The sequence below is a fragment of the Carettochelys insculpta genome, chromosome 21 (assembly GCF_033958435.1).
Source record: "Carettochelys insculpta isolate YL-2023 chromosome 21, ASM3395843v1, whole genome shotgun sequence".
Classification (NCBI taxonomy): Eukaryota; Metazoa; Chordata; order Testudines; family Carettochelyidae; genus Carettochelys; species Carettochelys insculpta.
Window position 1 is genome coordinate 2,871,079 of NC_134157.1, and position 505,760 is coordinate 3,376,838.

A 505,760-nucleotide genomic window follows, 5' to 3' on the forward strand; every position below is an offset into this window, starting at 1 on the left:
AGGTATGATAGCACAGGGCCAGCTACGTCCAAAGAGTGCCCTTTGGAGGGAGCCAGACAAACAGACCATAAGAGGAATCAGCAGGGACAGAACATGAACCAGTAGAGACCTGGGTGTGTGGCTGGCCTCCAGGGAGAAGGTCTGGGTGGGATGTGGTGCTGGGGGACAAACAGAGTGTGCAGCGCTGGTTTCAGGCTGTCACACCTGTCTCCACACCAGCCCTAAGATGACTCATGGGGTTGGCAGGGGATGCTGCTGAGACTGCAGCCAAGGGTGGAGATGGCAGGCTGAGGGAGTGCCATGACTCAAGCCCACCAGCCTGGCTGCCACCCAGGCCCTGAAGAGCTCTCAGGTGGTGATGATGTTTGGACACTCGGGACTCTACTGAAGCCATGTCCTGACTGTGAATGGCACAATGTCCCAGCACCATTGCCCAGCATTCCTGGAGGGAATGGGGCTCACACACCACCATGGAGCCACAGGTCAGTTGTCCTGCTAGCGATGAGCGCAACCCTAACACCTATGTTAACTATTCAAATCCCAGTGCAGAATCCAAATGTCACGATTCTGTTGGCAGAACGGAAGCCCTCAGATGCAACCCCCCAGCCCCCAGAGCCTGTTCCACCCTAAGGGCAGAACCCCTGGGTACAAGAGCTGCCCCACAGAGGGAGTGGGCACTAAGAAAAAGCCCCTTCTCTGAACATGCTTGCCTAACATTACCAGTGGTACTGGGAGTGCCATTTGTTGAGCAACAGTTTGCTGTGCTGGTTGCCATTCATGTAGTATTGGGCCAAAAACTTGGTGCGTTTTTGCTGATATTCCATTTCTGTGATGGTTTGTCCTTGGGTGTGTGGCTGGGCCCTGTTTGCCAGCCATTGGGTGAAAAATAGCTCCCCTCTGTGTGACATCAGCAAGTCCCAGTATTCTGAAGATTTGTAGGTTCCATTCTCCCTTGTTGCCAGAGCCCCGAGGAGCTGGAACCACTTTGTTACTTTCTTGTGAGACCTTGTGGCAGGCACTTCCCCCCCTCGGTGTCTTGTAGCCTAGCTAGACTAATTAGACTAGCGCCCCAGCGCTTACACCAGTGGAAACCTCTAATGTGGAGACATTGTCCCACTTGAAAGAAGGGAGTCCAACAGAGAAAATTAGAGTATGGAGACTTTGCAATGTAAACCTAGGCTCAGACTCATGCACAAGCCCAAACCCCTTTTAGTTCACACACAATTCTGTTTGACTTCAGCCTGAGTGCAGAACTCGACAGGGACTGAGGGGTCAAGCCTGTGTCCCATAGGGGTTCAGGCCTGAACACCATCATTTTGCGGTATGGACGCAGGTCAGGCCTAAGCCAAGGCCCCCCAGACTTGGGGTTGTGGGAGACTGATAACCCTGTTGTGTTGTTTAGCTTCTGCATCCCAAACATAGTGATACCCAAGAGACAGAAGTGATTCCTCTTGTTCAAGTACAGAAGCTTGGGTTTTAACTTCTGCCTTTAATTCTGACTGATGAGCTGCATGCACCTTGAATCTTCCCTGGCATTTACAATGGCCATCAACAGAAAGAAGTCCCTTGCTGGTCACACTGCCTGGGAGTCATGGCCACACTGCCAGATTTCTCTGGTGTGAGAGGAACAAAAAGTCTGATTTTTAAACAAGGAATGACCATGTCTGCCAGGAAGTATCAGAGAATCTGGCAGCACTGGTGATTTCAGCAGACTAGGGAGCAACACCCAGAGAGGACTAAGCAACTCTTGGAAAACCACGCATGAGAACCGCACCACTAGGACCACACGTTCATCCTGCCCCTTCTCTGAGGAGCACTGTGTCCCGCATACAACCACCTGCCACACACAGGGACATTTGTGCAAACAACGATTCTCGAAGAGGTACCACATGCAAAGTACTTTTCAATTATTTTTGATGCAGCTCCACACTGGTCTAATGAAGAACAGATGACTTTGGTTGTGCCATATGTTAACATTGCAGGAAGTTCAAAGATTTCAGCTGAAGAGTGATTCAATTTATTTGATAACATAATGGGGGAAAAAAAGGAAAAGAAATCACTGCTAATGTTTTAGAAACTCTGGGAGGCTTCAAATTAAATTTTCAAGTCTCTATTGGCCAAGCTTATGATAATGGATCATTTTCATATATTCCTTTGGCTGTAATAGGACCCTGTGGATGAGAAATTAGATATGTTGGGGGTCTGGGCCTCTGTCACTCTCTGAGAGGGCCTTCCATCTCATGGCTTGTGGCAGGTCTGTGACACCTGTTTTTGAAGTTCTTATGTTCTTAAGTTGTTGCAGGTCCCTACTAGTTAACTCACCACTCACCCTGAGTCTGACCAGCAGTTAGGAGCTCTTCTTGGGAACCTTCCCAGCAGTACTGGAAAGATAGTACCTACCTTTGTCTCTGGGGGGCCTCCTCCACCCGCAGGAAACTCTGCAGCTGCTGCCTTCAAAGCTGGGCTCCGTAGGCAGCACAGAAGTGAATATGGCAACCCTGTAACCGCCTACAACAGCTGTGAGACCTTCCCCCACATCAGCTGGTTTTGGATCAGGACCGCCACGGTGACACCACCTCACATTTCAGATGCAAAAGCCAGAAATCCCGAAATCGACCGATGTTAAGACTTTAAGATGGTGAAATTGAACAAAGTGATCCCTGAATGTGGCAGGGCCCCATGCACAGGGCTGCAAGCAGGGGGGCTCAGGAGCGTGGAGGGGCCCATGCGGATGGTGCACAGGGGTAGTGCAGTAGGCTCAGGGGCACGGGCTGTAGGGGTGGGTGGGGTACCGGGGGCCCATGCGGATGGTGCACAGGGAGTGGGAATAGGGCTGACGCCCCAGGGCGGCAGGCGAGGAGCTCCGCGGATGGGGGACCGAGCGCAGGCAGTATCACCGGCGCGGCAGGAGGACGCGGCCCCTTTAAGCCCCCCCCTCCCGTTGCGTTGCTTCAGTGTTGGCGGCACAAAGCTTCCCGCGAGTGTGACGCCATCTAGCGTGCCTAGTGCCCCACGTGACCTCTACCAGCTCCCCCTCCCGATTGGGCGTGAGGGCGGTGTCTGAGGATGACGCAGGCATGACGCGTGCCATGATTGGCTGAGCTGTGAAGGGAGGGAGGTGGTGTGCTGCCCCGCCCCCCGGGTGTGCGCGAGGCGGCGGCGCGTGGCAGCGGCGGCGGCTCCCGGGCTCCGAGTCCCGAGCGCAGGCGGCGGTGGTGCCGAGCCCGGCCCGGCCTGGCCCGGCCATGACCGACTTCAAGCTGGGGATCGTGCGGCTGGGCCGCGTGGCCGGCAAGGTGCGGGCGGAGCGGGCCGGGCCCGAGGCGGTGGGGCCGGGCCGGGGGCCTGGGCGAAGGCGGCGGCCGGCCTGGGGAGGCCGCTGCTCCCGGCACATGGGCGGGCCGGGCCGGGCCCGGGGGCGCTGTACTGTGCTGAGCCAGCGAGGTGGTGGGGTGGCTGATGGGCGGCGGCGGCGGCGGGTCCTGCCCGCGGGTAGCTTCTGGCCTCTGCCCGCCGGCGGGCCTGGCGGGTGGCCGGCTGCTGCCGAGTGCTCGGCCGCCTGCGCTCGGGGCGGCGGACGGCAGCGACGGGTCCCGGCCGTGTCTGTCCGTCCGTCGGCCCCGGCTGGCTCCGTGGCCCGCTCCAAGCCAGCCTTTGACAACTTCACGTGCCCCGCGCCTTGCGGTCCCCTGGGCTGCGGCTCGGGCGCGGGCAGGCGGAGCTGCGTTGTGCTTCGCTAAGGAAGGGGCCGCCGCGCTCCTGGTGAGGGTTCGCCCCGAAACGGGCGGCGGGGAGCCATGAAGTGGCCTCAATTCTTGCCTTTGTCTACGTTAGTGTTTAGGTTAGGGCGATCTAAGAGAGAGAAGCGTAGGCGGCCAATACGGGGCATGACTGCCCCAGAGTCTCCTAGCAGGGAATTGAATAGGCGTGGAAGAGCTCTGCGGACCTCAAAAGTTTCTCTTTCACCAGTGGATTTGGTCCAATTAAAAATATTCTCTCACCCACCTTGTGTGTCTCATCGAAACACTAAGGCATTTTTCCTCACTGAATTGTTGGTGAATGAACGTAGACCTGATGTGAAAGTGGCTAGTTCTACTAACAGATATTTTGGTAACTGGTAAATAACGTGACACTGCATTAATGTTTTAATAACTTCGAAAACGAGGAGAAGTCCTGTGGCACCTTATAGACTAACAGATGTTTTGGAAAATAAGCTTTCATGGGCAAAGCATGGCTTCGTCAGATCTGACGAAATATCCAAAATATCTGTTAGTCTATAAGGTGCCACAGGACTTCTCCTTGTTTTTTGAAGCTACAGACTAATTGGCTACCTCTCTGATACTTAACTTCTCAAATTCTAGTAGAGCCTCTAGAAAACTTGCTGTCTGGATACTTGTCCATCTCACTTCACAGAGCAAGTCCTGGCTGTGTAAGGCAGCAGCTCTTAACCAGGATTCTTAAGTCCCCTGGGGGGCTGTAAACAGGTTGTGGGGGTCTGTCAAAGTAAACCAGAGGCAGGGTCTGAAGTCAAAGTCCAAATACATTAGCTTTGCGGGTCCTTGGTCATGTGGGCCACAGGTAAGTGCCCTGCTTGCTGGCCTCTAGTGCAAGGCCTGGCTTTTAATCTTTTTAAAATACAGAAAAAGTTGTGCAGAGGTGGCCCATGAAGGTCTTATAGCAAGTTTGGAAGCTCTCGGAAAGGAGGAGGTTGAGAACCTTTGGTGTAAGGGCTATAGCTAAAAATCTGTTCCCAGTGATGCCATTGGGAGTGGGTTATGCAGGTGCTGCTCACTTGCTGTGTTTTGAAATATGACTAGTTTAAATCACATTGTAGAGTAACTTCAGTATTAACTATGTATCTTTCAAAAAGTTATGGCTGTTCTTAACTGCATTTAACATGCTTGGTATATTTCAGACAAAGTACACACTGATAGATGAACAAGACATCCCATTAGTGGAGAGTTACTCTTTTGAGGTAAGTGTTTTACGCAGTAAATTCCCTGAGCCAAAGTGGTTATTAGCCTCTTCACATACTGTGGCTAGAAGAGTGCTAGCAAATCACAGTTCCTCTCTCTGGAGATGACAGATAGCTATTACTATTAGCCTCTAGCCTACATCATGGGTTCTGGACACAAATATTAAAATGTAAGACAGATATAGTTAAAATTGTCAGGCTACAACCTTGTTTAAAAGAGTATATTTAGAGAGAGAGACAGAAAAGGTGTATTTTCAATCAAGTTAACTCAGTTGGACCCACCCCCCACAGGGGTAAACACAACCTTTAAGCCTGTGGTGTTCACAGCCTAGCTGTACTACCCTTGCAGGTGGTAAGACTGTGCGCGTGTTAAGGTGGGTGGGGTTGTTTTCAAAAGCACACCCTTTTTTTGGTCTTGGAATGGAAAGATTGTTTCCCTTTTCCGTCTCCATTCCAGTTCTATTAACAGCTGCTAATGTGGTAAGAAAAACATAATACAGCAGGATTTCAACATTTGCAAGGGTTCAGTGGTGCGGACCATCACAAATGTTGAATTTCACGAATATGGGGAAGCTGCAGCCACCAGCACTTCCTGCCTAGGGCCCCAGGGGCCTGGAGAATAATTGAATTTGCAAACCTAAAGTTCACGAATGTGGGGACCTTACTCTACATTCTAAATCAGTAAGTGTGGTCACTTCATGACTACTTATAAGGCTCTCGTACCATAGTGTCTGAGTCGTCACAATTCCTTCCAGCATCCCTGTCTGGAAAGTGCTGTTTTCGCTATTGTACAAATGGCAAACTGAGGCACAGAGACACCAGGTGACTTGCTCACTGCCTGTAGTAGAGCAGAGAACTAGATTGGCATGCTAACCATGGCACCATCCTTCCTCTTTGCACACAGCATTTCTGCCATGTGCACTCCACCTCTTTCTTCTCCCCAGTTTATCAGATTTGTGCAGTAGCAGAAACTTTTGCTTTCTGTCTAATGCAGAAGTATTGAATAACTAAAAACCCATTAAGATGAAGTGGCCAATAATCTGTTTCCTGCAGTTTCAGGGGGCAGATGATATTGAGAGTTGATTTTTACTTATTTTCCATTTTCCAAAGGGAACGTTAAGCCCTGCTACTGACAGTTGGATGCTCTTGTTCACAGAACACTCTTTCCTTCTCTCCAGGCTCGGATGGAGGTAGATGCTGATGGAAATGGTGCTAAAATATTTGCCTATGCCTTTGACAAAAACCGAGGCAGGGGATCTGGGCGTCTCCTGCATGAGCTACTGTGGTAGGTGCTGTACGCATAATTAATAAATTAAAGGTTTCAGTTAGAGGTGTAACTGCAATCTTCAGCTTGTTTGTACATATTCCGAAGTGGACTTACCGCATTTTGAATACTGACAGTGGGTGCAGGGAGAGATCTTGTGTTAAAAGGCTTAATGAAGAACAGAACCACTCTCTCTGTAAGAAATGCTGCTCGTGGGAAACTATTTGCCTGAGTTATGCTCCTCTGTACCCATACGAAAATGTAGGAGTTAAATTCCTGTGATTTATTTGTAAATATGGGCAAATATTAAACCTCTGGGTCTTCTGTGAGTAACTCCCAGTAGTACCAGTGAGATGAACCTCTGACACTTGAATAGCACAGTTTTGTGTCTCTTGTTTATCCATGATTGGGATAGGACAATGCTAAAGGTTCAATGCCCAATTTCAATATAGTAGTGCTCGGTTTGCTATTAATGTTCAATTTTGTGTACTTCATTGAATATTTGGGTAGAAGTCTATGCTTTAGATCCTCTGGCATGTCACTTGTACCTCCTTGCTAAACACTTTGGAGACTGACTTAATTCGATACTTTAAATGAATGATTTAGTTTTGTAAACTGTTCTCCTGTCTAGCTATCTCGTAGGGACTTATTTTGCTCCCTTTTATGCACAGAACAAAGCCTTTACTATCACTGGTGACTCAAAGCTGAACCGAAAAGTTTGTAGAAAAGGTAACTGCTCATGGTGAGATAATCTTGATGTAGCATGGAAGCCCTTTGTTTTGAGAAATAAACTTAGGGATATTATTTGCTGGTCATCTCTTGAGTATGTATATTGTTCCCCTAAATTGGAGTTGCTGAGAAATTAGCCACTTAAACTTATTGCTTAATGAATTTTATGGCTAAATATTTACAAAGTTGTGTGGGACACCCCCCCCCCCCCCGCTTAAACTTTCCTACTCTCTTCCTTCCTTCCACCTTGTAGTATTTTCAGGTGCCACCCCTCACTGGTGTCTAAGGCCTGATCCACACCTCAAATATTAGGTCAGCCCAGCTACATTGCTTGGGGGTGTGACATAGTTAAACCAGTTCAACCTTTGGTGTAGACAGTGCTATGTCAACAGAAGAATTCTACAGTCCACCTCTCAGGGATGCGGATTACCTATGCTGACAGGAGAACCTCTCCACAGTGTAGGTAGTGTATACAGTGAAGCATTGCCACTGTATTGTTTCAAGTATAAACAAGTCTTAGTGCCTCTGGCAATGCTAGCTAATCTTGTTGCAAAAGGAACCAACTATGTAAATTGTGTGGTAAATCTTATTGCCCATCATAGAGGGCACAAACCTAGTCCTGTAATACTTGAAGTCCAAAAGCAGAATTAAAAATCCCATAAAAAGATGCAGCTTCTCTGCAGATGACTGATTCTGGACTTTATCCACATGGTAGTGGTCTAGGTTCTTGCATATTGAGCAGCCCATTCATTCCCTGCTTTACTAGCTTGATTTCTTTACTGTTCATTTTGAATAAATTCTAATGACTTGAGCTGAACTGTGTTCAAAAATCTCTTATTGCCCCCTCACCAGGAATGTTTGCATTATGATAGCCTTTGATTACATGCAGACACACTCCCAAGTATTCCTCCCTGCCTAGTTCCTTTCACAACATGGGTCCAGGCGCCATCCAGCTGGGGCCTGTTTCGTGTTCCTGCTCCAGTAATCTGAGCTTCAGAGTCCCTCAGATTGACTCACATGAATTCGAGTCATATTTAAAAAAAAAAAAAAAAAGCCTGATGTTCTGCTCTCTCTCCAAGTAGGCTGTGAAGCTAAAGTACTGTAGGTCTTTAAATTAAATGACAGTTTTATCGTTCTCAACCAATAGATAGCCACTTTTCCTAGCCCCAAGACTTGCCTCATGCTCAGACTGAATCCCAGAACTGGAAGAAACTGCAGCAGGCAGAAAAAACTGTCAGTTGGCATTTTCTGCCAAAATGTAGTATATGCTGCAAGAGCTAAGCCTTTCTGTCTGATGTTACTAATCAGTTTTTCCAATGCCTTTTTTTTTTATTTATTATAAAGGCTGGTACCCAGTCAGTCCCATGGCTGGGGCTGCAGAGGTGCCAGTACTCAGTACCAGCACAAAAAAAGCACTGAGTTTTTGCCATTTTAGGAGCAGTCTGCTCAGTCTTGAATCGATACATTATATTGTTGTTTCAAAATAAATGTCTGTGCTGCCTTTGACACCAATTCAACTAAATGGGTTTAAAATCACAGCTCAGCCATCAGCCCAGGAAATTAGCTAGTTCCAGAATGCAGAGGGGAAGCTTTTTTCTCTATGTATCTTATTTACTTCAATGGAACATGACTTGTGGCACTTAATTGGGACTTAATAGTGACAGCATCCTGAACAACTCTGTGTCCTTTACAGAAGGACTTCCTACTCTTCCTTGTTGTATTTGCCCATGTCCTCAGGAGGGGTCCTTTGCATGTTCATCCTCCAAAGCAGAATTTTCATGTCTCTGACTAGTCTGCCCACAGGACAAGATTTCCTTTCCCATTAATTCTTTGTTCTCTGAAGGCTCCTGTGGGGGAAACCAGCCAGTGAGGATCTGCTGGGGGCAACATGAGAAGGCTTTCCTCCCTCCCCTGTCTCTCAGTGTTCACAGATGCACACATGGTCCCACAGCCTGTTGTTCTGAGCACTGGCCGGGAGGGAGCTGGTTGAAGCTCCCACAGGCCAGATCCAGCAGCTTGGCAGGCCAAATCCAACTTGCAGCCCAGATTTTCAGAAGCCATGATGTAAAGGCTGTGCCTGGTCTGAAGCATGGAGGTGCTAAAGCATTTCAAGGGTAACAGGGACAAAACAGTTTTCCCAAAAACATCCAGCCTGAGGCAGACACCCAGTGTGGAAAATTAACTCAAAAATATTAAAGTTAGGCAAAGTTATGAGGAGCTGAAAACAGGTACTTAAATAATGGGAAGAGTGTGGCAACCTGCATAAGGTGTGCCAGTATCTCTGCATCATACTCCTTATGTTCATTGTACCTACTATTACAATTTTCTTACAAGGCTGTAAATTGAATCATAGAATGCTAGGACTGGAAGGGACCTTGAGAGGTCATAGAGTCCAGCCCCCTGCCCTCATGGCAGGACCAAGTACTGTCTAGACCATCCCTGATAGACATTTATCTAACCTGTTCTTAAATATCTCCAGAGATGGAGATTCCACAACCTCCTTTGGCAATTTATTCCAGTGTTTGACCACCCTGACAGTTAGGAACCTTTTCCTAATGTCCAACCTAAACCTCCCTTGCTGCGGTATGCAAAGCATATAGCAGGATCTAGTCCTTGTCCTGCAAACTTGCACTCTGAGATGCCAGACATAAACAGGGATGATTTTAGCAAGAAAGATTGCTGCAACAAATGGATTGGGAATAGAAGAGGAGGATGGGCCAGGAACAGGGACACTTGCACATGGACTAGGATTGAGGGGGTGAAAGAAAGCAGAAGACAGATGAAAGGACAAGAAATGGGCATAGGGTAGGCAGGGGAGGAATGAAGTGAGTAGGAGGAAATGGGAAAAGTACAGGCACTAAAAATGGCGTTTGTTGGTCATTGGAGTCTAAGTCCTTGCTTTAGAGACTTCTTAATGGAGCTCTAACTGTAGAGTCGTGTGCAGGTCACACTTGCACCTAAATATATTAGATCTAATGCATCTCCTGACCAAACTGACTTCTTGCAGAAGTGAATTTATTTTATTTTGTTTTCCTTTTTTCAATTACTGTGGTCTTAGAAGTAAATTTCAGAACTCGAGCATTTTAATGGCAGACAAATAGTCTTACTCCACAAGTTTATTATCACAAGAGTGCTGTGAAGACGTGTTGCACACTACTGCTGGCAAGGGGCACACCATTCATGACCTATACATAACTATTGTTTGAAAACTGTAAGTTGTATTGAATCTCTTCCAGGGAAAGGCACCGAGGAGGGATTGCCCCAGGATTTCAAGTGGTGCATCTGAACGCAGTGACAGTGGACAACCGACTGGACAATCTGCGTTTAGTTCCATGGGGGTGGAGACCTAAAGCAGAAGAAATTTCTAGTAAACAGAGGTATATGAACACTATGGGTAGGATGTAGTAGAGATCAGGAGTAAGCTGTAGCCAACAAATTAACTTGAAAACATCTTCAAAATTCACTTGCCTTTTTGTGACTATCTTGTAACAAAACCCCAAATGAACAGACCTTGATCTAACACTACCTTATTTGTTCTTGAGCAGCCCACCATTTCTGTCCCTTCATAGAATCCTAAGTCTGGAAGGGACCTCAGCAGGTCATCGAGTCCAGCCCCCTGCTTCAAGCAGGATCAACCCCAACTAAGTCATCCCAGCCAGGACCTTGTCAAGCAGGGGCTTAAAAACCTCGAGGGACAGAGAATCCAACACCTATCTAGGCAACACATTCCAGTGCTTCACCACCCTCCTGGGGAAATAGTTTCTCCTAACACAGTAAGGTCTCAGAGGACATAACCCCGCTCTTATGCATTTGACCTCAATTTCTGTAGTAAGCCCTGTACTATGATTTCCAGTTGTGCTTAACTCGTTGCCCCTGCCCTGACTCAACCCCCTTCAGCTCCACACAGCCCCAGCTCAGCTCGCTGCCTGTGCATAGCTCCTGTTCACCCCTCACCCCCACCTCTGGCTCTAGCTTACCACCCCTCAGGCGCAGCTCCAGCTCAACCTACCCTGCCCCCGTTTAAACCCCCCACGCGTGGCTCCAGTTCAACCTGCCTGCCCTTGTTCAAACCCATTGCACGTGGCCCCAATTCCATCCTCCCGCCCTGCTTTAAGCCCCCTGTGCGTGGCTCCAGTTCAACCCCCCCTGCCCACACCCAGCTCTGGCTCTCTCTATCTGGAATGGGGGAAACAATTTACTTTGATGTATAGACAAAACAGAGCCTGTCCTCTCTGACAAAATGTGTCTAAAGATGTCTCCTCCCCTTTTGTGTTTTGTCCTCTACAATCGTGGAAGACCACTCACAAATTAACAAAATTCCATTGATAACAATCAGAATTTAAATAGGCAAAGTTTAAATGAAGCTACTGAACTTTAGTCTGACTTGAGCATAATTACTTATTTCACGTGACATTGAAAATGTGTTTTGATGGCTATAAAGCGTTACCTTTTTAATTTAATTGTCTTCTGGTATTAAACAGTTGTCTAACTTTCTCCCTTATATTCTGCAACTTTTGAAAACCTAGGTTAAAATAAAAATAATACCTACTGAAACTATAAAAAACTAATTCTTCCTAGATTATTTATATCTTAATTTGTTAAAAGAAGAAAAACAGAGTTAAGATTTTGTTGGCTTTCTGTTAAGTGTGTGTACATTGCAGTTAACTGGATCAAGGATTTCAATTCCTGCCTTAAAAAGCTAACTCCAGAAGTTGTGCTAACTTCTAACTCCAGAAGTTGTGCAGTTCAGTTGATAACCTGTGTGTAACTCATGAAATGGTTACAATATCTTGTGCTAATAAGGGTTAAGTGACTTAAACTAGATTCTAATCAAAAGATGGCTCAGGTCCCAGGAGGAGTCCTCATGGAGTCATGGTTTGTCATCACTGTAGTTTTGCAGTAATGATCTGTAATGTCTGGATTTCTCAGGTGAAATAGAAACATCAGCAGATACAACTGTTATTTAGCAGATGTTTCTGTAATGTTCACCATCACCGTATCTAATGCTGAAACAGTTCTATCACTTGTGTCTTGATGACTCAATCCCTATAATACACATCTTTTAAAATGTTAGTGTTGTTCCACAGCAAGGCAAGCATATCAATATTAGAACTGGGTAATATCAAGCAATAAAAGACAAGAACATACATAGACCAAAAACATGAAGGGAAACAGTATTTGAACCTCAAGTGCAAACTATTTTGGGGATCTTTGCAGCATAGGTTAGAGATTTAGTGCAGAGGAAAATCTTGCCACGTATAGTTATTCCTGAGAAATCTAGTGCTTGAGGTTGAAATGCTGTGTTGCTGAAGCCAGTGGCATTTAGCTAGTTATAAGACACTTGTGGCTCTTATCCTGAGGCACCAACATTTTGTCATGGCTTTTATGAGCCAACAAATGTACAGGTACTCAAATTTAACACGTATTTAGGTTAAACACAGATTCTATCCTACTGTTCTAGCATATTGTGAGGACCGGAGGTTGCGCTGCACTGCATAGACTATGACCCAAGTACCTTTCATACCTTGCTTATATCCCTGGATAATGTTTTGATTTACTTGTGTGGTAGAGCCTGAGTATCATTAGAACAGTGTTTGTATTACCTTAATGGAGACCTGTGGCCCCAGTCCAATTCTGGAACCTTAATTTCTTCTTTAATACATTTCACTACAACACCAGTAGGATGGTGGTGTGCAGAGAGCACTGGTCAATTTAAGAAACTTCCTTTGAGAAACCGGTGAATGACATCGAGACGAGGATCGCTCAAACTGGGGAACAGGTCCTTCAACCAACCCTTTTGTAAATATGATGTCCTTGGTGTAAACATTTTTGGTGGTGGCTTTTGCATCAAAGGTAAAATAGGAATCTTGAGAAGAGGACAGTTAAGGGAGGAATACGAGTGGATCCTTAACCCTGATCTGTTTACAGACCGTTTCTGCACTATCTTCTTCACAGCTTGAAGATTTAATTTCCATAAATGTCTTTTCTAAACTTATGGAATAAACATGTACTTTTACATTAAAGGGAACAAAGTCTGTACTGGCTGGCGATCCAGCAGCTTCCCACAGATCCAATAGAAGAGCAGTTTCCTGTGTTGAATGTAACACGATATTACAACGCTAACGGGGATGTTGTGGAGGAAGAGGAAAACTCATGCACATACTATGAATGTCACTATCCCCCATGCACAATGATTGAAAAACAGGTGTGTTCAAGTACTTTGAGAATAATCATAGAACAGACCCACTAGACAACTGTGTATCTAGAGATTGCTCCAGTGTAAAAGTGCTTTGCCCTTTTTAGTTTTAAGTATCTCAAGCTACCACTAATCTTCCCCTGACTCTCTGTAAAAGAAAATTCTCCCCCCACAGGTAAGAGAAAAACATGGAGACCTGGGAGCTGGGCCAGAAATGGGAGGGAACATGGGCTATAACAGAGAAAAAAGAGACTAGGCAGAACTAGGTGGCAAAATCAAATTAGTATCTTAGATGCCTATATACAAATGCAGGAAATAGCTGCACAGTGCCTCATTAGCATCTTCCCAACTTGCTCATTACCATGCCCCTTTTGAAAGGAAGGGGCTAGTGTAGACAGCCAGGAATGAATTGCCTAGGGAAGCTGTGGAATCTCCACTACTGGAGATATTTGAAAGCAGGTTGTTGGACATCTATCAGGGATGGTCTAGATAGTACTTGGCCCTGTCACGAGGGCTGGGGACTGGACTTGATGACCTCTTGCCGTCCCTTCCAGTTCTAGTATTCTATGATTCCCCATTAGATCACCTTAAGAATTCCTCAGCCTTCATGGTGTTTACACTCTGCGTAATTGGCTGTATACCACAGTTGTGTATAATCCATGCAGACTGAATATCAAAATGCTTTGGCAAGGCCACATGATGGGAGATGCACAAAGAAGGCTATTCCAGATAACAAGAGTTTCAGAGAAGGCTCATCTGCTATCAGTGGCAATACCACAAAGGGACAGCAAGACAGCCAGTTGTGGGGAAGAAGGGTTGAGCAAATCTGCTGAGGGTTTTAGAAATATTGGAATCTGAACTGATGTAGGACTTACTGATAGTGTTAATGCTGCTTTGTATGTTAGAAGATGGGCAGTAGTATTCTTTGCCTGCTGGAGAAAACTGAAAAGAGGGAGTTGCATTAGACAAAAGGTGATAAAACTGGCTGAAGGTCTGAGGAGTAGTGAAGGTAAAGTAGTAGCATGCCTGGCCATTGCTAGGAAGGAGGAGATAGGCAGCCTTTAGGCAAGGCAGTTTTTGAAGGAGAAACTGGCAGAAATCATGAGGTGAGGAGTACTTTGATGGACTGAGCCTCATTGCACTGAACGAGATCAGATGGCTTTGTCTGAACAAGGAAGGATTTTTTTCCCTTCTGGTAGTGAATGCTGAGGAAAAGAAAATTCAGGAGAGGCATGTTATCCCTTGGACCCTCCGAAGTTTAAAGTGCTTTAAATATAGTGGATGTTTCAGCAAACACATACTTAATGGACAACAAGAAGTCTTGTGGCACCCTATAGACTACCAGATATTTTGGAGCATAAGCTTTCGTGGGCAAAGACCCGCTTCATCAGATGCGTGAGTGAAGCGGGTCTTTGCCCACAAAACCTTATGCTCCAAAATATCTGGTAGTCTATAAGGTGCCACAGGACTTCTTGGTCTCAAAGATACAGACTAATACAGCTACCTCTCTGATACTTGACACCTTCATGTATGACTTTTAAAAGGCTTGTTCCTGAACAAATGGTCATGTTTTCTTTTTCTCCCTTTCCTCCTTGGGACTAATATCAAATCTCCAACAAGTCTGAGGGTTGAGCCCCTGCAGCCCTTTAGTCTCTTCTCCCTGCCCACCCCCCAGGAATACTTGGACTGTTTGCCAGAAACATGACACTGTGGAAAATATCAAGTGATCTCAGCCCATTATACCTGTTAACATCTCAGTGCTGCAATTGCCAATAGAACATAAGCCAGTGTAGTGGTGGTACACACTGATTTACTATATCTGTCTGTTGACTGTTCAGATTTTCTGAATGCTATTGTAATAGATTGGGGGGTGGGGCTTGTCAGTTGCCCTGTCATCTTAGGGAATGTCTTACCTGGACTGTTGGGTCTGAGCTGGTTAACTGATTACTATTTGTGTTAATTTTAGTTACGTGAATTTAATATATGTGGCCGATGCCAGGTGGCAAGGTACTGTGGGTCTCAGTGCCAGCAGAAAGACTGGCCTGCTCACAAGAAGCACTGTCGGGAGAAGAAACGAATCTTCCAGCAAGAGCTTGGACCAGAACGATGACCGGGTGGCACAGACCTGTCAGCAGCAGGATTCCTTCTCAAAGGCATTGGACTCTTGCTTTTGCACAGTAATGACAGACTGCTTATTGAAGCCAGAGGCACTGAAGAAGACAAACCCTGTGATGCTTGAGTAGAACAGCTGACTGGACTAAGCCAGCTCTGACTGGTGCTGTGGAAAGGGACTGGGTCTTCCCTTTCAGTATTATATTCTCAAGCAAAAGACTACTGTGGAAGCTCCAGGCAGGAAGCTTCTCCTTATTTATATGTTAATATGTTTGTAAACTCATGTACAGTTTTTTGTTAGAAATTCTCAATAGGACTCATTTACTGTATGTTCAGATGAGAACACATTGTTGGCCCACAAGTTTAAAAAAAAAAAAACTGTCATGTAGCAAAAGCTTTTCCTCCCATGTGGCTAAACAGTATCTGTGGCTGTGCCAAGGCCAGGAGACTGGCTCAGACATGAGCAGTTACTCTGGAGAACTCTGCATGGAAGTTATATTTAAAAAAGCAAAACAAACAAAGTAAAGGGTTGGAATGAATGGTTGTCTCATCTGCTCTGTAGTTTTCTTCTAATTCCTTTTAACCATTTCTGAAGCTCAGTAACACTTGGTCTTTACATCTTTTACTAAGCATTTTCTTTCTAGTACACCAAACCATGATGCTGGGCCAGAATTGAGGGATCATCAAGGAGACTGGCAAGGCAATGGAGTTAGTTGATCCCACTTGCACTGGAGAAGGTCTGGTAGAGATCATGCTTTGTCTTTGCAGAAAGTTAAATCTGGTTTTCTGCTGTGAAACAGTTTGTTAAACCAGGGTGTGAGTTCAAGTAATTCAGTAATGATGCTAATATGTACTGGTAGCCAGAAGATCATGTCTGTCTGTCTTCTCAATGTTTGTAACTGACTGGATAAGTGTAGTGGTTGCTTTGGGATACTCCTCACTTTTAAAAGATACCATCAGTCTTGAAAATCCCCTTTTTCTTGAGAGAAAATTACCAACAAAAAGAGGAGAAATTGTTTGACCTGTTTTGGAAAAGAATTATTTTGGTCCCTCTTGCTGTTTTATTATGTATAACAGATACATAAATCCTATGCTTATTTTTCCTTAAAAATAGCACCCAAATTTGAGTGTGTAATATTTTTGAGGGAAATCAATGACTCAGACATGCATTGCAAATATTCTCTCTCCTTACCAGAAAGGCATGAGGTACTGAGTTGTTAACAAAGCTTTTCTCCAAGTTCAATGAAGTAAGTGTTTAAACTTCAAAAAAAACTGGAAAAAAATGACTATACATACCAGGGGAAGGATGCAGGGGGGTCACAAGACCAACTATGCAGGTGTGACCCAGAGGAACACTGCTTGCAGACATCTCCAAGCCAGGGCACAGGGATGCATTAACACTTTAAGTGGAGCACCCATAGGGACACACATTGAAGAACCTCAGTTACTGCACAGATGTCTTACCTTGTCTTCATGTGGATAAATCTGAGCAACAGTGGAGCTCAGGTTATTGGGAAGGGGTGGAGATCTGAGAACACTGACCAATCTTCAATTATATTGGTATCTGCAACCAAAATGAGGGAAGAACTGCATATTTAGGGAGTATGGAGGGATACGTAGGCTATGACCACACTTCTAAAATTAAAGTGAAGTTGTGGCTGTGCTTTAACACAGCTGTTTGGTGACAGTAAGAGTGCTGGAAGAGAGCTCTCAGTATTCCAGGTAAACCACCTCCACAAAGGGAGTAGTTTCCAGTGCTGGAAGTCTGTTTACAGTGATGCTTTACAATGCAATAGCTTGCTGTGCTGTAGACGTGTGTGTGTGTGTGTGAGAGAGAGAGGGAGATTCACCCCTCTGAGTGCAAAAGTTTCAGTGCAGTACCTTGCCAGTGTTGACAAACGAGGTGGTCTCATCTACCTGCTGTGGGTAAATCCCTTTCTAATAATGTTCCACCTTTCTGCTAGTTCCTGTTATCTGGCTTCATACTGGTAAGCAGGAAGTTAGGAGGTTGTAAGTGAAACAATGTGCTGTTATTGATATGCTACCTGGATTTTTGTACATGGATCGTGAAAAAGGAGGATTAGGTAATGTTGGACTTGGAGTGTGTCTTTATATGTACATTGGCCCTTACAACAACTTCTCCTTTGGTTAATCAGATCAGTGGCATGCAGATGAAGTAATGGGTGAATGTCTCTGAAACCCTCTTCTAGTTAAAAGGGGAAACCTAGCACTCTTCTGTTTCCATATCATTTGCATGACACTATATTGATAAAGTGACGAGATGGAGGGAGGATTAGGATTTTATACCTGCCTGTTTCCCCATTGCCAACATAGATCACCAACTAATTGGACCTGAAATAACTGCCTGAGGGTGGCATGAGCCAGCTGCCTGCATGCCTCAGGCTAGGGGATTGTAAAAATACACTGTGGACCGGGGTTCCCGATCTTTTCCAGACAGGGACCCATTTTGACAATTCAGGAAGACTTGTTGACCCAAGGCAATTCAAAAACCGGGTGTGGGGGAGGGTGGTGGCAGAGCAGAACTGTAGCCAGCTAATTTTTGTACCTGAGCCAATAATACAAAATTGTGCTCCCTCATGTTTATATATTTATAGTTATTTCATAGAAAAGGGAAAATAATAAAATAATGCTACATTTACTATACTTAGTCAGAGCTGTGGTGGTTGAAAGACACTCAGCCCCAAACTGCTTCCCCCCTACCCTCCATCTTAAATCCCACAATCAGGTGCTTGGTGGAGTAATATTCAGGCTAGAAGGGGCTAGGGAAGTCACACTCAGGCTAGGAATCATTCAGGGGCAAAAGGGACTAGAGACAACACACTGGGGCTGTAGAGGGTTAGGGGAGTCAAACTCAGGGGCTAGGAGTCACTCAGAGCCTGAAGGGAGCTAGGGGAGGCACAGGAACCACCGTGGCTGGAAGCAGGCTGGGGTGCAGAGCCCCAGCCGGCAGCACCAGCTGCAGGAACCCTGCTTGGGTCTACAGGGCCCTATCTCCTGCAGAGGCTAGAAGCCAGAGAGTTAATCAGCTTGGCCCTCTCTCCTTCTCAGACTCAGGCCCCCACCTTACCTGAGCTGGGTGCTGCTCCTCAGGTATGCAGTTCTCTGCCCTGCAGCTGAAATGGTTCTCAGTGTAACTGAGTGGTTTAACTGCCTGACAGCTGTTAATCCAATTAAGAAGTTGAGAACCACTTCAGGAGTGAGAATTGTTTCTTAATAGCCACCTGTGGAGCTGCCCTGCCCAGCCAGCCCAGCCCAGCCCCCTTTTGAAATGTAATTGCAACCCATAGGTTGGGAAATCCTGCTGTAGATATTAGGGCTCAAATTGGAACCTATACTCTGAGACCCCACAAAGGGATCGGGTCCAACAGCCTAGGTTCCATCTCAAGCCCAGACATCTACACTGCACTTTTATAGCCCTGCAGTCCTTTTAGCAGGTGACCTGGGACTCCTGCAGTTGTATCACATACCTTTTGAGCCCAGCATACACCACTACCATGAGCTACAAAGGTAACTGCTAACCACTGTAGCCAAGGCCCTAGAAGAGGTCTTGGTATACACTTTATAAAGTGGCAGATTATTTGCTAGACAGCAATTTTGGAATCCTGGGTTAAATCCCAAGTTCCAGGACAGAAGATTGGTTTTAGTGGTTGGAGACATATATGTTTCAGTTAGTCTAGCATGTTGAAAGGCAGGTTGGTCAGTGGATAAAATTTAGATTTCATTAGAGACCTGAATTCTGTTCCTAGCTTTTTCTAGGGTTTTATGCCACCTTTGTTAATGTATGAGTAAAAGAGTGCAGAGGCAAGGCTAATTTTGTTCTGTCTTCTAGGTTTGGAGTACAGTAAAAGCTGTGTTATTCAGCACTTGGGGTGGCTACCCCAGGGTCGGCTTCCTGGCCAGGGCCAGATGCTGCAAGACTGACTTCCTGGCTGAGGTTGGCTGCTGTGGGGCTGGCTTCCTGAGTGGGGACAGCTGCCCAGCCGGGCAGCCTCTGCAGAAGCAGGTCCCCTTCCTCCTTCCCTCCCTGTCCCACTTGACTAACTAGAAAATCTGATTATCTGGCAACTTCTGATCAATAAAGGTTGTGAAATGCATGGTAAATATACACACCAAATAACAGAGATGAGATTTGAATTTCAGGGTTTCCTGACTCAGTGCATTTTCCTATAGACTACTGGGTCTCTGCCTGCTTCTGTGGTGCAGCAGTACTGATATCCCCATTCATCAAAATGCAGAACATCCTTGTAATGGATGGGAAGGCTACTATCTCTTTTCTAGCCATCCCAGTATTCAGTTATCTGAACTGCCCGTAAATGGTAACAGAGAGGAAGCTATGCTAGTCTATACACTATCAAAACAAAAAGCAGTGAAGTAGCACTTTAAAGACTAGCAAAATAGTTTTAGGTGAGCTTTCGTGGGACAGACGCACTTCAGGTCTGTCCCACGAAAGCTCACCTAATAAACTATTTTGCTAGTCTTTAAAGTGCTACTTGACTGCTTTTTGTTTTGCCCGTAAATGGTTAATCCCAGAGACTGACAAACACCCATATGAGCCAATGGGAAGAGAGGGGGATTTTTGAAATGGAGCAGTCAGCTCCTGGGTATGTACTTTGCGTAGCCAGAGGACAGTCAGAGATGAATTAAGCCTGAAACCAGGCTTGGAAGTTTTCAGGAATATCCATGCCATGAAAGAAAATCTTAGAACAACAGATAGGTGAGTAGAAAGGAAATGTTTAGCCAGATGCAATCAAATTGTTTGTTAATTTGGGGTTTGGTTTGGAACTTTTCAGGTGGCTCAGATACCACCTCTAATTTTTAAACTAAATCCATGGGAAGTAATTGTTTTTTAATCTACCCTTTTCTTAAGTGCTCTGTAACACCTAGCAACAAAGTAGACTTACCAAGTAGGTCATCTTTGTTTTGTTAAGAAAAATCACCTTTTTAAGACTATGGTTTGGATTCCTGCATCCTATAGGAGGTTTGTGTGTATGCATGTCTAAAGCTGAGAGGTCAGCTTATCAGAGTTTGCAGTTTTTCAGGCCATCTCCTAAAGGATGGATAAGAGCTAGGGGTTAACTCATAGGTAGACATCCCAAGTGTGTCTTCTTGGGTTTAAAAAAGGCATTTTTTTCACTTGGTTGGTGGCAGTGACCTCCCAAGGTCAGGGTATCTGTGATCTTGGGAAGTTTTTAAGCTATATGTAGCTACCTTTCTGGAGTAGCCTAGTGGCAGGGATCAGCAACCTTTCCCATGCAGTGTGGAAATTTGACCTTGCTGTACACTGAGGGCACCTGATACTTTTTAAAAGTCACTAATAGTCTTTCTTGCAACAGCTTCATTAACAAACAAAGCAAGACGCAGAGCTCTCCTGTGTAGGTGGTGCTGGTTGGTAGCATTAGCTGGTCTGTTAATCCACAGGCAGCCTGGCTTTGAGCAAGCTCCTGGCTGCACGGAGGTGATGGGGCAGAGCTCCTGCCTCAGTGCCACTCTGGGCACCTGCGCTGGAGCTCGCCGGCCGAGGGTGGGTGGAAAGGGGGGCGAAGGCGGCCCTTTGTCCTCCTGCATTCGTGGCCAAAGAACTCCGGCCCCCTCCCTACTCAAGTCCTTACATGGGCCCTTGGCTGGGTTTCTCAATGGCTCCCCCTTCTCCGCCCCAGGGTGGGGTGGGCGGCCTCCCGACCCCGGGCGGGCGGCCTCTGGTTGGTACCTTCGCACAGACGGACTAAACTGCTGCCTAGTCCGCCCCCAGCCGAGCCAGGCTGCTTCCTTCTCTCCCGCTCCAGGCCTGGCTCGGGCCGCAGACTCCCGTTAAGGCCGGGCCGGGCCGGGCCGGGCCTTTCGCCGCTCCCTGCCGGCAGGAACAGCGCACCAGGCCGCGCTGGCTTTAAGTTTATTCATGAACTTAAGATTTACCTCAGCCGGCCCGGCCCGGCCCGCCCCGGCATCCACCGCGCGCCGGCTCACCTCAGCCAGCCCCGCGCGCCCGCCCCGGCATCCACCGCGCTCCGCCTGACCTGGAAGCAGACGGGCGGCGCCGAGCTCCCCGCCGGCTCCGTGGGGTGAGGGTGGCTGAGCGCCCAGGTTCGAGCCGCGCCCCGCTCCCAGCTGTGGAGGGCAGCCCGGGGGCGGGGGAGGAGCGCGCGCGGGCGGACGGACGGACGGACGTGAACGCGGCAAGGGGGCCTGGCCCGTGTCTCCACTCGCAGCCCCAGGACTGGCGGGGTGGGAGTGGGCCTGCTCCTCAGTCAGTGCGTGCGCGGGGGAGGGCTTTATCCGGGGGCGCCTGGTCGTTCGTTGTGCTCTCTGCATCCAGCTGTGCTGCAGCCCCGGCGGAGACCGCTGGGCCGCGGGTGGGCAACCTAGAGAGCGGGCTGCATGAGTGGCCCCCTTCAGCTGAGCGGGGCGCACGACTGTTGTAACCCGGACGGCCTCCTGGGATAGGGCAGTTTCGCTGCCTGCGCTTGCACACCTCGAGTCGGTGGGGGTGTGCCGATTGAACCCTGGCGGCGCTGTGATTGAAGGCAGAGGGGGCACAGGGCTCTCACAGTCGAGGCTGTGTGTAATTAGCACACACCGCCCTTGCTTTAGGTGAGTGTCACTTTTGTAAGATTAGTGGGAAAAATACTAGGCGGATGGAAACCAGCAGAATCTGGCAGCCCTGCGTTTGGGCAACAATAAGCAAAATATCTTTTTACTCCAGGAAGGTAGCTACATACAGCTTAAAAGCTTCCAATGATCACAGATACCCTGACCTTGGGAGGTCACTGCCACCACCCAAGTGAACAAATGCCTTTTTAAACCAAAGAAGGCACAGTTGGGATGTCTACCTGTGCGTTAACCCCTAGCTCTTATCCATCCTTTAGGAGATGGCCTGAAAAACTGCAAACTCTGATAAGCTGACCTTATGTCCACATGTGCACTGCAAGTTGTCCACCGCTACCCTCGAACCTCTTCTGGCTGAAGGGAGTAATATCTTTGTATGACAGAATTTCCTAGAGCTTACTTGTTTCTCCCAGGGTAGCAGCCCTGGTACGGGTGATAGGCCACCCAGGAAAGCTTAGCTGTGCTTTATTTTGCTTTTTAAGCCCCAGTCAAGGGTTATGCATCTTTTTCCTTGCTTCCTTTCACTGCTTCTCTTAGCCTTGTTTTTTTGCTCTCTTCCTTCCTAGGCAGGATGAGCAGGTTCTGACATGGCATTGCAGTGCAAGACACAGACTCTTCAAGTGGTAGACACTGAATACAGTGCAGATGCTGTAGAGTGGTGCCCTGTGGAAGGCTGGCACAGTATCCTTGTTTGTGGCACTTACCAGCTAAAGAAACCTGATAGAAAGGTAAGCGATAGACGTTATAGTATCTGGAGGACTGATAGGTGACACAGTTCAGTTCTGACCTCACATGCATCTCAACTTCCTTGAGTTTTCAGATTGTTTTTCAGCACTAAACTGCACAAATGTGAAACATGGTTAGAACACAACATAAGAGAATAAGCGGCTGACCTAACCCAAACCCCCCTAGGTCCAGACAAGCTTGAATTCAGGCAAATATCTTACCAAATTGAAACTGCTTATTTCACATTCATTTCTGATTAGCATAGAGCACTTATTTGTCTGCACTGTGAAGTGCAATAGTTTCTCTGAAACATATCTCATCTTTTGATTTCTTGGGGACTCTGGGTGCATCAGTTTCACATTGCCAAAGCCTGTATGCAGGAAGAAGACTCAAAATCAAAGCAGACATGTGAACTATTACAGTTGGCATCCATACAGAATGTAGGAGGCATCTCTGGAGCATAACTATTTTCTGTTGTTGCAGGAAGCACACAAAGAAAAAAATCAAACCCTCGGTTGTAGAAGGATAGGTGTGATCTAAAGTAAGGCCTCTGCCACTGTAACGAGAGACAGTGGAAAGACTGAGTATAACTCTGATTGTAGGTTTGGACTTTTGTCTTGGACTTTTTATTGCAGCTTTTACTGAAAATAGAAAATCAAACTGAGAACTTTTTAGAAGAACTTCCAAGTCCCATTCACGTTTGAATAATTGTGTAACTACAGTGTTGGTCATAGAGTGATTCATTAAGGCTGGAAATGTAGTGAGGGGTCCATCCACGGGAAATCAGTACAAGGTCTAGTCTTTTATATTGTGCTTGTCTCTGGTAATTGGTATCTGATATTTTCATGTAAATGTGGTTCAATTGGTAAAATTGGCACTGCGAGTATCATGTTCATGGAGTGACTCCAGATACAGTGTGCTTAGTTAATAAGTAAAAGGGTTAGGGGAGAGGCAGGGTGTTTACATTCTGTTGTTGTTTGGCTGTTTTTCTCCCCATATGGCTACCTGTACAAACTCACTTTGAGGATGAAGCTGGGGTCTTCCTATCTTATCCTATGTCTTTCATGAACATCAATAATAAAGATTCTTTGGTGCCTTCAGTGACACCTGTGCAGTTATATTGGACTTCAGTGGGGTAATATGCTGTAGCTGATGAGATCTTGGTCAACAATTTTGTTGATTATGTTCAACATGGAAGAGATCCCAATTCTCACTTTTATAGTTGTGTTGGCTATGCAGGAATATTAGAAGTTAAAACACAAGTAAAAAAAAAAAAATCTACAATTAAAATTAGTAGGTCTGAATCCATGCAGCTGGCAAAAGTGCTGAGTAAGCAGTGACCAATTTTACAGTCACCTTTTTCAAAGTACAGCTGTGCTTTGAATTACTTCCATCAAGTGGCAGGGCATTATGCTCTTCATTTGCATACACCCGTATGGAAAGCATTTCTACTGCATCTGCAACACGAACTGTGCTCATGTCTGATCTTGAGAACTAAGCAGTGTACTTGGATGGGAGATTTCCATGGAATGCCTACACGATGCATGACCCATATTTGGTAGGTGGCGGTCTTTTTCTCTGAGTCAGTCCTGAAACAGTGCTCCAGCAATGGTGTTAAGAGGAATTCATCTGTGGGAGGGTTGTCTTTCTGAAATTTGCCATTCAAATGTATTGAACAGTAGGAACAGTAAGGCTCATGTACTGGTTATGGCTGAAGAGCCCGTGATCTTTTTCATAAGGATAGAGGGATCAGCCCTTTTTTCCTAGCCAAATATCCGCTCACACTACCTGACTAAATTCCTCCTCAGTTAGCTATATGGGAATCTAATACTCCTTTGTGCTCTATATTGTTGCCAAGTCCTATTAAACGGTTGCAGAATCCCGTGCCAGAGCTGGGTGAAATGATCCCTAGCTCCCTATATGCCTTCTAGAGGAGTCTGGAGCTTGATTTTTCAGAGTTGCTAAGGATGTGTAGATGTCATAGGCTTTTCCTAGAGGTGTGGGTGTTTGGTGTCTTGGGGAAAAAATGACTTTCCAGGGTTCTACAGCCTGGTAGAGTTGGTAGAGCTGGGATTTCAACGCAGTGGCCGTGTCTACACTAGCCCAAAACTTTGAAATGGCTATACAAATGGCCATTTCGAAGTTTACTAATGAAGCGCTGAAATACATATTCAGCTCTTCATTAGCATGCGGGCGGCTGCGGCACTTCAAAATTGATGCGGCTCGTCCAGACGGGGCTCCTTTTGGAAAGGACCCTGCCTACTTTGAAGTCCCCTTATTCCTATGAGCAGATGGGAATAAGGGGACTTCGAAGTAGGCGGGGTCCTTTCGAAAAGGAGCCCCGTCTGGACGAGCCGCAAGGCGGCGAGCCGCGTCAATTTTGAAGTGCCATGGCTGCCCGCATGCTAATGAGGCACTGAATGTGTATTTCAGCACTTCATTAGTAAACTTTGAAATGGCCATTTGCATGGCCATTTTGAAGTTTTTGGCTAGTGTAGACATAGCCAGTGAGTGCTGACTCTGTCCCCTGCTTTGACTAGTAGATGTTGGTGAGTTTTATGGCAGGGTCTTTGAGGGAGAAATATAACAGTGTATGAAAGAGGTGAGAAGATAGTCAGTTAAGCTTACAGATTTCCCTTACCCTTGTTTGTTGCAGCCTGGTGTAAACCCAAGTGAGAGTGATGAGCCCCACACACGGCTGGGTCGCCTCTACCTGTATCATTATCGTGAAGAGCAACCCTTCACTCCACTGGCTGAAATTCAAAGGATTGAAACTGCTGCCATTCTAGACCTCAAGTGGTAATGCTGGCAAGTTGGTGGCACATGTGGGGAGAGATACCAGGCTCCTTTGGTACTTGTGACTGGGTTGCTGCTCTAGATGTTCATTCTCTCTGATTGGCAGTAACTTCTACTGCAGTAATGTGAGCACAGTGCTGTACAAGATTTCTGGCTTTGCGGGGTTATTGCTCTGTTCAAGGGTAAAAACTCCCAGTTGTTCATGGAGGTTAGCTGTCATTGTGGGTGTCCTGGCTGCTCTTTTACTATGCCTGCTGCTTATGGAGGTTGGGGACAGTTTTATCAGAGGTTGTGGAACTAGGGAAGCATCAGGATAGAAGTAACAGAAGAGGCTGCTTGCTCTCTTGTCTATTGGCTTTGAAAACAAGTTTTAAAGCTATGATTCTTTTTAAATTACAAAAATGGAAATTATTAGCTGAAGCAGGGGGATCCTCTTTTGGGAATGAGGTGGGAGATGAAGGGAGGAAAAGCTGCATTATGGGATGGGATCTTGTCTTCCCTTAGTCCTTGTGTGGAATAAGAGCTATGCAAGTTGAGGGAATTGCAGTAAGGGAGTCTGCTGTCTGACAGAGACATGCAAAAGAACTGTAGGAAATAAAATAGAACTCCTCCTTCAGAACTGTGTTCCTTTCCTCTACTGAATTGACATGGATTTGCATTCAAGACCTTGTCAATTAATCTTCAGGTGCCACATTCCTGTCGCAGAACACCCTTTGTTGGGCATTGCAAATGCCAAAGGAACTGTGGAGCTCTGCCATCTGACTGGAAGTGAGGTAAGTGGCTGGGGTGCAGGTTATTAGTGAAGATAGCCTTCATGTAAATGCCATTAGCTTCATTACTAATGTTCAAAGGCTTTACAGTGCAGTGTTACTGAATATTGGGGTTGGAGGCTCCATGGCAGTACCTGTGACTTTGGAGCAAATGGGTATAGTTGAAAATTAATATTTTTAAATGGCATTTTCCCTAGATTCCAAAGCAAAAGTTTTGTCTCTGAGGTCTGGGAATAAAGCTAGGCTCTGTCCGTCTGTGAAGAATGGGAATAAGGGAAGAAATGGGGAAGGGGTAGGGGAAGATGATGACAGTGCTCTTCAGTTGCTACTTCTCCCCAGCAACTGTTGAAAGAACAGTTGACAAAATAGAACTGTGAAAGGAGAGTCATGTAAGCCCAAGAAAGAGAATTTTGAGGAGGGTGTATAGGCCATTGTTAAATGCAGCATAGAGATTGAGGGTGAAGAGGGGGATCTGTGAGGAAGAGGTTATTGGTGACTAGAGGGCAGTTTGAATGGAGTGGAGAAAGCAGAAGTCAGCCTAGGTGGATGTGAGGACACTGTGGCTGGATGGACCTCTAGTCATAATGACCTTTGAAATGGAAGAGCTGCCAGGGTGGCTAGTTAGGGGGGCAGGGAGGAGTCAGTGATTTTAAGGTCAGGAAATGTGAGGCACCTTATGTGGACAGTAGTCCTTGGATCTAGCAGTTCAGTCACTTATATGTTGGGATTTTTCTTTTGTGTAATGCCAAGGATCGTAAAATTCTGCAGGGTAGAATCTGTTGCATTCATGGAATACAGCCACCTGTGGGGTCCTCCCTAGTGAAGTGTGAAAGAGCAATTAAACACTGTCTTTGTGGTTGTTCAGTTTTCCTATCTTGACCAATTTCCTTTTCTCTCCAGTAGAAGAACAGCTGCATGTTGGAGCCACTCTGTAATGTTGATTTAGGTGCACAATGCATTGCCTTATCTCTGGACTGGTCTACTGGACGGGAGCAATGGTGAGACGGGGAATAATTATGACACTCTGTAGTTGTGTGCGAGAGAGAAATAGGATCCATTGTCACTTCCACAGTCCTAGCTCTCAAGAGGCTTAGAACTGCCTTTCAGGTTCCTTCATGCAGAAATTTTTACTGTGGGGTCTCTGCCTGTGATCTATTAACAGAGAAATGGCAGCTATAGTGCTTGTGTAAAATCTGAACTCAGCTGAGTTTGAGCACTATTATTCTGTCATGGGGAAGCTTAGAATCTCAGCCTCAAGGAGGTTGCTCTCCTGTCTGCTCCCAGAGTTGATTCCAGAAATATGATCGCAAAGTACAATTAAGTTAGCAGTCAGCCTTGGCCCAAAGGGGACTGTTTTCAAAATTGAGGGGTTGGGGGAGAGAAGTGTGGACTGAGCACAGGGTTGGGAGCCAGGGGAGTTCTGTAGCTGAAATTGTTTAACTTAACCTGGTATCTCTTTGAATTGCTTGTGCCCATTATACTGTCTCTATATGTGATGTTTAATGAATTGACAAACTTCAGTCCTTGGGCAAATCTCTTTGCGCATGTATCTTCATCTTTAAAATGGATAACTACTCTCTGTGTTGATTCAGAAGGGCATCCCTGTGAAGTCTGCCACTGCTGCTGCTTAATCACTTGGGAAGCTAAAGGCCTTGTACCTCCAGTGGGGTTGAATGTGCAGCATCTGCAGCATTCCCAGTTCCTGTAAGACCCAGTGAATGGGAGAGCAGTGTGGGAAATTGCCACACTGGAGAGATGAAACACCTTAATGGATGTTTCAGTAGTGTTTTGCAGCTTACAGATGACCAAAGACTTTATTTTAATTTTCCCAAGTCCTTGTGTGCTGTTAATTACCTACTGGAGAGCAGAGAGGCGGGATAGTGAATGTTGCTGTGCTTCCCATGCTGTGTGCACTAAAGATTAAATCCACTTCTTTAGAACAGGGGATTGATGGGCTCTGCAAATACACAGCATTGGTATCTGCTCGAAAGCCTTGCTCCCCTAGTGTCTCTCCATGTCTATGTTAAATAGACACTCATTTGTATTTTACCTGGTCTTTTCAGGCTCTGATGTGGCAGGTGTGCAGGAGAAAGTCACTGAATTAAATGCTGGGACCTGAGTTGTCTTAAACTGTAATATATGTTGTCTGTCTTTTCTGTTATAGTGGGCAACCATTGAGAATAATCAGCAGTGATTCAAAGGGGAAGCTGAACCTACTGTCAATAGATGAGTCTGCTCCTTCTGTGCGTATCCTTAACCAGTGGAAAGCTCACAACTTTGAGGCCTGGACTGCTGCTTTTAATTATTGGAACATAGACGTTGTGTATTCAGGTGTGTGAACACCAAAAGCCTTTTCTGGGGAGGGCAGGTAAATATCCTGGAGATACGTGGCTGTCAAAACACCCATTTTCGTGTGTGTCTGTCTCTCTTGACACTCTATCTTTTACTTGTGCATCATGGTGACAGTTCTTTCTGCTGTACCAACCAGCTGGCATCTTGTCAGTGTTTGTGCCATTTCTTGTAAAAGTAATCTATGAAGGAGTGACTGTGGAAAGTGGATGGAATTATTGTGGGGGAGGTAGTCGATATTAGTGCCCACCTGGATGGTTCATTAGTCAAGCAGGAGTAACAGAACAGGAGACAGAAGTGAAGGTTCTGGGATTCTAGTATCAGCTCAGCTATTGAGATAAAGTTTGTCCTTGGCAAATTACTTCTCTTTTCCGAGTATTGATTTCCCCATTAGAAAGTGGAGATACCTTCGTAGGCAGTTTTGTGAGATCCAACTTATGTTTGTGAAGTGCTCTGACATACTGTGGGAAAGGTGTCAAATGTTGACTACTATATGCTTCTGTTTAGATTGAGTGCTTTCTAACAATTTCCCTTTCCCAATCCTACCTGATGCTTTTGGGTGAAGTGATATCTTTGTGGTACACAAAATAGTTCTGCTTTTCATTCCATTGAAAAGCCCAAGTCCAGCTATGATCTTGAGTGCAACAGCAACAAGGGCGTAGTCCCCAGCTTTAATCATTCTCCAGATCTGTCAAATCTCAGTTTCTTTCATGGTGCACTGATTTTTCCAACTAGTGTTAATACAGAGCCTTTCCTCCTTGTACAGGTGGAGATGACTGTTTGCTCAGAGGCTGGGACACCAGGTGCTGTCCAGAGACACTTATCTTCACCAGTGAGCGGTAACTAAGCCACTCAGACAGATGGATATAGAATGATGATGCATGACTCACTGTGACTAAGTGTGTGGTCTTCCCACAATTTCAGTTAAATTTAAATTAGGGCTGTTGATTAATTGCAGTTAACTCACCCAATTTCCTCAATAATTGATCGTAATTAATTCTAGTTTTAATCATGGTGCTAAAATAGGATGCCAATTGGTATTTGGTAATATTTTTGGATGTTTTTCTACATTTTCAAACGTATTGATTTCAGTTATAAAACCACATACAGAGTGTATGCTACTCACTGTATATTATTATTTTTGAGTACAGGTATTGTAAAAATGATAAAGAAAAATTATTTTTCAGTTCACTTTGTACAAATATTTTAGTACAATTTCTTGTGAAAATACAACTTACAAATGTGGATTTTTTTATTATTTTTTGTTACCTAACTGCACTCAAAAACAAAACGATATCACCTGAAAGTGAAAACAGGCATTCACTTGGGACATTTGTAGCCAGCATTGCAAAGTATTTACGTGCTAGATATGCTAAACATTTGTGTGCTCCTTCATGCTTTGGACGCTATTCCAGCAGACATGTTTGCAAGATGATGATACTCATTTAAAAAAAATGCATTAATTAAATCTGTGACTGAACTCCTTGAGGTGGGGTCAGAAGGTGGGTAGGTTAGAATTGTGTCCCTGGCTCTATTTTATAGCAGTCTCAGCTGATGACCTGACAAATGTTGTTCTTTGTAAGAATACCTTCACTGCTTATTTGACAAAATGCAGAGAAGGTATCAATGTGAGATTTTTAAAGATAGCTATAGCACTCCGTCCAGTGTTTAAGAACCTGAAGTGCCTTCCAAAATCTGAGAAGGATGATGTTGTGGATTTCATGCTTGAAGAAGTCTTAAAATAGCACCACTCTACGGAAACTACAAAACCTGAAATACCAAGGAAGAAAATTAAGAACATAAGAACATAAGAATGGGCCATACTGGGTCAGACCAAAGGTCCATCAAGCCCAGCATCCCATCTGCCGACGGTGGCCAATGCCAGGTGCCCCAGAGAAGGAGAACAGAAGACAAGTGATTTATCTCGTGCCATCCATCTCCTGCCCTTGTTATGAAGGCTAGGGCACCATACTTTATCCCTGGCTAATAGCCATTTATGGACCTGACCTGCAAAAATTTATCAAGCTCTTTTTTAAACCCTAATAGAGTCCTGGCCTTCACAGCCTCCTCGGGCAAGGAGTTCCACAGGTTGACTGTGCGCTGTGTGAAGAAAAATGTCCTTTTATTAGTTTTGAACCTACTACCCATCAATTTCATTTGGTGTCCCCTAGTTCTTGTATTATGGGAAAAGGTAAATAATTTTTCTATATTCACTTTCTCCACACCATTCATGATTTTATATACCGCTATCATATCGCCCCTCAATCGCCTCTTTTCCAAACTGAAAAGTCCCAGTCTCTCTAGCCTCTCCCCATATGGGACCCGTTCCAAGCCCCTAATCATCTTAGTCGCCCTTTTCTGAACCTTTTCTAATGCCAATATATCTTTTTTGAGGTGAGGAGACCACATCTGCACGCAGTACTCGAGATGTGGGCGTACCATAGTTTTATATAGGGGAAGTATGATATCTTTTGTCTTATTATCGATCCCTTTTTTAATAATTCCTAACATCCTATTTGCCTTACTAACTGCCGCTGCACACTGCGTGGATGTCTTCAGAGAACTATCCACTATAACTCCAAGATCCCTTTCCTGATCTGTCGTAGCTAAATTTGACCCCATCATGTAGTACGTGTAATTTGGGTTATTTTTTCCAACATGCATTACCTTACACTTACCCACATTAAATTTCATTTGCCATTTTGCTGCCCAATCACTCAGTTTGCTGAGATCTTTTTGTAGTTCTTCACAATCCCTTTTGCTTTTGACTGTCCTGAACAACTTGGTGTCATCTGCAAACTTTGCCACCTCACTGCTTACCTCATTTTCTAGATCATTGATGAACAAGTTGAACAGGATCGGTCCCAGGACTGAGCCCTGGGGAACACCACTAGTTACCCCCCTCCATTGTGAAAATTTACCATTTATTCCAACCCTTTGTTTTCTGTCTTTTAACCAATTCCCGATCCATGAAAGGACCTTTCCTCCTATCCCATGACCACCTAATTTACATAAAAGCCTTTGGTGTGGGACCGTGTCAAAGGCTTTCTGGAAATCTAGGTATATTATGTCCACTGGGTGCCCCTTGTCCGCATGTTTATTAACCCCTTCAAAGAATTCTAATAGATTAGACAGACACGACTTCCCTCTGCAGAAACCATGCTGACTTTTGCCCAACAATTCGTGCTCTTCTATGTGCCTTGCAATTTTACTCTTTACTAGTGTTTCTACTAATTTACCTGGTACTGATGTTAAACTTATCGGTCTATAATTGCCAGGATCTCCTCTAGAGCCTTTTTTAAATATTGGTGTTATATTGGCCGTCTTCCAGTCATTTGGTACCAAAGTGGATTTAAAGGATAGGTTACAAACCACTGTTAATAACTCCGCAATTTCACATTTGAGTTCTTTCAGAACCCTTGGGTGAATGCCATCTGGTCCTGGAGACTTGTTACTATTCAGCTTATCAATTAATTCCAAAACCTCCTCTAATGTCACTTCAATCTGAGTGAGTTCCTCAGATTTGTCGCCTAAAAAGGCTGGCTCAGATTTAGGAACCTCTGTAACATCTTCAGCCGTGAAGACTGAAGCAAAGAAATCATTTAATCGCTCCGCAATGGCACTGTCTTCCTTGATCGCTCCTTTTATATCTTTATCATCCAAGGGCCCCACTGCTTTTTTAGCAGGCTTCCTGCTTCTAATGTATTTAAAAAACATTTTACTATTGTTTTTTGAATTTTTGGCTAGCTGTTCCTCAAACTCTTTTTTGGCTTTTCTTACTACATTATGACAGTTAATTTGGGAGTGTTTATGTTCCTTTCTATTTTCCTCACTAGGATTTGACTTCCACTTTTTAAAAGCTGCCCTTTTCTCTCTCACTGCCTTTTTAACATGGCTGTTTAGCCATGGTGGTTCTTTGTTAGGTCTCTTACTGTGTTTTTTTTATTTGGGGTATACATTTAAGTTGGGCCTCTAGTATGGTGTCTTTAAACAGTTTCCATGCAGCTTCCAGGGATTTTAGTTTAATTACTCTACCTTTTAGTTTCTGTTTAACTAGCTTCCTCATTTTAGTGTAATTCCCCTTTTTGAAATTAAATGCCAGAGTGTTTGACCGCTGCGGTGTTCTTCCCAACACAGGAATATTAAAAGTTATTATATTGTGGTCACTATTTCCAAGCGGTCCAGTAACAGTTACCTCTTGGACCAGATCCTGCGTTCCAGTCAAGACTAGATCGAGAATCGACTCTCCCCTTGTGGGTTCCTGTACTAGCTGCTCCAAGAAGCAGTCATTTAAGGCATCAAGAAATTTAATCTCTGAATCCCGTCCTGAGGTGACATGCACCCAATCAATATGGGGATAATTGAAATCTCCTATTATTACTGTGTTTTTTATTTTGATAGCCTCTCTAATCTCCCTTAACATTTCAGCATCACTATCACTGTCCTGGTTAGGTGGTCGGTAATATATTCCTAATGCCATATTCATATTAGAGGAATGAATTGTTATCCATAATGATTCTATGGAACATTTTGATTCCTTTAGGATTTTTACTTCATTTGATTCTATATTATCCTTCACATATAGTACCACTCCGCCACCCGCACGACCTGTTCTGTCTTTCCGATATAATTTATATCCCGGTATGATAGTGTCCCACTGATTGTCCTCATTCCACCATGTTTCTGAGATGCCTATTATGTCAACTTCCTCCTTTGATATGAGGTACTCCAGTTCACCCATCTTATTAGACAGACTCCTAGCATTAGTGTAAAAGCATGTTAGAAAACTACCACTATTTATATGTCCGCCTTTCACAGACGTGGTGGATTTTTTTATGCACGATTGTTTCACATCTGATCTTGCCCATATATTATTTCCCACGTTCCCTATCTGACTAACTTCTAGGGAATCCCTGTCTATGGAGCCTCGTGTAAGAGAAGTCTCCGTCCGATCCAGGTGCTCCCCCGCACCAATCGGCTTTCCCCCACCTCTTAGTTTAAAAACTGCTCTATGTCCTTTTTAATGTTTAATGCCAGCAGTCTGGATCCACCTTGATTTAGGTGGAGCCCATCCTTCCTGTATAGGCTCCCCCTACCCCAAAAGTGTCCCCAGTTCCTAATAAATCTAAACCCCTCTTCCCTACACCATCGTCTCATCCACGCATTGAGACTCTGAAGTTCTGCCTGTCTATCTGGCCCTGCGCGTGGAACTGGAAGCATTTCAGAGAATGCCACCAAAGATGTTCTGGATTTCAGTCTCTTTCCTAGTAACCTAAATTTGGCCTCCAGAACATCTCTTCTACCCTTCCCTATGTCATTGGTACCAACATGTACCACGACGACCGGCTCCTCCCCAGCACTGCCCATAAGTCTGTCTAGATGCCTCGAGAGATCCGCAACCTTCGCACCAGGCAGGCAAGTCACCATACGGTTCTCCCGGTCATCACAAACCCAACTATCTATATTTCTAATGATCGAATCCCCCACTACTAAAACCTGCTTCTTCCTAACAGCTGGCGCTCCCTCCCCCGGAGAAGTATCCTCGGCACGAGAGGATACAACATCACCCTCTGGAAGGAGGGTCCCAACTACGGGATGGTTTCCCTCTGCTCCCCTTGACTGCTCTCCTTCCCTGAGCCTTTCATCCTCCGTAACAGCCTCAGGACTGTCAGATTGGAGGTGGGACAGCCCTACTATGTCCCGGAAAGTCTCATCCACAAACACCTCTGCCTTCCTTAGCTCCTCCAGTTCAGCCACCCTGGCCTCCAAAGCACGCACTCGGTCTCTGAGGGCCAGGAGCTCCTTGCATCGAGCGCACACATACGCCACCCGCCCACAGGGTAGGTAGTCATACATACTGCACTCGACACAATAAACAGGATAGCCCCCACTCTGCTGCTGGGCTTCTGCCTCCATTTCCTACTCTAGTTATATATGAGGGTTAATTAAATGTTTCAGATAGAGGTTGTTATAAAGGATTTAGTTTAAGGGCAACAGAAGTCACTGGCTCCCTCCAAGCTCCCCCTCTCCAAACTCCCTCCTGTTAGCACGCACCCTGTTTGCCAGCACCCGGTCGCAAAGCTCCCTGGTCGCTTACTAGCAGGGTTTAAGTGCTCGGCCTCCCTGATAGCTCCTCCCTCTGCCTACAGCTCAGCCAATCAGCACACGGTGTTTCAATTCAAACCTAATCAGCTTCCAACTGCCTGCCTGCCTGCCTGAGCACACGGCCTTTCAAACAAACAAACACACACTCAGCTCAGCACTCCAAACAAACAAACTCCAAACTCCAAACAAACACACAAGCCCAAAACCTCCAAATATAAGCAGCCACTTAGCCCAAGGTGCTTTAGTTTGCTCCTTCCTTCTCCTCCTCCAGGAGAGCCTCTCCAAACTCCCTCCTGTTAGCACGCACCCTGTTTGCCAGCACCCGGTCGCAAAGCCTCTGCTGGTGGTATCTGCTCAGATGATGAAAATGAACATGCACCAGCCTGTACTGCTTTGAATTGTTATTGAGAGGAACTTGTCATCAGTATGGATGCATGTCTGGAATGGTGGTTGAATCAGGAAGGCACATCTGAATCTTCAGACCATCTGGTACATAAATATCTTATGACACCCAACAACAGTCACATACAAATTTCTGTTCTCACTTTCAGGTGACATTGTGAATTTGAAGTGGGCAGCATTATCTCTTGCAAATGTAACCAGACTTGTTTGAGTGATTTCGTTGAACAAGAAATAGGACTGAGTGGACTTATAAGCTGTAAAGTTTTACAATATTTTATTTTTGAACGCCGTTTTTTGTACATAATTCTACATTTGTAAGTTCAACTTTCATGATAGTGATTGCACTACAGTACTTGTATTAGATGAGTTGATAAATATTAATGCTTTTGTTTTTATAGTGCAAATACTTGTAATAAAAATAAACAAAGTGAGCACTGTACACTTTTTATGCTGTGTTGTTTAACATTCCTGATTATGGTTAACCAGTAAGCATACAGATAAGCATGAGGTGTACTGGTGTGCTTTACTGGTTAACTATCCCTTGCTGGTGTACTCTGGTGGTGGCCAACAGCACCAGGCTAGTGGGCCAGGCAGCAGGATCCCACACCTGTGGCAGGGCCAGGGGGTGGACTGGGTGGCAGGCTCTGAGTTATAACTGTTAACCAATTAACTGTTTTCAATTGCTCGTTGTAAGTGTAACCAGTATATTTGAAAATATAGGAAAAATCCCCAAATCTACTATATATTTGACAGAGTTTGTGAGTGTCTGTCTATTCAAGAACGCCCCCTAAATGGTAAGAGCTAAGACCTCCAAATTCAGAATACAGTTTCTGCTTATCATAACTTAAAGCAAGGTTAAGAGTTTATCTGTGCTGGGGGAGCTGAAGCTTCCTCTCCCCCATATTCATTGCTTGCTGTTTTGTCTTCCTCACTGTGATGGAAGGAGGGAAGAGTGCACAGTTTGCCGTGTTCCTCACTCTGGTTGGGAAGGACAGTGGGCAAGCAAGCTGTGCACAGCTTGCCCTTGCACAGGGGCAGGAAGGGGAACCACAAGGTGTTGCATGGGCAAGGGTTGAGCAGAGGGTTGTTGTGTGTGAGGTGCAGGAGTCCGGGTTGCGGGGTGAGGAGGAGCTCAGGGCAGTTTGTATGCGGGGATGCAGGTTTTGAAAAGTCCAATAATTTTCCTTTCATTTTCCAGCACCCCCAAATTATTATTGACTTAAGGACCTGAGCAATGCTGGACAAACTTGCTAGTATTTAAATAAGTAGTATTCTATTATTGTTTAACAGTGTGATTAATCACAATTTTTAAAATTGTTTTGACAGCCCTAATTAAAATGTCAGCTTTTAACCATTCAAGGCATGCCATGGTCTTGTCCTTCTGTGCAGTTATTTTGCTGCCTATGGTTGGTTAGTTGGTCATCCAGCCTCATGCACTGTAATCCCCAGGTCCTTTTTTGCTGCACTGCTACTTAGCCATTTGGTCACCAGCCTGTAATAGTGCTTGGGATTCTTCTGTCCCAAGTGCAGGACTCTGCACTTTGCCTTGTTGAACCTCATCAGATTTCTTTTGGCCCAATCCTCCAATTTGTCTAGGTCACTCTGGACCCTATCCCTGCCCTCTAACATATCTACCTGAACCCCTAGCTCAGTGTCATCTGCAAAATTGCTGAGAGTGCAATCCATCCCCTCATCCAGATGGTTAATAAAGATGTTGAACAATACTGGCCCTAGAACTGATCCTTGTGATCTCATTTAAAAAAAGAAAAATGGTATCGTTAGTTTTAAAAGGTCTGTTTTCCGTACCCGATATTGCTGGGTATGAACTATTTTACCCTATTTTAATTTGAGTCTTGTATCAACTGTTTTATTATTTTACCTGGGAGAGAACTACTCTCCTCTGTGTACTGTACTACAATCACTAGTCTGCTGCTTAAGGCTATCCTTAACTCCTTATTATAAAAAGCTTTGCTGCATTGGAGGTTTTCTTAGAGCTCTCTAACTTGAAGAACAGAATGAACTGTTCTCACTTCATGCACTCTTCCTTGGTCTCCATTCGCCTGATACATGTGGTTCCTTTGCAGACATTCAATGGGCGTGTGTAGCATTCATTGCAGTCCGCACCGTGAACACCTTCTGGCTACAGGAAGGTGAGTGCTCTCTGCCTGGTCTTGCTTGACATCTGCCACTTGCCTTGTTATTTGCAGTCTATGGCTGCTTCCCTAAAAGCTCTTGTTGGAAGAGGTTGACCTCAGTGGAGAGTGGTAAGAAGTGCATGGCTGCATCTTCCTACTGTGCACTATAATTCCTTTGTTGTCTGTGCATATTTGTTTGTTTCCTTCCAGCTATGATGAGCACATTCTCCTGTGGGACACCAGAAATATGAAGCAGCCATTGGCAGACACCCATGTTCAGGGTGGAGTTTGGCGACTGAAGTGGCACCCGACACGTGAACACTTGCTGTTGGCTGCTTGCATGCATAATGGTTTCAAAATCCTTGACTGCCAAGGAAGTATGGGTGAGAGTTCAGTTGATTGGGAAGGGATGGTCTCCCTCTACTCACACTTTGTTCTGTTCATCTTCCCTGACTATAGACGCTACTGCACTGAGTACACTCATCCTTTGTTAAAGGAGTACTTTATGAGAACTCACTTAAACAAGGGACACACATACCTACCTTAGATCACTCTACAAGTGGACTCCCCCCACCCCACCCCCAGGCTCATACGAGCCTTACCCCACTCCCCGTGGCTTAAACCTGCTGCAGCCTGACCCCCTACTGCTGCCTGTACTCCCTGCAGCCTGACCCCTCCCCCACCCACTGCCGGCCCTGCAGCCCCAAACGGCGGCAGCCAGACCCCCTTGCCGCTTGACACCCCCCCCCCCCCAGCCCTAAACTGCGGCACCCAGACCCCTTTACTGGCCCCACAGCCTGAACCCCCTGCAAGCCCCGCAACCTGACCTCGTGGCTGCCTGTATGCCCCGCAGCCAGACCCCGCCCTCGCCACTTGTAACACCAGCAGCTAGACCCCACCCCCCACATAAGCATTGGCTTATTTGTCTTTGAAGGCATATGATTACCATTCCCCTTCACACGTCAAAAAGAATCAGTACACTTGGGGTGGAATAGGGGAATTCTTCTCACCTAAATTTTCAACACCGAAACACATAGCTGACAAGCTACCTCTTACTGGGCTTTGCAGCTTGATTTCTACTTATTCTTCTTTTTAGCAGACAACACAGATGAATGCATTGTTGTATCATCCTACATCTTGCATAACTCCTTGGCTTATGGAGCTGATTGGTCAAGACTCTCCCCACGGGATCCCTTGGCTGTGAAACAGGACCAACTTTCTGTACCCGAGTCATCTGAAGAACCAGTGGCAAGTTCAGATCAAGGAGGCAAGAAACTGGATCTGCAGATCCAGAACCTGAAGATAGTTTATGAATCTCCTACAGCTACCTTTGATGTAGTGTTAGATGAGGAGGGTGAAGGCACTGCCTCACAGGTCAGACCAGAGAGTGGCTCTGACCCTCATTCTCAGCATCCTGATCGAAGGAGATTGAACACCAAGAGTGATCAAACTGAATTAGCAAAGGCTCAAAGAGACATCAGCATCCTAGCGACTTGTTCATTTTATGATAACATCTTACATGTTTGGAAATGGGAAACACATCAAATCAACCCTTCAGAGTAAAATATTAAATATTATTCCCAGTCAAAAACACAGTTTCACTTGAACAGCCCTGAAAAGTTCATTGTTCATCCCTCTCTTTCTCAAATACCCCAGATGGCAGATATAGAAGACTTTTTGTATTGCAAAACTATATCTGCAGTCTATGCCCAGTATAATTTCAGCTGGCTTTTTCCAGTTTTATTGCCTGGGAGCTGAAGGCTCTTGTATTGTTGAAGACCTATGCTGTTAAATTAAGGCAATTACATTCTTAATGTTTTGTGTCTAACTCAAACGAAACCAAAATGACTAGTCTGCCTTTGCTGATGCAGACATTTAAATATGGGTGCATATACGTGGCTGCCCTTTACTGTTTTAATTCAGTGTGGTGATGGTGCATTTCAGGTGATGCTTTTTAAGGTATGAAATATACCTCCCTTAATGACTAGTTTGTTTTTAAGTCTTGCCTCCAGTTTGAGATGTGGGTAGATGCCACATCTCTCATCCCACTCTCAAACGAATGTTTCCTCCCTCCCCCTAGGAAACCTTACCGCAATAAGTACGTTATTGAATAACTGCCACAAAGTTAAGGGGGTTTATATGACATGTTTGAATATGTCTGTATGGCAGAGCTATTTTGGGATACCTCAGTATCCCAAAATAGCTACTCCATGTCTTTGACATGAGCCCGGTATTTCAAAATATTTTTCCGAAATAATGGGAATGCTATTTTGGCATCCCTGTGGTCCTCGTTGAAGGAGGAGTAAGGGATGTTTTGAAACAGCACATTGTTTCGATAATGCCAAATGGTAAAATAGCCTATTTTGAACTACACTCAAAATAAGTTATGCAATTTGCTCTATGCAGATTGCATAACTTACTTCACATTCAGCCTGAATGTGTAGATGTAGTCTGTGAGACCTGTCCTCATAACACACAACAGTTTGAGACATGGTGTACAGGGAAACTACATTGGATATGGAGATTTCTTTTAGAGTGAAATCCAAGATTGTTTCATGTACATGACAAAACAGATTGCAAGAGCAGCTCCATTGAAGTTGTGTAGCAAAATATTTTAAACATGAGGATTCAGCTATTGCTGCATATGTATAATTTTACACATAATTTACAGCCTGGTACAAGTTGACTTTCAGGTTATCACTTGTCAACAAGCACCACTTGGATTTGCATGGTCATGCAGTGAGTTTCCTTGAATATTAGCACTTGCAGCAAAATAACCTTTAAAAAGCCAATTGCAACAAACCCCTCTCTTTTGTACCTATGAGACTAGCATCAAAGTAGGTTAGAAAAATAAAAGCTGAGCAGGATTTTCATCTTAAATCTCAAAACCCTTGAACATAGACAACACTTCTTGATGTTCTTTAAAAATATACAATTATTTAATAATGCAATCCTAACCAGGATTTCTTCAGAATTCCTTGAAGTTATTCTCTTAGATTATTGTTGTGAAGTATCAGCAAGGCACTACAGAAATGGGGGCACTGCCTTGGTGTTCCTGATTATCATCATCCAAAAACCCAGCTTAAAATATTTAAGTAATAGCTTGTAGGGATTTTTCAATGAGAATCTTAATGAATTATTAGCCTAGATTAGAAGAAACACCAGCAGCAACTATAGTTTTTGTACAAGTAAATTCATACAGCCATTAAAACCACATACAAAAGTAACTAAGCTTCTTAATGCACAAAAACTTGTTTGAGAATACCATTTGTATTTTGGAACATCTTTTTGAGTGCTGTTATTTGGATATGCATATCAGCATTGTGAACAAAAGTTTGTTAACTATTTTTGGATCTTTCTAAATTAAAAAAAAATTTGAGTTCTCTCTTATTTCATTTGATGAGTTCCTAGGAAACTCATATATTGGTTCTCTTTTTGTCCTGGTGGATTTCAGAGTTTAGATTATTAAATGGCACTTTGTGTTTTTATTGTGCATATGGGATAATACTGCTGAGATCCAAAATCAATAAACAAGAAATTGCCTGGGATTAGTCTCCCAAATGTGATATGATACTATCTGGGAGGTACTGAGAAGAAACGAGGAATAGAATTGCAGTTTTTAGCTGCAAATGTGCTACAGAAGGGAGAAGTATGTATTGTCCAGACTAGCTGTGATTCTTGACCAGAAGATGACATTTTGATGAGAAATTATGCTGTCAAAGATTATCATCTAATCTTGCTCTGAGATATTCCCAAAAGATCTTCTGAAGTATTTTTCAATTTTCTCCTATTCTGAAAGGGGGTTCATCCTGAAACAAAGTGTTTATAAACTCCTAAGTAGGGTCAAAATGAAATGTTTAATTTTGATAGGATATTTCTCATTTCAATTTTGGGCATTTTGACATGTGAAAACTACATTCATAAAAAGAAGGTAGCAGAACTCCCACTGTAACTTTGTCTACTGGTTGCAGTGTTTCCCTACTGCTGGGTCTTGAACCAACAATGGGCTGTAGGAAGGGTCAAGGTGGTACTCGCCTGCATGCCTTCCCTTTTCCCTGGGCAGCAGTGTGAAGGAAAGTTTCTGAGGCAATCAGCAATTTGGCTCAGGCAACTTTCCCTGTTGCTGCCTTGATCCTGCTCTGGGCAACAGGGTGGAAAGAGGGATCTGCTTCGTAGCCACACAGAAGGAATAGTCAACAAGTGGATGGCCTGGAAGCAATTGCAGTAGAGCTGAGAGAGAGCAACAGGTGCAGGGCATGAGCTGGGGTTTCATTGCTTATCCCTAACCCTGGTGAGAGGTGAAGCATTTTTCTCCAGCCCTGGTGAAAGCTGTAGGACTGAGCTGGGGCCAGAGTTTTTCCACTTCCCAGCCCCTGCAAGAGCTGTGGGGTGGGGCCATATTCCCTGTCCCCAGCCTAAGCTTGTGAGTGTGGATGCATATGTGCATGTGCTAATTGCAGGGGCAATCATTGTGGAGGGAGCACAGCTCCCCCTGTACAGCACTGTTGTTCAGTGTGGGGACAGGGAGGGAGGTTGAGTGTGGGGGGGTACTTATTTGTCTGGAGGCCAGCAGGGTTGGGAGACCTATTGTCACTTGGCCACTGTTTTCCTGCTGTGGCTGCCCCTAGGGGTGAGTCTGAAGTATAATTCCCCTCTTCTGTGTACTCCTCCTTTTCCATGTTCTGCAAAAGCATAGGATTGCAGGCACTTTACAGGCACAACCAGACTTTTACCTTAGTTTAAGTTAGGTTATGAGAAAGCTGCATACCAAATTATCCATAGCTCTTATGGTTTAAGAGCAGTTCTCAAACAAACTGCACACACTATAAAAATACACTATAGATACTAACTGCATCCAAAAGAGAAGCTGCCTTACAACTGGGAATAACCTCAGACTAGTTGCATGGTACAGGTTTCAACAGGACAGTCCACAGCACTTTGATGCTGCTCATAGGGCTCTGGAAAGTGTCTCCCTTCTCTTGTGTAAAACTCCATTTCCTCTAGCATTGACCTCTGGGCACTAAAGAACAGGAGGATGGGAATTGCCTAAGTACTTGGTGATTGGCTCAATATCCTGAAATATAAGTACCTGTGACCCTTTGTCATCTAGCAGTAGAAGCAAATGGCTAACCATTAGAGCCCTGCATATCTGTGGATAGGGGAGTGGATACCTATGCAGGGCTCTCTCCCACCAAGTCCCACCAGCAGAGGGAGGCTCTATCCTCCCCCAAGTTCCCAACAGCACAGCCAGTGTGCTAGGTGCCTGCAGGGAAAGGACACAACAAGCTGCATCTTAAATCTTCCCCCTCCAGTTGTGTCCTACAAATAAAATCTGGACTGCATATAACAAGTCAAATGAGTTGAGCCTGACGGCTACAGGTCCTCATTTTTGTATCCCCCCCTCCCCCCACCCCCCACCCCCAGGGCCCTACCGACCATGCATCTGCTGCTTCTGACCACAGACTATGGCATGAAGAGACTCAGGGAATAAGCAGATTTTATTCAATGCTCTCCCTCTCACCCATTTGGGAATTATAAAGGTTTTAAAAAAAGTTGTATTTAAAAGTTACAAAAGCCAAGTCAGTAAGATTTTCCTTTAATAGGCACTGAGAAAGGGGAGCATATTGTTTCCATCTACAGCTGAAATCTCCCTAGGGAACGTTCTTATCAGATATAAAAACACTTTTAAATATTTCCAGTGTATTAGCTGCTGCAGATACTTTCAAGAGACGACGGCAACATGTTATTTCTTAACGCACATAGTTCTTGGGAAACAGCTGGAAGAGCTTGCCTTCCTGAGTCGCTTCAAATCCGTATTTCTCAAGGTTATTTGGGTCGAAATTTCCTTCTTTAAAATCCTTCTCAATTTGTGGGGCAACGACTTCCATGAAAAGCTCCTTGGCCGTCAGCGGTGGCTGTGTCCCTTTCGGAGCCTTATAGGAAACGTAGGGCTTGAGCTTGAACCCCGTCAGATCCGGAACCACGAATTCGGGGACCATTTCCTTAACTTTCACAAACTTCCCTCCGGCGGTGATGTAACCCACTTTCCTGGCTCCTCGGCCCTTGTGATGGGTGCGGGGCCCACGTTTGCTGGTGAATTCAGCCATCCTGTCTGCGCCCCGGACCAGGCCTCGCGCGAGGTTGCCAAGCAGTCCCATGCCGAGCGCCCGGGAAGCGGGAACCGCCGAGCCCCGCGGGGCAGGTCAGGCCGGGCTGCGGCCTGGCTTGGCCGCGTGACACAGCAGGGGCCCGCGCCGCCCCCGCTGCGGTGCGCAGCTCAGCCCGCTGAGGACGGGGGCTGCCGGCACCCGCGGCTCGGCAGACAGGGCAGTTCCGGAGCTGGGTGCGGTGCGGAGGGAGCCGAACGACACCTCCCGGCAAAAGGGCTCGAGCCGCCCTTCTCCGGCGCGGCCACCAGCACGTGACACCGCCGTGGCCAATCAGCGCGGAGAATCGTGCGGGAGGCGGTCCGGAGGGAAGGAAACGTCGCGTGGTGGCGCGTGCGCGCACAGAGTGTTTTCCGACCAGACGCGTCGGGACGGGGCGGTGCCGGTTTGACCTCTGACCTGACATCTAACCTCTGACTCCTCCTGCCGGCTTCCCCCGTTCCCCGCTCGGTGAGTCCCGCCAGCGCGCTGCAGCGGGCACCCGCTTCGCCTCAGCAGCCCCGGGGCCTGGCGGCCGCAGCCGCCCCCACCCGCTCTGGGGTTTCACGCGGGGCCGGGGCGGAGGAGTGAATGATACGGCACCGATACGGGGTGGAGGTGCCGGGTTACACACTGTGTTTCTGGACAAAGGCGGCTCCCCTGCTGCGAGGCGGGGCTGCCACCGTGAGCTCTGGCTCTGGCGCTACAGGAGCAGCGCGGGGAGACCTGCTCCAGTGTTTGCCTGGGGGGCAGAGCGGGAGCTGCCGCTGCTGCTTGCAGCGGGGGGTTGCCCTCGTGCTCGGCGGCAGGGTGGGCGAGGTAATGGAGTTTGAGCCTCTTTTGTCCAGCACCCTCTAGGCTTGCCAGAGTTTCAGAAAGTGTGAGCAGGACACAGAGCCAGCCTGGCAGCCCCAGCGCTGGGCGCTTCGGGAACCCCGCCTGGGGGCAGAGATTTTTCATGACAAGTCCCGCACCCTGTGTTTATGCAAAAATGTCCTGCAGAGCTGCCGAGGTTCCCCCTCCCCGGTCCCCAGGAATGGGGGACCTCAGCAGCTGCATGCGGCATTTTTGCGTAAACGCAAGCTGCAGGGCTTGTCATGGAAATTTGGGACTGTCCACATCTCGCAACCGGTGGTTTGTAACCTATCTTTTAAATCAGCTTCGGTACCCAATGATTGGAAGACAGCTAATATAACACCAATATTTAAAAAGGGCTGTAAAGGAGACCCTAGCAATTATAGACCGGTAAGTCTAACCTCAGTACCAGGCAAATTAGTAGAAACAATAGTAAAGAATAAAATTGTCAGGCACATAGACGAACATGATTTGTTCAGCAAAAGTCAACATGGTTTCTGTAAAGGGAAGTCGTGTCTTACTAATCTATTAGAGTTCTTTGAAGGGGTTAACAAGCACGCGGACGGGGGATCCAGTAGACGTAGTATACTTAGATTTCTAGAAAGCTTTTGACACGGTCCCTCACAAAAGGCTCTTAAGTAAATTAGATGGTCGTGGGATAGGAGGAAAAATCCTTTCATTGTTTGGGAACGGGTTAAAAGACAGGAAACAAACGGTAGGAATAAATGGTAAATTCTCACAATGGAAGGGGGTAACTAGTGGCGTTCCGCAAGGGTCAGTCCTGGGACCAATCTTGTTCAACTTATTCGTCAATGATCTAGAGAAAGGGTAAGCAGTGAGGTGGCAAAGTTTGCAGATGACACCAAACTGTTCAGGATAGTCAAAACCAAATCAGACTGCGAAGAACTTCAAAAAGATCTCAGCAAACTGAGTGATGGGGCAGCAAAATGGCAAATGAAATTTAATGTGGGTAATAATAACAAAGAGGAAGCCGTGCTAGTCTATACACTATCAAAACAAAAAGCAGTCAAGTAGCACTTTAAAGACTAGCAAAATGGTTTATTAGGTGAGCTTTCGTGGGACAGACCCACTTCTTAATGTGGGTAAGTGTAAGGTAATGCACATTGGGAAAAATAACCCCAATTATACATACAATGTGATGGGGGCAAATTTAGCTACAACAGATCAGGAAAGGGATCTTGGAATTATAACGGATAGTTCTCCGAAAACATCCACACACTGTGCAGTGGCAGTCAATAAAGCAAATAGGATATTAGGAATAATTAAAAAAGGGATAGAAACCAAGATGAAGAATATCTTACTTCCCCTATATAAAACTATGGTACGCCCACATCTTGAGTACTGTGTGCAGATGTGGTCTCCTCACCTCAAAAAAGATATATTGGTGTTAGAAAAGGGCAACTAAAATGATTAAGGGTTTGGAAAGGGTCCCATATGAGGAGAGGCTAGAGAGACTGGGACTTTTCAGTCTAGAAAAGAGGAGATTGAGGGGCGATATGATAGAGGTATATAAAATCATGAATGGTGTGGAGAAAGTGAATACAGAAAAGTTATTTACTTGTTCCCATGATACAAGAACTAGAGGACACCAAATGAAATTAATGGGTAGCAGGTTCAAAACTTATAAAAGAAAGTTTTTCTTCACACAGTGCACAGTCAACCTGTGGAACTCCTTACCAGAGGACGCTGTGAAGGCCCAGGACTCTAACAGAGTTTAAAAAAGAGCTCGATAAATATTTGGAGGTTAGGTCCATAGATGGCTATTAGCAAGGAGTAAGGTATGGTGCCTAGTCTTTTGTCAAAGGCGGGAGATGGATGGCAGGAGGTAAATCGCTTGATCGTTGTCTTCGGTTCACCTCCTCTGGGACACCTGGCATTGGCTACTGTCAGCAGACAGGATACTGGGCTAGATGGACCTTTGGTCTGACCCAGTATGGCTGTTCTTATGTTCAACCCTATCAGGACCTGACAGGTGCAGAAACAGAGAATTTGCTTGACGGTGGGTGGTTAGTATTGTCCAGCAGCATTACCAGCTATTCCACTGTTTAATGGGCTCTTAGAAGACATTTAGGAATAAAATTACAGCTAAATAACAGCACAGAATGTTGAGAGCCAAGACTGGTGGCTGCAAACAAACTTTATAGAACCACAGGACACTTGGCTATACCCATCATAAATTTTTTAGCCTTTAATGTGCTACAGGTCTGCTTGTTTTTTGTGAAGTTACAAACTAACATGGCTAACCCTCTGAGACTACTCCTCACAGATGTAATGGGCCCATAATTGTTAGGCAAGTAAAAAAAAATTAGAGACTCTCCCCTTGTGCTCCAGCCTCATGGTGGAGGGAAAGGAGTGCTGATGCTCAGAGCTTTACCCCATGTTTAGTGTAACTTTTATGGGGGTCTGGGGCTAGTAGATTTTGTGGGTTACCTCTATAGTCTGGGGTTGGAGCCAAAGGTCAAGAGTTCAGTGTGGGGTCTGGGCAGGAGGGAGGGTGGAGGTGTGGGGTCTGGGTGGGAAGTGGCAAGGGACTGAGGTGCCCACCTGGTACGGGTCTCTGTACTTGAAGATTCCTCCCCACCCACCACTGGTTGTGGCTCCTAGCCAGCTGGAAGGATGGTGGTGGAGCCTGCAAGCGTGCACAGGGACAGATTCCCTGAACTGCTTACTGAGCCACTTCCTCCCCATGCCAGGCAGCATCCATGGGCCTGGATCCTGCTCACAAGGCTTGCGCATCTCCAGCCCCACAGTGGGGAGCTGGCATTGGCATTCCAGAGACATGGACAGTGCTGAAGCTTGGTGACTTGCTGTGTGGCTGGCACACCAGCACTGTCTGGCACGGCTGCAAGAGGGCTGGGGAGAGCCTTGGGCCTCACTGGCTAGATCAGGGCAAGCTGTGGGTTCCCCAGCCTTGCTTTGTTCTTTCAGTGAGGAACTTGGGGCATCCAATATCTTCTCTCTGGAAGGTGAAGAAAAATGCAGTATTTCTACTAACTTGCCTAGTAATCTTCTACTACATAGTTTAGAAACATTGTGTGTCTGTCTGTGAGTTTGCTTGTTCAAGAACTCTTTCTAAACGGTAAGAGCTTGGACCACCAAATTTGATTTGCAGCTTCCTCGTATCATAACTTAAAACAAAACAAGGTTTTGATTGTGTCAGTACAATGGGATGTGCCTGGAATGTGCTTTTTTCTCATAAAATGAAAAGAGAGTGGTCTAGTGGGAGGAACAGTTAGTTATACTGCAAAATGACCACAGGGGGACAGCAAGGGGCCAGAGATGGGGACTGGGACAGCTGTAACCCCACTGGGACAGCACAGGGCAAGGGTGAAGAAACAAATACAGTAGACCTCTGAGATATGTGCACTTGTGTTGTGTGTATTTTGGGTTAATGCTGCTCAGAGGAGTGGGGAAACTAACCAGCCAGTGCCGGTCTGTTTCCTGGCTCCTGTCAGGGATGGTGGGCTGCCACCCCGATAGGAGAGGTTTCCCCGCTCTTGTCAGTGGTGGCAGCTGCTCCTGTCAGTGGCAGTAGCCAAGAGTCAGGCTCCCAGCCACCACCACTGGCAGGAGCAGGGAAACTGACCAGGGCAGCTGTCCTCATCGGTTTCCTGGCTCCCCTGAGTTGCGCTTGAAACGTAGTGGGTTGCAAGAAAGCAGCCGCCAAGTAAGCCGGGGTCTACTGTAGCTGTCTACGATATATTCCACAGAGTTCGTTTGTTTGTGCATCTTTGTGTGTCTCTCTGTACCCTTCCCCGGCTGTGTCCCCTGTAGCAATCATGGACAGTTGCTTCTCACTGGTCCCCAAGCTCCTGCGGAGAGAAAGGGCTTGGGTTGTCCTCTGTCTCCAGGGCAGTTTGTGTACTGAACTCCTCATCCCCGTCCCCACCACAGCAGAGTGATTTAAATGAGTTAAAACAAAACTTACTAGAGTTAAGGACCTGAGCAATGCCAGGTAAATCTTCTAGTGATAAATAAATCAGCTTGGAGCATAAGTTTTTAAGCACTTTGTGTTAAGGATGTAAATGCTAATTGTGAGAATGATGAGTGTCACTTATTAACTAGGTTTTCTTCTCTCTCTTATTCTGCCTGTCTCCAAGACATGGGTGATGAGGATATCTCCAACCTTGAGGTACAGTATGCTGGGTTTCTATATTTACTCTTTCAGTTATTCAAGCAGTTACGGTATTTCCAGAATCTGGAATTTAGCTTGCCCAGTATAATGATGTCTGACTAACCTGTTAAAGAATGCAAAATTATTTGCAGAATCATGAAAGATTAGGGTTGGAGGAAACCTCAGAAGGTCAGCTAATCCAACCCCTTGCTCAAAGCAGAACCAACCCCAACTAAATCATTCCAGCCAGGACTTTAAGCCAGGTGTTAAAAATCTCTAAGGATGGAGATTCCAGCATCTCCACAGGTAACCCGTTCCAAAGCTGTGCCACCTTCCTAGTTAAATAGTTGTTTGCGTTTAAATATCCGACCTAGATCTTCGCCACTTCACCTTGAGACCATTGCTCCTTGGTCTGTCATCTGTTACCACTGAGAATAGCCTGGCTCCATCCTTTCTGGAGATCTCCTTCAGGTAACTGAAGGCTGCTGTCAGATCCTGCTCTGTCTTCTGAAGACTAAATAAGCCCAGTTCCTGCAGCGTCTCCTTACAAATCATGTGCTTCAGCCCCCTAATCCTTTTTGTTGCCCTCTGCTGGACTCTTTCCAATTTGCCTGCCTTTCTGTCATGGGGGCCCCAGACTGGACACAGTACTTCAGAAGTGGCTTCACCAGTGCCAAATAGAGAGGAATAATTACTTCCCTCAATTGCTCTGACTAATGCAGCTGGCCTTGCTCTGACTAATGCAGCTCAATATGCTGTTAGCTTTCTTAGCTACAAGTGCACACTGTTGATTCCTATACAGTGTCTCTTCCATTGTAATCCCCAGGTCCTTTTCTGCACAACTGTCGCTTAGCCAGTCTGTCCCCAGCCTGTAGCAGTGCTTGGGATTATTCCGTCCCAAGTGCTGGACTCTGCACTTGTTCTTGTCTGAACCTTATGATTTCTTTTGGCCCAGTCTTCCAATTTGTCTGAGTTACTCTGGACCCTATCTTTGTTCTCCATCTTATTTACCTGCCCCTACCCCCCAACTTTGTGTCATCCACAAACTTTCTGAGGGTGCAAACCAACCCATCATCCATATCATTAATGGTTAGGCCTCAGCTGGAGTATTGTGTCCAGTTCTGGGCACCGCAGTTCAGGAAGGATGTGGCGAAATTGGAGAGGGTCCAGAGGAGAGGAACGAGAATGATCAAAGGTCTAGAGAACATGACCTATGAAGAAAGGCTGAAAGAATTGGGCTTATTTAGTTTGAAAAAGAGAAGATTGAGGGGGGACATGATAGCAGTTTTCAGGTATCTAAAAGGGTGTCATAAGGCAGAGGGAGGGCACTTGTTCTTCCTTGCCTCTGAGGATAGAACAAGAGGCAATGGACTTAAATTGCAGCAGGGGAAGTTCAGGTTGGACATGAGGAAAAAGTTCCTAACTGTCAGGGTGATCAAACACTGGAACGAATTGCCAAGGGAGGTGGTAGAATCTCCATCCCTGGAGATATTTAAGAAGAGGTTAGATAGATGGCTTTCAGGGATGGTCTAGAAAGTGCTTGGTCCTGCCATGAGGTTAGGGGGCTGGACTCGATCGCCTCTCGAGGTCCCTTCCAGTCCTACTGTTCTATGATTCTATGCAGACATTATTGAACAAAATCGCACCAGGACTGACCCCTGGGTGACTCTGCTTGATGCCAGCTGCCAATGAGACATTGAGCTGTTGATTGTTGCTCATTGAGCCTGATGATCTAGCCAGCTTTCTAACCACCATAAAATCCATTAAATAAGCAGGGACTAGCCTGCTCACAAAAGTGAGCTCCTCATTCCCCTGTCTTTGCAGTATTATTGGAAAGAGATCCCACTGGCAGCAAGAGAACACAAGAGATGAGAGAAGGATTTGTGAATGAAACTACTCTGCATGGACAGAAAGGAGGGAGACTAAAAATAGCAGCATAAGGATTAAGTCAACAGCTCTATCCATCCAGCATCAGGGCTTACCAGTATTGATTTGTGGAGGGAGAACTGAAAATATGGGACAATTTGCCTGTTTTTAAGAAAGTCAGGACACCTGCAGCAGAGTTTGATTACAGGACCGCCCTATTAAAAATGGGATGGCTGGTCACCCTAATGTCCACGTAGCTTGTGGCAGTGAGCCTCTGAGTTGGGCTGACAGACTCGGTCTTTTGGGTGGGTGCAGAGCAGGACTGGGTGGTGCTCCCTCTCTGCCCTCCTGTGGGCACTATCCTGAGCCCTGCTGTGTCCTACCAGTCATGGAGTGCGCCATGATTTGGGGATGACTGATGTAGACATCCTGTGAGAGCTCAAGCTCAGGACCTAGTAAGGCTGCAGCTGGGACAGGGACAGAGAACCGTTTTCTTATCTCTGAGCCAAGCCTCTAGAGTCTAGAGAGTGGGCTTGTAGCTGGAGTTGGGTTTGTGAGCTCTGCAAAATAGTGACTTATCTTGTCTCTCCTGGAGAATGCTAACAATTATCTGACCCTACCAAAAACATGATCGTCCCAGAGGTGGCTGCATATCAGAGTCTGCATGTGCCCAATCTCCTATTGACTACGGCTGAAGCGTTGATTGTACAAGAGTCTGCCAGGGCAGGGTATTTTTGGATCCTCAGGTATGTTAACCAAGCTCAGAGCCACAGTGGCCAGGAAATCACTACTTCTTTTGTGTCTGTCCAAGAACTTGCTTCTCTGTGTTTGGATACAGGCTAGTCTACCTTTATCTGAGGTTCCGCTGTCTTACTGTACTGCCCTTTACTTACAGATGCATCTTAAACTGATTGAGATACTGAATTTGCTGCTTATTACAGATCATTTCTTGATGGTAGCGCATGACATCAGTGACTCAGTTGGTTTTGGAGTGGTGTTTAAGGTGTTTCTTGTCAATTATAAACACCTAAATGGCTTGGTTCCTGCTTATAGGGGTCCTAAATGTCTCTTCTCCTGGGCCACAGTTAAGGTTAGTGAAGGAGGTTGAACTGAAAGCCCTTAGCTTACAAGAGAAGGAGCTGCTGACAGGACTGAGCTTGGGAATGTATTCTGTTTGCCACTTCCTGGGGATACCCAAGATTCTTGGGCATCTATCCCACCACCGTTAGAGACAAGTTATGCTGTTAGCGTGCTGCCTTTATGAATCGCAGACACCTCTGGAAAAACAATTTTCATTATTCATCAACAGGATACCCTCCTGTTTTTTTTTTTTTTTTCTTCCCCCCGTCTACTCCTTTTTTTGTAGGTTTTGCCATCTCTTGATTGATATTTGGCTCTGTATGTATATAGGCCTCCATTGCAGCGTTGATAGTATACGTATGATTAGACAGGGAGGTCTAAGCATCTGTTACCTTGTGCCTGAAGTGAACTTGTCTGAGACATGTCACCTTGACCTGCTTTACCTTAAGAACTATGAATTATGCTCCAAAATATCCGTTAGTCTATAAGGTGCCACAGGATTTCCTGGTGTTTTTGCAGATACAGACTAAGACAGCTATTCTGCTGTTTAAAGAGCCAGCTGGGATGCAGCTTGGGCCATCCCTAATGTGCACTGTTGCCAGTGGCCCCAGAGAAGAAGCCGGGGAGGTCTCACTTTCACTGTTGATGGTTTCCCTGCAGCAGTGGCCCCAAAGAGAGCTCACAGCTCCCTTGAGGCCAGGAAGGTAACCAGACCCCAGCCCTGACTCCTGCTCCTTCCATTCCCTCAGCCTCCCTGCTTCCCATGAGGCTCCTGTATCCCTCACCCCAAAATAAAACCCGACCCGGCTCCCCCTGCCCTGAGACCCTGCTACTTAGGGCAACCATATCTCCCTGTCCCAAATACAGGACAGAGAGTCATGTGGGGAAGGAGCGGCTCCTCCAAGTCTCAGAGAGATGGGAAGGAGGTGGCAGCCCCTGGCCCTCCTCCGGGAGCCATGGGGAGGTGGCAGCTGCCCATGCTCCCCCTGCTTCCCTGAGGCTCAGGGATGTGGGCGATGGCCCAAATACAGACAATGAGTCACTTCTAAAAAATAAGTCAGGGCACTTTTTTGGTGTTCCAAATATGAGACCGTCCTGCCCAATATGGAACGGATGGTCACCCTATTGCTACTCCCAGTCCTCTGCCCTGATTCCTGCACCTCCCTCACACATATCCATTCCTTACCCTAAGCCTCCCCACCTTGCATGCACTCCCATGGGAATGAGACGGCATTAATAACAGAGAATCAGAGTTATTGCTTTAATTACACATATTTTACGTTTACAGTATTTTATATGATGAATCCTTTTCAGTGTTCAGTTTTTACATTTTATCGGATGGCATACATTCACATCTGGTCTGATGTGATGTCGTAATACTGTCCTACCTCAACCCCCCGCACCTGTAAGAAATTTAAATTACTTTTGTCATGTCTGATTTCCCTGCCCTGGCAGTTCGACTTCAGGTAATGGGGGCTGGCTAACCAGATAAAACACTGGTAGATCCCGTCTTTGCAACTCCCAGAAAGAAAAGTTTTCCTGATTTCAGTTTTCCCTGAAATCAAACACTATCAGCTGCTACCATCAAGTGTGCAAAATCCCCTTCCCAGGAAAGAAATCTCTTGGAATCTCTTCCCTGATGGCAAAATCTTCAACATCCTTTTCCCAAGGAATGGGCGTGGGGAAAAAACACCCCACTTAACCATGCAGGAAGCTGTAAGCTCTCTGGTAAAGTGTCTGTGGCAGAAAAAGCACTTTCATTGTTAAAACAAGACTATCTTGGAAGCATCGTAAAATGGCTTGGTGTTTAAAAACCATAAATTAGAGCAAAACACAGGGATTTACCTTAGGTCAGATTCTTGATTACAGGAGAGAACAAAAGGAACAAATAACCAGCTCAGACATAATTCCCAACCTCCCAGTCAATGAAAACAATAAACCTTATGTGACTACCTAAACTTTTCCCTACTCACACTTTCTGATGAGTCCAGAGGAGCTATTCTGGAAGAGCTTTTTTCCTCCTCTCTTTTCCAACAAAGGAAGGTTGCTGTTGTGATTCAGTTTCAGGTTTGAATTCTTCCTCCAGCTGCTATTGGCTCTTTGCTATATTTCCCCCAAATCTTCTCCCTCAGAGGCAGGTTGGCTTAACGCTTTCCTAGCTCTCCAGGTAAGTTTAGGCTTTCCTTTGCAGCTCCCATTCATAACAACTTTCACCTCTGATATACATAACTTCTTAAATATTATCCTTATTTACATTTCACAGTGGTTATGACCATTAGTAGAGCTCGTACTTGCTGCCCTTTGGTGAAGTAGTACATATTGCTTGACCCAAGGGATCCCTGTCAAACTCCATTGTGCCCTCTGCCAGCTGACATGAAGAGGTCCCTGGTCACACTTCTCCCCAACCCATGACTGAAATGGTCCGGCTCTGTTTACCAGCAGGATACCCAGGCTTTTGGGGAGGAGGAGCATGCAGGTTGGTATTTGTGGATGAGGCTGTTGACTTTTATCACTGGCTATTTACTTATTTAGGGATTGGGGAAGCACCTTAGTTAGTTCTTTTGTAGCTGTAGATATGTGGCACATACATCAAAGGTGTATGGATTCTAATGCTTTTAGAATACTGGTAGGATTTAATAAGGAATTAAAGGATCATACCCTATATTTCACAGAATCTGTTACATCCTAAGTGCTTTACTATGTGCTTGAAAGGAGGACACTGTATAAATGTCAAAGATTTCCTTTGGATACATGAGACCAGATATGAAGATGCTGTTGGTGAAATTTCTTGCTGTGTGTACAGATACTCTTCAAGAACCTTCAGTTTTTGCAAGCCTTTTTCTTAAGCTGGTTAATGGTACCTTTTCTGTTCTGATTTTAGGCTGAATTCCCAGAAGGCACAGATCTACGAACTCGAGTTCTTCAGTTTGTAGAAGACCGAATGCAAACTACTATGGTAATAATACAACTTTCATTCATAGAATGTAAGATATTGTGTGTGTGTGTGTGAGAGAGAGAGAGAGAGAGAGAGAGAGAGGATGTAAGTGTGTGTGTGTGTGTGTGTGTGTGTGTATGTGTAAGTAGCCTACATATTATTCCTTGGGTACCGTGTGTACTCCTGGGGGAATTCTGTGCCAAAAATAAAATTCAGCACACAATATTTTAAAATTCTGTATATTTCATTTGTCAAACTAACACAATATTATCATGCTGTTTTCAGTTATTTTGGTAATTTTATTTCAAAATACCTGCCAGCAAGTATGTCTGTCATGATACAGGCAACCAAAAAGGTTCAGGAAGTGTTTTTGACAAGTAGATTCCTTACTAAGCATATTGGTTGAAAACTTTGAGTAATAATTCATTTAAATGACAATAGACCTGGAGAGTTGTTGGTTGTGGGAAGTATGGAACTTTTTTTTGGGAGGTTGGGCTTTAGGGAGTTGTGGAGCCTCCCCCATGCAGACTCTGGTCAATTCCCTAGCTTCTAACAGGTGGTCAAATATGTGTGCCCCTGTCCCCATGTATTCTTGCACCCTATTCAGCCACCTCCCACCCCACTGTCCCTATGTGGCCCTGCACACCCCTGCCATCTCTGCTGGCCCATTCTCATTTAGTCCCTGCCCTCAGCTGTCGGTCTTACTAGCTCTTCTGAACTCCAGTCCATATGAACCTCCCAGCAGCATGTGTGTCCTGCTCTGTCCGTTTCCCCCATGCAGCCATGTCAATGTGAGATAACCCACCCCTGCTCTCTCCCTATTGGTATCTACAGTGAGCTGACTGCACTCTTCTGGTACCACAGCAACCCCTGTTGGATGAAAGGTGTAATTATAGTGCATCTGTGGCAGAATGCATTTTCTGCAGAGGAAGAAAACACCTGTGGTGAATGTGAATTCTGCACATGTGCAGTGGCCCACAGTTCCCACTGAAGTTAATCAAAGCTTGACTGGGTTACATGATCTCACCTTACTGCAATGCAAGAAGTGGAGTTAGTTTTTGGGTTTCACCCCATGTCCAACCTACTGATTCAATTTACACGTCTTTCAATTAGAAGCAAAAGATCCCAGGGATGAGTGTATGGGAGGGAGATTGTGAAATGCTTTAGATGATATACAGGTTGAACCTCTATAGTCCGGTACCTTGGGGACCTGGCTGGTGCCAAATGAGAGAATTTGCTGGATCACGGGAGGTAACTATTTGTCTACCAGCATTACCAACACTTCCATCCTGACTGGGCACAGTTAAATAACAGCACAGAACACTGAGTGGTTGTAAACAAACTTCATGAGATCATGGGAAACTTCGGCAAACCCATGATAAGTGGTCATCTAGCTAACTAAAATCATGAGGGATTACCGATGTTGCTGGATGAGAGAGTGCCCTGCTTAGAAAGATTCAACCTGTAGCACTTAGTTACATTACAGTGGGGTCTCTCCGTTTTTATTATTTTTTTTTTTAAATGAGGATTTCTGAACATGCCCTGAATTGCCATTCGAGCACCTCGTTGAGTGTTTGCTATAGGGGTTTGCAAAATTTTGAAATATTCTAAATCTACTCACTCTTTTTTCTAACCTTTCCTTACAGCTAACTGGGATAATAATTGGAGCGGCAGTGGCATTGTCCCTTATAGGGATTTTTGTGTTTGTTGTTTACAGAAAGGTGAAGCAGTCTAGTAAGTACTCAATGTGCTATACATGCTTTAAAACACGGTCTTCTCAGTGGTTTTGTTTACTTCAGTATTTCCTTAACGTAATGTGATAGAGGCAGTGCCCTGTCTGGAGGTAATGATTCAAGATGGAAAATAGTGGGCTATAATTTTTGAGTGGGGGCATTGCAAGGTTTGGTAAGTAGTCAAGTGCTGCATTCTTCCATGATATTAATGGAGAGAGTGCAGCATATGGGATGCACACTGGGTGCAGAAAAGAGCTCTGGGTAGGGGATTGGTTTGTAGGAGGGGATGTTGGATCTGGGAGGGAGTTTGGGTGCTGGAGGGGATTCTGATCTGGGGAGGGGGTGCAGGATCTGGGAGGGAGGTTGTGACCTGGGGCAGGGATGCAGGAGGCAGTGCAGAGCGTTTGGATTGTGACCCGAGGCAGCGGGTTGAGGTGTAGTTAGGGGGCACCAGGTGTGGGATCTGGCCAGGAGGCACTTACCTAAAGTGGCTCCTGGCCAGCAGCCTAGTGAGACCCTCAGGCAGGCTCCCTTCCTGCCGTGCCCCCACACGCTGCTCGGGCCAGCATGTGCTGGTCTGCGTGGTGTATGCGCCATGAGGGAGGGGTACGCCTTGAACCACCTGGACTTTCAAGCCCAGACTAGGCAGCTCCCATTGGCCAGAAACTGGCCAGTGGAAGCTGCAAGGATTGTGCTGGAGGTGGGGGCAGTGCGTGGAGACTGCTGCCCCTTCCTACTTGGTGCACAACATGCAGGGATGCACACACTTGCCCTAACAGCTGGTGTATTTGAGCAATGTGTGGGGATGCAACAGGCAAGGCTCTGAGTGGACCGTGGGAAGTTGTTGGCCAGCAATATAGGAATGGCCATATTGGGTCAGACCAAAGGTCCTTCTAGCCCAATATGCTGTCTTCTGAGAGTGGTCAATGCTAGATGCCCCAGAGGAAGTGAACAGAGCAGGTAACTGAGTCATCTCTCTCCTGTCATCCATTTCTAGCCTCTGACAAACAGAGACTAGGGACACCGTTCCTACCTATCCTGGCTAATAGCCATTGATGGACTGAACCTCCGTGAATTTATCTAGTTTGTTAGGGGGTTTTGTTTGTTTGTTTGTTTTACATACTGTTTAAGTCCTGTTTAAGTTCCACAGGCCTTCCATGCGCTGCATGAAGAGCTTTCTTTTGTTAGTTTATACCTGCTACCGATTAACTTAATTTGGTGACCTCCCCCCAGTTCTTCTGTTATGATAACAAGTAAATAACTTTTCCTTATTTACTTTTTCCATACCTGTCATGATTTTATTGAACTCTCATATCCCCACTTAGTCTCCTCTTTTATAAGCTGAAAAGTCCCAGTCGTCTTAATCTTTCTTCATATGTCTCCCTTCCCTAACCCCTAATCATTTTTGTTGCCCTTTTCTGAATCCTTTCCAATGCCAAGATATCTTTTTTGAGATGAGGCAACCACATCTGTGTGTGGTATTCAAGACATGGGCATACCATGGATTTATATAGAGGCAATAAAATATTCTCTGTCTTATTCTCTCTCCCTTTTTTTAATGTTTCCTAACATTCTGTTTGTGATGTATCAGAGTATCATGGTGGGCTGGGTCTGAATCTTTGGTGAGTTGAATGTGGCCTCTAGGCCATGTTTTGCCTACCTCTGCCTTAAAAGGACAAAAGTTGTACTGCATTGCTGATTGTGCCAAGTGCTGAGGTCCAAGGGTAGAGCACATGCCCGCAATATTCAGTAAGCTTAAAATTAGGTGGGTTTATTTCCTTTAGCATATAATAAACTCCATGGCATCACAATCATTGTGTAAATATCTTTGTGTAATCAGGAAATGTCACTGAGTTTGAGTGGGACATAGGGGAAAATTTGGGGCATCCCTGTGAGGAACAACTGAGAGAGCTAGTGCACAGCAATAGGTGTCCTAATCTTTTTTGGGGAGATATAAAAGGCCCTGTGACTCTTTTAAAAATGAAATTTATAGCCGTTGGTGTTTGTGCTTTGGTATTAGAGACATACGTTCCTTGTTCAGCTGTCTGTTGTAACTTGGCCTGTCGCAAAAAATATGGCATACGTGAGATGTGTGGTGGTTAGAATCCAAATTCCACACATCACAGAACACTAGAACTGGAAGGGACCTTGAGAGGTCATCGAGTCCAGTCTCTTGCCTTCATGGCAGGACCAAGCACCATCTAGACTATCCCTGGTAGGTGTCTATTTAAGCTGCTCCTAAATATCTCCAGTGATGGAGATTCCACAGCCTTCCTAGGCAAATTATTCCAGTGTTTAACGCCCTGACGTTTAATTTTTTTCTAATGTCCAACCTAAATCTCCCTTGCTGCAGTTTAAGCCATCTTAAACAGGCCAAGGCCAAGGGGAACAATTTTTGTTCCCACTCCTTGTAACACTCTTCTAGGTACTTGAAAACCGCTATCATGTCCCCTCTCAGGCTTCCCTTTTCTAAACTTTTTTCTATTTGTGGCTCCGTGGCCATCAGGGGCTGGAAGTATCTCTGGTGGCTGGGAGAAGGGCCCTTAGTACGCTTCTTGGGCCAACGTGGGGGCTGTTGTCAAGCTCCAAAGAAAGGGTGTCGAGGACATTGAAGGGTGACAGGAGAGGAAGGAAGTACATGATGTACTCTGAGGAGGTTGGTGAACCCAATGATTAGCTAGAAAACCCTATTACACAAACTGTTTCCTGGCCGTTGTCACTTTCTCCTGTTGCTCGTGTTTTCTTATGGATCTTACATGTGCCATTTCTGTGGGTTAAATCAACTGGTGGTGATTTCATTGTTCACATTTAAAAGGTATCTGTTTGAGAGGTCCATTTCTTTCTAACACAAGAGGATTGATTTCTTGTAACGTCTGTGAGTCTATCATTTCCTGGAGGGTTGGCCCAGCAATGGCTGTTACCCGCGATGGTCAATGACATAACCCCATCCTCTGGGAGTCTGTTATGCTCGTTCCTCTGAAGTAGCTGGTATTGGCTGCTGCCAGAATATGGGTTACTGAGATGGCTGTACCACTGGCATTGCTCAACAAGGCTGTTCTTGTGAAGTGCGGTATAGATGTGCTATAACAGTGATGGGCTATCTAGGTTAGTGTGTGGGCTGCATGATTGGCCTCTTTCATCTCAGTGGGCTGCAAGATTGTCCTAGCCCAGGTAGTGTCCTGGGAAGGGGCAGTTTTGCTAACTGTGCTTGCATACCTAAAATGTGTGGGGTAGACCAACAGAACTGTAGCAGCACTTTGAATGCAGAGGGAGCACAAAGCTCTCACAGTCAACATTATGAGCCATCAGCAACTACCTCACTTCCTATGCACAACCTTGTTTTTGTGTGTCTCACTTTAGTAAGGTTGGTAGGAAAGCAAAAACAATGTGGAATGAAACCAGTGGAATCTGGCAACCCTGCGCATAGGCAGCAGCAAACAAAATGTCTCGTAGACCACGCACAGAACCCATCCTTGAGCTATAGCACAGACTCCGTGGGTGTTTCAGGGCTGGACCAGTGGCTGCAGGGGGAGTTGGATGCTTAGCATCCAGTGGTGGTCCTGCCCATCAGTGCCTCCCACCTGCCTGTGACCAGAAGTATGTAGGAGGTGTAGGGGGAAGCAAGAGTGGGATATGCCTGGGGCACAGGTGGGCCCCTGGAGGAGCTATAGAGTGTGGGTGAGACCTGGAGTGGAGAGTCCCCCTGGCACATTAAAAAGTTGGTACCTCTGGTAACCAGCAAAGATATGATGTAGCTCAGGGCCTTTTCTAGGATCTAAGCATGTTGTACTACAGGACTATGTACACATAACTGAAGTTGGCATCTTTTTCACAGATCCCGTGCCTTCTTGTTAGAGCAGGCCCTGCTCTAGGTAAAGAGGAGCTTTGGAAATGTCAATGGTTCCTAAAATCACCTGCAGTTATTCAGCACTGTTGAGATTCTGCACCTGTAATTTGAAAGGTGCTTCAAATGAATGAAGCATACCTTGGAGGGAGTAATACTTAGAAATACTAATGTGCTTAGAGCAGCATCTTTGGGGAGTTGGTGGTGGGAAAAAAACTTCTGGAACTGTGTCCTTATTTTCTTCTTCCTTTCTAAGTTTTATGATGACCTTTTTTTCTGGGACTGACTAGAAGTCTCCCATTCTGATTTCTCCCTGACCCCACTATTTTTTTTTTTTTTTTTTGCTATCTCCATAATATTTTTTGATCCCACAATAGCAGTAGGTTCCTTGGAATACATCCCATAGTCAAATCCATTGGAAGGCAAAAGTAACACAGGGTTAAATCAGTCCACTGACAGTGTGAACATGCATATTTCATCATCCCAAAAGAGTGTTTAACTGGAACAGGTTTCTTTCTGTCATTCATTTGAAATTGTATTGATAAAGAGGAGTGGGTTTTTGCATAGTCTCCAAAAGGAACAGTTGAGAGTTTCACATAAATTTCTGCACGTTCTTCTTTCCCCATGTTGAAAAGTCTCTTCAGAATTGTTTGATCCTTTTGTGTTTTAGGACAATCTCAGCCACAAGTACCTCAATACAGATTTCGCAAGAGAGACAAAGTAATGTTCTATGGGCGAAAGATCATGAGAAAGGTGAGTATGTCTAATGGAGAAAGGCTGAAGGATGGAAAATAAGGATTAAAATCCGGGACGATAATGTGAACTCCCCAGTGCCTGACTTGGTTACCATGGTTATTAGCCTCAGCCTAACAAATCTCACTGCATTTTTTTGCAGAAGAAAAATCTCTGATGGGTTGAGTTTGTCATCGTGGATCAGACCATAAGTTTCATAGCTGGTATCCTGTTAATAGGCAGCGGATAATGCCTGATGTTTCAGAGCAAATTTCTCCTTGGAAAGAATGCATGTGTCTAGGTGTGGAAGAGAGATTCCTTCCTACCTCTTATGGTTACCAGTTTTATAACGTGAGGGATGAGAGATGATTGCCCAGAACTTCGCATGTGTAAATATAAAACTTAACTAATAGTTCTTGAACTGTCACAAGTCTTCCTTTTTGACCCTATTGTTCAGAATCCATTTCAAGTGTATGATTGGTGACCTCCTCTACAACCAATCTGTGTATGCAGTTACTTCAAAAAACGAACTCTAATGTGTGTATGTTAAATGCTGAGAGAGAGTTGAAAACGAACAATTCAGTTTCTTTGAAGAATGCTCCGTCCTTGTTTCTGTGTGTATGTTTAAGCCACTTACATGGCATGGTGATGTTGAGAGACAGAAAACTAGTTATGAATTAATTTGAAATTTCAGTATTGTAAATGGGGATTTGTATTTAATATACTTTTTTACTTAACAAAAATTAATAAATAAACTTCTATGTTACCATTAAGATTCAGGATCCTTAATGGTGCATGAATTTTAACATGGAACTTACAGGTGATGGTACATTTTGAAATAAGCTAATTAAAATTACTTCATTTTCATACAGAAAAAATTGCTAGGACCTTGGTGTGATGATTAATTATTCACATCTATATAATCTATATAACCTATATAATGCAATAAGCTTCATTTAACACCTAGAGTAGCTCCCTAGCCTTTAGGTGAAAGTGATGGCAGACTCCTGCTGTCATATCTTTTCAGGTAAAAAATTCTTTATTTTCTAGTTCTAATCTGAATATTGGTTTGGTAAAAATGGCATCAATAAAGTTCCTTGATTGTTTTGCCTGTTGATCTGTGTAATCAGTCCATGAAGTGCAAGTCAAAGAAATGGAAAAAATTAGCTTCTAGCAGGTGTTTTACAATGGTTGCTGTGTGTGTAGTCTGGTTTTTCACGTAATGACACAACTTAACAGATAATACTGTAAACCCTTGAAACACGTGGCTTCAGGTTGCACGTAACTTGCTTTAAGGTGAGTTAAGTACATCTTGAAGCTGCTTTGTGGCCCCTTCTCCCTACCTTCCCTCAGCAGTGCAGCTGCAGGCAGCTAGGCAAGCTAAAAGCCTTCTCCCTGCCTTCTTCGAGGTGCACAGTTTTCAAGCTGATAGCCATGCTGTTGGAGGAAGGCAGGGAGAAGCAGTCAGGAAAGTGACCAGTCCTGGTGGGCTGTTCAGTTTCACGGTCCTGCAAGTGGAGGGGAGCTGGGAACCAAGCAGAGGCCTGGTTCCCCAGCTGCCCTGTGCTGGCAGAATTGCAAAACTAAACAGCCATGAGCTGGTCAGTTTCCTGGGTCCCGCTAGTGGTGGGGAGATGAGAACCAGGCTGCCCCCTGGTGCCTGGCTCCCTGCCATCCTGGGAGCTGGGAACTAGGCGGCAGCCTGGTTCCTTCTCCCCATCCCAACTTGCACAAAAATTTGAGTTATGCAGGGGCTACAAGAATGCAACCCCTACGTAACTCAAGGGTTTACTGTATATTGTGGTCGCCATTTAATAAGGAATAAAAAATGTGACATACAGGTGTTTTGTTCTGGCTTCTTCTTTTAACTGTGCTGTCTAATGACCGTATCTTCAAAACATCTGATGTATGAGAGAATTGGTGTCTGGAGACCCAGTCGGGAAGCTAGAGGTTCCATGTTACATATTTATGGTACCATAGTGACTGAGTGCCCCCGTTTTCTTGATCTTGCAATATTTGTATTCTTCCACTAAGTGGCACTCCAATTTCAGCATTTATTGTGGTGCTCAAGTAGTAGAACATGCGTCCTCATTTATATATTTCACTAAAATGTAGAGGTATGTTCTTGGTAGTGATTAAGTGCATCAGACCTCTGTGCATCACCTGCAGGGATTGCCAGGCTAATGTTTACAGTTGGAATGATTCCTTCTGTGTTTCTTGTGCTTGCAACTCTGGGTCAGAAATAGTCTATTTTTCTGTATGACCCATCCCCATTATAATAGTTGTTCAATAAAATAGTTAAAAGTGTAATGAAACTTCTCCTAAAAAGAATGTGCCATAATGTAGCAGCTTACACATGTACTTAGTGTTACATGGATTCCATTAGGGCAACAAGCCTGTGTGAAACTTTGCAGGATCAGGACTTTTTGAGGCTGTTGGAATTTTTGAGGCTGTTTAGTTAGTTTGTTTATTTCCTGTAGGTGACAACTCTCCCAAACTCTCTGGTTGGGAACATGGTGCCTCGTCAAAGAATGCGGAAAAGAGCAAAGGTTCTGTCTTTGGCTAAAAGGTACATTTATGTGGTAGTGGAGGGCCTATGAATTGCTGTGGCTACATACAGACCAAATGACTTCATGTTACACTTATAGGCGTTCTACTGCGGCTCCTCTGGTACCAGGAGTGAAGGACTCCTATTCACTTTGTAAATCTGGATTTCGTGGTTCAGTCCATTTTTATTGGGCTTTTGGATGACTAGTTTTCTTCATAAACAGTGAAGGTTTCACGATTTCTAATATGTTTGCCCACTCTTCCGGTAAACAGTAAATTTTGCTTTCCCCTTCAATAAAGAAGTAGCAATGGGAACAGAAAGTGGGGAGTTCTTCGCTGCTATTTAGATTTGTTCCATGGTCTGTAGAAAGCACAGTGGAGTTATATATGAAACTGAGACCTTCACTGCTTTAGATTAATACCTAGCAGATTTACCTGGCGTTGCTCAGGTCTTAACTTAATTCAGGGTTTTTTAATTTTTTTGGGGGGGAAAATAAAAGGAAACTGCAAATGCTTTATTTAAATGATTGTATTTAAAAATGTTATTTTGATGAAGTTAATTTTTATTTTGGATCTCCTCAGAGATTAACATTTTTTTAAGTAAACTTTTAAATGGGGAACATGAGACAATTCTATCAAGTGTATTTTTTCCTTCATCCCTACAAACTGTTACCATTTGCTGTGTTTTAATAAAAATGTCTGTAGTCTGTTTGGTTTCCAGTAACATTTCATTTTAGTTTTCAAATGTTAAGCATTGATCTATCTATGGCAAAAGAGAGTGGTACTCCAAATTTATCCTTTTTTTTTTTTTTTCTTTTCTTTTCTGTAAGGTTTATTGAGAGCAATCCTGTTCCAGGTTCTTCCTAGTTTTACTGGCTCATCTTGGTTCAGTATCTTTCTGCAGTCACTGAATTATTTAGTTTTGAGGACTGTGCTGGATTTGGTGGTTCTGTCTGTTTATTTTTGTGAGACGTAATCCCATTCCAGGCACATCCTTTTCTCCTGGCACAACCAAATCCATATGCTTCTTTAAGTTATGATAAGAGGAAGCTGTCTACTCAATTTGGTGGTCCTAACTTTTCATGTTTAGGTGGAGTTCTTGATCAAACAGACACAGACAAACTCTAAAATGTATAGTAGATTATAATAAAAAAACATGTAATCCAAAAGCCAAGCATGAGCTGTGGCTGACAGAGCTCCTGAATGCTGTTCATTTTGCTTTCTTCTATTGTAGGATTTTGCGTTTTAAGAAGGAGTCTCCAACTCTTCAGCCAAAGGAGCCACCCCCGTCCCTGCTGGAAGCAGATCTAACTGAATTTGATGTGAAGAATTCCCACTTACCATCAGAAGTCTTGTACATGCTTAAAAATGTCAGGTATGGTTGAAGTGAAAGTTTGAGACCTGATCTTGATATGTGCTGAACTGATTTAAATGAACCATAATTCCAGTGAAGTCACTAAGTTTAAGACAGGTGAAATTAGAATCAGGTCTGTTAATGAATTTAAGTAGGTTGCATAAGATACTCAGGTCGGGGAAAAATACTGATTTGCAGTTGAGTCGTTAGGTAAGGAAAGGCAGAGGGGTAGTCAAATGAACTAGCTTTGGGAGTAAAAATGGTGATAGATTACTGTTAATGCTCTTTTTCTGTACCCCCATGAAACTCTTTGGACATTCTTTATGCATAGTTAACAGAAATGTGTATCACAGGGCAGTTGGACGACTTCCGTATGTTCAGTGTCAGACTGACAGTTCTGCTGACTTGCCACCAGCAGCAGTACAAACTTATGCATCTTACTCCTATGGGACCAGCACGAGGGGAGGGAAACAGTTCACTCTTCATGTTAATTCAGTCTGACATCTACATCTCTTTGCTGAGACAATTAAAGGAGCTAGTCAACTTCTATTATTTTGCTTCTGTTGCCAGGCTCCTCTAATGCCTCAGTGAGTTTTTCACTTCCTCTTGGAAGTGGGCTGGGGGATTCTTCTTTCCCTGAGAATTTCCCAGTTCCCCTGGATTCACTGCCCTTGTCTGGTCAACACAGGGATTTCTCCCATCTTCCCTGTTTGGGGAGGGGAAGGGGAACTTTTTAGTCTCTGATAGCTCCTCCAGGCATGGACATATTGGCCAGACACCCAGTTCAGTCTCTCTCCTCTGGCAGGGCCTCTTTCCCCCAAACCTCCAGGGTCAACAAGGGCTGTTCACCCCATGGGGTAGGGTCATCCACCCCTCTCCTGCTCCTCACCTCTGTAACTGTGGGGTCTCCTGGTTTTCTTCTCTGTCTACACTTACTTGGCTCTGCAGGAGCATGCCTGCTCACTACAGCTCCTATTGTGCATAGCAGTCTGGCTGCAGTGGTGGCTTTTAAGAGGCTCTGGCAGGCTCTTGTTGTGGCCTGGTGTCTTAATTAGCCTGGAGAAACTCTTGTTCAATTACAAGGGGAAAAGGGACCTGCTTATTTTAGGGCTGAAATACTTTCCTTCTATCATTCTCCGATAGCTGTCTGGCTTGACCCTGTCGCACGTTTATTTTTTTTGAAAGGTGATATGGATTTCTGTCCATTAAGAGAGAACCTGAACTAATTCTTTCACTTCGTGAGTGATTCAGCAGCCTCTGAATCTTTCCCCTCCTCTCTGTAGGTTTGTGGATGTTTTCATGATTTAAAATACTTTTCCATCATGACCTTTGAGACAAAATTATAGCTTAGTCTCTATTTTCCCGGGCTGTGTAACAGAGCTGCTGTTACTCATCTAAGCTTGTATCTGTGGGCTGATGGTACAATTAATATGGCTTTATTTTTCACACATTTTATGGGTCAGTCAAATTCCTCTTCAGGAGATTTTTTTAAATTTAGGGATGAAAGTAGAGACTGTCCTCGCTGCTTTTGCAAGTGTGAGCGTGTGATCTTGTTTGTGGTGAGTGCCTGCTTGCGCGTTCTATATTGGGCGGCTTAAGCCAAATTCCCAAACATTTCTGGAAGACTGGCAATTTCCTCCTCCTGTGTTTCTGACGTTTTTCTGGTGAATTTTCTGTTTTAGTTATGTTACTGAGCAGAGAAGTTCTTTGAGTGATTTTCTTCATCAAGTGAGTGGATATGTTCCAGGCTTCTGAGGTCACCCAATGAAATTAACGGGCATCAAGTTTCAAATAAAATAAAACACACAGTCAATGTGTGGAACTTTGTGGGCAAAGGATATTGTGAAGGCCAAACTATATCAGGGTTCAAAAAAGACCAAAGTAAGTTCATGGACATTACTGTGGGCACAAGAACAAACTATTGCACTGCATAGGAAAGATAGGAAACAACCTATCCTGGCTTAATCATGTGATCTTCAATGAGCTATAAATCAAAAAAGAGTCCTGCAAAAAGTGGAAAGTGGTCAAATCACAAAGGGTGAATATAAATAAATATGGAGGGGCAAAATTAGAAAGGACAAGGTACAAATTGAGCACAAACTAGCTAGAGACATAAATGATAACAGGAATACATTCTACAAATACATTAGAAGCAAGAGGAAGACCAAGGACAAGGTAGGACTGTTACTCAATGTGGGTACGGGTGCGTAACAATAAAACTAAATGTGGAAATGCTGGTGGTGTTTAATAACTTATTTTGTTTTGGTTTTCACCATATCTAAAATAATGAATACAAGTGAAAATGAGGTAGGCTCAGAGGCTAAGATAGGAGAAGAAGAGGTTAATAATTTACTTAGACAAATTATTTGCCTTCAAGTCACCAGGGCATGATGAAACGCATCCTAGAATACTTACTTAAGGAGCTGACTGAAGATATTTCTGAGCCATTTGGTATTATTTTTGAAAAGTCGTGGAATATGGGAGAGAGTCCAGAAGACTGGGAAAGGGCAAATATAGTTTCCATCTATAAAAAGGGAAATAAGGACAACCTGGGAATTTCAGGCCAGTCAGTTTAACTTCTGTACCTGGAAAGATAATGGCACAAATAATAAAGGAATCCATCTGCAAACATCTGGAAGATAAGGTGGTGATAAATCCATACTGACTGTTTTTTAAGAACAAATCACATCAAACCAATCTGGTAGCTGTCTTTTGGTAGGGTGACAAGCCTTGTGGATGTGGGGGAAGCAGTAGGTGCTGTATATCTTGACTTTAGTAAAGCTTTGGATACTATTTTGCATGACCTTCTCTTAAACAAATTCGGGAAAGGCAACCAAATAGAATTACTATAAAGTGGGTGCAAAACTGGTTGGATAACTGTATCCAGAGATTGCAGTTACCAGTGGTTCACAGTCATGCTGGAAGTGCATAACAAGTGGGGGTATGTTCTGGGTCTGATTCTGTTTGGTATCTCCATCAGTGTTTTAAATAATGGCATAGAGCTTACACATACAAAGTTTGTTGCTGAAACCAGCTGGGAGGTGTTGCAAGTGCTTTGGAGGGTAGGATTAAAGTCCAAAGTGATCTGGACAAACTGGTGGAGAAATAGTCTGAGGTAAATAGGATGAAATTCAGTAAGCATACATACTAAGTACTCCATTTAGGAAAGACCAGTCAGTTGAGTACATACAAAATGGGAAATGCCAGGGATCGGACTTGATAACCTCTTGAGGTTCCTTCCAGTCCTAGTATTCTGTGAATGCGTAGGATGGAGAACTGCAGGAGGAGATTTAGATCATAGTGCACCAAAATTTAAATATGAGAATAAACCTCTTGGAGGGGGGGAGTGAACTTCCTTCTGGGATGTATAGTAGGAATGTCATAAGCAAGATATGAAAAGTAATGCTTTTGCTCTAGTCTGTGCTGATTAGGCCACAGCTGGAATGTTGTGTCCAGTTCTGGGTGCTACATTTCATTAAAGATGTGGACAAATTGGTGAAGAGCAACAGAAATTAGTTAAATCTCTAGAAAACATGACTTATGAGAGAAGATTAAACAAACCCAATTTTTTTTTTTCAGTCTGGAAAAGAGATGACTTGGTGGGAGGGGAAATGATACTTGCTTTCAAGTATCTGAAAGGTTGTTACAAGGAGAAAGAAGAAAATGTATTTTCCTTAACTTCTGGCGATAGGACAAGAAGCAAGGGGCTTAAATTGCAGCAAGGGAGGTTTAGGTTGGACGTTAGGAAAAACTTCTAACTGTCTGAGTGGTTAAGCGCTGGAATAAGTTGCCTAGAGAGATTGTGGAATCTCCATTACTGGAGATATTTAAGAGCAGGACAGACAAACTCTTGTCACTGATCATCTAGAGATAATGCTTAATCCTGCCAGGAGTGAAGGGGCCTGGACCAAATGATCCCTCAAGTTCCTTCCAGTTCTTTGATTCTATGGAATGATAGCTCCATCAGTGACAATGAGGCAGGGATGTAAAATAGTGCTCTGAAGAGTCCCTACCCTGTGTTTGCCAGAAGCAGAGAATTAGCAAGAGGGATGGATCACTTGATTATTACGTGTTCTGTTCCTTCTTTCTGAATCACCTGGCATTGGCCACTGTTGGAAGACTGGATACCAGGCTAGATGGACGATTGGTCTGACCCAGTGTGGCCATTCTTAAGTTCTTCTCCACATTCCCACGTTCAAAAGTCATGCATCCGCTTTTGGCTGAGGAGGCAGGTTGTGGATGCCTTTGAACCCATCAGCATTATGCAGAGTGATGATCAGATGTCCTTGCTTGAAAATAATCCCTAAACTTTCTATACCTGCAACTGTTACACAGTGCTTATGCTCTTCTGGCCCAGAGTTTGGTACTTCCTGTGTGGTATGGGACTGCCAGGTTGCCCCATGGATTCCCACAGTACCATGAGGCTTTGCTAGTTTAGGGAGGACTTTCATCCAGCATGGGATCTTCAGGTTTTCCTTTGCAGCAGGGATGGTGTCACTGATACTTTGCTTTCCTGCAGGGTTCTTGGCCACTTTGAGAAGCCTCTCTTTTTGGAGCTGTGCAAGCACATGGTTTTTGTGCAACTGCATGAAGGCGAATACATCTTCCGTCCTGGGCAGCTGGATAACAGCATCTATGTCGTGCAGGATGGCAAGCTAGAAGTTTGCATTCAAGAAAGTGTAAGGATAGGCCTGAGTCTTTTGATAAGTCTTTTCCTAGGATAATGTATGACTAGCGATAAACATCTCCATCATATAATGATTTGCCTTACAGGTGCTACTGCAGACTGCCAATTTTTAGGCTTTTTGGCAGGCTAAGATGAATGAGGGCAGTGATTCTCAATTCTTGGGGGTTACTCTAAGGTCTCCTGGGGCACATCAACTCATCTAGATACTTGCCTGGTTTTACAAAAGGCTATACAAAAAGCCCTCGCAAAGTCAGTATAAACTGAAATGTCATACAATGACTTGTTTATACTACTCTATAGACTATACACCGAAATAAAAGATATTTATATTCCAATTGGTTTATTTTATAATTATATGGTAAAAATGAGAAAGTGGGCAATTTTTTATTAATAGTGTGCTGTAACACTCTTGTATTTTATGAATTATTTTGTAAGCACGTAGTTAACTGAGATGTAATTTGGGGCGGGGATTACAGAAAACAAATCAGACTTTTGAGAAGGGTGTCATAATCTGGAAAGGTTGAGAGTCACTGCATTAGGCAACGTTGACATTAACAGTAATTTATTTTTCAATTTATAAAATGTACCTGTTGACATATCAAAGTGTATGCAAAAAAAAAACACCATGTTTTATTATAGCCTAGTGCAACACGCTCTGATTTCAACATCTCAGTCTCCAGTCTAAAAGAAGTTGATTATGTAATTTTCCTGTCTTAAGACATCCAGTGTCTGCATTTCTGGAGAGAGGTATGATTAATACCAGTGTCTTTCCCTTCATGTGTTAAAACACAGGGTATCAGACCTGCAAAGTAACAGCTGTGAAACTAAAACAGGTGGCTGTTGTTTATTTAGATTGTCTGTGTGTTGTGATGCTCAGCAACATCCTCAGCCTTTCAAAGAAGATAGCAAAGGTACTGAAAAGAGGAGATGATGAGATACAGGGAAAGCAGGACTGTCGCTTGCCTTCTACGCCATGTAAATCTGAAATGAATTAAAGCAAATAGTGTTGCTGGATGTTTTTTACTCCTCTGCTAGGTGCCTGTGGTACCATCTACTGGGTTCCAGTGACAGGTTAGCTTTGCTTCTGTCACTCAGAGTGAAAGTAGAGCTCAAAGCCCAGGGGGCCAGTGCCACAGGGTACAAGGAGGGTCACCCTTCGGCTTATTTCTGCTGGGTGAAATCCCATGTTGGGGTAATTAGGTTATCTTGCAAAATTCGGATGTGAGACTTCAACTCCTGTGTTTCTGGAGCATGGGCCTGTTTGTATTGGTCCATTTAAATGTGGTCTTGGACTATGAGCCATTAATCTTCTCCTCCTTTTGTAGGATGGTACTGAAGTGGTTGTTAAAGAAGTGCTGGCAGGGGACAGTGTCCACAGCCTCCTCAGCATTCTTGATGTTATCACAGTAAGTCCCTATGCATGGGTGATTTTTTTTTCCCTTCTGTGACCTGGCCGTATAACCATGTACCTGACAGGTCTATGCAGCCTTGACAAACGTAGTGCTAATGTGCCATCTTCTTCCCTGGCATGTCTTTGGACAGCACTCTTCTCAGCAATTGACAAAACACATCCCATAATTGGAAAGCTCTCTGTGTGTACCTTAGAGTTGACTCTTTACCTGTGATTATTTCTTCATGTTTCAGTTGGTTTAATCCAGATACGTATTTCCCTACAGTGGGGCTTGAATTGACCCAACTGAGTTCTGAACTGGCAGCATGTTGAAAGTCATGATTATCTAATTGGCATGGACCAAAGAGCAGCTACCTGACATGTCCCAGCATGCAGCGCTCCATCAGTAGCTGTGCTGCTTTCTATGCAGGGCAAGCTGAAGCACTGCATGCTGGAGCTTGTGATACCAACAAGGGGAGTGAATCCCACAGAGGCTGAAGAGGAGGATTGACATGGGCCTGGGCTCAGATAGCTTGCAGGCTGCACTCTGACCCCCTTGTTCTCTCTTACATCATCAGTAGGTTGCATAAGTAAAATCTAACATGTGGTCAGAACATCCCACAGGATGTGAGGGTGCTGTCTACAGTGTGTGCCTCCTGACATTTCTGGGCAGAGCACACATCGTACCAATGATTACAGCGTAGTTGCAGGCTGCTCATAAGAGAAGCTACAGCTGGAATATAAATTACTGCTATGTTAGACCAAAGGCGTAGAGAAATGTGTCGTGAAGAATACATAACCGGTTTTCTCTGAGGCATATTTCTGGCTTAAAAATTTTATAGTAGAGCTTTTTAGCTGTGAGTGTGCTGGTTCAGAGTCCTCTGCTTTTTGGTTTGCTTGTTAGGAGTATGCTCGTAAATTCCTTTTATTTGTAATTAATGTCAGTTTCCTGCTGTTTTCCATTCTCACTGTGCTGTTTTCTGGGTTTGGCTAATCTGCCACCTTCTGTCCCATTCTGCATTGCTTGACATCTGGGTCATCTTGGCTGTGTCTACACTAGCCAAAAACTTCGAAATTGCCATGCAAACAGCCATTTCGAAGTTTACTAATGAAGGGCTGAAATACATATTCAGCGCCTCATTAGCATGCGGGCGGCCGCAGCACTACAAAATTGACACAGCTCACCGCCGCGCAGCTCGTCCAGATGGGGCTCCTTTTCTAAAGGACCCCGGCTACTTCGAAGTCCCCTTATTCCTATGAGCAGATGGGAATAAGAGAACTTAGAAGTAGCCGGGGTCCTTTTGAAAAGGAGCCCCGTCTGGACGAGCCGCGCGGCGGTGAGCTGTGTCAATTTTGCAGTGCCGCGGCCACCCGCATGCTAATGAGGCTCTGAATATGTATTTCAGCACTTCATTAGTAAACTTTGAATTGGCCATTTCGAAGTTTTTGGCTAGTGTAGACGTAGCCCTTGTGTTTTGAGATCCCCTGCTATGATAATTACTACTAGGTTAAATATAATAAATATTAAGGCTGGGTTTAAGACAATGTTAAATGTTAATTAGAAAGTGTGCTGTTAGAACCAGTAGTCAGTGTGTCATTACGTCTGGAACTGTGCTTTGCTCATTCTGTCTTACAAGGAAAATTTCTGTAACGACTAAAACAATATTTTACCTCTGCCTTACCTCAGTGTGTAATAAGGTTACATAGTGATTGTATAGCTCTTGCACCTTCAGAGTACTGTGAAACATTATATAGTTCTCAGTAGGCCCATTGAGCAGGTCGGTTTAACCCTTTTGAAAATGGGGAAAGGAAGGCAACAGGTGACTGCTCAAGGTCATGCAGGCAATGAGGGCAGAGCTAGGATTAGGACCTGCAAGTGCCTAGCAGCAGAATACATGGCCTGTTTAATTACTTATTTATCTACCCTTATTAAAAATAAATCTTTCAGTTAACATAGCAATTATGCTGTGAAACAAGCTAATGACTTTCGTCCTTAATATGTCTCATGCTGCCATTGACCATCTCTGGGTTGTGCTCTTAACTTGTTCTGCTTACATGCTGAGGGACTGGCTGCGGAGATACTTCACAACAAACTTTTTGGCATCATGCCCCACCATTTTGATTTTTGAGAAACCTTCAGACCTCCCCACCTCTTCTTTACCATCACTCAATCCCCCTTTTAACAAAAAATCAATTCATAATGTAAAATAAACACAAAGTTGATATAAAAATGTTATTTAAAATTAAAAATAACGATAGGGAGAAGTGCCTTGGACGCCTTGTGCCCTCCCCCTCCCCCCCCCCGGAATTTCTTCATGACCCCGGGGGGGCATGCCCCTCAGTTTGGGAAACCATGCTTTACAATGATTGAACTAGAATTCTAGTGTGGGATTTTTTTGGCCTATTGTTTGTATTACTACTATACCTATTTAGGATTTATTGTATACCGGGGTGGATTTGCCTCTTCCAGTAGTACCCTTGCATTTGAATGTTCATTGTTTCCACCTACACTTCCAAGAACTCCAGAGTCCAGTCACCAAGCTCTGCTGTTATTGATACTTGACCTTTTGTAGTGTTTGGTAGTAGCTTTCTATTGAGAGGTATCTCAAACCCTATGTCAGTGATGGGCAACGCGTGGTCTGTGGGCCACATGCAGCCCATTCAGGTTGTACGTGTGATCCAGGAAACATTTATCGCCCATTCTCAGGGTAGGCAGATTCCACTGGTTTCCAGCAGAATAGCTGTTTTCCTATCAGTATTACTAATGTGACATGTACGTAAAGCAAGGGCATGTGAAGTGAGGTGAGTGCACACAATATTGACTGAGAATGGTATGCTCCCTCTGCATCCAGTCAATGCGCTGCTACAGTTTGGTTGGCACACGCTGCAAATTCTAGGTATGCAAGCACAGTTAGCAAAATGCCCCTATCCTGGGAGACCGTCTTAAGTATGACAACTTTGGGGCCCACTGATATGTTGGAAGACCATTCATGCGGCCCACTCATTAGCCTAGGTTGCCAAGCTTGAAAGACTTCTGCTTGCCCCTTTTAGGCTGATGTGTCTACAGTGCAATTTAGGGATAAATATTTCTATTTCCATGGCTCCTGCGATCAGCTGTACTCCATTAGCTGGGCTTGGGCATGCTTCTCCTGTAAAGTGATGGGACATCACTCAGGGCAAACAGATAGGTTAATAAAAGGATATACGTTGTGTAATCTCATTGCTGCTTTCAAATCCCCATTATTGGATGACCTAGCAGTACCTAAATTTTGCTTACCTCCCTTCATAACCTGTAGCTGAAAGTATTGTCCAAAGGTGTGACTACCATATAAGACCATAGATACCAGTTGTGTTGCACTTCAGTGAACCTTCTGTTGGGTAAACATAAGTAATGCTCCTCTAGAAGGGTGTGGTCACTCTGAATGGCAAACACCATCAAATGACAAAACAATAGAGCAGTTACAGATATTATGATATTAGAAGTAAGAATCTCTATTATTAAGAATGATTTATTTATAGTACACTTATAAGAAATGTGGAGGAAATGACTGTGTGTGTGTGGAGGAAGTGTGGTGGAAGTGACTTTAATTGAAGAAGAGAGTAAATAGCATTAATTAAGTTAGGAATGTACAAAGAGGACTCTGATTTACAGCATCCCCCACAAAAAATCTTGAAGGATACTTGAAAAATGTTTAGCTTTTTTTTTTCTTCAACTGAAAATCAGAAGCTGAATTAACATTCACAACAATGTCAAACATTTTCCAGCTAATATATGTGATTTTCTAATGATAGACTATGAGCCAACACTATAGCAGATTCAGCTGTGATCTCTCTTGTAATTAAGCAGTGTTTGGCCTGGTCACTGCCTGGCTGGGAAGCCTTCAGGAAAAGCCAAGTGGGTTGCAAGGGGTGGTAACCCTTGTGGCTGTGGTGGAAAAGGTGATGAGAAGGGACTGGTAGATGGAGTGGTTACAGTTAAATTGTACTGACAAACTCATCTAGTGCCTCCGCTGTGGAGGAGAGGCAAAGTGTGAATCTGACAAGCTGAATCACAAGCTAGACATTCAGAAATAGATGCCATGAGGTACATCCTTCATGTCAAATGGCAAGCCTTTGTCACAAATGAGGAGCTTTGGAAGCGAGCAGGTCAAGGACCACTTGATGTTCAAATCAAGAGAAGAGGCTCTCAGAAAACCATCTTCCAGCATAGTCTGTCAAGCTCTTGCATGGAACCCATAAGGAAAACCAAAAGAGGAAGACCTTGGACAACATGGAGATGTCCTGAGATTGAAGGACAACAACTGAGGTACTTCTGGAGTCAGCTACAAGTTTTGTCACTAGACAGAGTGAAGTGGAGACTTGTAGATGACCTGTGTTGTGCTCGGAGTACAAAGGTTTGAGTCGAGTGAAGTTTAAATTGTCTGGCTTGGCAGTCTGGAGAGACTGCACAGATCAGGTGCTAGCTGAAATCTGAATGCCGTGTACACTTCTGTGCTTCAGGCTAGAGGAATGAAAGGAAATCTGAGGAAAACATGACCGAGTTTCAGAAAAGGAACATCATAAAGAGGTGTTTCCTTTGCAGAAGGAGCGTCTCTTCTTTTTTAAGAATAAAAAACAGTTGTCTCAAGAAGAGTTAACAACCAAATTTGGACGCTAAGTGAGATTTATTTAAAAAAAAAAAAAAAAGAGAGAGAGAGAAAGTTCTTCGTTTGCATGAAACTTATTTTCTCCTGCCTGGCACCTCTGGTTTTAAGAAGTGCGATTGGACTCCATCAAAGTTTGGGTGTACCTTCCTCTCCAGCGTTTCTGTACCGTTCACGACATCATCCATACGGTGTGTATGAGTCCAAAGGTGCAGACCATAACTTGCCTTCAACTTATGGGGCACATGGCAGCCACCACTTAAGTCATTCAAAATGCATGCCTGCAATTTCGATGCATCCAGCATTGGATAGTGACCGTATACAGACCCACAAGTCATGATATTCACAGATGGGTCACTATACCAAGCAATGTCCTCCAGTCACTATGATGACGGACTATGCCAGACAATCTGCTTTCAGGCATCCCGTTTCATTGGCCACAACCAACTGCACTGATAACGATGGATGCCTCTGATGGGATGGGGGGCCCACGTGAACGGTCAGTCTGTACAAGACCGGTAGTCCGCTACAGAGACGTCCCTCCACGTAAACCTACTGGAGCTCAGTGGTGTACAAGGCCTGCAGGCACTTGCTACCATGCATTCACGGTGCGCTTGTCAAAATACTAACAGACAATATGGTTACGATGTATTACATCAGTTGCCAAGGAGGGGCACGTTCCCAATCCCTTTGCTCAGAGGCGATTCAACTGTGGAACTATGGCATTTGCAGTAACATAACACTGGTTGCGTCTTACTGGGCATCAACAATATGGCAGCAGATGCCTTGAGCAGGCGTTTTGCACTGGATCATGAATGGGAGATCTGCCATGACATTCTTCTCCCTGTATTGCATCGATTGGGGGTTTCCTGTTGTAGAACTATTTGCCGCCCATCTGAATCATCAATGCAATCAGTGCTGCTCCAAAGTGGGCTTGAGACTGAACTTTTTAGGCGACATCTTCCGAATCAGCTGGAAGGATTTGCTACTGTACACATTTCCCCAACAATACCAATTCCCAGAGTTCTAGAGAAAGTCAACAGGGATGGAGCCAAACTCTTACTGATAGCGCCTGCCTGGGAAGGCCAGCACTGGTTCCCTATCCTGCGCAGGATTTTGTTGCACATGTTGCAACTCACGTCTTGTCCCACAGATCTGTTGACTCAGGATCAGGGGGCGATCATGCACCTGCAACCTCACAGTCTCCGCTTCATGGCCTGACTCATTGCTGATTCGACAGTGTTGAGGATCTCTGCTCGGACGGGTGAAAGAGGTCCTCGTGCAGAGCAGACGACAAAGTACATGTAACACTTACCTTTCCAAATGGAAACGATTCACAGTCTGGTGCTCCTCCAGACAGCTTTCTCCGAGTGAAGCGCCAATCCATAGCATCCTGGGCTATCTGTTGGACTTCAGAGAGGAAGGTCCAGTGTTAGCACCATTGAACGTGCACCCGGCTTTGATATCGGTGTTCAGGCACACAATCGACAGTACGTCAGTCTTTGCTCTCCCCATTGCATCACGTTTCCTCAAAGGACTGGCTAATCTGTACCTCCTGAGGCTGCTTGCTGTGCCCCTGTGGAGTTTGGACTTAGTTCTAGAGACACAGACAAGAGGTCTGTTTGAGCCTATGGCTACAGCCTCGCTCCTGTTGCTCTTGTTAAAGACCGTGTTCCTCCTGGCAATTACATCCTCCTGGAGTGTGAGTGAGCTGTCTGCCCTGATGTCAATCCCCCCAGATAACATTTTCAACAAGGATGAGGTTGTGCTCAGATTACATCCTCGCTTCATCCCTAAGGTTGTCTCAGAGTTCCACATTAATGAGCCAATAGTTCTCCCTGTGTTTTACCCCAAACCACACTCCTCAGCATGTGAGGTACAACTGCACTCACTGGATGCGAGAAGGGCTTTAGCCTTCTACATCGACAGAACCGAGCCCTTTCGGAGGACTGAGAGGTTGAAGGTGTCTGTAGCTTGCCATTCTAAGGGTGAGGCGACATCTTCGCAGAGACTGTCTAACCTTATCACGTCCTGCACCACAACTTGCTACTTGTTGCAGGGCATGTCCTTACTGTGCCAACGAAGGGCGCTCTCAACCGGAACAATGGCAGCATTGACAGCATTCTTTGGAGGAGTCCCCCTTCACGACATCTGCAGAGCGGCGACCTGGGCATCCTATGACACGTTCATCAGGCACTATGCCATTCACTGGTAGATGACTGAGGATACCTCTCTGTCCACAGCGGTGTTATCTGTCCTGGGCAAGACTTGAATCTGGTATCCGCCTCTTAGTTTATTTGTGGGAGGGCTTGGGGGATACTGGTCCTCAGTCACCTAAGGTGAAGCACCCACAAGGACACTTGAAAAAGAGAAAGAAGTTACTCGCTTTGGTGCAGTAATGTTGGTTCTTCACGATGTGTCCCCAGGGGTGCTCCACCACCCACCCTTCCTCCCTGCTTTGGATTCTTCTGTTCTTCTGCTTCAGATTCAAAGTGGTTTTGAGGAACTGTTTGAGTCCGGACTATGCATGAGACTAAAAGAGCATGAAGCGGTACGTCGAAGCCTGTGCATGCATAGTCCAGCTGCAAATGGCTATGAAGATCTCCAGTCTGCAGTGTCAGAGCAAGCCTGACACGTAAGGTGGAGCACCCACAGGGACACATTTCAAAGAACCATCGTTACTGCATGGAAGTCAGTAACTTCTTTTTTCACATCCCTATAGTAGACCCTATGGAAATAAACACTGTAGGATATACCACCTCTCAAGGTTGGATTGACTGCTTCTCTTGTGACTGCCGTTTGGTCTAGATGTGTTATTTCAGCCCTTGAGGAGATCCAGAAAGTGTCTGTCCAATGAGGTAGACGCCTGGCACTTGTAGCAATCGGCCTGTCTCTTGTCTTCTTGGACTCTTTGCTCCAGATTCCAGCTTTGTCCTTGGTTCTGACTTCTTGTCCCTGATTCCAGCTCTGGCTTTCAGCTCAGTTTCTGGCCTCTGGATTGCCACTGCTTTGTCCGTGACGTATGACTGCCCACGCTCTGTTGATGAGTCTGTGACTGTGTGGATGGATGTCTTTCTGTGGGGTTCTTTGTTTTCCATCTGCTCTTAAGCTTATTGTGACATCTCTCCTGTAACTTAACTTTTATGTGCATGATGGCTGTTGACTGAACACACTGTTGAGTCACTCACACAGCTCATCGTATCATGTGAACAAGATCTCTACTTTAATGCCACGCTGTAGCAATCAGTCTCTCTTCATCTCTTCATTAATTTTACAGCGTGTGGAGATGAGGCCGTATCATAATGTCAGCAGACTTACTAATACTTGAATGGTGGTGGTATTTTACATTTGTCCTGAATGATCCAGATGGGCATGACAAACTACATATACGCATGCCACCGCTACTATTTACACTGGATACAAGGATCATTTTTTCAGACTCTGAGAGATTCTCTTTCCTGCCCTTTCCCACTCCACTTGTGCTCACTACATTGCCTGGCATGTCGTTTATCTAAGAAGACTGAAAGATGAGTCAACGCTGCAGAGGTTTGAGCCTTTGGTTTCAAATTGTTGTTCTGGCTGCGTGGTCGTCCCTTTTTGAAGTCTCACAGGCTCATACTGCAAAATTGTTAGGTTTTCATACTTGCAAATAAATCCCACTGGGCTGTGATATGGCAACAGAAAAGCTGTTGACAAGGATTGGAGTAGTTAGCAATGTTTCATAAGAATGACTTGGATGAGGGTAAGAAGTCTGGTAAGGGTTGGAGCAAGGGGTGTCTGCAAAGACAGGATCTGAAAGTATGACTGGAAAATCAGTTTTTCGTTATAACAGTGTAACCAGGCGTGACTCACCATTGGTCTTCTTGGGAATCAGTTCATTTCAGCTCTCGAGTTCCCACTTTCTTCCATGGACTTACCTGTTGTTACCCACTATCCGTTCTCTACCACCCTGCATCAGGTCCTACATCCCTCCCAGACTGTAGTGCCCTTCCCTCAGGTTACTGCCCTGTGACTGTGCCGCTCTCTCTGGTGTCCTCCCCTGCTAGGCATCCCAAACCCCAGTATCCCCATTGCCACAGTGACTCACTGCCAGTCATCATCTAGCCCCTTACCTCGGGGCAGTCTGAAATGGCCACTCATTATTGGGAAGCGGTTATGGGCCTGCTGCCTTTGTGCAGCCTACTACCCTCAGCCTTTGTCTGAGGCCCTGCAGCCTGGAAGTAGGATCAGGCCAGAGCTCCTCAGCACTACTTTTGTCTCAGGAAGTCTCTCTAGCTTCCCTGGCCCCTCAGTTCCTCCAGCTCCACAGCTGGAGCAAGAGTGTGCTTTCTTCCTCTCCCATAGTCCCTATTTATACAGTCCCAGCTGGGCCCTAATGGGTAGCTAGTTGTTTCAGCTGCTGGCTCCGCAGTTCAGCCCTTGCCAAGGGCTGCGTTTAACCCTTGATTCTCTTGGAGCAGGGTGACTGACCTGCTCCACAGAGATTTAGTGAAGTGTATTTAGTAAGATTCACAGCTATTATACTGGGTCCGAGCTGCAGTGATTCATCTAATCTAGTGTTCTTTTCTTAATTGGCCAGTACCTGATGCTTCAAAGGCGGATGCAAGAAGCCCATAACAGGTAACTGTAGGGAGCTGTTCCCTATGGGAAATTTTCTTCTTAAAGGTGATAGGTTTAATTGGTGATGGTTTTGTAAATCTTCTAGAGAAAACATCTTCTGGAATCCAAGTGGACTAGGAATACTGAAGTTCTTAGCTTGTTTATAAATGCCTGTGCCAGGCTGTATGGAGTGCATAGGTGATCCTGTATTCTCTTTAGCTGGACACTAATTAGGGCCCCGGGAGAAGCTATCATAGTTCCTGGAGCCCCTGTCAGGCCTTAGGGATTCCATTATCCCAGATAGCCCCTGCCCCAAAGCGTTCATAGAAAGTTTATGACAAGAGGCAACAGATGGAGAAGGCAGATTGGAGATGTGTAAGCAAATAATGAGACAGTGTTAATCAAGATGGTGCCAGTGGTCTCACACCAGCAGCTTTACTGTTGTGTAGTTTTTTTGGTAGGCATTTCAGTGTTTCATTGCTCAAGTTTATTTTAATTAAAATTATAGCCTGTGACTGTGGGTCCTTTGTGTATCCAACTAGCTGTGCATTAGTTCTCAGAGAAATAACCTAAGCTGAATATTGGGTCCAAGGAAGCAACAGGGTCTGGAGGAGTGAGTGCAGGTCTTGGTCAGGAAGTTTTTTCTGTCTTTGGGCCTCTCTGTGTTGCTGTTTTCTCATCTGTATAACTCTGACCTGTCTTGCAGAAGCGGGTGTGGGTGCCAGTGAATGGTTGGAAAGCACTTTGCATTTTATTGGATTTGATATGTTCCAAGGAAGCTTGTCTGCAGTCAGTTATTGGGAAAGAAAACTGGTAGCTCTTCCATTTCTAGTGGAGAGTCCTTTTCAAAAAGTGTGCCTCTGTTTTGGATCTTTGCAACATGCAAACCTGAACATAAGAATGGCCATACTGGGTCAGACCAAAGGTCCATCCAGCCCAGTATCCTGTCTGCTGACAGTGGCCAGTGCCAGGTGCCCCAGAGGAGGTGAACCAAAGACAATGATCAAGCGATTTGTCCCCTTCCATCTGTCTCCAGCCTTTGACTAAAGGCTAGGGGCACCATACTTTACCCTTGGCTAATAGCCATTTATGGACCTAACCTCCAAAAATTTATCAAGCTCTTTTTTAAATTCTGTTAGAGTGCTGGCCTTCACAGCCTCCTCCGGCAAGGAGTTCCACAGGTTGATTGTGCGCTGTGTGCAGAAAAATTTTCTTTTATTAGTTTTGAACCTACTACCTATTAATTTCATTTGGTGTCCTCTAGTTCTTATATTATGGGAACAAGTAAATAACTTTTCTGTATTCACTTTCTCCACACCATTCATGATTTTATATACCTCTATCGTATCGCCCCTCAATCTCCTCTTTTCTAGACTGAAATGTCCCAGTCTCTCTAGCCTCTCCTCATATGGGACCCTTTCCAAACCCTTAATCATTTTAGTTGCCCTTTTCTGAACTTTTCCTAATGCCAGGATATCTTTTTTGAAGTGAGGAGACCACATCTGCGCGCAGTACTCAAGATGTGGGCGTACCATAGTTTTATATAGGGGAAGTATGATAGTCTTCGTCTTATTCTCTATCCCTTTTTTAATAATTCCTAACATCCTATTTGCTTTACTGACTGCCGCTGCACACTGCGTGGATGTTTTCAGAGAACTATCCACTATAATTCCAAGATCCCTTTCCTGATCTGTTGTATCTAAATTTGCCCCTATCACATTGTATGTATAATTGGGGTTATTTTTCCCAATGTGCGTTACCTTACACTTACCCACATTAAATTTCATTTTGCTGCCCAATCACTCAGTTTGTTGAGATCTTTTTGAAGTTCTTTGCAGTTTGCTTTGGTTTTGACTATCCTGAACAGCTTGGTATCATCTACAAACTTTGCCACCTCACTGCTTACCTGGAAAGTCTGTTTGTTTGTTTTTTTTGTTTTTTGAGTTAATGCTTTTTTGAAATTAAAGTTAAAATATAGGTAAACATAAAGCTATTAGAACTTTTTCCAGAAGCGAAAGGTGAGCCTGTGAGGGACACACAAGGACTGGTGCACTTTTCTAACTCCCAGCCCCAAATGAATCCCTTGGAAGAGTCTGAAAGTTTGGCTAGTTAGTTTTCTGTGTTCTTCTCCTTTTGGGCTCCATCTGGGACTGGGACTGGGACTGGATGCAATATTCTCTTGTGGGGGTTCATGTGACCTGACATCAAGTGCCATAGATCTTATGGGAGAGCCCTGGGAGAACAGACATGTATTCTGGGAGCTTTTTGTGGCCTTCAAAGTTTAGCCATTATTAATTTCATAATTGTAATAATAAAATGAGGGAGTGGAAATATGAGATGCTCATTGTTAAATCTGTTTTGAAGGGCAGACTCTGAGGGGTTCTATGTGATTTAAAAACTGACTGAAGCTACAGTTTAAACATGGTGTTCTAAGTGGTGTTGATTTGTGTGCTTGAGTTAACTGATGCATCCGAGAACATTTTTCTGTGCTCTTCCTCTGTAGCAGCTTTTAGTACATTCTGGCCAATTAAACTGTGAAGCCTACTTTTCTTGTTTTTTGAAAAGCAAGCTTCTTTTATCATGCTGATTAGTGTTGTTAAAAAGGAAAACTGCACCCCAGGTAACTGGAAGGATGGAAATGTTGTTCTTAAATGCTCAGCTGGATTAAGACTCCTCTACTCCTTTTTGCATTATATTTAGGATATGATTTTTCTCAGAGGTCCTTAATCCTCAGCGGTCCTAGTGAGTCTTGGAGTTCAAATCAACTGACTTGGGTCTGCAAGTCTGGTACTATGAGTCTAAAAATTATAGTATAGATGTTCAGTTTTGGCCTGGAGTCTGGGCTGTGAAACTCAGTGAGGAGGGTGGGTCTCTGGGTATGGCTATACTGCAATTAGACACCCAAGGCTGCCCTATGCCGGCACACATAGCTTGCAGGGCTCAAACGAAAGGGCTGCTTAATTGTGGAGTAGATATTCAGGCTTGGGCTGCATCCTGAACTCTCAGACTCTCCCACATTGCAGGGTACTAGAGCCCAGGCTCCAGCCAATGTGAGAGCATCTGTGCTGCCATTTTCAGAATGAACCCAGGCTGCACTGTTGCCATTCAGAATCAGTCATCTGAAGGTGATCTGTAATCCACTCCTTGGTCATTAGAATTACTTCTGTGTAACATTTTATAAAAGTTCATTAAGTCTTTATTGATGAGAATTATTTTTATCCAGCAACTAATTTTCCCCCACTCATTTGCTTTTTGGTTGACAGCATAGGGATCAGTATCTTTAACAGACAAAGAGTATAATTTTACTTGTTTGTTTAACAGGTTGTATGGGAATAGATGAAAAGGAGAATAATTGCAGGAGGTTGGAGTAGGCCTTAAATGCTAGCTTTAAGATGACCTATAAAATGAAGGGACATTGAGCCCTTTTGATTTCTGTAAAAACCCCAGAAAGTCTATCAAAGTGTTTGTTTAACTTTTTGAGACCAAGGAACCCCAAATAATTATTTTTGTGCAGAACACCTATGAAAATTTTCTTCAAAAAATTCTTGTCAGTCAGTTATCTATTCTACTCATCTACTCTACAGTGGTTGTCAAACAGCAACATATGCAGCAAAAACAAAATGAAATAATTTAATCGGGTGTTATAGCATCTCTTATGTCCCTGGTTGGCCAGTTCATGGAGCCCATCCTTCTTCTGTGGCCTGAGAATTTTCAAAGGAAAGAGCAGCATAACATCATTAGGAAGAACTGAGGCAGGTGGGCAAAAGTAAAGGAGGGAGCAAAGCATAAACTAGTTTTTCTATTTTTTTTTTTCCCTAATAGGGTCACCCTGCTCCATATAAAACAGTTTCAGCCCGAGCAGGAGGACCGTCCACTATATTGCGACTTCCAGCCAGTGTTTTTCAGGATGTCTTCCAGAAGTACCCTGAAACGCTTGTCAGAGTGGTACAGGTAAGGCTGATATGTAGCTTATTTTTATTAAATGTAGTATCTAGCCATTTGAAAGGTTTTTCCTTATCAAGTCAGCTAGTCCATGTGGTGCAGAATTGTTCTCTTTAGCATATTCTCGGGGTTTTCTCTGCCACCTGAGATTATCTCACAGTCTGACTGATCTTTACGATCGGCAGAGATGAGGGAAACATTTTCTAAATGTCTTGGCTTAATTTTAACATGTTATACTCTCCCGTGGACCAACCTACTGAAATTTCCTTCCTCCTTGAGGCCAGGAATTCAGCTTCAATAGAAATATGCAGCTCTGTAGAGATGCTTCTGCTCACTGGAGACCAGAACTTTGCCTTAGATATTTATTCATCTGACATCTGCAAATTCTGAACTGCTGTAAAGTGTGTACTTGAAATAAACTCCATCTTTGCTCTTGAATAATGCTAACTTTGAGTAATACTACCACTTAACTAATCTGTGTTATTGTCACAGGTTTCTGGACTCTTAGGCTGTGTCTGCATGTGCCCAAAACTTCGAAATGGCCATGCAAATGGCCATTTCGAAGTTTACTAATGAAGCGCTGAAATGCATATTCAGCGCTTCATTAGCATGCGGGCGGCAGCCGCGCTTCGAAATTGACGCTCCTTGCTGCCGCGCGGCGCGTCCAGACGGGGCTCATTTTCGAAAGGATGCCGCCTACTTCGAAGTCCCCTTATTCCCATGAGCTCACGGGAATAAGGGGACTTCGAAGTAGGCAGCATCCTTTCGAAAAGGAGTCCCGTCTGGACGCGCCGCGCGGCGGCAAGGAGTGTCAATTTCGAAGTGCGGCTGCTGCCCGCATGCTGAAGCGCTGAATATTCATTTCAGCGCTTCATTAGTAAACTTCGAAATGGCCATTTGCATGGTTATTTCGAAGTTTGGGGCACGTGTAGACACAGCCTTAAAGAGTAATTTGGAAAGAGTGTCTTGAATGTGAGCTCGGCAAAGAATGTCAGAGGTGAATATAATAGTGTTGAAGGCAGCCTATCGGTGGCCATTTGTAAGCTTCCAGTGTTTCTAGTTCAAGACTGAGACCATGTCTCCATTAACCAGAAGACTGACCCATTCAGGGTCGATCTTCCAGGATTTAATTTCATGCACCTATTAGGGATGTGCAAAATCAACCTATCGGGGTCAGCAGTCGACCCCTGTACTTCTTGTGATAAAGTAAGGGAGGTCAATGGGAGGAATTTTCCTGTTGACCTTCCTCACTGAGGATGGCTTGGTAAATCTATTTCAGATAAGTCACTTCTAGCTATGCAATTGCCATACCTAGCATTGCATATCTGAAATACCTATTTTCCTAGTGTAGACCAAGCCATAGACTCTTTTCTTAGGACTGCTGCCAACTCCAACACTCTGTCCTTTTTTCTTTAAAAATGCGGGCCTTGAATTAAGCATCTGAGTCCTTATTTAGTACCAAGATAATTGGCCTGCTTTTCAAAATTCCTGAATTAACTGGGAGCATCCAGCACTTCTGAAAAGTAGGGTTTTTTTTGTATAGACATAGATCAGCCTCTTGGGCTGTGGCCACACTTGTGTTGTTTTGGAGGTGAGGGAGGAGCAATTGTTTTAATACAAATTACAATAGCAAGGGGTAAGATGGGTCTGGTGTCCCAGTTTTGGAGGCTCTCGCGAGACCTATAAAAAGCCCATACATGGTAGCCACTAAATAAGTAATGATGCCATTTAGAATATAGAACATGACACCGTAATGTCATAAACACCCTTCGTAAGAGCATATGACCCAAAATCTACAAGAAATCAGTTCTCATTTGGCATCTCCCCTTTAACTTGACTCCTCTTTCCTTCACCAACTCTCCCTATCTCCCAATTTCTGATCTGCCATAGGGGTATGGGTGCTTATTACACGAAGGCTGTGGCCACACTTGGCCAAAACTTCGAAATGGCCATGCAAATGGCCATTCTGAAGATCACTAATGAGGTGCTGAATTGAATATTCAGCACCTCATTAGCATTAGGACGCTTCTGGCCGTGGCGCTTCGAAAGCAGCGCTTTCAAATGGGCGCTGCTTGGCATGACTACTTGGGGGTCCCTTTTCCAAAAGGACCCCGTGTAGCCACACTGAGTTGCGCGTGTTTGAAAGCGGCGCTTTCGAAGCATTGCGGCCGGAAGAGTCCTAATGCTAATGAGGTGCTGAATATTCAGTTCAGCGCCTCATTAGTAATCTTCAGAATGGCCATTTGCATGGCCATTTCGAAGTTTTGGCCAAGTGTGGCCACAGCCTTGGTGTAATAAGCACCCATATCCCTATGGCAGATCAGAAATTGGGAGATAAGGAGAGTTGGTGAAGGAAAGAGGAGTCAAGTTAAAGGGGAGATGCCAAATGAGAACTGATTTCTTGTAGATTTTGGATCATATGCTACCATGTATGGGCTTTTTATAGGTCTTATGAGAGCCTCCAAAACTGGGACACCAGACCCATTTTAGCCCTTGCTATTGTAATTTGTATTAAAACAATTGCTCCCCCCTCACCTCCAAAACAGCAACAGCTGCCACCCAAAGCTCTGTGGCCCAGGGATCAAAGCATTGGTTTCTTAAATTAGAACCTTGAATTCCAATCTTCCCAGGCCTTTGTGAAAATTGCATTTCATGGAAATACTCTTTCCCTTCCCATTTGGGGGAAACATGCCCACCTCCTCTGAATAGGGAAAAGCAGGCTTCAGGCAGGATGCCTCTCTACTTTTTGAACCATTCTGTGTTTATTATTATCCTCTGCATATGACACCTCATTCCCTGGTGTTAGTGGCTTTAATAGCTCTTGCTGTAAATTTAGAGCTTCTCATACGCTGTCGTCTGAGAGGTAGGCTTGCTGATGAAACTAACAAAGCTCAAATTGACCTCTGTATTTATACTGCACAGAGCAATGACTCACAGCCTACCTCACACTTGCAAGCGCCTGCAGAAGGAAGCTGTGTTGTATGTTCAAATTCAGTTCCCTTTGAGTCAAGCTTGCAAGTTCCCACAAGGATTTTTGTGCTTAACCTCACAGGTGATCACAGGAGTAACATTTTTAACTCACTGCTGGAAACAAATTCATCTGAATGAAACTTAATGAAGATATGTTACTGTATATGAATAGTTTTCGTTTAGAAACACTTGCCTTGGCAATTAAGTCTGAGGAATTAATGCTAAAAATTGTCGGATGTTGGTTAGCAGGTTTATTCAGGGTGGATAAAAATTGATGATATAAAAAAATCAAAAATGGATTTTTAAATAAATTTTAAATCATCAATAAAATTAATAAATTTCTTATTTTAAATAACTTACAATTAAATCTCAAAAATTCTAAACATTCATTTTTATGAAATGGTAAGCAAATTAATGGCTCTAGTCTGTCAGCTCTTGGTTCTTGAAATTTCTGGGCTTTTAATTTCGGTTTCTAAACAAATTAAAACGTAACACACGCAAAGAAAGATATAAGCTGGATGGGATTGGTTTTGTTCTGTGGTTATGTGGTGGTGGATGACCTTGGCCAAACATGGCAGAGGAGTTAAGACATTGTCTTAAGACAAAGAGACAATATATCGGAAAGGATAGAGGCAGCATCGACAGGTGCAGTGGAACAGACTAGAACGAAAAAGGAAAGGCATTATTGGGCGCACACCCTGCTTCCTGTATCTCCCCACACTTTTGTCAGAGAAAAACTGCCCTGGCTTCTGGGAGTGAGAGAACCTATCTGGGAATATTTTGAAGAAATTTGTTCCCAGTGTACCAGAGGAAAATGTGCTAAGTGTAAGCAGTGCAAGATGATGATGCAGGGCCTAGCTGCAAGAATAAAACATGAAGAAAACTGTTCATTGAAAAAAATGATGTGGATTAAGATGTAGATATGTCTGAGTGGATCAAATGGTTAGTATCTTCAAAATTCACTTTGCAGTGCATCATTCTTCAAGACTCTCTATGCTTGTGATTTGACAAGTAAATTCCCAGGCTGTTTGCTATATTAGACATTGCTAGAAAAAAAGTTTACCTTAACTGATCCTCATGGCTTGTTTATTTAGGTACCAGGGGGCTGGTGTCTTGTGCACGGAGATGAAGATTGGGTGTGAGGTCTTTTGGGTGGTGTCTCTGGCTCAGCCACCTACTGTATGTCTTGGTGAGAAACACAAGCTTTCAAGCCACATACAGTTCTTCAGGTGTGGGGAAAAGTATTCCCAGCATTACAGAGAAATGCAAAGTGGAAGAGCATGTTTAGCGCAAGCAGTTGGCACAAAGTGTAAGGGACCATTTAATGTAGAGTGGCCTGTAAACAGCGCTGCGGTCCTAGGACAGAAAGATTGGATTAGTGCGTGTTGGTGTGTTTATTTTCTGCCTGTGTTTGATCTCCTGCTCCTAGATCATCATGGTGAGGCTCCAAAGAGTGACCTTCTTGGCTTTGCACAACTATCTTGGCCTGACGACTGAGCTCTTCAATTCAGTAAGTGTAAAATAAAAAGTAAGTTACTTTTATGACACAGTATGCCCGTTTCTACACAGGCCACTTCCTTTGGAAGTGGCATACTAATACAGGGAGTGAAAGATGCTAATGAGGCACGGATGCAAATTCCCTGCACCTCATTAGAATAATATCACGTAATTTGGAGTCCAGAAGACCTTTCTTCCAGACTCCAAAATGCCGTGTAGAAGCGCAGCCCCTGGGGGGGGGCTTCCAGAGGGATGTGCTTCTTCCGGAGGCCCCTTCTTCCCAAAAACTTTTGGGACGAAGGGTCCTCTGGAAGGAGGACTTCCTTCCAGAAGCCTCCCACAGGTGCTGTACTTCTACACGGAGTTTTGGAGTCCGGAAGAGGGGTCTTCTGGACTCCAAATCACGTGATGTTATGCTAATGAGGCATGGGGAATTTGCATCCGCACCTCATTAGCATCTTTCGCTCCCTGTATTAGCACGCCACTTCCGAAGGAAGTTGCCTGTGTAAAAATGGCCTGTGTCTGACTCAGAGCCCCCAGGCTGCAAGGCTGTGTCTTCTGTTCCAGAAGCGTAATCTCGAGATAATATTAATTTTGTTCGGAAGGGTATTAATGCCGTCGTGCTTGAGTGAAACTTTCAAGCCATAAAATTTGCTCAGTGCTGAAGCTCAGCGAATAACGTTTCATTTGGATATTTTTGTTGTGGAGGCTGTCATGGCTGCTGTGCAAGCTGTGGCCCTGTCCCCTTCCTTGTCTCTCTGAGCGCACCCCTCGGGTGTTTGCTCTTGTGCCTTTACCTATTGTGGTTCTCTTTTCCAGGGCTCTCCAAACCCTAAGCCAATATGCCTACCAAATCCCTGGTCCATTGTGGTCAGTTCCCATGTCACATGTTTGGATACAGATGTATTGCCTTTTGCTAGCAGGCTCAGAATGGCTCTTAGGGTCTCAGATGAAATGGGGTTAAATGTCTTTTCTCCTGCTCCGGGAGTGGGCTCTGGCCTACGGTGTCCTGTGCTCACCCTGCAGATTCAGTTGATCTTGGGCACATGCTATTCTTCCTTTTGGGCATCTGTGACTGGGGAGTGCAGTGACAAACAGACATCTTAAACCAAAACAGTCTTCATTTTTGCGGTAGCAGGAGAGAAAAAGAAATTTTAAAACCATTTACTTTTATCTCTTTAGCCTAGAGCCCTACTTTTCCAATGGAAACCCGAACAGGCCATCTTCTTCAGAGTGGTCCTGTGTCTTAGCTTGATTCCCCTGGACAGTTACTCCCCATCTTGAGTCCCTGTTAGTCCTGCCAGAGGTCAGAGTTCTTCCATGTTCCCAGTCCTCTGCTTGTCCTGCTGCAAACCAAGGTTGTAAGTTGGCTGAACAGAGGCAGAAGTAAATGGGATTGAAGATGTGATTGAGGTTTCATTTCATGGCTGCATGTGTGTCTGACGGGTGCATATTAACCCCACATTGAGCAAGCAAGGGTTATTGAACTGCTATAGGCCCAGAAGCCTCAACTTGTTACACTTGTACTCATAGTCTGGTGATGAAGGAGCAGTTAAAAGGGAAGAGAACAGCTCAGTAGGTGGTTGACCAGCATGATTCCTGTGCTTTGGTCCCTGAGGAAAGGGCCAGCTCAAACCAGACCTCTGTAGAGACTGCTGCCTGCCAGAAACCTTTGAAGGATCACAGGCCTGTTTTTTCGGAGATGATTTCTTTGCTTTACTGCATATTGGGCAGTCTGCTGTCCAGGACGTGCCTGTCCAGGGTCTTAACCCTTCCCACCCCTTCCTCGTAAGCCACCCTTCCCTGCTGAAGCCCAGAGACCACTTGTACTACCCATTGGAGTCTAGAGGAGTCCTGAATGCCCCCCTTATCTGAAGGTGTCCTGGTCTGCACAGAGGCCTGAGCCTTCTACCTTGGCTGCAGCTACAAGCCCCACCATAGTTGGCATCCCAAGTCCCCACTCCCCTTGGACAGAGCCACAAGCCCCTTTCCCTACCACATGTGCCCCCGATGCATACGTGAGCCAGCTGAAGCCCTGTGTAACCCTTCCCACCGGCCTCGAGGAGCTCAGATAACATGCACTATTCCTCTCCCACCGCCGGACCCTAAATCACTCTGGGGAAGGGCGCTCTCTCTCTCGCTCTCGCTCTCGCTCTCGTGAAGGAGTTGTTAATATGCCCCATGCAGCTTCTGGGGCAGCTGAGGTGCTGGTGTTTGCTACTCAGGTTCCTGCATTCCTGGGTATTTTCTGTGGATTCAAGAGAGAATAATAATGAGTTCAGGAAGCGGAGTAGCAAATATCACCCTATCAGCTGCCTTGGAACCTGCATGGTGGATAATAAAGCAAAAGCTTTCCCCACAAATTCTTCAACTGGGGGGGTTCAGCAGCTGCATCTGAGCCTTTTCTAGTCTAATATACATGCTGCACATGACTGTGTCCTGGTAGTACTATGTGTATTCCTTAATGTGGTTCTAGGCTTGAGCTCACCTGCTTGTTGCAGACCTATAATACAGTGTGTACTAGAGCTTGAACCTCTCTGCTCTGGCACAGTCTCAGACAGCAACACACATAATCCGACATGATTTTAGTTAACTGGACAACCACTTATCATGGGTGTGGCCAAGCTCTCCACAGTCCCATAAATTTTTTTTTTTCTGGCCGCCAATCCTGACTCTCAGTGTTCATCATCATCAACAGCCATTGGATCAGCGCCCATTGGTGTCTGATGCCTCCCTCACTATTTCCTTCCATCTTTCCCTGTCCAGGGTGGAGTGGCCTAATTTCTGCAGACTAGCTCTGTACCAATCTACTGTATCATTAACCCATTCTCTGTGGGGTCTGCCTCTCCTGTTTGACCCACCCATTATGCCAAATACCAGCATCTTGACTTTTCGTACATTTTGCAAATATGCCCAAATAGCTATAACTTCTGTTGTATAACTTCTCCAGTAGGTTCTCTTTTGGCTGTATCTTCCTATGTAATTCCTCATCAGTGACCTTCTGCATCCAGCCTGTTCTCAGGATCTTTATATAACAATTCCTCTCGAACGCGAGTATTCTTCTCTTTGAATCTTTCGTTATCACCCATGTCTCACATGTGTACAACATGCTGCTGAATACACTCATTTTCAATGCACTCAGCTTCATTCCTGAGCTAATCACTTTGCTTTTCCAGATCTCCTCCATCACCTTCAAACTTGTTCATGCTTTCACTATTCTAGTCACTATTTCCTTCTTACAGTCTAGATCATGTCACGTTGCTCCCCAAACACATGAACTTCTCTACATTTTCTAGTTTGATCCTGTCTGTACTGATGTTCTTTCCTATTTCCTTACCTCCAAATACCAATGTCTTTGTTTTATTGATGTTCATAATCAGCCTTCCTCAGTTAGCATCTGCACCATTCTTGCTAGCTTCTCTTCATCATCTTCAGTGACATCTATATCATCTACAAACCTCAAGTTGTTAATACTCATCCCGTGCACTGACCCCTTTTTCCTCTTCCTTGATCTTGTCCATCGCTGTTTCCTGGTGCACAATGAAGATACTCGGCAATATTGGATCTCCTGGTCTCGTACCTTTACTCATTCTAAACCAACTTCCCAGCTCTCCGCATGTTCTTACTGTTGCCTCTTTATTGTCATTGATATCCTTCAACAACCGTATCAGTCTTCTGTGCACTCTGTATGACTCCAATACTGCCCAAGTCACTTTGTGATATATATTGTCAAATGCCTTCTGAAAATCAACAAAGCATTTGTAGACGTTCTTGTTCTTTTGTCAAGCTTTCAGTGCTCTCAAGCTTAGTGCCAATATCTGCTAAATGGTACTTCTCTCTTTCCTGAATCCCGCTTGCTCATCCACTAGGTGTTCTTTTATCTGGGAGCTCAGTCTCTCTGTCAATATCATCATCAGCTCCTTGCCTAGATGACTTGTTAGAGCAATCGTTCTGTAGTTCTTGTGCTCCAGTGTGCTTCCTTTCTTGTGTATTGTCACTAGCATGGATCTTGTCCATTCCTTCCATGCTATATTACATAGTTGGTGTATTTCCTGAATCATGCTTTCTCCACCATATTTGATTGTCTCTTCTGTGATCTTATCATTTCCAGGGCTCTTGTTATTGGTTAGTCATTCCAGTGCTCTTTCTACTTCCTCCTTGTGAAATATTTTTCTCGCTCTAAATGTTAGGTGGCTATATCTCTTTCAATTCTTCAATCAGGCCCTCTGAGGCACATAGGTTCAACTGTTCTTTGTACAGATTGGTGCAATATCTTGTCCATTGTTGCTCAGCCTTCTTCTTGTTCATGAGCACCTCATCATTTTCATTTTTGATCACCATCTGCTTCGGCTGCCACTTCCCTTAAATACTGCTCATCATCTTACACCCTTCCCTGGTCTTACACTCACCGTAATACCTATTTATATCTTCACACCATTCCTCTAACCATTTTGCTGTATCTATTCTGGCCACTTTCCTTACCTCATTGCATTTCACTCTATATTGCTGTTCTCCCTTCTCGGAAACAGTCCTTTTGTTGGAATCTCGTGTTGCAGATCACCATTTCATGTTCTGTAGCGAACTCTTAATAGTTTCTCGCCTCATCTGTTTCTTTCTCCATAACCAAACCTTCCCATGACTCTCTCCCAACCTACTTTATCTGTTCCAACCTTCATGTTCCAGTCTCCTCCAGTGTCTTTGTCAAGTCTTTATAGAATAGCTCAATCTCTTCCTCCATACTGTCTGACATGGGTGCATACAACTGAATGGCGGAGATGTTGAATGGTTTTGCTCGAGTCTTACTTCCATCATTCTTGCAGCCACTGGTTTGTATCCTAACAATGCTCTTCTACCTCTTTTTGCTGAGAAGGAATCCGACCCCTGCTTATACTTCGCTTTGTTCCCTGACCAAATGACTTTGCAGCCACACTGATGCTATCCAATGCATCTCTGCCAGTTCAAGTGTATCACATCAGTATCTCTCTACGTCCTTTCAAAGCAGCTCTAACTTTTCCAGTCGCCCACAGAGTTTGAATGTTCCATGTTCCAGTTGATCGTGTATGTGATAGCTGTAATTTTCTTTCAGTAGCCAACTTATCAACCCCCGTTGCTCGATTGGTGCCATGGGCCTTGTTTATCTGGGTGACATCTGAGCCAGCCTCTTTTATCAGTTAGTTGTAACGGTATCAGATTTTATTCATATTGTCATTTCACAGTCAGCGCATCATCACTCTTCTGACCTACCCTTCTCATTCATCTGGGCTTGGGACTGGCATGGAACCCTTTAGAGGCTTCATGGCAGAGTTGCTGTCAGTGTTCTTTGCTGTTATTTAGCTGTAATTTATCCCTAAATGTCTTCTAAGACTCCAGTAAGCAGTGAAAGTGTTGGTAGTGTGCTAGACAATATTGCCCTCCTGTGGTCTGGCAAATTCTCTCGTTTGGCTCTTCATTTGGGGCAAAGTGGTACCCCTCATAGCTGCCTACTCTTGATATGCTTAGGGATGGCCTTGTTTCCTCCTGGGTTGTGTGAGGCAGATTCCAAAACCATCTGAATGAACGAATGAGCGCAGAGAGAGAGAGAGAGAGAGTGGTTTCCCATTGCTTAGAGTTCTTCCTAGGGCAGGAAACCCTTTTTCTTACAGCCCTTACCCCCATGGCAAAACACTGGGTCAGAATGGCTTTCAGTACCAGGTGGTGTGGTCACATGTCTTTCTGACACCAGCCGCCTTCTAGATGTATAGAACAAACATGGATGTTTACAGGTCTTTCAGTTGATCACCCGATCATTAGCACATTTAAAACTATAATAAACAGACACACATTTAATATTTCTAACTTCACATACTAGAATGATACATGTGACAAAATAGAATATACAGATCCAGCAGATTGTAACATTACCTCCTGTGTAAGCTATCAGTTTTATTTTGTCCAAAGCATCTCTGAGTTATGCATATTTATATTCATAAGCCAATTTTCAGAAAGCATGTGTGGGGCTGTCACACTAATGATATTATTTTGGCTGCAGATTACTAGTGAACTAGACGTAGCTACACAAAGACTATGTTGAATATCACATCCAGTGCCAGAAAGCTCAAAGAGATTGCAGTTATTTCACCCTTTTAAAAGATCCAAACATGTAATCTTCTCTGTATGCAGCGCTGCAGGGCACAGAAGACTGTGTGCCCTTGTGTACCTGTGTAAATCTTCATTCCCTCAGGAGAGCCAAGCCATCCCATTGATATCTGTGGCAAGTGTAACATCTGGAGGAAGCTCAAACAAAGAGGTGAAAAGACAACAGTCTAATGTATTGGAGGAGGAACGTGGAGAAAAGCTGGAAAAAGCAGCGGATACCTCAGAAACAGGTAACGTTTGTGTTAATACGTGCAGAGTGCCCTTCTTGATGGTCTTGGCAGCACAGGATTGCGATGTGTGTCAGCAGTCTTTTGTTTGATCTTTGTAGGCAGTAAGTGTATTTACATCTTGGATACAGATCCCAAGTCTTTGGAAAATCCTAAACTTCCTTAATAGGAACCAGTATTTCATCCTGATTTAAGATCTTGAAAAAGAAAAACCAAGTCGAACTTTTAAAAAAACTTCAGGTTAGAGAAAATAATATTTTAATGGATATATTCGCAAGACGAGCACTTTTTTTATTCCAATGGATATGCTGTGAGACTGAGAGAATGACCTGACCTGCATACTAGCAGGAGAAATCCTGCAAATAAGAGAGGTTTAAGCTAGGGGAGCCCCCTAGAGTTTACTTAAAAAAATTAAACAAAACAGCAGAAACGTAGGAGTACAGACTAACACGGCTACCTCTCTGTTACTAGAAAAATTAAATCAAGGCAGTTAAGTAGAGAGCAACAGCGCATGGCTGTGATGTACTCATGGTGGCCTGTAGAATGCAATAAGATTTCATCTTGTTTCTTTCTTTGGCAAAAGTCAGAAAGGATTTAGGCTTTTTAAATCCCTCACAATTGCCTCTTCCAACCTTATTTGGGACAGTTTTGTGTTCTGCTTCCTCTGACCTAAGATCTAAGGGATGAATGTGTCTTAACCTTTCTTACAGATCACAAGCAGTCCTGTAGCACCTTTGGAGACTAAGGCTGCGTCTACACGTGCACGCTACTTCGAAGTAGCGGCAGTAACTTCGAAATAGCGCCCGTCACGTCTACACGTGTTGGGCGCTATTTCGAAGTTGAAATCGACGTTAGGCGGCGAGACGTCGAAGTCGCTAACCCCATGAGCGGATGGGAATAGCGCCCTACTTCGACGTTCAACATCGAAGTAGGGACGTGTAGACGATCCGCGTTCCGCAACATCGAAATAGCGGGGTCCTCCATGGCGGCCATCAGCTGGGGGGTTGAGAGATACTCTCTCTCCAGCCCTTGCGGGGCTCTGTGGTCACCGTGGGCAGCAGCCCTTAGCTCAGGGCTTCTGGCTGCTGCTGCTGCAGCTGGGGGTCCGTGCTGCATATACAGGGTCTGCAACTAGTTGTTGGCTCTGTGTATCTTGCACTGTTTAATGAAAGTGTGTCTGGGAGGGGCCCTTTAAGGGAGCGACTTGCTGTTGAATCCGCCCCGTGACCCTGTCTGCAGCTGTGCCTGGCTCCCTTATTTCGATGTGTGCTACTTTGGCGTGTAGACGTTCCCTCGCTGTGCCTATTTCGATGTTGGGCTGAGCAACGTCGAAGTTGAACATCGACGTTGCCAGCCCTGGAGGACGTGTAGACGTTATTCATCGAAATAGCCTATTTCGATGTTGCAACATCGAAATAAGCTATTTCGAAGTTGGGTGCACGTGTAGACGTAGCCTAACAGATTTATTAGGTCATGAGCTTTCTTGGGTAAAACCCACTTCTTCAGATGGTAGAGAATGACAAGTTAATTCTTTTGTCCCAGTAGTTCTTGAAATAGCTTTCTCAATTAGCAGTCATTGATCCTGTGGAGTAATGCTGAATGGGGTTCTGCTATTCGTCTCTATACTTCTGTTGCCTACGTCATTATAGGATATGAGTGCCACACAAATGTTGCTGAATTTATCCTCTGTGCCCTATGTGAGGTAATGTCAGTGGCACTGTCATTTCACAGATGTGGGAACTGAGGCCCAGCACACTGTGACTTGCCCATGGTTACACTGAAGGACTGTAATAGAGCTGTGGAGCCTAGGAATTGAACCTGAGGTTCCCTGAGTTCCAGTCTGGTTCTTAAAATGCAGGGCTGTCACTGGGCAGGTGGTTGAATAAGTCACCCAAATATGAGGGAAGTGGAATTGACTTCAAATTGTGGAAGGATCTCTAGTGTGTGGCCGCAGGAGTCTGGAAGGAAGAGCCTTAAGAGGAGCCAAGCTTGGTGAGATGGTTTCAGCTGTATTTTGTTCTCTTCTTTGACTTAGTAATTAAAAAAAGAAAAGCATAAGGTGTTTGGAAGTTGCACAGTATGTGAATTGTGTTTTGAGAGCAGGTGGGTAAAAGGATCTGCTCATGGCATATTTCGTTTTGTTGGGGTGTACTAAATTATTGTATCTGTGGTAACCCTTATTCTGTTCCAAAATGTCAGACTTAGGGAAGACTTCAGATCCAGAGAATTCCAAGAAACTTCCTAAAAGGAAATTTTCTTTGACATCCTCTTCTGGATCAGCAGAGGATCTTGGTGAGTGGCCGCAGATAATTTCAGGAAATAGAAAATATCTATGATTCTGGAGGGAGATCACAGAATCACAGGGCTGGAAGGGACCTCAGGAGGTCATCTAGTCCAGCCCCCTGCTTCAAGCAGGATCAACCTCCACTAAGTCATCCCAGCCAGGACCTTGTCAAGTTGGGACTTAAAAACCTCTAGGGATGGAGAATCCATCATCTCTCTAGGCAGTGCATTCCAATGCTTCACCGCCCTCCTGGTGAAATAGTTTTTCCCAATATCTAACCTACACCTCTCCCTCTTGAACTTCAGACCATTACTCCTTGTTCTGCCATCTGACACCACTGAGAATGGTTTCTCACCCTCCTCTTTAGAGCTCCCCTTCAGTAAGTTGAAGGCTGCTATTAAATCACCCCTAAGTCTTCTCTTCTGTAAACTAAACAAGCCCAAATCCCTCAGGCTGTCCTCATAGGTTTTGTGCGCCAGCCCCTTAATCATTTTTGTTGCCGTCCGCTGAACCTGCTCCAGCAAATCCATGTCCTTTTTATAATGGGAGGCCCAAAACTGGACATAATATTCCAGGTGTGGCCTCACCAGTGCTGAACAGAGGGGAAAAACTACTTCTCTAGATCTGCTCAAAATGCTCCTCCTAATGCACCCTAGTATGCCGTTAGCCTTCTTGGCTACAAGGCCACAGTGTTGACTCATATCCAGCCTTTCATCTACCTTAACTGCTAGGTCCCTTTCCATCGTACTGCTGCTGAGCCAGTCAGTCCCCAGCCTATAACAATGCTTGGGATTCTTCTACCCCAGGTGCAGGACTCTACACTTTTCCTTGTTGAACCGCATCAGATTTCTTTTGGCCCAGTCCTCCAATTTATCCAAGTCACTCTGGATTCTCTCTCTACCCTCCAACGTATCTACCTCTCCCCCTAGTTTTGTGTCATTCGCAAACTTGCTGAGGGTGCAATCCACTCCCTCATCCAGGTCATCAATAAAGATGTTGAATAACACTGGCCCCAGAACCGAGCCTTGTGGCACGCCACTTGAAACCGACTGCCAGGATGTAAAGTAGCTTACTTCCCTTGATTCCATGCCCATATTGATCTAAACTAACATTCTAATGTTCATCTGCAGAGGAAATAGGAGTTCTTTTCTCAGAGCTCATCCACTGTCACTTTATGTTGGCATGGACTTTCTCTACTGCAGTACAGGAATGAGCGAAGGCACTTTATGCAGAACCTGGGCTCATTTCCTTATGCTTCTGTCTTAGTTTGCTTTTCCGTGTACTCTGTAGAGTACACTGTCAAAAAGAAATTCTGTGCAAAACAAAAGAATACTCACCTGTGTTTCAGAGTGTGGTATTTATCTTGTGCAGATCCCTAGTAGACCAGTGAGAACAGTCTATCTAGCCCTGCAGCATGCTATTAGTGCCCTTACATTTTCTCTAGTGCCTTGTTTTGAAAACAGTCTGTGAGCAAATGAGAGAGGGTGTGGATAGGTTGTGAAGACAAGCAGCTTATGTTTGATGCAACCGAGAAGAGGGAGCTAACAAAGGGATGCAAAGAAAAGGATAAAAAGATCTTTGAAGTGGCATTCGGAATGGATGAGAGTGACACAAGGTTGCTGAAAAAGGTGTTCCTATAATCAAGATGCAAGGTGACTGGTGTCTGGAGAGAGCTTTAGCAGTACAGATGGATAGGAAAGGCTATATATTAAAGATGTTATGCAAAAAGAATTTGCAAGACATAGACATTACCTAGATGTGAGGATCCTGAGAGAGGTTCCAGTCAAGGTGAGACCCAGATCACAGCCCTGGGGGTGGTGGTATGCTACATGGGGATCAAGAAAAGAGGCGGGGAAGTGTGTGTTTGGGATGGTGAACTAATTCCCACCCCCCTCAAAATAAAGAGACGAGTTTTAGCCATGTTGATGTTGAGCTAAACAGCTCCATGGCTGGACAGGCATGAGGAGATGTCAGAGGCAGGCTGAGATTTTAATTTGGACAGAAGGAGGCAGTTTTGGAGTAGACAGGTAGATCTGAGAGTCATTTGCATAAAGATGGTAGTTGAATTTGTGTAGGGATGAGGTTACCCAGAGATCAGCTGGAGAAGGAGAAGAGAAAAAGGATGAAAAACAGAGGGGGGAGCCCCACTGAAAGCTGGAGGGGAGATGAGGAAGACCCTATGAAGCGTATGTTGCAGGAGTGATTAGAAAGAGAGGAAGAGAATGGAGAGAGAGGCCAGAGTCCAAGAAGTCAAGGGGAGGGCAAGAGTTCAAGGACAGGAGCATGATCGACTGTGTTCAAGGCATCTGAAAGGTCATAGAGGATAAGGATGGAGTACTGGTTCTGAGATTTAGTTACGAGGTTATTGGAGATTTTCTGTGCGATTTAAATTGAGTGCAGGAATATAAGCCTGTTTAGGGTGGGTCTAGGAAATGGAGAGGAGGAACTCCACACAGAGACTGGAAACAGTGTGAGCAGAATGTAGTTAGTGAAGTTGCTCTTTGCATGTGATTCTGAGTCCACGGCCATTGCTTTACTCATGTAGAAAGTGTGATGCAATTTTTAATAAGTCATCAGGACCTTGGTTTTTGCATCTTATTCCAGCAGCATATTGACCACTCAGACCCTGTAGGGATGTCATTTGGTGGTGCCTATTAGATGTTCATTATCACACAAAGGGTTTCCAACCATTCTTGATCTGGCTTAGCTGATGAGAATTAACAGCATCTCAGCAATTTGTGGGAAGAACTGGAGAAGCAGCCAAATGTGGGAAAGACATTTTTCTTTCTGCCACCTCAGTTCCCTGTATTTCTAGGTGCAGAGTGTACTCTGTGCTCTCAATTATCAAGTTAGGTCATGTGCAAAAACATAGTAAAATGGATTGAAGCATGTACCTGTATCACTCCCCCAATCTATGGTTGCAAGTCAGCTTCAGAGGACAGACTTATGTTTATACAGGGGATTTAGATTAAAGAAAAACAAAAGCAATTGAACCACTTGAGAGCCCATGATGCATGGAGCTGTCAAAGTGCAAAGTATTAGCATCACTTCTCAGTAACTACTGTCCTTATTCTAAATGTTTTATAGGATATGCAATTGTGGAAGTTCAATAGCAAGTCTCTTCTTGTGGGAGACAAAATAAAGACTTTTTTCCTACCTCAAAACAAACTGTGTGCTGTATAAGTGTGCCAGACTTCTGTGTATAAAAGTGTAATTGTATTGACCGGAGTGAGTCTGCGTGGTGGTAAGTGATGACTACTGTTTTGTGAATAAGTGTTCCAGAAAAAGGAAAAATAGCAGGACGTTTGTCAGAAGTGTGCCAGTGCCCTGGCATTTGCCTTGGCACTTTCATACCAGAAGTGTCAGCAGTGAGCTTAGTATTCACAAATCAGGAGGAAGCTCCCTGTGGTTACCTGTGTCCTTCTGTTCCTTTCCTTTAAGATTTGTAGCTAGGTAATGTTTTCTCCCTACAGTCTTTCTGCTTCCCACTTTGGCAGCAAGGCAGCTAAATGTAACAGGAGTTTTGAGGCACAAACGGCGTAGTAGGAAGACACGACTTCTAGAATTATAGTGGAGTAGTACTTTCATCAACGGCCTGCTTTTTCTTTATCTGTGCTTTCAAGGGAGCCAGGTATGAAGTGGTTCTCATGACTGTATGATAAGATGTGTCACATTGTTGGATTCCTTTTTTAGGCATTGGATTCACTTTGTTGGTGACAATGTGCCAACCTACTCCGGGTCCCGTGCGTGCGCGTGGGGTTTGATACAGCGGGGGGAGTCGGGTGGCCCGGGACCGACCACTCCAACTTTATAGCAGCCTTATATAGTGTAGCAGCAATATATGATTCAGTGTATCTACTTTAAAACCTAGGTTTCCACAGTATTATGAGTACCAGGAACAACAACACTCTGATTGTGAACACCACAATGCCCTGTGGCTGTTCTAAGTCCCAATAATTCTCTATACAGCCCCAGCTAGTGATATTTACCAATAGTGATTGATTCATTTATTCGTAACTACAATTACTTAACACTTGTCTTATATATATTTATTTATTTGGCATAGGCTAAACACGAGGTTACATATAGCTGTATATAATTACATGTGACTTACCACTAACATCCAATGCTCCCACATCTTACCAACAACTACATTACAGCGACCCTTCAAGTCAGAGATACGGCTTGGTTGGGACCTTTCGTGGTGGTGACGTCCGGGTGATCAGGCCGGGGTCTGCTGTCTGGACTGGAAGTTGCTGGCCTCCGCCTCGTTTCCAGGAGCCCACACCCTTGTCCCTGCTAAATCACCTTTTATACTGTTTCTTAACTGGGGGTTCAATACCTGGCCAATTAAAGCATTTGTTACCTAATTTGGGCTTTCTATCCTCCCAGCCTGTCAGAACATGTTACAAGATTTCCTCTGTCCTTGGTCATTTTCCGAACCTCCCCCCAGGACCCTCTGATATTGCACAACCAAGGTGTTCGCTTTGGGGGGCTTCCAGCTACTTGCCCCGGCTGTTCTCTTTGGGGACTTACTATCTGCTTGTCAGGATGTTCTCTTTGGGGACTCTCCAACTACTTGTCAACTTTCTGATTTCTTTCTCCTGGCCTGGCGTCAGGCCACCCCGCTGTTGTATGATAGCGTTCCAAGATGGAGTGCATGGTCATTCTGCCTTGCGAGTGAGGCCCGGCCACCAGGTGCTCGTGCTCCTACAGTTGGATTCCTTTGTCAGTCAAAACACTTAAGCACCTGCTTATCTTTACACATGAGCTTAAATGTTTGGCTGGCGCTCAGAGCCGTAATGTTTGCAGCTCAGCTGGTGACCTAATACAAGCGTATAGGTGATCTTATTCTCTCTGTGCTGTTTCTAATCCTCTTATGGAAGCTTTGCTAGAGTGGCGGTTTTGAAAGCAGTTGATCCTAGTCTTCCATGGGAATGAATAGCATTATGGCCCCTCTGAGTTTAATAGCCTCCAGCTCTGCCTAGTTTGCTTCATTGTTAGAGGTAAAATGAGAGACGGAAAAGATGGCCCAGAGAAGGAGAGAGAATCCATGCCCCTACCTTGCATGGCTCAGAGTTTCTCAGGATGCGAGGAGACCGTTCTGATCTTGGGGGCAAGCTGAGCTCTCACCATCAGAAATAAAACAATATATTTTTTAAAATGAAAAGTCCTCTCCACATGTCACTCTTTGGTGGTTGTTTTGCAGGTCATGTTAGTTGTTCTCCCATGGAACCAGGCAGCCTGTGTAGAATGGCTTGAACCAGATGGCTGGGTGAGAAAATGCTGCTCTAGTAAAGGCAAACTTGTCAGGGAGTGTGAAGTTAACTTTGTTTTCGTTGTCTTGCTGTCTGCAAAGCCTTCCCAGAGCCACCCTTACGGAAATATTAAGTTCTAGAGTCTTCACGATGATCCAGGTGCATTGCAACATCAGGCTGCACTTTCCTTGCTTTTTGTGCAAGTCTTTAAATTTAGGAACCAGTAGAAGTGTGGATGTAATGATGTGTGCTGACCTCAAAGGCTGACCAAGAGCTGCAGTAGGGAAGGGTAACTAAGTCATAGTGGTGGAGTGGTTTGAAGAAACCTCTTTTCTTCTCTTTGCAGGGGTCTCCCTTGGCACTAAAACTGACTTGGATATGGCATATGAGAGAGCCAGGGTGCATTTTACAGCAGATGAAGCTCTGACTAGTCCTATTGTAAGCAAGGTAAATATTCTCTGCCCGAGGTCAGACACACACTTCCCTCTTTTGGTTTCTCCTCATGCACCTGAATAAGGCATTCCTTTGTGTCTACTGATTTCACAGGCATATAAATATTTTATAGCTATGCACTTACACATGCATTGATGGAGCTCTGGCCTGCTCATGGGTGATGTGTATAATGGAGCAGGGGAGACTCTGCCTCCCCTGCCACTGCTGTGGCTGCCAGATCCTGGTTTCAGAGTTTGCAGGGGCACGTTTTTGCTTTGTTGTGCCCCATGTAGGTTCTGGGGCAGCTGAGGAGGTGGCATGTACTGGACTCCCAAGAGCTTTTCTTAGGATCCCTGGGAGCTGAGCAGTAAATACCACCTCCTTAGCTGCCCAAGAACCTGCATGGGGCAGCTCAAAAGCTGCCTTGCACGAGTGAGAGCTCTTCCCTGGGGCAGCTTGGGATCTGGGAAGGGGAGGTATGGTGCAGTTGGCTTGGGGCTCTGCTGGGCAGGTGGTGATACTGGGGAGTCTTGGCTGGCCCAGGGCACCTCTGGGCAAGGTGTTTGTGGCTCTGGTTGTGTGGGGGAGGAGTTTCAGGGATCCCGCTGAGCGGGTGGGGGGTTGTCACTTGGGCCTTTAACCAACTTGGGTCTCCTTTGGCTGAGGACTAGGGGCACTTGGGCTTCTTCCAGGAAAGAAGGGATATGGGCAGGGTGTCTCAGGGCTCTGCATAGCCATGTCTACACATGCACGCTACTTCAAAGTAGCGGCACTAACTTCGAAATAGCGCCCGTCACGGCTACACGTGTTGGGCGCTATTTCGATGTTAACATCGACGTTAGGCGGCGAGATGTCGAAGCTGCTAACCCCATGAGGGGATCGGAATAGCGCCCTACTTCGACGTTCAATGTCGAAGTAGGGACCGTGTAGTCGTTGCGCATCCCGCAACATCGAAATAGCGGGGTCCGCCATGGCGGCCATCAGCTGAGGGGTTGAGAGACGCGCTCTCTCGAGCCCCTGCGGGGCTCTATGGTCACCGTGTGCAGCAGCCCTTAGCCCAGGGCTTCTGGCTGCTGCTGCTGCTGCAGCTGGGGATCCATGCTGCATGCACAGGGTCTGCAACCAGTTGTCGGCTCTGTGGATCTTGTGTTGTTTAGTGCAAGTGTGTCTGGGAGGGGCCCTTTAAGGGAGCGGCTTGCTGTTGAGTCCGCCCTGTGACCCTGTCTGCAGCTGTGCCTGGCACCCTTATTTCGATGTGTGCTACTTTGGCGTGTAGACGTTCCCTCGCAGCGCCTATTTCGATGTGGTGCTGCGCAATGTCGGTGTTGAACATCGACGTTGCCAGCCCTGGAGGAAGTGTAGACGTTATTCATCGAAATAGCCTATTTCGATGTCGCCACATCGAAATAGGCTACTTTGATGTAGGCTTCACGTGTAGATGTAGCCCATGTGGGGAGAGTGGCAGGACAGGAAGGGGTAGGGTTCAGGGCTATCCTCCCTGGAGAGGAACTCCAGCCTGAGCCCTCTCCATGAGTGTTGTGTCTGTCCCGTCTTTGTGTGTAAAAACCAAATGTTTGCAGATGAGTTGTTTTGAGAAAATGTGTTTAAAACTTGTAATTACCCAACAGTTTAGTGTCTCTTTTGGATCATTAATTCCAACAGGGAGTCTGGTACTGAGCAATGAGATAACAGTCCTTATGAGACTGCTTTATCAAGTAATACAGTACGTGTGCTATAGCTACTCTAGCTTGGATGCTGCCGGAATATCAAAAGGGATTACTCTAATGGATGACTCTTCTGCCAGATCCCTTTTTATCCTTCAAAACTGGTTCACAGCACCAGGAGTTCAAAAGCCACATCTAGCCCATTAGATATCAACTGGGTTTTCAGTCCTGTGGACTCATAAAATGGGCTCCTCTGCTCTTCTTGTTTCCCAGACTTGTCTGTTATTAACTTTTCGAAGGGCCCCAAGGAGCATATGAGCGGCAGGTTTCAGTTCAGCGCAGAAGTATATAGCTGACTAATTATTCCTCTCTGCAAATTAAAGTCTGGACTGAGATTTTGGTAAAGGTATTCCTGTTCTAAAACACGGGTACTGCTTTAATCAGAGGTGATGCATGTCCTGTGGGAAAGGGGAGGCAAAGTAAGGGCACCCAGCTTCAGCAATTACAATCTAAGGGGACGTGTGACCCCTTCCTCCCCACTGCCCCCCACCCCTCATCCATTGCTTGTAGCTTTAATTTATAACTGCATGAATGGTGACATTGTGCTCAATGGTTGGAGGATTAATTAAGTGCTGTTGATTTCTCCTAGTGACTTTTACATTGTGTTTGTCATGTGTTTATGTGACTATTAAGTGCTTGGTCTGCCTTGAGAAGTGCTGATGAATTGGCAATAGTAAGAACACTTGACAGGCCCCCAAACTTCGCTGTCTCTGGGAGGAGGAGGCAGGCCCTTGATGACTGTGATGAGATAGCAATCTGCAGATGGACCACTGAGTGTCACCTTTTCAGGAGGCAGCATGTCGGACTGTCTGGCCAAGACTTTGCTCCTCTCTTCTTAAAATGCTGCTTATGCAGCTCACTGCAGACAGGAGGAAAGGCGCTTTAGGGCCTGGAGTAGAGTGCTGAATGGTGTCCTCTCCCTCAGCACCTCCTGCAAAAAGGGATGAAGAGCTGTAGAATCTGGTTTTTGTACCGTGTACCTCGTAGCCTGGGGCTCACAGTAGTGGTGCTGTATATGGAGGTGAACAGAACTGGGAGGGGAGGCACTCCTCCCAGAAGAAGCTAGTAGTCAGGAATCTTCTAGGCTCTGCACAGGGCAGTGGCCATCCTCACTGCCTTCTACATTCAGGTGCCAGGTCAGATTAAATGGAAAAGCCTTCTCATCCTTAAAAACTCTTGGCAGTGTAGCTGATGGCATTTTTGGGACTGAAGAGGAGAAGTTACCCACACAATGTAGGTGACTTAGCAGGCTGATAAGAGTGGAGTGTGTGGTTGTGCAGAAACCTCTGTGCTTTTTATGTGAGTGCTCCTGGATTTGACTGGTATATGATAGACCATATGCAGGATCCTGCTTTCTGAGAACTCTGCTGAAGAAACAATTTTACCCTCATGTCCTTGGAATTTTCTCAGAGATTTCTCCAGCCTCCACAGACGTTTATCTCTCTGGATTCATTACTGTTCTGTCATATGTAATTGCATGTCTTATTATTTTAATTAAATCTTAATTCCATCATAGCAGCAGCTGCCTAATTTGTGAGACACTTGGGAGAAAAAAATAATTTCAAAAGAGAAATCTTATTTCTCTCCTTTTCCAAGCTCCTGAGAGACCAGACGAATAAACCAGTTATTGCATTAGTACCATCAAATGTCTGGGGAAACATTTAAACATGATACATTTAGTGAGCAGTTGTGGGCTTTTTTGTTTCCATTTTCATAAGTTCTACTTGTTTCTAGGTCACCGGTTGTGTTAGGTTGGAGAGCATAGATGGTAACACAATTTCTTTTTCCCAAGCAGATGCTAACTGAAGCATGAAAAATAATATTTGGCATCTCTGCTTTTTTAAGTCTATATTGAAGAAGACTGTGACAGTGACAGAAACTCCCTCTGCAGTTTTCCGTTACCTAGAGGGTGACCTCACTGCGCAAGACTCCTGTGCTAGCAAACAAGTTGATGCCATCTTTGAAGCTGCTAAGAAAGACCTTTTGACACTGATGAAACTCGATGTAAGTTGTTAAAGGAAAATGACCTTGCTGTGCCTTTCATGCAAACTCTTCAGAAGGGAAGTGGCTGAGGGGGAGTTCTATTCTTCATCTTGTTAAAGTTGAAAGCAGGATTGAAGTAGATCTGACTTTACATCTGTAATGCTTTAATGTGTGACTGTCAGACATTTGAGTTTATTTTTGCCTTGCAAGTTGCAGTTGTGTACCTTCCAGGTAAGAATGACATGTGCTTTTCCTGCAGGTAAGTGAGAGAAACTATGACAATATTTTTTTGTCATTTACTGGTAACTTAGGCTTGTGTAGCTAGAATTGACTTAGTTGGCCATCCTCACTAGGGAAGGTCTACAAGAGCATTTCTCCCTTCGACCTCCCTTACTCATCACAGTATTTTCAGTTTATCATTTGCAGGTTTATATTTATAATGGAAAATCTAAATAATGTATTCATGTAATAATTTATTATTTATTTATGGGGTTCCTATTGTGCTCAGTGTAGGACAATATGAGTCATTTACCTGGGTAGTTTCAGAAATGGTACTACATTCCCCTTGATTATAGTGGCAGTTGGCTAACTGAAAGCCTGACTGAATAGGTAAGAGGTGATATGAAAGGAAAGAGCCCTCAACTGAAAAGGACTGATATAGTTCTGAATACTTTAATTCCAAGTACTAAAGCAGGAGCCACCCAGTTATATGTGCCATTTGTTTAAAAAGTCTGTTTCCTGTCAGATCAAGTGAGTTCCAGTGGAGAGTCCCAGGGTATGTATGTGACAGTCCAGATCAAACAAAGATATGCTGTACTATTATAGCCTCTCATTACATGGTAGTGCATTGAATTATCTTCTTGAAACCTTCCCTTTGATACTGTGATTCCTGGAAAGGGTAAGTATTCTTGCCAGGAAGTTGAATTTGGCATTGGTAAGCAGTGTTCCCTATATGCTGAGCACTTGGCTGGCAACCCAGGGGAGATTCAGGTACTGGCCAGCTGGTTAGCAAAGCACCCACACTACATGGCATGTGTTTCTCTTGGTGGTGCGCATCCACCCATGTGTTGGTGCAGATAACAGAATTCATTCTGCCCATAGATGGAAAAGATTAGAGGGGAACCCTGTTGGTAAGCCTGCATCTGGAGTATTGCATTAGTTTTCGGCTCCCAGCCACAGAAAGGATGTGGAAATTGGAGAGAGTCCAGCAGGGGCAATAAAAATGGTTAGAGGGCTCGGCACATGAATGATGAGAAGAGGCTGAAGGAGCTGGGCTTATTTAGTCTGCAGATGAGAAGAATGAAGGGGGATTTAATAGCAGCTTTCAGTTACCTGAAGGGAAATGTTAAGGAGATGAAGCTAGGCTCCCCTAAGTGGTGGCAGGCGACAGAACAAGGAGCCAATGGTCTCAAGTTGCAGTGGAGTCGGCCTAGGTTGGATGTCAGGGAAATCTATTTTACCAGGAGGGTAGTGACGCACTGGAATGGTTTGCCTAGGGAGATGGCAGAATCTCTTTCCCTTGAGGTTTGTAAGGCCCAGTATGATAGAGCCCTGGCTGGGATGGTTTAGTTGATGTTGGTCCTCCTTCATGCAGGGGATTGGACTAGATGACCTTCCTATCTTAATCTTCTATAATTCTATGTATGTGATAGATCTGCTGTGTCTACGTTGGAGAATTCAAATCAATATGGGCCTTATGAGGGCACCTTTATCTCAATTTGAGTGCCTTATATAGAATAGCATAAGTCAGAGCCTTACTTACAGTCTGCACTTACGCTGCTACAGGAGCACAGCTGCAGCTAATTGTAGACATTCACTGCAGTGTGGGGAGGGTTCTCTTGTCGCAGTAGTTAATTTGTCTTCCCAAGAGGCGGTAGCTAGAATTCTTCTGTTGACTTAGTGCTTTCAACACCAGGGTTTACGTTGGCTTACATCTGTGTCACTGAATCATAGAATCATAGAAGAGTTGGACTGGAAGGGACCTCGAGAGGCCATCGAGTCCAGCCCCCTGCCCTCATAGCAGGACCAAGCACTTTCTAGACCATCCCTGAAAGCCACCTATCTAACCTCTTCTTAAATATCTCCAGGGATGGAGATTCTACCACCTCCCTTGGCAATTCGTTCCAGTGTTTGATCACCCTGACAGTTAGGAACTTTTTCCTCATGTCCAACCTGAACCTCCCCTGCTGCAATTTAAGTCCATTGCCTCTTGTTCTATCCTCAGAGGCAAGGAAGAACAAGTGTCCTCCCTCTGCCTTATGACACCCTTTTAGATACCTGAAAACTGCTATCATGTCCCCCCTCAATCTTCTCTTTTCCAAACTAAACAAGCCCAATTCTTTCAGCCTTTCTTCATAGGTCATGTTCTCTAGACATTTGATCATTCTCGTTGCTCTCCTCTGGACCCTCTCTAATTTCTCCACATCCTTCCTGAACTGCGGTGCCCAGAACTGGACACAATACTCCAGCTGAGGCCTAACCAGCGCAGAGTAGAGCGGGAGAATGACTTCTCGTGTCTTGTTCACAACACACCTGTTAATGCATCCTAGAATCATGTTTGCCTTTTTTGCAACAGCATCACACTGTTGACTCATATTTAGCTTGTGGTCCGCTATAACCCCTAGATCCCTTCCTGCTGTACTCATTCCTAGGCAGTCCTTTCCCATTCTGTATGTATGACACTGATTATTCCTTCCTAAGTGGAGCACTTTGCATTTGTCCTTATTAAACTTCATCCTGTTTACCTCAGCCCATTTCTCCAGTTTATCCAGATCCTTTTGAATTATGACCCTATCCTCCAAAGAAGTCACAACCCCTCCCAGCTTGGTATCATCTGCAAACTTAATAAGTGTACTTTCTATGTCAATATCTAAATCGTTAATGAAGATATTGAACAGAACCGGTCCTAAAACAGACCCCTGCGGAACCCCACTAGTTATACTTTTCTAGCAGGATTGAAAACCATTAATAACTACTCTCTGGGTACGGTTATCTAGCCAGTTGTTCACCCACCTTATAGTAGCCCCATCTAAGTTGCATTTGCGTAGTTTATTGATAAGTATATCATGTGAGACCGTGTCAAATGCTTTACTGAAGTCTAGGTATCCCACATCCACCGCTTCTCCCGTATCCACAAGACTCGTTATTCTATCAAAGAAAGCTATTAGATTGGTTTGACATGATCTGTTTTTAACAAGACCACCTTACCACCTTCCAAATGCTTGCAGATGATTTCTTTAATTACCTGCTCCATTATCTTTCCTGGCACAGAAGTTAAGCTGACTGGCCTGTAGTTTCCCGAGTTGTTCTTGTTCCCCTTTTTATAAATGGGTACTATATTTGCCCTTTTCCAGTCTTCTGGAATCTCTCCCGTCTCCCACGATTTACCAAAATGATTGTTAAAGGCTCAGATACCTCTTCTATCAGCTCCTTGAGGATTCTAGGATGCATTTCATCAGGCCCTGGTGATTTGCAGACATCTAATTTTTCTAAGTAAATTTTAATTTGTTCTTTTCTTATTTCAACTTCTAAACCTATCCCTTTTTCACTAGCATTCTCTATGTCAGGTATTCCTTCAGATTTCTCAGTGAAGACCAAAACAAAGAAATCATTAAACATCTCTGCCATTTCCAAATTCCCTGTTACTGTTTCTCCGTCCTCACTGACCAATGGCCCTACCCTCTCCTTGGTCTTCCTCTTGTTACCAATGTATTTGTAAAAAGCCTTCTTGTTTCCCTTTATGCTTGTAGCTAGTTTGAGCTCATTTTGTGCCTTAGCCTTTCTAATCTTGCTCCTGCATGCTCGTGTTGTTTGCCTATATTTGTCCTTTGTAATTTGTCCTAGTTTCCATTTCTTATACGATTCCTTTTTTAGGTTGAGATCATGCAAGATCTCCTGGTTAAGCCAAGGCAGTCTTTTGCCATGTTTTCTGTCTTTCCTACGCAGCGGGATAGCTTGCTTTTGGACCCTTAATAAAGTCCCTTTGAAAAACTGCCAGCTCTCCTCAGCCGTTTATCCCCTCAGTTTAGCTTCCCATGGGCCTTACCTACCAGCTGTCTGAGTTTACCAAAATCTGCCTTCCTGAAATCCATTATCTCTATTGTACTGTTTTCCCTTCTACCCTTCCTTAGAATTGTGAACTCTGTGATTTCATGATCACTTTCACCCAAGCATCCTTCCACTTTCAAATTCTCAATAATTTCCTCCCTATTTGTTAAAATTAAATCTAGAACAGCTTCCCCCCGGGAGCTTTTTCAACCTTTTGGAATAAAAAGTTGTCTGCAATGCAATCCAAGAATTTATTGGACAGTTTGTCCCCTGCTGTATTAGTTTCCCAACATAGACCTGGATAGTTGAAGTCCCCCATCACCACCAAATTCTGGGCCCTGGAGAAAGTGAAAAATCCACACTCCTGCATGGTGTAGCTCGGTTGTCTTCCTTTTATTCAGGCCAGGTCTTCACTAAAAAGTTAACTCAATCTGAGGCTCTCTTAAACCTGTTTGTGAACTTATGCATAAAAGGGAGTCCTACCAATTTCATTAACTCTTGTCTAAATTGATTCAGTTAAAACAGAGCAGTTTTGTGCATTGACGAAATTACGTAGTTTATTGGCTTTAGAGTTTTGAGTTATGTTCTCCTGTCACCCAAAAATATTCTGAGATTCAACATCGATATCTTGATATCTACCAGAATGGTTTAAGGTAAGGAGCTAGGGAAGAAAATCTTGCCTTCTATGTCTTAGGGAGAGAGGCAGCAAGATTCTCTAACTGGAGCACGCAATGGGCATACCTTAAATGCAGGAAATAATTCAGTTGAGCAGCTAGTCACCCTGTCAGCTTTTGTAGACTAGCACAACATATCGCAAACTGCAGCTGGGCTTTAGACATTCTGGATTCTAAAACTACTGTGCATTGTCACACCTCGGGGCCTGAAAGAAAGGGAAAAAGAAAGCTAATTTGAACTGTTCAGGCCTTGTAGCCTTGTGTGCTATTATTTGTAGAGTGCTTAATTTAGCTTCTCTGAGCTGCACTGACTTCTCTTTTGGGACTCTTAACGTGCCCTATCATCTTGCTTTCATGGCAAAACAAAAGTCGGTTTGAATGTTTCAAGCAGTTATAATAGCCTGGAAGCTGAATGCACCCATTGTTTTCAGGATGTCAGATAGAGGCTATCCAGTCTAATTATGCTTGTTAATTAGTGTGTTTAAAACAATAGCCTGCCTCCTAATCTATAATTTAAAGAATCAACCTGCCAGGTGACTTCAGCCCTGCTCAAAACACAGGGCCTGACTCATAGGAGAGAAAATGGCTAACTTGGTGAAGCAAAATGCCAGGTGATTTTATTTCCCTTTTGGCTGAATCTTGTTCTAAACTGAGGACTCTAAAAGAGCTGCTTCTGTCTCTTCAGTCAGAAAGGACAGTGACTTTATAAAGAACGAACTTTGTGACACTGTTACGATAGCAGCTGTGAGTTACAGAGCTAGTTTCTGGTACGGGTTGAACCTCTCTAATCTGGAGCTCTTGTCTAGTAACATCCGTAATCTGTCATGATTTTTGTTAACCAGATGACCACTTATTATGGGTGTGGTCAAGTTTCCCGCAGTCCCATAAATTTTGTTTCCAGCCACTAGTTCTGGCTCTCTGCTCTGTGCTGTTATTTAGCTGTAATTTACCCATAAATGTCTCTTAAGAGCCCAGTAAGCAGTGGAAGTGTTGGTAATGCTGTTAGACAATATTGACATCCTGTAGTCTGGCAAATTCTCTCATCCAGCCCTGGTCAGGTCCCAAGGGTGCTGGATTGGAGAGGTTCAAACTGTAATACCATATACGTGGCCAGACTATACTTCTCAGATTAGTATCTTCTAGGCTTTGCTGTGAATCTTGCTGTAGAATAATTAGCCCCTCATTTGACTTGGAGACTCTCTAACCTCTGGAAAATGGATTGACTGTGTCAGTCCAAATTGTTGTCAATGTCACAAAAGTACTTCAAAATTTATAGTAACTTTGCTGGTCCTCTTAATAGACAGACCAAAGACCAAATGGGCTGTGGACAGTAAATGATCTACTCTCACCATTATTTATAACCTCCCTGTTCAGGTGGTTACCTATTCCTGTACATTTTCACCTCTGTTTACATCTGCAGAGATGTTTAAATTATGTGTGTGGATATCTCTTTTCCCTCAGGACCCCTTGTTGCTGAAGGGTAAAGTAACACTGCATCAGGTTACAGCTGGAACTGTGGTATCAAGGCAGGGAGACCAGGTGAGTGCCCTCCAATTAGGGAAAAGTGAGTTTATAGGTTAAAAACTGTTTGCTGCTGTTAAACTCTCCAGTCATTCTAAGAGTGGCTATTCTATCAAAACCTTAGCATATGACTAAAGATGGATTAGAGTTGAGTGGCCCTGAACTGCGTTCCGGGTGTTCTGGGATCAGTGCCTGTGCTGCAGAGACAGTCTGGCCTGTCCAGCGTACATGGCAGAGGGCATGTGCCATTTCTGTGCCGAAGGATGGCTGGACATAGATCTGACATCGGGAATTGGATTGCGCACAAACCTACAGGGGAACACTTTAACCTCCCTAGACATTTTGGATATCTGAGTCTAAGAACAGCAGTTACGAGAGATGAGTAGCTCTGTGTGTGGAGGTTTTTTGCCACATCGGAGCATTAGTCACAGAATTTGATCAGACTTCTGTGTCATCTCTGCCTCTCGAGGTCTCCCAGTTTTGGCCCCAGTGAGAGAGTTCCATTTTGATACTGTGACTGGCATAGTTTACAAATTTCATGAATATTTAAAAGCATTTATTAATGTGACGTATTGCCTTAGTGCTTAATGCTACAAAGAGCCCCACAGCAGACAGATCATCAAACATTAATTGTTGCAATACTGTTACAATGCATGCTGGTTTAAAACCCAGGAGGGTTTGTAATGAGGGGGACTCTCTCTCCATCCTTTTCAGGATGTCTACATCCAGTTTGTGATCTCGGGCTTGCTTCATGTGTACCAGCGGAAGATAGATTCTGAGGAGGAGACCTGTCTATTCATCACCCATCCGGGGGAAATAGTAGGCCAACTTGCTGTCCTTACTGGAGAGCCTCTCATTTTCACCATCAAGGCCAATCGAGACTGCACGTTCCTGTCCATTTCCAAATCCCATTTCTATGAGTGAGTGAGTTCCCCTTATAGAGGGGCATTGCTTTCCAGTTTTACACCCACCCATAAAGCACAGTTATTTTGGACACAGTTCAGTGACAGAGGGGCCAGTGTGATATGCTAGTGCTTCGTGTATGCCATGCAGCAAACTACAGGTTGAAACTCCAAAATCTAGGATTCTCTTGTCCAGCAGCATCTGTGGTCCAGCAGGAACATGGATCTTCCAGGACCAGAGAGTCCCAGGGCTCGGATGGGGAACATCCAGCTAGACTGGGCTTGGCAGGAAGGGGAGGGCCAGCAGTGGTGAGGGAGCCTGGGCTGGGAGCATCAGCAAGAGACCCTTGCCCCAGGAGTGGTGGCTAGGGCTGGGAAGCCAGCAGCCCAGGCCGGGAGTGGTGGCAACTGGTGCTCTCAGGGTATGCCATGAACTCTTGTTTATTCAGCATATGATCAGCCAGAACTCTCAAATAACTGGCATAACTCTGGCAAACCCTGAGCCATGATGTGGCTTCCTCTTCTTATGCTGCCAGAGAGCAGAACTGAGCATGGGAGCAACGCCCTGCCCCTCGGGTGCTGGCCCACTCAGCGTCAGTCCATGCTGCATATATGTGCAGCCAGTGGGCTCCTCTGTTCTCCCACCTGGTGTCCAGCGCCCAGAGCTTCTCCTTGCATGGCGTGGCCATGTGCGGCTCCCGCTGTCTCCACCAAAAGATGAGTGGGACCTAGCACTGTGAGGTGAGAGGAACTGAATGTTTTTAGTGTGAGGACCACTGACCCATGCTGGTGCCTCCCCCAGCTGCTATCTGTTAACTGGATTATTGAATCATCCAGCAACCTCCCAGTCCCAGGGTTGCTGGATGTGAAAGAGTTCACTGTACTTGGCATCAATATTTCCATCCTGATCTGGATTAGCTGTTCTATATCTTCTAACACTTTGACAATTGAATTTTGCTAGACCTGGAAAGGTTGTACCTACAGATAAAGGAAGCTGTTCTGCACTGTGACTTGCACTTAGTTTTCCCAAAACTAATGGGGCTTCCATTTGACCTTCAGCTGTGTCCTCCCCTATTATACCTCTCACTTCAGCCAGGAGAGTGGCTCAGCTGCATGTTCTGCTGTCCAAATCTTATACAGGTTTTTTTTTGATAAAGTATATTTACACCCTCATCTGAGATTTCTCTTGATAGAGACAGATCTAACTTTTGTATTAACCAGTTGATGGATCTCTCTCTGTTACTATCAATGTTAGTCTATATGCTATCAAAACAAAAAAGCAGGCTAGTAGTGCTTTAAAGACAAACAAACTAATTTATTAGGTAATGCGCTTTCATGGGACAGACCCACTTCTTTAGATCATAGCCATACCAGAACAGACTCAATATTTAAGGCACAGACCACCAAAAATAGTTATCAAGGTTGACAAATCAGAAAAATATTATTAAGGTGAGCAAATCAGAGAGCAGAGGGGCAGAAGGTTGGGGGGAGTCAAGAATTAGATAAAGCTCAGGATCCAAAAGAGCCCCTCTAATGAGCTATAAAATTCCCATCCCAGTTCAAACCACGCGTTAATGTGTCAAATTTGAATATAAAAGAGAGTTCAGCAGCTTCTCTTTCCAAATTGTGAAAATTCCTCTTCAGTAAAATGCAGACTTTCAGGTCGTTAACAGAATGGCCCACTCCATTAAAGTGCTAGCTGACAGGTTTGTGAATCAGGAGTGTTTTTATGTCTGTTTTATGCCCATTAATTCTTTCTCTAAGAGAGTTTGAAGTCTGTCCAATGTACAGAGCATCTGGGCATTGTTGGCAGATGATGGCATATATGATGTTAGTTGAGGAACATGAGAACATGCTCATGATTCTGTGAATAACCTGGTTAGGTCCAGTGATGGTACGTCTAGAATAGATAAGTGGACAAAGTTGGCAACTGGTCTTGTTGCAAGAAAAGTTCCAGGATTGGTGTTCCTGCAGTATAGACTGTGGTTTAGACAAAGAATTAATGGGCATAAAACAGACATAAAAACACTTCTTGATTCACAAATCTGTCAGCCATCACTTTAATGGAGTGGGCCATTCTGTTAATGACCTGAAAGTCTGCGTTTTACTGAAGAGGAATTTTCATAACAGTTTTGAAAGAGAAGCTGCAGAACTCTCTTTCATATTCAAATTCGACATATTAACACGTGGTTTGAACCGGGATGGGAATTTTCTAGCTCATTATAGGGGCTAATGCATACTTGGCTTTATCTAATTCTTGACCACCCGCGGCCCCTTGACCTTCTGCCCCTCTGCTCTCTGATTTGCTCACCTTGATTTATATTTTTCTGATTTGTCCACCTAGATTACTCTTTTTGATTCTCTGTGCCTTAAATATTGAGTCTGTTTTTGGTTCTCTGTGTCTTAAATATTAAGTCTGTTCTGGTATGGTCTGAAGAAGTGGATCTATCCTACGAAAGCTCACCACCTAATAAATTAGTTTGTTAGTCTTTAAAGTGCTACTGGACTGCTTTTTTGTTTTGACAGGTGGTTGATATTTCTCCCAAAACCATACACCAGTAAAGAGGAGCAACGCTTGCATGCCCTGGATGTTAGAAGGCTTTGACTTTCTACCGACAGGACCGATCAGCTCCATTAATCAATCTAACTACTCATGGTCATTGCAGACAGGAGGAAGGGTGTCTCAGTCTCTTCGCAGAGAATTGCATTATGGATATCAGCAAGTATTTGTGTACATTCTGATCTGTCTGGGAATTCTCCATGGAGCACAGTAACTGAGAGTCAAAATTTCATGCCCATATGTGCAAGCACTTGAAGAAAAAGTCATCAACCTTCTGTAATTGTTCTTTGAGACCTCACACACGTGAATTCCATTACTTACCCTCTTATTCCGCTGCACTGGGGTTGTCCGGAAAGAAGGAACTCAGGAGGTTCTGGGGAGCCAGGGCCCTTTATAGCAGCACTCCGAGGCATTCCATCTGCCCCAGTGGGTTTCACTGAAGGAAAATTTGATGACTGTACAGGGTGCAGTCATTCCAAGACATGGATAAGTGCAATCCATCATGAACAACAACAGTTATCCAGTAGCACCTTAAAGACTAACAAATTTATTAGGTAATGAGCTTTCGTGGTTAAGACCCACTTCAGAGTATAATATAAAGGAGTGGGTTTTATCCACCAAAGCTCATGAGCTAATAAACTTGTTAGTCTCTAAGGTGCCACGGGACTGCTTGTGATTTGTGACTAACATGGCTGCCCCTCTGAAAAAAGTTATGTAAGGTTAATAACTAGTTTTTTCCTCTCTTGCAACTTATCTTGGAATCTCTCCAGTCATTCTTGCCTCCTGGTATCACTTCACATTGAATGAATATTACTAAGGTATGCTGTGGAAAGCTGACACAAAAGGATTGCTCTCAGGCAGACAATGTATTAATGAAGACAGCAGCCTAGTGTTTGGAAATAGGTGGCCTAGAATGCTGGGTGCTTGGTTATGTCCCCTCACTAATAACTAGAGCAGAGGCAGGAAGCTATTTCCTGCTGCTGGCACTACTAAAGCCTATATGTAAGTGGGAAGATGAAGTACAGGAGCGAGATGAGCTAACTGGGTAGTTTCTCCTAAATACTCTGTTATTTCACCAAACTGACATGCTAAGTGCAGGGTGCTTACTCAGAAAGGTGTATTTCTCCTGATGAATAGTGTAATCAAGTTGTCGCCAGAGTCTCCTTCGGGGGTGTGTGCAGGCTCTGGAATGCTGTGCCACATTCTTTTCACCAGTAAATCTCAGTTTGGAGTCTAATGATGTAGGACTAAGAAAGGAGCAGAAATGCTTTGCTTTAAAGGGTACTGCCAACCAAGCTGGGTATGAACATGTGCTGGATCCACCCAGGAGAGGAAGTATACAACAGTCCCAGAGTTCACAAGTAGCTGTCTGGGAACTTCCACTTTTCTCTGTTTGCTGATGCAAGCCTCTGGAGTAGCAGGCCTTTGTTTTCCTGAGGCCAGTGTGAGTGCCTAGTGGGAGAGCAAAGGCTGGGATGATTCTTGGGAGGGGAGACGTATGCCTTTATTTTCTTACATTTGATTCTAAGTGAGTTTCTGTCTATTGTGTGACACTCCCTTTGTGCCTGCAACTTGTTCACTAAGCATGCTACTGCACATGGTTATAACCGTGCAGCGGAAATGGGAAATTTCAAGCATATTTTCTCATCCAAGTGTGTGTAAATGTTGTTAGTATAGCCTCTCTGAAATTACAGTCTGTTGCAGATTCATGGATCTGCCACCCTTCTCTCCCTCTGCCCCACAAAACATGTAACTTTTTTTTTCCCAAGGAGGGGGCAGTTACTGTCCTTGGGCACTGTGATACCAATGCCTCTGGTGGCTGTGATGCTACAAAGACAGGCAAGCTTATTCAGAACCAGCCTCCTGCATGGGAACCTAGTGGAAGAGTTTGAGCCCTCCGTGAAGAGAAAATCTCCTTAAATATGTCACTCTGGGGGGAGTGGAGGTGGGCAGGGCAGGGCATGGCATGGCATGGCATGGCATGGCATGGGGAAGGCCAGTACATAATGAACCATGGAAAACTGGAGCCTTGGCACCAAGGAAGAAGTAGTTACGTTGATGGTTATGTTAAACTGATCCTTCATGTGAAGCCCTGTATTGCACAGGCAGTGGCAGTGGTTTGTGTCTGTCTGTTTCTATCTGAGTAAAGTGTTCAGGTGACTTTGCTTCTTTTCTAGGATCATGCGGGTGCAACCAAGTGTAGTGCTGGGTGTGGCCCACAGTGTTGTCAAGAGGATGTCCTCATTTGTGAGGCAGATTGACTTTGCCTTGGACTGGATGGAAGTAGAGGCTGGACGAGCTGTTTACAGGTGAGATGTGAGCAGAATGGTCCAGGCTGTAAGTTCACATATCCCTGCTGGAATAATATCAAAGGTATCAAAGTAATACATAAGTGAAAGAATGTCCTACTTGTCACCCCCTGTGGAGTCACACTGCTTATTCACTGGAGCAAGCACATGAACATGTTAACAAAGGGCTTATCTGTCCACCTTTTGAGGACTTTTTCTTGTGTCCGTCAGCATAGTGTTTAAGGGCTTCTCATCCTCACGATTTTCATTTACGTTGGTGAGAGAGACCTGAAATCCCTGCTTGCTGCTTACGTCTGACACAGCAGAACTGATAAAAGACAAACTGTATGAATTGTTATTATATTAGGCAGGTTTTGTTTGCTAGTAAAGTCTTCTGTAGTGTGCAGAGGGTAAAAACCCATCTCTGCCTCTAGGTGCTTATAGTCTGATATAAACTAAAGGGAACTCACTCAGGTTTGCCTAACAGTAAACTAACACTGATGTTATAGCACTGAATAGATGTACTAGGCCAGTGCTCAGCAACTTTATCACCTTGTGGCACACTTCAGCACTCATTATAATTTCACAGCTCACCCGGTATACATAACTCAATGCCCTCCCGCTCCCACAGAGCCAGGCACTCCCAGCTCTCTGCTCTAACCCAATTCCCCATCCCTCTCCCAGAGCCAGGCACCCCTAGCCTCCCTTCTCAATCTCAGTGCCTTCCCACTCCCACAGAGCCAGGAACTCCCAGCCCCCGGCTCTAACCCAATCCCTCTCCCAGAGCTAGGCACCCCCAGCCACACTGCTCTAACTCAATGACCACCCTCAACCCTTCTACCACTCTAACTGGATGCTGGCAAATCACCACTGCCTCTGCCCAGAGCCTCCATCATGCACGTCTCCCACCAAGCGATGGGGCACATGCACAGGGCAGCAGATAGCACTCCCGGCGCACAGCTCTGAAGCGCACTCAGCCTCGCTTTGTGGCACACCGGTGTGCCAAAGCACACTGTACTAGGCCAAATTCCTCCTTGAACAGCTCCATTAATTTTGTGGATGTTATTCACAGTGTAAATTTGAGAGGTTTGAGATAGAACAAACTGCTTGGGTGAGGAACCTGTTACCTGTGCACCATTTCCCTACTGCCTCTGTTCAGCTCTGCCTGTAGCCTGTTCAAATTCCAGCTGGCTCCCCCGGTGAATTAAAACCACCCAGTTGTTGGTTGTGTACAGCTGAAGTGAAAATGTGCTTCCAAGTTGCATTTGACAAATCTGTGGTCACCTTATCGTTCTAATTCTCTCATCTCTGCAGAGAGCAGAGCTACCCAGGGGTGGTGATGGCAGGTGGTGATGGCATTTACACAGAGGATATTAATGGATTGTTGGATGCATTTGCTGAACACAGATGCCTCGCTAATTCTTAATGTGGATTGTTGTCTCCCAGGCAGGGTGACAAATCGGATTGCACGTACATTGTGCTGAATGGTCGACTTCGTTCTGTCATCACAATGGATGACGGGAAAAAACACCTGACTGGTGAATATGGGCGAGGAGACCTAATTGGGGTGGTAAGAACCAGCTTCAGAACCTATTTGCTGAAATTTAAAGAAAACTCTGCCCTTTAAAGAAAACAAACAGAACTACATTAGTAGGTCTGATCTTGTGAAAGTGTGAGTTGTCAGCTGTGTTAAAGTGAAGAAGCAGCTGCTACCGGCATGCCCTATGGCAGGATAATGCATGTGCAGACTGTGTTCAGACTCTTTTGGTCTATTATAATTTTGTTTTGTTTCTGACATGATAAGGGGAGTGGTATGTGTGTATTCGTGCAAATTCTTTAAATCGGTGTCTTTTGAAATTGTAGGGGCTGGTTTGATGATAGTATATGTCCATATTGGATTGCTTTCCCTCCCATATGCTTCTGTTCATTGCTTGCTCTTTATTCCCTTGTTAAAATCCGAAAAGGACATCCAGCTTCATGTCAGTGCAGTGTGGGCACTTGCTTGCCTTACATCAAGGGGACCTCTGAAATGCTGAGGTTTCAATTCAGACCCTCTCGTGTTTGTTCTGGCTGTTGAGGACTAACATTTCTGCCTATAAATAGATGTGCTACTTCAACAACCATTAGGAGGAGCATCTTATTTTTCACTGGTTATAAAGCCTAAAAGCAATACAGGCAGCATGCAGACATACAGTTCAATGAAGATAACTTAAACAGTTTTAGGACTATGGTAGGTGGTGTTCGGGTTCCTTCTCCTTTAGATTGCTATGTGGCAGTCACAGCAGCTGCAGGCAGGAGTGTTTTGGCATGAGGCATAGCAGAAGAACATAATGTCATTTACGTTTTGCGTTACCCGGATGTGACTAGTTTCCCCTGCAACCATCCTGCATATTCTCTTTGCCTTTATCCCTTCCATAATTCTCTAGGTACCAGTGACAGCAACGAAGGGTCCTGTGGCACCTTATAGACTAACAGAAAAGTTTTGAGCATGAGCTTTCGTGAGCACAGACTCACTTCATCAGATGCTGGTCATGGAAATCTGCAGGGCCAGGTATAAATAAGCCAGAGCCAGGGTGGGGATAACAAGGTTAGCTCAGTCAGCGAGGGTGGGGCTTACTACCAGCAGTTGATCTGGAAGTGTGAACACCAAGGGAAGGGAAGCTGCTTCTGTATTTAGCCAGCCATTCGCAGTCTTTGTTTAAGCCGGAGCTGAGGGCATCGAATTTGCAGATGAATTGTAGCTCAGCAATTTCTGACTCTGGCTTATTTATACCTGGACCTGCAGATTTCCAAGACCAGCATCTGGTGAAGTGAGTCTGTGCTTACGAAAGCTCATGCTCAGAACTTTTTTGTTAGTCTGTAAGGTGCCACAGGACCCTTCGTTGCTGTTACAGATCCAGACTAACACGTCTACCCCTCCGATACTAGGTACCAGTGCTGTCTCTTACAATGGAGGTCAAGATGAACCTCTAGATCTTAGAGCTCAGAAAGAGAAGTCTGTGTGGGAGTTTGAAAATGACAGATTGGTAGTTGCAGGGAGATGATGGAGGGAGTTCCAGCCTTAAGTGCAGAGGGTCAGAAGGAGAATGGAAGTTGATGGAGGTCTTGCTCCAATGCCTGTGATGTTCAACTTTGGAATAGCTAATCCATGCAGTACTTGATAAACACCTGAGAGCAGGGCCACTTTTGGCTCAACAGTGTTGGTCAGGACTATATCTGATGAAGGCATGATACCAGCTCACAGTATTAGGTCATAGATGTCTCGGGGGAGCTGTGTTCATCTGTAGTGTCACAAAAACAAGCAGTCCTGTAGCATCCTAAAGACTAACACATTTACTAGGTAACAAACTTTCAGGGACAAAAACCAGATTTTCAGATTCAGAGTAATACATTTCATACACATGGCCACCTTTCTCACTAAGCTTTCTGTCATATCTTTTCTTCTTTGGGAGATCATGGTGAAGCGTGTTTCCGTCCATCCAGGAGAAGTAGAAGTGGTTCTGCCGATCTTGACCATGGCTGCCTCCTCCCCAGATGATGCAGTTTATTCCTACCTCACTCTACCTACCGGCAACTGACAGGCTACATTTACAATACATAGCTATTTCGGGATACTGAAGAAAATTGATTTGCAAATTTGATTCCATCAACCAAGGATTAAACAGAGACTGGGCATGGCTGGCCCCTTACAAAAGCAGTTTCTCTTCTCTGGAAGTTCACACCTCCCTCCACATTAGAATCTGACAATGGGCCACATCCCCCCTGACTGATCTGAATTGTTTTCTCCTCTCTTGACGTATACTACCAATAAGAGGCCATTTCCACCCTGACTGAATAGACCTTGTCAGCTCTGGCCCTCCCCCTTACTGAGAAACCTCCCCTTTAAATCCTTCTCTGAACCACCCCCCTCTACTCATGCATCTGATGAAGCGGGTCTTTGCCCACAAAAGCTTATACTCCAAAATATCTGTTAGTCTATTAGGTGCCACAGGACTTACTGTGTTTTGCATATTGATGTTCTCCTGGCCCATCAGAAGTTCAAGTTCACGGTGGGACAGTGCCATTACCAAAATCTGAGCACTCTACGGAGACATACTGAGGCTGCATGAGTCTTCACAAAAGTGGCCACCATCATCACTGCATATGTATGCTGTTTGAGTTACTTTGTATTTCCTTACCTAGAGGACTGGCCCCTCTTTGTGTTTTCCCAACAAGTCCTCATCACTGCCATTCTAGCTTTTTGTGCCCTTCTCAGTTCTCTTAGCATCAACAAGGAGAAGGTGATCATCTGGGTAGGGATGAGGATCAACTTTACTGAGGCCTGATTGGATTCCATTGTGGCCCATGCTTGTGGGTGCACTGCTGTTGCCACCTGCTGGAAACCATCCCCCTACCTATGCCTACCTGTTGTCCTTGATCACATCTTTGAATGCAAAATGTTGGGCTTCACCCTAAGTCCCCTGGCAGCACTTACGGCCTTTCTCGCCCTGGTGGATGGCTCTTTTGTGTTCACACAGTCTGCCACTGTACATTTCCTAAGAGGTCTGTTTGGTTTTCCCCCAGGAGAGCTCCAACTCCCATGTTCCTGGGACCCTGAACCTAGTTATCTCCACTACTCACAAAACTGCCCATATGCTGTCTCTTCCACCTCTCCGTGAAGATAATCTTGTTAGTCACCCCTGTCATGTTAAATTTGCTGAGGTACTGATGCAGTGTAACTTTTGAGGTCCTGCCATTTGCAATAGATAGCTTTCTGCCTCTGGACAAACGTTCCTTTTCACCACCCGTTGTATTTTCACTCCTGACATTTTAGACAAATTATCACTATTCATCTCCTTTGTCAAACTCTTTTATCATGTGCTGGGTTGTGGTGTTTTTGTGCTGTCCTGATAGAATATTTGTATGTGGTCTGTGTGTTTTAGTAGTGCTAGCAATAGAATACTAGAACTGGAAGGGACCTTCACAGGCCAGAGAGTCCATTCCCCTGAACTTACAGCAGGCCAAAGCACCAGGTAGATAATCCCTGACAGCTGTTTACCTAACCTGCTCTTAAATATTTCCAAAAATGGAGATGCCACAACCTCCCTGAGCAATTTATTCTTGTGCTTCACTACCCTGACAAGAAGTCTTTTCCTAATGTCCAACTTAATCCTCCCTCGCTTCCATTTTTATCCCATTGCTTCTTGTCCTATTTTCAGAGGTGGAGGAGATCATTTTTCATCCTCCTCCTTGCAACAATATTTTAAGTACTTGAAGGTAGTTGTTATGTCCCCTCTGTCTTCTCTTTTCCAAACTAAACAACCCCAGTTCTTTCAGTCGTCCCTCATAGGTCGTGATTTCTAGACCTTCAGTCATTTTTGTTCTTCTTCGAGTGTCCCCGTGGGTGCTCCACATTAGGTGTCGGGCTCGCCCGGCGCCGCAGATCGGATCTTCCAAGCAGTTTCTGCCGGACCGCGCATGCGCCGGTGCGCGCCACTCCCCCGCGCGCTCCCGGCCACGTGCGCGATCTGGTCCCCGCCAGTTCCTCTTAACCGCCGTCGGCTGCAGACGGAATCTGAACTAGGCTAGGGCCAAGTAGCGTATTCAATGGCTTTAACTGTTTTTCTTTAAAGTTTTTCAAGTACTTAGGCTACTGCAAGTTAGCCGGTTGTTATTTTTCAAAAAAAAACAAAAAAAAAAAACAAAACAAACTACAAGCGGGACAGCTTCAATCCAGTCCCAGTAACAAGCGCCGGAGGCCAGAAGCATAGGGCCGTCAGCCCTCCTGCTGCGGCAGGCCATCGGACTGGGAAAACAGCACAGGGAAGGTGCTAAGTACCCGCTTAACAACTGAAAGACTCACCAACAATGTCCTCTTCAGGCTTTAAAAAAATGTGAGTCCTGCCCAGAGGCGATTAAGGAGAGACAGGGAGATGCGGCTTAAAATGCTGCTTTTGATAAGGCCCTCCAGCCAGACGTGCCGGAGCGGCTGCAGCAGGAGGGACCCTCCGGGGCCCTTAAAAGAAAAGCTGCCTCCCTCACTCCATCAGCGCAAAAACGGAGGAAAGTCTCCCCAACCCGATCCCTGCCGGCAGCAACAGCGAGCGGGATGGGAGGAGCGAGCAGCCCCCAGCCGCAGCAACAGCTGATCGGCAGCGGCACGGAGAGCCACGTGGAAGCGGCTCAGCCTCCAATAATCAGCCAGCTGCCCCGCACCGCAGGCAGGGCGGCGGCTTAAAACTGCTTTTCATAAGGCCCTCCAGCCAGACGTGCCGGAGCGGCCGCAGCAGGAGGGACCCTCCGGGGCCCATAAAAGGAAAGCTGCCTCCTTCACCCCATCAGCGCAAAAACGGAGGAAAGTCTCCACAGCCCGATCCCTGCCGGCAACAATAGCGAGCGGGACGGGAGGAGCGAGCAGCCCCCAGCCGCAGCAACAGCTGATCGGCGGCGGCACGGAGAGCCACGTGGAAGCGGCTCAGCCTCCGATAATCAGCCAGCCGCCCCGCACCGCAGGCAGGGCGGCGGCTAAACAAGCGCCGGTACCGGCGGCACCGCAGGCAGCGGCACCGACCCCCGGGGAACCGGCGGTGCAGAGCGCGCAGGCACGGAGCCTGCAGGCACTGGAGGACACCGCACCTGCGGCACCGCCCTCGAGCGTGCCGAGCTCGGTGCCGACGGGGCCGGGATCCCCTGTACGTCAGGGGGCGGAGTTACCTCCTCAAGGGAGGGGAAAGGCTGCAAACAAGAGGAGGCATTGCAGCCCCTCTCCGCACAGGGCTGTGGAGTTGCTTTCTCACAGCCCTCCGCTTATGTTGCACACTCCAACCAGAAGGCAGGGGTCCCCCCTAGCCTACCCGGAGCCCCCTTCTCCATTTTTTTTTGCAACCAGCCTCACCCTGGCTGGGACCACCTTCGCCCTTCCTGGGGTTTGAACCGCTGGACTATTATGCAAAATCACTCTCTCCAGCCCTCCCCCAGACGCAGAGGGTATGCACCTTCCTAAGAACAGTGCCTATACTGCCATGGTCGCCCCTACCACGCGGGGCATAGACACCATCGGCTATCTACTGGGGAAAGATCCCCACAAACGATCTCGTACCCCCGAGGGCAATTGCAACCGGGGACAGAGACTCAAGCATCTCAGGGGGGACTGGTTATGGAACCCCGAGATTTTCCCTCGCAAACCTCTAGTGAGAGGGTGTACCATCACCAGCAGGAACCGGAAGGGTCCAGAGAGACGTACCCCAGCGGTTCCTCGCTCTCCTCCCCAGATGAGGCTATGGCCCCGGGGAACGTCCATCCTCCGGACGATCTCAAACAGTTCCAAGAGCTGTTTTACGAGGGTGGCCTTCACGCAAGGCATCCAGACAGCTAAGGTGCAAGAGAAACACCATAAGCTCCTCAAAAATCTGAGACCTCTGGCCTCCTCCAAAATAGCAATACCGCTTGATGACGCAATCTTGGAGTCTGCCACTATGATATGGCAGACTCCTGCGACTATTCCGCCTGTCCACAAGAGAGCGGGGGAAAAAAACAAAAAACAAAAAAAAACTTCGTGCTGACAAAGGGCACGGAGTTCCTGTTCAGCCACCCACAACCAAATTCCTTGGTGGTGGAGTCGTCGCAATGTGGGGGAACAGACAAACATGCCAAAAAGCTAGAGCTGTTGGGCAGAAAGGTCTACTCCTCCTCCACTCTACTGTTGCCAGTGGCAAATTACGCAGCGCATCTAGCGAACCATACTTTCGATAACCACATTAGGTTAACCTCCCTCATGGACTCGCTTCCAGAGGGCAAGAAACCAGTGCTCAAGGCCATCATGCAAGAAGGCTACGCGGCCTCGAGGACGGGAGTTCAGATCGCCCTGGATGTTGCGGACTCAGCAACAGTGTCCCCAGTACCACAGGGGTTACGAGCAAGGGCGACATCAACAGCACCAGCAGTACAGAACTCCCAGGCGTCGTTCCCAACACAGCCGTGCGTCCTCGGGGCAGGGCCAAAGGCCACAAGTTTGACACACAGATCCAGGGCTGCGCCATCACTACCATCGCAAGGTCATCCGAAGCGGTTATTCCACCATCGCCTCCGACCATTCTATAACCAGTGGCAAGGATCACCACAGACAAATGGGTGCTGGAGATCATAGCCACGGGGTACGCCATCCCCTTCCAGTCGCTCCCACCGCCATGACCTCCACCCAGGCCCCACCTCCAGGAGTCTTCCCACGTAGCGAGGCTCAAGCAGGAGGTAGACCATCTCATGCTCATAGGGGCAGTGGAAAGAGTGCTGGAGCAACTGCAAGGGAGAGGGTTCTACTCGAGGTACTTCCTCACGGGGAAAAAGACAGGAGGCGGGAGGTCCATCTTAGATTTTCGAGGCCTCAACCGGTACCTGCGCAAGCAATGCTTTCGGATGATCACAATCGCCTCCATCCTTACGGCACTAGACGATGGAGATTGGTTCGCAGCCCTCGACTTATAAGACGCGTATTTTCACATAACTATTCATCCGGCTCACCTACGATTCCTCTGGTTTTTCATGGTAGGCAAAGAACATTTTCAATACAAGGTCCTACCGTTTGGCCTCTCCTCGGCCCCCAGAGTCTTCACCGAGCCCTTGGCAGTGGTGTCAGCCTACCTGCACAGACGGGGTATTTATATTCCAGTATCCGGATGACTGCCTACTCAAAGGGGCCTCGAAGGAGGAGGTACTACGCATCATATGCGTCACAGCAGGCACGTTCTCTTCGCTCGGCCTGGTTATCAATCTGACAAAATCAAAGATAGACCCCACGCAGGACATAGAGTTCGTAGGGGCACGCATAAATTCTATTACAGCGAGGGCGTATCTACCAGAGACTCGCTTTCGGGCCGTCGGCTCCCTCGTGCAAGTCTTCACCTTCAGCCCTACGGTGCTGGTTCTGACGTGCTTACAGCTGCGGGGCCACATGGCAGCAGCGACGTTCGTAGAACAGAACGCCAGGTTACACATGCGCAGTATGCAGCACTGGCTGGCGAGCGTATACAACCCGGCAGCACACACTGTTCACAGGGTGGCGTCGCCCACAACAGAGGTGCGCAAATCCCTGCAATGGTGGGTAAACCCCGAGAACCTGCTAACAGGGGTACCCTTCCACCAACCACACATATTGGTTTTTCTTACTACAGATGCCTCCCTCATAGGGTGGGGAGCACACATGGGCGAAGAGGTGACGCAAGGGCTGTGGTCCTCCACGGAGCAGTCACTGCACACAAATATACTGGAGCTCAGAGCAGTGTTCAACGCCTGCAGACACTTTCGAGACCATATAAAAGGCAAAGTAGTCGGGATCAGTATAAACAATACCTCCACCATGTTTTATATAAATCGGCAAGGAGGAGCTCGGTCCCGTGCCTTATGTGCAGAAGCAGTCCGGTCGTGAAACTGCTGCATTGCCAACAATATAACCTTGAAAGCCTCGTACTTCCTAGGCGCTCACAATGTGAAGGCAGACCAGCTGAGCACGCGTTTTCGCACTCACGCACGAGTGGCAGATCCGTCCCGATCTGCTGCAACCGATTTTTCCTGCATGGGGTTTTTCCCCAAATAGACCTGTTTGCTACTCAGCACAACAAGAAGTGCCCGCAATTCTGCTCCAGGGCAGGACTGGGACGGGGGTCCCTGAGGGACACCTTCGCGATCTCATGGAGGGGCCCCCTGCTTTGCACTTTCCCTCCCACAGTGCTCATCCACAAAGTGTTGCAGAAAGCCAGGAGGGAAGGAGCCTGAATGATCCCGATAGTCCCAACGTGGGATCGACAGCAATGGTTCCCCCTACTCCTGCGCATGTCGGACCGGCCACCGATGCCCCTTCCAGTGGCACCGGATCTGCTCACGCAAGCCCAGGGGTCCATAGTGCATCCGCACCCCCAAGGCCTGCGACTACAAACATGGTTAATCCATGGCTCAGCTCCCTAGAGAGCACATGTACGGAGGAAGTGCGGCAAGTCCTAGAAAGTAGCAGGAGGACTTCCACCAGGAAGACCTACAAGCAGAAATGGACTCGCTTTACGGCATGGTGTTCTACCAAACAGCTAGCCCCCCTTTTCGGTGCCTATGGCTGTGATATTAGAGTATTTACTGGACCTCAAGAGAGGAGGACTCTCGCTATCCTCGTTTAAGGTCCATCTTGCCGCCTTTTTGGCATTCAGACACGGAGAGACAGGGCACATGGTGTTCGCCCATCCCATGGTTACCAGGTTCCTTAAAGGGCTGGTAAACCTATACCCCCCTCGGAAACCGCTTCCACTTTCGTGGAACTTGGACCTGGTGCTTAATGCGAAAAGGGGACCACCGTTCGAGCCTTTGGCCACGGTTTCCCTCTGCCTCCTTATTATAAAGACGATCTTTCTTCTCGCAATCACGTCAGCTCGCAGGGTGAGCGAGCTTGCGGCAGTTATGGCAACACCACCCTGCGCTGTTTTTTCCAAGGAGGCGGTAACCATATGGCTGCATCCAGCCTTTGTTCCTAAAGTTTCTTTCTGAGTTTCATACTAACAAACCTATTGTTTACCCTCGTTTTATCCAAAGCCTCATAACTCTAACAAAGAGGCGCGCCTACACCTCCTGGACGTGAGGAGGCGCTAGCTTTCTATATAGACAGGACCAAGTCCTTCCAGAGAACGGATAGACTCCTAGTCTCTATCGCTCCCAAATCAAAAGGAGAATGTCTCTCTTCGCAGAGAATCTCGAAGCACATCGTATCTTGCATAAAAATGTGCTACAAACTCAAAAGACTCCTTTCCTGGCTATGCCCAGGGCTCATTCCACTAGGGCGGTGGCAGCATCAACAGCCCCTTTTCAAGGGCGTTGCGCTAAAAGACATTTGCAGAGTGGCGACCTGGTCATCCTGTGACACCTTCGCCAAACATTACGCCTTTCACAGGGTATTCCAAGAGGATACCCGTCTCTCGACAGCGGTCCTCTCGGGGACAAGCTGCACATAATCCGATTACCCACCTCCTATCTTGGGTTACTGCTGGGTAGTCACCTAATGTGGAGCACCCACGGGGACACTCGAAGAAGAAAGAAAGGTTACTCACCGTAGTAACGGTGGTTCTTCGAGATGTGTCCCCGTGGGTGCTCCACTACCCTCCCATCCTCCCCGCTCCAGATCTCTGTTTAGTGTTTTGCAGGAGCATCCGAGGCGGTTGGTCAAGGAACTGGCGGGGACCGGATCGCGCACGTGGCCAGGAGCGCGCGGGGGAGTGGTGCGCACCGGCGCATGCGCGGTCCGGCAGAAACTGCTTGGAAGATCCGATCTGCGGCGCCGGGCGAGCCTGACACCTAATGTGGAGCACCCACGGGGACACATCTCGAACAACCACCGTTCCTACGGTGAGTAACCTTTCTTTTCTTTTTTCTGGACTGTCTTCAATTTCTCCACATCTTCCTTTTGAAATGTGGTGCCCAGAACTGGACAAAATGCTCCAGCTGAGGCCTAATCAACGCAGAGTAGAGCAGAATTATTACTGCCTGTGTCTTGCTTACGACACTCCCGTTATTGCATCCCAGAATCATGTTAGCTTTTTTTTATTTTATTTTTTTTGACTGTCACACTGTTGACTCATTGCTGAGTTCATGTCCTAGATACAGACTTACAGGCAAACATCTGCTTTAGACAGGGCCTGACCGTTGCTCGCTGTAGAACTTCTGCTACCTTTGTTCCAGTCCTCAGGCCTTACACTAGGCTTGTGCTTCAGGCTCTTTCTTGCTACGACATCTTCTAAGACAGGGGTTGTCAAATGTCATTGAACTGCAACCCCTTTTGTGACAGCAAAAATCACTACACAGCCCCAGGATGAGGTGAAAGCCAAACTCTGAAACCCCTTGCTCTGGGAGTGGGGGCAGGGGACAAACCTGAATCTTGGGGCTTCAGTCTCAAGTCTCTTGGCCCTTTAAAGAAGGCAGGTCTACACCTATAATTACCGGGATTAAGTTCACCTGCTCTAGTCCAGGGACGCTGGGCTCATTCTGGAGACCATCGTTCCTGTGACAAGATCGTGTAGAAGTTAATCAAAGCGTTTGAAAATCCACACCACTTGTATGGCCTCCCAAGTACCAGAATGAATTTACTTGTGGTTACCAGCTTCTGACAAGCTTGGTCAAAAACCAGAAGGCTTCCTGAAGTGTTTTATTAATGAGAAGGTGAACATGCTTCAAGTCCAGGAGACAGAAACCCAGCTCTTACTACAATGTTTGTTCTCCACAAAGCAGGAATAAAATATCATTTAAGTAAACCTTTGGCAAAACCTGTACACATGCTTTCCTGCAGCAGCAATATCATTAACCACACTGAGAGCCAGTGATTAATTACAGTGAAGATTAAATTAAAACAGCAAATGCTGCAGTAAGCCAGATCAGCCATGCAGTGACTTCATTTTGTTCTCTAGATGTTCTGAACAATCTAGTCAACGTCTTGTAGTATTTAGAAATGCAGTTTAACTCATAAATATTTATGTGGTGAAGTTGAGGAATGTTCAAGACCAACAATAAGAGTGATTCTTGAGTGGATTCTGGTTTTTTTTTTCCTTTTCAGCTTGTTTAATTAAATGTTAGCAAGAAGTAATCTCTCTGCATTCCCTAAAAGAAATGTCGGTATCGGGTTTTTCTTCAAGCTTTAGTTCTTTACTGGTGTCCACGTTGTCACAAACTTGTCTCCTTTGCCAAAAATTACAAAATCAGTTAAGTGTTTGTTTTAAAAAAAAAATGTGCTTGACCATAGTACTGCCATAGCTATCGTGTAGTGCCTCGGAGAGCAAGTTGATGGTTTTTAATATGAGAATGTGTGAAATTAACTCCATGTGACTTTGTATCCATATTTCCCTCACACACCTTTAAATGTCAGGGCACTGAAAAATTCATTTGGGCAGGTGAACTCTTGAAAGGCCCTTTCAGTGCAGAGCTCACATTTGTGAAGGCAAGAGGTGGTTGAATCCCAAAAGGTGGTCCATAAGGGTTTGTGCAGAGTGATGGCCAGCCAAGAGTTCCTGAGGTCAATTATCATTTCTGCCACTGGCTTGCTTTGCTCTGCTTTGCTATTGCCGTAGTGCTTTACAGGTGCTACTTAGCTATGAAGCTGGAAAATATCATTCTCGCCTTTTTACAGGAGAGTAATTTAGGCCCAGGCAAATTGACATAGCCAGTTCAAGTTTGCATAGTGAGTTAGTGTCAGAACTAGGATTACAAATGGTGTCCTAATTCCCAGGATTATGTCTATTTAAGGGGGAACCAGGTTGTAATAAAATCACAGGTTTGTGCTGCTGTTTGTACCTGCAGTACACTTGCACGTGCAGGTGTTACTGCTTACAAGCAGAGTTGCTGGCATATAGGTTCACTCTCCAAGTTTCACAGTAAGCTAAAGATGCTGGCACATGAATAAAATAAAACCTGCCAATGCTGATGGTAAGAAATGTTGCACAGTAGCTGAAAAGGGCCATTTCTGGTATGGAGCCAGTGAATGTTGTTTTAATTGGCCTGTGTTCAGTTTCATACAAGTTTTCTGTGGCAAGACGTAGAAAGATTTTTATATTGTACCAGTTTTTTTATGTGATAATGATGATAAAAGCAAAGTTAAAATTACAAATGTCTCCTTTAACGGCGCAGAGTGAGCTTATTCTGTAGGCTTATGTAAGGCAGTGCCAAGGCCAACTGTACCAGGCAGCAGTAGCTGGTGTATGGATAGTGGTGCAGTGCACAGGTTAGTTCCTATGACATAACCAAGCCAGTCTCTAAACGTGATGCGATGTAAATGCAGTGCAATGAGTAAGGGTATATGAAGGAAGAGGTTTGCTGTGTAACTTCAGATATGTGGTATTCCCTATGTCCATGTCCTATGCTTCAGTCCAATTAACCCAGCATAACTTTACTGTATCCACGCTTTTTTGCATGGCTTATCCTCTGCAGACCTGTTTTCCAAGCCACCCCCAGATTGATCTTAAACTCATGTTCTGTGGTCCTCTTTATGTGACGCGAGGATAGAGCTTGGCAATTTAATTTATTTTAAATTTCAGGGGTGTGAGTAAAGCCATCAAAGTGTGTCTGTGTCTTGCTGAGTTACTGCATGTTTTTAGGCCTTATCGGCACTAAAATGTTAGGTCAATACAGCTACACCACTTTAGGGTGTGAAAAATCCAGCCCCCAGAATGACTTATTTAAGCTAACAGCCTCTGGCTTGGACAGCACTAGGTTAAAGAAAGAAATCTTCCACCAAGCTAGCTACCACCTCTAAGAAGGTGGATTACCTCTGCTGATGAGAGAACCCCTCTTGCCATCCTAGTCAGTGTCTACAATGAAGCACAGCTGCTGCTGCTTGGCTGCAGCATTTGAAGTGCCTAAAAAGTCCTTATCCCTCTAGAAGTGATTGCTCGGGTGCATTCCAATAGGTGTATGTACATGCTGCACACACAATCGTCAAAGAATTTTCCTGTAGCAGTACCTGTTGGATCAGCTGCGGAGCCCCCTGGTATGGAGCTTTTATGGCATGGTGCATTTGACCCGCTGCCCTCTTAGTTTGTTCTTACTGCCAGTGATGGTTGTTGGCTTTGTAAGTGCTGTTTGCAGTATGTGTTGTACAGTAGAACCCTGAGATATGCCCACTCCAGGTGCATGTGTCTCAGTTTAAGGTGATTCATGGTGGTGGGGAGCTGGCGCCTGACTCTGGGCTGCCTGCCATTTAGGGGAGCCAGGAAAGTGACCAGCACTGCAGCGAAATTTGACTTACGCGGGGTTGCGCAAGAATGCAACCTCTGTGTAAGTCGGGGATCTACTGTACATAGTTCATTTTATAATTGTAGTAGTTCGTTTGTGCCCCGTCCCCACACTACATTGCTCCTGAATGGAACACATTGCATTCTCAGTAGTTTAACTCCTGCAAGGGCTATGTTGAGCCTATGCCCAAGAGTCATTTGCACTCTTTGTGCCTCAGGTGCCTTGGAGTGGGACATCAGATTTACAAGTACCCTATTTGTAAGAGTTTCAGGCCAAGGACAAGGAAAGAATGCTATCCATCGCCTGAAACTCCTGCTAAGGGAGTGGTGAGCAGTGCATGTCTGCAGTGTGGGACTCGTCCGTGCTAAGGAAACACCATGAAGGAACACCAACAATGCTTCCCATAGCACCAAGCAGGTTCGAGCATGCAGAACTGTTCTCGCTCTCCGGAGCTGCATAAGAAAAAGAAAACTGATAGAGGCCAGTCATAGAATCATGGAATCTTAGGGCTGGAAGGGACTATAGGAGGTCACCTTGTCCAGCTCCCTGCCCAAAGCAGGATCAACCCCCAACTAAATCATCCCAGCCAGGACTACATCAAGCCAGGACTTAAAAACCTCTAGAGATGGAAATTCCACCACCTCTCTTGGTTACATATTCCAGTGCTTCACCACCCTCCTGGGCTACATCAACACAACCCCTCCGTTTGGAAGAGGCATGTAAATACAGCTAATTGAAAATGCAAATTAGGCATGGATTTAAATATCTTGTGCCTCATTTGCATATTCCCACAGGATCTCGCTTCAAATAGGGGCTGTTTTCAAAACAGAAACAACCATGTAGATAGGGTTCCGTGGAAGGGAAACCCCACTTTTGAAAGCACCCTTCTTCCCTTTTTGTGGGGGAGGGGGAAGAAGGGTGCTTTCGAAAGCGGGGTTTCCTTTTGAAGGAACCCTGTCTATATGGCTGTTTCTGTTTTGAAAACAGCCCCTTTTGGAAGTGAGATCCTGCGGGAGTATGCAAATGAGGTATGAGATATTTAAATCCATGCCTCATTTGCATTTTTAATTGGCTGTATTTACGTGCCTCTTCCAAAAGGAAGGGGTAGTATAGATGCAGCCCTGGTGAAATAGTTTTTCCTAATGTCCAACCTACACCTCTCCCTCTCATTGCTCCTTGTTCTGCCATCCCTCACTACTGAGAACAGCCTCTTTCCTTCCTCTTTAGGCCCCCTCTTTCAGCAATCATAGAATGCTAGGACTGGAAGGGACCCTGAGAAGCCATCAAGTCTGCCCCCTGCTCTCATGGCAGGACCAAGCACTGTCTAGACCATCCCTGTTAGGCATGTATCTAACCTGTTCTTAAGTATCTCCAGAGCTGGAGATTCCACAACCTTCCTAGGCAATTTATTCCAGTGTTTGACCACCCTGACAGTTAGGAACTTTCTCCTAATGTCCAACCTAAACCTCCCTTGCTGCAGTTTAAGCCCATTGTTTCTTGTTCTGTCCTTGGAGGCCAAGAAAAACAAGTTTTTCTCTCCTCCTTATGACACCCTTTTAGATACCTGAAAATCACCATCATGTCCCCACTCAATCTCCTTTTTTCCAAACTAAACAAGCCCAGTTCTTTCAGCCTTTCTTCATAGGTCATGTTGTCTAGACCTTTGATCATTCTTGCTGCTCTTTCCTGGACCCTTTCCAATTTCTCCACTTCTTTCTTGAAATGTGGCGTCCAGAACTGGACACAATATTCCAATTGAGGCCTAACCAGCACCTAGTAGAGCGGAAGAATGACGTCTCGTATCTTGTTCACAACACACCTGTTAATGCATCCCAGAATCATGCTTGCTTTTTTTGCAACAGCATCACACTGTTGACTCGTATTTAACTTGTGGTCCACTATAACCCCTAGATTCCTTTCTGCCATACTCCTTCCTAGGCAGTCGCTTTCCATTCTGTATGTGTGAAACTGATTGTTCCTTCCGAAGTGGAGCACTTTGCATTTGTCTTTATTAAACTTCATCCTGTTTACCTCAGACCATTTCTCCAATTTGTCCAGATCATTTTGAATTTTGACCCTATCCTCCAAAGCCGTTGCAACCCCTTCTAGCTTGGTATCATCTGCGTACTTTCTATGCCAATATCTAAATTGTTGATGAAGATATTGAACAGAACTGGTCCCAAAACAGACCCCATGTGGAACCCCACTTGTTATACCTTTCCAGCAGGATTGAGAACCATTAATAACTACTCTCTGAGTACGGTTATCCAGTCAGTTTTGCACCCACCTTATACTAGCCCCATCTATGTTGTATTTGCCTAGTTTATTGATAAGAATATCACGTGAGATGGTTTCAAATGCCTCACTAAAGTCTAGGTATACCACATCTACCACTTCTATCTTATCCACAAGTCTCATTATCCTATCAAAGAAAGCTGTTGGATTGGTTTGACGTGATTTGTTCTTTACAAATCCATGCTGGTGGTTCCCTTTCAGCTTACCACCTTCCAAGTGTTTGCAGATGATTTCTTTAATTACTTGTTCCATTATCTTTCCTGGCACAGAAGTTAAACTGACCAGTCTGTAGTTTCCTGTGTTGTTCTTATTCTCCTTTTTATAGATAGGCACTATATATGACTTTTTCCAGTCTTCTGGAATCTCTCCGTTCTCCCTTGATTTTCCAAAGATGATAGCTAATGGTTCAGATACCTTCTCTATCAGCTCCTTGAGTATTCTCAGATGCATTTCCTCAGGCCCTGGTGACTTGCAGATATCTGACTTTTCTAAGTGATTTTTAACTTGTTCCTTTTTTTATTTTATCTTCTAACCTACCCATTTCCCACTAGCTTTCACTATGTTATGCATTCCTTCTTCAGACTTCTCAGTAAAGACTGAAACAAGGAAGTCATTAGGTATCTCTGCCATTTCCAAGCTTCTCGTTACTTTTTCTCTCTGCTCATTGAGCAATGGGCCTACCCTATCCATGGTCTTCCTCTTGCTTTTAATGTATGTATTAAAAGCCTTCTTGTTTCCCTTTATTCCCGTAGCTAGTTTGAGCTCAATTTGTGCCTTGCCCCTGCATTCCTGTGTTGTTTGCCAATATTCATACTTTGTAATTTGTCCTAGTTTCCATTTTTTAATATGATTCCTTTGTTATTTTGAGATCATGCAAGATCTCATGGTTAAGCCAAGACGGTCTTTTGCCATATTTCCTCTTTCCTATGCAGCGGAATAGCTTGCTTTTGAGCCCTTAATAATGTCCCTTTGAAAAACTGCCAACTCTCCTCAGTTATTTTTCCCCTCAGTCTTGCTTCCCGTGGGACCCTACCTACCAGCTTTCTGAGTTTACCAAAATCTGTCTTCTTGCAATCCATTATCTCTGTTGTGCTGTTCTCCCTTCTACTCTTCCTTAAAATTGAGAACTCTATGATTTCATGATCACTTTCACCCAAGCTGCCTTCCACTTTCAGATTCTCAACCACTTCCTCCCTATTTGTTAAAATCAAATCTAGGACAACTTCCCCCTGGTAGCTTTTTCAACCTTCTAAAATAAAAAGTTGTCTGCCATGCAGTCCAAGAACTTATTGGATAGTCGATACCCCGCTGTGTTAGTTTCTCAACATATATCTGGGTAGTTGAAGTCCCCCATCACCACCAAATCCTGGGCTCTGGATGATTTTGTTAGTTGCTTAAAAAAAGCCTCATCCACCTCTTCCACCTGGGTAGGTGACCTGTCGTAGACTCCTAGTAGGACATCACCCTTGTTTTTTACCCCTTTTAGCTTAACCCAGAGACTCTCAACACATCCATTTCCTATGTCCATCTCCACCTCAGTCCAAGTGTGTACATTTTCAATATGTAAGGCAATATTTCCTCCCCTGTCTGTCCTTCCTGAGCAAGCTGTACCCTTCCATACCAACATTCCAATCATGTGTATTGTCCCACCAAATTTCTGTGATGCCAACATCATCATAGGTGTATTTCTTTATTAGCACTTCCAGTTCTTCCTGCTTATTATCCATACGTCTTGCATTTGTATATAGGCATCTAAGATATTGATTTGATCTTGCCTCCCAGTTTTTACTCTGACTCTCTTTTTTCTCTGCCATTATAGCCCTTGCTCCCCTGTCCGCGTCGAACCTAGTTTAAAGCCCTCTTCACTAGGTTGACCTGTCTGTGTCCAAATAGGGGCTGATCTGATGGGTTTGGTCCTGCTTAGAGCAGGGGGCTGGACTCAATGGCTTTTCTAGGTCTCGTCCAGCTCTGTTGTTCTATGATTCTATGATTCTCTCCTCAAAAGGTGAACACCATCTCTGCCTAGCAGAAGTTGAAGGCTGCTGTCAAATTGCTCCTTACTCTTCTTTTCTGCAAATTAAGTAAGTCCATGTCCCTCAGCCTCTCCTCACAGGTCATGTGCTCCAACCCCCTAATCATTTTCATTGTCCTCCTCTGGATCTGCTCAAATGTGCCCACATCCTTTCTATACTGGGGAACCCAGAACAGGGCACAGTACTCCAGATGAGTCCTCACTAGTGCGAAATAGAGGGGAGTAATAATTTCTCTAGGTCTGCTGGAAATACTTCTCCTAATGCTTCTGAATGTATTGCCGGCCTTCTTGGCTACAAGGGCACACCGTTGACTCATATTCAGCCTTCCATCCACCATACTCCCCAGGTCTTTTTCTGGTACACTGCTACTTAGCCAGTCGGTTCCCAGCCTGTAACAGTGCTTTGGATTCTTCCATCTCAAGGGCAGAACTCTGTACTTGTCCATTTTGAACCTCATCAGATTTTTTTTTTTTTCGGCCCAATCCTCCAATTTATCTCGGTCACTCTGGGCCCTATCCCTACCCTCCAACATATCTACCTGTCCCCCTTAGCTTAGTGTCATCTGCACATATGCTGAGGGTGCAATCCATCCCCTCATCCAGATAATTAATAAAGATGTTGAACAAGAATGGCCCTATATCACAGAGGTAGCCGTATTAGTCTGTAGCTTTGAGAACAACAAGAAGTCCCGTGGCACCTTGTAGACTAACAGATATTTTGGAGCATAAGCATTCATGGCCAAAGACCTGCTTCATCAGATGTTGTTCTCAATAATGGCCCTAGAACTGACCCTTGGGACACCTCACTTAAACCTGACTGCCAACTGGACATAGAGCCATTGATCACTACCTGTTGGGCCTGACCATCTAGCCAGTTTTCTATCCATCTTACAGTCCATGTAACCAATCTATACTTCCGCAACTTATGGGCAAGAATGTTGTGTTGTCTCCTACCAAGCATTCGCTGAAGGCCCCTAGTAGGGTACACTCTAAGTCAGGGCACCCAAAAACAGGGCAGTAAATCCCACATGGTTGACTCCAGCCTCACCACAGGATTCATTGAGTCCAGAGCTGGTGGTGCTCCTTGGCAGGCAGGACTTGGAGAAACTGAATTTCCTCTCTGCACCAGACACTTGTAGAGGCTGTAAGGGGATCTCATTGCTATGATGGTGTACTCCCCGATGTGAAAGATGACTGACACAGGCATTGGCACCAACACAGCCTTTTGGAACAAAGTCTGGACACCGCATGTGAAGCAAGTAGGAGGGCTTATTATACACAGCGTTGGTGGAGCGTTACTTTGTCCATCAGGACTCAGTGGGGCACTGCCAGACAATAGGTTACAATTGATTTATATAGATTATTGATGAGCAGGGGGAACTACGGCATAGGCGTTACCCAACTTGGATAGGTCATAGCAGCAAGACGAAATGAGAGCAATAGCTAAAAAAAAAATTACTTAGTATCCCTGCCCATAGCTTATAGAACATTTTGTCTCTAGTACAAGTGGTTTTTCTTAACTAGTTACTTAAACAAAGCAGACATGTAACCACATCTGTGTCTAATTGGATGGATGATGCATCTACAAGAGTAATGATGGTGCCTTCACATGGGCATATCCAGGGGTGCTTATCTAGAAGATCAAAGCGAAAGAGACAGTAACAGCATAGAACAAAAATGTATTTGTGTTGAGTACCAGCCTGAGATAGCAAATGGGATAGTGCTACATCCTGATTCTCTCTTGCATGACCTCTTCTTGAAATGCGGTTGCCAGGGCAACTGTCCCTCCCTCCAAACTCCAAGACCCTGTCTGCATTGGGACAACTTTCTCTGGGTCTTATGAATGAGAAGAGTGGGGGACAAGCAGGAATAATCTTCCACTCATGCTAATTGGGTTTCTGAACTACAGAATTATAGGCCTTTTCCAGACTTTAGGATTCGAATAGGGGGTCTTTAGCAGAATACCATAGCCTGCCTCAGAAATTTCCATCCTACACAGCCGTAGGCATGGACCATGGCATCTCCATCTCTGATGGCACAGTGCCCGACAGTCGGCCGTGTGGTCAGTCCAGCACAGGGGCAAGCCGATAATGATAGAGTATCTGTCTCCATCACTGTGATACTGCTCTCAGGCACCATCAGCATTGGTGTCTCCTTGCTTAGGCACCAGTTACTCATCAGATTTGGATAAGTAGTCATCACTTTCTAGGTGCATCAAGTACCATGCCCAGCACCATAGCTTATGGCACATGCTGGCACCAATATCACCCTGGTCTCAGCAGTGGCAGGCACTCACTCAGTGGCCCTTTTGGACCCCATGGGCCTATCACCAGTCTCTGAGGCATGCCTCTAGGGCCACATCGGTGGTTTTCTGTGCCTCGCGTTGGCCACCTTCGACTGGAATCAGTCTCTGAGGGATCAGGCGAATGCTCTTGCACACATGGTACCAAGTACAGCACTGAGACCTCTTCTTGTGGCAGCCAGTGCAACATCAGCACCCGAGACTACTGTGGAATCTCTGGCAGTGTCTGCGTCCCCCTCCTGGGAGCCAGAGGGCCAAGAGGATCCTCTTCTAAGAGCCTCCTTTTCCCCATACTTGGTGATAGCTGGTACCTGCACCATGAGGTGCCCCGCTATGGCCAGCATGAGTCACCAAAACCACTTCAGGCACATGGCAAAGAACCTGCATGTGCAAGCAAAGGAAATCATTGAGGATGCAGACCCCATGGTGGGTAAAGTCACCCTAGAGGGTCCCTCAAGAGCAACTTGTTTCTTTTAAAACAACGAGAAGTCCTGTGGTACCTTATAGACAAACAGATATGTTGGAGCATAAGCTTTGGTGGGCAAAGACCATCTGACGAATCGGGTCTTTGCCTATGAAAGCTTACGCTCCAACATATCTGTTTGTCTATAAGGTGGCTACAGGACTTCTCGTTGTTTTTGCGGATACAGACTAACACGGTTACCCCTCTGATACTTTACTTCTTTAAACAGGCTTCATTCTGCTTTCACTGAAGAATATGACAAAATTGTTGATTTCAGTGGAATATGACTGAGCTTTTCATCCTGTCCCGTTGGTTTGTGCCACAAAAGACCATGTGTTCCTAAGCTGTTAGTGCATTGCTCAAAAGTCTGAGGGAGCTCCTGCTGATGTAATCGCTCACTGTTTACATTCGGAATCACCAGATAGCCATTAGCCACTGTAGTGCTCATTCATGGGGTCTCAGGGAGACATAAACCAAGTCTTATCAAAAGTTATTCAAAAAACTAAAATCCAAGTCAACTCCAAATGTCTCCATTGCAACGAACTCCATCTTTCCCATAACTGCTCATTGTCTTATCCAGTAGGGGGCAGTACTGTGCCTTAAAACAGATTTTACCTCTTACCTATATAAAAGTCCCTACCTTATATAAACCAGGAACTGCCTGAGGTAGGCATGGGACACTAAAAAATGCAAGATGGGGAAATGAAACTAAGGCTATGTCTACACTAGCCCAGAAGATGGACCCATTTGGTTGATCTTCTGGGGTTTGATTTTGCACATCTGGTAGGGACACACGAAATGGATCTCTCAGGGATCAGTTTAGCTCTGAACTCTTCGTGAGCTAGGTCAACAGGAGAAACTCTCCCTTTGACCTTCTTCCCTAAGGATGGATTTGTAAGCTGAGTGCAGATAAGTTGATTCTAGCTACATGGTTGCCATAGCTAGAATTACATATCTGCAGTTGATTTACGGTGCCTAGTGAAGACACATCCTGAAAGAATCTCTAGATGAAATGTGTGATCAAGAGGGAAGAGAGAGAGAGAATGTGGAAGGTCCTGAGAAAATCCTGGAGAGGAAGGGAACACATGGAAGATAAGAGCAGGAGCTGGGAGGATTAATGCCTGAATATGAATATTCTTTAGTCGGCCTCAGATCAGTAAGTCAGACATGCAGTTTGGTAAAAAGGTACTGCTCAATTTAGACAAATCTGATCTGTGGGATAAATGAGTACTGGATATGCACTGGTCCTTCACGCGATGTAGGATAGAGTTGTGTGGGTTTAAAATCTGTATTAAACCCTGTATGGAGAGCAATGGAAAATTGTCCTTCAAAACCCATTACCTCTTCTGCTTACGTTTGCTACAGTGCAATGATACACTTTTGCCTTAAAGCTTAGTTTTGTTTAGTTCAATGTGGCTATTCACAGGATTAAAGGTAACCGGTACTTTAGTACTGTGCTGGATTAGGGTTATTGTTACCAAAAAAGAGGCGAATTCAGAGCAATTGAGCCAAATTGTAGCTAATAGCCACTTGCCAAATTTTACTTTAGAAATGTGACAGTTGGAGGCCTGTCAGTGGAAAAGTGAAAAGAGTGGCTCACGTAAACAAGGTCCAACAGGTTTTTTTCTTTCAAAAGACAAAGTAAGAGCTTCTGTGGTAGGTGGGATCATGAAGTGAGTGTATCACTGTTTGACAGGTGAGCTACAGAGGGTCTAGGAGGGAGTTTGGGTTGGGGGCTAGAGGTGGGCTCTGGCCCTGAGGTGCTTCCCTAAACAGCTCCTGGCTGGCAGCACCCTCAGGCAGGATTTCTTGCCTTCCAGCAGCCCAGGTCACTCAAAGCAACTGGTTGTTCAATGTGGGAGGCTTTGGTGTGGTGCCCCCATCCTCAGCAAAATGTCTCAGTCCTGTTGGCCAGAAGCCAAGGAACAGGAACTGAGAAACTGTGCTGTGCTGCAACCTCTCCCAGCAAAATCTTTCAAAATCTCAAAAATTGCTGGGGGTTGGGGGAGCAAGGGAAGCTCCCAACTCGCTCCAGCACTGAGAGCCACAGGGAACAGCCAGATGCTTTGAGTGGTGGTGCTCCGAGCTGCAGGGGCAAGCTGTGGGCTGGATTAAAAGGCTTTGTGGGTTGTATCTGGCCCGTGGGCTGTAACTTGCCCACCCGTGCAATATACTCATGCATGAAGCGCCAGAGATGGTTTTGCAGCCTTTTTAATAGAATACTGCGACTGCTGACAGGACCAAGCACCATCTAGCTCATTCCTGACAGAGGTTGTCTAACCCGCTCCTTGTGGAATATCCATCATTGGAGGTTTTTAATCTCCCTTGGAAATTTATCCCAGACCTTCACCACTCTGACAGTTTTTCCTAGTGTCCAACCTAAATCTCCTTTGCTGCAATTTAAGCCTGTTGCTGCTTGTCCTGTCACCAGAGTTTAGACATCTTTTTCCCCTCCCTCTTGCTAGTAACAACCTTATAGATACTTGAAAGCTGTTGCCACGTCCCCTCAGTCTGCTCTTTTCCAGACTAAACAAACCCAATTCTTTCCATCTTCCTTCATAGGTCATATTTTCTGGACCTTGAATCATTTTTGTTGTTCTTCTCTGGACCTTCTCCAATTTTTCCACATCTTTGCTGAAGTGTGGTGCCCAGAACTGGACATGGTACTCCAGTTGAGGCCTGATCAGTTCAGAGTAGAGTGGAAGAATTACTTCTAGTGTCTTGCTTGCAACATTGCTGTTTAATGCATTCCAAACTATTGGCTTTTTTTGCAACAGGGTCTCACTGTTGATTCATGCTGAGCTTGTGGTTCATTATGACCTCTAGATCCCTTTCAGCAGTACTTACTCCTTCCTTGTCAATCATCTTTCATTTTGTATGTGTTCAATTGATTGTCTGTTCCTAAGCAGAGTGCTTTCTATTGGTCTTACTGAATTTCATCCTATTTACCTCAGATCAGTTCTCCATTTTGCCCAGATCATTTTGAACTGTCATTCTATCTCCAAAGCACTTGCAACCTCTCCCAGCTTTTAGTGTCATCCTCAAACTTTATAAGCATATGCCAGTATCTAAACTGATGATGAAGGTATTTAATAGAACTGGTCGCAGAACTGATCCCTGCAGAACCGATCCCTGCAGAGCCATCTTATGCCTTACCAGCGTGACTGTGATCATTTGATAGCTACTGCGTGGGAACAGTAATCCAGCCATTTACGCACCCATCTTATAGTAGTCCTGTCTGGACTGTATTTCCCTTTTGTATTGGTAAGAAGGTCATGTGAGACTATATCAAATGCTTTACTAAAGTCTAGATGCGCCATATATACCTCTTATCCACAAGAGGTTTGATAGCTTTCTTTGATAGGCTAGCAACTTATCAGGCTGGTGTGACTTGATTTGTTCTTGATGCTGACCATTGCTTATTACCTTATCTTTGAGATGTTTCCAGATGGATTTATTCCTTTACCTTTCCTAGAACAGAAGTCACGCTGACTGGTTTGTAGTTTCCTGAGTTGTCGTCATTTCTCTTTTTGTATATGGACACTATATTTGCCCTTTTCCACTCTTCTGGAATCTCTCTGGTCTTTCATGACTTTTCAAAGATGATAGCTCATGACTGAGATATCTGCTCAGTCAGCTCCTTGAGTATTCTAGGATGCATTTCATCAGGTCTTATTGATTTGAAGATATCTAATTTTTCTAAGAAATGTTAAACTTGTTCTTTTCCTGTTTTAACTTTTGAAACGACACCCTTTTCTCCAGCATTTACTATTGTAAGCTTCCAGTCACCACCAACCTTTTTGGTGAGAACTGAAACAGAAATTTGTCATTTCAACGTTTTCTGTTACTTTTTCATTGAGTAAAGAGCCTACCTTGGTCTTCCTCTTCCTTCTAATAAATTTGTGGAATGTCTTCTTGTTACCCTCTGTGTTCCTAGCTAGTTTGAGCATGGTGTTTTGCTGTTTCAGTGATGCGTAAAGGAGGTCTTAAGTATGTGTACATGCGTGATTGAGAGATCAGTTTTCCCTCGTGGTGGCATTCAGGGCAGCTGTAGTGCCCCCCTGTGACATCTCTCTGACATCACATATATACCCCTGCTGATCCCAGCCCTGCTCAGTTCTTTCTTTCCACCAGTAATGGTCTTAGAACTTTGGTTCATGCTTTGCAAGTACTGAATTCCCCTAGTTCAACAGACTGTATTGTAGTGTAGATTAGATTTATTGTTCTGTAGGTAGTAGTTAGCTAAGTGCAAGAAGCATATGCCAGAAGCGACCTGCACACTGCATGTCTTAAGTGGCCAGGAGAAGGCCATCTCCCTGATAAGTGCTTTCTTTGCTGAGGGTTTAAACCGCAAACAAAATGAGAGAGGGATCAGTGGATTAAACCCATTCTCATGGAGTCAGTGTGCTGTCCACAGTCTCAGTAGATGGCCTGCACTTCTTTGGTGTGCAGTGTGCCAGTTTTGGTGTGGGAGGCCTTAGCACTACACTGCGAAGAACAGCAAGGACATCAGTACTGATTTCCCAAGCATTGAACCAGCTCCTCCATCCAGCATGGACCTCATTCCCCGATACCAAAGAAAAAGAAGTGGACGGAGAGAGGCCACGCTCCACCCCGAAGGCTGGACAAGGTTCCAGAGTTGACCTGTGCAGCACCAGCCCTAGTGAAGCCTAGTGATTCAGCCCAGGCACCATTGACTCTGATCCCCAGGATGGGACCACTGAGTCTGGTATCTATGGACTCTCTGAAGGCTTTGGTGGTGGATGAGGGTTTGGGCCTCACCTCCGCACCAGGTGCTTTTGAGGCAGCATGTGGTCTTACCAAACTGACAGTGCTGATCTCTTTTGAGCTAAAACAGCCCATGCTGGGACAGTCTACGGTGCTGTTTTTGGGCCTGGCACTGCCTGCTGCTCCCTTCACCAGGCATTGGTGGCACCATTAACATTGATGCACTTGGCACTGATGGTGGGATCGACCACTGATTGAGGCTTCTGGTGCACCCTCTACCTCTCTTGTTGGCACCCAGTGCAGCTTTGGTGCTGACAACGCTGTGGCAGTGATGGGGTCTCATGAGGGGCCTTTCTGGCACCACCGTCATCTACTCCACTGTGGCTAGCATCGGAGTACTCTCCTACTTCAGATTCAGAGTCCACCACCTGGACTCCTTGGCAGCACCAGTGAAGACTTTCACCTCTTCAGTGACAGCCTTTTGGACTCCCTGGGCTTACCACCAGAGCCAAAGGCAATATCCTGAGTCTAGGGCTGCTTTGGTGACATTTATCTGTGCCGTGCGATCAGCCACATTTTGTGACCCCTACACCTCCCCTGATACAGGAGGTTCCTATGCCTTGTGGGGCCACATCCGTGGTGGTGCCTCCTCGAGTCATCACTCAGTCACATCTGCAGGAGGTGAGGTGTCAGAGGACCCAGAAGAGCAGCAAGAATAGGCCTTTTAGAGGCATCGTCTTCCTGGTCTCCAAACAAAGTGGTGGCAGTACATCCCTGTCATACCCGTGTATGAATGTGAGGGTACACCAGGACCTGTTGAGGGAGGGTGGCCCAGGGGTTAAATTTGCAGGCTGAGGAAATGGTGTACTTGGACCTTATTTTGGATGTGCTGGCACCAGAGGGCTCAGCCAAGGTGGCCTTCCTCATTATAAAGACAATTCAGAGCAACATGAAAAAGTTGTGGCAGACTCCAGCATCAGTTGTGCCCATTGCAAAGGGAGTATAACAGCACTACTTAATACTGTGTAGGGGGTTCAAACGCTTATACACCCACTATTGGAATAGAGAGAAGTAACACATCTCAAATAGTTACAGAGGTAAGTAACTGTCTTTTTTTGGCAACAAAATTTGGTAGTGTAGATGCAGCCTTAGACATTTCAGTTTTTAATCCCAGTTAGACACTGGGTACATCTACACTGTAGCTCAACACATGAGGCTAAGCTATGTCAGCTGTCTTTGGCTCTTGGGGCTCTGGTTAAATGGCTGTTTAATTGCTGCGTAGATATTTGAGCATGAGCTGGGAGCCTTGGCTCTGGGACCCTGTGTGGATCAGGGTCGCAGAACTTGGTCTCCATCCCAAATCCAGATGTCTACACTACATTTCAACAGACCTTTAACCTGAGCTGGAATCAGCTGATGTGGACCAGCAGTGGGTTTTTAATTGCAGTGTAGAAGTCATACTCGATATGTTCATGAGCGTTTACAACATTGGGAAGAGGGTCACGAAAAGCTAAACACATCTTGGAGAGAGCTGGGAAAAAGGAAATTTTGTCTGTTTTCAAAAAATAAAATGGCATACAAAATAGTGAGTTTAGTGTAACACAGCAATGCATGTGCAGCCCGGGAAGTGATAATAGTAAGGATGAAAACACAGCCTTAGCTCTTAATCACATGCATTATGATACAGTCCTTAATTATGTGATCACATTCTCATATAATACAGTATATTAAAACACTCTCCAACTTTAGATATGCCTGGAGGATGGTGCATTATGATTCTCTTCTATACTTATTCATTATTACAATGTCAAATTTTGTGTATTTGTATTATTGTGGGCTTACCGAAACTTTGATATATTACCATAGGGTTGTTTTTTTTCCTTTGGTATTGATGTGCAATATGCTATTGCATAAATATTCCTGTAGTTACATGTCTATTTGTGTTTTTAAAAATCTTATCTAATGAGAGGAATTAATTCTGTTAGAAGAGTTTAATGGAATCTTGAATGTGGGAACAAATTATGAACAACATAATGATAAAAGAAACACTGTTCTAATTCTTTTCTACTCTAAGAGCTATTCTGTGAAGAATTGACACAGATGCTGGAGGAGATACGGAAGAGAGATGTGTTGATCATTGAAGGAGATTGGAATGCAAAGCTTGGAACAGATAACGAAGGTTGGGAGAGAGTCACAGGAAGGTTTGGATACAGAGAAAGAAATGAACAAGGTGAGAAACTACTAGAGTTTGCTGCGGAGCATGATCTGCAGCATGAGATTCCAACAGAAGGGCTGTAGGAAGTGGACGTGGCGATCGAATAACAGGAACTCTCAGAACACGATAGATAAGATTTTGATAAGAAGATGATGGGTAACATCAGCGCAGAAGTAACAGACTTTCCAAGGAGTGGATATAGACTCGGGCCACAGTCTAGTGATTACAAACATCGAGATAAAACTCAAAAGAAAGTGTAAGACACAGCTTAAGAAAAGAAGAGATGTGGCGAGGCTAGGCGAGGAAGAAATATGGAACGCATACAGAGCAGCATTTGAAGAGAAGATTAGGAATGCGGGCACAGAGAATGACCTAGATAAGAAAGTTGAAGGGATAGCCGCGGCAATAGAACAATTGAGCAGACTGATCCAGAAGAAGAAAAGATCAATAAGAAGTGGATTACACAGAAGACACTGAAGTTGGTCCAAGAGAAGAGAATGTTGAGGATCAGAAGGGATGTTTCCGAGAGGGCAAAAGAGGAACATATAGTGAAATGCAATGAGGTAAGTAAAGAGGCCAGAAAGGAAAGGCCACTGTTAGAGGAGTGGTGTGAAGATACAGAGAGGTATAACGGCGAATGTAAGATCAGGGAGGTGCATAAAATGATTAGGAATATTAACAGGAAGTGGCAGCCGGAGAAGATGGCAGTCAAAGATGAGAACAAAGAGGTGCTCATGAACAAAGAGAAGATTGTGCAGCGATGGATGAGATATTGCACTGATTTGTACAAAACACAGTTGGACCCATGTGCCTCAGAGAGACTGATGGAAGAAATGAAAGAGATCTCTCCACTGAGCATCGAGAGAGAGAGACCTATATTTTGAAGGAGGAAGTAGAAAGAGCAGTGAAATGACTAAAGAACAAGAAGAGCCCTGGAAATAAGATCACAGGAGAGGTGATCAAATACAGCGGAGAAAGTACGATTCAGGAAATACACCGACTGTATGATATAGCATGGAAAGAAGGGAAGGCACCTAAAGAATGGACAAGATCCATGCTAGTGACAATACACAAGAAAGGAAGTACATTGGAGTGCGAGAACTACAGAATGATTGCCCTAACGAGTCATCTAGGCAAGGTGCTGATGATGATACTGATGGAGAGACTAAGATCACAGACAGAGGAACGTCTAGCGGACGAGCAAGCAGGGTTCAGGAAAGACAGAAGTACCATACAGCAGATAATTGGCATTACGACTGGTAGTAGAGGAAGCTCGATGCAAGAACAAGAACATCTACACTTACTTCATTGACTTTCAGAAGGCATTTGACAATATAGATCAGAAAGCCACTTGGACAGTGTTGGAGTCATATGGAGTAGATAGCAGACTGATATGGTTGTTGAAGGATATCAATGACCATGTGGAGGCATTGGTGAGAACATTCAAGGACTTGGGAAATTGGTTTAGAATGAATAGAGGTACGAGACAAGGAGATCAGATATTGCCGAGTATCTTAATCACGCATCTAGAGAGAGTGATGGACAAGATCAAGGAAGAGGCAGAAGGAATATCTGTGCATGGGAAAAGAATTAACAACTTGAAGTTCATGGATGATATAGTTATAATTGAGGAAGATGAGGAGAAGCTAGTGAAAGCAGGGCAGGTGCTAAATAAGGAAGGGAAGTGGTATGGACTGAGTCTGAACATTGATAAAACAAAAACAATGGTATTTAGAGATAAAGAAATAGGAAGGAAGATCAGTGTAGATGGGATTGAACTAGAGAACATAGAGAAGTTTACATATCTGGGGAGCCACATAATGTATGATTTACAGTGTAAGAAGGAAATAGCGACTAGAACAGCAAAAGCAAGAGTTAATTTGAAGGCAGTGGATAAGATCTGGAAAAGCAAAGCAGTTAGCTTAGGAACAAAGCTGAGCATCTTGAAAATGTGTATTCAGCAGTATGTTGTACAGATGTGAGAAAAAGGCGATAACAAAATATTCGAAGAGAAGAATATTGGCATTTGAGAGGAGTTGTTGTAGAAACATCCTGAGAATAGGTTGGATGCAGAAGGTCACCGATGAGGAATTACACAGGAAGATACAACCAGAAGAGAACCTCTTGCAGAACATTATACAATGGAAGTTACAGCTATTCTGGCATATTTGCAGAACGAATGACAAAGTAGAAATCAAGACCCTGGTATCTGGCATAATGGATGGCTCAAACAGGAGAGGCAGACCTCACAGAGAATGGGTAGATGGAATAGTAGATTGGTGCAGAGCTAGTCTATATAAACTAAGCCACTCTGCATTGGATAGGGGAGGCTGTAAAGAAATAGTAAGGGAGGCATCAGACACCAACGGGCTCTGAGCCAATGGGTGATGGTGGTGATGATGATGATGATGATGTTCTAATTGTTTCCTTTGGAAAAAGAGATGGAAATTGAAAGTGACATGTCTTTTTATTCTGTTAGTTGCTAAGCCAGAGTAATTTTTATTAGACGATCCATAGTAATTACAGCTGCTCCTCCATCTGCGGTTTTGTTTCCTAATAAATAATGTGTGGATTTTAACTTCAGTAAACAGTTCTTGTTGCTGAACCATCCAGAACTAGGCACCAACCTGTGTTACAAAGCAATGAAATGTGGCTTATCCTTGAGTCCTGAATAATGACATTTCGTACAATGGATTGTCTTATTTAAATATCTGATGGCTTTTCAAAAGGGGAGTGTGTTCCTGGATTTCAACAAAATACAATGAAAACTGACCATTGTCAGTTACTTGCCAAGTAGCTGAATGGGCAGGAATCCAAGTTACTTTAACGAAAACTTGAACTTTGAAGGCTGGGACCCAGAAAGTAATCCATTGCAGTGCCTGTATGTAACAGTGTCCCGGCTTCCATTTTCAGCTCTGTCATTCTGTTCTCTGTAAACATTCATTTCTGTCTAACCATCATACTTAAGAGGTGTGTATGCACAGTTGTGCCTTGTCTGAACTTACACAGCCATATGCCTTGTATGAAATGTGTATAATAAGGGTATCTCTAAAATTGTCTGAGAAGAGTGAGGCTGGGCACATGTGCCCATGGTTTAATGGTTTGCTCCTCATTGCGTTCCTTAATCTTGTAGGATACTTTGTTCTTTCACGGTGTTGTTAGTTCTAATGCTCTGGGAGCAAGGCTGGAAGCTTAGCAGTAACGGCGTGTATACCCTGAGGTTTTGTGTTGCTATACTAGGAGGCTTTGGGCATGTTCCAGTGTATGCAAGGCTGGCTTTCTCTGTTATAGATCCACTACCCAAGCTTTTAAACAATCTCTTGTGGAAACCTCTTTAGTGTGGCAGGCCCCCAATTGACCCCATTCTTCCTTAAGGCTGGGACACATGACTTCCCCACCTCTGAGACTGAGCTCCATCACGCCTGTAGCCTTACTGTAAGCTCTGCCCAGTAAGGCTAAATGTGAGTCTTTGTCACGGACTTATGCATTGCAGGGACTCGTGCAGCTGTTTGAAAATAGCAGGTTTTTAGTCACCCAGAACACAGTATTGAAAGCCCTTGGCTTAGGAGAGAGAGGGTTAAGGCCTAGCCAAGCTGCACTCTGCACCCATTCTTGGTGCTGTTTCTGCTGCTTTCAGTCCCAGGTGGGAGCAGCCGAACTCTTCCAAAAACCCATCTCTTATGCCCTGTCCTGTCCGTTCATGTAGCCATTCTGAGGTTTTGTCTGCAGTGGCATGTTTTGTCAAGGAAAAACACCTTTTGGCAACAAAACTGCATGAGCATTCACATTGCACAGTGATTTTTCTTGGTATCCTCTCTCACCTGTGCCAGCTTCCCACTGTGAAGTGTTGATTGTTCTCTCATTAGAAGGTTTTCATTGTCTCTCTGGATCTTTAAGTGGGCTGGGCCATCTTTGGCCAATCCTTTATTGACCGGTTTGAAGTCCCAGAAAGCTAGGCAACACACCCATCGCCCTATACATTGTCCAATGAGCAGACTGAACCATTCTGACCTCATTGGGTAGCGAGGCAGAGCACAGGGGAAACTGAGTCATGCATAGGCTTAATAAAAAATTATCACAGAAAATTCCTACTTTATCATTCTCCTCATTCATCTTCTATGACTCCTGATAATATGACCACTTGTCTAGTTACAAGCTTTCGCAGCGATGTAACTACCAAACTCTGTTCCTTGTACTCACTGTTTGTAGATGTACAGTGTGGGAAGTTGGTGAAGTTCAAAGGGAATTTTTGTCCTATGACATATTCAGCTTAAATTCCAGCTATTATCATAAAATTCTGGAATTGGAAGGGGCTTCAAGAGGTCATCAAATCCAGTCCTCATCCCCCATGGCAGGACCAAGCACCATCTATATCATCCCTGTTAGAAGTTATCCAACATATTCTTAAATATCTCCACTGATAGAGATTCTACAATCACCCTAGGCAATTTATTTCCATGTTTAACGAAGTGTGATTAGTACAACCCAGATGGAACTTGAATCTACCCACCCTAGCTCCAGAGGCTGATGCCTTAGTCATTAGGCTACATGATGACATCAAAAAATGAACTGCCTAGACAAAGGCTCTAATGCTGGACTCTTAGATTAATAACCTGGTGCACTACCAAGTGACTTAGCCAGGCTTGCTAAAAAAAAAAAAAAAAAGAAAAAAAGACAGTGTACTGTCAAGTTAGCTCTGTGAAGAGCAGCAGTCTACCTAGATGAGGGAATGGGAACACTCATTTGTCAAAGATTGACTAACCGGTTTTCCTGCAGCTGGATGTATGTACAGTAAGGTATCAACACAAGTACACTCAGTAGCACTGGGCAGGTTATTCTACTTAAGCATATGTTTGCAAAAATTAGTGGGGGAAAGGCCAGAGGTGAGTAGTTGATTCCAGTGGCCAAGTGGTTCTGGTCTGCTTTGTTGCATTTGTATTTGGACAGGGCTCTGAGATTTACTTTGAAGTCTTAGCTGTATTTTTTTTCTTTGGCAGGTGGAAGCATTAACCCATCAGCCTAGAGCCACAACAGTCCATGCAGTCCGAGACTCTGAACTTGCCAAACTACCAGAGGGCGCACTGACATCTATCAAACGCAAATTCCCACAGGTAAGGATACTGACAGACTTCTATTTCCTGCATGCTCCACGAGCAGCAGCCTGGTTGTCTCTCTTATGAAGACAAGAGTAATATTCCCTCTGTGGATGGATTTTCTCCATCTTGGTAGCTGTAAATGAGGTTTTTTCTGGGCGTATCTCTGTGACTGTTGTTGAATTCTCACCTGCTGTTCTGGGCATTCCGGGTGGATCTAAGTGGAGGTGCTGATAACTGGAAAGTGTAGATGGTGTGTAAACAAGACACGCTTTGTTTCAGAAGATAAACTAGCAAAGGGAGTTACTTGCACAGTGCAGGTTATTTTTAATAGTCTATAAAGAAAATCAGGCCATGAATACTAATACTTTCTGAGCTGGTGAGCATGTTTAGTGATATAGGAGTTCTTTTGTCCAGGTGCCGTTAAACATCCAAAGGAAAAGGAGATGCTTCACTTCCTTTGGGAGGCGATTCTTCAGCTGAACAGCTCTTACTGCTAGGGGATTCCCTCCCTTTAGAGCTCTGTCTTTTTGTATCTGGTTTTGTATTGCTTTTTAGAGATTGTACTTCATCATAAAGGTAGCAAAAATGCTTAAACATTTAAAGATTGTCCCTTCCCTATAGCCTGTGCAGGAGTTTTATGAGATTATTCTCTGCAATTTAGAATGTGTATTCCTGCATTTAGATGCAATGGTATTTTGTTTTGCATTGGGGTTATTGTTGGTGGGATATTTTATCAGGCTGCTTCAGCAAAGCTTCCAAAATTTTACTGATCAAAATTAATCTTTTTGGTCTCTAAATAGATCGCAAAACTGGTGCTTATGTTGGAAGGTGTCTTTTGAATTCCTGTGCTTGTTTATTAGTCAGGTTAAGATTTTTGTCATGGTTACTTTTAGTAAAAGTCATAGACAAATTTCAACCAGTACATCAAATTTTATGGAAACCTGTGACCTGTCCACGGGGGTGGGAAGAACTGACAGGCAGAGCCTTGCCATTGGGGATACAGCAGCAGCTGACAGCTTCTCTGGCTTTGCTGCTGCAGGTGACAGGCTAAGCCAAAGAAGTCTTATGTCTGTTAGTCTTGTGACCTCCGTGATGAATTCATATCCTCCATTATTAGGCACTGGGGGCCAGGGATGTCTTCTGCCTATGCTCTAAGACTGTCTTGGTATCAGCCAGACCTCTAAATTCAACATACTGTTACTTGGGTCACTTCTAGCATGTGGCTACGGTCATCAAAAAGGATGCATGTTGGGAATGATGGCCATACCACCAGCCCCACTGGATAGTTAATTATGGTACAACGTGCTAGGCTGGTATGTCCTGATTTGCTTCTCCGTATTGTGCTCTCCAGTGACTTTGAGTGTAAGAAAATAGGGCTGGTAGAATCACAAACAGCTTCTCTCCCTGCTTTCACTGGCATTGCTGTCAGAAGATTTTTCACATACTGGAAGAACAGAGAAATCCAGGAGTGTGTACTCTTTTAAGTACAGCCTGTTTCGTGCTTGACAGTCTTGCTGAATAGTCATATTTCTTAATTTGTATTGACTGCCCAGATGTACTTTTTTTCTTATGTTGGCTGCAACAGTTAGCATTAGAAAATTCTACTGTAATGTTTTAGAAATCCAATGATATTTTAGTACAGCCTGCATGAGATCTCTGGCATTCGTCATCAAATGGATCTCCTCCGGGATCGCACAGCTTTTTTCTCTGCACGCTGCCTGACCAGCTCCTTACTCTCCTATGTACGCTGTGATTTGGGGTTCTGTAGCATACACCAACTAATATCACATCTTGTGCTTTATTTATTAGGACATTGATTCATGTGCATTCGGGATAGCTTCCTTCTGAGTTATCAGTGACTCAAAGACATCATGTTTTTGTCATAGAGTTCCCTTTCCTTCCCCTTTGTCCTTTCAGTCATTCTTAAATAGGTTATAATAATTGCTTTTAACATTTCTGTTGTGTGAATCTGCCCACCAGGTTTAAGCAGTACCAACTGGATTTCATTTGTGCTCACAAATGAGTAATTCTAATTCCATTTGTTTGCTACCCCGGCTCTTACCATCATCAGAAAAGGCAATTCAGGGATGTTTTTTCATGGTGTCCTTTGATTACTTGTTAAAATCCAGATTTTTTAGAACAAAATTTGTGCTGCATGCACATATCTTCTGCTCTTTTTACTCTCTCCTGTTAATGTCCTTCTGCCTACTGTAGTCAGCTGGTGCTTCAGAGATTGTCCTCTTCTACTGAGATTGGGCCATCCAAATTTTAGAGCCCCCTCTTCCCACTGAATGTCAACTAAAGTTTTACAAATGAACTCCTCCCCCTACATCAGTGGCGGGGAATCCCTGGCCTGCAGTCTGGATCCAGGCCATGGCTTATCTGGATGTGGACTACAAAGCTTGGGGCTCCCCTCTATAGCATCCAGCTTGCAACGGAGCGGAGGGTTTAGAGCCCCAAGCCTCATGGGGCAGATCATGCAGGCCAGGGACCCCAACTGGCCCTTGTCCTAAAAAAGATTCCCCACCCCCTGCCCTATACCACTGTGTACCTAGCTAATGATTCCCATTCAGCATCTTGTGCCTTCTGTCAGCCTTTGTTCATGGGACAGGAAGTATCACAGAGAGCTTAGGCATTCTTCTAGAGCTCTCTTCTGAGTTCCATGAAGTAATCTATTTGTGAATTATCCCCAGATTTAGGGTCACTGATGCCAATATGAATAATCAACAGTGGGTCCCTGCCTGTCAACTTCTGAAATCTATCTAATCTTAGAGTATGTGTCGTGTCTTGGCAGCGCACTGTCCTGCTGTCTGCCTGTTCCTTGCAGAGCATTTTTTTTTTAATTCTTCTGAATGTTGAAGATCATCTGTCTGGTTTTGGACTGTTGGAGCGCTGCTTCGCTGGTAAGCTAGATTTTCTTACAGGTTTGGCTGAGTTGCCACCCACAGGTCTGTTCTGTACAGCTTTTGGTTTCCGTTGACTAGCTGGATCTTGAGAGGCATCTTCCACAATTTCCATGTGGAGGATCTCATAAGCCGTGTCTACACGTGCACGCTACTTCGAAGTAGTGGCACTAACTTCAAAATAGCGCCCGTCATGGCTGCACGTGTTGGGCGCTATTTCGATGTTAACATCGACGTTAGGCGGCGAGATGTTGAAGCCGCTAACCCCATGAGGGGATGGGAATAGCGCCCTACTTCGAAGTTGAACATCGAAGTAGGGACCGTGTAGTCGTTGCGCATCCCGCAACATCGAAATAGTGGGGTCCGCCATGGCAGCCATCAGCTGAGGGGTTGAGAGACGCTCTCTCTCCAGCCCCTGCGGGGCTCTATGGTCACCGTGGGCAGCAGCCCTTAGCCCAGGGCTTCTGGCTGCTGCTGCGGCAGCTGGGGATCCATGCTGCATGCACAGGGTCTGCAACCAGTTGTCAGCTCTGTGGATCTTGTGTTGTTTAGTGCAACTGTGTCTGGGAGGGGCCCTTTAAGGGAGCGGCTTGCTGTTGAGTCCGCCCTGTGACCCTGTCTGCAGCTGTGCCTGGCACCCTTATTTCGATGTGTGCTACTTTGGCGTGTAGACGTTCCCTCGCAGCGCCTATTTCGATGTGGTGCTGCGCAACGTCGATGTTGAACATCGACGTTGCCAGCCCTGGAGGACGTGTAGACGTTATTCATCGAAATAGCCTATTTCGATGTCGCCACATCGAAATAGGCTACTTCGATGTAGGCTTCACGTGTAGACGTAGCCGTACTGGTTGGGCACGTCTAGCTGTTTTACCCTTCTCTAATGGCCACAGCCTGCCCATCCTTTGGTTTCCAGCCATGTAGAGTGCTGCTGTGATCACTTGCCTCTGGGGCAACAAACACCTGAGCTGCCTCTCTGACTTCTTTTTTTTCTCTCCAGGTCCTAGGTGATCTGCTTCTTTCTTCCTCTGCTTCTCTGATTTTCATTAGCATCTCTGTTTGTTTCTCCAGTCCAAGAATTTTCTCTGGCAGAGCACTGCACAGTTCAGGCAGAGGAAAGACAGGAAAGAAACATGACACCTGTGTTGTTGGTCGTCACCGGCCATCATGGATTTGCCTGCAGAGCTCAGCCTGGAAGGAAAGTCTCTCCTGCACACTCTTCCTCAACGCTCTCCTATTAGCTGCCTCTGTGCGACAGATTCATTTACAGACGCCTCCCTTGTGACTGTCACTTGACTTGCCTCAGCACCCAAGTGCACAACCACGATGGGACCTGAACCCCAGATAAATCCATTTTACGCTGGATAAAATCTTTTATACAGAGCCAGCTCATATTTTTTCCTCTTTCAGGGTAAAGAGAGATGCACAACTGCTCCTCTGTCCCATCCCCAAGTAACAATTCTTTACACAGGGTTTCTTAATAAACAAAAGTGATTTTATTAAGCATAATTGTAGGATTTAAGTGGCTGTAGGAGAGAGTAGGCAAAACAATGTAGGCTACTGAACAAAATCTGTAAGCTAAGTTTAATACATTTAAGAAAACTTGCTACAAATAATAATTTCTCACCCTAGTTCTTAGTTCAGGTAACATCTTGTCAGGGTTGAGATGTTCTTTCTGACCTGGGCCCAGCAGTTGTCCTTCATTTTGTGGGCCTCTTTAGGCTCTGGAGTGGGGCCAGAAATGAGGGGTTCAGTGTGGGAAGGGGCTGCCTGGATGTGGGCTTTGGGTGTGGAGTCCAGGTCAGAGGAAGTGTGCAGGAGCAGACTGGGCTGGGATTCTGGGCAGGAAGAGGTGAAGGAGCAGTCTGGAGTTAGAGTCTGGGCAAAGGGGGTGTGTGCTTACCTGGCACAACTCCTCCCCTGCTCCCATGCACCACTCTCCACTGCTCTGATTGGCCACTTTTCTAGTCAGTCAGAGCAGTCGGGGAAAAGCCTCTCCACGTAGTGCTTATTGGTCCTGCTTTCTCCCAGCTGGGTGAGCGGTGGCAGCGTGTGGAGCCCAGAATCTTCAAAAAAAAAAAAAAAAATCCTTGCAAAGGGTGAAAGGGTTCATCAACCATTTAGATATTGGCATAGAAAGTATGCTTACTAAGTTGGCAGATACCAAGCTAGGAGGGGTTACAACTGCTTTGGAGGATAGGGTCAAAATTCAAAATGATGTGGATAAATTGAAGAAATGGTCTGAGGTAAACAGGATGAAGTTTAATAAAGTCAAATGCAAAGTGCTCCACTTCGGAAGGAACAATCAGTTTCACACATACAGAAATGGAAGCGACTGCCTAGGAAGGAGTATGGCAGAAAGGGATCCACAGGTTATAGTGGACCACAAGTTAAATATGAGTCAACAGTGTGATGCTGTTGCAAAAAAAGCAAGCATGATTCTGGGCTGCATTTACAGGTGTGTTGTGAGCAAGACACGAGAAGTCATTCTTTCGCTCTACTCTGCGCTGGTTAGGCCTCAGTTGGAGTATTGTGTCCAGTACTGGATGCCTCATTTCAAGAAAGATGTGGAGAAAATGGAAAGGGTCTAGAAAAGAGCAGCAAGAATGATCAAAGGTCTAGAGAACATGACCTACGAAGAAAGACTGAAAGAATTGGGCTTGTTTAGTTTGGAAAAAAGGAGATTGAGGGGGGACATGATGGTGATTTTCAGGTGTCTAAAAGGGTGTAATAAGGAGGAGGGAGAAAACTTGTTCTTCTTGGCCTCTGAGGACAGAACAAGGAGCAATGGGCTTAAACTGCAGCAAGGGAGGTTTAGGAGAAAGTCAGGGTGGTCAAACACTGGAATAAATTGCTTAGGGAGGTTGTGGAATCTCCATCTCTGGAGATATTTAAGAACAGGTTAGATAAATGTAATCAGGGATGATCTAGACAGTACTTAGTCCTGCCATGAGGGTAGGGGGCTGGACTCGATGACCTCTCAAGGTCCCTTCCAGTCCTAGTATTCTATGATTCTATCCCATTTGTTACAGTCCTTTTTGTTGCTTGTTTTTTCCAGGTATCTCCTGGGGGGTGGGGAGGCCATCTGTAAAGCCAGCTAAAGACCTTCACTGTGTACTTTTGCTGTCTTTTATAGAATTTTCCTAAAGTGGAAAACCTTGTTTGAGTCCCTCCACTCCTTACTGGAAAAGTACAAAATTCAGGATGGATTCCAGAATCAGATGACAAGGTCGCATGTCTTTGTAGTGCCCCAGAGTCCAGGAATCAGTAACAGTGTAGGAAGATCATTCTCCCCTAGTCAGCTGTCTCATGCTAATTGGCCCTTAGTTCTGTGTCTGGCTTCTTTGTTTTTTCTGATGGCCTGGTAATAGGCTTTTGCCATCATGAATCCATTGTTAATAAATCTGCAGTTAATGATACAAAACAGCAGTCATTTAGCATTTTAAAGATTGACAAAATGATTTATTAGGTGATGAGCTTTCAGGAGCTTTCAAAAGCCCATCACCTAATAAATCATTTTGTTAGTCTTTAAAGTGCTACATGATTGCTGTTTTGTTTTGTTAGAATACAGACTAACATGGCTCCTCTCTACAGTTAATGATGTTTTCTAGGGTCTTTAATGCCCTGCAGTGTAGGAGTCAGTCAATTATCATTTAACATGGGTGAAGTGAAGTTGACTAATGAGTTGGTTAGTGGCTTTTAATCTTCAATTACTCCATCTGAAACCCTGAAAAAGTCACGTGTGAAAATATTTGGCTTCATCCTTGTCTGTGCATATCACAACCATATTGCATCCTGGAGCATGGCTGGCAACCACAAAAAAGGGAGGCTGCTGGTTAGGGTTAAGTTGCATTGGCAGAACTGTTCTACAGTATTGGAAGTGTGTACGATGTTTGCATGAGGGCGGGAAGAGGTGCGTTCCAGATTGGGGGCAGAAAAAGAAGAAGGGTAGGGGTTCCCTCAATGTGGTCATTCCACTTTGGCCTGATGGGCTCCTTGCAGGCCTGCATGGTGTTGCAGGTGAGCCCTTAATTAATATTTCCCCTTGACATGTCTATCCATCAGGCAGCTTTGGAAGGATTGATGTATGCTCATCTTGAAAGGTGTCCAAGGACTTGCATTTGTTAATGTCAATATTCTGAGCACAGCTTAGCCACTTGTTCAGGTGCAACCTGCTTTTCTAGGCTGAAGTAAAGTTCTCAGACATTGGCTAGGACAGGTCCAACCCTAATGTCACATGATTCTTCCATCGTAAACTGAAATTGCACTGTGGAAAAATGATTGCTACTGTCATAGACTGACTTCTGTTGAAAGCATCAGGGCGGGACTGATTATAAAATACTATAACAGAGTACTTTTTCCTACACCAACGTTGCTATGAAGTGATACATGTTTCTTTTATAGGAAAAGAGCAGAACTGATTTGGAAAAAAATTCTGTTCGTTATCCTTGGTTGACTTTTTTTTTTTAAATGAAGATTGCTTTTTGTACTGCATTGTTTCTTAGACTGAATCAACTTACTGCCAGTAAATTGTTAATGATGGTGGCCTCTTTATGTGCACATTCACCGTGGGCATGGTGTTTCTGAAAAATATCAGTGAGCAGTGTTTTTTAAAAATGTAAAATTATTTAATGGAAATTAAATTTAAATATGTTTAGCACCATCATCTTTTATAATAAACATAAATATCCCTCCGCCCTCACAGAAGGGGTGTGGACACATTGGAGAGAGCCCAGGGGAGGGGAATGAAACTGATTGGGGGCTAGGCCCATGACTTGTGAACAGTGGCTGAAGGAAGTGGGCTTTTTTTGTGCTCAGAAGAGAAGAGTGAGGGGGGATTTCCTAGCAGCCTTCAACTACCTGAAGCGGGATTCTAAAGAGGATGGAGCCAGGCTGTTTTCAGTGGTGGCAGACGACAGGAGGAGCAATGGTTTCAAATTACAGTGGGTGAGATCTAGTTTAGATATTAGGAAAATTGTTTCACTAGGAGGGTGGTGATGCACTGAAATGGGTTATATAGGGAAGTGGTGGAATCTCTACCCTTAGACGTTTTTAAGACCAAGCTTGACAAAGCCCTGACTGGGATGATTTAATTGAGCAGGGAGTTGGACTAGATGACATGCTGAGTTCTCTTCCAATCATAATCTCCTATAATTCTATGCTAAAATTTTCCCAGCAGTCCAAACTACAGATGAAACAACAAAAAAGACATTTCTCTCTGATATAGTTTTATAACTGAATTCTCATTAAAATGATTTTCAGGATGGTTTACAGTAAAGCAAATTAAATTTTACAGATGAGTGGGGATGCAATTTTAGCCAAGACTCTGGCCTTAGAAGTTCATAACTCATAGAGAGAAATGGTGCTAGAGAATTACCGTTTCCTTGAAATGTAATTGTAGAATGCACATGGATAGTTGAGCATGGGGACTGGAGTAGCTGTTGAACAAGCTGGGTTCTGGAGAAAAGGGATAGCGATGAAATTGAAATTACAGGGGGTGGAGGGAGTGCACAGCTGTGCATTTGTGTTATAACTGGAACAAATTATATGCAATTGAAGTACTGTTTAGCCCACTGTGTTGAAGACTGTTCAGTTCTGAAATTGAAATAAGCCAGTGAGAGTAAGCAAATGTACAGCTTAGAGGATGATGTCTGGTGGGGTTAATCTGTGTGACTATTAAGAGGGCTGGGCAGGAAGCATTTGCAGATTAGGCTTCTGTTTAGAATTTTGCAGTGCTCACGATCACAGTGCCAAATTACTGGGGTGCATTTATCAAAAGCACCTCTGTGACTTGGTCACTCAGAACCAAAGTGTCACTGAACGTGGGTGGGACTTAGGCCTGGTCTGCACTACAGAGTTAGGTCAATGGCACTGTAAAATGTTAGTCTCACTGACTGTTGCTCAGTACATCGATGTAATAACTCCGCATCCACTGGAGAGGTGTAGTGCTTAAGCTGATGTAGTCAGGGTACAATAGTGTCTATGTTGCACTGCACTACTTATATTTCCTGTTGGCTGACAGCCGGAGCCCTACACATATACACTACCCCCACGTGGCTGACAGCTGGCACCACCTCATTCACAGCATTCCAGCTGTCATGGCCCCACCATGCCCCAAAAGTTACGTTGATGGAAATGCTCGAGAGGGGGTGTGCTGTTGACAGAAAGAGCATAATGTGGATGTGAAAGACATTAATGACTTTGATGACAGTATGTCAGCTTAATTTTGTAGTGTAGACATGACCTTAGGTTTTGCAGTGCCCAAGTCTTTCCTGAGAAGGAATTTCCTCAATCGTAACTGTAGCAGCATTCAATCTGACAATCTCTATTAGTGCAATCACATCAGTGCAAGCTTCCTTTCTGATATTCTCACGCTCCTGGACTTACTACCCACATCCTGTCCAGCTCCGGAAACACGATGGATGGTCACGCACACTTCTAACCTCTTTCAAAAGTTGTCTGACATTTTAGAGAGAGTCTCAATTCCATGCCAGATGGCTTGTAGAAATACAAATTTCTTATTAATACTGGTGTAAAGATGTTGCTCTCTGCTAGTGGACAGGAGTGTCTGGCACCAGATGGTGCACATCACAACAGAGAGAAATGAATGATGCATTCCCAGGCGCATTCTTCTGCCTGCAGAGAGAAGCAATTCACTGTCATCCAGCCTTTGCGCAGGCAGGGAAGATCATTTCACAGAGACTTCTCAGTCTTGCCTACATTTTCAAAAACGGTGCCCAGAATTTGCCACTGGTTCAGCTCTGCTGGTGGCTGTGATGCTGGAATCTGTAGTGTACACAAGGACTCAGGTGTGTTTCTCCCCATAACGTCAAACTTCTAATCTCTGTTAAAAATGGCTGGGCCCTGTCTTCAGTACAAGATCTACTGTTGCAATGCACAGTGTAGTAGTCCTGATGTGAGGTTAAAGTCCTGATTCTGACAATACAGAAGAATCCCGAGATAGGCGCACTCAAGGTATGCGAATCTCAGTTTAACGTGATTCTGAGTGGCAGGGAGCTGGCGCCTGGCTCCAGGCTGTCCACCACTCAGGGGAGCCGGGAAACTGAGCAGTACTGCATTGGTCAATTTCCCCTCTCCTGTCAGTGGTGGCGGCCTAGATCCTGACTCTTGGCTGCTTCTACAGACAGGAGGTGGGAAACTGACCATCACAGCAGTGCTGATCAGTTTACTGGCTCCCCCAAGTAATGTGAAATTTAACTTATGCGCAGTTGTTCAGGCATGGAACTTGCGTGTAATTCAGGGGTCTGCTATATGGAGGTAGCCTTAGATGTGCTGAAAAGCTCTAGACTCTTGAGCATTCAGGAGGCCCTTGGCTTTACAGGTCCTTTTGCCCTTGCACTCCCTGTCCATGTCCCCCTTCTCTTGTCTTAAAAATACAGGATGGCTCCACTTTGTCCTGGGGGAAGTACAGCAGCCACAGCTCCTAGCCATGCAGCACATTTCTCAGGAGGGGGAGGCAGGCTTTGTGTTTTGGGTTTCCCCTCTCCACTAGAGAAGAAACCAGTAGTTTCTTGATGGCACTTGGCCACGATTGCTCATGGACCAGAGGGAGTGAGGTAGCTATGTCCTGTTGTCAGGCACTTCCATTGTGATGCAGAATATAGATGGTTGGGAATTAACTGAGAATTTGTTCACCATTAGTATTAGAATTCTTCCCACTGGCTGTGTGTTAGCCTCCCACAGCAAAGAACTTAGCTATTACATGGCATGTTTTGACGGCTTAGCGGAATCTCAGAGGGCTGAAGTCTCAGGTTGGGAATGGCAGCAGCTGTGATTTATACTGGCATCTCAAAGACCGAGGGCCAATCCGTTTGATCAGAAAATGGTTGGCATATTTTAAAACTGTCTGAGGAAATCTCAGGCCAGTTCCTATCTCAGATCCAGAACTGATGTTCTTGTACGTTTCCATGACAGCAGCATGGTGACTCATCCTATGATGGTAAGCAACCTGCTTCTCGCTCACAGGCCATTGGAAAAACAATTTTTCCCCAGCCATTCCAGGGGTTTAAGTTTTGATATAACTAGTAAGGCAAATCGTATGTCCTGGTGGCCGAGGCAACAGACAGGGAATCAAAACTCCTGGATTCTGTTCCTTGTTCTGCCACCAAGATTGGACAAATCACTTAACTGTACTGTAACCATCCTTAACCCTGTGTAAAGTGGAATGGAATAATAAATGAGCGACAAGTGTTTGCTTGCTAATCTCCTTGAGCTGCTCAGGTGAATGGTGTATTCGAAATGCAAAATATGGTTAAATACTATCACTGTTACAGTAGCTTCATATTTTGTAGATGCAAATGGATACCCCTGGGAACACAGTATGCATGGACATTATCTTAAAACAATTCTCAAGTCACTGTCCAAATAATTTCGCTGTAAAGGTGTTTCTTCTACAGTTGAAGCAGTTTGCAGGATTGGGGTTAGCTGTGGAAAACCAGACTCCGCCCAGAAGTGCAGCGCTCGGGTGGCCAGCTGGTGGGCAGGCAGCTGGTCCTGGCAGCATAGGGCTCGGGCAGGTGGCTGGTGGGCAGGTGGTTGGCCCTGGCAGCATGGGGCTGGGGTGTCTGGTCCACATCTAGGGTGGGCAGCTGGGGCGGATGGTGGGTGGGTGGCTGTCTCCGGCAGCGCAGGGCCCTGGTGGCTGGTGAGCAGGCAGCTGGCCCCGGCAGTGCGGGGCTTGCGTTGAACTGAATTTTTGTTAAAAGGGGGTTGGATGATGGTAAAGAAGAAGTGAGGAGGGTGTGAGGGTTTCTCAAAAATCAAAAGGTGAGGAGGCAGGATGCTGAAAAGTTTGGGAACCGCTGATCTAGGAGCTGTAGCACTGCAACAGGTCAGCATGTGGCTGCATGAACTTGGCTGTGTTATATTTGCAGCAGAGTTAGTTGATTTTAACTCCTAAATGAGATCCCAGAATAAGTTAGGCTGGCTATTCACTTGTAGCAGCAGCCAGTATTATTTAACCCCATACGTTAATAAATGTTGTTCTGTTTTATCATCAGTATTCTTTGCTGAGCAAAGTTCAAAGATGGGTTAGTTATGAATACTGATGGCAAGAGTTAAGTTACCAAAGTCAGTCTCCTCAGGGTCGCTGCTGCTGTGATTAGGGCCCCGCCAAATTGATGGTCCGTTTTCGTCAATTTCACAGTCACAGGATTTTAAAAATCTTAAATTTCATGGTTTCAGATATTCCATAGAATCCCAGGGCTGGAAGGGACCTCAAGAGGTCATCGAGTCCAGCCTCCTGCCCCAAGCAGGATCAACCCCAACTAAATCATCCCAGCCAGGACCTTGTCAAGCTGGGACTTAAAAAACCTCTAGGGATGGAAGTTCCATCACCTCTCTAGGTAACGCATTCCAGTGCTTCGCCACCCTCCTGGTGAAGTAGTTTTTCCTAATATCCAACCAGTTCCTCTCTTTCTCTAACTTAAGACCATCGCTCCTTGTTCTACTATCTGTCACCACTGAGAACAGTGTCTCTCCATCCTCTTTAGAGCTCCCCTTCAGGAAATTGAAGGCTGCTATTAAGTCCCCCTAAGTCTTCTCTTCTGCAGACTAAATAAGCCCAAATCCCTCAGGATCTCCTCATTGGTCATGTGCTTCAGCCGCTTAATCATTTTTGTTGTCCTCCGCTGAACCTGCTCCAGCACATCCACATCCTTCCTATGCTGGGGGGGCCCAAAACTGGATGCAGTACTTCAGATGTGGCTTCACCAGTGGTGAATAAAGGGGAACAACAACCTCTCTAGAGCTGCTCAGAATACTCCTCCTAATGCCATCCTGTGCCATTGGCCTTCTTGGCTACAAGGGCACACGGTTTACTCATATCCCAGTCCTTCATCCACTAGAATCCCGAGGTCCCTTTCTGCTGTACAGCTGCTTAGCCAGTTGGTCCCCGTATGAAATTCCGTGATGTTGTAACTGTAGGAATCCTGACCCAAAAGGAGGGTGTGGGAGGTAGCAAGATTATTGTAGGGGGCTTGTGGTTTTGCGATGTTTAATTCTGTGCTGTTTCTGGCAGCAGCACTGCTATCAGAGCTGGCTACCCACTTAGTAGCCATCACTCTCTGAGTACTAAGCTCTGCAAGGAGCACAGACATAAGATTGGTAATACTGCAGACGCCTTAGAATAACCTTTCAGCTCTTCCTGCAACTCCCTTCTGGTTGGGACTGGCAATTTGAGAAATACTGGTTTCCCCAGGAAAATCTGTGTAGTTTTGTGTAAAAGTACTCAAAAGACCAGATTTCATGGCCAATGATGTACTTTTTTTTTTACCGCCATGAATTTGGAAGGGCCCCAAGTACAACTGACAGAATATTTTGGGGAAGCTTTCAAAGAACGTGATTGTCTGGACTTGGTGGGAGAGTGGCTTGAGTACAACGTCAGAAAACCTGTTTGGATTGGCTGCAGTGTTCACTGGAATTTTATCTCCCCTGTCTTTGCACGTACACTTGTAAGTCTCCGTCCCGTAGCCGAAAGTTGATTCGGTATTCTGTAATATTTAACTGACTGTATGGGGCCCATCCTTCACATGGGTCTGTGGAATGCTCTCCCAGTGGAGGAAGTGGGAACTCCACAACTTGGGACATTTGAAAAATAGATTGAAGGAAATGTTAGAAGATGTACATTAGAGAACACATCTAAAGGGACGAAGTGGGGGGGGGGGGCAGATGATTTAAAGGGCCACTTCCACCTTTTGACTGTAATATACCAATATTTCCATTACAGTCCCTAATACAGCAGGTAAGAGGCATATGCTTCTGAGCAACTTGTATTTCTAATACATTGGTCCCATCTGACGTATGGCTACTACTTGAGTTCTGACATTCATAATTGATACTGTGTTCAAGACACTCCCAAGTATTTCTCCAAATGTTCAAGCTCACAGTTTTTGAAATTGTGGGATTCCAAGAACTACGCAGACTTAATCGAAGGTAATGGCTGCCTGGGCAATAAAATGGCAGATGAAACACTGTGTTGATAAATGCAAAGTAATGCTCACTGGGAAACAAAATCCTAACTGTATGTATATAATAAGGGGGGTGCTGAATTAGCAGTTACCTCTCAAGAAAGAGACCTTGGAGTCATTATGGATAGTTCTCTGAAAACTCAATGTGCAGCAGCAGTCAAAAAGCAAATTGAATGTTGGAAATCATTAAGAAAAGGGATAAGTAATAGGACTAAGAATATCATATCGCCTCTATGTAAATCCATGGTATGACCATATCTTGATACACGTGTGCAGATGTGGTTGCCCCCTCTCCAAAAATATATGTTTGATATTGGAAAGGTGTAGAAAAGGGCATCAGAATGAGTAGAGGAATGGAATGGCTTGGTTATGAGGCGAGATTAATAAGACTGAGAATTCAGCTTGGAAAAGAGATGACTGGGGATATGATAGAGGTCTATGAAGTCATGACTTGTATAGAGAAAGGAGATAAAGAAGTTCTATTTGCTCCATCTCAGAACGCAAGAACTAGGGGGTCACCAAATGAAATCATTAGGCAGCAGGTTTAAAACAAACAAAAGGAAGTGTTTCTTCACACAAGCCATAATCCACCTGTGGAACTCTTGGTCAGAGGATGTTGTGAAGACCAAGACTAAAATAGGGTTCATAAAAGAGCTAGATAAATTTGTGGAGGATGGGTCCATCAATGGCTCTTAGCCAGGAGATGCAGGGATGGTGTCCCTAGCCTCTGTTTGTCAAAAGCTGGAAATGAGTGAGAGGGGATGGGATCACTTCATGATCATCTGTCCTATTCATTCCCTCTCTGGCACCTGGCTTTGGACACTGTCAGAAGACAGAATATTGGGCTAGATGGACCTTTGGTCTGTCCCAGTGTGGCTGTTTTTATGACTTTATGTCTTGGCAGGAACAACCATAGTCCCGTCTTACAGAAAAACAAAAACAAGAAGCCCTGTGGCACCTTACAGACTAACAGATGTTTTGGAGCATTAGCTTTTGTGGGCAAAGACCAGGTTTGTCAGATGCATAAGTGGTGTGGGGGTTCCAGAGGAGGATTTAAAGAGGGAGTCTCAGTAAAGGGGAGGGCCAGAGTTGACAAAGTCTATTCAGTCAGGGTGGATGTGGCCCATTATTGGCAGTTAATGTGGAGTTGTGAACACCAGGAGAGGAGAAATTAAATCAGTTCAGTCGTGGGGGATGTGGCCCTTTTTCAGTAGCTAATGTGGAGTTGTGAACATCAGGAGTGGAGAAATGGTTGTCCCATTACAAAAGCAGTTTCCATAAAGGATACGGAGTGCAATGTCACAGTGATTTAGACTCTTCCAAAGTTGTTTTTAGTAGCAGAGTAGGTTGTAATTTACCTGTTTTTTTTTTTTTTTTAAGTTTTAAAGGTTAGTATAAAATAAAAATTACACAGATAACTATATGCAAGAATAACGAGCTGTCACTGTATCACAGGGTGGAAGTAATTGCTTCCTCTGGCGAAGATGTGCTTTATAGAATCCTTCACAGTTCTCAACAATGTTTTATTTAAGCTCTTAACTCTTTCCATTGTCTGTAGGGATATTTTTGTTTAATGCATTCGGTCTGACATGCTCGTCTTTCCACCCACCAGGTTGTGACTAGACTGATCCATTTGCTGGGTGAGAAGATTCTTGGCAGCCTTCAGCAAGGGGGTAAGAAACAATTCCTGGACCATTGTCTTTATTTCCAGTGCTCAGAAAACATATTTAAGAGCCAGATTCACATCTCAGTTACAGAGGGACATTTTTCAAGTGCGTTTACTGAATTTGACTGAGAGCTGCTGGATTTATGCTACGAAATTTGAGAACAGAGAATTCCTGCCAGAGATAAGGATTTGCCCTTGATTATTTCACTCTAGCCATGATCGTAAGGGAGTAACATTTTCATAGTGTGTATGCAAAGAATATGTGTGCATGGGGGCAGGTGGATAAATGGAATGGGGGAAATGAATGAAAAGTAATTGATACCACTAGCTCCCAGAGGCACTGTTGTACATACACAGTGAATTCTGTTTTGACTGTTTAAGAGGTTTTGCAGCGAGAGGGGGTAATACCATCTTCAGGCACCTTGCACAGTATCACATCATACCAAAGGAATCAGTGTGCAGGATGACCTAATGAATCCATAATTTGCCTGTCTTGCTGATTTGCCTAATAGCAAATTATTCAGTATTTAAGAATTCCCAAGTTTTTAATCCTGAGAAACTTGTGAGTTGTCTTGGCTGAATTCGTTTAGATTCCCAACTGGATTGTTTGTTAGTGGGTGAGAGGGAACCTCCCTTACTGTGTGTTCTTTTTGTATTTTTCTATTAAACTAGTTTTAAAAGAAAATAATATTCTAAGTACTGTTATGTTTGTGAAAGCTCTGGATGCTGCTTCCTAAGATTTAAATCTGTTTGCAGAAATGTCTGTTTCTATACAACCCATTGCAGTCAGTGTGGTTGGGGTGCTCACAGGAGGATCAGAGAGTTAGGCAAACCATTCGCGTTAAGTGTCAGTTGTGTGCTTTGGACCAAGTATTTTGGAGGAGGGCAACACAAATGATTAGGGGTATGGAACAGCTTCCATAGCAGGTTTAAAGCAAATGTACAGAAGTGTTTCTTCACACAGTCATAGCCAAGGGGTACTGTGAAGGCCAAAAGTATATGTGGGTTCTAAATAGAATAAGTTACTGGAGAACAGGTCCATTAATGGCTATTAGCCAAGATGGCCAGGACAGAACCCTAGGCTCCAGATGTCCCTAAACCTTCAAGTGGCAGAAGCTGGGACTGGGTGATGGGGGAGGATCACTTGAAACTCTACGGCTCTGTCCATTTTCCTGCTAGCATTTGTCACTGGCCACTGTCAGAAAATAGGAGACAAACTAAATGGACCATTGGTCTGCCCTAGCCTGGCTGTTATATGTTTTTATGTCAAACTTTGCAGATTTAAAACATCTGTACATTAACATATAATACTGCTGGATAGTTCCTGCTTTACTACTGCCTGAGACAGAGAGCAAAAGTGAAAACCAATTTGTAGTTTCTTAGTGCTCGGCTGTTTCAGTCTCTCTAATTGTAAGTGACAGCCAGTTAGGTTGGAAGTTGCTCTGACAAAGTGACTTGTGCAATTGTGATGGTCCCACTGAAGTGAAAAGAATGTTCAGCTCTGCAAGTGCATGTCAGGCTAGATTCTTTTTTCCTCTAGGAGAGTCCAGGCTGGCCCTGCAGATTTCCAAGACTGGCATCTGCTGAAGTGAGTCTGTGCTCACGAAAGCTCATGCTCAAAACTTTTCTGCTAGTCTATAAGGTGGCACAGGACCCTTCGTTGCTGTTACAGGCTGTTCAAGTGTCCTGTGCCTCTTAACTCTCCCATGGTCAAAGGTGCGTGCGTGCATGCGCACGCGCGCACGCACGGAGGGGGTGTTACAGGAGGCCACATGCACCCCCAATGTCAGTCTTCCCTCCGCACTCACCGTCAGGGGCACGCCACTTCCAATGAGCGTAAGAGCCTCTCCTGGAGCAGTGCAGCTTGAGAACAGTGGGGAACCTGTGTGGAGGCTGGGCTGGGGTGAGGTGGATTTGGAGGAGCAAGGGTGGGGCATGGGAAGAGTGAGGGCAGGGAGGGGGCAAGTGGCCAGTGGGGCCCCCCACTTGCAATCATACCTATTGCCTCTGCCCTTGGGAGGGTACAAAGGGCAGAGGGGTAACCTGTTCCCTGTGGCCTTGGAATGCATGAATCTGAAGGCCAGGCAGTCCTGAGATTCCTAAAAGTGGGTCAGAGTGCATGTGTCTATCTGGTGGCAGATGCCTGGCACATCTCTTCCTCCAAACATTAATACACGCTCCATCAGAGTCAGGGATGAAAGTAAGTTATTGCTATGCTATTTCAGCCCAGGTCTCTGCCAGCTCTTTAAATAGCTCCCTGCTGGCTTTTGCCGCAGCTCAGCCCGCTCTTGCCAGAGCTGCACACCAGGGTACATCCTCTTGCTTTCACCTCTGAATTCAGAGCGCAGGCAGCATTGGTGCTTACTTGAGAAAGCTGCAAGTCTTGAAGATTTTCATGGAAGCTTTGTGGAGTGATCCTTTAATCTTCATGACAGGGATGAAGTTCAGTGAGGATTGAATGTAAAGTATTCCACTTGGGAAAGGCCAATCACTGACACACCTCACAAAATGGGAAATGACTGTCTAGAAAGCTGCACTGTGGAAAGAGATCTAGCAATGATAGTGCACCATGAGCTGATTATGAGTCAACAGTGTGATATTGCTGCAGAAAAACTAAATATCATTCTGGGATGTATTAGCAGGGATGTTGTAAGCAAGACATGAAAAGTAATTCTTGTACTCTGCTCTGTATTGATTAGGCCTCAGCTGCAATATTGTGATAGTGTGTCCAGTTCTGGGGGTCGTATTTCAGGAAAGATGTGGAGAACCTGGACAAGGTCCAGAGAAGAGCAATAAAAGTTATTAACAATATAGAAAACGTGACTTCTTAGGGAAGGCTGAAAGAACTGGGCTTGTTTAGTCTGAAAAAGAGAAGACTGAGAGGTCGCATAAGTTTTCAGGTTTCTAAAAGGCTTTTGCAAGGCGGAGGGAAAACAATTATTCTCCTTAATCTCTGATAATAGGACAAGAAGCAGTGGGTGTAAATTGCTGCATGGAGGTTTAGGTTGGACAGGAGGAAAAACTCCCCTGGGCAATTTATTCCAGTGTTTAACCACCCTGAGAGTTGGGAAATTGTGGAATCCCCATCACTGGAACCTTGTAAGAGCAGGTTAAACACACACCTGACAGGGGTGGTCTTAATGATGTGTGGCCCTGCAGGGGCCTGGACTTGAAGGAATCTCAAGAGGTCATCAAGTTTTGTGATTCTATGAAATGTCATATGTATGTGTGACATAGTAGACATGGCAAATGCCAAATGTGGGTGAGTTGTACTGCAATCTTTGTTTCCCCGATCAGCTGTGACACCTCACGCCCACCATCCAAGGATGCTGCTGCTGGCCAGTTACCAGTAGAGAGAAAGACACTGACGTGCTCCAAGATGAGGAAAGCAGTTACTTAACCTGTGTCTGTTGTGGTTCTTCAAGATGTTGTGGTCTGTGCAGACTCAGTGACCCACCCTGCATCCCTGCTTTTAGAGGATGTGAAGGCACTGAAGGAGGGATGCCACTGTTCTGCCTTTGAAGGAGGCACAGGCTTCATGCTGTGTATGCAAAATGTACCAGCAGAAGAAATGTCACACCAGTTCTATCCTGATGCTGTTTGGCTTTGTTTTTAGATGTATATATTAGGTCTGACACTTTCTCCGACTGCGGCATGGTATGTACTCAATACAAAATAGATGTGAATCATGGGAGAGCTTTTTCTCCCTTCTGCCTGAGCTTTATTTAAGCAGTGTTTGCCAGCCAAACTCAACTGTCCAGGAAGGATCCTGTTGTATAGTACAGCATGCCAGCGTATAGCACGTGATTCATCAGACACACATCCTTTCCCTGGTTAAACAATTGTTCTTGTACTAAATGCTGCAGAGTTGGTCTCATTGGTCTTGGAGGTTTGTGAGATGTCCACTTTTGAAGTGGTAGTATTGATTGCCAGTCTTTTGGCTGATAATTTACAGTTCATATTATTGGTGAGCAGCCATCTGGCTGCCCCTCCCCAGCTGGGACCGTGGTAGCAAAGTCCCACCTTCTCTCTCTCTCTCTCTCTCTCTCTCACACACACACACATACACACACAGAGAGAGAGAGAGAGAGGAGAAGGAGGACAGTGGAAGGGGGAGGTGTGGGGAAGCACAGTTTTAAGCCATGGTTGTGCGACCATGAGGAGATGGGCTGCTGGCACTCACCTGTGCTTGGCAGGGCCCTCTAGACTAGTGGAGGTCCCACTGCTGGAAAAGGGAAGAGTCTGTCCCTGCAAGATGGAAACCATGAAGGGCGGGGTCAGGCCAGGTAAGGCTGCCCTGCATAGACTGTATGCTGGAGTGGCACTGGGGAACTGGGTGAGCACTAGGACCCTTCAGAAGCCAGCAAGGAAACCTCAGCTAGCTGGAAGAACAGACAAGCAGGTCATTTTGAGCCTGGGGGGCTGTAGCAGAGGGAAAATAAAAGGGGGGGCGATAAGTGCCTGGGGGAGAGGAGCGAGGCAGACCCTTGTGTGGGCACCACTCCCCCTACCCATCATATCCCTGAGGTGCAGGGCCCCCAGAAGTGTGGGACCTGGGATGGTTGCCCCATCCGGTCCTATAGATGAGATGGCTCTGAAATCATCCCAGCCAGGGCTTTGTCAAGTCTCGCCTTAAAAATCTCTAAGGATGAAGATTCTACCAGCTCTTTGGCAACTCATTTTAGTGCTTCACCCCCCTCATAGGCACTGACTATACTAGTAAGTTCTTTTGGAAAATCAGGCCCTTTTTTTAAAAGAACACACGGAACATCCACACACAAAATATGCTCTTTCAATCCAAAATCGAAAGAATGTGGCTCTTCTTCCAGAAGTCCTTTTCTGCTCCCGGATCAGGAAGAGCACCTCCTTTTGAAAGCTTCTTTCAAAAAAAGGCATGAGTAGGAACACTGAATGCCCTTTTTCTGACACAGCGGTCCTCATAGCACTGGATTTTTCAATCCTTGGCCCGGTCTTATGAAAGAGCGTGGGCTGTGTAGACGCTCTCTTTCGAAAGAGTGGATCCCATCTGCCTTTTTATATGTGGATGCGCTCTTTCGAAAGATCTTCCGGAAGATCATCTTTTGAAAGATCACCGTGGTGTAGACATGGCCCTAATGAATTAGTTTTTCCTAATATCCAACCCAGACCTCCAACACTGCTACGCCTCCTAACTTGAGACCATTGTTCCTGGTTCTGTCATCTGATACCGCTGAAAACAGCCTTTCTCCATCTTCTTTGTGATTGCCCTTCAGGTAGTTGAAGGCTGCTATCAAATCTCCCCTCACTCTTCTCTTTTGTAAACTAAATGAGTCTAATCCCTCAGCCTCTCCTTGTAGGTCATGCGCTCCAGCCCCGTAATAATTTTTGTTGCCCTCCGCTGGACTCTCTCCAGTGCGTCCACATCCTTTCTATACTGGGAGGCCGAGAATTGGATGCAATATTCAAGATGTGGTCTCACCAGTCTGAATAAAGGGGAATAATCACTTCCCTAGATCTCCTAGCAATGCTCCTACTAATGAAGCTCAATATGGTGTTATCCTTTCTGACTGGAAGGGCACATTGTTGACTCATGTCCAGCTTCTCATCCACCGTATTGCCCAGGTCCTTTTCTCAGGCATGGTCATGTGTCTCTGTAAGACCAACCACAGTTTGGGCTTACAAGAAAACATAACCATTTACACATCTTTGCCTTGAGCTCCAGGCCGTTAAGTTCCTTAAGTACAACTAATGGCTTTCACCAGAAGATCTAGATTTATAAGCAGGTTTACAGTTCATTTTTCTAACCTCCCATACAAGAAAGGTACATGCATACAAACAGAATATACACACTCAAGGGATTACAAGCTCTTGAATGACAGGTTACTTGTCCTGTTTTGCATAAAGCATATTTGAGTTATGCATATTCATATTCAAAAAGGTATTTCCCACTTCCTGTACTACCTCACAACTATATTAATGACCAGAGTGTTACCAGTTTGCATATGACATATTACAGATACAGATTTTAACAACAGTGAGTTGGGGGCAATGAGTGTATCAGGCCTGATAAGAATTTGGATTGGTGTGTCCTCTGCCAGTGTGCAAATAAAGATCATAAAATGGTTAAGCCCTGTTTTCACTGCAAATAAAGAAATGTTTCAGGTGGAAAAAACATAATTTCCTCTGACATATTTTTTTAAAATAACAGTAAGCTAGAGAGACTTGACGGAGACAAACTTCGCTTTGTATAATGCAAGTATTGTTAAAATGTCAGGAGAATCTAAACCAAGAAAGGAATGAATTGGGTACTAAAAGTCAACATCCCCCAGGAGAACTTGAAAGGAGATGAAATGAACCAGAACAACAGTACACCTGTCATTCTCTTTCATGATTCTGTGAAAGCTAAAGGTAATTTGGCTATAAAGAAGTAGCCCCTCTACATTCTTATACAGTGAATGCCAGTGTTAAACTACCTTTATGGCAATGAGGTTTGATCAATCCCTCATACCAGGATCTTATAGAGAGGAAGCCATATGAGCATTCCTCAATAAAATCATCTTTTTCATCCAAAATACCAGCAGAATTTTCCTATGCCTATTGACACATCATACTCACTCATCCTTGGGTGGCCAGCCCAAGGTGTGGGTGAAGCGTAGAGGCTGGGGAGCTCCGGCAGTGCACATGCTGCCTTGGTAGATGTTTGCTGGTTTGTTTCCCCAGTATCCCCAGTGCTTGGGTCATTTATCTCTGGCTGGTCACATACACAAATTCCTCATTCTGAATTATCTCATCCGTGCTAATGCAGCATCAGACTGCACATGTTCCTCCAGCCAAAACTGAGCCGTGTTCCTGCAGCCACATAGGCACCTTGCACGATCGGGTCCATCTTCCTTATTTGGCATTGTTTACTGCTATCGGTTGTCCATCTTTTTGCTTGGTCAGCCACACCAGCCAGTTCTGGGTTCATCTTGCAATGCTTCAGTATTCTTCCACTCACTCCTCCACTCATGCTTTCATTCAGTTATAGAGATGATACACAATTCTGTTTCGGTTCACATCACCAGGTTATTTAGAATTTGGACAACTGGCAAATTAACGAGCACCTGCTCCGGCCGAGTGGGGCTGGTTGCTGTGGGACCAGAGGAACCAGCTGCCTGGCTGTGGCCTGTGGCTGCAGGGCTAGCTGTCCAGTTGGTTCCAGCAGCAGTGGGGCTGTGGGGGACAGCTGTCCAGCCAGGGCTCCAGGGGTGGCTGCCTGGCCAGTGCCAGCCAGGGGACTGGCTCTCCGGTGGTCAGTAGTGGCAGCAGGGCTCGTGAAGCAGGGCCAGCGGCCTTGCTCCAATATTCAGCACTTTTGATTATCCGGCATCTCCAGTTCCCCAGGAGTGCCAAATAAAACAGCTTGTACTGTAGTGTATATGTTCAACATATAAAAGCATATGTTGTTTACTTGTCATCTGCTTACCAAATAACTCAGATGGCTCTATATCAATGACCCATTCTCTTAATTATTTTATAACTTCTTTGGTGTCATTGATGAACTTTATCAGCGATGATTCCGGGTTTTTTTTCCAGCTTATTCATCAAAATGTTAAATGGCCTAGAGCCAAGAACTCAATCCCTGCAGGAGATAACTCCCTTGTTTACAATACATTTGTATCAGTTAACCAGCTTTTAATCCATTTAATATGTGCCATATTCATTTTCTACCTTTTTAATTTTTTTTAATTAAAGTTGGTACATCGTCATTGCTTTTATCACCCAGACTACTTATCTCATCAAACAAAGATATCAGATTAGTTTCATAGGCTCTCTTCTCCATCAGTCCTTAAGTTCATGTTGAGCCATCCATCCAAAGTAAAGGAAACGTGGAGAATGTTTTAATTATTTTCTGAACTGCATGATTTTGTGAGCATTTTGAACTCTGAACTCTCACAATCTTAAAATTCATTAAAATGAAAAAGAAAGACAAATATGATGTGTGGTATTTGGAAAGGAACCCGGTGTTCAGATTGTTGCCTAAGTAGTAAGTGAAAATTATACATGGTCAAATGAAAAATTGAATGCAGTGAATCACCTCTTTAGTATATACAGTATAACAAGAAGTCCTTTGGCACCTTATAGACTAACAGATATTTTGGAGCATCAGCTTTCGTGCATAAAGACCCACTTCATCATCTGAAAGCTTATACTCCAAAATATCTGTTAGTCTATAAGGTGCCACAGGACGTCTTGTTCTCGAAGATACAGACTAACATGACTACCTCTCTGATATATATACAGTATGTTATGTTTACATATTTATGGTAACTTTTCAGGCTACTTTGTATGTGTCTGTATTGTTACAGACTTACTTGCTGATGGGCATTTTGAAATAAATTACCAAGATCATTGAAACTGGTGTGATTATATTATACTGTGCAATTTTGACAACTAAAATGGGCAGAATTTTTAATTTTCTTCATAGATTTTTTTTCTTCCCCACAAGTAGTAGTACTTTAATTGTCATGATAGTGATAAAACCAAACAGTTATAGAAATCCAGTATGTAAGCAGGTGCGGGAGGTGGGGTGGGATTGCATTTCTTACTTTCTGTCCTGGGCTCCAGTGAGACTAACAATAGCCCTCTGTAAAGTTGGAGTTTTGATGTTGAATACCAAAAGATAAAGTATTGTAGGGTTCTGCTTCTTCACTCATATTAATGCCAACGTCCAGGAAACCTGTGGTTGTCAGTGTGAAAAGGGTGAGAGTCCTTTCCTGATATGGAAATGGTCTCTTCCTCTTCACATTCCCTCAGAGGTCTGGAAATCACCCACCAGAAATGCAAAAGGTGTAAGGAGATTTTAAATGCGAGCCTCTCTGAAATGATCTTCTGGATAAACAGTGTGCCCTTGTTGCCAAGAAGGCTAAAGGCATACTAGGGGGCATTAGGAGAGCATTTCGAGCAGATCTAGAGAAGTGGTCATTCCCCTCTATTTGGCACTGGTGAGGCCACATGTGGAATATTGTGTCCAGTTTTGGGCCTCCCATTATAAAAAGGACATGGATTTGCTGGAGCAGGTTCAGTGGAGGGCAACAAAAATGATTAAGGGGCTGGAGCACAAGACCTATGAGGATAGGCTGACGGATTTGGGCTTGTTTAGTTTACAGAAGAGAAGACTGAGGGGTGATTTAATAACACCTTTCAACTTCCTGAAGGGGAGCTCTAAAGAGGAGGGTGAGAAACTGTTCTCAGTAATGTCAGATGGCAGAACAAGAAGTAATGGTCTGAAGTTGAAGAGGGAGAGGTGTAGGATGGATATTAGGAAAAACTATTTCACCAGAAGGGTGGTGAAGCATTGGAATGCATTGCCTAGCGAGGTGGTGGATTCTCCATCCCTTGAGGTTTTTAAGTCCCAACTTGACAAGGTCCTGTCTGGAATGACTTAGTGGAGGTTGATTCTGCTTGAATCAGGGGGCTGGACTCGATGGCCGCCTGAGGTCCCTTCCAGCCCTATGATTCCATGCTTGTTTCCCTGATTGGGAAGACAGTACAAAATGTGTGGTGACTCCTAGAACCCACTGACTGATGGAAATAAGTTGTTACTTTTGGTGACTAGAGTTCTCTTCCAAGTCAAGAGAATGCCTGTCTTCTAAAGTCATTATACCAGGACTGAGCTCTCCTAGGTTGAGAAGCATCTTTGAACTCTCAGGGAGGCTGGATTAGATGAAAATGCCTCCCACTTCACCTTGTCTCAGAATCTGAATTCTGACATGACTCTCTGCATGTGCCCTGTCTAGAACTGACTAGTCTGTAATCCTCCCGTTTGGCGTGAATAGAGAACACTGTGCATCTCATAGATTAAATAATTTACTAATTATTTTCCTGTAGCCCAATAATTGAAAAGGAGAGCTGATTACCAGGAGGGCATGCAGTTTCTGGTTGGCTAATTAAATATTGGGGTTTTTTTGGGCAGGTCATCCACTTGGAATGCATACCAGCGGCAGCAAGTGGGATTCTGGAAACCCTGCCAGCAACCTCTCCACCGTAGCAATCATGCCAGTGTCTGAAGAGGTGCCGCTTACTGCCTTTACTTTGGAGCTCAAACACGCTGTCAGTGCCATTGGTAAGAACCTGTCTCTATATTACTGCAAACTGTCGTGGTCTAGCCAGGCACTGGTCAGGTTGCCTATCACAGTGCATGATACAGCAGGATGTTGTTTGACTGGAAGGAAAATTGTACAGCAAAGGCAGAGAATGAGGCATTTTATTATTTTAAAAAAAAAAAAAAGCCCGTTGTCATGAAAGCCTTTTCCCATGGTTTTAAAATCTGTAATTATTGCTTCTTTCAATTAATACTTTTCCTCCTGCTTTTTAATATAATTGGACAAACTCCAGGGTACAGTGGAAGCTCTCTGATTCCTGAGGGGCTTCAGAACTCAGCCAGCAATATGCAATAGATATTGCAGTCACCAAGGTTTTCCAACCAGGGACCTGCTGTTCCAAACAAGATTGTCCTTCAAAATGGACGGTGTGGTAAATGAGTGACAAAATTCTTGGCTGCATGTTCCAAAGTGGTGGGAGATGGCTTTGAGAGGAACTTGTTTTTTTCCACCGTTTCCTAGTTGTGTGTTTTTTGCTTCCTCTGTTCTGGTGGGTTAGTTTTCATTAGTCTGGAGAAATGACGCTAGGAAAAATGATCACTGTAGCCAACCGGTACTGCAGTTACCAACCTGCTGTTGAGTCTTTTGGGAGTTACCATGAGCTTTTCTACAGTTCATGCCCATCTAAAGGTATTTCTACGGAGTAAAATGTAATGCGAGGGAAACATGAAGGTTATGTGCCATTCCCTGCTTGCACCATCCTCCTTTCTTATGGGGAGCCATGATTGTACATGTCAGAGCTGCTGTCTCCATGTCATTTTATTCAAAGGATGGAGAAGAGGGTGATAGTACAATGGAGAGAGAACAATTTATGTGACAGATGAGTGCTTTGCTGCTAAGCCTAAGGAGACATTACATAGGCTGTCAAGGGTATGAAATTGCTGCCCTGTAACATTTTAAGGTTTATTTTCAGGTCCCTTCCAGGGACACCAGTTTTTCTTTCATGAAAAACACACACCAACCTGTTGTTTGTGAGATTCTGGTAAACAAGAAATTACATGTATATGTTCATCTATATGGTGTATTAACTGTAATCAGCCATTCACTAGGGGTCTGACCCTGGTGCCTGTTGGCATCATTGGAAGATAACAGTGGGTATCGTTTCCTGTTTAAAAAAAATCCAATTTAGTTGAGTAGCAAATGATTCATGAGGACCATCCATACTGTTTCACGTCATGTATTTGAGCAAATACTATTTTTTTTTTATACCAGGTTGTGTAACCTTTTGTGTATTTGATTCCCATACAACTAATTGGTTGTAAGTATGTCTGGATTTCTGAATCACAAGGTAGATGCAGTAATATATTTTATTGGACCTGGTACTGTTGTTGAGAGAGACAAATTTTCGAGGCACAAAGAGGTGGTCTACATTACCACTTACATCATTGCAAGGTGTGATCAAGCCACCCTCAAGCAATGTAAGTTACATTGACCTAAGCATCCGTATGCAGCAGAGCTGACAGCCTCCTCCAGCCCCTGGCAGTGTTCTCTCTAATATTTTCCATATTTGGGTTGAATTTTCTTTTGGGTGGGTTGAATTTGCTTATGTGCAACAGCAGTATTGAGATCCTGTGTGGATGTGCACCACAAGTACAAACCAAAAAACGATATATATTTTAAGTAGTTTGTAGCTATGTAGGATGGAAAAAAATATTTAAACAAGAGATTCTTAACAAGGAATAATGCTTAAAATATTTTTAATAGCATATACCAAAGAAAATTAACACTACCCTTGGATTACATGTATTTTACCTTCCTTTCTAAAAACTCATGCTAGTAAACACACCAAAATGGGTCATACTGAAAACAGCTATATCAGGGTCAGCAACCTTTCCAAGACAGAGTGCCAAAATTTGACCTTTAGACCTCCTGTGTAGAGTCCCAGTGATACCTTTTAAAGTCACTAATAGTCCTACTTACAACAACTTCATTAATAAAGAAAGAAGGATGCAGAGCTTTACTGCTTAGGTGGTGATGGGTAGCACTAGCTAGTCTTTTGTTAATCCACAGGCATTTTAGCTCTGACCAAGCTCCCAGCTTCATGGGAGAGGAGGGGCTGGGGCTGAGCTCCCACCTCGCGTGCTGATGAAAATAGGCTAACGTGCCACTCTTGGCAACCTTTCTGAGGATTGCTGTCCCCTGTTAACAAACTTTCGAAAAACAATTCCTCCTGTATGCATAGCTTTAAGATGCTAAACAAATCCATGAATTAAGGAGAAATAGTAATACTTCTCTTGCAAATATCAGTACAGTATTTACTAACACTGAAAAGGAGAGTTAAAGGCATTTGCTCAGGCTTATACAGTTTCTCTGGGATGTCCACTCTTAATTTGATTGGTGGTGCACAAACATAGAACAGTAAAATAAATAATAAAGCAATGCAGACAGCAAACAAAGCCACAAACAAATGAAAATAGGCAAAGGAAGGGAAAATAGGAAAATGAAAATGGGAAGGGAAGTAAAACATCAAGGGACTGGTTACGGGTATTTTAAATGAATGTTTAGTTTCATGCTAGGCAAGTGGAACAGAGTAAAATCAGACAAAAGTTCACCTGATTTGAAACTTTCATATTGTGTCACTAGCTCTAAAAGTCAAACACATTAACACATGGTTTCAGAGTTTGTGGACAGATCCATTCTTCAAAGAGCTTGAAAGTAAGGTCTTCATCCTACAAAACACCTAGTGCTTCCTACTTCTGACTGCATCCATTGACTTACAGTAGCCGAAACTCTACCAGATAGCAAAGATCTGGCCTTAATGCCAGTACCCCTCCCCCAACACATTCTAACACTTAATGAAAACCTGTTTGGAATCCACCTCTGATGGAAAGGCCAAACAAGCAAACAGGATCAATGGTAAAGTTATTTCAGTTTTAACAGATTGCCATGTATTCTTTAGTAAAAGCACTTTTTAAAAAAAATCATTAATATAGAATGTATTCATCGTAATCTTTTCAGGACAGTCCCTGTCCTGTGACAAGATAAGGAAACCATGGAGGCAAACTGGAAAGGAAGCTAGATTGCCACCTGCACGGCTACTGACCTCTCCATAATATGATCTCTCAATTTGCTGTGGAGAGCTACAGCTGGATCTTAAGTACCCAGGAGATACCATTAGTGTTATTTGAAAAAAGGCTTGGCTGCCTATTTTTGAAACAAAGTGTCTGTTCAGGTTGAGACCCTACCATAACAAAGGGGGACAAGTTATCTTTTGTGACCATTTCATTTTCCCTGTTGTCATTTTTGCTTGTTTTTTGTGAGCAGACAATGCTGTACAGCAACAACCTCATCAGCTGAAGAAGTGCGCAGATGGCCTCAGTGGGAGGGTAATGTGCTATAAACACAGACACTACTCAGTCCAGGACACAGGTGGCAGACTAGATTTTTAGCTTACTGCAATAGAAATTATTCACTTCATCCAGTCTTGGTATCATTTATGCAACCTCAGAATACTCTGAAAACATGGTTAATGATCTACCCATGCTGTTCTCTGCATATTTAAAAAAAAAACCAAAGTGTATAATACAGGGGTCAGTGTCACCCAGCACACGTGCAAAGAGTGGCGTGCAAGCTGATTTTTATCGGCACATGAGGCAGGAGCTCAGCCCCACCCCTCCTCTTGCAAGCAGCTAGGAGCTTGCTCAGAGCCAGGCTGCCTGTGGATTAACAAAGACCAGCCGATGCTACCAACCACCACCTAAAAAGTAAACCTCTGCATCTTAATTTAGCCGTTGTAAATAGGACTGTTAATGACTTTAAAAAGTATCACCGGCGCTCGGACCATACATAAAGATCAAAAGGTCAAATTTCGGCACTCCGTCTCGGAAAGGTTGCTGACCCCTGGCATAATATATAATCCACCTGTCACACACATTCTGTTTTTGAAGGGATTTTAATTCATCATTTTACATTTGGGTTGTGAACAGGAGAGAAGTATGATTGCAAATTCGCTGGAAGTATTTTTCTCCTTTTATAAAATGTAATTGTAAATATGCTGTCTGTTCGTTAGTGGACACAGAGCAGAAACTGTGCTTTGTGGTGTCCCAGGGGATTGATGGTGACAGAATCAGTAATTTGGAGTAATTTGCATCCCTCCTTCCCATGGAAAAAAATTGAGCATGTAGTCAGTCCTCTAGTTTTATCTAAATATAACTTCACGTATTTGTTTTTCAAAAATGTTGGGCTGTGGCCCAACAATAACGATCTACTTTGATATACAACTTGGCCAAGGTCACACAGGAAGTTAGTGGCAAACTGAGGCTAGAGCCTTGCTGAGTAAGACGGTGATGAAAAAATTGCATTTATCATTCTTGTGCACCTATGGATTCCGCACCTGCCTTCCTATTATCTCATAAGAAAAAGGTATTGTACGCATGCACACATATTCTGAAAGTCCCAGATAGAACACTTTCCATTTACTGTAGATGGAAATATCAAAGTATAAATATTTACTTTGAACCTTAACAAAAAGGCAGTCCAGTAGCACTATGTAAAGCAGAAATGAAGTTAGAATTCAAGAAAGAAAAGATTCACCTCTGAGCCAGTTAGAGAGTGCACATTAGCAGTAGTGATTTGCTTGGTTAATGTTGCTCTAGATGAAAGGATTTATCTCTAAGAAAGTAAGCAGGAATGTTCTGACTTGTCATGAAACAGTACTTGCACTCAGACAGCTGTCAGCCAGTTTTTTTTCTCTGCACAATGAAGGCAGAGAATGACTAATGCACACTACACAAGTTCTCAGAAATTTGCTGAGAGCAGGACTGAAACTTCCTCAGGTGGCCTGCGGATACTTTAGCTTGTAACAGAGCAAGTCCTGCTGCACATGTGCAAATGACCTTTTCTAGCTCATCAGCTTGGCTGAAGCCAAATTGTAGGTCCGTCTTCTACCTGGTGTATTTTTTGAACTGTCTTTGAAAATATTGCTTCCCCAAGGGGGCAATGGGTGCTGGACACCAGCTGAGCTCAATTCTAAAGAAGTGATTTCCATTTGGGGAGAATCAGGCCAATAGTTTGAGCTCCAGATGTGTGCAAAGAAAAGACATAAAAAAGCCACAATGTTTTTGTCGTGCAATATTGGGAGGGAGGTTGGGCAGTGGGAGGTTGTATTTCAGGACCTTTTGCTCAGATGATGCCAAATTTGAACTACAAAACTACTCTGAACTCCGATGAGGCACAGTCATTTTCAAGACAACGAAAGTAAACACGGATTTTAGAGCACTTGAAATAGACAAAGTGCTAGTTTCTGCACAAGCAGCAGTGCAGCTGTGTGATATAGTCTCACTGCTGCAGTGCCTGTGGTGAAGATGCTGCATGCTGATGGGAGAGAGCATAAAAACCCACTTCTGGGAGCCCCAGAGGTTGTGTTGGCAGGAGAAGCTCCAACACAAGCATCACACCATGCACACCCCAGCCCAGGTTGGGTCACTCCAGGCCAGGGGAGGAACATTTACAGCCCTGAGTGACACGAGTTATCTGATGTATTTTGTAATATAGACTTAGCCTTAGGCTTTGTCTGCATAAGCTCTTTTGTTGGCAAGATTTTTGTCAGTCAGTGATATGAGAAAAAACACTCCTGACCTACATGTTTTACCAGCAAAAGCACCACTGTGGATAGCGCTATGTTGTCAGATGATGTGCTGCTCACCTGGCTACTGCCATTCAGTTGGGGTGCAGGTAGTTATGCTGCCTCATAGAGCAGCTCCACAGGAGACCTTCCAGCAGTGTAGCTGTGGCAGTACAGCTGTGTTACTCTAAGGCCCGGAGTGTAGACAGCCTTAGTTTTCACTCTAGTAAACTAGAGATGTAGAGCCTTTGCTGTGTGGCCAGACTGTGCCTGGCAGAACTCCCACGCACAGCAGTCGTCCATTGAATGCAACTGGGAGTGCTGACCAAGAGCCTGAAGTATACAGCCACTTGAGAAGAATACAGACAGTGCAACACCTCTTTCTTCATAGAGCCTGATGACCAAAACCCAGTAAAACAGTCCCTAGTACTTGGAGGTGGGTCTTACCCATGAAAGCTCATTACCTAATAAATTTGTTAGTCTTTAGATTCTGCAGACAGCTTCTTTTTATGCATTTTGCTGTTTGTAAGGTTAATCAGTTATTCTTTGTTTCTGTGTGATGAAATTGGAGTATGATTTCATGCAGGAGAGAGTGCCTATGTTTTGCATCTGACTGTCTCTTTTTGCTTTAAAAAGTATGATATTAAAATGTGATTGGGAGCACCAAGGGGAAGACGCCGGTGTGGGTTTCTAGGGGATACCCTGAAGGTGCTCAGTTTTCTGCTTGTGCACTTCCGGAGTAGGAAGAAAAGCAGTGTTTTCACATATATTTGGTTTGTTTTTTGTGAAGGCCGTGGAATACAGCCTTTACCTAAACTGCAGTGAAAATCCACTGGCTGAACTAGCTTGGTTGAGTCTTAGGATAGTGAAGCCTTAGTGAGTAACAGGAAGTGTGTTATGGCTCATTGACTCTGTCTGGTCATGGTGCAGGGTGGAACAGCCTGCACCAGCAGGCATAAGAACAGCCATAGTGGGTCACACCATAGGTCATCAAGCCCAGTATCCTACCTTCTGACAGTAGCCAATGCCAGGTACCCCAGAAGCAATGAACAGAACAGGTAATCATCAAGTAAGCAATTCCCTGTTGCCCATTTCCAGCCTTTGGCAAACACAGGCTAGGAACATCCTCCATGCCCATCCTGGCTAAAAGGCATTGATGGACCTATCCTCCATGAATTTATCTAGTTCTTTTTTAAATTCTACTATAGTCTTGGCCTTCTCAACATCCTCTGGCAAGGAGTTCCACAGATTAACTGTGCGTTGTGTGAAAAAATATTTCCTACTGTTTGTTTTAAACCTGCTGCCTATTAATTTCATTTGGTGACCCCTAGTTCTTGTGTTGTGGGAAGGAATAAATAACATTTTCTTATTTACTTTCTCCACACCAGTCATGATTTTATATACCTCTGTCATATGTCCTCTTAATCATCTCTTTTTCCAAGCTAAAAAGTCCCAGTCTTACTACTCTCCTCATACGACAGACGGTCCATACCCTTAATGATTTTTGTTGCCCTTTTCTGAACCTTTTTCAATTCCAATATATCTCTTTTGAGATGAGGCAATCACATTTGCACACAGTATTCCAGAGGTGGACGTACCATGGAGTTACATAAAGGAAATATGACGTTTTCTGTCTTATTATCTATTCCTTTCTTAATGAGTCCCAATATTTTGTTAGCTTTTTTGACTGCAGCTGCACACTGAGTTGATGTCTTCAGAACTATCCACAATGACTCCAAGGTTTCTTTCTTGAGTGGTAACAGCTAAGTCAGACACCATCATTTTATATGTATAGTTGGGACTATATTTTCCAATATGCATTACTTTGCATTTATCAACATTGAATTTCATCTGCCATTTTGTTGCCCAATCATCCAATTTATTAAGATCCTTTTGTAGCTCTTCACAGTCTGCTTGAGACTTAACTATTTTGAGTAGTTTTGTGTCACCTGCAAATTTTGCCACCTCACTGTTTATCCCTTTTTCCAGATCATTTATAAATACATTGAATAGGACTGTTCCCAGTACAGACTCCTGAAGGACACTACTATTTATCTCTCTCCATTCCGAAAACTCTGTTTATACCTACCCTTTATTTCTGATCTTTTAACTAGTTATCAGTCCAAGAGAGGACCTTCCTTCTTATCCCATCACAGTTAACTTTGCTTAAAAGCCTTTGGTGAGGGACGTTGTCAAAGGCTTTCTGAAAATCTAAGTACACTATGGCTACGTCTACACGTGAAGCCTACATCGAAATAGCTTATTTCGATGTAGCGACATCGAAATAGGCTATTTCGATGAATAACGTCTACACGTCCTCCAGGGCTGGCAACGTCGATGTTCAACTTTGACGTTGCGCAGCCCAACATCGAAATAGGCGCAGCGAGGGAACGTCTACACGCCAAAGTAGCACACATCGAAATAGGGATGCCAGGCACAGCTGCAGACAGGGTCACAGGGCAGACTAGCGCTTCCGGGGCAACAGCTAGCCGCTCCCTTAAAGGGCCCCTCCCAGACACACTCAGCCTGCACAGCACGCGGTCTGAGGAGCCATAGGCACACAGACCCCAGGCGACGCAGTCATGGACCCCCAGCAGCAGCAGCAGCAGCAGCAGCAGCAGCAGCCAGAGGTCCACCCAGCCCTCCCGGCAGGAGCAGGGCTTGCCCTGCTCCATGCCATACGGGAGGCAGCTGAGCACCTCCTTGCTACACTGGAGGAGGAGCTGCCCCCAGGGCAGCAGGGCTCAACCCCCAACCCTGCAGCACCCTGCCCCCACCCCCGCCTCACACGCCGGCGGCTGTGGAGCTGCTTGGGGAGTGGGACGACGACCGCTGGCTCAGGAACTTCAGGATGAGCCAGCAGACATTTATGAAGCTGTGCCAGTGGCTCACCCCCACACTCAGGCACCAGGACACCGCCATGCGGCGTGCCCTCACAGTGGATAAACGGGTCGGCATCGCTGTCTGGAATCTGGCCACTCCCGACAGCTACCGATCCGTGGGCCAGCAGTTTGGTGTCGGTAAGGCCACCGTCGGGGCTGTCCTCATGGAGGTAAGAGAACCCACGGGGGGAGGGCTGGGCAGGGGAGGGGGGCCTGGGCAGAGGAGGGCAGGGCAGGGCAGAGGAGGGGAGGGGAGGGGAGGGGAGGGCGGGGGAGGGCAGGGCAGAGCAGGGGAGGGCAGGGCAGGGCCACGGACACCCTGCTCACCCCTCATTGGTGCTGTCCCATGTGCTTTCCCTGCAGGTTGTGTGTGCCATCAACGCCATGCTCCTGCACAGGCTCGTGAGGCTGGGGGACCCAGATGCCACCATCGCGGCCTTTGCCACCCTGGGCTTCCCCAACTACTTTGGGGCTCTGGATGGGACTCTCATCCCCATCCGCGCCCCGCATCACAGTGGAGGACGATACCTGAATCGCAAGGGCTACCATTCTGTGGTCCTCCAGGCCTTGGTGGACAGCCGGGGACGTTTCCAGGACATTTATGTGGGCTGGCCTGACAGCAGCCACGACGCCCGGGTTTTCCGCAACTTGGGCCTGTGCCGCCGGCTGGAGGCGGGGACCTACATCCCCCAGCGGGAGATCCCGCTGGGGGACACCACCATGCCCCTCTGCGTCATCGCAGATGAGGCATACCCCCTCCGGCCCTGGCTCATGCACCCGTACACGGGCCATCTCTCCACTAGCCAGGAGCGCTTCAACCAGCGTCTGAACCACGTGTGCCAGGTGGTGGAGCGCTCATTTGGCCGCCTGAAAGGACGCTGGAGATGTCTCCTGACCCGCCTGGATGCGGGCCCCAACAACATCCCCCTGATTGTGGGTGCCTGCTGCGCCCTGCACAATTTGGTGGAGAGCAAGGGGGAAGCCTTTTTCCAGGGCTGGGCTGTGGAGGCCGGCAGGGCCGACGTGCAGCCACCCGCTGCCCCCAGTCGGCAGGTGGACCCCGAAGGGACCCGGGTCCGGGAGGCCCTGCAGGCCCACTTCGATGATGAGGCCGTGGGGTGAACTCTGCCAGGCCCCCCACTGCCCGCCCCTTCCTCCACCACACTCCTGCCCCAACGCCCACACCATGGAGCACCCAACCGCACCCCACTCCCACTTTTCCTGGACAAATGACAGCACGCACTTGTGGCTGAACTTAAACTGCTTTTTCTTTGTGAACTTTTTTTTTTAACTATAAATATATAAAACAAGAACAAACTATATACAACGTGTGGAACCAAAGTAATATGTACAAATAAAACAATAGTAAGAAAAAAGTGTGCTCAGTAATAAAAAGAAAACCAGGGAGGATAAAGGGGAGAACTATTTACATGGGGGGGACGGGGCAAACGGGGGGCACAAAATAATAAGTTCCAACTATATACAAGGGGGGGGCCACGCCCCGGGCCCCTCGCCCCTAAAGTCCGGCACTGGGCGTGGGCGGCCGGGAACCCCGCCGTGGCCGCAGCCCTGTCCGGGGCTGGCTTGGGGCGGGCCGGACTGGAAGATATGCCCGGCGAGTCTCAGCTGGCTCCAGGGGTCCCTCGGCACTCCGGCCCTCGGCGGTGGGTGGCGGGGCGACGGCGGACGGGACGGCGACAGGCAGAGCAGCTGGTGGTGCGGCGGGTGGAGCAGGCACGTCGGGCGCTGCGGCGGCCGGCACAGCATGGGGGGTCAGGTAGTCCCCCAGGCGGTTGAAAGTCTCCATGTAGGCCCCCCATGCCTCTTGGCTCCAGGCCAGCGCCCGCTCCTGCAGCTGCAGGTGCTGCTCCGTGACCTGCAGCTGCCGACGGTGGATGGCCAGCAGCTGGGGGTCCGTCGCTTTCGGCTGGTGGTGGCCCAGGGTCCGCCGTCTAGCCCGCCGTGGGGCCGGTCGGTCCTCGGCCGAGGGGCTTGCCTGGAGCGATGGCCCTGGAGGGCTCTCTGGGACCACTGATGCCTCGCCAGCGCTCTCTTCCGGTCCTTCTGATGGTGCAGGTGCGGGACACAGGAGAGGAGGGGGGGAAGAAGAATGGAGACAGGCGTTAATGTGGGCCCCGAGCCGTGGCCTTTGTCCCCCCAGCCCTGTGCTGCAGGTTCCCCATCCCCATCCCCGGGAGATGCTGCTGTGATGGATGGGGTTCAGGGGTCCCCCTGCACTGCACCCCGTCCCCTGGTGGGAGCGACTCTCACTTCACTCCGCAGGGTCTGACAGGAGAGGTTTCTTAGGCCACAGATGCCCAGTTTCTCCCAGGAGTGACAGCACCAGCTGTCGGAAGAGACAGTCCTTCCAACCTGTCCTGGGGAGAAGACCCCAATGGGTGCCCCTCTGGGATGCAGCTTTCCCCCTCCTCAGGCTGGCTGCCTTCCAGCTCTCCCTTCCCCTAGCCTCTACCTGTGGCCTCCTCCTGCCGCGATGTCCCGGGGGTGGGCTCCGGGGGGGGCCCCCGGGGTGCGGGGCTTACCTCCAGGGCGGACTCCGGCTGCAGGGCCTGCTGGGGCTCGTCGGCCGAAGTATCAAGGGTGGCCGGAGGGGAGGAGGTGTGCCGGGGGCCCAGGATGTCCCTGAGCTCCCTGTAAAAGGGGCAAGTGATGGGGGCGGCCCCAGATCGGCTGGCCGCATCCGGGGCCCGGGAGTAACCCTGCCGCAGCTCCTTCACCTTACTCCTGACGTGTTCAGGAGTACGGGCAGGGTGACCCCGGGCAGCCAGGCCGTCGGCCAGCTGAGCGAACGCATCCGCGTTCCGCCTCTTGCTCCCCATTACCTGGAGCACCTCCTCCTCGCTCCAGAGCCCCAGCAGGTCCCGCAGCTTGGCCTCCGTCCAGGAGGGGCCCTGCTGCCGCTTGCCAGCCTGGCTGCCCGCCTGGCTGGGTTGGCTGCCCTGGCTCCCCTTGGGGGGGGGGTCCCCTGAGGGGGCTGCCGGGCAGCCATCGCAGGTGGGGTGGCTGGTTTGGATGGCTGAGGGACGTGCAGGCTGGCCGCGTGTCTGGGCTGCTGCCTGCACGTTCCCTCAGCTTCCTGCACAGGAAGGGAGGGGGAGCGGACCTTTAAGGGGCCGCTCCATGCGGCCACCATTGAGCTGAGGGGCTGGAGAGCGCGTCTCTCAACCCGTCAGCTGATGGCCGCCATGGAGGACCCCTCAATTTCGACGTTGCGGGACGCGCAATGACTACACGGTCCCTACTTCGACATTGAACGTCGAAGTAGGGCGCTATTCCTATCCCCTCATGGGGTTAGCAACTTCGACGTCTCGCCGCCTAACGTCGAAGTTAACTTCGAAATAGCGCCCGACGCGTGTAGCCGTGACGGGTGCTATTTCGAAGTTAGTGCCGCTACTTCGAAGTAGCGTGCACGTGTAGACATGGCTTATATCGACAGGATCTCCCTTGTCCACCTGCTTGTTGATCCTTTCAAAAAATTCTAATAGATTGGTGAAGCACGACTTCCTGTACAGAAGCCATGTTGACTCTTCCCCAACAAGTTATGTTCATCAACATCTGACAATTCTGTTCTTTACTAGAGATTCAACCAGTTTGCCCAGAACTGAAGTCAGACTGACTGGCCTGTAGTTGTCAGGATCACCTCTGGAGCCCTTTTTAAAGATTGGCGTCACATTAGCTATCCTCTAGTCATCTGGAACAGAAGCTGATTTAAATGACAGGTTACAAACAACAGTTAGTAATTCTGCAATTTCACATTTGAGCTCCTTCAGAACTCTTGGGTGAATGCCATCTGGTCCTGGTGTCTTATTATTTAGTTTATCAGTTTGTTCCAAAACCTCTTCTAAGGACACCTCAATTTGAGACAGTTTATCAGATTTGTTATCTGAAAAGACTTGCGCACCTTTGGGAATCTCCCTCACATCTTCAGCTGTGAATACAGAGGCAAAAAAATCATTTAGTTTCTCTGCAATGGTCTTTTCATTCTTGAGTGCTCCTTTAGCATCTAGATCATCAGTGGCCCCATTGGCTGTTGAGCAGTCTTCCTGCTTCTGATCTACTTAAACATTTTTTTGCTATTACTTTTTGACTCTTTGGCTAGCTGTTCTTCAAATTCTTTTTTGGCCTTCCTAATTATATTTTTACACTTCACTTGGCAGAGTTTACGTTCCTCTCTATTTTCCTCACTAGGATTTAACTTCCATTTTTAAAGGATGCCTTTAAAAGGGACCATCTGCTTGCTTTCTGAGCATAGCTGCAGTGCGTTGTGCTGTAGCCATGCTGCTTCCTCCTGTCCTCAAAACCACTGGCATTGCAGCTCTCCCTCCAATAAATACCCATCGTCACTGTGCTCAGCTGAGTGTCTAGAGGGGGATGTTTGGTTCCTATGAGGTGAAGACTCAGGAGTCTCCATCCCCAGCCAAAGTATCAGGACCAAATTCCTAGAAGACAGCATTGTCAATGTCATTTGGTTTAGCACAAGTCTCACCAAGGTGCACAACAACACACAGTGATGCAATTTGGTGGTTACAGATGGAGGCCTTTGTATGATTTTAATACATCCTAATCTAAGAGTGAGTGACAGTCACACTTGGCATGTATGACTTCCATCTCGCCTCTCTGCTTTTTAAAACTCCAGTAGTGCAGCTGTGGATTCTCTGGAACTCCTTTCTCTATACTTTATTCTAACACGTACTCTGTTTATATGGAATAGTTCTGCCTGAAATTCTCCTCTTTTGCCTCATTTATTTTTTCAATCTAAATATAATTTTCATTGGTGAAAAGGTTTGTCCCTTGATAAGTGACAGGGTTATTCAGTTGTGTGGGACCTTCTAATACTTGGACCTCATTGTGTAGCAGTAAGTATTTTGCTTATCAGCTTCATCTGTCTATTTGATAATAGTCTTGCAGTCTTCTATTCAGTCACTTACAAATTTTAATGAGACCAAGGCCGTCTGAACCGTTACCAAGTCTCCTCTCTCTTTGTTCAAGTGTGGTTTCAGAGAGGTAGTTGTGTTTGTCTGTGCTTAAGGTGCCATAGGACTCCTTGTTGTTCAATGCAGTTATCTTGTGGCCTGTATTTTTCTAAGTAGAGTGATCTTGCAGCTGTCCCTTAAATAAAAATTTAGAATGAAAGAGGCACTATCTCTATTTTATTTCCTTTTTATATTTGTGAAACAGCCTTAGTTTTTCTTAAATAAATCCTTTTCGGTATCCATTATGATTTTCTATAAGGTGCCACAAGACTTCTTGTTGTTCTCATTATGATTTTGCTACTTGGGAAATTATCTGAGTCCTAAAATTAATCTAATTGTGTATTTATGTAAATCCTTTGTTTTTAATTTATAGTGTATTTCACTTTCATTATTGGAGAAAGTGCATTAAAGGAGAATAAATGAAAATTTTGTGATCAGTTAATCATAGGAAGAGAGACTGGCAGTTTATACTAGCTTTGTGATTGGTGGTATTTAGAGAGAGAGTATAATTTCACATTTATATAAAGTAAAAGCTGTTTTGTTCAGAGGTTGATAAAGCTCATTAGGGGGATTTTTTTTAAGTCCCCAGCAGAGGTTTTACTGTTTCTGAACCATGACTTGGTTTTAGACGTCTTGAGTGGCCCGTCATTATTGTTTTACGTGAATGGTAACTAATGCTTCCTTAATTGCTTTCTCCAGAGCAGTGTTTCCCAAAGTGTGGTCTGCGGCTCAGTACTGGACCTTGGAAAAATAATACCGGTCCTTAGAAAATATTCAGATTATCACTATGTACTATTATTTTTGCAAATAAATAATAAATAGTGAAAATTTATTCATTTTTCATTTTTTATATGCCTTTATATTTTTGGGCCACAAGAAATGGTACTGAAAAAAACCGGGTCCCAACTATATAAAGTTTGGGAAACCCTGCTCCAGACCATTTATGATTTTTTTTATAGACTTTTCTTATTTCCCCCTTAGTTGTCACTTTTCCAAGCTGCACAGTCTCATCTTTTTAATCTCTCTTTATATGGAGGCTGTTCCATACCCCTCAGCATTTCTGTAGCCCTTTTCTGTACCTTTTCCAATTCTAATATCTGTTTTTGAGATGTGAGATATTTGCCATCTCACTGTTTATCCCATATTATTTATGAATATGTGGAACACCACACATCCCAGGATAAGTACTTACTGGACCCAATGAGTACCTCTCTCAGGACCGTTCCAAGGGTTTTGGGTACCCTAGGTGAACTGTAACTTTGGCATCCCCTCACCCACTTTATTACAGAGAAAAATGAGAAATCTAGAAGGAAATTTTACCTTTATTGACTTGGCATTTCAAATATAAAGTAAAAAAGAAAATTTCTTGTACTCTTGATTAAACCTAACATAATTATAATGTATATGGTAAATCAAGTGGAAGCGAACACTTTAAGGTTTTATCCATTTTGTGTTGCACAAAATGTTTCCGGTTAGTCCTGTGAACAGTTGCAGTCTTGCATGACTTTCTTATCAATGAACTGGGGAAAAGCAACCTAGATGGAACTACTAAAAGGCTGGCATACGACTGACTGAATAACTCTTCTCAGAGAGTAGTTATTAATGGCCCACAGTCATGCTGGAAGAGCATAACAAGTGGGATTCCACAGGGGTCTGTTATGGGACTGGTTCTGTTCAGTATTTTCATCAGCAATTTAGATAATGGTGTAGAGAGTATGCTTATGAAGTTTGCAGATGATATCAAGCTGGAAGGGGTTGCAAGTGCTTTGGAGGATAAGATCATAACTCAAAATGACCCGGGCAAACTGGAGAAATGATCTAAGGTAACTAGGGTGAAGTTCAATAAGGACAAATGCAAATTAGTTCACTTAGGAAAGAACAATCAGTTTCACAATACAAAATGGGAAGTGATTGTCTAGGAAGGAGTACTGCAAAAAGGGATCTAGGGGTCATAGTGAACCACAAGCTAAATATGAGGCAACAGTTCGATGCTATTGCAGAAGAATATCAAACATGATTTAGGAATGCATTAACATGAGTGTTGTGAGAAAGACAGGAGAAGTAATTCTTCCACTCTGTGATGATTAGGCCTCAGGTGGAGTATTGTGTCCTGTTCTGGACACCACATTTCAAGAAAGATGTGGAGAGACTGGTGACAGTCCAGAGAAGATAATTCAAGGTCTAGAGAAGGTGACCTGTGAGGGAAGTCTGAAAGAACTATGTTTGTTTAGTTTGCAAAAGAGAAGACAGAGAGGATTCGATAACAACTTGCAAGTAGCTGAAAGGGTGTTAAAAGGCAGAGGGAAAAAAATTATTCTACTTAACCTCTGATGATAGGAGATGTGCTTAATGTGCTTAAATTGCAGCAGGGGAAGTTTCGGTTGGAAATTTAGGAAAAAGTTCCTAACAGTCAGGGTGGTTAAACACTGGAATAAGTTGCCAAGAGAGGTTGTAGAATTTCCATCACTGGAGACATTTGAGAGCAGGTGAGATAAACATCTGTTAAGGATGCTCTAGATGGTGGTTGGTCCTGCAATGAATGTAGGAAACTGCACTAGATGATATATCAAGGTCCCTTCCAGTTTTAGTGTTTTATAATTCTAACAGGCGACGTCTAGCATAGGCTTGGTAAACTGGTCAGTTGACTGGTCAGATGTCAATTGGTGAGTCAATTGACCTATAATTTAATGAGAGTAAAATATTGTCAAATATTCCAGCAAGAATTCCCTTACATGGGCTGTTAACAAGCCTCATGAAGTGTCTGGATCACTCACTTTACCACATTCTGTAACCATCTGTTGAGAAGAAGGTAAACCAGTTGAGGATCTTGATTGGGTGGAATTTTCTAGATTCTAGAAGAAACATTGTGTGTACATCTTTTATACCAGACCATCAGTGCACATGGATGTTTACAAAGCCCATCAAACAAACTGAGGCATGGTCTCTGCCCCCAAAGAGTTTGCAAGCTAAGCTAACTAGATAAATATACATAAATTACCTTGATAGGGAGCGGGTGATAGAGAGGAGGGCTCCCAGTCATTAAACCTCCACCAACACAAAGAGAATAATTGCACAGCCATTAAGCTGCTTGAAGAGTGGGCCTGTTGCCTGTCTAGCATAATTGCATTTAAAAATGCTTGGTTTTGTTTATAGTTGCTGTATTTATTTCTGTTTCATGTCATTGTTCTTTTCTTTCTGTAATTGTTCAACCAGGAATAACATTCACATTCAAATGCTTACCTAACATTGCTAAAAAACAATAATGATAATTATTTTAGAACATCATTTATTTGTATTTTTTGTGTTTTTTGACTTTAAACAACTCCATTAAGTAGCTTGTGTTTTGTAATTAGGCATAATTATGTATCTAAGGCCTTGTCTCCACTACATGGTGATTGATGTGGCAACAATGAAACCAGTAGTCATCGATTTATCATGTCTACGGTAGATAAATCAATCTCCCAGCTTGCTCCAGTTGATGCTGGTACTCCACCAAGCTGGCATTGATGGGAGAGCAGCCCTGGTAGATATGTCAACTTCATCTATGGTATTTGCGTAGATGAAGTAAATCAATGATGCAAATAAGAGTTGACAAGGCCTAATCCTACTGGAGACCATAAAGTCATGCTTTTAGTGTTTGAATAAATTAGCACGTTAAAATATTTGATCATTTTAACACTATTTTAGTGGTCAGTTAGCTGTGTACTTTCAGACTGTTCAAATGTCAACCTCTTCTATGCTGGCACTTTGGGACCCTGTAGCAAATTTTACATAAGGTCCAAGAGGCCTGGATGGCAGGTCTCTGATGCAGCCCAGCAGTCACTAAAGTGCTGTGTTGGACTTGTTGAGTAATTTGGGGACTGGTGGCCAAGTCTCAGTCTGTCCTTCAGGTACTCCCAGTCAAGGAAGGGGCAGAAGGAAGCATTGGGGGATCTGGGCCCTCTTACCCCCCAGGTCAGGTTCTCCAGGTCACTTCCTACCTTTTCTCCTTCTTCCCACTCAGAGCAGTCTCACCAGTTAAGACAGTTGGGTTTTCCCAGTTCCCTTTGCAGTGTCCATTGAGTCTACCTCATCAGGGAGAAGGGGAGAAAGTGGAGTCAGGGCCCGAATTGCACAGTCGAGCCTTCCCTGCCACCCAGGCCCTACCCTGGTGGAGTCCTGTCCCAGAAGATACTGTCTGGCTCATTCCTGCAGACAGCACCCCCTGCTTGATGGCCTGACTTCTTTTGTAAGCTGCTCTTCCTTTCGCATTGTAGTCTGCAGCTGCAGGGGGCGGGGCCTTCTTGGTCCTGGAGCATGCCATGACCATGTAGTCTTAGGGAGAGGTTTGTAAACCCCATCACACCCCCATCTCAATAAGCAGTTCTAGACATACTGTAATATAAACAATGATTATGCAAATATGGTAATAGGACTGCATCATGAATAATTAAAACTAAAATGGACAGTGTTAAGGAAGTGCATGATACTTTGTTATTTCCCATCTCTTCAGTGCCTAGCTGTTTCTTACCGTGTTCTTACAAGTGTGTAGTTTCTATGGGTTACATTGAGAGACTGACTTTTCTAAGGCCATATGACAAGTTGTGACAGAGCCAGAATTAACTTCATTTGTACCTGGTTTCCCGCACCTTGCTCAGTAGGCTAAATGATGTTGCTTTTTATTTTATTATAATAGTATATAAAGTAGGTAATCAAATAAGACTCTGTTCTTGCAGTAAGAATAAAATGAATTATTACAATGGGAAAACTTTTCATGCTTTGCTAAATTTTAGCAAATGTCTCTTTCATGATGTAGGAGCACCTTTCTTTTGAGCATGAGATGAAATCCTTGAATTTCTCTGGTATCTTGTGTTACTCTGATGGGAAATTTCAGTTCAGTAGGCATCCTTCAGTCTGCATAGACTATGGATTGCGCCCTTTAAAGTTTCAACTGAGGACTTCATTTACAGCGTCTATTGTGACTATGAAGACGCACACGAGAGTGACAGTCCTTGCTGCATCTCTTGCAGATGTAGTGGGTGTCTGGCAAGTCCTTATTGTGCTTTCTGTGCGCTCGCTTCTCCTCTGCTAGCTGTCTGATCTTCATCTCACCCTTGTGTAACCCCTGCCTCCATCTGCTGCGGTCGCCTGCTAGTTCTTCCCAGTTGTCCAGCTCGATGTCTACCTCTCTGAGGTCTCTCTTGCAGACATCTTTGTAGCACAACTGGGGGCGTCCGGGAGGTCTTTTGCCAGAGGCTAGCTCACCATACAGGATGTCTTTTGGAATCCTTCCATCATTCATCCTGTGGACGTGGCCAAGCCAGCGGAGTCGACGCTGCCTGAGGAGGGTGTGCATGGTTGGGATTCCAGCTTGCTCGAGGACAGCGGTGTTGGTCACTCTGTCCTTCCATGATATTCCAAGGATGCGCCTGAGGCAGCGCAAATGGAAGACGTTCAGCCTCTTTTCCTGGTGGGCATACAGGGTCCAAGTCTTGCTGCCATAAAGGAGGGTGCTGAGGATGCAGGCTCTGTAGACTTGCATTTTGGTGTGAGTGTACAGCTTGTTGTTATTCCACACTCTCTTGCTGAGTTTTGGCCGCTTTTCCGATCCTTCTGTTTAGCTCAGTGTCCAACGACAGGGTGTCAGTGATGGTGGACCCGAGGTAAACGAACTCGTGGATGACCTCTAACGTATAGTTGTCAATGCTGATTGATGGGGATTCAGCAACATCCTGACCGAGTACGTTTGTCGTCTTTAGTTATCATCACCTATTACATTTAATGCAACTCATAAAACAGAGCAGCTAATAAAAATATTGAATGAACTGGCAATAAGGAAAAAATCTTGTTCATTATGTGCATTGAAATATTGCTTCAGTGGCAAAATGATAGTATCTATATGCAAGACGTTATTCTGACCCCACAGTGCATCCTGGGAGCAACACTGACATACTGTGAAGGGCTGTCCATTGTTGTCTCTGTGTACTTGGAGGCTGGCAACTTTGAAATAAAGCCTTGTTGGGGATTTGAACAGGGAAGATGCTAATGGAAATCTTTAGAACTCCATCTGAAGAAGGAGGCCCTAATGCCAGTTGAGGGGGATATGCCTTAGGCACATGGGGGGTGCAGTGGGTTGATTTAGCTTGTCATTCCTACAAACCAGGTTTCCACAACTGAAGAATGTGTTTGAAGCTTTTACTCCACATCCCCGGGAGGTATTTTTGTTCATGTCACAAAAATCACTGTCATCCCAAAAGGAGAACTGTCAGGTTAGAGGGAGGTTACCAAAGTTGTTCCTCAGCCTTGGGACCTATCTTAATTAATATTTTTAATGATCCTGGCACAAAAAGTAGGAATGTATTGATAAAATGTGTAAATATACATAGAGGAGGACCAGCATGTCATACAAGAATATCTGGATGGCTTTGAAAACTGGAATAACACAAAGGGGGTGAAGTTTAATAGTGCAGAGTGCAAGGTCATGCATTTAGGGACTAACAAGCATTCTTGCCATCAGCTGGGGATTTATCAGCTGGAAGTGATAGAGGAGGCGAATGACCTAGGGGTCTGGCAGCTTACAAATGTCCTTTTAACAACCAAATGTGATGCAGCCATGGAAGAAGCTAGTGTGGTTCCAGGATGAATCAAGCGAGGTATTTACAGGAGGGAAACGAAAGGGTTAGTACCACTGTACTAGGTAGTGGTAAGACCTCATTTGGAATGCAGTGTGCCATTCTGCTTTCCTACATATAAGTAAGATGAATTCAAACTGGAAGGGACACAGAGGAGGGCTGCTAGGATGATTGGAGGAGTAGAGGTGGTGCTTTGTCAGAGCTGCTTGTACAAACTGATCTTTCTCTTCTGACCCTAGTTCAGTGTTTCTCAACCTATTTGCCATTGTGGGATGCACCTGCAGCACTCTGGGTGCACATGGGCTGCACCCACACAGTATGTATGCTACACTTGGATCACTTTCATCCAGGTTTGTGTAATCTGGGAACACCCATGGTTTAGACTCCCTCACAAATGGATGATGATGATGATGATGATAAAAACAAAATACATATCAATACAGTGCAACAAAAATATATATTTACTGTATCGCAAATTTAAGTTGTAATTATGAGAAATGGCAGAACATTGTACTGTATGGCTAGTGATTTTCTTTATTACATACGCAATAGTAAAAACTAACTTTAATAGAGTGCATTACGGATTTTATGACACGTTATGTACGTACAGTACTCTAATGGTTTGTACATACAAAAGTTTTAGTAATAGACTTTGGTTATCCTTCATTATAGTGAACAGTCATGCTCTGGAAAATTTCATAGAATCGTAGTGTTGGAAGAGACCTCAGGAAGTCATGCAGTTCAACCCCCTGCTCAAAACAGGACCAAACCCAACTAAATCATCCCAGCCAGGGCTTTGTCAAGCCAGGACTTAAAACACTCTAGGGATGGGAATTCCACCACCTCTCTATGTAATGTATTCCAATGCTTCACCACCCTCCTGCTGGAATGGGTTCTCCTACTATCCAGCCTAGACCTTTCTCCCTACAGCTTGAGCCCACTGTTCCTCATTGTGTCTTCTGCCACCACTGAGAACAGCCTCTATCCATCCTCTTTGTAATTCCCCTTCACGTAGTTGGCAGTTGATCTTGTCTGTGAAGAGAGAGGCAGAAACAGTATTGAGTATTTCAGCTTTTCCACATCTGTCCCTACGTTGCCTTCCCCATTCCTATCCTGTTTGCCAAGGTTGCCAGATTAAAGAGGTTCAAGTGTGCCTGTATGGACGTGTGGATAAAACACGGGCTTCAGCTGTGCCCTGATTGAGCCACAAGCAGCACATAGGGGCCATAGCTTGAGAACCCACAATGTTAGTGCTGTTGTCCCTTAGGATCTTGAAAGAATGTGGATACAGGCTGTGTTTTGGCAATGTTATGTGTGTGTTCTTTTTTTTCTCTGAATGAGTTGTCAACAAGATCGCAGGCATTTGTGTACAATGACTTTTTATTTTCCTAGGTCCTGCTTTGCTGCTCACCAGTGATAATATCAAACAGCGGCTTGGTTCTGCTGCTCTGGACAGGTACTCGCTTCCCTTGACCCCACTACTTACCAAGCAATGCTGAGTAAGCTGCGCTTGTCTAAAAATCACATGCTTTGCCTGGGGAATAAAATATATACATTCCTATCCAAAAAGAAGTCAGGCATGCTTACCCTTTAAATAGAGCTGAATTGTGTTTTTTTTGTATACATTATTTTCCACAGGCTCTCGTTTTTCAGTTGTCAAGCATATGCTTTTGCAATAACTGCTTGATTAATTATGCTAATCCTTGAACGAGTGGACGTTTTGTATTTATTTGTAAAAATGTCATGAAACATCTGATTAATGTTAGGCAGAGTAGTATCGTGGTCCTTGAGTTTGAGAGTATTTATTGGAACAAATAGAAGGAAAATAAATGTCTACGAGATCCTGGAAGTGTTAGCTGAGACACAGATATCACCCAGATATGAGGAACTTCCATTATAAATGTGTTAGTCTTTCATTTTGCTTGACTGCCAGTATTTTGTAATGCTTGTGAATGTTCTTAGCCAACTGGCCTATCTGGGAGTGTGGCACCTGGGGCTTATCTGATTCTGCAAAAACAGCTTTGGTAAAGGCTCGTTACCACTGGCCCCCCTTTTGGTTCTGAGAGCAGGATTCCTGAAAGTGGTAATACCCTGCTAGCTTACAAGAGTAAAGCAGAAGAATACTGCTGCTTGTTTGTAAAGTGTATGATGATTGCAACGTAGCTTGGTGTTCTAGATTTGTTACGGTTTGGCCCAACCCTTGATACTTTAGAAACTGTGTCTGTGCTGAACCAAACTTTACAAATGTTCCTGTCTGTCATCCCCTCTGAGAGGGTTCTGGCTTTAAACTCCTCCATGATCTCTCTTAAAACTGCCAACCTTCCTGATTCACTCCTTGAAGATCCTATTGTAGACCAGAGCTTCTCTGATGGCATTGCATTCAAAGTGCACATACTCTGGGGCTCTGAACCCCAGAGAACAGAACAGTCCTAGGAAAATGTGCTGTTAGATTTGGGCAGCGTTCAGGGTTCAGCTGCATCGAAAGTATCCACAAATGGAGCATAGGAGAGTGCAGGGCTGTAGGGAGAGTGCTTTGGCTGTGCAAGAATGCTAAGGGAATTAATTTCTTTTTCATATGTGAAGTTTGTGTCACGTTCACGGAGCCCTGCAAGGATACAAAATTTGTATTTGCAACCGCAAAAGTGAACTGCGGATATGCGCATCTACATCCACATCTACAGAATGCAGATACTCACATCTACAGAATACTCATGGATGTGAAGCAGATATCTGCAGATTTGAAGGTTTCTAGATGCAAAATTTGTATTCACCTCCACATCCACAAAAATGAGCCCCAGATATCCATATACACATCCGTGGATGGGGATACCTGTGTATATAAAGCAGATATCTGTGAATTTGCAGGGCTCTACTCAAGGCTCATTTTCTTGGAGAATGCAGAAAAGTAGGTTGTGACTTTTGCTTTTATTTTTCTCCAGAATGGCTTTTCCCATAAAGATGGCAGTGGAGCCGAGCAGGTAGCATTTTAGGAGCGGTGCCGTAGTTGGGAGGAGAGATTACATCCTTTCCCCTACATGATTAGAAAGGCGGTGTTTAAATATACCTACTTAGCTAGGTTAGATGAGTCCTTTCATTCATTAGACATGTCCCATTCTAAAATATGTTTGGGTTACTCCAGCTTCTGTTTACAACTTCTAACTTTACCTCTCTGGGTTCAGGCCTCCACTCCAGCTGAATGTGTGCTGTGAATGGATGTTAACTTGGTTTTTGTTCGTTCGTTTGTGTCCCAGCATCCATGAGTACAGGCTGTCTAGCTGGCTGGGACAGCAGGAAGATATTCACCGTATTGTGCTCTACCAGTCTGACAGCACCCTTACGCCTTGGACACAGCGCTGTATCCGACAGGCAGACTGCATCTTAATAGTTGGGTTGGGAGAGCAGGAGCCCACTGTTGGAGAGGTACATGTCTTCCTTTCTATCTGAAAGTGGGGGTGACATTGCAAAGCAGCCTATTATGTGACTAAGGTGATAAACACCAGAAAAAAGGCTGATTGTTTTAGTGGATTCAGTACATCTTGGGCATAAAACAGTGCAATCAAGTGACTGAGAAATGTGCATTGTCATTAAATAAAACAGAATTTACTCCCTACCTGTGATATTTAATGCAAGTTTTAATCTGTCTAATGCTGCTTCATTCATAAGACCAGATTTGTCTTATAAAACTTGCCAAGTTACTTTTCCTCTGAAGAATTTTTTTCTTCTAGTACAGCCAGAGACAGGATTATCTTGAAGGAGAAATTCCTGAATTATGAGCGGCTGTGAGCTTCTCTATGCCCCATTATTTAATTTTGGCTTCTGAGTGCTATGGCACAAAAGTGTGTGAGACCTGCGCTTGGCCTGACTTCAGCAGAAAATGGGGAAGCGTATTCAAAAAATATGTTCCTAGGAGTCGTAAAGTTCTAAGCTCTGGAAGTTTCTTTGAAATTCTGGCCACTTGGGAAACCCACCACCAGGAGTCTCTGCATTTACCACTACCCTGGCTAATCTTAGCCTGGGGATGGAACTAGTGAGCAGATGAAGAATGGGAGTGTTGTTAGTTAAGGGAGGATAGCCGTGAAGGGTAAAGACAGCAAGGCAGAAAGCAATAGAAGGAGAAGAGAATATATGAAAAAAGGTGGCCTCCATGTAAAATAGCCTGAGAACACTATAAACAGCATTCAGCATTTTGAAACTTAACTTTTTATCAGCCTGGGTGTAGATTTCATTGTATATGAGCATCATTAGGCCCACCTAGTTTAGGTGTACAGTTAACATTATACGGAAATAGAGTTTGACCTGTTTAGACTAAACAGCTCTGTAAAAGTCCCCGGTAATCTTCAAGTTGGGGAAAATTAACTAACATTGTTGAGTGGCCATATAAAAGCAAAAGTGCAAATATATTAATCAGTTACCTTGGTCTGATTGGTCATAGCACACACATTTACGCAACTCTCTCCAGATGCAACTGAGGTGAGGAGCAAGATGGGAATGTGGAGGGAAGTGCGTGGTGCACTTTTGTAAGAAATGTTTTACTGTGTTAGATTGGCCCTGAAGTAATGGATTTTGTGTGTAATGTGCTTCAGCTGGAGAAGATGCTGGAGAACACAGCAGTCCGAGCCCAGAAGCAGCTGATCCTGCTCCATAAAGAGGATGGACCCCTCCCTTGCCGAACTGTGGAGTGGCTCAACATGAGGAGCTGGTGCTCAGCTCATCTTCATCTCCGCTGTCCCCGTCGGGTCTTCTCCCGAAGGAGCCTACCCAAGCTGGTAAGGGACATCTGCCTCCGTGTGTGGTGGTTATCTGTCAGCACTTTCTGTCCTAGCTCCACATTTACTGTTCATTAAAGATAACCTGGAACAGTGTCAGTGCATCTTGCAGTCTGCAGTTTGGAAAGGTATTACCAAGATATTGTCTCCATTAATTGAGGAACTTATTCATTGTGGAAACCTAGTAGAGATCCATGGTTTACTGCTGTGTTGGGGATGAAAGCATATTGTGATGTTCTATACCTTGGGAGGGTACCCTGTAAACCCCATATTCCTCATCTGCATATAATTGTGAAGTTGCATATAAAGCAGGCCATGTGAGGTATCAAGAGAAATGTTATGATCTGCTGAAAGTCATTTATCTATCCTTATGTGCATTGTGAAGGCATGTGAAGTTATGAAAATTATGTTCTTCTTCGAGTGGTCCACGTGGGTGCTCCACAGTAGGTATCAGGCTTGCCCGGTGCCACAGATCGGAATTCTTCTAGCAGTTTCCACTGGATCGCACATGCGCCGATGCGCGCTGCTCCCTTGCGCGCCCTCGGTCATGTGTGCGATCCGGTCCCCGCCAGTTCCTTCTCAACCGCCAACGGCTGCAGACGGAATCCACTCCAGCTCTAAAGCCTGAGACAGATAAGATAGTTGTTCTTACCTGTTAGTTCGTTGTTCTTACTATTATACAAAAAAAAGAGAGAGAGAAGGGGGAAAAAAAAAAAAAAAGTGAAAAAAAAAAACCATACAAAGTAGTAGGAGAGAAGAGGAATGGAGGGAAGGGGAGCGGACACAGAAGGCCGGTTAAGCCATCCGCTACCCTGAAGGCCGTGAATGTTATTTGGGTTGTAGAACGCACTGATTAGCAGCTAAGTACCCTGTTAACAGTAAAGACTCACCGCAATGTCTTCCTTGGGGTTTAAGGAGTGTGAGTCATGCCGCGAGGCTATGCCGGCCTCTGATGGGTATAGTAAGTGCATTCGCTGCCTGAGGGAGTCCCATGTTACCCAGAAGTGTTCGCACTGCGCTAAGCTTACAGCCAGGGCCAGGAAGGACAGAGAGATGAGGCTCAAAATGATCTTGTTTGATAAGGCCCTTCAGCCTGAGCCGCCGGAGAAGCCTCACACAGAAGGGCCCTCTGGGTCGCATAAAAGGAAGGCAGCTTCTTTGACCCCCTCTGTGCAAAAGAAGAGGAAACTCTCCCCGGCTCGATCCTTGCCGGCAGTTTCAGCGAGCAGGACGAGCGGAACACAGAGCCCTGAGCCGCGGGCTGATGAAAGCGGCAGTGCGGTAGCGCATGTGGACGGGGCCAGGCCTCCAGCTATTCAGCAGTCGGCACTGAGGGTGCTGCGGGCGCCAGCGCGGCAAGCGCTGGAATCGGCGGTGCCGCCGCCTGACGCGGCACCGGTTCTCACAGCGCCAATGGCCCAGGGGCACCCAGGACGGGGCCCAGCGGTACCGGAGGAACCTACCCGCATGGCATCGCTTATGATGGTACCGAGCGTGGCGCCGACAGCAGGGCCAAGATCCCCGGCATGGGAGGGGGCGGCGCCCACCCTGCAGGGGTGGGGGAAAGCTAGTGCCAAAACCCGGTACCTCAGTCCATCTCTAGGCAGGGCTGCGATGCTGTTATCACCCAGTCCCCCACCCCGAGATACACACGCCGCATTGCAGGGTGGCAACTCCACCGGCCTATTTCGGACCTCCCTCTCCGTTCCTCCAACCACCTTCGCCTTGGCTCAGGCCACCTTCACCCTTTTTGGGCATGGATCCCTCTGAGTACTATCACATACCAGCTTCACCATTATCAATGTCGTCACAGAGATCCCGCTCTCCCAGACATCATGGGTACACAGTCCGATCATGGTCCAGGTCTCCATCACCGGGCCCTTGTCCATGTTGTTATGGCTGTCCTCATCATACTGAACACCGACATCGGAGGTCTAGATCCAGGGGCACATCCCCTCCCACTCCTCGCCAATACCCCCGTGTACACTCTCGCTCTGGGAGAGGAACGCAGCTGTCCTGGGTGAATTCGGTCCAGAGTCCCGAGACTTTCCTTCACAGCCCACGAGGGAGCAAGCATACCAGCGAACTCGGGAGCCAGAGGACTTGGGGGAGGTTTATCCTAGCAGCTCCTCCTCATCCTCCCCAGATGAGGCAATTGTCCCCAGGGATCTCTCCCCTCCAGATGACCTTAAACAATTCCAAGAGCTGTTCAGAAGAGTAGCATACACGCAGGACATTCAAATAGCAGAGGTGCAGGAGAAGCATCAGAAACTCCTGAAAAATTTGAGACCCCCAGCTTCATCTAAAATCGCTATTCCACTGGACGAAGCCATTATGGAGTCAGCCACTAACATATGGCAGACTCCAGCCTCTATTCCACCTACGAATAAAACGGCAGATAAGAAATACTTCGTCCTGGCCAAGGGCATGGAATTCCTGTTTAGCCACCCACAGCCCAATTCTTTGGTGGTTGAATCGTCCCAGCAGAGGTCGAAGACGCCTCAGTACAAATCAGGGGGGTCAGATAAAGATGCTAAGAAATTAGAGCTGTTCGGCAGGAAGGTCTACTCTTCCTCTACCTTATTACTGAGAATGGCAAACTATGCGGCACATTTATCAAACCATAACTTTGATAACTACTCTAGACTTACCTCTCATGGATTCCCTCCCGGAAGACAAGAAGCCGGTGTTAAAGGCGATCGTCCGGGAGGGCTACACGGCCTCACGAATGGGAGTTCAGATTGCCCTGGACGTGGCGGACACAGCGGCATACTCAACAGCCGCAGCAGTGGTAATGCGTAGGGAGTCCTGGCTCCAGACGTCTGGTATCCCCAGAGATCTACAGGCGAAGATCGTGGATCTTCCCTTTGACAAGCAAAAGCTGTTTGCAGAATCAACCGACTTGGTCCTACACTCTAGCAAAGATTCGAGGGCCACACTTAAGACCTTGGGTATCTACACTCCTCCATACAAGAAAAAGAAATTCTATCCTCAGCAAAGGCGCTACGCTTACCAACCACAATGCGCACAATATCAGCGAGGCTATGACCAAGGGCGCCATCAACAGCAGCAACTGTACAGGGCCCCCAGGCGACATTCTCAACAAAGTTGCACAACCTCGGGGCAAGCCCAGAGGCAGCAAGTTAGACGGCTATGTCGAGGATTGCACTATCAGCACCAACGCTCAATGCCACTCTCACCTCATGTTCCATCATCGCCTCAAACCGTTCCACTCCCAATGGCAAAATATCACAACAGACAAATGGGTGCTAGAACTTATAGCCACGGGTTACATGATCCCCTTCCAGTCACTGCCACTGACGAAACCTCCCACCCGGCCTCTTCTCAGGGACCCTTCTCACGAGGCGAGGCTGAAGCAGGAGGTAGATCACCTCATGTTCATAGGGGCGGTGGAAAGAGTACCGGAACAATTCCAAGGAAAAGGTTTTTACTCACGATACTTCCTAACAGAGAAGAAAACAGGAGGTTGGAGGCCGATTTTGGACCTTCGGGGCCTCAACAGATACTTGCGCAAGCAGCGCTTCTGGATGATTACAGTTGCCTCCATACTTACGGCACTGGACGATGGAGACTGGTTTGCAGCCCTCGACTTACAAGATGCTTACTTTCATATAACAATCCACCTGGCACACAGACGCTTCCTCCGCTGTCGGCGGGGAGCATTTCCAATACAAGGTTCTTCCATTCGGCCTATGCTCGGCACCCAGAGTCTTTACCAAAACCCTGGCAGTGGTATCAGCTTACCTGCACAGGCAGGGCGTGTTTATTTTTCCATACCTGGACGATTGCCTACTGAAAGGGGCCTCAAAGGCAGAGGTCCTACGCATGATACACGTTACTGCGAACACGTTTACTTTGCTGGGCCTAGTTATCAACCTAGCAAAGTCAAAGACCAAACCCACGCAAGATATAGAGTTCATAGGGGCGCGCATAAACTCTATCGCATCAAGAGTGTACCTGCCCGACGCCCACTTCCGCACCATCAAATCCTTGGTGCAAGTCGTGATGTACAGCCCCGCGGTGCTGATCCTAACATGCCTGCAACTGTTGGGGCACATGGCAGCCACCATGTTTGTGGTACAGAATGCCAGGTTACACATGCGAAGCCTGCAGCATTGGCTGGCGAGCGTTTACAGACCGGCAGCCCATACCGTTCACAGGGTAGTATCGCCCACGACGGAGGTACGGAAGTCGCTCGCGTGGTGGGCAGATCCCAAGAACCTGCTAGTGGGAGTGCCCTTCCACCAACCACAAATTTCCATTTTTCTCGCAACCGATGCCTCCCACATAGGATGGGGAGTGCACATTGGCAGCAAGGTGACACGAGGGCTATGGTCCCCCGCGGAACAGACACTGCACATAAACATACTGGAGCTCACAGCAGTGTTCAGTGCGTGCAGACATTTTCAGAAATAACTGCACGGCAAAGTAGTCGATATCAATACTGACAATGCCTCCACCATGTTCTACATCAATCGACAGGGAGGGGCATAGTCCCGTGCGCTATGTGCAGAAGCAGTCTGATTGTGGAATTGGTGCATTGCCAACAACATAACGTTGAAAGCCTCATACTTGCCGGGTGCCCACAACTGAGCAGGCGCTTTGCACTCACACACGAATGGCAGATCCGCTCTGACCTGCTACGACGCATATTTCGCACCTGGGGGTTTCCCCAACTTGATTTGTTTGCCACCCAGCGCAACAAGAAATGCCCTCAGTGCTGCTCCAGAACAGGAATAGGGCGAGGGTCCCTGGGGGACGCCTTCGTGATCTCATGGAAGGGACCTCTACTCTACGCGTTTCCTCCCACAACACTTATCCACAAGGTTCTGCAGAAAGCCAGAAGGGAGAGAGCTTGCATGATACTCATAGTTCCAACTTGGGACCGACAACAATGGTTTCCCTGCTTCTGCGCATGACGGATTGTCCTCCACTCCCCCTACTGGTAGTGCCGGACTTACTCACACAGGCTCAGGGGTCCATAGTGCATCCCCACCCTCAGGGACTCTGCTTACAAGCATGGTTAATCCATGGCTCAGCGCCTTAAGAGAGCACGTGTACAGAGGGAGTAAGACAAGTCTTAGAGTGTAGCCAAAGGACTTCCACCAGGAGGACTTACGAACAGAAATGGACACGCTTTACCGCCTGGTGCTCTGCCAAACAGTTAGCTCCTCTGGATGTCCTTATAACTGTAATTCTAGAATACCTGCTGGACCTCAAACGAGACGGGCTCTCTCTATCCTCGCTAAAAGTCCACCTCGCAGCTATATCAGCTTTTCGACACAAAGAGGAAGGGCCCACTGTATTCTCCCATCCTGTCGTCACAAGGTTCTTGAAGGGGCTGGTAAACCTGTACCCTCCTCGAAAACCGCCCCTACTGTCGTGGAGTTTGGACTTGGTACTCCACACGCTATCGGGACCACCCTTTGAACCATTAGCCACGGTACCCCTCCGACTACTTACGAAGAAAACGACCTTCCTTCTTGCGATTACGTCAGCCCGCAGGGTGAGCGAGCTCGCAACAGTGATGGCAACGCCGCCCTGCACAGTATTCTCAAAGGAGGAGGTGATCTTACGGTTACGCCCAGCCTTCGTTCCGAAAGTTTCCTCGGAGTTCCACGTTAACAAACCAATAGTATTACCCTCGGTTTACCCGAAGCCTTGCAGCTCCAGCGAGGAGGTGTGCCTGCACCTCGTAGATGTGAGGAGGGCGTTGGCCTTTTACATAGACAGAACTAAGCCCTTCCGGAAAACGGACAGGCTTCTGGTGTCTCTCGCTCCCAGGTCAAAAGGGGAAGGCCTCTCTTCCTAGAGAATTTCAAATCACATTGTGTCCTGTATAAAACTGTGCTACGAGCTTCGAAAGACCCCTTTGCTAGCCCCGCCCAGGGCTCACTCCACGAGAACGGTGGTGGCATTAACGGCCTTCTTCAAGGGAATCGCGTTGAAGGACATTTGCAGAGTGGCGACTTGGTCATCCTACAACACCTTCGCCAAGCATTATGCCCTGCATCGGGTGTTCGATGAGGATACCCTTCTGTCGACAGCAGTCCTCTCAAGGGCAAGCTGCACATGAATCGAGTACCCACCTCCTTACTTGGGGTTACTGCTGGGTAGTCACCTACTGTGGAGCACCCACGGGGGCCACTCGAAGAAGAAGGAGAAGTTACTCACTTGTAGTAACGATGGTTCTTCGAGATGTGTCCCCGTGGGTGCTCCACTACCCGCCCATCCTCCCCGCTTCGGATCTCTGTCCGGTGTTTTTCAGGAGCATCCGGGGCAGTTGGTCAAGGAACTGGCAGGGACTGGATTGCGCACATGACCGAGGGCGCGCAAGGGAGCGGCGCGTATTGGCACATGCGTGATCCAGTGGAAACTGCTAGAAGAATTCCGATCTACGGCACTGGGCAAGCCCGACACCTACTGTGGAGCACCCACGGGGACACATCTCGAAGAACCATCGTTACTACAAGTGAGTAACTTCTCTTTGTGTCGTCATTAAAACATGCTGTAAGTTGGGTATTCAGCCAGATATTAGCTCTCCAGAGGCAACAGTAAGGGAAGTAACCTATACCTGGAGTGGAAAACTGAAAGGAAGATGTTCTCCCTCCAGCCCACACAGAGGCTCTGCTCCTTGGATGTTCACTGGGCACTGGCTTTTTTGCAATGAGAGAAGAAATCCTGCAGCATCTCATTGTGGACAGTGTCCTGCGTTCCAGAATGCTACAACCTCACAAGAGCACCTCCATTCACTGCACACTCCACTGGGGCTCAGGCCTCAGCCACAGCACTGCTGGCTCAAACCCTGCCTCAGAAAATCTGTAAAGCAGCAAGTTGGTTTCCCATCCATGCTTCTGCAGTGTCTAGGGATGATGCAGTATTTGGAAAAACAGTGCCCCATTTGCCTTCTTGGAACTGTTCTTTGAGATGTGTTGTTCCTGTCCATTTCAATATCCATCCTCTTCCCCCTCTGTCATAGTAGCTGGTAAAAAGAAACTGATGAGTGGATGGGCTGGCAGGGCCCTATGTGGAGCACCTAATGATATGACTCTTCGGGGCACCCAGGCTGACCCTACAGCTAGCTGCTAGGGGAAAAATATCCTGGCAACTGTGCATGTGTGTGTACACACACCTGATTGGAATGGATAAGAACAACAATTACAAGAACCTGAATAACCATTTTTTCCATTGATGAAGCAGGGAACCACTAATAGATAGTAGATTCTTCATGTACGAGGCTGGGAGCTGGGTTTTTTGGCTAGGGCCTTACTCCCAAGAGCTTCATGAGTGGCTCTGGGAGCATTCATGCAATTTGGCTGGGTGCGGGTCTGCATGTGTGGTTGTGCTATGTGAGAGCAATGCCTGGAAGGGTTTGCTGCTGGACGCTAGCAAGGCATTGTGAGTGAGAGTGTTTGGGGGCACAGTGAACCCCCAGCCATAGGCTGCACCTTGAAGGAAGAGGGTCCTGTGTGTCTGTATGTAGAGGTTTTGATCTGTTGGAGCTGGTGAATATTCATAGTTGTTATGTAGCCCTGTGATGAGCTGGTCCTCCTGAGAATCTGTTCAGTCCTTAATCATGGATCACACCCACCCCAGGTCTCCTTCAGCACAGTGTGTTCTTCTATCAGTCCACAGCCATACATCTCTTTTCTGTCCTCTGCCAGCCCTCCCTGCTTGCTTCTAGGGAAGGGAGCTGCATTAGCAGCCGCTAGTCCTGTCTGTGGCAGCCCTTCTCCAGGCTCTGTTCTTCCCCAGCCTACTGTCCTACCTGTTTATACAGATCTCTCGGCAGGGGATGCTTCTGCCCAGTTAGCCCCTCTGCTTTATCTCCATTCAGTTAATTGGCCTCCTCTGCTGACTACCTATCTTGCAGGTAGGTTTCAGTTAATATAGCCTGGTGGTGATAGAGTAGCAGGGTGCTGTGTTAGCACCAGACTCAGCACACTCCATTATAAGCCCTAGTTTTATAGTTTCAAACACTAGTTCCTCAGTGTTTGAGGACAGTGTGCAGAGAGTCAAGCAGGCTGCAATCTGCCTAACTTGAAGGACTTTGTGGAATAGGAGGAGGGTTTCTGCTGGCTCGTTGCACTTGGCTTTATTTTCTTGGAGGTTGAGTTCAATATTTGGTGTTTTCCTTCGTATTCATTTTGAGATTCTCCCATTTTGGAAAATCTCCACCTGTAGCGTTCTGTACAGGTCTGTGTTTCTCAAGATGTGTGCATCATGCGCCCTTCTGGACCACCCCCTGGTGATTCACATCAAGGAGCATCCCTTCCTGTTGATGCACTCTGGGGCAAGGCAGGCTTGCCCTAAAATTGGAATGTGTGCGTCATCTATTGCCTGCCCCTGCTTTGGGAAATTCTGTGTCCACAAAGCCAGCCCCTACGTCATGCACATTTCTCAGAGTCTCAGTCCTCCAGTGGAGCATGATTTATTGCCCTTCACACTTGCAGCAGTACAGCCCCAACAGCAGACTTCCCCACTCCAACCTGATTCGCAGCTGAGCAGTAGCAATCAGGAGTCACCAGCTTCCACACAGCAGTTGCCATACGCTTCTCGGTGAGAGGACAACGCTCCTTCTGGTGCCCTTGTGCCGCGTTTTGCGAGCCAGCACAACATGCGCTCCTGGAAGATTGCATTATGCTTCTCAAGGTTTTGTAGCCACTGTCCTTCATCCCACACCTGTTTGCTGATTCAGTTCTGCGAATCAGTATGGGGTCCCCTCGTTCAAAATGGATGCGCTGCCCTGCACAGCTGCTTTGTGAGTGCCACATGCAATGGCAGGTTGCCGCTATCCATATCATGCACACTGTCAAGCTCCCCTGAGTCTTTAACTTCAAGGTTTTCTCCCCAGCTTTGCATGACAGCCAACAGACTGGATCCGGCTCTCCTCTCACATGCTCTTTCTCACTGCAGCAGAGCAGAGAATGGCACTTGGAAAAAGGGCACAAAAAGGTGCTGGAAGTCCCAGAAGAAAGCAGGGCCAGGTTGGACATTTGGTGTGGTGCCTAGATACCCTGCACTGTGTTCCATGGTCCCTCATCATCTAGTGACAGATGACATCACCAGGCACTGTGGGACACATACCCACAGTGCATTGCTCCCGCTGTGAACAGAGGAGCTCCCGTGATCTGTTGACAGAGGGGGCAGGTGTAAACATGCGTTGGCAACTTCGCCCGTGTCTATTTCTGTGTCAACATTAGTTTCTTTGGCAAAGCTCAGTAGTGCGGACATGCCCTCAGAAGTATGCCGTAGCTGCAAGTGGAAGTGGGATGGTAGCATGAGCAGGTACAGCAAGGTGAGAACTGGCACAGGTAGCAATCGCAGGGAAGATGGGTGGCACAGGTTAGCAACCCGAGGAGGCAGCCAGGGTCCTTATACTCAGGCTAGCTGCCCAAGTAAAAGCACGTGCCATCATGTCTCGTTGTTTCCTGTGTGTGACCCTGAGCCCCTTCATGGCCTCTGGCTGTAGGCCCACTACACTGTAACTCATATCAGGCCTGACCCACTCAAGATCCCAACATACTGTCATTATAATGTGTATCCAAAGGCGATCTTGGACGGTATTGTGTGTAAACAGGTGATGTAAGCGCAGGTTGTGTATGGTGAATTATACACATGCTGGTGGCTTGTTCTTCAAATGTGTTTGGGCTGGGAGCCAGGGGAGCAAAGCACTCTGGGGCCAGGGCACTCCCTGCTTTTCCCCAACCTCTACTGGTGCATGTGGGGCAAGCCTGACCCCTCCAGTCGTTGCCAAGTCCCCACTAGTTCCCTGGACCACATCATTTATGGGAGGCATGGAATGCAGGGGGAGATGGGGCAGGACAGTGAGGGAATTGGTGGAGAGGGGATAGGGCAGAAAGAGACAGGTCCCCCGACAGCTAAGGGTGGCATGGGGAGGAGTCCATGGTGGGCAGTCAAGTGACTGGTGCTCCCCTTGTGTCCCTTCCCAGTGGTTGCCACTGACTGGGAGCCCTTAACTAAGCTAGCAAATTGGTGTGTGTTAGGCCTCTTTGGAGGAGGTGAGCTTAACTTTGGGGTGTGTCTGGTGAGAGGGACAGGATGCTCCAGGGGGACGGGTCTGGAGAACTCAGGAATGGGTGGTGGAAGGTTCACTGGCTATTACCTGCAAGACGGGGTTTAGACTAGTAGAGTCTTCAGGAGCTGACAGACAGGGTGGAGTGTCGGGAAGCTGACTTGCACTAATCTCAGTCAAAGCTCCTGCTCAGTCTTGCAAAGGTGGAGTGGTAACACGGGCTTGTAGCTCTAGACTTCCGTGAAGAGTGGGGGTGGATAGATTAAAACCAGCATGGTGATCCTACCCATGCCACAGTTTTACCTTCATTTGAATCTAGCTAGCACAGATAACAATGGTCGTGGTGATTTGTCTGTTATGGTGCTTGCTTTAAGTTACTACTTCTTCCCAAGAGTGCACTGCATGCCGTGTTCTAGATTGCCCTTTCTCTTTCCCACAGATAGAAATGTACGACCGCCTGTTTCAGAAAATACCAGACCGTCACTCTGACTTTTCTCGACTAGCTCGTGTTTTGACTGGCAACGCGGTGGCCCTGGTACTCGGAGGTGGAGGAGCCCGGTAAGTCCCATAGGGTTGTTCTGTGTACTCCAATAAAGTCTCTGGCCTACTGGTCAGGCCTTGTGGGCCACAGTGGACAAAGTGTGCTGAATTGCTATCAGATATGAAGCAACACTGTCATCAGGTTTTAATCTACATGATCGTAAGGGATGAGAAGTAGTTGTCCTGGAAACCCTGGGGGATGTTGTGACTCATACACTTCCTGAACAATTAGATGAAGCATCTGGCACTAGCCACTTTCTGAAGACAGGGAACAGGGCTTGACAGATCTTTGGTCTGTCTGCTCTTGTGAGCACCTGCAGAGGGAGGACTTTGAGGAGATTCTGTCATCACCAGCTACAAGAAAGACAAAATAAATACCTTCAAACCAGACATGATGATTCAAGACAGCGCAAACCCCACCCTGAGCCACAATCAAAGCCCAGGTCCCACAAGCCCCAGCAGCAGTGCAGAAGTAAGGGTGGCAGTATAACATACTCCAGGCCAGCCATATTTCTGCTACGGTGCTGTCAGCAGTGTTGCTTTCAGAGCGGAGCACCCAGCCAGCATAAACAGACATAATTGCACAGACAGTCATTCGTGTGCACCAGGGTTGAGCTCTGGCATCTCTTTGCATACAAATCAAACAGTGGAAGAGGCAGCTGGGCCCACAGTGGTGGGGAAGGGAAAGCCCAGAGAGCCCTTGAGGATCGGGGTTATGGGAGAGGGTCTCCAAAATCCAAGTTCACATGGGGTGCAGTTTTCCCTGAAGTCAGCTTGGACCACACGTGCTGTTTACCTCTCCCATTCTGGTCCCAGGCTGCCTCCTGCAAGCAGGGGAGGGAGCCGGAGAGAGAGAGGCAGGCAAACCTGGGCAAAAAAAATGCAGGAGAGGCCATAATGTGACTCAGCGCATGCCCCTCTCTGGTGTCACCTGTGTGCAGAGAAGGGATGGGAGGGAAGCAGACAGGCTGTTGCAGCACCCCCACTTAGGAGGGTGTTCCCTGTGTGTTCCAGTCCTGCTGGCAGTGCCCATGGAAAGAGCAAATGCTTTACTGGACAGCCAGCCTGAACCCAGACCAGCTGCACACACTCCTTCAACCCCTCTTCTGCCCCAGCAGCATCCCATCCCAGACATCAGATCCAGAGAGGTATCTGTCAGCACAGCCTGCCCTACTCACTCCCTTCATGGCTTTTGCAGTCGACCTCTGCCCCGGGAGAGTGGGAGCCAGGCTGGGCACCCATCTCTGCTGCTGCTGCCACCAGAGGCGTTACCTGAGAGTGAGTGCCTCGAGCTGCAGCTTGGATGTGTGGGGTTTTTCTCTCCTTTCCGGTGACCCTGGCTGAGCTGCCTGCCCTACTTCCCATCCGTCAGCCCAGCTGGTTGGCCATAGGGAAGGGCACTTGGGACGTATCAAATGGGCCCCGTCAGCAGGCTGCCCTGGGTTATGACCCTGCTCAGAGGCGAGCTGTAGTTGCCTTTCCTGATTTCTGTCCCTACACCCTCCTGCTAGTTGCATGTATAATTCTCTGGTGACGTGCCCCTCCTTCCATTTCATATATAGTTCCCTTTTCATTTTTAGATAGCTGCATATCTCCTTGTGCAGCAACATTGGTCTCCTGTGGCTCTGCTCTTTCCTCTGTGTGGGAATAGCTTGATAGTGAGCAACAAGTAGAACATCTTCTAGGAAATACAAGCTCTCTTTGTCTCCTTTTCTTCCTAATTGGACTGATATAGTGGGGAGAGATGGCTCAGTGGTTTGACCATTGGCCTGCTAGACTCAGTGTTGTGAGCTCAATCCTTGAAGAGGCCATTTAGGGATCTGGGGTAAATAGCTTAAAAAAGAAATACGTCAGGAATGATGTTTGGTCCTGCCAAGAGGACAGGGAACCAGACTCAGTGACCTCCTCAGGTCCCTTCCAGTTCTATGAGATGCATATCTCCATATATTTATTTATGATATGGTTGAAATCCACCTTTCTGAAGTCCAGCGTCCTTGTTTGTGGGTTCTCATGTCCTCCTTTCCTTAGAGTCTTTTATTCTATTGGAGCAGGGGTCAGCAACCCCCGGCACAGGTGCCAACAGTGTCACGCAAATTGATTTTCATTGGCACATGAGGCAGAAGCTCAGCACCGCTTCGCTTCCCCCATGCACCCGTGAGGTTGTTCAAAGCCAGGCTGCCTGTGGATTAGCAAAAAATCAGCTAATGCTACCAACCTCCACCTAAAAAGTAAAGCTCTGCCTCTTAATTTGCTTATTAATGAAGCTGTTGTAAATAGGACTGTTAGTGACTTTAAAAAGTATCACCAGCACTCCAACTGTCCATAGAGGTCAAATATGGACACTCCACCTTGGAAAGGTTGCTGACTGCTGTATTAGATCATGATTAGACCACGTCCTTCCAAGTTCCTGACCGCCTTAATGTTTGCAACTAATTCATCCTTATTGGTCAAAACCAGATCCAAAACGGATGCCTCCCTTGTTGTTTCCCTGCCTTTGCTGAATCAGAAAGCTGTCCCCCTACACCTGCTAAGAATTTACAGGACGGCCTTGTTTTGCTGTAGTTGTCTTCCAACAGATATCTAGGAAGTTTACGTCCCGCATCATTACTGGCTCATGTATGTCACTTAATCTTTTTACTTACTTGAAGAATGTCTCACCCGTTTCCTCTTCCTGATTTGGTGGTCTATAATAGATCACAACATTGCTGCTGATGCTTTTTTTATTCCTATTCACCCCCGCATCCATCCACTTAGGCACCCCTTTTATAAATAGTAACCTGGAATTTCTGCTCTCATGACTCATAGGGAATTATTGACGATTGGACTCTTTAAGCATGTTTTGTCTATTTAAAAACCTAGAAATGTCCTGCTTTTGTCCATAGGCCAGTGTATTCATCAAGGAGTATGCAGCATAATGAAGGTTAGAATCTTCCTGTCTCTCGTACGTCAGCTTTGTTAATTAGTCATGTAATGTTCTAGCTGCCAGCCACTAGCCCTTTATTCTTGGTGTTGATTAAGATGCGTTATCTTGCTCACCCCCACAGTTTGCTGACCTGAAGTGTGTCATTTCCTTTTATAAAAATGTTAAATATATTTCCTAGTTCTTCATAATAGTATGGAGACAATGAGAGGTGAAAAAGAGGAGAGCAGTGGTTGTGCGTGGGGAACCAAGCAAAAATTCTGTTCTGCTAGATATTTTTAGACCTGAGTATTTTTGCTGGATAGCGGAGAGTGCTCATTTTGTTACATAGTCTTTTGTATTGCTTTTCTACATCAAATGCCTTTGTCACTCTACAGTATTGTATGATCTTACATACACTCTTCCAGAACATCATTTTCCTCTTGGAATTTTACGGTTGCAAATAAAACCCATACCCCAAGTGCATGGCAAATGACTGATCCAAGATGGAGCCCAGGGTCGCATGAGCGTGTCACATGCCCTTACATGTTTCGATGGCTTGGAGGCAGCTATTGCCCATATTCTTCCTGAGAAGACTTACACAGTGGGTGGAGTTTCTTCTGTGGCCCACTGAGAGATGGTTGTGCTTAATGGGCTATCAAGGCACAGCTGTCAGACGTTAATGTAAATTGTATCTGTGTGGCTGTGACCCAGGAATGCAACATATTCCAGTACACTGCCAATATTCATAACTTCAGATACTAATATGATATGTGCGTGTGTCGTGTGACTGGATCTTTTTATTGGGTCTGGATGCCATTTTAATTGCCCAGTGTGGGTATTGGCCCCAAATATTGTGCTAAGGGAGCCGTGTGAGGTGTCTAATGAAAGCTGATGATGCCCTGAATCTGCGTATGTTACTTGCATGTCTGTATCATGTTTGTGAGTAAAGTTATAGATTTTAGCTATGTTGTTACTCACACAAATTTCTCATCCCTTCCACACTCAGGGACATATACACCTTTACCCAATCCGTAGGGCTCAAGGCAAGACCCTGTTAATTTGAACTCCCACCCTTACCCAATTCCTAGGGCTCAGGGTGTAATTCCCTGCGGGTATGCAGGACCTGTGCCACTGAAAAAGCCTTACACGGTAATATTCTTATTCTCTATTTATTTACAATTACCAAGAAAGCAGAATACATGGTAAGCACACAGTGTCGTGCTCACCAGTCCTGATAAGGCCGGCAGCCTTCCCCTCTTGGGACAGACAGAGTCACTCTCCGGATGCTGGTTGCTGCACCTCAGGGTCATGGGCAGTGAGTCCTCCCTTAAGGTGTTCCTTCTTCCATCTTTCCTGCTTGCTGTTCTTTCCTTTCTTTCCTGCTTGATGTTCTCTTCTTCCTTCTTTTTCCTTCCTGGACCCCAGCTGAAGCAGTGAAACTTGAGTCCTGCTTAGCTGTACCTTGATCAATTGTTTTAGTACAATTTTACTAACCAGTCATAACCTACTGTAACAGAATTACCTAACCAGTCATAACACACTACCTTAACTGATTTACACCTAACAAAATTAATTATACAGCAGATGGAAACAATTACAAAGCAGACAGAGACTATACAGAAAACAACAGAGAAGTAAAGACAATCATCATAGAATGGTGATTCCACAACCTCAGCTATTGATAAGTCATTGCTTGTCAGATGAAACGCTGTTCGCTAAGTTTTCTTTACCCATCTTGAGATCTGTTCATTAGTGGGTGGCATTAGGATGTGGTCGTCTTCTTAACAGCCTGATGTGACACTATTGTACTGAAATGTAGATGGAATGTATGTGACCTGTAGCTTCACAGTTACTGGCGGCTGCTCTTTATTTTGGCTGCAAAAGAGCTCTAGGCCTCTCAATATGGCTAGAGAAACCGTACTGGTTATACTGTTACATTGTAGCTGTGTTAGAAGATGTTTCAGTGGTAAGTGTCAAAATAGGAGGCGTGAACTCAGCCCAAGCCAGAACATTGGGTGAGCCGTAGGGTGGAAACCAGGTACTCAGACACCAAATTCACATTCCAGATGCTTGGGACCTGTAAAGGGAATGGAGCCCCTGAGTCAGGTGACCTGGACTGAAACAAAGGAACAGGTCCAGCTCAGAAATTTGAGACTATGTCTTGGATTCATCCAATACCAGTTTGCCACAACAGCCTACCTGAGTCACGTGGGAGCGGACCCTCAAAGAACTATGGGGAGAAGAAAGGGCTTTGACTTTGGACAGAAAGAGAACACGAGAGACAACTACAAGAGTGGTCGATGGTGTGGACTTAGCAGTGTCCATCTTGGATCCTTTTGGTGTTTTGGTCTCCAAGGATCCATGTCTCAGCATGTGCCCCCCAGTGGGCTGGATCTGCAATGCTTTGATAACTGAATCTATGTAATCTGAAATGAGCTTTCAGAGATTTTAAAGAATCAACAAGTAACATCACTAGCCTGCACCAGTAGTTATGACTGATGTACGTAAAATATTGCTTTAACAAGTCTTCTCTCCAACACCATTCTTTCTTTTTTTATTAATACATCTTTAGATATTTAGGTTAAAAGAATTGGCAAGCATGTTGTTTGGGTAAGATCCAAGTATATATTGACTTGGGTCTGGGTCCGGGTCCTTTGGGGTCTGGAAGAATTTGTGTGGTGTTTGGTGAAACAGGCTTAAGAGCACCTCACCTGAATTTTGAGGTTGTTGGTCTGGGCTGACAGAACAGCTGAGAAGTCTGTGGGTTTGCTTATGTGGCTTCTGGGTGGCTGGTGGTGCTGGTAGAGGTGATGTGGTGACTGGTTGGACTTGCCTTAGTGAGAAGGAAATCCCAGCCTGGGGCTGTAAATTGTCTGGATTTTAAGCAAAGGTAACCTGGATTGATTTCTCTAGCTGTGCCCAGAAACCCCCATCCTGTCACAGCATATAAGCAGGGTAATCATACCTGGCAAATCAGAATATTGAATTCTATTTGATCATGATCACTTCCTCCCAAATTTCTAACCACCTTCATGTTTGCAACTTATTCATTCCTGTTGGTCAAAACTAGATCCAAAATGGAGGCCTGCCTCATGTTTTCCGTTGACACCTTACATGACATGATTTGTGCAAGATTTGCTGTATTATATAATGGTGGTGATATCAATTAGATGAACGGCCATATTCAATGATACTACAGCACAGCCTGTGCCAGAGGTTAAATAGTATTCATGGTTAGAAAGTTTGGCCTCCGATTTAGTTTAACTCTCTCTGCAGATTAAGCCCATTTTTCTTGTCCTGCTTTCAGTGGCTATGAAGAGTAATTGATTGCCAATCTCTTTGTTATAGCCCTTTACATGTATGAAAAGTGTTGACTCACCCCATGTTCTTTTCTGAAGTCTAGACATGTCCAGTTTTTGAACCTTTCCTCACAGGTCAGGTTGTTTTAATCTTTTATCACTTTTGGTATTCTCCTTTGAACTTTCTCCAGATTATCCACATCTTTCTTAATGGACACGGTACCCAAGCTGCGATCTTAAAGAAGTACACACACATCTAGATCCATTGTTTACAGTCAAGCCCTAGGTACAATCGCATTTGCTCTGATGCTATTGACAGAGACCGAAAACTACGAGACTTCTACCAAATATTCATACACCTGAATTATCCACCAGGAGAAATAAAAAAAACCAAATGGACAGGGCCAGATGAATACCCAGAGACCAGCTACTCCAAGATAGGCCCAAAAAAGCCAGTAACAGAACACCACTGGTCATTACCTACACCCCCCACTCAAACCACTGCAACGCATTATTAAAGACCTAAACCTATCCTTAATCAGGATGCCGCGCTCCAGAATGCCCTAGGTGACAGGCCTGTTCTCTCCTACAGACAATCTCCCGACCTTATGAGGATTCTCACCAACAGCCACAGTCTATACCGCGGGAACACTAATCCTAGAACTTTTCCTTGCAACAAGGTCTGTTGGCAACTTTGTCCACATTATCTATACTGAAGATACCATCACTGGACCTAACCAGGTTAGTCACAAAATCACAGGCACATTCTCATGTTCCTCAACTAGCATCATATATGCCATCATGTGCCAACAATGCCCAGATGCTTTTTATGTTGGACAGACTTCAAACTCTCTTAGAGAAAGAATTAATGGGCATAAAACAGACATAAAAACACTCCTGATTCACAAACCTGTCAGTCGACATTTTAGTGGAGTGGGCCATTCTGTTAATGACCTGAAAGTTTGCGTTTTACTGAAGAGGAATTTTCATAGCAGTTTGGAAAGAGAGGCTGCTGAACTCTTTTATATTCAAATTGAACACATTAACACATGGTTTGAACCAGGGTGGGAATTTTCTAGCTCATTATAGGGGCTCTTTGCATACTTGGCTTTATCTAATTCTTGACCCCCGCCACCTTCTGCCCCTCTGCTCTCTGATTTGCTCACCTTGATTATATTTTTCTGATTTGTCAACCTTGATTACTATGTTTGGTTCTCTGTGCCTTAAATATTGAGTCTGTTCTGGTATGGCTATGATCTGAAGAAGTGGGTCTGTCCCACGAAAGCTCATCACCTAATAATTTATTTTGTTAGTCTTTAAAGTGCTACTGGACTGCTTTTTTGTTTTGATAATATATAGACTAGCACGGCTATCTCTCTGTTACTATTAAAGAAGTACAGTGGGACATTTTCTCCTATATCTTACATAGGACTTGCCTCTTAATACAGCTAAGAATGATATTAGGGTTTTTTTTTTTTAAAATGTATCTTTGGTCCTCCGTGAGTTCTCAAAGATGATTGCTTCAGCTAGTTCCTTAAGTACCCTTGGGTGAATTTGAGTCCCTTGCAACTTGGAATATGTCTAATTATCTAAATAATATTTAACTTATTCTTTTCCTGTTTTGGCTTGTGTTCCTTCCCCCTTCCTTGTTCCTTATTGTTCCCTTGTTCTGATTTTGTTAGCTATCACCTGCTGGTTTTCAACAATGGAGGCCAGGGACAGCAGGCGTACTTGAGAGACGGTCTGTTAATGGCACATCGGTGTTGTACTGTCTCCTGCTAGCCCCCTGAGTGAAGAAATTGGAGTTAATTCATGCCAAAATGCAAACCAAATTGCAGGATCCCAGGCTGGCATACACACATGGACTGGGCATGTTATGTTTTGAATAGAAAAGTACTTGGATGCTATTGCAGGAGTTGAATCAGTAATTAAGCTGTGATTTGATGAAAAGCACACCTTGCATTTTAAATTGCGAGAATGTAATTCAGAGTCCATTTCTTCCCTGTGATCCTGGCAAAACTGCTTTGTATTTTGTGAGACTTTTTATTTTGAAGGTTCATAAGTAGTCCAGAGCTCAGCAGTCAGCTTTCAAGCAAATGCTCAGGAATACATTTCCACTAGTGAGGAGACTTCAAAGATGCTTGGCGAGCAAATATTTATATTCTGTGTTTTGTGGTTGGAGTCCTGTACAGTTAAATTTGCCTTGAAGAGAAGCTACACAGGCTTTTCACAGCTGCTGTCTTTGTAAAAGATGATACATTTAGTATCTTTTTCCTTATTTCGGGAGCATGGATCCCATCAGCTACAGACACATGAATATAGTCGCCTGGTAAAGCCACAGGGGATGGGTAAAGTGGAAACCCACCAATGGTGTTCTGTAATCTCAGTGAGCAAAACTGCTTGGCTGTGGTTTGTGGCATGTTTGCCTGGCTTCTCCTGTGACAGTCAGTCTGGGAAGATTTACTGCTCCCATCCCCCCAGTAATTTATATTTGCGGCTTGTTCTGACAAAGGGAGTCCAGAAATGGCTTTTGTTTCTTTTTTTAGTGTAAGAATAGAACACATCAAATGGATACTGTGCTGAAATTGTAGCATTTCGCTGCCTTTAAGCTGTATTATGATTAGAAACTTGGTGGTTGAAGTGAAGTAAAATAAAACATCTCCATGTAAGTTCAGTTGCAGGAGTAAAAAGAGATTGAGTACTATAACGAAGGCCTGGTCTGCACTGTGAGGCTGTGGTAGGTCAACTCTGTAATGTATGTGTCTACATCACCAAGACCCTTTTCCTGACCTTAAGGGCTTTTAAGATAAGTTTCTGTATTCTGCCTTGGCAGGAGGAGTAGTACTAAATTCAGCCTTCTGGGGTCAAATTTGAAGTAGTGCAGGCACAGCACTATTCAAGTCGATGTTCTTGGATTCCAGGGGTGTCCCACTCTGTCCCAGTTTGACTGTTTTGACCAGCACTTTCAACTCTGCTGCACTCCCTGATGCTTTTCCTGTGTACCTGGAGCTTATGAATTTCATTACGTGTCAGGTCAACATAGTGAGCCCAGCAGCACACCTGGCCATGAATGCTCAGGGTCACAAATGAGCTCGAACATGGAGTGTGCAAGCAATACTGGATCTGATTGCTGTGTGGAGACAAGAATCTGTGCAGGTGGAACTCCAAAGCATCAGAAGAAATGCTGATATCCATGACAAAATTTCACTGGAAGGATGAGTCTCCAAGGATAACTACTAGCATTTCAGCCTTACCAGTGGTAATTCTTTGGTCTGGAAAAATGTTCCATCTTGCAGTTTTTGGAAGAGACTGGAATTCCTAAAGATGTGTATGTCACCCATCTTCCCTGCCATCCCATGCTGATGTCTGTGAGATGGCCCGTATGATCCACCAGTGTTTGTAACACTGTTGAGAAATACTCTTGCAGTTTGTGTACTCTTTGGCAAGGTGGTCTGGTGCCAAGGTAGAGATATGCCTTGTCTATTGCTCCATCACAGGAAGTGAGCTCCTCCCAGTAAAGCCATTCACTATGTCCAACATGTTTTCCAGAGGCACTACCCTTCTGAGCAGAGTGGTATTGATTGCACTGTCTACTTGGATCACAGAAGCCCCCGTGGTAGGTTTACCCACTCCAAATTTTTCCCACGTGACTGATTGCCATCTGTTGTTGCAGACTTCCAAAGGGCTATAGCACTTGCTTCTCTACTGTCATAGTGGGTCTCATTTTGGTATTGCTGTGTGACAGGGCAAGCAAAAGCAATTCTCTGCAGGTCATGGAAGTGCCTTTACATGTTCCATTCAGTGTGTTCCAACATATCTACATATGTGGCCTCCTCACATTCTTCCTTGTGTAGATGGCTCCCACCAAGGCCCTGGGCAAGCTACCGCTAACGGTGTTTGCAATGCTTGTCGCAACAGTGTGCAGCTGTTGGGGATCCATGCTTGGCATCTGCCCAGATACCCAGGGTAAAAAGGGCATGAAATGATGGTTTACCTTGCTTTCACGGAGGGAAGGAGGTAGGTTGTATGTGCATCATGGGAGGCTGGCAACATGTACCCTGAACCATGTGTGACAATCTGTCTGTCTCATCAGGCAGTGGGATCCTGACCCTGAATTTAAATGGGTAGTACTAACTGTGGGATGACTACCCACGGTGCATTGCTGTAAGTCGATGGTAGCCATGGCACTCCATTGACCAAGTGTGCATTTTAAGGCACAAATGGCTTTGACTTTATAAAACTGAATACTAAATGTCAACTCAGTAAATTTGACCTAATTTTGTAGTGTAGACGACATACCCAAAAAATCAGCTCTCCCCTTCTCCCCTGCCCGCCCGCACAATCGGTTCTTTTCCTGAGCATTTTTCTTCCCACACATAGCCGCAGCCTTCCTTTGCTTTTCTGCAGCTGCCTTAGCAAAGTCATTTGAAACTAACATTTCAATAGAAAGCCCATATGGTGATGAAATACTAATATACCCGCATGTGGGGAATGTTTTAAAAGAGCTGTGCATTGGGTTTGGTAGAGATTATTTTCCTGGTAATGGATGTAAGAAAAGACGGATTTAACTAAAATCATGACAGCAGGTCAAATTGATTCTTAATTGTGCAAGTTAATTTAAAGATGAATTGGGCCCAGTGTGTCTGTCTTTGATCTAAGAATGTGTCAGATAATGATAAAGTCCAGTTTTATTGTTCTTTGGGGATACACAGGGAAATAATGTGAGGTCTAGTTCGGCTGCAGATGTTTGGTAAGAGGCTGCCTTTATTGTAATGCACATACTACAAATATGCTAAAGAGTGCATGTCAATTGAGAGAGATTCCACTGAAGGACACGAGGAGTGGAATGTGTTAATAGTGGCTGCGTATGGGCTTGATAGGTGGAGAACAGGTTCCCAGCCCTCATCCTTTCTCCCCTCTGGGCTGTTAAATAATCGCACTAGAGAAGGGTCCACTCCCCTCAGTGGTGTGTTTCTTCAGCCAGGCCATGGTGAGAAGGATTGGGTGGAGCATTTTCAAGTTGGGAAGGTTTTTAGGAGAGCCAAGTCCTAAGCTCGCTGTTGACAAGATTTATGTCTTTAATGTGCTCTGGGCTTAGGTAAGTAGGAAGGTGTGTTTGAAGATAAATGCTCAGAAATTCCATAAACACAATACTTCCAAATGAATTAAGGGTGGATATTGGGACACATCCCCCAGTGGAAACCTAGGAAAGCAGAGAGCTGCTGAACTCAGATGCTATAATGGTACCATAGTGCTCATACAGCATGTTTCCACTGATAAAGAGGGCTCTCTATCTTCACAAGGTCCTTCCACCAGCAGACAGAACTCTGCTACACGCAACATATTGATCTCCCTCACTGTACAACATAAAACCTTCCTTACTGCCTCCACACTGTCCGCTAACACAGGAGAAAAAGGGCCAGCTTCGGGGGTGGGATGGCCTCTGGGATGGGCCATCCAGGCAACTACCCGTGACAGCATGATCATGTGGCAGCACAGAAGTGCATCCTGCCAGTGTAGAGTCACCAACTGCTCTCAGCTGCAGGGGGACCCTGGTTTCTTCCTGCTTCCTGGGGGGGGGGGGGGCGGGGGGGTTGGTTGTGACGTATCAATGCGGCCTCTTCCAGGGGACTGTGAAGCGGTGGGGAACGATGAGCAACTTCAAGTGCTCCCTGCATCGAGGTCACTTTCCTCAACTGGGCTGGGCTGTGACACAAGTGTCAGGAGCTGCTGTTCTGCTGCCTACCCCATCCTTCCCCACCCGCCAGCAGCCCTCCTAGGGAAGTGAGCTTGGGTGCAGGGATCCCTGACATCACTCTTCATTTCCCTCTTCACAACTCCCTAAGGATGCACAGAGGAGCTGCGTTTGAGTGGGGAGTGAGTGGGGTGCCCCAGGGATCTGCAGACCCTGGGTTGAGAACCACTGAAACGGCATTGTGGTATTTTCAGGTTGTTTTCTGTCTGTTCTTTGGACACACTAGTGTTTTGTTTTGTTTTTTGTTTGAGCTATTGCCCATTTAGCAGAGGGATTCATTGGAATGGTCCCTGTGAGGCCAAATCTTTCTGCTGAGTGCTTAGGGAAACTGAGGCACTGTTGTGCATTATCTTAAAAGTGGGGCTAATTCTACCCCACACTCCTTTGAAATGTGCTTAGAGGTAGTCTGGTGAGTGGCTCTAGGTGGTACTCATTCAGTCAATCAAATTATTTCTTCCAGTATATATTACTTTGCATTTGTCAGTGCTGAGCTTCATCTGCCCACTGCTCTGTGCAGTCATATTGCAGTTCAGGTAAGCATCTCCATTTAGAAAATGCACGTTTAAAGTGCCCTAAGTGTGGTCCTGAATCCGGGCCTATGCTAGGTCCTAGTACAGTTCCTCATAGTTTCTTATGGCTGGAATTATTTAGTTGCGATTGGTCCTGCGTTCAGCAGGGGGTTGGACTACGTGACCTTCAGAGGTCTCTTCCAACCCTCATCTTCTATGGTTCTATGTTGATGAATCTAAATAACTTTTCATGTCACACTCTTTTCCAAATTGTTATAGGGGGATCAGATAGTTACCCTTGTATTTTCATTTGCCAACACCTTCCATTATAAAAGATGTTTGTGACCTTGTGTTTGAGAAGCTTCCTTGTCTCAATGTGTGCAACAGGCCTTTGAAATAGGTAGGCCAGAGCTTACAGGCTATGGAGGGGCTCTTTCTCTGTATTCTGAAATTCTGTGGAGCTTTTGCTCTGTTATAAATTGTTAAAATATCTGTTTTTCTTCTCTCTCTTGCATTGCTCAGGGGAAATTTGGCAGGTTGTCAAAATATCAACGATCCACACAGCTATTCCGAGCCTGGGCTTGCAAAGCTGCTGCAGGAGCAGCACGCACTGTAATGCCAACCCGGAGGAGCTGTTGGAGCATCTGTAAGGTGAAGAGAGCTGGGTTAGACTCTCCCCACTGGAGTCAGCACATGGTCACAGTTATCACTGCCCCCCTCAAGAGACTCTGCATAGGGCAGGTTCACACTTCTCCTGGTGATAGGGCAAAAGAGAACTGTCCAGGCACCCTCAACTACCCTCTAAATAAAGAAAATTTTGCCACCAAACCCACCTGCCCATCCCGCGCCAATCTCTCCCATTTTCTAGGTGCACCGCCACACGTGGCTGAGGCTCCTCCAGTATTTGCCTGAAGGAGTGGGGGAAAGAAGGGTAGTAAGAAGGAAGGACTGAACACTTCCCACCCAGAATTCTCCCCAAGTCCACCACCTGGACACACCAGACTAGCAGCTTTCTCCTGTTGCCAGCTCCTGGGAAGTTACCCTTGCTCTGGGTTAGACTGAGAGGAGTAGAAAACAAGGATGAGGTCCTACTAGGAGTCTACCACAGGCCCCCTAGCCAGGTGGAAGAGGTGGATGAGGCTTTCTTTAAACAGCTAACAAAATCATCCGGGCCTAGAATTTGGTGGTGATGGGGGACTTCAACTATCCAGGTATATGTTGGGAAACTAATACAGCAGGGGACAGACTGTCCAATAAATTCTTGGATTGCATTGCAGACAACTTTTTATTCCAAAAGGTTGAAAAAGCTGCTAGAGGGGAAGCTGTTCTAGATTTAATTTTAACAAATAGGGAGGAAATTATTGAGAATTTGAAAGTGGAAGGCAGCTTGGGTGAAAGTGATCATGAAATCATAGAGTTCACAATTCTAAGGAAGGGTAGAAGGGAAAACAGTACAATAGAGATAATGGATTTCAGGAAGGCAGATTTTGGTAAACTCAGACAGCTGGTAGGTAAGGTCCCATGGGAAGCTAAACTGAGGGGAAAAAGGGCTGGGGAGAGCTGGCAGTTTTTCAAAGGGACATTATTAAGGGCCCAAAAGCAAGCTAGCCCGCTGCGTAGGAAAGATAGAAAACATGGCAAAAGACTGTCTTGGCTTAACCAGGAGATCTTGCATGATCTCAAAATAAAAAAGGAATCGTATAAGAAATGGAAACTAGGACAAATTACAAAGGACGAATACAGGCAAACAACACGAGCATGCAGGAGCAAGATTAGAAAGGCTAAGGCACAAAATGAGCTCAAACTAGCTACAAGCATAAAGGGAAACAAGAAGGCTTTTTACAAATACATTGGTAACAAGAGGAAGACCAAGGAGAGGGTAGGGCCATTGGTCAGTGAGGAGGGAGGAACAGTAACAGGGAATTTGGAAATGGCAGAGATGTTTAATGATTTCTTTTTTTTGGTCTTCACTGAGAAATCTGAAGGAACGCCTGACATACAGAATGTTAGTGGAAAAGGGGTAGGTTTAGAAGTTGAAATAAGAAAAGAACAAATAAAAATTTACTTAAAAAAATTAGATGTCTGCAAATCACCAGGGCCTGATGAAATGCATCCTAGAATCCTCAAGGAGCTGATAGAAGAGGTATCTGAGCCTTTAGCAATCATTTTTGGTAAATCGTGGGAGACGGGGGAGATTCCAGAAGACTGGAAAAGGGCAAATATAGTACCCATTTATAAAAAGGGGAACAAGAATAACCCGGGAAACTACAGGCCAGTCAGCTTAGCTTCTGTGCCAGGAAAGATAATGGGGCAGGTAATTAAAGAAATCATCTGCAAGCATTTGGAAGGTGGTAAGGTGATAGGGAACAGCCAGCATGGTTTTGTTAAAAACAGATCATGTCAAACCAATCTAATAGCTTTCTTTGATAGAATAACGAGTCTTGTGGATAAGGGAGAAGCGGTGGATGTGGTATACATAGACTTCAGTAAAGCATTTGACACAGTCTCACATAATATACTTATCAATAAACTATGCAAATACAACTTAGATGGGGCTACTATAAGGTGGGTGAACAACTGGCTGGATAACCATACCCAGAGAGTAGTTATTAATGGTTTTCAATCCGTCTGGAAAAGTATAACTAGTGGGGTTCCGCAGGGGTCTGTTTTAGGACCGGTTCTGTTCAATATCTTCATTAACGTTTTAGATATTGACATAGAAAGTACACTTATTAAGTTTGCAGATGATACCAAGCTGGGAGGGGTTGCAACTTCTTTGGAGGATAGGGTCATAATTCAAAAGGATCTGGATAAACTGGAGAAATGGGCTGAGGTAAACAGGATGAAGTTTAATAAGGACAAATGCAAAGTGCTCCATTTAGGAAGAAACAATCAGTGTCACACATACAGAATGGGAAAGGACTGCCTAGGAATGAGTACAGCAGAAAGGGATCTGGGGGTTATAGTGGACCACAAGCTAAATATGAGTCAACAGTGTGATGCTGTTGCGAAAAAGGCAGACATGATTCTAGGATGCATTAACAGGTGTGTTGTGAACAAGACACGAGAAGTCATTCTCCCGCTCTATTCTGCGCTGGTTAGGCCTCAGCTGGAGTATTGTGTCCAGTTCTGGGCACTGCAGTTCAGGAAGGATGTGGAGAAATTGGAGAGGGTCCAGAGGAGAGCAACGAGAATGATCAAAGGTCTAGAGAACATGACCTATGAAGAAAGGCTGAAAGAATTGGGCTTGTTTAGTTTGGAAAAGAGAAGATTGAGGGGGGACATAATAGCAGTTTTCAGGTATTTAAAAGGGTGTCATAAGTCGGAGGGAGGGAACTTGTTCTTCCTTGCCTCTGAGGATAGAACAAGAGGCAATGGACTGAAATTGCAGCAGGGGAGGTTCAGGTTGGACATTAGGAAAAAGTTCCTAACTGTCAGGGTGGTCAAACACTGGAATGAATTGCCAAGGGAAGTGGTAGAATCTCCATCACTGGAGCTATTTAAGAAGAGGTTAGATAGATGGCTTTCAGGGATGGTCTAGAAAGTGCTTGGTCCTGCCATGAGGGCAGGGGGCTGGACTCGATGGCCTCTCGAGGTCCCTTCCAGTCCTACTCTTCTATGATTCTATGTAGTAGCAACCTGTGTACACCCTCAAAATACATGGCCTCAAGTTGTGCGTAACTCGCTTTAACGCGAGTTAAGCACAACTTGGAGCTGCTCTGCAGCTGTGGGCAGCTAGGCAGGTTAACAACCCCTTCTCCCTGCCTTCCCGCAGCTGTGCGGCTGTCGGCCTGGAGCATGGCTCGAGGAAGGCAGGGAGAAGCAGCCAGGAAACTGACCAGCCCTAGTGGGCTGTTCAGTTTCCCGGGTCCTGCAAGCTGTGGGGAGCTGGGAACCAAGTGGCAGTCTGGCCGCCAGTTCCCTTCTGCTTACAGAGCTGGGAGTCTGTCCAGGGCATCAGCCTTGGTCAGCTTCCTGCCTCCAAGGAGTGGAGGGGAGCCAGGCTGACCTGGGTCCTGCAAGCAGTGGTCCCCTGATTCTCAGCTCCATGCCACTGTGGGAGCTGGTCAGTTTTGTGGCTCCTGCAAGTCCAGGGAAGCCAGGAACCAGGTGTCTGGTTCCCATCTCCTCCTGCAACTTCTGTGAAAATTTGAATTATGTGGGGATTGCAGGAATGCAAACTGCATAGCGCGAGGGTTTACTGTATGGAAATATTGAGTTGCTACAGTTGCATGCAACAGAAAGTCATGTAACTTTTTCCTTCTAAAAAAAGTAATCTAGGGAATTACGTACAAAAACTGAGATCACAAGAACATAATTTAGGTGGCAAAGTCAAACATTCAGAAGTTAGTAAATGTCACATTTACAGTTTATGCATTATAACATGATCCTTAATGACCTCATCACAGGTATTTTCCACCACAGGATCTCTGGCTTAGAGTGTGTAAGATGTGCAAGGGCCAAGATAGGGTCGCACAGGCAACTGTTTATCTTCTGTATCCTAACTTTGAGTACTTGATTTGGCCACCATGATAACTTTCTTCTAACATAATTTTTGTACATATTTAATAAATATTCAGAACACTGGTCTTAGTACAGTGTTAACCCTTGGCCATATTAAAAATGGTCCATTTCACTTTTCTTGTCTTAAGATTCTTAATTGGTTTCTCATTCACGATAAAACGTATCTTAGCATATCACTCTCTCATTGATAAAGGGGGCTGACTTAATGAGCTTTGTCTTTGTAAAACTTTAATACAGAATAAGATGGATTTTTAGGGGGTTTGGTCCTCTTTGGGGTGTGTTCCCAGGTGCTGTCAGTGGCCTCAGAGCTGAGCTGATTCAGCATCTGTGGTGTTCTGCTGGGGAGTGGTAACCTCAACTCTGTGCCTTGGCTGTGGGAGACCAGAGCTTCTGGCCCATCAAGACAGGTTGTTGGAGTGCTCCAGAAGGCAGGTAGGCAGGCTCAGTGGCATGACCAGCGTACTGGGTGACAGTTCCAAGGTGACCACTGTGATGAAGCCCGTCATATCCAGTACCTCACCAGAACAAGATTAAGGTGAGTCAATGTGAGTTTCTCCCATTGATGCAGAGTGCTGTGGACACTGTGGAAAGTTGACCCAAGCTATGTCCATCCAAGGTCCGTTATTCATGTAGCTGGCATGGCATAACTTAGTTGACTTACTGTGGTGGTGTTGACAAGGCCTAGTGACAGATTACATGTTTAGAAGTAAGGCCTGATCTACACTAAATAGGCAGATGTAAAACAGCTTAAGTTATTGTCAGTGTACACACCACAGCCTTGTCCCACCATTGTCAGTGCCCTTCTACACAGACTTATTGACCTCACTTCCATAGGGCTTGGAGGTATAAAAGAGGGAAAAAGCAGTATCTGTGTATGCATGGTCTGTCTTACATCAGCTCTGGGCTGTTTTGTCAATTTCTGTAGCCCTGATATTGACCAGAAAGTCAGGCAGCTGCAGTCCCCTGCTTGGTGTGGAATGGGGAGGTGAGAGCCCAGGGGCATCTGGGCTCCTGGCAGGGAGCTGCTCTGCTCTCAGTCAGTGGAGACACTCCTGCTGAGGATGTACACCACAGACAGAAGGAGGGTAGTGTGGACATCAGTCACTGCTGTAGTTGAACATCAGCCTAACATAGGTCATCTTAAGTCTGTGGTGTAGACATGCCCTGAGATTCAGGGATTGAGGTGGAAAATAACTTAGCTATACATCCTGGGAATTGATTTTTGAATTGCCTCTCTGATTTTTCCCTTTCCTTCTGTGCTGTGGTTAAACTTCTTATCATTCCCTTTCAGAACTCTGCAGTGCTCCACCTTGTGCGTATAGCCCTACTGCCCACTTCTTGCCCAAGCCTTCCAGTTAGCCAGGCTCGTCGCATCTTCCTCCCGCTCTCATCTCCCACACATTGTCTAACAGGTTCTTCATCTCTCCCCTTACCTTTGAGTAACTGCTGAAAGCACACTTTACCCATGACATCTTTTGCTGCTAATTCTCCACACTGTGAAGTACCTTCATTGATGCACAGGTTGAACCTCTCAAATCTGAATCTCTCTCATCTGGCCATATCCATAATCTGGCATGATTTTAGTTAGACAGATGACCATTTCTCATGGGTGCAGCCAAGTTTCCCTTGGTCCCATAAAATTTGTTTCCAGCCGCCAGTCTTGACTTTGGATTCTGTGCTGTTATTTAGCTGCAGTTTACCCCCAAAATTCTTCTGAGAGCCCAATAAGCAGTGGAAGTGCTGGTAGAGTTGCTAGATGATATTGCCCTCCCATGATCTGGCAAATTCTCTCATTCAGCACCAGGCACGTCCCAAAAGTGCTGGACAAGAAAGGCTCAACGTGTACTTAAAAATATTCCATGCTTTTCAACAAATCTCTCTTCTGATTTTGTGGTGCATTTTCATACTGTATTATATTGTTTGTCTGGATTATAAACTCCATGGGCTGAAGTCCCCTCAGTCATTTTCTAATGCCCCAAACATGCTGATGGACTTTCATGAAGGGGATATTATTCATTAAACTCCTATTCCAGCCAGCCCATCCAGTGAAGAATTCTCAAGTAAGGGAGAAGCTGATGGTATTGAACATAGAATACAAAACTAGAGACTAGCTTTTTGAATTGTTCAAAATACATGCTAATGACCGTGACCATTTTGTGCATTGGCTCGGTACTTTAGCTGGGCATACAATGGCCTCTGAAATTCCATTTGAGACCATTTTGCATGTGTGAACATACAGTGCAGAACCTGAAGGAAGTGAAAAGGTGCTCTGCCGATGGGAGTAAGTGGTGTTATGAATTGTGGCTGAGGGAGTCTTTCCAGTGGTTACAGCAGGGGATGGAGAGTCACAAGCATTGCGTTCTGTTTTTTTACTCTTCCACTGACTGAGTACAATGTTGCACAACTCACTAAAATATCGGCACCTTGGTTTTTCTTGCTGTAAAATGGGGAAGATAAGTCACCTGTGGGCAGTTGTGAGGATCAGCCTTTGCAAAATTCCTTGAGTCCCTTACGTGAAAGGTGCTTTCTGAGTGTGAAGCATTGTCACAATGAATTATATAATAGCGGTCCTGTTACCTGCAGTTGGAAATGTAAATGTTTGATGCCCCTAGCTGACAGGGTTGAAAAGAATATATTCTATGGGGTCTAGTTGAAAGCTGTGCTCAGGCCTGACTGTTGCCGTGTTAGCTTTGTAGTCCTTTTTCTGAGTTTGGCTGGCTTGTGAGTTGTGTGTGTCTGACTTTGTCTCCAGGATGTTATCACTTCATTTCAAACCATTCACCCAAGACCCTGAGGAAGTATTTAGGAGTTTTTGTTTCAAGTTTTGATAAGCAGATGAGGAATCTTTGGAACATAAGCACTTTTTGCTACTTTTTGAGGCTAATCAGGAAGCTGTCAAATACCAAAGAGGCCTGAAAACCCATTCTGCAAATGAAGGAATACCTCCCTTTTCTGTTCTTCCTCTGCTAGTGGTCTAGCAGATTGTGTGAGAGCATCATGCTCAGTACATCCTGACTGATGGACTTGGCAGGAGAGCAGGGAAGAGGCTGAGTACTTTTAAGACTTTTCAAATGAAGCCAAGAAGTAGCATGCATCATAGTTGCATCCCTTTCCCAACCCACCCATCCTTCGAAGAAAACATACTCCAAGTCATACTCCTCACTCAGTTCAACCGTTTTGGAAAGATGGGAGGTTAGCACCTGTGCTTTTGTCCACTTGAAATTCTGTCCAGTCCCTAGTTGAGCAAATTACTGTTCTGGTAGATGAGGCCAGTGCCATTAGAAGTTGCTTGCCATAGTTAGTGTTGCATTATATTTAACGTACATTGCCCCTTTCTTAGCTCAGATTGCTGGATTGGCAGTCACTTTTGGGTTTTGTATCTATTGAGAGGGTAATTAGAAAATACAGTACCGAGCAGTAGAATGTGCGTGTACCCACACACGCTTTTCTTTACTTCTGAGCAGCTAAGCACCGTGTGACTCTAGCCCACTTACGCTGATCTGCTCTTTCAAGTCACTCTCTGTTGTGACTGCTCATAGTGACGGAGTTTAAAGAGAAAAGATGGGGGAAGTAATAACTTCTGTTAGTGAGAGAGACAGTTTGGTCCAGTAAAAGATGCCACTTCACCCACAATTTCTTTCTAATATCCTGTGACTGATACAGCTACAACAACATTACACATCGTGAAACTTCTGTGCGAGGGTGTGGAGGGTCAGAGCTCCTGGTCACCACAGCTGCTTCTGAAGCCCCAGGTAGCCTGGGCCAGGATGCACTGACGAGCTGGCAGGGGAGACTGTCCCCCCAACTGACCCCTGAAACCCAAGGCCATGCTGCTTCCAGGGGCCCAGAGAACCTCCCCCCAACACACACACACACCTACCTTTCCCAGGGCCCAGCAATTCTGTTTGCAGTGCTGGCATACAGGTAGAGTTCAAATAATTATTAAAATGTTCCTCTGAAAGAGCCATGGTATCATATGCATCCGTGACTGTATTTGGAAAAAACTCTTTAAATGTTTAAAAAAATCTAGGAGAGGTAGCCAGGTTAGTCTGTATCTTCACAAAACAAAAAAGCAGGCTTGTAGCATTTTAAAGATGAACAAAATGACTTATTAGGTGATGAGCTTTCGTGGGACAGACCCACTTCTTCAGATCTAGAAATTCCAGACAGAATTTCTAGATCTGAAGAAGTGGGTCTGTCCCACGAAAGCTCATCACCTAATAAATCATTTTGTTAGTTTTTAAAATGCTACAAGACTGCTTTTTGGTTTTGTAAAATAATCTAGTATGATTTTAATGTTAATTATGTTAATAAAGCCTCTTGCCTGGCAGAGAGAGAAGCCTCAGACTATTAGTAAAGGTTTCAGACTTTATAAATGGAAATGATTATGATTATACATACATTTTCCCCTTGTAGTAGCATTTGCCATTCTACAGTGCTTAGAAGACAGACATAGCTATGATTTCTTTGGGTGACTCAAGGACTCTGCCCCTTAAGTATTACTTGAATGTTGAGCCTCATTAACTTTATTTATGCATCTCGTTCAGAACTCTATATTGAATTCAGGCTCTTTGACAGACATCAGCCCTGAGACAGTTTTCCTGACCAAATGAAGCTTGCTGCTTTTGAATTCTGAATAACAGAGTAGGCTATGTCAGAAGGTGGATCACTGTCTGCACAGCGTATCGTTTAAAACAATGATTCAATGAGTTCATTCAATAATTTTTTGTTTGCAGCTTGGCATCTTCAAATTGGCTTAATGATGTGACAGTTTTTGTAAAAGGTGTTGATGTTGCTTATTCTGTTATGAAAGCACCATTATAATGACTAGGCCTGAATGAGAGTATTGTGTCCAGTTCTGGGTACCACATTTCAAGAAAGACAGAGAGAAATTGGAGAGGGTCCAGAGCAGAGCAAAAAAAAATGATTAAAGGTCTAGAAAACATGAGCTGTGAGGGAAGACTGATGGACCTGGGTTTGTTTAGTTTGAAAGAGAAGATTGAGAAGGAGACATGATAGCAGTTTTCAAGTACCTAAAAATGCTCCTTACAAAGAGGAGTGAGAAGACTTGTTCTCTTTGACCTCTTATGATAGAACAAAGAGCAGTGGGCTTAAATTGCATCAAGGGAGATTTAGGTTGGCCATCAGAAAAAACTTTCTAACTGTCAGGGTGCTTGAGTACTGAATAAATTGACTGACTAGGGAGGTTGTGGAGTCTCCATCATTGGAGATATTTAAGAGCAGGTTAGATAGACATCTATCAGGGATGATCTAGATGGCACTGGGTCCTGGCATGAGGATAGGGGACTGGACTTAGTGACCTCTCAAGGTCCATTCCATATTATGTATGCCCCATATGTTGGTATAAAAATGGCAACTGTCCAAAGCTCCTGCACGTACTCAGAACATGTGGACTTGCTAAGTGTGATCACAAAGCAAATTTCTTTGAAGTTTTTTCTCACGTTTACATTGTTTTTTGTTTTTCTTTTCCAGTTTTTTACTATTTTTTTCCCTCATACTTGACATTTAAGTCTTTGGGAATGCTTTGATCCAGCCGTCTTTCCGTAACACCTGAGAAGTAATGTGACTTTTGGGTATTTCAGCCAGCTTTATAGTCCAAGTACAAAACCATCCCGGTTTAATGCCTCAGGAGGTGACAATTCAGACTAGCACCTGGATTGCTGATGTCATACCAATAACACCTTTTGAGTTCTCCTTTAGCAAACTCACTTGTGCTGACAGTTTGGTCAGTAGGAGACCATAGTACTCTGTTTCCTGCTTGGATAGTGCAGAGTAAAGGTGCCCAGCTAGCTTGGGTATCAATAGCAGTGCAGACAGTGAGAAGTGGCTTTGGCCAGTAGACTGCCCTACTCTGTGCTGGTGACAGGAGAAAGGCAATAGGGGAAGGCTCTGGCCACTCCTGCCTGCCAGAGCCTCACCCTCTGTCTCCACCTGCCTGAGCCTTTCATTGCTGTGTGTAGCTATACAGTGCAGAGTGTAGACAGAGCCTGACTTTAAGGGTGGTGTGTCACTACGTGTAGAGCCATCCCATCCATAGGACAGTCTGGGGAGGGGGCTGTCCCAGGCTCCACACTTTGGGGTGTTCTGCTGTGACCTCCTCAACTGTAGGACCCAGGGTGGACCAGTGAATTATCCGGCGGGGTGGGAGGGGGTCCTGGTGTGGGACAGCAGCAGGGGTTGGGTTCCCCTGCATTCACCAGGACAGCAGGAGCCAGAGCGACCCAGCAGCCCACTTCACTCTGCTGCCAGCTCCCAGCATGCTATGCTGGGCTTTACTGCAGCAGCACGAAGCAAAGGGAGCAGAGTGCCCCAGCCCTGCCTCCAGGATGTTCTGCTTCCCACCACTGCAGGGAACTGAGCGCAGGGGGCTGGGAGTTGGGTGGTGTGGAGCAGGCTGCCTGATCGCTCCAGCTCCTGCCACCATTGCTGAGCGCAGGAGGGCCCGACCCCTCCTGCTACACGCACCAAGCACCTGGTGTAATCCCCTGGCTCATGTCTCCTGAGCATGGCAAGGTGTGCAAGGGGGAAGGGTCTGTTCCTGGGGTGTTCCCTGGAGCTTTATGCCTGGGGCACTGTGAGGAACTGCTGGGACCTACACGCCCCTTTGGCACAGACCTGCCTACAAGGATCCTATGTGCTCTGCAAACGTAGAGAAGGTCTAAGGCTGACTCCATATAAATACAACAGGCAACATCAGCTCTTGCAGTGTCTAAATACCTCATGTGATCTGTCCTGCTTTGCTTGTCAAAAGACTTAATTATTAAAGCTTCCTGACCCAGGGCTTCATCAGCACTTCGGTGCAGCTACACTACAGTAGAGAGGGCAGGGGGATAGCTGCTTCTTTCTTTGAGTTGCATTGCTTGAGCTGTGTAATTCACAGGGCAAACTTAATATATAGGAAATTGTTCTCCAGTAAGGAGATCTGAAAAGTGATTTTATCATACAGGAACCCAGGCACAGAAGGAGGATTAAATTTCGAAGCAGAATTGTGTGTACTGGTGGCATCTGTATAAGCTTTGAGGTGCGCAGCACTGAGGAAATAGCTTTTTCTGGTTCCATTTGGAGTGAGTTTGCTTTGTTTCTTTCTGTATCGGTTAAAGGTTAGGATCATACTATTGCGAAGATGAAAACAGGAAAGTGTTTGAGTAAAGGCGTACAGCTTCCCTGTGTGTCGGAAATTTCCTAGTCTCTGCTGGTGCTGGTCTGCATTGTATTCTGCTGTGGATTATGCTTGTGCACCTTGCACCTGGAGCAAGAAAACCTGATGTTGGTGTCCGCTCTGCGCACGTAGTCCCACTTTGTGGTTCTCTTGACCAAAGCAATAAAGGGCAAGACAGCCTGACTGCCTCTTCAGTCCTTCTCGCCACCACGTGGTCTGGGTGGAACCTTTAATATGCTCAGCTCTGATGTCATTTCTGAAAAGTGGCCGTGTTTTATTGGTAAATTGTATTTTTAGATGTTTAATAGGCTTAGTAGTTTTAACCGTTTTAGAATTAGATTAGACTACTGGGATCACCCTCCCATTCTCCCCCTCATACCCCATTCAGTTACTGGTCTATGCCCAGAACAACTCTGGGCATCAGATGCAGTCCTTCTTGCTCAATGATGACCACAATCACTGCCTTAACTGCATGGGGAGGCTCACCTTTCAGCGTGGTGTAGCATTTGTTGGTCTTTCACCGGCTGTACTCAAGAGGGACGGGCTCTTTGATTCCTAAGTGCCTGATGGAGATGACCAGGAGGCCTCAAGTTTACCTAGCCTATGGGAACCCTGCCCCATACATCAGCCTGAATCAGAAAGGAGGAATGTTCCTCTAGCTGTCCGACTCTGATGCTGGAGAATCTACTCCCAGAGACACCCGCAGTGGGACCTAGTCAGTTAGGAAGCACTCCATAAACATACCTTCCTCCAGGCCTGCTCCAAAGATGTCAGATATGCCTATGAGCAAACTCATTAGCTCAACCCAAGAGGATATCTTGTGTCCTAAGTCCTGTAAACATGATAAGAAACCTGTGAAACATAGCACTGTCCAGCTCCACGCTGCACTCTGTTGGTGCCATCATCCCTGGCACTGCTGAAGGCATAGCACCAGCAGATACCATCCTCATCCCCAGCACTAACGGCCCAGATAGAAAGCATCCCCCTCACGCCACAGAGGTCCAAATCTACATCCAACCTTTGGGACACTTCTGCTTTCCCCAATTCTGAATCCCCTCCTCCACTGGGACTCTCCATTTCCAAAGCACTTATATCACCTCCTCAAGATCATCTGCCAGTGGGACAGAGCTTATCATGCCTGAAGTATGGAAACTCAGAAACGTTCCTGCTGTATTGCGACTCCCTGGGATACCCATGCAACTTTGGGACCAACCAACTCCTGCTCTGGTTCAGTCATTGGTACCTCGTGCTGTGAGGACCCCCACTTCCACCACCACTGGCAAACCGTACCTGGTAATTATATTGAGTACCTTAGCACCAGTACTCCTGTTGGAACAAAGTCCGGACACCATGTATGAAGCAAGCAGGAGGGTTCATTACACACACTGCTGGTGGAGTGCCACTTCACCCATCAGGACTGAGTGGAGCACTGCCATACAGTAGATTACAATTGATTATGTAGATTATTAGTGGGCATGGGGAAACTACGGCATGGGTGTTACCCGAGCCTGGATAGATCCTAGCAACAAGACAAAATGAGCACAATAAGCCAATAATCTTAAGAGGTTACATAGTATCCCAGCCTATTGCTTATAGAACATTTTATCTCTAGTACAAGTGGTTTTCCTTAACAAGTTACTTAAAGCAGACATGTAATAACATCTATATGTCTAGTTGGATGGATGATGTGTCTACAAGAAGGATGGTGGAGCCTTTACACGGGCACATCCAGGGGTGCTTATCTAGAATATTAAACAAAAGTGACAGTAACAGCATAGAACAATAACACATTTGTTTTGAGTACCAGCCTGGGATAGCAAATGGAATGGTGCTATATCCTGGTTCTCACTTGCATGGCCTCTTGGAATGTGGTTGCTGGGGCAACTATCCCTCTCTCCAAACTCCAAGGCCCTGTCCAAGTTGGGACGACCTTCACTGGGTCTTGCGTGAGATGGGGGCGGGGGGAAAGCAGGGATAACCTTCCACTCATGTTAATTGGGTTTCTGAACTATAGGATTATAGGCCTACTCCAGACTTGAGGATTCGAACAGGGGGTCTTTAGTAGAATACCATAGCCTGCCTCAGAAGTTTCCATCCTACAACTCCTCTGCACAGTCTGTCTGATCCACAAGAGAGTTGCCACCTGTCTGTGGGCAGAATCAATCTTTGGAGCTGGTGCATCCACAGGCAGATCACCCTACCTGCAATCTACCTTCTAGCGACACAGAATGTGTTCATGGGCTCCCTCAGCAGACACTGCTTGATCAACCACGAGTGGGAACTTCATGACATGGTGCTTCATGTCAATTTCTCTCAGTGGTGAACCCCATGTAAGGATCTGTTCATTTCTCAGACCAGCAAAGGTGAGTCTCTTTGCTCCAGAAGAACCCTAGGTTACTGCTCCCGTGGTAATGCTCTCTTTCTTCCCTGGTCAGACCAGTTCAACTGCTACTTCCCTCTGCTCCCAGTTCTGCCACAGGTACTACGCAAGTTCTGATGGGACAGAGTCACAGTCATCCTGATTGTCCTTTTCTGGCCCAGACTGCTTTGTTTCCCAACCTCCTGCCCCGGTTGTTTCCTCGTCTGGTTACTGTTACACTATTTCCGGAGCTTCCAGTCCTGGGCAATGGCTGGAGCAGACACCCTAGTCATTGCAGGGGTGTGGTACTTGTATGGTCATCAGCCCTAGAACAGGTGTACTTATTGGCTGTGTGAGATGTCCTCTCTAATAGCAGAAAGGACTCAACTAGGGCATCTTACCAATCTAGCTAGAAATGCTTCTCATGCTAGATTCAGCAGAGAAGCATTCCAGTAGAAGCTATGGGTCTCCCACTCATCCTAGACTGTGTCTTATCTCCAAATTGGTTGGTATCACCTCTCAGTTCCTTATGAATCTCCTTGATGACTACCAATGCATTGTGTCCTCCTACACATACTCTGTTTTCACATACCTGCTAACCTCTCTGTTCTGGAAAAACTGAATTAGAATTTACCTACCTTCTAAAAAGCTGACACCCCAAAGGGACCTGTATCTCTTTGTTTCAAATCTGACCTGGCTCCCTTTTGACCCCTTAGCAGCTTGCTCCATGTTGCTCTTCTCCAGGAAGGTCGTCTTTCTCATAGTCATCATGTGGGCAAGAAGGGTCGATGAAGCTCAAATAATGATGGCACAAACTCCAAATACTGTGTTTCACAAAAAAAATATAAGGTTTCTTTACACATACACCCCAAGCATACCCCTAAAGTGGATTGGGAGTTTTATCTGAAGAGAAGACGACCTTTCAGAAAGCCCTGAAGATATTCGTTGCTGTAGCGGAGAGACAGAGATCACACCACCTCCAGCCAGGGAATTGCCAAATGGCTATCTGATTGCATACCACTCTGTCTGCTCTCAAATGTCCCAGTTTCTCCAAGGGGGTAGAAGGACAATCCACAAGAGCCCAAGCCATGACTATAGTATCTATTCAAGACATTCCCTTCCTACACATCTGTAAAGCAGCCACATGGCACCCCAGCGACATGCTTGCAAGACATTACACCCTAGCACAAAACTCTGCTGCTGATGTCTCTTGAGATGGCAGATCTTCACTAGATCGTCGTCCTTGCACCATCCGCCTATTTAGGTACTGCCTGTCGAACATCACCATGGAATACAATAGGCACTATCACTCCAAGAAGATGAGCTGGCTTACTTACCTGGAACTGGAAGTTATTCAAGGGATGTTGTCCCTATATATAATAATCCACTTCTAGCCTTCCTTTTGCTCTGCTTTGGCTCTTATCTGATTCATGCTGGAGATGGAACTGAAGAGTTGATCAATTCCCCTCTACCTTTTCCCGCCTCAGTTGTGGGCAAGAAACAAACCAGGCTACATGTGCAGACCACCAGGACTACTTCCAAATTCTCTACCTCCAGGGATGAGTTGCACATACTGTATCCACAGCAGAATACCTTTGGGGCTGCACATCTTGAAGAATCTCCAGTTACAGGTAAGTAACCTCTTTTATATTATGTTCTTTCAGCTGCATTCACCATTATACTGTGGAGAGGTGCATTATGCCTCATCTCTGCAGCTGTAATTTCATCGGCTCTTGTGCTAATTTCATATCTTTTGACTGCACAGTGCATGTGTTCAGAGAAACTGGAGGGCGGCAGCTGAAATACACAATAAATAAATAATGCTGAGTTCTGGCACAGGGCTGCTGGTATTTATTGTTCTTAGTCCTGCAGCGGCTGTGATAAATTGGTTGTATTTTCAATACGCCAAGCAGACTCACCTAGCTGTGCACAAATACTGTAGTGAGAGCTCTTGCCCAGGAATCATTACTGCCTTTGCCAGAAACAGAACCAGAGTGAGGATGAGTGGTCAAAGCAGGGGACTGAGCTCTCAAGTCTCCTGAGTTCTATCTCCAGCTCTGTCATTGACTCATTAAGTTTTTCAGGAAGATTTTTGTGCCAAGTTTTCCATCTCTCCATTGGATATAATGTACTGATCAGTATTTACCCCTCACAAATGGGGTGAGGCCAGTGAAAGTTTGTGAAGTGCTCCGAGATTCTTCAGTTAAAAATGCCGTAGAAAACAGTCTCTGTTGTTACTCTGATCACTGTATATTCTTAAAGTTTGTAAGGTTGGGGGAGACATTTATTTCAGACACGTTAGGTCAGTGGTTCTTAACCTGGGGTGCACACACCTCATGGGAGCGCATGATGCCCTTTCTGCGGGTCTGAGACATGCCAGAATTTTTTAGAAGGTAAATCATCGAAAACACAAATCAAGCACAGGCACATAAGCACAACTACTTTGTTTCATCAAACCTATGTATGTGCTAACATATTTTTAATGATTCCTGTAATATACACACATTTATTTTGAAGTTTTTCAGCTAATTGCAGTGAAATTATCTTGCTACAAAATTCAGCGTACACCATGTTGTGGGGTATTTTGTGACTCATGCACAGATGATGATGTGGCAGCGGAGTGGCTTTGTTTGAATTCAATTAGTTGCTAACTGTTAGCGTGTTGGTTACAGTTTACTTCCACAGCAAAATCCTGCAACATCTCTGGGTAGTACTTGTGTATTTTTGTATGCCTACTGCACTATTATTTGTGGCAAATAATAACATAAAACTATTTTACATGGATTTAATATGCATTTAAAAGTGTAAGGCCACCTGTGTCCATTTTTGATAAGGGGCGCGAGACCATATTTTGAGAACCAAAGAGTGTAGGCTGCAGTAAAGGTTAAGAACCACCACTTTGTCATGTGCAGCCTATTTTAGTCCCCTTTGGGCAATTTCCCTTTCAGTGTACTACTCTCTCATCTAATTACCTCTGGAACTTTGTGTAACAGACAACATTGCCAAATCCAAGATAGCTTTTGTTAGAGACACAATGAAGTTCTCCAGCATCTCTGACCTTTGCTTTATCTTAAATGCCGATTTGAAAGGAAATGGTGCAGGTTGGCCTTTGCTCATCCGGCACCCTGAGGACTTGAGTGGTCCCAAACCAGGGAGTTTGCCAGACAAGAGGAGGTCAATGCCAGTTTCTGGCTCCTGGCCCTGCTGCTGGCTGACTTCCCTGCAATGGGGCTCTTAGCAAGCACCATCTCCTGGCTGCCAGGCCCCCTGCTGGGATCCACTCTGAGCCACTTGGTTTCCGGTTCCCCGCTGACCCCCATTCCCATCTGCCAACCCCCCTACTCCCAGACAGGCTGTGCTCTGGGCCACTGGTCGGACTGCTGGGCTGCTAGTCAGCCCCTGCTCCTTGCTGTTGGCCAGGCTTTGCTCTGGGTTAATGGGCTCAGATTTCCCTGCCCCTAAACTCCCATCTGGCCTCTGCTTCCAGCCACCAGCCCTCGCACCTAGCTAAGCTTAGCTCCCTACCGCTGGCCACCCTGCGGGGCTTTGCACCCAGCCACTGGGCTCTGATCTGGCAACATCTTTGGTCTTGCTGTGCCAGTTTTTTATCCCTGAGTGCTCCAACCCCCGAGCATCCCCACGGTCCCTGACGGTGCTGGACCATGGATGTTGCCAGACCAGAGAGGTCCAACTTGTTCCTGCATATTTCACTTTGGTTAGTCTGTTGTAGAGTGTGCCACAATGTGAGACTGAATTCTGAGTTTTAGGCCATGTCTACACTTCAAACATTAAAGTGCTGCTGCAGCAGCACTAGGAAGTGAAAGTAGGATCATGGCACCGGCACCGGGATCCCATGTACCACCTCAGTGAGGAGCTCAGCTCCTAGTGCTGACAGCTTGTTGACACCGGTGCTTTTGAGCACTGTCACTTGCTGTCTTTGGGAAGGTGTGTTTTCACACTCCACACCAGAAAGTCGCAGCACAGTAAAGTGGTAATGTAGATAAGACCATAACATCTCTTCCTGTCCAAAATAGAAATGGACTTGGAAGCTAATGCAGTATTAGCTTGCTGCATCTCTGCCATGCTGTCTGCAATCCCAGGCAGTGTGGTAAGTGTGCCTTCTGCTCAGCATATGCTGCCCTGCGTGATTTTATTTCTCCTGACACTCGCAGAGAACATCCTATTGAAGTTTAAATGTAATTTAAGAATGTCTCAGTGTGTGAGATCCATTGTATATTAAATTTGTTTTCCCTCAGTTCTCTGACCTCAGCACAGAGGACAGTTTGTATTCCTACTGGCAGTTTAATCTGAGATGTCCTGCTCAATTTGTTCATTTTTCCAGCAAGCCATAACTGACTCAAACTGTGGCTGGGCATGTGTGTAGCATGCATGTGGGCTTGTCTCTGAAGAGGCTTTTTTTTCTTTTACCAGTTAAGCTCTTTTTTCATGCATTAAAAGCCTCTAACAAATGCTGTGGCATTTACCTCTGGGGACGAAGAAAAAGACCTGAGTTGCGAGTGGGATTTTTCCGCAGGACATTGTGCCAGAAAAGCGTAGGTTTGGTCTACGCTAGACAGGTAAGTCGATTGTAAGGTGCAGTTCTAGCTACAGCAGTTGCACAGCTAGAATCGACTTATCTGCAATCAACTCACCTGGTTGCCTACACTGAGGGAGTTCGATGAGAGAAATTCTTTCATCAACCTCCCTTACTTACGGCATGTAATATTGACGAGTATAGGTGTCAGCTTCCGACCCCAGATAGTTCAATTTCGCGCCTCTCTACCAGGTGCGTGAAACTGAACCCTGGAACTGACCAGGTCGATCTTCTGCGTAGCCTACATGTACCTATGGTGAGTTCCACTGTAACACGCACACACCTGCCCTATAAAAAGACTCCAAATTTGAAGCCAGTGGCTGAGGTCAGATGTTTGGGGGTGATAAAGGCCTGCTTTGAAACTATTTCTTTATCCCAGCTCCCATGCCACGCTCCTTCCCAGATGTTGCTGGAGGGATGAATAATACTTTGCATTTGCATCTTGTAACATATTTATTTGAGATCCCTCAAACATTTGGCAAGCATTGGCCCAGAAAGGAGGGCGTAGCTGATAGGACTGCACCCCCTTTCCAGGGAACCCGAAGCCCAGAATGGTTAATCCCTTGACTTGTTCAAAACAGACAGCTAGATTAGGACAGGGATGAGCAAAGTGGGGGTTGTGATATTTGGTAAGGGGGTGGGGTGCGATACACCCCCAACATGATTTTCACTGCCGCCTCAGCCCTCTATTGCCTCCCCCACTGCCCTCCTGGCCTCTGCCATCTCCGTTGTCAAGAGAGTGCAGTGACCAATGGGAATGGTGCCCTGCCTGGCCAATCAGAATATGCAGAGGCCCTGACCCAGATGGCAGAGAAAATGGCGAGTTTCCAACTCAGTAAGTCAGCTGGACTGGTCCCCACAGCCCATGTCAGTTTAGCACCTGGGGACCACCCCCTACCCCTACCCCCAAGATGCTGTGATGACATGCAGGCACTTTGGAGAAGCAGAACTGCTAGCTGTTAGCAAACAGAAGGGTGATGCTTGGCTGCCTTCGGCATGCAGCTTGCTTTGGCAGGCTGCCCTGGCTTGTGCAGACAGTAGGTTTTCACAAGCCAGCTCGGGCTAGCTTTCGAAAGGTTTCATGAGGTTTTTTGAATCAATAAACTCAATAGCAAAGCTGCATTCAGGCCTTCCGCTCTGTGGGGGCTGGAACCAGGCACATCATCTGGTCAGTCTCAGGAATAGAGTGTAGTTCACACAGTCACACTTGCCACTCTCTTTCACAGGCCCTTGCTTCCGAGGGATGCCTCAGACCCCTTCAGGACTGGGCTAGCTAACTACTGCAGGGGAGGGATGTGTCCTCTGTCATTGCAACTCATATAGGTGGTGTAGCTTGTCCGCAGAAATCATGCAGTGTTTTAGCTGTGCTCATCGCTGGAGATTAGAGACACAAAGTAGGTGAGGTCAGATCTTTTACTAAACCAACATCGGCTGTGGGGCACAAGCTTTTGTGCTTGCGAAGAGCTCTGTGTAGTTTGAATGCTTGCATGTCTCATCAAGAGAAGCTGATCCAAAAAAAGGTATTGCCTCAGAGAGATAATAATGTTATTTCTGTGGATCCAGGAAGCTCAGGTACAAGAGAATAAAAACAAATCCAGAGTGATAAAATCCCAATCTCTTTATATGTACACGTATGAACAAGGGTATCCAATTATACAGGGAAAAGGAGAGGGGATAGGTTGGAAGGATTTTTCTGATGACTTAGCTATGACCTCTCAGAGAGGCTGATTAACTGCACCAACAGGAAAACCTCTCCTGTCACAGTAGTGTGTGTCGATGCCCAAATGCTACAGCAGCACAGCTACTGCTGGAGCAGGTTGAGTGTAGACGTAATCTTGGATAGAAAGAATTAAATACATGCAGCTGCTTGAAGTGTGTGGAGGATGTAATCACCAAGGAGGGAGAGAGGATAAAGTGACCGCAGGGCAGTGACAGAAGCGGGATGAAACTGAGCCTAGGAAGTTGGTACAACCGTGAGATTATCAGTAGTAACAGAGTCTCCCAAGGGAAGTGGCGCCTGGTCAGTCACTAGGATATTTAAAAGTAGACTGGACAAAGCACTACCAATGTAGAGAACAGTTCTGCACTGGTGATGAGAGGACAGACAGGCTGGTGCCTTTTTCATTTCTGAATTCTGTGCTTCGTACAGTGTATAATGCACAAAAATGTGCTTTCCTGTCTCTCTTCTCCCTGTATTGTCCTTTAGCCCTTCTGTTTGTCTGACTGTTGTTTTTTAAATTCTGACACAGGGGGTGCTCGCAGGTGGGGATTATCAGAGCACTGATTGAAGCAAGCATCCCAGTTGATATGATCGGAGGAACTTCCATCGGCTCGTTCATGAGTGCGCTCTATGCTGAAGAGCGTAGCTACAATCAAATGAGGATCAAAGCCAGGCAATGGGCAATGGTAAGAATGTAGAATATGTTTCTTCTTTTCCACTCTTAACACACGGGTGTTTTGACAGGAGGCATTGCACACAGAAGGAGCAGTCCAGCACAGCCCCTGGAGGCTAGCGGAGGTGAAGAAGGGCATTTGGAATGGTTCTGATGCATTGATTTTATCAATAACGAAGGAGGAGAAGCTGCTGATGCCTCATCCAAAGTGTACTGCTACTGTGGCGCATAGTGATGCTTCCTGTATACAGAACTGGTGTTTACGTGAGTGAGGCATATCGGCGGCTCTGTCCGGTGCTGTTCTCCCTAAAGCAGAAATCTGAATTTTTGATCATTGAGAATTTACCATATCTGTTGGGAAAACAGCTCTCTCAGGACACTCTGCTGGACTTGAGCGTATTTTGTAATGTTACACTGCATGAGCAGGACACATGCCTCGCTCCGGGAGTGCATTCTCCTGCCTTCCTGCTGTGGACTGGGCTTTTCTTTCTTTCATTGTGCTAGGTTTTTGGGGTGGGTGAGAGATTGGGAAGGATCACATTAATTCAGTCTGTGCAAGGAATAGACTGGACAGAAGCTCAAATTGAAAGGAATGCCCCAGAGACCATTTTTGACGAGAGGCTGTCTGGAGGTCACCCAAAGAGACGCAATAGTCATTCACCCCAAGCTTGGAACCAATTTTTCACATTAGTTTCAGGATCTTTGCCTACTGCCGGGGGCAGAGGTGAGAGAATCCTGGAATTCTTTTAAAGAGAGACAGGAACCTGCTACAAAGGATGGCATTGTAACAAGCACAGCCCTAGGCTGCCAGTGAGGAACTGTTCCATTTCCACTACCATAGTGATAGTAACAGAGAGTAAGCCGTGCTAGTCTATACACTATCAAAACAAAAAAGTGCTACTTGACTGCTTTTTGTTACCATAGTGGATAGACTGGGGTCTGTCTGAGTTTCTGAGGACTGCAGGGCTGAAATAAACACCCATTGCTCCAGCATGTACAACAACCCTACTCTGTGTGATTGTACCTGTTTGCACATGTTAGCTGGTGTTTACTGTTGTTTGTTGTCATTTTATGTGCTGGAGTCTGTTTTCTTTCCAGATCTGACCATGTAACTTTCTCTCTTTCACTTTCACATGCTGTCCTTTTTGAGTAGAAGTGATTGACCAAGGTAATTCTTCTATGAGCTAACTAAGAATCCTGTGTCTGACGTAAGATGTAGTACCAGCATTCCAGAGGTCAGGGTACTGCTTTAGGGAGGAACCTAATTACAATTTTTTTAAACATGCAAAGCTACACTAAGCTTTGTGTTGATTGTTGAAATATAAAGATACGATTTGTTTGAGAAATTATTTACTCATAGGCTGTTTTTAAGAAACCACTAAAAACACACAGAAGACTGAATAAAATCAAGCAGTACTTGCGATAGACAACTAGTGATAAAAGATAACATTGGTTACATCTAGGATCTGCCAATTATAAATGGATACAATATTTTGACTTCATTTCTAGCTTTCACATAAAAATTGTTTCCAATTTTTTTTTCCTAATGAAAAGAAAGGTTTTTGCCCAAATGAACGGAAAGGATGAAGTTTGTGAGACTTAGAGTGGGGGATAGAGAAATTTGCAACTAATATGTTGCAGTTCTTCTCTAGCATTACTCTCTGCATGTAGCTTCTCCGGTTGTAGTTGTGATGGGATGCGGTCGCAGAAGGTCCCATGGAATGCTCCCCCGTGTGCTAATCAGACCACTAACACCTGCCTTCTTGCTCTCTGGGGTTCTCCACCACCCTGTTCTGCTGAGTCAGATCCACTGGTCTCCTCTAGCCAAATAACAGATTTGGAGTTATGCCCGTTGCAGAGCAGTGCAAACGCTCTGGGTAGAGGCGGTTTTAGAGAACAGCACTCAGGAAATCAACCCCTCCCTGCCCCAAAGGAATTAAAACCCCAAATAAATCTCTCTCTTTCTTGCTCATCTCTGCAAAATATTTGCACAAAGAGGGCTCATTAGGTACGCCCCGCCCCCGTCAATAAAAGGGAGAGATACACAATGGTAGCCCTCCCCCAATAACAATAATTTATATTGGGCTTGATGATCAACAAAGGAGTTTTTTTAATTAAGCAAAACAGGAGGATTTAAATCGTTATCGATAAAAATAGGCAGTTCAAAGTCAGTTAGCTAATCAAACAAAATAGAAAAATGAATAGCTAATTCTATTCTTGAGAGATCTTACCCTCAACATCTGCCTTTTTATCAGGTGAAATCTTCAAGTCAGGAATGATCTTACCCTGACTTGGCTCTCCAGTAAACTATAAAGCACTTCTCTTTCTTCTTAGGTTTTGCAGGCAATTTCCAAGGCAGGCGGAAGGCAAAACATGGAGCAACCCCAGGTCCCTCTTTATACCTTTCCCGGGTGGAGGAAACTCTATTGTTCTCTGTGTGTAAAAGTACACCCCATGATGTAAAAGTACACCCCATGATGGAGATAGTCACATGCGTGAAACCACCTGCCCGTCATTGTTTTAAGCTAACCAGCCATTGCCTACTTGCTGTTCTGAACATATGTAGCAAAGTTCTTCAGATATAGATTGACACTCATCAGTGGCTCTTAGTCTGCTAAGCACTGCTAGCCTGTCACAAGCCTGACACTCACAATAGGGTAGCCACACCTCCTGGAGAAGTCTTCACAGAGACAAATGTTTTTAACAGAAATATGTAGACAATGCTTATAACTTCAACTGCAAAAATGGTACACACAAAAAATAGGATTTACAGAACCAGCAGGTTATACCACTGAAAACAATGTTACAAGACACATTTTGTCCAAAGCATTTCTGAGTTATTTATATTTATATTCATAACCCATCCTTCATAAAGCATGGATGGGCGGGGGGATGGCTCCATAACAGTAATCAGCTGTGGCTTTGGCTACCTTCCTATCCAATGTCACAGTGGCAGAAATAATGATCTGTTCTGTGGGTTTTAGTCCAAGAATAATACTTATGTTCAACAAGCGTGTGTCGAGCTACCAATCCTAGACTATAACTTAATAGGGTCCCGTGCCGCCCAGTTACTCTCCTAAAATTGGATGGACCAACGGTCATTAATTTTAATAAACGCCTAAATTGGGGGGGTCTCACTTGTATGAATACATACAGTCACTTCCTTGGGGGTGTCCTCATGCCATATAACAAATGCCCCCAAGTTTTCTGCTTGTCTTCGCTACCATAGCAATTTTAGATCCTCCCTTTCAACCCACTGGGCCTTTTAAGTTCACTTATTACCTTCCCTCTGAGCCCTGTCTTTCCATCACAGCACCATCACTAGAGGGCAGGGGTGTTATTCTGGAACACTGTGGAGGCAGTTGAGAGGTGATGAAGGTTTCATGGACTAAAACAGCATTAAGTAATTTTCTGTAACTCTTACGTCTTTGAAACGTCTTGAAGTGTTACCTTGAACTCAGTTTCTTTAGGTTCTGAGCTTCGCATTGGTTATAGGTGCTGGATCACTAGATTCAGATGTGTGCAGAGGCCTCACAATTAAAATGGGACTCAGTAACTTTGTAGAAATCAACTTAATTTTAGTAAAACTAGATGGGCCATTCCCCATCTCCTAGAAGGTTGGAGGGGAGGATGCTAATCCCATCCAGTTTGTACAAGTCTAACATTAGAATGGGTGTTGTGTCGCACCTCCAAGAGAACTGAATTTTTAGTGGAGGGACAAGGATCCTTTCAGTCTGAAAAGCCTTTTGAAGCTGTATCTGTGTCAAAGGTTGTTTATCATCCAAATGGGAGAGACTTCTAAATTGTACACATGTAATTACATTGTACACAGAAAGGAAGCTTACCAGAAGTGGGAACAGGGACAGGCGACTAGGGAGGAATGTTTAAAAAAAAAAAAAAAAAAAACAGCTTGAGCATGCAGGGTTGTAACCAGAAAAGCCAAGGCACAAGTTGGCATTGCTTCTAGCAAGAGATGTGAAGAAGGGGTTCTACGGGTGTGTTAGCAATAAGAAGGTGGTCAGGGAAAGAGTGGGGCCCTGACTGAAGGGGGGAGGTGAACTAGTGACAAATGATGTGGAAAAAGCTGAAGCACTCAATGCTTTTTTTTTTTTTCCACTTTGTCTTCACAAGGTTGTCTCCCAGACTGCTGCAATGGGCAGTACACTGTGGGAGGGAGGTGAGCAGCCCTCAGTAGCGACAGAACAAGTTAAGGAATACTGGGATATACTGGACATGCAGAAGTCCATGGGGCCAGATTTAATGCAACTTACGTTGTGAAGAGACTTGGCTGATGTGATTGCAGAGCCCTTGGCCATTATTTTTGAAAACTCGTGGTGATCAGGGAAGGCCCTGAACAATTGGAAAAAGGCAAATTATAGTGTTTATCTTTCAAAAAAAAAAAAAAAAGGGAGGGAGAATTGGGAAACATACTGGTCAACTTCACCTCAGTCCCTGGAAAAAATCATGGAGCAGGTCCTCAAGGCATCCATTTTGAAACATTTGGAGGAGAGGAAGATAGTCAGGAACAGTCCTTATGGTTTTGCCAAGGGCAAGTCATGTCTGACCAACCTAATTGCCTTCTATGATGTGATAGCTGGCTCTGTGGATATAGGGAAAGCAGTGCACCCAGTACACCTTGATTTGTGCAAAGCTTTCAACATGGTCTCCCATGGTATTCTTGTCGGGATAGGGTCCAGAGTGGTGTAGACAAACTGGAAGATTGGGTCAAAGGAAATCTAGTGAGGTTCAGCAAGGACAAGTGCAGAGTCATGCATATAGGATGGAAGAATCTCATGCACTGCTACAGGCTGGGACTGTCTGGCTAAGCAGCAGTTCTGCAAAAAAGGATCTGGGGATTATAGCAGATGAGAAGCTGGATATGAGTCACTGGTGCGCTCTTGTTGCTAAGAAAGCTGATAGCATTTTGGTCAGTGGTATGGTCAATGCATTAGTAGGAGCATCTTCACACTCGGGTACTCCTTCATGAGTTCTGTGAAGACTTCTCCTAACTGGGCTTGCTGAGCGGTACCAGAGAGATCAGATGTTCAAGAACCAGTCAGTGGGAGGCTCAATGTATTGCTAGAAGGGAGCAGTCTGGGAGAAGATTTTTACAAAATCACTGTGGAAATATCCTGTTCTCTGCTGCCTTACTTCTCATTAGCTGTGGCTGTTGAAGGTTATGGTTGTTTAGAACCATGTGTTCTGGTGTTAGTGGCGTAAAGGGACCTTATTATTTATGTTTTCTGTTGTGATATGTTAAATAACTTCAGCTGGTTTCTGTGCCACTAGCCCAAATGAGAAATGTCTGCAGGACAAAAAAGCTTTTAGGTATTTTTAGAAATTGGCATCTCCTCGCTACTATGCTTGAGGGATCAATTAGATGGGATCTCTGGACAGAACAGAGCAGCCAATAAATAATGGCTTTCATTTGTTATGTTGCGGATGGGGCATGCAACTCATTGACCAGATCAATCATCTACTCTACTCCTTTGATTCTGCTGTGCTTAGCAAGTAGCAGACTTCCTTGAGCTGATTGTAAAGCTGATAAGGAATCCACACTAATAGTATGCCAAAATGTATATGATCTGCTTACCATTTTTGCTCTAGAAAGTATTCTGATTTTATGTAATGCCTAAAACTTTTTCCTATCGTGAGGAGGTGGAGATTGGATGATCAGTAACTAGGCACATGCTCCTCAGAGTCACACGCACAGCTTCACCCATGCCAACTGCTTTTGATGAGGGAGGGTCGTTAGTCCAGACACTGAGGGTGAGAGTCACTCTCTGGCTCCCATGCGGGATCTTAGCAGCATGGTACCACAGCTCATGTGTTATTTTGCAGGGCACAGGAAGCCATCCTCTGAGGGCCACGCTACAAAATCAGGACTGGGTCCAAGTCTGGCGTCTCAGTGCAGGACATGGGTTAGAGCAAAGAGGATTAGGGAGTGCTGTGAAAGTGACATCCTTCTTGGGAAAGTCCACTGAATAAGAATGTAAGAATGGCTGTCATTGGTCAGCCTAAAGATCCATCTATCCCAGTATCTTGTCTTCTGATAGCAGCCAAAGCCAGGTGCCCCAGAGGGAATGAACAGAACAGGTCATCATCAAGTGATCATCTGTAGTTCATTCTCCACTTTTGGCAAACAGAGACTAGGACACTATGTCTGCCCATCATGGCTAATAGTCATTGATGGACCTGGCCTCCATGAATTTATCTAGCTCTTTTTTGAACCCTGTTATAATCTTGACCTTCACAACATCCTCCAGCAAAGAGTTTCTTAGGATGATTGTGCGTTGTGTGAAGAAATACTTCCTTTCCTCTGTGTTAAACCTGCTGCCTGTTAATTTCACTTGGTGACCCCTAATTCTTTTGTTTATGATCTAGAGTAAAGAACACTTTCTTATCTACTTATCTACACCAGTCAGGAGTTTATAGACCTCTCTCATATCTCCCCTTAGTTGTCTCTTATCCAAACTGAAAATTCCCAGTCTTACAAAGTCTCCCTATATGGAAGCTGTTCCACGTCACTACTCATTTTTGTTGCCTTTTCCTGAACCTTTTCCAATTCTAATATATCTTTTTTGAGATGGGGGAACACATCTTCCTGCAGTCTCCAAGATCTGGAGGCACCATGAATTTATATAGCAGCAATATGACGTTTTTCTGTCATATCTTTCTTAATGACTCCCAACATTCTGTTTGCCTTTTTGACTGCTGCTGCATATTGAGTGGATGTTTTCAGGGAATTATCCACAATAACTTGAAGATTTTTTTCTTGAGTGGTAACAGCTAATTTAGACCCTATCATTTTATGTATAGTGGGGATTCTGTTTCCCAGTGTACATTACTTTGCATTTATTAACATTAAATTTCATCTGCCATTTTATTGCTCAGTCATTCAGTTCTGAGATGTCCTTTTGCAACTTTTCACAGTCTGCCTGGAACATAACTTTATTTTTAGTGGCTGTGTTTTGTACCATCAGCAAATTATGCCACTCCACTGTTTACCCCTTTTTCCAGATCACTTTTGAATATGTTGACTAGGTCTGGTCCCAGCACAGACCCTTGGGGGAATAACTTTATTTATCCATCTTAATTCTGAACACTGACCATTTATACCTACCCTTTTGTTTCTGATCTTCTAACCAGTTACTGACACTGGGATAACAGGGCAGCTTATTTTGCTTAAGAGTAAGGGACCTTGTCAAAGTCTTTCTGAAAGACTAAGTGCACTATATCCACCGGATGCCAAGTATCCGCATGCTTGTTGACTTCCTCAAAGAATTCTAGTAGATTGATGAGATCCGATTTCCATTTACAAAAACCATGTTTCCTCTTCCCCAACAAATTGTGTTGATTTCTGTATTGGACAATATTTTTCTTTACTATAGCTTCAGCAAGTTTGCCAGATATGGAAGTTAGACTTAGCAGGTTTTAATTGCAGGGATCACCTCTGGAGCCCTTTCTAAAAAATTGGCATCACATGAGCTATCTTTCAGCCATTCGGTATAGTGTCTGAGTTAAATGGCAGGTCACAGGTTATAGATATTAGTTCTGCAATTCACACTTGAGTTCCTTCAGAATTTTGGGTTGAATACCATCTGGCCCTGGTGACTTATTTCTCATTTTTTTCCAAAAATGTCCTCTAATTAATCCCTCCTTTGGGGACAGGTCCTCAGATTTGTCACCTAAAAAGAATGGCTCAGGTTTGGGAATCTCCCTCACATCTTCAGCTGTGAAGGCCAATGCAAATAATTCATTTAGTTTCCCTGCTATGGCCTTTTTGTCCCTGAGTGCTCTTCCAGCATTTCGATTGCCTAGTGACCCCACTGGGTGTTTAGAAAGCTTCCTGTTTCTGAGATACTAAAAAAAAAAAATCGCCATTGTTTTTGGTTACCAAGTGGACCAGCTACAGTCACCAATTGGATCAGATCCTGTGCTCAACTTTGGACTAAATCAGCAATTGCCTCTCCTCTTGTGGGTTCCAGAACCTAATGCTCCATGCAGCAGTACTTTAAAGTGTCAAGAAATTTTATCTCGGCAGCCTGTCTGGAAGCGATGTGGGAGATAATTGGAATCTTCCACTTATTATAGTATTTTTTTAAAAATTTTAATAGCATCTCTAGTTTTCCTGAGCATTTCACAGCCACTGTCACCATCCTGAGTAGGTAATATATCCCTACTGCTATATTCTTATTATTATAACATGGAATTACTATCCACAGAGATTCTGTGATGCAATTTGATTCAATATTTTCACTTAATTTGATTCCACGCTTTCTTTCACAGATGATGCCACTCCCTCCACCACTGTCCTGTTCTGTCCTTCCAATATATTTTGTGCTATGGTATGACTGTGTCCCATTGATTATCATCATTCCACCAAGTTTCTGTGATGCCAATTATATCAATATTCTGATTTAATATGAGGCACTCTTGTATGTCCATCTTGTTATTTAGACTTCTAGCGTTGATATATAGTTACTTAAACTAGGCACATTTTAACTATCTGCCATTACATGAAGCAATTAAATGATCTTTTCTGTTTCTGGTCAGATCATAGAATCACAGAATCATAGAACACTAGGACTGGAAGGGACCTCGAGAGGCCATCGAGTCCAGCCCCCTGCCCCAATGGCAGGACCAAGTACTGTCTAAATCATCCCTGATAGACATCTATCTAACATGTTCTTAAATATCTCCAGCGATGGAGGTTCCACAACCTCCCTTGGCAATTTATTCCACTGTTTGACCACCCTGACAGTTAGGAACTTTTTCCTCTTGTATTTTATCATTTTCCATCCTCTCTTTCTTCCTAGGGCATAGAGAATCTTATTTAAGAGAGATTAGGGATGTCTCTTTCCAAGCCATGTGCTCTTTCTCACCTGTTGTCTTTTCCCTAGCTCTCCATTTAAAAACCTTTTCAATTTTAAGTGCCAGCAATCTGGTTCCATTTTGGTTCAGGTGGATCCCACCCTTTCCCAAAAGTTTCCCTATTTCCTAAACAGTCTAACCCCCCTTCTCCTTATACCATCATCTCATCCCTACATTGCTAAGCTGCAGGTTTACCTGTCTAACTGGCCCTGCACATGGGCCTGGAAGCATCTGAGAGAATGCGACTGTGGAGGTCCTGAACTTCAGTCTCTTACCTAGCAGCCTAAAATTGGTCTGCGAGATCGCTCATCTACCTTTTCCTGTGTCATTGGTACCTACATGCAGCACAACCACCAGCTTTTCCCCAGTACTGGCATAAGTATATCTAGATGTCTCAAGAGATCTGCCAGCTTCACCCCCGGCAGACAGGTCATCTCAAATGCAGCTATCTGTGTTTCTAATGATCGACTCCGTGATAATTATTACCTGTCTTTTCCTAATAACTAGAGTTACCTCCCCCCACAAGGTATTCTCAGTGCGAGAGGATACCACATGGTTATCTGGAAGGAAGGTCCTAGCTATAGTACTCCCTGATAAATTTGTTAGTCTTTAAGGTACTACAGGACTCCTAGTTGTTTTAACTATGGGATTGTTTCCCTCTACTCCAGTTGGATGCTATCTTTTGCTGAAACTTTTACCCTTCTCAGTAGCACAAAGGCTGTCAGACGGGCAGAGTGGGTTCCCTGAAAGTATTTCTGTCTCCTTTAGCTCCTCCATTTCAGCCACTGTGGTCCCCAAAGCCTGCTCAGTCTCTGAGGGGTAGGAGCTCCCTGCCCTGAAGGTACACATATGCCATCTGCCCATAGGGCAGATAATCATACATACTTCATTGGAAGCAATAAACTGGATAGACACCATTCTATTTCTGGACTTGTGACTGCATTGTCATAGAATCATAGAACGCTGGGACAGGAAGGGACCTTGGGCGCTCATCTAGTCCAGCCCCCTGCCCTCATGGCAGGACCAAGTACTGTCTAGACTATCCCTGATAAACAGTTATCTAACCTGTTCTAAATATCTCCAGAGATGGAGATTCCACAACCTCCCTAGGCAATTTATTCCAGTGTTTGACCACCCCGACAGTTAGAAACTTTTTCCTAATGTCCAACCTAAACCTCCCTTGCTGCAGTTTAAGCCTATTGCCTCTTGTTCTATCTTCAGAGGCCAAGAACAAGTTTTCTCCCTCCATCTTATGATACCCCTCAATCTTCCTTTTTCCAAACTAAACAAGCCCAATTCTTTCAGCCTTTCTTCTTAGGTCATCTTCTCTAGACCTTTGATCATTCTGGTTGCTCTTTTCCAGACCCTTTCCAATTTCTCCACATCTTTCTTGAAATGCAGTGCCCAGAAGTGGACACAATGCTCCAACTGAGGCCTAACCGCTGCAGAGTAGAGCGGAAGAATGACTTCTCATGTCTTGCTCACAACATAGCTGTTAATGCGTCCCAGAATCATGTCTGCTTTTTTTTTGCAACAAAATCACACTGTTGACTCATATTTAGCTTGTGGTCCACTATAACCCCTAGATCCCTTTCTGTCAGACTCCTTCCTAGACAGTCGCTTCCCATTCTGTGTGTGTGAAACTGATTTTTCCTTCCTAAATGGAGCACTTTGCATTTGTCTTTATTAAACTTCATCCTGTTTACTTCAGACCATTTCTCCAATTTGTCCAGATCATTTTGAATTTTGACCCTATCCTCCAAAGCAGTTGCAACCCCCCCCAGTTTGGTATCATCTGCAGACTTAATAAGGGTACTTTCTATGCCAATATCTAAATCGTTGATGAAGATATTGAACAGAACTGGTCCGAAAACAGACCCCTGTGGAACCCCACTTGTATACCTTTCCAGCAGGATTGAGAACCATTAAGAAGTACTCTCTGAGTATGGTTATCCAGCCAGCTTTGCACCCACCTTATAGTAGTCCCATCTAAGTTGTATTTGCCTAGTTTATCAATAAGAATGTCATGTCAGACCGTATCAAATGCTTTACTAAAATCTAGGTAAACCACATCCACTGCTTCTCCCTTATCCACAAGGCTCGTTATCCTATCGAAGAGAGCTATCAGATTGGTTTGACATGATTTGTTCTTTACAAATCCATGCTGGTTGTTCCCTATCACCTTACCACCTTCCAAGTGTTTGCAGATGATTTCTTTAATTACTTGTTCCCTTATCTTTCCTGACACAGAAGTTAAACTGACCAGTCTGTAGTTTCCTGTGTTGTTTTTATTCCCCTTTTTATAAATGGGCACTATATTTGCCTTTTTCCAGTCTTCTGGAATCTCTCCTGTCTCCCATGATTTTCCAAAGATAAGAGCTAAAGGCTCAGATACCTCCTCTATCAGTTCCTTGAGTATTCTGTATTCTGTGATGCATTTCATCAGGCCCTGGTGACTTGGAGACATCTAACTTTTCTAAGTGATTTTTAACTTGTTCTTTTTTTATTTTGTCTTCTAACCTACCCATTTCTCCTGGCATTCTCTATGTTAGGCCCTCCTTCAGACTTCTCGGTGAAGACCGAAACAAAGAAGTCATTAAGCATCTCTGCCATTTCCAAGTTTCCTGTTACTGTTTCTCTCTCCTCACTGAGCAGTAGGCCTACCCTATCTTTGGACTTCCTCTTGCTTCTAATGTATTGTTTCCCTTCATGCCCGTAGCTAGTTTGAGCTCATTTTGTGCATTTGCCTTTCTAATCTTGCCCCTGCATTCCTGCGGTGTTTGCCTCTATTCACTCTTTATAATTTGTCCTAGTTTCCATTTTTTGTATGATTCTTTTTTTATTTTGAGATCATACAAGATTTCCTGGTTAAGCCAAGGTGGTCTTTTGCCATATTTTCTATCTTTCCTACGCAGCAGAATCGCTTGCTTTTGGGCCCTTAATAATGTCCTTTTGAAAATCTGCCAACTCTCCTCCATTGTTTTTCCCCTCAGTCTTGCTTCCCATGGGACCTTACATAGCAGCTCTCTGAGTTTACCAAAATCCTCCTTCCTGAAATCCATTGTCTCTGTTTTGCTGTTCTCCCTTCCTTAAAATTGTGAACTCTATGATTTCATGATCGCTTTCTGCCAAGCTGCTTTCCGCTTTCAAATTCTCAGTCAGTTCCTCCCTATTTGTTATAATCAAATCTAGGACAGCTTCCCCCGGTAGCTTTTTCAACCTTCTGAAATAAAAAGCTGTCTCAATGCAGTCCAAGAACTTACTGGATAGTCTGTGTGTTGCTGTGTTAGTTTCCCAACATATGCCTGGGTAGTTGAAGTCCCCCTTCACCACCAAATCCTGGGGCAGAAGAATCCCAAGCATTGCTATAAGCTGAGGACCGACTGGCTCAGCAGTAGTACAACGGAAAGGGACCTAGGGGTTATGGTGGATGAAAGGCTGGATATAAGTAAACAGCATGCCCTTGTAGCCAAGAAGGCTAACAGCATATTAGGGTGCATTAGGAGGAGCATTTCGAGCAGATCTAATGAAGTAGTTATGCCCCTCTATTTGGCACTGGTGAGGCCACATCTTGAATATTATGTCCAGTTTTGGGGCCCCCAGTATAAAAAGGATGTGGATTTGCTGGACGAGGTTCAGTGGAGGGCAACAAAAATGAATAAGGGGCTGGAACACAAGACCTATGAGGATAGGCTGAGGGATTTGGGCTTGTTTAGTTTTCAGAAGAGAAGATTTAGGGGTGATTTAATAGCAGCCTTCAACTTCCTGAAGGGGAGCTCTAAAGAGGAGGGTGAGAAACTTTTCTCAGTGGTGTCAGATGGCAGAACAAGGAGCAATGGTCTGAAGTTGAAGAGGGAGAGGTGTAGGTTAGATATTAGGAGAAACTCCTTCCCCAGGAGTGTGGCGAAGCACTGGAATGTGTTGCCGAGAGAGGTGGTGGATTCTCCATCCCTCGAGGTTTTTAACTCCCAGCTTGACAAGGTCCTGTCTGGGATGACTTAGTTGGGGTTGATTCTGCGTGAAGCAGGGGCTGGACTAGATGACCTCCTGAGGTCCCTTCCAGCCCTGTGATTCTGTGATTTTGTTAGTTGTTTAAAAAAAACCTTATCCGCCTCTTCCACCTGTGTAGGTGGACTGTAGTACACTCCTAGCAGGACATCACCCTTGTTTTTTACCTGTTAGCCTAACATAGAGACTTAATTGACTCCAGAAGCTCATTCCTTTGTTATTGTTGTTTCTTATGAGGGAGGTGTCTTGGGCATTAAGTTTAAAGAAGGTTACATGCATCAAGCCTGTCTCTCCCCCAGACTCCTCACAAAACTCCCCTGTTAGCCACTCATGTTTGCTAGCACCTCTGGTTGCTTACAAGTTGGTTCTCTAAAGCCTGGTTGTCTTGAGTAGTCCTGCCCCCTAATTGGCTGTTGGTATAGGCTAAAAGGGTCAAAGCCTCATAGTTCTCAGCCTTGTGTAGGAGGCCACTGGGCTCAACATGAACATGGTCAGCACAGACGACATGGTAGGTTTCAGTCAAACAGCCGGCATGCTGCACACTCAGATTTACATGCTACAGACAACAAACTTCCCCTGACGGTCACTTAATTGCTGCTCCTTCACCTGGAGAAGTCCCTCACAGAACTTGCCTTGCAGCACAGGAAAGCGGTGCCTGGAAGCTGAGTGAGGATTGCATCGTAGCATAGGAGGGTGTGATGCACGCAGGTTGTGGGCCACGTGTGGCATTTTCATTGTGGGAATAGAGCTCTCCTTAGGAAGTAGAGAATAATTAGTTATTACATGCTGCACTTCGCAAATCACTTCACATCCTACACTGTTTTATCTTGTTCATATGCCAAATCTTCATGTGTAACAACACAGCCCAGTGCAAAATAATGTAAACAAACACAAACGGTAAGAAGAGAGTGAAGGCGTTGCCAAAGGCACAGGCACGAATACCAGACAAGGGTATGAAAGGAGAACTCGTTCAGCTCGCAGGAGGGGGAAAACTCCCCAGGAGGAGGCCTGGTGAGGGATAGCACATGCAGCTGAGAGGTGGCAGAACGTGGTAGCTAGACTTGGGTTCTGTTATGTCAGCTTCAGATTGAACCAGGGCCCTAGGGATGTCCATCGGACTGTCCAGGGTGGCAACCCCAGGCTCCAATGTTGATCTTCGCCTTTGGGGCCTGGCCTGGGGCAACAACGGGAATGAACCCCCTGCACTCATCACAGCAGTGAGAGCCCCGGGAAGCTTCGCTCCTTCATCATCTCTCACCAGCAAGACAAGGCGGCAGAAATGTAGCAATTTAAAGGGAACAAAATATTTCTTCAGTGATGAGCTTCCGTGGGACAGACCCACTTCTTCAGATCAGTCTCTCACCAGGTCTCTGCTTTACCAGTGCCCCTCCCTCTGCTCGGCCTGTGCCCAGGGTCCCACTTCACTCACTTCCCCTCTCCCCCCGTCCCCCATTGCTCACCACATTCCACATGCTGTTACTTGTGGCATGTCTGGCTTCCACCGTACAACTTCTGACCTGCAGCTTCCCACTGTCGCTCAGCCCTGATTCGCTATGGGCACAGATGGTTTGTGCTGCCCCTGCTCCTGGCTGCTCCAGCTCCCCAGCTCGGCTGCTTCTCACTCACAGGTGTTGCCTCCATCTCCAGCCCATCTCTGGCTCCAGCCCCACTCTGCCTTCTGGGCAGCTTCTCTGGTCCCGCTGGTGCTGGTGACTGCTGCTCTGCCTCCTACTCAACCCAGGCTGCTACTGCTGTCCCCTTAGGTATGCTCTTTTCTGGCTCAGGCAGCTCTACCTTATACAGAGGATGAGCGTTGAGGGCCTGACCCTTTCATTGACCTGTCCACCCTGTCAACCAGGGTGACCTGGAGCATTGGCCAATCCCTAGTGGCCCTGGGCACTCTCAGCTCAAGATCCTTTCTCTTTAACCCTTCTCCTTAATGTTGGCACTGGGAGTGGGCCAAAAAAGCCCCACCTCTTCGTTTTGACGTGCTTGTTTTTAAGGAAAAGATTAAAGAATGTTCTAACTGATTTAGGAATAAAAATTATTTACATTTCTATAGGTGGAGGCTCTGGGAGCTATTTAAAATACGAATGAATTAGGCATGACCTCACTTTTGGAGCACAAATTATATGGATTTCAGAAGTTTTACACTGAGACACAAAGACATTATAGACTTGTCCAAAGATGGCCTAATGAACCAGTGGCATAACCAAGAGTACAGCCAGAAACCCTCCCAGCTGGTCCCCTGGCCTAGCCATGTACACCATGTCCACTTGCACCTCAGTGATGACAATCTACCTTTATATTGTCATTTCTATCAAAGATGGATCATATACAATATTGTAAAACTTAATCATTTTAGCATTAAGCTTAGACAAAGAAGATGGGAAGGTCTGAGGTCCCCTTGTCTTTCCACACTACCTAGAAATACACTGTGAGGGAAATGACTACTTAACACTGATAACAGCGGTCGCATTTTTCTGCTCAGGAGACTTTGCTGCTTTAGTGTGGACTTTTGCTGGGTCAGTATTAATTAAGTAATGCAGATGCATATTTTTCTGTATCTTTAATAGAAGCTAAATACAGAGTTTGAAGTTATTTTAATATATGACTTGCAACAGAACAGATGCTGTTTGTGACCCTTGTGTTGTGCTTTTGGCTTTTCCAATGGCTGTTCACCAGAGTAGCTCACTCAACTTTGCTTTGAAAGTTGGAACAGCATCTCACTCCAAATGCAGATGACTCATGTTCCAGTGGGTTTCCACCAGATAGCTCACATGTGAAATATTTTTCCTCTCTTTAGGATATGAATTCAGTGTTTAAGACTGTGCTGGACCTGACGTATCCAATAACCTCCATGTTCTCTGGAGCATCGTTTAACAATGGCATCAGCAACATCTTCAAGGACAAACAGATTGAGGTAGGTTGCAAGTTCTTGTCTGAAAGGATTGTTTCAAAGCACCCCCGAAGTTTCCATTGCCAGTTTGTCTGTCCTTTAAAAACTCACTTTTACCACTGGGCATCCACATTTTCTCATTTGTAAATGTGTAAGACAGTCTTTGATGTCAAGTGCTGATGCTCTAGAGCAGTGATGTCCAAAGGAAGACACCCAATCACCACATGCCTCCCCCTGCAGCCAGGCACCCTACTCCTCATCCCCTGCAGCCAGGCACCCTACTCTGTTGCCCCCAGTGATTGGAGCTGAGCTACTGCAGCTGCCCAGCCCCAAGAGCAGCATGGCATGGTGCCTGAGCCAGCTGGACAGCATCTGAGGAACCGTCGCACCACCGTGTGGCCCCTGAGTCCCCGAGCTGCCGCCACCTTGTCGCTGTGCCACCCACCGCCCAAGCCGCCGCACTGGCCCGCAGAACTGCATTTGCCACAATACAATTTCCCAAATGGGAAGAGTATTGGACACTGTGGCTCGAGAGTAGCAAATAAGGGCTTTAAAAGCACGCGTTGTTGATTTGCTGTACCCTATATTGTACACCGAAAATCTCAAACACCCCCTTATGTGCTGCTTTTCCAGGAAATATGTGATGACTGTTAGGAAAAGAGAACATGGCTTTGCGTCCAGTTGGTTACTCACTGTATTTGCTTCAGAGACAAATTTTTAGCTACCCACGCAGGGCTGGCATTTTCATTTCTGGTTGCGTCTGTCAAGAAAGTGTGTGTCTTTGGTTTCTCCATCAGAATTGCTTGTCGGTTTATGTCCAATATAACCATCAACTGTAAAACTGACACTTCCTGTATTGCAGGATCTGTGGATTCCTTACTTCACCATCACCACTGACATTACTGCGTCAGCTATGAGGGTCCACACAGATGGTAAGTATGTCCAGAGATATATCAGAGAGGTAACCGTGTTAGTCTTTAGTTTCAGGAACAACAAGAAGTCTTGTGGCACCTTATAGACTAACAGATATTTTGGAGCTTATGCATAAGCTCCAAAATATCTGTTAGTCTATAAGGTACCACAAGACTTCTTGTTGTTCTCTGTGTCCAGAGAATCCTCTGTAGGAGGGTGATCTCTGAGCTTGTCGTGATGTCTGAACACCAGCCTTTTGGCATAGTTTCATTCTTTCCATCCTTTACTTTTCCTTCCTCCGCTGTGTTAGCTGCTGAACACCAGGATCCGCAGTTGGACACAGATAACAAGGAGCTGTAATACCAGGGGGAATTAAAATTGGTGTGATGCTTCACAGCCTGGAGTGTAAATTAGTTCAAGAACACCAGTGAGTTCACAGAAACATTCATGGGATACAAGAGCTCTCCCATAAATCAGAATTAATTGGAAAAATCATGCATTAAAATAAAAGTCCTCATGAATCTAGCTGTTCCATCCAGCATGATGTAAGTGTCCTTTATAGCATTATAAGCCTCTCCATAAACCACTCCACTGATTCCATGGGGTCAGGGTTTATTTACAATAAGCCCCTGTATTGCTTTTGCACTACATAGATATCTTTAAGTGTAACATTGCCAGAGTAGTGTAAAAAAACAAATCTTTGCGTAAATGAGAAACCAGGCCCATTGGTGGTTTGACTCTTTTTGCTTAAGTATCTGAGACTCCAGATTATAGTCCTGTTCTGTAGTTTTCTCAGAACCAAATAAAAATTTGGTTCCCCGCTTCTTTGAAACAGGGTGGTTGGAGAACTTTCCCCTTAACAGGGAAGTGACAACCTTGCAAGACAGCTAAACCAAGCCAGTGTGTTCTAAGACAATAGATTAGAATTTAGCCTCTGCTCACAACACAGTGTTCATTTTCTGTAATGGCCACGTGATTTTCTCTTTTAGAGAAAATAGTGACAAGCCTTGCGCTTGCCTGGCCATTGCATCAGGTGGCTTTGATCACTTTGGTTTTTTTTTTGTTGTTGTTGTTTGTTTTTTTCTCTCAATAAAACATACCCATCTGCTTCCCATGCTTGCCTCCTTAACACAAGGATAAAGGTAACAGGAAGCCAGAAGCTTTCCATTTTAGTTCTCTCCATCAACATTCCCTTGCAGTCTCCTCTTCTAGGGCATGCTAACTGAGTGCCAGAAATCGCTAAGGATGTGTTTCCTGTTCACTAAGTAGTAATGTTACCTCTTCATGTTCATGGTAACTGATCTTATCGTTAAATTTTGTTCAGCACCAGCAGCTTTATCCTGGTGGAATGGTTTATCGAGGGACCTTTCATGCAACAAAGAAGCCTATTTCAGAAATACCAGTTATGCAAACTCATTGTACAATCGATATCGTTAGGGATGGCTCCTGCTGGCATGTCTTTCTGCTTTCCTCCTCCCCCAGCAGGGTGGTGTTTTGTTAATTCATCTGCATCCTGCATGACATTTGAGAACATAGATTTCTTTTTCCAGGAAAGTGTCTTAAAATAATAACAGACTAGTAAAGCATAGAGGAAACCTGAAGAACTGGTTGGACTAGTCTTTGGAATTCAGTGCCTGTGTCAAAAAATAGGGAGCCTCCCAACACCAAACACAATCATCTTTATCATTATTCAGTCTTCTGTATTTTATTGATGAGATCCCAAGCGCTGAATATTTTCCCGTCTAGGGATCCCAAATAAACCTATAACCAAAACAAAAACGCAGTCCTAGCATAGCTATCTCTCCGTTACTATACAAACCTATAACCAAAGATCAATGCTGGTAGGATGTTTGCAGTTCACTTTTGATTAACAAAAGTGACACTGTTCCAAATCCAAATGAAAAAATTCTAGATGCGTAATTCACTATGCACACTTTGGCTAGCAAGACTTGAAATCTGAAATGCCAAGGGCTAACTATTGATTGCTGAGCTTGTGAAGGGAACATTGCAACTCCAGATTAATATAATGAAACTTTACCCCTTGGTGTGAGAGTGACATTTGTACTTGACTTATTTGAAGATGCCTTTGCAGCAAACCTGAGGAAGGAAGAAACGGAAAGGGTGAGAATATAACTAAACAGAAGCTTTAAAGCAGTACATTTTGTAGGAAGCAGATCCAGTCAACTCCTGGCTGATTAAATCTCTCTACTTCTAATCAGTCATAATTGCCTTCATTGCAGTACATTAATAACAAAAATAATTGAGAGCATTCAAGGTGTGTCTACAGTAGAGTGTGCCCACATCCTGGCTCACCCACAAGCAGGCACATGTCAGCTAGGCTTCCACACAAGTGTCACATGCCCCATGTCCATGGTGGCATTGCAGCCATGCATGTTTAGTAAGAGGAGAGGAGTAGGTTGGATATTAACAAAAACTACTTCACCATGAGGACAGTGAAGCACTGGAATGCACTGCCTAGAGAGGTGGTGGAATCTCCATCCCTAGAGGTTTTTAAGTCCCAGCTTGACAAAGTCCTGGCTGGAAGGACTTAGTTGGGATTGATCCTGCTTAAAGCAGGGGGTTGGACTCGCTGACGTCTTGAGGTCCATTCCAGCCCTACGGTGCGATGGTACTAGGATTCTGGGGGTGTATCTCAGCATCCTTAGCATCTGACCAGCAGGAGCTGCTCTAGGAATTGGTTTGTGATGTATTGTGGCAGAACTTGTCTGCTCTTCCTGGCTCCTCCTGAAGAGATGGTTTTAGCCTGCCTGAGGCACTTCCATCTCTGCACGTTACTCACACACCTGTCTGTTCCATCTGAAGTGAGGCGTAGATTCACTGGATGAGCTGCTCCACCTGATAGAGGAACCAGCCGTTCAGCAGCGCTCTATGGCATTTGGGAAGCCTTTTCTGAAATGCAGAAGGTGGCTGGATTTAGAGGGTCATTCACAGTAGACTGGGCAGATGCACACCTGATAAATGCTGCAATTATGAGGATTCAAGTTTTAAATGACAAGACAAACTTTCACAGAGCTGTGCAAGAAACTTGCTTTGTTCTTCCTGTGTCAGACCTCTTGTTTGAGTTCAACCATATGAGCTCAGAAGTGGGTTGCAGTTGCCTTCTGAAGGCTGGCTGGGAGGCTGGGTCTATCTGAGGTGGAAGTTCCTGTCAAGGCAGTGAAAGAGCATTGTTTGGTTATGGCTAAACAGGAGTGAGTCCCCAGGCTTTATGTTCTGCCTTAACACTAGGCTACAGTTTGATTCCTTTGGAATCTTTTATAACAGCTAATTTTGGCAGCTCACAGGCATGCTGTGGTACGAATTAAATGTGCATTTTATTAGTCAGGTTTTCAGAATTTGGGCTCGGCTGAGAGAGGCTGAGGTGAAATTCTAGCCAGGGCAGTGTTTCCGGTTTTCAGTGTAACGTTGTTTCAGGCCAGAAGATACAAATCTTGTGGTGGTTCCAGAATGGAAAAGGGAAGCTGTTGCCCAGACCTGTCCCTGTTGGATGGAATCCCACCGAAGGAGAGACTTGGGTATCTGCTGACTGACCAGCAGAGCAGCAAGTTGAGAGGATCAGTAAATTCTGGACAGTCGGAGTGAGTTTGCCCTGGCCGCGTGTCTGACAGACGAGAGTTCCTGCTGCCCAAAACATTTCCCAGCATCAGCTGCAGGGAGTGAAGGAAAATTGAAGCGAACAACAACAGGATGCTAAATGTGGGAAGCTGAGGGGTGCTAGCAGCAGAGTGGAATCTTCTACTTTCCCCAGTCCTGTCCCATCCCATCCCATCCCAGGCAGCTTCCTGTGAACAGCCAGAAAAATACAAGCGCTGAGGTCCAAAAGGGACTTTGCCACTTGGTAGAATCCAAAGGATTTATAATCCGTGCGGTTTGGGAAAGTGCTTTGCTAGTCAAGGTGTAAATCTAGATCGTTACAGTGAAGTGAAGTGACAGTGATAAACGAGCGGCATTTACAAAGATTTGCACTCTTATTTGCAAGACCTGTGCACTTTTGTTTTGTGAGGCATAGTGGAAAGGTGGTTTGAAAGAGTCACTACTTGTATGTTTAAATTAAATTTTCCCTGCGTTGCATTCAGGCTGGATCACACGTATGATTGCCTCTAGTCTATATTGTGTCATGGAAGAGGGTGGGCTCTGTGCTCAGGATGGCAAGCAGAAGGCCTAGCAGCTCGTAACAGGGCATTTCTTACCAAACCTGCCATGTGCACCCGGGGCCTTGTAGTACAGCTGCTTCTGGTGCTTGATGCACTTCCAGTGCGGCTCACCTACCTGCTGGGTGCCCACCTCCACCAGCCTCTTCAAAATGGTCTAATACAGAGGGCTTTGTCTGGAGCTCCCACTAGAACAATGGTCCCTGGTGTGTCTGTACCAGAGGTTAACTAGGACCCTGGTGCGCTCCTCCAGCCAGCGAGCAGTATGCTGAGTGGTGGACCACCTTGATGCTGTTTGGAAGAGCTGGACTGAGGTGTTCAGAGATTGGAGCAGGCTGCATAGAAAGTGAAGGGTTAAGCACCAGTCAGGGGTGCATGAATTGACAGTTAACGTTGGTGTATAGGGAATGAGTGGCAAGTGAGTTAGAAGCTAGGGGCACAAGGAATTGTGGGAATAGCAGAGAGCTATCTAGACACTAGCCCAGATACCTGCACCTTTGCTACTTCCATAATGCAAAATGCGAGGGGAGGGGGCAAGTCACAGTTCAATACACATGCTCACCTTGCTTGCGGTCTATGAGCCGCAAAGGACTTGGAGCCTGTGTGATAGAGTGTAATGTGTGTGAAACTAGCAGTACAGATATACTCCAATGACCCCAGGCTACTCATTATATTGTTCACAAGTGGGCGTTTAGTGCTTGTAATAAGGAGTAGGAAGTCAAGAATCTTGGGATTTAATCATGGCTCTGTCAGTGTCTCACATTAGAACCTTGATCAAGTCACTTTAACAATTTTGGATCCCAATTTCCCTCACTGCTAAATGCTCCGGCATCTGCCTGGGCACCGTTAGGCAGGTTGTACAGCTGAAATAGCATTTGTCAAAGCTTTGTGGTCTTAGGGAGACAGGTACAGAACCTGTCATTGTAACAAGCAAGCAGGGAAGCTTTGGATTTGCAGAGAAAGAAATCCCAGGGAAGGGTCAGAGAAGTTCTGCTCATGCTGATTGATTGCTTGCTCCCACCCTCCATGTCTGTTCACCTCAGCCTCTCTTCATGAGCTCTCCATGAAACCCTCTCTTGTGCCCTGACCCCCTTATCTCCCCTCCCTTCAGCGTGCCCTCTCTCTTTGTTCATCTCCCAAATCAGGTCCCTCTCAGCAAAACCCATCCCAAACAAACACAGATTAAAAGTCTTCTCGCATGCCCTTTGCCTATCCTGTTTCCTTGCTATTCTCTTTGAGGCAAGGAATCATAGAATCAGTGAATCCCAGGACTGGAAGGGACCTCAGGAGGTCATTGAGTCGAGCCCCCTGCCCAAAGCAGGCTCAACCCCAACTAAATCATCCCAGCCAGGAGTTTGTCAAGCTGGGACTTAAAAACCTCCAGGGATGGAGTTTCCATCACCTTGCTAGGTAGCGCATTCCCGTACTTCACCACAGCACCTATGACTCAGTGAATGAAATGCCTAGCACAACAGGGCCCCATTTTCAGTTGTCCCCACGCACTAGCAGGATGCAATAGACAATAGCTATTACTCTTTAGAGCCAAATATTGGCATCTGCGGATGAGAACCATATAGGGGACTGTACCACAGGAATCCATGGCCAACTGGGCCTCTGCAAGCTCTGTCATCTACTGGATATTCTTCTTTCAATGGTGCGATAAGGTCTCTTGTATTCACAATAAATCTGTTCAGTCACCTAATTAATGAATTCAAACAAAGGTTCAGAGATTATTTTAGTGCCTCCTTCTCTATCACATTACAGCTCCCTGAGTGCCACCTCTCCATGAAAATTTAAAGCAGTCATCACAACCTACAGCACATTTCCCTTGTGCATTTCTGGTATGACCACAGCCTCACAGGCTGCTCCAATGTTGGTCTTGTGCTCTGATGGAATAGACCAAATGACTTCATTTCGGGCTTCGTTAATCCTTGCTTGTTGAGTGTTGTTTTGGAATGCCTCTGCCCAGGAATCTTTGGGTTACCTTTGATTTGGACCACCAAAGTTTTGGGACATAGTCCTGGCTGGGATAATTTAGTTGGGGTTGATCCTTCTTTAGGCAGGGGGCTGGACTAGATGACCTCCTGAGGTCCTCCCAGCACCAAGATTCTAGGATTCTATGACTTCTCAGTTTTGACCGATCTCTGATGCTCTCGGAATAGCACTGAAATGAAAAAGCAGGCTACATCTGCTGTGAAGCACCCAGATCTGGGCAGGAGATGGGGTTATGAAGCTCAAGCATCTGCATTAAATGAAGTCTGTCAAGCTCTTCCATGGCTCTTACTGAGCCACGTTTAGCCATTTTGTGAGAAATTGGTGGTGCAGGTGTAACTCCTCCTCTGATTAGGTCGCTGAAGTTGCTGAGTTGTAGGCTCTAGAGTCAATGGATCCTCAATGGCACTATGTTATCAGAGGCCAGGTTTGCATCCTGACCAGCTGTAACCTGCGGAAAGACTCTCAGACATGAGGCGGCAGGGGTGTGGAGTGAGTCTTGCAACTTTAGCAACAAGGGTGCAGAGGCGGAATCCCACATCTTTACAGTGATATGTCTTGTGTCCAGCTGCATCTGAACTCTGGTAAAACTTGGGGGAAGAGAGAAGTCAGACACGTTTCCCATGTGTTCAGCTCCTTGTAAAGGTAACCATTCTGCCAGATGTGGCGTCTCCTGAGTGTTAATGTCCTTCAGCAGCAGCTAAGGCTAGTGATTCCTCCCTGTCATATGTCCACAGAAGAAGCCTTGTTCTTTCATGCTTGGTGGTGGAGTCTGTAACACACCAAAGTGCCTAAGATTATGTTTAAAGTTAAGCATCTTCTTAAGAGCGTTGCTGAACTGGGGACTGAGTAACTCCTTTGCTAAGCTGCATTATGATTTGAGAATCGTTGGGTGCTTTAATAGTGTTCTGTAATCTGACTCTCAGGATATTGTCAGTTACAAAATCACATGTGACTGCAAAAGCTACTGCTGCCCTTCCTGCCAGACTGGGTTAGTACGGACATCTTCTCTCTCGTTGTTGTAGGTTCCCTTTGGCGGTATGTCCGTGCCAGCATGTCTCTGTCTGGGTACATGCCCCCTCTCTGCGATCCAAAGGATGGTCATCTCTTGATGGATGGAGGTTATATCAACAATCTCCCAGGTATGTTCATAGAGACTTGTTTGCAGTTCACCGAGATGAACGGTAAAACTCCATCTGAACAGTCATGTATCTGTGTGATTACCTTCCTGAATAAGTCCATTCTGATCTCATGGTAGCCAGCAGAGCTGTGTCGTCATCTGGTTATGGGCCTTTGCTTTGTTGTACAGGCTTTTCCAGGACAGCCTCTTGGGATAGAGTGTTTTTCGTTAAAAGCTTGTGTAAAAAATGTAACAATAAGGATCCTGTGGCACCTTAAAGACTAATACACTGATTTGGGCATAAGTTTTGTGGGCTGGAGACCAGTAGAGCACTCTCCCCTACTCTCTGCTCAAGTAACACCATTGTAGGATCTAACCACATCAGCCACATTATCAGGGGTGCATTCACCTGCACATGGACTAATGTGATAGATGTCACTGTGTGCCAGCAATGTCCCTCTGCCATGTACATTGGCAAAACTGGACAGTCTCTGTGCAAAAGAATACATGGACACAAATCAGACATCAAGAATTGTAACATTCAAACCCCAGTAGGAGAGCCCTTCAATCTTCCTGGCCACTCAGTGACAGACTTGAAAGATGCCGTAGTTGAGCTCAAAATAGATGGCAGCGTGAAACTACAGAGCTGGAATTCATATGCAAACTAGCCACTATCAAACTGGGTTTGAATAGAGATTGAACATGGCTCACTTTTGGTATTCATCCCTGGGCCTATGCATGATGACGTAACACACCCATATTTGCATGTGTAGATGTCCCTGCCAAACTGAAGTTTCCACTTGATGCATCTGATGAAGTGGGTGCCAGCCCAGAAATGTGTATGCCCAAATCAATTTGTTAGGCTTTCAGATGCCACTGGATGCCTCATTGTTTTTACTGAAACAGACTAACATGGCTACTCCTACAAAAATATAATATCACGGCCTGAGTGAGGGTGTCCAGCTGCAACTTGAGGGTCGGGGGGCAGCTGGGAGGGGCCCGGCTGGATGTTTCCAGTGAGAGAGCAATGGCAAGGGTCCCATCGCTGGAGACCTCATCATCGCTGTGGGGTTCGGGTTCTGGGCCCATTGGGCGGGGGATGCTGACGGCCGAGGGTCCTAGCACCTCCTTGGGTTCAGGCTTCAGTCCAGCCCACCTGTGTCCAGCACATGAGTGGGTAGTGCTGCCTCCTTGGGCCCAAGGAGGCAGTTGAGCACCTCAAAGTGCAGACAGAGGGAGGCCGCAGCCCCCAAGCAGCTGGCCACATCCCAGGCCCAGCCGTAGGCCTGCCACAGTTCTTTAACTTTGCTCCGCACTTGGTCAGCTGTGCGAGGGGGGTGGCCCCAGGAGCTCAGGCTAGTTGACAGCTGGGAGAAGGCTGCAGCATTCTGGTGCCAGACACGGGTGTGGAGCAGGAGCTCCTCAACCCACCTCCAGAGTCTGGTCTTTAGTCTCGGCCTAATTCCAGGGGGGGAGGGGCTTCTTCTTAGTCCCCTGGCTGGCCTCCTGGGAGCCTTCACTCAGCTGTGAGGGGGACCTCTGGCCCACGTGGGACTCCTGGCCTTTGGCCATGCTGCTGGTGGGGTGCTTTGCTGAGCTGTGGCATCACCGGGCGAGAGTGCTGCTGGAGGCTTGTGGGGTTCCTGCAGCCAGCACACCTTCAGCTTCCTGCCACAGGGCTTTGGGTCCCTGCCTCTTTAAACGCAGCCATACTCAGAGACCATAGAGCCCTGCATGTGCTGGCAGGGGCATCTCTGCTCCAGCTGGCTGGCACCATGGAGGACTGCTCTTTCGAAAAAGCAGCCCACGGAGCATCTACACACGTTTTCTTTCCACACTGAATTTTGAAAGAAGGCGCTTTTCCTGAAACGGGGATGGAAGGGCGATTTCGAAAGGAGGCCCGCATCCTTTCAAAATTCCTTGTGAAAAAACGCATTTTGGGTGTAGAGGCGCCATGGGATATTTGAAAATGTGTCTTATTTTGAAAGACTGTGCTAGCATAGATGCAGCTGATGTGATTTAGTTGTATTGTCAAATGCTTATGGAAGAGAGAGAGTTTCTGTCACAATATCCAATGCTTTGAAAATGTGCTGCCATGCTGCATTTCTTGAGCTGTGTGCAGATGAACAGAGAGCATCTGGAGTAAACAGCCTGGAAGCTGAGCAGCCCAGTTGGAAGGACAGAGGTGGCTGAAGGGAAAGGTGTTAAAAATTCAAACCCATATTCAAATTTTGCAAAAGCCCCTTATCACCCAAAAGGGCAAAACTATAAATGTTCCCACAATGTTGAAAATTGTATCTGACTTTTGCATCCTGGGTGTATCTCTACAGATCTTCGAGTGGTGTCCCCGTAGGCACTCCACTGTAGGTGCTGGGCTCGTCCCGGTGCCGCAGGTTGGAGACTCTTCATAGCTGTATCTAGCCGGTCTGCACATGTGCTGCTGCGTCTCTCTGTTCACGCTCTTTTAGTCACGTGCATGGGCTGGCTTGAGCCAGTCCCTCTCAAACGTCCCAGGCTGCAGATGGAGCTAACTGCCTCTCCTCAACTTGATGTCATGAGATTGTTTATTCTCCTTCAAAGTTATTCAGAGTTCTTTCTCTTGTTAATTTTTGGTTTATTCGTCATTCCTTAAAAAACAAGCAAACAAGAAAAAACATAAAAAAGTTGTCGTCGTTCCAGTTGGACTTAGAACTAAGTTTCAGTTGATCCTTATTACTGGTTGCGTAAGCCGGTTAATGAACTGCTTCTCTGAAGTCCTTCTACCATGCTGGGCTCTCCAGGCTTCAGAAAGTGTGGACAATGCCACAAAGCAGTGCCTGCCCCACACGGTCACTTCATGTGCATAAGGTGCTTGGAAGAGGGTCACATCCCTCAAAAATGCCAGCACTGCATTAAACTAACTGTCAGAGCTCAGCACAACCGTGAGCTGAACCTGATTCCCAGTCCACCAGCCCTGATGGCACTGGCCCTGCCATCAGCACTGCTGGTTCAGTCTTCCCTGTGCTGACCTGCGGCATCGACGTCAGCACCAGAGGTTCCTCGTGACTTGGCACCAAGGAAGGCATCAGCGAAGGCATGGCACTGCAGTCCTTCCCCTTGTGCGCTGTCGTCAACTTTCTCACCAACCTTCTCTCCATCTCCGAGAGGCTCAGCACCAAGATTGTCTCCTATAAGATCAGGACTCCTGGAGAGATGTAGCCCATGTTACTATGAGCTGCGCAGACCACCTTACCCCTTTCTATTGGTGGCTCACTGAGACGGGGGCACTGACATCTATCATCCTTGCCATCTCCATCTTCTAGGATCTCCTGAAAATCATTCTGCTCATACCGCAGGGATCCCATATGGGACAGGGAGAGAAGCTTTCATGGGTCACCATGCTCCCATTACTCCAGTAGCTGTTACCATCACTGATACTACTCTCCCAGCTGATATTCCCCCAGCCAGGAATCTTTTGACGGGTCTCGATCCCAACATCATTCTATACCAGACCATGTTTCTCCTCGGCTGTTACATGCCTCAGCTCCGTCTCCGCCATGACAGTCCTCGTCACCTGAGAGGCTGTAGGCAGAGATGATGCTAGCGTTGCATGCAGAAGAACAAGAGCTAGTAACGTCCCCCCTGGCTCAGTCATACTCTTCCCCAGATGAAGCTATCATCCCAGAAGATGTTATGTCCAGGGATGACATAACACAATTTAATGAGCTATTTAAGAGAGTGGCTGTTGGCCACGAAGTTCCTCTTGCCGAGATTCCAGAAAAGCTGTGCAGACTGCTTAGGAACTTACAACCGGCTCAATCTTCCAAGGTAGCCATACATATGGAAGAGGACATCTTGGAGGCATCTGATGAAATATGGGAAATTCATGCCTCCATTCACCCTACAAATAAGAAACTGAACAAGAAATACTTTGTCCCCCCCAAGAGGATTGAGTTCTTATTTATGCACTTACAACCAAACTCTCTGGTGGTTGACGCTGCACTCCATAGGTCACATACCGCTCAGGTCTGGGACCATCAGCAGACAAGGAAACCAAGAGACTTGACATCCTGGGCAGGAAACTATACTCCTCAGCCACGTTATTACTTCACATAGCTAATTACAGCCCTGCTCTCGAATCACAATTTCGATAACTACTCGAAATTAATGCCTCTATTAGAGTATCTGCTGGAAGAAAAAGAGCTATCCTTAAATCTGTGGTCAAGGAAAGCTATACCACCACTAGAACAGCGGTCCAACTCACCCTAGATGTAGGCAATACAGTGGTGAGACCCACAGCCACGGCAGTTGTCATGTGCCGTACATCTTACTTACAAGCTGCAGCAATACCTAAGGAGCTGCAGGAAAAGTTGAAGACCTGCCCTTTGATAAAAATAAATGATCATTCCGTTAAGGACTCCCATATGACGCTTCAGACTCTGGGAATCTGTACCTCTCCTTATCGGAGGCCATGCTATCACCTCTACCAGAGGTGTTATGAATCCAGCTTCTGTGAATCTCAGCCCTTTCAATCATCCAGGCCTTACAGTCAGCTTCGTTCCCAGCAGAGGCTGTAAAGGTGTAGAAACCAAGGCGGATATAGCCAAGCCTCCCAGTCAGCCAGACAGCAGGTTTGACTTGTGGGTCGAAAGCAGCAAAGTCGCCACTGTCACCTCACAGACTCCCAAAGTATGTCATCACAGACCCTTTTCACACCAATGGGCGTCCATCACCACTGACAGATGGGTACTGGTGTTCGTTTGCTCAGGCTATGCCATCCCACACGTCTCTGTCCCACCTCCTATGTTACCTGTCCTGGCCCTCTTCAGGGCCCCCTCTCATGAGAGCATGCTATGCAAGGAAGTAGATAACCTCCTCTCTAAAAAGGCCATGGAACAAGTTCCCCACGACTTCAGGGGCAAAGGGCTTTACTCCCACTACTTCCTCATGCAAAAGGGAAGCAGTGGTTGGAGGCCAATACTATACTTATGCCTGATGAACCAGTATGTGCACAAGCAGCATTTCAAGATGGTGACGCTGGCCTCAGTCATTCCAATCCTAGACATCAACGATTGGTTTGCTACTCTCGACCTCCAAGATACCTATTTTCATATGACTATTTATCCTGCTCACAAACAGTTCCTATGATTCACAGTGGGGAAAGAGCATTTTCAGTACAGGGTCCACCCCTTCAGACCTTCCACATCCCCCAGGGTGTACTCCAAAACCCTGGCGACAGTAGCAACTTACTTGCATCGCCAAGGAATTATACTGTTCCTCTCTGTTGATGACTGCCTCATTAAAAGCCCCTTCCTGTGGAGATGGCACTTATGGTCCATGCCACACAGTTGGCCTTTCACTCTCTAGGCCTTCTTTTCAAGGAGAAAAAGTCAACTCCAACCTCCTCAGAATCTAGAATTCATAGGGGCTCGACTCAATGCGACCATGGTGAGAGCATATTTGCCCCTTCACAGGTTCCAGACCATCCAGGACCTTGTGGAGATACTCACAAGCAGCCCCACTATATAAGTGGTCGTATGCCTCAGACTCATGGGATACATGGCGGCAACAACGTTCGTAGTACAGCACACCAGATTCCATTTTCATACACTACAACACGGGCTGGCTACAGTATTCAACAGTGCCCACCGCAGCCTTCACCGCCCGGTGGTCCCTCTGCATCATGTCGTCACATCCCTACTTTGGTGGTGGAGCGAGTAGAGCCTTCTTTCCGGGGTCCCATTTCACCGTCACAATCATCCCAGTTTATCACCACAGACACTTCCCTTTTAGGTTGGGGAGCCCACATGGACACTTCTGCGATTCAAGGGGGATGGTCCCCCCAAGAATGCCTACTGCACATCAACCTCCTAGAACTCAGAGCCGTTCTCCAGGCCTGTCAGCACTTCAGACGATACGTTTGGGGTGCAATGGTATAAATATTAACAGATAATGTGGTGAAAATGTCTTACCTACATCGCCCGGGAGGGGCCCTCTCACGTTCCCTCTGTGTGGAGGCAATCCAAATGTGGAATTGGTGCATTCGCAACAAGATTGCACTTGTGGCGTCTTACTTACCTGGAATCAGCAGTGTCTCTGCAGACTCTCTGAGCAGATGCTTTGCATTGGACCATGAGTGGGAACTCCATAGTGGGGTGGTTGGCTCCCAGTTCCAATGCTGGGGTACTCCCCTCATCGATCTCTTTGCCACCTGTTGCAACAAGAAACGTCACCTTTGTTGCTCCAGAGCAGGAGTGGGGCAGGGATCGTTAGGCGACGCGTTCATGAGGTTGTGGAAGAGACCTCTCGTGTATGCCTTTCCTCCTATGGTTCTCATACCCAGGGTACTTCAGAAAGCCAGAAAGGACAGGGCTACCCTGATAGTAGTGGCCCCAGTGTGGGCACAGCAACACTGGTTCCTGCTACTACAGAGGATGTTGCCATACCCTCCGTATCCTCTCCCCATCTTACCAGACCTGCTGGCACAGGAATGGGGACCCCTACAACATCCTCAGATACGCACATTACATCTTACGGCATGGTTCCTAGTTGGTTCAATGAGTCCGAGCACCTCCTGTTCCACAGCAGACAGGAACATCTTAGAACACAGCCGCAAGCAAACTACTAGAACTACTTATCTCTCTAAGTGGGGCAGGTTTGCTAGTTGGTGTTTGCTACAGCAAGTGGACCCAGGCATTGTCTCCCTTAATGCCATCTTGGATTATATTTTTCTCTTAAGAGACTGAGGGTTGGCACTGACCTCCTTAAGAGTGCACCTTGCAGCAATTACAGTGTTTAAGGGTCACATGGAGGGGTTCTCAGTGTTTGCTCACCTGATTACTGAGCGATTCCTTAAGGGACTCATAAACATGTACCCCCCATGTAGACCAACTCCTCCTTCATGGAGTCTTGATCTAGTTCTATGGGAGTTGATGAGACTGCCATTTGAACCTTTGGTGATTACCCCCTCAGTCTACTTACCATGAAGGTAACCTTTCTTCTTGCCATCGCATCCACCCATAGAATGTAACGGCCAGACCATTCTGTCCCCTCAGATAGTGGGAAATGCTTCCCCATCACTAATCTCTGGCCCATTTCTAAATCCATGCAACGTATTCCTCCTGACTCTCACTCCTCTTCTTGGACTGACATTCTCCCATGTTCTTGCCTATGCCAACTTTTCTGGCCAGTTGTTCATTTTGCTTTGACCTCTTCTGTGCCCTCTTGCATTTGTGTTGCTTCATCCATGTATCAAGGCATGTCACTATGCAGACACTGATCATGTGGGTACCAGGACTTAGGTCCAATCTTGCTGGACCACCAAAACTAAATATACAAACCCCAGACCTTACGGCCCTAGCCAGAGATGGTGCTGAGTCTTTGCGATTTGTGATGATACGGATGATCTGTCTCCTCTTTTGTGGCCGCTGGAATTTTTTCCTCTTCTTGATGGATATTTGCATTGGTTTCTGAAAGAAAGTTGTTAGGATAAAGGGGGATTATAAAGAGAGAGTTCTGCCCAGGCACCATATGTCACTATGAGGAGTATAGCATTAGTCGGAGTTAAGTCTTTCTCCCTGGGAAGCATTTATGAATGTCCATGCTGAAGGCTGTAGAAAAAGGAACGCTGTTGTATTCTCCCATGTTGTGCTTGTGTGGGGTCTGTCCTGATGCTTGGAAATACATGTCCCTGCTTTCAGTGGGCAGCTCCAAACAGGTAAAGTCTGTAGAAGAGAGGACTGATGGGTAATGATAACATGACTTTGTTCCCAATAGCGGATGTCGCAAGGTCCATGGGGGCAAAAGTGGTGATAGCAATCGATGTGGGCAGCCGGGATGAGACGGACCTCACCAACTATGGCGACACTCTGTCTGGCTGGTGGTTGCTGTGGAAGAGATGGAATCCCCTAGCTGAAAAAGTGAAGGTACAGTAAGCTTTGCGTTCAAATCATGGTGGTTTTCAGAAAACCGATAGGAACTGTCCCATTGCATATACAAGAAACAAGACTGGGAGCCCATTGTTCTGTCACCTGCTTCTCACATTACAAGGTGACATAAGAGACGTAGAAAGGCGGGGCAAAGTCCCAGCACGAAAGAAAATACATGGTTGGGAGAGAATTCAGTTGTCTGAATCCGAGGAGGAGCTAAGAGTGGGACTCACCCAGCAAAGCACCACAAATCTGTTCCCCTGAGGAGTCTGACTGCAGCTCACCATGCAAGAGCAAATGCTGCTGAGGCCTGTGTCCTGCCCCTCCCAGTGTTTGGGTGAAAGGTGGGGCCTGGAGGGGAGAGGGCTACAGAATTGAGATGATATTGTTTGCTGTTTATGTTACTGTGGCACCTAGGAACTCTGGAAATGGGCCAGGACCTCATTGTGCTAGGCACTGTACAAATAGCACAAAAATATGCGCCTCTTCTCCCAAACTGCTCCTGGAATGGTCTACGGCAAATGACCTGGTTTGGTCAGGAATAAAAGAGCCCCTCTCCCGTTGGAGTGAATTTGGCACAATTTTACTTTGTTGTTTAGCTGCAGTACTGTCTTGATGCAGTTAGGATTTGGCTGCTTTACAGATGAAAGTGAGTGGAGCTTTGTCCACTTTCACGGCATTTCTTGGCTGTGGCATATGGGGATTTTTGTCCTGAGCAGCAATAAACCCTTAGATGTTTGTTGTCATGGCAGGCTGCATGAGCCATAGTGTTCCTTCCTGTGTGAAGTCAGGTCAGCTTGGATTAATATGTCATCTCCTCCATTTTCCTTCAGGTTGCATAGGGTCCCGCTGTAATCCTTAGCTCTCCCTCTGTAGCAGCCCCCTCCTTGAACAGGCCTGGTCTGGGGCTTTGGCAGGGTTCTTTTTCAGACCTCAAAAGTATTACATGAGACTGTGCCAGAAGTATCTTTTGGGGGTGGTGCCGGGTGGGGTTGAACATGCTGCCTCCATAGCACTCTGTCCTAATGACGCAAAGCCAGCTCTGCCTAAAGCAGTCTCTCCTGTTAGAGAACCAGTGATTACCCCCACCCTGAGAGAGCTTCACGCCCCTCCTCTGTCAATCTCCTTCCAAATGCCAGTAATTCCTGGAATCAAAGACCAAGTTCTGCTGGGACTGCAGCAACATCTCCTTTGTTAGATGGAAGCCATCTCTGCGGTTGATTTGTGCGCCTGGGAGGTTGAGGGAGGTGGGAGGGGACAGCCTCCGTGGATGGCCTCTGTGGATGTGCCTGAGGCCATTGTCATTGTCAGTCCAGAGCTTACTGTGCTGAGGAAAGTCTTGGAATGCCTTTGCTGGGTGTCGGGCTGATTGACAGGTGCTGAACATGGCAGAGATCCAGACCCGGCTTGCCTATGTGTGCTGCGTGCGGCAGCTGGAGATGGTGAAGAACAGTGACTACTGCGAGTACATTCGGCCACCCATCGACAGATACGGCACCCTGGAATTTGGGAAGTTTGATGAAATCTGCGTAAGTAAACTTGGAGGACATGGAGCTGGGGGTGGGGGGGAACCTGGTGTAACTCTTCTGGGCAGCAGCTGCGTCCTGTGAACACTGCAGCAGTGCAAGCCTAGTGCCCAGGGCTAGTCCTAGGCTCTTTCCAGAGGACTCTGTTCTCCAGAATGAGATTTCTTACTACTTAGCTGGCCATAGGCCATGTACAAGTTAAAGCTGAGCAAAGAAGTCGCCTGAATGACCACATGGACAAACACACAGGGAGAGGCTTAGGATAAGAACTTGAACAGAATCACTTACATGGCTTGTGTAATGCCCACAAGCAGATTGAAATTCCCTCTCCTCATTTTGCCAGTAACTTTACTCTGGGGGTAGACGTGGACTGTTCTCTATTAATGTTTGATTTGTTCAGTCAGAATGGGCACTGTGCCAGTTCCCTGACTGGGTGAGAAATGGAGTAACTCATAAAGTCAGAGAGTTGGAATGAGCTGTCGGGCTGTGGATTGTTCAGGCGCAAGGAGCAGAACAGCAGAATGTCTGTGGCACAGTTAACATTCCAACACTTCTATTAATACATTATGACTCGTCTGCACTTCCTTTGCTCCTGAGAGAGTATCAAAACCAATGTCAGTGGAAGGGCGTCATTAAGGACGGGGTGGTAACAGGTTCACAGGTCTTTGGGGTTTAGTTCTGTCTGTTTAGGTGTAGTCTAAATCTGCTTGCAAAGTTTTGATACCGGATTTGCATCTGCCATTTTTTCAGCAAGTTTTTAAAGTCTGGACTAAGTTTCTTTCCTTTCTAGTGTCCTGTTGTTTAGCAGTTTATGCTCATTGTCACTGTGGTAGAGCTTTAATGTGCTGTTAGCTAACAAAATTAATGATTGGAGGTGATAAGGAGAATCCAGCCTCTCTAGCACCTCAGTGAATGAAACTGCTTGACACCCAGAGATCAACAAAAAATGACCCTTCACACCATTGTTCTCTCTCTGCAGAAGCTGACCAGTGAGGGCCAAGTGCATCATTTAAAGCCACAAAGTAACTTTAAGCTCTTTACAATGAGAAAAGCTTGGCAGTAGATAATTGGAGGTCATGCGTATATACCAAGCTGTCATCCTGCTTCACCTATTGTAGCATCTCTGTAAAGTAAACCATGGTGACTTGAGTGGGCTGTCATGGGCTATTGTGTCAAGGGTTTTTATTCATTTAGATTTATACAAAAATAAAAAGGGGATATCTGTCCAACGTTCTAGGCACCTCTGCCAAACAAATAACATTCAACAGTCACTGAGCATGTATAGTTCCCTGCTGATTCCCCTCAATAACTCACCTCCACAGCAGTCCCTGCACAGAGATTGTCCACTTGCTGCATGCCCTGGATCGCCATAATCCAAGCTCTTTGGGGGCATTCTGAGCAACACAGAGTGCAGGTCAGTGCTGACAGGCTAGAGAAGCAGTGATTCTGAACAAGAGCTGGGAGTTCTGGGAGATATACTGCCAAACATGAGGTCCCAGTGTGGTGCTGTGGCAAAAGAACTAGTGGGATTTTGGGATGCATGAACAGGTCAATCGCCAGTAGGAGTTGAGAGATTATTTTGTTTCTAAGTCTTGCACTGATGTGACTGCTGCTGGAATCCTGGGCCTACTACTGGTGATGACAGTGAGAGGGTTCAGAGAAGAGCCACATAGCTTAGCAAAAAGAAGACTAAGTGGGAGCTTGATTACAGACTACCTACTCAGGGAACAAAAATTTGTTAAGGAACACTTCAGCCTCATAGAGAGAGGTCTAATGTTCACCAGTGGCAGGAAGTGGAAGCTATACAAATTCAGAGAGAAAATAAGCTGTCATTTTTGTCAATTACTGCAACAATTAACATGGTGGATTCTCCATCCCTGACCATTTTCAAGTCAAGATTAGATGTTTTTTCTAAAATACCTGCTCTGGGAATGATGTGTGCTGTGCTATACCAGAGATCAAACCACATGCTCACAATGGTCCTTTCTAGCCTTGGACTCAATGAAAACATTGACAGAACGCTCTGAAGAGAGAGCAGTGTTCTCCTCTGGTCTGTGATCTCTCAGGTTTCATTCGCTTCCAAGTCCCTCTAAACAGGCCTTTCTTCCCTGTCAAGGTGTGTTCTGGATCTCAAATCACAAGAGTTGGTGTGCTGTCAGGGAGTTCCACTCCCCCATGGCCTTCGGTCCCATTCCAGACACGAGATCCAGAGTGTGACCTGCCATGTGGGAGAGACTGTGACACTATGAAACCTTGAGCTCCTCCTGACCCTTATTCTGCATGTCAGTGACAGAGCTGGGAATAGAACCCTGAACTCATAACTCACACGAAGGCTGCTCTAAACACTGGAATTCGTTTCTTCCTGAAGCCCTTGCTGCTGCTTTGTAGGCAAAAGAACATGCCTGGAGCTAGTCTGAATTGCTTTCATGCTGACAGCATGGGTGCCAAGTTGTCATTCTCAATGTAAATTGGAGTTCTAAAGGGCTGGAAAATGGGGCATATGGATTAGAAACCCCTCCCCCAGGCACTGTAGCAATAGTGAGGTTGCACGTATGACCTCAGACAGAACCTGGAATTTGCATGTAAGAGCAAGAGCCCTGCCTACTGTTTGACTTGCGTGTCTTCATGCTTCACATGTACAGGTCATTTGACAGCAGTGCCCATAGTAACTCCTGTGTCAGACTTGGCCCACCAGAGAGGAGTCCAATATTAATTAGCTCTGCTGTCCTCTTTTCTCATAAAGAGGTTTGTACACTAAGGTCATCGGGGAAAAAAATAAATCCTTTGTTCATTTTTCATTGGTGTCTCCTTACCTATTGAGCATTGTCTGATGCGTGCAGCCATCACCATAAAGGTAATTGTAACTAGCTGTGTGTTCTGTAACATTAGGGCCAAAGGTCATGTGAACTTCCTGATGTAAAGTAGCACCTGGCTTCAGTTACCAGCTGCCCAGTTCATAGGCTGAATGTTCAGAGTGACTAAGAGCTAAGGTTCTGCATTCTAAATCCCAGTCCCTGAGGGCAGCGCTGTGCTTAGCTCTGGCTTGTACAGCAGGTGACATGGGGAGCAGGGTGGTTGTTGACGATGAGGCTTTTGAATTTCAGGTTGTCTGTCTCTTTCCAGGAAGTGGGATACCAACATGGGAAGACGGTGTTTAACGTCTGGGGCAGGAGCGGCGTCCTTGACAAGATGTTAAAAGACAGGCAGGAGATCTGCAAATCCAAAACCTCAAGTGTAAGTGTTCAGCTCACAAATTCTCTTCCCAGTCTGTGGTGTCACCCAGCAACCAGGGCACACATGAGTGGAATTCTCTGGCTCAGGCATTGCTGTATAATGTATGTAAGGGCTGTCCAAGGGGCTGTCTCATGGACCTTTACGGAGAACATACACACATTCATTAAAAATGCATTGCAGTAAATATATTATTGTCAGACTTTTTCAGCACCCTGAGTTCTTTTTCTCATCTTCACACAATATTCAGTATCTAGGAGTCCCCCTGCTTGCTGATAATGGTTTACTAGGCAAATAACTCTTCTGAGCTTAGCTGCCTGGTATGCAGTGCTCAGGCAGCTGAGCAGGCGCTGCTGGCATTTTAAAAGCCTAGCTTGCTATCATAGCCACTGCTCAATAGTCATGAGCAGAGCTTTAAGTGGCTTTCAGCCCCTGTGAGAAATCTTGCACTGTGCCCTTATTGCATGTTCAGTCCGGTACCAAAATGCCTGCACAGCCTGTTTGAGGAAGGGAATTTCCTACAAGAGCCATCAGAGACCCTCCGAAGGCTCAGGGTATTGCTATCAGTGGTAGTAGAAGTACAGGTTTTAAACTGCTGTCTCTACTCACATTAGCTGCTTCAGCACATCACAGTAACCAATGTTTAGGGTGCACAATTGGGCTAGTCCTGACAAACCACCGCGATTCCTTGGGGAAGGGAATGTACAAAAATGAAAGATTGACAGGAATAGCTGACAGCTGACTGGGAGCATGCCTGCCATTTACGATTCCTTGCAGTGTATGCTCCAAGGTTCTGGGGCTCTGCCTGTGTGAGGTCCAGTGTTCATAGGGGTTAGCAAGGAATGCATTACAGCTCAGCACAATGTGAAAACTTCTGAAAGTAAGCAGAAAAACCCCAAAGCTGGGTTTGCCATCCAGCTTTTCTTTTAGCAGCCCCTTTGTCTGAAGGAACTGCTTTGACACTGTAGATTCTTGGCAGGTGTTTGAAGAGTCCTTTATAATCACCTAGTTTTCAAAAGTTCTTTCCTGACTTTGAGCAATAATTTCATTTTATGCCTCATTATAGAGGTGCCAGTGCTGTGTGTGTATGTCTGCCCTCATCCACCTATGGGGTGGAACACAGCAGCTGTTTAACAGCACACAGCAACGCTACCTGATGTACAAAATGTGGAGCACAGAATGCCTGGTAGTACTAACCCAGTTTAGGATGTGGCCAAGATACCAGGGTTAACACCTGCACCATGGAGAGAAGTGGTGTGCTTTATGGAGTGTTTCAGGAGAGCAGGCCTTCCCCAGTTTCACAGCTCATTGGAAGCACAGCGCTATGCTCCCTAATGCCAGTTTGGAGGGAGGAGTGCTACAACAGTCCAGCAGCGTGCAGAGTGGGACGATAAAATACCTCCCTCATCCTTATTGCTTGCCCAGCTGGGAACTCTTCTCCTGAGCCACATGTTCTGGAAAGGCAACATAGGATACAAGGGTGTTGTGTTTGGAGGAGGTGGGAGCAAAGCAAGAGCCCAATCCAGCAAAGTGCTGTGTGCCTTCCACTCCCCTGTACCCAACTTTTTTGTGAAAGTCTCCCAGATCTCTCGGACCATCCTGGACACACCCTTACACTCCCACACTTTACCTAAGGCTGAAACGTTGAAGAAGAAATAAGTTAAGCCCAACAGCATTCACTCGACCAGCTCCTCTTTCCCCCAGCCTAGAACAATCCCGTGTTTCCCAGCAGCTGTCCTCAGGTTGCCCATTGACATGTGAAGATAGCAGCCGTGGTCAAAGATTAATACAATGTGGGATACTCTTCAGTCATGTCTTTGTTCCTTTATTAATGGGTTTATCCAGCACAGAATATTTTTTTTTCTCTCCTGGGTTTTAACATGGTCAAAGGAAATTTACCAAAGATCTCTATTAAGCGAGAGCGCGCCCCCATGCCACTGAGAATGGCACATGCTTTTTGAGGTGACGTTTAGGGTTTTCTGCCTACTCTTTACATCCTTCCTTTTGGAGAAGCATTAAGCTGGGAGGGGGAAGCACTGAAACGCTCCAGGAGCGAAGGGCATGTCAGCCCCTGGGAATGAGCGAGAGCTTTGTGGTTAAAAGACTGACCAGGGACTTGTGAGGTCTAAGTTCAAGTCCTGGCTCTAGCATTTGGGAGCTGGAGCACAAGATCTACAAGAGAAGACTGAGGGGTGATTTGATAGCAGCATTCAACTTCCTGAAGGGGAGCTCTAAAGTAGATGGAGAGAAACTGTTCTCAGTGGTGACAGATGGTAGAACAAGGAGCAATGGTCTGAAGTTACAGAGTGGGAGGGGGAGGTTGGACATTAGGAAATAGTACTTCCCCAGGAGGGTGGTGAAGCACTGGAATGCGTTGCCAAGAGAGGTGGTGGACTCTATCCGTGGAGGATTTTAAGTCCTGACTTGGCAAAGCTCCAGCTGAGACGATTTAGTTGGGGAGGATCGTGCCTTAGACTGGGGGCTGGAGTCAGTGACCTCCTGAGGTCCCTTCCAGCCCTAGGATTCTCTGATTCCATGCGTGCCAGGGCTGCAGCGGACACCAAGCATTGCTCCAGTTGGGGTGCACACAGAACCTTTCCCCTGTTGTAAACTTACGGTTCTGATAACATCCTTGTGAAGCCCAGACTCCTTCAATCTTTGACCTTTTCTTGGGCCTGTGCCAACCCACACTAGTTTCCCTGCAGCATCTTTTGGCCTAAGCCCTACATGAGTTTTTCATATGTCTCAATCTGTTCTCTCTGTTCCCACTCAGTTGCCTGTGAGGTCAGTGCTGGTTCCACTGGTGCACTCAGCAGTACCTGACACAAATGAGTGCAGATTGTCTTAATTGCATCTTTGTTAGAAGAAAGGAGGGGGGAGCCCCCGAATATAATATTCTGCTGTTTGAGGCCTGTGCATTCAACAGCGCAGCTCAATGCCCCTGTGTCCTTCATAGCGGGAACTTTTCTGGGTCTTTCCCTCGATGCCCCATGCGGGGGATCCCCAGGAGCCTTGCTGTGCCTTAGTTCTGCTGGGATTATATGCCGATTGAGTGATAAATTCAGTGTCCAGCGAAATGCATCTGTCACAGCTCTCTGGGGGGTGGGGGGGTGAGAGAAAGAGAGGCGTCTTCAAGCCCCACAGTGCTGCTCTTCAGCTCTGGCAAGGTAGACTGATCATCACAGCTAAACGCAGGATGAAATAGGTCGTTTAGTACAGGGGTGTCCAATACATTTGCCATTCACCACGTGTGGCAAATAGGACATTGCCTTGGGGCAAATATAGGGGTGGCCCAACCCATGGCTCCCTAGCTGCATGCGGTTCTTGGAGCCTTTATTAAATGTGACTCCTCCTGAGCACACGTGGGGAGTGCTGTCCACCGCTCTGTGCATGTGTCCCGCCACTTGGCAGGAGAAGCACATGATGGCAGCCCTGGCTGCAGCTCCAGTGAGTCGTTGGCCTTGAATTAGATGGCAGGGACTCAGGGTGCCTGGCTCTTGGGGAGCGGGAGGGTATTTATTTAGAGCGGCAGGGTGGGGAGGCTGGGAGTGTCTGGCTCTATAGAGTTTCATACATCATCTGGTGAATGTGGAAAAACAACTCCAACTGTTGCAGTGTTTGAATTTCTATTGGACACCGCTAGTTTAGTACAAGTAGTGAGGCAGTGGTGCCCAACCTTATGACACAGAAGGGCCACAGAAAGCTAAGCACGTCCTTATGTGGGCCAAACAGATGCCACGTATTCTGGTAAGATTTAAAGCCACCTGTATGGATTAAGATTTCAAGTTCAGCTTCTTTCCTATGTATTTAGATAGATTGTTTTCTATGAACAGTATTGTTTCGTTGCAATTTGTGTAAACTAAAATGATGCAGTGCAACAAAATGGCAAAATGCGACAGAGCGAGCAGGGTGTGCGCCTTCGGAAATGCACTGGTGAGCTATGTACAGCCTGCAGGCCATGGGTTGGGCAGCACTGTTCTAAGGGGCAGTTCCATCTTGCATTTAGCAATGACGCAGGGACTACCTTTCCCAGCCTGCAAGAAGAGGTCTGTGTAGCCAGAAGCTTGTGTCTTACCAGGAGAAGTTGGTCATCATCTACGTTGTCTTTCCAATATCCTGGGATCGACATGGTAGCAACTGCACTGCATGTGTTTCATAGTAATTTTAAGCCAATTACAGCATTAAAGGGCATGGAGAGCTGTCAGCTTTTTTACTGGCTTGTCCTCATGGTCTTTCCTGTGGAGCCCCCACCTGTGAGCATAGACTATAGTGCATCTGAGACCAAGGCAAAAGAGTGAGTGGTTCTCCTGGCCCTGTCTGTGGCCCATCTTTGATGTTCACATTCTGGTGCACAGCTGGGAAGTATCTAGGCAGCTCTCCCAATGTGCTGGGAGCTGAGGGTTAAAGGGACAATGGCATCAGAGGAGTGGCAGGATCCAGACAGAGCGCAGGGCTCTTAATGCTGACCCATTGGCTCTCTCCAATTCCTCTGCTTGTTGGGTCATTTGCTCCCGGTCCCACTTCTCAGAAGTTGTTCCTGATGAATTCCAGGAATGGTGGAAGGAACTAAGTGGAGGAGTAGCTCCACTTTTTACCTTCCCAGGTCCCAGCATGTGAGGAAAGGGGGCATGTCCACATGTCCTAACAGGAACAGCTGACTGTAACTCTGTGAGGGTAGGTGTTTTGGAGAACCCTGTTACTATGGTGATGATCTGTTTTTTATTTTCCATGGCAACCTTTACTGAGAATCTCCATTTTTGTGGCTGTGTGTCTGATGTTTAATATAACTTCAGTGCATTGTAATTCTCATTCCTGTGTGTGCGCATTTGAATAATATACATCTGCTTTGCTTGTATTTCAGATTGTGACCTGCCCTAGTACCTCTTTCACTGATTTGGCAGAAATTGTGTCCAGAATTGAGCCAGTAAAAGCAGCTCTGGTAGATGGTGAGTTTGCTTATAGATGTAGTTACATGACAACTGATGCGTTTTTCCAGGTGCAGATTATTACTACCCTATACAATGCGCATGGTGCCCCCCGAACACTCTTTTCTCCTCAGTAGCCTGCCAAGGAAAACTCTCCAGTCATCCCCATGTTCTTGTTTGCTCTCACGTGAGCTCTGTTCAGTAAATAGGAAATCGTTCCTCAGTAGTATTGACCTCGGCTTGGGCAGCCAATCCTGGAGGAATATTTTAGTTATCGGAATGCTGTTCTGATGCATCTTTAATTCCTCTAATCCATCTGCCTATGCTCCACTATGCCTTGAGCCGACGCATCGCCATACGCAAGGCGATGAATGCAACTATCTCTGTTCTCTCCTTGTGTTTCTGCTCAGTTTCTCAGGGATGTGACGTGACATGCCCTGTACATGAAGTACATCAGCTCAGTGCTTTATTTTCTCCCTTTTCTGTCTGTGCTGACAATGCCCCAGTGCTGCCTACACCAGACAAAAACCAGCTCTCCCTCAAAACCTCCTCCCCACCCTGTGTGGAAAGTGCTGAGATGCAGGGTGGGGCCTTGCTGATGTGACCTCTCTAACTGTCAAGTCTTCATCTTCTGGCTTGGTCATCTGAGGCCTTGAGATGGGGAAGTGACCCAGTGCAGGGTCACCCAGTTCAGTGACCCAGTGCAGGGAAGATTTCTTACACCTAGCACAATATCGCCAAGTCACTCATTGGCTTTAATTTTATTTATCCCAATCTCCCAGCATTAGAACATCGGCACATTAGAGACTTTTTCAAGCCTTGATTTCCTCTTCCCTCTCTCACTGAACCCAACCTCAGCACCAAACACTGACTTCTCTCCTGAAAGTCCTAATTCTCTGTGGTGGACAACAGGGAGATGGTTGGGCCTCTAGCCCTTTACCCTTCTCTTCCAGTATGCAGACCAGCTTGCACTTTGTGCAGATAAGTCATGTCTGTCTTCCGGGAGAAAGACAAACATGGCACACCCTGCGCAGGCCACAAGAGCTGATCGCTCACAGTTACTATTGTCTTCCCTCTAGGAGCCTCCTTGGATGTTCTGTTCTACTGCTCACAGAGCCCTGAAAGGCACAAAAAAAAGTGTGAGCACCATCCCCAGGCGAACTTCCTCCATCTGCCTATTCTTGGTTCAACACTCACTCAATGCACTGCTGGCTGTTTTTTCTTAGGGCTACTGCCTCGAAGCAGCTGGCCCAGCTCAAAGCCTTCCCTCTAGTCAACCACATGAGTGCCAGCCACCGCTCACCCCACAACCCTCACCATTGCAACAAATCATTCTCAGTTCACACTTTCCAAGCAAACAGCCACATGGTCAAACTGTGCCTGCACCTGGCTCCAGTCACACAAATGGTCACAGCAGACAGACCCTTGGATATTCACCCCACCAGCTCACCACACAGCCTCCGCAAAGTGGAGCTCACCCATAGCTCCTCGGCTGGTTCCCAGGCAGATTCCCTCTGTTTGCCTGTCCTCTGTTAGCTGGTAATTCCCACCCAGGTGCCTAATGGAGAGACTATCGATTCAATTTTAATAGTCATTTAGACAAGGAACAAAAGGTTCTGCATTACACGGTTACTAGTGGTGTTGCTGTTCACACCAGTTGTGATTTAAATGCTTCTTGCAGCAACCTGGCCCCCAGCACCTCTGCTGCTCACCTGCCGGGGTACAATTTGCCTTCAGACAAAGGAGCCAATTAACTAGAGCATTGGTATTAAGGTCCCTCAGACGTAGGTTTGATTAATTATGACCGCAGAGAGCTGTGCTGCTGTCAATGCCACGCTCAGTTGCCATTAGTTACTCACATGGTACAGTGAGAACAGAGCCCGGAGAAGGAAAACACAGCAACTGCCTGGGTGCTGTGCTCAGGGGTCTTTCCCTCACCCCACCCCACCCCACCACACCCCCATGCTGTAAGTGGTATTAATGAGTCTGACTTCAGTCTTAATTCTCCTCCCCTGCCTGCTCATTGGGCTTCCGCTCCATCCGTAGCTAGCTCAGTAGTGCTCGGATGTTAAAAGGTCCAAAAGTCCATGCTAGAGACCCCGGGAGGCCAAGTGTGCTTTAATTCAAGTTGTAATATGGCACGTGAATAATAGCACAGCTCAGCTCTGATCTCATGTACCCTACAGAGCTGACAGCACCTTTAACACCATGTTCCATGTTTATTCTCTTTGCCTTTTATTTGCAATGACACCCAAAGTATAAAAGAACCTCTCTTCTCCACAGTCATTCTGTGGCATGAAAGACAGCTAAAAAGACAGGGTGTTGCATGGTGAATAGTGACAGAGAGGTAGCTGTATTGGTCTTATTCTACCAAACAAAACATCAGCCATGTAGTACTTCAAAGACTAACAAAATAATTTATTAGGTGATGAGCTTTCATGGGACAGACCTACTTCTTCAGATCATAGCCTTACCAGAACAGACTCAATATATAAAGCACAGAGGTCCAAAAATTGTTATCAAGGTTGGCAAATCAGAAGAGCAGAGGGATGGCAGGGGGAGGGGGAAGTTAAGAGTTAGATAAAACATCGAAGTATGTAAAAGAGTCCTTATAATGAGACAGTTAGTTGCTGCCCCTGTTCAAACCACATATTAATGTGTTGAATTTGAATGTGAATTTAAGTTCTGAACATTCCCTCTGTAGATGGTTGTTAAAGTCCTTTTTCAGTAGAACACAAATTTTACATCTTTAACAGAATGGCCCACTCCATTAAAGTGCTGGCTGACAGGTTTGTGTATTTGGAGTTTTTTTGATGTCTGTTCTATGTCCATTCATTCTTTGTTGAAGAGTGTTTGCAGTCTGTCCTATATACATGGTGTGTGGGCATTGTTGGCACATGATGGCATATATGATGCTAGTTGAGGAACAGGCGAATGTTCCTGTGATTCTGTAATTAATGTGGTTAGGTCCAGTGATGGTATCTCCAGAATAGATATGTGGACAAATTTGGCAACGGGGTTCGTTGCAAGGAAAAGTTCCAGGATTATTATTATTGTGGTATAGTGACTAACAGCCACAGGCTACACCTGAATTCTTCCAATACAAATACGCAATAACATTAGTGACCCTGCTGCAGAGCCAAGTGTTTGTTTAGAGCTCTATCTCAGGCTGTTTGTTCACTTGTTGCTAGAGTAAGGTTTAACAATGAAGTTGTACCTCTGAAAATATTATCCTTTGTGGTACACTAGAGTCAGTCAGTTCAACTCCAGCATTTCCTCACCAAGTTTAGATCAAGGGCTCCTTTGTAATCATAGCTGTTGTATTTAATAGTCGCTACACATTACTCTCTGAACCATTCCGGGGGGAAAAGTATTGGCCAAGTGTTTTCAATCCATTTTCTGCCAGCTTGTTAGAGCCATTGTGTTAGAATGAAGTGCTAAGGAACAGAACGTACTGTCATCCGCAGAATGCAGCAGATGATATTGACTGTTTCCAAGCGCGAAGTACTTAAGTAATCAGCAGGACTCATTCCTCAGTACCACGCTGGAAAAGCACTTTCTTCTACTTTGTCATGTGATTCTTGTGTGGCCCTGTGATACACAATCCAGCATTGTCTGCATTTGCCTGGGCTGCTGGGATCCCAGGTTTGGGTATATTGTGGGCTCACCCTGGTACAGCTGCCTAGCAATGAGAGTGCCACCTTCAGAAGCTTCAGCTTTTTGATTTGGGCATAATTGACCCGTGTGTATTAACAGGGTTAAATCTTTGCATTCTCTGCTGCTCACAGCAGTTGAGAATAAACTGTTGCGCCTCAGCTCTTTAGAAAGATTTTGAGTAGATCATTACTTGTGTACATTTCACTGCAATCCACACTTGCCATAAGAGGGTGCAGCTTGACATTACTGGTGCTAGAGGTGGGCTACGTCTACACGTGCACCCAACTTCGAAATAGCTTATTTCGATGTTGCGACATCGAAATAGGCTATTTCGATGAATAACGTCTACACGTCCTCCAGGGCTGGCAACGTCGATGTTCAACTTCGACGTTGCTCAGCCCAACATCGAAATAGGCACAACGAGGGAACGTCTACACGGCAAAGTAGCACACATCGAAATAAGGGAGCCAGGCACAGCTGCAGACAGGGTCACGGGGCGGACTCAACAGCAAGCCGCTCCCTTAAAGGGCCCCTCCCAGACACACTTTCATTAAACAGTGCAAGATACACAGAGCCAACAACTAGTTGCAGACCCTGTATATGCAGCACGGACCCCCAGCTGCAGCAGCAGCAGCCAGAAGCCCTGGGCTAAGGGCTGCTGCCCACGGTGACCACAGAGCCCCGCAAGGGCTGGAGAGAGAGTATCTCTCAACCCCCCAGCTGATGGCCGCCATGGAGGACCCCGCTATTTCTATGTTGCAGGACGCGGATCGTCTACACGTCCCTACTTCGATGTTGAACGTCGAAGTAGGGCGCTATTCCCATCCGCTCATGGGGTTAGCGACTTCGACGTCTCGCCGCCTAACGTCGATTTCAACTTCGAAATAGCGCCCAACACGTGTAGACGTGACGGGCGCTATTTCGAAGTTACTGCCGCTACTTCGAAGTAGCGTGCACGTGTAGACGCAGCCGTAGAGTCCCATTGAAATCAGTGAGGCTCTGCATGTTTGCTTGTTACAAGGTGGAGGCCTTAGAGCCTAACGAAATCAGTTTTGGTGGCCGTGTTCCACACCATCGCAGGAGGGAGTGGGGATGTGGGGTAAGGGTGGAAACACAAACCTCGTGAAAACTTACACAACAGACAAGCCAAATGTGATGGGTATTTTAAACCCGGGAGAAGCTGGGGTTACCTATGTTTTTAATAGGGAGCAGGGTTCCATAGCACAGACCAGCATTGTGGACTCTCGGTGGACACTGGGGTGTCTGCTCAGACAGCCCCTGCCCATGGGAAAGGGGCCTGTGGATTTAAAATGCAGAGAGTCTCGTCGGGGTCGTAGAGCTCATCTAGAAGAACCCAGCAGCTCCCATGTCTGAAGATGTTCATCCATCTCCCAGCATATGACCCATGCTTGGCAGCTGCGTGGAAATGAAGGTTTCACTCTACTGCTGCTAAGTGTCCAGGTGAAGCTGGTTTAACTGTGCCTGGCACATCTGCTGCGTCTCGCTGCCCGTCCACCAGGCTCTCAGACCTTGCTGAAGGACGGTTCTTCTCCCAACCCCCCAAACGCAGGAGTGATGGTTCAGTGACACAAGTAGAAATGCAGCTTTCTGCTTGCCCTTTGTACGTGGCTGGGATGGGTCTGTTCGGCTAGATCTGGCCATGGCCTGCGCAAACAGGAATTAGTTTATCCTAATCCTCAATCATCCTGTGCGGTGGAGCAGGATTTTACAGATGAGCTACAGTGAGCTGGGCATTTGTGTGGCTGTTCTGTTGGATGCCACACAGCTGGTTAGCAGATTGCCCACAGCTAGGTTTTTGTTTCTAGTGGTGGTCCACAGTCGCACACTTAATTCTGCACATGGATGGAGAAGGTAAGAGGGAATTGATAGTGGTTTGTCCAAGGTCACATGGGGATCCAGGGGGAAGAGCTGGAAATAGAACCCAGCTCTCCTGCGTCCCAGCTGGTCTTGTGGGCGGGGCACTGCGCCTCCTTTTAGCTGTGCTGTGTTCAGCCGAGAAGCAGGCTGAGGTGCCAATGCACAAGAGTGGAGTAGCAAACTGGCTTCGTTACTTGGCTGAGACATATGATGGCTCAATTAAAAGTACTCGCTTCTTGTGCTTAGTGGTGGGTCTTGGCAGTCTCCTCGCAGGCTCTGCAGAAGGAACCAGTCTAAGGCAAGGCCTTTTAATAAACGGTTCTGCAAGGTGGGTCAGTGCCCAGCGTGAGCTGCATGTGCTCCTTATGCTGGTTTTTAAGGGAAAAGGTTGGGCACAAGAGCAGGAATAGCTCAACCCCCGGAGATGATGGTGCCATCGCTTTGCTGGTTTATTATCCTTGCTGGCTGGCAGTCAGAGCATTTCAGTTGATGTCCCTTGAGAAACTGCCCCAGTCTCGGGAGGAGAGCTGTATGCAGTTGAACCACTGATTTACAAAGTAGGCGCTAGGAAATTGCTCTGATGGGTGTGTGCAGTGTCCTTCTGAAAGCGTCTGACTTCTTAAATAGAGAGATGAATTGTTATCGGGCAGCACACCTGAGTCTGGTAATGGTCTCTTGTTGTCTATTTTATGATATATCTGGAGCCTTCCTTGTGGTTTTTGGAAAATCATTAACTCTTCTAAGTAACATTATCCTGTTCCTAGGTGGTGCATTGTCTAATTCTTACACCATGAGAATTGAGTCTGTAGGGGGACTGTTATGGCAATGGCCCCATCTATAGCGGATCTAACAGACCTATAGGCAAAAGTGAGGACATTTAAGATTCTTAGAATCAGTGTGAGGGCTACTTACTCAGCCACCACAGAATACTGAAAGGCGTGTGTATCCCTGAATGAAAACTGAAGCCAGAAAGCACGGGGAGGGAGGAGGAAGCCTGACGTACATGCTTCAGTGATTTAACTTCAAGACTTTATCCAACCTAAACAGGAAATCCCATGGAAAATGGAGCTCCAGCTCTACTGATGCCAAAAGAAAGGAAGATCAAGGAAGATCATTTCATCTGTGGTAGATGAAATATAACGTAGAAATTAGGAGGCTAAAAGGGAGGCGCTCACATCACCAGAGACAGAAACAATTGTAAGATGGAAGTTAGGCAGTTAGTGAAAGATGTAAGGGAGCAGTTCACAAGTCAGAGGAGCAGAGAAGTTTCTTTGCATCTTCACCACAGACTTCACTGGGGAGATACGCCATGCCTGTGCTCCTCAGGCAATAAAGCAGTACACTACTCAGTGCAAATGGAAGTTGCTGGAACAAACTGGTACGTTAAGGAGGGTCGATGTTATGTCCACGAGTTTTGAAAAAGTTGAAGGTTATGATGGGCTGAGTTGGTGACGAGAATTGTGCAATCCATCAATTATTTCAGTGTTTGTGATTTCAGATGGCACGTCTTCCCTAAACCTACCTGGTGCTAGGGATTATCCTGTTATGTCAGAGCAGTGACTCAGACTGCAGTAACAGGAGTATGAGTTGAAAGAACCATTAAAATAGAACCATAACTCAGGTAATTGTGATTTGATCTGAACAAGCCAGCAGGGGTTCAAGAGGGGAATAGCTTGCCTTTCAACTTTCAAAGAGCCTTTGGCAAAGATCCCTCTAAGAGGAAACTTCTGTAAACTGGTGGTCATGGGACAATCAGAGGCTGGCGCAGAGACACAAACGAGGAGTAGGAATATTTCAATTTTCAACATTGTAAAAGGGGGACAGAGAGGTGCCAAGGCTTTGTCCTGCTAGTGGCATTGGTATTTGGAAGGACAGGTGTTGACAGTCACTTCTGCGACTGAAATGGATGGCACCTTTCGTTGTTCCTTGCTTTGCACTGATCTCACATATAGATCTTCCCGGTTCCTAATAGAGTCATACTAGAGAATAAAAAATTCAATAAATAATTCCCTAACTCAATCCCTGGCCTGATGCCAAAAACAGATTGCTCAGCTCTGCCAAACAAGATTGTCCCTTTTCTTACATGTTTGCATAAATTATTGGCATTGATATATGTGTGTATTCGTCACTGGTGGGGATATTTGTGTGATGTGATCAGTGGTGTTAATATGTTAGCATTTTACATTGTCATTTACATTGTCATTTAATGTGTATAAGTGTAAGGTAATGCACATTGGAAAAAATAACCCCAACTATACTTACAATATGATGGGGGCTAATTTAGCTATAACTAATCAGGAAAGAGATCTGGAGTTATCGTGGATAGTTATTTGAAAACATCCACACAGTGTTCAGCGGCTGTCTAAAAGGCAAATAGGATGTTAGGGATTATTTAAAAAGGGATAGAAAATAAGACAAGGAGCATCTTACTGCCCCTATGTAAATCTATGGTACGCCCACATCTTGAATACAGTGTACAGATGTGGTCTGGTGCTGATGGCCTGAGGAAGATGATGAAGGGAATATCATCATTCGGCAAATGCCGCAATAAGACCCACACTTTGTGCCGTCGCTGTGGATCCAAGGCATACCATCTCCAAAAGTCACCTAAAAAAAGATATCCTGGCACTGGAAAAGGTTCAGAAAAGGGCAACTGAAATGATTAGGGGCTTGGAACAGGTCCCATATGAGGAGAGGCTAAAAAGATTGGGACTTTTCAGTTTAGAAAAGAGGAGGCTGAGTGGGGACATGATAGAGGCATATAAAATTATGACAGGTGTGGAGAGGGTGAATAAGGAGAAGTTATTGACTTGTGGCCCATAATGCAAGAACTAGAGGACACCAAATTAAAGTTATGGGTAGCAGGTTTAAAACTAATAAAGTTCTTCACTCAGCGCATAGCTAACCTGTGGAACTCCTTGCCAGAACTCTGAAGGCTAGGACTATAGCAGAATTTAAGAAAGAGCTAGATAAATTCATGGAGGTTAGGTCCATAAAAGGCTATTAACCAAGGGAAGGAGTGGTGTCCCTGGCCTCTGATTGTCAGAGGCTGGAGATGGATGGTAGGAGTCAAATTGCTTGATCATTGTCTTTGGTCCGCCGCCTCTAGGGCACCTGGCACTGGCCGCTGTCGGCAGACAGGCTACTGGGCTGGGTGGACCTTTGGTCTGATCCAGTACAGCCATTCTTATGTTCATTAAGCTTGAAAGTGAAGGCCCTGTTGAGATGAATGGAACATTTCACACTTCTGTAACCAGGCGCTTTTGCTGCAGCTATTAGCAGATGTTGGTACATCAGTTCACATCTAGTTTTTGAAGGCCATTTCTGCACCCAGGCAGGCTAGAAAATTGATACTTCTAAAATGACAGCTTGATTTGCAGCCCCCAGGGAAAAGTCACCAGTTCATTGAGTTCTCATCTGTTGGCCAAACCTGACTCTCCACCCTGGCCAAGTGCTTTGTAGCTCAGGATGTGGTTTGTACACATTTTCATCCTCCTGCCATGCCCTCTGTCTGCTACTGGTGCCACCTAGAACTAATTATTCTCTTTTTTCCCCCCCTTCTATGCAGATGAATCTGACTATCAGACAGAATATGAAGAGGAAATTCTAGACGCCCCCCAGAAGGATGATTATGCTAATTTCCTAAGCAGCCAGGCGGAAGAGGATTCTGACTCTGTAAGAACTGTGCTCTGGACTGGCTCTGGTATCTTGATCATGTGGTGGGATCCTAATTGCATGGGAAGGTGTGAGAAAGGGCAGTTTAGGGAAGCAGTAGCTCAGACTGGTGCTAACAGGAATCCAGCAGAAGAAAACTGGCTGCTCTGGAATGTAGTGCAGGCACTGAGCGCATTCCTAGGCCCCCTCAATGACTGCTGTAAACAGCCTGCCTCACAGAGCAGCATATCCAAGCTATTGGATATCTTAGGTTACATGTAACCTACGACCCTGCAAAGCCAAGCTGTTCAGTCATTAGGGGACATTGGTGGAAGGAACCAAATTCTAAACAGGAATTTGTATGACTGAAGCTTTTCAGCATCCTCTAAAGGGTCCATAATTTACAATGGTGTTGACATATGGCTTTGTCCTTTCCTTCAACAAGAAGAGGTGGCTTCAGTGTTTCTGAGTGGGGTGGCTGCAGGGCACGTGGGCTGGGCGTACATACACACAGATTTGTGCTCCTGCTTATATTTAAAATCTTCGACAGCCAAACTAATCTTTATGAGACTGCAGCCTGATATGCAGAAGGTTCCTGGGGTGGAAAGAAAGAGGATTGGACTTTGTCTGCTAATTCACTGGAGATCAACTATCTCCTGCTGATGTGTGTGTTGGTTTCCTCCTTCAGGATGAAGATGTACAGATAAGAAAACGCACCAACATCCGCAAACAAGAGAGCCGACCCGACAGCACAGGGGAGCCCAGCTAACCCGACTTCTCTTTCAGGTGGTCACAGAACAGCCCTTTTTATTAAGAGATTACCTGCTTGAGATGCTGCAGTTTCTCATCCCTCTGAGATCAGGATGTAGGGGGTGTTTATCTGTCATTAGAAGAGACCCCCATCCTGAAGCACATGAAGGATCAGTGTACCACCTCCATTTCCAGGCCCAGGGAGATCTCATAAGTTGACTTTGCTCCTCTTTCCAGATGCCATTGTGGACTGTGCATCATGGATCTCTCTGGGGTTTGCATGGTGAAGGGATGTGCTGAGTATTGTCCATGGTTAGAAGTGAGGTAAAATGCTGTTTTGGTTTTATGCCACCCTGGGTTCTGCTTGCTGTTCTGACCCATGAGGCTCAGAAAAATGACCGTTGGTGGGAAGTTTTTGCATCGCCCTGGCTGAGCTGGGTAAACCTGAGCATTAGAGAGTACAGGGTGTTTGTGTCTATCACTAGAGCCAGACAGCTGGTGTTAACTCAATTTACTTTGCAGCTGTGTAAACAGGAGCAGTGCTGAGATAGTACAATAAAGGGCCTGACTGTTGGGTGAAGAGCTAACAGGAAATCTAAATGCCACAAGTTAATTACTCTGAAGGTTACTCATTTACTCAAATATTCTCTAATCAAGCCATCTGTATTTAGCTGCTATTAGCCAGGCAGTTACAGAACACTACATAGCGGTAACTGCCTCCTGGAAGAGAGTGGTAACTGCTCAAATGAAATGCCTGCCTGGGGTGGTCAGTGGGCTAAAGGAATCTGTCCCTGAGCAATGACTGCTGTGTGGGGTGTAAGAGAGAGCCACTGAGGTCACCTGGCGTCCATGAGTGTTCATGGTTTAAAGACCTCACTGCAGATGGGCAGAACTTTGCCCTGCTTCTCAGGGGCGGGCTCCACCAGGCTGCTGCTCTTGGAAATGGATCAGCCCTGGTTCCATTCCCAGCACACTGTGCTCCATCACCATCGTGGGGAAGGCTGAAGATTTTGGGGAAAGCAACAGGGGCCCAAAATATGTGGTGTCCCTTCTGCTGATACCAGAACCTTCCAGGTGACATTTGCACTTTGAAGACCCCCTTGGTTCATAACCACAGCTGGAGTCCTTTTCATACGGATCTTTTAAAATAAAATTGCAGCTGAGAAATCTGTGCTGCTTGTTGTCATTTCCCAGAAGGGTGCAGGAGATGGGGGTGGCTGCACCAACCCGTACATGAGCTTGTTTATCCGAGTAAAGCCCTAAAACTTCTAAAACCACCAGTGTGGATCCCTAGGGCAAGTTTACTTCTGAGCTTTGCACAGTCTCTCAAGGAGTTGGATCCCTTTTAGTGCTAAGAATCAGCCTGATCTTTTTACCAGGGGGAGTCCCATGGCTCCACTACTCCAAAACTGGCTTTAATACCCCTGTTTCTTACCAGGGCTCCCTCAGCAAGTCCAAAAGAACTTGAACTTTGCTGCAGAGCTCAGGAAACAGTAGCCGTGTCTACACGTGCACGCTACTTTGAAGTAGCGGCACTAACTTCGAAATAGCGCCCGTCACGGCTACACGCGCCGGGCGCTATTTCGAAGTTAACTTCGACGTTAGGCGGCGAGACGTTGAAGTCGCTAACCCCATGAGGGGATAGGAATAGCGCCCTACTTCGACGTTCAACGTCGAAGTAGGGACCGTGTAGTCGTTGCGCGTCCCGCAACTTCGAAATAGCGGGGTCCACCATGGCGGCCATCGGCTGAGGGGTTGAGAGATGCTCTCTCTCCAGCCCCTGCGGGGCTCTATGGTCACCGTGGGCAGCAGCCCTTTGCCCAGGGCTTCTGGCTGCTGCTGCGGCAGCTGGGGATCCATGCTGCAGGCACAGGGTCTGCAACCAGTTGTCAGCTCTGTGTATCTTGTGTTGTTTAGTGTAACTGTGTCTGGGAGGGGCCCTTTAAGGGAGCGGCTTGCTGTTGAGTCCACCCTGTGACCCTGTCTGCAGCTGTGCCTGGCACCCTTATTTCGATGTGTGCTACTTTGGCGTGTAGACGTTCCCTCGCAGCGCCTATTTCGATGTGGTGCCGCGCAACATCGAAGTTGAACATCGACGTTGCCAGCCCTGGAGGACGTGTAGACGTTACTCATCGAAATAGCCTATTTCGATGTTGCTACATCGAAATAAGCTATTTCGATGTTGGCTTCACGTGTAGACGTAGCCAGTGTTTGCTCCAAGGCTGGATCCTGGGTCCTCACACTCCACCTAGGACACTGCAGTGTTAGACTTTGCAAAGGAAACGTGGGACTTATGTGTCAGTGAATTTCCATCTGAATTGGGATTACCAGTTTAGACAGCAGTTTAGCTGCTGCAGTCAGCTCAGAGTTGTCTGCATTAGGGCCAGCTGCCGCTTCTGTCAGTTGGCTGAAAGTCTCATAACTGACCATAAGACTATTGGCAAAGGCCATTGTAGTCTGGCTGGGCAGTAAAATGGGGTTTATTCGTGTGAAAGGGTCCTGAAGCTTTATGCTGGTGTGGATTCATTGTAAGTCATTTGGTTGTCAAGTGCAAGAGTGAATGCTGTTCTGGTTTGGGCTGCAACCTGGGCGCACAGGTTATAGGAGAGAGTCCATCTTTTGAGTGCAGAAGCTGTTCTTGTGAGACCTATAATTCCTCCTCCCTCACCAGCAGCATTGAGCCTTTCTCAGGAATGGTCCAGATCTACCTGAACCTATGGCTGGAACCTTTTACAACCCCATCACTTCTATCAAGTACCTCCAAAGGGAGCTTGTTCTTTTCTGCTAAGTACCAAGATCCCTGCTGAGTGGAATTGGTGTGCTCATAATGATGACAGAATAAACACAGTCTTTTGCAGGTATGCAGACAAGGCTCCCAAATTCCATATTGTTGAGCTTTGGTGAAGAGTAAGTGCGCACACACCAAATCCATGGAAATTGGGCTGGTTCTCTGTGCAGCATAAACTGTGCCATCTTATCACAAAAGCTTGCTGATGACAGAATAGCCATTAAGGCATCATTGTAATCTTCAGCAGCATCAGATTTTGCAAACACCAGGAGCTTCCTTTGAGATTTTTTGTCATGTTGCTGGAGATGGCTTAGAAGTGTTGTTACTAACAGTTGTCACATGACTTGTAGAGTGATCTTCTGAGGACAGGTAGATTTGACAGAATTTTATGAACATTTTTTCACTCTATTGTTTCTTGGCCTAAAATTCCACTTTCTGTCCTCCCACTTGAGAATCTAGAACCCTGGGTGCACTGTCCCAGCACTTTTAGGAAGTTTAGTGATAAGTAAACCTCCTAAGCATGGAATCCAGATAGTTTATATTCTGGTGAAGTCCATGTGAGCTCCATCAGAGCAAGGAATAGCACTTGATCAGCAGTGAAGACTGTCTGTTCTTGCTGAGGATAATGTATGCCTTGAGAGAGTTTTTTCATTACAAGTATCAGAGAGGTAGCCGTGTTAGTTTGTAGCTTTGATAATAACAAGAAGTCTTGTGGCACCTTATAGACAAACAGATATTTTGGAGCATAACCTTTTGTGGGCAAAGACCCACTTCATGTACCTGGTGAAGCAGCTCTTTGCCCATGAAAGCTTATGCTCCAAAATATCTGTTAGTCTGTAAGGTGCCACAAGACTTCTTGTTGTTTTTCATTACAGTATTCTGTGCATGAGATCCATAAGTTGGAGATGGACTGAAAGCCACGTAGCCACACGTAGTTGATGGAGAGTTATTGTTCTGGTTTTTATCAAAACTTGTCCAGCCAAATCTTTGGATTTTCAAATGTATGTTTGAAGAAAAATACCATGTCCCATGGTTGTGCTTTCAAAGCTCTCTGTGCCCATCCCACTTGTCCAGCAGTCATTTATGTGCCCCTCCCACCATTCTGCCAGGACATCTTCATGAAATTGGGTTCAGCTGCTCCTGCTGTGACATTAGCAGGAGAGATGGTGTTCCCATTGAAAGTAACATGGTTTGAGCACCCTGCAGTATCAGGTCAGATGGGCGCCCTCGTGGCCAGACTACATACTGTGTGGCAGTAAATATGTTTGGCTATGTGTATTGCTTATTACAGCTCTGCTAGCTGCAGTGATTTCAGCTCTTCTTTTAGCCACTTTTGATGGGATTAGTATTCCTTCCTGTCATCAGTGAGCTCTTGGCCAGTCCTAGACCAACATGGAGTACATAACTGTGGCTGATTCAGTGCCCAGCATTATCAAACCGAGACAAGTTGTCTGAGTTTGTGACCTGGTGACAGATAATAACTCCGCAATTTCACATTTCAGAACCCTTGGGTGAATGCCATCTGGTCCTGGAGACTTGTTACTATTCAGCTTATCAATTAATTCCAAAACCTCCTCTAATGTCACTTCAATCTGAGTGAGTTCCTCAGATTTGTCGCCTAAAAAGGCTGGCTCAGATTTAGGAACCTCTGTAACATCTTCAGCCGTGAAGACTGAAGCAAAGAAATCATTTAATCGCTCCGCAATGGCACTGTCTTCCTTGATCGCTCCTTTTATATCTTTATCATCCAAGGGCCCCACTGCTTTTTTAGCAGGCTTCCTGCTTCTAATGTATTTAAAAAACATTTTACTATTGTTTTTTGAATTTTTGGCTAGCTGTTCCTCAAACTCTTTTTTGGCTTTTCTTACTACATTATGACAGTTAATTTGGGAGTGTTTATGTTCCTTTCTATTTTCCTCACTAGGATTTGACTTCCACTTTTTAAAAGCTGCCCTTTTCTCTCTCACTGCCTTTTTAACATGGCTGTTTAGCCATGGTGGTTCTTTGTTAGGTCTCTTACTGTGTTTTTTTATTTGGGGTATACATTTAAGTTGGGCCTCTAGTATGGTGTCTTTAAACAGTTTCCATGCAGCTTCCAGGGATTTTAGTTTAATTACTCTACCTTTTAGTTTCTGTTTAACTAGCTTCCTCATTTTAGTGTAATTCCCCTTTTTGAAATTAAATGCCAGAGTGTTTGACCGCTGCGGTGTTCTTCCCAACACAGGAATATTAAAAGTTAAAAGTTATTATATTGACAGATGCTTCCAAGCCCACCATGTTTGGATGTCTGCTTCTGCATCCACATGCACTGTAGATATGATCCCTGTTTCTTGTCCTTACATGCTTCTGCCACTGTATCTCCTGTGTTCTCCTCTTCTGCCTCCTCACCTTCCCTACTTCAGTAATAGAATGGCTAGCCAAGAGAATTTGCATGTGTCCAGTCTCCTCTTCTCTAAGGTTTAGCTCTTGGTATCCAGGATGAGCAGGTATGTCTGAGCGTAATTTCAGAGCCACATGGACCCTTGAGGGCTGTTGGGTTTTATGCAGGCTGAGCTTCTGCAGCCTGTCCCCCTTCACCCAGGGGCAAACAGCTGCTGCTCCAATCACAGCTTCCCGCAACTTGGGCTTGTAGGTTCTCTGAAGCTCAAGCCAATGTCACCCAGTGCAAGGGCAGAGGCCCAAACTGATACTGGGCTGTGCTCTCCCACTTACAAAGCAGGGCTGTATGCAGGGAGCTCTTGAGAACATGGCCTTGGGCCTATGCTGGCTGTGGGTTGGTTTTCTTACACTGAACTTCCATGCAACCAGTTGGGAAGTTCAGGTAAGGGCGACAGCCCGAGATACTGTTGGGTGGAAGCTTTCCATATTGTTTGCCCACATCTGCTGCATTTCCCCAAATTCACGCTCTGTTCCCTTTCCTCTTATGACCTGGTGGGTTTTGTCAGACATGGACTCGGGGTTTGTGAGGCTCAGTACTGCCCATCAGAGGTGCCCAGGGGCACGGCTGCTCTTCCCAATTCCTGGGCAGGCCTTCAAGCCAGCTCCGGTTTGTCATGGTGAGAGGAAGATTTGAGAAGTAACTGATGTATGGAGATACACCTGTCTCATAGAGCTGGAAGGGACCTTGAGAGGTCATCGAGTCCAGTCCTCTGCCTCACAGCAGGACCTGTCACCACCCCAACAGATTTTTTTAATCTATTTGCCCCAGATCACTAAATGGCCCCTAAGGGTTAAACTCACACTCTGGGTTTAGCAGGCCAGTGCTCAAACCACTGAGCTGTCCTTCCACCTCCCGCCCCCCAGAACAGTGCTCCAGGTGGGGCATGAACTCTCAACCTCTGCATTTTATGTGCTGTACTGCCCTACAAGTACTGTGTGCTAACGCACTGTGCCGCTGGGAGGGTTACGCTGGCAGTGACTCATGGAGCCAGCAAGTCCAGCTGGGCAAAGGCACAACCCCCTCTGGCCCCACCCAGCCTTGAGTGGGAGGGACCTTTCCTCCTGGCCGGGCCAGTCCCCCTGGGGCCATTTGATTTGTCTGCTCAAAGGTTGTGTCTCCGGCAGCAAATGCCGCAGGCTGTGCCCATTGCAAAGGCCACTGTGAGGTCGTGCTGGGGATGGCCTGGGCCTGGGGTCTCCATTCGCCCTGGCAGCACTGTGCTCACACTTAGCCTGTCTGCACAAGTTCAGAGGTCAGACCAGCTACAGCTGAGGAGCCCTGGTGTGGCCGGGGAGGCTGAGTTCAGTATTTAGGAGAGGGGCTAGTTTGCTTGTTCAAATCCAGCCCCATCCAGGGATGAGCCAGCGTCACTCCCACCTGCTGGCTGCTTGGTCCAGCTGTTAAATCAACTGATTCCAACCCCTTGCACAGGCTTCCCTGTTCCCAGCACTGGGGGCCTGCCTGGTCCCTGGCATCACACCCAGTCGCAGGGGGAGCTGGCTGGCGCTGGTGTGTTAAAGGTCAGCGACTGTGGCCTGGCCCCCATGACACAGTGCTGTCGATCGCCTTCAGCTGCGCTATTTGGGCAGCTGAGAGCAGTGTACGTTACATCCTGTGTGCCAGGACATGGCCTCGCTCTCCCCGTGGACCCACAGGGGGGCGGCCTCATGGCGCTCTGGTGGGCGGATCGCACGTTGAAGGGCCTGGTTTTTAGGCTGCCAAAGTCTGGGGACACAGCTGAGCAATGAGACAAGCGCGTGCGCACACGCACACACACACACACGTACATATATATGGAGGTCCACATCTCATAGAGCTGGAAAGGACCTCGGGAGGTCAAGTCCAGTCCCCTGCCCTCTTGGCAGAACCAAGCACAGACCTCTCACTCTGCGCCACAGCGTTCGCTCTTTGCCACCTCCCTGACAGCTGGTGATGCTGGGGGCTGCCTGGGCTGGGCTAGGCGTGTGGGGAGGGGAGTTTTTTGTGGGGTTTCCCAGCAGTGGTGGTGCTCAGGTGTCTGTGCTGCCCTGGGGTTGGCAGAACAGCCCATGGTAAGTGATGCCCTTTCCTTCTTGGAGTGTGGGGTTGGGGGTTTGATATGCCTCAGCAAAACCTATTGAGATTAGGACTGAGGTTTATTTTCAGAGCTCTGGGTGCATGAGAGAGCCCAGGGCTGGGCTGGCAGGGGCTGTGGGTCAGGAGTGAGGGGTCTCGCAGAGCTGTGTGGGGTGTCCTGGGCTGGGCTGGGCTGGGCTGGACTGTAGGTTGGGAGTGAGGGGTCTGGCAGAGCTGTGTGGGGAGCCCAGGGCTGGGCTGGGCAGCCCAGGGCAGGGCAGGGGCTGTGGGTCGGGAGTGAGGGGCCTGGCAGAGCTGTGTGGGGAGCCCAGGGCTGGGCTGGGCTGGGCTGGGCTGTAGGTTGGGAGTGAGGGGTCTGGCAGAGCTGTGTGGGGAGCCCAGGGCTGGGCTGGGCAGCCCAGGGCAGGGCAGGGCAGGGGCTGTGGGTCGGGAGTGAGGGGCCTGGCAGGGCTGGGCTGGGCTGGCAGGGGCTGTGGGTCGGGAGTGAGGGGCCTGGCAGGGCTGGGCTGGGCTGGCAGGGGCTGTGGGTCGGGAGTGAGGGGCCTGGCAGGGCTGGGCTGGGCTGGCAGGGGCTGTGGGTCGGGAGTGAGGGGCCTGGCAGGGCTGGGCTGGGCTGGCAGGGGCTGTGGGTCGGGAGTGAGGGGCCTGGCAGGGCTGGGCTGGGCTGGCAGGGGCTGTGGGTCGGGAGTGAGGGGCCTGGCAGGGCTGGGCTGGGCTGGTAGGGGCTGTGGGTCGGGAGTCAGGGGCCTGGCAGGGCAGGGTTGGGCTGGGCTGGGCTGGCAGGGGCTGTGGGTCAGGATTGAGGGGTCTGGAAGAGCTGTGTGGGGAGCCCAGGGCTGGGCTGGACTGGACTGTGGGTCGGGAGTGAGGGGCCTGGCAGAGCTGTGTGTAGGAAGTATCCATAGCCCAGTGTGAGTAGGTGCTGGCTCTAACCAGGGAGCACTGGGTGACTTAGAGGCATGGCACAGTGTCCTAATTAAGTGGCAGTGCCAGCAGGGCGATTATTTCTGTGAGGCGCTTCACTGCCCTTTTCAAGCAAATTGCCCTGTTCTGGCCTGAGCTTGCATGCGGCCTATCAGCGCCAACTCACACAGGCACCATTCCCCATCTGTGATGATTCTTCCCCTGGCAGAGGCTGTTCTCGTTCCACATGGTTACAAAATTAAGTTGTCTGATTTACTCCTGCTCCCTCAGCTCCTTCTTTCTCCTTTGGTGCCTTCCGAGGTCTGTGTTTGAGCTGTCAGCATCCAGGAGCTCTATTGTGCTCCTGGGCGTAATGTACTGTCATTGTGACTAAGAGCTGGTAATAAAATCAGCAAACAAGAATTACAGCAAATATTTTCCATGCTCCTGGTCTTTCAATAACCCCTGCACGCGCGCGCACAGTCAGAGACTCACTCCATGGCCAGCCAGCTCATGTGTTCCAGCGCTGGGTACCCACAGCCCGCTGGGGTGAGGGGCTCAGCAGGGCCCAGCTGGTGAAGAGCCTCTCCTCCCCTGGCATCTTGAATGGCTTCCCTAAGGGGTGCAGCATCCCCTTGGCCGTACTGGCCTGGGACAATGAGGAGGGAAGGTGGGAGCTGTGAGCAGGCTCGGGGTTGCGGCTGCAGTGGAGGAGTTGACCATAGCCAGGCTCTCCCCTGACAAGCCAGAGGGTGCTCATTTGTGCAGGAGCCCGAGCCTGATGCTGCACCCTTCAGCCGAGACTCCAGCCGTAGGGTTAGCTCTTGGCACACATCTCTCCCGTGAAAGCACATCACTGGCCCCGTCACGGCCGTGTCTGAGCAACTCCCATTCTGGGGAAGACTGGGACTCCCTCCGTGCAGACAGGCTGGGCTGTCTTCCTGAGTGGAGACAGGGCTCTGGCTGGATTTCAGACAAAGGGAGTCAGGTGGGTCTGGGCACCAATGAGGTAAGCTATGTCCACACTGCAATAAGTAAACCTGCCGGCGGTGAGTCTCAGCACCCGCAGAGGGCTCTGGCTTGTGCTGTGGGACTAAGGGTAGCGCGTTTGGGTTCCAAGGCAGGTGAGTAGAGTAGGAACAGCTCCAGTGCTGGGTTTAAACCTGCTGCCTGAGCCTGGGGGAGCAGGTGTTCGAGGTGGGCTTTTGCAATGCAGAAGTGTCCCTCTTTGACCCCGCCACTGCAGCAGAGCACCAGGCTAGCCTGGTCAGCTGGCTCGGGCTCGTATGCATCAGTGTCGCTGTTCAGGCATGAGCTGGAGCTTCCCCACTCATGTGGGCTCATGTATAGGCCTATATGCTGCAAGTTTAGAGCCCCACAGGCCAAATCCACTGAGCTGGGTCTGCGTGGTGGAGACAGGCATCTAAAAGGGCCTTAAGACCATATGGTGAGCCTGTGGCAGGGCAAGGCCTTGGACCCGGGCCTCCTAGTATTAGCCAGTGCCCTGACCATGGAACCATCCCTCTTCTCTGTGTCCATGGACTGCATGTGCACCAGGCCCTAGTCAGGCTGTCTTCCTCACAGCATCAGCTCCGACTCACATCATGTCTCCCTTGCCTGTAAGATCCAGACCCCACGTGCAGCTGCCTTGACCTCAGTTCTCTCCTGACACTTTCCAGACCGGTGTCCTATCAGCCTTTCTTACTGATGCCTCTATTCTGCAGTGTCTTTAAGTGTGGAGCCAGCTGGGCCTGGGTCAGCCCTGCTCAGCGAATCATTTCAGCATGTCTTTACGTTCCAATGACGTCAGCGCCTGCTTCGTTGCGTGGCTAACTAGCCAGAATTGCTGAACTGTTTTCTGCACTAGGCCCTAAAGTTCCAGGCAATGAAATGTTCTGTAACATTAAAAGTCACTTCCTCAGTGAAAGCCAATGTTTGTTCCTAAGACTCCCGAAGTCCCTTCAGCACAAGAAGGCAGCCCGGAAACTTTGGGCCCCATCAGCACCAGGCCCTGTTCCAACCATGCTGCTGTCTTTGGCTCCTCAGAATCAGGACCCTCCTGTCCCACTGCTGGATACCATCATGGGAGGCCCAGATCCTTGACTACACTACAGGACATTTTTACTCTCCAGATCCGGTATCCCCTCCCTCCTTTGGGACTGTCTATCTGCAGGGAATTCCCATCTCCTCCAGGAGACCTGCCTGTGCTACAGTGCCCAGTCTCTGCCCCCATCAGCCCGTACACAACAGACACCTGTCCAACAGCACCACCCTGGAGCCCACCTCAGCTTTTTCTTCCTTGGCTGATTCAGAATCCTTGAGAGAAATGCCTCTCCATACAAGTCTCCCACCCAGCCCCGGGAGCAAGCACCATTGTACAGCCAAGAGCCACTAGCATCCCATGCTGTTGGGACCTCCGCCACTACCCAATAATCCTACCGACTGGCTGTGTTGGGGACCCTGGGACCAGTACGCCACTTCAGGCGTGGCTTGCTGCCCGTCTGAGGAAAGCATGGGACACTCATGCAGCTCTGCAGGCTGAGGCATGCCGCGCTCCAGTTCCACCAGAACTGGCCACACTGACGTCATCACCAGGCAAAGTCTGGGTTTCAACAGGCCCCTAACCCCCACCCCCAATGACTCCAAGCAGCTCCAGTGCCTGTGCAGAGTTGCTGGGGAGCCTGAAAAAGTCCCGCACTCTCAACACAAGCTCTTGGACCTGTGAGGCTAGTCCTGCCTGCCAACAAGGCTGCCCTGGAACCAGTTAGGACAATGCAGCACCCCTGCCCCCAGATACTCAGACCTCCCCACCAAAGGACAGACAGACATTCATTATGCCATCACAGGTGTAAGCCCCAGCCTAGATACTTAGTACTGGGCTTGTTGATGTATCAGAGAAAGTTTGAGCACGATTCACTTGCTGGAAGCTGAAGATACAAGAATTAAGACAGGGCTGAAGGTGTAAATAAACAGGGAGAGTCATTAAGTCTTGGAACTGTTGGTTTCTCCACCACTGACAGTTTTTAACCCAAGACTGGCTCATTACCAGAGAGCTCTGCTCTAGAGATTATGCCCACAGATGATCCATTCTAGGGTTCGAGTCTGACTCACCGGTGGCCTCCAGGACCCAAACAAACCATCTCCAGTGCAGCTTCCACCCTCTGCCCCAGCCAGGCAGTCCCCGTCCCTCTGAGTTGCCATCATTCTTCTCCTTTGTTGGTAATAGAACCCACAGGACCTTCAGCACCATGGCACTATTCAAGTCCAGGGGAGCATCATTCCCCAAGCATGGAGATCCTTGGAGAGGTCATTTGGCTGTAGGTGATGGACCAGCTACCACTGTGAGCCAGGGTCACACCATGAGTGCTGTGCATTGCACCTGCTCCTCGCTGTACGCACCTGTGACGCAGGCTAACTCCGCTTCCACTGGTTCCCTCTGGAAAGGGGCTTTGCAGTGCAGTGTGTTCGACAGCGGCTGTACCAGCTGCACACACTTTGGGACTAGAGCTGGGCAGATGCGACAAAAGCTTTAAAGCTGGTTCATGAATGCGGCAGGGCTATTTATTTTGGGGAGGGGGGTGGGGTTGGTTTAACATTGCCGTTTCATTGGCCCCTAAATTCCAGTGCCAGAAGTTATCCCAATAACCTGTGTTTGAGAGGCCGGGACAGACCGACCCACCTGCCATGCAGAGTGGGTCTGGCAGCTCCATGCTCCAAGTGGGAGAGAGAGTTCTATCTTCTGGTTGCTAAGCTGAAAGCAGCCGGGTGGGAAGTGCCTCCTGGAGCCACACTGAGGAATGAAAACACCAAGCTGTTTTTCCACACCGCTGAGCAAGGCAGCGAGGCATGAAAGCAGAGCCGCTCCCAGGTCAGCCCAACCTCACCTCCAGCGGCTCTGCCGGCCGTTGTTCTGTTCTGGGTTGTTGCTGGAGCCCCAGCAGCATGGGAATGTTTGATTCGTGTTCAATCTCTGTCTCTGTTTAGGCGCCCCACTGAGCAAATGAGGGCTGACCAGGTCACCTCTGCACCTTCGCCTGCCAGGTTGGGTTGGGGGGCAGCCCTTTGACAGCAGCTGGCAGGGGTTGGAGCAGTTTGAGGGTGTAGCCTCTGGCTCAGCCTGTCTCCCCATTCTGTCTCCCCGCAGGGTGTTGGGAGTCAGGTGCAGGTGTGCAGGACTCTGCAGGAGAAAGTTGCAAAGAGCAGCAGCGTTGGAACCTGGCTGGTGACTGCGACACACCACATAATGGCAGCTGGGGCAGTCGCATGGGGTAAACACATCTCTTGCTGCGGGATCAGTAGCCTAATAATAGTTCTAACTGGAGCAGCTCACTTGACCCAGTTATTTTAAATTCCCTGAACTTGAGCGGACTGAGAGTCAAGGGTTAGAACCAGAAAAGTACCTACCAGCCCCTTTGGAGCCCTATGCTCAGCCTATAGGCACCATTGGGATCCCTCTGTCCCCTGCTGCCGAGCCTTGTAAGTCCCTGAAGTCCAAAGGGTCTTAACTTCTACAGCTCCTGACCTTTGGCGCCAAGTTTCTGCAATGAGAGCATGTGCACGGCCACGTTAGTCTCAGCAGTTGGGCGTCTGTGTCCCTCCTTGGCCCTGTGGGAAGCTCAGATGAGGCATTTCCCTGCCTGTCTCCCTGCAGGGCCCACCCGGAGGTGTTCTCAGCACGCACCTGCCCCCGAGAAGCAGCTAAAAGCTTCAGGCTTTGTAGCTTTTCACCCAGAGGTTAAGGCAGTCCCACCGGTTCAAGCCTCCTTCTGCCTACCCTTGAGAAGGATTTTCTCTCAGGTGGGGCTGCTGAGCTCACCTGTGTGGTGCAGGCCTCTGCCCTTCTCGTTGGAACAAACCTGGGGGTTAGTCTCTGTGAAACAGATGGCTGAGCACTCTTGGTAAGGTACAGTGTCTGCACTGCTCATAGCTGTGGAACATCCTGGTCTGTGTCCATCTGTCCAAGGCCTCATGGGGAGAAGAACCTAACTACAGGGGCTGTTCCAGGACACTCCTGCAGACAAGCCAGCCAGATCTGGGGCATCATTACCAGCCCCTGTCCAAGGTAAACCCCACCTGGCTGCCATGGCCCCAGGGAGTCCGCGTTGGACTTTTAACCTGAGAAGTAAGTCCTGTGTTGAGAGCATACCTGAAATGAGGGGCTGTGGAGCTGTGTTCCTGGCCATCACTCACTCCTGCACCTGAGCAGGGTCTGGGGTGGCCTACGTGCTGGTCACACAAAACCAACCCCCCCAACCCTCACCCTTCCCTGAGGCCTTTCCCCGATTACTACATCCTCTCTCCCTCCACGACTCTCTGTCCCCAGCCCTCACTCACATTCAGGGGCAGGAAGCTGGGGTCTAGGAGGGGGTGAGGGCTCTCAACTGGGGGGGGTGCAGAATCTGCAGTGGGGCCAGAAATGAAGAATTTGGTGCGAAGGGGAGCTCCAGTCAGGATTAGGGGGGAGAGGGGTCCTGCTGTGGGGACAGGAGGGGCTCCAGCTGGGGGAGCTCAGCGATGGGGCAGGGACTTGTGGCACAGGTTTACCTCCGGCAGCTCCCAGTTGGCAGGGCTGAGGCAGGCCCTGGCCAGGCTCCACACTGTGCCCCAGAAGCCTCCAGGAGGTCTGGCACTTCGGCAGGGAGGGCAGGCGGCACCGAGCACTGCTCTTGCCCTCAGGCACTGTCTGGGCCTCTCCCATTGGCTGTGGTTCCTGGCCAACGGGCTTGAGGAGCCAATGCTTGGGGTGGAGGCAGTGCATGAAGCCCCTTGGTCCTCCACAGCGGTGCCCCCCTGCCCGCCCTAGGAGCCAGGTGCTGAGCCAGAACAGGTAGGGTCTAGCCTGCTTTAGCACCACTGACTGTCCTTTTAATGGCCCCTTGGCTGTGCTGACCAGAGCCGCCACGGCTCCTTGTGGACCAGGCGTTCTGGCTGAAGACCCAGCGCCTGGCAACTCAAGCAGCATCTCCTGGCTCCTGAGCTCTCTCCAGGAGCACTGCGCACTCCACAGAGCTCTGCCTGCGAGGCGCCTGTTTGCCTCCTGCCGTACCCCCACACTTATTCTCCCAGAGTCAGTTAATTCAGGGCTTGTTATTGGGCCCAGCCTCGGGGGGAAGGCTGCTTCTCCCAACCGCTTGGGTCAAAGCAGCCCCTGCCCCTAGCCAGCACGGACCTGCACTGAAAGACACAGGCTCGACACAGGATCGTTTTCCAAACAGCTCTGTCCCCCAAGGTGAGATCCGACTGACCTGCTGTGGCACAATTCCCAGAGATTTCCTGGGGCCAGGATTTCGCCTGCTGACCTCGCAGCTTCTGCGCCACTGTCCTTGGCAGACAGGGTGGGGCTGGAGGGGGGCTGCTTGGCTGCTCCCAGGACTGTGGGAAGCCGTGGCCTGGGAACGTGGAGCTGTGTGGCTGCCCAGTGGTGGTGGGGAGGATGTAACAGCCTTGGGTACAGGGACAGGACTGGAGCCAGGGGTAAGGCCGATGGCCAGATGCTCCAAGGGCAGAGCACCCAATGCACAGGGCTCTCCCAGGAATCTGGCCATTTCTTGGGGGTGGAAAGGCCGAGGTGGACCTTGACGTTGTGAAGGGCTGGCTTGGGATGGGCTGACTGAGCCTTTTCATCAGCGGGAAGAGGCTCAAATCCTGCCTCCAGCTGAGGCAAGAGCAGAACACAGACATGGGCCCATCTCCCACCAGTGGCTGCGGGGGGCCCTGTAAGCAGTGGGTCGAGGCTAATAAATGAGGTAGCTGCTAAATCATGTAGCGCCTGCTCGCCAGTGGTGCCAGTTGGCCTGGGTGAGAACTGGAGGTGCCCAGCACCTCTCAGGCTCACATCCATGATGAAGACAGGCTTCCCTGCAGGGCAGGGTGAGGGTAGCACAGCCACACGCCTCCAGACTCTTCTCACAAGGAGGCAGTGGCCTCAGCACAGTTCAGCTGCTGAGCGACCAGTCATGCGTGACCGGCGCCCCCCGGCAGTAACACGGCCATGCGGCGACGCACAGGCCTCTGCGCTCATGCCAGGCAGGATGAAACGGAGCAGTGGCTGAGAAATGCAGGTGCCCGCCAGGAGCTGCAGCTTCACTTTGCTAACCTGGGTCATGCCATGAACTCCAGGGGTGGGGGGGGGGGGGTCCGGTCGAGCTAAAAATACAGGTTTGGCTCCAAGGTTTTATACAGCAGCTGCGGATCATTGCTGGCCCAGCTCTGCCAGGGACAGGGGTTGGATTGCCGGCTCATGCCACGCCAGGGGGCAGGTAGGGCCTCAGCAGCACCCCTCACTGTGATTGCCCCAGAAGCGACGGGCACTACGCGCTGCTCCTCTGTGACCCCGGGGGGCCCCCAGCTGAGGCTCTTTGGGCCAAGCTGGCAGCTGCACACAAAGTCAGGGCAGGCAGGCAACAGACAAGCGCATTTCCCGCCCTTCCTTGCAGAGCCGCCCCGAGCTGCTGCCCTGCGGGTACGCCTCCCATCCCAGCACGCTCTCCTCGGCTGAGTGCAGCGCGATACCCTGGAGTGGCGTCTCGACTGGTGTTCCATTGGGGCAGGGGGAGAGCTGGGGGATAGGTGGTCTCGTTTCTATTTGCTGTCGTTTGCTGGTTTTGTAATGACCTCATTTTAGGAAACTGGGAACCTGCCTTTGAAGCTGGCAGGAAGGGGTTAAAACTTGCTGAGAGTGCTGGCAGGTGGGCAGAGCTGTTGACTACAAGTGACAGCTGGAGCTTTCTGTCACTCATGGCTGATGGCTGAATTTTCCAAAAGGGCCCCTGTAGTGGGCGGGGGGGGTGGGGGGAAAGCCCTGCAGCCCCAGGCTGTACCCTGCCTTCGCCCCATGGCTGAGAGCTCAGTCTGACCCCGGGATCAGCAGAGCCCTTTCTAGCACACATGCACGATTTAGGTTGGTTGCTGGCTCCTGAGCTGCAGCTGTGGCCCAGAGTGCTTTAATGCCTTGGAGACTGGCAACAAACATGTCAGCGCGGAGTTTGTCCCCTCGAGGTTAGACTGCAGTTCGCTATGCAGTGGCAGAAAGCGAAGGGAGTACTGACTGCAGATGTACCTGGCTTTCATGTAGTAATACAGGAATGGCCAAAGCTCCACGTGCTAGGGCTGAACAAACGCCCAGCCCCTGCTCCAAAGCACTTCCAATCCAAGCAGATCAGGAGGGGGAGGGGAAGCTGAGGCAGTGACTGTCCTAAGGCCACATAACAGGAACGGAACATGTGCCTCCTGCTTCTCAGGCCTGGGCCCCAATCCATTGGGCAATGCTGCCTCAGCACTGGCTTTCAACGGGCTTCAGGGAGGAATTGGCATTTTTTCACATGCCGTTATGTTGTTGGGGTACCCAGAGCTGGGACGGGGGCTGGTTGGTGCTTGCCCAGCTCCGAAAGAGCCCCGTGCAGCCCACGCAGGTGCAAGCCTTGCAGCTCAGCGTTCCAAACTTGGCTCTAAGGTTTCTGCCCTGGTCTTACATCCTGGGGCGCTACTCCAGGCCTGGGCAAAGCACTGGAGAAGATGCTCTCCCCCCCGCCAACCCCGGCTGCTACTGGCACTGCCTGGATGGCCAACCCTGAGCGGAGGAGCTCGTTGTGTGCAGTGCCTATGGTGACACTCAGGAGAGGCCAACTCCCAGCACTTCTGCAGCTGGAGAGGGCAGCGGATGCTGGCCCTACATGGCTGTTCCTTGCAGGCGGGCTGGCTCTTCCTTTGCTCTGAGCTGCAGAGGGGCAGTACGCAACGCTACTGAATTGCAATGGGAACCTAATGGCAAAAGCTCTGCATCCGTGGGGGCTCTCGGCGGCTGACGTTGCCTCGCCTCTGGCAGCTCCCAGGGCAGCAAAGGCACCGAAACCGTCAGGGGAATCTTCCACCGCAGAAAGGGCCAGGGCATGTGCAACCATCCCCAGGCGGACTCGAACCTGGGAGCTCGGTGCAGGCGCCTCCCCAGTTTGAGCGAAAAGCCAGCTGGTGCTCAGCGAAGGCTGCAGGGGAGCCTCATTCTGTCCCCCTAGGAGTAGTCCAGGTGCCATGATGGGGGACAGTGACCCACGCCCCGGAGGTGTGGGGGTTACACACGTAGCCTACGGTGCTGCTTTTCCCAGGCGGTGCTTAGGTGCAGTGTGTACTGTGGAGGAAGGGACACTAAGGCTGAGTAACGCTGCAATAAACTGGGCTGGGAACCGCAGCAATCCCTGCAGGGCACAAAGGGGGCAGAGCCCCTTGTCCTCAGCTGCACCCCCTGGAGGGGCAGCACAGAAGCGGGCCCGTGCTGTATTTTAAAGAGGCAGGAAGTTCCTGCCTGCTCCTTGGGAGGATCGAAATGTCTTCAAGGAGGAAGAGCAGGCACGGCGGGGCAGATGCAGGCCGGGCGCTAACATGAAACACTGGGCCACGACCCTCAGTGCCTGAGCCACAGCTGCGCTCTGACCCGCACTGGGGCAGGGAGTGGAGCAGCCGGAGGGCGCGCTTCCCGGCAGTGGCAGCATCTGGCTCTGCAGGAGCCTGGCAGATAGGCAGCTGTCTGGTCTGGTGGAGGCAGCCTGTGGTGATGCCTGAGTGAGAACGGTCGTTGCTGGTTGGACCCCCATGAAGCTGAGGGCAAACAGGCCCAGGTATGTCCTGTCTGGCAGACCCAGGTGTGATAGGATCAGGTGCAGGAGCTCAGCCAGACGTTAAGCCCTCACTGTTTGGCTTGGTTACTGCCAGAAGCTTGAGAGCCAAGTGAACGGAGGGCTGTGACGTTGCAAAACCCGTTGAGGTGAGCTGGGAGGTATCACCTGTGGTGAGGCAGGTCTCTGGGTAAAGCTCTCTGTGGTGAGCACCCTGCACATCCAGGGAGGGGGCACGTTGGTCCTGTCTGGCTGAGGTGCGCGCCCCACGAGCAGTGAAAGACACAGGCACCTAGGAAGGATTTTCAGGGCGGGGGGCAGGGGCGAAGGGTGCAGCTTGTACAAGGAGTGGTTTGTAGAAGAGTGTACGGGGCTGTGGTTGTACAGGAAGGGGCATGAGTGGCTAGTCGTTACAGGAGGAGCTTCTGCCACCGTGGGCTGCTCATGAAGAGTGGGGCCCACCCTTTGGACTGGGAACCTGCTGCAGGAATAACCTTGGGGGCGAGAGATTTCTTAGCCAGGCACATAACTTGGCAAGACCTGACAGGCTACAGCGTGTGTTCTGTGTCCTTCTTTTACTTGAAACCTTACACCTCCAGAGCCTCACGCTGGGTTTCCCACCAATCTCTGCCCGATGTGCTGTTAAGTAAACTCCATGTGGTTTTACTGTTGCTCCCTCTCAGGGCCATGTGCTCGGGACGTGTTGAACTGGGGTACCCTGAGATAGCGAATAGGTGTGTGCTGCAGGAGGCTGGAAGCTGGGGACTGGGCACTTGAGTGTCACGCAGAAGGGTGTGTATATAGCCAGCTGCCTGGAGCCCAGAGCAGGGTCAGGATTTCCCATGGTAGCAGAGACAGGGCTGCCTCATGCCCTGAGCAGGTGGCAGTGATTTACCCAACCACCTCACGCAAGCAAGGTCATCCCAGGACTCCAGTCTATTTTAATGGTGTCAGCCTTGGAATTTATTTTTCATCGACATGTGTCTGAACAAGGGCTGTTTGCCAGCATACACCTGTCCAAGGGGCTGCAGCGGGGGCGAGGGGTATACGGTACGCTATGGCCTATTTGTGCTTCAGAGCAGCAGCCTGTCCTAGGTCTGGGTGCAGAACTCTTGTCAGTGCCTGACTCCTGCTGCCCGAGCCTCACAGAATTGCTTTTCTTTCATGAGGACCAGGCCAAGAGAAATACCTGAGCTCTGGCCAAGCTTTCAGCAGCTTTCCTCAGCTCACGGAGCCGTGCAATCCCAGGGCAGAGACGTGCTCTGCATTTGCATTGACAGGGGGGTGATCAAATAGCAAATGTCAACCATCAGGGCTGGCTCAATGAAATGGGGCATCAGGTCACCTGAATATTGACAGAGAGCGCCAGGACATGAGGCAGTAGCCACCAGAGCCCTGGTCTGGCAGAGCCCACAGAACAGAGCTCTTGAATCCCTCAGCATGGGCAGCAGCGGACTGTCTGTTTTACTCAGATGTGCCTAAAAAGATGGAGTGAAACATGGAAATCCCTGGAGACAAACTCTTTTACTCCTGCCACGTCACCACCACCCTCCTTACAATGGTTTCCTTCTGCCCACAGAAAGCCCAAGGGCTTCCGATGAGTCTTACACCTGGATGGATCAATCTGCCCGCAGGCGATCACCCTGGCTCACCGTGTCAGTGCTCGTCTGCCTCGTCTTCTCTGGCGTCCCCCCACGCTGTCCTCTCTGTATCTGGCAGCGTGTCTGTGACGTATGATGGCTGCCCACTCTGCACGTCACAGCCTTCTGCCATCAGCGGGCATCAGAATCCTGTTGGGGTGACATGCAGATTGATCTTTAGCATGGTCATGTGGGCTGCAGAGCGAGGAGGCTGTGCTCAGAACCCTGGCTGAATCTGGTCTCAAATGAGCACAGTAAGAGAGATGGGTGTTTGTTTCACATTGTGCAGACGGAGAAATTAGATAACACTCCTTGTGTGCCAGTTCCATATCTTCTTCCTGTTCTTTCCCTGCTTTTTACAGAGCTTCAGACCATCTGCAACTGGCTGGTTTATTTTGTTTTGGTTCCTTTTTCTTGCTCGGGGGGCATGCAAGATATGATTTTTAGACCTCCCTTACCCTCGGGCTCGGCTCCTGAGCATTAAAGCTTAGCTGAGGTTAATTATTTTCATGGAATCATGGAATTCTAGGGCTGGAAGAGACCTCAGGAGGTCATCGAGTCCAGCCCCCTGCCCAAAGCAGGACCAGCCCTAAATCTTTAATCTCCATCTTTTCAGTGTATTAAAGAGCGATTTCAAGCCACAGCAGTCTCCACAGACTGGGTGTGGGATTGGAGTCTCCTGAGATTAGGGGACAATGCACATCCCTGGGGAACATGAAGGAAGCTTCTCATAGAGCCTGCTGTGGTCTCTGCCCCTTGCAAAAAGAATTGTCATTATCAGCCCTCCTTGGCCAATGCTTCCTTACCAGCTCCATGGGGACGGGGTTATTTGAGAATAAATATTTACCCTACAACAAGCTGGGCAGAAAGAGGATTGGTACCATTCAAAACTAGCAGACTGTGAAATGAAACAGAGGGTAGAAAGCCCGACTGGGTCATTTGCCAGTTACTGGGGTTCTTCCTCTGCAGTCTGAGTTGCTCTGCAGCAGCACTAGCAGCTCCATTAGCTTCTCGCACAGTGACACCTGCCCCTCAGGCCTGGTGCTTGGTCTGCAGCTCAAGGCAAGGTCCGTGCCATCGGAGGGGCTGTATCTTGCCTGAACCCACAGCCCTCCTGCAGCCCTCTGGCCACTCCTGACTCAACAGGGTGCCATGTCTGACTGAGGTGGGGATGGGGCAGGCAACTTCAACTGGGTACTTAGGTACCTGAAAACGCGAGGAACTTTTTTGCAAATAACTTAGAAATTAGCTGGTGGTTTCATGGTACACAGAGAAACCCTGAAATATTCCCATCAGTAACAGTTAAATTATTTACAGAAAAAGAAAGTGAGAAAAATGCTGCCTGAGAACTTGTCAGGGTCAAAAGTCAATGATGCAGAGTTCTGAATTGGGCTTGTTACAAATGGCGGAATGAATAAATAAGTAACAAGTCACAGGTGGGTTTAGGGTATTTATTTTGTATGTCTTGACGTATGATATTGACACTTAGTGGCTTTTTTTGTAGTCATGTTGGTACCAGGATGAGTAATGCAACAGTGAGGGAGGTGATACCTTTAATTGAACTAAATATGGTTGATCAGAGGGACGAGCTTTCCAACCCATCCCCCACCCCCGCGAGTTCTTCTCCAGATCTGTGGCGTTCTAAAGGGCTGATCTCTTTCACCAAACAATGTTGATTCAAAACCAAGGAAGGATATTCCCTCACGCCTGCTCTCCCTGTGTTTTAACACCTTTAAAGCTTGACCTCTTTGAATTGCAACTTTTACTGTCACTAAACAATTATCTGACCTCCCCCAGGATTTCCCACAGTTGTGAACATTAAAAATTATAAAGACAAAAATCCTAAAAGTCACTATATTACACAAAGGTATAAAAATAAAAAGTGCATTCTACCAGGCCTATTGACAAGCCGGAGCAGCAGAACAGAAGTACTGCAGATGGACAGGGTAGGGTCTATATTCCCGCTAGAGTTCTCGACCAGTTCAAGGGTCTGAGTGAAATGACGTTACAGCAATGACACGTTATCTGAAATTCTGTGCGCTAGCAGCAGCCCCCCCAGTGACTTCCAGAGGGTGAAAGTGATTTGTACGTTAAGAGATTAAGATGAGAACATTTCCCCCCCTTCTTCTTAATTTGGATGCAGTACAGAAGTGATACACCCCCCGTCCCTTACTTCTTTGGAAAGCACCCCGGGCCCCAAGGACTCCCAGCAAAGGACAACTTGAAATTGAAACAGAACCAGTTGAAGCCTGAGGGTGGGTGGAATACATAATCAGGAGCTGAATGAAAGGTCAGTGTGTTTCAGCCAGCCCAGCAGATACCCCCCTCCCATGCTGTGACCCCATCTCCCACTCCAGTTGGGTGGGGGGAGGAGCAGGTGGGAGAGCTGATCTCAGACCCCCCCACCTGTCTCACCCTGGGGAAGCAGCAGCAGTAGCTCCCAGACAAGTGAGTGCAGCTTCTGAGCCAGGGGAGAAGGGAGACAGGACCTTCAGCTGCTGAAGGGGTGACAAGATTAACTTGTATGTCATAACTGCCTCTCAGTCAACAGTCAACCCCCCCCACCAAGCCCCCCCCCCACGGGAAAGCACCTGTTCCTTCCTCCCCTGCCTGACCTCTCCCTGCACAGCTAAAGCCCGGGCAGCCCTCCCTCCTCCTGGCTGCATGTGCTATTGATTAACCTCTCCTGTCCTGGTCCTAAGCTGCCTCTAGCAGGAAGGTGCGAGAGCCGGGCAGGCTGCCCTTGGCAGAAAACTTGGGCTGGGGGGGATGTGAGCCAGAGCAGCACCTGCCCCCCCCCCACCATGGGCCACCTCTCTAGCGTGGTGCTCACTTTGCAGAGCTAAATGTGTGCCCAGTGCAGCGGTCCTGCTGGCAGAGCCAGGGGAAAGAGCAAGTGGAGCCCCTAGGCAGAGGAAAAGGGGGTGGGGGTGGACCTAGACCTGCTCTACGCTGTCACTCATTCCTATAGCAGGGCTGCTCCAAACCTCAGCCAGCCTGAACTCTGAGAAGCTCCACACAGACAAACCACCCAGCCACAACCGCAGCTGCCCATCCTGAGCCTCTTTGGTTTGAACAGCTGCATAGATAGGGGTGGGGACGGCACATTGCTTGGGAACGCAGCGCCGGTCCCGCGCCACCCCATCGGCACTGCTATTTCCACCCATGAGAGTGGGTGTGCAGTGCACCTGCTCTGCGCCACTGTAAGGCGTCTGCGAGGAGATACACCCAAACAGGGCTGCGAACAGGCGAGTCTGAGACACAGCGTGTAGGAGGGAGTCATAGTACAGTCCCTTGGTGAGGTAGTGCCACGTCGCCTGTGCCAGCACTGCTCCTGTCTCCTCCACCTGCCCCTGTCTCCAGAGCGACTACCCCCCTGTGGATGCCTCTACCCAGATGCTGGTGTGGATGCAGAAACCATGACCTGCATGCATGACCTGTATTTCTCACCCACATAAAACCAGGATGGAGCAAGAGGGTAGGGTGAGAACCCTCCAGTGTGAAAGGTGCCGGCTGGTAGACTCTCTCAGGAAGCAGATGGGAGAGCAACAGGAGGAGGTGGCTAAGCTGAAGAGCATCTGTGCCCATAAGGAATTCCTTGAGGGTATCCATGTGTGGACATCCCAGGCTGAGGAAGTTGTCCAGCTACAGCGGACTGCAGGCACACCACTAAGGAAGGAGGAGACGGCTCTGTCAGAAGGAAGACACTGGCAGCCTGTTACGCCTGGCAGCAGGCAGTGCTCCACCTCTGCTCCCAACTGCCCCTCCCTTAGCTTGGTGACGGAGAACCACCATGTTGCCCTGGCAATGAGAGATGAGGAGTCACCCCCGCAGGGGGAGAAGAAGCCATATACCCTTAACGCTGGGAGGTTCACAACCACTGCTCCCAGGAGGAAATGTCAGGTAGTGGTGGTCAGAGACCCTCTTGTGAGGGGAATGGAGATGCTCATCTGTCTCCCTGACTGGGAACATCCCAGACCGTATTCTGCCTGCCAGGGGCCTGCATCCATGACATTACAGAGGGAATGTCGAGGATCATCCGGCCCTCTGACGACTACCCCATGCTGCTCACCCATGTGGGCACTAATAATATTATGTGGTGTGACCCTGAGCAGCTCAGCAGTGACTGCAGGCCTCTGGATGTATGGGTGAGGGAGTTTGGAGCACAGGAGGTGTTGCCTTTGGTCCTTCCTGTCAAAGGTAGGGGCCTGGGCAGATCGAGACACATCCTGGAGGTGAACAACGGGCTGTGAAGATGGTGTCTTCAGGAGGGCTTTGGTTGTCTTGACCATGGGATGCTGTTCCAGGAAGAACTGCTCAGCAGAGATGGGGTTCACCTGCCAAGGCAGGGTAAGGGCAGATTTGGACACAGACTGGCTAACCTAGTGCGGAAGCTTTAAACTAGGTGTGATAGGGGTGGGTGACCAAAGCGCACAGGTAAGTCAACAACATGGAGCTTAGAAGAGTCAGAATCTGGGGGCAGCATGGCCTGTAATAGCAGGGACAAAGGAGAGACAAGACAGAACGGGGGCCGGGGGATCAAATCAGTATCTTTACATGCCTGTATGCTCATGTGAGAAGTAGAGGGAATAAGCAGGAAGAACCTGAAATGCAAGTAAATAAACAACCACGATATTGACTGGAATATTAGTACAGAAGGGCACAGGGTGCTCAGGAAGGACAGGCAGGGAAAATATGAAGCAGGTGTTTCCTCGTATACTAAGCATCTCTGCACTTGCAATGAGGCTGAGAAGGAAATAAGAGACAGATTTGTTGAAAATCTGAGTTAGGATAAAAGGGGTAGCAGGCAAGGGTGATGCCATGCAGATCACCTGATTAGGAAAAAGAGGTGGATGAGGCTTTGTAAAACTAGCAAATTCACCCAAAGCAGAGGACCTGGTGGTGATGTGGGACTTCAACTGCCTGGACATGCGCTGGGAAAATAACACAGCCAGGCACAGATTGTCCAACTCATTCTTCAACTCATTTTTATTTCAGAAGCTGAAGAAAGCTACTGAGGTATGGGAGGCTATTCTGGATGTCATTGTGACTAGCAGTGGTTGAGCATTTGAAAGTGAAAGGTGGCTTGGGTGCAAGTGATCATGGAATGGTAGAGTTCATAATTCTGCAGAATGGTTGGCAGGACAATGGCAAAATAAAGACCTGGATCTCAAGAAGGCAGCCTGTAGTAAATCCCGGGAGCTAGTAGGTAAGATCTGATTGGAAGCAAGTCTAAGAGGAAAAACATTGAGGACAGTTTGCACTTTTTCAAAGATACATTATTAAGGGCACAGGAGCAATCTATTCCACAGTGCAGGAAAGAAGCCAAGAGAACCCACCCCAACTTAACCAGGAGATCTCGAATGATGTAAAAATCAAACGAGTCCTATGAAAGATGGCATCTAGGTTGAATTACAAAGGATGAACATAAACAAATAGCACAAATGTGTAGGGGCAAAATTAGAAAGGCAAAGGCACAAAATGCGCTCAAGCTAGTTAGAAAAATAAAGGCTAAAAAGAAAAAATTCTAAAAATACATTAGAAGCAAGAGGAAGACTAAGGACAAGGTTGGGCCATTGTTAAGGGTGCGTCTACACTACGTTCCCCGTTTGGAGGAGGAACGCAAGTGGGGGAGATGGAAAAGTGCTGATTTACAAATCTCATGCTTCATTGGCATAATCTCATGCAATCGCGTTCCTGGAAGAGACTTTTCTGAAAGCGAAAACAGCTGTATATATGGGGTTGCTTCGGGGAAGAATCTCTGTTTTCAAAAGAACCTTTCTTCCTATTTTGTTTCAGAAAGAAGTGTTCTTTCGAAAATGAGGTTTTTTTCCGAAGAACCCCATATACACAGCTGCTTTTGCTTTTGGAAAAGTCTTTTCCAGGAACACGATCAAATGAGATTATACAAATGAAGTGTGAGATTTGTAAATCAGTGCTTCATTTGCATTTTTGATCTCTCTCATTTGCCTTCCTCCTCAGAAAGGGGAATGTAGCATAGATGCACCCTAACATAAAATGTGGAAAATACAGGGGTGCTTGATGACTTCTTTGCTTCAACTTTCACCAAGAAGGTTGGTGGTGATTGGATGCCTATTGTAAGGAATGCCAGTGAAAACTGGATAGGATAAACAGCTAAAATAGGGAAAGAACCAGTTAATAATTAATTCAACAAGTGAGATGTCTTCAAGTCACCAGGACCTGATGAAATGCAGCCTAGAATACAGCAGTTTAGATGCTGACAGAGACAGTATCTGAGTCATTAGCAATTACCTTTGAAAATTCATGGAAGATGGGAGAGATTCCGGGAGACTGGAAAATGGCAAATATAGTGGCCTACCTATAAAAAGGGAAATAAGGACAATAAGAATTACAGACCAGCTTAACTTCTGTACTAGGAAAGATAATGGAGCAAATAATTAAGGAATCCGTTTGCACACATTTAGCAGGTAATAATGTGGTAAGTAATACCATGGGTTTGTCAAGAAAAAATTCTGTCAAACCACCCTGATTGCTTTCTTTGACAGCGTAACACACCTTATGGATAGTGAGTGGGAAGCAGAGAAGAGAGAGATGTGTTGTGCCTAAACTTTAGTAAGGCTTTTGAAACAGTCGTTAATGAACTTCTCATGAACAAACTATGGAAATACAACCTAGATGTAGCTATTATAAAGTTGGTGCATAACCTAGGTGGGAGAACTGTTTTCAGAGACTAGTTATCAATGGATCACAGTCAAGCTGGAAGAGACGCAGCAGGGATCAATTCTGTTTCTCATTCTGTTCAAGACTGAGAGGAGACATAACTGTTTTCAAGGGCTAAACAGTTGTTTCAAGGAAACAATTATTCTCTTTAACCTCTGAGGCTAGGACAAGGAGCGATGGGCTCAAACTGCAGCCAGGTGGGTAAGGCTGGGCATTATGAAAAACTTCCTAACTTTCAGGATGGTTAAAGTGGAATAAATTGTCTAGGATGGCTGTGCAGTCTCCATCAATGGAGATACGTAAGAGCAGGTCAGATAAACATCTGTCAGGGATGATCTAGATGGTGCTCGGTCCTGTCCCGAGTGCAGGGGACTGAATTTGATGACCTCTCGAAGCCCCTTGCAGTCCTGTGATTCTTAGGTATCACGAAGCAGAGCACAGCCGTGTTTGAGAGAGGCACATTCTGTGCAGCTGCACCATACCTGTTTAAATGAACCTGGGTTGCTAATGTTTACACATAGAATAACTTCAGCGACTAGACAATGCTTAGCTGCTATGCTTAATCATCACACAGACTTGTCTACATGAGGGCAGCTTTTCAAAATGTGCCCTCTATTGCTAATTCATTTCACCTCTCCTGATATTAACAAGGCTGGGAACCCTAGTATAGTTCCTGTCAGGTGCTGTGGATGTTGTAAGCAGCCATATTGACCGTATCCATCTCAGCCTCAGCTACAATATGAAAAGTTCACCAAACTGCCCGGGCCTAGAGTCGCTCTGTGAGCACGTGCATCCCTTCTGGAAGCTGATTAGCAGTGGGACTGTTAAGAAATCCTTCTCTGGGTCTTGTGACCGGTGGATATGTTTGAAGAAGTGTGGAAACCTTCAAAGTAAAACGCACCTCAAAGAAAGCCAAGCCAGGTCCCTTGGGAGGACTGCAGAAGGGTGTTGGGGGCCTGCCTGGTGCTGCTGCAAAAGCTGCCGTAATGCCGTGCAAAAATAGACTGGCAGACAACAAACATTTATTTTTCAGGAGGGTAAAGTCAGCAGTTGCTTCTCTCGACAAAGTTGTTCCCTCTTTCCCTCCAACTCATCCTGCTGGGGCTCTTCCGTGACGATTGCTCATGAGAAAAGAGGTGCCCAGTTTATAGTTCATTTACCTGCAGCACCTTCCAACACCGTGCTCTTGCTGCGCAGGCTCCAGTACAAGTGTGATGACATCACCACTGCACAAGGCCCAAGTAAGATCATATCTGGATACTTGGCTCTGTGCTGGTGTCTGCGCTTGGGGCCAGCCTGAGGGAAAATGGCACCAGGGGCACACTCCCGTGGTGCTGTCCCCGGCTCTCACTGCCTCCCCACATTGCCTGAGGCCCTGCCAACTCCCACAGTGCTGAATTTACAAACAAAGAGGTACCCGAGTTCCAACAAGAATAGGCCCTGCAGCTGGCTGCCGGCTGGGCTCCCTGCTCTGAAAGCTGAGCTGCTGCTGGAACTGGTGCTGCCTTGAAAAGGGGGCCTGGCATGGTCTGAACACCCTTACTTCCATGCTGCCTTCCGAGCTGGATGGCCGGAGAGTGGAAGCTGCTGGCCAGGAGCCCCAGGGTGTCAGGGCTCTGAACCGTCAAGCCTCAGCACAAATTAAGCCCTGCCTCCCCTCGCCCTCATTGCCCTGAACTCACTTCCATGCCCTTGCACACCAGCCCTGCCCTGCTCCTTGTCCCTAAGGCCAGCCCTGGAGAGGTGCTTGATCAGTCTACAAGTACCTACACTGGACAGGGCTGGATTATGAAAAGGCCTATATGGGATGCAGTCTTGGGCCCTGGCCTAAAGGGGTGCCCCCTTCGCCTGGGGCCCTGAGATGTAACCCCTAAAGCCCCTGTGTGCTGTGGCTCTGCCTGGCAGGGGCTGGGGAAGTGGCTCAGATCTTTCTCGCACATTCCTCTCCTCCTCTGCAGCATGTGGGTACAGTTAACATGCCAGGATTAACTGAGAATATCTCATTTAGCCATTTCCCTGCTATTACAGAGGCCTCAGGCATTGGTTCACTTTGGTCCTTCTTGTTCTCTGTTGGTGGTCCAGAATAGTCTAGTTTCCTGGGTTAGGGAAATTGTTCTTTGAATCTGAAACAATGTCACAGGGCTAGCGCCAAGACTCCAAATGCAATGAATGCCAGACACCTGCCAGCTCGGCAAGGGTGGCAGCTGCTACTAGGACCAGAACCATGTGAACTGGACTTTTCTTATACACTCACAGCCCAGGGCGGCTTTGACGAACTTTTGCTGAGGTTCAGGCCCCTGTCTGATTTATGGACGCAGATGGAAACACAGTGACTTTGCATGGAAACTCTTTCGATGTGGCTATTCTGCATTGGGTGTCTGGATTCATTTGAACGAGAGTATAAACTCCATGTGGCTAAGCCCTGATTTCTCCCTTGGCATAAACCCAACCCACCTGATTCCTTCCAGCAAAATGCTCAGCCCACCCACCCCTCTCCTTTTGGGAAAGCTGAAGGCAATTCATTCCCTCCCTCTCTCTGTTCCATAAGAATGACCAGACTGAGTTAGACCAGAGGTTCATCTAGTCCAGCATCCTGTCCCCTGAGAGTGGCCAATGACAGCACCCCCCACCCCCACCCTCTGCAGGAAATGAACAGACCAGGCAATCATCCAGTGAGCCTTTCCTTGTTGCCCATTTTCAGCTTCTGACACAGGCTGGGGCACCACTCCTACCCAGCCTGGCTAATAGCCATTCCAGTAGGTCATGGAAAGTGCATCTACTTAGCGCTGGAATAATGGGGACACTTGTTAGGATGTTTTCCGTGAAGCACTTTATTTTGCAGGCAGCCTTGCTAAGTAGCTTGTCTCATCCAATTTTCTCCTCTTTCAAAGCGAATCAGTGGCAATTCAGAGTGCCATTACGTGTAATAGGCATGTGTGCAAAGAGCATTAAAGAGGAGATGGCTTCAGAGATGCTTTCCTGGCATTTGCAGCAGTGCACACAGAGGGGTTCTGCTGCGAATGGGCAGATCTAAGGTCTTAGTGTGGGACTTGTGGCACAGGGACCTGACTGACAAGTCAGGGTCATCACCCAGCCCCTGCTGCATGAAACTGCAAGGCTGGAAATTCGATGGATTCTCAGTAAAGCATGAATCAAAATAGGAGCTGGGACAAACTCATAGAATCACAGAACACTAGAACTGGATGGGACTTTGAGAGGTCATCGAGTCTAGCCCCTGCCCTCACAGCAGGACCCAGCACCGTCTAGCCTATACCCGATAGGTGTCTGAATAACTTGCTCTTAGATATCTCCAGTGATGGAGATTCCACAACCTCCCCAGCTAATTTATTCCAGTGGTTAATCACCTGACAGCTAGGACATTTTTCATAATGTTCAACCTAAACCTCCCTTGCTGCAGTTTAAGCCCATTGCTCCTTGTCCTAGCCTCAGAGGATAACAAAACTCGGGAACAATACATTGAGTTCAGATCAAGCAATAGAACCTGCCTGCACATCACTGGCGCTCTGGATTGCTTACGAAGGACAGGGATGGAAACACTTGGGTAGATTGGATCCATCTGCTGATCCACTAGGCACAGCAAATTCTGCTTACTGCTGGAGTGAAAGCAGTCATGATATAGCGTGCCTTAGCCAGGGTGGCATGTTGTCTGATAAGATGATACACCCACCTGGCGCTATAAAAAGTCACAAGGACCACAAGGCCTCCCCTGACTGTTCCCGTCTCTCCTTGTCCAAGGAGGAGTCACCACTTACTAAGTGACATTCTATGGCCTGTGTTCTGCAGGAGGACAACTAAATAATCAGAATAATGCCTTCTGGTTTTAATATGTTTTGAACCTGTGATGTGATTTATGATTTCCCTACTCACAAGCAGGGAAGAACTAGTAGGAGAACTAGAAGTGGGAGGAAACCTGGGCTGCGGCAACCATGAGATTGTAGGTTTCAGGATCCGGACAAAAAGAAGGAAGGTGAGCAGTACCATAGAGACCCTTGGTTTTGGAAGAGCAGACTTTGACTCCCTGAGAGAATGGATGAGCAGGATCCCTTGGGAAATGAAGATGAAGAGGAAATGAGTTCAAGAGAACTGGCAGTATTTTAAAGACGTCTTACTGAAGGCACAGGACCAAACCATCCGGCTGCATAGTAAGAAATGCAAACATGTTAGGCAACCAGCTTGGCTTAATGGGGAAACCCTTAGTCAGCTTAAACCCAGAAAGGATACATACAGGAAATGGAAACATGGACAGCTGACTAAGGAGGAGTAAAAACATGCGGCTGGAGAATGCTGGGCAGTAATCAGGAAAGCGAAAGCACAATTGGAACTGCAGCTGGCAAGGGATGTGAAGAGTAATAAGAAGGGTCATAAAGGTCAGCACTGCTCATGGGTCGTGATTGCCCAGAGGAAGCAGCTAATGCTTCATGTGCATCTGTGGGAAACAAAATGCAGAATGAGCCCAGTGGCTTGGCCAGCTTTCTCAGTCTCTGCACAGGACCTGCAGCCAAGGCTTCTCTACTTGTGATAGTGTTATAATCGGACCAGGACCAGGCCACCTCCATATTTATTTGGGATAGTTCCAGTGAGAACCAAATTGCTGCTGCTGGTGCATGGTGAGTACTGGAAGAGCTGACCCATTGAGTCACCTACTGAATTAGTTCCATAGCACGGTGCTTCGTAGGGAACAGCTATGCCATTGGAGGCAGGGATGGACTTAAGGGCCGCTGATCCATGGAAATCACAAGCTACAGACATTCATAAACAGGTGTTTGAGGTACATGCTTTGCATCAAATGGCAAGACTTGTTCACAAACAAGAGCTTTGGAACAGAGCAGGAGAAGATCCACTTGACATCCAAATCAAGATTAAAAATTGGGGATGGCTAGGCCACAGTCTCGGAAATCATCTTCCAGCAGAGTCTGTTGAGCTCTCAAATGCCACCTGCAAGGAAACCACAAAAGAGGAAAACCTCAGATAACAGGGAGAAGATCTAATAAACCATGGTTATTATTTATTATATTGATACTACAGTAGCGCCTAAAGGTTACAGTCAAGATTGGGTCCCTACACATTTTAAAAGCCTATATGGAGAGGTGGGCCCTGCGCTGAGAAGTTTGCAATTTGAAAAACTCAAGCTAACCCTGAAGGCGTGGAGGACAGCAGGGACAGCAACTGGGGTACTCCAGGGGGAGTCAGCCACAAGTTTTGTCATGAGACTGAGTGAAGTGGAGGAGCCTTGTAGATGATCTATGCACCACCCAGACTACAAAGGTTTAAAGAAAGAGGAGCTCCAGGCACCAGCTGCAGGTGCCAGGTGTGGGAGGTGGGGGATGGCTCAGGGTCCTATCTCTGTTGTTAGCAACAAAAAAGGAAGTAAATGTTTGAAATAACACACTTCAGGTGTTCTGTATGTGGAGTCATTTTCTACTCACCTCTCAAATTGCTCCGGACCTGTGTAGAATCCTGTGGAACCTTCCAAAGTCTGAGAACTACATTTTCCTTGAATCGCCTCCAAAGGCAGCCATGCCTTCCTGGGGATATAGGTGAGACAGAAGAACCAAATGGACAGAGAGGCCAGCTGCAATATGGTGTAACTCATTTTATTGTGATGTTATACTGATGTTTTAAGACTTGAAGAGTATAAGTAGAAGCTAATACAGGACATTTAATGAGACATCAGAGACATTTCTCAAACCCTTATTTGCACATCTTAGAGTGCAAATGTGTTGTATTATGACTGGGATAAATCATGCATCAAAGTTGCGAAATGGGCCAAAGATGCAATTTAAAGAAGTCATTCAGAAATTTAACAAAGGGCAGGAGAGCCAACAGCACTCCTCACCTGGGGTCTATTTGGTCTAGGGCAACCAAGGCTAGTGAGCAAGCTGCATGAGTGGTCTCCTTCATTTTAATGGGCCACAAGACTGTTGTAACTAAGACAGTCTCCCGGGATAGGGCAGTTTTGCTCCCTGCGCTGGCACACCTAGGATCTGTGGGCTGTGCTGATTGAACCATAGCAGTACTTTGATAGGCTGAAGAAGGGAGCATAAGGCTCTCAGGTAATGTCGTGTGCGGTCAGCACGCACCTCATTTCATGTGCTCTTGCTTTACGTGCAAGTCACCGTAGAAAAACTGGTAGGAAAAATATCATGCAGCTCGAAACCAGCAGCATCAGGCAGCCCTGCACACGGGCAACAGTAAACACAATGTCTCATGGGCCACTTCTAGCACCCTGATGCATGTGGCCCCCGGGCTGCAGGTTGCCCACCACTGGCCTGGGGCCAGCCCTGTCTGGAGATGCCCTGTTCCAGGTTGAATGCAAAACTGAAGTTGTGGCTGCTTGTATCCAGTGGAAATCCCACAGCACTTGCCACCAGAGGAAAGATATTAGACCTGGTCTGCTGCCCACACACTAGCGAGGAAATCACATTCTGCCAGTCTAAACTGTACTTTCAGGTGGATGGCTGCTGGAATCCTGTGTCCAGTTCTCGTGCCCACAGGTCAAGAAAGAGGCTGATAGACTGGAGAGGGTACAGAGAAGAGTCAGGAGAAGGACAGACTGGGGACATAAAGCCCTAGAGCGGGGTGAGGAACCTTTTTTTTGGTCCGGGTCTCTGACCCACAGAAAAATCAGTCTGGGGCCACAAGCAAGCGAGAAGCAAAACAAACAAACCACAGAAAACCCCACCTTTCTACACCTGCAAGAGGGAGACCCACAGGAAAGACTGGTCCACAGATGGTGTGAAGCAAGCGATTACCTCCCCGCAGGAAATGATTAAAGGGAGAAGGCGACTTGAGTGAGAGAGAGCTCAGGGCAGAGGCCAGGAACAGGCAAGCACACCAGCAGGAAAGAAGAGGTGAGAAACCGCAGCTGGCAAACTCTACAAAGGGTCTTGGATAAGGCAGAGGCTACTAGGGCAGCCAGGGTTGGAGACTGAGGTGAAGGAGAAAAGAAGCATGTGGGAAGAGTGAATGAAACGGAAGAGGAGTGAAAGACCATTCATGGACTTCAAAACCAGAAAAGAGAGCTGGGCCCATCTAGTCCAGGGGTTTGCAGCCATGAGGCCACTATAACTCTGTCCCTTTCATGCTGCCAGATGGGAAGAGGCTCCTGGCTAGATGCCAGGTAGATGGCGGTGGAGGGGTGTATGTCCAGTGTTTGGAGAACTACTGGTCTGGCCTGATCTGCAGATCACAAGCCTTAGAATTTCCCCAAGTGCTTCCTGCAGCAGTGCGAATGACTCTTCCCTGCCAGGTAAGTGCCACTGCTGAACCCAAGCCAAAGATCTGAAGTGGAGAATGGAGAAAAACCATCTGAGGCTCAGCACATCACTAATAATTGTGTGATTTATGTGCCAGGTACTTTGCAGACTGGGAAGAACAGTGGGACTTGTTCTGCCATGGGCTCCAGCAGCACATGGGGGCTTTAAATACCCCATCACCAGCCAGAGGAGAATTCCCCCGGCACAAGCCTTCCACAGCACAGCAGCAGGCTGACCTGTGCAGGCCCCACTAGCTGGGAGGACCTGGGGCTGAGAGCAGGAGGCAGCAGAGCTGGGGGCTAGCCCAAACCAAGTGAGGGAGCTTGTGTATGCGTGTGAGGGGCAGGAGGTAGAAGCAGTAGAACAGATCAGATACTGACTGGCCTTTGGGCCTGATTTATCATTTCTGAACATTTGGGGTTGTCAATGCTAGAAGCTCAGTCTCTTAACTAGGTGGGGGTTTTAAAGTTTTTAACCCTTTCTATAAACTGGTATCGGTCCAAACACCACCACGTTGCTCTTGTACAGCAGGCACCCTATAGGGCACAACTGGGCACAGTGAGGATGGAGCACTTGTGAACAGGAACTAGAAGGGGCTCTCCGCAGCCCTGAGTGGGAAGGAGTATGATGTGTTGGTATCATGGTGGGTTTCATTTGCTTTTTCAAGAGTGAGGCCACGCTTCTGAATCATTTTTGGATGATCCAGTGTGTGACTGATAGAAAACCAGCCAAGGTGGTGTGGGCCTGCAGTTCTGTTAGTTTGGTGATTTTGTTTTAATATCTTGCTTCTGGGCCAAATTTTGTGCCTTTAAAATGCTGATAAATAGAGAGATACAACAGGCAGGTGGTTTTGCTTAACGTTATTTTAAAATGTCTTAAATATCTTTTATAATTTGAGAAACTGCACCACCATCTTCAAAACTGAGCGGGGAAAGGTCACCTCTCTCTTCCTTTAAAGATCCTCAGAGTGTCTTCTACAAGCTCTTGCTTTGCTTGACTGTAGCTGCCTCTGTCTCTGCATTTGTCTACATAATATGAAGAAAGACTGACCATTCCTGCTCAGTTTCATCAGAGCTCTGACCTGTATCAGCTCTACATTTGTTTCCAATAAAGGGAGAGAAGGGGTCCGTGTTTGGGAATTTAATGTCAACACAGATTGTTGAGCGTGCACTCTTTTAGAACCTGTCATCGGGTGGTTAAACATAGACAAAAGGGAATAAAAATAACATCCAAAAGGACAAAGAGTTTTGTGATGCTGCGTAGAACTAGGGTTGCCAGTAATATTCCATTAGAGATTAACCTTCAATTCCTAGAGACTCCAGCACCCTCCTGGAGGGTTGGCAGCCCTACATTCACCCCAAGAGAAAGACCCATAGGAGGAGAAAAAGCAAAGCACTGCACAGGAACAGCAGGAGTGACCAGAGAAGCTGATTAGCTCCAAATGTAACTCTGTATGCAGCCCTCTGGGGGGTACAGAGGGGGGAGGTCAGCAAGTGACTAAGTGCCAAGATGAAACCTCACAAGCCCTTCAGGGACCTGCCTGGGTCCAGGGTCCAAATCACACAGCAGCAGTCGCCAGAGAGAGACTGAAATGCTGCCGAAAGCTTACCTAAAACAGTGACACCTAGTGGCTAGTCAAACTGGCTACAATTGGTTTTGTGAGTCTCTTCAAATCAAGGTCACTTTTGTCTTTTATCAGAGAGGTCGCCGAGCTAGTCTGTATCTTCACAAACAACAAGAAGTCCTGCGGCACCTCATAAACTACCAGATATTTTGGAGCATAAGCTTTCGTGGGCAAAGACCCGCTTCGTCGCATGCATCTGAAGGTCATGGGAGTTTGCCCAAAATTCCGACGAGGGATGGAAATATTTTTCTTTGCTATCTAAGGGACTACCACAGAACTAGCTCACAGAAATATGCAGCAGGACGACATGATACCTACTGATTTACATCACAGGGGGTTGTAGCCATTACAGTACTACCACATACAGAATCTGATATTTTTGTGAATATTCATAAATTACAGCCTGAGTTAAAATGTTGCTGTTTCCATCAAGGGAAATAAATGCTTTGATGGCAATGATTGTCGGTTTTGCAGCAAAATGTCGCGGTTTTGACAACAAAATCATTTTGCAGGAAGACTCTATGGGGCCACCAGTACAGAGGAATGCTGCGGCTGGAGAATGGGTAGAGGTAGGAGGCAGCGTAGAGGCTGGTCACGGTCATGTGTCGTGGGGAATTTCCAGCAGCTCAGCCCCTTGTCCAGGCAGTGAAATGCTGGGTAGGGGCCCTTTGCTGCCACTCAGTTCACCTGGAGTTGGGAGTGTCAGTGCTTTGCCAGGCCAGGATCTCCAGCTACATGCACAATGGGGGAAAAAGACAAAACTAACTTCAGTCAAACTGGTAGGAAAGACCCCCCCCAGCTCCCTTTTTAATTTGGGTTAGCAGCTCTGGTTCCAGCCTTCAGCTAAGCCCAGCTTAGAAGCGGGGGGTGCGACTGTAGCGCAGACAGGTGGATCTGTGCAGCGTGGCTAACAACAGGAGTGTTGAATAGTACCAGAGAGGAGCCGTCTCAGTCTGTATTAAAACAAAACAAAACAGCAGACAAGTAGCACTTTAAAGACTAACAAAAGACTTTACGAGGGGATGAGCTTTCCTGGGACAGATGATATCTGCCATTCAGATATATGATCTAAGGAAGTGGGTCTGCCCCACCAAAGCTCATCCCCTAATAAATCATTTGGTTAGTCTTTAACCAGTAGTGCTGGCAGGTGCCACAGCAGGGGCTGCTGCACAGGCTAGCACTGAGAGTGCAACCTGTGTAGGCTGCTGGCTTGCCTGGGCTGAAGCCCACCTCACCACAGCTTCAGCGCATCCTCAGAGCAGCCTGTCCTCCCAGAGCACTGGGAGTCAGGCGGGCTGAGTCCACCACGGGGCTGGAGCAGCTGGGTGCTGTGACACTCCCAGGGCTAAGGCCGATTTCCCAGGGGGGCTGTGTGGGTGCAGCTGGGACAAGGGGCAGCAGTTTGGGGGAGCCTGGGGGAACCCCCTGCAGCCCCGCTGTACCTCCCCCGGCCGCCTAGCCCTGAGTGTGGGCGCCGGTGCCCCTCCGTTGGGGATCGGGGCAGCAGCTGGTGATGGTGCCCTGCGGCCGGCGGTCCCAGGGGTTGGGGTGAGTTCACCCAGCTTTAACCCGGGGGGGGTGAAGCACAGGGGTGGGCGGCGAGAGGAGGCGCGGGGGGAGCAGGCGCAGCTCCGGGGGGGCGGGGGGGGGGGCTGAGCCCGCACCCGGGGAGAAGGGGCTGCAAGCGCGGGAGGGGGTTTCACAGCTGCCCGGAGCCCGGAGCCCGGCCCCACGGGGGGGGGGCTCCCGCTTTTCGCCCCCCCAGGCTGCCGAACAACGGAGGCTCCCGCCCCCCACCCCGGGGCGCTGGGCCCGAGGTCGTGCAGCCTGCGGGGGGGGAGAGACAGGCGCACTGCCGCGCTGCCCCCCCCCACCCCTCCGGTCCTCGCAGAGGAGCCCCCCCTCCCCCGTGACGTCAGCCGGAGGGGCGGAGGAGCCGCCTGACACCTCCCCCGGCCCGGCCTGCGGCGCCCCCCGCTCAGGCCGCCGCGAGCGCCGCGCGAGCCGGAGGGAGCCGGAGCCTGGCGGGGGGCAGCGCACGCTCGGGGCCGCCGGGCGCGGGGCTCGGCCGGGCGGGGCGCAGCGGCAGCCGGGCGCTGGCCCCCCCCGCCCCTTGGCGCGCCGCGGGCCGGGCGGAGGGGCCGGGCAATGAGCGCGGCCCCCGCAGCGCTGCTCGCCGCCAGCATGGGCAGCGCCGTGTCCAAGCGCCGGGCGCTGCGGAACGAGGCCATGTCCAACGTGGCGGCCAAAGTGCGGTGAGTGGCGGGCGGGCGGGCGAGGGGACACGGCGCAGCCGCCGCCGCCTGGCGGGTGCAGGGTGCGGCGCGAGCAAGCGGCGTGTGAGCGGGAGGGCGACCGCCAGACAATGGGGCTGCGCCCCGCTGCAAGCCCCGGGCACCGTGCACCCCCCGCGGACCGGGGCGCGGTGGCCCCCGAGCTCCAGCGCTGGGGAGCCGCGGCTGGGTGCGCGCCTGGGGTTGTGGGGGACCGTAGAAGCGGCAGCCCCCCGAGCTCCAGCGCCCGTGGCCAGTAGCCCCCCCCGCACCGTGCGAACGCTGCAGATGCCCCATTGTCCGGTCGTTTAGTTTGCGTTGCGGGGATATTACCCTGTCTGGAAAAACGGGCAGGAGACTTTGTGTGGGTGGGGAAGGGAGGTGCTGCTGGTTTCCTTGCTCCCGTTAAGCGCTGCCTGACCTGCAGGCTCCAGGGCAGAAGAGTCCTTATTTATTTTCAGTTGTATTCTGGCTTTCCAGTGGCTTTAAATAGCAAATGGCACGAGCTGTCCGGAGCCATCTGCCTAGCAGGAGGCCTGTCCGTAGAATCGCTCCTGGGAATAACACGTACGCAAACCCCAAGTAACGGATTTCATTGACCTGCAAGCAGGAAATCATACTTGGTGCCTGAATTTTACATTTATATTTAACACGTTTTGTGTTCCTCAGAAGCACCCTGTGTGGCAAAATCGCCGACTGTCGCTTTGGTGTGTGTGTGAGTGAGTGAGCACCTGAAGGTCTAATGCACAGTGCAGGTCAGGCTGCATTACTTTATGAGTGAATGAAGTGGACAGAAATAGTCCTTCTCTCAGCAGTCCTTCTGCAGGGAATGTAGCTAATTGCAGCTTCAAGCAGGAATATTTTTCAGTGGAAACTACATTGTACCACTGCATTATGGAAGTGCTGATGGACACAGCACATATCACCATAGGGCGACTTGTTGAAAAATGTGTTACTATATGATAAATATTTGTTTATAATGTAGAAAATAGCAAGGTCGCTCCTAAAGGCCTGATGCGCTAGCACATGAGGTTGTAGCGTGCAATTCCCTCAAGTGTTGTACAACTGTTTTCAAATGAACAATCTTCAAGGAGTAAACCTGTGACAGTTCCACTCAGGGCATAGTCCCAGCTCTGCTGGCATCCTCAAGTGTCTTTTCTCATTATGCCCTCTGCCAAACGCTGGCCCCACTGAGGCTGGGGTGTATGTTTTAGGGAGCCAGTCATCAGAGGGTTTATGGGGAGTGTCTGGTTTGGTTTGTGTCACGCAAGCTTCTTCACCACTGGCCACACTGTTGGTGGTAGCTTTCCCAGTGAGATGATCTTCTGTTCCTCCTCTAAGAAGAAAGCCAAACTCCCCCATCTTTTGAGATGTGTCAAGCCATTACGTTTACCCTTCAAAAGGTTTTCTTTTCTTAGGGCTTGGTCCAGCCTCTAGAATTTGGGTATGTGTTGCTCATTCCTGCTAGCTTTTAACATAGTCAGACTTATGAGGAGAAATTAATAAAACTGGGAATTTTCAGCTTGGAAAACAGACAACAAAGGGAGAATATGATGGTGATCTATAAAATCATGGCCGGTGTGGAGAAAGTGAATAAGGATGTGATATTTACTCCTTGCACAAGAGCTAGTTGAATGAAATTAATGAAATTAATAGGCAGCAGATTTAAAACAAACAAACGAACAAAAGAAGTATCTGTTCACGTGAATGCATGGCTATTTCGAAGTTTTTACTAAGTGTAGACATAGCCAAGATGCAATTCTCTTGAGCATATGATGCCCTGGTGAGTTTGGGAAGAGGACAGAAGCTGGAGCATCAATGGTTTTACGGTAGAAAATACAGCTGTGGCCCAAAGGCATTAGAAAGTGTTTCTGTTAGGGGCCAGAAGAATTTGAACAATGACATGGATTTTTGCAGGAGTCTGGAAATCATTTTTGGGGTGCCACTGTATGTGATTTCATTGCTAGAGGAGACAGGTGTAGAATCCAGGATCAGGCTAAGGGGTTCACTTGAGCATCTTCTGGACAGTGATGATAAAATGCGGTGGTGATTCTGGTGTAGGAACCTTGTGATGTCTCTGGATCAGTTCCAGATGGCATGCTGGGCTCAGGAAGCATAGCTGAGGGAGCTCTTACTGGGTATTCAGCCAGTCGGGTCACAGCAGTGGCTGTTCTTGCCTATGGCACATGGGTTGTCCCTGTGGCGGAGACGCCAAACTGAGGTTATGTGTGTGGGGAGGGAGGGCAGAAAATGTCCTGACAGTCACTCTGCAGAGCTCTCCCCCAGCTGTTCGATGGGGGAGCTTGAGGGTGTTCTCTCTAGCAGTGGTTCTGCCCTAAATCTTACGGAACCCAACACTAAGTGTGAGGGGCCTCTGTTCCTTTGCCCTGGCTCTGTAGCTGTCTGTAGGTCTCTATCGGGGTGACAGGGCTCCCACAGCAAGTGCTGCTCCCTGGATCTCTGCAGCATGCAGGGGGCAGGGCAATGAAACCAGCTTTCCCTCAGGTCTTTTACAGGAGGGTGACTTGGTTGGCCAGCTCCATCCTTGGCCCTTCTCCATTGCCCCCAATCCCCCTGCCCAGACCCTCTTTATCTATGGAGAGGGCTCTATAGGGCAGGAGATGCCCAGCCGCAGAGAGGAGTAGACTCTACCCCTGGGCCTTCAGCTCTCTGTGATATTTACGCAGGCAGCCCTGGGACCATACTCTGTCCTCGGGGGGAGATACTGTGATTGTTTCACTGTATCTGCTGAGACGCTTCCCTTGGAGGTTTCACCTGAGGCGGGGCAGACAGTTTTACTTAGAAGAACTCTCCACTTGAAATTGTTCTGCGTGTGCTTAGCTAATTGGTATTGCTGAGCGCATGAGTGTGTGGCCCAGGTACTCCACAGGGTGCAGAATTTGTTTGCCGTTGTGTAACAAGAGCAATAATGTGGGCTCAGCAATGGGTCTGAAGTCCCTGCAGTCCTGGAACTGTACATTGAAATCCCAGTGTGCTTGACTCAGCCCTTTAGCAGAGTGGATTCAGGTGGTTCATTAACTACCATGCAGCTCATTGTGCACTGGATCTTGTAAACAAGGCTTTAAGCACAAGGCCCGATCTGCTGTTTATGGGCATTGCCAGTACCTTGATGAGAACAGGCATCAAGCATCCTAAGCGTCTGTGGTCAACATCACCTTCTCTTCTGTTGCCATTGTGGTATGCTGTGTAAGGGGAGGCTGCAACAGTTTTTATAGTGGGGATGCTGAGCGCTGTTGATCCCACTAGAAACCCTGTATAAGTGGGAGTCAGCAACTCTTGGCACTGGTGCCAGGACTGGCACGTGAGCCAGTTTTCATCAGCACGCAGGGTAGGAGCTCAGCCCCACCCCTCCTCACCCACGCAGCCAGGAGCTTGCTCAAACCCAGGCTGCCTGTGGATTAGCAAAGACCAGCTAATGCTACCAACGCCTGCCTACACGGAAAAGCTCTGCACCTTGATGTGTTTATTAATGAAGCTCTTGTAAATAGGACTGTTAGTGACTTTAAAAAGTATCACCGGCCCTCAGACCGTACACAGAGGTCAAAAGGTCAAATTTCCACACTCCACCTTGGAAAGGTTGCTGACCCCTTGTAATACAATGGAAATGGTTTCAAATGGGGGAAGGTGGGGGAGAGCTGCGGCACCCTCCCCCCCAAACCACTAGTTGTAGTGCCTGTGCTGCACAACAATCAGAGGCTGTTTTCACTTCAAAAGGGGCTGCAATTTAGTGTTGCGTTGCTGATACTTCTGCAGGATCTTCCTCTACATCCTAAGCGTAAGAAAGAGCAATGAGTGGGAATGATGCCTTCCCCTGCCATGTTGTGGTGCATACACTCCCCTGGCATATGGCCCTTCAGTGCGTCGGAACACAATGGCAGGATTTATGTTGCATCGCAGGTGACCACATATGATTGTTCTTTGGATGAGCATACAGGATGGATTGTGTCCCTCCCTTATATATCAGGGCCTGGTCAGACCGCTGTTGTGCTGCAAGTGAAGTCTTTACCCTAGCTTCTGTTAGGGTTCGTGGCTCTCAGATTTGGTTACAAATTTCCCCACTAAAATTGTGTCACTTCCATGAGCTTGTGGCACAGTACCTGTGAATATCAGGTTCCCTTCACTTCCTGTACATGGCTGCTGGCATGCACACAGGATACCCTCTCCCCTCCTCAAAAGCCCTTTTATGAGGTACCTGAGATACAATATCCTATGGTGTAAAAATACTTCTTGATTCACCATAATATTACAGCATAACAGCTTCTTGATCCCTATTGCATGCTATCAGTCTAAATCTCTCATACGGTTTTGAAATGTGATTACAGGGCTGATGCCTATAAAAAACAAATAGCTGCAATAAGGAGTCTGCTTTAACCAGCCGAAAGGACTAGCAACAGAACTTCAGAGGGATAGCTGTGTTTTAGTCTGTAGCTGCGAAAACAATGAGGAGCCCCATAGCATCTGACAAAGTGGGTTTTTGCCCACGAAAACTTATGCCCAAATAAACCTGTTGGTCTCTAAGATGCCCCAGGGCTCCTTGTTGTGGTGGTGGAACTTGTATGTGTTCTGCCGTTGTCATTCTAAATTAGGTGGAGAAAATCTGAGAGCTGGGACATCGCTGGTCTTGTCTTCTGGCACCTCTGAGTGGAGCAAGGTATTTAGGCTCTTTGCATTCACATATTTACCTGAGGCAAGTTTCCTCTTTTAAAGCTTGACAGTTTTATGAATTTCCCTTGGTCTCTGTGCGCCAAGGTGTCAACCACAGTGACTTGTTTTCTGTCCAGTTTGTGGATTATTTCCATAGGTTTCAAACCACAGTGGCTCTGATCATAACAGCAAAACTGAGGGTAGAGGAAGTTGAGCAAACAAGATTTATTAAGAACGTTGCTCATTAGAGCTTTATTTACAAAGTGTAGGATGTGATGAGAACTCAGGACCTGCCTTGTGTTTGATTTTACTAAAGCATTCAGCAGTGTCTTAGGAAAGAAATTCTTATGATTTCGAACTGGCGTAGGTAGGAAAATTGCCATGTAGACTTGTGCATTGGTCACAGACGCTAAGTGAATAAAAGGTTGTTATAAAATGCAGCACGTTGGGGATTGGGCTGCCTCCTGCAGAGACTGGCAGTTGAGTCTGGTTTAATTTACTGAATGGGTTTAAGGAGGGAGTACCCTGAAGATCAGTGGGATAGTGAACGGGGACTTTGAGAGGGGAAGAGGGAGGAGATGCCACCCCTCTGGACAAACGAAGTGAGCGTACCGACTTTGGGATGAGTGAGTTCGCTTGGCTGTTCGTTTGTGTTTGCTTCTCTTTCAGGTGATTACAGTAAATTCAGTTATGATGTCAGTAGGGATTGGCGTGTTTGGGACGGTTTGAACCTTTGTTCCCTTGACCAGCTTCAGTCAGCCTTGTGGTCACACTCCCCCTGTGTGGTTAATGAGCGGGTAGGGCTGACCTAGAAGAGAAGGCCTTAAGAACCAGTGGCTAAGGGTATGTCTGCGCTATGGGGAAGATCAGCCCAGTCAAGTCCAGTTCAACCCTTCTCCCCCAGTTCAGTTCTTGTTTCTTGTGAGTTTCCAGAAGTCATGCTGGGTGGGGAAGGAGAACCATGACAATGTCACTCCCCTGTCTTAAACTGCTTTTGTATGTGGCTGGAATACTTTGTCTTCCAGTTTTAATTCCTACTCCTGACAGTGTGAAAGCATTAGTATTTTATCATGGAGTTGGATATCAAGCCACATGTTTCTGTAGGGCCACAGCAGCCCTAACTTGGATGCTGTTTGTGGCATTCTCAGGAAGTCTTCCCACTGGGAGATTAGCATCTTCTAGATACATTGTTTTCCTAATGGCCTTCCCAGCCAGCCATCTAGACTCTCTTGTCTGGCAAACTCTGTAATCTGGCATTAATTTAGTTAGGTGGACAACCGAGTACCATGGGTGTGTCCAAGTTTCCCGGGATCCCGTAGAGTTTGTTTACAGTCACCAGTCCTGGCTTTCAGTGTTCTGTGGTGTTATTTAGCTGTAATTTACCCCCTAAATGGCTACGTCTGCACTAGCCCCAAACTTCGAAATGGACACGCAAATGGCCATTTCGAAGTTTACTAATGAAGCGCTGAAATGCATATTCAGCGCTTCATTAGCATGCGGGTGGCCGCGGCACTTCGAAATTGACGTGCCTCGCCTCGTCCTGACGGGGCAACTTTTCGAACGGACCCCGCCTACTTCGAAGTCCCCTTATTCCCATCAGCTCATGGGAATAAGGGGACTTCGAAGTAGGCGGGGTCCTTTCGAAAAGGAGCCTTGTCGGGACAAGCCGCGCGGCGGCGAGGCACGTCAATTTCGAAGTGCCGCAGCCTCCCGCATGCTAATGAAGCGCTGAATATGCATTTCAGCGCTTCATTAGTAAACTTCGAAATGGCCATTTGTGTGGCCATTTTGAAGTTTGGAGCTAGTGTAGACACGGCGAATGTCTTCTAAGAGTCCAGTAAGCAATGGAAGTGTTACTAATGTGCTAGAGAATGTTGACTTCTGGTTGGCTGGCAATTACTCTCCTTTGGCACCAGTCAGGTCCCAAGGGTGCTGGATGAGAGCAGTTCAACCTGTAGACACATAGACAATATTTGGAATGTTAGATATAAAAATGATACATAATCAGTAAATCACTACCTTTACCATGATATCTCTCACGACCTATCTGGTATAAAATAAAGTTATGCCTTAATCATAGCATAACATTACTATGAAGTGGTGCATAATGTGACAGGGGCGTAGTGGGACGTAATGTGAGAGTGTGCATTCAGCGTACAGTGTGCAAAGTCTTCAAAAGTTAAGGAACGGTTCTCGCGCAGATTTTAGGGCAGGTGAACAGTCAGTACTGGGCATCAGTAGAGATGTCTGAGGAGACCAATTGGACTGAGGTGCAATCGCATCTTTGCAACAAATAGAAATCTAAAGTTAGTTTGGATAATTTCAAATTCTTTGTTTATCTAAAAGTTCATGCACACATAGCTTATCTGTCCAGGCTGTTCCCCACTCTGGCATTCTGACTGTAGAAGGTGGGCCCCCCCAGGAGACTTTAAAATTCCTTGCCACTGAAAGCTTGTGTTAAAACTCCCCAAGGTCACAAATTCCCAGGCCTCGGCTTGGTATAGCTGACACCACCCAAATGCAAAACCTCTTTGAGAACCCAGGAAGGGGCATTTGGGAATTCCTGCCTGTGGGTTACCCTCAAGCTCTTTAATCCTCCCTCTGGAGAGAGCTTGCAAACTGTAGTTTTCTTAGTAAGTTGCTTTTGCATTCTTTGGCATGTGCACACAGAACATCCTTCCTTCTAGGACACGAGAATCAGATTGTGGTCTTGAAAGGGTTATTTTTTTTTTAAACAAAACAGAGAAAACCCACTTGGTGAAACATTACTTTATTGCTAAGTGTTACAGAGCAACTAATATACATACACATATAAAACACAGAGCATTGCTTCCCTGGGAGTCAGTTTGGAAAGTTACAGCAGACGGTAGAAGGGGGTAATTACATGTGCTCTGCACAGAGAAGTCCAACAAACGCAAAAATAACCTGATCACATCTCACTAAACATTCCCTGTTCCACTCTTGTACCTGTTGTTTCAAGAGTGAGTTCTTCCCTAGGCGTGGACGTTACTGGACACTCCATGCCTCGCTTGATTCATGTCCATCCAGCTCTGCTCTGGTTACACAACAGCAGGAAGAGGAAGACCACCGCATGCAATTCAAAAGCCCAAGCTGTTTTCATTGGCCTGCCCAGTCTCCTGCCAACTCAAATGCTGCTTTCCTAGTATTCCTGGGGACTCTGTAGGACTCACTGTCTATGGTTTCAACCCTTACAGGCATGATAATTAGGGCTAGGTCCCAAGAGTTAACTACTGAAAAAGACTTTCATTAACTGAGTGGCAGGAATGTCCAGAAAACAGTATTACCCCTCGCATTCATCTCAACCACTGGTGTGAGACCTGATAAGCTTTTATTTCGGCACCTCATGTACGTGGCGTGAGGCAGAAGAAGGATTTCTGATGCACACTTAAAAAGACAACCAACCAACCCACGCATCCTGCAGTCCCTTTTTTTTTGTCACTGTGGAAAGTTCATTATGTGCACATGCAAATGAATGGCAGTGCTGTGGCCTGACCCTGCAAGTGGCCATTGCTGGTGTGAGTTCCTGCATGGACACCCTGTGAGCATGGATGGCTTGCACCAGTAAGGATTCCCAGGGTCACGTCCCTAAGTTTGGACCTGTATATTGCAAGGGCTGTATTGGGGCTGACGTGTAGATGGGTGCACAAGGGAGTGGGAGGGCACAAGGAGTCTTTGCCCTGCTTGAGTCCCCAAAGCAGTGGGGAAGCACAGCAGCAGCCTGGGAATCTGCTTATGTTTTCAAGACAGAGAAATTCAGACGCGACATAAGGCGCAATGGTTGAACAGGCGGGGGAGCTAGCCTTGGGAACCACGTACTGGGGTCCTGGTGGATTCTCCATCACTGACCATTTTTAAATCAAGACTTTAGTCTTTCTAAATGCTCAGCTCTAGGAATGACTCTTGGGCTGGTTGCTGGAGGTCAGCCCAGATGCTCACAATGGTCCCTTCAGTCTTGGGATGTAGGAATGCCCTCAGTGCATCCTGCTGATGCCCCTTGGGGCATTATCCCCCCAGTGGAGTGAAACTCTGGCTCTGTTCCCCCCCACCCCCACCCCACATGCACTGTAACAACGACATGGGGTATGTTACACTTGCTAAGTAGTCCTGCCATGGGTGCTCTGCTGTATGCTTGGGAGTTCATGGAGGCACAAGAGGTGAGCACTGCCCCCCAGGCAAGCCAGTCTCCAGGAAAAGTCAGTTGTCGGCTGGACATGTCAGGGATGGATGGCAATGCCAAAGCTGTTGGTAAGCACACAGCTAACCAAAGCCCTGCTGCTAGCCCAGATAGAATCAGCTCTCCAGCTTAATCTGTTTTGTATCCTGCAAGGCTGAAGTTATTGGTCCCAGGGAAATCAGATCACTTCCCTTCTCTGTTGCTCCAACATCTCCATTCCCTGTGTACAAAGGGCGCTTCTCTTCTTACCTGTGTCAGGCACCTTGCTCTGCTGGTGCTTGCTTCTTTGGGGGGAATAGTGTATTTGTGTAGTGAGGGACTCTCTTGACTGCTGGGGAGAAGGAGCATTGCACTGTCCTCTCCATCAAGTAGCAGAGTGGAAGGGAAGTTGGGAGCTGAGAACAAGCACTCCTGCTCTGAGAAGCAGACTCTCATAGCAGCAGCTGTAGCTTCACCATGAGAGACAGAGAGGCATACTCTGAGGTCAAGCACCTCTGAAGGATAATGAGAGCAAAAGGACTCAGCAGAGAAAAAAGAGAAATAGTAGTAAGCCTCTTCGGGTGCGTCTACACTAGCCAGCTACTTCAAAGTAGCCGGCACAACGTCGAAATAGCACGCGTCGTGTCTACACGTGCCGTGTGCTATTTCGACGTTGAAATCGACGTTAGGTGGTGAGACGTCGAAATCGCTATTCCCATCCAAAGATTCAGCATTCAACGTAGAAGTAGGGCGTGTGTAGACGATCTGCGTCCCGCTACTTCGAAATAGTGGGGTCCTCCATGGTGGCCATCAGCTGAGGGTTTGAGAGACGCTCTGTCCAGCCCCTGCGGGACTCTATGGTCACCGCATGCAGCAGCCCTTAGCTCAGGGCTTCTGGCTGCTGCTGCTGCAGCTGGGGGTCCATGCTGCGTGCACGGAGTCAGCAACTGGCTGTCAGCTCTGTGGATCTCGTGCTGTGCAGGGCAAGTGTGTCTGGGAGCAGCCCTTTAAGGGAGTGGTTTGGGGCTTTGCTGGCCCCTTATTTCGACGGGGAGCGCTTGTGCATGTGGATGTTCCACATTTCCTTCTGGGGCGGCTCCTTTCGACGTTCTCCATTGCTGCTTCGACGTGGAACGTCGATGGCACCAGCCCTGGAGGACATGTAGACGATACACATCGAAGTAGCCTATTTCGATGTTCTTACTTAGAAATAGGCTACTTCGACGTAGTGTGCCAGTGTAGAGGTAGCCTTCTGCTCCTACATCTTGGAGTGCAGGACATTGACAACCATTCGCCAGTGTCCCCCGTCCTGAGTGATCTTTTCCAGTTCTGACCAGATATATCCTGTCTTTTTAGTGTCTGCCTTCAGGGCTCTACGCCAGGTGTCTTGGGCGCCCTCTTTTCCTTTTTCCTTGTGTGTTCCAACTCAAGGCTGGCCTTGCAATGGTGGTGGTTGGTTTTCTCAGGGTATGCCCGATCCATCACCTTCTTCTCTTCCTGATTGCTTCTTCGGCAGGAAGTTGATGAGTCAGCTGCCCAGGTCTTGGCTATTGGTGGTGTATGGCGAGTGGATCTGGAGGATTCTATGGAGGCCATTATTGATAAACGTCTGGATTTTTGGACAGTCCTCTTTGTCATGCCCATTTTCTTCCTGTCGTGCTACCTTCTTGTTGGAAACATAATTATCACCAGAAGCTGGATCAGCCATTTGTTTGTTTGTTTTTACTGGTCTTAATTACCTCTTAAATGATCTTGTTCAGTAGCACCATAACAAGTGTAATGGGTGCCCTGTGGCTTGGGGTAAGGGAAGGGATGTCATTCATATTGGAGGAACTGGGGCTGCTGGCATACCAGAACATAAAGGAAAAGGACCAGATGGGATAAGAATGTAGAGGATTTCTCCACGAGTGCGCCACTCTGAGTCTGATCCAGTTTGGTGGGTGTTACTGTCGTAGGGCTGTTTCACAGCTCTTGCAAATGAGGCAGTCCAGTCCAGTTCCCAAGTCATTAAAAACAAGGCCATGTTATACCACACTTAGTCCTCTCATTTGCAGTCTCAGCCAAGAGGACTTCTGTCTCGCTCCTAGAGAAGTTCCGGCCCATTACAAGGTAATGCATTTTGGGTGGGAAGCACCCCAGCCATCAGAGTGTATTTGTGTTGTCATCAGCTGGAAGTAGGAGGAGGAAGAAGGGGACTTTGGGAAGTAGCACTGATTGAAATGCTCTTTATGATCACTAATCGCTGTTCCTCTGCTAACCTCTCCTCTTATCTTTTTGTGCCTGCCTCGCCGTGTTCCCTGGCGTTTGGACTTTCAGGGCAGCAAGGGCTTTTGGAGAGTATCTTTCACAAAACCACCCTGAGGGCAGAAATGGCTCAGGTAAGAGAAATCTCGTGTGACTTTTACACTGGTGGTCCTCATATGTCACAGTGGAGTTTGCTAGAACAGAGCATTAAGCATCTGAGAGCACAGGGCCCCATCGCCTGGAGCCCCTTGTTAAAACACTTCATAGGAGAAGACCAAGGTGATCCACACATGGCGAGTTGAGGGGTGGGTCTAAAGTCTGTTCACAAAGGACAGGGGCCACATCACAAAGCCGTCATGACAGCTGGCCTCCCTTGCAGAAGGTCTCAGCAGAGAGGAGAAAGCTACAATGCATAAGGAGACTCACCTGGCCTCTTGTGCTAGGGGCTTGCCTTCACTGGGAGAAAAGCTGTGTTTCTGGGTGTTGGCAAGGCCCGTTGCAGCGTTAACCCATATTAGTTGGTTGAGATAAGCCCTAGGGTAGCTCCCAGGGTTAACCTTCACCAACATGTTACAGTTACAGCTACCTTGGCTCTGCTAGGATTTTAGCATGTTAGCTATTGTGTTGAAATAAAAACACACCCGAGTTGTGTAGGAACTCCTAGCAGGGATCCCTTGTAAGCATGTAGGGGGCTTGGCTTTTCCTAACTGTCACACTCTGGGGGAGGTTTTGCTGCATCTCTACAGGTCGGTGTTGAGCTTGACTGGCTGCTCCCTGGGTGTCTGTGTTGTATAGAGAAAGGCAACAGGCTTCGTTGCTGTCAGTACAAAACATTACATCAGCAGCACAGCCACTAAAAAAGCATCAGCCTCCTTGGAAGAGGAGAAGTTATTAAACGGGGCCTAATGCCTACGGTTTGCATTCTGGGGCCTCTGTCGCACAACTGACCCTTGCATACATGAGGGAATATCTTTTGTCCCAAATGCAGGAAATGATAGGTCAGCTCTTGCCAGACAGCCAGGTTGGTCAATGCTGACGACCCACAGAACTGGCTTGCCTGCCGTAGCACCTTGATTTAAAACAGCATCCCCCCTGCTACATATTCTCTTCTCCATTCACCCAGTGCACGTGTGAAAGTTCTCAGATAACATAATGTCTCTGGGGTGCCAATGGCTGATAGGGTCCCAGGCCGGAAGGGACGATAGTGACTGATAAGGAGGTCAGGAATGCCACATGCTGTGGTCAATAGGCAAGTGCCTTCAGAACAGTTGCCCTGACACTGACCTCGCAGGAGTAACAAGGAAGTGAGGGTGTTCATGTGCCCAGAATCACTGCATGGGGGAACTAGCAGAGGCTCGTTATGCGCAGAAGCAGTAATGTGGGTGTGTGCTCAGAGTGGTAGCTTCCTCTGTCTGTTCTTGTGTTCTTGGATCCATCTGAGACTTGAGGGCACAAATCCAGATACTTGTGAACCTAACTACAGGCACAGATCAGGCAGTGAAAGGGTCAAATAAATGCCCTTGTGCCTGCAGCCCTGAGATGGGTGGAATCCCCTGGGCTTGTCACTTGGTGTGCTGATCAAGCCACCTGTGCCCACCTTCCTGCCCTCTGGACTCCACGTCGTCCTGTCCTGTTGGGCCAAGAAGCTCTGGTCTCCCCCAGCCAAGGCACTGCGTTGGGGTTAGTGCCCCCCTGCAGAGCATCACAGATGCTGAACAAGCTCAGCTCCGGGAAGACTTTGCTGTAAGGCCGCTGATAGCATGCAGGAACACAGCCCTCAAAAGAGGACGCGTACCCGACATAAATCCATCTTACTCTGTATAAGGCTACATCTACACTACAAGGGAAATTCACATTTATTAATACCAGTTTTGTAATTCTGGAATTTGTAAGTTCAAATTTGACCATCCTCACTTCTCATGTGCTCCTCACAAAGTCCACTCATTGCTGCCACGCTCAAATTGGCAAACATCGACTGTTGCAGCAGTGCAGTGTGGGAACCTATCCCACAGTTCCCTCATCCCTGTAGCATTCTGGGTATGCTCAGTGGTCTTCAACATCATCTTCCCACATTGCATTGTCCTCATTCCCCTCCCGTGCTAAGCAAACGGCCATTTTTCCCTTTGAAAGGAAGGAAAAATAGGTCATCCGCACAGATGGCAAAAAAAATTTACAGAAATGTCTTTCTTCTCTATCTGAATTCTCAGCTGGCTATCCACTGAGTGTCCCTGCTCCTGTGATTGCACCTGATCCCCGAAAATATGCTGACCCTTGAATGTAATACAGCGACCCTGACTCTATTCTCAAAGTTGAGAGAAGGAGGACGGAAAAGTCTAGGAAAAAAGATTTTTGACTGTATTGAAAGTAATACAGGGACCCTGAAAAGCGTGAAGAAAGAGAAGACAGGAAAGTTTTTCAGGAAAGGGAGTTGCTGATGGGGAGAGCTTTTGGCTTTTTGGTGCACTGTAAGGCTTCTGTGCAACAACTGTGTTCTCAACTAGCCATCCAGTGAGTGTCCCACCTCTCATCATTGCATGTGATCCCTGAAAGTAATACAGGGGCCTGGACTGTGTTCTAAAGTTAGAAGAAAGAGGATAGAAAAGTCTAGGAAAAAATTTTTTTGACCTTCCCCTTCGCTACACAGACGTTGCCAACACGGGTGGTGGCAGTGAAATATCACACACTGAACATACAATGCAAACAGGAATCTCAGCTAGCCCCCCCACCCCATGTTACTGTGGGGGTCAAAGCATGGAGACAGATAGCAGATATTAGCAAAAAAGATTTTATAACCGAAATATAAAACCAGCAGCTGTCTGCAATTGACAGCAAGCTCACGAAAATATTTTTGGTGGGGCGTGGGGGTTGCTGTGCTCTGCGGCTGTAGTGCCGCTTGGAATGTTGAAGTAGCTGAAGTAATCCCCCCGACTATCTTAGCTGCTGGAGGAGACTTCTCCCCTTGGCAGGAGCAACTCCCACCCCCACTATCTTAGCAGCAGGGGGAGATTTCTCCATGGCGGCTGCAAGCCCTTGAATATCTTTCCCACCCTTGGAGGCCTAAACGCGTGCTATCTATGACATGGTGCCTGGCAGGATGGTCAGCACCAAACGGTGGGCACGTCCTTTTATTGAGTTGGGGGCTGCCCATGTGATGTGGCAGAGCATGGGGAAGACCCAGACAGCGTGACGCCTGGGAGGGAGGGAAGTGGTTCGCACACAAATGTAAACTGCTGAGGAGAAGTTTCTCAGTGTCTTATGCAAATACGACCCCCACAACAGCCTTATTGCCACATGGTGCAGCAGGGCAGCAGCTGGCACCAGGCAGCTCAGAAAAAAATGACAAGTGTAGAACCAGAACCACAAACTCCCTGCAGGGGCTATTTGAATGGGTAAATGCGCTCACAGCGCTAATAGCAAAGAAAGAAAGACATTTCTCAGGCTCTCATACAAACATGAGCCCACAGCCATGGGCTTGCTGCTCCCGCTTTGAAATTCACGGTCTTCCTGTTACTGGAGAGTTGCGTTCAGAGTGGAGCAGCGAGGGGCATTGTGGGTGACATACGGGACACCTCTGTAGTCTAATACACAGAAGCTACGTCTACACGTGAAGCCTACATCGAATAGCCTATTCCGATGTAGCAACATCAAAATAGGCTATTTCGACGAATAACGTCTACACGTCCTCCAGGGCTGGCAACGTCGATGTTCAACATCGATGTTGCGCAGCACCACATCGAAATAGGCGCTGCGAGGGAATGTCTACATGCCAAAGTAGCACACATCGACATAAGGGTGCCAGGCACAGCTGCAGACAGGGTCACAGGGCGGACTCGACAGCAAGCCGCTCCCTTAAAGGGCCCCTCCCAGACACAGTTGCACTAAACAGCACAAGATCCACAGAGCCGACAACTGGTTGCAGACCCTGTGCATGCAGCATGGATCCCCAGCTGCAACAGCAGCAGCCAGAAGCCCTGGGCTAAGGGCTGCTGCACATGGTGACCATAGAACCCCGCAGGGGCTGGAGAGAGCGTCTCTTAACCCCTCAGCTGATGGCCACCATGGTGGACCCCGCTATTTCGATGTTGCGGGACGTGGATCGTCTACACGTGCCCTACTTCGACGTTCAACTTCGAAGTAGGGCGCTATTCCCATCCCCTCATGGGGTTAGCGGCTTCGACGTCTCGCCGCCTAATGGCGATGTTAACATCGAAATAGCGCCCAACACGTGTAGCCATGACGGGAGCTATTTCGAAGTTAGTGCCGCTACTTCGAAGTAGCGTGCACGTGTAGACACGGCTAGAGAGAGCTTGTAAATTCTCTTTCTTTGTCAGTGAAAGAGAGATTGGCACAGTGGTTACCTGTCTCCCAGGTAACAATTGTTTCTACTGGGTTTGATAAAAAACAAAAATGTTTTTTATTAAGTGTAAAAGTAGGACTTCAGTGATTGCAAGTGAAAACAGGCAGGTCAAAGTAAATTTCTGAGCCAAAATAAACAAAACATGCCAGCTAATTCTAATACACTAGAAACTTATTACATGCAAATTCTTACCCTTAACAATATCCAGTCTCAAGTGACATGGTCATATGTCTTGGTAGGAGCAGCTACAGTTTGGGTTTATGGGAAAGACAAAATTTGACTTGGTCACCCAGCCATTAAGTTTCTAGGATATGACCAATGGCTTGTACTAGAATACCTGAACTAAAACAACAGATTCCAACTGAAAATTTCGAACTACATATACAAGAATGATACATGCACAGAAATAAAATACACACATTTAGGGGATCACAGGCTCTTGAATGAAAAGTGACATGACCTGTTTTGTATGAAGCAAATTTGAGTTATGCATGTTCTTTTTCATAAGACAATTTTCACAAAGACTGGGCTGTGTGAACGACAAGCCCTTATGGAAGAATCTTTGAGAACTGAATAGGAACTAAACTAATAGGGTTCAATAGAAATTGGTCTAAAAGTCGGTAGAATATAATAGAGAATGAAATCTTTTTCATAGGTTTACTTTTATCACCCTAGGAATTTCTGTGTAATTAGGTATTCCATAAGATATGACAGAGCAGAAATCATTAGCATAGTGAGCATTATCTGTTAAATGCAGTAGGGCTTTTGTGGGTGTAAAATGCTGGCACAAGTTCACACTGGCCCCAGGAATCAGGGAGGTCAGGTATTGGCAAATTTTCTCTGTACTGTGGATTTTCTTCTTGAGCACTCTGGCTTTAATCCAGCTAAGCCCTCAAACCGTGTGCTTAACTCTACCATAATGAGTAGTCCCATTGACTTCAGGAGAACATATTAAATGCTTGCAGTGAAGCACGTACTTTATTGCTTTGCTGGATTGGGTCCAGTGCGCTCGTTGTCTTGCAGGATTGACCAACACAGCTCGTTGGGTGTATGTGAAGGCACAGCATGGGCACGTGCTGCTGTGTTTTATATGTATTGGCACGCTGAGAGTCTTCAGTTGGGGGGACTGGCTGCCTTTCTAGTGTAGAAACCAGGGTTATAAAAAAAGATCATAGGTTATTATTCACTGTTTATGTATTGATAGTGCCCCGAAGCCTCAATCAGGACCCAGGCTGTAGCGTGTGAGATGCTTTACACATGCTTAGTGAGAGACAGTCCCTCACTTACAGAGCTGAGAGGCTAATTTTAAACAAGACAAAACAACAGGTGTGAATAACTGTTGGAAGCAATGGAGTAGGGAGGACCAGGGTAGAAAAACCTGGCTACGTAGACTGGCTGTGCACGCAGGGTCACCCTTTGACTTCCCGTGCCGGCAGTGATGTGCCACCAGACAGTTGTCTTAGTGCAGGAAAGTGTTATAATGACAGCAGACAGGCTGAAGGTTCAGGGATGCATGGGCACCCTCCTAGAAGCCGCTTCGGGTTCTTGTCCGTCTCCTCCACTGAGAGCTGTGCTGGTATGCAAGAGTTAAGTGAGGCCATCTTCCTGTTGTCAGGTTACCTTTCCCCAGAGCCATTGCTGGTCTGCACTGTACAGTGCATGCACACAGTGGAGTCCCGGGAACGGCTAGCAGGGGTGCTGCCCATCTTAGTGTAGGATAATTAGCAGTGCAGGGAGATGCAGAATTGAAACAGCAGAGGCCTGTGCTAGATGGTTGAGGTACATTGGCAGAGCACCATGGGATCCTGGAAGAGGATGGTCCCAGCTGGTGCTGTTCATGACTGAGGGACATCAGCAGAGAGGTTGATGGTTCAGGATGGACATTGCAGGGGGCTCTGGTGAGTAGGGAAGTTTCCCTCGGCGAGCTGGGCAAACTTGTTAGTTCACATTATGCCTGATTCTGACCATGTCAGAGCCCTGTCACCCTCAGTTTGGTTGCTGATAGATTTGCTCCCTTTCATCTTCTGCTCTCCTCATGCAGTAGGCCAAATTCCGCTCCATCCTACAACCTATGCAGCCTCACTGAAGTCAAAGTGCTGATACAGAACGGTATATGGCCTGATATATGGGGCCAGGTCCACAGATGATATAAATTGGTGGGAGCCAGCTGAGAATCTGGTCGTGAATCATAACAACTGTGTGCTCGGAGCAAGAAGGCAAGGCTATTCCATTTCCTTGTTTCCAGCGACAACAGCAAAAGGGCATTTAAAGGTTCTTGTTGATCCAGACAATGCACAAAGCTTGACCTACAGAGTTTGCAAATTATTTTATGCAGAGAAAGTCTCTGGAGCCCTAGTGTCTGGTTTTTAGTGAGTGAAACTCCAGTTCCTGAGAAGAGCATTCTGTTTCTGTATCCAGTCAAGGGATCGCAGATGGGCTGAGATGGGTTATTCACAGAATTATGCTGGTGTCCCTGGTAACCTCTTCAGGGATGCATGTGGTGGGAGAGCCGTGTGGGCCTGTGCTCCATGCAGACTGGAAAGAGAAAGACCATGATTTGCCAGACAGGAACGAACAAAACCAGTCTGGAAACAAGTGTCATTTCCACGTGTCTAAGGAAGGTGTTGGAGTGAACAACAGGACTAGAGGTGTGGGACACTGGTTGGAGAATGAAATATTGAACCTTCAGCCTCATTATGGCCTGTTCAGATCTGGCTCCTGTGGGTGGCTAAGTAGTATTTGTTTCTAGCTGCTCTTTCATCTGAGACCTTGTGGTTCCCTATGCCCAGTAGGCAAATGTCCCCATTATAAAACTCAGCACAAATGACCCCACCTGGCACCAGCTGTCTCTGCAGGAGAGGCCAAGCACAGCCTAGACGTGGAGGCCAGGTTGTCAGCTGAAGTAAATTGCCATTACTCTGCTGATTGCTGTGCAGCGACACTGGGGAACAGCAGCTGCGACCTGCCCTAGGGACGCAGACTCAATGCGCCATGCCACTGCGTACCAGTCAGTGCCACCAGAGAGCAAACTAGAACAGAGGGAGCAGGTATGCAGTCTGGGAGCCCTAATCTTCCTGCTCCAGTGCCATTAAGTAGGGGAGATTGGATAGGGAACGTGCTTATTGTGTGTGAGGACAAAGCAGGGAGAGCAGGACCAGGAGTGATTAACAAGTCAGTTTGCCTCATCCCCGTTTGCCTAGAGAGGGAGAAGGGCCCAGCGCCAGGTTCCTGAGTCACTGCCCTGGGGCTGGCATAGTTCTTGGTGGAGCAGCTGGTTGTAGGAGAGGTGACAAGAATGATGCAAAGATGAAATGAAACTGAGCAGCAGTAACCATGGAGGGTGTTAATGGTGCTCTGCTTCAGACGACTCCTCGAAGGCAGTTCCAGAAAAGCTCCTGGTTATTGGCTCTCGGCTCCCTGCATAGAACATCACCACTGCAGACGTTTTCGTTAGCTCTGGAGGGAGGCATCTTGGCTTCCTGTATCGCTAGTGACTGGCTCCCATTGGGGGAACAAACCATCAACCCAGTGCTCTGGCATCGCCAAGTCAGCCACCCCAGAGCTCACCTGCCTGACAGCTGAACCACACTTGTCACAGGAGCAGAGAAGGGAGAAGGGATCGCAGCAGCAAGATGGACTTTTCAGGCCCTACATGAGCGCATGCAGCCACAGCGTGCTCACGCGTCGCAAGGAGCAGTCCAGCCCACCGACTCAGAACACCTGTACTGGCATGGATGCAGATTATGAGCAGGCTGGTGAATTCATGTAATCGATGCACACATGAGGAAAAAACCCATTTTTTAAATTTTACATTTTGATTAACTGTCCTTTGTGGATTCAAACTTTCAGTGAATTCTTTTTCAACTGAATGTTTCTACCCCATTGGCAAATTGTTTTTTCTGCACATAGTTATGAAAGATGCTAAGCATTTGGCTATAAAGAGTAATAATTAGCCATCCATTTGTTTGAGAGAAACAGCCCATGGGGTGTCATATTGAGATGAATATTATTTCTGTATGAAAACTCCTTACTGTTTGGAAGAGCCACTTGTTAATTAGGGAAAAGCAAGAGATATTGGAAAATCCATCCTTCCACCCCATCAGTGACAACTTTAACAAATTCCATCACTACTTTTAAAGTAGTACTAGAAATATATTCACAAGAACTTTAACTCCACAATTAGTTCAGTTTACAGGGTGAATTGTATGTTAGATTGGTTCTGCTGTCATTTCCGCAGTTGTAAATCTGGAGGAATCCCACAGACTGCAGTGCCAATATTGAGTTTTGAAAGTAGAATCTGAGACTGCTTTGAAATTCGCATGGTTAACACCAATGTACAGGCTTGTGACAGACATGCCGTGGGACTATCCATGAATTGTATATAATGCACTGTTTATAATTTAATACCATACTGATGTGATATTTAATCCAGGCAGGTAACCTTTGGGTAGGTGTCAAAACAAAAAGCAGTCAAGTAGCACTTTAAAGACTAGCAAAATAGTTTATTAGGTGAGCTTTCGTGGGACAGACCCACTTCTTCAGACCATAGCCAGACCAGAACAGACTCAATATTTAAGACACAGAGAACCAAAAACAATAAGCAAGGAGGACAAATCAGAAAAAGATAATCAAGGTGAGCAAATCAGAGAGTGGAGGGGTAGGGGGGAAGATCAAGAATTAGATTGAGCCAAGTATGCAGACGAGCCCCTATAGTGACTCATAAAGTTCCCATCACAATTTAAACCATGTGTTAATGTGCCAAATTTGAATATAAAAGTCAGCTCGTCCACTTCTCTCTCTAAAACGGTGCGATAATTTCTCTTCAGTAATGCACATACCTTGAGGTCATTGACAGAATGCCCCATTACATTAAAATGTTGACTAACTGGTTTGTGGATCTGGAGTGTTTTGATGTCTGTTGGGTGCCCGTTGACCCTTTGTCTAAGGGAGTTAGAAGTCTGTCCAATATACAAGGCATCTGGGCATTGTTGGCACATGATGGCATATATAATGTTAGTAGAGGAGCATGAGAAAGTGCCCGTGATTCTGTGAGTAACCTGGTTAGGTCCAGTGATGGTATTTCCAGAGAAGATATGGGGACAAAGCTGGCAGCGGGCTTTGTCTCAGGGAAAGGTTCCAGGACTGGTATTCCCGGGGTATAGACTGTGGCTGTTAGTGAGGATCCTCATGAGGTTGGGAGGTTGTCTGCAGGAGAGAACAGGAGGTCACCCAGGGCCTTCTGGAGTGTAGCATCCTGATTAAGAATAGGTTGTAGGTCTTTAATAATTCATTGCAGTGATCTGAGTTGGGGGCTGTAGGTGATGACCAGTGGTGTTCTGTTCTTGGCTTTTTTGGGCCAATCTTGGAGTAGCTGGTCTCTGGGTATGCGTCTGGCCCTGTCAATTTGTTTTTTTACTTCTCCTGGTGGGTAATTCAGGTTTATGAATATTTGGTAAAGTTCTTGTAGTTTTTGGTCTCTGTCAGTTGGATCAGAGCAAATGCGATTGTACCTGAGAGCTTGACTGTAAACAATGGATCTAGTCACGTGTGCAGGATGGAAACTAGAAGGGTGTAGATAAGTATAGCGATCAGTAGGTTTTCAGTACAGTGTGGTACTGATCAGGCCATCCTTGATTAGTACTGTAGTGTCCAGGAAATGTATCTCTTGCATATTGTAATCGAGGCATAAGTTGATGGTGGGGTGTAGATTGTTAAAGTCTCTGTGGAATTCTTCTAGAGCGTCTGTACCATGGGTCCAAATCATAAAGATGTCATCAATGTATCTTAAGTAGAGGAGTGGTAATAGGGGACGAGAGCTGAGGAATCGTCGTTCCAGGTCAGCCATAAATATATTAGCATATTGTGGGGCCATGCGGGTGCCCATAGCAGTTCCACTAATCTGGAGGTATAAATTGTCCCCAAAATGGAAATGGTTGTGTGTGAGAACAAAGTTACGGAGGTCAGACACCAGATTGGCTGTGGTGGCATCAGGGATGGTGTACCTCATTTGGGTAGGTGATGACTATCTCCGTCTGCATTTTTCTGTGGATCGCAATCCCTTTAGTTTGAGATAAATCTTGTCATGCTTGTGCAAGCACTACTGTCTAAGAGAAGAAGGTACATCCCTATCACTGCCCTGAGCTTTTAACACAGGTCCAGCGTGCGTAGCTCTTGCCAGAGCTGCAGGTGCTGTATAGTCTGGGTGCAGCAGAAGCCAGAGTGGTGCGTGTTTGCTGAAGCCTTTGTGGCTTAGGATCATGGCTGAATTTGCTGGAGATGAAATGGGTGTAAGAACGCCTTTCACTGTCCTCTTGCTGCATTCTTAGAGGTGAAGAGTAACACAAACCACCATGGAGTCTATGAGCTTATAGAGAACCAGCTTAGTGTGTGTTGTCAGGTCTCTTAGTCCTGTCTGGGTCCAGGGAAGGAGGAGCCTGCTGTTGAGTGACAGCTAATGGAGAGACTTCCTCTGTCACTGAGCGCTGGGGCTTTGCAGGGTTGGCTGGCGCCCCTTTCCATGGCACTGCTGTTATGCATGGGCTATGTTGGACTGCAGCAGTAGGATGCAATGAAAATGATGCCCAGTGAATGCAATGAAAAGGTGATCCCAGCTGCCGCTGAATGCAGCAAAACTCTAGTATCCGTGTGGTCTCCCTTGGGCTCAGTGGATGGGACAGGTCTCAAACCAGACTGCTACTTACACCTCTGTGTGCCAGAGCCCTGAGCAGGATGGCCAGGTCAGCCCTCAGCAGCGCTTGCCTCAAACGGGGTCCTGTGGCTGTTGTGCCTTGTTCCGCAGAGCAGGGAAATGAGCTGTGTGTAGTGTCGTGTGCTCAGTACCAGGTACCTGAGCTGGGCCAACGCTGGGTTTAACTTGTGGTGCAAAACAGACAGAACTAATCCTCCTACCCACACCTGCCTTTGCCCAAGAATAATTGAATGTGCATTGCTTGGAGTGACTCATCCCCAACAGAAGAGCATCAGCCAGACGCAAGGCTCCAGGGGTGAATAGAAAGTGAGCAGGAGGAGATGAGGTAGATGATTCAATGGAATAGACTGGTTTGCAAATACACTACAGCAAATCGTTGTCCATTCATCCTGGCAAGCTCCGGCACTCTCTGTAGGCTTCTTACAGGGCTGGACGGGAATTCTTTCTAATCACGGCTCATCTGCTGGAGAAAACATTTTCATTAAATGTCTAATGAAGCAAAGGGTTGGAGTGTTTTTATTGCCCATGTTAGATGTTAATATCTCCTTGAACTTCTCAAGAGCACATTGGCTAAGCATCTGTTGGGGATGGTCTAAATAGTGATTGGTCCTCCATGATGGCATGGCACTGTACTCCATGACCTCTCGAGGCCCCTTCCAGTTCTCGTATTCTATGATGCTGTGATTCTCCTTCCTTCAATGGGGAAGCAGCTAGGGGAATCATTTAGAAAATAATTGGCAGGGAATACACCTCATTTGTTCAACCTCCCTGACCCCCAGTAATTAAATAACTCTCTTGGAAAAGAAAGGAGCTGGTAGATGGCTGGAAACAGCTGTTGGAGCTGTACAACAAATAAAGAAGAGATTTCCTGGCATTTCACATCTGTAATTCCCCTCCATGTGCTGGGCTTCTCTCTCTCAACTCTGACTATATTTATTCCATGCAAAAAATTACTGCTGCTTCCTTTCAGTGCAGTTTCTATAGGAGTGCAGTCAAGGTGGGCTGATTTAAATAACCACAAAAATCATTGATTTAAATCAAATTATGAAAAAAGCTGAGATTGGCTGTGCTTAGAGTCCACTTAATTTTAGACCAAGCCCCACTGAACTCACTGGCACTTCTGTTTTTTGAGAAAACGAGGATAGATTGGGGTCCCTTGAAAAAGCTGAGTTATGCTGAAGTGAAATAGGGAATAGACTTACAGGATCACCATTATGGTCTGTGGCCAGGATATTCCAAAATAAGGGCATGTGATGGTTAATAGAAAAATGACACACCGTGAAAAGTGGCAACTCTTACTTTCCGTTTTGTATACTTGAGTGATAGATTCTAAACCTAGTTAATTACTTAAATAAACCATAAGGATTACCTAAGAAAAACTTTTTTTTCTAGCAACACCCAGTATAGCACACAGCTTGGGAATTTACCTGTCAAAGTGCACTTACACTAAAAGGCACAGAGAGGGTCCTGAAGGACGATGCATTGCAAAGTGAATTATTTCAGTTACTCCACTCCAATTAATTCAGTTGATCCACTCAGAAATATCCACATAATTTTCTCCAATTAGCAGTTTTCATCTTTGCAGCTAGGCCTTGCATCTCTTTTTTCCACTGCTTACGCTTGACGCATTTTCCACATTTGTTTCCAGGGAACAAATTTCTTCAAAATATTCCCAGCTATGGTCTCTCTTACGCCCACAAGCCAGGACAGTTCTTCTGCGGCAAAAGTGGGGGAGAATATGGGAAGCTGGGTGTGTGCTGGAGAATGCCTGCCCTGTTTCTTACTTGTCCCCTCCACTGTTCCTTTCTATGCTTCCTCGGTACTTCCCTATATTTTGTCTCTCTGTCTTTAAGATAATGACTAAACTAACTCCTCTGCCCTGCTTGACCATGGGCCACCACCACATAAGCACAGACTAAACCGAGTTCTGTCCAGCTTGTGTCTTTCTTTGTACATGTTGCTTTTTAGTCTGCTGAGAAACAGAAATTGAAAGCCTGGATTTTCAAGACACAAGAGCCAGTAGTTAGGCTGGAGGGACGAGAGCCATTAATTCATTTGTATGAGACTGTGAATGTGTCTGTAGCATGTTTGTGATTGTAACTGTAACTGTTATTTTTAAATGAGAAATTGAGTATTTTATTTTAAAAAATCTGATTTAAATAAAAATAGATTTTTATTCAAAATCATTGATTTTTGTCCACCCTGAATGCATTTTTATCCACCTTGAATGGTTTAGGAACAGGGATGGCTGCATGCTAGTGGTATCCGCTAAAAAAGGGCTTACCATCACAGGTGGAGTTGACTCTGCTTTGGATTTCTTGTGCATGCAGAGAACATGCAGAAAATCAGCCTGAAATCTCTGATGCTTCCTCCTCTCCTTCCATTTGTTGTTTAAATAATGGATGCAGAAAAGAATTCAGTAGGCGACGAATACCCAGACCAATGATTTGTTCCTACAGTCCAGGGAACATACTCCTGCCGACGGAGGTGCCCGTATCAGTACACCTGACTCAGGCAATCCCTGCTTGCTAGTTAGGGTCTGAAGCCTTGTGACATGTGACAGTAAGAGAGCCACATTGGATGGATGTACTGCCTGTATGGTGCTCCTCATGGTGCCCTTCCAACTCTCATGCCTCTGCCAAGGTCATTGCTTGGGTCTGCTCCCTGGGTTTGACCTTGCTTTTGATTGCATGGCTTTGCTGTTTGGTCTGCAAGTCTGGGCCTTGTCTGCAAGACTCTGTCACCTAAGTAGCCCCTGTTCAGGTGGGAAGCCTTGTAGAAGTCAATAGAACTACTCAGTGGGTAAGGACTGCCCCAGGGAGTAAGCCTATGCAGGGTGGAGACCTGAATCATGAAGATGTCCGCTCCCCTGCTGTCAGCTGCCCAACCCTTTCTTGTGTTTGGGGTGTTTGCAAGGAAATAAAATAGGCACGACGGCAAGAACTGCCTCTTGTTTCAGCACCAATCGCTGAGATTTACAAGGGCAATGGGTACGCATTCTGCTGCCTAGTTTGTCTGCTGTATCTATCCCTCCTCTTTTTCTCCCTCTTCTACACAGATAGCATGGGTGACAGCTCTAAAGCACCCGCTGTGTCAGGGGTAAGCCAAGGGTCTAAGTGATAAATACCCAGTGTGCCCTCTGTTTCAGATCACCTCTTAGCAGACTCCTATGTTGGACAGGAAGACTCCCCAGAGATGCAGCAGGCAGCTCAGAACAAGCGCAGGCTGTCCGTCATCTCAGATGGCAAGTTCGAGAGGAGCTTCTCTGAGGAGCGGGCCGAGCAGATGCCGAGCGAGGCGCTGAAGGCGCGGGTGTACACCATCTCCGGAGAGAGGCCAATGCTGTCGGACCACGAGAACGAGAGCATGGAACTGGTGGTGATGAAAGGCTCTGGCCAAGAGGACTGCTGCCATGGCCAGCCCCTGCAGGGTGCTGGCAGCTCCCACAACATTAGCAGGCATGGCAAAGGCTGGGTAGGCAGTCGGCCAGGCTCCAAGGAGTGCCCAACCTGTGCTCGTTTGGCTGCCCACTCCCAGCACTCCTTTGACCTGGAGCAGCACCAGTCCAGGGAGACAGGATGGCGCAGGAAAAAGCTGGAGAGGATGTATAGTATTGACCGAGTGTCTGGTAAGTGAGTCTGGATGTTGTGTGTGGTTTCCGTTGGCATGGGCCACTGCACCTCTCTCCCGGCAGCAGCAGTGCACCTCCAGGGACCAGCGATTGGCCTGGGCTTCCTGTTGAGGGCTTTGCTCGTACATGGTGCCAGCCCTGGGCAGAGGGAGGTGGCAAGTCCCTGAGAACATCTGGCAGCCAGCCTGAAATGCTGCTGTTGGTGGTGGTGGGAGTCCTGCTGCTGGCTCAGCACACTGGCAATGCCTCCGCGTGCCCATAAGGAACCCTGTTGCATCCCCCATACGCTTGCCACAGAGGTGAAGTCTGGTGTCTTTGGCTGCTGCGTTGGGCAGCCATCCCAGAGCTCTGTGCCACACTGCGTCCCTGTAAACGATGTGGTGAGGTGAGTGGCTCCTCCGCAGAGCGACATCGGACAGGGCTTTGCTCTACACATGACCAAGCAATACCCAGTTGTACTTCTTTCATCAGTGCTCTGCTTCCCCTCCCACCTCGTGCATCTTCAGGCAAAGTGATGGTTAATGTCCTCATCTGGGGCTAACAACCCCTCTGATTCCTTTAAAATCTGAAGCTTTCATCACGTTTTATCCCTCCATTTGTACGCTGCATGTTCCATCTAATGCAAGACTTCACGCCTCTGTCTCTTTAGCCTCTGCCAGTAAGAAAAGAGAGATCTGACTGTGTGGCAATTGTTTACTTGACTATTTTACAAAGAGCACTTGGAGACAGGTGTCAGATTAGCTACAGGAGGGCTCAGGTCTTGTCTCCAAGAAGAAGAACAAATAAAGGAGCACAAAGGATGACTCTCCCATGGCTCACCCCCTTACTGTGTGCATGTAAAAATGTCAGCCAGATGAGGTGAGGGGCCTTTCAAACCACGCTATCTGAAGTTAGGCACCAAGATCATCCATAGGCTATTGTAAAGAAAATTACCCTAAACACTCCGGCTTTCAGCAGTGTCCATGGTGAGTGGAACTCAGGGCACTTTCATATCGGTATCTAGCAAAGGGCTTCCTGTGCTCAACAGCAGAAACCCACATTTGAAAAAGCTGGCTTTAATATACAGACTAAATCTCTCTCGTTCATCAGCATCCAGAATCCATTATGAATTTAGTTGGCTGGATGACCACTTATCATTGGTGTGGCCAAGTTTCCCGCGGTCTGATAAAGTTTGTTTACAGCCGCCAGTCCCAGCCCTGAGTGTTCTCTGCTGTTATTTAGCTGCGACTTTAAACCTTTGTGCTCCAGGTGTAGCATGGGTCATCTGCAAGTCTCCTCCACTTCACTCTGTCTCAGGACAAAACTTGTAGCTGGCCCCAGGAGTACCCCAGTTGTTGTCCTTCAGTCTCAGTAGATCTTCTCCACATTGTGTGAGGTCTTCCTCCATTGCGTTTTCCTTGTGGGTTCCTTGTGAGAGCTTGATGGACTATGCTGGATGTAATGGGGTTGGGGGGTCCCCAAGCACTTCGTCTCAACTGCAGCCACAACTGACTCTCACTCAGCAGGTGGAACAGGAAGTTTATTAGTCAACAAAGACATAGCATAGTGCAAAGGTGTCAGTTTAGCAGGCAGGCACAGTCATTTCAATCCATCTTAGGGAGAGGAGGCCCGAGGGGTGCCCCCATCTGGGGTCTAGCCTCCCCTCAGCACAGGCTAGCTGCCTACCCCCTCTTCCTGCCCAGCTTCCAACTGCCTCTCTCAGACTCAAACTCAACTGGGGTCCTCCCCGCTTTTTGTTCAGGAACAGAGGTGATACCTGCCAGCTTCAGTTACAGACAGCAAAGGGTTGTCCTTAGCCTGTGTGAGCTACTTGGCCTGTCATACACGTCCCCCACTACATCATGCTGGATGATGGTTTCCTGAGAGTAAGGCCTACCCATTTCCACTTTCTTCTCTTGATTTGAACACCAAGTGGTGCTTGTCTTGCTCTGTTTCAAAGCTTCTCATTTGTGACCAAGTCTTGCTATTTGATGCGAAGGATGTGCCTCAGGCACCTGGTTATGAATGTCTGTCGCTTGTGATATGGAGACTTGTTAGCGTGCCGGGTCTCACATCCATACAGGAGCACACTCTTCACATTTGTGGTGAAGATCCACAGTTTAGTCTTTGCAGAGACTTACCTGTGATTTACCCTGAAGAGCCCCGTAAGCGGTGGAAATGTTGGTAATGTGCTAGACAATATGGACCTCCCATGATCTGGCCAATTTTCTCTTTTGGCACTGGTCAGGTCCCAAGGCTGCCAGACTAGAGAGGTTCAACCTGCATTAATTTGATTTATTTAATTCAGAAAATTTAGAAGGGTCTTCCTTCATTTTCATCACACGTGTCTCTGTTCTGGTGAAGGGTGGTTTTATGTGTGACGGCACAGACAGAAGGGCTGTGAGAGAGCCCAGTAAGAATGTCGGTTCTGTGGCTGGAGTGACAGTCCAGATTCTCTTTGGGATTGGGTGTTGTGTGGGTAGTAATGGGAGTGCGCTACTCGTCATTTGGGCCCAGCGCGAGCCACAGGAGCTGGTTTGAGTTAAGAAGCTAAAGGTTTAATATTCTAAATGTGAGAGATTTGGTTTGAACCATTTTTAAAGAAATATTCAAGATTTTACAAAGGCTTTTACAAAAGAACAAGTATGAAACAATGCAACAAAGCCCTTAGGCCATAAAATTCCATTAGCAACATCAGCTGAGGAGACCCCAGAACAAAATCCCCAAGCCAAACAGCTGCTGGGTGGGGAAGATTCCATTCTGGTCTTCTCAGGGCAGGCTTTGCCTTCTTTGACTTTAATGGATATATTTTCAGCAATGCACCATTGTGAAGGGGAAAGGCCTTTGCCTTGCTGAAGTTTTATCTGAGAATAAGGGAAGTAATGACTCAGAACAACTAGAACCAGCTCAGTGGCATTGATTTTGACCTTGCAAACCCTAACATTGATAGTGCTTTCTCAGGTGAGCACAGGTTGAACCTCTCTCGGCCAACACCCTGGGAACCTGACCGGTGCCAAACAAGGGAATTTGCCGGAGCATGGGAGGTCAGTATTGTCGAGAAGCATTCCCAACACTTCCATGGTTTCTTGGGCTCTTAAAAGACATTTTAAGTGTAAATTACAGCTAAATAACAGCCCAAAACACTGAGAGCCAGGACTAGTGGCTGTAAACAAATGGGCAACTTGGCCACAACCATAATAAGTGGTCGTCTGGCTAACTGTGAATTAGCTGTAATTTACCCTTAAATGTCTTCCAAGAGCTCAGTAAGCAGTGGGAAGTGTTGGTAATGTGCTAGACAATATTGGCCTCTTGTAGTCTGGTAAATTCTCTCGTCTGGCACCGGTCAAGTCCCAAGGGTGCTGGACGAGAGAGGTTCAGCCTGTATCACAGTGCAGCCAACCAGTGCAGTCGCCTCTGGGTTTTCATAGTGAGCTCATCGCCTTGGTATCTGAAATCCATTCCAGAGTGTTGGGGGGCTCTTGTGCAGCTGCTGACATTGTGATACAGCCACTGAAAGAAATGTGGACATGTTTCAGGCAATCTGGCTGGCTCTCATTACGAATTCAGACAGCAACAGCCCCCAGTCATTCCCTACACCTAAGACAGTCCTCAAATTTTTACTGTGCAATCACAGCAACAGCTCCGGCGTGGGGAGGAGCACCGCAGCTCTGTCATTTTTTGGTCGATTGGCTGATTGTCATCTGCTTGAAGAAAAGGAGAGTTTTGTGCTAATGACCTAATGTTTACCTGGCCAGATGAGCCCTGGAGTCTGAAACCCTCTCTAATTATCGAGCAAGTATAGCAGATGCCTCCCTGATGGCCCTGTGCCTCAACTCTGCCACAATGGGACTTGATTTAGGAGTGAGAGTGTAGTTCAGTCCTCGTGTTCACTCTCTCTGCTGAGGCTGGGGAGCGTGAGGACAATTAAAACCTTCTATGGTGTGGACACCTGTTTAGTGGGAAGTAGAGTGAGACTAGCAGCTCCCTTCATCCAGGCTGTTCACGGAGCTGTTGTCAGACCCTATTGACTGTTGCACAGAATTTTCCTGGTTTGAAATGGAATCAGTGACCTTGAGCTGAAAGCTCCCATAGCATCATCCCAGTCCATTGCACAATCAGTCCCTGAGGCATCTGCTTTAGGCAGGAATTCAGAGTCCCACCTGAGGGCTGTGGGTTCAAGGATCACAAACAGATGTAAACCATGCTCCATTTTGTATTGGTTTCCTGTTTGTGCTTCTGGTATGAGCAGTCTCAAGGCTCAGTGAAGATTTTGCTGCACGCTCTCGGACATTAGAGTGCTGTGGAGGTTTACGCAGAAATCAGCCACTGACTGGTGCAGGATAGTTTGAACACAGAGGCATCCAAATGAGGGTTGTGATGTCTCAGAGATGCCTCCCCATCTGATCTCCCATTTGCATTCTAATCCATATATACACAGCCTAGAAGTGCATTGCTGCTCAGTTTTCCTGTCTCAAGAGCCATCTCGCTCTTGTCCCTGTGGTTGTTTCCCTTCAGATGAACACTAGGCAAACATGCCCGAGAAGGTACAGTAATGTGTGCAAGAACATACGCACATGCTCAAGCAAAGGGTTGCACAGAACCAGGCCTGGGAGCTGGATCCAGCCCACCAAGCATTTCTCTGCAGCCCACCCAGCTGATGAGCAGAGCGTGCATGCTTACAGCCAGCAGCCTGTGTTTAGTGGCTCCTCTCCCCACCTTGTTCCATCTGCAGCCGAGCTGCTCCTGGGATTCTCTGCTGGCTGTGCAGAGGGGGCAGGGGTGGAGAGGAGAGGAGAGTGCTGGAGTGAGGGTGTTCCCCAGCCCCTGTACCCCACCTCTGCAGAGCAGGGATTGGGGAGAGGGAGACACAGCGGAGCTGCTCCAGGCTAAAGCATGGCTGGCAAGTGACTCAGGAGTGCAGAGCAGAGTAGGAGGGGAGACAACAGAGCAGGACAGATTTTCCCTTAAAGAGACAGAGGGTGACTTCTCTCAGAAACTTACCCAGCAGCAACCAGCACACACACTCTGTGTCTCTGTCACACACACCCAGTCTGGGCCACACACACCTAGTCACGGTCACATACACACTGCAGCACACGCTCAATCTGTGTCACAAAGTCTGTCTCACACACACAGTGTTCCTCTTTCACACCTACGCATGCATTGTCTCTCCCTGTAGCTCACAGCTCCACCCCTTCTGCCCAAGGCCACGCCCCTCCTCTGGGGGTGCAGAGCCAGCCCACAACCAGCACCAAAACTCATGGAGTGGCCCCTCTGCGAAAATTATTGCCCACACCTGCTCAAGCATGTCTAATGTCCCATTTAGCACAGGGTCTCAGTACCCGTGAGGCACATCTGTGCTTCAAGCTCAGCTGCTCTTTCAGATTACTACAGAAGATTAAAAGTCATTTGTGTTGGCGTGAAAGAAATTGCAGCTTGTGTTCAGGAGTCTTTCCTATGAACAGAAAGAAATTGCACCTTACCAGAGTGTTTGGCTGTTTGAGAAGAGGTGCAGTGAGAGATGGTTTTGGAAGGACGTCCCCATCACTAACTACATGTTATGAAGCCCATTTCTCTCCTCTGTGCGCTCAGTTCTAGTTCTGTCTCTTCTAGATGATGTCCCTATCCGGACCTGGTTCCCCAAGGAGAATCTCTTCAGTTTCCAAACTGCTACCACAACTATGCAAGCGTAAGTGAAATGGCTGTTACTGCACCCACCTCTTTTCTCATCGTCGATGTGTGGTCCACGCATGACTGCATCTTAGAATGTCAAGACTTAGACATTTGAGTTTTGTGTCTGGCTCTGTGGGGCAGTGAGAGTTGACCTAGTCCCTAACTCAGTCATTTTATTACTCCCGTCTTCGGTTACTTACTCAGGCTTGTTCACCCCTTCAGTCGGTCAGTCAGTCAGTCAGTCTGCCCTGTTTACTCAGAACATATCTGTGCTGGCAGCATTATAGCCCCATGGTCATAATTACCCTCCCGCTCTCTTCAAGAGGTAGAGGCTGTGTCAGCAGGGGAGCCTCTCCTACTGACAGGACCAGTGTGGGTAGTGTTTGGTGCTCCATAACTTAAGAACATAAGAATGGCGATTACTAGGTCAGAGCAAAGGTCCATCTAGCCCAGCGTCCCATCTGCCGACAGTGGCCAGTGACAGTTGCCCCAGATGGGGTGGACAGAAGACAATGATCAAGCACCTTGTCTCTTGCCGTCCATCTCCAGCCGCTGACAATCAGAGGCCAGGGACACCATTCCTACCCCCTGGCTAACAGTCTTTCATGGACCTAATCTCCATGAATTTATGTAGCTGACTCCTGAGCCTGTTTTCCTTCTGGCTCCTGTCCTCCTTGTCCCAGCTTCCTCCTCGATCCCCACTTCCAGATTTCCTCTCATGCTCCAGGTCCCTGCTCCTGTGTCCTAGGCCCAGCTGCCAGCTCTAGCTCTGACGCTGGCTTGATCTGTGACTCCAGGTCGGGCTTGACCCCAGCTTTGATTCTTGACTTGACTCCAACTCTGGCTTGGGGTCATCCCCGGACTCCCACTCTAGCTGCAACTCTTGGCTTGATGTCTGACTCTGTCTCTGACATCCAGGTCAGTTCCTGGCTCTCAGCTCGACACCTGACTGCCTATGCTCCAGGTCTTACCACTCATGTGGACCGCTCCAAGGGAGCGCAGCTGATCATGGACTTAGTGGAGTTTTCCACACCCCCCGATGCCATCAGAGCTGCACAAGCAGGTGATCTGCCTCCAGACAGGCTGCTGAGCATTGTGGGCATGGAACCCGCAGCCAGCCAGCCCAGAGAATTGGGCATTGCAGGAGTCAGCCCATCAACTGTAAGTGCAGGATGCCCTGGTCCGCGTCCATCGACTGTGTTGCCACCCAGGCTCGTACCTGCTGTTCTGCTGCCACACTGATTTAATGGGAGCTGCTCCAAACCCCAAGGCTTTCTGGACTTCATGAGCTCCTGTTCTTGCTTCATCTGCAGATACACTCTTCTGACAAGGCCAGGGAGGGCCAGGCAGTTGGCCTGCTGACTGGGGAGGCACTGGGTTGGGCTTCTGCACTGCTGGAAGCCAACAGTCATCTATCAAACTGGGATGCCCTCCAACAGGCACTATCAATCAGTTCTGAGTGCTACAGTCGTGCGCCCCTGTTGGAGTCTGCTCTGACAGCTGAGTGGATGCGCATGGGTCTGGTGCACTGGTAATTTGCCCTGGAAGAAGGGGGATGCCAGTGAAGCCTGTGTTAGTGTAGTGTCAGGCTTGGCCAGCTGCCCCACGAGGATCCCAGCCTGAAGGAATCTCTGAAACAAGCCGCAGCAGGCTAGGTGAAGGGGACTGGCCTGTGTGCCCCCACAGAACGTCCCCTGGCTCCCAGGGACTGGCACTGTAGAGTTACAGATTCTTGGACGCCCCCAAATGTGTCCCTCTGCAGGAAGTCTTGTCTGAGGTGGGTGTAGCAGACAACTTTATCAGTGAAGCTGCAGCCTGGTCCCAACAGATTCCCACTGATAGGTCCCTCTTATTCCTGAAGCCAATGTCCATGGAAACTCTCTCTATCAAAGTTACTGCCCAAGAGAGAACCTACAGTTTGGTGCCCTCCATTCCCATCACTGCCCTCTGACCTGGGCATCTTGTGGTTGGCTCTCCACAGTCCCCGTCTCTGCGAGTTCTACTAGCAGCACTGCTTGGCCCCAGGAAATGGGCAGCACACAGTCATTTTCCAAGGATCTCAGTCCTTAACTTCTGCCCCAGTACAGGGATTACAATGAGGAGAAAAACACAGCTGCCTGGCTCCAGCACAAGGATGGTGAATGCCCAGCCTAGCTACGGCCTGGGCGAATGTTCTGTTGAGGTGACATATGTCACGTCTGACCCCAAGCTATCTGCTCTGCTTGTCTGCCTTTAGGAGAACCTAGACATGGGTTAACTCATAAGTCCAATTCATGCATTTAAATAGAAGAGAAGGTCACTTCTGATGAGGCTCGGAGTATTGGACGCTGAATCAGTGTATTATTAAAAACCATTGTCCCGTACCATCGATCCCCAACTAATGAACTACATGGGCACTGCTTGGGTGTATGCGAAACTGGACCACTCGGGACATATCATCTAGTATGTGTTAGAGCTTGGGAACATATGGATGGCTGCCCTTCAGACTTGTTATCATCACTTGGAATATCTCGACAAACACATCTACAGTCTGCCAGCATTAGACTGATGATGGAGTGCAGGGCATTCCAGGCTAAGGTGTGTCATCTCACCTGGATGACACCTGTTTTTTCTGACAGCGCTGCCATGCTTGTCCAGTCCAATCCAGAGAGGTTATTTCAGCATGGACTGTAGACAGAATTTGAAATATGCACCTTTGATCAGTCCTCCACAGATTTCCCTGAGTTGATCTGATCCCCCCACTGATACTGAAATGGACCTATTCAAGGTAAAGATAGTCCTTGTATTGGAAGCACCATGGCATATTGTGACCTGTAAAGTTTTCTGGGGTTTTAAACTTCTGTCAGCAATGGGTCTCAAGTCTTTCAAGTGTATTGTCCCTTTTGCCACCCTCTTCCCCGCAGGTTTCTCTGGTCTCGTGAGGCCCAGGAAATTGGTCCGTCTAGATGCTACATAAGCCATCATCATTGAAATGAATGCTTCTAGCTTGGCTGTAGAAGCCATGCTATCCCCAGACATGGTCCCGTGCTGTTGATATCACCTTGTGCCAGAAGGTGTGGCTCTTAATGAAACGCCTAAATGCAGATGCGTCATCTATTAAATTGTGCTTCCTGTTCCTTGGCCCTTACTGAGCTTGCCTCCAAATTAAACCAGTCACAAATGAACTTGACCTAGCCTGTTCCTGTGAATACAGCTGGTTTTCCATATGTCTCTACTGAAACTCTACATTGAGGACCTATTCCCTCATCAATCCTCACTCTGCTCCTCCTGTACATGTTCACTGAGCCTATGAGTATAATTCTGCCCATAAGATCCTTAAGGCTGGAAGCAGACAGGAGAGACTCTCTGGGTTCTCGTGGATTGGAATGCTACAATCTTGAAGAAAGTTCCCGAGAACTGGCAGAGGGGATCCATGTTCCTGATCTGCTAAACACCTTCCCACAAAAACTGCCCCAGAAAACTTGTCCTACCACCACTCAGCATGGGACCGATGTGAGAGGTCGTGGGTCTTGAACACAAGCCATAATCAGACCACAGCTGTCTCTCAGCATCTCACTGGAGCCGCTGGAGGAATGGACTAGTGAAGCACTACCTCCCTGAGGGCTGTACCCACAAAGCTCCTGCTTGGGAGCAGATGTCTGGCCACGCCAGTTGGTCTGGATGCTGTACATAAGACAGAAGGAGGCACAGGAAGTCGTCTGAGCAGCTAGGTGAATCTCTGGCGGGCTGCCTGTCACTACGAGCCTCACTCCAGAGCTTGGCCTTACTGTCTGTTCCTGGTCCCTGCCTGCCTTCTCCAAAATCTGCATTTGCCGTGGGTTCCTGCTTTCCTGCCTAGCTCCAGGTCCCTAGCTACCAACTCCAGTTCTGCTCCCTGGCTCGGCCGCTCACATTAACTCTGGCTCCAACCCTTGACTTGACCCCAATTCTGGCTCTGATCTCTGACTCGCAACATCAGTCCTTAACGTGTGCCTCTCTACATTCCTGTCCTTGCACCCTGAGCCAGGGCTTTTCCTAGGATACACCGGGAGCCAGGTCAGAAATGTTCCGAGCTGGTATTGTGATGGATGTGGTGAGCAGTAGGTTCCATGCAGAAGGAGCAAGTTGCCAAGATATGGAAGAAGTCTGGATGAGAGAACAGTTTTCAGCTGCCACCTGAAGTGGGCCTGCATTGCCTGGCTGGCCTGTGAACTTCCCACAGGGCAAATATCCCTGCTCTGAGCTGCTTGGGTGGTTTTGGTTAAGACCCATGGGTGAGTTCAGGTTGTATTGTTTTGGCCTGGTGGACTCCCACTAGAGGGTGAACATGGGCTTTTTCATTCTGCTTCTGCCACCTTTGTTCTGCTCCTCTCTTCATGTAGCTTCTTTGACCTACTTCTCCTTCCTGACCCTCCCTCAGGCTGAGAAGGCAGGTGGAACCAAGCAGATAGGCTGGGAAGGTTGGAAGCAGCTTGGATGGATGGATAGGCTTGAGGAGTCCCAATGCATTATCTTAGAGGCTAATTTTGTGGATTCTCACTTCACTGTTAGCAGTTGGTCAATGTCTGCAATGAGCTGCATTTCCCAGACTTACTCTAATAAACCAAAATGCCCACAAAGCAAGCTCGCGTTTCCTCTGCCTCTGGGAGCACCACCACCACAGTCACCTTCGCTACATGACGTGGACGTGGTTAGACTGCCAAGAGTCAGACTGGACACTTCAGATTGTCCCTGAAGACAAAACTCTGGCAATAGAGCTGTTAGAATCTCACTCAGTCCTCTTTGCTGAGCAAAAGTGCTTGTGGGACACTTCCTGGAAAGGCCCTGAAGACATGGGAAGCCATCTTGGTGAAAAGGTCTGGATGTTCAGCTGTTATCCAAGGAGACCCCAGAGACATCTGAGAGACCGCAGATTCCCTTGCCACAGCCAGGTGGTGATAGTAGAGTAATACGTTCATTGTCTGCTCCCATGATCTCTGAGATTTACTGTATGGCCCTAGATGCTTTCTTCCTCTGGACAATATAGCTCCTGTAGGCTCTGACAAGTCTTTGTCCCTCTGGGGAGGCCACTGGTACTTGAGCCCAGTGGGTCACATTCAGATGTCACACTGGAGTAAGCACATCCCATGGGCTTTAGTTTTTATTGTTTAATGTGTTTATTACAGTAGTGCCTATGGACCAACCAAGAAAGGGGCCCTGTTACGCTAGGTGCTGTACAGAGAGTAACAGACATTGCCGATTGGGCTAAACACACTAGACAGACATGGGGAGGAAAGGGCCATGATGACCCAACAGATGGTGGTGGGTCACACTGGGACCAGGAACAGGCAGGACGGTGACCCAACAGATGCTGGTAACTGGCATGGCAGTGCCATGGTTTGTTTACTGATGGGTTGACTTGGGAGGGGATCAGTCCCGGGAAAGAAAAGAGGAGAGGCTGAGAAGGTCCATGCAGGATGAAGAGGGCGAGAGAGGCAGGTGTGGAATGAAGAGACTGCGATGGGGAGGCAGGTGGCGCAAACAGCCAATCAGCAAAGGGCAGGGACAGTCCTGCAAAGTTGCAGAAGTTCTCAGAACATCCAAGGTCCCTGCTTCTGCCTGGCTCCACTCTGCAGCCCACATGGCAGCGGCAGCTGCAGCACCACCTCGGGGTTGTTGCTCCTAGGGCATGGGTGGAAGGGGGCTTCCCTTCGTGGTTCTGTTCCCAGGGGAATGTGGTGGTCTTAGCTGGGCCCGATTTTACCCTGCCTTGCCAGTGCAGGGGTGACTAGGTCAGCTGCTGGCTCCCGGAGTCCGGGTTTCACAGGCTGTGACTTGCAGGTCCTTTAAAGGGCTGTTTCCTCCCATCCCTTGTAATGAAGATTCCAGATGCAGAATGCCCAGCAGAGTCTGAGCACTAACACATGTCTCTTCTTTTTTCCTTGCTCTGCTTCTTCTGGGATCTGTAGCATCTCGTAAGTACAGCCTGTGTTTGCTTCCTTGTCTGTTGGCGTGCTGGACAGAACCCCTCCCTGCCTTATTTTTCCTTGCTTGATAGCTGCACTGTAATCTTGCCCATTGGTTGATGCTTGCACCTGAATGCCTCAGTAGAACAGATTTCAATCACTGTCCTCTCTACCATGGGGATTACAGGGCCCAGCGTGCTTTGCCCTAACTCTCTCCAGGCGTGAATGGCATAGGTGCTGCAGCTCAGGGTACTGGGTGCACCGAAGCACCCCCTAGCTTGAGGTGGTTTCCATCATGGTTTATAGTTCAGTTCAGTGGCTCTAAGCACCCCCACTCTACAAATTGCTCCAGCACCCCTGGGTGTTGCATTGCTAGAGCTGTAGTCTCTAACGGCCAAACTTCCATGTTAAGATACGTTACATGCATCTTACAAAATGGGTCTTTGCCCATGAAAGCTGATGCTCCAAAAATCTGTTAGTCTGTAAGGTGCTACAGGACTTCTTGTCGTTTTCACTTTAAGACTGAGAGCTGGTGTCAGCCATTTTGCAAGCTATACGTTGGGTATCTCTGTGCTAGCTTTGGGAGTGGCTCCCTTCCCAGCCTTGGGTAACAGCAGTGAATTACCAGAGCAAAAGGGTTTGAAGGTCTCCTCTCAGACAGTCCGTGACTGCTGTATGGTTCCATGTGGCCTGGGTCTCTTCCTTAGAGCCAGCCTGTTTTGCTGGGAGAGTCACGCCCCTCTGTCTGGTGAGAACTTGCTCTCTGTCTGTCTGTCTCATGTTGTCATCAGTTCAAAGCTGTGTAGTTGGTTAATGGCTTATAAAATGGTTTCCCAGGGCATTCAGGGGCTACGCAGAGAGGAAGAGACGGAAACGAGAAAATGATTCGGCAGCTGTTATTCAGAGGTAGGGCCTGTCTTCCTGTAACCTTGCCTGGTGTATCCTGGGCCCATGGGGTGTCATCAGTGACGAGGACGGTGAACGTGGTTCTTCCTTGTTTGTGTTGCTGTTTTAATGAGGATGCTAGTGATGGCCACGCTGAAAGTCTGCTGGCCAGGCGTCTATGGCAAGCAAGCTAGCCAGTCTCCAGCCTTCTTAAAAGGACACTGTAGCTTCAAGGCAAAATGACAGGTGCTTAAGGTTGTCAAACTGTAGGTACATAACTTAATGATGGAGTTAATCATATTATTTCAGTAACTGTGTGTGATGAGGGCCAGTGAAATGCCTAGCAGATCATTTCCATTTACAGTTGCTGAGCTCTCTAATTTCACAAATGCATCAACACATTTGTGGTTTTGGCAGTTGGATAGACATGATAGTCTCTGGTTTAACGCCACTTAATGTATTTGCTGGGGCTCAATTCAAAGCAAAGACAGAGAGGGAGAGAAGTGAGTTTTTGCAACACAAAGGATGTGCCTAGACGTGCCGCTCCCTTTCAGAAGGGGCGTGTTATCCGGGCACTTTGGAACAGGTTAATGCATGCTCGGCACCTCATTAGCATAATGGTGGCCATCCGCGCTTTGAAAGTGCTGCTTTCGAAACGCAGCCTGGCTGGGTAGACGCGGGCACCTCTAAGAAAGCGCCGCACTTTGAAATTCCCTTACTCCCAATTCCCTTGTTCCCAGTCTTGTGGGTGGAATGCCACCCTGCATCACTGGTAATGGCTGCGCAGATTGCGAGGGCAAGTTGTTGCCGGCCGGCTGGAGGACAGAGACTTTGGAAGAGAAAGAGCAAAGAGCATCTCGTTCTGGTTTCACCTTAGCTGGTGCTTGCTGCGGTTGGATGGCGTGAGACATTTTTGACCAGTTAGAAGATCGGATTGCGGTGTGTTTTGGGAGGTCAGGCATTGGTAATTCATCCCAAACTCCCACGCCCTGTTAGGAGGCCACACTAGTCCCGGGCAGGCATCACAGCACCCTGGCCACACTGTTGTCTCCTGTGAGTTCCACCCCTGCAGTGGTAATGCTGCTCCCTGGCACTTCGCTGCTCCTCGTGGGTAAGGAGAGAGACTGGGTCTGCGCAGCTGCCCAAGTCCGTAAGGATGGAGGGCCCAGCCTGCTCCCCAGAAGGCAGCTAGAGGGGATCATGTCTCCTTTTCTGGAGGGGTGGGGGAAGGGCTCCTTTCCCTCCCACGTTTACTCTCGCCTGCTCCCCTGTGGGCGACGTGTCATGGGGACCTGCTGCACAGAGCAGGGTACAACTCCCCTGAGAGCCTATTAGTGCTGCTCTCAGCACTGCGCAGGGGATGCTGAAGCATGGCCCAGAGCTCTCATGCAGGGGTACACCGTGCTGTGCTTGTAGTTCTCAGCACAGTGGGAATGCGCCTGTACTGCAGAGCCCGGCTCCCCTGTGGCCAGGCCCGTCTGCAAGGCCGGTAGAGCATTTGACAGGGCATGGCTTTGCTAATGGCGCAGCTGGTTCCAGCTGTCAGCATGGGGAGATCAGCTCTGCGGGGTTTTGGTGCATGGTGGCTGTGGCAGGATGCACATGTGTGCGCTGACCTGGTAAAACAGAGGTTTGAAAGCTGCATTGCTGTGCTCCCGTCCACGAATGTGTCCATTTCCTGCAGAGACTGGCACAGACTTGCACGGGTGTCTCCCGGGTGACTGCAGCTGACCCTTGCCAGGCACTAGCCAGTCACCCCAGGGGTGAGGAAGGACTACTGTCCCCAGGCCACGCAGAGCTCTGCACAAGAGCCAGGGGCAGCATGTGCTTAGGCAGCCGGAGTCTGGACCATGGCTGGGGGCTGGATACCCATCTAGAAGGAGCCGGGGGCCTGGCCTCTGACAGCGAATGCTGTGACCTCCGTAAAGCTGCCAGTCGCAGCACAAGCTCCATCTCTGTGATCCTTTCCCCTCGCCTGGCTGTTTATTTCTGCTTCCCAGGAGTTGGGATTCGAGTGTGGCTTCCTGCCAGGAGGGAGGGTCAGAGTAGGGGTCAAGGAGCTGAGATCAGGTTCCCTGTGACCTGGGGTGTGAGCCAGATGAGTGTAATGCACACACCAAGGAGCCAGGTAGGCGAGCGAGCTCAGGCAGGAGGGAGACTTTTCTTCTCCCCGCTCCTACGTGAGTGCATCGTGCCAGCTGAGACCGCCTGGAGACAGCTCCAACCCACTGCTCGGCTCCCCCCGCAGACAGCGGCATCTCAGGGACTCCAGAGACAGCCTGTCAGGGGCTACATCTGCTTTGGGCTTTGGCCTCAGCAAGGGTGCATCTCGTGAGCCAGGGCTGGCAGAGCTGGTCTGGTGGACCTGGCGCCAGTGCCCTGGCAGCAGCTGGGTAGACAGTGCTTGCAAGTCACTGCTCAGGCCACAGCTTGGCCTCTGGAGCCTCAGGAAGGGGCTGGGCTCCCAAACGCAGCGCCCACTTGGGCTGGAACGGAGCGTGCTGCCTCCAGGGCGGTTCAGAGCGCTGGCGTGAGCCACGCTGGGCTGGGAGGCTCCCTGTGTAACCAGGCCCTTGGCGGTGGCTGACTCAAGTCTGATTTGCATACAACTGAGGAGGGGTGATTGCCTGCAGCCAGCTTGACCTCTGGGGTCTCTGCTTCCACTGTATCCCCAGTGGTCTGGCCAGGCGCTCCCAGATGGGAAGGTACAACACAGAGAGGCACTGTTAGCAAGCAGAGCCAAAGCCCCTGCCCCGGGGAACCTTCCTATCCTCTGGCGGTTGTCACGTTTGAGACAGTCCTGGCCTGTGAGGGGTTGTCCCCACCTGGCCTGTGCGCCGGAAGGGAAAGTAAAGTCAGAAGAGGCCCACGGGTCCCCTGGGGGTCAGCGCAGGGTTCTGCCTGCCTAATGTTCAAGTCACTAACGTCTGCGCATGTTACCGAATGTGCTGGAGGGAGGTGACGAGGGCAGCCTGAGTCTGCGGGAGGGGAAGCAACAGCCCAGAGGAGGCTGCATGAGGCTGTCACAGGGACTGAAGGGGACAGAGCTGCTCCCCTCAGTGGGCAGACAAGCCCCACCCTGGCCACTGAACTAATGGAGCTGCGCTGGAGGTCCTGCTGTGTCCTGTGTGGCTGCGTTTTGGTGCCTGAAAAATGGGAACCTCCCCCACCACGGCTCCGGCCAGTGGGCTGCTGACCCCGTCCCTCCTCACTGAGTTCCTGTTGCTTTTCTTTCAGGAACTTTCGGAAGCATTTGCGCATGGTGGGGAGCCGCCGGGTGAAAGCACAAAGTGAGTGAGACCCTGCGAGGCGTGCTGGAAGGTACAGGGTTAATGCCAACGGGATGGGCCAATGGGTTAATGCCGATGGCAGCGTCCCCTGTAAGCTGGGCACGGTGCGGCCTCTCAGGACCAATTCAAATGCCTCCCGGAGTGCCCGTGGCTGGGTTTTCTGCTTGCGTTGGTGGGGCACATGCCTCAGTGCACGTAAGAAAAATTATCCCACACACGGATGGAAAAAGCCCACACGTGTGTGGAAAAGATGACAGGGAAGGTTAGACGTGGGGCTGGAGAATGGGGCTGAGGCACCAGATGTCTCTGTCATTTTGCGGTCTGTTGGAAGCAAAGGGCTGCAAAGCGCCCAGCACAGGTGCGGGGTTTTCCTCCTTCCTGCAGAGCAGCAAGCCAGAGGTCACCCACAAGCCTCCAGGCGTACCAGAGGGTGATGCTGGCGCTGTGGGGGTGTCACGGTGCAGCAGAGCAGGCAGAGTGGCGTGAGGCGGTCGGGAAGAGGCCCCGGATCCCCAGCAGACAGAGTCTGTGTGGCTGTCAGGCCCGTGCAGGGACAGGCAGGAGGGGGAGGCCAGGCGCTGGGCATGGGGCTCTGTGCTCCCGGGTGCCGGAGGTGGGTTCATAGGAGGGCTGTTCTGCAGGGTTAGGCTCCCGAATTGAGGCCCTCTGAGCGCCGCAGTGAGAAATGAGGGCCGCCAGGCGTCTCCCTGCTTCGTGAGGCACAGCACCAGACCCAGGAGGCTTTGTGGGCTCCCAGGGCTGAGCCGTCCCTTTCACGCCTCTCTCATCCCCTCCTGCTCCCTCACCTCCCACCTGACCGACCCCAACTCAGCCCCTGTAATGTGCCCAGTGGGCCCTGGCAGCAGTGGAGCTCAAGAGTTGGTGCGTAAATGGCGCCGTCTGGGGGCGGGCGGGTGAGGGGAGGGCTCGGTGACAGGACAGCTGTCAGGGCGGCTGACGTGGGTCAGAGCCTGTCCCGCAGCCAGCAGTTCGTCCCCGGTCCCCTCCGCCGCGCTGAGCCCTGTGGTACCTTCTCTCTCCCGCTCCCCGACTGCCGAGCCAGCCGCGCAGGGCTGCTTTCCTACCAGCCTTCCCAGCTGTCCGCCCCAGGGGCTGGGCACTGCCAGTTGCTTTTGCTGCCTCCCAGAGCAGGACCTCGGGGAGAGCCCTGGTGGGGAGGTGTTGATGGGCGGGGCGGGCAGGGAAGAGAGGAGAAGGGCCGAGTGGGCAGATGGAGGCAAAGGGGAGGTCAGGGGCTCCTTGCGCGAAGGGGCTGGGCTGAGGGCTGTTGGGCACGACAGCAGCAGAGGCAAGCCCGGACCGGCACTGGAGGACGTGGCCCTGGGCAGTTGCAGAGCCACGTTTCTCTTGCCAGTGCAGTGAGTTATTCACTCCCTGTATTTACTCAGGCCAGCCTGCGTGACACCGCGCAGGCCAGGCAGCCCCTGGGGCCATTGCCACTGGTGTTCACATCAAAGGTGCTGCACTGAGCCTGTGGAGGGCAGCCTGTGGACCCCCTGTCTGCCCTGCTTCCCCACGGGGGGCGGGTGGAGCCCCAGGGGGCTGTGGGCTGCTGTGGCACACCCAGGTGGAGGAGGGCCACTCGTGGCCCACTCTGTTCTTGGCTGCTGGTCACTGCACCAAGCCCTGGACAGTTGATCCCAATCATGCTCCCCCTCAGGCTGTTGTGGTGCTGGGCGAGGCCGGCCGAGACTCCCTGGAGTGAGTGTATCTTCCCAATGTGACCCTTCCTTTCCATTTGCACACACGGTGGGCGCATCGGCTGGGCTGTGCTGGCCAGTGATGGCCACTCGAGCTTGCTTTTACCCCAGCTAGCAGGGGTACAAGAGGAACGAAGCTATGGCGACGTGCACTTCCATGTGTGAGGCTGCCTAAGCCCCCAGGTAACTCTCCAGGGCCAGGCAGCACCGATATATCTTTGCTCTTCTGGCCCCTGGGCTATCTGGATTAAAGCTCATTCGGGTGCGTGCAGACAAGCCGCAGTCCCACCCCCTGAGAGCAGTCCAGACACGTCCTTCGAGGAGTGGTGCGCGAGAGTGAACAGTGGTGACACTTGCGGTGCGTCGGTGGCATCTGACTTAGTGCCCTTTGAGATGGGTGTGGGACAGCTCTTCTCAGAGCAGATGTCTTAGGCTCGTGGCAGACTCCAGCAGACAGCACCGCAGGAGAGCTAGAGACTGGCTTTAAAAACGAAAGCTGAGACCGCAGAACAATTGCGAGGCTTATATGTGTCCTTCTACCTCCCAGCCGATCCTCTGCATCTCCCCCAAAGGAAGAGAAGTCCTGGGGCACCTTATAAACGAACAGATTTACTGGAGCATAAGCATACATGGGCAAAGATGCATCTGACGAAGCGGGCCTTTGCCCACTAAAGCTTATGCTCCAACATATCTGTTAGTCTATAAAGTGCCACAGGACTTCTTGTTGTTTTTGTGGATAGACTAAGACAGCTACCGCCTCTGATACTCGTCCCCCAAAGTAGTGGCTCCCCCATCTTGGGAAACACACCAGCAAATACCCAGGATCTGCTCAGACGCTCAGGAGAAGCGGGCACATGCCTGTGTGCAGAGTTGGTGGAACTGTAATTAATATTTAGAGGCTGATCACCAAATTCCTCGTCTATCTCTCACTCACCAGCACACGCCTGTGTGCAGAAATCAATGCCTCTGCTTGCCGTTAGCCATAGGCTGGGCAGAGTTTGTCACATGGTACAGTCTCATGGTTGTCATGTAGAAGAACAAATATGCAAGGATCAGGGCGCTAACAGACTCAGTGGGCCCCTGGGCAAGGAGGGTGGGGGCCCCGGCTTTGTGCTCCCCCAAAGGCTGGGGTCTTGTGTGGAAGGGGCAGGGCTGGTGGCAGCCAGCCCTCAGAGCTGCCCAAACCCTTTCAACCCCCACCCCCCGCCTCCTCCGTCCCCCAGTCAGCGAGCCTGGCAAGGATGTCTGTGCTCTGTAGCTTTGCTGGCTCCTGGGGGTCTTTTTAGCTTTGCTGGCAGAGCAGTGATAGCCTTGGAGTCTGTTAATGCCCTGCTCTGGTTTTATCCTAGCATTTGGTGAGCGGCGAGAGAGAAGCTTCAGCAGATCCTGGAGCGATCCAACTCCCGTCAAAGCTGATTCCTTCCATGACTCTCGAGAAAGTGAGTTCAGAAACCTTTCCGCTTCCTCCTGGGGACAGAGCTGCCAACCGAGCATGGGCTGGAATCTCCTAGCAGTGAACCCTCCAGCCTTCCCTCCTCCCCCGAGCGCTTCCTTTCATTAAAGCGAAGCCATTAACACACCACATATGCACATGTGGTCTTACCTCTGGTGGTCTTTAGGTACGCAGTGAATGCCCAGCAAAGTGGGACCATAGACTTCTCACCACTTCCCCACTCCCCCAGGCTTAACACTGCGCTGCCGTGGTCACCACGTGTCAGCACCCCAGGGCTTAATATATCGCAGTGAGGCGGGCGGGCGCCCATGATGGTGCAGTCTCAGGCAGCAGCCAGTGCCTACCTTTCCCAGGCTGCCAGGACCTGCAAGTACAAGAGATGTTAACAGCTGTGCAGGTGGCGTCATCTGGATTTAAAGTTCGGTAGCAGAGATGGTCTCCCGGGGGAGCCTGGTCTCCACGGCCCTGTGAGGAGTCGCCTGGGTACCCCCATCCGTACTGGGGCAGATGCTTGGGGGCAGATGTCCCCCCCAGCGATCCCTCATATCCTCTCTCTGCCTTTATAATGGGCCTCTTGTTTTGTCTCAGTATGTTAGAAGTAGTCCCCAGTGTGATGAAACCACTGCAAGCCCCGGGCTGCCTGTGGAGTCACTGCTGTCTTCCTGGGTGAGGGAATTCCTCTCCGGGTCAGGTAGACCTGGGCCTTCCCATGCTAGGAGTCATTAAATGAGTGAGCAAGAAAGGGACCCATTCCAAACCCCGAGGGCACGGCGGGAGGGAGGCAGGCCGGGAAGGTGCTAGAAGAGCTTGGTTCAAAGCAGGGCCTGATTGTTCTGAGCCAGCTGCGTTCTGCCCCTTCCCATGGCAGAAGGGGATGTGCTCCTGCGCACCTGCCACGGGCCACAGGCTCCCACAGGCCATGCACTGGGGTCTTGGCTCTCCTGCCTGCATCTCTGGCATCAGGAACCTGTCCTACTGCTAGTGTGCTGTTAGTGCGTGTTTATTTCAGTCTCTTTTCCCCAGGGAGCCTCACCCAGGCCGGGGTAGCGATGAATGGGAGCTGGCGGAGGCCTGGCCGCTGAGCTGCCATGCCCCAGCCAGCCCCTTGCGCCAGGGAAGGGTGACTCGGCCGGCAGCACTGGCTTTCTCTGGGGACAGCTGCTGCAGGACATGGGGGATGTAACAGTGCAGCCTCTACATGTTCAACGAGTTTCTTTGGCCTGCCAAGAAGCTCTGTCTGCTGGGGTGGCAGCTCCCAGCGCCAGCCCGCAACACCGGTTCGCACACCAGTGTTTTGTGAACCGCGGCACGCCAGCACCGTCTGGGGAGCTTGCTGGAGCTGAATCTAGCACCAAGTAACTCTGGAGTGACTGGAATTCAGTGCAATACCTCACAGCCCCCGCGAGTGCTGCTGCCAAACTGCCCCTGCCATGAGAGCCCTGTGCATTGTTGCTCCTTTTGGGGGTACGTCTGCACTGCAGCCCAGGGCTGGGATTGCAGCATGTGGAGACAGAGCCACACTTGCTTTCATTGAGCTAGCTGGGGTGAAGGTGCGCAGCACAGACGGCAGCTGAGCCGTTCCCCAGAGTCCTGGATGAGCTGGTCCGGGCTGTGTGGCAGCCGATGCTGTTGTGGCTTCACTGCTAGGTTTCGTCAGGCTAGCTAGGGTCAGGCCTGCTTGGCTCTGCCGACGTGTGCTCCAGTCGGCCCTCAGGAGCTGCACAGATACGCCCTGTTGTCAGCTGTCTGGTCAACCAGCAGTAACAGCCCAGTCTAGGGGTGGAGCACCAAACCTTTGGGAATGGCCCCTGTGGGTGGCTCTTGGAATGCAGGTTGTAAGGCTGGTGGCACTTGACATGTTGAACGAGTCGGTCGCCCTGCCAGGAGAAGCCAGGTGCCCTGGGGCCTGCTGCTCAGCGTAACGTCTCTCTCCTGCTGTTTTCTGGCAGGCCATGACCTTCAGGACTGCTGCTGTGCTCTCGACGATGATGACTTGGACTTGAACTGGGAAACAGAGAAGGAGCTGGAAGCCATGGCGTGTGATGGAGACGACTTTATTCCACCAAAAATAATGGTGAGAGCTGTTCCCCCACCCACCCCGCCCCATGCACCTCGTTCAGTTTGGGATGAGGCGTGCACAGGAGATGGCCTCGTGGGGTCTCAGATCTTGGGAGGGTGTACAAGGCTGGCAGGTAAGAGTGGATCAATCAATGCTCCACAGGTCCACCTCCCAGGGCTTGATTAGCGGGCCAGTAGGGACACGTTAGACCAGCTGCTTCATGTGCTCCTGATGACCCCAGTACCAACAGGATCGCGAGGAGTAAGGGTACTTGACGGGAGAGTTTCTCCTGCCCACCCCACCCCCCGCAGTGGGGCAGCTGCAGAAGTTGAGCTCAGGCACGTCAACCCCCCAGCGTTGCTAGTCACAGAGTGGGAGCTGTGTCACTTACTTCGACTAGTTTAGACCTGCCCTGAAACCACACCTGTCTTCCACTGACTGGTATGCTGCAGCACTGGGGTGCCATTGTGCCCACCTAGGCAAGGCCCCTGTAGCCTACCCTCCTTTCTGTTCCCCTTCTCGCCAGCCTGCATGAGTGATGTCCCTTACGTCAGGCCAAACCCGGACACCCTCACGTAGGCGAAGTCAGAATATGGACAGCGTGCGGGCCTCTGGGTTTGGCCCTGCTCCTGCAGCTGGCCGGGCAGTGGGGCCATTAGGGCATTGTAAATTCTTCGTCCAAATGGGTCTCTGCTTTGGCGTGCCACTCGGCTGCTAATATAGAGAATATGGCTCTAAATGAGGCTGCCTTTTCCTTACGCTCCTCCATTGCAGCCTTTCCTGGGCATCCCCCCACCAAGGCTGACTCTTTGTAGCACAGAGGCTGAGGCTGCTGGGGTTAGACAGCTCCCCGCAGGTCTGACAGGAGGTGGAGATATGGACCCAGATCGTCCTGCAACTTACTGTCCTGGTTGGGCTCAGGAGGGACTTGAGTTGTGTTAGAGGAGCTGTAGCACGGCATGACACCTACCACAAATGCAGCTAGAAGAACTGACCTAATTGCAGATGCACTGGCAGCAATGAGCAGAACCTGGCATCTTGCCCTCAGATTTCTTGCCCAGTAGAGGCTAAAGAGGCCCCTGGCACCCTGCACGTGAGCCACATCCTTCCTCACTGGTGCTGACTCCTGGAAATGCTCGCCCTGAGCTTGGTCACTCAGTAGACTCTCCAGCTACTCCCTTAGCTCACCGTCTGTTGGTGCAGGCAGCTGACCCGCCTCCCTCTGTGCTGCTGGTGTATGGCTGGCTGAGCTGTGCCCATGCTGCAGCCTGGATGAGAACGGCCGGGCTGGTGTTGGAGAGGGTGTTTGAGTACAGCTGATGAAGTGAGCAGACACATAGCTCAGACACTAGACGGGGCCTAGCAGAGGAGGAGACAGCCCAGGATATTCTCAGGAGTAGTTTCTAGTTAGGGTCTTTGGCTTGAAGGTCTAGCTGACGCCATGGCAGGAGGGGGCCTTTCGGCAAAGTCCCTTGCTGCAATCACAGCTCTCCTGCAGAACACGTTGGGTGCCTCCAGCCATGCCCAGGGGTAACTAGCCAGGCCCAGGACCCCCATTATTTGCTTTCTGCAGAGAGAGGCTGGAAACAGCCTCTTTTAGCAGCTTATTTCTGACCTAGAAGAAGAAATAGTTACAGCCGGGGGATTATGGAGACTTTGTTTGCAGCTGGCACCACTCTTGGAGGACAGGTCCTGCCCAGGGGCCCTTTATCTGTGCTCATGACCCATTTCTCTTTCTCTTTTCCCGTCTTAGCTCATTTCTTCCAAGGTCCCCAAAGCCGAGTACATCCCGACGATCATCCGCAGGGATGACCCCTCCATCATCCCCATTCTCTATGTAAGTAGCCTCGCTCTTGGCATGGTCGGTGGGGTCTGTTAGGTGGGCTCAGCAGTGTGAGTGAGTTTAATGATGGTATCCTGGTCCCTAGCTGGTCCAGAATGAGCATCACAGAACTGGGTGTAGCTGGCAAATACGAGCTGGAGAGAGGCCCCTTGTTTTGGCAGCAGGTCTGCTAGGTCAGACTTCAGGTCCATTGGCAGAGCTCTGCGAGGAGCCCAGGTCTGGACTAGTGGGGTTGTTGCAGGACTGGAGGAGGGGCACCGTTAGAAGTATGTGTCTTGGCACCTGGGAGCGGAACACCATTGAGCAGAGATGGGGTTGCAGTGGGACCGAGACACGTCAGCGGAGCTCTGTGTTGGAAGGCTCCAAAGTTCTTTGCTGCATTTGACCAGACCCTAGACAGTCCAGAACTCCACATATCTCTGCAGTGGACCTCACTCCAGGGCCGCTCAGCACAGATCCCTGTTCAACACAAACAATGTGCAGTGTTGATTTTGTCTGATTCACCTACGTCCGACTTTATGTTGATTATCACACCTGGGTCTTAACGTAAGGGCAATGATGGAGATGCTGACTGAGACCACCAGCTGGCTTAATTGAACCCCTCCTTAGTGGAGTGTTGCTCATTCACATGAGGAGATTTCCTTAAGTAAGTGTCCAGCAGGACCTTGGTTTAAAATGCTCTTTCTGTTCGGTTCCAGGACCATGAACACGCCACCTTTGACGATATCCTAGGTATGTGAGTGGTATTTTCTTTGCCTTTTTCTCTCCTCCAGGTTTCACATGAGCAGTAGCTGGGAGCTCTGCAGCAGCTGAGCATATGGGGGATTTTGCTGTAATTTACTCTTCTGCTATGTCCAACCTCTTTTGGAAAAAGCTCTGAATTCCTGGCTTGTGAAGTTGGAAAGCCCAGGGCCTGTTCCGAAATCAGGGGGACTAGCGGGTGCACAGCACCTCTGGAAATCAGGCCCATGATGCCTTATGGAATAAGTCCAAATGAGAACTAGTGAACATCTCTGTAGAAGAGCCAGTGTTTCAGCTTTTGAGGGGCTCACTCATCTCTCTTTCCCACTTTTCTGCAGAGGAAATAGAGAAGAAGCTGAACATTTATCGGAAGGGCTGCAAGATTTGGAAGATGCTAATTTTCTGTCAGGTACGTGAAAGGCTTTGAGGTCCTTGGTACTTTGTTAAAAGCCATTATTTTCTCCAGGGACAAATTAATTCCAGAAAACAAAATTCCAGAGCCAGCCTGCAGCAGGTGCTTATTAAAGCCATCACATCTATTCAGTTCCCATTTCTCATTCCTCAACCTGCGAGCATTGCGGTTTGCTGTTAAGGCAGCAAGCAGCTTTGGGTTAGTGCAACTAACACAGGGTTTGGTGGCTTTTCAGAAGCGTTCTAACAAATCCATGCCATGGGACTTCAGAAGGAAGCTCACAGCCAAAGGTGGGGGGGATGTGGAGTTTTAGTTATTTGTTAGAGGATGAACCTCTCTTGTCTGGAACTCTCTCGTCTGACAACATCCTTAATCTGGCATGATTTTAATTAGCTGGATGACCATTTGTCATGGGAGTGGCCAAGTTTCCTGTGGTCCCATGAAGTTTGTTTCCAGCCACCAGTCCTGGCTCTCAGTGTTCTGTGCTGTTATTGAGCTGTAATTTACCCCTAAGTGTCTTCCAAGAGCAGTGGAAGGGTTGGGAATGTTGCTCGACAACACTGACTGCCCATGGTCTGGGTAATTGTCTTGTCTGGCACCGGTCAGGTCCCGAGGGCACCAGAGGAGAGAGGTTCAACCTGTACTGTCATAAAGCATCCCGCAATAGGCTTTACTACCAGAACACAGGAGCTTCTTTTCTGGATGAGGCCAAGGTTCCAGTCTGTGGTCTCCTCTTTGTGATGCTAAACAGAGGGCACTCCATGAGTCTCTCACGCTCAGGCAGGTTTTCTGTCCTTTAACCATCTCCGAACCCTCCCCCACATCTCCATCATTCGTGACAGGGAATATCCCTGGATAATGTTAATGTTTCCAAGTGAGCTGAATTTCTGGGTCTCCCTTCTTACTCCCCAGTCTCTCTGTTTACACCAAGAAGATTTTAATCCCAGAAACGTTACTGAATCATTCAAGAGCAGAGCTGGCGGAATAGATGAGGAAAACCCCAACCCTGATTATAAATATGTGCCTGAATAAAGCCCAGAGGTCAGTTTACTGTGAACTGGGGGGGGGGCTCCTGTCTCTTAGTCAAAAGCATAGGGATGGCTACAGGGAAAAATGTTTCTATAGACTTTAAAACTTGAAAGAATTCACGTGCCAATGGCTACTTGGCTGAAAATCTATACTGGGAACTGCATCCATTGCCAGTCACTGTTCTCCTGTCTCAACTGCTTGAATCACCAGTCATGAAAAAGAAAATAGCCTGTGATTTAGGTGACCAATCACTCCATGTGCATAGACAAGAGGGCGTATTGTAAGTGAACAGTTTGTGGACAACCTAAAAGTTGAACACAATTCAGCATCTCCTAACGTAGCAGCTGTGCTCCCAGGACCCAGGGATGGCTCTCACACAAGAGCAGCTGCAAGCGGGACCAGGTTCCCACCAAGTTCAGGGCAGGTTTCTGTGCAGCCATATTGCAGCTTCTCAGTGGGGACCAGAAGGAGCCTTCCCCCTGCGTGTGGCTGTGTGAGGCTTGAGCCAAGCTGCAGCCCCTGCTGTGCTGGGAGCACAAGACAGCTACCTATTGGCTTCCCTAGGTCAGTGTGCCAGACGGGAAGTGTGTAGTGCAGGCTGAGCCAGTGGCTGCATCCCAGCTGACTGCTTGACTACAGGAAGAGACGTGGGGTCCCTGGCTGAGGCAGATGGGCAGACTGTGCCAAACCCTGAGGCTGAGTTTTCACTCTGTTGTTACCCAAGAAAATGTCCATTGAAGTCTATGGGATTTTTTCCTCGGTAAGGACAGAGTGAAAGCGTATTTCCTGCCTGGACACAGGTGCCCCTTGAATTCCGCAGCACCAGACCATCAGAATGCAGCATGTCTGGGAGCTGCACAGCTGGCCCCAGCTACTGCATTTGCCAATTGGTTGGCTAACATCTCTGAGGCTAAGCTCCCACCTAAGGCAAGAAGTGGAGGCCAGGGCTGTTTGTCCATCTGCCTGGAGCATTGTCCACCTGCATGGGGCTTCTGGCGTCTCTCACAGTCTGGAGAGTGAGTCTCTGCTCTGCCCCCTCCAGTGGTTCATCTAGAGATGGGAAGGCCAGTCCATGTGTGTGAGGCCAGGGCAGGCTGGTGTGCTACTGTCTCTCTCTCTCTCCATGCAGGGAGGTCCTGGCCACTTGTATTTGTTGAAGAATAAAGTTGCCACCTTTGCCAAAGTGGAGAAGGAGGAAGATATGATCCTGTGAGTCACGTTGTTGCTGTCCAGCACTGGGGCACTTTCTCTGCTCTCTTTCCCTGGGAGGAGAGGATGGGAGACTGCAGTTTATTCACTGACCCCAAGGCCAGAAGAGATCATTGTCATAATCTAGTTCAGGGGGTCTCAAACTGTATTGCACTGTGTCCCACTTCTGACAACCACAATTCCTGCACAACCCCAGGAGGGCACACAACCACAATCCCACTTCTGACAACCCCTGACCCCGCTCAAGCCTCTGCCCCTTGTGGGAAGAGAAGGCCAAAGTCTGAGCCCCAGGGCAGCAGTCCCAGGCAGGGGCCTGTAACTTGAGCCCCATCGTCCTCTGGCTTGATCTTCTGCACCAGTTGGTGGGGCTTCTGCTTTGGCCTGAGTGGTGAGGTCTGGGCTTCAGCCCTTGGCCCAGCAAGTCTAAGCCAGCCCTGGTGGTCCCAGCCCGCTCTTAGACCTGCCCCACCGTTTGAGAACCGCTGCTCTCGTCTGACTGCCTGCATAACACAGGGCCAGAGATAAGCCCTGCAGCAATTCCTCTGTGAATGAGAAGCCAAGATTTTATAAAAACCTCCTGTCGTGAATTAAAAATGGTCAGTGATGGAGAATCAACTATGAGTCTCGGAAAATTGTTCCACTGGTGCATTCCCCTCACTCTTGCAATGGACACTGGATTGCTGTCTGGCTTTGTCCAGGTTCAGCTTCCAGCCATTGGATCTCATTTGTCTACAAGACTGCCGAGCCTGTTATCAACTATTTGTTCCCCGTGTAGCTAGCTAGGTTGCGACCAAGTCGCCCCCTCACCTGCTCTTTGTTAAGCCAAGTAGCTCGAGCACCTCCTGTCTGTTGGCTTTGTCTGCCGGGGTTGTCTGGATGGACCTTTACTCACTACAACAGCTTTCTGCTGCTTTCCTGCCCTCTGGGTGAACTGCTTTCCATGGAGACTCTTGAAAATGAGTTCATTGATAGAAGCTAGTGTTTTCTCCATCGTATTCCCACTCTGGTCCCCCTGGACAGCATGTGTCCAATGCCAGGGTGCCTGCCTTTATAGAGGGGGTGGATTTTAAATGGCGCTTTGTTTCCTTCTGTTACCTCTAGCTTCTGGAAACGTCTGAGCCGATTGATGAGCAAAATCAACCCCGAACCAAATGTCATTCACATCATGGGCTGCTACGTTCTGGGAAACCCCAATGGGGAAAAGGTGAGGCCCTGGGCGCTCTCTGGACAGGTCGGCTGGTGTTGTGCAATGGGGAGAGATTTGCTGAAAGGGTTTTCACCTCTGATATTGAGGGGCATGTTGCTCTTCCCCCAGCCTCTCTTCTCCAAGGATGTCTCTGCTTTGAAGTCATACTGCACACCCATCCTATGGGGAGAGCAGCTTGGCTGGGGCACGGCTTTGAAAGGACAAGCCACCCTGGGGGCCAGGCAGCAGAGAGGCAGGAAGGGGCTGTACAGCTTGGGATGTTAGGGCCTTATGGGGAAAACGCGGAGTGGGAACATAAGGCCCTTCCACTCAGCTGAATGTTAAAGTTCAAAGAACCTTAGACATGGCAGGCTGGGAGGGACCCCAAGACATCCTCAGGTCCAGCCCTGTGCTGAGACAGGAGCAGATGAACCTCCCCGGCCCTGACAGCTGTTTGCCCAACATGGCCCTGGGTGGTTCCAAAGCCTCCTCCGGGAGTCTGTGCCCGTCATCAGCTGGCCTTCTAGACAGAGGGTTTTTTCCCTAATAACAAACCTTGCGACAACCCCCCTTGCTGCAGATTAGACCCATTACTTCTTGTCCTACCATCAGCAGGTGTGTGAAACAATCGCTCTCCTTTTCCCAATCCCCATAATACATTGGAAGATGGTTGCCAGGTTCCCGCCTTTGTTCTTCCCCTCTCAGGACTAAAGATGACCGGTTCTTTTAAATCTTTCCTCATAGGTCAGGTGCCCAGAACTGGACGTAGGACTCCAGCTGAGTTCTCGCCTGTGCTGAGTGGAACTGTTACCTACCTGGGCTTACATACAACTGTCTATTAACACACTCCAAAACATTAGCTCTTTCCAAACTGCATCACACTTGTGGCTCCTATTCAGTTTGTGATGTGTTATAACACACCCATCCTCTTCAGCAGGTCCTCTTCAACTAGGGAATTATCCCCTTTTGACCCTACCAGACACTAAGAGGGCTGATTGGGATCTTTGAAGGGAACTAGGGTGAACATGAGCTGGGCCCCTAGCTCCCTTAAGTGCCTTTGAAAATCACAGCCATGTAGAGGCAGGACTCTTCCAGGGCTGCGTGCGCTGGTTTCTGGGACATGGATGAAGCGGAACCTGGCCTGGTGGTTGTGGTGGCCATTCCGCGTACAGTAGAACCCTGAGATACACACACTCAGGTAGTGCGTATCTCGGGTTACTTCGACTCTGAGTGGCAGGGAGCTGGCTCCTGGCTCCAAGGCTGACCACCACACAGGGGAGCTGGGAAACTGACCAGCACAGCAGCACTGGTCAGTTCCCTGGCTCCCCCAAATTAGGTGAGATTTGGCTTACGCGGGGTTGTGTAAGAATGCAACGTTCACATAAGTTGGGGGTCTACTCTAATAGCAAATGCAGATCCAGGAGTCGCCTCCCAGCTGGAGGATGACACTGGAATCAGGGTGGAGAAGCCAAGCCAAAGGTCAAGGTGAGGCACAAGGCCTAGATGGAGCAGGAATCAGATGGAAGCAGGGGTGAGAGAGGGAAGTGGAAGGCAGCCCAGCTGGGGCAGGACATGCTTCAAACTGCCCCTGTGCTGCTGCCCCTGCTAGGTTCCTACCAGTTGTTGGCACCCCTGCCTGACCTGGAAGCCTGGTTGTTTGAAGGAGACTTGCTGGGTTGCCAGGCTGGGAGCCAGCTGTTCTCCTGCCATGGACTGGCCCAAAGGGTTGAGCCTGATTGTCAGGAGGAGTGCTGAGTTCTCGCCTCCTCCATTGCGCCGGGCCTGTCCAGCAGTTCTTTAAGGTGAAGCAGCTGGAGTTCCTTTTTCGATTCAGCTGCTGACTTTTCAATCTCACCTCGTTTCAGCTATTTCAGAACCTGAAAAACCTAATGACGCCGTATAAGGTTGTCTTTGAGTCGCCGCTGGAACTTTCAGCTCAAGGTAACTTCTGCTGCTATAATGGCGAGAGTCATACTCTCCCAGCATCGCTGCCTCCTCCTTCAGCCCTTTGCACAAAGAAGCATGTCTGATATCTCTGCCCAAATCGAGTCAGTGCAACCCTTGCCTGTTTATAGTGGCCTCAGCATTGGTTTGTAGAGTGGATTCCTCCTAGACAGGCTTCTCCCTTACACATTTCATCCTCTTTATGCCTTTCAATTGCACCTTTCCCTGTACTTGTAGCTGGACGGGCTCTCTCCAGAGCAAATGGAGATCAAGAGGAATGGCCTATGACAGGAGCTGGGTGAATAACGGATGTTTTGTTTTGATGATCCAAACCATCAAAACGAGTTCAGTTTGGGGTGAATCAAACCTGAAACTTTCCAAAGTTTTGGTGACTCAACAGAAGTACATTCCAGGGCTGTGACAGACCAGGGGTTTGGCCTTGTACAGACACTTAATTGTATCAGTTCAGGAGGAAACAATCAGTGTTGTACATGGTGTGCAACAGAGCAGCTTTGGGCTCTGCAGGAGGGTGGAGCTTGAGAATACGTTGCAGTTTTTTTCATTTCCATCAATCTGGGACACACAACATAAGCACTTTAATCCCTGGCTACTCATCATGCCGACATTGCAAACTGATCTTAATCAGCTTGGAAGGAGGAAAACCCCTCCCTCTTTTTGCTTTTTAGGAACCCAAGGTTGTCCGATTTTCTTGTGCTTTGTGGGTTTGGGGTTTTATGAAGTTAAACTGGCCACCTCCCTTGCAGGGTTCCTGTGAATTGACTCTGAGTGAAACACCTTAGTCAAACAGGTGCAAAAAGGATTTACACCAGTAGCAAAACCACCCAACCCCACATTTCTTCCCCGGGTGTGTTCTGCTGAACTTTTCACTATGGCAAAAGGCAGATGTGGGGCACAGAAGTGGCCCTTTGTCTTACCAAACACACTGCAGCCATGGAGCTTGGAGATCTCTCAAGCATGAAGGAGAGGAGCCTCTCTTGCCAAGTCTTGACTGTACTTTCTTTTGGTCCAGAATTTCCCGGTACACCAGTTGCCTACACCCATTCATGCCAGAGCTGGAGTGAGTCGTACCATGATCATGATGCCCAGCAACTGCTAAATGTACCCCTTGCTGGCACCAAGAGCAGAATGGGACGTGGAAACAGCTGGTTCTCACCTACTGGCTGCAAATAGGCACACGCTGGCAGGCTGGTGGGAGGGGAGCCCATCCTGCTGTTGACTGGGCTCTCTGGTGTTGAGTATGGATAATATGATCACCCATTTTGGGGGCTGTCAAGGCAACATTTTTTATGGGCACTGTCAGATGCAGTAAGAACACCTGAGTGAGTGACAAAAATTTGTCAGCAATGTCCCTACATGAGTCTCTGCACATCCACGAAACAGTGCGAATAGCTCTTTGCAGCTGCTGTAGGCATTGGGCTCTGCTTTGCTCACGGCACCCCCAGGGTAACCTCTGTGCTTTGTTTTGGTTTTCATCCCAGGGAAGCAATTGATTGAAACGTACTTTGACTTCCGCCTTTACCGTCTCTGGAAGACTCGCCAGCATTCCAAGCTGTTGGATTACGATGATATTTTGTGAGCTGGAGAAGCCATTGTCCAAGGAGGGCAATCACCAGTGTCTCAGAAGTCATGCTTGTGGCAGAGAGACTGTTCTCATCGGCACGGGAAGCCCTGCAGGAGGCAGCGGTGCTGAAGGGATGGAAGGAAGGGCTGTAGGAGGAAAGGCTTTTGGGCAGAGACTTGAAGGGGAATGATGGGACTTCGCAGACACGGCCCGTAGAGCCCTGTCTCTCAGAGGAGCTGTGTCACAAGTGAAATTTCTTTGCAGGACTGAGCTGTTTCAGGTCACGATGGGCCAGAATCAATTCCAGGTCCTTTTAAAGACATTTAAAGCTCAGGTTTTCTTACAAAAACTAAAATAAATAACCCTTGCACTACAGTAGAGCAGTGACTTGAAGCCCAGAGCAGGCAGGGCCCTGTACCCACGGCTCACTCCAGCAGCTCTCTCTGCTGTGCTAAGGATGTTGGAAGGCAAGGAATGCCATACTTAATCCTGCAACCTAACGTTGATACAGATTGAAATACAGAATTAAGGTTTTAAATATTTTAAGTGCAATTTTTATACACAGAGGGGAGAACCCTCCCAATATTTAATTAGTTAAAAACAACACATCAATAATCAATAGATGAGGTGTTTTTAGTCTGCTTGAAAATATATTAAAAATCATAATATATCTTCTGAGGACATATTTAATCACCAGCAATATGGTTTTAATGTTACTTAGCAGACCCGGACCGTTTGCTGCATTGACCAGACCTGTTTGAGTTTGTTTTTATTTTTAATCTCAGAATAGCTGTGGTACACTAATTGTATGTGTTCGGATGAATTGTCTCTCCAGTTAGAGACAACTTTGTTACTTTATCTTTGCTGCTTGCAAAACCAAATGGTTTAATTTTGCTGAAAGTTTAGGTTCGTACTTAGGTTAGCACTTGACTGAGTGGGATCTTGGTCAGTTTCATAAAGATGTAACAATGAGTAGAAATTAATAGCCATGTTAATTTTTCACTCAGTATATTGCTGCATTTTAGAACGACGAGTCCTCCTTTTAGGCTGTCAGAAGCTAATTTGAGAATAAGAACAGCCTCCGAGGAGGTTTCAGTGTTTGAATGAATAGAATTAAATGTTTCTTGAAGTATCTAGCCTTGCTTAGTAGCAATTTGAATCTTTCCCACATTCACCTGGTTGCCAGTTGTGGACTTGCAAATTAGTTTTTTGTCCAGTAATCTGTTGAGCTGTTTGTAGTTCTCAGCTTTCCTTTCCAAACCCTCTTTGTCTGAGACAAATGGCTTGCAGAGCTCTCCTTTGTGAGCAGCTATAGATGTCAAATCCGGGTTTGTGCTGAATATCTTTAAAGGTGTACTGTGGAACATAGACTGACTTTTTTTCAGTCTTCTAGTCTCCTGAAAGCCTAGGGGATAAATATTGCTGTAGTCTGCATAGGTCACCCTAGCTCTTTGGGGTGATGATACCATTTCTCTGTCAGAGAGATGAAATGTACAGGAGAATAACCATGGCTCCTGATGTCTTCATCTGTAACAGTACCTGGCTGCGCAGTGCAGGGAAAAAAATGTATAAATCTTTGAAATAGTGTAAAAGAAAAAAAGAAAAAGAAAAAAGTTCTCATCTGTGGAAAATCCCCTCTCTTTCCTGCCCCCTGTGGTGGCGTACCACTGAGGGGCAGGCCACTGGCTAAAACTGCTGAGCCATGTATATTAACAATCTTTTATGTCAAATCTTTATGAAGCAACCCACATACAGTAAGTAGTGGGGGAAGGGCAGAGCTGGATTCTGGCCATTGGCAATCACCACGCCGAGCCAAATAGTTCATGAGTGTTGCCAAGCACGTGCCACGGCCCCGGTGCAGACAGCTGTTGAGAAAGGAGAGCACGTTTTGGCAGGCAGCCGGGAGGCAGCTCGGTTCTTTTCCTGGGTGATTTAGGCTCCGATGTGCAGACAGAAAGGATCCCTGGCACCACCACCACCTTCCTGCTTTTGGAAGGCCATGTCCTAGTCGAGTTTTTGAAAGTGCTATGTCACTGGCCCGGCATTTGGCACGTTAACCCCTCACTGCTGGCTCAGGAGGAGGTGGAGCTGGATATTCTACGACAGCCTAGACATGGAATGGCAGTGACCAGGTTGCGATGGTAACATACTAACACATCCGTATTTGCTGCTGTCACTTCCCAGTTTGCTTGGGTGATTGGGTTGTTGCTGAGGTGAAGAAGGGCAAAACGCTCTCTCATCTCAAGTAAAGCCTCCCTTCAATGAACATGGTAGCATAAATGTAGCATTGTGGAAACTGTTGATAATACTAAGTGACTCTGAAAGGGCCTTTCGTATGTACGCTTTAGTCATTTATCTGTATAACTATTGTATATCAATTATGATTGAGTATTTCTCAAAATAGAGTTGCAGTAGGAAGGTAGATTGTATAGTTACCTAACTTTTCCTATACAGAGATGTAAGTTTGAATGAATGTTTCACACTGTTTTACTGGTCCAATTGACTGTATACCGTAGTATATAGAAAATAAGGAATGCGTTTCTCTCTTTTCCAAAGATATATCCCATGTAGTTTTATCGTATTATGACATGAGCGGATTCTTGTATTTGTAGAGATCATTTGACTAAAAGGATGAAAAAATGTTCTAAAGGCTATAATTGGGAAGGATTTTATACCTCCTTCATATCAGTCATTTAAAGGCTATTGTGCTAATTCCACTTTGGATAAGAAGGTCATGCGAGACTGTATTAAATGCTTTCTTTACTAAAGTCTAGGAAACCGCATCCTTTGCTTCCCCCTTATCCATGAGACTTCTTATCCTATCCACGAAAGTTGTCAGGTTGGTTTGACATGGTTTGTTCTTGACAAATCCATGCTGACTGCCACACATTACCTTGTTATAATTAAGATGTTTGTAGATGGATTCCTTAATTATTTGCTCCATTCTCTATCTTGGCACAGAAGTTAAGCTGAGTGATCTGTAGTTTGCTGAGTAGTCCTTATTTCCCTTTTAATAGAATTGCACCTTATTTGGTCTTTCCAGTTTTCTGGAATCTCTCCTGACTTCCACGCCTTTTCAAAGATAATAGCTAATGGCTCAGTTATCTGCTCAATCAGCCCTTTGAGTATTCTCAGATTCATTTCATCAGGCCCTGGTGACTTGAAGACATCTAACTTTTCTAAGTAATTTTTAACTTGTTCTTTTTCTATTTTAACATGTGAACCTACCTCCTTTTCTCCAGCATTCACTATGCTAGGCATTGAATCACCACTAATCTTCATGGTGAAAACCGAAACAGTTATTAAGCACCTCTGCCATTTCCATATTTTCTGTTATTGTTTTTCCCTCTTCACTGATCAGCGGACCTACCCTGTCCTTGGTCTTCCTCTTGCCTTTCATGTATTTGTAGAATGTTTTCTTGTTACCCTTTATGTCTCTAGCTAGACTGAGCTTGTTTTGTGCCTTTGCCTGTCTAATTTTGTCCCTATACACTTGTGTTACTTTTTATATTCATCCTTTTGACCCAGTTTCCACTTTTTGTAGAACTCCTCCTTTTTGATTTTCAGAGCATTCTAGATCTCCTGGGTAAGCCAGGGCAGCCTCTTGCTGTACTTGGTATCTTTTCTCTGCAGTGCTCTTGTGTCCTTAATAATGGCCCTTTGAAAAGCTGCCACATGTTTTCAGTTGTTTTCCCTCTCAGTCTTGCTTCCCACAGGACCTTCCCTGCCAGCTGCCTGCGGGTACACCCCAGATAAATCCCTCCCCCTCCAATATAAAGGGCAGTGTCAGTTCCTTGCGCTACTTCAAGCCTCTCTACGTTCTGTGGAATTGGTCGCGCCTCGGCTTTGCACTCATGTGCTCTGTTGGGCATCCTTTGCATCCTGATGCAGTAACAGAGGTATGTTTACTGATGGACGAGTGCCCATCCCATAGTGTGTCATTGTACCGACACAATGGCTCCTTTCCATTCAAAATCTTCTTTGGCTCTCTCTGTGTTAAGCCAGGCAGTCTGGTCCCCAGAGCAGACTCCTTTCCAACAGCAGGCTTAGTTATCGGTGCTGTTTGGAACTTTGGTCACCACCCACTGCGAACCTAGGTAGCAGAGTCAGGTGAAAGCCCCTTTTACTTTTCCATTGGCTTCTCCTCCCACAGAGCCTTCTCCCCAGGGGCTTTTTGTTATGCTCCCCCGCCAGTATGCTGCTGAACTTAGCTCCACCAAAGGGAGCGTGCCTGGACAGCCACACCCCCAGCCATGCTAGCTGCTATGTTTTCTAGACTTGCTCTGGGCAGCAGCTTGGTGAAACTGGTGAACTGCCAGCCTGCAGGCAATTCTGGCCCTTCGTCTGTTGCTTGCCTGGTGGAAATGCACCTGGGCTCATGCAACACACACACACACACACATCTCAGGGTAGACATAGTTTATTGGCAAACATCACTCCGCTCCAGTCAGAGTGTGCGCACGCAACAGCTCTCGGGGAGGTGTTAACTAGAGCGTTCCAATAGGGTTGTCCTGGCCGTCTCCGCCCCCGTTTTGCCTGTGCTGCTGTGAAACCGTGAGACTGTGCCTGTTAGGGGTTTCCATAAAATGCCGCCCCACTTCCCTTGCAGGTACCTGTGCCCACTGATGGGGATGGAGGCGGCATGCCAGGCAGGCCGTACTCACTGCAGTGCAGCTCTGCTTACAGCGGAGCTTCTGCATGAAAACAAGTCACACCCTTCTCACACCCTGCTGTGTGCTGAGCGTGTCGGGAGAGCCCCCTGAATGCTCTGGGGAGGTTTGAGCCTCAGCCCCCATAGTCGGGACTTGGCCCAGCTTTCTCTCCAAGGGCCACTGCTCCTCTGGGCGGGACTCTGGGAATGAAGAAATTATCCCAACCTCACTCTACTCAGCCAGGCCTCCTCTCTTGCTTGTCTGGGGCTTGTGTGAACCCAGGTCTGCCTGTTGTGATGCTTCTTGACAGAGATGATGCACAGGAGACCTGTGTCTGCCCCTCTCCCCTGTCCCGTCTGCTCTGCTCACAGCCGCAGAAGGCAAGTTCTCCTAGGGCCTCTCCCATGGACCTGGCTAGTCACGGAAGGCTTGACGTGGCTCTAGAAAAGGCAGACATGAAATGCCTCCTTGTAACACAGCCTGACCAGGCTCCACCCCAGCAAGGCCCAAACACCTCTGGGGAATTCACTGGGCCAAAGCAGGGTGGCTTGAGGCACCATAATGGACCTTTCTAGGTCATGGTAAGCGGCCTGGCACTAGCAGGCACTGCCAGACCTGTGCATCTGAGATGTCCCTTTCTGGATCACATCCCTATGTATTTTGAGGCTGCTGGGTGAAATCCTCTTCAGTTGACTCCCTTGTGCTGCTCTTCCACTTGTTCGGGTTCAAAGGAGTTGCCCTGGTGCAAACAGGAGCAGCCTCTGGCCTCGTGTTGGCTGGGGTCTGTTTTGATTCTGTTTCCTGTCAGTTAGACAAAAGTAAGATCGTGGGAAGCAAATCCAGATTGGCTCTGAATTCGAGCAGCACCTGCTTTCACAAAACCAGGAAAGGTCTATTCATTTTGTCCATGCTGTGCCACTTAGAACAATTGTTTAGCTCCAGGAGCATTTGTGATCCGAATCGGTGTGCCCTTCCCGCAAGCCCTGCCGGCTGGACTGGCTATCACTGCTGCAGTGACCATCTGCTGAAACCACTGTTTCTTGCAGTCCCAAAGCATTAAACCAGAAAGCTCGCTCAGGGGGAGGTTGGCTGCCAACAACCTTAGATTTGGGTGTCTGATGAGACGCCGGCACCTAGAATGAATTTTCCTCCAGTAGTTCTGTTGGATGAGGAGGTACAAGCCAACCGCAATCAAAAACCAGTGCTCACACAGCTGTGGGGCAGTCTGGCTGCTGGTAGCTTTGTCTACCTCCTTAGGGTTTAATGCACGCTTGTTGGGACGTGGAGATGAATGGCCTGATTGTGATCCTGGCTACACCACTGTGAACCTGCTGTGAAACCACTGATGTTAAGTAGCGGGGGATTGGAAGTAGGGCCCTTGGTTACAAAAGCTAGGGTGCAATCTGTAAGTGGGGCTGCAGAGAGACAGCTTTGATTCTGACATGATACAGGGGAGAAAATTGGTGAACTACTGAATTTAGGGGTAATGGAAGAATGAAAATAATGGATATTAAATTCAGAGAACCCAGGTAAAGGGAAATGAAATGGTATTTCTCCTTAAATCTCCAGTAAATGTCAGAGTTAAAAGATGAGGATTCCTAATATGCTGCTTTTAAAACTGACCAATGAAAAGAGACATATCGGTACAATATCTCGGGGGTCTCTTACCTTTGCTAAGTGATGTCTTTGCACATTTTGTTCACACTTAAGGCAGAAAGGCTAATGATCGCTACATTGCAAAGAGGTGTTTGTTGTCTTAGATGACAGTATTTGGTCCCTCTGCAGTTAGGGCTCAGCCCAGCTCTCAGTGAGCTAACTGGAAGTCTCTCCCTCAGCGTCAGTGGGAGCCGTGTCTGGCTTCAGTGACAGCAGAACCTGCAGCAGAATTGTGTTACTGTGTACTAGTGAAGAGCCCTGCCTGGTCCCCTCTGGAGTTATATAGCAATAATGTGCCCGTTTCCCTCTGCTGTCCTCACTCCCCACATGATATCCATGTTGTTTCAGCTCTGAAATGTAATCTTTTGCCTACGGCTGTGCAAATCAATGTACCCAGCTCTCGGCCCCGGGGGCAAAAATTGCAATATTATTGTATTGACAAGCCTTCAGCGTTGGCTTTAAACAGGATTTGTCCAGAACCCTTTTGGCCTCTGGCAGAACACATGGTTGGAGATGGGATTCGCAAGGGTTGACCAGGAGATTTGGGAGCTGGAGTTTTGACTCAAACTCTGACACAGGCTTTGCGTTACCCTTTGCACATCCTGTTTGCGCCTTGAGGCAGAGCAGAGGGTTGCCAGGGAAACCCCCTTTAAAGGTTAGATTTGAGATGTCATAAAACTAGTTCCAGGTTCGTGCAGCGGGAGGTGGGTTTTTGGTGCGTGGTGAGAATTACACACCCGCATCTAAGTAAGTGTGAATACACACCCACACTTCTTGTAACCTATTATTTCCTTTAAAACCATGAATGGTTTGTTATCAGCTGCTAGTGGTGCCTGGGTTTCTGGCAATGATTTTTCCTCAAAGTAAAAAATCCACAAGCAAATGACTGGGGAAGATCACACAGACACAAAGCATAGCGAGGATAATAGAAGCTAATGTGCATTGGTTCGGAACATGAGGGGAGGTGGTCACATTATCTTTCTCCAAACTGGAAGGAGAAAATTAAATACATTTGTCTGCATTAATGAAAGCAACAAAATCTAATCTCTAAACATTCATATGACAATGCGGTGTAAAAGATCAGGTGTGTAGGACCCAATTCTGTATTGTGCTGAGAGCCCTTAATTCCCATGGAAATTATAGGTGTTAAGGGCACTCAGCTTCCTGCAAAACCCAGGCCTTTACTGAGGAGGAGTGTGTTTATTAGGCCAGTAGCTCGGGGTTCCATTTCCGCAGGCAGGCAGTGTGTTGGGAGGAGAATCTCTTCTTTTTCCCGTCCCGTTTCAACTGGCAGTTACAGTTACAGAGAGCTCCAAACTCTTCACCCACAAATTTCCAAGAGTTGCCACTGCCGTTTTTGGGTGCCCAGCTGGAGACAGCTCAGGTGCCACAAGTTGGCTACTGAAGGTCTGAAGCACCCCTGGTAAGCAGAGAGCTTTGATGTGTGGGTTTTGCTTCAGTGGGGGATTCCAGCTGTGTTTCAAAGGACAGATCCTAGGCCTCTGAGCTAGCGGGACAGGTCTGCTAAAAGACTGAAGAATCTGTCTGAGCATGCTCCCCGCCCCCTCCCAACACCCCTAAAATTCCATTTGCGATTGGCAACACCGGCCTCCCTCTCTGCGAGATTTGCTGAGCCGTGGGCTAGATCTGTTGTATCCACTGGGTACCTTCACGTGTTTCTTTGAGACAAAATGCTGCTTTCTGTACAAAAACCGTGTTAAATATAGATGAAAGTTTATAGATTTTAAGATGTGATTTAATAAAACCAGACGTTTTGCGGAAAGTGAGACCAAAGCTTTTTTCTCTTCGTCCTCTCTCTGTGCCAGGTTACTAACAAGATCACCAAGCACTCCTTGGTGTCCAGCGATGTTGTATTTCTTTTTAGTGACAGGTCCCAGAGGTGCGATACCGCGAGGGATGAAAGACAAAGACGAACATAGACAGCAGGGGGCCAACAGTTCTATAGTCTGAAGGCCCTGAGTTTATTATTCTCACAGCTTTTATAACCAAGTGAGAGCACATTATTATGAGAAAAGCAGTCAGCTACAATCAGCTACAATAACTGGCTCAGCACTTCTATCTCTAAAAAAGCCACATCAATCCTCCCAGTCCTTGAACATGGACTCTCAAAAACACCTAATCAAAACAACACAGCTCCCGGCGGCTTGCCTACACGAGAGCAGGTGTTCCGTCTAGATGCCAAGAGCCAAGCCAGGCCTGGGAAACGTGTAGGAGGGAGAAGGCAAAACTCCTTCATCTCCCCCTTTTTGTTTTCTAGCTACTCTATGCAACATCAGAAAAAAAAACAGCAGCTTGCTGCTTGCAATTGGAGGATAGGTTTCTGCTTCTCCTCCAAATAACACAAAGCAAAAGCAAAAGAATCAAAATCAGGCCTAACAATACTCGCGCTGAGCCCCCTAACAGCTTAATATGTTTGAGTGGATTCAAAGAACTCAGGCCATCCACTAGGCCGTCCAACAATTTCGATCCAGAGAATAGTTCTAATTTTTTATCAAAAGTGGTAAAGATTAGGTTCTGCAGATGTTGTATTTCAATTGACAAATTTCCTTGACCCAGCAAGTGTTTTTTCACATTTGCCCATGGAAAGTGGGTATCATTATAAGGTAAAGGGGTAACACAGTAAGAAGATACATTCCAATCACATTGCATTCTTAGTTATTTCTACAGGCTAACTATTTAATCGCCAAGCATTATGACAGCCTGTTGGAGATCAGCCATTTGAGAGGCTAGCTGGCTATCAACTTGGCGTTGAGAAGTCCAAAGTCCATCTGTATTAGCATGCCATTCTTGTATGAACTCGGTGGTTTGAATCGTTTGATGTAAAGCCGCTCCAGCTACTGCTGCTGTGGCGGTGACGGCAATAAGTCCCATAATCACGGCAATTAGCAGACCAACAAATCGTTTGGCTCTTTTAAAAATTCTGCTCAGGGCTTGGTTGATAAGATACATCTCAGGAGATTGCTGCCAAGACCGAGGCATTCGAACAGGAATCCATACTTCAGTCCGTGCTTTTAGTAAATACATCCTATCTCGTGAATGGTTAAAGGGAATAAAATGGTTAATACATGTATAAAAAGAACAGTTATAGCAACTAACAAAAAAATCGCTCTCATTCCATATGGCAGGGCCAATCATTATCAAATACGGCATGCGAACGCAAGCCTGGATATGATGGGTAGAGTTAAGATGAAATGTGACGTTTGAAAAGGTATTATTTTTTCCTTGGATATACATCCCTCTCCATGCTCGCACAGGTCATAGGGCTGTGGCTAATTTCCATAATGAGTCATGGATGGGGCCAAAAGGTAAATAAGGGGCTGGAGGGGACATACCACCTCCAATGCCAAACAATATTTCCCTGGGCACTTGTATATATACTATTATTTGCCTTATGCCATTTGAGGTCCAACACGATATTCTTTCGCCGAGCCGAGCCAACAGGGCTCCAATCAATAAATAGCACGGTTAAGGGGAGGGTTAGGCACATATGTTCAGTATGTGAAATTTTGTGTTGATGCACTTACGGTTGTGGTCAGTACCGCCAGCATGGCCGGAAACAGCGAAGCAGCTGTCTTAGGCTTCTGGATCTCAATCAGTACCTTCTCGGCTTCTTGAGAAAGTTTCTTGATCTGTCCCCAGGTAGGTGGGGTTGTCCGACGCGTTCGAGCCAGTGGGGTTCGAACGCGTTCTCCCACGTTCAGCGCTCTCATTTCTTCCACGGGGGGAACGATATCAAACAGGGGCACCATCCTCGCTCGCTTGGGGGTTGTCATATCTTGGCTTGATGTGTCGAGCCGGTACCCAGTGTGTTTCTCCAAGATCTGTAAAGATACAAGCAAACCCTCTGCCCCAGATCCTAACCGTTCCTGGGACCCACTGTCCTTCATCATTTTTCCAGTATATGGGTTGATTCAGGTTCCTTCTTTTGTTTATAGACCAATGTTTTTCTGCAGCGGACACATCATTTATAGTGGAACTATTAAAAAAATTAAAAATAAAGAGAGCCATATGTAATTGCTGTCTGGGTGTTATTTTTCCTAAATGTGATGTCCATACTCCCCCTTTTTGTTTTTCTAGCATGTTTTTAAGTGTTCTATGGGCCCTTTCAATAATTGCTTGACCCTGAGGGTTATAAGGAATACCTGTGGTATGCTGAATGGCCCATTGTGTTAAAAATGCGGCAAACCGCTGTGAGGTGTAAGCTGGTCCATTATCTGTTTTAATGTGTTTGGGGACGCCCAAAATATTGAACGTCTCTAATAAATGCTGAAATCACATGATTTGTGGTCTCCCCTGCTAGCGGGGTGGCCCATAAAAATCCAGAATACGTGTCAATGGATGCATGTACAAAGCTTAATTTCCCAAAAGAGGGGATGTGTGTAACATCCATCTGCCACAAATCATTTGCATTGAATCCTCGGGGATTTACTCCCGGGGGAAAGGTAGGGGCAGTAATGGGCCCACAATTTGCTGTGCTTGACTTTTGGTGATATGAAACTTACGAGTCAAGCCAGATGTGTTAATGTGAGTTAAGGAATGGTAATCCTTTGCTTGCTGGATGGTGCCTACCAATAGCTGATCAATGCTCTGGTTTCCTGCAGCTATTGGTCCCGGTAGGCTAGAATGAGCACGAACATATATAATAAAGATAGGGTGCATGCAAAATCTAACAAGGGATTGCAATTGCAAAAACATTTCATGCAATTCAAAACAAGATAAAATGGTAACTGTTTCTATCTGTCGGACAGTAAATTCAACATATTGGGAATCAGTGACTATATTGACAGGGTGCAAATAATCAATAAGCAGCTGCATAACAGCAGCAAGTTCAGCCTTTTATACGGAATTATAAGGGGTTTGCCATACCTTGGTAATTGGGCCGGTATAACCGGCCTTGCCAGGCCCACTAGCATCAGTAAAAAATGTTGCAGCATTAACAAGGGGTTGGTGCCTGACTATGGTAGATAAAATAAACGGGGTCCTTTTAAGAAAGGCAAACAGCTTGGCGTGAGGATAATGATTACCAATTTCTCCCACATAATTAGACAGGCTAATTTGCCATTGCATATTGTTCTCAAAGCTTTGGTTAACCTGATTTGAGGTGAGAGGGACTGTAATCGAATGAGGGTCCCATCCTGTGAGCTGTTTACAGCGGGAGCGGCCTCGATAGATTATGTCAGCAATCTTATTCAAATAGGTGGATAAAGTTTTTGCCACCTTGCTTGGCAAAAAAAAAAAAAAAAAAAATCCATTCTAATATAGCATCTTGTTGGGCCAAAACTCCTGACGAACTGTGAGGAGTGGGAAAAACTAACAATATAACCGGCTGCGTTGGCTGCACGCGTTGTAATTGCGCTGAGTGGATTTGTTGTTCCACCCATTTAAGTTCAGCCTCTGCTTCAATGGACAATTTTTGAAGACTGTTGAGATCAGGGTTTTCCTGGAGCGTGGCAAAAGTCAGCAAGGTAGTCAGGAAGATGAGGAAAAGTTCAGGTGCAATGCTGTCATCTGAGTTAAAAATAGCTACAACACAACTAGATCTATAACAATTACTAAAAGTCTATTAATATTAATATGGCATCTAGCAACATGCATATATTATATACATTAAAATTCTTTGGTGTGTACTGATGTTACAGGTGGCCATTGCCTTGCTTCCTCCCAGGGAAATGTGCATTCCAGGTGGTTCCTTCTTTTCTGGAGAGAAAACACAAGGTCAGCCGGTCTTGGATGTGATCCAAGCCTTGGTAATGGTTATTGGTTCCCTTTTAGAGTCTAAAGCAGTCTACACCCCCACCTTTGTATGAGTGCAGTACATGAGTCTGTGTTCCCAGGCTAGGGTGTTTAATTACAATAGTATCTCCAGGATTAGATTTGGAGTTCTTGAGTGGCACAGCCGAAGTTGAGAAATTTCTCCCAGTAGGGAAAAATCCTCTGCTGATTGGACTGCCCATAAGGGTCTGCTCGTTGTTTAGTCGCTGTACCACCTTATCCAGCCTGTTTTCCCAAGTGCCAGCCGTGGGCCTCAAGTGGCTTTTTAATAGCCCATTCCAGCGCTTGACTATGCTATTGGATAGGGGGTTTGTTTTTAAAATGTGAGCTGTTGTCAGACTGGATTTCATGGGGTGCTGGGACAATTGCTGTTAAGCAGTTTAGTCCCATAATTGTAAACAGTCCTGTTGCCAATGGGGCAGGGTATGGAAACCAATTTCTGAAACAACTTCCATTCCAGTCAAGAGGTGCTTACACCTGTGCCTGGTAGTAGGAAGTGTACCAATGTAATTAACCTGCCAGGTTGCCCATAGTGTTTTCCCATCTCTTAGTCTGGCAAATCGCTGTCCTTCAGCTGTGTGTTTTCAGGTTTATAGCACAGATAGTACAGACTTGCAACAGGTCTCTAGCCTGTTGGTGGGTGATAGGCCACCCCCTGAAATGTGCTTGCCATACCAGCTCATCACTCCCTGTATGCCCCAGGGTCTCTTATAGCCATAGATACAAACGTTTCCAATTTACTTGGGTGGCAGAGATCTGGGCTGCTGCATCTGCCAGGTTATTTAGCTGTGCAGCCGGGGTGTTATTCTTTTGCTGGGCTAACGCATGCCCTCTACTTAGGGGTTGCTCGGTGGCATGGTGGTACTCACTAGGCATTCCCACCTTCCATAGGGATTCCTTAATTAAGGTGGAGTTCTATGCGGTATCAGCTTTCCAGCATGGACATTTCTCTACCCATCCCGAGAACAAACAAACAATAACCAGCACAACTTTTAAAAGATTTACATTTGGGTAGCTAAATGAAGCTCATTTATAACTTCAAAAACAGTCCTAAAGGCAAAAATCTGGTTGCCAAAACTGTCTTTACAGGTTTGCCCATGTCATGGGCTTGGCAGACAGGGCAAGCCAGACAGTTGTTTGGGCCACTTAAAAGAATTTAGAAGCAAACCAATTTGCTTAAACAACAATAATCATTTCCCTGCTTCGCTTACATGAGTCAGGCTGTAATGCATGCAAGCAAAATAAAGGAGAAGGACCTTGGGTGCAACCAGGCGGCCGTCCGGGGAGCACCGAAGGTGTTCAAGATGCAAAAGACATTCACCCAGTCTCCAAATAGTTTCTTCTGAATTTAGGGCCTGATCTTAAAATAATACAATATCAATAAGGGTTACAATAGGAGACTGGAAATCTATAAAAATGGGAAACAGTGAAGCGGCCCAAGGGGGGGAAAGGTCTGCAGCTTTAGCTGCTGTGTCAGCCAAGGCATTTAATAAGGCAGCAATATACAGACCATGTTGCTTTCATAAGCCCATGTATATTTTAGCTTACCCACATAAACAATTTGATAATACTATTAATAAGATAAGCACAAACATAAAATACAAAACCACATTCTTCATTTTAAAAAGAGATTCATGATGTTTAAGTTGTTCTTCAGTAACTACCAGCTTTTCTCTGTGTCTCTGAAAGACAAAAGAATACTTTTCTACCCCCTTTGGGGTGGCAGGTTGCATATTGGAATATTCCATTTACAAATATGCTTAGTTCTTTCTAAACTCTGCAAGTTAGTCACTCTGAATTTTCTCCAGACCCTTTAGAGTTAAGGACTTACTCATTTACTCTTAACCTCAAATCACATGCTTATTTTCCAAAGTGACATGTTATTGGATATTACCATTTTAAGTATTACTAAAGGGATTTAGATCCTTTATACCTAAATTGAAAGGTGCCCATATCGGAAGGCGTCCCCTCCTTCTGGATGCACCAACAGGACAAACAGACAAACAGACAGACAACATTGAACAAAACTCCATAACAAAACACAAACACGTGTTAGCAAAACAATTAATGTGAACAAAACTCCATGACACATACACATACACCACAACATAAATGTTTACATAACTACACTTTATACCACAAAGAGTTAAGGACTTGAACTAAAGCTTTCAAACTTGGGCAGTTTCTTCAAGGTCTTATAATCTGGGCTTTTGTCCAAGGAGCTGTTTCTAACAGCCAGATACAACTGCTCCAATATTCCTTTTTCTCTTTTAGTTTACAATCAGTTCTCTGCTTACAGAGCTGCAACCATAATTCCTCTGATAAAGCCCCATTGGGGCCTTCCTCCTTGGTAGGTGGTGAAAGTGGGGAAGGCGCGGGGGGAGGAAGATCGGGCTCCGGCCGAGCCACACAAACACTAACAGGGAAAAAGCCCGATGATGTTTCACGGGCAGTATAATTTTTCTGTTGTTCAGAGTTCCCTGTCTTTTCATCTCCTATAATAGGCTGACCCTCTTGGCCCTCCTCACTGGAATCTTCTGATTCCTCCGATAAGGCCTCATCTCCCTTGGGAACCCTGCGTCTGGCTCCTCTTTCTGCTAAAGAGTCCGGGGGGAGGGAACAACCCTCTTCAGAGCCAGACTGCAACGGCTCTAAGGCACGGACTACAAGATTACAAAGAGACCAAACGGGGAGCGGGATAACTTCCCCCTTTTGGTGCGCTCGACGCAGGGCTCTCATAATCAATCTCCACTGTTTCAAATTCAAAGCATTTGTCCCACTTGGGGTAAACCAGTAACAATGCTTACAAATAAGATCAAAAAATTTCTGAAATGTACTTTGTTTTACTTTTACTCCTGAGCTTCTCAGTAAGGTCTGAGGCAATTCAATATAAGAGGAGTAAGAAGATGGAGAATTCCCCATCTTAACCCTGCCCAAATCCCGAAGGTCTGACTCACCCGGTCTAGAAATTCTCTTCGGTCCCTCCGGTATTGATACACCTTCCTCGCCGCATGGACGCTTCTCACCTCCGTGTCCCTGTTCGGGCGCCAGATGTTGTATTTCTTTTTAGTGACAGGTCCCAGAGGTGCGATACCGCGAGGGATGAAAGACAAAGACGAACATAGACAGCAGGGGGCCAACAGTTCTATAGTCTGAAGGCCCTGAGTTTATTATTCTCACAGCTTTTATAACCAAGTGAGAGCACATTATTATGAGAAAAGCAGTCAGCTACAATCAGCTACAATAACTGGCTCAGCACTTCTATCTCTAAAAAAGCCACATCAATCCTCCCAGTCCTTGAACATGGACTCTCAAAAACACCTAATCAAAACAACACAGCTCCCGGCGGCTTGCCTACACGAGAGCAGGTGTTCCGTCTAGATGCCAAGAGCCAAGCCAGGTCTGGGAAACATGTAGGAGGGAGAAGGCAAAACTCCTTCACAGCGAGGCTTCAAAGACAGGAGTGCTGGGTTTTTTGTTTGTTTTTTGTGTTTTACAGTTTTGTTAAGATCCTTTAGTGGGCCGCAGTCTCTATCCTCATCACAGGTGTTGAGAAATCCCATTATGCTACGGGAACTGGCTGAGGCATGGCTGGCTGTTCTGGTTTGCCACCTTTCTGCTCTGGGGTGGGGTGTGGCTGGGTGGGTAAGATCTCTTCTTTCAGCTCCACACTGGTGATATGGTCTGGTAGGGAGGGGCTTCTTAGGTCCAATCTTCAATGAAAAGGAACAGCGGAGCCAGTCTTTGGTTCTGCCTGGCAGAAGGGTTACTAAAGCAGTGTTCCCAGTCCCCTCAGGGGTCTTGCTGTCTTGATGTTCCTCCTTAGGCTAGGAGTCCCTTGCCCTCCTACAGCTGCATAACTCAAGTCATTATTCTGCTTCTTACCAAGAGGCCCCAGAACACCTTCTTGGGCAGGGTTTCAATCAATTTTGCTTAGCTTGGCTGCACTTGGCCCTCAAGCTCTGATGGTTCCCTGGCTGCTGGCCTTATCCTGCTAACTCAGGACCCTGGAAGAGCTTTCCTACTCCTTTCATGGGTGTAGGCAGGCACCTGCCCTCTTACCAAAAAAGGAGGCAGAGTTAGGGTGGCCCCTTCTTCCAGCACCTTCCTTATTGGCTGGGTGCCAGGAGAGCCCTTCCCACCCTCTCTGCACCAGGCCAGGCTCATTGTCCAGCACAGCACAGTAACAGCTCCATCCTGGAAGAATCTATGGGATATTAAAACATATGGCTGTGACAATGGAGGCAGCCCAGTCAGAGGTGGGATGTTCCATTCCCCCGAGGCTAGTCAAAGATTCTCCCTTGGAGAGGTATTTTTAGACCCTGGTACAAACTGGTTAATACTACTTCCTGGTATCACCTTGTACATGTTAGTGCAATTCCAACAGTTACACCCTGAGCATGTGACTAAGACCTGCCAGTCAGACACCTTGGAAAGAATTCTTGGTAGTAACGGAGAGTTCTCCACTCCCACGGTCTTGCCCCAGCCACAGGAGAGATGTGCTGCTAGCAGTTGCAGATCTGCTCTGTGCCGTTGAAGTCCGTCTCAAGCCACCATTCCCACCATAACAGCATCAAACTCTGTCTTGGAAGCCAGTTATTTTTCTGATCCCACTGCTCCGCTTGGAAGGCTGCAACAGAACTTCGCTCCTCTGAGCTTCCTGCTCCTCCTAATGTCAGCCCTAAACTTGTGAATGGCCAGTGCACATCCATTTGCTCTTGTATCTGTGCGGGTGCTCAGCTTAAATAACTCCTCCCCCTCCTTTGTACGTATGCCCCTCAGGCATGAAGGCAATGAGGACTCTTGTGGTGAAGGCATCTCCCTGCTCTTTCTTCTCACCAGTGTTCGCTGAAATGCAAGTTTGCTACGTCTCCTTCCATCTTCTCCCCCGTTGCCTCAAGGACTCTGTCTACTACTTACTTATAAATTGAGGTAGTCACAGAGGCCTTTGTTTAAGATTGACTTGTTTAGGAAGTTTTTCGTGGCAGGGCTGTCTGGCCTTGAACATGTGCTTATGAAATCACCTGTGGGTTTCATAATGATACATATACTGTTGCTATATACATGTGTTTCATGGACCTTACCAAAGCATTCAACAATAAATCATAGTGCCCTGTGAAACATGGTCTTAAAGATCGGCTGCCTGAAAAAAATTCATTAGCATCTTGAGACTGCTTCACAATGACATGACTGATGCTGTAACAAGCAACAATAGATCCCAAAGTGACTCCTTTGAGGTCAAAAATGGGAATCAAGCAAGGCTGCATCATTGTCCCATCACTGTTTGGCATCTTCGTCACCATGGCCCTTCACCTCATCGATGATAAGCTTCCAGATAGCGTGAAGCTTGTCCATAGAATGAACAGGAAGCTTTTCAATCTCAGGAGACTGAAGGCTAAACTCAAGACCTCCACGACGCTGATCATGGAGCTCTAATACAAGGATGGAAACATGGTTGCTGCTTTTTCTACTGGAGCCCTTCTGACATCACTAAAGCATATGAGAATCTCAGCCTCACACTGGACATGCGAAAGACCAAGGTGTTCCACCAACCCTCGCTGATGGGCAATCTCATGTACTTCATGTACATTGAAATCAGTGGAGAACTGCTGGAAAATGTGGAGCATTTCCCATTTATTTCTACACTTCTGATGTCTATTTACCATGCCAAACTAGAGTCAAGCTCAACATGGGCATCCTTCAACCTTGCCAGAATCAATCTCCTTCCCTTGGCTTTGATTTCACTAGATAAGAGGTAGGGCCAGTGGGAGCCACATTCATACATTTCTGTTCATCACTAACTAGATGATGAAGCATTTGGCTGTTTTTTTGGCTGGTTATTTGGAGTTCCCTCTCCTCAGGCAGTCCACCTCCCATACCATGCAGCCATGTGAGACCTCAGGAACTGTGCTCATCGCAAGATTCTGCAGAAAATGGGAGGTGTGGGCTGACTGGAGCAGAGACAGTAGGAGAAAAGAAGTAGGACATCCTATGAGACCTCATGGAGTCCATATTTTCAGAATCATCTTAAGCCAGCAGCACAAAGCATTCACTGGTCTAGTTTAACATCTGGTGATGACCTGCCCAGTCCTCGATTTCACATTCAGCCAGTGACTTCATAAACTGACCTCCAGTTCTGGCATCATTCTCAAGACTACCATTTCTGCAGAGTCCTTCTCAGCAACAGTTCACAGAAAGCTGCTACTGGTCCAGCTGAGCAGACTCCACTCACCCGAGAAGGTCCTCAGGGCTCCACAGTTCCAAATGCAGTAACTCAAGTGCCTCACCGTCACCTCATACCCCACTTTGGACATTCTGGGGGCACCCACTACCTCAGCAGCAGTTAGGAGGCCAGTTCTTCATGCTTCAGGCAGCAACTCTCAAGCCTTCAGACTATGCAGCAGTGGGCAAAGAGACAATGTAAATGCTCCACACACATACCCCTGGTGTTCTCAACCCAGTGCTCATTGGGCAGCTTTTCATGGCCTTACACCACAGGCCTATGTGGGCTCAGCTATACGGTTTAATGCTTATCAGAACCATTTTGAAGAGGGCAGCTTGGCCTCTTCCATGAAGGAACATGTTAGGGCGGGAGGGATAGCTCAGTGGTTTGAGCATTAGCCTGCTAAACCCAGGGTTGTGAGCTCAATCCTTGAGGAAACCATTTAGGGATTGGGGCAAATAGATGTCAGGGATGGTGTGTGTGGTCCTGCCAAGAGGGCAGGGGAGTGGACTAGATGACCTCCTGAGGTCCCTTCTGTCTTCCAAGGCTAGAACAAGAGGCAATGGACTTAAACTGCAGCAAGGCAGGTTTAGGTTGGACATTAGGAAAAAGTTCCTACCTGTCAGGGTGGCCAAACACTGGAATAAATTGCCAAGGGAGGTTGTGGAATCTCCATCACTGGAGATATTTAAGAACAGGTTAGATAAATATCTATCAGGGATGGTTTAGACAGTACTTGGCCCTACCATTGGGGCAGGGGGCTGGACTCAATGGCCTCTTGAGGTCCCTTCCAGTCCTAGTGTTCTATGTTAGGTACCCCAACAAAGCTGAGTTCTCCACAGCCCTGCTCTGGAAACTAGAACCCATTAAGACATTGGTTCTCACTCTATTTACCATTGTGGCCCACAGTGTGTTACATGGGATGCATCCAAGACTACCAGTATGGCCCTGAGAATGTCACATGGGCTGCAGCTGTGGGCTGACTGGGCTGCAGGTGGCCCATAGGCCATAGCTTGAGAACCACTTCATTAACAGAACCATCAGAGAACAATTTCTTCTTACCCTAAGAAGATCAGACTCAGTTACCAACTGGGTTGTTTAGTGTTTATCACTCTGGGGAGCTCAGACCCACCGTTCCCCCTTGAAACCTGAACGATAGTTGAGCAGCCAGGGATTACAGATGCAGACCCAGCATGGTCCTTCAAGGTCAATTCCTGTGCCCCTCTTCAAGAAATGGGGAGGCACACCTGTACTCACCCCTCTGGGCCATCTGTCCCATGTTTGGTTGTAGGCACGCAGCACCCAAACATGATGCACCTTTCCCTAGTAAGCCCTGCATCCTTTTCCCCTTTAAAACTGGACTGACATCCAGTTACCAAGCCCCTGGGTTCCTCATCCCCCACAGTGGCTTCTCAGACCCCCACCACTCCCTGAGGGGCTCCCTTCAAGACACATAGGATCTCTATGCAGCCCTGGGCCAGACCTGCCCCCTGCTGACCTGCCACTCCTGGGCATTTAACAGTTTGGACACCCAGCCTCCTTGCTAAGTAAAGCCTCTCCTGCCTACAGGGCAAGGGACAAAGGTTAGAGGCTGGCTTCCTCCACCCCTTGTTGCAAATCACCTAGCACTCCTGGAGAGGAATTAAAGAGACACTCTCCTGTTTCCTCAGCCACCTCTGGGGCTTTGCCCTCCACCCTTTGAATTCCAGCAGAAGATTCCTTCCGGCTGCAAACCCCCATAGAATGGATTCAGTCACGCCAACAAAAGCCATTTCCCAAAATAAAAGAGGTAAAATTCTGTGATGCAGAAGAAAAATTAGACAAGCGAGTTTCTCCTCAGTCGGCACCTGTCGCCTGGCCAGAGCTACAAGTGTTTTATGACCTCCAACCAATTCTAATTCTCTATTTTTCCCAGAGAGAAGATTCTCCTCATTAACCAGGTCCCTCCTGAGCACCGACATGTCTGCAGCCTAGGAGTGCTCGGCCATTTGTTCTGACAGCTTGGCTTCAGGATGGCCATCTTACCAGATCCTGTGTGGTAAGTGGCCAATGTCTGGGCTGCCCTTGTGCTCTGGGAAGCAGCATTTCCATGAGTGACCTGACACTTGTTCCCACTCAGCATTGGGCATGAGTGAAATTACAGTGTTAGCACCTTTCAGGCTCCTCTGGCTGCACAGGAGGCTTGGGACTAATTCCACCTTCTCTCCACCTTATGATTTACATAAGCCACGTCCCTTAGCCCAGCCCCTCGCCCCAGGCTTCTGAATTCTACCTTCTGTGTCTCAGGTGTAAGCTGAAGCTGTTTAAAAACCAAATCTTCACATTTAGGCTGCAGCATCAGCAACAGGCATCGGACTGAACGTGCCTGAGCTCTCCCAGTCCGTTGTGCAAGCCGAGTGGTCACCTTCTGACCTTCCAGGCATGCACAGTCTCTCAAAGGTCAGACTAGGGGATGTTTAGGACATGCTTTTAAGAAGTGACAGATTCTTGGTCAGCTTCATCCTCAGCAGCCAGTGGGTGACTTGCAAAGGGTACACGAAACTGGTTATTACCCTCCCACTCCCCTGAGTTTGTGTGGACTTAGGTGTGCTCAGAATGGGATCCATGGGCCAGTTAGGTGGAGGAACACCTGTTGCCCCCAGTTTGTGACTCTCCCACTGGGCCTTAGCATCCAGACACATAGAGTGAGCCTGTAGGGCACATGCCCAGATGCTGAAACATGCCCCTGGGGAATTTTTACTGCAAAAGCTAAGGCGCTGAATAGGGGTCAGCAGCTAAATGGGGCTTTGTGAAGCCCAGTGGTGCCCAACTCTGGGATTTAAATCTTTTGTGACTCTATCCCACAATGCCTGTGCAACCGGACCGCCTTGAGGACTGAGCTAGAGACCGATCCTCATGCTGGTGGCTCTCCCGGGAGCTAATCCATTGCACTGCTGATAATATGTTGGGCCTGACTTTTCTTTCAACCCTCACCGGTAACTCCTGAGAAGTCACTGGAGTTACGCTGGCATAAAAAGATGAGTTCAGACTCAGAACTGCTGTGCTCCAGCTGCAATAATGCCACGCTGCACAGGCAACTTCCAAAGACCAGCCACCCGCCTGGCACTGACACTGGCAAGCAAGAGCAAAGAGCTTGGGACGGTGTTGCCAGCTTAGCCCTTTGTCCATAGCATTCAAAGACAAGAGCTGGTCTCTGGGGCCACCTGCCAGCTGAACTTTGTGCAACCCCAGAAGGAACTGCAGTACTAAGTGTCTCAGAGGGGCAGCTGGATTAGTCTGTAGCTCCAGAAAAGAAAACAAGCAGTCCTCTGGTACCTTAAAGCCTAATGATTTTATTTCTTAGGTAATGAGCTTTCATGGGCCAGACCCTCCCCACTCCCACCCCAGCTCTGATCCAGGCCCCACCCTCAATGGTCCCCTCTCTTCCCTCCCCAGCTCTGACCCAGGCTCCACTTCCTGCCCTGTCAGCTGCTACACCTGAGGCTGGGACTCCTTACACTGCACAGTTTGCATGCCAAAGAGTCAGTCTCCATCCCAGGCTGCTTCTGCCCCACTCCAGCCTCTCCTGCTCGCAGAGGCCGGCTGCAATCAGACAGGCCAGGTTTAGTAAAACTGAAGCCAATGAATTTATTTTCTTCATGGAGTATAGGTTTTGAGAACAAACCTCCCACTGCAAACTGTAGCTAGAGGTTGCCTCTTGCTGGCAGCAAAACCCTCTGCATTAAATCACATCACTTCAAATATACAGAAGGAATCAAATTCTCGGATGTTTTTCCTCTTCTCTTTGGTTTATGGTGGGAAGAACAAATAACCACACCCAACACATTTGAGCAGACCTCAGGGCACTCTATAAACCAGCAGTCTGCGCCCTGCAGCTCTGGAGCCACATGTGACTCTTTAAGGACTTCTCTCTGGCTCCCGACACTGTTATTACAAAGTAAAAACAAAACAACAACAACCCCCCCTGATTATTTTTGATAAGTGGTGAACATCTAAAAGCTCGTATCTAACTCGTATCTAACTAGCAAACGATATGTGGGCTCCAAAGGCTGGATGACTCCCACTGGTGTCCTCCAGAGAGAGAAGGTTCAGGAGTGAAAGCCAGGAAGACAGTGCCACGAACATGCATAAAGAGGGAGGAAATAGAACACAGTAAACCCTGGAAACGCACGATTTTGAGGGGCGCTTAACTAACATTAACACGAGTTAAGTGCAACTCAAAATCCCGCTTCCCCCCGGCCCCAGTTCAACGCCCCCCCCAAAACCCCAGCTCACCGCCTCTGCATGTGGCTCTGTCTCCTCACTCCCATGCGCGTGGATCTGGCTCAACCCCGACCCCTCACCCTGGTTCAACCCCCTGTGGTCTGGCTTACCACCCTGTGTGTGGCTCTGGCTCACCCCCCCCGCCCCAAGTGCAGCTCCAGTTCATCCCCTGCTTGTGCACGGCTCCAGCTCAACTCCCCCCCCGCCCTCCCGCAGCCCTAACCCATTGCCAGGCTTAATGCTCCCCAACTGCCCCCACGACCCGAGGACTTACCTTTCAGAAGGAGCTCCTGCTGCTCCCCCCCACTGCAGAATGTGCGCTCTGCCAGGGCAAAAAGCCACCCCCCGACTTACACAAAATTCCAGCTACGCAAGGGTGCGTGGGAACAGAACCCTCGCATAACTCGAGGGCCCACGGTATGTGAAATGTTAGTGACCGTCCGACAGTAAACGTAGCTCATTACACAACCCTGTGTGCGCTGTTCTTAAAATAGGGGTTACAAAACGGACCCTTTGCCATCCTGTATTAAGGACCATCTTGTATTCACATGCATTGCGGCTCTTGAATTACTGAGTTGTTTTTTTTTTACCGACTTGGAAAACAAAAAAAAAGGCTCTTCTTGCTATTTTGGTTGCTGACCCCTGTTACAAACCAAACATTCAGCCAGCAGGACTGCTGCAGCTCCTGACAATTCAATTAGCTCAGAGAGGTGACGCTGTGGGAAACATGCACAAGCTTCAGCAAGGACGTTTCTACTGCTGCTCGTGACCTGGAATGCTTTTGGGCCACAGATCCAGCCAAAGCCCACAAATGTCAGTGCTACATCTGTATGACAAGAGACACGTCTTAGGCCATGGCTGCACAGACAAGTGGTGCTTCCCATTCATGGGGTGGGGTGGGCACAATTTAAAGGAGAGGATACATGGGGTTCCCTGGGATACCTGCCGGCTCTCTAGGGCTCCCTACCACCCTGCCCTGCTGAAGCAGATCCCCTGGTTTCTCTCAGCTGAGGCACAGAGTTGGAGTCACTACTCCCATTCCAGAGCAATGCAGACACTGTTTAACCACAGCTCTGGGTGGATGCAGTTCCAGGGTACAGTACCCAGGGAATCAACCCCCAGAAGGGATCAGATCCCCATATATATCTGTCTCTCTCTGCACAAAAGATTTGCACGGGCAGGGCTCATTGGGCAAGCCCCCTTTATGGATGAAATGGAGATCTGCACACCCATAGCTCTCCCCAGCTAGCAACCATTTACAGTGGGTTTGATTATAAACAAAAGAGAGTTTTTATTTAGTAGGATTCCAGTGATTATAGATAAGAACAAAGCACTCATAGTGAGTTACCAAAGCAAACAAAAGAGAACACACACCACTAATTCTATTCCCCTAAAAATCTGGCTACTTGTGTGTTCTTACTCTAAACAGCTGCCTTTCTGTCAGGTGAAGTCTTCAGTCAGAAGTTACCTTATGCCAGCCTGGGTGTCCTGCAAAGTTCTCTGTCTTTCTTGGGCTGTGTCAGGCAGTTTCCAAGGCAGGCTGAAGACAAAGGGGCTGCAAGATTCCTATGACTTAAATAACAAGAAGTCCTGTGGCACCTTATAGACTAACAGATATTTTGGAGCACAAGCTTTCGTGGGCTTTGCTCCAAAATATCTATTATTCTATAAGGTGCCACAGGACTTCTTGTTGTTTTTGAAGCTACAGACTAGCACAGCTACCCCTCTGATACTTGTTGCTTAAATAGGCTCCATCCCTCCACACCCCTATAGAAAAAACACTGGAGTCCCAAAATGGAGACCTGGACCAGGCAGCATGGGCCCCTGTCCTTCTATCTAGACCAACCACCTCCCAGAACTACAGGACAAAAGGCCATTTGCAGGCCATCAGGCTGATTGCTCCTTCCTTGTGTCTGAGGAAACAGGTCTTTATCCATGAAAGCTTATGCTCCAAAATATGTTAGTCTATGAGGTGCCACAGGACTTATTGTTGTTTCTGAAGACACAGACTAACTCTGCTACCTCTCTGATCCTTAGGGAAGATAGTCCTGCCCCTCAGGATGTCCTGGGGAAACTTCAGTAATGGCTGCTATTTGCACTTTTATACGTAGACACAGGCTTCATAGCGCTAACTTCACATAGGGGAATGATACGTGGACAACTATGTGATATACAGATTCTGTAGAACAAAACACCAGTCATGGAGCACTTAAAAAACTAACAAAATAATGGATTAGGTGATGAGCTTTCATGGGACAGACCTACTTCCAACACAGCTATCTTCCCATCACAGATTCTGTAGGTTACAGCTATAAACATGATGTTTAGAGATGCTTTGAACAGAATGTTACAACCTGCATTATGCGTATTTATATTCAGAGCCCATTTTCCATAAAGCAAGGGGGCGACTGATCACCTCATGTTTCTTTCCTGCCCAGGGACCCCCTGTTGCATCCACCCTAGGACCACAGCACTTTTCCTGCTCAACTTACCTATGGGGAGGGGATTTCTATCCTTCTCTCCCTGCCTTCCCCCCAGGACATGGAGCTGCTGTCTTTGGCTGTCCTTGTCCTAGCGTGTAGGGAGGAACAGAGCCCTAATTGGAGGATGGGGCTTCCTCGATTAGGAAGGCTGGAGAAAGTTCAGCAGCGGCCAGCCAGCACCACAGGAACCAGCAAAAGGCTTTGTAAACAAGGGAGCTTGGGGAGAGAATGTGTGGTTGTTCTGGTGTTGCTTCATTGATTATTTAGTTTTCATTTGTGGTTTTGGTTTTTCCTTGACAGCAGTAGCTCAGTGGTTTGAGCATTGACCTGCTGAACCTACGGGTGTGAGCTCAGTCCTTGAGGAGGCCATTTAGGGCTCTGAGGCAAATAGATTAAAACAACAAAAAAAAACCAACAAAAAAACAAAAAAAAAAAGGGTGGGGAGATGGTGCTTGGTCCTGCCAAGAGGGCAGGGGACTGGACTTGATGACCTCCTGAGGTCCCTTCCATCTGTATGAGATGAGAGTTTAGGTGGAAAGGCTGTGGCAGGGGCTGCAGTAATAGTGATCAAAGGAAGGGAAGAGACAGTGATGAGCACCAGCTGTGGGAAGTATGTAATTGTGGAACAGGTACCTGAAAAGAGCTTCATGTGTATGAAGTGCCCCCTGAGGGTGTGATGGATGAGAAGATCTGTGGTTTGCAGGTGGGAACCCTGCCTGAGTTTCAAAGGGGATTTGAACAGGTGATGGTGAGGGCAGCAAGAGATGGCTGAAGGGGAAATGTCAAAATGGACTGAAGACCTCTGAGAGGAAACAAGTGACTGTGAGAACCAAGCACAGGCCAGCCAGTGAAGGAGAAAGGGCCCAGGAACAGGTTTACTTATCTGGAAAACAAAGCTGAAGGTCAGTAGACATTAAGTGCAGGGAGCAGGAGAGAATCCACAGATTGCCTTTCACATAGGAACAAATGCTACTGCCAGGTTCTTGCTTGAATGCATGAAAGGTGAGTAGGCCAGGATGGGGAAGATGCTTAAAGAGCTAGAGACCCAGGCCTCGATAGTACAATTATAAAGTTTGTGGATATCAAGCTGTGGGGGGTTAAAAGCACTTTGGAGGACAGGATTAAAGTTCAAAAGGATCTGAACAAACTGGAGAAGTGGGTTGAAGCCAATAGGATAAAGCTGAATAAGGACAAATGCAAAGTTAGGAAGGAACAATCAATTGTTAGGAAGGAACAATCAGTGGTGCACACACACACAATTGGAAATGACCATCTAGGAAAGAATAGTGTGTAAAAGAATCTGGAGGTCAGAGTGGATCACATGCTAAATGAGTCAACAATTAACATGCTGCAAAAACCAAACATCATTCTGAGATGCAAACAAGGCACAAACTAGTTCTGCTCTCTTCTGTGCTGATTTTGCCTTAAAGTTTAAGGACAGGTACACAAACACCCATCAGGCATAGCCTAAATAACACTTAGCACAGGGAATTGAACTAGCTGAGCTCTTGAGGGCCCCTCCATTTCTGTGACCATAGGGCTAGGGTAACAGAAACCTGGTGGAATAGTAGTCATGACTCAACTACGGGTATTAAAGAATATGTGCTGTTCATGGAAGAAAGAAATAAAGGTGAAGGTGGTAGAGTGGCATTGTACTTTAATGACCAGGTAAACAGCAGAGAAATTAGATGTGATGGAATGGATAAGACAGAGTCTGTTTGGGCCAAAGTCACTTTGAGGATTTGTAACAGCAACGAAGGGTCCTGTGGCACCTTATAGACTAACAGAAAAGTTTTGAGCATGAGCTTTCGTGAGCACAGACTCACTTCATCAGATGCTGGTCTTGGAAATCTGCAGGGCCAGGTATAAATAAGCCAGAGCAAGGGTGGGGATAACCAGGTTAGCTCAGTCAGCAAGGGTGAGGCTTACTACCAGCAGTTGATCCGGAGGTGTGAACACCAAGGGAGGGGAAGCTGCTTTTGTATTTAGCCAGCCATTCGCAGTCTTTGTTTAATCCTGAGCTGAGGGCATTGTATTTGCAGATGAATTGTAGCTCAGCAATTTCTTTTTGGAGTCTGGTCCTGAAATTTCTTTGCTGTAGGATAGCTACTTTTAAGTCTGCTGCTGTGTGGCCTGGGAGATTGAAGTGCTCTCCTACGCGTTTTTGTATATTGCCATTTCTGATATCTGATTTGTGTGTGTTTATTCTTTTACGTAGAGACTGTCCAGTTTGTCCGATGTATATAGCAGAGGGGCATTGCTGGCACATGATGGCATAAATTATATTGGTAGATGTGCCAGCTGAATGAACCCACGATGGTGTGGCTGATCTGGTTAGGTCCTGTAATGGTGTTGCTGGAGTAGATATGTGGGCAGATTTAAATCTTTTCACGTACTACCAGTGGTGCACCTACCACACTTTGGGAAACACTGTCATAGAGACCTTTTTAGTGTGTTTACTGCAACAAATACTATTGGGAATTGTGTGGTTATGGGAGACTAACTTCCCAGATGAAGACTGGCAGACAAGCGCTAGTTATGATAGTAGGGCCCAGATGTTCCTTGATGTGATAGCTGTCATATTTCATCATCAAATAGGAACTGAAACAACGAGGGACAATGCCATTTGAGATCTGATATTGGGGAGTTATCGAGGACCTCACAGAAGAGCTGGTTGTAGGAGACAGTCTTGGTTTGAGTGATCGTGAGCTAATCCAATTTCAACGAACTGGAAGGATAAATACAAATAGATTTCCAGCTCAGGTCCTTGACTTCAAAAGGGCAATCTTTAAAAATTAAGGGAATTAGGGAAGTGGACTGGACTGAAAAATTCAAGGATCTGAATGTGGAGGAGAGTTGGAGTTAGTTTTTGACTTAAACCAGCTAAAGCCCAAGCAAGGAGAAGGAATTCATAGGGAAGGGTTGCAAACCAAACGAGGTGAGCAAACTCCTCAAACAGGTGATTACGAGAACGCAAAAAGCCTACAAGGCATGGCAGCTAGCAAGGGTCCACAAGGAAAGTCAGGAAGCGTTGGGATAAAGTGAGACCTGCTGAAAGCGAAGTAGAGCTCGACCTTGCCAGGGAAACTAAAACCAAGCGTAAAAGTGTATAAAGCAGAGGTGGGCAACCTGATGCCAATGAACTGCCTCCAGCCCCTCTGGGTAAGCTGATGGTGGGCCACAAGACAGTTTGCTGGCATTGACCGTCTGCAGGCATCACCTCTACAGCTCCTAGTGGCTGCAGTTCTCTTTCCAGCCAAAGGTTGCTATGTGAGGTGGTGCCTGCAAGGATGTGCTGGGCAGTTTTATCCATTCAGGTAGCACAGTCACTCAGTGAACGAACACTTATTGGGCCCAGCTGAGCTCATGAGGGAGCTCGGTGGCCAAATCCAGAGCCAGCTGATTTCCTCATAAACCCCTTGACTTTAAAGAAATGGGCCTGTTGGGTTGGTGGTGCTGGCTCCCCCACCTCCCTCTCTGCCTGGCCCAGTAGAATCCAGCGTCCTGCACTCCAAAGTCCAGAGCAATGACTGTCCTGTCCCAGAAGGCAGTCTGGGACTGGGGCTGCTGGGCTTCCTACACCGGAGTCTGGCTGTGCTGCTCTGCCGCCCGGTGGCGTGTGGGTTCCAGGCTGCGCTGCCTGGCCTATGCTGCAGAGTCCAGGGTTGGTGCTCTCCTGCCCTGCTGCCCAGCCATGCACCACAGGCTCTGGGGCAGAGCTTCCCTTCTCTGCTACTGGAGAGGCCCTGAGTTGGGGCTCCCCTCCCCGGCTGCCCAGTGGAGCCTGGAGTAGGGGCTGCCCTGTGGCCCTGTGCCTGGGGTCTGCTCCCATCTCCACTCTGGTAGGGTCTGTGGGAGGGCCAGGGCAATGGGCATAGGATGTTGTAGGGGGTTAGGTGGAGGTGGAGGTGGAGGTTTCTGTGGTTCTCAACATGCAGTGCAAGAATATTATTATGGGACACTGATCAATAGGTTGGGAACCCCTGATCTCATCTGACCTTTTGCACATTGCAGGGCCTATGCCAATCTGTACAAAGCAGGGGGACAGTTCTTTTCTTACTGTCAATATGTGCACCTTGCCCACATGCTCCAGCCGGACACTTGAGAAAGAATCCTCTAGTAATGCCGACGCCTCCCCATCTGGAGCCCCAGCCACTGGTGCTGTTGCTGCAAGCTGTTGCAGTTCAGCTACCTGCAATTGTATGGTGTCCCATCATACAATCTCTCCCATAAACGTATCAAGCTTGGTCTTGAGGTCAGCTAGCTGGTTTTTTGCTCGCTGCTCCGCTTGGGAGGCTCTTCCAGACTTCACTCCTCTGACGGTTACAAACTTTGGCCTAATTTCAAACCTAACCTTAGTGAGGCCTAGTTTATAGCGATTGTTTTTGCGTCCACAATGGTGCCCAATTTAAATAACTCCTCCCGCTTCCTGGCATTTTTCCCTCTGATGTATTTAGAGAGAGCAATCACATCTCCCTTTATCCTTTGGATGAGTTGCCTCCCATAAGGCAGGTTTTTTCCATTCCTTGGCTTGTCCTAGTAGCCTAGTAGCTTTGCACCTGTTTCAGTTTGATGTCATCTTTCCTAAACAAGGGAGACCGGGAATGCACACCATACTTCAGAGGAAGGCTCACTTCTGCCTTGGATAATGGCACCAACTCTTCCATATCAACTGAAAACACCTTGCATGGTGCAGCCTAGGACTGGCTTTGCTTTGGTCATGGTCATGTCACAGTAGTGCATCATGGTCACATTGTGACCAGCTAGATCTTTCTCCTCTTCTATCCTTTCCAAATGATAAGTATCCAGCTAATAGCAGAAACATCTCTGGCAGGAACTTGAGGGCCAGAGTAAAAGCTCTGATGCGCTGGTAATGCAGCCTGCAGCCTGGAGTTTGCCTACCCCTTCTCTAGGTGCTGAGCAGGTCACCAGACAGGGTATGGCCACACTGCCACTAAACCGCATGGCTGGTCCATGCCAGGTGACTCGGACATGGTGATTAGGCAAAGGGGCTGTTGAATGGCTGTGTAGACACTGGGGTGCAGACTACAGGCCCACCTCCCCATCCCTCTCACCCGATAGGGGCTGCAGCTCAAAGTGGAACACATGCACCTCACTTACTCAGCCCGGTTGCTCAAGTCAGCTGACACAAGCCGCTACGGGCTTTTAACTGCAGTGCAAACACACTCCCAGAGGCCTGTGTTTTGGCACCATCCCAGCACATTAGAGATGTTGAGCCAATTGCCTTTCATGGGCCTGAGCTTTTTCATCAGCCCAGCATGCTAAACTGGTTTAGCTAGTGACCTCACAGAGTGCTGTATCTTGAGATCAGCCCAGCTACACAGCGATGCTGAGCAGGAATGTCAAATACCGGCTAGGACCAGGCTAGATTCCAGGGCTTAGTTATTAATTGGCAGACCACAAATCCTTTCTGCCAGCCCCTTCAAAAGCCAATCTGCAGCCATTCCCCAGCATCGGGTCATGGGCAGTCTGCAGCCAGTTTTTCCGAAAGGAGCCACTCTCGCAAAGCTCGTGTTGTTCTCACGGCGCCTGTTTCTGGTGGGAGTGTCACCAGCGTCAGAGGTGCACAATAACATGTCAAGCCAAACTCACCCCAGGTGTAATTCCACTGAAGTCAGTGGAATTGCCATGGGTCTCCCTAGTGCTTATGTTAGGTAACCCACACACCCAGGTGAGAGTCACGGTCCCATGTAGTGGCGCCTAGGCCACTTACAGAGAGAAAGACCGAGCCCCTGCTACAGCCTTAGCTGAGTAGCAGGTGGCTTTTTGCTCAGGTGGTAGAGGCTCCTGTATGAAGCTCCACAGATCCCGGGTTTCAGGCTGCTTCTGGGCAGTTACATTTGCACCTCGCAATATTGATCAATAATGAATAACGGGCTCATTGATAACCAATAACTGATGCCAGTCTTCAGTGGGATTCTATGTTTAGTGAGAAGGGTTCTCTAAAGTTTGGCTTAGTCTACTAATAAACTTTGGCTAAGTCAGCTTTAACTGAGCTGATTGCTCAATAGTTGGCAAAGACAGTCCCTCTGCAGACCGGTGTAACTAACCAACAGCTGTAAAGGGCTTTCCCCTGAAGTCTGTGCCCAGTCTGGGGGTGGTCTTACTTTCCCCTATGATTCCGAGGTAGTTCCACCCTTTTAACCATTTCCTCTTTATAGGCACACACTTCCCTTTCTCTTAGGCTATTTCTGAAGTTTCCTGTGCTGAGCTAGTTGCCTTGAATTTGGCAAAATATCATCCACATCAGTTTTCAGGCTGGGCTAAGGGCAACAGCTCAGTACGAGTCCGCCCTCCGAAATCAGCATGATCTCAAGTGTGAAGTGCCACAGGAGTCTGGCTCACAGGGAAGCCTTCAAACCTGTCTTTGTTTATTAGCTTTCGTGGGACAGACCCACTTCTTCAGGTCTGGAAGTTGTGATGAAAGTAAACTGGCACAATGAGAATTTAACAGAAAGATGGAAAAAATGAAATGAAAACTGACGAATCAGCTACATAGGACAGAAGAGGGGGAAGAAAATTACTTACTGCAAGTGCCTGTTAAGTTAAGTGAGTTGCCTGTGGTCACCACAAATAGCAAAGCTGGGGAAACTGTCCTTGTAATGCATAAGGTAATTGCTATCTCTATTGAGACATGGGCGCAAAGTGTCAAACTTGAGAATAAACGCTAGTTCAGACGCTTCCTTTTGTAATCTGGTGTTAAAGTGTCTTTGTTTTCGGGTGCAGGTGTTCAGGTCTTGAATGCTACGGCCTGCTCCATTGAAGTGCTCACTGACGGACTTCTGTGTGTTCTGATTCCTAATCTCTGATTTGTGTCCATTCACGCAAAGTGATTGTCCAGTTTGTCCAATATACATAGCAGAAGGGCATTGCTGGCATGTATAACATTGGTGGAGATACAGGAACATGAGTCCCTGATCTTGTAACTGACCTGGTTAGGTCCAGTGATGGTGTCTACAGAGTAAATGTGGACAGAGTTAGCAATGGGGTTTGTTGCATGGAAGAGTTCCAGGATTAGCATTACTGTGGTATGGTGATTGGTTGCATGTGAGAATTTTCCAAGGTTAGGTGGTTCTCTGTAGGCAATGACAGTCCTCTCACCCAGGGCCTCTGAGAGTGTAGCGTCATGTTCAGGTGTAGGTTGTGGATAGTCAATAATGCACTGAAAGTTTTGGGTTGCAGGCTGTAGATGATGACAAGTGGTGTTCTGTTATTAACCTTCTTGAGCCTATCTAGAAGTAGCTGGTTTCTGGGCATTCATCTGGCCCTGTCAATCTGGTAGTTTTTACTTCTTCAAGTAGGTAATTCAGTTTTATGAATGTATGGTAGAGATCTTGAAGTTTTTGGTCTTTCTCAGTGGGATTGGAGCAGGTGTTGTGTTTTAAGGCTTGACTATAAATGATGGATTGTGTGATGTGTCCTGGATGGAAGCTGGAGGCATGTAGGGAAGTGTAGCAGTCAGTGGGTTTCTGACAGAGAGTGGTATTGATCTGGCCATCAGTGATTTGTACTGTGGCATCCAGGAAATGGATCTCATGTTGAATGGCCAAGGCTGAGATTAATGGTGGGGGTGCAGTCGACAGTCTAACAACGACAGTCAGTGCATGTAAGCACAACCAGTAGAAGGGAAGGGTCCCTGTTTTCAAGCCCATGCTTAGTCCAGCTAACAGTCCTGCATCCTCTTCAGGCACAAATAATGCTCCTCCCCGGACACACGCTGGTTAGAGGCTGTTGTTCGGATGCCGACCTCCCTAGATGGATGCAACTCTACTTGGATCCCTGGCCTTGCTCTTGATTTGTATCTTAAAAAGACTGAGGTCCGGTGTGATTAACTTTCACCCTGGCAACAATGTTTACCTGCCACTGGAGCCCTGTGGGTGACACATTTCAGTGGAGCAAATAGCTGTCAAGGAGCAACAATATTACTGGGATGGGAAGACAAGAGACTGCCAGGGCCTCATTCATCCCCAGGGAATGGCTGGTGCCATGGCGGTTGCTAATATACGTTGGACATGTAGAGATCACAGTTCCCTGGTTTCTGGACTCCAGCGTGAGTTGCAGCTTGCAGAGATTGTCCCTCAGCACTGAAGAGAAGAACAAGTGCATTGTCATTGTTTGTAGCACGCTCCAACCAAGAGCAGAGCCCTGCTAGACACACAGAGTAGTAGTTAATGTTTCTTAGGGGTTTGTGAACTAGGGACCTTTCACATGTTCAGCAAACATGTGAACCACTACACTAAGAGATACACCCTGCCCCAAAGAGCCGCTGGAAGGGAGGAAAAAAATCGCCACCTGCCTTTGACAACAATGGAAGGGCTCAGAGAGGCTCAGGGCTAGCTCTGCAAAGGGATTTAGGTGCCTAAACTTTCTGCCAGTGTGCATGTGCAAAACCCCAGTTCTAACCCCCACCCATTCCTTTCAGAGAGACACCTCCCACAGGCCCTTGCAAGAAAGGTCACACCTGGCTTACGTATTTACTACCAGGAGAGGCTCAGGACCCAGCTCTAGTGACTAATTTTGGGAGCTCCCACCCGAGCACTCTGGCTTCTGCGGGGCCGAGCCCTCCCTGTGAGCATAGGAGCCAGGCCCAGGTGGCTCGGGGTGCAGCTGCACACCTGGCTTGAAGTGGTTTCTATCATATGCAGGTTTACAGGTTGATTCAGTGACTCAGCACCTGCCCTGTCCAAAGCAGCCCTGCTCATGTGCTGTGCTGGCAGGCTGGTGTCTGACTCCAGGCCACAGATTACCCTAGGCTGCAAGGTGCGATTGCAGCCCTGAATCCGAGCCCCTTTTACATAGCTAGCCCTGGGCACTTAAGCACGTGCTGAGCTCATGGAGGAAAGTGGCCTGGGGGCAGCCCCGAGCCTGCCCTGCTGGGGGGGTGGCACATGAGCTGTCTAGCAGCATCAGTGCTTGCTGACCCAGATCATGTAGGAGTGCAGCAGCTGGGCGAGGGGAGAGCTGCAGGTCAGGACTGAGGTGAGATGGCTGAGCTCTGGGACCACTGGACCAGTCTGGCTGGTGGGTCACCCAGGGGCACACTGGCAGGCCAGGAAAACTTGCCCTGCCCTTGGTTGCATTGTGCCTGGGTTCCCACAGTGCAGTTAGCTGCAGGTGGTACATTCGGCCACCTCCTTTACACACAGGCAGAATGGAAGGAAGCAAGGTCTGGTTCTGAGCCTGTGGAGGACAGAAAGGGCTTTCTTCTGCAGCCCAGGCTGCCGTGAGCTGCTCCAGAGAAGTGACATCCCTGGAACAGAGAGAGAGCAGTTAATAAACAGACAAGCAGGCCATGCCAAAGGGGTGTGTCCCGCAGGCAGGGTATGGCAAGTAAAGATAGTGCCATGGGGGTGGGGGGACTGACTGGCTGAGTGACTCGGTACACACCATCCACTGGGTGCAGCTGACGAGTTTGATTAAAGCTTCGCTGTGATTACGTGGAAAGAGCTCGTCCAGCTGTGTGTGCTCGGCTCTCGGAGCAGGGACTCTGTGCAGGCCAAGGTAAGCTGAGAACCACCTCCTGTCTCATTGAGTGCTCTGTGCAGGGCTTTGTTCTACGGCAGCACAACAGAACAGAGACCTGCCGCAGGACTGGGTGCTCCAGGGTCACAGTTCACACCCAACTTCCTCAGAGGCCGCTGCTGGGGTGGCAGAAAGCAGCACTGTGTTGCTCATTTCTCCTCCAAAGGCTCAGTAGCATGACTACAGCAGAGCCATTCCTCGGCTAGAGGAACCAGGTTTATCTCCAGACAATGGCAACTCCCCATGGAGATTCTCCCCCACCGGAATTTGCAGTCTGTGCTGTGTCACACAGGGAAATAATTCAGGGCTCACTTTCTTTCATGCCCTAGCCCAGGCATGCTCATGGAGAGCCTTTCCAGCCTCTTGGAAGATGCTGAGGGGCTCCACAGAGCAGAATGCCATGTAAATAAGTTAATGGTCTCCTCCGTGGTTTCAAAGCTCCCTTGTCCAGGACGGTCCCTTGGGTCACTCTCTGGGTGGGGCTGGAGGCTAGAGGGGTATTTACCATCAGCTATATACTGGAAGATAAGTATCAGAGGAGTAGCTGTGTTAGTCTGTATATTCGAGAACAAGAAGAAGTGCTGTGGCACCTTATAGACTAACAGATATTTTGAACTATAAGCTGTCATGGGCTAGGACCTGCTTCATCAGATGCATGAGTGGCTGGGGCAGGGGGGGTGTTTCAGAGGAGTATTTAAAGGGGTGGTGGTCCCAGTAAAAGAGAGGGCCAGAGCTGACAAGGTCTGTTCAGTCAGGGTGGAAATAGCTCATTGTCAGTAGTATACATAAAGAGAGGAGAAAAAACAAGTCAGATCAGTCAGGGGGGATGTGGCCCATTGTTGGAGTCTAATGTGGAGGTGTGAACTTCCAGCTCAGAGAAACTACTTTTGAAAGGGGCCAGGCACTCCCAGTCTCTGTTTAATCCTTGGTTGATGGAGTCAAATTTGCAAATGAATTTCAGCTCAGAGATTTCTCTCTCCATTTTATTTTTGAAACTTTTTTGTTGTAGGACTGCTGCATTTAAATCTGTTACTGAGTGTCCAGGGAGACTGGAGTGCTCTCCTACAGGTTTGTGTATGTTGCCATTCCTGATGTCTGATTTATGTCCATTTATTCTTTTACGTAGAGGCTGTCCAGTTTGGCCAATGTAAATTGCAGTGGGGCATTGCTGGCACATGATGGCATATATTATATTAGTAGCTGTGCAGGCAAAGGAGCCCCTGATGGCATCATTGATGTTATGTCCTGTGATGATATTGCTAGTGTAGGTATGTGAGCAGAGTTGGCAGTGAGGTTTGTTGCAGGGATTGGTTCCAGGTTGAGAGTTACTGTGTTGTGGTCTATAGTTGCTGGTGAGAATTTAAGGTCGGCAGGCTGTCTGTAGGCAAGAACAGGCCTGTCTCCCAAGGTCTGTGAGAGTGAAGGGTCATTGTCCAGGATGGGCTGTAGAGCCCTGATGATGCATTGGAGAGGCTTTAGCTGGGGGCTGTATGTGATGGCCAGTGGTGTTCTCTTGTTTTCCTTGTTTGGCCTGTCTTGTAGCAGGTGGCTTCTGAGTACCCGTCTGGCTCTGTCAATCTGTTTCTTCACTTCCTTAGGTGGGTATTGTAGTTTGAGGGAAGCTTGGTAAAGGTCTTGTAGGTGTTTGTCTCTGTCTGAATGATCGGAGCAAATACGTTTGTACCTTAGTGCCTGGCTATATCGTGCAGTGTGCTCTGCATGGAAGCTGGAGGCATGTAGATAAGCATAGCGGTGTGTGGGTTTCTGCACAGTAGTGTCCAGGAAGTGGATCTCTTGTGTGGACTGGTCCAGGCTAAGGTTGATGGTGGGGAGGAAACTGTTGAAATCACGGTGGAACTCTTCAAGAGCCTCCTTCCCATGGGTCTAGATGATGAAGATGTCATCAGCGTAGCGCAGGTAGAGGAGGGGCGCTAGGGCACGAGAACTGAGGAAGCGTTGTTCCAGGTCAGCCGTGAAAAAGTTGACATACTCTGGGGCCATGCGGGTGCCCGTCGCAGCGCCACTGATTTGAAGGTATAAATTGTCCTCAAATCTGAAATAGTTGTGGGTGAGGACAAAGTCACAAAGCTCCGCCACCATTTGTGCCTCGGTCTCATCAGGGATAATGTTCCTAACAGCTTGGAGTCCATCTTCATGTGGGATTTTGGGGTAAAGGGCCTCTACATCCCTGGTGGCCAGGATGGTGTTTTCAGGAAGGTCACCAATGAATAGTAGTTTCCTGAGGCAGTCAGTGGTATCTCCAAGAAAGCCGGGAGTGCTGGTAGGTGTAGGTTTGGTTGGGTCCCTTCATCTACAGCCTCCTGACAACAAGTCAGTAAAGGGCTCTTATTCCAAGGTGGAGCTCTCTTGAGACCAGATGGTACTTCATTGCCAGGTGAGGAGCAGAGGACATAGCACAGTTCCTCTGTCGCTGCACCTTGACATGTTAACCAGGAAGGGTAACTGGCTGACTCAGGGGCTATACACGAGAGCTGCAGCACATGCACTTCAGAGCGAAAGTTGCCAAGTAAATATAAAAGGGTCGGGGTGTGATCGAGACGTAAGTCTGCATCAGGGACAGTGCAGTGTCCAGCTGCCTCAGGGAGGCTGAGGCCACAGGAAGCTGCTTGCTGCCCAGGAGGATGGCATGCCAGGATCCTGGCACATCCTGCCACTGTGACATGCCCCCCCGAGCTGATGCACAGGGACACAGGCTATTGATGGCTTTGACTCCTCCCCACCCCCTTGAGACAACTTACACCCCATCCCATGTGTGCCTGGAGATACCCCCCTGCTCCCCATTGGCTGTGGCGGTCCCTGTGGCACCAAGGTGAGCTGGACTCCAAGCGCCTCCCCACACTCGCAGTCAGATGTGACTCTCAGCCTGTGGGCAGGGGCACAGCGCGGCACAGACTCATTGGCACAGGAGCCGGTGAAGTCCATCTTTGAGGGAAGGGAGCCAGGGGCTTGGGGTCTTTAGACTCCCCACTCACAGCTCCCTGGTCCCAGGCAGGCTCCTCCCGCCTTTTGTTCTGCTTCCTGGGCAAATGGCGTCAGCTGGTCACAGCCCCTCCCAGGCTCAGATAACAAAGGGCACTGCCCATTGTGTAGGCTCAGGAAGTCCCTCTTAGTGGGAGTCACACCGGAAAGTCCCATCACCATCTAGTCAGGGATGGGGAACCTACCGCCTGCAGGCCAGGTCTGGCCCTCAGCTTGCCTGAATCTGGCCTGTGAGGCTGAGGGTCAGCCCCGCCCGCCGGCAGTGAGGCACACCAGCACCTTGGCCCCCCACGCTGCAGGGGTAGCTTTATTTCACTCTAGCACCAGTGAAGTAGCAGCTTGAGCTCGGAGCCCCACCACCACTGTGGGGAGCAGGGGGCCTGTTACCTCAGCTTGTGATACAAGCCAAATGCAGACTGGCTAGGGATGGGCCCAGAGCCCATGTGCCACTCGGCCACAGAGAACAATGTTCCACTGACTCTCTGTGCATCCTCCTGGCGCGCAGCTCGCCTCGCTTCCGGCAGCCTGCCCGGGTACGCAGAGGCACCAGCCCGTACTAGCTCCTCTGGCACTCCCAGCACTAAATCTTCTTGCTCTTGAGCCTGGGATTCCCCTGGGAGACTCCTGGTTGTGGATGTGGCTGCCCTGAAATCCACAGCCACCAACTACTGTCACCAGGTGCTAGGTCTGTGTCAGGGCAGGTCTGGGTCTGAGGGTGGGAGAGGAGGTGGCTAGAAGAGCTCCTTAGCTGCTGACTCAGGTGGTCCCAAGGAGTGTGTGTGGTTATCTAAGTTGGGCTGTGCCTCGGCTCTCCTGCCTTTCTGGGTCCTGGAGCCTTGAGACAGGAGCCTTCCAGCTCTTCATTGGCTTTTCCTGAGCTGGACTTTCCAAGACACTTGATGGAGTTTGCTGTGGGTGCTAATAGCACAGGAGAAAATGCTTCTTTGCCTGGGTCTGGGGCTGCTTTTTGGCCTGATAGGCTGGCGAATGAAAGTGGTCTGCCTGCTTGGGACAAGCAGAGATGCCTAAGGGATTTGGTCCATGGTGTTACTAAGCCTTGGCCTTAGACACAGGGACTGTGCCAACTTGGCCTGAAAGTCCAGGGCTGTGAGAAAGTATTCGAGGCAAATGTGGGCCAGAGCCTCTTCTCCTCATCCAGAAAACAGGCACAGAGTCTTCCTGTCAGTGGGACTCAGCCGCTAAGGAATCACCTTCCACGACTAAGGCCATAAGCTCAAGCACTGCAAGCCAGGGCAACTCTGATGCCCAGTGCTCACATGGGTGCAGTGCCTGGGGCGGGGGGGTCGTGGAGCAGCATCGTTAGAAGTGGATTTTGCTGAACCTTCCTCTTCTGTCCACCAAAACACAACCTGTGTGTGTGAGTAAGAGAGCTGACCCCGAACACCAGCAACCCCTGATCGTGTAGGGCATTGAAACCCAGGTGCAAATCTTGAGAGATGGGCTGAGTTTAATGCCCAGGAAGAAATGCACCAGCCATGCTGGGGTGTGAGGGTGTTGTCCAGGGAGTTGTGGGAGTGTGAACCGCCTCTGCACCCTCTGCTGCCATCACCACTCATGCAATCAGTTCAGAAGGGCAGCTGTTTACATGTATGGGGTGCTGCTGCTGAGAACAATGACCAGATGTAGGCTATGGCTACACTAGGCATTGCCTACACTCAGAATTGGCCTATCTGTGCTCGGCGTACTTGGCCATCCCTGCTGAGCACTCACAAGGAACAGGGGGCTTGACTGGGACCCCTGAGAGATCGATTTTGCATGTCCCTACTAGATACACAAAACCGAACCCAGGAAGATCGACCCTGAGGAGGTTGATCTTCCAGGCTAGTGTAGACATAGCCATAGTCAAGTATCAGGAGCCGTGTCTATGGAAAACCCTCTGTTGCTGCGAACAAATCAGCATAAGCAGCAACCTCACTGGTATCAGGTAGTTTCTTGTGTCCCCAAGTGCTAATGTGACTTGTGGTGGGAACCCAAAACTCAGAAGGTGAACGCAGGGCTTTGAGAAAACCAGCCACGTTGCGCCACAGCCTGCCTCAGAGCAGGAGTCTCTTGGGACCCTTCTGTGTCCGTAAACACTGACTATGCTGTGAGAATGAAAATCTCGGCACAGAGCAGGGAAATGGGTTCTGCTGTGTAGCGCTGCTCCGGTCAGCGCTGGGCAGCTCAGGCATGGCCAGACATGGTAACACCACCGTCAGGCCCGCAGAGAACAAGGACACTCAGGCTCCCCACACTCTGATGCCTAGGGCACACCTCACACATACCTGCTACAGAGCGGCCCCTTGCCAGGCTCCTCAGAATCTATTTTCAGGGAGATGTGTCTAGGTCAGGGGTGGGGAACCTGACCCCCACCAGACCTTGTCTGGAAAAATCAGTCAGGTAAATGAGATGAAAACCCCCCAAAACAGCAACAAAACTCCCAAACCAACACCCCCCCAAAAAAACAACAAAACCCCCAAAACAACAACTCCCCCAACAGCAAAACAACCCCCAAAATCCAACAACCCCCCCAAAACAACAATTAACCCCCCTCAAGGGTGTGGCCTCAAGCAGAGAGGCAGAAAACAGAGCCCCTCACCTCACGCATGCGGCTTGGGGCGCCAGGGTTCCCCTCGCACTCCACCCCTGTGTTGGGGGGCAGGGAGTGCCAAGACTCTGGGCTTCCACAACCTGGGTTAATGCTCCAGAGGGCCCCGAGGGTGAGTACATTTTGTGGGGTCGCTCTAAGCTCTGAGGGTGGGGCCAAAACTGGGTGGTTCAGTGTGTGGGAGCAGGTTGCTGGGCAGTGGGCTGGGTGGGGCATAGAATGCAGGAGAAGGGCGGAGGGGTGCAGGAGAAGGGTGGTGGGGGGTGCAGGGCCTGGAAGGAAGATGCCGGACTAGGCTGGGGTCTGGATGGCAGGTAGGTGCAGGGGTGGAGGTGGGGATGCAGAGACAGGGTGCAGGAGTGAGCGGAGGGTGGGTGGGCAGGGCCTGGGCAGGGGGTAGGGTGCAGGAGCAGGCTGGGGTTCAGTGTGCAGGGTCTGGGTGGAAGGACGTAGGCCGAGACTGGGGCCTGGATGGGAGAGGGTATGCAGGAGTGGGGTAGTGGTGTCTGGCCTGGAGGGTGCAGGGGGTGGGGGAAGCTGCCTGCTGCAGCTCCCGTGAGGGGTGCAGGTGGCTCCGCACTGCCCCGCGCTGGAAGAAACTGCCCCACACCCTCCCACTGCATGAGCTGTGGGCCTCCTGGCCACAGGGCTCCTGAACCAGCTGCAGAACTGATGGCTCAACACATCACACATCCTGTGTACAGGTCTGACTCGGCAGTGCCCATGGGCCTGCCTGACCTTTGTGGTAGAACTGCAGCATCAACCCTAACAGTCACCTGTTCACCTGACAAAGAGTTCCCCACCCCAGGTCTGGCTCCCCACACTTCCTCTGGCTGGGGATAGAGGTGGGCCTGGGAGCTCTTCCTGGCCAACGACCAGGGCAGGCGGACCTCACCAGGCTTCCCTGTAAGCTGAGCACTGGGGCGGCCAGCCAAGAAAGCGTCAGGTGCTGCCCAGCAGAGCACCCATCGGTGTGTGGTTCTGGTGGTGGGGCACATAATATTTATTCTGCACATGAATGGAAAAAATTAGAGGGAACTTTGCACTTGGCCACTTCTGTGAAGGACACCTGCTTTGTTTTAGGGGATTTAGTCAGCCAACAAAGCCAGCAGCCGAACTGCTTAAGTTACTGTTCCTTCCACAAGTCACAGTCCTCACAATACTCCCTTGTTTCCAAATGCCCAGCAAAAAAGAGAAGGTCTGTAGCATGCCTGGCAGGCTGTCGGCTTCCATCTGTTCCCGCCAGAGGACGATGCTCTGGGTAACCCCACAGAAATAACCCCTGATTGCGACAAGGTGTCTGTTGGGACCCACTGTGGTAGCCACTGCAGCAGGTAGGAAGCTGGCAGACGACACCTTATGCAAGAAAGCAGGCAATCTGGGTTGTGCCATTCCCTGAGGGAGGTACTTTGACAGGGGGATGGTCGCAGAAGACCCCTTGGGACGTGCCTGGTGCTCCGATCTGGCCTCTGACACCCACCTTCTTCCTCTCTGGAGATCCTCCAGCCTTCTGTCCTGCTGAGCCAGATCCTCTGGTCTGCCCCCAGCCAAAGCACAGAGTTGTGATCACCACCCCCTGTGGAGCTTTGCAGGCACTGTTTAACAACAGCGCTGGCTGGCAGCAGTTCTAGGGCACTGCAGTGTAGCCAGACAGAACCCCCCACTTTTCAACCATCAGCTAACACGCACCCAGGGAATCAACCCCCAAAAGAAACCAAAACCCCAAATAATTTTTTCTCTCTGAGCAAAAGATTTCCCCAGGGAGGGCTCATGCGGTAACCCCCTTTACCAATGAAATGGAGCCCTGTACGGTGGTGGGCCTCCGCAGGTGATAACCGTTTACCTTGGGCTTGATTATAAACAAGAGGGGTTCTTTTTTTAATTAAACAAAAACGTAGGATGTAAATGGTTATAAGTAAAAACAAATTACCAAGTGACCAAAGTTACCAGCCTTTTGGGGTCTTCCAGGGGCATGAATAGTGGCTGTCATTAGCCCCTTTAAAACTATAAGCAGATGTACGTGCCGTTTTTCTAACGTCACACAGAAGAACGACACAGGCACAAAAATAAGACAGACAGATTCAGCAGCTGTAACATTAAAAAGGATAAGTTACACAGGCTGTTTGGTCCAAAGCATTGCTGAGTTGTGTGTGTTTATAGTCGCAACCCATTTTCCATAGAGGTTGTGCAGGTGGCGTCCATCTGAGGCAGCGAACTGCTACCGCCTTTTGCCTGTTCAGACCATGAGCTCTGCAGCACAAAAACTGCCTCTCACCATATAGTTGTGCAGAGCCTAGCACAATGGAGACCTGATCTCAGCTGGGGCTACACACTGATTATGGCAGCAGGGCCTGGGGAGAGAAGTTGTCTGTGTGGCAGCCGCGTCAGGTTACCCATCACGTAGTGGTCACTCAGAACCATGGCTAGGTTAATGCTCACAAGCAGCCTGCCAGGCTAAGCACAGCTAAGCACCCCTCCGTCAGGTAGGTGAAGAAACTAAGGCAGAGAAGATGGATTAGTTCATGAACGTACAGGAAACCCATGGCAGAATCTGGATTGATCCCAGGAGCTGTTAGCCTGTGCTTAAAAAGCAGACACTGAAATATACCACTCCCACTAAGGGACTGTCAGGCCCAGCTGTGGCATCTGCTTATAGTGCCCCCCTTGGTGAGTACTATGGGTATGAAGGAGCCGCAAAGAGAACTTGAAATTAGAAGAGGCTTTTTCTGTGGGTCCAGATTGCCATGTGCTCAGAACCCACCTGGGGGTGGGGGGCAGATTTTCACATGTTCTCAGGGTGAAAGATGCACAGAACATGCTGACCTCTCTGGACAATGTGGAGGCCATTGCAGACACAGAGCCCTTGTGAAAATTCTCAATTCCTTTGTTCAGCATTGTTGTGGTTAAGAAGGGCCATACTAGGTCAGCCCAGTGATCCAGCTGGCCCAGTATCCTGTCCTCCAACAGTGCCCAATGGCAGGTGCTTCAGAGGGAAAGAACAGAATAGGGCAATTACTGGGTGATCCTTCTCATGTTATCCAATCCCACCTTCTGGCCATCAGAGGCTTAGGGACACTCAAAGCCTAGGGATGCTTCCATGACCATCTTAGCTAACAGCCATTAATGGGCCTATTCTCCATGAACTTCTCAGTCTTTTTTGAACCCTGTTGTAATCACGGCCTTTACAGCATCCCCTGGGAAGGAGCTCCACAGGCTGACCGTGCATTGTATGACTTTCTCTTTTTGTTTGTTTGAAACTTGCTGTCGATTAATTTCAGCGGGTGACCCCTAGGTCTTGTTTTAGGTGAATGGGAACAAAACCCTTCGTTAGTTACTTTTCCCACACCAGTACTGATTTCATAGACCACTATCTTATCACCTTGTAAGTCTCTCTTTTCCAAGGCGATCAGGACCAATATGGAAACTGTTCCAGACCCCAAATCACTTGTGTGCCCTCCTCTGGGTTGACGCTGAGAGTAGCAAACAGCTATTGCTGTTCTCCTAGAGCTGGTTATTCTATTTACTGCAGGAGGAGAGGCATGTTTAGAGTCCTGACAGTGTCTGCAATCTTGTCCCTTTCTGGGGGTGGTCTGAACGCAGTGAGGCCTTCTTGGTTAACTCAGTATGGCGAGGCTTTGCTTTAGGAGCTGAAGCGATCTGCTTTGATCCCGCACAGCTGACTATGCCTGTGAGTAAGCACACCTGCTCATGACGCAGGTGTGGTGCTTGTTATTGCACGTAACCTGTGCAGCTGCCACACAAAGGTTATTTCCTGCACTGGGCACTTAGGTGCCCGGGATTCACATTGTGAATGATGGACAGGAGGTGTGTTCATTCCATGTGTCTGCTTCACTGCTGAAGCTTGTGACTCCTGGCTGGCCCAGCTCCTGTTTGCAGAGGATTAAGCATTCCGGGAGCGCCCCACATCCTGTTTTGCAAATGGAGGTGGGTTGCTTTGTTTGTTTCAGGTCGTTATTCTCCCGACACACAATAGAGAAAGAAACCAAAGCAGAAGTGACATGCATGCCAAGAGCTCTTTAGCTCAGAGGCAGATACAAGATCCCATGTCAATGGGTGCACAATACCAAGGAGCAGGGGGCTCAGTAGGTTAATGGCAGGTATCAGAGGGAGCCCAGATCTGTGAGGTCTCTGACGTTTCCATGGAGCAGGTGGGCACTGCCCCCTGTTCTGCCTCTCCCTTGCCAGGGCAGGCATGGTGCTCACAGCACAGGCACAACAGGTATTAACCCCTAATGGCTCCTCAGCCCCATGCACCAGGTCACCTCGTCACTCCCTCAGTTTGGGTTCAGCTGCCGCTTCATGGTGAGGGGTGGCCAGGTCAAACCAGGCGGTGCATACGCTGCCAGGCCAGACTTAAATGGGGCTGTGTGCTGCTGAGCAAGCGACCTAGCCAAAGGCCATCCGTGTTCCGACCTGGTACTACTGAGCGCTGTGCGGAGAGTGTAAGACCTGCTGTACGCTCTGCAGTGTGCCCGGGCATGTCATGGGGCACAGAATGGTTTAATGATGGGGACTCTCTCGCTGCACCACTGATTAGTATAATCAGAATTCAGCCCTTGCCTAGGGTCACCTACAGGCTTCTGTTGTCCATCAATTCCTGCCTTTTGCTGACCATATCCAGAACAGGCTTCTTAGTCATTTCTTTGCTGAGCACAATTTGAACCGGCAAGCACAGAGAGTGACTGCTATTAAGTCGCAGAGGGGAGCCATGTTAGCCCGTAACTTTAAAAACAACCAGTCCTGAGGCACCTTAAAGACTAACTCATTTATTAGGTCATGAGCTTTTGTGGGTAAAACCCTCTTCCTCAGATGGGTTGGAGTGGAAATTGCAGAGGTAGAGGTATAGAAAGCAGCAAAATACAAAAGAAGTTACTCGTCAAGAGCAGTTTTGTTTCTATTCTGATTTACATTTCATTGGTAATTTCCCTGGAGTTACTCTGGGTAACAGATGAGGATGAATAGGCTGAGAGATTCCAAGGTCAGAAAGCCCCATGACTCACACTGACCAGATGTCTGTCCCCGACCAAATCCTTTTGAGCTAGAACATGTCTTTTTTAAAATCCCATTTTAAAATACTGTCGGTGCAAAAGGGATGCACCTTGCTACTTACTTCTGGAGAGCATCCCCAATTCAGGTGTGTGCCAGACTGCCTGCTTGATCGCCCTGATTAGCTGGTGCCTCCAGGTGTTTCTCTGCACAGGATTATTCCGGTAAGCAGCCACAACAGTGACATTATTGAAAGGAGCTCAGCTGACTTCAGTGGGACTAGGTTTTAGCCCAGCCAACTGACCTGTGCGAGCCTAGGGCTGACATCTCTCCATATATGGGAAGCCAGAGCCTTTCGTGTTCTCAGTGGAATCCAGCACAGGTGATTTGCACATGCTCCATAGCTGCTCTGACATGCTATTTGGAATAGAGTCAGCCTGTTACATATGCATGAATGTGAGCTTAGAAAGGAGCCTGAGGAATTGGATTGACATCACCAGTTTGGTTCAGAAAGCCCATGGCAAGGCAACAAAGTTCACGGGGCCAGCTTCACAGCAGCACTTGGAAGCTGAAAAGCTCGTGTAACCTTAACCGTCTCTATAGTTATCTATCCTTATTCTCCCCGGTCTTTCCCCCACCTTTCTGTCTCTCCTGCTCATTTTCCCTTCCACTCCTGAAACCCTTCTAATCTTTGAAACTTTTAATGGCTTCCCAGCAGATTATCATAGAATCCTAGGGCTGGAAGGGACCTCAGAGGTCATCTAGTCCAGCCCCCCCCTGCTTCAAGCAGGATCATCCCCATCTAAGTCATCCCAGCCACGACCTTGTCAAGCCGGGACTTAAAAACCTCTAGGGATGGAGAATCCACCACATCTCTAGGCAACGCATCCCAGTGCTTCACCAACCTCCTGGTAAAGTTGTTTTTCCTTATATCCAACCTACTCCTCTCATTCTGTAGCTTCAGACCATTGCTCCTTGTTCTGCCGTCTGTCACCAATGAGAACAATTTCTCTCCGTCCTTCATTATAACTTTTAAAATGTGTTACCTGCAGCATTTTGCATAATGCATCTTCAAGTTATAGCATGTTGTTGTTTGTAAGCATATTTCCATAGAACATACCAGTGCAACAGCACAAGGATGAAGGCTTTTCCTGTTTTTGATTAAAATAACAAAGTGGGCACTTCCTGATGGCCGAGCTACATCCTGAAATTGTGGGTCAGTGGTTTATCAGAACAAATGGAAGCATCCAAGCCGAAGGAGAGACCCTCGGAGCATTACTGTGGGCACCAAACAGAACCTGACATGGGGAAGTGGTGGCAACAGATATTGGTTAGTCTGGGTTAGAATCGATTCCTTTACCTGGTATCCCTGACTGGCTTCCTTTGCCAGGTCAGAATTTGCTGTCAAAACATTTGGAAAATATAAACAAGACCTCCTCATCTGACCAGCAGCAGCAGGATTAGCCAATAGCCTTCGCTTAGCTTGTTGCAATCTACATTATACTGACGACTCTTTCCTGAGGGAGTGAAACCTGTAAGCCTACCGAGAACAAACCCCAAATCCTGTTTATAAAGAAGTGACTTTTCCACTGATGAGGTGGTGTACAGGTGGGTGTGGGGTCATGCCACCTGTAAGGTCACTACAGAGACAATAGGTTCGAGCTCATGACACTAAAGAACTGTGAGGACATCTGTCAACTTCCCCATAATTCTGCTTTTTAGGCATCCTCTTCATCTTACTAACATCCTCTCTTGCAGACATGTCGAATCGACTTGTGACATAAACGACAAGAAGTCCTGTGGCACTTAACAGACTAAATGATATTTGGAGCTTAAGCTTTTGTGGGCAAACACCCACTTCATCAGACAGACACGAAAGCTTATGCTTCCAAAATCTGTTAGTCTATAAGGTGCTACAGGACTTTTCATTGTTCAAATGACATAGAAACTTAGCTCACCCAAGGTCTTCCAGCTGTTGACTTTGGGTAACACCCAGTGCATTTGCTGATTTTTTATGAACTCATTGATGATTCAGGTACAGAAGAAAGAGACTTCTGTTAACTTTGCCATCTTTGTTGATGCCCTACTTTTCCTTCCTTCCGACTGGAAAAATGGATGTTTGCTTACCATGGAGGGGAATGAGGAAAATGTAATGTGGGAAGACGATGTCAAATACCAGTGGACGTACCCAGAATGCTATGGGGAGGAGGGAACTGTGGGACAGGTTGCCACAATGCACTGGTGCAACAGTCAATATTTGCTGATTGAGTGTGGCAGCAATAAGTCAACTTTGTGAGGAACACATTGGGAGGTGACGATAGTCAAAACTGAATGTGTAAGATCCAGCGTTATGAAATCAATGTAAATTTGCATTTCTCTCATAGTGTAGACATAGCCTAAGACAGAAAGCCCAAATCTCCTAGTTTCAGATGAAGAGGAAAACCATTTATAACACCTAAGCTACAAACTATCAGAGACCATAAATCCCTGTCCATTCATTGTCTCCCCATTTTCCCCCCCAGAAGTGGCTGCCTTTCAGAGATGGGTGAAATGATTCGTGCACATTTGTAAAAGCCTTTAGGCCAGACTGCCCCATTAGAGTCAATGGGATGACATGTGAGTAACTGCTTCTGAGGGGAGAAAGAGTTTCCAATCTGGCCCTTTCAGATTAAGCTCTTGTATACAGAACTACAAGGATTTTACACCCCAACCTCCCTGTGTGCCAGATAATTTTCCTAGTGGGAGCAAGTAGTCTGATGAAATAATTAGTTGCTGGTCCTAGCAGCTGCCCTGCTGCGTGATGATGATGGCGATCACTCATTGCCGAGTATGATCAACCCTCGGCCTTGCTGGAGCACCACTTGCTCAGTAATGTACAGGGGAGTCTGTCCCCCAGCTACAGAGTGTTCAGTGGTGACTCTTGCATACAATCCTTGAAAGATTTCTCTTGAATTATTCTTTCCATAAGCAAACGAGAAAACAGGAAATAAAATGGTCAGACCAACTCCCTTTTCTGTCATCAAAGTCATTAGCAAAGTCAGAACTAAAGGGTGCCCTGCTCTCCAGGTGGTAGCCCTGCCCATTTGGCCATTTCTAGGCACAACACAAGGCTCCAGGAGAGCTATATCTCTCTGTCCCTTCTTTGGTCTCTGAGTAACCTGCTCGGGTGTCAGGTGTGGGCCCCAGGTTTTACCTGCCCAAGGGGGAAATCATGTGATGCTCTTGCTCTTTGGGTACATCTGCACTTAACAGAAGATTGATAAGTTTGTGGTCAATCTGTTGGGGTTGATTTAGTGTGCTAGTGAGGTTGCGTAAATCAAACCATTAGGGCTCCAACACTGGCCCTGGTACTCCTTGGAAGACGGGGAGAGTTCTTTCTGTCAACCTGCTGCTGTCGGGATGGCAGAAAAATCGATTTCAGATATGTTAACTCCAGCTATGTAATTCATGGACATGGAGTTGTGTATCATAAATTGAGTTTTCCTAGTAGTAGACAGGGCCCAGGCTACACATTGGGCATATCCCCTGGCCTGACCTGGTGCTGTGTTCTTCCCTTCAGGACTCTAAGCAGTGGGAAGTCAGTGGCCAAGCATTACACCCTAGGACTGTGTATTTAAAGACCACCAATAAAGCATTTGGAGAGCCTGACTCTCAGCCCATGTTGGCTATGGCAACCCACTGATTCTTCATTGGATTCCTGCCAAACGAGGTCTCAGATTCTCTTCTCTTGGTTTCAACATTTAGTAGCTGGAGGAAGGAACAGCAAGTTTCTTTTATGCTTTTCTTGTGGGATATTTTGTGTGCTATTCATTTCAAGGATTGCATTGCTCTTTTAACTCTCACTATTCACTGGAATTCACCTTTGAGCAATTTCTTTTCATATTTCAGATGTGTACATAGGGTGCTGTATTTCAATATTCTTTTTCCTTCCATTTCCCTACAATTCTCATCGCTTCCAGAGTACACCAAACATTTAGAAAAACAAAACAAATCTTTTATAGCTTTTCTAGTCTACAAGTTTTTAGATTGTCTCTAATTCTTTTATTTTAGTTCCTTCTGGGCTTATAATGGAACAGGAGACATGACAAGTGCAGGAACAAGATCAGTCATCCACATAAGTGAAACATGTATCTGATTTTTAAGGCAGACAAAAGTAGAGTTATTAATTTGGGTTGAAAATATATTGGTACTGAAGATCTACATGTGTATACAGGGTGGCTCTGTAGATATATACCCTTTAGGGATGAAGCAGGTCACCAAACAAGTTGAAATTTGATTAACTTACAGGAAACAATGGTTCATGCAGCAAAGGCAAACAGAAGTTACCCTTGTTTGCCAGTTTTTGGGGCATTACTTTTAAGTAGCAGAGGGAAGGCAACCAAAATGACTAGGGGGCTGGAGCACATGGCCTAGGAGAAAAGGCTAAGGGACTTGGGCTTATTAAGTTTGCAGAAGAGAAGAGTGAGAGGTGATTTGATAGCATCCTTCAACTTCCTGAAGGGGGGCTCTAAAGCAGATGGAGAGAAACCGTTCTCAGTGGTGACAGATGGCAGAACAAGGAGCAATGGTCTGACGTGACAGAGAGAGAGGCATAGGATGGATATTTGGAACGACTGTTTCACCGGGAGGGTGGTGAAGCACTGGAATGCGTTACCTAGCAAGGTGCTGGAATCTCCATCCGTACAGGTTTTTAAGTCCCAGCTTGATAAATCCCTGGCTGGGATGATTTAGTCCTGCTTTGGGCAGGGGGCTGGACTCGATGGTCTTCTGAGATCTCTTCCAGCCCTATGTTTCTATGATTCCTTTCATATTGAAAGACTCACACCCCAGGGACTGACAGCAGTTTGAACGTTTCATTTGAACTGCCTGTTTCTTATTCCCCCCGGGAACAGAGGTGTGGCAAACAGAATTATATCTTGTGATCTTTTTTTTTATCCATAGTAGAGGACTAGAGTGATGTTCTTCTGATTGAAAGGCCAGAAAGACCTATATGTATCAACAGATCCTAGGTATATTTGATTGCTATATGTTTCAAATAGGGAGCAGGAAAAAGCCTCTGCTTGTCACGTGCCCAACCAGAGAGACTGTGTAGGCATCACACTCAGGGCCCGATTCTCCTTCATCAAATCATTGAATCATTGAACAATAGAGCTGGAAGAGACCTAAAAAAGCCATTGAGCCCAGCCCCCTGCTCTAAGCAGGACCAAACCCGTCAGATCAGCTCCACCAGGGTTTTGTCGAGGCAAGACTTAAACACCTCCAGGGATGGAAACTCCACTACTTCCCTGGGTAGACCATTCCAGTGCTTCACCACTCTCCTAGCGAAAAATTTTTCCTAATGTTCAACCTGGACTTTCCCAACCAAAGCTTGAGACCATTGTTCTGTGTTCTGCCATCCGTGACCACTGTGAACAGCCTCTCTCCAGCCTCTTTGCAGCCTCCCTTCAGTAAGTTGAAGGCTGTTATCAAGTCCCCCCTCAGTCTTCTCTTCTGCAGACTAAACAGTCCCAATTCCCTCAACCTTTCTTCATAAGTCATATGCTCCAGCCCCCTAATTATTTTGGTTGCCTTCCACTGGACCCTCTCCAGTGTATCCACGTCCTTCCTATAAATGGGGGCCCAGAACTGAACACAGTACTCCAGATGCAGCCTCACCAAAGCCATATAAAGAAGCATAATTACTTATCTGGATCTACTGGCAACTCTCCTCTTGATGCAGCCTAATATGCCATTAGCTTTCTTGGCTACAATGGCACACTATTGACTCATGTCCAGCTTCTCATCCACTACAACTCCCAGATCCTTTTCTGCAAAACTACTACCGAGCCAGTTGGACCCCAGCCTGTAACAATGCTTGGGATTCTTCCAGCCCAAGTGCAGGACTCTGCACTTGCCCTCACTGAACCTCATTAGATTTCTTGCAGCCCAGTCTTCCAATTTGTCTAAGTCAGTCCTTGTATAAATTAGGCTTAATTGAAATCACTTTAGCGTAAAAGCTGTGTTCACAGAGGAGAATCAGACCCCTCTTGCTCCAAACAGTTTACTTGACGTCATGGCTTTCTTCCCTGATAGTTTGGACTCTGCAGGCAAACAGGCATGAGTCAGAGGGAATTCCAGGAAGCTTTCTATTTTGCTGAAAATGCAAATACAAAAGTTTGAGCCTGGATGGTCAAGTTGCTAGAGCTGTACTGAAGAGTAGCCATGATGGCACTGCAATTGTCAACCTCTGGAGAGAAAGCTGATCCCAGAAGCCTAACAGACCTACTGTCTAGAGAGATGGGCAACTAGGACTGGCTCTGAGGACTGGAATGACCTATGTAGTTGCAATGGTGAAGAAATGAATGAGCCCTGTTGCTCTTCTTCAAACTTCTGCAATATTCAAAGGGTTAAGACCGAGCTCTGCACGGTCTATCGTTCTTTTTGCAGCTAGAGTTGGCGTGTTCTCCCTTGGAAAAACTGTCATGGGACTTTAGTAATCAATGTTGTTATGGCTTGTGTACAGTGGACGTAAGCTACCCAGAAAACCAGGGCGTTAAAAACCCCGCTTCTAAGTGACTGCAGGGGCTAGCGAACATGAGTAGCTAATGGGAGAGTTTTGCGAGAGACTGCTGTAGGTGAAGGAGGAGAGATTACATGTCCCTTGGGGTAAGTCTGTTGTCTGTAGCATGTGTATCTCCGTGTCGTGTGCCTTTTGCTTGACTGAAATGTACTGTGGTCTGTTTGTTTGGGGGACCGTGTGTGCTGATGCTAACGCTTTGCTAGATGTGGGGTGAGAGCTTATTAACAAGGTCTTTACCCCTAAGCCCTTTAGCATCATCAACCCTTAACCAGCGTTCCCTGTAAGTTGAGCGCGTGGGCAGCCACCCCGGAGACTGTCAGGTGCTGCCCAGCTGCTTAGCAGAGCGCCCACAGCCACCCACAGTGGGCAGCATGGCTAAGGCTACACCATGGTTTCTATTTTGGGATACATTTGTATCCCAAAATAGAAGCCCCGGCATCAAGCACCATGCTCGAAATAGCAGGGCATTTGTTAGCATGGTATTTCGTTCCCGCTACCCCTCGTTGGATGAGGGGTAGCCGGAAGTTTGAAATAAGCACTTATTTCGAACTCTGGTGCAGTGTGGCTGGCCCTGGGTTTGACATACATTCCTTCCAAGTACCTAATGCAATTTGTGCAACGCAAATTGCATGTTATTTTGAACTAGGCCTATAGCATAGCCCTTGCCTATGTGTTTCCATTGGTGGTGCACACCCGTACATGCCTTGGGCACAGAACAAAATTTATTCAACCCACGGATGGAAAAAAATGATTGGGAACATTGCCCTTCACCAGGGAGCAGGGCCATTCCTGAAGACCAATGCGTTAGAAAGCCCCCTGCTATGGATGAGAGGAGCTGGCGAACAGGGGCTGCTAACAGGCGTTTTCTGAAGGGGAGTATTGCGGATCACCTGGCCTTCTGACAACTACCCCATGCAACTCACCCATGTGGACACTAATGACACTGCGAGGTACCACCCTGAGCAGATCAAACGTGACTGCAGGGCTCTGGGAGTACAGGTGAAGCAGTCGGGAGTGGAAATGGTGTTCTCCTCAATCCTCCCAGTCCAAGGCAGGGGCTCAGGCACAGACAGGTGCGTCTTGGAGGTGAATGCCTGGCTGTGGAGACGGTGTTGCCAGGGGGGCTCTGGCTTCCTTGACCATGGGATGCTGTTCCAGGAAGAACTGCTTAACAGAGATGGGGGTTCGCCTACTCTGGAAGAGAGTATTTGGCCACGGACTAGCTAACCTAGTGAGGGGGGGCTTTAAACTAGGTTCGATGGGGGCAGGTGACCAAAGCCCTCAGGTAAGTGAAAAACATGGAGGCCTAGGCGATGGGTTAGAAATGGGAGGGAGCCTGGGTATAATGGCAGGGGTAAAGGAGCGATATGGCAGACCTGTGAGTTCAAATCAAATCGGTAGCTAAGCTGTCTGTATACAAATGCAAGGAGCGTGAGGAATAAGCAGAGCAGCCAGTGTTGTACAGGAGGTTCTCAGCCTGCAGCCCAATCAGCGCAGAGCTGCGGCCATAGGACATGCTCAGGGCCATTTTATTGGATGCAGCCCACAATGGTAAGTCCGTTGAGAACCACTGGACTAGGCAATCCCAAAGGTCTTATCCGGCCTGACAAGCTGAGAACTCATGGAGCACCCCCGGTGGGACAGCAGAGCTGTGAGGGGCCTTTTGGAATCCGCACACCTAAATTGGTCCCATCATAGAGCTGCCAGCTCCCCACCAAACAGGCGCCTCAGGGAGGGGGGTCCTGTCCCTGCAGCGTGTGAGAGATCCCCTCTGGGTGTGCATGTGTTCCTGGCAAACGGCAGCTGAATGGGATCCCAGACAGAGTATCAGATGGCTCCCTCCTGCAGGTTCTCCTCACAAGGCATAAGCTCCTCAGTGTTGAGCCCCAGAGCACGGCTGCTGCTGTCTCCCCCAGCCTGTGCTGGAGACGAGACCACAGACTTTGTCCTGGGACATGGCGAAGGTTAGCCCAAGCGCCACGGTGGGGTAAAGCCAATGTGTGTAGAGGAGAGGTGGCAGGCACAGCTTGGGAGGAGTCTGGAAAGTTTGGGACCAATGGTACAGAGATGGCCTCTTGGAGCCCTCCCTGTGCAGAAAAGCCCTGGGTAACCCCTTTTTTGTCAAACATGACCTAAGCAGAGGTGTCAACACGAGGCTTGAAATAGGAACTCACTGGCAGCCTTCTCGACTAGGAAACTGAAGATAATATTTACCTTCCCTTATCACCTTGGGTGCAAATGAAATGTTATAATTTAACCTCTGGAATGTGCTGCTCACTTTACAAGGCCTCAGAGGGAGTTTACTGGAGGAAAGAGGGAGAAGTAATCTACCCCCATGAGCTCATTCTGCGGGAGGCATGGGTTTGATACACAGGAGAGCTGCCCTTGCAGGAAGCTTTCCTCCACCCAGGGTCCAGGCTGCTTGGCCACGCACAGGCGGTATAGCATAATCACCTTCAAAGGGAGGCCCTGGGCAAAGCTCTCATTGCCGCTGGCTTCCCACAGCAAGGATTTGCCTTAAATCTGGAAAGGTTCTACCCTCAGGAACTGCCTCTCAACCCTCTGGAATGAACAGTCCAAAGCCTGAAGCTGCAGCCCTCCAGGTGAGTCCGAGGGCCAGACACCCTCAGCACAACTCAGGGTGGGATTTCCAAAGCTCAGAGTCTGGCAAATTCTCCTCCCCTTCAGAGTTGCGGAACGAAATAGTGATTGGGTGACAAGTCACCTGCAGGACACCGTGGCCAACACATCACTCTGTAGCTGCCTCAGACAGCTTGTCCAGGGTCAGGTATGTCCAGCTGGACGTTTGCCTCCGAGCACGGTCAGTGCGGACTTGGCCAATCTAGTCAGAGCTGCCAGATGCTGGGTGCACAGGCCCCATGCTGAGCCTGAGATGCAGAATCCTGGCAGCTCTGCCAGGCAGCCAAGTCTCTCCCTGTCTGTGAGTCTCTAGGGGAGCGAAATGTGATTCACTTGCTTGACATGAGGTACTCCACACCATTGCAAGCACCTCTGGCTACCATGGCAACAGGAGCCTATAACCATAGTAATAAAAAAATCAGTGATCTGCCACTGTGAGGCCTCTCCCATAACAACAGCTGCTATGGTCAACACCTTGATCCCATACATACTCCATGGGTGACTACTGGCAACATTTCACTGTATTACCATACAGTGTTCCCTGTGTCTTTCCCCTCGAAATAAACCCAGCGCTGGTTGTGGCATTATCAGCCATCATGGGGGTTCTGATGGCTTTAGGCATCGCACTCAGTGTCAGACCTGGAATTCCTTGGCCGATATGACAACGCTGCTGCTCTTGTCTTGCTCTAGACATGCTCTGAGATCCTCCCAAGATGAGTCCCCCTTCTTTCAGCTGAGCCGCTTGATTGTGGCCTGGGACAGGGAAAGGTGTTTTTTTCCAGTCACACAGTATTTGAGATAAAGTATTGGGAAGTGGCAAACTGCTGCCATCTCTTTCCAGGGTGTTGTGTCTTATGACAGATATATCCGGTCATAGGCTCCAGGCTATATTATGAGAGATCATTTGCTGCCATTAGTGCAGGTGGGAGACGTGGGCAAACAGCCTTGGACACTGCCCTGTCCACTCATGCTGACAGAAGGTGCCACAGTGAGTGGGACAACCCTAATAGCCACTCTCCTTGGTCAAGGAGTCCACAGCCACCAAGGAAGGGGCAGTTCAGCCTCTGCCAAAGCAGCCAGCTAGCACCAATTACAGCAGTTGTTTTTGCAGGCATTGTTTTGAGGATAAAGTCCCACTTTGCAATGGGAGGGCAGAGCTCTGGGTTCAGGGTCGGGGTGTTAAGTGGGAAAAGGGGATTGAATTTAAACTGGACAAGGCTGCACGGGACCCTTAACAAAAACAGTCCTCTAGCCCGAATGCTTCCTCATACCAGTATCTATCTCCTGGCGACCACTATCCAAGTAAATAAATAAAGCAAGTGAAACGATATGTCAACTGAACAAGGGATGGTTTATTCAGAGATAACTTACAATATGTGGGAAAAACAGGTAAAGGAAGAAATAGGTAGTAAATCAATACAAATCTTAACAACGATAATAGTCAGTTCCCAAAAACCAATACCCGAATATAATAACGCATTTATACTAACCTTTTCCACAGTTCCTGCTGGTTGCCTAGGACCTATGACCTTTGGACTAGTTTAAAGTCCTTAGGGAGGAACACAAGGGCGATCCCTCGATGGAGAGCTGTTTTTATGGTGATCCTGTCCAGTGGGCGTTATTGGTGACAGTGGATCTGGAGGCAGGGAGCAGTAGAGGTTAATTGGAGTCCTGTGGTGTCTGTTGTTCTTCAAATCGAAGCCCACTGCACACTGCCACTAGGACGGTCAGCACCCACAGAAAGGTCAGTGCTGGCCTTATATTTCCCTTGTGGTGGGAAAAATCTAATGTAACAGCACCCCTGTGGGGGGGACCTCTTAGGAGTCTCTGAGGTAAAGCAAAAGGGTAGGAAAAAATCTACTGTGTCAGAATCAGAGGGGTAGCCGTGTTAGTCTGGATCTGTAGCAGCAACGAAGGGTCCTGTGGCACCTTATAGACCAACAGAAAAGTTTAGAGCATGAGCTTTCGTGAGCACAGACTCACTTCTTCAGATGCTGGTGTCAGAATGACTCAGCACAATTCAGACTCCATTTTGTATCTCTATATAGGATATGGAGTGTACCTAAGTCACATGACCACCCTCCATATTCTCTTAGGGGCTTAGGATTTCACTCCCAACAGGGGTTAGACTGGACTTCTCAGCTGTATGTCTACAAAACGTCCAGTTGTGAAACTAAACCTCAAAGGTGCCCAGTAGTAATGACTATCTGAGTCTACAGACAGCTGGGAACAGAGAAGGCGATGCAGCTGCCATTCTCGCAGTGTTTATTCTGAGACCTGGTAATTGCTCGCTGAGTTAACATTCTCACAGGAACTTTTGCATGTGAATTCCATAAACATCTGCGGAGGCTGTTTAGGGTTTTTGCCTATCTTGATAAGAACACAGCTAGCACGCCAGAGAGTGAATTCAAATTACATCCTAGTGGGGACATGGGCGTAATGCCCCCTAGGGTTCGGGCGGTCCTCGGGAGGAGCCTGATAGGGAAGGGCCCGAGACATTACAGTCGGGGTTTCCAAAGGATGATTAATACAGTGAATAGAATTACACCCACCAAGAAAACCACAACTCCCTGAGGGGTCTCTAGGTTCCAGTAATTATCCAAAATAGTCCAGGGGTTAGGATGGGTTATACTGATTGACCCCCTCCCTTTTGTTGTAATAATGACAAAGTCTGATTCTTTAGAAATGACAACTGTATTGTTCAATAAGTAAATAAACTATTCAAGATAATAAGCAGGTTACAATTCTTTATTCACTATTACTACTTATATACTTATATTTCCCAGCTATTCAATTCTACTTTCTATATTACTAAGTGAATTCTACAGTTAACAACTTACACTATTAGAATTATCAAACCCTTTCTGTAACTATGAACTGAAACTTATCACTCTATTGCATGTACACTTACAACCTTATACTTACAAGTCCTGTGCTAATTAGCAGAAACATTACGTGTTGCAATGGATTCGGTTACGAGGCCTGAGTTACGCCTGGAGTTCCGGAGAGGTGGTCAGACAGGTGATCAGTCTGCTGGACCGGCGCTTGGAGATACATGTGCTGCTACCTCCTCGAGCACCGGTTGGGCGGGGTCTTTTATACCCTTCCGAACCGCCCCCTCCCCTCATGAACATGGGGTGATTTTGATAAGCCAATGAGGGAAACAATTTAGGTGACGTGCTGGGTTGCTACCTAAGTTCGCTTTTTTTTAAGGTTAGAGCCTGAGATTTGGGCGTGAAATTTTGGCGCGAATAACTTTGGTATTCTGCCTGACAACAGGATGTGGTTTGAGGCCCAGACAGAGTGCGTGGCAATGCCTGCCTCGTGAGCATGGCCAGGCCAAATACAGGCACTTGCTTAACAATGGGGAGCAGCAAGAGAGAGGCTGAGCTATGGCTGGCTAGAAGGGAACATTGCTTTTGCGGCATAATGATAATCCCTCGCCGGACATTGCTTTACAAACCAGATGAGAAACACGTCCATCCCTGTTGCAGATAAGGAACCCTTGTTGCATGCTAAACAGCAGTGTTCCCCAAAGGCCACATCAGCCAGTTCTTTGAACTGCCCTTCTATTTTTCTGCATGTGTTTGCAGGTTACTGTTACAAAATGAGCACCAAACTGAGCCGCCTCATTCCCGCCCTTCTGCTAGTGCTGGTTGTGTCTTCAGCCATCGTCCTCATTCTCAGCCTGGTGAAGAGGCAAAACGTTTTCTTGCCATCTAGCAACAAGGTGAGTCCCTGAGCTACAGGATACAGAGGCGAGTAGCACTGTATGGGTGCCGGGAAATGTCAGCGTTTACCTAAACATGTAAAAGCTTATATTTTTAGCAACAAGCAACAGTGCATTGCCATAGCTGGGCAAGTATAGACTTCCCAACCTCTCCACACACCTAAGCTACGTCTACACAGGGATGCTACATCAAAATAGCTTATTTCGATGTAGTGACATCGAAATAAGCTATTTCGATGAACAACGTCTACACGTCCTCCAGGGCTGGTGCCGTCAACGTTCAACGTCGACGTTGGGCAGCACCACATCGAAGTAGGCGCTGCAGGGGAGCGTCTACACACCAAAGCGGCCCACATCGAAATAAGGGTGCCAGGAACAGCTGCAGACAGGGTCACAGGGCGGACTCAACAGCAAGCCGCTCCCTTAAAGGGCCCCTCCCAGACACACTTGCACTAAACAGCACAAGATCCACAGAGCCGACAACTGGTTGCAGACCCTGTGCATGCAGCATGGCTCCCCAGCTGCAGCAGCAGCAGCCAGAAGCCCTGGGCTAAGGGCTGCTGCACACGGTGACCGTAGAGCCCTGCAGGGGCTGGAGAAAGCGTCTCACAACCCCTCAGCTGATGGCCGCCATGGCGGACCCCGTTATTTCGATGTTGCGGGACGCGGATCGGCTACACGTGCCCTACTTAAACGTTCAACGTCGAAGTAGGGCACTATTCCCATCTCCTCATCAGGATAGCGACTTCGACGTCTCGCCGCCTTATGTCGATTTCAACTTCGAAATAGTGCTCGCCACGTGTAGATGTGGCGGGTGCTATTTCGAAGTTGGCGTGGCTACTTGGAAGTAGCCGGCACGTGTAGACACGGCTCTAGAGTGAGAAAGTAAAACAGGGGCAGAAACCCACATGTGTTTGAAAAACACAACAGACCACACAAGAAATTATTATTATTGTTGTTTGAACAAAAGGCCCCCAGCCAGCATCCAGGCTTCACTGTATCAGGCCCTGTGCAAATTTCTAACCAAAGACTTTTGTGTGGGCCAGCTGGGATGACGAGTACATAATTTCATGACTTTACAAAGTCACCAGTGCTCAGCCCCAATGTTCAACCCCAGCATGTTTTCCAAAGGGACAGACTTGGTGAAGGTGGTGATGGACCATTGTGTGCTCAGCTCTCTTTGTAAATCTATCCAAGCCCAGCTACAGTGACCAGATAGCAAATGTGAAAAACAGGGAGCGTTTAAGGGGGGGGAGCACAGGCAGTGAGATACATGGGCTACTGGTGCCCCAACGCCCCACCGTCCAGGAGTGACAAGGAGGGTTTTCCTGTAGTGCAAGAGGAGAGGCTGAACCTTGCACATCAACTGCTACCTGAGGCTTCTTGGGCTACTGTCTTGCACAGGGTCAGCATTAAGGAAAATGGTTCCCTGCATAAATTTGCATTTTGGTGCCCTTGGCCCCTGTGATCATGGTGTCAAGAGCCCTAACTAGGTATTTTTGTGCATCCTTTCCTTCAAAGTAAGAAAGGTCTCTAGTTTGCTAATTGATATTCATCTTTACTTCAAGAAAAATCCACAAAAATTATTAATTAGCATAGGAATATGGCCAGCTTAAACTCTAAAAGGATGCATATAAGAAATGGAAAAGTGGACAGTTGATTAAGGACGTGTATAAACATATGGCTGGAGAATGCCAGGGAGTATTCAAGAAAGCGAAAGCACAATTGGAACAGCAGCTGGCAAGGGATGTGAAGGGTAACAAGAAGGATTGCTACAGGCATGTTAACAATAAGCAGGTTATCAGAGAAGGTGTGGGGCCATTATTGCATGAGAGAGGTAACCTAGTGGCACAAGATGTAAGTAAAGCTGAAATACTCAATGCTTTTTCCGCCTCCATCTTCACGGACAAAGACAGCTCCCCCACTATGGTGCTAGACAATGCAGTATGGGAAGGTGGAGGAAAGCCATATGTGGGGAAGGAATGAGTTAAGAACTATCTAGAAAAAGTAGATGTACACAAATCCATGGGTCTGGATTTAGTGCACCCAAGGGTACTGAGAGAACTGGCAGACGCCATTGCCGAGACTTTGGCCATTATCTTTGAAGACTCTTGGAGATCGGGAGAGATCCCAGATTACTGAAAAAAGGCAAATGTAGTGCCCGTCTTTAAAAAAGGAAAGAAGGACAATCCAGGGAACTATAGACCGGTCAGCCGTACCTCAAGCCCTGGGAGAATAATGGAGGGAATCCTAAAGGAATCCATTTTGGAGCACTTGGAAGAAGGGAAAGTGATCAAGAGTAGCCAACATGGATTCACCAAAGGCAAGTCCTGCCTGACCAATCTGATTAGCTTCTATGACGAGGTAACAGGTTCTGTGGACGTGGGGAAGTCAGTGGATGTGATATACCTTGACTTCAGCAAAGCTTTTGACACAGTCTCCCACAACATTCTAGCCCATATGTTAAGGAAATATGGGATTGGGTACATGGACTATAAGATGGATAGAAAGCTGGCTTGATGGTTGGGCCCAGCGGGTAGTAGTAAATGGCTCAATATCTGGATGGCAGTCGATTTCAAGCGGCGTACCACAAAGCTTGGTTCTGGGACTGGTGTTGTTCAATATCTTTATTAATGACCTGGATGAGGTATGGAGTGTACCGTCAGCAAGTTTGCGGACGACACAAAGCTAGGAGCAGAGGTAGATACATTGGAAAGTAGAGATAGGATCCAGAGTGACTTGGATAAATTGGACGATTGGGCCAAAAGAAATCTGATGTGGTTCAGCAAGGAGAAGTGTCGAGTCCTGCACTTGGGACAGAAGAATCCCAAGCATTGTTATAGGCTGGGGACTGACTGGCTAAGCAGCAGTACAGCAGAAAGGGACCTTGGAGTTATGATGGATGAAAGGCTGGATATGAGTCAACAGTGTACCCTTATAGCCAAGAAGGCTAATGGCATATTAGGATGCATTAGGAGGAGCATTGTGAGCAGATCTAGAGAAGTGGTTGTTCCCCTCAGTTCAGCACTGGTGAGGCCACATCTGGAATATTGTGTCCAGTTTTGGGTCCCCCAGGATAAAATGGATGTGGATGTGCTGGCGCAGGTTCAGCAGAGGGCAACGAAAATGATTAAGGGGCTGGAGCACATGACCTATGATAAGAGGCTGAGCAATTTAGGCTTATTTAGTTTACAGGAGAGAAGACTGAGGGGTGATTTAATAGCAGCCTTCAACTTCCTGAAGAGGATGGTGAGAAACTGTTCTCAGTGGTGACAGATGGCAGAACAAGGAGCAATGGTCTGAAGTTACAAAAGGAGAGGAGTAGGTTGGATATTAGAAAAAAACTACTTCACCAGGAGGATGGAGGTGGTGGATTCTCCATCACTAGAGGTTTTTAAGTCCTAGCTTGACAAGGTCCTGGCTGGGATGACTTAGTGGGGGTTGATCCTGCTTGAAGCAGGGGACTGGACTAGAAGACCTCCTGAGGTCCCTTCCAGCTCTAGGATTCTATGTTTCTATGATGCTTAACACTAAACTTCCCAAGTTTATAATGGTTGGGTTTGGGAATACTTACTACACTCTTGTGATGTATTTTACTCTAAATTACTCATATAAATTCTCTCCCTGAACTCTGTGTTAGCCTTGTGTTTGTCTGGGAACCCCCGGACAAGTTTGACCCATACTTTGAAAGTTCTGTGTAACCCCGGCTCTACTGCAATGTCCTATAACACATCAGAGCTTCTGCCAATGCCACAGACACAAGATCTGAGTTTGGGATGTTGGAAATATTGCATAATGGAACTGATGGGGCCACAGCTGACAGAAAGATGGATTGCGAATAAGAGACCACCTGTGGCTGGGTTCTGAGCTCAGAGCATGTATGTGCAGGTTCCCAATGAGCACCACACTGACTGAACTTCTCTCGATGCCCAGACGTCCACAGGACTGCAGCAGAGAAAAGTGTAGTCAAAAGCTTAGAGCCTCGTAGCCTGAAGCCTGGGCAGGGAGCTCCACAGGCCCCGGGGAGTGGGGGGTCAGTATGAACACCAAAGAACATTAAACTCAAAAAGAAAATAAGAAATCCATGAAACTGCAAGAAAGAAAATGCAGTTGGCCTGGTGGGGTAAGCTGGTGTCTCTCTGCGGGCTGCTGAGGCAGGGCTGGAAACCGATTGGCTTAGTGGAGTTAGCCTGCGTACGCTAGGTAAGCCAACAGGATCAAGGGGCCCGCCTGTTTCTACTTTGTCTGCCACTGAGGCACAATTCAGAGGCCTCTTCAGCTAAGGAGCAGACGTGTGTGCTTCTACTTCCCACTGACCTATCCAGTCTCTGAGCAAACCTTTGGGTGGGGATGATGGAAGGGCCCAGTTCCTGCTCTGGCTTATCTGGCCCATCTAATCTTGATTTCTCCCTGCAGTACGGGATGGTGTTCGACGCAGGCTCATCCCACACCTCTCTCTTCGTCTACCAGTGGGCAGCTGACAAAGAGAATGACACCGGAGTGGTCAGCCAGACATTATCCTGTGATGTTCAGGGTCAGTATTCCTGCTCAGCTGGGAGGGAAACGCAGGGTTGGAGGCCGCTCGGAGATTTCTTATGCTGCAGGGCACCTGGGTGGTGGAAACATTGGGTGAAGCATCAGCCTGGTGGACCAATCTCTGCTACAGCTGGTGACCATATCCTACCGACACTGGAGGAGCGCAGTGGTTACAGCAAGAGGTTCTCCGGGGATTCCTTTTTCCAGCTGATCCTTGGCACCATGCGCAGCCACTGGCCACAGCAAGCCAACCTGACCTGGGGCGGCAGGTGGGCAAGGGACAGCCCACAGCCCATCCGTGCAGCTCACAAGCTGACTGCTCCCTGTGGCTCTCTAAGCTGCGGGTGGGGAGTGGATGGAGGGCTTGCTGCGCTGTTCCAGCCCCCAGCAAAATGTCTCTGCTCCTATTGGCCAGAAGCTGGCCTATAGGAGTGGAGATATTTTGCTGGGCATGGGGCCAGTGCAAAAAGCCTTCCCCTTGCAGCACAGACAGCTGTATGGAACAGCACTTGGAGCAGCCTGGGGCTGCTGGCAGGCAGGGAGCCTACCTGAGAGTGCTGCTGGCTAGAAGCTGCCTAGATTGCTTCTGACACTCTGCCCCTCCCATACCTCAACTCCCACCCAGACCCTGCACCCCCTCCTACACCTCTCCTCCAGGCCAGGATCCTCTCCTGCACCCATATTCCCTCCCAGGCCCTGCACCCCATACCCTGGCCCAGGTCACAACCCCTCCTTCACCCAAACTTCCTCTCAGACCCCCTGGCCTCTTCTGTACCCCAGTCCCCTGTCCCGAGCTCCCTTCTGCACTCAACCTCCATCCCAGACCCCACACCCCCTCCAGAGGACAGTGCAGTGCAGACTGCTGAGCTGTAGAGGTGACATTGCAGGGGACACTGAGTCCCCAGTGCTTATCTCTCAGCCCTGTCTGGATTCCCTTACAGGGGAAAGACAATAGAAGCCATCTCTGCTGAGCCTTCATTTATTGGGAGCATGGCGAGCCCCTGGGGATGCAGGAACTGGCCCAGCTGCTGCATTCCAAGAGGGCTATCACCTCCCTGTGCACCTCTGCTCTGGCTGAGCAGGGGAGAGGAGCACGGCTGCTGCCCAGGAGGGAACGCACCTGCCTCTGCCGAGCTGGGACTCTGAAGCCTGTATTGGCACAGTGGTGCTGGAGCTATGTTTAAGGTGGAGGTGCTGAGCAACCTTACCCCCGCCAGCCTGTTCAAGCCCCTCATCACCCCAGGCTGGGTCACCTAGGACTGCCGACATTGCCGCAAATAGGGGCCAGTCTGGAACAGTTGGCAACCTAGCCCCAGCTGGAGGAGGCTGTGGCGCTGAGGCTGGTGACAGGACCCTGAGTGGCAGCAGAACCTCAGGGGCTGGTGACCTGGACCCTGGTGACCTTGGGCTGCTGGACCTGGAGCAGAGGCAGCACAACCCCAGAGGAGCTTCTCAGAGGGACCTGGGTCTGTTGGAGCCAACAGCTGGACAGCCCCTGGGCATGGGGAGGTTGGGTGGAAAACCTGGGGATCCTGCAGCACCTCCCATGCCCCAACTTGCCATGCTATGTCCCTGCAATCAGTTTCCTGTGGAGGAGTTTTGACCATGGGTGGGTGTGTGCTGTGCTGGCATGTTGAGCAGCACTGGAAGTTTACAGGTGACCCTGCAGCACTGACCAAAGCCATAAAGACAGTCTGGGCCCCTGTGATCTTACCTCCCTGTAGAGGGGAACCAGGACTAGTCTGTGGTGGAAATAAAGGGGGTTCTGGGCACAAGCAGACCCGTGATGCCATCTGGTTGCCTAGCTCCCCGGCTCACGCAGTCTTGTGCTGCTCAGTGCCGACAGGCTGGGGGCCCAGTCTCCTGGCCTGGAGTCCTGGATCCTTCCGTACAAGGATCAGGCTTCAAGAGGCGAGGAAGAGAGTTGAGTAACACTGCTACTGAGTGATTCACTGATGGCTACTCATCACACTCCCACGAGGGATCAGGTCTCAGCCCTCTCCATGCACCCTGCCCCATCCCCAGTCATGTTTACCAACACACCTGCATTCCAGGACCTGGCATCTCAGCCTACGCCAGTGACCCTCCCAAAGCTGGTGCGTCCCTTCGCAGCTGTCTGGAGGAAGCCCTGAAGATTATTCCTGCTGAAAGTCACAGGGAGGTACCGGCCTACCTTGGAGCTACCGCAGGCATGAGGCTGCTGAGGTAACTACACTGGGCTTCAAGGGCAAAGGAAAGGCTGTCTGCCATGACCCCACAGTCCAGTCTGGCTAGAACTGGCTCAGCACTCCCACACACCCATTGTTCCCATTCTGCACCTGACCAGGAGAACGGACCCTCAGCAGAGCTCAGCACACTGGGTGCATGACGGGTGCTGAGTTCTCCAGAAAACTTGACCCTGACTGGGCCCTGGACAGGGCCAGGGAAGGGAGAAGTTCCCTGTTTATGGTTATGGTACCACCCATCAATATGGAGTCTCTCAATGGACAGACTCTAGGGGGCAGTGGCAGTTAAAGATGGGAGGAGAATGGAAGATTGTGTGGCACCTTAATTGTGCATTGTTACTTTCAAAGCATCACCCTTAACTGGGAATTGCATACATGTCCCCAGTACATGTTCCCAGAAGAGTACAATCTGCAAAGTATTTATCGTCATGAGGTGGGGCCATGCTATAACCCCCATTGCACAGATGGGAACTGAGCCAGAACAACTGAGCGGCATGCTCAAAGTCACACAGGACTGCTGTGGAGGAGCAGGAAAATGAACAGAGATATCCTAAGGCCCAGGCTAGCACCCTAACGGAGCCTCCAATCTCCCACAGCCTTTGATAAGCATAAAGTTACAATGAGTTTACTCTCTTTGTAGTTCCACAGCTAGCTGACATTTTGCCCAGGAATAGACAGTGTAATTACAACCTTTAATGAGTTCCTCCTCAGATAGACAGTCCTGGGATTCTTTGTGGTCCTTTTTCTGCTCTATTACTTTGTCACAAAGTCTAGGTTCAAAACAGGAACAAGTATCTGCTGCTGTGAGGCACCTTGGTTTAGCTCTGACACTTCATGGACAATTCAGCACAGCTGAACCAATAAGAAGCCCTGTGGCACCTTATAGACTAACAGATTTTTTGGAGCATAAGTTTTCGTGGACAAAGACCCACTTCATCAGGTGCACAAAGTGGGTCTTTGCCCACAAAAGCTTATGCTCCAAAAAAATCTGTTAGTCTATAAGGTGCCACCAGACTTCTTGTTTTTGCGGATATAGACTAACACGGCTACCCCTCTGATACTCAGCACACCTGGTAACTTACACATTTTTAAACCAAGACTGGCTGTGTCCCTAAGACACAGGACCTAGGAAGCAATTCAGGAAAGTTCTGAGGCCTGCGTTATAGCATATCAGACTATTAACTCAAAGTTTTAAGTCATGATTTCAGGACTTCAATAACTCAGACAGCAGTGAGGGAAATATTATAGGAGTGGGTGGGTAGGTGAGGTTCTGAGGCCTGTGGTGTGCCATAGGTTGGACTAGAAGAGCACAGAGGTCCCTTGGCTTTGGCATCTATGAATTTTCATCCATTGGGGTTGTTAAACCAAGGCAGATCTTCTCCCAGATAGACACCCGAGTTCAGCTACAAGTGCCTGGTCTTGACGTAGGGTGAAATTCTAGGACCTTTACTATGCACTAGGTCACACTAGAGTGTAGTGGTTCCTTCTGGTCTAAAAATCTAGGACTCTATGAAACAATAAAGGCAGACAGCAGGAAATAAATATACAGAATCTATAATGAAGTGCCAGGAAAGAAGGAGAGCTGTGTTATTTTCCCATGCATTTATCTACATGAGTTCAGATCTAAACAAAAATGCAGTGTGGGTTCAGTTAGCAGAAAGAGCTGTGGGAAACCACCAGCCTCCTGCAGTGGGGACTATTTGCTGTAAAAATCCAAAGTCTATGAAACATCATGTTCTTGCTGTTTCTCAGTGCTGCTAGTTCACTGATTGGTTACCTTGGGAGTCAATGGAAACTCCCTCCTCACGCTTAAGGCTTTACAAAGCCTTGGCTGGATTGATTTAATTGGGGTTGGTCCTGCTCTGAGCAGGGAGTTGGAGTAGATGACCTCCTGAGATTGCCTCCAAGCCTCATCTACAGTTCTATGATTCCACTTTTTTGGTGACTCCTTCCATTTGCACGACTTTTAGCATAGAAAACAGATCAGCTGCAGACCAGGTCTTGAACGAAGTCACTAAAACCATACAACAGTATCCTGTGAATTTCCGTGGGGCGCGGATCATTACAGGGGAAGAGGAAGGCACCTATGGTTGGATCACGATCAACTATCTGCTGGACTCCTTCACCCAGGTGGGGCTAGTGGGAGATGGAAACCCTGCTCTCTGCTGTTGTTATTATTTTAGATTCTCAACCTTGTAAGCAAATTCAGGCCTGGTGAAAGGTTCTGGACTGACAGCAGCCCACAAGGAGGGACTGGATAGAAACTATCCAACTTTGCATAAAGGCTATCACACTACACAGCCATCAGATGGCAACAGCTTTCAGATTCACTACTGCTAGTAACATAGGGGTGAAGGTCTCCTTAGTCCCAAGCCAGCCAGCTCCCTGTGACCCAGGGTGATGTAATACCATTCTCAGAGGATGTTATTGTTCAAAAAACCTCTCACCAATAAGCTACTGACAGCTCAGCACAGAAATCTGAGCAGCTGACACAGATCCAAACAAACTTCAGGCGGTCCTATAGCACCTTAAAGACTAACCATTTGATTTATTAGGTAATGATCTTTCAGCCTGCAGAGCAAAGAGAATGAAAAATTATAAATAAGGTTCCCTGTCAAACACTAGATGGAAACCAAGGATCACCCTGGAATGAAACCAGATCCAATTTCAGTTCCACTATTTTCAGAGTCTCTATGTTCAGTTTTCGTAGGCAGAGACCATATCATATCATTGGAAGGGACCTCGAGAAGTCATCAAGTCCAGTCCCCTCCCTTCATGGCAGAACCTATTACCATCCCTGACAGATGTTTTTTACATTTATACTGCCCCCATACCCTTGAAAGGCCCCTTCAAAAATTCGTCTCACAACCCTGGGCTTACAAGGTCAGTGCTCTAACCACTGAGCTATCCCTCACCTTCCTTTTGCACCTTTGCAGTGCAGTTAACCCCTTTTTATTTGATTTAGTCGAGTTAGATTTTACAGGGGTTCTTCTATAGCTCACATCCCATGGGAATAAATCAAGACTGATGCCGTCTCACCCTGTAATCCTGTTTTGTCTTGACAGTACTCTCCCAGACAGCGCGACTGGATCCATCCTCAGTCAGCCAAGATCTTGGGTGCCCTGGACCTTGGAGGAGCATCAACTCAAATCAGCTTCATTCCCAAGGGTCCAATTGTGGACCAGACCAAAGCTGCGAAGTTCAGGCTCTATGGATACGACTACACTATCTACACACAGAGCTATCTCTGCTACGGGCAGACCCAGGCGTTGAAACAGCTGCTTCTGAAACTAACAGAGGTGAGGCATGGTGGCAGTTTGACTCCACCTTCATTCTTGGGTTTCCTAAAATGCACGTGAGAGCACATGGAGCGGCGTCAGAGGGGGCTCGGCCCCTGCAGCAGCTCCACAGGAGAGGAGGAGCAGCATCTGGTCCTGAGAAGGCCTTGGGAGGTGAATGGGTGGAGCAGGGAGGGGAGGGGAGGCTTGGCTGATGGAGGCCATGTACGGCAGCAGTAGTAGGGAGAACAGGAGGGTTTGAGTGATGCCACCCTTCAGAGCTGCACAAAGGAGCAGGGGGGATGCCGTCCCCAGGCATGGCTGTAGAGATACCCACCTGCCATGTGGACCCTGAGCTAGGGCCAGGGTCGGGGGCTTGCTAAGGCTGCAGACACTGCCTGCACTCAGGGACCCTGGCGCTGTCCCCCATTCAGCTCCGGCTTTGTAGGGATTCAGTGGAGATGACACTCGCCTGCAAGACCACATGGCTCGAAGGTCCGGAGTGCACTTTGCCGGATGAGTAGGGAGGCTGCCAAGCCCCTGAGGCTCGGCAGAGCCTGCTGCCCCCAGAAGTCATTGCACTTTTCCACACAGCAGCCCGAGTGGCAAGAACCTCACATGAGCTGGGGAGCCAGGGGCTGCGGGCACAGAGTGGGCTGGGGCTGACAATGCTAACAATACATCTGATGATGATATAGCTCCAGCGTAAGAAGCCCCTGCAGCTGGGCCGCAGCTTCGAAAGACAAACTTCCCGCTGAGCTGCTGCCAGTCTTGCCTGACTCCCAGGAGTTTCCTACCCGTAGGCTGTCGGGTCCCCTCAGATGAAGTGAAGGTGGGGGAGAGGGCTGAGCCTATGACTCCCCATTTGATTTTGCTGTTCCCAGAATGCGAACGTCCAGGACTCCGTCAGCCACCCCTGCTACCCGGAAGGATACCAGGAAAACACCACAATAGCCTCCATTCGCAGCAGCCCCTGCACTGCCTCTCACGTGCTGACCCATTCCCGAGTCTCCATGGTGACACTGATGGGCACAGGGAATGCCACCGAGTGCCGCGTGGCTTTCAAGCAGATCTTCAACTTCACAGCATGTGGCGAGAGTCAGTTCTGCTCATTCGATGGGATCTATCAGCCCCCGGTCAATGGGGAGTTCTTTGTAAGGCAAATCCTCTCTGACCCTCTTCTGAGCAATCTCAGAACCCTTGTTCTTGCCGGGTGCCCCCTCCAAGAAGCTGAGTGTACCTCCCTCGCATCCCCTCACAGCTGCACACAGACCCTCATGGCCCCTCACAGCCACATACAGCCCCTCACAGACCATCACAGCTGCACACAGCCCTCCAGAGCCACACACAGCCCCTCACAGCCACACACAGGCACACACAGCCACACACAGCCCCTCACAGCCGCACACTGCCCCTCACTGCCCCTCACAGCTGCACACAGCCCCTCAGAGCCACACACAGGTGCATGCAGCCACACACAGCCCCTCACTGCCCCTCACAGCCGCACACAGCCCCTCAGCTGCACACAGCCGCACACTGCCCCTCACTGCCCCTCACAGCTGCACACAGCCCCTCACAGGCACACACAGGCACACGCAGCCACACACAGCTGCACACAGCCCCTCACAGCCCCTCACAGCCGCACACTGCCCCTCACAGCTGCACACAGCCCCTCACAGCCCAGAGAGCAAGGGCCTGAGCTGGAGCTCTGAACACAGATGTAGCAAACCAAGCTGAGCCCTTTCAGACCGCTGGGCCTAGCTGATACCGGTGTGAGAGGCACAGTATCAGCTGTGTGTGTGGAAGGTCATGCCTCTCCTGCCTGTAGGAGCTGTGTGTGTATAGGGAGCGTCTCTCACACCAGTATCAGCTAGGCCCAGCTGTCTGAAAGGGCTCAGCTTGGTTTTCTGCATCTGTGTTCAGAGCTCCAGCTCAGGCCCTTGCTCCCTGGGCAGTGCGCGTGCGGCTGTGAGGGGCTGTGGGTGGCTCTGAGGAGGTGTCTGACTATGAGGGGCTGTGTGTGTGGCTGTGAGGGACATGACCTACCCTCTTGGGGCATATCTACACAGCAGCCTTATTTTGACATAAGCTGTTCCGGAAGAGCAATTCCAGAATAGTTTATTTCGAAATAATGCTGCTACACACAAAATGCATTTAGAAATAGCACTCGGCTATTTCAAAACACAGCGTCCACGCACTGGCTGTGTCTACACTACAGCACGCTTTCAAAAGGCCATCTTCCAGAAGGCATCTTTTGAAAGGCCAGGTTTCGAAAGAGCGCGCATACGCTCAGAAGTGGCTCAACCCTCTGCTCTGTCCTTCCGAGAGAGCAAGGCAGGAAACACCGCAGACGGGGTCCCATGGCAGACAAGCCTTTCCAGGCCCCACAGCCAGCCGCTCCCTTAAAGGACCCCTGCCACACATCCCCGCCCTGCGCATGACAAGGGCTGCTCTGCAGGACACAGAACTGCAGACCTGGTGCTCAGAGCTAAGCCAGGATCCCGCAGACCCCCATGGATCCTGTTCAGCTCTGAGATGGGGACATCACCGACGAGCGGGTCAGACTGCTGGCCACAATCGTCATCGGAGTCCACTACCTCCTCTGGCGGCCAACCCCCACTCCTCCCCTGATCCTGCAGGCTCTCACCATGGGGCGCCCTCCGCTTCCCATCCCCCATGCCATCCTACCCCACCAGCGCTGGTGGCGGGGCCAGGCAGCGATGCTTGAGAGGGACCACGATTGATGGCTCCAGAACCTCTGGATGAGGAAGAGACATTCCTGGAGCTATGCCACTGGCTGATTCCCACCCTTCAGCATGAGGAGATGTGGATGCAGCCTGCAGTCCTGCTGGAGAAAAGGATTGCGAGCGCCATATGGAAGCTGGCCACCTCGGACAGCCACCGTTCATGTGGCCACCAGTTCGGGGTGGGCAAGGCCACCATTGGGGCCGTCCTCCTGGAGGTAAGCGATGCTCAGATCACACACTCACCACACAGGGGCAACAGGGGCTCCCAGGCGAGGGGGCAGGGACAAGTCAGGGGAGGGGTCCTTGAGGGAATGGGGGAGGGGCATGGGGCTGGGGGCCGGGGGCTGGGGATAGGGGGCTCTGGGGCACCCCGACATACACTCCCAGTGCGCACACCCTCTATTCCATGCAGGTCGTCTGAGCGATCCATGCCATCCTCCTGTGGAGGGTCATCCAAGTCGGGGATCTCAATGCAGCCATTGAGGGATTTGCTGGCCTGGGCTTCCCTAACTTCTTCGGGGTCCTGGATGAGACCCATCTCCCCATCCAGGCCCCAGACCACAGCGTGGGGTGATATATCAATAGAAAGCGGTACCACTCTGTGGTACTCCAGGCCTTTGTGGACTGCCATGGATGCATGCGTGGGATGGCCCAGGTGAGCCCATGATGCCAGAATTTTCTGCAACTCCTGTCTCAGCTGCAGGATGCAGGAGGGGACCTACTTCCCACAATGGGACCTCCCTACTGGGGACACCACCATGCCCCCCTGCATTGTGGCCGATGCTTCCTACCCACTGCACCCATAGCTCACGAGGCCCTGCATAGGACAAATTGACCCCAGCCAAGAGCAGTTCAACGAGTGCCTGAACCAGGCCCAAGGCCTAGTGGAGTGGGCCTGTGGCCGCCCGAAGGGGTGCTTTTGGTGCCTCCTCATGCGGCTGGAGGTGCTCATGGTGGTGGGTGTGGGCTGCGCTCTCCACACTGTTGTGGTGAGCAAGCACAAGTGATTTGTGCAGGGGTGGGCTGCCGAGGCCATGGCTGGATATGAGCAGCTGGCCCATGCCCCATGCTGTCAAGCGAACCGGGACGGGCTGTGGGTCAGGGAGGCCCTCAGGGCGGACTTCGCCAGGGTGCCTCAGTGACACTCCCCCGGGCACCTTCCACCCTCCACCCACATACCTCCCATGCCCCTCACCCCTCACTTATGTATCACGCAGGACATGGGGGTGTTTGCAAATAAACATGTTAACTCTCAAAATGAACCTTCTTTGAACATCAACATCAACAAGGGGGGCTATGTACAGGGGTGAATGGGGGAACTAGGTACAATGAGGTGGGAAGGGGTGGGGCCACCTGAACTTAGAGGTGGGAGAGGGCAAGGGCGGGGGGGGCTCAATCTTCCACAGGGGTGGGGGCTGTGACCCACACCGGCCGCAGGTGCCCCTACTGCCCTTGGTCCAGGGTCCCTGGCAGGGCTGGGATGGGGCCAGGACCACGGGGAGATAGGGGAATGGCGGGGATGCTTCAGCCACAGGCTCGGCGGCAGGGGCTGGGGTTGGGGGGAGCAGGCCCAGTGTGGTCAGTGCTGGCCTTGAGCAGCTGCGCCAGTTCCGGCAGGGCAGCTGGAGGGAGGTTGGGTGGGATCAAGGCAGCAAGGTCGGGGACGGCAAAGGTGGTGGTGGGAGAGGCGGCAGGCGTGGCAGGGGCAGGTGCTGGACAACAGCCCAGGTGACCTTGCCCTAGACCTCCCACCACCACCCCATGTCTGCCTCCTCCAGCTCCAGCCACCACTGGAGCACACGGGTCTGCTCCCCGATGGCCGCGGTCTGTGAGGGGGCTGGTTGAGTGGCCCCTGGCCTGGCCCTCAGATGGCAGTGCTGTGGACAGAGAAGGGGAGAAGGGGCAACCCATCAGCCCCAGGGGCCGTGCCCCCCCACCCCCTGTTGCCAGCCCTCCCTCCAATGGCCTGGGGGCCCTGGGGGATCCTAGGTCCCTGGGGTCCCTGCATGGCTGGGCCACGAGCTGGGTGAGGTCCATTCCCCCATCTGGTTCACCTCCCCAGGCTTTGTGGGTTGTGGTGCTGTCCCCGGCAGGGGATGCTGAGTGCCGTACTAGGCTGCTCTGTGATGCGTGGGGAGGGGGGCTGGCGGCTGTGCGGCCAGCCTGCTGCTGGCTGTGACAGGACAGCCCCACCCCTGGCCCAGGGTGTCTGATTTGCCAGTTACCTACCTGAGGGGCCCTCAAGGACTTGGGGGTGGCCCAGGAGGAGGAGGCCTGGCTCGAGGAGCCACAAGCTATAGATAGAACCAGGGTCTCCTCCTCGCCCAAGGACATCTTCAGCTCCTGCACCCTGGCTGTCCTCCCAGCTAGTCATCCAGCACCAGCTGGGGCTCTGCCTTTGGTGCTGCCGTGTCCTCCGTGGTCTCCAGCTTGGCTGCATCCTTCAGCCCCAATAGCCGATTGAGGGCTTTGTAGTGGGGACAGCCAGTGGGTGCCGCCCCTGAGTGTCTGGCTGTGTGCCAGGCCCAGGTCCATGCCTGCTGCAGCTCTTTTGTTTTCGGCCTAACCTGGTCAGCCATGCAGGGGCTGGGCCTGGATCCTCAATCCTGCCAGGGGCTGGACAAAGGCTGCAGCATTCTGGTGCCATTCATGGTGTGGAGGAGCACCGCCTCATCTCCCCACAGTCCCAGCAAGTCTTTATGCTGCCCCTTGCTCCACGAGGGGGCCCTTTTCTTTGGCCCCCGGCTGGCCTCCGGGGATCCCTCTAGTGGGTCAGTGGGGGGGACCCCAAGGGGCATGGGGGGGGTGGTCCTGTGAACTGACCATGCAGCCGGTGGGGTGCCTGGCTGGGCTCTGGCGTCGCTGGGCAAGCATGCTGCTGTAGGGTTCCTGCAGCCAGCATGCTCTCAGCTTCCTGCCACAGGGTTTCTGGGTCCCTGCGTCTCTAACCGTGGCTGGATGTGCTGACAAGCGAGCTCCGCTTGTGCGGGCAGGGACATTTCTGCATGGTAGCTGGTGGTGCCATAGAGGATGCTGCTTTTGAAGGAGGGGCCCATGGCGCACTTACACATGCCTTCTTTCGAAAGGAGATTTTGAAAGCTGGGACTCTTCCTGAAACAGGAATGGACGAGCGATTTCGAAAGAAGCGCTGCAGTCTTTCAAAAATGATTTTCAAAAGAATGTGTTTTGTGTGTAGATGCGCCCCGGGATCTTTTGAAAGCGGGGTGGGGGTGCGCCTTTTGAAAACTATTTCGAAAGCACATGCTAGTGTAGACACAGTCACATAGAGCCTATTCCAAAAATAGAGCCATTGGACACATTGGCTATGTCTACACTAGCCAAAAACTTCGAAATTGCCATGCAAATGACCATTTTGAAGTTTACTAATGAAGCGCTGAAATACATATTCAGCGCTTCATTAGCATGCGGGCGGCTGCGGCACTTTGAAATTGACTGGGCTTGCTGCCGCGCGACTCGTCCAGATGGGGCTCCTTTTTGAAAGGACCCCGCCTACTTCGAAGTCCCCTTATTCCTATGAGCAGATGGGAATAAGGGGACTTCAAAATAGGCGGGGTCCTTTTGAAAAGGAGCCTTGTCTGGACGAGCCGCGTGGCAGCAAGCTGCGTCAATTTCGAAGTGCTGCAGCCGCCCTTATGCTAATGAGGCGCTGAATATGTATTTCAGCTCTTCATTAGTAAACTTTGAAATGGCCATTTGCATGGCCATTTCAAAGTTTTTGGCTAGTGTAGACACGGCTATTGTGGCTTACTTCAAAATAGGCTCTTTTCCCTGTGTACCTAGAATCTATTTTGAAATAGGTGCTGTTCCTCGAAGAATGAGGCTCAACCACCATTTCAAAATTACTTCAAAATAGCGGTTGCATTGGATAGACACGAGGGGTGTGTCTACACGTGCATTCCTCTTTTGAAAGAGGCATGCAAATGAGGTAAATTGAAAATGCAAATGAGGTATAAATTTGCACATTCAGCACCTCGTTTGCATATTCTAATTTCGAAAGAGCTTCTTTTGAAAGAAGAAAGCCAGTGTTGATGCTGCTCTTTCGAAAGTAAACCCCCAGCTTCGAAAGAATCCTTTCTCCCATTAAATAAAAGGAAGAAGGATTCTTTCAAAGATGGGGTTTACTTTCGAAAGAGCAGCATCTACACTGGCTTTCTTCTCTCGAAAGAAGCTCTTTCGAAATTAGAATATGCAAATTAGGTGCTGAATAGACACGTGACATTGACCCCTGGAAGTTCAACTCTGACCAGGTTATCTTCTGCATGGTGAAGACATGCCCTGAGTTCCCACGCCCTGCTAAGCTCCATCCCAAGGGTAGGACTACCCAGCAAAGTTATTTTGAAATAACTATCCTAAGGGTGTGTTTACACTTGCATTCCTCTTTCAAAAGAGTTATGCAAATGTGGTAAATCAAAATGCAAATGAGGCAAAATTTGCATATTCTGCATCTCATTTGCATATTCTAATTTTGAAAGAGCTTCTTTTGAAAGACGAAAGCCAGTGTAGATGCTGCTCTTTTGAAGATGGGGTTTACTTTCAAAAGAGCAGCAGCTACACTGGCTTTCTTCTTTCGAAAGAAGCTCTTTTGAAATTAGAATATGAAAATTATGTGCTGAATGAGCAAATTTATACCTCATTTGCATGTTCAATTTACCTCATTTGCATGCCTCTTTCGAAAGAGGAATGCAAGTGTAGCCACACCCTTAGGATAGTTATTTCAAAATAACTTTGCTGGGTAGCCCTACCCTTGGGATGGAGCTTAGCAGGGCGTGGGAACTCCGGGCATGTCTTCACTATTCAGAAGACGACCTGGTCAGAGTTGAACTTCCAGGGATCAATGTCAGCTGCCTAAAAGGGCTGTGTGAAATTGCCCTACTGGGGTCAACAGGCGACTCCCATACTCAATCTCGCGAGGAGTAAGGGAGGGCAACGGGAGAGTTTCTTCCGTCAACCTCCGTCTCTGAGGATGGCCGGGTAAGTTGACCGCAGATAAGCCAATTCTAGCAATGCAATTGCCATAGCTGGAATTGTGTATCTACACTTGACTTTAATGGCTAGTGGAGACCTGGCCTCAGAGAGTGTGCAACAAACGGGGACCAGCATTCTTGCCTCTCTTGGGCAGGTGTGTTACAAATGGGGGGGGGGCCCGCCTGTTTCTCTGCCTTCTCTGCTCCCTCTGGGCATGCCCAGACTGAGATCTTCTTCACTCTTGGGTGCAAATATGGGGACTTGCTCCATGTCAATGTAGCAAGGTCTCCATTTCACCCTCACTCTACATGCAGCAGGGGAGCCCCCTCCCACTGCTCTTTGGAAGGGGTGTAATGAAGCAGACCTCCCTTGGTCTGTGTGAGAGGATGGGTGTACATAAAGTTCAAATGAGTGTTTTTCAATGACAAGCCCGCCCCCCCCATGCGTGTGCAAATTGTGCTGATCACCCCTAGAATGTGTGAGAGCTGTATTGCAGAGGTGGCACTCTTGTGGGGGACTGGTGGGAGGGAGAGCATGTTACGGGGGGGGGCGGATCTCAGGAGGAGAGGTGGAGAAGGGCTGGGCCTCTGGAACCCAGTCCCCAGCCATGAGAATGGTGGCCACCCTAGATGGGAGGCTGAGAGAAAAAGAGCCAGAGGAAGAGGCCGGGCTACAGCCCAGGTTGCAGGCCAGGGCTGTGTGCACATCAGCACATACCTGTTAGTCAAGCTCAGGCCTCCCAGGTGACCTTGTGGCTTCTTGCTTTCCAGGCCTTCTCTGCCTTTTACTACACCTTCAGCTTCCTGAACCTGACTGGTGGGCAGTCCCTGGCTGAGGTCGAGGCCGCTGTTCAGAAGTTCTGTGCGAGGAACTGGACAGACGTATGTGCTCTGAGGGAGGACGGAGGCTGCCGGGGAGTGGGCAGGCTGTGGAGAAGGGGCAGGGAACTCTCCTGTGGAAGCCACACCCCACACAGCAGGCCAGGGTCTTTGTAGGGCAGGTGTTATCACCAGGCTCAGTGCCCTGGGAACAGCAGCTGGCCACTGACACCTGCTCTGGGCGGCAGGCTTGGGTCCGAGGCCCAGTGGCTCTCCCCAGCTGGCAGGAGCCTGAAGCCCTATGGAGGCAGTGGAGCCTGTAGCTCCCTGGTGCCCTTTGTGCCAGCCAGAAGCTGGGCTGATGGGCTCCCAGATGGCCACCATCAGGAACAAACTGTCCCAGGGGATCAGTTCAAACCCGGGGGATGGACAAAACTGCCCAAAGCAGCATCTCTGGTGCGTAAAATTGGTCCTGCAGCTTCCCAGACCGCCCCGCCCTCCTGCCCACCTGCCAGAGGTGGGGACTGTTGGGAAAAGTGCCTGGGCCCATGGCTGCAGAGAGCAGGCCAGAGCCAAGACAGACTGAGGTCACGGCCCCATAGTCCATGATTAACATTGGAGCGGGACGGTTACCAGCTCATTTGTTGACTGAGGAAATGACCAGCTGGTCAATGACCAAGCATGTGCTTCTGTACCTGGGGCCAGCCCTCCTTCCCTCCCTCCACAGCCCAGCCTGCCTGGAGCTGCCAGGACCCTGTCATAGGCTCCGAGCTCCTGTTGCGCTGTGGCGATAACAGCCCCTCTCTCGTGCTGACTGTTCACCTCCAGCTGAAATCCAGCTACCCCAAAGAGAAGGAGAAGTGGCTGCTCGAGTACTGCAGCAACGCCAACTACATCCTGGTGCTTCTTCTTGATGCCTACAAGTTCAACCAGACCAGCTGGAGCAGCGTCAAGTTCCAGATGAAGGTAAGCGAGGGAGCGAAAGGAGCGATGCCGCCCACTGGCTTTGGAGTAAGCACAGCTCAGCCTGCAGGGACTAGGCCCCTGCTCTTCCAGCTCACAGTGCTGCCAGTGCACCCCAATCTCCAACTGCCTCCCCTCCTCTTGCAAGCCTTGATTTGCACCCTGAGAATGCCGCCCCACTGGGCCGGGTCCCAGCTGCTCTCCAGTCCATGAGGGCCTGAAAGGGCGAGACAGCGGGTCCAGACGCCCCTGTGGCTGTGAGCAATGGTTGGGTTTGGAAGCCCAGGGATGGTAGGGGGTTTTGCTGCTACAGGACGTGTTCTGCTGTGGTGCAGAGCGAGGGCAGGCTCTGGTCCTTGTGCCATGTCGGCGAGCCTCAGGCTGCATGCTGCTGTGCACTCTGCAGGCCCCCTGGGTGAGCTGAGAGCATTAGGTGCTCGCCCTGCTTGGGGACTGGTCGTGCCCTTAATCCTGCAGTGCTGTTCCCTTGGGCAGGCAGCGAACACGGACATTGGCTGGACCCTGGGTTACATGCTGAACCTCACCAACATGATCCCTGCCGAGGCTCTGGTGCAAGTGAACGGGCAGCAGTACGGACTGTGGATCGCCGGCATCTTCGTCATAGTCCTCACTCTGGTCCTCTGCCTCGTTGGCTTGCTCATGTACCTCCTGTGACAGGAACCATTCAGCGGAGCACCACTCAGCCGGGGCAGCAGCACCTTGCCCCCTCTGCCAGTGAGAGGCCTTAGACACCTTGTAAACTGGAGACTTAAGGGGTGGACATCCAGGGAGCATAACAGGACCCCCCCCCGGGAAGGTTTAAACGAGGCCCTATTGCACGAGAAGTATGAGCAGCTATCCCAGAGGCTGGAGTTTTTAAGGCACTTTGCCAACGAAGGAGGCCGATAGGTACCTAGTGGGATTTTTTCAAACCGTCTAACTCCCCTGGGTTGCAATGGGAGCTGGCGGCTTAGGCACCTTTGAAAATTCCATTAGGTGCCTAACTGCATCTTCAGGAGCCTAAATGCCTATAAAATCCCTCCCAAGTGCCACTAGCTGCAACCAGTAGCAGGCTCACAAGTGTAACTGCCCCCAGGTGCATTCAAACCTGGGACCTCTGAAGCGCTGCACAAGTTGCTGCAGTTTCAGCCAAAAGCCAGCTGAGCTCTCAGCTAAGGCGGTTGAAGAGACTCATTTTTTGACTTTGTGTAAGTGGGCTAGGTGCCAGCCTGCACAACAGTGACCTGTGCCCCTAGGGGTGTAGGTTACACACCCTCTCACATGAACCAGTTGTCATAAAATGAAGACCTGAAACATAAGCCCACGTAGCACAGGCCTGAGGCCTAAGCCACTCTGGTCAAGGCTTTGGTAACGCTAAGCTGTGAGCAAGGGACAGGCGTTGCGAACAGAACCTGGCACACAGAGGGTTAACGGCATAACACCTGGCTAGGCAGCGACTGGGAGTACAGCGCAAGGAGTAACAGAGCAGCTGGTGAAGAGCCACTCCCCACAAATAACAGATGTGAGCTGTGTCTACACTACAAAAATAACTTCCAAGTTGCTTACTTCGAAGCACAACTTGGAAGTAAGCAACTTCAAAGCGGAGCATCTACACACACCCTACTTTGTGAAGTATTAGTGATGTATCACCCTATTAGTGAAGTAGGGCACTAATCCATTCCCAGGAATGGAGTAAGGACTTCGAAGTTGGGCTCTGTAACTTCAAAGTAAGGGAAAATGCATGTAGACTCTCTGCTGGCTACTTGGATGTAATGCCCAACTAAGAAATTAACTTCTAAGTTAGTGCCTAGCGTAGACGCTCCCATAGTGAGCCAAGTTCAGGACAGCCTCTAAGCAGACAGTATGGCTACATCTACACTAGCCAAAAACTTCGAAATGGCCATGCAAATGGCCATTTCGAAGTTTACTAATGAAGCACTGAAATACATATTCAGCACCTCATTAGCATGCGGGTGGCCACGGCACGTCGAAATTGATGTGGCTGGCTGCCGCACGGCTCGTCCAGACAGGGCTCCTTTTCGAAAGGACCCCGCCTACTTCGAAGTCCCCTTATTCCTATGAGCAGATGGAAAAGGAGCCCCGAATAGGAGCCCTGTCTGGACAAGCCGTGCAGTGGCGAGCCGCGTCAATTTCGAAGTGCCGCGGCCGCCCACATGCTAATGAGGCGCTGAATATGTATTTCAGCGCTTCATTAGTAAACTTCGAAATGGCCATTTGAATGGCCATTTCAAAGTTTTTGGCTAGTGTAGACATGGCCTATGGGGAATAAATATATTCACGTTAGTACCTGAACCCCTCAAAACCAAAATACTCCCTAGAGACAACAACAGCGACCCACGTGCAGGGCAGGATCAGGATGACAGCAGTTGGGTGGCGATGCTTTGAGCAAACCACTCTGCAGAAGGTGACAGGTGGCTCTCGGTATGTCAGCGGTTGGCAACCTGATACAGCAGGAGTGATGTGGAACTTGTTTGTACCTGTGTATAAAAATGTAACCTTGGGGACAATGCATGAGCCTGTCGTTGCCTGAGCTGAGTCCATTGTCATGGGGTGCCTGTGCATGGTGGTGCGGTAAAGCCCACTGACCACTTTTACTGTACTTCCTTTGACAATAAACCTGGCTTGGGTGCCTTTGTACCTGTCTGATGTTGTGGCCTTTGTGGGGCTGTCTTGGAGTCTCTGCTACATTAGCCATCTGCGCAGGGCTGATGTGATAGACTATGCACAGAGCTGGACAATTCCACCTGAGGCCCTGATCCTACTGCACCCATCAGCGCTCTGATTCTGGTGGATCCTGGCTTAGACCCAGCCAGGAATTGCTGGAAAATGAAGCTTGATGAGGAAATTAGCTTGAAAAAAGCCTGGCTTGTTAAGCCAAGTTTTAGCCATTTGTAACATGTCAGCCTTTCTACTTGAACTTATTTCAAAGCTCTCATTCTAACGGAACATCCTGCTTTCTTGTTATCTAAACCAGCCTGGTGCTTTGATTGATGCAAGTGATTGTAAAACTGGTCAAGAGAATCAGCTGCTGTTTCTTTGGAGGAGCAGCAGATACAATTACTTCAGTGAGCAGTCCAACAGCAGGCTGGGCACAGCAAGGAGCCATTCCCCAGGACGAGGGGCATTGGGTCACTTTGAAACACAGAGTGGGGGAAGCCAGGTGGTGCCCTCCACGCTTTTCTGCTGGCTGTTGGTGTCTGGGGTGTACCCTGCAGGTGCCAGGACAGCACAGATAGGAGCTTGAAACTACAGCACTTTCCATATTCATCGGCCAGTATGTACAAACAGGGTCTCAACATTTGCAGGGGTTCGGTGTTGCAAACCCTCGCAAATGTTGAATTTCACAAATGTGGGGTAGCTGCAGCCGCCAGCACTTCCTGCCCAGAGCCCTGGCTGTGGGTGCTCCTGCCCAGAGTCCTGGCAAGGGCAGTGGCTGCTGGCGCTCCCTGCCTAGAGTCCCGGCTGCCAGCTCTCCCCACCTGCAGCCCTGGCGAGGCTGCAGCTGTGGCTGCTGGTGCCACCCGCCCAGGGCCCTGGGGAAGCAGCAGCCACCAGCATGCCCCACCCTGGAGCCCCGGGCTTGCGAATAATTGAAGTCACGAACCTGAAGTTTGCAAATGTGGGCCCTTTACTGTACACACCTCCGCAGGCCTCATCACAGGTGGCGGCCTGGGAACAGCAGCTGGCCCATCTATGTCTACACTGACTCCAAATATCTCCAGCTTCCCAAAAGAATCACCCAGTCAGGCTATTATATGTCAGCATGGGGCAGTCAGTGAAGCAGGGCTATTACTCTGCTTGGCTACGCAGATCCCCACTGGATTAGTCATTGGTTCAGCTCCACAGGCAAGTACCTGGAGCTGCCAGGACTTGGAAAGCAGCATCCCTGGCTGCATCAGGCCTCAGTGGGGCAGCAGCCCCCTGGGCTTGAGAGCTGGTCACCTCTGGGTTTGTGCTTGGCAGCGTGTTTGGGGGCCCGGAATAACTGGCGAACGCAGGGCTGTGATTTTCTTTACAATCACACTCACTGAATTATTTGGCAGTATGGACAGCCGGGCGGGGGGGGGCTCAAACCTGGATCCCTCCTGCCCCCAGACAGAGACATAATTACCTCTCTGGCTTAGTTCCACTGATGGTCTGTTAATGATGCTACAGAGACAGACGCATACTGAGCAGTGCCCTAGAAGAGGAACCATTATTCAGAGGCCTCCGTCCAGCACCCCCGTTGGAGCAGGAAGGGGCTGTGTTAACCTTAGTCCAATAATCCCACTCATGTCCACGTCCCTGACTAGTGAGGCTATCCTGATTCAGCGGCCACTTGGCATCTGCTGCAGGAGGGTCTTCATCCTTTCGGGTCAAGGGCCCTCACAGAGGCAAAACCACAGCATCCCTTCCTATGAGCTCAAGTGCCTACTGTTCTCTGTGAGGTCCTTCCTGTAACAAGCACAGATTCAGGCTGGGGCCCAACCGGCTAAGTAGCACTGCAGCAGAGAAGGACATGGGGATTACAGTAGATGAGAGGCTGGATATGAGTCAACACTGTGGCCTGGTAGCCAAGAAGGCTAATGGCATATTGGGGTGCATTAGGAGAAGCATTTCCAGCAGATCTAGAGAAGTTATTTCCCTCTACTCACTCAACACTGGTGAGGCCACATCTGGAGTACTGCATCCAGTTCTGGGCCCCGCAGTATAGAAAGGATGTGGATGCATTGGAGATGGCCCAGCGGAGGGCAACCAAAATGATGAGGAGGCTGGAGCACGTGACCTGTGAGGAGAGGCCTCGGGATTTGGGGTTATTTAGTTTGCAGAAGAGAAGAGTGAGGGGCGATTTGGTAGCAGCCTTCAACAACATAAAAGTGGGGGGCTTCTAAAGCAGGGGGAGAGAGGCTGTTCTCAGCACAGTAAACCCTCTATTTAATGGGGAAATGGGCGTCCGTTAGTGCTGAAAGTCTGTTCTATCCGAACGGTTGTACTGTACAAGGATGCACTGACCTTCCCAGCCCATCACTCACTCCTGCCCTCTGACCCGCTCTACCCTTCTGCTCCTCCCACTGCCACCTCCTTCTCCCAGTTACCAGGAGCGGAGCCGAATGCCGGCCAGCCTGGCTCCTTCCACCTCAGCGCTGCGGCTCCTCCAGCTCTGGGCCGCCTGCATGAAGGTAGAACGCGACCACTCCCAGCCGGCCATTGGGCAGCAGCCTCTGACACCCTGGCTGCTGCTCAGTGCCATTGCAGGCAGCGGCAGCTGGGTGCTAACATGCTCCATGCACCCGGGGCTGTGGGAGGGCCCCTGTGCCCTGCTGTAGCTTCCCTGGCTCCTCTGACCCTGGGGGCCCCAGCCACAGCAGCGGCCCTTCCAGCCCTACGGGGCCCAGCAGCTTCTCCAGTGCTGGGGGTGGCTCTGCTGGGTCTCCAGCCTTTATGTGGAGGGCGGGAGGCTGGCAGAGAGGCCTTTGAGCAAGAGAATGGGGGCTCGCTGTGCAGAGCCAGTAGCAGCCAAGTAGCCACACTGAGCCCTTCACTTGCCAGGGTGGCCTTCCCATGGGGCACTTGTTCCTGCCTCTCCCCTCCCGGACACGCCCATGAATCGGGGTGTGAGGACTGCCCCCTCCCACCCTCACCATTTGGAACCCTCCACCCGGGAGCCTGGCTCCAACTGGCACTCCTGTGTGCCACACCAGCCCTCCCGTGCCAAGGGCAAGGCCCTGCCTGTGCCAAGCTGCTGCCACTGATCTCCGCCCAGGTGCCGTGGAATAGCCTGGTGGCTGCTCTCTCCACCCAGGGGCTCAGCCCCTCACTCCCATTCCTCCTAGCCCTGAAGCCACTTTGCGTTCCAGCCACTGCTTCCGGCCCCGGCACCCCACATCCACCAGGCTCTGGCCTCACCCACAGCTGCCCCGTTCTGCCACATTCCCTAAACCTCCACCCCACCTCCTCCAGCTCAGACAGGACACACACAACGGCCCCTCCCCGACACCTCTCCATTGGCCTCTGCCCTCCCTCCACTGCCAGCACCCACCCCAGCCACCCACTGCGAAAAACCTGGGGCTCTGCAAGGCGCAGCAGTGCCCTCCTCTGGATGACCTTGTTTGCACAGGGTGCCTGGCTGACTGGCAGCGTTTGGGTGCGTATGTGGGGGTGTGCAGGGGCTGTGGCTATATATATATATGTGTGTGTGTGTGTCAGTAGGGTGCAGGTGGAGCTTGAGTGGTTTAGGGAAAGTGGGGGTGGGGTGGAGGTGTGGGTGGATGTTGTGCGGGGGTGGGAAGGTCGGGGGGGAGGTGTGTGTGGACGTTGTGCAGAGGTGGGAAGGTCAGGGGTGGAGGTGTGGGTGGATGTTGTGCGGGGGTGGGAAGGTCGGGGGGGAGGTGTGTGTGGACGTTGTGCAGAGGTGGGAAGGTCGGGGGGGAGGTGTGGGTGGACGTTGTGGGGGGTGGGAAGGTCGGGGGGGAGGTGTGTGTGGACGTTGTGCAGAGGTGGGAAGGTCAGGGGTGGAGGTGTGGGTGGACGTTGTGGGGGGTGGGAAGGTCGGCGGGGTGGACGTTGTGGGGGGTGGACAGGTCGGCAGGGTAGAGGTGCGTGTGAATGTTGTGGGGGGATGGAGGCGTTGGTGGACGCTGTGGGGGGGTGGAGGTGCTGGTGGATATGGGGGAGGGGAAGGTGGGGAGAAGAGAGCAGGAAGGCAGCACAGCTCACAGGGTGGAGATTTTACTGAAATGCGTCACCAACGTGCCAGCAGGCAGCGCTCCTCCTTCAAACCCAACGTTCCCCCCTCGCTGGGAGGGGTGGCTCCCCCGGACCTGCCCCCAGCAGCTGGCGGGGACATCTAGGACTGTGCGATGGCCAGAGGGCGGCTGTGCATGGCTCCTCAGCGCAGCAGGGACCTGGCCCGAGGAGCAGTGGCCACTACAGCATTGTCTCATAGGTGGCAAAGCGCCTTTGGTAGCAGAGAGCCAGGCCTGTCCAGAGGAGCATGACCAGCGCCAGGCAGGTGGTGAGCACAGCTGCTGTCCACAGGTCACGCCGCTGCCCCTTCACTCGGTTGGGAGCCTCCATGGGGATTGTATTTGTGAGGTTCAGCATGTAGCCCAGGCTCCAGCCCACATCCACTGCAGCCACCTGGCAGGAGAAAGCAGAGGAGCTTTATGGCACCGCAAAGGGCCGGCACTCGGTGCTGGGAACCAGAACCTTCTTCAGTGACTTACAGCACAGAGCGCACATGTTCTTCTCTTGTTCTTCTGCTGCGCAACAGCCCCAGGACTCAACCCAGAGCCCTCACCCAGCCCCGGAGACCAGACACGCTGCAAAATCCTTCCCCGAAAGCTCCATCGCAGTGTGCCGACGCTGTCCAACGCATCGACACACCCTAACTGAATCCACCACCCAGCTGCCTGCAAACCTTCTATTCCGACCCTCATGCCCCATGACTCCATCCACTGTGACAGCCTTTGCCTCCCTGAAGCAGGACGTACTTAAGGCCCTTTTTCTGCACTCTCATCAGGCCTGGGTTTGATTACTTGTACTAAAGAGGCTGCATATGTGTGTATATGTATGTGTGTGTGTATGCCCTACAGAGCATCCAGCGTCTGCAAACTGGGGGTGGGGTGGACTTCTGTGACCTGACTGGCTTGTCTGCTTCTTGAGTCAGGCTCACCCACCACAGGACCAGACGCATGCGAGAGCCTGTATAACAGGGACCGGCCTGAGGGGCGGCAGCACCAGATAGCGGGAACTGGCTCCCAGTGAAGGGAACGAACCTGCACGGGCTGCAGGGGAACTGGGGCCAGCAAAGTGAGCAAATGGCCTTTGCAGTTCCTAGTTTCTTTGGCTGGGGGGAGAGAGGGACAGACTTAATGGGCAACTTTTTCCAGACTGGATTTGGATTGGGCAGTGAAGCTGGGCAGCCACTGGATAGCAGCAGTGAGCCAACAGCCAGAGCCCCAGCAAGCTGCATTGCCACGGGGAGCGGAGCAGGGAGATCTTCCCTCTGGGCGCTGGTGGAGCTGATTTCCCTCAGCCGCAGGCAGTGGTCGGGGAGGCTGCAGTGGGAGCTGCTTTGGGGAAAGCACCTGGCTGCGCACTGTGCATAGGTGACCACGCCGGAGGCTCCTACCTGCCGGCGGAACTGGATGCTGCTCCATGTCCGGTTGTCGAACTTGTAGCCTTGCAGCAGCAGGGTGAGAATGTAGGTGCTGGCACCACAGAAATCCTGCAGGCGAGTCTTGTTCATGGCAGGCCACATGGCCTGCACCTAGGCACGTGGGGGAGGGGGCGGTCAGAGCAACCTTGCTGCCCCCAGGGGAGACCCTACCCAGAAAACCCATTGGTAGCTTTCCTCTAGAGCCACAGGTCAGCAAGGGCCCCTGGCCCCAACCACGGACCTGACAGTTCAGCTCTGAGCCAAGCACCTGGCAGAGTCCCCCCGGCAGAGCCTTTTCAGTCCTACCAACTTGGGCCACCTCCAGGATGGGACCATCACGAGAACCCTGTGGGCACACCAGCCCCTCCCCTGCACTGCTCTGCCCTGCGCTCAGTGGAAGGGCCTCAGCTCTGCTGCTGGGACAAATGGCCGAGACCCTCAGGCCTCTGGACTCCCACATGGAGGACGGGGGAGGACTCTGTTGCCCTGGTTTTGCAGAAGCTGCAGGCCAGAGGGTTTCTGCAGGGAGGTCCCCCCTGCAGCACACTTCTGCCGGCTGCTTCCAGTCACCAACAACATGCCTCTGCTGCAGGAGCTCTGATCCCTTCGGCACATAGGGGGCCTCCCCTCCCAGCCCCACCGCCATGGCCCTGGGCACCTCACACACCCAACCAGGTGCACATGAAAGGGCCCAGCTGGACAGTGACAAACTGGAAGCCAGCGCAGCCATTGCGAGCTGCAACTCTGAGGCCTGGGGCTGTTTGCTTGCCCTGGCCTGGCTCTCTGAGGTGGCCAGAGCTCAACCCTTCCTCTGCATTCGCCGTCCACCTCAGCAAGTCTGAGTGTGGCGAAGTCGAACCACAGCCCCATAGCACACACAGCACTGAACAAAGCTGGGGCTGCTTCACCGGTGGGAGAAAGACGTAGTTCAGCCCTGAGGTGAGGTGGGGACACCGCCATTGGGAAATGCCAGGCCCTGCCAGCTGAACGGCAGAAAAGCCAGGGCAGAGCAGTACTGGTGGAATTCAGAGCCCGGAGCCCACAGATTCCTCCCCAACCTTTCTGCCCACGCGCAGGCTCCCACCCGCCTCAGGGACGGAGAAGCCCAGCCTGCTGGTGGTGCCCTTGTGTCCTCTGGCTTCCCCATGCCTCTGGCTAGCCAGTTCCACCATCAGACAACAGCTGGTAACAGGGTCTCACCTCCTTCCACTCCTTAGCACAGAAGTCCTTGATGGTGGCTCTGGCGGCACTCAGGGGCTGGCCACCAGTCAGGTTCAGAAAGTGGAAGACGTGATAAAATCCAGAAAAAGCCTGAAAACAATAAGCAGAGCAGGTTAGCCAAGCAGCCAGCCCTCAGCAGTGTGCCCTCCGCAGGCCAGGGCCTCAGCCGTGGCAACGCCTCACTGCAGGCGCCACACATGGGCTTCCATCTTCTCTGGCGGAACGGAGCGGTTCTTCCCCCTTCTCTGGGCCTGACGTTAGCACCAGGGAAAGCTGCTTGATGCAGAGCACCGGGCACATGAGGGTCTCCATCCACAGCTGGGCTGGAACTAGCCAGGGGTCTGAACACACTTGCCGAGCTGCTGCCCAGGACTTCCCAGGACGTGTGCTTTCAGGGCGGTACTATCAGCAAGGCCTGTGGGGTAGAGGCCAACACAAGCTTCCTAGTGTCTCACTTTTCCATTGCTGTGAGTTCACAGAACTAAGCCCAGGGAGCCCCACTGAGTCTCCCAACCCCTGAGCTGTCACTAAGAGCTAAATAATAGGGGTTACAGTCATGCGACACAGCATCCACCAGCCCCTGAGGCAGCACTAAGCTATTATCTGGTGGGTGCGAGGCTGGGCAAGAGAAGAAATGGGCGTATGTCATCCCAACAGGAACAGGACCTCACCCAGGCCAGTCTCTACACTCATCTGGGAGCCAGGCGCTACAGGAGCTGCAGGGAGGGGAATTTGGGAGAGTGTGATCGTCGAGGAGACATGGCCTGGACTGGGCTGGCCCCAAGCTGCATGAGATCCTGGGCGCAGACACCCAGGAACAGGAGTTCACTCCTCCCCAGGTACAAGGTGCAGGCTAGGGAGGTATGTGACTGGCATGGAAGGGGCCAGTGAGACCGCCTTGCCCTGCCAACCATGGCACTCACACTGCCGGGAGGAAGGGCTCAGTCCACCTCCTTGTGGTGGCAGCCACACAAGCACCACCAGTGTCTGGAAGTCGGCCTTTGGACAAGGGGCCCTGGATTGGGACCAGGGCACTGTGGGTTAGGACCAGCGGCCCCAGGGCAAGGGGGCTGGCTCCATGTCCCAGAAGGGGCAGGGCTCAGAGCAGTCAGCCCCCAGCACCATCCAGACTGTGGCGCTGAGCCCTCCCCCTCCCTCACAGCCACGGGCAGCCAGAGCAGCACTGCTGTGTCATGTCAAAGAGGCCCAGAGCTCTGACTGCCACAACTGCTCCCTTTGTCATCCGGCCTGCTCCGGGCTAAGGTATGAGGACAGAAGGGCTCCTGGGACCAGCCTATTCACATATCCACAGCACGGCTGGGCGGCCCCAACCCTGCAGAGCTGGCAGCCTCCTTCCCCAGGCCCACACTCTGGAGAGGAAGGTGGTGCAGATTTAACATACGTGAGGATTTTGGTGGAGCCAGGTCAATGGATGCTGATTGCATCTCAGGAGGTACGTCTTTGGGCTTAGCTTCAATGTAAACTAAACCAAACAGCCTGGTTGGAACCCTGGGGGTGTCTGCCCTGCAACTTGTCCACGTAGACAACATACCAACTTCCCATTCCCGCGTGTGCAGAGTTAAACACGACTCCCCACGTTCACTCAGCCAGGGATTGGCACGACGCCCTACGCTGACGGAAATGTCAAGAGGGACCACAGCAACAGCTTGGACTATGCACAGGGCAGGTCCTGCCTTTCAGAGACTGGCTCTGGGATACCAATGGAACCTTCCCCATACAAACACCACTTCCTGGGTGCAGGGGCCCTTGGCTAACATGAGGTCCCTCACAGCCCAGCTCCACCAGGGCAGCAGCCAGTGAGAAGACAAGACAGGACAGGACAAGACAAGGCAAGGCTCCCTTACAATGAACTGCCCCTGCTCCGGTGGCTGATAGACCCCGTTGAACCCGCAGGTCCTGTTGGCCCCACAGGCTGTGAAGTTGAAGAGTCTCTGGACGGCTTTACTGCATTCCTCTGGGGACCCTGTCCCCTGCACGGCAAACGTCTGGTTGGGGCTGTGTGTAGCTGGTGCTGGGACGCAGGGACTGGCGTACAGGACAGCCGTGGTGACGTTCTCCTCGTATCCCTGGGGGTAGCATGGGTGAGAGATCTGCACCGAGGTGAGGTTCTCCTAGAGAGAGGGGAGCCCAAATGCAGTGCTCAGACTTGGGGTGCAGCCAAAGCCCCATCCCCATCACCTCCCACATGGAAGCCAGCCTTACACCCTGGAGTACCCCACGGCAGAGAAAGCGGAGGTATCCCTACGGATGTTCTCCTGAACCCCACTGAGCAGCCTGTAAAGCTCTCGGAGGGAAACATTCCCTCCCTCGCGGGGCTCATTCAGAGCCTCTGTCTCCACTCCCACAAGCAGCCACCCAACTGCAGGCTTTGACTGGGGGACAGGAAAGGGAAAAACTTCAAGAAAGGTCTGAGCAGCTGCCCCCTGCTCTGGTCCTGCAGGCCGAGCTCCCCATGCACACGCCGGAGTGACAGCTGGGCTGGGCAGGCTGCACAGGGCTAGCACCTCCTGCTTTAGGGAAGAGAGAGAGGGCAGATTAAGGACAACACCTCTCTGAGGGATGCCACCAGCCTCTTCAGGGCTTGTTCTTCTCCGTAGCAGAGGTAGCTGTGGGTATACAGTGAGTAGTTGGTCCCATAGAGCCAGAAGAGGACTTCGGTGCTTTTGTCCTCAATGGCACGGCCAGGGTGAAACGTTATCTGCGTGGAGGCTCCTCCGAGGTCCAGGGCTCCCACGACTGCTGCTGCCTCAGGATGTGTCCATGAGCCTGTGAAAGAGAACTGTCCCCCCACAAGGAATCAGCTCCCCACTGGTGCCTGGAGCTAAGAGCAGCATCACTGGAGAGTGGAAGATAGAGAGACCGTCTCCACAGAAAAGCAGAGTCTCAGGCTGAGTGAGACAACGTGGGTGTCTTTAGCCAGTGTCTGGGACTCCTGCATGGAGCTGTGGGGCCTAGAAGACCAACTGTTAGCCCCGGGGAGCCTTTTCCTCCACTTATATAGACCTTCTTGGCACAGAACAGGGCCTCCCTGAGCCCTTCGCACCACGGAGTGAAGCTTTTGGGAAGATTCCTGAGCTTCTCCTGTGAAGGGTCTGGGCCCATGTCCAGGGTATTAGGGACCCAAATCCCAGCTCCAGAGCCCTGGATCCAGCTGGAGGTGCAGGAACCTACAACCAAAGTTGAGATGACAAGAGCCAGAGGAAGAGGCACACCTGTGAAATGAGCTGGGCTGAGAGACCAGATGCTATGTTGGTTCCTCGTCAGACCCATGCCCCTAGGAAAGGAGCAGCTCAGCCAGCCAAGGTCACTCCCTCCCCTTCTCCCTCTGCCCAGGCACTGACCTTGACCAGCGTCTCCAGCAGGTAGTTGACTGTGATCCAGCCGAAGGACCCCTCCTCATTTCCAGTGAGGATCTGAGCACCCCGGAAGTCTACAGGGTACTGCTGGATGGTCTTGGAGACCTCTGCAAAGACCAAGTCGGCTTTTGTGCTGTTCTGCTCCCTGCGAATGGGAGGAGACAGATTCTGCTGGACCCCGATGGATATGGCGCAGTGTAGAGAGCGACTGCCTAATCCAATCCCATCCTGGAGGTGTCATAAATTTGAACGTGAGTACCTTCCCCAGAGCTGCCGAACCAGGTGAGACATGGGACCTCTGCTCTGGGCATGCCATCCGGTCAGCCAGTGACAGAAGAGGACTGGAGCTAATGCTGCTGGTACTTACACTGACAGTGTCAAGTGCAGCCGATCCACGCCGCCATGGAGACGGTGAGAGCCTCACCTCAGCACGGTGCTTGTGCCAGAGCCCATGTGAGGTTATTGAGGCGCACACTCACCAGGATGCGCCTCCACTCTGGGCGGAGGAAGGGCAGCGGGTGGACAAGCTGCATGGGAGTGAGGGATGGATCCGGACCACAGGCACAGAGGCACGTGGAAAACGTTACCGTCCGTGTGGGGCATGGATCTGAGGTCTGACCCCAAAGACTGCCCCCAGCAAACAGCAGGGGACTGCAAAGGGTAACGCTGCACAACCTGAACCGCAGCGTATGGGAGGCTCCTCTGCCAAGCCATCTCTGCCTCACCAATAGAGCACAGGCCTGGGTGTGGCAGGGAACCGGCCTTTCCCTGCACAGATCTTCTCCCCTCACCTCAGCAGCCGCATGCCCGCGGTGGCACCGAGGTAGGTGGGCGTTTCTCTCTGTTGCGTGGCAGGGATGATCGTCATGGCCTGGTCCAGACAGGGCTGTAGGCTGGTCCCAGCTCCAGAAGGGTCATCGGCATAACTGGAGATCCCGGGTCCTGGAACAAAGCAGGCTGGTGAGAGCCTGAGCTCAGCCGGACTGTGGGGCCAGGACTGACAATGCTGCTGGTGCCTGGCCTGGCACCTGGCGGGTGGGAGAGCCCAGTGAGGCTCAGGGGTTTGATGGCACCCGATGGCCATGAAGAAGAGCTGGTGAACAACTGCTATTGCTAGACCCTCCCGCGGGGCAACCATGGGCATGGAGCAGTGTCAAAGGGGCCACGTCAACTCACTTAAACATCAACCCACTGGAAAGCATAAGGCCCAGCGTCAGGGATACCTTTACACTCAGCTGTTGGGCATGTCAGAGCCTGGTGAGTTCCAGCGGGGGCGGGTAATAAATCACAGCAGCCCAGAAAAACAGGCGAGTCTGGGGAAGGTCACACTTCTCTCGGGACCGCGCCTGACATCTGGGAGACATCTCCAGGGTGAACAGAGCACCCAGAGACATACCCACGCTGCAGATACACTCCTAAAAGCAGCCCCATGACAGCCAGTCATTGTAGCACGCTTCTGGCCTTGCCTGAGAATGCCCTCCTCCCGGCTGCAGGCCTTGCCCAAGGCAAAGACACCCCCCAAGCACCATGCAGCTGGGAGGCTTCACCATTATCCACTCCTGAGTGGGCAACCCTCTTCTGCCTCCTTTGAGCAACATGCATCTCCCCACCACTGCTACCTGCAAGCTGCCTCCTGCTGCACAGACTGGACAACTGGCCATGCTATGTAGCACCTGGCTTGGAGGGGTGAAGGGGAGCGGGAGCAGAGATCCATCTGACATCTGAATCCCTGGATTTCACACTGGAGGTCTGCTTAAAGCTCATGCCCTAGCCCCAGGCGCCGATCTTGCCTGCAACAGAGCCTGTACTGCTCCCAGCTTTGCCTCTGGGGCAGGGAGCTTGTTTCTAAACAGAGGGAGGCAGATCATAGAATCATAGAATCCCAGGGCTGGAAGGGACCTCAAGAGGTGATCTAGTCCAGCCCCTTGCTTCAAGCAGGATCAACCCCCACTAAGTCATCCCAGCCAGGATCTTGTCAAGCCAGGACTCAAAAACTTCCAGGGATGGAGACTCCACCACCTCTCTAGGCAACGCATTCCAGTGCTTCCCCACCCTCCTGCTGAAGTAGTTTTTCCTAATATCTAACCTACACCTCTCCCTCTTCAACTTCAGACCATTGCTCCTTGTTCTGCCATCTGACACCACTGAGAACAGTTTCTCACCCTCCTCTTTAGAGCTCCCCTTCAGGAAGTTGAAGGCTGCTATTAAATCACCCCTCAGTCCTCTTCTGTAAACTAAACAAGCCCAAATCCATCGGCCTCTCCTCATAGGTCTTGAGCTCCAGCCTCTTAATCATTTTTGTTGCCCTCCACTGAACCTGCTCCAGCAAATCCACATCCTTTTTATATTGGGGGGCCCAATACTGGACACAATATTCTAGATATGGCCTCACCAATGCTGAATACAGGGGAACAACCACTTCTCTAGATCTAGATTCTTCCATCCCAGGTGAGTAAGGTAACAAAAGGCCTGTCCTCCAAGGACCTGAAGGATCCTTAGATGATTGCGAAACCAATGTTGGGCACCCCACGGAAAAGATAGAAAATAAAGGGTAGGAATAAATGAGGAGACAAGAGAGAGATAAATAGTGGTGTGCTCCAGGGTCTGTACTGGGACCAGCGTTGCTCAACTTACTCAATAAACGAGAAGTGGCAAAGTCTGCAAACAACAGAAAATCACTCAAAATAGCCAAGTGCAAGATGTCTGTGAAGAGTTACAAAGGCACTTCCCAAAAGTGGGTGACTGGGCAACACAAGGGCAGGTGGATTTTAGTGTTGATAAATACAAAGTAATGCACATGGCAAAATATAATCCCAATGATACATGCAGAATGGTGAGGTCTGAATTAACTGTTACTATGCAGGAAGGTCTTGGGATCACTGTGGATAGTCCCCTAAAAACATCTGCTCAATAATTAGTGGCAATCAAAAAAGCTAACAGCATTTCAGGAATTACTGGGAACGGAATGGATCAGACAGAAGGTATCACGCTGCCTCTGTATAAAGACATGGTATGCCCAAACCTTGTGTAACGCTGACAGACCTGGGTTGCTGGCACCAGGTATAGAAACTGCAAGCACAGGGGCTAAAGCCCTGCACTTTACCACGTGAGCTAAAGGCCAGCTGGCTCTCAGCCGAGGTTGTAGAGCAGAGACTTCATTTGCCCCAGTGCCTCTGGGTACTGCACTTGAATATTGCATGACGATCAGGTCACCCATCTGAAAATAACAGAAGGGATTTGGAAAATGTACAGAGAAGGGAAACAGAAGGGATTAGGGGCAAGGAACAGCCACCATACGAGGAGAGATTTAAAAGACTGGGACTTCTCAGTTTGCAAAAGAGACGACGAGGGGGACAGGGAACATTCAAGGTCTATATAATCATGATTGCTATGAAAAACTTGAACAAGGAAACGTTATTTACTCCTTCACATAAAGCAAGAAGGTCACTGGCAGCAGATTTAAAACAAAAAGAGAAGTTACGGCTCACGCAGGAGATGGTGTGAAGACCAAAACTATAACAAGGTTTTGGTAAGAAATAAACAAGCTCCAGGAGGATAGTTTCATCAATGGCTGCTAGCCAGGATGCGCAGGGATGGTGTCAATGATTGCCTTCTGTTGGTTCTTTCTGAAGCACCTGGCATTGGTCGTGGTCAGAAGACAGGATACTGGGCTAGACGGGCCATTGGTCTGACCCAGAACGGTCGTTCTGTATTTTTACATGGAACTCAGATGTATCTCCTCCCTGCTGTAACCCCTGGTCCCTCTCTCATCCATTCCCCTCCCAAAGCTGAGATAGAGAACAAGAATCCTGACATGGTCTCTCTCTCTGTCTCTCTGTCTCTCTCTGTCTCTCTCTCTCTCCAGAGTTAGTAACAACATGAAACTCTACCCTCAGATTTTAAGCCTAACTAGTGTCACATAGGGAACTTGCCACAAGATGTCAGAATGCGTCAGATAAAACAATAAAGAGGGAAAAACAATAAAAGAAAATGTGGAAATGGCAGAGGTGCTTAACAACTTTGTTTCAGTTTTCACCAAGAAGGCTGCTGGTGACTGGATGCCTACAGTAGTGAACGTTAGAGAAAAGGAGGTGTGGTCAGAAATTAAAGGAAGAAGTTAAAAATTACTTACAAAAATTAGATGTCTGTAATTCACTGGCATCTGATGAAATGCATCCTAGAATACTCAAGGAGCCAAGACGGTATCTGAGCCATTTGCTATCATCTTTGAAAAGTCATGGAAGACAGGACAGATTCCATAACAGCAACGAAGGGTCCTGTGGCACCTTATAGACTAACAGAAAAGTTTTGAGCATGAGCTTTCGTGAGCACAGCTCATGCTCAAAACTTTTCTGTTAGTCTATAAGGTGCCACAGGACCCTTCATTGCTGTTACAGATCCAGACTAACACAGCTACCCCTCCGAGGATAGATTCCAGAAGACTGGAAAAGGACAAATATCGTGCCCCTCTATAAAAAGGGAAATAAGGGCAACCCAGGAAACTGCAGACCAGTTCTGTGCCAAGAAAGATAAAGGAGCAAATAATTAAGGAATACATTTGCAAACATCTGGAAGATAAGGTGATAAGTAACAGTCAGCATGGATTTGTCAAGAACAAATCACGTCAAGCCAACCTAACAGCATTCTTTGATAGGACGACAGGCCTTGGGGATAAGGGGACATTAAATACCTAGACTTCAGTATACCATTTGACAGTCTTACATGACCTTCTCATCAACAACCTAGGGAAATACAATGTAGATGGGACTGCCATAAGGTGGAGGCACAACTGGTTGGAAAACTCTTCTGAGAGAGTAGTTATCAGTAGTTTAGAGACATGCCGGAAGAACATAACAAGTGGGGTTCTGCAGTGATCAGTTTAGGACCTAATTCTGTTCAATATCTTCATCAACGAATTAGATAACAGAATAGAGAGTCTGTGGAGGACACCAAGCTGGGAGCGGTTGCAAGTACTTTGGAGGATAAGGTTATAATTCAAAATGATCTGGATAAATTGGAGAAATAGTCTAATCTGAATAGAATGATGTTCACTAAAGATAAATGTAAAGTCTCCCACTTAGGAAAGAACAGTCAGTGTCACACACACAAAATTGGTAGTGACTGTCTGTAAAGGAGTACTGCAGAAAAGGACCTAAGGGTCAGAGTGGATCACAAGCTAAATATGAGTCAACGTGACACTGTTGCAAAAAAAGCAACTATCATTCTGGGATGCATTAATAGGAATTCACAAGCAAGACAGGAGAAGTTATTTTTCCACTCTACTCTGTGCTGATCAGTCCTCAACTGGAGTATTGTGTCCAGTTCTGGGCACCACATTTCATGAAAAATGTGGAGAAATTGGAGAAGGTCCAGAGAAGAGCCAAAAAAAACTCTCAAGGTCCAGAAAATATGACCTATGAGGGGCAATTACAAAAACTGGGTTTGTTTAGTTTGGAAAAGAGAAGGCGGAGAGGAGACATGAAAACAGCTTTCCAATTACAAGAAGGAGGGAGAAAAGTTATGTTCCTTATTCTCTGAGGGTAGGACAAGAACCAATGCACTTAAATTGCAGCAGGGGATGTTTGGGTTAGACATCAGGAAAAACATCCTTACGGTGGGGATGGTTAAGCCCTGGAACAAACTGCCTAGGAATGTTGTGGAATCTCCACCGTTAGAGATGTTTAAAGGCAGGTTAGACAAACATCGGTCAGGGATGGTCTAGATGATGCTGGTTCCTGCTGTGAGGGCGGGGAACTGGACTCAATGACTTCTTGCGGTCCTTTCCACTTCTAGTATTGATGATTCTAGGTTAGTATTACAGCTGAGTCGATTTAATATTTATTTTCTTTCTCTTATATACAAATTATTTACAGTGCTCCTGCCAGCTAATAGCTAAATTTTCTGCCCTAAAACTAGAGTTTTCTAGTGGCTTAGTAGGCCTTGGAAAGCGATAACGTGGTGGTGTGGGAGAAGTCAGTGTTGGTCCCCATTGCCAGATTTGCTGCTTGGCCTGTACTGAGCATACCCAGTAAGTCTGCTAAAACCACCGCCCTCAGTTCCCCCGCTCCCTGGGCACTCATTCTGCTCCACCCACTGTTGTGGCATGCACGGGCCACCCCACCACACACCAACATGTGAAGTGGTACCCCTGGCGGGGTGTGGGTGTGTAGGGAAATAGGTTGGGGCCTGCATGAGGTGATAAGGCCGGAGTCTTGCCCAGGGCCTCCTGTCATCTCGGGCCTGCTGGCGTCCATCCTCTGCCCCAGCTTTCTCCCCCTTGTGTGTGCTGTTTGTCTCATGCAGTAGCTGAGGAGTAATTCCCCAAGGACGGGGCTGCAGAGCAGCCTGAGGAAACATGGATGGTGTTACACAAGCACAAACTCCAGTCACACCCCTAAGCCACGTTCCGGGCCCGCAAGGTCCCAGCGCAGCATGGTCCCACCCTCAACCCTGTCTGGCAGAGGTCGAGGTCCCAGTTCGGGGCAGACCAGGCTGGGTAACAGAAAACCAGTCCAATTCTCAGGCTGACCAAAGGGGCTGTGAAGATTCCTCCTGACCCCAGGTCAGTTGCCTGCAACCGGAATAGTGAGAAGAGCCATTTTTTTCAAATTCAGTTACAAAATCAGTCCTTCAAGAGCCGCAATGCACCTGAACACGAGACTGTCCTTCATCAACCATGGCAAACCACCATTTTTGTGACCCCTATTTTCAGAACAACGCACACAAAATGATTTGCACAAGTTAGAAAGTTAAGTTATCCCCATCTCTAGGCCTTACCCGCCTCAGCCCCCAAATCCGCCCCCTGTCCCCAGGCTTTACCCCCGCATCCCCAGACTTAACCCCCTGAGCCCCAACCTCTGCCCCTGCCCATGATTAACTAGCCTCAGTGCACATAGCCCCTCTGTGGCCGCTACGGTGCCTTCTCAGTGTGGTTCCAGCAGGGACAGGCTCAGCCACCCTGCTCTGCCAGCTCTCCTCAGCTGCCTTAGACTTCTGCCCATGGGAGGCGGCTCCATGCCCTTCCGGCTTTCACTTCTGGGGCTCCCTGCCCTGCCACAGTTGACTGCTGACTGGCTCCAGCTGCCGCCGCTTAAACAAAAACCTAAATTCAGCTGGTCTAATGCCAGGCAACAGAATTTAGGTTTTTTGCTTAAGCAGCGGCAGCCTTTGGAGCCACACAGAGAGTCGGCAGCAGCCACGCTCGGAGCCACAAGTGGCTCCTCAAAGAGCCACGTGTGGCTCTGGAGCCGCAGGTTGCCAACCCTGCTCCAATTGTCTGTAATGGTCTCTCTGCCGCTGTGTCCTGGCTGCGGGACGGACTGGGGGGAGATTCCAGGATGCAGAGGGGTGTGGTTTCAGAAAAATTCAGGGGATGGAGCTCAGTCGGATCAGCCCAGAGAACATTATATGTATAATCTTCACCCTCTGGCCAGGTGGGAAGTGGAGCAGAGACCCAGGAAAAGTCTGCAGATGAGAGTGTGGGGGGTACTGCCTTCCTTGCCCCACAGTCAAAGACACTCCTGCAGCAGAACACAGAGAGATGCTCCTCCTGCTGGATGGCTGGGCCAGAGGTCACCCTGCATCCTGGGGTCTGCCTGTCACTGCAACACACAGCTTGAATGCAAACACAGGTTGGGCTGCAGCTGAGGAGCTCTCAGTCACCCAGGAGTTACCCCTGCTTTCCTGACAGCAGTCTAGGCACGTGGTGGGAGTGGTGAGTGAAGTGAAGTGTGACACTCATTTCTCCTGATTTGAATCTGCAGGTCTCTACATGGCACAGAGGTGTGGTTGACAGCTCAGCTTTCACTTTTGCTACCCTGTCTCCACTGCACTGCACTGCACTGCAGGCAGCTAAGGGAGCAAAGCCCACCTGTGCTAAGGCCACTTGTACTGCATCTCTAAAGTCCCTGGCCAAATTCACACCTGGTGCAACTCCAGTAAATTCTGCAATTCCCACCCAGGATGAATGGGCCTGGTTGTTCTCCCAGGAAGAGAGGCTCAGGCAGAAGGAGTTAGGCCTGAGGGTTAATCCAAGGGCTTGGAAGTAAACAGCACAGCAACCTTTGCCCCGATAGAAGCATTGCCCATGTTTTTCTCAGCATAGCCCAGGGGCAGGCCTAAGGATAAGAAAGCAACCACTGACTGACCTTGCACAGTGCAGGCTGCAGCCTGGCTGACGATGCCAGTGCCGTTCTCCTTATCTGCTGGCCACCGGTAGATGTAGAGAGTGGTATGCGAGGAGCCAGCATCCAACACCATCCCGTACTGAAGGGGAAGTTGAGGGAAGACAGTGTCACAGAGCGCACCCCGCCGACCAGGGCTGCCGCGTGCCTTCTTGGTTCTCCAGTACAACAAGCTGCACTTTCATTCCTGAATGTCCTGCCTGGCTTTGGCCAGGCCCTCGTTTCCATCCCTTGGGTTTGGAGTTAAAGTTCCAAGGAGGGAAAGGCAGTGAGGTGTAACAGCAACTCTCAGGCCCCTGCAGCAAAATTCCCTTGGCTCTAGTGCTGGAGACACACGTGGATTGACTCAAACCTGTGGCCCATCTGCAGCTATCAGAGGCTGCAAAACCTGGGAGGGGCAGTTTTCCAACAGCTCTAGAAAATCAGGAATGAGAGAGAGAACTGGGAAAGAACATGAAACCCCAAAGGAGGGACAGTGAAGAGGAAACACAAGAGATCTGAAAAGAGAAAGAAGAAATAAGGGTCAAGAGACATGTCCGGTTGAACCTCTCTCATCCAGCACCCTTGGGATCTGACCAGTGCTGAACGAGAGAATTTGCTGGACTACAAGAGGTCAATAACATCTAGCCCATTACCAACACTTCCACTGCTTACTGGGCTCTTAGAAGACATTCACGGGTAAATTACAGTTAAATAACAGCACAGAACACTGAGAGCCAGGACTGGTGGCTGGAAACCAACGTGATAGGATCACAGGAAATTTGGCTACACCCATGAAAAGTGGTCCTTTGGCTAACTAAAATCATGACGGATTACGGTTGTTGCCAGATGAGAGTTTCAACCTGTAGTTCAGTTACACAGCAGAATCACCCGTAGAAGGCTGACATACCGCAGGCCTGGGGGCGAGGGAGGTGGAAAAGGGGTGACTTTATTTCTAACAGCCTAACAAACCCACCCAGTTAGCAGAGGTCTGTACCATGCATTGCAGGGCAAGTATTCCAGCCACTGAACCTACCTTGGTCCTTGAAGGCAAATAAACATCCTTCACTTGAAGGAGGATGAAGATGAGAGCTGCTATTTCAGAAGCCGCGGCCACAAGAAGAAGGCACCTGGTGCTCCGCCCCAACAGGTGCTTTAACATCGCTGTACCGATCTGTGAGCGGAGCAGAGGTTGTGTCAAGACAAACACAGCCCACCTCCCGGCTCCACTGCCATTTCCTGGGCTTACTCGTCCAGAGAACTCAGGACCAGGCTGGCGGGTGGCTCACTCGCCCCACAGAGCCTGTCGCGGTTGCCCTGGGGCTGTTTCTGACATCACCAAGCGTACAGTATTTGAACGACTGTGCATGCTGAGGGCACAGCGAAGGAATGCGCTCAGAGGTGCGCCCTGGGGCAGGGAGGAGCGGAGGGGAATGAGCTCCCATAAAACCACACAGCAACACAACACATAGGCCCAGCAGGAGCAAAGTTCGTCTCCCTCCAAGCTAAGTCGGCCTGCAGGTCCTTGGAAAAGCGCCTGGGGGAGCTACAGTAAAGTACTTCCCCACTGGCCACGCCCGGGTCCCTGCCCTGCCCTGCCCTCCTCCCCCAGCCCCCGGGAACCCCGCGCCTGTCCAGCGGCCCCCGTCTAAGCGCCGGGCGCTCGCTCTCCAGGCTGCCTCGCCTTTTTCCTTACCGGGCCTGCGCTGGTTGTCCCAGCAAGGCCCCAAACTTGCCGAGGGGCCTCAGCGGGTCTGGCCCTGCAGCCCGGCTCGCTCCCACCCTGCGGGTAGCCGGGGCAGGGAGCCCAATGGGGACGGAGCAACACCCCGGACCCGGCCCGGGACTCCGCTCCGAGCGGGGCGGGCAGGTTCCGAGGCGGGACGGTCCCGCCCCGGGCAGCAGCTCGCCCGAGGCTGCAGCTGGCTGCGGGGGCCGCTTGCCGGAGACCTCCGCTCCGGGGGCCGTGCAGCGCCTGGCACGCAAGGGGCCGGACCGGGCGGGCTCCCGCTGGGCTGGGCACCGCTCCGCGCACGGGGCGAGCCTGCAGGCTCCGGCCCGGCCCTGCCCCGGGGAAGCAAAAGCGAAAGCGACGCCGCTGCCAAAGCCCGCCCCGGGTCCCAGCGCCCCGCCTCCTCCGCCTGGTCCCTGCCCGCCGCCCTCCCCTACTTAGCTCCGGCCGCAGCCCGAGACCCGCTCCCCTGCAAACGCTCAGCCCGTGGGAAGCGCGGGCCTGGCAAAGCTGCAGCTTGCAGGGCCCCGCTGCCCCCCAGCGCCGGGGGGCGACCCAGGGGGCTGCAGCCCCCCCCTTGACTTGAACGGGTTTCCGTGGCCGACCGGCTTTCCAGCCAGCTCAGTGGGTATGGGCAACCCCTGGGAAGTGTCCCAGGCCTTCTGCTGCAGGCAGGGAGCTGCGGCTGCCGAAGGGCTGGTTGGGGGGCAGAGCCGGGTCTGCCCTGGGGCCGCTGTTGGCCGAGCTGCGCCGGCAAAATCATCCTCATCAGAGACCAGGAGGAGCCCCGCACACCAGACAGGCCAACACAGTGATTTGGGCTTCAGCTTTCCAGGGCTGGAACCCACTTGGTGTCCTTAGCACCGGGCCGCCACCTGGAGATGGATCTCACCCCTTTTGCCTGTGTTTCTATCCCTGCCAAGGGGAAGTTTGCACTTCATGCATCTGACCACGTGGGGGCCAGCCTAGGAAAGCATAGGCCCAAATCCCTGTGTTAAGTCTTTAAGGTGCCACACGACTCCCTTAAGTACGACTCCCTTAATACGCGATGATCACATCAATACCACCCTGTACCGTAAACCCACTGACCGCTATGCCTACCTTCATGCCTCCAGCTTCCATCCCAGACACACCACACGGTCCATTGTCTACAGCCAAGTACTAAGATATAACCGCATTTGCTTCAACCCCTCTGACAGAGACAAACACCTACAGTAGCTCTCCCAAGCATTCTCGAAACTGCAATACCCACCTGAGGAAGTGAAAAAACAGATCAACAGAGCCAGACGTGCCACGAAGCCTCTTACTACAGGACAAGCCCAAGAGAGAAATCAACAGAACACCACTAGCCATCACCTACAGTCCTCAGCTAAAACCTCTACAGCGCGTCTTCAGGGATTTACAACCCATCCTGGACAATGATCCCCCACTTTCACAGGCCTTGGGAGGCAGACCAGTCCTTGCCCACAGACAACCTGCTAACCTGAAGCAAATCCTAACCAGCAACTATACACTGCACCACAATCACTCTAACTCAGGGACCCATCCATGCAACAAACCTCGTTGCCAGCTCTGCCCACATATCTACACCAGCAACATCATTACAGGACCTAACCAGATCAGCCACACCATCGTGCGTTCATTCAGCTGCACATCTACCAATGTAATTTATGCCATCATGTGCCAGCAATGCCCCTCTGCTATATACATCCAACAAACTGGACAGTCTCTACGTACAAGAATAAACGCACACAAATCAGATATCAGGAATGGCGATATACAAAAACCCGTAGGAGAGCACTTCAATCTCCCAGGCCACACAGTACCAGAATTAAAAGTAGCTATGCTACAGCAAAAAAAATTCAAGACTAGACTCCAAAGAGAAATTTCTGAGCTACAATTCATCTGCAAATTCGACACCCTCAGCTCAGGATTAAACAAAGACTGCAAATGGCTGGCTAAATACAAAAGCAGCTTCCCCTCCCTTGGTGTTCACACCTCCAGATCAGCTGCTGGTAGTAAGCCTCACCCTTCCTGACTGAGCTAACCTTGTTATCCCCAGCCTGGCTCTGGCTTATTTATACCTAGCCCTGCAGAGTTTCATGACTAGCATCTGATGAAGTGAGTCTGTGCTCACGAAAGCTCATGCTGAAAACTTTTCTGTTAGTCTATAAGGTGCCACAGGATCCTTCGTTGCTGTTACGACTTCCTTGTCACTTTTGCTGAAACAGCCTAAGAACAGCTGCCATCTGAGAACTGGACTGGAAGTCATGAATTCCCTTCAGATTATGTTGGTGACGCATGTTCCATCCCACGTAGCCCCAGTTCAGCAGGATGGGTCACGCAGGGCCTAAACCAAGAAGTGTGTGTTTACCTTGTTATACATATAGGTTGTAAACAGGGTCCTTGAAACTGCAAGAAAGAGGCAGGGTGTTTTAGGAGCAAAAGCAGGACGGTTCTTTCATTGCCTCAGTCCATGTCTCCATCTTCATGGCTGGAAGGAACTTTGTCTAGGGGTAACCCTCCAGCAGATGCCTTTCAAAGGGAGAAACAAAGAGAAGTCCTGTGGTACCATAGACTAGCAGAGGAGCAGAAGCTTTTGTGGGTAAAGACCGACCGCATCTGCCCACGAAAGCTTATGCTCCAAAAAATCTGTTAGTCTATGAGGTGCCACAGGACTTCTTTGTTTTTGCAGATACAGACTAACACAGCTACCCCTCTGATACTTCAAAGGGAGAGTGAACTCTGAAGGGGCAAAACCACCCCACATCCTCACTTTCCATCCATCTCTCTCTTGTAGACTAAAGACGACAAAAGAATTAGTCTATGCTGTGCTTTTTTTTTCTAGAAAAAAAGGGTGCTGAGACTCCCTGAAGGTCCAGACTGTCCTTCCCCTGTCCCCAGGCTTAACCCCCTCGCAGCCCCAAACCACCCCCACAAAACCCAGGATTCACTTATCCTGGAGTTTTGCGTGCTGCTGGCCACTGTCTCCTCTTCACCACAGCTGTGCAGCTCCCCACAGCCCTCCAGCTCCTCCCACATACCTCACAGCAGGGGCAGCTCCCAGCACCTGGCCATGTTGAAAGAGTAGGACTCGATTTAATTGATTTAATGGCTGGATCCCCCTCCTGGCCATTAAACCAATTAAATCCAGTCCTACTCTTTCAGTGTGGCAGGCAGGGAGCTGGAGAAGTGAGTGGTGGCAGCAGCAGGAGCCACAAATGTCTCCTTAAAGAGTCACGTGTGGCTCAGAGCTGCCCAGATGGCTTCCAAAATGGTGGCACCAGGAAGAAAGGTGCCAGAACTCTGTTCTCATGCATTCCACCAGAAAAAGTCCCCTGAGTCTATGGAACTGGGAGCAGAGCCTAACTTGGAATTTGGTCAGCCCTGTTGCTGGAAGCACGTGGAAAGGATTCAGCATGAATCAAGTCTAGTTATCAAGTCTTTTATCTTTGTCCATGTCTTACATTAGTGCCTCGTTACTTGTACTCCCTTAAAATCTCTGTGTAGTTAAGTAAACTTGTTTTATTCTTTAATCAAATGCAATGCGTTGTTGTGAATTGCTTGGGTAGCTCCATTTCAACATAGCACTATTTTCAGTGCATAGGATAAGTGACCCAGGACAATACCCAAGATGCTCTATTTTGGTGATGTGAATATACATGAACTCACTTTCATAAAACATACACTGTTCTACCGTATGACGAAGCGGGTCTTTGCCCACGAAAGCTTATGCTCCGAAATATCTGTTAGTCTGTGAGGTGCCACAGGACTTCTTGTTGTTTTTGAAGATACAGACTAACATGGCTACCCCTCTGATACTTGTTCTATCACTAGCAAACTTGCAGTTATCAAACAGAAGGTCCTTTCCCACACACAGAAGTGGCCACAATGCATGTGCTGTAAGAGCAGGTTTTAGCTGCTAGCTGCAATGAGTAAGGTAGTGGGGAAACCTCACCCAAACCCTTCCACTGATTATCTCTTTTTCACTTAGCTTTATACTCAACTTGGTCATTCTAATAAATGGCTATGGGATTAACCACTGATTTCTATGGCTGTATCTGAAAGTTTCTGCTTGTCTAAAATGAAATGTACTAGCCCCAGGTTGAGCCCAGTATGTTCCATTGTACTCTAGGGAAGATAAATGATGGTACAAAACATTCCTGCCTCTCACAGCCTCCTCTCCTTTGGCCCTGCCTGCATGTGAGGTGCATCAGGCTTTAGACAGGTCTGGGCTTGTCTCTGTTAGAGATCTCGACAGAACAGACATGGCAGACATTGTTAGTTTGGTCAAGATGGGGTTGCCCGGATTCCTCTACACTAATTTACCTGTTCTGTCCAGGAGAGGGCTAGACCAGTGGGGACAGCCCCTCAGGAGCCTGGGGTTGCATCCTGACATGTCATACTCTGGAATTGAGTTGGCAAAAGACTGGCTAGATAAAAAGTGCCTGTATAGGAGGCAGCTGTGCTGGCCAGTCCTTACATTCCAGCTCCTCCAGTGAGTTCCCCAAACAATCATGGGGAAGGCAGAAGCTTCCCAGTTATGGCTGAAGCGCTGGGGCCTTTCCTGGAAAAGCTGCAGCAGTGCCACTTTAGCACTTCAGTGGAGGGCACCCCCACAGCAACAGGGGACTTTCCCGAGAGCAAAGTTAATCCCCTTCCGAAACAGGCAGGAGCTAAATCCACAGAATTCTTCCACTGACCGTGAGCTCTTTGCAGCAGGCAATAGGTGTTGCTTAGTGGGGCGAATTTTTCAACCCCCCCACGTGGCAGTAGCTGGATGAAAGTGACATTTGCTATAGACCTGGCTTAGTGTGACTGCCCTGGGTCAGAAGGAACAGTGGCCCACAAGCCACATCAGGCTGCATGCTGTGGAAACACAGCTGAGCTAACCTTCTCTGCCGAGATACCCCAGAGCTCAGAGTGCAGCCAGCCTCCATGAACAAGTAGCAGGCTCTGGGCATGAGGCAGGCTGCCAGGGAGAGAACTGTGCAGTGGGAGAGATGTCAGTCACTTCTCCTGTTGCTTTCTGCACAGAAGGACTGGCGAGATAATAACCAGGCAAAACAAAACCGGACAAAGCACTGCATTGACCATACTACCCGATGCAGAACAGGGTGCTGCTAGGTTTGATTCTACCTCAGCTCGTAATTCTTCTGCTCTCCTCTGCACTAAGGCCTGAACTGGAGTATTATGTCCAATTCTGGGCACCACATTTCAGGAAAATGTGGAGAAATTGGAGAAGGCCCAGAAAAGAGCAACAAAAATGATTCAAGGTCGAGAGAACATGACCTGTGAGGAAAGACTGAAAGAACTGGGTTTCTTTAGAAGTTCGAAAAAGAGAAGGCTGAGAAGGGGTGTGATAAAAGCTTTCAAGTACCTAAGACAGTGTTACAAGGAAGAGGGAGAAAAATTATCCCCCTTAACCTCTGATGGTAGGAGAAGCAATGGGCTTAAATTCAAAGAGAGGAGGTTTAAGCTGGACATTAGGAGAAACTTCCTAACTGTCAGGCCACTTCTACACTGGCCCCTCCCTTTCGAAAGGGGCATCCAAACGCAGTGGTTTGAAAATACAAAAGAAGTACAGATTTGCATATTCAGTGCCTCGTTTGCATAATGGCAGCCACTCATGTTCCAAAAGTACTGCTTTCAAAATGCAAAATAGCCACGTAGGACGGTGTTCCTCCGAAAGGAAACCCTGCTTTCAAAAGCACCCTTCTTCCTAATTTTTTCCTGTTCCTCATTCTCCATCTCTTCCCTGCTGTTGTCCCTGAGGAATCTCTTGGGAGGTATCCATGGACTGTTTGAGGACAGTAGTTGATTCTCCTCTTAGAATCCCACGCAGCTGCTCATGGAAGTGAGCTCATGGCCTCTTTCGAGAATGTTCCTTGGGTGGTGAGACAGAGCATTCTTCCTTGTGCATACGCACACTCTTATTTACATTTTGCATAAAATAAACACAAGAATTCCCTTCCGTGGTGATGACCCAGAATGACAGTTTCCTTCCTTTGTTTTGTGGTATGCCTTCCTGAGCTCGTTTATTTTCACTCAGCGCTGCTGGGCATCACTTGTATGTACTTCTTCCACCATGCCCTGTGCCCTTTTCCCTCCACCCCCACCACCCCCACAACAGCAATGAGGTCCTGCATCTCCTGCATGCTCCATGCTGGAGCTCATCTCTGACTCTTGGAATTCACGGACAGATGTGCCGCCTGCTCCACTTACCAAGCTGGCCACACAAGAAACGAACTTCACAGTTTCCTGGGCCATTTCCTGCACACCTGGAGAGCAGCTGAACTGAAAGTGCTGGTCAGAGTGATCACATTGGGGCACAGTGGGCCACCTCCAGGAGGCCAAAAATGTCAAATTTCTCAACACTCCATCTGTACTACCCTAAGGTGGACCATGCAAGGTCGATTCAGGTGTTACTCCTTCTGAAAAACAGGTGTACAAAAGTTGATCTTAGTGGAACGGACCCTGAGTGTTGACTGAGAGCTTAGAAAATCAACCTTAGTCCACTCAGTCGGATCCAAGCTCCTGGTGGAGACCAGGCAGAAGAAGTTTTAACTTTTGCTTTCCTTGTTTTAACTGATGAATCTAGCTCCTTTTCTTGGGCACTCATGACCGTAAGCATCATATCACCACTGACCTTTTTGGTGAACACAAAAGCAAAGAAGTCATTATGTATCAAGTCACAAAGAAACCCAGAGAGGCACTGACACAGCAAGTGGATTTTTCCCATTAGACCCAGCCACCAGCTTTCTACAGCAGGAACTTGAGGTTCAAAAGCCCAGACACGTGTTGTGGGGATTGTCCCTGGCCATGTGAACATGGTGCTGTTCCAGCCAGTTCTGTGAAGCTGGGCTGCAACAAGTAGAGAGACCTTAAGGGAACGACACCGTGGTGGGGGACAGGAATGCAGGGAGATGGGGGTGATGGGGTTGAACTGTTGTGGGGAAAGCAGCCAGAGAACAGAAGCAGCAAAGCAGAAGCAGAAGGAAGTGGTGAGAGAGCCTGAAGTGAGCCACGAGAGAGAGCAGAGCTCCAGGGAGTGGGTAAAAATATCTGGGGGTTATAGAGAATGTGGCCCTAGGTGCCTACTCTGCAAAAAGGGTCCTGGGAACTGCAGGATGGTTCCTGGGTATCAGTCCCTGGGTTTGCTAGGTCCATCAACCAGGCAGCACACGGGCCTGTGGGAGCTCACTTGGCTGTCAGCCTCGGGAACCTCTCTCCTTCCCACCTGGCCTGTCCATTGGCCCAAACCTGTGGGGACTTGCTCAGCCCATCCACCCTTCTGGGTCCTCACCCAGCTCAGGGCCTGGGCAGATCACACAGCAGTCCTGCAGTGCCAGGTGTCTGGGAAGGCGTATGTGCCCCGTATACCCTGCAGCCTGTCACCGGCAGGGTCTCTGTGCAGTGGCTCTCTCCTTGCCCTGCAACTCACTGACACAGGCCTCTGCAAGGTGCGGGATCTGTGTGACGCAGCCGCTCAGTGCTGCAGGGCCTGACCGGGAATGGGCTGAGCAGGACCCTCCTTCCCTCCCCTGCAAGGGGCCTTTCCTTTGTACAGGGTCTCGTATGCTGCCACAAGCCCTCATTGTCGTGTCGCTGGCCTCTTGCACTGCCTGCTCCAGGCTCCTGCTGCCAGGCCCGTGGCTAGCCCAGGCCGGGAAGAGGGAGCTGCCTGCAGAAGGGCACCTTGTTGGGCACTTGTTTCTCCCTGTAGAGTCTGGCTCCATTACCCGTTGGGGGGAGGCTGTTCTCTCCCTGCTCCACAGCAGAACACAGGCGGTAGCAGGAAAACCCCTCCCGAGGGCTGAGGGGGGCAGCTGGCTGGGACGTGCAACTTGCTGCCAATGAGAACTTCTGCCTGGTCTCCCTGTGTTGCTTTAGTTGGGTCGGAGCCTGTGATGCTGTTGGAGGCTGTGCTTTTGTGGAAAGGTATCAATGTGCTAGAGCCAGGGCCAAGCACTGAGGGGAGGCCCAGGAGTGCCGTTCAGCCTTGGCCTCAAGCTCAAAGGGAGCCTCAAATTCAGACACTCGTCTATTTTCACAACTTGTTTTTATGCACATCCGTCAGCAATTACCGGCATCTGCACAGAAAAAGGCTACAAAAGCCAAAATTTGACTTCTGTCTCACCATTTGTTGGTGCCATATTTTGTTTTCATGTGTTGTCATTTCTTTTTTGCATTGTGACTCAGTTCTCTCTGGACCAAAGAGAGCCCTGGTGAGCACTCAGGTGTTGGCAGAGGTGGGTGGTGCAGGGATTTCAGGGCAGGCACCGGTCATTTGCTCCTGCCTTGTCCAGCCCCATCCCTGTTCATGCTCTCCCTTCTCCCTCTGATCCACCCCACCTGCCTCTTCCTGTGGTAGTGCCACACAGTTTCCAGTGAATGCTGGGGCAGTCCTGCCTCTCCCCGAGACCAGCGATTGAGCTTAAAAGTTACAGGGGGGGAAGTCTCAAGTCAAACAACAACACAAAAGAGAAAAAACAGAGCAGCCAGTCCAACCAAATTCAAAATAACCATAACCTAACCGCATCTAACTATACATTTCCTTTGTGCTTACACCTTGAAGGCTGGTTGGGAGACATCTTCTCCCCTGGACTTTCTCTCTGATGTTCTGCAGACAAATGCCCCCAAAAGCTGCAACTGTTCTCAGTTTAAACAAAGTTACTTCACTCCCATTGGCTCACCTTTAGCCAAGTTACATCAGGAGAGATAAACCCCTTCCCTGCACTCATTCATGACAGTCTCACTCATCCCAGTGTCAGGGCTGGGCAGAGTTGCCAACGGCTAGATCACACAAACTCCCTTGACCCACCACTTCCATCAGATCCTGGTCTGCCCTGCCCATTCTCTGAGGTTCCACCCCCTCACTTCATCCCCGCCTCCCTCTGTTCACTCTCCCCCATGCTCACTTTCAACAAGATGCATCAGGAAGGTGGGAGGCAGGAGGGGGTGTGGGCTGTGAGCTGGGGCTAAGGTGTTTGGTATGGGGGAGGGGGTCTTGGCTGAGCCTAGGGTAGGGGAGTGGGGTACTAGAGGGGTTCTGGGATTCAGACTCTGGAAGGGGGATCAGGGCTGGGGCATGTGGTTGGGTTTGGGGTGGGGTCATGGTGCCATCTGCTGTTGGGCAGTGATTACCTTTGGTCAGTCTGAGCCTGGGTCAACAGGGTAAAGGCAGGTTTCCTACCTGCCCTGTTACCACACTCTGGCCTGCATCAATAACTGAGATTGATGTATGTAGGGTATTGCTTTAACCACTTTTATCTCTAATCCTGTTCTTTCTTTTTTATTCATAAACCTTTAGATTTAGATATGAAGGATTGGTGAGTGTGGTGATTTGGGTAAGATCCAAGTATATATTGACTGGGGGCTGTGGCTGGACCATTTGGGGCCCAGAAGAATGTGTGTGGAGTTGGTTATAAGAACCTCTCCCCTAAATTTGTGGGTTGTTAGTCTGGGCTGGTAGAGCAGTTGGGAAGTCTGTGGGTTTGCTTGTGTGCCTTCTGGCAGACCAAGGGGCTGGCAGAAGTGCTATTGTGGCAGTTTGGGTTTGCCTTAGTGAGAAGGAAATCCCAGCCTGGGGTTGTGAGTAGCCTGGATTTTAAACAAGGTTACCCTGGATTGATTTCTCTAGCTGTGCCCAGAAACCCTGTCCTATTACAGTGGTGACTGCCCCAGTGTTTGGTCTGCCCTTATATCCCTTTTGCTCCCATTGCCTTTTGCAGTGTGGGGTCAGTGCAGGCAGGAAGCCAGCATTAGCCCTGCTGCCCCAGTGGACTTTAGAGGCCAATCTCCCAGTTTAGCTTCAGAAATTTCTGGGAAATTGAGCCCAATTCTGGGAAACTCCCAGCAAAGTCAGGAAAGCTGCAACCTAGGACTGGGCCCCTTGCTTGTCACAGTCATGCTCCCCTCATGTTGTGTGAGAAATGCCTTCTGAATATGCACATGCATCACTGGAAGATGATTTCTGCAAAACACATCTTGTAACCTGCCAATTTTAAAGTTGCAGTCTGCTGAATCTGTATAGCTTATTTTTGTGCATGTATCCTTCTTGTATGTGAAGTTAGAAAGATGAAGTGTGAATCTGTGTTTCATTCAGAATGTGCTAATAAGGACCATTAGGCATAGTCCGGAAACACAATGGCTCAATACTCAAACCAACGATCTGCGAATGATCCTCTTGTCCCGTAAGCCCAAACTGTGATTGGTCCCACAAAGACATGTGGCCAGGCCACCTGATGCTGAATCCCATTTTGGATCTGACAAGTTTCCACTCAAGGTGAGAACAGTTGGAACTGAGCACAAAGAATTCTATCACCCCCACCCCACACTCCCTTCCCAGGGCAAAAGGGATATCACTTGGGGATGGGGGAGGAAGAAAACAATAGGAGTAGTTGCCAGATACCAGGAGACTCCCCAACCACCACCTAAGATTCCTGCTGGAAATATCTGAGATTGAATGGGGGTAGGTGGAGGAGGAGGATCAGTCCCAAGAAGCTAGGAAGTACTTAGCTTAGGAAGTACTCTGGCATTTAATTTCAAAAAGGGGAATTACACTAAAATGAGGAAGCTAGTTAAACAGAAACTAAAAGGTAGAGTAATTAAACTAAAATCCCTGGAAGCTGCATGGAAACTGTTTAAAGACACCATACTAGAGGCCCAACTTAAATGTATACCCCAAATAAAAAAACACAGTAAGAGACCTAACAAAGAACCACCATGGCTAAACAGCCATGTTAAAAAGGCAGTGAAAGAGAAAAGGGCAGCTTTTAAAAAGTGGAAGTCAAATCCTAGTGAGGAAAATAGAAAGGAACATAAACACTCCCAAATTAACTGTCATAATGTAGTAAGAAAAGCCAAAAAAGAGTTTGAGGAACAGCTAGCCAAAAATTCAAAAAACAATAGTAAAATATTTTTTAAATACATTAGAAGCAGGAAGCCTGCTAAAAAAGCAGTGGGGCCCTTGGATGATAAAGATATAAAAGGAGCGATCAAGGAAGACAGTGCCATTGCGGAGCGATTAAATGATTTCTTTGCTTCAGTCTTCACGGCTGAAGATGTTACAGAGGTTCCTAAATCTGAGCCAGCCTTTTTAGGCAACAAATCTGAGGAACTCACTCAGATTGAAGTGACATTAGAGGAGGTTTTGGAATTAATTGATAAGCTGAATAGTAACAAGTCTCCAGGACCAGACGGCATTCACCCAAGGGTTCTGAAAGAACTCAAATGTGAAATTGCGGAGTTATTAACAGTGGTTTGTAACCTATCCTTCAAATCCACTTTGGTACCAAATGACTGGAAGACGGCCAATATAACACCAATATTTAAAAAAGGCTCTAGAGGAGATCCTGGCAATTATAGACCGATAAGTTTAACATCAGTACCAGGCAAATTAGTAGAAACACTAGTAAAGAGTAAAATTGCAAGGCACATAGAAGAGTACGAATTGTTGGGCAAAAGTCAGCATGGTTTCTGCAGAGGGAAGTCGTGTCTGTCTAATCTATTAGAATTCTTTGAAGGGGTTAATAAACTTGCGGACAAGGGGCACCCAGTGGACATAATATACCTAGATTTCCAGAAAGCCTTTGACACGGTCCCACACCAAAGGCTTTTATGTAAATTAGGTGGTCATGGGATAGGAGGAAAGGTCCTTTCATGGATCGGGAATTGGTTAAAAGACAGAAAACAAAGGGTTGGAATAAATGGTAAATTTTCACAATGGAGGGGGGTAACTAGTGGTGATCCCCAGGGCTCAGTCCTGGGACCGATCCTGTTCAACTTGTTCATCAATGATCTAGAAAATGAGGTAAGCAGTGAGGTGGCAAAGTTTGCAGATGACACCAAGTTGTTCAGGACAGTCAAAAGCAAAAGGGATTGTGAAGAACTACAAAAAGATCTCAGCAAACTGAGTGATTGGGCAGCAAAATGGCAAATGAAATTTAATGTGGGTAAGTGTAAGGTAATGCATGTTGGAAAAAATAACCCAAATTACACGTACTACATGATGGGGTCAAATTTAGCTACGACAGATCAGGAAAGGGATCTTGGAGTTATAGTGGATAGTTCTCTGAAGACATCCACGCAGTGTGCAGCGGCAGTTAGTAAGGCAAATAGGATGCTAGGAATTATTAAAAAAGGGATCGATAATAAGACAAAAGATATCATACTTCCCCTATATAAAACTATGGTACGCCCACATCTCGAGTACTGCGTGCAGATGTGGTCTCCTCACCTCAAAAAAGATATATTGGCATTAGAAAAGGTTCAGAAAAGGGCGACTAAGATGATTAGGGGCTTGGAAAGGGTCCCATATGGGGAGAGGCTAGAGAGACTGGGACTTTTCAGTTTGGAAAAAAGGCGATTGAGGGGCGATATGATAGAGGTATATAAAATCATGAATGGTGTGGAGAAAGTGAATATAGAAAAATTATTTACCTTTTCCCATAATACAAGAACTAGGGGACACCAAATGAAATTGATGGGTAGTAGGTTCAAAACTAATAAAAGGACATTTTTCTTCACACAGCGCACAGTCAACCTGTGGAACTCCTTGCCCGAGGAGGCTGTGAAGGCCAGGACTCTATTAGGGTTTAAAAAAGAGCTTGATAAATTTTTGCAGGTTAGGTCCATAAATGGCTATTAGCCAGGGATAAAGTATGGTGCTCTAGCCTTCATAACAAGGGCAGGAGATGGATGGCAGGAGATAAATCACTTGATCATTGTCTTCTGTTCTCCTTCTCTGGGGCACCTGGCATTGGCCACCGTCGGCAGATGGGATGCTGGGCTTGATGGACCTTTGGTCTGACCCAGTATGGCCATTCTTATGTTCTTATGTTAGCTCGTGAAAGAGATATTTTAGAATAACTAAACAAACAAGCAGTCCTGTAGCACTTTAAAGACTAACAAAATAATTTATTAGGTGATGAACTTTCGGAGACAGGCCCATTTCTTCAGATCGGGAGCTTTTGTTTTGCTAGGATACAGACTAACATGGCTACCTCTCTGTTAGTATTTAGAATAACTGTTTAGGGTAAGAATTTGCATTTAACAAGTTTCTTAGTGGAGAGTTTCAAGGGAAGAAGTAAGGTAACATCAAGGACTTCTCACTGCTCCATCTGAAACACACGGGCAGGGCCACGGTGTTGGGAAGGGTCTCAGGAACAGAGAGCTGCTGTTCTCCAGTGTGTCCACTGGAAGTGCCCTCCCCA

General features: G+C 47.7%; 7 protein-coding genes and 1 long non-coding RNA gene across 21 annotated transcripts; 5 read left to right on the forward strand and 3 right to left on the reverse strand.

Moving 5' to 3' along the window:
* Positions 1-3,137: 3,137 nt before the first annotated feature.
* On the forward strand, positions 3,138-16,543 carry ZMYND19 (zinc finger MYND-type containing 19). The gene is made up of 6 exons (XM_075015071.1): positions 3,138-3,296; positions 4,916-4,975; positions 6,154-6,260; positions 10,205-10,345; positions 12,993-13,173; positions 15,131-16,543. The coding sequence occupies exons 1-6, from the start codon at positions 3,246-3,248 to the stop codon at positions 15,272-15,274; spliced, it is 684 nt and encodes a 227-aa protein (XP_074871172.1). The 5' UTR covers positions 3,138-3,245; the 3' UTR covers positions 15,275-16,543.
* Positions 8,728-21,198, reverse strand: LOC142023783 (uncharacterized). Its single transcript, XR_012648310.1, has 3 exons — positions 21,005-21,198; positions 16,741-16,840; positions 8,728-10,314 (listed from the first exon to the last, which is right to left on the reverse strand). It is a non-coding gene; the product is annotated as an uncharacterized LOC142023783 (long non-coding RNA).
* Positions 21,199-21,249: 51 nt separating this feature from the next.
* On the forward strand, positions 21,250-42,537 carry DPH7 (diphthamide biosynthesis 7). Of its 7 annotated transcripts, none has more exons than XM_075015064.1 (10): positions 21,250-21,378; positions 22,467-22,628; positions 25,283-25,425; positions 26,108-26,195; positions 27,096-27,190; positions 28,357-28,523; positions 29,308-29,380; positions 37,133-37,198; positions 37,394-37,566; positions 38,280-42,536. In XM_075015064.1, exons 2-10 carry the CDS (start codon positions 22,488-22,490, stop codon positions 38,744-38,746), a joined length of 1,413 nt encoding a protein of 470 aa, XP_074871165.1. In that variant the 5' UTR covers positions 21,250-21,378; positions 22,467-22,487; the 3' UTR covers positions 38,747-42,536. The 7 variants fall into 7 exon arrangements, with proteins under 7 accessions (XP_074871165.1, XP_074871166.1, XP_074871169.1 ...); XM_075015065.1 differs by having other exon boundaries at positions 21,305-21,356; XM_075015068.1 differs by having other exon boundaries at positions 21,308-21,378; positions 22,471-22,628.
* Positions 42,538-42,763: 226 nt separating this feature from the next.
* Positions 42,764-43,614, reverse strand: MRPL41 (mitochondrial ribosomal protein L41). Its single transcript, XM_075015448.1, has one exon. The coding sequence runs from the start codon at positions 43,339-43,341 to the stop codon at positions 42,934-42,936; it is 408 nt and encodes a 135-aa protein (XP_074871549.1). The 5' UTR covers positions 43,342-43,614; the 3' UTR covers positions 42,764-42,933.
* A 72-nt stretch (positions 43,615-43,686) lies between these two features.
* Positions 43,687-299,306, forward strand: PNPLA7 (patatin like domain 7, lysophospholipase). 3 transcript variants are annotated; one of them, XM_075015265.1, is made up of 35 exons: positions 43,687-43,800; positions 48,306-48,337; positions 54,147-54,221; positions 55,847-55,934; positions 60,448-60,530; positions 62,990-63,078; positions 64,291-64,431; positions 68,930-69,089; positions 70,423-70,503; positions 83,552-83,680; positions 88,071-88,151; positions 94,359-94,503; positions 102,389-102,489; positions 106,044-106,202; positions 112,364-112,441; positions 113,138-113,343; positions 118,063-118,194; positions 119,620-119,743; positions 151,933-152,046; positions 167,532-167,592; positions 177,520-177,669; positions 199,149-199,212; positions 201,008-201,176; positions 202,340-202,522; positions 213,019-213,137; positions 246,491-246,647; positions 262,323-262,439; positions 263,278-263,347; positions 270,517-270,633; positions 278,367-278,515; positions 279,895-280,047; positions 283,168-283,278; positions 288,137-288,221; positions 297,304-297,410; positions 298,078-299,306. In XM_075015265.1, the coding sequence occupies exons 2-35, from the start codon at positions 48,308-48,310 to the stop codon at positions 298,156-298,158; spliced, it is 3,909 nt and encodes a 1,302-aa protein (XP_074871366.1). In that variant the 5' UTR covers positions 43,687-43,800; positions 48,306-48,307; the 3' UTR covers positions 298,159-299,306. The 3 variants fall into 3 exon arrangements, with proteins under 3 accessions (XP_074871366.1, XP_074871367.1, XP_074871368.1); XM_075015266.1 differs by lacking the exon at positions 177,520-177,669; XM_075015267.1 differs by lacking the exons at positions 43,687-43,800; positions 48,306-48,337; positions 54,147-54,221 and adding an exon at positions 59,769-59,805 and having other exon boundaries at positions 55,871-55,934.
* Positions 299,307-335,160: 35,854 nt separating this feature from the next.
* NSMF (NMDA receptor synaptonuclear signaling and neuronal migration factor) lies at positions 335,161-400,271 on the forward strand. 2 transcript variants are annotated; one of them, XM_075015758.1, is made up of 16 exons: positions 335,161-335,452; positions 346,626-346,687; positions 360,768-361,247; positions 366,843-366,918; positions 372,830-372,835; positions 373,664-373,732; positions 376,949-377,001; positions 380,072-380,161; positions 382,125-382,249; positions 383,988-384,071; positions 384,776-384,809; positions 385,157-385,227; positions 387,389-387,468; positions 388,570-388,672; positions 390,520-390,595; positions 392,098-400,271. In XM_075015758.1, exons 1-16 carry the CDS (start codon positions 335,346-335,348, stop codon positions 392,193-392,195), a joined length of 1,614 nt encoding a protein of 537 aa, XP_074871859.1. In that variant the 5' UTR covers positions 335,161-335,345; the 3' UTR covers positions 392,196-400,271. The 2 variants fall into 2 exon arrangements, with proteins under 2 accessions (XP_074871859.1, XP_074871857.1); XM_075015756.1 differs by lacking the exons at positions 372,830-372,835; positions 373,664-373,732.
* A 26,372-nt stretch (positions 400,272-426,643) lies between these two features.
* LOC142023813 (ectonucleoside triphosphate diphosphohydrolase 8-like) lies at positions 426,644-471,813 on the forward strand. Of its 4 annotated transcripts, XM_075015142.1 has the most exons (11): positions 426,725-426,772; positions 427,803-427,861; positions 450,201-450,337; positions 454,754-454,871; positions 456,928-457,078; positions 459,069-459,228; positions 460,164-460,397; positions 461,261-461,530; positions 468,880-468,990; positions 469,756-469,893; positions 470,386-471,813. In XM_075015142.1, exons 3-11 carry the CDS (start codon positions 450,215-450,217, stop codon positions 470,563-470,565), a joined length of 1,485 nt encoding a protein of 494 aa, XP_074871243.1. In that variant the 5' UTR covers positions 426,725-426,772; positions 427,803-427,861; positions 450,201-450,214; the 3' UTR covers positions 470,566-471,813. The 4 variants fall into 4 exon arrangements, with proteins under 4 accessions (XP_074871244.1, XP_074871243.1, XP_074871242.1 ...); XM_075015143.1 differs by lacking the exon at positions 427,803-427,861 and having other exon boundaries at positions 426,644-426,772; XM_075015141.1 differs by lacking the exons at positions 426,725-426,772; positions 427,803-427,861 and adding an exon at positions 448,182-448,351.
* Positions 471,814-476,603: 4,790 nt separating this feature from the next.
* On the reverse strand, positions 476,604-492,891 carry ENTPD8 (ectonucleoside triphosphate diphosphohydrolase 8). 2 transcript variants are annotated; one of them, XM_075015589.1, is made up of 10 exons: positions 492,508-492,891; positions 491,848-491,985; positions 490,797-490,914; positions 483,441-483,591; positions 482,635-482,794; positions 481,842-482,072; positions 481,138-481,404; positions 479,252-479,362; positions 478,025-478,162; positions 476,604-477,030 (listed from the first exon to the last, which is right to left on the reverse strand). In XM_075015589.1, the coding sequence occupies exons 2-10, from the start codon at positions 491,971-491,973 to the stop codon at positions 476,818-476,820; spliced, it is 1,515 nt and encodes a 504-aa protein (XP_074871690.1). In that variant the 5' UTR covers positions 491,974-491,985; positions 492,508-492,891; the 3' UTR covers positions 476,604-476,817. The 2 variants fall into 2 exon arrangements, with proteins under 2 accessions (XP_074871690.1, XP_074871692.1); XM_075015591.1 differs by lacking the exon at positions 492,508-492,891 and having other exon boundaries at positions 490,797-491,329.
* Positions 492,892-505,760: the final 12,869 nt, after the last annotated feature.

What these genes read in the sequence shown, in the direction of transcription:
- ZMYND19 (XM_075015071.1), top strand. Translation starts at nt 3,246, where the DNA reads ATGACCGACTTCAAGCTGGGGATCGTGCGGCTGGGCCGCGTGGCCGGC. An exon ending in TGGGCCGCGTGGCCGGCAAG is followed by an intron (nt 3,297 to 4,915) that starts GTGCGGGCGGAG and finishes GGTATATTTCAG; the next exon opens with ACAAAGTACACACTGATAGA. An exon ending in CTCCTGCATGAGCTACTGTG is followed by an intron (nt 6,261 to 10,204) that starts GTAGGTGCTGTA and finishes AATCTCTTCCAG; the next exon opens with GGAAAGGCACCGAGGAGGGA.
- DPH7 (XM_075015064.1), top strand. Translation starts at nt 22,488, where the DNA reads ATGGCATTGCAGTGCAAGACACAGACTCTTCAAGTGGTAGACACTGAA. An exon ending in GCCATTCTAGACCTCAAGTG is followed by an intron (nt 25,426 to 26,107) that starts GTAATGCTGGCA and finishes ATTAATCTTCAG; the next exon opens with GTGCCACATTCCTGTCGCAG. An exon ending in TGACTGCCAAGGAAGTATGG is followed by an intron (nt 37,567 to 38,279) that starts GTGAGAGTTCAG and finishes TCTTCTTTTTAG; the next exon opens with CAGACAACACAGATGAATGC.
- MRPL41 (XM_075015448.1), bottom strand. Translation starts at nt 43,341, where the DNA reads ATGGGACTGCTTGGCAACCTCGCGCGAGGCCTGGTCCGGGGCGCAGAC.
- PNPLA7 (XM_075015265.1), top strand. Translation starts at nt 48,308, where the DNA reads ATGGGTGATGAGGATATCTCCAACCTTGAG. An exon ending in GGCGAAAGATCATGAGAAAG is followed by an intron (nt 60,531 to 62,989) that starts GTGAGTATGTCT and finishes TATTTCCTGTAG; the next exon opens with GTGACAACTCTCCCAAACTC. An exon ending in CTAGTCCTATTGTAAGCAAG is followed by an intron (nt 102,490 to 106,043) that starts GTAAATATTCTC and finishes TGCTTTTTTAAG; the next exon opens with TCTATATTGAAGAAGACTGT.
- NSMF (XM_075015758.1), top strand. Translation starts at nt 335,346, where the DNA reads ATGAGCGCGGCCCCCGCAGCGCTGCTCGCCGCCAGCATGGGCAGCGCC. An exon ending in AGATGCTAATTTTCTGTCAG is followed by an intron (nt 385,228 to 387,388) that starts GTACGTGAAAGG and finishes CTCTCCATGCAG; the next exon opens with GGAGGTCCTGGCCACTTGTA. An exon ending in GCTGGAACTTTCAGCTCAAG is followed by an intron (nt 390,596 to 392,097) that starts GTAACTTCTGCT and finishes TTTTCATCCCAG; the next exon opens with GGAAGCAATTGATTGAAACG.
- LOC142023813 (XM_075015143.1), top strand. Translation starts at nt 450,215, where the DNA reads ATGAGCACCAAACTGAGCCGCCTCATTCCCGCCCTTCTGCTAGTGCTG. An exon ending in TCTTGCCATCTAGCAACAAG is followed by an intron (nt 450,338 to 454,753) that starts GTGAGTCCCTGA and finishes TTCTCCCTGCAG; the next exon opens with TACGGGATGGTGTTCGACGC. An exon ending in TGCTTCTGAAACTAACAGAG is followed by an intron (nt 460,398 to 461,260) that starts GTGAGGCATGGT and finishes TGCTGTTCCCAG; the next exon opens with AATGCGAACGTCCAGGACTC.
- ENTPD8 (XM_075015589.1), bottom strand. Translation starts at nt 491,973, where the DNA reads ATGTTAAAGCACCTGTTGGGGCGGAGCACCAGGTGCCTTCTTCTTGTG. An exon ending in TGCAGCCTGCACTGTGCAAG is followed by an intron (nt 483,592 to 490,796) that starts GTCAGTCAGTGG and finishes GCTTTGTTCCAG; the next exon opens with GACCCGGGATCTCCAGTTAT. An exon ending in TGGTGGCATCCCTCAGAGAG is followed by an intron (nt 481,405 to 481,841) that starts GTGTTGTCCTTA and finishes CCCTCTCTCTAG; the next exon opens with GAGAACCTCACCTCGGTGCA.